Raw genomic sequence first — 453,360 nt, 5'->3', positions numbered from 1 at the left:
CGTGGATTCAATTCCCCATAACATGAACTAATCAATTAATGAGCTGTTGCATGATTTGTTTAATTAACACAACCTAGATTAAGTTTGCACCACACATATACACGCGGGAAACTAATTACATGTGCTCTTGTTGCATTTGCAAGTTTGTTTTGTAACACATGATTAATATTGTCTTGTTTGTTATGTCTGTCCTATTGTCTTTGTCACTATTAATATGCGGCTGATCATTCATGGCATGTGCCTTTTTATATGTGCTTCCATGTATGCCTATGTTGTGTTTGTCTGTCTGTGTATCATTTAATTATCTTTTATTCTTTCAGAAACATAAAGCTGGATTACATGAAGAATAGTAGATATTTTATGTTCTGCTTTAAATGTTTGCTTTTGCTAAATGTCTTTTTATTAGTGGGTTAATTAATAATTAGCAAGGGATTGGGTGGTACAGAAGGGTTTGCTTTACCTGAATTAATCACTCTTTTTGTGTTTGTTTAAATATTAGCTCAAGAGTGAGATGAGGCCTAGTCTTTGCTTTTGGAGAAAAGTTGGTCGGCCTGAACTGAGCAGAAGCTGGAGCCAAGTGTACACGTTTGGAATCTTTCCATGCGGAGTTTGTTGAACTTACTTCTTGTGGCTCTGACTTTTGAAAAAAAAAGAGGCTCTAACAATGGAACTTGTTTTCATGGACTGCTCTGGATTTTCTTTTACAATGCCGAGGAAGTGACAGGCATATTTCTGCCGAGCTTTTGGTGGAAGTCAGATTGGCAACTTTTAAAGTTGCAAAGTTCGGAAGCTGATGTCACTCTATGTCAATGGACAATGGCATGGTGACGCGTTTATTCTCTGGACTGGTAGCTGTGGTGGCCTGACAGCCATCAACCAATCACAGTGCTGAACTTTTCTAAAAAATAACATTTAGTTAAATTTGAGAGCAAAAATGATATAAAATTGGTTCTCTTGAAGGGTTTGGGGCTGTCTGTTCCAGAGGGGAGAAGTGCTGTCCGATTGCCTTGGGATTGATTGTAAGCATTCAACTGTTTATTATTTGTTTCCCTTTCAGGTCAGAAAACTAACTTAGAGAAAATGATTTCTGTTTTCTTTAGTTCATTATTTTGATCAAATCTGATTTGACAGCTTACATTGTGCCAATGTTAATACATTCAATTGAATTAATAAAACTAAATGCTTGATTTTAATAAAGAGAGTTAATAAAGATTATTCAATAATGAATTTTAAAAATAAACTTTTCAAAATGACAAGCTGGTCTTGTTTATTGTAGATAGTTTATAGTTTAAAAAAACATACATATTCGATCCAATCACCTCATGATTCAGCTGCTCTATTGTGTCTTATGGGCCTGGTATTTGATTGGTAAGTGTGATAGTGGATTGTGACATCATTTATAAAGTATTTTAGTTGCAGCGCTGGATCACAGGCAAACCAAAACACGCATAAAAGCATGACCCACATGCAGTGAATTAAAGTCAACCATTAACTATCATGTCCAGGACAATGGTCCCCTCACCCTCCCATCAGTGGCTTTTCTTGCATGAAGGTCAAGAAGAACCCCTCTCATTGCATTCGATGCTTCCATTAGGTCTGCTTCTTCTCTCAAACTTCAAACCCATATGAAGCCTCCTGACAATCTGATTCCTTTTAAAAATGTGCCGACACTCGTGTGTTCTGATACTGGTTTATCCGCCACCAGAGTGCGACCTACCGAAAACACTGAGTGGAAGGATTTGAACATCGGTAAGGCTTTCATGGGGTTGGCCTCCATGTCCAGAACTCATGAGCACCAAGCTGGAGTCTTCCAAAGTAAACAACCAGAATCCACTCCGCGTCTTATCTGCGACATGACGGATGGACACAAATGGATGGAACACACAGTTTGGCCCTTTACCCCAATCCTTTAAAAATCAATCTACCTGTGTGGCCCCTGGGTCTGGTCTTAAAATGAGGAATATTGCAACGGGGGTATTTAACCAGATAATGAACGGGTCCCTCTGTGGGGATTTAGGGTGCAGCTTTACCAGCCGGTGAACCCCTGGACAATCTGAAGGACACAGAAGTCTCACACAGTCTTGTAGCACTTGGCCGGACAGTCCCACCTCCAGTAATAAAGGGGTATAAGGCAGAAAGATAATCCGTAATGTTTACGCCACCTCTACCGCCCTATGTTGAGGCAGCCAGGGCGGTTCTTGCCCTGAATGGGAAACAGATGTTGAACCTTCTTTGGTCCCACAAACCCTCACAAATACACTTCTGCCCCCTTGGGGACCGTGACCCTGGCCTCTGCTGACTGTGCTCAGCGCCTGTCCTCGGCCATGTGCCATCCAAACCCTGGGAGAACGGTTCTTCAGAGATGGCTGCCCTGTCCTGCAAGTGGTTGGCCGACTACACGGTGGTCGCTCACAAAGCCACCATCCAACAAGCTCTACGTTGCATCCAAGCCTTTCTCCAAGGCTAATGACCCCAGCTTGGGATTGTCCTGCAAGAATATAAAAAGGCTGCCCTCAGTGGCTATGGCACAGCTGGCATCCCATGGAAGCAGAGTGCCATCAGGTCCACGCAGAGAAGGTTTCCGGATCCACTACACCTTAGATTGCTCGGGCCTGGACACATGTAACAACCTGTCAAGAGCCCCATGACCTGTCCATACCCTTCCTGGGGGTCTGAGTATGCCCCCCAAGGAAGGTCATCATTGTGGGGTAATAACTGGCAAAGCTATAATGCTGCCCTTGATAGAGGACCAACGCATCAGCCCACGGGGATTAGGGTAGGTGGGAGGTAGGGTGGTGTTCAGGTGGAGGTGGTTATGGTGGTAACTGGGTGGTAGTGTGAGTGTGGGTTTAGACAGGAGGTGGTGGTAGGTTGATGGTGGTAGGATGGTGGTGGGGTGGTTGTTGGGTGTGCGGTGGTGGTGGTGGTAGGGTAGTAAGGTGCTGGTGGTGGTATGCTGTTGGTAGTAGGGTGGTGGTAGGTTGGCGGTAGGAGTGTGGTGGGGGTAGGATGGTGGTGGGGTAGTTGTTGGGTGTGAGGTGATGGTGGTGGTGGTGGTGGGGTAGTATGGTGGTGGTGGAATGGTGTTAGCAGTAGGGTGGCGGTGGTGGTATGTGAATGGCTCAAGTCTCCCAGCTGTCTAATAGGCACTTCTTTGAGATGGGTTGGGTTGGAGCTCAGACAGCGACATGTGATGGACAGCTTGACAGGACAGGTCACTCAAACCTCTCAATGTTCTACTGTTGAGCCGGTGGGTCTGCAATGCCCGCAGGGCTTCAGTTGTGTATGGCATGGGATTGGCTGTTCCCTCTGTTATGGCGGCTTTGAGACCAGGGCTGTTCATGGGTTTGGCAGCTTCCCCTTGGCTCAGTCCACCTCTGCTCCTAAGGATTGTGTATTATTTAGGGACGGGCACCGTGTAAGCACAAACATACGTGTTCCGCCCCCACATTCAGCTCTTCACCCTATGGCTCCCATCACAGCATCCACAGACAGACTCCACGTGTATTTACTAAGCATGGTATGGAATGTAAAACATAAAACTGGTGTGTTCTGCTCCCCCATTCTGTGTCAAGGGTGGTTTGAAAAAGCAGAGTGTGCTATATAGATAGCAGTAATGGTGACAAGCAGGATTTTTTGTAGTTGTTTTATAGCACAAACTTGGCCCAAAGCCATTGGAGTGCCTTATATGAGTACCAATTACATTACCTTCAAAAACAAGAGCCTGTCTGTGCTCTGTGTGTTAACCCTCCACAGGAGAGGGTACACTCTTGGTTTTTCTATATATCCCTCACCTACCAGGGTTACCCCGTGGTGGCATGCTTCATCATAGGGTACCTCCCGTTTCGGTGCAGAACAGGGCGTGCTGCGACCTGCGAGTTACGAGGGAGCACTAAGCAGTGTGCTCTAAATGATGAAAAGAATAGAAGTGAGTGGGGTGTTCTTGGAGGTTTAAAAATACCTGCCTGGTAGGTAAGTGATATTTTAATCCGTGCTCCGGGCAGTATAGTTACAAAAAGGGGAGAAAGCAGAAAGTGTTGGATATATTTATCTACCCTTCCAATTGGCGACATGTTTCAAGCCCATCCCCATGGCTCTTCTTCAGGAGTAAGAATCTTACTCCCTGATTCCACTCCTGACGCAAAGTAACTGCACACACTCTGCAGGCTAAGGATAACAAGATTTATAGCATCTACTTGCTGTTACTGCTCGGCAACACAAATTAGACAAAACCTTTGCATCATAGGTGCTCCGGAGCAAAGCAAGCCTGTAGTCACACTTACACCAGGGCGTCCCCTCTGCCCAATCACCCATGGATCAGCACCGGGGACGATTCGCGCGTAGATTGGGTGCAGTTACTTTGCGTCAGCGCCACTTTAGGAGTGGAGTCAGGGAGTTAGATCATGGGTCCTGAAGAAAAGCCACGGGGATTGGCTGGAAACATGTCGACCATTAAAAAGGCAGGCTATAGTTTAGAGTTCCAAAAGGGCCAACTCAACCCTTCATTCTTGAAAGGTTGACATGCGAATGCCCATTAATAAAGTGGCTACTGGTAGCATCGGTTATTCACAGCCACGACTGGGGTTTTACATATCACACCAGGAAACAAAGATGGGGGCTTGAGTGTAAAATGCAGACTTCACACCCAAAAGATCTGCTTTTGTATACTGCTCCACCCGCTGAGCAGATTGTGTGATCTTGTGCGTATCATATTACCACATTATTTCCCTTGGCCTAGGTTTCAATGTTTACCAAAATTCCCTTGTGCTGGGAAGAGGTTCGGTTTTTAGTTTTGGTATGATCACGATGCGAGACGCTGCTACGACGTCACCTTCCTCCACGCACTCAACGCTGGCCGAGCTACTGCCTGCTTCCAGGCCACCCGAAGCACACCCACGGACCATTCACCTGCCGAAACTGCAGCTTCACCAGCCAGCGTACACCAGCACGACCTGCCCCCCCAACCAAGGCAGACAACAACCACCTCAGATGCATATCACTCAACACCCGCTCCGTCCACAGGCAGGCCGTCGAACTCTGGGACCTGATCGACTCTTCCTCCCCGGACGTCGCCTTCCTGACGGAGACCTGGATGTACTCCTCATCGGCACCCTGCGTTGCCATAGCCATCCCGGATGCCTACAATATCACCCGCAGGGATCGCATCAACAGATCATGAGGAGGATTCGCCATCGTCCAGAGAAATACCCTCAGAATCTCGACCAGCACTGAAGACACCCTCAGCACTGCCAAACACCTGCACTTCCAGATTCACATCGATCCCAACATCACCCTCAGAGGAACCCTCGTATACAGACCCCCCGGACCCTGGCCAAAGTTCATCGACTCCATCACAGACGCCGTCAGCGCGTATGCCCTGGCATCCACAGATTACATCCTCCTCGGAGACCTCAACTTCCACCTCAAGAACACCAACGACAGCAACTCCACCACACAACTGGACAACCTCGCCAACCTCGGCCTCAAACAACTTGTCTCAACACCCACCCACTCCGCTGGAAACACGCTCAACCCCCTTTTGTCTGCCAGCAGCCACTTTGCCGTCAGCCACACCACCGAACTCCACTGGACCGACCACCGCTGCATCCACTTCTCCTTTAAGAAAACCACCACACACAACCACCAGCAAAGAATCCCCCACTGCAGCTGGAACAAGGTCACCGAAGACCAGCTAATCACCACCCTCGCCCGAGACCCACCGACCGACCACACCGACACAGCCGCCCTCAACCTCAAGCAATGGATCAACGACTGCGCCAACACTCTCGCCCCGATCACAAAACCCACAAACAAACGCACTGACAGAAGAGCCATCTGGTTCACCGCTGACCTCGAGACATCCAAGCAGACCTGTCGGAGACTAGAGAAGAAATGGCGCCGTGAGCGAACACCAGACAACCATGCAGCCCTCAAGAACGCCAGTCGAAGACATCACCAACTCATCCAAATGGCCACAAAGGACCTCCTTCAAGGAACGCATCGACAACAGCGCACAAATAGCAAAGAGCTCTTCAACATCGTGCAGGAACTCGCCAACCCCAGCTCCAGCTCCAACGACAACCCACCGCCACAAGACCTCTGCGACTCTCTAGCCTCCTTCTTTCACCGCAAGATCGCAGACATCCACAACAGCTTCAACACCCAGACCTCTCCGTCAGCCGCCGACACCCCAGACTCACTGCCCCCCCAGTCACACTGGCCACTTGAGCTCATGGAACCACGTCAACGACGAAGACACCATCAAGATAATGAACACCATCCATTCCGGCTCACCATCAGACCCCTTCCCCCACCACATCTTCAACAAAGCGAGCTCCGTCATCGCACCCCAACTCCATAAGATCTTCAACAACTCATTCGAGACCGCCACCTTCCCAGAAAGCTGGAAACACGCAGAGATCAACACCCTTCTCAAGAAACCCAAAGCAGACCCAAAGGACCTCAAGAACTACAGGCACATCTCCCTGCTTCCGGTGCAAGTCATCGAGAAGATCGTAAACAGACAACTGACCCAATTCCTCAAAGAGAACAACACCCTGGACTCATCCCAATCTGGATTCCGCATCAACCACAGCACCGAAACCGCCCTCATCGCTGCCAATGACGACATCAGGGCATTGCTGGACAACGGTGAGACCGCAGCCCTCATCCTCCTGGACCTCTTGTCCGCCTTCAACACCGTCTGCCACTACACCCTACGCACACGCCTCTACAACGTGGGGTTCCGCGACAAAGCCCTGGACTGGATCACCTCCTTCCTCACCGGCAGAACGCAGAGAGTCCGCCTCCCTCCATTCCTATCCGAAGCCACCAAGATCACCTGCGGCGTAACCCAGGGATCATCCCTCAGCCTGACCCTCTTGAACGTCTACATGACACCGCTTGCCAACATCGTCCGATCACATGACCTCAACATAGTCTCATATGCCGACAACACCCAGCTGATCCTCTCCCTCACCAAAGACCCCAACACCGCCAAAACCAACTTCCACGCAGGAAGTTTGGCTGTGGTTCCTGCATAGAGGGTGTTCCCGTAGTCCAGTCGGCTGGTGACGAGGGCCTGGGTGACCGTCTTCCTGGTTTCGGCGGGGATCCACCTGAAGAGCTTTTGGAGCATGCGCAGGGTGTTGAAACAGGATGACGAGACGGCGTTGACTTGCTTGGTCATTGTGAGGGAGGAGTCCAGGATGAAACCCAAGATGCGAGCGTGGTCATTTGGCTTGGGGGGGGTGCCCAGGGCCGAGGGCCACCAGGAGTCGTCCCAGGCAGAGGGGGATGGTCCTAGGATGAGGACTTCTGTCTTGTCCGAGTTCAGTTTCAAACGACTGAGCTTCATCCATTCCGCGACGACTTTCATTCCTTTGAGGAGGCTTGTTCTGGCGGTAGCTGGGTGTCGTCAGCATATGAGATGATCTTTAGGTTGTGTTGGTGTGCGATGGCTGCAAGGGGGCTCATGTAGACGTTGAAGAGGGTGGGGCTGAGCGAGGATCCTTGCGGCAAACCGCAGATGACTTCGGTGGCTGCGGATTGGTAGCGGGGGGATCGGTAGGGGGGGAGGCGGACTCTCTGGGTTCTGGGTTCGTGTGGTTATGCGGTGGCATAAGGTGTTGAATGCTGCTGAGAGGTCCAGGAGGATGAGGGCAGCTGTTTTCCCTTTGTCTAGCAGGGACCTGATGTTGTCGGTGGCTGCGATGAGGGCGGTCTCGGTGCTGTGGTTTGCTCGGAAGCCGGACTGCGAGGGGTCGAGGGATCCGTTAGACTTGAGGAAGGCGGAGAGTTGTTTGTTGACGGTCTTCTCGATGACTTTGGCAGGAAAAGGGTGGAGCGAGATGGGGCGCCTGAGCTCGGCATGTTTCCAGCTCTTCGGGAAGGTGGCGGATGCAAAGGAGTTGTCGATTATGTCCCGGAGTTGGGGTGCGATGATGGAGTCGGCTTTGTTGAAGATGTGGTGTGGGCAAGGATCGGTTGGGGAGCCGGAGTGGATGGTGTTCATCATGCTGGCGGTGTCTTCGGTGCTGACCGGGGTCCAGGTGCACAGGGTGGTTGTGGGGGGCGCTGGTTCGGTGGTCGGGTGCGTGGTCTGTGCGCCGAAGCTGTTGTGTATGTCGGCGATCTTGCGGTGGAAGAACGAAGCGAGTGAGTCGCAGAGGTCTTGCAAGGGTGTGATGTCATTGTTGCAGGCGCTGGGGTTGGAGAACTCTTTAACGATGCTGAAGAGTTCCTTGCTGTTGTGGGTGTTGTTGTCCAGACGTTCTTTGAATGTTGGCCTTTTGGTTGGTGCGGATCAGCTGGTAGTGTTTGCGGGTGGCGTTCTTGAGGGCTGTCATGTTTTCTGTTGTCTGGTCGTGGCGCCAGGCTTTCTCGAGCGTGCGGCAGGTTTTCTTGGAGTTTTTGAGGTCGTTGGTGAACCATGAGGCTTTCTTGCTGCCGAGTCTGCTGGGAGGGTTCTTCAGTGGTGCAAGGTCGACGGCGCAGTTGGTGAGCCACTGTGTGAGGTTGCGGGATGCTTCTTTGGGGTCCCTCGTGTTGGTGAGAGGGTTCTGGCTGAGGGAGGTGGCGAGTTGGTCGGCGGTGATCTTGCTCCAGCTTCTGCGAGGAACCTGTTGCGGGTGGTGGTGGGTCGTCGTTCTTCTAAAGTTGAAGTGGACGCAGCTGTGATCAATCCAGTGTAGTCCGGTGGAGTGGCTGAAGGCGATGTGCTTGCTGGTTGAGAAGATGGGGTCTAGCATGTGGCGGGAGTAGTGGGTGGGGGTGTTCACCAGTTGCTTGAGTCTGAGGTTGTCAAGGTTATCCAGCAGGGCGGCGGTATTGCTGTCATTGTTGTTCTCCAGGTGGAAGTTGAGGTCCCCTAGGAGGATGTAGTCCGAGGAGGTAAGGGCGTGTTGGCTGACGAAGTCTGCGATGGCTTCACTGAAATGTGTGCAGGGTCCCAGTGGTCTGTAGATGAGAGTGCCTCTGAGGGTGGTCTTGGGGTCGGTGTGTATCTGGAAGTGAAGGTGCTCGGCGGCGGTGAGGGTGTCGTCGAAGTTGGTGGTGATTCGGATGGTGTTTCTGTGGACGATGGCGATGCGATGCCTCCTCCGGTTTGGTTGACGCGGTCTTTCCGGGTGATCTTGTAGCCATCCAGGATGGCTATGGCGATGTCGGGGGCTGAGGAGGCGTTCATCCAGGTTTCCATGAGGAAGGCGACGTCTGGTGATGTTGTGTCAAGGAGGTTCCAGAGTTCGACGGCGTGTCTTTGGATGGAGCGGGTGTTGAGCAGGATGCACTTGAGGTGAGTGTTGCTGGTGCCTGGCTTGGCGGGACGGCAGGAGAATTTGCAGGCTTGGCACGTGGAGGGTCCGTGGGTGCATTTCGGGATGGCTCGGTAGCAGGCGGGGTTCCAGCCGGCTTTGAGTGCGTGGAGGGTGGCGGCGTTGTAAGTCCGTCGTGTGGGCTGGCATCGACGGGGTCCAGGGGTGCTGGCGCTGGCCGCAGTCCAGGCGCGGACAGGCGCAGACGGGCTTGCCGTAGGCACGCCCGCTGCGCGTCCTCGCAGCGGCCGCCATTGATTACGCGCAGGTGATGGAGGGAAACTCAGCTGGGAGGCGGAGGGACGAGGGCGACCAATGAGGAACTGGGGGGGCAGGGCCACAGGGGAGCAGCGGCGGAAAATCAGGGGAAGGCGGCAAGAAGCTGCGGCGAAATGGCGGAGGGGCCGCCTGAAGAGCAGGAGCAGGAGAAACAGTAGGCAGGCTGCAGCGGAGCTGCAGGAGAAGGGGAGCGACCTACCAGAGGTCAAGGGTCGCTCTTAACACTTATAAGTCACTGTAGGAAGCTGGCTCTGTATATACCATAAGTAACTGAACGCTTTGGTAGCAATGTCATGTAACTCTTTCTCCTTTCAGGATGTGCCAGGCGCGCTCCAATCCTCCTCCCGAGACCCATGGTGCTAGTAGCGCCCTATTATAAAGTGAGATACCACCCATATTTATCATCTAAGGGGGGTCACCGACCTTTTGGTCAAATTGATCCCTCCTCATGGAGAATTCATACCGTGTTTTTACTCCCCCCTCTACAAACTGTAGTTTTAAACCACCTCTAGCACTTCACCTCCTAGTGTATAATGCTACCACATCCCCAAGGGCTACTTGGATGGTGCATAAAATATCGATTATTGTGTGCACACTACTGTTTGCCACCATCTTTGGAGCACTATGATAATTTACCATAGCATATACTAATTGTATGTATGTCTATATTTGTTTGTTTGTATATTCTCTCTCCACAGGTGCTGAGACACCCCTGATTTTGGGGGTTTTTTTTTGAATGAGCAAATTGCTCTTCTGATTTTTAAGCACTTTTTTCACTTTTCTTTTTTTCACTTTCACGTCCCCAGGTCAGGGTGGACTATTAGAGTGTCCATACCGCCGGGGTATAGTCCTGAAGAATGCCTTGGTGAATCCATACCACTAGTACGGCAGAAACATGTTGACTGATTAATATAACCACGTGGTATTTAGCTGAATTTAACCAAATCCTAACAACCTTGGCACGTAAATTCAGACACATATACCACATAACCGTGTCTTAGGGATCACTCATTAAAAGATTTTTTGATACCCTTTTAGGCACTTTTAATTATTATTCCTTCACAACACGTCCTCCCCACACGACCAGCTCCGCAGTCTTTCTGGCGTCGTAGCACACCGAAGAGGCACTCGGTCTCTTCGGTGGGGCCCGATGATGAAGCATGACACTGACCAGGTCGGTGTGTGAGGGCCTTCCTACTCAATTTGAGTGATTGTGTTAAAACCCTCCTATCATTTGCTCCATATTCCTAGCAGTCCTGTGACTGACTAGACCTCTCTTCTTTTGTTGTAATATCTGTATATACCATACCAAAGTGAGGTATAGTGTACACAGAGTCCAGTGGAACCCCAAAGGTAGGCAGAGGTAAAGTTAGATAGCCCCTTACTCTCTATTTGGGGTAGTGTGGTCGAGCAGTAAGGCAGCATCAGAGGACAGGGTTAAGCATTTGTTGTCCACACTCAGTCAGCAGAATATGTCAGGGTACAGGACGTCTAAGGGTGGCCCAATAAGTGCTGCAGCCCTTAGAGGCCTTCTCTGGTCACAGGGCCCTGGGTACCTGTGGTATCATTTACCAGGGGCTGACCTGTGGCCAGATATGCCAATTGGGTTTAGGCTCCAATGCAGTTTTAGGGAAAGAACTTAGGGCCCGATGTAGGTAGGGCTTTACCGATCGGTATCGGCCGAAAATACCGATTTTTGGCCCTTACCGATCGGTAAACAGCCATCGAGATGTAGGGACCCAAAAACAGAACGAATCGGATAGAAAACCGATTCGGAATGTGTACCGAATGTGAAAGAATCCGATACGTACATACCGAAAATCGGATATGTAACGAATCGGAAAAACACCGATTCGGTTACAAAGACCGAATCGGTCCATGTACCGATTCGTTAGTGACACCGAATCGGAAAATCACCGATTCGGTCCTACTACCGATTCGTTAGTGACACCGATTCGGAAAATCACCGATTCGGTCCTACTACCGATTCGTTAGTGACACCGATTCGGAAAATCACCGATTCGGTCCTACTATCGATTCGTTAGTGACACCGAATCGGAAAATCACCGATTCGGTCCATGTACCGAATCGGAAAAAATACCGATTCGGACATGATCCGAATCGGAAAACATGCCGATTCGTATGAATCTCCGATCGGGAAATTCCCCGATTCCGACAGTTGGGGAGATGTAGGGAGGCACAGAAACACCGAAATCGGCTCAAAATCGGTAGAATTCACTCGGTATTTACCATGGATTGCAATCAGGTGGTAACCAACTCCAACCCATATAAACAGTCCCAAAATGCATTGCAACTTGCAGGATGGCAGCTTTCTATGTCATTGCGAGGCGGCTACGGCTACAGCAGGAAGGACAGAGGGAATGGCTAAGAAATGAACAGGTCTACAGACAGAGGATAACCCTGTTCATGCTCACTGAGGCTGAGATCCTACAGAGATACAGGCTGGACTCTGACACCATACTTGAGCTCATCAGGGACCTTAAGCCATACTTGGACCACCACACCCCAAGGGCACACGCCATCCCTGCGCACGTCCAGGTGCTATGCAGCCTACACCTGGTAGCGTCTGGCAGCTATCAAAGTGGAGTAGCAGCAGCAGGAGGGGTGAGCCAGAGCAGCCTGTCAAGGTTCTTCCACATATTCCTTGACGCCATGATAGACAGGATGGACCAATACATCTCATTCCCTGCAACCCACGCAGAACTGCTACAAACCAAAGCGGACTTCTACCAGATGGCACACTTTCCCCAAGTCATCGGTTGCATAGATGGCACGCATATTCCGATTTGCCCACCAGCGGACACCGAATACATATACCGCAATCGGAAATCTACACACACCATCAACGTGCAGGTGATCTGCAATGCCAAGTGCACCATCACAGACCTGGTAGCAAAATTTCCAGGAAGTACCCATGACTCATATATATTCCAACAGAGCGGCATATATGCACGGCTGATGGCTGGCGATTTTGGAGAAGGATACCTCCTAGGTGAGCCACATCATCAGACCCCCATAACACATAGTAGGTAGGTGTAATACATGTATGCATGTGTCTAATGTGACCCCTTTCTCTTCCAGGCGACAGTGCATATGCCCTCCGCTCATTCATACTCACCCCCTACCTCAACCCCTCCACACCCAGCCAAAGGAGGTATAACCGGGCCCACATACGCACCAGGAATGTTGTTGAACGGACCTTTGGCATCTGGAAAAGTAGATTCAGATGCCTGCACAAGAGTGGAGGTGCAAGGCAGTATACCCCCATCACCTGCTGCAAGATCATAGCTGTATGTGCAATGTTACACAACCTTGCGGTCAAGAAGGGCACTGAGGTGGAGTTGTCTGACTACGAGGACTATGACGACGACGAAGCTGTGCCACTGACACAGCCAGCTGGGGTGTGTACGCCATGTGATGGCAGATACAGACGTGAGGAGATCACTGAGAACTATTTCTGACTGAGTACAGATGCAAAGACAGCTAAATGTTGCGCGCAACCTCATGCTCCTCCTGCCTGGCAGAGGAGTGGGTGATGGCAGTGGTCAGCCTGCCCAACCCTGCTGCCACCTCCTTGTTGCTGTCCACAACAGCCTGGAACCCCTTCACCAACTCCCCCATCTGCAGGTTGTGCTGCAGGAGCTGGCGTTGGCAGGCCATGGTGGATTTGGCCTGTTGGCGCTGGATTTTTACCATCTGGCCCTCCAGGCCCAGGAACACACTGCCCTCCCGTGCTGGTGCAGCAGTGGTGGTGGTGGTGGCACGGCGTCTGGCACTGCTGCCTCCGGCCTGCTGAGTGGGCTGGGGTGCCACTGGTGGTGGTGTGGTGCTGGCCGGTCCCGGAGCCCCTGCTCCCACGACAGGTTGGACGGGTGGCAAGGCCACGGTTGTGGCAGGAGCTGTTGTCGGCGGAATGGTCTGCCTTGTAGGGGAGTTGTATGGTGAAAATTGCAAGGGGGGTGAGCTGGGCAGTACTGGGGAGTGCACTGCCTGGAAATCAATCACCAGGACTCCCTCCATTCCAAGCCCTGGGGTGTCTCCTTCCTCATCCTCATCCTCCTCCTCCTGGCCAGGCTGGCTGGTGCTCGGCCCTGCCACTGCAGTATTTGAAGTCGAAGCTCCCTCTGCTGCCACAGTGGTGCTGCCTGATGGTGCCCCTAGGTACAAAGAAGCATTTGTAAACTGAGTGCCGATGTATTACAGTCAGTACAATTATGGCATTCCACATGTCCTTGCATCTCCTTACACCGTGTCACACTGTTTCCTGTCTTGTGATTCTGCACTGACATATTTGGCTAACTTCTGCTGACTACATGTACCATGATGCTTGTCTCTTGTATGTTGGTGACAGTACAGTGCTGGTGTTTGCCTATGCATTGTGTCTAATGGGGAGGTGTCTGGTAGGGTGTGTCATGATGCGCATGCTTCTTACCTGTAGCTGTGGCCATCGCAGTGCTGTCCAGGGTCCCGATCCCTACGATGCTCTCCCTCTCGATGGTGCTGGAGACAATTTCCTCCAGCTCGGTGAGGGGTGGCGCCGGGTTCTTGCCTCCTCCGGTGTGTCCAGCCTGCCTTTGGAGGTCGGCCAGCTTCCTCTTCGTGAGGCTGCGGAGGTCATAAAACCTTTTCTTAAGTTCCTCAATGGACCTGGGGGTGACTCCAGCAGCATTGACCTTCTGGGCGATGTCGGCCCACAATCTCCTCTTGGTGCTGTCTGGCACGTTGAGGGACAGCTTGCCAAAGAGCTGGCGGTGCACCCTCACCACCTCCTCAACCAGCACCTGAAGTTCTGTGGTGGTGAATTTGGGCTTCCTCTTTTGGGAGGACTTCTGGCTTCCTGCCTGATCTGCCATATTCTCCTGCTCCTGCTCAGTCTGCAACCTCCTTCTCCCACTGCTGCTAACTGTGTGTTGGGCTCAGGCAGGCTTTCCAGAAACTTCTAGAAACTTCTTAATTGGCTGCACCTGCCAGGGTTGCCACTCCCTGTTTGGGTGGGGGAGGGGGAGCCACCTCATTGGCTGAATCGCCTATTGCCGATTCGGCTTTTACCGATTCGGTAAAATCCGAATCGGTAAAATCCGAATCGGTATTATCCGATTCGGTAAAAGCCGAATCGGTTCATGCAATGCATTCCTATGGGCTTTTTCGCCATGGGTCTATGATTGCCGATTCGGTTTTTACCGAATCGGCTTTTACCGAATCGGTATTCGCCGATTCGGAAATATCCGATTCGGTGGTAGCCGATTCGGTGTTTTCCGATTCGTTGTTGGCCGATTCGGTAATTTCCGATTCGGACCGAGCTGAATCGGAACGTACCGAATCTCATTACCGATGCCGACCGAATCGGTTTTCAATCGGTATTTTTTTCCTACATCTCGTTTTCCGATTTCAGAATACCGATTCGGCCCGCCTCGGTATTTTGAAATCGGAAAATCGCGTTTACCTACATCGGGCCCTTAGTCCTTGGTTACCTGATTAGCAGGAGCCCAGGGCACACTCAGTCAAAGTACATCAGCAATTCAGCAAATAGTGGGGGCAGCCATGCAGAAAGAGGGCACTTTCACATACCATACACTCACTACACCCAACCTGTGCACCTTCTCCAACTCCCCCTCTTCTCTACCCCGACCTTCTGCCTTTCTATGTCCCACTTCTATCCCCTTCCCCCTTGTCCTCCCACTCCAGACCACACCTTTCTCTTCCTCAGCCAGTAGTCAATTCTTCTATTTTATTCAATGTAGGCACAGATAATTCTCTCTCCTCCTCAGCTGCACCACGCACTTGCAATCAGCATCTCTTGACGTGTCTCCCTCCATCTTTATTCCTACATCCACCTCCACGCACTCTCTCTCAAGTTGAACACCCCCTGAACCAATCGAACAACCGAACATTTTGTTTCCAGCTCTGCTCTCCCTAGAAAATGAACTAGGACTTCTCATGTCTTCTATCTCCCAGGTTGGCGAGCACTCACATACCCAAACTCCAGAGAAGTACCTTGCTCACACACACCAAAAAAGCCTCACACAATCTGTCACCAACTGACATTTCCAACCTATTGGCTAACTACCATTCTACCAACTCCAACCCCACGCCTTCTCCTCTCCAGCTGACAATAATCACTGTGCTGTATCAACCATCTCCCTCACCCCCACCAAACATCGACCATCTTCAATGCAGTCACCTATTCTCAGGAACATTATCCCAATCACCCCCAAAAGCCCTGACTCCCCCTTCATCCAAACAGTCTTCTCAGAGGCTCGTTGTCTGCTACACAACTGTCGTTCCCCGAACAAACACAAGCTGGAGATTTTAGACATCATTAATCTTTACAGCCTGGCTATAATTTTCCTCACTGAGACCTGGCTCAACGACACTTCTCATAATTCTTTCGATCTTCTGCTCCCCACCGACTATTCCATACTCAGGAATGATAGATAAGATAAAGTTGGGGGAGGTGTAGCAGTTATCTTCAGGAATTCCCATCATCTCAAAGCTTTGCCCAGAAGCTTTTTCCGTTCCTTAGAATGCCTTTCTCAGGAGTTTCAAACAGAGCAAACCCGCCTCTCTCTTCCATAGGCTAGCTTCGTAAATGAAGGCTAGCCATTGGAAGAGATGTGTGTCACTCGGGGCTGGAGCAGATTCGTGGGCGTTTCTGTCTTTTTTTTAAGCCCCACCCTTTTTTTACATTATGCAGAGGTGGGCCCGTTGTGGGTGTTTCCTTTTTTTTTTGCCAGGGCTGTTTTTTTGTCAGTCTGTGCCAGCTCGGTCCCGGTCCCCTCTGAAGCCTCTCTCACACCCCATTGTTCTGCTCTATGGGCCCATTTCAAATATCTTTGCCCAGCTGACTTCCCGCACCGTGACTGTACTTTGGACTCTTCTGCCAATGGCCGTCTAATGTTACTTGTCTTCTGATAGTTGCCTGGTGCGTTTGTTGTGGCGCAGAGTGGGCACTGCTCAGTGTCCGATAGCTGGTGGTCGGCCTGTGAAACAGTTGCAATCAATCACCCCTTTATCAGGCGCGGCTCGGAGCTCGTTAGGTGATTCTCCTTTGCCAGCACGGGGTGATGTCATGGCCCTCACCTCAACCCCCTACACTTAATTTTACCTTTTCCCTCTGTGATGCGTGATGGGCTCCTCCACACCCATATGAATTGGTCTAAAGAAGGAATTATGCAAATTCCTTCTAAAACACTCGCTTGTACAATCGCGCAGATGTCTTCTCCGGATGTGCCTTTCGGAAGAGGGCGCATCCAGTGTACATCCCTACCTAATGTATCCAACATTTTGCCAACCTCCACAGAAACTCTGTCACAAGGAAAGGGCGAGCGTCGGGGGTACGAACAAGCTAGCCGTCCTCATATTTCCGTAATGGCTGGTCCTTTCTGGTGTGCTCTGCAAAGCAGGCTCAATTTACGGCCAGAACCACGAAGGGAAACGGGGCAGGCTTTACAAGAGGCCTTCGGGGAACGGTCCGGGTGCTGTTCCCCTTTCCTAGCTCACACAAGATTGAAGCCTCTCTCCAGGCACTAACCAACAAACCCACATTTTGGGGTACCAAGAAAGTGAAAGAGCGAACAGGCAGTCGATTTTAAAACAATAATGTCCTCTTTTCGCGTGGCTGTAATTGGGCTATTCAGCTCTTTGGCGCCCGCAGTCCATTCTGAAACTTTACCCCTCCAATTATAAACATTGGAACTGCGAGACACATTTTATGTTTTCCCCTCTAAAAGAAGCCTTTAATAAACCGTATTGTGTGGGTTTCCTTAAGAAGGCATGAAAGAAGGGATTGTGCAAAAGCATCTGTTCAATCTGAGTGTAAGAACAAAGGCAAACTCAGCGACGTGTAGCCTCTCCAGAGTGTCCTCCTGGCGGACATGCATGTGGCTCAATGTGTAAAATTAATCATCTGCAACCGGAGCCGGTAGTAACCAGTTGCAACTGGAATTTCCACCAGGCTTTAATCAACGTTTTCTGAGCTCGGCACTCCATTATGTGATTAGCTATTTAATTCACGTCATTCTGCCTCATCACAAATCTTTGTTTATTTTTGCAGCTCAGCCTCCATGCATTCCTGTTATTCCCTCAGACATATGTTTTGTAACTATTGACTGCTTGCGTCAGTCGCACGAGGCTACGGTTTAGATATGAAATGGCATAGTCACGTTTAAGAGTAAAAGATTCTGACATGTTGTTCACCGGCCTGACGCAATGGTATCACGCGTGCGTGCGTGCCCACTGCGTAACCACCCACTTCGGAATATTCTACCATTCATATTCCTAGAATTTAAAAATTCCCTTCTCCTTCCATCTGTTTTTAAATCAATGTGATCAAGTTTCTTTTTTTTCTTTACTGCTTTCTGTGCAACCTTTTTTTTCTTCACACAGCTATAATGAAATAACAAGCGATTTAACACCCCAGTGAGGCATAATTAGACACCACCAGATGGCTTACAGAGTTACCTGCAATAACAGGCGAAAGCGCACTTGTGGCCACACCGCTACAATACTCTTAAAATGGCTAACCTGGTCCACCCAGGAGATAAGCATTGTTTTTTTAGTGTGTTTATTTTCACTTGAAAATCAAAACTAGGTTCATCCCCCTTTCCCAGCTGCACAAGTGGAGACATCGATATTTCGAAAGAAAACTGTTCGGGTATAATAGCCGGTTTGATTTGCCATTCTTCTGAAGCAGGGTGAGAGCGAGTGTTTTTGGGGGGTCATTTCATTGCGATCAATGGAGATGGAAATATCTGGCAGTGTGAAGAAGGCTTGTTTACAGGGCGGGCGAGCAAATGTCACAGCTCTGTTCTCGCCTCGGTCTCTGTTATCCACCCCAGTCTGGCAGTTAATGCATGCTTTCCATGGCTTGCGTCTTCTCACTGGCTGCGTCCTCTGCCTTATCTTCCACCATCTCCACGTTTGTTTTCTTTCTGTTTCCTTTATTCGTCTCTGGAGAGGACAATCTTTCATGATCAAAGCTTTGTGTTTACAAAACTTTAGGAAAGAGAGAGTGTGTGTGTGTGTGACATGTGTGTGTGTGTGATATGTGTGTGTGTGTATGTGTGCGTGTGTGTGTGTGATATGTGTGTGTGCGTGTGATATGGGTGTGTGTTTGATATGGGTGTGTGTGTGTGATATGTGTGTGTGTGATATGTGTGTGTGATGTGTTTTCTATGTGATTCGTTTTGAAGCTGTTAATTTGTGTGGGTGCAAATACAATAGGTCTCGCATTTGCCAGAGATTAAACTATTGGCATTGTAAATGACAATGCCATTTATTTATATGTTTTAAAGACAAAAACATAAATAAAAATAATGTCATGAGCAATGCCAATAGCTCTAACTTTAACAATGCCGAGACCATTGCATTGTAAATGCTTGTTATTGGAGACTTTAATCTTCACTGGGGCAATCTGGAAGATTCAGCGGCCAACAGGCTTGCCACTTTCTTCTTAGGAAATGATCTTGTTCAACATAACACAAAACTGACGCACTCTAAGGGCTCCATTCTTGACCTTGTTATCTCCAAAGTAGATTTGCTAACTTCTGTTGATCCTATACTAGTAGATTGGTCTGCCACTTACTCATCCCCTTCTCTCTGCACCTATCTCATCCTGTTACTGTTGGCCAACCTAAAAGAACTATTACCTTTTCCGCAACATCAAAAACACCAACCTGGACATTTTATGCAATACAGCTTTGAGCTCTCTTCCAGTCTTAGACCCCCTACTCTGATGTCAACGACCTGGCCACCCAATGTCTCACCAGCCTATCAGCTGTAATTGATAATGTTGCTGCACTGCAAAGCAAAAAGAAAAGACTCATTCCTTCTGCTGCGTGGCTCAATAAATCCCTCTACGAAGAAAGGAAACACTTGAAGAACCTTGAGAAAATTTGAGACATTCTCCATCCAACTCCCATCTAACCAATCTCCCTCAATTTACAAGACTGCCTATATCACCCACAAAGCCTTGCACACCTCCAAACCTCGTTATCTGGCTAATAAACTCAAAATCTCTGAAGGCTCGAGACCTTTGATGCAGCGCTACTCTGGAAATATCTTCTAAAATCGCATCACCTTTCCCTGAAGTACTGAATCACACATTTACTCATCAGTGGGGCCCATAACACTGCGAGTCACTCGTGTACACTTTCTCTCCACTTCATGGATCGGTGAATCTCAAAGGAGAGCTGCGGGATCATAGCGGAGTGTCTAAATTAAAACTAAATATTTGTATTATGTACACCTGCAGTTTAAATAGTTTTTACCATGGTTTATCAATGAGATAATTATTCAGACACACCACCATTATTTGTCAATGGATCTGCTAGTAAAAATTAGGCTTAGGATAAACAAGACCAGCTTAATTCTCCATTTATCTCATTTTTAGGTCTCGCGACCTATCGATGTGCGCAAGCGCATCGAGCGGAGCGAGAATTCAAGTGGCGAAAACATCGTCAAACTAAGGGCTTTCAGCCCCGCGGTTTTCATGCAGTTCACGTGTACATGCACGCGCATCGCATGCAAGCCCAGCCTCTCGCATTCCCAGGCTCTCCCGCCCCCATCCGGCATCAGGCTTCTCCTCCCCTAGCAGCACTCCTCCCACACTAGCAACTCCCCCCTCCCACACCAGCACCTCCCCTCTCTCCACGCAATCACAGCCTTTCCCTAGCAGCACTCCTCCCACACCAGCACCTCCCCCCTCCCACACCAGCACTTCCCCTCTCTCTCCACGCAATCACAGCCTTGCCGCACTGCCGAGCCTGTCCCAACAACACAACCCAGCTCCGTCACATGGCTTCTGCTTTGCTCTTCTTCCACCACCTCTCCTAACCACTGCTTCTTGGCGCTCGATACATCTCGCCACCCGACCCCCTCTCCTACCATTCCTAGCTACCCCACTTTCGCTCTCCTCGCACACCCCAACACTTCTCCAACCCCTGCCCCAAAACCACCGCTCCCACTTTCCACTAACCCCACTCTCGTCTTCTCCTGCCCCCAGCGTCTCCCCACCACCGAAGCCCAAGTTCTCCCCTCACCCTCCAACGCTACTACTCACAGCCTACCCACGACCACCACAGCCATCTCAACAGCGCCACAGTCTCTGCCCCCAATCTCCAAAGGTCCTCGCACCTCAACTCGCACCTCCACCCACGGCACGCGCCGGCGCCATGTCAAGTGCCATACTCATGCCCGATTTATCAAAAGTCTCAAATTATCAACCGGGCATATCACTTTCCCCAGCAAAAGCACCCCCCCCCCCAGCCTTCATCACGCTCCAGGCTCCCCCCAACATAGCCAAAACCCAGGAGGTTAAACTAGGCCCGGGGGTGAGGCCGGCAGAGGAAGGGGCAAACAGTAAGGAGCCCCCACGCAGCACACGCGCAATTAACACTGTGAGAAACGGAAGACTCAGTGGCCCCTCATCATAGTCAGCAGTGGGGGCAACGTTGTGCGTCATGCACAGCCCCGCTTAATGCCGCCAGAATGTCTCTCGCCATCGCCACAGTGTTTGTCATCACAGCCTCCCTCGCCGACGCCCTACCTCCTCCACCCACAGTCTCTCGGGGTCACTTTCGACAGCACCTCCCCCCTCCCACACCAGCACCTCCCCTCTCTCTCCACGCAATCACAGCCTTGCCCTAGCAGCACTCCTCCCACACCAGCACCTCCCCCCTCCCACACCAGCACCTCCCCTCTCTCTCCACGCAATCACAGCCTTGCCGTCTGGTTTACTTCCATTTTATTTGCTTCGCAAACACAGCCTTGCCCTATCAGCACTCCTCCCACACCAGCACCTCCCCCCTCCCACACCAGCACCTCCCCTCTCTCTCCCCGCAAACACAGCCTTGTTTTCATTCTGTGCTATTCAAACAATGCACTGCAGCAGCCTCTCCCACTCCAACCCCGACCTCTCCCCTCATACACTGCCGAGCCTGTCCCAACAACACAACCCAGCTCCGTCACATGGCTTCTGCTTTGCTCTTCTTCCACCACCTCTCCTAACCACTGCTTCTTGGCGCTCAATACATCTCGCCGCCCGACCCCCTCCCCTACCATTCCTAGCTACCCCACTTTCGCTCTCCTCGCACACCCCACCACTTCTCCAACCCCTGCCCCAAAACCACCGCTCCCACTTTCCACTAACCCCACTCTCGTCTTCTCCTGCCCCCAGCGTCTCCCCACCACCGAAGCCCAAGTTCTCCCCTCACCCTCCAACGCTACTACTCACAGCCTACCCACGACCACCACAGCCATCTCAACAGCGCCACAGTCTCTGCCCCCAATCTCCGAATGTCCTCGCACCACAACTCGCACCTCCACCGATGCCGCCAGAATGTCTCTCGCCATCGCCACAGTGTTTGTCATCACAGCCTCCCTCGCCGACGCCCTACCTCCTCCACCCACAGTCTCTCGGGGTCACTTTCGAAAGCCTCTGTTCCACCAGCAATTTTGCAGCGCGATACAGCGCCCTGAATGGGACCTCTTGGTGCTATGGACCCCAACTAAGAAACAGGAGGGCAAACAAGAGTTGATTTAAGGTTGTTCGAAAATCTGAATTTTCACTTTCCTTCTTACATTTTGACAACCTCTCACCTTTTCAAATCCCGAGAGCCCCTCCCCGTCTGTGGCTGCTTTCAGCTAGAGTGGCCATTTACTCCAGCGTCAGAGTCAGACATCACTCACACCATCCATCTTTTCAAAGGCCACGCCCTCTCCGCACCATGCTTCCCCTCGCCCTCTTTTCTAGAAGAACTGCCGGATTCTCACGACCCTCATCACGATGCACCACTGCCCCTGCAGTCACAGGGCTGAACCGCACCCACTGCGGACAGACGCACCCTTCCCAAACGCCCTCACGCCCCTTCCAAACCAGCTGTCTCCTTGCACAATCAGCAACCCGCTGAAAAAAACACAACCGGAGAAAAATCACACATTCCGTTCAAACGCGACTGTCCCCTTGAGATATAACACACTATACACACAAACATACACCATCTCTGCACTACAGTGGCGTATCAAAGGTGCTATGGGCCCTGGTGCAAAGAAAGAAGGTATACAACTATCGCCATGGTTCAGCTAGGGTATAGCTATGGTTCAGTGGTCCCTTGGGTACCGGTGCCACAGCACCTGCTGCACTATTTGTAGCTACACCCCTGCTTCCCTATGCACAATAAATCAATCTGTTCAAAAGCGATTAGAATGAAAAAAGGTTACCAGATGGGTAATATCACCATGGATGCCCGCTTCAAGTCCCGAGCCACCAGTAGTTTCAATTGGTTCAGTTGAAATTAACCAGCATTACAATGCCCAAAAACGCATTAGGTTGCTGGAGAAAAGCCCACACCCTGCAAATTGTGTCTTGATGACTAAGGACACACAACGCCACTCACACCCACGCAAGCCCACTCTCACACACGCAACGCCACTCTCACACACGCAACGCCACTCTCACCCATGCAATGCCACTCACCCACGCAACGCAACTCACCCACGCAACGCAACTCACACACGCAACGCCACTCACACATGCAACGCCACTCACCCACGCAACGCAACTCACTCAAAGCCACTCACACACACGCAGTGCCACTTTCACCAACACTCTGCAGTGCACAATAGGTCTCGCAGTAGGAAAGTTGGAGCTATTGGTTTTGTAAATGACAAAGCCCTTTATGTTTTTAAAATGAAAAAAAAAATAAAAGGCATTGTTATTTGCAATTGTAATAGCTCCAACTTTCCTACTGCGAGACCTATTGGCAACGCCAGTGCTTGTTATTTAAAGAAAATCTTCTAGCATAAGCTGTATTGTTCACTTTGTTTATTCATTTAATGCAAAATAAATCTTAAGAAAAGTAAAATGTAAACTCCTACATTTATATTTGATTTTAACTCAAAGCTCAGAAATAAGCACATTATTATTGTATTTATAGGACACGAATATTAGCAAAGGACAGAATAGTTCCCAAAGTTCATCTCCCTATTCTCTCTAACTATTAACCTCATCTAAAGACTCCGTACTCATTCAAGAAAGAGTTAAAGTTCAGAAAGATTTAAAAGTCCTCATGCCTCAGGAAAGATTCAGCCTTCCGGCAGCATGTCAGGATACAAGGATGGAAATCGAAAAGAGAGTTTTTTCCTTAAGTCGGAACACACTCTTTTATTCCCACTTTTTCCCTATTTTATCTATCTACAAAAGTAACTATCAGTGTCTTTAACAGTTCTGATTGGTCAGTCCAAAAGGTTGAATGGGCATATCCTCATCATCTTATTGTTCAATTTCTGCTATGTCAGCTCGATGAGAATGGTCTTTGTCTTTCTAATATCCGCTTCATTCATGTCCTCAAATTGGTAATAATCAGTTCAATTCCCACGATTCACAACACAGATGTCCATTTTTGTTGGCAGTCAACTAGATTTTTCAGGGCACACTGTCCTTGGCCCATTCTGTACAGGCACAGGCAGCTCATGCTAGTCTGTAATTCATTTTCATGCATGCGTAGTGCATCTCATTCTCGGAGTCACAGAAAAGTCCATTTTATTCTAGGCCTCAAAGGCCATTACGGGAACTATTATAGAAACAAACACAATTAAACGTTAATTGTTGAATTATAGCCGTTCTGTTTACCTTCCCCCATACTAAGGTATGCCTGTTAGTTGTTACCTAGCAAATAAAGCAACATATATGCGTGATTTACTCACCATTCTCCAGCCTTTATGTCACAGGATACAGACAGAAAGCATTTGCATGCAGCTTTTGGTTAGTTAATATAGAACATAATAACATCACTCAGTTAGTCGATTATGGTTTGCAACACGAGCAAATTAGTTTCCCACATGTATTTGTGTGTGCATTATATTCTATGTTGATTAATTTTCAAAACCACACAATTAGTTCATAATATTGTTATGAGAAAGTGGCTTCGAGAGGGGTATACAAAATTTAGTTTTTCCACCTCGCTCCATCAACTTCATGCAATGCGGAAAACGTACTGCTCAAACCTCCTACCTTCAAAAGGTAAAGATTTATGGCTTAATCCTTCTCTGGTAATGTGACCAGAATCTGAAACTTACTTCCTCCATCCCTCCAAACCACCACCTCTTTCCGGACCTTCAACACAGATCTTAAGACTCCCCTCCTCCAAATAACTCAACCGGTTTCTTGTCCATTACGACCATCTATACGTCACATGAGGTCAACTTTGTAAATATGTATTTACTCCTGGTCTGACCTAACGCGGCTGACACCTTTGATATTTTTGCAATATAAATATGGCGCTTGTTTGTGCGGTAACTGCATATATGTTTATTTTTTAAAAATTTATTTTATTTATTTAATGCGATTTTATATAGCGCCAACATTACCCGAAGGTGTAAGAGCGCTTTACAAAAGAACCAGTTGCGATACATAAGGACTTAGAATTACATGGTCAACCTAGGTCACCCCCCACGCCTCCTCGTATTTGCCCGAGTCTCTGTCCTCTGCTCCGCCGCTGCCGAGGGTTAGCCCCGGGTATCCAGTGACTGTGTTTTCCCCCTGTGCTTTTTGCTGTGTATTTTATATTGTAATTTGTTGCCTTTGTATTGTATTCTCATGCGCTCCTTGCACCCGCGCCCTCGGTGCCCCCCCCGCTCCTCGCCGCTGCTCCCCACGGCCCGCCCCTTTTTCCTTCTGTTTTCCCGGCCCTCGCCCATTGGCCACCCCGCTCCCGCCTCCCAGCTGCTCCTACCTCCCACTTTGCCTCTTATGGAGGCCGCGCGGCGAAGGTGAATGTGACCTGACCCCAGTCACCCCCATGCCGCACGGCTGCTCGTATTTGTCCGAGTCTCTGCCCTCTGCTCCGCCGCTGCCGAGGGTTAGCCCCTGGTATCCGGTGACTGTGTTTTCCCCCTGTGCTTTTTGCTGTGTATTTTATATTGTAATTTGTTGCCTTTGTATTGTATTCTCAGGTGCTCCTTGCGCCCCTGCCCTGTGTGCCCCCCCCGCTCCCCACTTTCTGCCGCTGCTCCCCTGCGGCCCGCCCCTTTTTTCCTTCTGTTTTCCCAGCCCTCGCCCATTGGCACCCCGCTCCCGCCTCCCAGCTGCTCCTCCCTCCCACTTGGACTCTTATGGAGGCCGCAGAGCGACGCGACGCTGGCGCGCCAAAGGCACGCCAAAGGCAAGCCCGTCTGCGCCCGTCCACGCCTGGACCGCGACAGACCACCTGGCCCACGCCGGCGTCAGGGCGCCCGACTGAGATACAACACCACCACCCTCAACGCACTCTACACCAGACGACCACCCGCCTGCTACTGAGCAACCCCGAAGCAAACCCACAGACCCTTCACCTGCCAAGCCTGCAAATTCACCTGCCTCCCGACCTACACCCCGCCCGTCGAATCCAGCAACAACAAAAACAACCACCTCAAGTGCATCCTTCTCAACACCCGCTCCGTCCACAAACACGCCATCAAACTCTGGGACCTCCTCGACACAACAACACCAGACGTCGCCTGGATGAATGCCTCCTCAGCCCCCGACATCGCCATAGCCATCCCGGAAGGTTACAAGACTACCCGGAAGGACCGCATCAACCAAACCGGAGGAGGTATCGCCATCATCTACAGGAACACCATCAACGTCACGACCAACGCCAAAGACACACTCTCCACCGCTGAACACCTACACTTCCAGATCCGCACCGACCCCAAAACCACACTCAGAGAAACCCTTGTCTACAGACCCCCGGGCCCGCGCACACAATTTAGCGAAACCATCGCCGACTTCGTCAGCCTGCATGCATTAACCTCACCAGAATACATCCTCCTAGGGGACCTGAACTTCCACCTAGAGAACAACAACGACAGCAACACTACCACCCTGCTCGACAACCTCGGACTCAAGCAACTGGTGAACACCCCCACCCACTACGCCAGCCACACGCTGGACCCCATCTTCTCCGCCAGCAACCACGTCTCCTTCAGCCACGCCACCGGACTACACTGGACCGACCACAGCTGCATCCATTTCCCCTACAAGAAGACCACAACACACCACCGCACGCTACAGATCCCTCGCAGTAGCTGGAGCAAAGTCACAACAGACCAGCTCACCACATCACTGAGCCAGAACCCTCCAGCCGACACCCCCGACACCAACGACGCAGCTCACAATCTCACACAGTGGATCACCAACTGCGCCGACAACCTCGCGCCACTGAAGAACCCCCCAGGCAAAACCACCAACAGAAAAACTGCATGGTTCTCCGATGCCCTGAAAGACTCAAAGAAATCATGCCGCACGCTCGAAAAAACCTGGCGCCATGAACGGACGGCAGAAAACATTACAGCCCTCAAGAACACCACCAGCTGATCCGCACCACCAAAAGGACATCATTCAAAGAGCGGCTGGACAACAACACCCACAACATCAAGGAACTCTTGAACATCGTAAAAGAGCTCTCCAACCCCAACGCCAGCAACAACGACATCACACCATCACAAGACCTCTGTAACTCCCTCGCCACGTTCTTCTACCGCAAGATCGCAGACATTCACAACAGCTTTGACACCCAGACTCCGCCTCCAGTCTCCAAACCAACAACCCCCACCACCACCCTAAGCGACTGGATCCCCATCACCACAGAAGACACCACCCACGTCATGAACACCATCCACTCCAGCTCTCCCTCCGACCCATGCCCCCCCCACATCTACAACAAAGCAGACGCCATCATCCCACCCCACCTCCGGAACGTCATAAACAACTCCTTCGCATCAGCTACCTTCCCATAGAGCTGGAAGCATGCAGAGATCAACGCCCTTCAGAAAAAACCCACAGTGGACCCTAAGGACCTCAAGAACTTCCGCCCCATCTCTCTTCTTCCCTTCCCGACTAAAGTCATCGAGAAAGCCGTCAACAAACAGCTGACTACATTCCTTGAGGCAAACAACTTGCTCGACCCATCCCAGTCCGGATTCCGAGCCAACCACAGCACCGAGACAGCCCTCATCGCAGCCACCAACGACATCAGGACCCTGATGGACAACGGGGAGACAACCGCCCTCATCCTCCTAGACCTCTCAGCCGCCTTTGATACCGTCTTGCACCGCACCCTAACAACCCACCTCTACAACACTGGGGTCCAGGGAAAAGCACTGGACTGGATCACCTCGTTCCGCTCCAACAGAACCCAGAGAGTCCACCTCCCGCCGTTCCGCTCCGCAGCCACCAAGATCATCTGCGGCGTACCCCAAGGCTCCTCGCTCAGCCCAACCCTCTTCAATATCTACATGAGCCCACTCGCCGCCATCGCACGCAAACACAACCTCAACATCATCTCCTACGCCAACGACACCCAGCTGATACTCTACCTCACCAAAGACCCAACCACCACCAAAACCAACCTCCAGGAAGGAATGAAGGAAGTCGCGGAATGGATGAAGCTCAGCCGGTTGAAACTGAACTCAGACAAGCAGAGGTCCTCATCCTCGGACAATCCCCATCCGCCTGGGACGACTCCTGGTGGCCCACTGCGATGGGCACCGCTCCGTCACCCACGGACCACGCACGCAACCTGGGATTCATCCTGGACTCCTCGGTCATGATGACCAAACAAGTCAACGCAATCTCATCCTCCTGCTTCAACACCCTGCGCATGCTCCGAAAGATCTTCCGGTGGATCCCCACAGAAACCAGAAAGCCAGTCACGCAGGCCCTCGTCACCAGCCGACTGGACTACGGGAACGCCCTTTAAGCAGGAACCACAGCCAAACTTCAGAAACGACTGCAGCGCATACAGAACGCCTCCACACGACTCATCCTCGACGTCCCTAGCCACAGCCACATATCGGCCCACCTGAAAAACCTGAACTGGCTCCCTGTCAGCAAGAGGATCAAGTTCAGGCTCCTCACCCACGCACACAAAGCACTCTACGACATAGGCCCCGAATACCTCAACAACCGCCTCTCGTTCTACTCTCCCACCCGCTCCGCTCCGCCAGCCTCCGCTCCGCCAGCCTCGCCCTCGCAACCTCCCACGGATCCGCAGAGCCACCGCCGGAGGACGATCATTCTCCTACCTGGCCGCCAAGACATGGAACTCCCTCCCCGCTCACCTACGACTGACCCAGGACCATCTCACCTTCAGGAAACACCTAAAGACCTGGCTCTTCCAGCAGTAGCGACTCCCCCCCCTCAGCGCCTTGAGACCCTCGTGGGTGAGTAGCGCGCTCTACAAATGTACTGATTGATTGATTGAGTTACAGAAGAGATACAAACAGAAAAAATTGCAAATGTACAAGTTGTAGAGTCACACAAGGAAGAGAAAGAAACAACAACAACAAAAAATGCAAATGTACATAAACCTACATTAAATAAATAAAATAAATAAAGACACCCCCAGGCAGACATGCCAAACCTCCCGATTCAGGCGTGAGACTACCGATTTCAAGGCTAGTCTCCTGCCTCCTGATTCCTGCAAGCAAAAACCTGATTTGTTTCTGCTGACAGGGCTTGGTATTTATTGTGTAACGTGCAGGAGCTCTAGAAGGGGTGAAAAACCAACAGTGACAAGGGATTTGTCTTTTAAAGACCTGTGAAGTACTGGGGGGGGGGTGGCTGTGTGTGTGCCCGGGAAGTTGTTTCAGCCTGGGATGCCACACAGGGGGCGGGTGGGGGGGGAGGTGCATGCAATGCCAGCAACCGGCCAGGCCAGTGCACAACCCTTGCATCACCCTCTCACTGCCTGCCATTGCACTCCATGCTTCTGAAAGGTAAGAAAACAAGCATTTGCAATGCAATAGGTCTCAGATTAGGAAGGTTTGAGCTATTGGTATTGTAAATGACAATTTTTTTTTATTTATGTGTTGGTTTTTAAAATAGCGAAATTAATAGCTTTGTCATTTACAATCCCAATAGTTTTAACTTTTGCAAATGTGACACCTATAGCATTTGTAATGCAACATGTTTTGTATTTACGTGGATTTTGGTGGATCTTGAAACATTAGACCAACCACAACCCAAGAGAAGGAGCAAGAGGGTTAAGGCTGTGCCTTCCCACTTGCCCCAGGTTGAGGATCACAGGAAACTGATTCTGCAGTCCAAGAGGAGACTGTCTCTGAGGAGCTTGAACCTGACCAGGTTGAGTTTCTGGGGACAGGGGGACCCTCAGGGGCAGACCTGGGGCAGGCCCAATTAGATTGCCCTTCACTTGAACCCCTCAGACAGCAAGCTGCTGCTGAGGCTGCAGGGAATGCTCAAGGTGCCCATAAAGTTTATTGGGATGAAGGACTCCTTTATTCAGAGGCTAGAGACCCCAAGCCTGGTGCCACCAAAAGGTTGGTTATACCTTTGAAGTTTAGGGGTTTCCTTCTCACCTTGGCCCATGATATTCCCCTTGCAGGACACTTAGGCCAGAATAAGAATTGGGACAGGCTTGTTCCACACTTTCACTGGCCTCACATGTCAGAAAATGTCAAGGAGTTTTGTCGCTCCTGTGTCACTTGCCAAGCCAGTGGTAAGTCAGGTGGCACAACAAAGGCCCCCGTGATACCACTACCTGTGGTGGGGGTACCCTTTGAAAGAGTTGGAATAGATATTGTGGGTCCCATGGATCCTCAAACAGCATCTGGGCACAGATTTATACTGGTGGTAGTGGATCATGCCACCAGGTACCCAGAGGCAATTCCCCTGAGGACCACCACAGCTCCTGTGGTGGCAAAAGCCCTCATTGTAGTTTTCTCAAGAGTGGGCTTTCCAAAGGAGGTTCTTTCAGACAGAGGTACCAACTTTATGTCTGGATACTTAAAAGCAATGTGGAAAGAGTGTGGAGTAAGCTATAAGTTTACCACACCCTACCATCCACAGTGCAATGGGCTTGTTGAAAGGTTCAACAAGACCCTAAAGGGAATGATAAAAGGTTTACCAGAGAAGCTTAGGCAGAAATGGGACATCCTTTTACCCTGCTTGCTCTTTGCTTACAGAGAGGTCCCACAGAAGGGGGTTGGCTACAGCCCTTTTGAACTTTTGTTTGGCCACCCTGTGAGGGGTCCATTGTGTTTGGTGAAGGAAGGATGGGAGTTACCTCTCAAAAAGCCTAAGCTAGATATTGTGGACTATGTACTTGGTCTCCGCTCCAGGATGGCTGAGTATAGGGAGAGAGCATCCAAAAACCTGGAGGCCAGTCAAGAATTACAGAAAGATTGGCATGACCAAAAGGCTGTTCTGGTTGAGTTCCAGCCAGGGCAGAAGGTGTGGGTGTTGGACCCAGTGGGCCCAGCAGCACTCCAGGACAAATGGACTGGACCCTACCCTATCATTGAGAAAAAGGAAGAAGTCACCTATGTGGTTGACTTTGGCACCCCTAGGAGCCCCCACAGGGTGCTCCATGTAAACCGTTTGAAAGCATTTGTTGACAGGGAGGACATGAGTCTCCTCATGGCCACAGATGGGGATCAGGAGGAAGAGAGTGACCCTCTCCCAGACCTGCTTTCCCAGAACCCTGATGATGGTTCAGTTGATGGAGTAGCCTTGGCAGGCAGCCTCACTGAGCAGCAACAGGTGGACTGCAGACAGGTGTTGCAGGCCCACAGGCATATGTTTTCACTCACACCCAGCCAGACTAATTGGTGCACCCATGAGGTGGACACTGGTGACAGTCTGCCTGTGAAGAATAAGATCTACAGGCAACCTGACCATGTCAGGGATTGTATAAAGGCTGAGGTGCAAAAGATGTTGGAGCTTGGAGTGATTGAGCCATCAGAGAGCCCATGGGCTAGCCCAGTGGTCCTTGTGCCAAAACCTCATACCAAAGATGGAAAGAGAGAAATTAGGTTTTGTGTGGACTACAGAGGTCTCAATGCTGTCACTTGGACAGATGCACATCCCATTCCAAGAGCAGATGAGCTCATTGATAAACTGGCTTCTGCCAAGTTTCTGAGCACATTTGATTTGACAGCTGGCTACTGGCAAATCAGACTAGCTGAAGAGTCAAAAGCTAAAACAGCATTCTCTACCCCTAGTGGTCATTATCAGTTTGTGGTAATGCCCTTTGGTTTGAAGAATGCACCTGCCACCTTCCAAAGGTTGGTGAATTAAGTCCTTGCTGGGTTGGATGACTTTTGCGCAGCATATCTAGATGATATTGCTGTCTTTAGCTCCACCTGGGAGGATCACCTGATCCACCTGAAGAAGGTTCTGGAGGCCCTGCAAAAGGCAGGCCTGACTATCAAGGCTACCAAGTGCCAGATAGGGCAGAGCAAGGTTGTGTACCTGGGCCACCTAGTAGGTGGGGGTCAGGTTCAACCATTGGAAAGCAAGATCCAGACCATACAGGACTGGGCTCCTCCAACTACCCAGACACAAGTCAGAGCCTTCTTGGGCCTGACTGGGTATTACAGAAAATGTGTAAAGAACTATGGGTCCATTGTGACACCATTGAATGACTTGACATCCAAGAAGATGCCCAAAAAGGTTCAGTGGACAGTTAGCTGTCAAAAGGCATTTGATCACCTGAAGAAGGCCATGTGCTCTGCACCTATCCTGAAGAGTCCTGACTACTCCAAACAGTTCATTGTACAGACAGATTCTTCTGAGTTGGGGTGGGAGCTGTGCTTTCACAACGTAATCAAGATGGTCAAGACCAGCCCATTGCTTTTATTAGCAGAAGGCTGACCCCAGGGAGAAACGTTGGTCAGCTATTGAGAGGGAGGCCTTTGCTGTGGTTTGGGCCCTGAAGAAGTTGAGGCCATACTTGTTTGGTACTCACTTCCTAATTCAGACAGACCATAAGCCCCTCTTGTGGCTAAATCAGATGAAAGGTGAAAATCCCAAACTGCTCAGGTGGTCCATTTCCCTACAGGGGATGGACTTTACAGTGGAGCACCGCCCAGGGACTGACCATGGTATTGCAGATGGTCTCTCCAGGTACTTCCACTTAGAACATGAAGACTTATCTGGTCAAGGTTAAGTTTAATGTCCCTGCGTTTGGGGGGGGGGGGGTTGTGTAGGAGAGTAGGGTCTGCTATCCTATGGTCACCCCAATTTTTGCTTTTTGCTTCACTGGTTTTCGACTTCCTGAGGCTGTGGGCCTGCTAATCAGACCCCCAGCCTGCTGTTCTCTCTCTAAATTTGTAATAGATGTGCTATAGGTACATACCACAATTGGAAATGGACTCCTTGTCAGCCCCTGTACCATGCACTATAGGTGCTCAGGGCATAGGTGCCACCAAGGCCTACCAGGGGCTGAAGCATAGCTTTTGCCACCCCTGGCTGGTTCTTAAAGTGACACAACTGGCTGATCACTCAGCTGGGGCAAGTGGGTGTACTCACCCCTTGCTTAGATATAGTATACCTATATCTAAACCTATATCTGGACACATATAAACCTGTGAGTCACTCCTATGGAAGGCCTTATCAATCCTGGAGGCAGAGTGCGTGGTTTTATGTGAGATGGAGCTCTGGCATGAGCTGAGCCTGTCTGCAGCTGTCGGGAACAACTCCCTAAGCTGATCCGGGATAATGCCACACCATATACTCTTAAGTGCCTTATAATCCTCGCGGTTATATAGCAACTATAGGTGCTCAGGGCATAGGTGCCACCAAGGCCTACCAGGGGCTGAAGCATAGCTTTTGCCACCCCTGGCTGGTTCTTAAAGTGACACAACTGGCTGATCACTCAGCTGGGGCAAGTGGGTGTACTCACCCCTTGCTTAGATATAGTATACCTATATCTAAACCTATATCTGGACACATATAAACCTGTGAGTCACTCCTATGGAAGGCCTTATCAATCCTGGAGGCAGAGTGCGTGGTTTTATGTGAGATGGAGCTCTGGCATGAGCTGAGCCTGTCTGCAGCTGTCGGGAACAACTCCCTAAGCTGATCCGGGATAATGCCACACCATATACTCTTAAGTGCCTTATAATCCTCGCGGTTATATAGCAACTATAGGTGCTCAGGGCATAGGTGCCACCAAGGCCTACCAGGGGCTGAAGCATAGCTTTTGCCACCCCTGGCTGGTTCTTAAAGTGACACAACTGGCTGATCACTCAGCTGGGGCAAGTGGGTGTACTCACCCCTTGCTTAGATATAGTATACCTATATCTAAACCTATATCTGGACACATATAAACCTGTGAGTCACTCCTATGGAAGGCCTTATCAATCCTGGAGGCAGAGTGCGTGGTTTTATGTGAGATGGAGCTCTGGCATGAGCTGAGCCTGTCTGCAGCTGTCGGGAACAACTCCCTAAGCTGATCCGGGATAATGCCACACCATATACTCTTAAGTGCCTTATAATCCTCGCGGTTATATAGCAACTTTGGTTTGGCTTTATCAAAACATGTCGTGTAAGGTGTCATACGAATTGGAATACTACCCCCTCGCCAGTTCTGGCGACGGGGGTAGCATTCCACCCTTCTAGAGGGAGAAGACATGTTACTTTACTGAAACGCGGTTGATTTAAAATGAGCCTCAGATCCACAAAATGGATGCCTCTGCCACAGACACGGGGTTGGCCTCCTGCTGCTGACCGAAACTCAGCAAATGGTGGCCTGGACAAAGGGTTTCCTGTCGCAGGGCGGTGTCAAATCACCCCAGACAGGAGATAGTGGATTGTAGCAGGGAGGTTTCAAAGAAACCAGACACTGCCTGGGGAGCACTAGGCTGCCCCTTGCATAAGCCGGCCAAACCGGTTCTGGGGCACACCAGCCCCAGTCCCAGCGCGGCCTGGATCAAAGGAAAGGGGTGTAACCACCCCCTTCCTGGGTCCCAACCATAGGAGGGGACCTAGCAGGATGTCCAGCCCACCAGATTCGAATAAGAGTGGAGGCAGTGCCAATGCAACTCACATCATCCTGAAGAAACATAAGAAACGAATTCTGGACCCTTCGACATCCTACTCAACGTAGAAGACTGAAGAATCTCCCTTGTGGTCAAGGAGTGACCACCCTGTGCAAACAGGCACCATCCAGCCCTCGACCCTTGCTTTGTTGTAGTTCCCGCCGGAACTCGAGCGACAGAGATCGACGAGATCAAGCTTGCCTGCCTTCTCCCAGCCCGATCCACAGTCCCTGCAGAGCTAAGACCCGTGGAGGCGACCGGAAGCGTGGGGCACGCCATCTTGAAAAGGCCACGAGACGCTGACCATGCAGCCCACGAGTGACCCTCGAAGCTGTACACCGGGGTTTGAGAAGCCCCAACCCTGAGCTACACTTGCACCAAAGCTACCCCTCCACACTCGACGAGTGCTGCGTGGGGCCCTTCTGCTTGTGTTGGCTCGACGCGTTGGCCCGGTCACTTGCCAGCTGGCTTGTGGCCCCTGTGCCGACAAAAACTTGAAAACGACTTGCTTTTCTGGTTGCTCCAGATCTGCACCAGCTCCTGTGAAAAGGAGCCCCCACTCTGACCCTCCTGGTCTGAGTGAGAAGCAATCTCCCGGTTCCATGTGGATTGCTTTTGCCAAGTGCTGTTTGCTGCAATCTTGAAGCCGACGGTGCTGACGGCGAGAGCCTGCGTGGGACAGATCGTGACCTGCTCCTGGACATCGCAGATGCCCCAGAGCCCACGTGACAGCGGAGAGAAGCCTCTTGACAACCATCTGATTGCGCCCGACATTGCCTGGTTCCGCCCTGGTTCCACCCTGGTCACTGCTGAGTGACCCAGACTCTGTCCCCTCTGCTTTCAGATTCATCTCGACTTCGATCCGCCCTTGGATCACACCGGACACTTCTGCTTCGCAACGCCTGCAGCTTCTCCAGCTCCAAGCACCAAGAACCTGCGTGTCAAAACCCGACGCCACTTCGACCCTGTGCACCCACTTCCTGTGGGTGAGGTAACATTGCAACGCCGGTGTTCCTACACTGGTACACACCTCTAGGGTCTGTGTCTTAAGTTTTGTTCCTCTAGGTTCAGCAGAAGTATCTTTAAACTAACTTTGTGTAACTTTTACGCACCATTGACATTGCATTGGTGCAAGCCGCACTTTACATGCTGCACCCGAATCCCGCGGGCTTCTCCCGACTTCAGCATTGCTAGTCCTGACTGCTCCCAGCGATTCTCTAGGCCCTAGGCCTAACCACTGTTCGATTGGTATCTCTTATACCACTTTTTTAGTATATGGTTTGAGTGGCCACCCGCCCTCATCCATAATTGTGCAACTTTGTATATTATACTGTGCTTTTGATTTAACGCTTGTGCCCCTTTGCTCATAAAGAGTACTGGGGATTAATTTAAAAATAAACACATATATTTTTATAATATATACTTGTGTGGTGTCCTTTCATTTGGTATTACAGGATTGTATGTGGTAAAACAGCTCGCTTAACACGACCTCTTAAGTTAAGCCTTTAAGGCTGCTTAGTAGGGGCACCTGAGATGACTCTCCGGAAACTGCAGGTGGTACAAAACTGCGCAGCACGTACCCTGCTGCAGATCCCGCGAACCCAGTCAGCCAGACCTGGATTGAAAAATCTCCACTGGCTGCCAGTGAGGCAGAGAGTGGCATTTAAGGCGCAGTGCATTGCGCATCGTGCCTTCTGGAAGACGGGCCCAGCAATCAATAATAACCTTGTCATCCCCTACCACCCAAACAGGAACCTCCGGTCCACGGAGGCTTTCCTGGCTGTTGTTCCCAGAGTGAAGAGAGCCATGTCCGGGGGTAGGCTGTTCTCTTGGAACACCGCCAAGCTCTGGAATGCTCTCCCCCTCTCACTTCGGTCCAACCCAGACCTGCTCTCATTCCGGAAAAAATTGAAAACACTACTGTTTGCCAAATCCTCCGTGCCTTAACTCCTCTGCTCCGCCACTTCTCTGCTTCAACTCAGCGCTTGGACGCCCGTGGTCAGCAACCGCGCTTAACAAATTTATTTTCATTTCATTAGTCCATGCTACCCCTAGGATAGCTTATCTACAAGGTTGACTTACAACCAGACACCATAAGGGATTGTTTGGACTGATACAAGGCGGTTCCAGAATTGGAAACACCACATATCAGGCCAACTTCTCACATTGTTTTTCTTTCGTTCTCGCCGTCTTTTCTCGCCCCCCCGCTCCCTGCCGCTGCTCCCCTGCCGCCCGCCCCCCCTTTTGCCTTCTGTACCTCGATCCCCTCCCCGCGCCACCCCGCTCCCACCTCCCAGCTGCTCCTCCCTCCCACTCCACCCCTCCCACTACGCCATTTATGGCAGAGTCCGCACGCACGAGCAGCGGGCGCGCCAAAGGCAAGCCCGTCTACACCCGTCCACGCCTGGATCGCGCCCAGCTCCAGGACCTCTGGCCCCCGCCGACGCCAGGCCACACGACGGACCTACGACGCCGCCACCCTCAACGCACTCAACGCCGGCCGAACCCCCGCCTGCTACCAAGCCACCACGAGGCGCACCCACGGACCCTTTACCTGCCAAGCCTGCAAATACACCTGCCTCCGGACCTACACCGCACCCACCAAGCCGAGCACCAGCAGCAACCACCTCAAGTGCATCCTGCTCAACACCCGCTCCGTCCACAGACACGCCGTCGAACTCTGGAACCTGCTCGACACAACATCACCAGACGTCGCCTTCCTCACGGAAATCTGGATGAACGCCTCCTCAGCGCCCGACATCGCCATCGCCATCCCGGACGGATACAAGATGACCCGGAGGGACCGCATCACGACCAGCTCCGACGAAACCTTCACTGCCGCCGAACACCTCCACTTCCAGATACACACCGACCACAAGACCACACTCAGATGCACCCTCATCTACAGACCCACGGGACCACGCACACAATTCAGTGAAGACATCACAGACGTCATCAGCCCGCACGCCCTCCCCTCCGCTGACTACATCCTCCTAGGGGACCTCAACTTCTACCTGGAGAACAACAAGGACAGCAACACCACCACCCTGCTGGACAACCTCGCCAACCTTGGTCTCAAGCAACTGGTGAACACCCCCACCCACTACGCCGGCCACACGCTTGACCCAGTCTTCTCCTCCAGCAAGTACATCTCCTTCAGCCACTCCACCGGACTTCATTGGACTGACCACAGCTGCGTCCACTTCAGCTTTAGAAAAAACACGACCCACCACCACCTGCAACAGGCTCCTCGCAGGAACTGGAACAAGATCACCACCGACCAGCTCACCACCTCCCTCAGCCAGAACCCTCCCGCCAGCACAACGGACCCCAACGAAGCAGCCAGCAACCTCACACAATGGATCACCAACTGCGCAGACGACCTTGCACCAATGAAGACCCCTCCCAGCAAACACAGCAGCAAGAAAGACTCTTGGTTCACTGACGAACTTAAGAACTCCAAGAAGAACTGCCGCAACCTCGAGAAAGCCTGGCGCAACAACCAAACCACAGACAACATGACTGCCCTCAAGCACGCCACCCACAAACACCACCAGCTGATCCGCACCACCAAGAAGACAGTATTCAAAGAACGACTGGACAACAACGCCCACAACAACAAGGAACTCTTCAGCATCGTCAAAGAGCTCTCCAACCCCAACACCGGGAACAACAACATCACTCCCTCGCAAGACCTCTGCGACTCTCTCGCCTCGTTCTTTCACCGCAATACACAATAGCTTCGGCGCAACAACCACGCACCCAACCACCAAACCTACGCCCCCCACCACCACCCTATGCGCCTGGACCCCGGTCAGCACTGAAGACACCACCCGCACGATGAACACCATCCACTCCGGATCCCCAACCGACCCCTGCCCCCACCACATCTTCAACAAGGCTGACTCCATCATCGCACCCCATCTCCGGGACATCATCAACGCCTCCTTCAACACCGCCACCTTCCCGGAAAGTTGGAAGCACGCCAAGCTCAGCGCTCTCCTGAAGAAACCAACAGCTGACCCCCACCGACCTCAAGAACTTCCGCCCCATCTCGCTCCTCCCTTTTCCTGCCAAAGTCACGAGAAGACCGTCAACAGACAGCTTGCCGCCTTCCTCGAGACGAACGGATCCTCGACCACTCGCAATACGGCTTCCGCGCCAACCACAGCACCAAGACCGCCCTCATCGCAGCCACTGACGACATCAGATCCCTGCTCGACAACGGGGAAACAGCGGCCCTCCTCCTCCTGGACCTCTCCGCAGCGTTCAACACTGTCTGCCACCGTACCCTAGTGCAACGCCTCAGCAACATCGGAATCCAAGAGAAGGCATTGAAGTGGATCATCTCGTTCCTCGCCGGAAGAACCCAGAGAGTCCGTCTCCCCCCGTTCAGATCCAAGGCCACGAAGTCATCTGCGGCGTACCACATGGATCATCACTCAGCCCTACCCTCTTCAACGTCTACATGAGCCCCAGAGCAGCCATCGCACGCAAACACAACCTCAACATGGTCTCCTACGCTGACGACACACAGCTGATCCTCTCCCTCACCAACGACCCAGCCACCGCCAGAGCCAGTCTACACGAAGGGATGAAAGACGTCGCCGAGTGGATGAAGAAAGCCGCCTGAAAATGAACTCAGACAAGACGGAAGTTCTCATCCTAGGATCATCTTCCTCTGCCTGGGACGACTCCTGGTGGCCCCCTGCCCTGGGCACCACTCCCAAGCCAACGGACCACGCACGTAAACTGGGCTTCATCCTGGATTCCTCCCTCTCGATGACCAGACAAGTCAACGCCGTCTCATCATTGTGCTTCAACATCCTGCGCATGCTCCAAAAGATCTTCCGATGGATCCCCACCGAAACCAGGAAGACGGTCACCCAGGCGCTCGTCACCAGCCGACTAGACTACGGAAACACCCTCTACGCCGGAACCACAGCCAAACTTCAGAAAAGACTCCAAAGCATCCGGAACGCCTCCGCACGACTCGTCCTGCACATCCCCCGACAGCCACATCTCCGACCACCTGAGAGACCTGCACTGGCTCCCCGTCAGCAAGAGGATCACGTTCAGACTCCTCACCCACGCACACAAGGCTCTCCACGACCTGGGCCCCAAGTACCTCAACAACCGCCTGACCTTCTACACGCCCACCCGCCAGCTACGGTCGACCAGCCACGCCCTCACCGCCTTTCCACGCATCAGCAGAGCCACCGCCGGTGGAAGATCCATCTCCTACCTGGCAGCCAAGACATGGAACTCCCCCCCCCCCCATCCACCTATGGCTGACCCAGGACCATCTCTCCTTCAGGAAGCAACTCAAGACCTGGCTCTTCGAGCAGTAATGTACCCCCCCCCCCCCCCCCCTGACCCCTCCCCCAGCGCCTTGAGACCCTTCCGGATGAGTAGCGCGCTATACAAGTGTCATGATTGATTGATTGATAGAAGCCCTTGGGGATGAGAAGGGGAAAACTGAGGCAAGAGACAGATCCAAGCGACCAGGAAAAGAAAGAGGCAGAGGGGAGAGAATGAAAACCAGACAGATCTGAGAGAGGGTGAAAACAAGCCTAGAAGGGAGAGAGCAAAAAAGAACAAGCCTGGGGAAATACCAAACAAGAACAGCGCATGCTCGTTAGAGAAACTCAGATAGTGATGGGGGGGAGGTGTATGTGTGTGTTTGAGCACTTCAGGAATGTGAGGCAGGAGATGTGCACTGCGCCGGCCTGGACATGCGTGTCCACAGACACCAATCGCCGCGCGTGCCCGACCCCTGTCTCAGATTCCCAGGAGGCGGGCGACATTAGATACTTTGCTGGATGCAATGCTTCGCATTACTTTCTCCAGCTCGACCTAAAAACGTGCATTTGTGTTTGAAATGTCCGACCCTGCAGCAGCAGCACACTTCCAAAGCCCATACACGTCGGTAACCCGATTCAAGGCCCCATTCTCCCGATGTTGTTTTCTTCTTTTCCCACTTTGCTGCTCTGAAATGTTGGCACGTATGCCCCCAGGTGCAGACCCGACCAGGTGACCTCTATAGTACCTATGAGCTCTGCGCATGCGCCATTGGATGCTGACCCCCCTCTCTAATACTGACGCCTGATTCGTCCTCTTTGCGCATGCTCAGTAAGGACGTAGGGAGTAGTCCCTCCTCGGTACTCGCTCCCTATTGGTCCGGGTTGCGCATGCGCACTTCGCGAGGTGGCCTTGTCTGGCCCGTGTCGTGTGACCGGAAAAGGCTGGGCGGGGTCATTGGAGGACCCGGAAGTGAGCGGCGGAGCCGGGGCAGGTAGGGGCAGCGGCCGGTGGCGGGGCCGGCAGCGGGGGGTCCACCCGGGGGTGGAGGTGACGCCTCACGAGGCCCACGCCTCCTCCAGTTTGCATTCTGGGACTCGTAGTCCTGCCTTATAATGAGGTGACCAGCGCTACAAGTCCCGGCCTTGTGGGGTGGAGCGGCCGTGGGAGTGTGGGGCGTCTGGAGGGCCTGAACCCATCCACCTCCCACCCTCTGCTCCCTCCCATCCACCCCCACCCCTCTGTCTCACTCCTGCTGTGTTTCTCCCATCCCTGCGGTCCCTCTTTGCCCCCTCCCATGTTTCTCTTCCTTCGTCTCTTGTTCTGGCTCAGACTTTGATGCTTTCAAATCCATCCCAGGCCCAAACAATGAGTGCTGCTGGCCCCAGCTGTAATTGTAAATGCCAAATGTAATTCACACCCTCTCTTATCATCTGAAGGAAGACCCTCCATATAGAGAATCCTTCTCTCCATGACTATGGAAGGGCCTCCCAGTGTGTTCTGCCATTCATTGCAGTATTATCCTTCTACCTGTGTTTGGTTCTCGTTTGTAACATGCACCCGTCACTGTTGTCTTGTAACACACTGTTTGCTACATCCTTCATTTTGTTTGCTTTAGATACTTGCACAAGTGCCACCATTGCCCACGTAACGTTTGTTCTTGTGTTTGAGTGTCCTCCATTTATTGCAGTATTATACCTCTACTTGTACTTTGCTCTGTTTTGTAACCTGCACATGTTACTTTTTCCTCCTGTAATGCACTGTTTGCTACCTCCTTCATTTTGTTTGCTTTCGATACTTGCACAAGTGCCACCATTGCCCACGTAACGTTTGTTCTTGTGCTGGAGTGTCCTCCATATATTGCAGTATTATACCTCTACTTGTACTTTGTTCGCTTTTGTAACCTGCACATGTCACTTTTTCCTCCTGTAATGCAACGTTTGGTACCTCTTGTATTTTGTTTACTCACAATTGTCAATTTTTGCCTCATGTAACTTAACGTTTGCTTTTGTAATTTGTTCACTTGTAATCTTGTCTTGCATCAGTTCTGTTCCTTTTGTGAAGCGCTCTGCACCTTCAGGTAAAGTCCGCGCTATAGAAAAACGCATAAAATAAATAAGCCACTGTCTTAAACACTGGTCCATCCCTCTTTGAATATTAGCTCTTTAGTAGATGAATCGTCCTAAGTGAATGGCTTTGAATGAGACACTTTAGCTTTCTACAGGAGGTCTCCCAGGATAGGAGTGATGTCGTCCAGTTTGTTTGGCCCTCTGACAGGCCGCGCAGCTGAAGGTAAGATGGTTGTATCTGGAGCATTTTTGGCCATCCCCCGAGCTGGGCACTGTCCTTGTCTGGGTGTGAGATGGCCATGGCCTGTATGCTCGTCCTCACATCTTCGGGTAGCAGAGAGAGTTTCAGTTTCTCTAGAAGACTGAGTACGTTTGTGTTGGTTTTTCTAGCTTGACAAGGTGTGTGAACGCAGAGACAATTTGAGCTGTTGTGACATTTTAGGGCTTTGCAACGGGGACCAAAGTCTGGTTGAATCCCACTTATTTTAGGGTATGAACCAGTTCTTGGTAGGCGTGATAAAATGGTTCTCCAGGATTAGACATAGATTTAAAATGAACACAACTAGACCGACCATGTCCAGAGTTGCTTACACTCGTTTTGAGAGCCGGTCACTCATCCCTCACCCCATCAAGCTCTGTGCCTCGAACACAGAAGGAGGGGAACAGGGAGCGATTGTACAGTTGGCGTTTGGGGTGTCTTACTGGGGGGAGGTGCTGCAGACCTGGCTGTTGTCAGGTTAGCCTGTTCTTGCGTTGTCAGACATCGCCATGAAGGCTTCAGCTATGTGTGTGTGCGCTTTATAAGATAAACCAATGCGTCATGTGGCATCTCCTTACAACAGGTCTGATTGACCACTCCTTTCTCAGCTCGCTTCATGCAACATCCCTATCTTAAACCTGTTTTGATCTCCTGTCAGTTCACCTCTGGCCACTTACAAACCAATGAATCTCTCTCCTTCCTCTCTTCCTTCAGCCTCCTGCATCCTGTGCATGGAAGTTGTGGTTCCGAGGGGGGAGAACATGGGCCCTGAACGCATCTTCCCAAACTCAAACGAGGACCTAGGGGAGCAGCGTCCACCCGAGGGTCTCCAGGACAACATGGGTGACTGGAGCGGAGACGACCCCGAGGAGGAGGAAGAGGAGCAGCAGAACGAGGAAGAGGAGGATAATGTGAACGAAGGTGGTTACTTCTACCAGCCTTTAAATCAGGACCCTGAGTCTGGTGCGTTTGGGCATCACAGCCATCCGGGCCAGGAAGGAGAGGGGGATTACAGCCACCTGGAGCAGACGGACGAGGGACTGGGACCTCAGGAGGAGGCGGCGAGCAACATTCACGAGCGACTACAGGTATGCAGGTGTGACGGCACCGCCATGCATTGGTGCCCTTACAGAGGCGTGTCGGGTGCCACTCATGAAATGAATGCAGCCACTGTGGGGTACACTGTGGCAGCTGAGAGTGCAAACTCGGTTAGGCAGAATGACCTTCAAACATTCAACACCCATTGAAACACGCGTAATTAACGCAAAAGGCCATTCAAAATTACAAGTTACTGTTATAGACGCCCTGTTAACATTTCAATATTGCACAAGCTTTATACAAGTACACAGTAGTCCCCAAGCAGTATCCTTTTCATCCTTGGGAGACCTGTAAAGACATCCGCCCTATTAATAATCCCATTCTTGGTGAGCTCTTGGCATAAAGTTTGACTTTAAATTTTCAGTTACAGAGGTCATGTAGGTAGAATGTGGCCTGAATTGTACTTAACTGCCTCCAAAATACAGGGCCCCTGATTTACACTCTTCCACCCAGGACAAGCCCCTATGGATCAAGGCCTGTGCTTAATCTTAATATCTTCGATCTAATTGCTGGTCTTTTAATCACCATTTAACTAAACTGATCTGTTCCTATCCTGATTTTAATTATGTTTTGGGTTATAAATTAGAATTTATAAAAAGAAGTCCATTCAGTGTTTCATTCAAGCCTCCTGTCCACACAGATCTCAGATGGCAGTGAGGTCACCTTCTTCTCTAACCGAACCACTCAAATGTTTTACATTTTAGCTGCATCTTGTAGTCTTTTCAAGACCTTGATAAGAGTTCATCACTGGAGGCGGTTTTCATATTGTAACTCCCCACCAGAAACCAGGTTTTTGTTGAACATCTGCAGATGTACTAGATGGTTCCACCTTTGTGACTGGAATACTTGAAAACGGTGTAATGGCCAAACAGTCCATTCTAAGCACATCCCCTGTAATTTGTCTAAACTAAGCCTACCACTGCGTGCCTCATTCTGCCACATTAAGTCATAGTGCTGCTGCTTCGCCGCCTTCTTACAGACAAGAAAAGTCCTTTTAGGTGTCATGAAGTATGAACGAAATTGATAAATTCAACAATTGTACTGACTCCAATTTGGACATAACACTTTCAGGAGACCTGATTTGCATAGAGTTGCACTATATAAACAATATTATAAATGATAAAAACAGCAGATCCACGGGTTGGCTGTGTATAAGGTCTGCAGTCAACAATAATGTTGCTCCGTGAAAATGGTGATCACACGGTGCAAGGGAGTGATACAATTAAGCAGCTCGGTAACATGATCGATAACCAGGGTGATAGACCCAAGGGTGACTAAAAAACGTAATACATCAACTGACTTATCAGAGCCCGCGTTAAGTATTAAGCTTAGAACATATGTAGTTAGAGCTCTTAGATGGGCGCCATTTTTGTAAGCTGTCTTTGTATGAAGTTCACTTGCGCATCTAGTCGTTGTTCTGGTGATAAAAATACCTCTCTTTAAGGTCCGAAGTCTCATGGGACGGCTCTAGAACAGCTCACAGCGGGTGCTCAATCACAATGGGAGGAATCATTTTGCATCTCACTGGCATCACAGGGGGTTTTGGTGGAAACAAATGTTCAAAACGTTTCAAAAACTTCAACAGGCGACTTGAGTAAAGTATTTCAGTATAAAAGTCACAACACGTTTCCTAATTAGCACATGATGTTGTTCAAGCTTATTTTTATAGTTAGCTCTACTAATAAAACAGTATTCCTTCCTCCACCAACGTTCTAAGTGTTTGCATTTTTTTTATAGCCATGATTAAGGTGTCGTTAAACCAGGGCTCCGATATCCTCTTCCTTTGAGTAGTCTAGGGTGCTATCTCCTCACGTGCTTCTGATATCCAGTTTTCAACATCCCTCTCCTGTAGTATAGCGCTAGTGTTCGAAAGAGTCTGAGAGAAGACTTCAGAATTAAATCTAGTCCACTTCCTCGGATTAATTGCCTGCTACCTTGGTAGGAACAAGCCTATGAAAAAGCACAGAAAAGGCCACCAGCCAGAGGTCTGACCAGGGAACTGTTAACAGCACTTCCACCTCCATTCCAGCAAAGTTAGCGAATATCGGGTCTGAAATATGTCCCAATTGATGAGTAGAAGAACTCACTTTTTGCGACAGGTTCAGGGACGCAAGTTCCTCACATAGAGATTGTGCATCTAAATTGGAATTATCAAAGTGCAAGTTAAGATCAACAAATTGTTATAGTGTAATGCTGGCTGAACCATATTCTCTTCAAGGCTAGATATAAATTGTGATACAGAACCTGGTGGAGGATAAATGAAAAAACCTGTTGGAGGATAAATTAAACAAGCACTGGCATTGCCAATAGGTCTCGCAGTAGGAAAGTTGGAGCTATTACAATTGCAAATAACAATGCCTTTTATTTTTGTTTTCATTTTAAAAACATAAAGGGCTTTGTCATTTACAAAACCAATAGCTCCAACTTTCCTACTGCGAGACCTATTGTGCACTGCACAGTGTGGGTGAAAGTGGCACTGCGTGTGTGTGAGTTGCGTTGCGTGTGTGAGTTGCGTTGCGTGTGTGAGTGGCGTTGCGTGTGTGAGTTGCGTTGCGTGTGTGAGCTGTGTTGCGTGGGTGAGTGGCATTGCATGGGTGAGAGTGGCGTTGCGTGTGTGAGAGTGGGCTTGCGTGGGTGGCGTTGTGTGTCTGAAAGTGGTGCTGTGTGGGTAAAAGTGGCGCTGCGTGGGTGTGAATGGATTTGCGTGTGTGAGTGGCGTGGCGTGGGTGAGTGGCGTTGCGTGGGTGAGTGGCGTTGCGTGGGTGAGTGGCGTTGCGTGGGTGAGTGGCGTTGCGTGGATGAGTGGGGTTGCGTGGGTGAGTTGTGTTGCGTGTGAGTGGTGTTGCTTGGGTGAGTGAATGTGATGCATATCCTATTAGTCACTTCATCGTTGTACACTGTAACTTTTAATGCCTAATAATAAGTAGATACAACTAACAACTACTGTTTTGCTGTAAAACACCACAAAATATATTAAAAAAAATAAAAATAAATATAAAACTAACAAGGGCTGCATTGCTAGCCCGTTTGCGAGGCAGTCCTCTTTCCGAGCTTGCCCTTCTGGTTCATTGTGCCCTTGGTGAGGGGGGGAGGGGCGGCGCTGTCCGCGCGGGAGACTGAACTTGAAAGCCACCGAGACAGCAGCGCTATAATGTTTCATAAAAGAAGGCCACATGAATCACCCCTGGGGAGCCGGAATGGGAACGGGATGAGGTCAGCGCACAACAGGCCTTTTAACCTTGAACATTGTGTTGCGTGTTAATCTAGGTTCCTGATCGATACTGTGACCTTATGCCCCTATTCGGCTATAAATCCATTTATTCCCTATATTGGCATAACCGTTCGAGTGCGATTTTCTGAAAAGTCATCTCTGGCCTCACACGAACAGAGCCACATTCCAGCATGACTCTCTGCTACTTCCTTTGCGACCAATTAGTGCAATGACAGAGCAGCAGTCACTATCTGATATTCCTAGATAACACTCCGAGTTCTTCAACAAGATAAAAACTTAGCAAACCTGGAAATCCCCGCTTGCTATGTTTTGATTAGTAATGGAACTCTAATGAGCAACTGATAACTATCACTTCCTAGTGACATCTTTAATTGACGTCTTATGTCCAGCAAACTTGCGTCAAACCCGGCACCTGTCAGGTATAAATATTACCAACGTTGCCTTAAGCAATGAGCGAGAACCTGTTGCTGATGCCAGCTGCCTGCAAGACCCCGTGTTGGTAAAAACTAGCACTCTGTCGCTGCAGCCTGCTATCCTGTGGTGGTGAAGCTGCTGATTACCATTATCGCTGCTACAGCGCGAACTATGGTGCAGTACGCTTAAGGAGCTGAAACAGCCGTCCTCTGCGAAGACATCCAGCCCAGCTGCCCGCGGACGCTGTCCCCCGCCTCCTTCCTCGACGCGCTGAAGAGAAGCCGCTGCCTTTCTCGTGCAGAGAAATCCAGTCCCGGCGCTTCCGGTTTACCCTCGCTGGTGACTGGGATATCGAGAGAGACCCCTGAAGGAGATACCAATCCTCCATCATTCTATTCAGAGGTATGGTGTTGACTAAACCCTTAGACGAGAATTCTTGAAACAAACCTTGGCAAAACCAACTTAACTTAAGCTACTTACTTACTCCCCTTTTCACGTGTTAGGCTTAGGTCAGGCACACTGGGGTAGGCTTAGTTAGAAGCACCAGTTGAGTATGTTAGCCTAATGTATATATGACTGTATATATGTTTTATTACTTTTAACCATTGTATGGCTAAGAAACCATATCAATGCTTTTACAGTTCTATTTCGCAATACTTATCTTACTGTACGTACTTTTTATAATAACAGTTATTGCAATTGTGGCAATACATTTCTCTTGTACGAGAAGAAAGACTGTTCAATAAATGTTAACCCTTTATTGACAAACGCCCGTCTCTCTATTCTCTACATACCGTGAAAGTAAACTGCACTGGACTGACTGAGTGAAATCTATGTCTATTGTTTCACACGACCCTAGAGATCGACTCTTGATCTGAGGAGCAAAGTTGTCATGTTGCACGGTTGTTGGAAAACTGAATCCCTTCTTGTCTGTGCCAAGGAAGCTGATCACTTCCTATGCAGAGAAGAAAGTTTCCAGTGACCTCTGAGCTAGTTGGTAACACAACCCAATTAAGTTTAGCATAGTCAGTGGAGGCCTGGAATATCCGCAGTTCCACGTCGATACTACTGTTTATGTTATTCAAATGCGCAGGGCCTAGTGGGAAACTAGGAACTACACTACAATTGAACCTCGAATTGTATCCGTGCAAAAGCTAGTCTGCCAGAACGTGCAGCTGTGACTGTGTCCCTTTATCTTTTGTTTTTGAGGAGGTTCTCAGATGTTTGGTTTAAAGAGTTTCTTTCTGAACGTTGTTATGTTGGACTACATGTGAATGGGAGGCGGAGTACAATGGTGTGCAATCATTTATTAAAAAATATCGCAAGTAAGAATTTTGCTTTTGTGTAGGGCGAAGGTAATGTCATATTGCATTGTTGTAATAGCACAGAATGAAAACAATTTCTAATTTAAAACATTTATAAAGCGCAGCGTGCACCGAACGGTTTCTTGGCGCTAGTGGAGGGTATTGGCTACGGAGACAAAAATAAGATCCGGTAGTAGAGCCGGGGAGGGGGTTTACGCAGGGAAAGCCTGTTTAAAAAGAAACTTTTTTAGTTCCTTGCGGAAGGATACATAATCGGTAGCCGCACGAAGGTGGTCTGGGAGGGAATTCCAGAAAGTGGGGGCCAAGGTGGAGAAGTTGGACCCACCCCACTTTTTGCGTCTGAAGCGTGGGATTTGAAGGAGGGATTTGGTGGAGTAACAAAGATCTCTAGGGGGAGCATATTCTTTTATTAGTGAGGAAATGAAGGCGGGGCGGTGCCTTGTCGGGCCTGGAAAACCATGCAGGCGGTTTTAAACAGAGAACGTTCTTTAACAGGGAGCCAATGAAGCTCCCTGAGGAGGGGTGTGGAATGGTGATAGCGTGGGAGTCCAAAAACCAGCCGGGCAGCTTGGTTTTGGACCAACTGCAGCCTCCTGAGACTGTATGCTGGTATGCAATTGTAAAGAGCGTTGGCATAATCCAGCCGTGATATAACTAGAGCAGCCATGATCATTTTGAGTGCCTGGGGGGAGAAGAAACGAGCGACAGTGCGGATAGTTCGGAGGGTGAGGAAGCAGGAGGAAACCACAGAGCTGATTTGGGAGTGAAGGGTGAGTTGATTATTCATTTTAACCCCCCAGTGTTTTGACCGTGGTAGAAGGAGTGGGGGCGGGACCAAGGGTAGGGGGCCAGAAGAGAGAGTTCCAGGGACTGGAAGAACCACCGGTAAGAACCAACTCGGTTTTGTCCGGGTTCAATTTGAGATGGTTGTGGTTCATCCAGTCCCTGATGAATGTCATGGTGTGCTGAAAGCTGGAGACAGAGAGGGGAGAGGAGGATAGGTCAAAGATGAGCTGGAGGTCATCCGCGTAATTATAAACGGTGACCTCCAGCTGCTGAAGAGCGAAGATGAGGGGGAAGATATAGAGATTGAATAGTAGGGGAGACAAGGAAGAACCCTGGGGGACACCACACGTGACGGGGAGTGGGGTGGTTGTGAAGTCTCCTAGGCGGACCTCCTGAGTGCGGTCCCTCAGGAAGGAGGAAAGCCACACCAGGGCTGATCCCTCAATTCCAGCCGCCTTGACACGGGACAGTAAGATGGTATGGTCTACCGTGTCAAATGCGGCGGAGAGATCGAGGAGTACCAGCGCCTGGTGTTTGTTGTGATCCATACCCTTCCTGAGGTTGTCCAGGACTGATACCACGACTGATTCAGTCGAGTGCCTAGGTCGAAAGCCAGCCTGGCGGGAAGCCAGTCCCCCATTAACCTCTACGTGGGTGCTGAATACCGCGGTGACATAGCGCTCCAGCACCTTGCCCAGGTAGGGCAGCAGGGAAATGGGGCGGTAGTTGGCTGAGATGGATGGGTCAGCGCCAGGCTTTTTAAGAATGGGCACTATGGTGGCTGATTTGAGCATAGGGGTCACTACTCCCTGTGCAAGGGAGCTGTTGAGGAAGGTGATGGGAGGTTCAGGACAGGAGGAGTAGATTTGTTGGAGGATTCGCGCCGGACAGATGTCTGCTGTGTTTGCGGGGAGAGAGAGGGGAGGTGCTGGTGTGGGAGGGGGGAGGTGCTGGTGTGGGAGGAGTGCTGCTAGGGCAAGGCTGTGTTTGCGGGGAGAGAGAGGGGAGGTGCTGGTGTGGGAGGGGGGAGGTGCTGGTGTGGGAGGAGTGCTGCTACGGCAAGGCTGTGTTTGTGGGGAGAGAGAGGGGAGGTGCTGGTGTGGGAGGGGGGAGTTGCTGGTGTGGGAGGAGTGCTGCTAGGGGAGGAGAAGCCCTGGCCGTGAATGCGAGTGCATGTTTGCTCATGTGATTCACGTGAACCGCATGAAAACCGCGGGGCTGAAAGCCCTTGGTTTGAAGAGGATTTTGCCGACTTGAATTCTCCCCATTTCCCATTCCTGCGGAATGGTAAAGGCGAGGCCTAAAAACCTGCTATCATATGATCTCCGCTGCAGAGAGGGTAAAAAAATAAGGCCTCTCAGTTCTCAAGATTGGTCACCTTGATGCAACATTTCAAAGATAGTTTGTATAGTATCGCTATTCCTCATCCTCTTTGCTTTGGACGATCTTGTGTTCAAAGTTAACATTACAGTGAGGACATCTGAGTGGAAGAGTCTGCTGTCCTTTTGTGTGAACACGCTTCCGAAATCTTAAGGCTAGGCAGTGGAGAGAACCAGGTGAGTAGTAGAGATGTTAATGGATGTTACAACTAGTAGTGGTTCTGGTCCCGGCCGGACGCCTGTAGACAGGCTTGCCTTTGGCGTGCCCACTGTGTGCTTCTGCGTCGCAGCTCTCATTAATTGGATCTTAGATAGGCAGATCCGAACAACTAGCCTGCCAGCCTCCAAAATGGCGCTCAGCCAACATCTGGACTGAGGGAAGGAGAAAGAACACTCATGTCCCGTGGCAAGAGTCCCGAAGCCCCCAACTGTCCCGACCAGCAGCAAGATAGCGGTAAAGACTGCAGAAACTGGTGAGAAAAGGCCAATCCTGCAATACGCAGCAGCGCAGAGCGCAGACAAAAAATGCTTTAAAATCTAAATCTGCATAAAAGCTTACACATGAACCACCATGACACAGCTCGCTCCACTCGCGAGAGTTAGCTGAGTAAGCCGAGCTTGCACTGGTGTTGCCTCGTTTGTATATGTCCTTTGATGGGGGAAAGCTTGCGTTGCCCTAGCTACACATGTGTTCTGAAAGAGGGAAGCTTGCATTGTTTCTGCCCAAGGTGTACCAGTGTGTCTATCTTTGCTATGCTGGGGCAGATGCTTGCAATATAAATGCTAAGTTAAAAAAGTCACTGATTTGTCTCTTTAACTAGGGATATTTTTTTAAGCAAAACAAACATTTCAGTTCATGGATTCGCTTTATGGTTATGTTTTTGTGATGTTGACAAGTAGAAATCATCACCCAAGCAGGTGCTCAGATTTCAGGCAAATACAATTTCACATAAATATTTTAAAATAGCAACCTTAAAAGAAAACACCGCACGTGCTGACACATTTCAGAGTTTTCTTTTTAAAGATAACCTACAGAATACAATGTAAACGGCACACCTAGAAAGGCTTTGTCACTGAAGAGAAGGGATCTGTGTTTAAGTGGATGTGAACAAGGCCCTCCAGCTTTGTGTGATCCAAGTCAAGAGATCCGTAGTGGCCTTGCTTGTCGCCCCGGGCTGTGGTGGGCAGAAGCAGAGTGTGACCTGCAGCCCAGTGGATGAGGCCTGCTGACCAAGAGCCTCTGTGTGTGTGTGTGTGTGTGTGTATACTGTGTCTGACAATGGTGCTTCTGTTTCTACAGGAGATGAGGCTGCACCTCCCGGACCCTCCTGTTGACAGTGATGACGAGGACACAGTGGAAGCCTCCGCCACCGATAGTCCGACCTCCATTCCCATGGATGCAGGTAACCCTCCGCCGGCAGTGCTGCCTGACCCCATGCACTCTGCAGGCTGGGGCACTTCATGTCTGTGCAGCCACCTCTCGCTCCACGTGTCCCCAGACCCTTGGAAGAGTCTGGACACATTTACAGCCTCCTGGCCTTCTTTTTTCAAATCTCTCCTGTAGTGACTCATGGGTCCAGCTCCTTCCTGCTCAGGTGTTCTGCGCATCCTTTGCTCTTCATGCTCTGGTGTTCTGCGCATCTTTCCTGCTACCGTGTGCTGTAAATCCTCCTCCATCCCTACTTTAAGCTGCACCTATTCCATGTAAATGTTCCCTTGCAGCACCACTACATGGGTCATGTGGGTGTATTTCAGAGCACCACCCCACTCTGCTCCCCTTTGAGAGACCTTTCACCTACAAGAATTAATGAGTGTATTTGGAGACCAGGCCCATGTTCTGTGTAACTACAGGGGTGTAAAATGTGTGGTGACTGTGGACATGCTAGGCATGGATTGAGTGCCAGTGCTTGAGGAGACCTGTGGAGGAGTGTCTGCAGGGATGGCTCATTTCATGAGAGAATGTCAAAGTAAGTTATTTATCTGAGTAACTGTTGGAACCACTGCTGATGCCCTAAGAGACTTCTCTAGCTTAGGCTCATCTCCTGTCTGGTGGGACTGGGGCTGGCCTCCGCCCCGGGCTGCCTCCACCCCGGAGCCACACTCCAGAAGGAATTATTTGATCTTTAAAAGACCAAAAAGCTGAATGTAAGAAGAGTTCTTTGGGTCACCAGCGATCAGATTGACTACACGCCTGAGATTTGGCAAGGGGGTAAGGAGATGATAGGTAGGTACTTGGAGTGTCACAACTCCAGCAGGTGGGCAAAGCGTGACGGGTTAATGTTTGAACTGTATCACCAGTATAAGACCGTAGAAGGGCTTCACTGCAGTAGGATTCTCAGTTGTAATGAATACAGACACGTGGACAGCGTGCAGCCAGCACTCTGTCAGTAATCGATAGTACAGACACGTTCACAGCCAGCACATTGTCAATAATGGATCCTACAGACGCGTGGACAGCGCGCAACCAGCACAGTGTCAGTAATGGACCCTACAGATGCATGGACAGCGTGCAGCCAGCACACTGTCTGTATTCGATAGGACAGACACGTGGACAGCAAAAAGCCAACACTATGTCCGTATTCGTTAGGACAGACACTTGGACAGTGCACAGCCAGCACAGTGTCAGCAATTGATAATACAAACGCGAGGATAGTGCGCAGCCGGCACTGTGTGAGTAGTGGATACTATGACCAGAGGACATCGCGATACAAGCACAGTGTCAGTAATAGATACTACATATGCGAATATAGCGCGCGTCCCACACAGTGTCATTAATGGATGCTGCAGACCCCAGGACAGTGCGCAGCCAACACAGTGTTAGTGATGGATACTAAAGACGCGAGGACAGCGCACAGCCAGCACAGTGTCAGTAATGGATACTAAAGACGCGAGTACAGCGCACAGCGTCAGTAATGGATAGTACCAACCCAAGGACAGTGTGCATCAAGCACTGTTAGCAAAAGCACTGTTAGCACAAGCACCTATACACCGGTTTAGAACGGGTCATGGTGTAGCCTGTAAGGTTACTGAATCATTCACCTGTGCACAGGTCTAGAACAGGGTCATGGTGTAGCCCGCAGCATACTGAGTTAGCATGAGTGCCTGTGGACCGGTGTAGATCGGGGTCACGTTGTGTTCCGAGTTAGGACAAGCACCGTGCACCAAACAGGTTTATGGTGTGCCCGTAGGCTTACTGAGTTAGCACAGTCTACTGTGCACAGGTGTGGAATAGGGTCATGGTGTTGCATGTTGTGTTACCGAGTTGGCATGAGTGTCTGTGCAGAGGTGTAGAACGGGGTCATGCTGCAGTCCATTGTGTTACTGAGTTGGCACACGCCTCTGTGCACAGATGTAGGTCATGTTCATGGTGTAGCCTGTAGTGTTACTGAGTTGGCACAAGCGTCTGTGCACATGTGTAGGTCATGTTCATGGTGTAGCCTGTAGTGTTACTGAGTTAGCCCAATGTCCTGCCTTAAACCGACAAAAAAAAAGCATTAAAAATGCAATAAGACATTTGCTTTGCTGTACAATACCATTAGCAAAGCAAATGGCTTTAACTTAATCAAAGGCGAGACCTATTGCATTTTCAATGCTTGTTCGGTTCATGTCCTCTCTCCTACAATCCTTGCCAAATATCCCTTCTACCTGCACCTGCGACTATCTCTAGTGAGGGCCGAGAAGCCTTAATCTGCTCTGTAAAGCCTTGTCCACCCGGTAGCACCCCTTGTCGTCCATCTGCTCTACGGAGCTAGTTGTTTCTTTACATCAGAGCTCTTGCCTCCTCCTACTCCACTTCTTTTAGTTACACCCACCTTCTTATCCCCCGCCCACGTGACTCCGCTTTCGGATCAAATGGATTTCGTCTTTGTCTTTCATGCACCTGTCTAATGTTCCTCCTATCGTAGCTGTGCTGAGAGCTGTTTGCACCCTCCTCCTTGCCCTGACTCCTTCAGATGACGCGGGTCTGTGCTGTGCATGCCCACTTCTTCCAAATTTGGCTGCATTCAATTCTGCCTTCATCACTGGGGCGCACAGCAGTGGTGTGTCGTCTGCAGCAGTGGTGTGTCGTCAGCAGTGGTGTGTCGTCAGCAGCGGCGTGTCGTCAGCAGCGGCATGTGTACATTCACACATTCTTTAGATAAGGAAAACCTCAAGCGTACAGTAACAAAGCAGTATAAAATGAAGTAAAAGCATCCCACAAGCAAGATATATCAACAAGTAGCGTGGAATAAACAAAAAGCATCCCACATGCAAGAGACCGCACCTAAATAGCATAACCGATATCACCAAAAAAGCCATAAATAGTCCAATCAGAAAAGCATAATCCACTAAAGCTTACCTTTTATTCTAAGACCTCATCCACGAAAGCTTAATTTGAACGCGATTGCAAAACACACAGCATGGAGCGCGGTGCAAAAATAAACATGCACTGCTTTTGCCAAAGCCTTTAACCCCTTGCATGCGCATGACTGAACCACGCCGCCAAGAGCCACGGGTGGCGTGTGCTCATGACTGCGTGGTTCCGTCATGCTGCTGCCGCTCCGCCCACGAGGGACTAGTTCCCCGCCTGTGCGGGCGAATTAGTGAGCAGGCGTGGTCATAACGGAACCACGCCGTGATGAGCACAAGCCGCCCGTGACTCATGACGGCGTGGTTCCGTCATGAGCACGGAAGCACCGCGCTCACCCCCTCGCGCCGCGGTGAAGGGGTTAATGGGGGGGGGGGGCGGGGGGTTAGAGTCCTCACACGGGTAAAGAAAGGAGACAGTATCATGCCGCCAGTACATGATCCAATCCTGATGGGCATGGCTTAATGCGGAGAGGGTGGCAACCAGAAGGGACTAAAAACCCTCCAGTGCAATCAACAAAGCATGTTCAGAATAATTAGTGACGAAAACCGACGCACGCCAATGACAATTGCTGGTGGAGCAGACACACGATTTCTGGAACCGTATCGATTCCAAGAAGCCCTCGCATGGCGAGAGCAGTGTATGCGTGCTGCTAACGCCAGGCGAGACCTAAAAATCTTTCAAAAAAGATGAGTCAAAGAAGCTAGAATAACGTAACTGATTAAAGGCATAGGATGACCACAGATCAAATATCACTATTTTTATGGAAGTTCCAAGTGCTGTGTTCCACTTGTCAGGATGGGGAGAGAGAGTGGAAGAGGGTAAGGCTTGTGTGTGAAGCAGTGAATGAGGACGGTGGTTCTGGCCGCCCTGCGTCCTACCTGCCTGTGGCCTTACACAGTTTTCTCTAATATAGAAATATAACCAGTACTAATCTAGTTACCTGTGTTAGGGCTGCCTTCATATCCTATAATGTTACAGCTAGTCTTGTAATTCTCTGAGCTAGTTCCGCTTGATGAGGTTCACTACCTTTGTAAACCAAGTAGGGCAGCAGTTGGAGAGCTGTGCAGTTTAGCTAAAATAGGCAGCCAGCCTCTCAAGAGCACCATTCAAGGTTTGGGGGACTCTTTGCTAATTTAGTTTTATTTCTATTGCAGCGCACGTGGAGCTGGTTAAGAAGACCATGGCAGGAATCCAGCTGCCATCTCTGGGGGTCCCACCGTGGGCCATGCAGATCTCGGACGAGCAGTGGAAGGACATGGTGCAGCTAACGCTGCAGACCCGAGAGAATGCTGCGACCCCTGGTGCAGGGTGGAAAGGAACAGCCTGACGGCCATGGACTCCTTGCGGCACCAGTGGTGGGAGTAGCACCTCTGGTGTAAACTGTTCATTCTTGTGAACTTCTTGCTTTGCTGTCTTGTAATCCACATTCCCAACACAACTAGTAAAAGTGGCCCAGGTGCCAGGGCAGGCTCTGCTGCCCTCCGGAAAGGGAAGTGGGTGTCTTGTCCATTTGCCTGAGTTCATGGTACTATTTGGCCAGATGATGGACGCAGACCCCTTCCAATGATGCCCCAGGGTTGTCAGATGAATGCAGGTGTGGATGGATTTGGGACATTCGATTGACAGTGCCATTTGTGTGTAGTCTTGTTTGGGCAAAGAGTTAAAACCTCTCTTGAGGCTGCTGGTAGTGTTTATCAACCCCCAGAAGGAGCCCCCGAAAGCAGGCATTGGACCAAGGGGATCAGAGTGTGTTTGTGGCACCGCTGATTCCCAGCCATAAATGTTATCAGGACTCCTTGTATTTAGTTCTGTACATATGTGAACCTCTTACCTGACATACTATATAATAAAACATACAAATAAAGTAAAAAAGTGTGTGCAGATAACACTTGGAACTACAAAGTGTTCAGGTGAGACAGCTATTTAGTTAGTTTTTTAAAACAATGTTAGAAAAATGAGTTCATCTTAAACAATTGTTTTTCAATATTAATAGGTGAAACAGTACTTGGTTGTATCAGTGCGCCTTCAGTATATTTGATCAGTTCACAACTCTTTCACTCTGTTATGATGTGACTTTTTCGACCAAATGTACTTATCCACACAACTATAACCATAGTAAACTGGATCCCTGCATTGTTTCTTTTTTTTTTTTTTAAACTGTTTTATTAATCAGAAAAAAACATCCATGCAAATTACATACATTCGTATTGACATGTCCACAGTTGAGAACAAGACATTGGCATAATCTCATTACATATAGCGTATAGAGTATTACATACGTTGGCTACCTGCGGGAGGTCCCAGAGTATACTCATTGCACATATATGAACCAAATCCATTCACACCCTAGTGCTATGTTGGGGCCACGCAGTTATCTATGTGTCACATTGCTAGTGGATGGGGCCCAGTGTCAGTCATAAGGCGGGCCATTAGCTCTTGCCTCTCACGCCGCATTTCCACTGTTGGGGAGATGCAGATTTCCCCTCGGTATTTGTTCCATTTCCCCCATTTTTGATCCCATTCCCCGGGGCATCCCATCCCTTGAAAACCGTTTTTTCAGCTATCATTGCACAGTCCATGTCTTTTGCCCAGTCCGACACTTGCAGACTAGTATCCTGTCCCCATTTCTGTGCAATATAACGCTTTGCAAACATCCATCCCATCGCGACCCAAGCTTGTTCCATCTGTGAGAGGTCAGTAGCATTCCATATGTTGAGGAGGCAGAGTTTAGGAGAGGGATGCAGGGGCTTATCACACGTCCTGGCCATTTGGAGTGAAAACCTTTCCCAATAGTTTTGTATGTGTGGACATTCCCACAGGATGTGGAAAGTACCAATTTGATTTCAGTGACGAAGACCGTCGGAACAATAACTTAGCATCCAAATATACACGGTGTAGTATTTTAAGCTGTATGAGGCGGAGAAGCATTTGGATTACTACCTCTCGAGGAGAGGCGAGGGCATCTCTTCAGTTGTCGTCTATATCCCCCCCAAATCAGACTCCCAGTTCACGCGTAATTTATGCATACGATCAGTACGATTGTTTACCAGTTTTTTATACGTTAGGGAAATAGCCTTATGTTCCATAGGATCCAATAATAACCGATCCTCGAGAGGAGAAGAGTCCGGTAGAGGGGTTTCCCTCGGTAAGGCAGCAGAGACAGCGTGTCTGACTTGGAGATATCTAAACGTCTCCGAGGGCTCGAGGTGGTATTTAGTCTGGAGGTCAGAGAATGTGGGAAGTTTCCCCTTCACCAATATGTCTCCCACTGTAGAGATCCCAATAATGTCTCACTTGTCAAATCCAGGGCATCTACTGAGACAACCCAGGATATCCGGTTCCCATAACGGAGTTGGTTTCGTTAAGCGGTTGTGCCACCCCAGTCTTCTCGTAATTCTGTGCCATATTTCAACAGTGTGAGCCGTGGGGCCTGTTAAGTTAAGCTTAGGCGGGTTGGTGTACAGCGACCTATTGCAGCCCCTCTACCCATGAGCCAGTGGTCGGTGCAGAAGTTTGGATCGCCGTGTGGCCCGAAAACCCAATTATTAATTGCCGTCAGTTGGGATGCCTGTTGGTAATGCTGTATTTCGGGCAATCCAATCTCCCCGTCATGCCATCCCATGGTGAGTTTATTCTTAACGATCCGAGGTGGGCAGTCCTCCGAGAGTAAACCCCGTACCACACTGTCGATTTGGGCAAAGTATGATTCTGGGACCGGGTATGGAGCATTCTGGAAAGCATAGAGAAACTGCGGGAGCGCAAGCATCTTAAATAGGGATGCTCGTCCCAAAAGGGTATGAGGAAGAGAACACCAATCGGCGGGTGTCCGATTTGAAACGTTGGGAGGGGCTCCAGTAGCTTCTGCTCGAAAAAGAGTTTAGTGTCTGCTGTTACGAACACTCCCAAATAACGGAAGCCCTGAGTGGCCACAGGTATCTCATATCCCCTGGGACTGGGTGGGGGTTCGCCCCACAGTGTGTACATCTGGGATTTGGACCAATTTATCTGATATCCAGAATGCGCTCCGAAGATATGAAATATATGGAGCACTCACCACAGTGAACGGGCTGAGGACGATAGGTAGAGAAGGATATCTTTTGCATATAGGGAAATGCGGTCCTCGTGATTGTTTGTCCATTTGAATCTCTGCACCCCCGGGTCCCCCCTAATCCACACAGATAGAGGCTCTAATACCAGAGCAAAAAAAGTGGGGAGAGCGGGCAACCCTCCCTTGTGCACCGATGAAGGGGGAAAGTAGGAGAGTGATGATTGACAGTGACGTTTGCAGTTGGTTTTGTATATAGTAGCCTAATCCAGCCAATCAGTTTGGGGCTGAACCCTATGCGGCTCAACACAGCAAAGAGGAAGTTCCAGTCGATAGTATCAAACGCCATTGTGGCGTCAAGGGATAACAGGATTGCTTCCTCTTCCATAGTGTCGATTCTCCCCAGGGCCCCATGTACCCCCCGTAGATTCCTGGCTGTATTCCTACCCGACAAAAAGCTGGATTGGTCTGGGTGAATTAAGTCAGTGATATATGGGCGGAGTCGGGTAGCAAGGAGCTTGGCGAGAATTTTTGCCTCTACTGTTAGTAGGGATATTGGTCAGTAAATTTTGCATTCTTCCACTGGCTTGTTTGGTTTGTGCACTACCACTATAGCTGCAGCACGTATCTCCACCGGAAGGAGCCCCGACTGGTGACATTCGTTATAGAGGCCCAAAAGATGAGGTGCTAATTTAGCAGACATGGGTTTGAAGAGCTCGATGGGAAGCCCATTAGGTCCCATCGCTTTGCCGGAATGTACCCCCTTTATGGCTTTTTGAATCTCCGTTGCTGTAATGTCAGCCTCCAAGGCTTCCCTATCGTGCGGGGAAAGGCACACCATGTTGATTGTGGCGAGGAGATCAGACGATAGTGAGTCCTGAGAGTCATCACGGACCCTATATACGTCTTCAAAGTACGAGGCAAATATATTTGTGATCTCCTGGGGATCAGTATGGAGGACCTTATTAGAGTTAGTTATAGTGTGGACCCATCTTTTTGCCTGCTTTTTACGCTCCAGCCAAGCCAAGAGCTTGCCTGTGCGTTCGCCCTGCTCATAAATGAGATGCCTGGTATTCAAGGAACGCATCGTGGCTTCCTCCAAAAGGAGATGTCTATAATCTTGCTGCTTGATTTTGAGGGTGTGTTGTACATTGGGATCAGGGGACTGCGAAAGGGCAGTTTCCAGGGCTAATGTCTGTTTCTATTTCGAGCACCCTGCGGGAGCGTATGGTTCGGGGCCCCACCATCAAGGATAGAGCTCTACCCTTAATTACTGCTCCATATACCCCCAGAGCTCACTGTCTAGGTCATCGATCCCACGTTCTCCTCAAAATAATAGTCAGTGTCCTGAAAGAGGTCTTCTCTAATGTGCGGAATTTTAAGAGCCCATGGCTAAAATTTAATAGAGCCAGGATGCCTGGTTCGTGCCTGGTTCGTACCTGGCCAAAAGTCGTCATAAGAGGCGAATGATCAGAGATTCCTCAAGCCAAACAGTGGGCCCCCTTGAAAGTATGTATGTCTTGGGCATGAGTGAACATGTAATAAATGTCAGACTGACTACTATGTGCTCCCGATTGAAAGGTGTACTGAGTGAGTGTAGGGGTTCAGCCACCTCCATATGTCTAAAATTCCCAGGGCGTTGGCAAATTCCTGGAGCTGTGAGCCCCATGTTGGGGCATTTCGGGGTGGGAGACGATCCCTTGAGCCATCCATCGTTAAATTGAAGTCACCCCCTAGTAACAATATTCCCATCGGTAGTTCCATTAAAAGCGTCCCAACATCAAGTCGTGTAAATTGCTGTAGTCCTGGGGGGGCCTAGACTGAGACAATATTTAGAGTGCATCCTTCCCATGTGCCAGTGACGGCTGAAAACCTGCCCAGAGTGTCTGTCCATGTGTTATGTATGGGCAACTCCTTCGGAGAAGAACTCCCACTCCCCTGGAACCCGATGTAAACCTGGAGTGCACCACCATATTGTATCTCTTCCTATTCAAAGCCATACAGGAATTTCCAACCAAGTGAGTCTCTTGCAACAGTACCAGGTAGAGTTCTCGTCTTTTAACATATCGTAATACAATACCCCGTTTTATCTTGTCCCCCAACCCATTTACATTCCAAGTGGCCACTTTAAGTCCCGTACCAGGTGCCATCGAACACTTGCGATAAAGAGGTCACTAACTCGGATAGGCTCATCCAGGAGGGACAGTAGAGAGTCCCCATCCCGGCACAACACATGTCAATAAGTTGCTGAAGGCAGCACCTGAAATGATCACATATACAATATAATGTAGGAGCATGTTTGATAGTATGCCTTGAAGTATGGTGCACCAATGCAAAACACAATACAGAAATATCCGCTCGGGCCACTAGGCCCCATGAGCATAACTTTTAGACATTTAATAGGTTTGGGGCACCTTTTGCAATGTAAACCAAGACCATATATAAACCATGTTGTCTACAACTCAAAAAACATGGGGTTCTCGTGGGACCCGAGCATGCAAAGAAAGAACGTGATCCAGCTGTTTTCAATTGTCAATGGAGGGGCCCTCGGGCGGTCTGGAGGATCACATCGTGGTCACGAAAGTTAAATATGCAGGCCAAGAGTGGTCTTGGGGGGAGGGGGGCACACGGCTTTGGTCTGCCCCCAGGTACCTGATGGGCCTGCTCGACTGAGAAGCATTAAGACAGACCATGTGGCTGAAGTTGTTTCACTATGAGTTCCTCTACAAAGAGGTCCGCAGCCTGCCCCTCCGCAATTCAAAGAATGCAGCCATTATTGCGCCGCATCCGGTCTTCGTAATCGTCCAGCTGTTGGGCCATGGCAGCATGAGAGGTGCATAGTTCAGAGACTTGTTTTTTTAGGAGAGTGGTGTCAGTCCCCAATGTAGCCGTAGTAGCCTCGACACTGCTTACGCGTTCCACCTCATGTACTCCCTTATCAGGGTCACTCGCTCCGCTGTATTGGGTGTTGTGATTGGTGCTGTGGTTCCTGAGATTACCCGCCTCAAAGGTTTGGGCTCTCTCTTCATTATATTAGTATAGATAAATGTCATACAGTGGAACCTGTTAGTTGAGTAATAAGAGTTGGCTGTAGAAATTGTAACCTTGTCCTTGTGACTCGGTCTTTTGTAGAAGAGTCCAGAGTTTGTCTGGTTGATAAATGTACGAGAAAACAGCTCTTCTGTATGGTGAATTATTAAGTGCGTTTTAACTCGAGTATAAGAAGAAACGGATATAGTGGGCACTGGCACCATTTGTGATACCTTGGAGGTTAGCAGAGGGAATTCGACCTTTGTCGTGGTAGATGAGGCTTTTGTAGAAAAGAGCAGAGTGCACTCAATGCTCTTTGATAGACAACTTGAAATAGAAATGGCACATTAAATTCTTTGGCACCACAATGTCTTGGCAGGTTGCATTTTTTTCTGTTCAAACTATGAAGCAGAGGGTGGAGCTCTTTGCTGCTCCACTTGTATTGTTACTGCTTGCTCAGATGTTTTTCCTTCGGCGAATGTTTGTTCCTGCCATTTTCTGTCTTGTGAAAGCTGGTCCTCGTTCCAAGATTGGCGCGGAGACAAAGCGACCGGACAACTTAATATCCTGTGCACATTGTTATGTGTAACGTTCTTTGTTTTTTATTTTTAGCACTTTTACTTGATACTTACTTGTTTCTTTTAATCTCTTCTAGAGCCACTAATTACATCAATTCACATTCTAGTTTGGAAGATATTCTTCTTAGCTCCACAGTTGGTGCTCGCACCGATAGAGCCAATAGCCACCACGATGCATGCAGTGCACTTTACACACTGTCTGCATATTTGCAAATGCATTAGCACTGCAGCCCGTCCCGACGTTGTCCGGGGCAGAAGGGGGCTGGGGGCAGCACCGTGCAGCAGAGCGGCCAGCAGCGGGAGCAGCAGAGCCGGGGAAGGAGCGTCCTGAGAGCCGTGAGGGGCGGAGGAGGGAGCGCGGCTGAGAGCCTGGGGGAGCGAGTGGGGCCGAGGACAGGCAGCAGACTATGCGGCTTTTGGTTGGCAGGCTTACTGACGTTGCTGGTGCTGCTCTGGGCTTCCGAGGCCGGGGCCCCTTGGTGTTGAGAGCGGGTGAGTGCATCATGGCGGGGCTCTTACTGACGTTGCTGGTGCTGCTCTGGGCATCCGAGGCCGGGGCCCCTGCATGCGTGCTCCTGTCTGTTTGTTGTGCATGTCGCCCTCCGCAGGGTGTCGTTTCTGCGCTCCTGCCCACGCTCCTGCCCGCTCCAGGCTCCTAGCCGACCGGTTTACTTTACCAAAATGGCCAACCCGTGATGTCAGCACGCCTAAAATTCTATGTCGTTAGCGCACACGCCCACCTCAGAGATGGCACTACTTCCAAGAGACTACTTTGGCAAAGAAGGTACTTTGCCCTTCTAAGGTATATTTTTTCTGGTATATAGCCTATGTCCATCTGCTTACCTTAAGGTTTCAAATAATGTATTGGGTGTTTTGATTGGCGCTGTGGTTCCCGAGTTTACCTGCCTCAAAGGTTCCCAGTTCTCTCTTTATAATAGTAGTATAGATTCTGTGTCCCCAATGGTCAGTTCGTCGTCCAAGGGAGTCTTCCAATCCGAACTGCCAGCGCTCTGCGTCTTCCCAAGCACTCCAGTCGTTATGCGTTATTCAATGGGCCCTTCGGGGAAGGCCTCACAGGGAGGGAAGGCCCCAGGGTAATTTGCTCCGATGTCGAAGTCTCGATCGCAACGCAGTGGAGATCTGTCCTGGCCCGTCTCTGGGCCACACTTACTCCCCACAGCTTCCTCTGTAGTCAGGGTCCTGGGCAGCACACATTCAGCCTTCCGGGGAACGGCAGCACCGCTGTCATTCACTTGCTGCACGATCGCTACCTAGGCCGCAGCCGCGGTCTCGTGCAGAGTTCCCGCACCGGGGAGACGGCACCTTACTGCGGCTCGGCCCGAGTGGGCACTGGATGTGGTAGCCCACAGCTCCTTCCGAAAATGCTCAGACTTCATCCGCAGTTAGATCTCACTCCAGTAGCCGCTGACTGCCCCTCACGAGTAAATTATGGCCAGGGCGGATGAGGTTAGATGGATGATTTCGGGAGTGGCTCGGCTACCCTGCGGCCATTCCCGTCGTCAGTTGGCCCTGCCCCCCCACATTGTTTCTTGAACGATCATGTATATAGCTTTATAATACTTTATCTGTAGCATACCATAGTTTCACGTGATCACTTTAGATCCTGCCCTGTCTTTGCCTATCCCGGATGTTGAGCTCCTGTCCACATTTCAGTGGCTTGATTGTCTCTCGTCTGTATAATAGCATACATCACTTGTCGCACCCACACAGTCAGGTTCACTTCTCTCCACTTTGGATTCCTTGTGTAGAAGAGTGCTCAACTATCAGTCCTCCTGATCACTTCTCTTCTCAGCAGGGCCGGAGTGGGAACCACAACCGGCCCTGGCAAAGTGCTCGGCCGCCACCACCGAAACCCCCCTCTCCCCCCGGAGGTGTTGCTATGCTGCAAAAACGGCCCTGTAACAAGAACGGCCTACAGGGGCCCAAAACCGGCCCCCACCCGGGGATTGCCCGGTGCCTGCTATGGCCAGTCCGGGATTGCTTCTCAGCTTGAGCAAACTGTGGCTATTTCTTGCTTTCCAGCTCTGTCCTTATGTATTGGTGCGGTGAACTCTTGCCTACCGACCACAAGGCATCTTTACCATCCTCATCACCAGCATCGTTGCTCCGCTCACCATCGATTCCAGAGCCTGCATTCTCCTCTTTGATCTCAACTTTTACCTGGAAGACCAAAACGACCCCTGCTCCACAGCACTCCTGAAAAGCTTGAACAACATCAGCCGTGCCCAGCTTGTCCCAGAACCAACACACACACTGGACCACTTCACCACCACAAGCAACAGCATCAAATATAACTTCACCATACCACTTCAGGGTTCGAAAATCATACAAATTGCACTAGACCTGCAGGTCTAGAAACGTAAAACATCTCCTGAAATGCACTTAACCGCTGTCTCTGAAAGCTGAGGAAATGTGACAACTTTACAAGAGTTAAAAGCATTTTTCTTGCTCATTAACTTTGTGAGCAGTGACAATGCCTTTAAATCTTACAATCTTGTCACATTTCCTCTGCTTTCAGAGGCAGAGGTCAAGTGTCAGTTTGTCTTCCTACTCGCCAGATAGAGCGAGTAGGACCTAAATATAGCAATCCTTCATGAATCTGACTCGCAAAGGCGAGCGGTTTTTTCGAGCCCTGCACTTACATGGATTGACCACTCCATTCACTTCCAAATCACCACACCTTAATCAACAACCGTACCAAGTTCAGCACTCCAAGCTGCACCAGGGGCAAAATCACAGAAGCAGAATTTTGCACGCCCTCTGCACAGATCAACCTATCCCCACAGACAACCTCAACAAGGACATCAACAACTGGATCAAGAACTGCGCAGACTCAAACCCTACAAGCATAGTAGATCCTACAAGCTGGCCAGCTGGTATGCACACCTCTGAGACACCAAGCGATACTGTAAACAGCTAATAAGGAACTGGCAAGCCAGCCACACCACCGACCGAACTACCTTCAAGTCTGTACTCGATGCTATCACCAGCAAATAAAAGACACCAAGAAAAAAGCTGTGGTGGACCGCATCAAAGGAATCATCAACAGCTGCAAGGAAATCTTCTTGATCGTTAAGGATTAACCTTGCCCTCAGCCACTGTCACCACCATCACTGCGCCTCAACAATTCTGTGACAACCTATCCAACCACTTCCACCAAAAAATTGCAAACATCTACAGCAACTTAGCACACCAACCCCTGAAATCTCATTGCTAACCTACTTACCAACAACCAGGACAACCACCTGACCAACCCTTACCAGAAACGACAATGGCAATCATGCAGACCATCTACTCAGGGACCCTGACGGACCCATGCCCCTCTCCTACCCCCACCACAACTGCAACTTGGAGACATCACAAGTGAGCACCACCCTCAACCGTATCATGAACACCTCCATCACATCCTCCACTTTCCCGGATCAATGGAAACTCGCAGAAATCAACACCTGCTTTGAAGTCCACAGCTGACCTGAATCAACTGAGACACTTCAGACCCATCTCCCTGCTACCCTATTCATCCAAAGTGATTGAGAAGACCATCAACAACCAACTCACAACCACCTCGAACTTCACCATCTTCTGACAACACACAATCAGGATTCTGAATGAAGCACAGCTCCGAAACCGCGCTTGTTGCATCCACCGGTAACATTGAAAACATCAAGGACCATCCTGCTCGACTTCTTTGCGACCTTCAACACGGTCTCCCATAACATCCTCATCAGAAGACTGCTAGATTGGAATACAAGGATCTGCTCTCAAATGGATCTGTTCCGTCCTCACGGGAAGAAACCAAAGGGTCAGGATGCCATCTTTCACATCAGAGACCAAGAAACTGATGGGCGCAGTCTTACAGGGATCATCCCTCTGCACCACTCTTTTCAACATATACATGAAACTGCTCGCCAACATCATTCGATCACAAGACTGTCCGCTCCTACACCTGACAACTCATCCTCTCACTGACTGACAAAACAACCACCACTAGAACCAACTGCACCAACTACATGTCCATGATAGCAGACTGGATGCGAACCAACTGCCTGCAGCTCAACTCTGATAAGACAGAAGTACTGATCTTCGGCAACAAGACCTCCTGGTGGCCGTCGGAGCAAGGACCAACACCCACAGACCACGCAAGAAATCTAGGCATCATCAATCTTCAAATGTTTTCCTCAGAACACCAGACGGATCATCATGCAAGCACTCCTTGCCAGTAGGCTTGACTATGGCAAAACTCTCTGCGCTGGAATCTCCTAACAACTCCTACACAGACTCCAGACCAACAAGAACACTGCTGTAAGACTCTTACTCGAACTCCCACGCAGCACTCACGTCACACCGTTCCTTCGGAAGCTTCACTGGCTCCTCATTCACATGCACAGCGAATTCAAACTTCTCACGTTCATATACAAAACCCTACACAACAGCAGACCAGAATACCTGGACAGCTACATACACTTTCCCCAAGCTACCAGACACCTACGCTCTCAGTCTTTCACTCACCCTGTATCCGCAAAAGCAAAGCTTGAGGTCACTCATTCTCCTACATTGCACCCAAGACATGAAACAACCTCCCTCAACACATCAGAGCGTCCTCCTCACTTCTTGAGTTCCGCAAGAAGCGGACGACCTGACTTTTCGTATAAGCACCTATGCGGATCACAAACCTACACACGTGCCCAATCGCCTGGATACCCTCTCGGGTGATTGGTGTGCTATACAAATCAATATAACAGATCTCCTTGTTTTCCTCTTTCTACTTGTGCTGCCTTCTGCAGCGCACATTAAAAAAAGAGAAAGCTTTAGAGGATTGTGTTTGTGCAGGAAGGTAACAATCCTGGCTGTAAAGTAAGCACAATTGCACCAGGGTGCCTGCATTGGTGCTTGGCAGACGTAAGTGGCCAGTACAGAGGGAGGGTGGGAATGCGTAATATCTTAGTAGATCTGGTGCATTCCTGCCCGTTCAATTTGACACAAGTTGTCTTACTGCGTTGCGCCATATATTAGTAAATCTGCCCCTTAGTGTGTAAATAAGTGACAGGCGTGATTCCTGTAAAACATCAAACTTGAACTTTTTTGTGGTTAGCGGTAGCCTAACGTCACCCCACAGCTCTCTCCTCATTAAGAAGGCAAGCAGAGGGGGCGTGGCTTACCGGCCCAAGATGGTGGACGCACCTTGATAGTGCTCCCGGACCCCTCCGCCATCGATTCGTGATCCCCCCGTCCTGACCTGTGTTTAGGTGTCTCCTCCTGGCGGCAACCTCGGCTACGCTGGTGGATGTGGGGATTCCTTGGTCTCGCTGCCTCGATGCTGCTGTGTCACCAGTGTCCCGTGGCGAAGATGGCGGCCCCCTCGCACTAATTACGGCTCCTGCAGTCCTGCGATGTTTTGGCTGGACCCCGCCCATGCACCTGAGGGGTGGTGGAGCTCTCCTGCTGTCTGCTTTCCGAGGGGGCCTCGCCGCCCGAGAAGGTGCCTGTGTCCCTCTCCCTGCCGCGCTCGGCTGGGCCAGGGCGGGAGAGGCTGAATCTGTCCGCATCCGTCGGCGCTGAGGAGGGGGAGCCTACGGTGCAGTGGCCCGCCATTGAGACCTGCGGCGTTGTTCCGGCCCCCCCCCCCCCCCCCCTGTGGTTCCGGCTGTCATTTTGGGGGGCGGGGGCTGGAGGAGGACAACTTAGTTTCCCGCCTGCGGTGCTGTGCGATGTATCTGCTGCCCGGAGCTGGAGGCATAGCAGACTAGCAGCGGGTGAGTCCCAGCGGCGGAGGGGGTTTGGGGACATTTGCTGGGGGCCCCCCGTTCACGTGGGAAACCACTCGGAGTGACTTTACAGGCGATTTGGGCCTGCCTGGGTCCCTTTCTCCCTCCTGGCCTTTGTGCTTCCTGGGCCCTGCTCATGCCCTGTGGAGGCGGACGGCCGACTCCTGCTGGGGAGCCCACTGGGGACACCGGTTGCATACACTGTGTGGTGGGGGCATATGTTGGGTCCCTTAGCAGTCCTCTGCCACCCCCCCTATTAGAACTTGGAGACCCGTGATCTACAGGGGGTGCCGGACTGTTGTGGGGCCTTTCCTGGACGGGCCCGAGGCTCTCATCCTGCTGCATCCTCACCAGGGTCGGGATGGGGGCTGCAGGGGCACTCGGCCGCATACATCGAGCGGCGCCCGGCAACTGGGGAGGTCCTCCGTCGACGGCCCTCGTCCCACATCCGCTGGCGCCACTGGCAGGGTCTGCTGGGGCCGGGGTTCCGGAGTGGTCCCCTCCTCGGTCTAGCTGCTCATTGGGGCCGGGACCTGGGGGTTTGATTTGGCCGAAGGCTTCGAGCGGTGCGGGACCCCAGGAGTGCCTTCCCTGACGGTCCCTCTGATCCCCCCGGGCGCAGGCCAGCCCACGCAACGCCTAGGGTGGGTAGGGGCACTTCCTTGCAGTCCTGGTCCTGCGGTCCTTTACCCCTCCCTCATCGTTGGGTGTTGGAGAGCCACCCTGCCTGAAGAAGCGATACCTGCTGCGCACAGTGAGTGGCGGCGGGACTAGGTGGGCTTCTCCGCTCGGGCTGGGCACCCCCACCCTTCTCATCTGACCGCCTGAGGAGATTCTTGGTGTCCCCGGCTCTGTGGAGTGACATGATGGGCAGAACGGATAAACCACCTAGGAACCCTGCCACCCAAACCAAAATGGACCGTTTCACCACCCCGGAGGCGGGTGCATCCCAGGGTGCTGCGGGCCAGGATCCTTCGCCGCCCGCAGACTTGTCCACGATCCTACAGGCCACCCACTCCTCGCAATCCTCAGTGGAGGTGCAAGTCGACATGAACCTCATCCGGCAGGACCTCCGAAACGCCACGGCTCAGATCACAGAGACTGAAACCAGACTTTCCGCCGTGGAGGATGATGCCCAGCAACTCAAAGGGCAAGTAGCCCGTCTGCAGTCGCACACCCAAGAACTACACCGCCGGGCCGAAGATGCGGAAAATAGGTCCTGGCATAACAACCTTTGCCTGGTTGGTTTCCCGGAAGGGGTGGAACAGGGCGGCACGGTGGACTTCCCGAGAGGTGGTTGTGGCTCTCGGAGGGATCTCTCTCCCCATGGTTTGCAATTGAGCAGGCCCACCGTTCTCTTGCCCCCAAACCACCACCGGGTGCAGCTCCCTGACCGATCATCATGCGGGTCCTCAACTTTAAGGACCGGGAAGCGATCCTGTCCGACGCCCGCAAGTAGCAACGGCTCTATTATGACAACCACGTGATCATGATTTTCCCAGATTACACCCGCGAGGTCCAGGGACAGCGCTGCTCATTCAGTGACATCAAGCAAAAACTGAGAGCACTCCATGTCCAATATAGGTTCCTCTTTCGGTCACGCCTGCGGGTGGTGTTCGCTAACAAGACTCTGTTCTTCGACACTCCTACTGAGGCCTGGGCTTGGGCGACGGGGGACTTTATGTAACGAAGAGGGGGAAGGGTTGCCACTGTACCCCAGGGTGAGCCTTTAACCTGTAACCCCTCCCTATTGTTTCCACAGCCACCGATGCCCCCTGTCTGGAACGTGTTTGAGGAACGGTACAGTTGAGATGAAGAAGATGGTATCGGGCCCTTTAATTGGACCGGAGGGAGCATGGAGGAGGAGGGGTCAGGTCCCACCTTAAAAGACGTCAGCAACAGTGCACAGGTGTGTCTTTACACCGGAGGAGCGGACAGCGAGTGGAGAGGAGGAGCGGCGTGGAGCAAGAGTGAATACGAGAGCGGAGTCGGGAGGACGGAGAAGGAGGAGACGCGAGGAAGAACGGAGGAGAAAGTAACGCGAGGAACATCGGAGGCGGAGGGGCCGCGAAGAACAGCCGAAGCGGAGGACGGACGAGACCCGGTGGGGAAGCAGGAGCCAGGAGGCCAACGGAACTACGCTTCGCCCAGCCGCACACCAGGAGGGGTGTGGCTAAACAAGGTGCGTAACCATATCGTGGGCTGGGTTGGAAGGAAGGGTAGAGGCATCCCGTGAGCACCCCCACGAACCCCGGTATACACCGCCCTCACTTCCCGAATACCCAGAGCACTGTGGTTTCCTTCACGTCCTTCCCTCTGAGTCACCTTTTGTAGTTTAGCGTGTATACTGATACTTCCCTCTCGTGTTGCCCACCCCCCTGCGGAGCCTGGGTCACAACGGAGCACGAAGGAGGAGGAGGAGGACGACTCGCCGAAGGGAAGAAGTAGTCCTGAGGAAGTCCCGGAGGGAGAGAAGTAGATCTCAGAGGAGGGCCGTACCCCGAAAGACTTGCACCGATTTATTGTTCCACCAAATAAAGCCTACTCGCACAAAGATCCGTCTCCTGCCTATCCCTACCCCGCAGGTCACAAGTGCCCTCTGTGACTCAATGACATTGCCAGGGGAGATGAACGACGGGCCCGCCCGCCCTGCGCCCTCAGCCCCCAGCGCACCCGCTCCCGCAGGCGCTGTTGTCAACGAAGGGTCCGATCCCTTCCTGACAGCCTGTATTGCTCTCCGACGAATCCTCTGCCGGGAGGCGCTCCGGCTCATCCGGCCGCCTGGACCGCAGGGGTGCTTCACCCCGGCCCTCAGTGCTGGATCTCCCAGATACAAATCTTTCCCGTAGCCCAATGCTCCTGAAGGACCCCGCTTGAACTCGTCTCTGCCTGCCGGGCTTGGCTCAGCAGCCGGAGACTGCAACCGGACTTATGGTGTTATTGTTTTTCTTCCCACAGGACTTGTGTATGTACATCATCAGCCCAATGCTCTTGAAAGACCCGGCTTCAACTCACCTCTGCCCGCTTGGCCTGGCTCTGCGGCCTGAGGGTATGCCTGGCTTAACCATGTTCCTTTCCCACCTGATGGACTTGTTTAAGCGCATCCTAAAAAGAGGAGGGGTCCTTCACGCTTTCCCTATTCCCAAGCGTTCCAGTTTGGTTACTCACCCACTGGTTGGTTGTTAGAGTGACAGATGCTTCTGTTCATGAAGTGTAGGGTGGAGGTTGGGAGTAGGGGGGTGGGGAATGTTGTCCCGAGTTTTTTCTTCAATTCTGTGTTGTTTTTTAGTTCTACCACACCAGCATTCCTGAAGCACCATGGCGTACACCCGATGGGTCAGGCAAACCAGAACTCCCCTTTTAGACTTGTGGTCCCACTGTCAACCCCGGCACTATGTCAGACACACCAATAATACACGCCCCCTGCGCATTATGTCCAGGAACGTTAATGGTCTCCTAGATCGCTTTAAACGCATGGCTGTCCTCAAATATGCGCAGCGCTTAGGGGCGGACATCTTGCTTTTACAGGAAACCCACTTGCTGGGTAATCACTGCCCCTTCCTCATGCGATACGGTTATGATATTGTGTGGCATTCAGGGTTTACAAGGGGTTCCTGGGAGGTGGCAATCTTGGTGAGGCATTACCTTCCTCTGGTGACTGTTCAGACGTCCCTTGATGCCCAGGGTACTCTTGTGGCCCTCAGTGGCTCATTAAACGTCAATCCGCTTAACCTGGTGTCCCTTTACTCTCCTCCCTCGATGCTGTCGGCAGTCCTAGCTAAGTTCGTTGAACTACTGGTGTCTCTTCCCCCTGGTCCCACGTTCCTTGGGGGTGACTTTAACGCAGTCTCATCACCTGATCTTGACACAACGGGTCCTCCATTCCCTGATAGAATTGCGCAAGCCAAGCAACTGAGGTCTTGGTCAGCATCACTAGGTCGATGCGACGCCTGGCAACTGTGGCACCCTCACTCCAAACAATTCACACACACACACCATGGCTGCACACCATACACAGGCACGTATTGACGCCATTTTGTTCCCTCGACGGACTGTCTTCTGATTCAGGACGTCTCGCTTCTTCCGAGAGGTATCTATGAACATTCACCGGTGATGGTCCAACTGGTCCCCCCCCCCCATTCTGTCCGGCAAACATGGGGGTTAAACGCCTGGTTTCTTCAGGACGGGGATTTCCGGAAGTTGGTGAAGCGGGAGCAAAAACAATATTTTCTCTCTAACGAGGGCTCTGTGACCTCTCCGGGCACCCTATGTGAAGCGGGCAAGGCCACAATTAGGGGGGTCGCCAAGGGTCAACGCAAGCTCCAACGGCAAGCCCAGCTGGAACAGATTACCTTGCGGGAGGCACAAGCCTTGCGCCTTGAACGTGCCGCATGCCGATCCCCGGATACCTCCGACACCAGACTTATGACCTGACTCCGGTCGGAGATCAAGCAACTGTCGCTGGTTGCTCCTTTGGTGCTCCTTTGTGGCCAGGGTGTGTGGGTGGGGTGACAAGAATGGATTGCTCCTTCATCGCCTGGCTACGTACCCAAGGGCGAACAGCATAATCCCTGAGATAGTGGACCCAGGTGGATCACTGTCACGCCCCATTGGAAATGGCGCAGGTCTTCGCCGCCTACTATCGCAGGCTATACGAAGCCCGTGTCCCTTGCGGACTTGATGGATGTAGAAAGTAGTCGCTTTCCATGTGTGGATGCTGCCACCTGGTCCGATTTGGACCGTCCCATTTCCCGTGAGGAAATCAGTGATGCAATTGCTCTTGTTTCCTCTGGCAAGACTCCGGGTCCAGACAACCTTCCTCAAGAGTACTATGCCTACTACCGGGAGGTTTTGGTCCCCCACCTAGATGCGTTGTTTCGCAAAGCTGTGGAGAAAGGCGCCGTCCCTCGGGAAACTGACATGGCCACCAATGTGGTTCTCCCGAAATCCCAGCCCCCCTTGCCGCAATGCGCTGATTACCGCCCCATCTCCCTCATCAACACTGAGGTCAAACTGTTCGCCACCATCCTCGCTCAGCGACTCAAACCCCATCTGTCTGTGATGGTCCACCCCGATTAATGTGGGTTTATGCCCTCTCACTGCACCCGACACTGTCTCCGCAGACTGCAGTCCGCCTTGACCCACCGTCACCTCCTCACCCCATACCTGGTGCTTCTATTAGTAGACTTTGAGAAGGCCTTCGATTCGGTGGATTGGGGCTTCCTTCACGATGTTCTCGAAATGGTGGGACTTGGTCCCCGCTTCCGGGCCATTGTCAAGGTTCTATACGCCCTCCCCAGGGCACGCGTTCTAGTCAACGGGGGCCTGTCTGAGCCCTTCTCGGTCTGCAGAGGGACGAGGCAGGGTTGCTCCCTTTCCCCCCCGCTTTTCGCCTTAGTGATGGAGCCTCTAGCGTCCTTGATGAGGTCTTGCAATCGGATGCTGGGATAGGAGTGGCCCATCGCTGCTTCGGATAAAATCGCCCTCTACGAGGACGACGTCCTCATTTACCTGGCGGATCCTGCCCAGTCGGGCCCCCATTGCCTTCGCATCTTGCGGTCCTTCGAGCAGGCCTCTGGCCTCCGTTTAAATCCTGACAAATCAGTCCTGGTTCCCCTCCACCTTTCCCGGGAATGCTTTGACTGGCAGTCCACAATACCCCTACGTCGTCAATCATTTAAATATCTGGGTGACCTTGCTACCAGAGCTCAGCTGGGCCCTCAATGTTACTCCACTGGTGAAGAGAGCCAGGGAGGACCTCCAGCGGTGGCAGTTGTTGCCCCTCAACCCCATGGGGAGGGTGGCCCTCTTTAAGATGATGGTGCTCTACATGCTTCAGAACACCCCCATGTGCTTCCCCAGGGCCTGGTACTGTGAACTCAATGGCCTAACTATCAAGTTCTTATGGGGGAAGGGTAGGTCCAGGCTAGTGCTCAACACCAGCAGGATCCCCTCGTTTGACGGAGGTTTGGGGATGACTCACCTTTATCTATATTATCTAGCCACACGACTTCTCTCCATCCATGACTAGTTCAACGGGGTGGTCCGATCCGGCCTATAGGCTCGAGTTTGGGGAGCTGGGCCTCGTCAAAATCCAATCCTTCCTATATGGGGCTCCGATTCATTCATGCTTTCCGGAGGTGACGCGTTCTGTGTTACTGGCGTGGCGGGCGGCACTGCAGCACACCCACTGAACACGCACACTGACTTAGTGCACGCCCCTGTGCCACAAGACCTGGCTCAAGGAGGTGACTGGGCTACAAGGCTTTGCGGCCTGGGACCTCATAGGCATCACGCAGCTGAGAGACGTTTGGGTGGGGGACCACATGCGCTCTTTCGAAGATCTCCAAACCAGGTACTCGCTGCACCACTCACAATTCTTTCATTATCTTCAGCTGCGACACGCCCTACGCCTACATCTTACGACGGGTACGCGGCTGCCAGACCATAGCCCGCCCGAAGCCCAGATTATGTTCGGGGACCTGGGGAAGGGTGGCATTTCCCGCATTTACTGCACACTGATAAACAACACCCCGACTTCCTTGGACTGACTGCGGACACAATGGGAGGACTGGGTGGGCCCCTTGGAAGAGGAAGACTGGCGAGACGCCCCTATGGCCTTCAGAACAGTCACCGCTTCCACTAGGCTGCGCTTGGTGCAGCTCTACTATCTACATGCCGCATACGACCGTACACCTGTGCGCCTTCATCGTGCTGGGCTTAGCCCGTCTACAGCCTATACTAGATGTGGCCATGTATCCGCTGACTTCCTCCACATGGTCTGGGCATGTCCCCTCCTAACGAGATTCTGGAAAGGCATCGAAGAGGAACTCACAGAGTTTCTTGGGTGGGGAGTTCCACATGACCCTAAGCACACAATCCTGGGCATCACTGATGGGTTAGACGGGTCACGCAACGAAAAGTTGTCCTTCACTACAGCAATGGTGGTGACCAAGAGAGACATTGCGCCCTCCTGGAAATGCCCCGAACCCCCAACGGTGAGACGTTGGCGGGATGGGGTGGACTGGTGCGCCACGCAAGAGAAGGTTATGTATGCGGCACGTGGCTGCCCCAAGAAATACCACAGAATTTGGGGGAAGTGGCTGGGGGTGGGGTCTAATTATGGAGGGTCCGACTGTTTCTGTCTTATCTCTACTTTATCAAGGTCTGTTTACTGGGTAATGAGAATTTGTATGCGTAATCCTCGATCATTGTATTGCGCTGCGGATTGACTGGTGTTTTCCTTCTGTAAACTAAATAACATTTTGTTTATCAAAAAAGAAGGCAAGCAAGCTTTATTTTATGTGCTGTCTGAGACTCCAACTGCTTGATCCGGTCTCTGCAGACCTAGAGTGGCAAACAGTGCAGAGGAGCACAAGGACACCTTGACCTACAGTTCTACCAACAATGTAAATCCAAAAGAGGTCAGGTTCTTGGATCACGGCAATCCCTTCTGTCGTAGTGAGATGCCTAAAGTGAAAACCAGGTTGTTACAATTTTTTGTTTGTTAAAGGGAACTTTGGATTTTCTCTGTGTTTGTTAGAATCCAGTTAAGTATTATTCATGATGTCTGGTTTGATTTTTTTCCTCAAACAATCTTCAACTTTTTCACACGCTGAGCTGTTGAATTTTTTATATTTAGGTTTTGAATTGTAGAGGCAGTTTCTCAAATGTCTTAGGTTGGCTTACTTAATTCTGTTGCTAAATATTTCTTTGCATTTATTTTGTTCCATATGGACATCGTACATTTCTAGTCCCTATTTCAAATGTAGCAAGCGTTGTTTTTGTTCTGCCCTTTCTGGCTTGTGGTCGTCTTTGTACAATGCATCCAATTTTTTTTTGTCTCTGTGCCTCTTTTTTATATACAGACTAACGGGTTAATAAATGTCATCAATGCGGTATAATATTAGCTGCACAATATATACCAGAGAATCTTCTGTTAGTAATACTTCAGCAACTTTTGTCTTCAAACCAAAGATTGAACGCTCCCACAACAAGGGTGTCCGACGGTTGTAGCTCGAGCCAGAAAAGAGCCAAGAGCTGTTCGAATGTTCTTGATCAGTTCGTATGCCATTGGCTCGTACATTATTAAATGATTACTCTTTTGGTGGAACTCTTTCTATCTTTGCATGGAGTGAATGAGAGTAATCATCTACAGGTTATTTTCAGGTGAAGATTCATAAGCTCAGACTGAGGGCCAAACTTAAAAAGAGTTTGTGTCCCTGCTGCAGGTTCCTTTCAGAACCTGATACACTGGCCAGACCCGACGAACCCTAAAATTCCAACCAAATAGCAAGCTTGTTTTCTATTCCAAGCAGCAATTACATTTCATATATAAAAAAGTCAAAAAGCAGAATACATTTTTTCACTTCAATACCCACTACTACGAGATAGGAAAATAATGTCCTCGGATACTAAACCTCTTTAAAACTAACGCCCCCATCCACCCCCCCCCCCCCATCCCCAGTCCCACCCAAAGACTGTGAGCATGATAAATGCTAAAGATTTAAAAAAAAAAAAATACTGCAACACTCGTCTTCCATTTCGACAGACGGCAGGACGCTGTGAACATTTTTGAAGGCATGATGGAACAGGAAAGGAGGAAAGTCCCGAGAGGGCAATGCCACAGTATAGAAGAGGCCGACCAGTCCTGGGACGTGCTCCCAACCATGAGAAGAACCTCAGAATATTACTCGACTATCCTCTCTTCATGTCAAGCCCAGTGAATGCAGTCGCTGCCTCCAGCTTCAACACCTGGAAGATGAAGTAGGTTCCTCTCCACACCTGCAGAACTGTTACCCAGGCGATCATCAGCAGCAGGCTGGTCTACAGGAACGCATTATATGTAGGAATCAACGCACTTCTGACTAGAAGACTTCAGACCATACAGAACCCAGCAGCCAGGCTCAGACGTACTCCCAGCTGCCACATTACCCACACCTCAAAAACCTTCAAGGGCTCCAGTCTTCAGACATGCTCTATTCATACTCCTCCCTCGTACATACCAAAATTGGTCCCACCTACCTCAACAATTGCATACACTTCCACAAACCTACCAGACACCTTAGCTCTGCTGGACTCCTATTCACACACATCCCCTGCAAATGCAGAGCCAGATCTGCTGGCCACGCCTTCTACCAGGCTACTACAGCCAGGAATGGCTTTCCTCGACTCAACAGAGCCGCATACCTGGTTTAGAAGTTTGCAAGAATCTGAAGATTTGGCTCTCACTAAACTCTTAGCCCTAGGATCGGTTCATGCGGAGGCTGCTTTTAGCACATGATACCCTCCCAGGTGAGTTGTGCACTTCACAAATACACAGAACATAAAATGCAGTAGGTGAAGGCATGAAAGAGTTCTTGTTGCGGTGGCAAGTACTCCATCTGGACTCCTTTGCGGCAGGGATACGGCGAGATTGCCTGATCTTGTCACCCAAACTGAAACAGGCCAGTATGAGAAGAGGTCCCATAGTCTTAATTATTTTATGGGACGCAGGAAGGAGAAATGGAATCTACTGTGCTTAATCGCAAATCATTGTGGCTGTTCCACTCCAAGGCTGACCTGGTATGTATGTTTTGCGTGCAATCTGATGCCATTTGTTGTCTGGAGGTGCATGTTGCAGCATTTCTATGTGATTGTCACCATATCTGTGCCTGTGATGCAGGAACCTCATCGGCCATGGGCAAAGGAGGAGGAAGAACAGAATGGATCCGGATGGAATTCACAGCAAACTGAGTTTAGGCAGGAGTACTATATCTAGCCTAAGCTCTGCTTGCCACAAATTCCACCCGGGGGCCACGTCACAAGCCTTCAGCATCAAAGATTTGCAGTTGAGCAAGGATGATTTCATTACTTCTTTATCTTTTTTGACTGTTGTTTTTTAGGGAACGCTAACTCTTTTTTGCCTCAGTAATGGTGGCCTCTTTGGCTCTATGGATCCCAGCAACATAAGAGAAGCAGGACAATCCTGGCTCAGTGACTGGAAACTTGACTGCTTCAAACACCAACTTACACTCAATGCAAAGTTACTTGGATTTCCCTTGTACACTGATCTCTCCCTCAAGGAACACACTGCCAAAAAAATAACAGCCTGTACCAGCTTTCCCTTTTAAAGAAAGTTAACCTTTTTCTTCCAGAAAGCGACTTCAAAATTGCTGCTCAAGCCCTTGTACTCTCGCATCTCCGTGGTGGTAAAGCCGTGCTGTACGGCTTCCCAGACTACACACTGGCCCCTATTAAGATCCTACACGCCACAGCACGTCTCACCCAGGACTGGAAGAAATCTGATCCCATCACCCCCTTCCCTATGGATCTCAATTGGCATTCCTTGCCATCCCACATCCTCTTCTTTCATTTTAAGTTCTGTTTATTTGATTCTAAATATAACACAGGTATACAGGAGACCGTGTCCAAGGAGCACAGTGATGAAGATACAGAGATCGGTGTGTGTAGAGATGGCTATTGTCCTTCATAGTCCACTGCAAAGAAAAAGTTGGGTAAGGGGGCAAAGATGAAAGCAGTCACTCAACGAATCATGCTGTCAATTTACATCTTTCTGACGGGACCTCCTTGACATACCCAATAGCGCAACTCTAGGGGTACGTCCAGAGGGGTGTCCCGTGGTGTCGCCAACCATTGCAAGTACTGCAGCCCAATAGTTGGAGATACCAAGGCAGTCCCAAACGAGGTGTAAGAAAAGGCAGTGGGAAAAGGGCAACGGGTGCATCGCGTCAGTACTCAGTACAATCCTGAAGTCTCTCAGGAGTTTGGTAAAGGCGGTGGATGTATTTTAAATTAATCAAGCGTAGACAATTGGTCAGATAGACGAGCACGCCTGGGGCCCAGCAGTAGCTCCCCTGTTCATCTGTGAGGGGGTGTTTTGTCTGTATGCCATGCACTCCTGCTCAACGGAGTGCATATGGGTGCTGAGTTTTGCATTATCATAACGTTGCTTTAGGAGCTTACGGGGAGTTGTGGTAGTCGGGAACGCCTCTAGCACTTGAAATGTAGGCGGAGCGTCAGGGAATGAGGCATGGACCGCATGGGTCACATCACGTAATTAATAATATGTGGAAGTGTCAAGCAGGTTAATATTACCTCCTTGTAGGACTCGTGGTGGGAGGAAGGTGCCGTCAGAATAACTTTATTTTGCCAACACAATGAAGGCATAAAAAGTATACTGCCGTCAGGGTATAGTGCACCAACAAAAAAGAGGCCTGGTTCACCGAAGACCTCTGGATCTCCAAGCACACCTGTCCGAAGCTGGAGAAGAAATGGCTCCACGACCGAACACCTGACAGCCACACAGCCCACAAGAGTGCCACCCGCAGACACCACCAACTCATCAGGGCCGCCAAGGGGACCGCCTTCAAGGACCGCTTAGACAACAACGCACACAACACCAAAGAGCTCTTCAACATCGTGAAAGAACTCTCCAACCCCAGCTCCAACACCAACAACATCCCACCATCACAAGACCCGTGCGACTCCCTGGCCACCTTCTTTCACCGCAAGAACACCGACATAGACGACAGCTTCAACTCCGACACCTCCGCACCCACCACCGAGTCCACCACCCCTGCGACCACCACCCGCACCAGCCGCCTGACCGCCTGGTCCAACGTCAGCGACGTAGACACCATCAAAACCATGAACTCCATCCACTCCGGATCCCCATCTGACCCCTGCTCTTACCACGTCTTCAACAAAGCCAGCACAACCATCGTGCCCCACCTCCGAAAAACAATCAACAGTTCCTTCGAGACAGCAACCTTCCCGGAAAGCTGGAAGCACGCGCCGAGATCAACGCCCTTCTGAAGAAGCCCAAGGCAGACATCAAAGGACCTCAAGAACCTCCGGCCCATCTCCCTGCTCCCGTTCCCGGCAAAAGTAACAGAGAAGATAGTCAACCAACAGCTAACCCGCTACCTCGAAGACAACAACATCCTGGACCCTTCCCAATTCGGTTTTCGCAGCAACCACAGCACCGATACCGCCCTCATCGCCGCCACTGACATCAGGACCCTGATGAACAAAGGAGAAACGGCCGCCCTCATCCTCCTGGACTTATCAGCAGCCTTTGACACAGTCTGCCACCGCACCCTATCAGCACGCCTCCATGACGCCGGAATCCAAGAGAAGGCCCTGGCCTGGACCACATCCTTCCTCTCCGGCAGAACCCAGAGCGTCCACCTCCCACCCTTCCGCTCGAAAACCACCGAGATCATCTGCGGCGTTCCACAGGGATCCTCCCTCAGCCCGACGCTGTTCAATATCTACATGGCACCGCTCGCCCACGTCGCACGACAACATAACCTCAACATCATCCCCTACGCCGACGACACCCAGCTGATCATATCCCTCACAGAAGACCTGCACACCACCAAAGCCAACCTCCACAGAGGAGTGAAGGCCGTAGCCGACTGGATGAAGGACAGCAAGCTGAAGCTAAACTCGGACAAGACGGAGGTCCTCATCCTCGGACCCACCCCATCACCTTGGGAGGACTCTTGGTGGCCCACATCGATAGACACAGCCCCGGAACCCACAGACCACGCACGCAACCTGGGGGTTATCCTCGACTCCACCCTCTCCATGACCAGGCAAGTCAACGCCGTCTCCGCGTCCTGCTTCAACACCCTCCGCATGCTCCGCAGGATCTTCAAATTCGCCTGTTGAGACCCTCACGGGTGGGTAGCACGCTTTATAAAGCCCATGATTGATTGATTGATATAACTGGGGGTCGTTTGTGTTAGAGCTGTAGGCAGAAAGAAGTTTGACTGGCTGGTCTTGTAGAGTACTAGAAAGGAGGACAAATCTGCCCAGTGTGTCACATATGACACGACGCATGTGTCATAGCAGCTATAGTTAGAATAACTATATGCTGTACCCCAACCCATTCGGATCACAGTCGCGTATGTGTCCCCTCAGGTAGGTGCAGCTCCTGTAAGAAGCAGAGGTCTATTGAATGTCTCTGTAAATATGCAAAGCCCTGGTGCACCTTGCGACAGTTAAGGCCTCAAATGTTCCAGGTTACAGCTTTAACAGACCATGTGATGGTTCAGTACTGAGATAAATGTATGAAGTGGCTCTGTAAATACTGTACCAAAGAGAGGCATAGTGTGTACAGAGTCCAGTGGATCCTCAAAGGTAGGCAGAGGTAAAAGTTAGATAGATCCTTACTCTATATTGGGTGAGCAGTAAGGCAGTATCAGAGGACAGTGTAAAGCATCTGTTGTACACACTCAGTCAGCAAATGAATTCACACATCAAAGACTGAACTTCAGACCAATTGTGTTTGTATAAAAATATTATTTTAGTTATTTTCTAGAACCAAGCCAGCCTGGCACAGGTAAGCAATAAATACTTTGCAGTAGTAATGCAACTGAAATACAGTTTGAATGATAATTGTACAGACACTTTGGTTTGATTTACAGTATGGGTGCAGAGAAATGCAATACTTCGTAAATGCAGTACATTGACTTGAATAGGCTTTTTAGTAAAATAGCAGGTAAGTAACTTTTGGGATTACTAGGCTTACACAGAGTAGTATACCTAGATACTACTCTGGGACCTTTCCTGAAAACAGGTAAGTAAAATCGCTTTTCTTAGATTATGCAATTTTGAAGAATTTCTTTAGTTTCTCAAACTCCGCACTTAAGCGCTTTTCACAGAAAAACAGTCAACGTTATTCTATGGAGGAAAATAGTTTATCAGTTTTGAGGTAAGTATTTGGTAGTGGGGTTTGACGTTCGGAGGTAGACTCGGGGGGCCCCCCAGGGTCAAGGATGCACTCTTATTACGCCCTCAGTGGCACTAGGGTGGCCGGGTGCAGAGTGCTGAGGCCCAATGTTATCCAATGGGGCATAGGGGGGCTCCGGTTGGTTGCTGCTGACTAGCAGGCCACTTGGTTGTGGGAGCAAAGCAAATGGGGAAACAAAGTAGCACCAAAGGTGCACCCTCGGCGGCACTAGGGCGGCCGGGTGCAGGGTGCTGTTTCGACATCGGGCACACTGTTGTTTTCAATGAGGGACCTCCAGTTTGCAAAGGCACTGCAGGCTTGGGGACGAAGGTCTTCTGGGTGCGACCACCACTTTGAGAGGCAAGTTGGGAAGTTAGGGTTTGGATAGGCACCATCAGTTTGGGCACACAAGGCCTTGGGGCATCGGGTACAGGGGTGCCTTTTGGGGTTGGATCTCCTTACCAGCTCCTGGTCGCGGTTAGGGGGCCCTTCTGGATTTCGACTGAAGGCGTCGGCTCGAGGCTTGAGGCAGGTGAGGGGTCACAGGATCTCGGGTCAGGATTGCCGGGGTGACCTCCTCGTGGTGTTTGTCCACTCGAGCTCAGGCTGTGGATGGCGAGTGCAGAGTGGGGCGGATTCGCGGTGTCCGGCCGGAGCCAGAGGTTGCAGATAAACAAATCCGGTGTTCACGGGTAACAGTCTTTGTAGTTGAAGGCAGGCAGGTCCTCCAGGGTTTTTGAGGTTGCTGGCTGCAGGACACACCTGGATTTTGCAGGAGCAGGCTCGAGGGGGAGACAGGCCGGTAGGGCTGGGGCTAAGTCAGTAGGCGTCTACCTCTTGTTAGCTCTGCACGGATCTTTGGTCCTTCTTCTTCTTGTAGTTTCTTCTTGTCTGAGGAAGCAAGGTTCAGGGGTGCCCCTAAATTCCAGATTTAGGGGTGTTACAGCTAGGTAAAAGGCAGGGACCAATGGGTCCCTTCCCTGGGGTGTGTAAACCCCCTATAATGCCACCCTCTCATTAAATCCCACACTGGCATCAGTGTGGGCTTAATGTGCTGAGAAGTTTGATACCAAACTTCACAGTTTTCAGTGTAGCCATTATGGTGCTGTGGAGTCCGTAATGAAAAACTCCCAACACCATATACTCTTAATGTAAATTGTAAATTGATACTTGTATAGCGCACTACTCATCCGCAAGGGTCTCAAGGCGCTTGTACGAATACCGCTGTGGTACCCATCCTGGCTTTCCCTGTGAGGCGTCCACTCCTGGGCACCCCCAAGGTGGAGGCCAGGCATCCTTAGCGTTGTGGGGGCCGTTGTGGAGATTAAGCAAGCTATTACCCAGAGTTGCAGAGTGGGAGTCCATGATTGGAATAGGCACTGAAGCGAGAATTATCAGGTCCGTGGAATTTTTTTTTGAGCCCAAGACCCGCCGAGGCGGGGAATTGAACCCTTGTCCCGGGCTAGATCTCCGCATCAGGGTCTGCCGCTCTAACCATTGAGCCACACTTCTCCACTGGCATCACTGCACTCTCTGCCCTTAGAGTGCCCAGGAATGGACTTGGGTACTGTAGGGGTACAGGGCTCATGCACCTGTACCCTCACCACTGGCATAGGGCACTCATCTAGAGGGGTGACTGATCTATGCCAGGGCAGTGGTTTGTGGGCATGGCTCACAGGGATGTGTGCCATGCCGACTCTTCACTTTGTTCTGCACCAAGACACGCAGTCTGCATAGGCAGTGTGTGCGAGTGTCAGGGCACGTGCCTCTAAGGGTGGCACAATAAGTGCTGCAGCCCTTAGAGGCCTTCTCTGGTCACAGTGCCCTGGGTACCTGTGGTATCATTTACCAGGGGCTGACATGTGACTAGAGATGCCAATTGGGTTTAGACTTCAATGCAGTTTTAGGGAAAGAACACATGCCCTAGGTTCCAGTGAGAGGTTCCTATAAGGGATACTAAACGTTATTTACCAACGTGAAGTGCCATGGTAAAAGGTTCCAGCAGTTAGGATGAAAGTCAGAGATCGTACTCTAGACCACAACTGCCGCTCATAAGTAGTACAAAACCAGAACAGGTCATCGCCAATGTAAGAAGGCTAAGAATAATACCTGCAGGGCTACCACACCGGTGTCCCCAGTACGTGGGATAGACCACGATTAACGCCGCCAAGGAATGTTCAAGCGAGAGAGAAATGAAGGACCAACGTCCCCCACACAAACTGAAATTGGTGGATTGAGGGAGGCAGACAGGAGCAAGAGCAGAGCCAAGTTTCTGTTCCACTCAGACTTCCGCGAAAACACCACAAAGGAAAGTTCACATGAACACCGAAAAGGTGGGCACCATCAAGCAAAGTGGTCTGAACAGCCTCCAAAAAAGTGGAGGTGCGTAGCCAGGCACAATGACGTATCGCTGCTGAAGTCATATCCCACGCTACCCAATCAGTGGTATCCATCCCACATGTAAGGATTAATTTAGCCACCAGTTGCCCACCTTGGATCAACTGCATAAGCTCCCTCCTGGTGTCGTCCAGAAGCAATGGCAGATGTACAATGCATAGGAAAAGCGTCCAAGAATGCAAGATGTATTAACGGAACGCAAAGCAGAACTTGTGGAGGAGAAAATATGCTTGCCTAAAACGTCCCGTCTCCTGGAATCTCTGTCTGACAGAACATGAGTAAGAGAGTAGATCGCATACGAGGCCGAAGCAGCCTGTACCAGAAGATACAGGCTGAATCACCAGAGGCCGGACGGTGTCTGTGAGATATAAATGGATCCACTAGTGCCCCTGTATCTAGTTTAGCCAAGCTCCCAACAAACTGTCAGTTATGGGGAAGCACGTCCTCCACCCTTGTTTGGCTCTGATGGAGAACGAATATTAGGGGGATCAGTAGATCTTTCTACAGAAGGAAAAGTTAAATCCAAAATCAGAGCAACTCGCCTTAGCATATCAGCTAAAGAGGAGCATGCCTCTGTAGCAAGACCAGGAGGGGAAGAAGGCGCGAGGCTGGGTAAAACTCATCCACTAGCTTCTCCTAGTTCAGTTAGCCAGCTATCCTCTACAGGAGGCTGAGCAGCATCAGATATGGGGTGCAGAAACCCCAATCCGTCCCCATTGCCTCCTAAAGAGTGTTCCTGAGAAAGAAGAACATTGGAGGGCTCCACAACGCGGATGGATGTCCGAGATAGGCGGCACCATTTCCTCCGCACTGGACGTCAACTGGCGCCAAGTTGGCGATACCTCAAAGTCGAAAAGAGGAAGTGGCATGGTGTCGATTGGCACCACCGATGGCGTCTGAGCTGATACACGCTGAAGGTGGGAACCCCCAGAGGGCTGTACCCTGGAGCCAAGACAGTCGACCATCGAACCCGAAGGCCTAACAAGCACAGGGCGAACCCGACGGCATGGACACACGAGAGGCATCTCTCACCTCCTTGGGGCCCAAAGGCGCTCCAGAGGAAGGTGAAGACCCATGCTGGGTCTGGTGGCTCAGTGGACTAATGCATTCACTGCAGGGGCCCGTGTTCGACCTCAGGGTCACAGGTTCAAATCCCGGCGGGTCCACTCAGCCTTTCATCCATTTGAGGTCGATAAAATGAGTACCATTGAGTTGGGTAACAAACATCTGTTATTCAGCACCAGGACACCTTCGGGTAATATTGCGCTTTACAAATACACCTGTTATGTTATGTTATGGCATGCAGACAGCAATAATAAGCTCACATCTGGGTTAGTTGCCCCAGCTCCAGGGTAGACCTCTTGGTTTGGATGTTACCCCGAGCCATTGCCAGCGGTTAGACTAAGTGCAAGCATCCCTCTCATCACCTGGTGGTTTTCAAAAGAATAAAGCTGCCCGACATGTGATATGTCTTTGAATCACTGGCAAATGTGACCAGTTAAACACAGAATTTATACGCATCTATAGTGATTGCTGTGACTTTCTCGACCCACCAAAAATCAGCTTACAACCGACCCACAGTTTGGGAAACACCGATTTAGACTTTATTGAAGTTTTAGAACTGCATTAATACTTTACACATTGCCCTAAGTTAGGCCTGTGCCATAGCTATCAGGGGGTTGAGCGGAGGTTAATTTAGGAATATTGAGGGTTCACCCGGACCCGGCTTGTACAAGAGTTGTGGGTATTCCTCGAGATCCACCCCAAATAATAATCCAGTTAGGTACACACACTCTGCAAATCCAAATGTGGTGGAAGCAGACGTCTCAATGTGTGATTGGTGGAGCATTCCCCAACGACACCCTAAGACTAGACAACTTCATCCTGTTGCATTTCAATCAATTAAACATAACACTTCTATAGCGCGCTACTCACCCGGCAGGGTCTCAAGGCGCTTGGGGGAAGGGGTCTGCTATTGCTCGAAAAAGATGCTCCTCACTCAATACAAAAGATCCATCATGGAGAAAGAGCCAATAGCCTTTAGCGTTAACTTCTAAGAATGGAGGCATTACCTCCTACGAGTCCACAAAGACCTGCAGTTTCTATGCTCAGTACGAACACCGTCTCCCAGACAAGAGTGAAGAACTTGTCATTACGCATCAACCAGGAACGAAACTTCTTGATAAGGTCTGCTCAGATCTATCATGATAGCTTCAAGTTCTCGAAAACTGCATTCAAGAGGTCTGTGCCTCAAAAGAGGCCTCGTATGTACCCACCCCAGGTTTGCGCCAGAAGACATTTCACAGGTGTCATTCCACACCTCTGCTAAGACATTCAAGAGCATAAAACCCTCTCTAGTCAACACTGGTTTGGTGGGAAACCCAGAGTAAAAATGCACAGGCCTTTGTCCAGAGTTGCGCAATCTCAAGAGAATGCATGCTTTTATGACGCGTGTAGACTAGGGATAGCAAGATTTGTAAGACCAAGAGTGGGAGTAGGCCACACAAGGAGGTTTGCATCCTGTCAGCAGTGCCATCAGATCCTGGGCCACAAGATGTCCTATAAGAAATTACATGGAAATCCCACTCATCCCTTTTTAGATGGTCGCTAGAAAAATCCCATCAGGAGCACCTCTGGTTTGCGGAGTAACATCCTGTGATGCTTGCAGCGGTAGATGAGGTGTGAACTCAAGTTCCTCATCGCTGAGGTATCACCATCGTCCCTTTGCACTTGCGTTCCCCATCACAAGTGTCGTCACTCCCCGCTACCACTCCGATCTTCATGCGCCTTCAGCTGCTCAAGCTTCTTTTCCCAGCAGGGATTTTATTTCATTTGTGCCTGGGTTGTCATTTTTCTAAGGTGAAAGTTAAACTGTGACACCTTCTGCAGATGGTTTACTAACAGAGGTTACTAATGATGTTTTAAGGAAAAGATGGTGGGTCATTCATTGACTGGTACTCCGTAAAACTAGTGATAAAGAACGGTGTGGACAGTACATTGGTATGCAATACACCTGTGCAGGTATAATTCAGGTATTGTTAACCTAAAAAGGAGTTGCATGCGAAATTCTAAGTTTAATGTGTCCTGTTACCTTAAGCTCTGTGAGCAGAAGTCTAGAAAGATGCCCAGTAGGGTAGCACGTGCTGCCCGGAGGAGCTGCAGATCAGCGGCAGTCTCTCATTGATACAAACATTTCCCTCCAGACACCTTACTCGTTAAGGTAAGCGTGCTGGAGCCTGGATCTAGAAAGCGTTCTGTGCACATTACATCCGTCTGTCCTCCGCCTACCATCTGCAGAGCGATGGACAAGTGGCACTTGCAAATGACATGTCGGAACAGTCCCTATAACGCTTGCTGACCACCATTGACACAGACCTCAGTCTTGCGGACTCTGGTTACAACAACGCAACTCATTTGGCTAATGTGACTTCACTCTTCTATTGCATGTCTGGGGAGCACCTGGAATCCATCTAGTGCAGGTACAGTGGAAGAGCCAGGCATCTCTGTCAAAGACCACCATCAGCATCTTCAGGACATTTTGGAACAAGCTAAGGCAAGTCTTCAAGAAGCCAAGATCGCTTACCAAAAGCAGGCAAACACCCACAACCTGAATCTCAACACCAACCTGGAGATCAGGTCTGGTCAGCCATCAAGCACCTATGGTTACAAGGGCCAAAAAAGTTACTCCCCTGCTACTTAATAGCAGGGGAGCCGCAGCGGCGCGCTGAAGGCGCGCCAAAGGCAAGCCCGTCTGCACCCGTCCGCGCCAGACCGCTGCCGGATGCCCGGTCACTATCCTCTGCCTATACCGGACTCTATACTTCCCCTGGTTTCCGAAAATGCCGTCAAGCACTCCGACCCTCATCAGGTATGCACGACATGATTTGTTGGCTTTTAACTGCTCCCCTCTGGTACTATCAAAAAAGCTAAAAACTGATCTTTTAAAAGCTCCCAATGACTGCATTAAGACGGCTGGTGTCCAAACCAAACCCAGTTCCACATTAGGAAAATATACCGCTATATATTTGAATGCCAGATCTATTCCAAAACATGCTATGGAAATATGGAGTCTCCTCAATTTTGAAGAACCTGAACTGTGCTTTATAACGGAAACATGGTTGCATGAGCATGCAACCCCTGATCTCCATACAGCCTTTCCCCCACAATACTCCATAATCAGACGTGATAGAATAGGAGGAAAAGGCGGTGGAGTACTTATAGCTGCTACAAAGAACATAAATGTTCAAATCGTAGACAGCCTAGCGGTAAGAGATACAGAAATTCTTATTTTTAACCCCATGGCTGCTAGGCGTTTTCCCGTCCTGCGCTGGAAATTGTCATTTTACTTTATTTCATGACGAGCTGGCCTTGTCATCCGCGCACGGCAGGTAAGCGCCATGACGAGCCCAGCTCGTCATTAGCCTCGAAGGGGTTAAAATTAGCGAGCTAGAAAAGGAAGACATCTGGAAAGGGGCTTTATTATATCGCCCTCCAGGAAACAAAGGAGATTTTGCCAACACTCTATTAGAAATTATCGCTTCGCATGTACTGACGTCAGACTATTTTCTATTATTAGGTGATTTTAACTACCACATGGACGATCAGTCCAAGGCTGATACAGAAAAACTGATCTCTGCAATGAACACCCTCAACCTAACACAAAAGGTCACTGGCCCCACCCACCAAGCAGGTCACACACTTGATCTTTTATTTACAAATTCACCAAATGTCATACTAATGGCTCCCACTCCATTATTATGGACTGACCACTTTCTCGTGAAATTCTCTATATGCAGCCATAGATCTAAAACCATAATAAATAAAAAACAAAAAGCAGGCAGAAACACGAAAAAAATTACTCTGGCCTCTTTTTCTGAGAACTTCATGACAGACCATTTAAATCTCAAGGAAAATGTACATCTTGGAGCTATACACCTGGAGTCTGCCATCCATAAGACACTGGACAAGATAGCCCCTATGCGAAAGGTGTATTGTAGGGAAAAAACCTCACCATGGTTTACTGATCAATTAAAACTTCTTAAAACCCAAACAAGAAATGACGAAAAAAACCTGGCGAAAAACCAAAGATTCCAATGATCGTACAATCTATCAAACCCTACACACCAAATATATGAGGGAAATCAAGGCAGCTAAAAGAACTCATATAGCTGAACGAATAAATAAAGCTGAAAACTCGTCCAAAGAGCTCCATCACATTCTAAAAGAACTTACTTCCTTTAAAAATCCACAAGAGACCTCAAAAACAAAAGAATGGACGGAAGACCTTTCTATGTTCTTAGACGACAAAATCACAAAAATATGTCAACCGTTCAAAACAGAAAATATATCTCTTCAACACCTGGAAAAAGAGTTACTCATGAAACAAGACATACATATAAATGTCTCTTCCTCTAACTGGTCCATCTTCGAGTTGTTGGATAGCGAAAAAACTATACGTCTAGGACGGAAAATCAAATCAGGCTCTCCTTGCGATCAACTAACCTCTAAACTATTTTCCACCCTTGCTCCAGTGTTGGTTTATCCTCTGACTAACCTTCTAAACACATCACTGATAGAAGCTGAATTCCCTAAAATCTGGAAAGCGGCTATAGTAAAACCACTATTAAAAAAGCCTGGTGCGGATGTAAACACTTTCTCAAACTACCGCCCCATTTCCTTGTTACCCTGCTCAGGGAAAGTATTGGAGGCATTTGTTAATGAGCAGCTGATGGGATATCTCGAGAGGAACAACCTACTCGACATCTCTCAGTCAGGTTTCCGTGCTGCACACAGCACGGAGACAGCCCTGATCGAGATTACTGACATCAGATTTGCTCTTGACAAACGTCAATCTTGCTTTCTGGTACTTTTAGACCCATCGGCTGCCTTTGACACCATCTCCCATCACATCTTGGTCAGACGGCTATGGGAGTGTGGTGTCAAGGGGCAGGTTTTAAGGTGGTTTATCAGCTATCTGTCTAATCGAACAACCACACTGCAAACAGATGAAACCTTAGCCAGCACACGGCCAGTTACAAGGGGTGTGCCTCAGGGCTCTATCCTTATCCCTTCGCTTTTTAATGTTTATATGGCCCCTCTGGCCAATCTCATTAGGGCACATGGATTTGACGTGTTATCATATGCTGATGACACACAAATACTAGTCTCCCTTGGCCAGGACATTAATGATACCAAAAAGCGTTTCAAAAAATGTCTAATAGAGGTAAAAAACTGGATGAGTCTGAACCACCTACAACTGAATGGTGCAAAATCTGAAATAATGACATTTGGCCAAGTCAGTGCACACTGGACCCAGGACTGGTGGCCCCCGGAAATGGGGTAATGCCCCGTCCCAAAAGAATCCGTCCGCAACCTTGGAATCCACATGGATAATAAATTATCCATGAATGCCCATGTGAACCACACTGTTGGGACCTGTTTTGGAATCATGCGAAGTTTACGCAGAGCTTTCAAATGGATACCAAAAGAAGCACGCAGAATCCTAGTTCATGGCCTCATTATAAATAGGTTAGATTATGGTAACTCCCTTCTGCTTGCCATAAATGAGTGCCACATAAAGAGACTGCAAGTTGTTCAAAACACTGCTGCTCGTCTGATTCTGGGACTACCAAAACGATCCCCCTCCCTGCCATGCCTAAAAAGCCTACACTGGCTCCCTATAAAAAAAGAGCCATTTTTAAAACCATGTGTCTGGTTCATAAACATATGCACGGCTCAGGACCAAAATACTGGAACCGAAAATTGACATGGTACCAGCCTGGCCGAGAACTGAGATCTAGCTCCAAGTTCCTACTCACGCCATCTAGAGTTCAAACAGCTAGAAATGGTGGACGTGCGTTTTCCTACATGGCACCACTCCTATGGAACAAACTTCCTCTAAACATCCGTGCAACTATCAAACACATGAGTTTTCGAAAGTTGTTGAAAACATGGCTTTTGAGCTAGGCCTTCTCTTTTCAGGATCATTCACCACTCTTTTTTCTGGAATTGTCCGCATGCGCCATGAGACTCCCTCATGGGATGTGATATGTCTGCGCAATACAAATATCCAGACTAGACTAGACTAGACAAGTATGATTTTTAGGTCACCATGCCATAGGACGTAAAGTGAACCCAGTGTCAGCTGAGTTAGCTCTGACCAAGGATCTCCGGGAGCATTCAATTTTTCATGTTTGGTTGGTCAAGCCGGGAGGTGAGCACAGGAGACCTGCTCCTCCAGCGCCTTCGATACACAAGAATGGCCATGTGGAATGTGAGGTGAAAGCCGTGTTAGACTCCAGGCTCACCAGAGGCTGGAAAGGACAGAGCAACGGATAGGCCCTAGGAGAAAGCTGGGTATGTCCACGCTCCATTTGCCTATTTCAATCATCACCCAGAGAAACCACGGCTTGTAGTGTTGTCATTCGTGGGGGAGGTACAGTCGTGGCACTGTCACGGCGCTAGCTAGCACTCACCTCTGGTCCTGGCATTACCAGTAACCGCTTGTTCACAGCATCACTTCTCAGGAGGTCATCCGCACTGGAATGACGAGTCCTGCCGTCCAGGATTGTGACCATCACACGTGCAGCCCAACTATTGCCCCCATGATCCGCAGTCAATCCCGTCGCCGTGTGAGCAGGGACCGTATGTCGCTTCTAAGTGGAAGAGTACAGCAGGATTCACAGTTCTCCTGGATCAGAGGATCTACTGCAGGATAGGAGGATCCCAGTCTATAAAAGCTGCGAGCAGGGCGTGGCCAGGTGACCGGCTTAGCTCCCTATAGATGAAAGGAAGCCTCCGCTTGGGCTGATCTTTATCTGTGTCGCTGGCTCTCCAGTGTGATTACCTTCACGCAAGACGTAGAGGAAGTCTTCCCAGAGGTTTTCGGTTTGTGTCGCATCTTGAAATTTCTTCTGAAGTGTCCTTCGAATTTCTTGTCTCCTAGTGCTGGCTTAAGATTAGCGAAAGCTACGGACAGGTAGCTATTACTCGCTTAGATTGTGCGACTCTCGCTGGGCCCCTGTACTGTCCCCTGCACCCACGATCTGGGATTCTGCCACACTCCAAAGTGGTACCATAACAATAACTATCTTATAAGCCTCAGCAGTGTTACATGAATATCCTGTGTGAAGGTTTGTATCAGATTGGTGTCTCAAGTTATAGAGCACTAGCAGCCTGTCCCGACGTCGTCCGGGTATGAATTGCTGCCGGCCAGTAGTATATTGTTTTGTAGGATTTCGTTTTGATAGCATTTCTTATCTGTGACAGGAATGTGAAACGCTTCGATTCACAGTGCACTGCTGATGCACTTAAGAGTGCGCGTTCAGTAGTGTGTGAACTCGAGCTTCCCTACTTTATTTTTCCTTGCAATATTATATAGCGCAAACTCGACAACATGACATGAGCACAATTTACATTACAGAAGAACACATTCATTTGTGGTAGGCACGGGGAGACATAGCGATTTGCCTGGAATCACAGGATGTTGAGCTGATGCCGAGATTCGAACGTAGCTCCCCAGCTCTAAAGTTCGCAATTCTAGAACTTGTGGCGGGAGGTGTGTCTAAAAGTGTATGCCGGTGCTGGCCATCAATGAGAGAGACCTGTGCATTTTTCAAATGGGTGTTGAAAAAATATGAGTATGTTGCTGGAGATGTGGGCCGCCGTGCGACCAATGTACTTACCGGGGGAGGGTAAGCACCCTTTATTCCGCAACTTTCTTTCTGCATACCATCACTCCGCATACTTTCATTACGAAAGTACCATGACTCCGCAATGCCATTATAACACATTGCATTACATTTTATATGCTTTTACCATGCATACATTTACAGAGAATTTCGTTGTAAATGCATGAATGGTAAAAGAATGTTTTTTTAAAAATGTTTGGATAAGGTAAGTATGGGTATAGGGGTATATGTTTTGGGGTGTTTGGGTATTTTAAGGGTTCAGATATAGTTTTGGGTTATGGGGTACAGGGGTGGGTTTAGGGATAGGTATGGGTTTTGGGGTACAGGGGTATTTTTAGGATTCAGGGCTAGGTTTGGGTTTTGGGGTATAAGGGTATTTTTAGGGTTCATGGGTAGGTTTGGGTTTTGGGGTACAGGGGTATTTTAAGGGTTCAGGGCTAGGTTTGGGGTACAGGGGTATTTTTAGGGTTCAGGGCTAGGTTTGGGTTTTGGGGTACAGGGGTATTTTAGCGTTCAGGGGTAGGTTTGGGTTTTGGGGTACAGGGTTTTTGGGTTCAGGGCTAGGTTTGGGTTTTGGGGTACAGGGGTATTTTTAGGGTTCAGGGGTAGGTTTGGGTTTTGGGGTACAGGGGTATTTTAAGGGTTTAGGGCTAGGTTTGGGTTTTGGGGTACAGGGGTATTTTAGGGTTCAGGGGTAGGTTTGGGTTTTGGGGTACAGTGGTATTTTAGGGTTCAGGGGTAGGTTTGGGTTACAGTGGTATTTTAGGGTTCAGGGGTAGGTTTGGGTTTTGGGGTAAAGTGGTATTTTAGGGTTCAGGGGTAGGTTTGGGTTTTGGGTACAGGGGTATTTTTAGGGTTTAGGGATAGGTTTGGGTTTTAGGGTACAGGGTATATTTATAGGGTTAAGATGGGTCAGTGTTTAAGGGTGTTGGGGTATTTTAAGGAGTAAGGGTGGGTTATGATTATGGGGTGCAGGGGGATTTAAAGGGAGCAGGGTGGGATTAGCACACAATATGAGACATGGCATGAAGGGCGGAACGTACCACACTCCCCAGCACACGCCCACAGCACAACGCAGACACGCCCACAAGGGACTACTTTGCTGGCACTGTTCTTTTACCTTTTAACTGTATATGGTGGGCGTCTGCATAGCTTATGTCCTTCTGCTGCAACTGCCCTTTCCAACGCTGTATTGGGTGTTGTGATTGGTGCTGTGGTTCCTGAGATTACCCGCCTCAAAGGTTTGGGCTCTCTCTTTATTATATTAGTATGGATTTACAACTACTTTAAGATGCAAGAAAAAGACTAATGTGAAAGATTTGTTTCGATTTATCAAGATAAAGGTTTTTTTCCATTCTGTTGAATGTTTACCATGGTGCATCAGTTACCAGAGTAAATCTTGTTCACGTCTCATTACCTGTAGAATTTTATCATTTACACAAAATCCATGTACATGGAAAAACTGTATTTTAAGTTGATGCAATAGCAGGGAGTAACAGGGGATTTGGGTTCTGTTCAGTATTAAAAAGCGTAAAAGACTGGAGAAGATCCAAGAAAACCTTCACCTGAGACCAGCGACGCGACTAAAGATCGCTGTACGTGCCTTCTCTCTTAACCCTCCCCCACTTCCTCCATCATTGCAGTTGAAGCGGAGGGCGGTCTTGGATGCATTCAGCACCGTTGATGGGACGAAGTGGACTCAATTTACAGGTTAGTGGTGACTTGAATCGGACACAAAGCACAAAAGTCGGATCTTTGGGCTTCGCTTTTTCCTTACTGTCCTTTTGGTTATGTTTATAAAGACAAGCTAACAAAATTCAGCAAATTTAGTCTTAGGTTAAATGGAGTATTTCTCTGTATTCAAAAGTGTAGTTTTTTTAAACAAATAAATCATTTACATAAACAAAAGTTGAGTTGTTGACAGATAACCCTGGGGACGCAACTAACTAAAGACAACATCCTAAACTTACTACTTTTGGTATTCACAGAAGGCATTTAGTAGTAGTAAAGTTAGGATTTTGTCTTAAGGACACACTTAAGGACAGACTTAAGGACAGACTTAAGACAAAATCCTGTCTTAAGTCAAACTTAAGACAAAATCCTAACTACTAGTACGAAATGCCTTTTGTGAATACCAAAAGTAGTAAGTTTAGGATTTTGTCTTAAGTTAGATCTGTGAATCAGGCCCCAAGTGATTAGGACTTCAAGATTTCAATAATGGAGAACAAGGTTATTCGATCTTCACAACTGGCAGGACTGTAGGAAAATGAGCATGCACTTAATCTGGGTCCCGTGAGATGCCAATCAATCCGGGGTTGGTAAAGCGCGGCTACTCACCCGTGAGGGTCTCAAGGCGCTGATGTGACGCTATGAGGACCACTTCGTATTCAGCCACCCTCTGAAACAAAATCCTAAGACTTAAGTTCACTTTCTATGTTGTAGAAAAGATGCGGCGCGGCCAGGATTCATGTCCGACCGCTAGCAGCCACCGTCCATCCCAGAGATGGTCTGCCCTCCTGCTGCTGGTCGGTGCTAGGGATCGCCTCAGACGCCATCCCTCCCACCACCCAACTACTGCACGACATTTCCCAGCGGCGGGGGCCAGCTGGCATCCAGAGGTTCGTGCCTCCCAGCGCCTTTATAACCCCCCTGCGGCTCCCGTATCGCCGGGCGTGGGCAGCACCCGGGCCAAGGGTGGTCTAAGCGCGACCGTCAGAACCTAGAGGATGCTGGGCCACCCCTCCTCGCCTGACCACAGCCTACGGTACTGTGCCCGCCCCACGCTGTCACTCCCCTGTGCTGCCTGCTGTACCTGCAGAGCCTCTCCCCCTGCGCTGCAGCTCCCCCTGCACTGCCTGCTGTTTCTGCACTGCTGTTCCCTCTGCACTGCTGCTCCCCCTGCGCTGCCTGCTGACCCTGCCACTCCCCTTTTGCTGCCTGCTGTCACAACACTGCCGATCCCCCTTCCTGGTCTGCTTTCCCTGTCCTTGTGCTGCCGCTGTCCCTGCATTACCTGCTGTCCCTGCCCCAGCGATGTCTGCTGTCCCTGCGCTACACCCACCAGGACCGCCAATGAAGGCCGCCGCAGAGCCACGCAGCGGACGGGTGCAGCAGATGTGCAGCCAATGCACCAACAGTTAGACAATGATGTGCCAGGACCCCTGGCTGTCCCACCACTCGGTGGTACACCGCCAAGGAACTCCTGGACCCCGGCACTGAAGCAACAGCTGCGTCTCCTCCTCCCCACTATCCTCAAAGGACCCTTCACCTGCTGATACTGCCACTTCTCTTGCAACAAGCTACGAAAGATCCAGCACCACACCTACCCACAAACCCAAGAACACCCCGCAACTGCACCACTGTATCCTGCTCAACACCCGCTCCCTCTGCAAACGCCAAAGAAATCTGGGACACCAGCAACACCCTCACCGCAGACATTGCCTTCATCACTGAAACGTGGCCCAACCCCTCTTTAAACCCATCACCACCGCAGTTCCATAAGGCTACAAGATGATGCACCAAGACCACCCGACAAACAAGGTGGAGGCATCGCCATCATCTTCCAGAAAACCATCAGCTGCACCAACAGCTCCACGCCTCTCATGGAACACCAACTTACAACTACAAACTGGTCCGCCTTATACCATGATAAGAGGCACCCTCTCCTACATACCCCCGAGACCCCGAGCAACATTCTGTGACATCCCCAAGTACAGACATGTCTCCAGCCTCCTCTACCGCCTGCATTGGCTGCCCCTTGAACAGAGTGCATTTTAAGGCGCTCTGCAAAAGATCCTGACAGGCATCGGCCCAGATATTCTGAGCGAACTGTGCACCCTCTACTTTCCACCGCGAGCGCTGCGCTCAGGAAATTTGATCCTCGCCCGAATCCCTTGCATTCGAAGGACCAGATCTGGTGGTCGCTCCTTCAGGCGACTGGCCCCCGCTTTATGGAACTCTCTCCCTCTTCACATACGCAGCAACTGTGATCACCAGGTCTTCAGACGGCTGGTGAAGACCTGGCTTTTCTCTCAACTTTAATTCCTCGCCTGTCCTCCACTCTGTCTGGCTTCAGCGCTGGGACGCCTCATTGCAGAGGCAGCCATGCGCTCTACAAGTATTTTAATCTATTCTAATCATCCCCATCCTCATGCCCTCCCTAGCAATCGACTCTCACCACGATGTCCTACTCTGCAACCTCAATTTCCACATCAACAACCCCAACATTGCCAACTCCATCGCCATCTTGGAGAATCTGAACAGCATGAGCCTCACCCAACTGGTTACGAAACCAACACACAAAGCCGGACATACACTTGGTACAATCTTCACCTCCAGCGACAATCAAATTCAGCCACACCACAGAACTGCCCTGGATAGACCACACCATTGTACACCTCACCATCACTGGTGCCTAGCATAGCACAGCTGAAGCAAACTCACCGAAACTCAGTGGTCACAGGCTCTCACGACCTCACAACCCGAGGTCTCAACAGACCTCGACCAGGCCATCTAGAACTTCTCTGCATGGAGCGCGGACAGAGTTGCCCCACGGAAACCTACAAAAGCACAAGTTACTTACCTTCGGTAACGATATAGCTGTAAGAAACATTAGTTAGTGATAGATTCCTTACCTAAGAATATCCCCAGGCGTTGGACTGGATCCGGAAAGTTTGTCAGCAGTAAACCTGCGTGTCGGTAGGTGGCATTGTGCGGTTCCGCGTCAGTTGTCGCGGTCGCCGGGATAACGTCGCGGGCGCTACTTAGACGCTGCCCACGTGCGTTGACGTCAGTTCTGAACACAACTTTCCACGCCAGAAAAGCAGAGTCATGCAAGATACTGACCACTGGTGCACTGAAAATTAGGGCCCTGAAAGGGATGACATTAACCCTAAAAATCAGTTCGCAGATAAAAGAGGATGGGTGGGGCGGTAAGGAATCTATGACTAACTAATGTTTCTTACAGCTATATCGTTACCGAAGGTAACTAACTTGTGCATCTGAAAGAAACACGTTGGTGATAGATTCTTTACCTTAGAATAGATACCCCAACAATTCCAACCCCGGTGGTGAGTCTGCGAACCAAGATCACACCAGAAAGTCTCAGAGAACAGAACAGCCAAAAAAGCTGACTCTCCGGACTTAGCTGTCAAGGCAGTAATGTTTTGTAAACGTGTTCAACGAAGCCCATGTGGCTGCCTCACAAATGTCATGCAGGGGGACACCACGTCCCAGTGCAGTAGTGGCTGCAGTTGCTCTAGTGGAATGAGCACACAGCCCCACCGGAGGCTCCTTTTTAGCCAAAGAGTAGCGGGCTTTGATACATAAGACAACCCAGCCGGTGATAGTCCTCTTGTGCACCACCCGACCTTTCTTGGTGCCAACATAGCCAACAAAGAGTTGGTCATCCACCCGGAACTATTGTGTGCGGTTGAGATAGAATGAAAGCGCACGTTTTGTCTCCGGACGGTGGAGCCTCTCCGGAAAGATGCGGAGGCGGAAAGAAGGTGGGTAAGGTAATGGACTGCCCAATGTGAATGGCCGTAACAACTTTTGGAAGAAAGGAAGGACGGGTCGGAGTACAACCTTGTCCGGATGGACCGATCGAAAGGGAGGCTTACAAGAAAGAGCCTGGAGCTCACTTACTCGCCTTGCGGAGGTGATGGCCACCAGGAAGGCAGTCTTCAAGGTCAAGAGACGAAGAGGACAGTTGTGGAGAGGCTCAAAGGGAGCGCACATTAAGTATGTAAGAACCAGATTTAAGTCCCACTGTGGCATCACGAAAGGAATAGGAGGAAAAAGGTGTGTAATGCCTTTGAGAAATCTATTTACAACCTGGAACTTGAAAAGAGAAGGCTGATCAGGAAGCCTGAGAAAGGTCGAAATAGCAGAAAGATAGCGCTTAATAGTGCCCAGAGCAGAGCCCTCCTGGGCCAAAGAAAGAAGAAACAAAAGAACCTCAGAACGGGGGCAGAAAGGGGATCCACAGCCTTTGCTGTGCACCGTGCCACAAATTTGTTCCACCAAAAGGCATATACCACTTTAGTGGAGAGATGCCGAGCTGCCAGAATGACATCACAAACTTCAGGAGGCAAGTCGAAAGGAATCAACTGCCACCGCTCAAACTCCACGCAAAGAGGTGGAGGCTGGAGAGGTTCGGTGGAGGACAGTTCCCTGCTGCTGCTACGCCGGAAGATCCTCCCGAAGAGGCAGTCGGATCGGGGGATCTACGCTCATACTGGGTAACTCGGGATACCATACTCTCAAGCCCAGTCCGGGGCCACAAGAATGACTTGTGCCCGGTCGCGACTGATCTTCTTCAGCACTCTGGGCAGAAGTGGTGTAGGTGGAAAGGTGTATAACAGACCGCAACTCCACTCGTGACGAAAAGAGTCACCAAGCAAGTGCTGCCTTGGAAATTCCAATGAGCAGAACTTATGACATTGCCCGTTCTCTTTGGTGGCGAATCGATCTAACCAAGGCTCTCCTCATTGCTGAAAGAGACCTTGCACCACCTCCGAGTGAAGACTCCATTCGTGATCCATCATACACCTGCGGCTGAGTGCGTCCGCCCTGGCGTTCAGAGACCCTGCCAGGTGTTGAACCACCAGGAAAACACCCGGATGTTGCAGCCCGACCAAAGGCACAGAGCCTCCTGACATAGGGACCACGACCCCACCCCACCCCACCCCACCCCGCCTTGCTTGTTGCAGTACCACATGGCGGTGGTGTAGTCTGAACACCTGCACTACACTCCCCTTGATATAGGGCAGGAATGCCTTCAGTGCAAGTCGGATCACTTGAAGCTCCAGAAGGTTGATATTGAGCCTGGACTCCGCTGGAGATCAGAGGCGTCTGATCTCCGCCTCTCCCATGTGGCTGCCTCAACCCAGGAGGGACGCATCAGTCACCACTGTGAACTCCGGTTGGGGAAGGGAGAGGGATCTGCCGTCGACCCAATGCTGGTCCCTGAGCCACCACTACAACTGTATTGCAGTGCCCTCCGAATTCTGGACGTGATCGGACAGGTTCCCCTGATGTTGCGCCCACTGGAACTTCAGGTCCCACTGCAGAGCCCGCATATGCCATCAGGCATGATTGATCAGCAGGATGCAGGAGGCCATGAAGCCCAGCAGCCTCAGGGTCAATCAATCAAAGCATTTGTATAGCGCGCTACTCACCCGGAGGGTCTCAAGGCGCTTGGGGGAGGGGGGTCCGCTACTGTTCGAACAGCCAGGTCTTGAGTTGCTTCCTGAAGGAGAGGTGGTCTTGGGTCAGGCGGAGGTGGATGGGGAGGGAAACCCGGGACAAGGGCTGAAAGATCGGAATCAGAGCCCGAATATCCCAGACTTGCTGTTCGGGAGGATAGACCCGAAACTGCGCCGTGTCCAGAACAGCTCTGATGAAAAAGAGCTTCTGAGAGGGAATCATGTACAATTTCGGCACATTGATGGAGAACCCCAGCGAATGCAGGAGGTCGGCCGTAGTCTGGAGGTGGGAAACGATGCCTGGGCAAGCCAGTCTCCAACACCCAGTCGTCGAGATAGGGGAAGACTGAAATCCCTGATCTGCCCAGATGAGCTGCGACAACTGCCATCACTTTCGTGAACACCCGAGGGGTGCTGGTAAGGCCAAACAGGAGCATGGTGAACTGAAAGTGCTTGTGACCTACCGTGAACTGCAAGTAACGCCGGTGGGCCAGCAGGACTAGGATGTGAAAATACGCATCCTGGAAGTCCAGCGCTAAGATCCAGTGTTGTGGATCGAGAGCAGACAAACTCTGAGCCAAAGTGAGCATCTTTAACTTCTCTTTGCGGAGGAAGCGACTGACGTTCCGGAGGTCCAAGATAGGACGCAGTCCCTTGTCCTTCTTTGGCACCACAAAGTAGTGGGAATAACAACCACACCCTACTTCTGGCGTCGGAACGCACTTGATGGCCCCCGTGGCCAAGAGGGCCGCAACCTCCTACTGAAGAAGCACCAAGTGATCCCCCGACATGCGGTGGTACTGAGGTGGCATGGCCGGAGAAGTAGTCTCAAAGGGGAGGGAGTAGCCCCTCATGACTATCTCTAAAACCCACCTGTCCGATGTGATGGTGCGCCAGTGGGGGAGGTGATGGTGAATCCTTCCGCCCACTGGCGTTTGATGGGCCTGAAAGTTCGGATTAGGAAGGTTTGGAGGCAGAAGAGGCTAGGGTGGAGGTGGACTGACCCGCCCGCTGGCCCTTCGGTCCGCCACGGCGGAACCTGTCTCCGCGCTGGGATTGTTGTTGCGCATGCTTGTGGCTCTGTTGCAAACCCTGTGGGAGCCTCTTCCTGTGCCACGTAAGGAGCGAAAAGCATATAGCGGAGGAGGGCGGACTGCAGAGAGTCCTAAGGACTTGGCCGCAGCCCGTGAGTCCTTGAACCTCTCCAACGCGTGGTCGGCTTTGTCACCAAAAAAGCACCGTCCATCAAAGGGCATATCCATGAGTGTTGATTGGACATCCCCCGAAAATCCAGTGATCCTCAACGAGGCGTGGCGTCTGATGGCCACCGTTGTTGCAATCGATCTTCCCAGTGAGTCGGTGGTGTCCAGGCCACAACGCATCATGAACTTTGATCCGGCTCTCCCCTCTGCAACAGCCTGGGAGAGTGTTTTCCGGGCATCCTCCGGACATTGGGGCAGCATGTCCGCCACCTTATCCCTCAAACAGTTGGATTAACGGCCCAACAGGCATGCGGTGTTCACGGACCACAGCGCAGAACTGGAGGAAGAAATAAAAATCATCTTCGCAAACTGATCCAGTCTCTTGGATTCCCTATCCGGAGGTGCGAAAGGTAAGGCGGTTGCAGAAGTAGAGGCTTGGACAACCAAGCTTTCGGGGTGGGGTCACGTTCCTATCCACAGGAGCCCCTGTGGTGGGCCTGGACCTGGTGCCAAAAGAACGCCGGAAAGTGCTTCGTTGAAGGATAGCAGCGGCTCCGCAGTAGTAGCGGCTGGCTGAAGCACTTCTGTCAGGAGGTTAGTTCTGACGGCCACTGTGGGAAGGTCAAGGTGGTGGGCCTCAGCCGCCCTACGTAACACCACCACATAACTAGCGCTCTCCTCCGTAGCCACGGTAGGGGGAGACAGCATGCAAAGGTCAGGAGAGGTATCCAGACCACTGGCTTCCCCCAACTCCTCTGCCCAGGCCTCTTCATACTCAGTCGGCTGCGAGAGGTTCCTGAGACACCTTCTGTCCTCCCCTTCGGCCTCAGCCGTTCTACAGGCCGAAAATCGACTGACGCCGGCTCGAGCTCACGTCCCCTTCGGGACTGAAACCGGGGCCGACGTCGTCCCGAGGAGTGGGCGACGTCAGAAGTGGTGCCGGTGGGGTTGACGTCGGTGGAGGTGTGATAAGGTCAACCGGCGTCGATCATGATCCAGGCCTGGATCCACAGGGGTCCTGCGGCACCGGGGCCGAAGCAGGCGGCAGTGCGGGTGCTGGAGCCGCTGGTGAAGTAACGCGAGGACCCCGAGTCGGGTCCACGCGGCCTGAAGGAGCTCCAGCAGGAGCCGACAGCCTAAAAGAGTCAAGCCACGGCGGACATGAACTCTTGATCTGAGCCGGAGTCGCAGACGGACCCAGAAAGGGCGGGTAGGCCACCGGCGACACCACAGGCTCTGCCAGAGGCACCAACCGCACCCTCTGCCGCATCGCGCGAGGGGAAGTCGGCGAGCGATGGCGCTTCTCCGACTTCTTGTGCTTCACCTTACCTGACACCGAGTGCGAAGACTTTGAACTGGAGGACCGATGATGATGACTCCACGCACGGTCCCTCGACCTCCAGCGGGACCTGGACCTCGATTGACGCGGAGCAGACTGTCGGAACTCAAGCAGCTTTTGGGACCACTCCCGCAAAGACTTGGGCACCATCGCCTGGCAGTCGGGGCACGACTTGGGATCATGGTCACGCCCCAGGCAGAAAAGACACACTTAGTGCGGGTCCGTCAACGACATCATACAGTGACAGTCCTCAAAGGAATTAAAACCAGGCATCCTAACTGCACCAGGAGTCGAAGACTCGATGATAAAATGGAGACAAAAAGCCTCAAAAAGTTAGTAAAAAAATGACTAAGGGTACCTGCTCTTCCCGGATCTGTGCTTGTTGGTGCGGAAAAAGAAAAAACTGACAGAGCCCGTGGGCGGTGTCCAAGTAGCACCCGAGATGTCATCCCAGCGAACATGACGCAGACAACGGACGCGGAGCCGCACAACGCCACCTACCGACACGCAGGGGTACTGCTGACAAAAAATTTCCAGATCCATTCTGACGCCTGGGGATATTCTAAGGTAAGGAATCTATCACTAACGTGTTTCTTTCAGATTCAAACATAACCTCCAAACATAACAGCTGGTACACCCCAGAACTCCGGACCACCAAGCACAACTGCCATTAGCTGGAGAAACTATGGCACAGAGAACACCATCCTTCACTCCCAAGGATTCTGCAACACCGTCTCAGACTACTTTCACAGCAAGATCACCAACATCTTCAACAATTTCAACCTCCAACCTGGCACCCTCAACCCCAACAAAGTCAATCAAACAGCGAACCTAAGCCCAACCATTACCACCAGGTCTCCGTTCACTGTCCTTGTGAGAAGTTGGCCTGGTATATGATGTTCACTATTCTAGTGAGCACCTTGCACCAGTCCAAACAACCCTTATGGTGATGGTTGTAAAGTCAACCTTATAGACCAGCTATCCTAGGGGTAGCATGGACAAAGCAGTCTTAGGCTAAACTCAAGAGGGCATGTGAAGCCAGCTGTTTTACCACATGTAACCCCTTTAATACCAAATGAAAGGACACCACACAGGATATATATAAAATATATGGTATTTATTACTAGACAAACCCTCTGAACTCTTTATGAGGTCAGAGGCACAAGCACAATACAAGATATTTAATCAGAACACAATAAGTTGCATAAAATACCGTAGGGCCCTAGGGGCACGCCAAACCATATACTAAAATAGTGGTATAAGGACCACTACAAGAAAAGTGAATAGGCCTAGAGAATCGCTGGGGCTACGCTGAGCTACCAAGAGTTAGAAAGCTGGAGACCCACGGGAGGAGTGTGCAGTGTCTAATCACACAAGCATGTAACCATAGAGAATAAATGGGAACGTAAAAGTTACAAACTAGTTCTTTCAGGGTACTTCTGACTGGACTCGGTGAAAGTTACTTGAAACCTAGACAGTTGGATAGTTGATACCCACAGGAGCACCGAAGTACTCTTGTTACCTCACCCACAGGAAACGGGTGCATAGGTGTCAAAGTGTGTCGGGTTCCGTCGTCGAATCCTATGGAGCCTGGAGAAAAGATGCTGCAGGCGACCAGGAGAGAAGTGTCCGGATGGATCCAAGGGTGGATCAAAGATGAAGAGGACCTGAAAGCAGAGGGGACAGAGTCTGGGTCACTAGCCAGTGACCAGGAAGGAACCAGGCGATGTTGTGAAGCAATCAAGTGCTGATGGGAAGCTGGTCTCTGCAGCCACATGGACCAGGAGGAGTCAACAACGACCAGGAGTCAGGCACGGACCATCCCACGAAGGATCTCACTGTCGGTGGTGTCAGCTTCAGGATAGGAGTCAACAAGCCTTGGCAAAGGCAACCCACGCAGGAGACGAAGTTGGCTTCTTACTCAGACCAGCAAGGTCTGAGGGGCTGCTTCTTTTGAGGGAAGCAAGGGCCAGTCTGGAGCAACCAGACCAGCAGTGTAAATTCAAAGGATCGTCGCCAAGATGGCCACTAGCCAACGGGCAAGTGACCGGGCAGACGCGTCGAGCAGGAAAATGCAAAAGGGCCCCACGCAGAACTCGTGGAGGGTGCAGGGCTGATCTTTGGTGCAGATACTGCTCGGGGCTGGGGTTTCTCAATCCCCAATGCACAGCTTCGAGGAGGCCTCGGGGGCTGCAGTGTTAGCAGGTCGCAGACTTTTCAAGATGGCTGGTCCCACATCTCTTGTCGCCTCCAAAGGTCTCAGCTTTGCTGGGACTGTGGATCGGGCTGTTGGATGTCTGGAAGTCCGGTTCTTGCTCTGTGCTCGGGCTCAGGCGGCGACAAAGCAAGCCGTTGATTACTGGATGGTGCCTGCTTGTGTAGGGTGGTCACTCCTTGACCACAAGGGAGATTCTTCAGTCGTCTTCTAGTAGATCGTCGAAGGTCCAGAGTTTCGTTTCAGAGTTTCAGTCAGGATTAATCTCAAGTCTTGGGACTCAGCTCCTACCTATATACCAAATTTAGGGGCTGGATTACCTGCTAGGTCCCTCCTATGGGTGGGACCAGGGAAGGGGGTGGTTACACCCCTTTACCTTTGTCCAGTTTCGCGCCGGGGCTGGAGTGTCCCAGCATCGGTTTGAACTGGACCATGCATGGGACACCTTGTGTGCCCCAGGCAGTGCCTCATTCCTTTCAGCCCTCCCTGTCCCAATACACAAAATCCTGTCTGGGGTGGTGCTAGCACCTCCCAAGGCAGGAAACCTATTGTCCAAGCCTCCCTCGCTGGAAGGACTCCCAGCAGCAGGCGGTCAGACTTGTGTCTGTGGCAGCAGCATCCATTCTGTGATGCTGAGGCTCTGGTTAACTTTAACCGGGAATAGTAGGAACAACATGTCTTCCCCCTCTAGAAGGGTGGAATTAATTGCGGGTTTATATAGCGCTAGAATTGACTCCCGGGGGAGTATCTCCGCGCTTCGACCGCTGGGGAACCCGTCCTGGCTCACCCTGAGAGATGGTCCCTAATGGGTATCTCTAAGGTGCGACCAAGCATCCCCGGCGGTCTGGGGGGGCCGTTGTGAAGATGAGGCAAGCTAATGCCCAGAGTTGCCGAGTGTGGTCTCTGACTGGAGTAGGCACCGAGGCGAGAATTATCGAGCCCGCTGACCCTGGTCCACGACCCTGCCGCGTCGGGAATCGAACCCTGGTCCCGGGCCGTCCTCTGCTTACCGGTCTGCCGCCTCTAACCAGTGAGCCACACCGGAATGCTACCCCCGTCGCCAGAACTGGCGAGGGGGTAGTATTCCAAATCGTATGACACCTTACCCGACATGTTTTGATAAAGCCAAACCAGAATTAGCATTTAACCGCGAGGTTCATAATGCACTTAAGGGTATATTTTATGGCAATATCCTAGAACAAAAAACAGAAGGTCTCCTTACAAATCCGGTAGATGACAAGGAGAAACAGATTCGAAAATAAGAAAGGTCCCTAGCGCTCTAAACAGGAAAAAGGACTGGCAGCTGAATCAAGAGCCCACTAGTACTGGTTGCTATAAATTTATAGTTGTATTACACAATTATAATACAATTTTCTTTAGATGATGTGATTATATATAAAACATTTTCATTTATTAGTTTATAAAAAAACACATTTTATCCATATAAGTGCCATTACAATAAAACATTAAAAGCTGTGTGAGGACACATTGACAGTTTTAAAACATAAATTCACTTGAAAAAAACAAAATGTCAAACATAAATTCACATGAAAGAAGGAGTAGTTTCTGTCCTGTAACTCCAGTTCTGTAGTAGGGGTATCTCTGTTATAGTCATAATCTAGTGAATAGTCCCGCCCATGTGCGTGGACCCCGGAGCAATCAAAAATAAGTGTCGAAGAAATGCAGAACTGCACAGACATTTAAGAGAGAATTTAAAGACAGATAATGCAGCCTATAACCAGGCTACACTGTCCAGTACTTCAACTAGAAATTCCACCAAAAATCCACAAACAGCAAAGCCTGTCCAGATTTCCCTTTCCTTACAAGCAAAAACCCTCTGGAATGATAGAGAGGAAGACATGGACAGACAAGCCCCATAGGCTGCCATTATGTGGCTCAAAACAGCATACTGTGCCTTTAAGAGAAATTTCCAGAACTTCACAGTATCCCAGAATGCACTGCAGGTCCCTTTTACTTTCAGTTCTTTTTGAAGGCGAAACACGCCAGACCTGTAGCATTCCTTACATGAATATCTTTCCAACGGGGAGGAGGGCGGGCGCTTATGACTAACAGAGATACCCCTACTACAGAACTGGAGTTACAGGAGAGAAACTACTCCTTCTGTAGTAGGGGATCTCTGTGTATAGTCATAATCTAGTGAATAGAATGGCAAGCCCATGCCCACACCAAAGCGGCAGTGGAGAAAAGAAATCAACACCACTATTGTGCGAACACATTCCGCAGCGAAGCCTGTCCAACCTGAGCATCTGCCCTGGCATCAGTGTCCAGACAGTAATGCTTAGCAAAGGTATGAACCGACTTCCAAGTGGCGGCCTTGCATATTTCTGCAATAGGAACATTACGGAGCAAAGCAGTCGTGTCAGCTTTGCCCCTGGTGGAATGAGCCTTAGGTTTACCTCCTAAGCTCTTATTAGCTTTCTGCTAACACAGTTGTATGCAGGACACAATCCACCTAGAGATGGACTGCTTAGAGGTCGCAAGACCCGTCCTGACTGATCCATAATTGATGAACAATTGGTCTGACCTACGAATATCTTTGGTCTTATCCAGATAAAATTTCAACACCCTCCTAACATCCAGGGAATGTAAGGACCTTTCCGCTGGAGATGAAGGATTCTGAAAAAATGTAGGCAAAGTTATAGTCTGGTTGACATGAAAATCAGAAATAACCTTGGGAAGAAATTTAGGGTGAGTACGCATAACAACCGTAGCAGCATGAAATACAGTATAAGGTTCTTGGCAACACAACGCCTGAATTTCACTCACCCTGCGGGCCGATGTAATGGCCACGAGGAACGCCGCCTTCCAGGACAGGTGCTGCAACGAAGCCTTATGAATAGGTTCAAAAGGCGCCTCCATCAATCTGAACAGCACAACATTCAATTCCCATGAAGGCGAAGGAAGCCTGACAGGAGGGAACACTTTCTTCAAGCCTTCCAAAAAGTCTTTGATCACAGGGATCTGGAAGAAGGAAGTCTGTGAAGGCTTTTCCTGTAGGCAGTCAATGCAGCGAGATGAACCTTAATTGGAATGAACATTAAGGCCAGACCGCGCCAAATGTAGAAGGTAAGGAAGGATGACATCTTCCTTGCACGTCGTCGGGTCAAAGTTCTTGGACGCACACCAGATACAAAACCTCTTCCACTTGTACGCATAGGATGTCCGAGTGGAAGGTCGCTTAGACTCCTTCAGTATGTCCATGCAATCTTCGGGCAGATTCAAGTGGCCATATTGCACTATCTCAGGAGCCATGCCGCCAAACTCAAAGACAAGAGGTTGGGGTGCAACATCTGCCCCCCGAACTTCGAGAGAAGGTCCGGCCTGCACGGCAGCCGTATGTGCGGAAGGAGAGACCGGTGAAGCAGGTCCGTGAACCACCACTGCCTGGGCCATTCCGGGACAATCAGGATCATCCGTGCCCTGAACTGGGACAGCTTGATGAGCACCGCTGGAATCAGGGGAATGGGTGGAAAAGCGTACACAAAGCTGTTCAACCAGTTGATCCATAGCGCATTCTCCAGCGTCCCTTGCTGGTAGCACCTGGAGGCAAAGTCTCGGCATTTGCTGTTTTCGGCGGTGGCGAACAGATCTACGTCTGGAGTCCCCCACCTTTCGAAGACTTCTCCTAGTACTTCGTCGTTTATGACCCATTCGTGGTTTTCCTGAATCAGTCTGCTCAGTGCGTCTGCCTGAACATTCTGCACACCTGGTAGATGGGTAGCCGTTATCGTCAGTCCTCTGGCCAGAAGCCAGTGCCAGATCGTCTGCGCCTCCTGAGACAGGGTGCGCGATCTCGAGCCCCCCTGCTTGTTGAGGTAATACATTGTGGTCGTATTGCCCGTCTGTACAAGCAGAGAGTTGGTCTGGAAGGACGGATGAAAGGCCTTCAGTGCCAAGTGAACAGCTCTGAGTTCCAGGAAATTGATGTGATACGTGGACTCCATCGGAGACCACGTTCCTTGAATCTGTAAGTCTCCCGAATGCGCTCCCCAGCCGTGGAGAGATGCATCCGTCACGATAGTCTGAGTAGGAATGCCCTTGTGCAAGGGAACCCCTCTGAGGAGATTCTCCGCTGAACACCACCACTTCAGAGACTGAAGAGCATGCAGAGACAGTTGTATCTTGTCATCCCAAGATCCTTTCCTCTGGTCCCACTGGTCCTCCAAGCACTCCTGCAGAGGTCTCATGTGTAGCCGTGCATGAGGAAGATACAAGAGGCCATCGACCCCTGTAGAGAAGACACCGTCCGCAGTCATAAGAGCCTGAGCCTTCCGAAGGAGACGCGCTTGCTGACAGCGTATTGATGGTGGCTCCCAAGTACTGAATGCACTAGACCGGGATCGGGACAGACTTGGACATGTTGATGTGCAACCCCAACTTGTTCAGGAGAACGCACGTCTTCTGGAAGTGTGCTTGAGCTTCCGAGAAGGAGGAGGCCTTGATCAACCAATCGTCCAGGTACGGGTAGACAAACACCTTGTTCTTCCTTAGGTGTGCCTCTACCACTGCCATACACTTCGAGAATGTTCTGTGCGCAGATTTTAGCCCGAATGGCAGCACCGTGTACTGATAATGATTGGTGCCGACTCGAAATCGCAGAAACTTCCTGTGTTTGCATGTAATGGGCACATGGAAGTACGCATCCTGTAGGTCTATTGCACAAAGCCAGTCTCCCTGTTACAACTGAGGATAAATCTGATGCAACGACAGCATGCAAAACTTTTCTCTGCGAATCCACTTGTTTGCCTGCCGCAAGTCCAGAATGGGCCTAAACTCGTTCTTGTCCTTCTTGCGAACCAGGAAGAACCGGGAGTACAGACCTCTTCCTCTTTGAGACAGAGGTACGTCTTCTATCGCCCTTTTCCTTAACAGGATATCGGCCTCCGCCTGGAGCTCGCGCAGTTGATACTGTGAGCTGACGGAGGGATCGCTGGAGGCGGGCTGACGAACCGAAGACTGTATACATTGCAAACAATATTCAGCACCCACTTGTCCTGAGTAATTTTTCTCCACTCTGCCAGAAAAAATTGAACGCTTCCCCCCACCAGAGCAGGTAACGGATGAAGGGGAAGTAACCGCTCAGGGTCGAGACCCGGCCGGGCCCTTGTTCGCGGTAGAGGACTGCTGTCCCCCTCTACCCTTTTGCCGTTTCTGGAAGGGTCTCCGGAACTGCTGCTGTTGTTGCTGCTGCTGTCCCAAAGACTGCCCCCGTCCTCTTCCTTGTGCACCGTACCGTCTTCGGAACGGCCGGTAGGACTTCTTCTCTTTGGGCTTCTCCAAGCCCACAGCCCTAAGGGTCTCCGCCTCCGCCTTCATGCGGGCCATCTCATCATCTGCGTGTTTTCCGAACAAGGTTTCCCCGGAAAAAGGCAGATTAGCCACCCATTGCTGGGCCTCCGGCTTGAGTGACGTGAGCCGGAGCCAGGCATTCAATTCCATTCAATTCAATTAATTTATATAGCGCGCTACATACCCAGAGGGTCTCAAGGCGCTTGGGGAAGGGTGGGCAGTTACTTGTCGAATATCCAGGTTTTAAGTTGCTTTCTGAATGCTAGGTGGTTCTGAGTGAGGTGAAGGTGAATGGGAAGTGAGTTCCAGGTTTTAGCCGCCAGGTAGGAGAAGGATCTTCCTCCCATGGTGGTTTTGTTGATGCGAGGTACAGCAGCCAGGGCTTGGTTGGAGGAGCGTAGCTGGCGGGAGGGGGAGTAGAAGGAGAGTCGTGTGTTGAGGCATTCGGGTCCAAGTTCGTAAAGTGCTTTGTGTGCGTGGGTTAGGAGGCGGAATGTTATCCTCTTATTGACGGGGAGCCAGTGGAGGTTTTTCAGGTGACCAGAAATGTGGTCATTACGCGGGATGTCTAGTATGAGTCTGGCTGAAGCGTTCTGGATGCGTTGGAGTTTTTTCTGAAGTTTTGCGGTGGTACCGGCGTATAGGGTGTTTCCGTAGTCCAGTCGGCTTGTAACCAGTGCATGGGTGACCGTTTTTCTAGTTTCGGTGGGGATCCAGCGAAATGTTTTTTTGAGCATGCGAAGAATGTTGAAGCAAGATGAAGAAACGGCGTTGACTTGTCTGGTCATCGAAAGTGAGGAGTCCAGGATGACGCCCAGGTTCCGTGCGTGGTCCGTCGGGATGGGTGCTTTTCCAAGGGACTCTGGCCACCAAGAGTCGTCCCAAGCAGAGGGGGAGGTACCTAAGATAAGGACTTCTGTTTTGTCGGAATTCAGTTTCAGACGGCTGTGCTTCATCCACTCGGCTACTTCTTTCATTCCTTCATGCAGCCAACAGGGAGGCATCCGCAGCCGCGCTGAGGACCTGATTTGACACCAGCATCCCTTCCATGAGGATCTCTTGGAAGTCCTCCTTCTTGTCTCTTGGTAGCAGTTCCACGAACTGTTGCAGGGAGTCCCACAGCGCCCGGTCATAACGTCCCAGCAGAGCTGTATCGCTGGAAGCCTTCATGGCTGTGGAAGCAGTACCACACGCCTTACTTCCAGCCGAGTCGATCCATCGGCTTTCTTTATCTGGCGGCACGGTGGAGGACGGGGAGGTAGAGTGTAATTTCCTGGCCGCCGTCACTATCACCGAATCCGGTACCAGATCTACTCTCAGAAAGGCAGGGTCCGAATCCGGGGCCCTGTACTTCTTTAGAAGTCGGGAGGGAGCGGCCTTCACTACCGCTGGTGTGAGGAACAACTCCTCTGCAGGTTCCACCAATCCAGGTACTTGTGGTAAAAGAGGGCGAGACAAATGCTTCTTGTGAAGCGTTTCGAATATCACGGACGTTGTAGGTGTTGGAGCCGTCACCATGATACCCAATTTCGCCGCCCCCCTCAGGAGAACCTCCTGGAATGTGGTAATGTCGTCCACCGGAGACACCCTGGTCCCAGGGGAGTCCGATAAGGTCGGCGAATAGGAATGGGTCTTGGAGGAGTCCGTGCGGGACCTAGACCCCCGCCTCCTATGGCGACACCTTGATCTGGTGGAGGATCTAGGACGACTCCTCGATCTTCCTCTCCGTCCGGAGCGTGATCGTGACCTCCTCGGCCTAGGGCGATCAACCGGTTCCACTGGAGCAGATGACTTGGGCTTGGCCGGGGCCTTCAGGTTAGGTGTACCCTTGGGAGGTGTCGGAAGAATAGGCAATGAAGTCGACCTCTGGGGAGGCGGCTTCTCTGGCAACCCAGGTCCAGGTTGCGGTGGAGGTAGCGGAGGAGTAGGATTCCTCGGAGGGGGACCCCTCGGCAATGGAGGAGGGGGAGTCACCTTCCCCGACGGGGTATACACCTTGGAATACACCGAGCCCGGTGAACCGCCTTCTCTACCAGCCTGGGACGTTGGTGAACCTCCCACAGCGTCAAGCCTCCTTCCACCTCTCGTCGACGTCGAAGAACGGCGACCAGACGGCGAATGTCGGCCCCGTGGCGTCGAGCGTCTCCTCCTCGGCGTCGAACGCCTTTGCCTCAACGGCGACCTCGTCCGCCTCGACGGCGACCTTCTGCGCCTCGACGGCGACCTTCTGCGCCTCGACGGCGATCTTCTGCGCCTCGACGGCGATCTTCTGTGCCTCGACGGCGATCTTCTGTGCCTCGATAGCGTTCTGAGCCTCGACGGCGACCTAGACGACGAGGATCTCCTCGACGATGATTGTCTCCTCTGCGCCGACGGCGAACGGCGGTGTCGCCTCGACGGCGAGCACCGACGCCTGGCCTGTCGACGTCGATCACACGACGCCGACGATGAAATAGTCACCGGGGACTTTGATGGTCTTGTAACATCCCTCGACGCCGAGCTTCGACGTCGTTTCGACTCCGACGATGGAGAACAGACCGTAGTCATCCCTCTCGACGCCGTAGTGGGCGCAATCGACCCAGGCGGAGAATGGTGACGTTTGCTAGCCTTCCTGCCCCTGGGGAGCCCCCCCAGAGGCCTCAGCATGGGCAGATTAAGCCCCTCCAAACCCACCTTGTGCCTTCATTCTTCTTTCTTCGAGGCCCTGAAGTCTGATCTTCTTTCTGTCCTTCAGGGTCCTGCCAGAGAAGCCTTGACAGATCACACACTCCTCTGGGACATGGGAAGATGGAAGGCAGAGGATACATACCTCATGGGGATCTGATTTGATCTTCTTCCTGGAGCACTCCGGGCATTTATCGAGTGCAAGAACCAAGGAGAAAGGCACCAAAGTACAATAAAGCACTTAACTTTGAGAAAAGTAGTGAAAAATCACCAAAAACCCTTAAAAAGGGAGAGCTCAATGCTCCAGGGTCCTGCTTGCAGGAGCCGGAAAAAAGAACTGAAAGTAAAAGGGACCTGCAGTGCATTCTGGGATACTGTGAAGTTCTGGAAAGTTCTCTTAAAGGCACAGTATCCTGTTTTGAGCCACATAATGGCAGCCTATGGGGCTTGTCTGTCCATGTCTTCCTCTCTATCATTCCAGAGGGTTTTTGCTGCTAAGGCAAGGGAAATCTGGACAGGCTTTGCGGTTTGTGGATTTTTGGTGGAATTTCCAGTTGAAGTACTGGACAGTGTAGCCTGGTTATAGGCTGATTATCTGTCTTTAAATTCTCTCTTAAGTGTCTGTGCAGTTCTGCATTTTTCCGACACTAAGATTATTTTTGATTGCTCCGGGGTCCATGCACATGGGCGGGACTATTCACTAGATTATGACTATACACAGAGATCCCCTACTACAGAAACAAAATGTCGACGCAGCGTTTCAGTATGTTGCAGTAACACCTTCTTCAGGACAGTTCTCATTTATATAGTATGCCTTTCCTTTAATGTTTTGCTTTTCCTTTCTGATCAGTCTAGAATACTTTTAAGGCTGATTAGAATTGGTGGTTTTCAGAGTCCTGTTGTTTAAAAGCAATTCCACCTGTGTGACTCAGTTCCTGTTATTTTCCTTATTTTTCCCGTTTTGGAATTCCCAGTCACGTTTGTTATCTTCACATTGGATGGAATGGAACTTTATGTTGCCATGTCTCCTTCTCAGTAAGTCCCGAGGAGCCACCGATATTGTTAATTAAAATTCTATCACAAGATGATCGTTTTTTGGCCGGAGATGCACTCGTGGTTGTATGTTCCACATTTAATTAAATGGACACCTCTGTTTGTCGGTGGTTTATTACTTCACCATCTGTTGGGTTAAGGTCGGCCTCCCTTCTCCTCTGGTCCGTATCCGCTTTCGCGCCAGTCTGTGACAGACTCCGGCCAAAAAACGATCATCTTGTTATAGAATTTTAATTAACAATATCGGTGGCTCCTCGGGACTTAAAGTGTTATTGCAACATACCGAAACGCTGCGTCGACATTTTGTTTCTTTCAAGTGAATTTATGTTTTAAAACGGTCACTGTGTCCTCACACAGCTTTTAATGTTTTATTGTAATGGCACTTATATGCATAAAATGTGTTTTTTTTTATTAACTAATAAATGAAAATGTTTTATATATAATCACCTCATCTAAAAAAATTTTATTATAATTGTGTACTACAACTATAAATGTATAGCAACCGGTACTAGTGGGCTCTTGAATCAGCTGCCAGTCCTTTTTCCTATTTAGGGCGCTAGGGACCTTTCTTATTTTCGAATATCCTAGAACAGCTATAAGGACATGGTTCCGAAAGCTGCAGACAGGCTCAGCTCATGCTAGAGCACCATCTCACATAAAACCAAGCACTCTGCCTCCAGGATTGTTAAGGCCTGCAATAGGAGTGACTTATAGGTGTATATGTGTCTAGATATAGGTATACTAAATCTAAGCAAGGGGTGATTACACCACCTTGCCCCAGCGGAGTGATCAGCCAGTTGTGTCAATGTGAATGGCCAGCCAGGGGTGGCATAATACATGCTGCAGCCCCTGGTAGGCCTTGGATGCACCTATGCCCTGGGTACCTATAGTACACTGTACAGGGGCTCATAAGGTGACCCAGTATCCAATTGGTAATGCACCTAAAGTACATTGTAGTGAATTTAGAGAGAGAGCAGCTGGACTGTGGGTCTGATTAGCAGGCCCACAGCCACATTGAGTCGAAAACCAGTGAAGCAAAAAGCAAAAAGTGGGGTGACCATAGGAAAGCAGACCCTACTCTCCTACAGTCCTGAACACCAAGTTTTCTATCCACTCGGGGCCGCCCACTGATCCCCTGTCCCCACCACCTCTACAACCTCACAATGAACACAATCAACACGCAACTCACCAACATCCTCAGCAACTCCATCTCTACAGCAAGCTTACTGGACACATGGAAACACACAGACATCAGACTGCTCCTAAAGAAAGCCTTTGCCAACCCCCGCAATCTCAAAAATGATTGGCCAATCTCCCTGCTCCCCTACCCAGCCAATGTACCAGAGAATGCCATCAACCAGCAGCTCACCGAATTCCTGAAACAAAACCACCTACTGGACGCCTCACTATCAGGATTCCATGCCAACCACAGCACTGAGACTGCGCTGATTACCGCCACAGACTACATCAGAACACTCCTCAACCACAGAGAAACTGTGCCCCTGACCCACAACACCCTCATCAACAGACTCTCTGACATAGGTTTACTGCAAGACACCCTCAAGTTGCTCACCTTCACATGACGCACACAGAGCATTCAACTACCTCCCTTCACGTCTGCCCCCAAAAACATGATATATAGCGTACCACAAAGATCATCCATCAGCCCCACCCTGTTCAAGATCTTTAAGGCCCCTACCCCCCCTTGCAGACATCGTCAGATCCCACAGACTTAATATAATCTCCTATGCAGACAACACTCAACTGATCCTCTCAATCACCGAGTACCCTTCCATGCCAAACCAAAATTCTGCAACACCAACGTAGCCAAACGAATGAGCGACAGGAACAGGAAGCAGGCAGCTAGGCTCCCTTCCCAAGCTAATCGCAACTGCGCAATGCAGTGATTGGTCTGAGCGCCGTGACAGCACTCAGCCAGGGGCTGGAGGGGTGGGCATGTTGAAGAAAGGGAAAGTGCGCATGACTGGTTTGGGCGGATTAAAGGGCCGAACAAGGTCATTGTGCACTCAGGAGTGGGCGAACCACTTCTCCCCTGCCCTAATCTGTAAGCAGAGCAGCCCCGCCCAGCCCACCCGCCCAAATTGGAAGCATAAAATGGTAATACCTAGAAGCTATTACCATTTTATGTTTTTACTTCTCGCACTGCGAGAAAGCAGTGGGGCGACGCTCCTCCACCATAGCGGAGCCGCCGCCCCTGCCCTCATGACCAGACGCCTTGACTTTGGCAACGCCCTTTATGCCGGCATATCCACCCAGCTCCTCCGAAAACTCCAGACCATACAGTGCACCGCAGCCAGACTCACCCTGAACCTCCCCAAACGCAACTACATCACCCCCCACCCGAGAGACCTTCCCTGGCTCCCCATCCAGAAGAGATGCCAGATCAAGAGCGACTGAACTTCAACCCTCTAGACAACTGCGCTCCTCTTCACTCGCCCTCGCAAACACTTCCTGCAGCAGTCACAGCCGCAGCAGCGGCCACTCCTACATCGCTGCCAAGAGTTTGAACGACCTTACTCTTCAGCGCCATACAGCACCCCCACTGTCTTCGACGGAGACAAAGCACCCAGATAACTCTAGAGTTGATATTGTTACACTTTACAAATGCTGATTGACTGACATTAAGTTTGACAGCAAATATCCATACAGCTCAGTAACACTTCCAGATCTTGAGCTGGAAAGATCAAATTGTGTCCCACTCCAACGTTCCCTACCAGCCAACATACAAGTACATGGTTGTACAAATCATGAGCCATAGATGCACACTTTTTTTCTTCATTCTGTTGACTGATGAGTATGTACTGCTGCCACGCTGAATCTGGAATAAATGTTTGTAGTCCGATATTTCAGACAAACAGTTCCAGTGATCGGACGAGGCATCAGCTCACTGTGTATAGGGTCCTGCTGGACGAGGGATCAAAATTCAAACACAAAGCTGTCACATGGGAGACTCTGCAACTCGGAACCACAAACACAAGACTCAGGGCCTGGTTCAGATCTTAGCTGCCGGGTTGCTCGGTCACAACGGTGACGGATATCCTATTTGCTGAAATATAAATTCCATAATAAACCATGGGATTTATATTTCAGAGGGTGGGATACCCGTCACTATTGAGACGGAGTAACCTGTGCGTCAAGATCTAAATCGGGCCCTGAATCCTCTATCCAACATGACAACCGACGAACGGAAGTGTCTAGTATATCACAAACAAAAAACCTGAGTTTTCAAGAGACTTTTTATTTTATTCTGTACATACATGAACATCTGTACAAAATCTGACCTGTCATACTATGTAACGCTACCTAAAAATAAAGTAAAACATATGTACAGACAGGACCTGGAAGCAGCGTAGTGTTAGTCAGGTCGGGAATGCTATTTCATTGGTCTGCTTAGTATTTCCCTGGTCATGACGATGCTATGAGACGGAGGACAGCCCGAGGAGGTACTAGAGTCCCAGCTCCCGTCTTCTCACAGCTGAGAGGACATGAGCGGATCCAACCTTGCACTGGATGCAATACTGACAGCATATGGACGGGAACGTGAGCACTTGATCCAGGCAGGTAAAGAGACGGCTCGTCATCCAGGGCTCATCCCCAAAATAGCAGCGTCAGACATCAAATCCTTTAGCTTGTTAATAAAGTGCAATTCTGAAGTCTTTTTTTTGTCACATCACAGAATGAAGTACATCGGAGAAGCAACACTTAAAAATGTTTATCCGGGCTTTAGGATAAAAGAAAACTCCAGCTTTCAGAAAGGATAGTGGTTATGAGGTATGAAAACAGGATTCTTGGGCAAGGGTATGAGGCTGGTTAGGAACCGGCAGAATGATAGAAGCTCCAGTGACTCAAAGAACACAACGAAGAGTGGCACGGACAGATACAAGGTGCGCCCTCATCCAGGAAAACATTTTTCACTTGAACAAACAGGTGAGCCTAAAAGACATGGCTTTTAACTGACATATACATGATGACCTTCGTGGCTCACTAGGTGTGTATGGAGAACTTTTTTATTAATTTGTGACATGAATTCGTGATCCCGGGTTAGGTGAAAGATTTGGTGCAGGAACAAGATCCTCTTCTGAAGGGAACGATGTGCATTTCCAACCCATAAACAACCAACGGGAGAGTCTGGTAGGAAAACTGGTGAGAAACAGGAGGGGATGGTGCATGTAAGTAAGCCATAGTGGACAATCATTTTTAGAAAAGCCTGCCTGCGAGAACCCACAACGGCGCATGTTTGGTAAGAACTGACATGCTTTCGCTGCTTAGTCTAGAGGAGGATTGTGCAACAGAAATTTGGACATGTGTGCACTCTGCTGCTTTGCCCTTCTCAAGGGAGGAGGTAGGTCTTACAGAAAAATGAATGGAATGAAAACCTAAAATACTAGGCTTTGCTGTGAACTAATGGGGTTTGTGGGAGAGGGACAAGCAACACAATTTGGAATGTGGTGGGTGGCACCTGTAAAGTGAAGTGCAAGAGTTTACGATTGGGCCTTATGGAGTTTTACAAATAAAATTGAAGATACAGGAGTAGGGAGCTTGCTCAGCTGGCAGACAAATAGTTCTCATCTTAGGCTCTAGAGGGAACTGACAAGACTAAGCCCAGGAGGGGGTGGGGTTGGGTAACATGTTGGGACGGCAGGGTAGATACCATGGTGTTTAACATCTACTTGCCCACTACACATCTGGACTGAAGTGACTTCTGTCACTGAGCAGATTTAGCCGAAGACTGCACTTCATGTGCTAGACTTCCCCAACTCACTTCATGTGAAGACGTATCTCAGTTTAGTCGTTATGCCTTGGTGGCTCAGAGGAACTAGCTCCACTCCACCTTCGGTTTTGTATAGCGTGAATGATCCAACACCTTCACCTAGTGTCCTCCTCCATGCTCAGCAGTCACTGTCCAACCCTCACAAGCGTATCCAGCATCCTAGGAGAAGCATCTTCCTTTTGTAGACCTCACAAGCACCATCTCCATGCAACTCCACTCATACCCTCGTACATTTCTAGTGCCCAGTGTCCATCATATATTACTAAAGGGAAGTTACAATAGTGCCTCATTTCATCTCTAGAATAAGTTAAATCTTTGGATGTTTTTGAGTAAAACGACTTTCGTGCGTATGATTATGTTAAAACCGTGTTTTCAGTGCTTGGTACTAAAACGTACCCATCAGATTGTGAAAACGCCCACATTTCATTACTGGAGGAGAGGATGCCTGTGAAACTAATGGGACGTCCTCTGTGACTGACCTACTACTTCTAATTCCCAGCACCAACTGAAAGGATAGAATTTAACTGATCATTTAAAGGTTTTAATTTGCCTGGAGAGATTTCTGATAATTCACTTACTTATCAGACATTCAAGAATGCAAGAACCATGGCAGCAGCACAGCGGACCACCAGAGAGATTAAAGGTTTGGCAGCCGGAGCTGGTGCCAAAAACTCTATTTAATGGTGTCATCATTTAGAGGCACCGAAGGCACCTACCTATCAAATCTTCAAAAGGACCCACCTCACCTGGCCAATCTCATTTGAGTTTTCGTCTTACCCTCTTACCAATACTCAGAGACTACCATGAAAGCATCCCGCTGAATGAGTAGATATTGTGAAGAAAAAGACAGTATTCAGCCCGTGAGGGGTAATTATGCCCCACACAGGCATTGGTCGCCCCTTTCCATAATACAATGCCACTCTTACAAATGTTTCTGCCGATGGTGTCCCACACAGCCAAGATGGGCTTTAACAGTGCCGCTGTGCTGCCAAAGCGTCATTTTATCCAGCCTTTCTGTTCATATACTGCCTTTAAAACTGATCACATTTCTTCACTATTAGTTATGTCTTTGTAATAAATGATGTCATGATTACAGTTGCCCACTATTTTCTGTTTTTGCCACTTCTGTGGGCACACTGAACTTTATAAACAGGTGTTTAATGTTGAGATGAACATTTTTCCCATCAACAATCGGAGGCACCCAAAAATTGCTCCTCGTATGGGCAGTCGCAAATCTCATTTAGCGAGTTCCCAACAGAGGTAAAGTATTCAAAGGTATTTTACATTTGCCTGAGGAGCTTGGGGGAAGGGAAAGCTATATATAGATATATATATATATATATATATAACATGTTTAGGACATGCACAGATATTTACATACAATAGATCAAGGGAACTCAGTCCAGAGTGGGAGTTATCCCGAGTATCTTGCATGTCTGATGTTCCTGAGCCTACTCAGGCCTGGACTGAGCCTCATTGTCTTCTACCTATATTACTGTTCTCCGAATTCATTTTCTAGCTTGGTGATCGGCGCTACAGTAGAACCTTGGAAAGCTGAATGTCTGACAACACAAGTACCAATCCCCTCCAATGGGATCACTGTTGCAAAGACTAGTGTTTAAACCCAGCCCAGCCCGCAAACCCATCAGTCTGAATGGCGCGAAAAAGGCATTAGGCAATGAAGGAGGAACATGTGGGAATCCCCAAACATAGTATGAACATCCAGCTATCCGAGCCAACAGCGTATGTGCACGACAGAGGAACCCCACAGCGCGAAGACGCCCATGGGCAAGTATGCGCTTTATAAATACTCAAAACAAAACAAACTACAGGACACTGAGCACAGAACAGAAGCTTCAGCACATACTGCACTCCCAGTAGAGTCATTCAGCAACCAACGGAGCAAACGCCTCCCTGGAGAACGTGAATCACTGTGTGATACACTCAGTACCAGCATCACTGGAAAACTCTCTCCCTTCACAAGATCTTTATCTCGGGACACAAGAGTGGGCTGCTACCAGACAAGGAGAGGAGTGTAGAAAAGCAGCTCCTACCTGGAGCAGGCATGTCACTGCGGAGACAAGTCCTGCGGGCAAGGGAGGAGGGGCGATATACATATTGATCCTGCAAAGTACCAAAGTCATCAGTGACTGGAGGCGAGGAGGAAAGAGCAGGTCAAGCGTAGAACCGAGGCTGGTTAGGCACTCAACGGAGAGGGACGGAGAGAGGTCAGATTTGGCAGAGGATGGGAGGTGCTGCCCCATACTGCTACTTATAAGTGCATGTCTAGAGGTTCTACAAGGGAGGGACGAGTAGATCTTCCATTCCCAATAAAGGGATCCAGGATTCCTACGATCAACCTATCCCAGTGTCCATATGAGCATGGCAAGAATGCAGACAAACGACATAAGACAGGACACAAAGCAAGAGTAAACAAAAATAGAAGATGGATGCCGACATAGAAGCCCACTAGCAAAAGCAGACAAACAAAAGCCAATGAGGACAGCAAGAAGGCAAGACAGAGGATGGCAGAGAATAGAAGCTCGTCACAATCACTGGCCGAGAGATCACTTCCTAGTTTGACGGAAGGAGTGCACTGTGTCTGGATCTGCTTTGTCAATTTTGATAGGGGAATGGGGACTGCACTGCCCCTGGCTGTCTCGAAGGCACGTCAGAGCGTCTCCTGGCTAGCAGTGAGGAATTCTTCTGCTCTCTTATGAGATTCCAAAGCTTTAATCGTGTAGACATCCTGAGGCAGCTCAGACTTCCTGCGCATCAATACTTTCTCCTTCTTAATATCCTTCAGCATCTGAAAGGCAAAGAGAATCAGTGAGTGAGACCAGAGAACTTAGAAAACAACCGACCAAGGTCATATCCTTCCCAAATAAAAATAGCATATGCTGAGCTCAGAAAATTGCAAATAATACACCTTTTGATTACAGGCTCTATGCTGGGGATAGCTGTCATCTGGTAGTCAAATAAAAACATGTTGAGTACAGATCTCAGGGTTTTACAAAAACCAGGGGCAGATCCTGCTAACGACTGAGGGATAATTTACATGGGCTACGGCTTTGGTTCAATCTCTGGGTAGCTATGCTGCTTGACAAGGAGGGAAGAAATACCACCTGCAAGCAGGAACGTCTTAAGATGCGATCCATTTTGTCTAATTATACACAGTCCATACCGATTACACTACACTTTGTGTTAAAGATTTTGAACTGTTAATAAGATTATCATAAGGTGCCATATTTAGAGGCCACATTGGTTACAGTCTTAGGCAGTCCGTTAAGAACATCAACAAACTCTGGGACTTGTGGTCTTGATTTAGTTCACTTGTGCCCCATACGATTCTTTGTAAAAGGAAGATTCAAGAAGAAAACAAGTTACTTACCTGTAACTTTGGTTCTCCAGTATTGGAACTTTCATAGATTCCCATGCTTATATCATTCCCCGTCGTCGGAATGGGAGTCCCCGGTATACATAAAATAGCAATAGAAACCATCACTAAAACAGAACCTAGGCCTAGGCCCATTGCAGTTTTGCAACCTATCAACCTCTTTTTGTAAAAGAGACCAAAAGAAAGATCCACCAATCAGATTAGCCTCACACCCTAGAACCCTCCTGAGAGAAGCTCAGACCCTCAGATTTTCAAAGCACTTGTGTAACCAAACCACTGAAGAAGCTAGAGGCTTAGCTTTCCCTGGGGAGGCGGGTGGGTCACATGGGAATCTATGAAAGACTCCAATACTGGAGAACCAAAGTTACAGGGAAGTAACTCGTTTTCTTACTCCAGTATTGGAACTTTCATAGATTCCTATGCTTGTATCACAGTAGATAGCAGTTAGCACATTTTTGGAAACCATTATTAATATCAAACTAGGAACAAAGTCATAGTAAACAAATCATGAAAACATTTTCCAATGGTAAACAACATACTAGAAACTTCAGAAACAAATACATAAGGTTAAAAAATGTGCAAGAGCTGATAAAACAGCAACATGGAAGGAGGGATGAACGGGAAAGCTCACCACTACTGAAAAAGATTCCTTAGAACTGCTTGGCCGACTGCTGTATCACTCTGTGTTGCAGCATCCAGGCAGTAATGCTTTGTAAACGTATGAGTACTGCTCCAGGTTGCTGCACGGCAGATCTCCCGGATAGGAACACCAGCAAAGAGAGCTGTAGAAGAAGACATCAGCTTCGTGGATGGAGCCCGGACTCGACCCTCCAGGGGCTTGCCCGCTGCCTTGTGACAATATTAGGGTGCATTGGTGATCCAACAAGCGATCCCCTGCTTGGAAAGGGGGAAATCCATTATGCGGGTCACTAAGAGACATAAACATTTGAGAAGACTTCCTGAAGTCCTTAGTTCGTTGAAGATAGAACTTTCAGCACCTCTGAACGTCCAGAGTGAAGTGCTTTCTCTGCTGGAGCCGGTTGAGGGAAAAAAGTCTTCAGAATTACCGGCACATTTAAATGAAAGTTCGAAGGAACTTTAGGTATGAATTTTGGGTTAGTACGTAGAACCACTGTTCCTTTTTTTGAACTGTAGAAAGGGTTCCTGAATGGTGGGAGCCTGCATTTCTCCCACACGCCTCGCAGACGTCAAAGCTAGAAGAAGCGCTACCTTCCAGGAGAGGAATTTCAACTCGGCTTTGTGAATAGGTTCGAAAGGAGGCTTCATAAGCTGGGCGAGAACCAAGTTCAGATGCCAAAGAGAAGGAGGAGGCATGACTGGAGGAAAAACTCTGAAAAGTCTCTTGAGAAACTGTTTAACTATCTTTGCCGACCAGAGGGAAGGGCCTGAAGACGTGCGTCTGAAGAGAGAAATTGCCACCAGAAGCACTTTGATAGTGTCCTTCTTTTGCTAATGATAGAATGTATGGAAGAACTCTATATGGCTCGGATTCAAAAGGTCATTGTTTTGACACCAGATACGGAAACGCTTCCACTTTAATCTGTAAGCCTTATTCATACTTAGGGCTCTTGCCTGAGAAAGTACCTCTTTACACTCTGCGGAGAGATTCAGACCAAGAAATTCTCGCTGCTCAGGAGCCATGCCGAGAGCTGAAGAGAGTGAGGATCCGGATGCCAAACTTTGCCCTGGGACATCGTCTGCAGCAAAGGAATCGACTGCAAAGGCAGAAGAAGGTCCAGGGAGAGAAGGTGAAGTTCTGTGAACCAAAACTGTCTGAGCCACCCAGAGGCTATCAGAATCATCCTGCACGGTTCTGCTTTGAGTTTCCGGAGAAGTCGGGGATCAGAGCAATGGGGAGAAAAGCGTAAACAAATGCGCCTGACCAGGCCATCGAAAGCGCATTCCCCAACGATCCTGGATGGTGAATCCTGCTTGCATAGTACCAGCATTTCTTGTACTCCGGAGTGGCAAAAAGATCTATGGAAGGTGTGCCCCGTATGTGAAAAACCTTCTGAAAAATGAAGTTGTCCAGTTCCCACTCGTGGCTGACAAACTTCAGTCTGCCGAGAGTGTCTGCTGCCTTGTTGAGGACACCTGGAAGATGTTCCGCTTGGAGTGATATCTCTTGCTGAATTGTCCACTCCCAGATCGACTGGGCTCCTTGGGACAAGTCGAGACCTGGTGCCTCCTTTGTTTATATAATGCACGGCTGTCGTGTTGTCCGTACGTATAAGAACTGCCGACTGTTGTATTCGTGGAAGAAAGACTTGCAAGGCTAGGTGAATCGCTCTGAGCTCCAGCAGAATGATTTGCAACAGACGATGCAGAGGCTGCCACCGACTGCTTACATGAAGATCTTGTAACACCGCTCCCCAGCCTTCGAGAGAGGCGTCCGAAGTTATTATGTGTGGAGCCAGGATTAGTCTGAAAGACAGACCATGAGAAATGTTTTCTTTGGTTATCCACCATGACACAGCCTCTTTCATGGTCGACTTGGTGCCACTGCCGTCCACTGCCATCCGTTGACTTGGTGCAAGTCTAACTCTTCTTGGAGTGGACGCATTCTCAATCTGCAGTGAGGAATCGGGGTATGCATGAGGAGTTCGAACCCAGCAGGGACTTCTAGAGGCAAACTGAAAGTAACCTTTTTAACAACCGGGAAGCCATGGACATTCGTTTCTCTCATCGCTCCAAGGTCGGGAAAGCCTTGTTTATAGATGTGTTTAGAATGGCTCCCAGAATTCTGGTTGTCCTTGACGGACGAAGAGAAGACTTCTGTTCGTTGATTTGTAGGCCGAGATTGGCAAACAGGCGTGCACACGTTATGACTGCCTCCTCAGCTGCCTGTTGGGTAGGAGCTTTTAGCAACCAGTCGTCCAGGTAAGGGAAGACCTGAAGCTTTGGTTTCCGCAGAAAGGCTGCTACCGGAGCCGATACCTTTGTGAAGATACGTGGAGCAGATCTCAGTCCAAAAGGAAAAACCCTGAATTGAAAATGGCCCTTGGCTACTGTGAAGCGAAGAAAGCTCCTGTGAGCTGGGTGAATGGGTATGTGAAAATAAGCGTCCTCTAGATCCAGAGTGGTCATGAAATCTGCAGAGTTGAGAAGACTAAGGATGTCTTGGAGAGAAACCATCCGAAAGGATTATTTGATGAGATAGGTGTTGAGCTCCCTCAGATCTAGTATAGGGCACCACTTTTCTAACGGCTTCCGGATCAGGAAGAACCGGGAGTAAAACTCCTTTCCCCTTTGAGAGATAGGGACTGGTTCTATAGCTCCTTTGAGGAGCATTGGTGGACCTCTAACCGTAGCAGACGGAGATGTTAGATACCGTGGTGCGAGGGGGCCTGGATGGTGGTGGTTGGACAAACTCCAGGGTGTGGCCTTTTTGAATGATGTTCAATACCCAACGGTCTGCTGTTATTTGCTGCCAGTTGTGGAGGTAATATGAAACTCTGCCTCCCACTGATGACACAGGAGGAGAGGGGGCAGTAGTCAGAGCCAGCAAGCCTCTATTGGCGCTTAGAGTTGTCTCTGCCCTGGAGACATTGCCTTCCTCTGTTGTTCGAGCGAGAGAAAGAAGATTGATTCTGCCGTTAGCTATAATTCGGCTTGTAGGATTGTGACTGTGAACCATACGAGGAGTACTGCTGTTGTTGGTTACCGCCTCTATATGAAGAGTTAACTCTTCCCCTTGCTTCTCGGAATAGGAACTTGCGGAACTGCAGAGTCCCTAAGGATTTTGCGGTTTCTGTATCCTTCCTAATGTCTTGGAGCGGATCATCTATATGTTTTCAAACAGCGCTTCTCCATCGAAGGGCAAATCTAAAATCTTATTCTGGACTTCCGGCGGGAACCAAGTGGCCCGCAACAAGCCCTGTTGGTGAAGGACAGCCGCTCCAGCCAAGGACCGAAAAGCAGTTGTTGCTATATCCATTGCACAATCAATGATCTCTGCTGAGGTTACCAGGCCTTCGTGGAGAATTCTTTTTACTTCTTTCTTTCCTTCTTCCAGCAACTGATCGAGATACAGGGACAGGTTGCACCACATCTGGCGATCGTAACGCCCAAGTATAGCCAAAGAATTAGCTGCTCTGACCAGCAGGCTCGACATAGATGAAAATATCTTGCCTACATTACCCAGACGCTTGCCCTCTTTATCTGGAGAAGTGGAAAGGGGTTTGAAGGATTTCTAGATTTCCTTTGAGCAGCCTGCAAGATGACAGAGTCCGGTTTTGGCTGACTGGTCAAACAGGCTGGGCTACCATCCGGAGCCTTATATTTTTTTCTCCAGACGAGGTAAAACTGGAATGACAGTTGCTGGATTCTGCATTGCCTTTAAGCCTTCCTCCCAAACATGGTCCACAATCGGACTTTACTAGACCGACCTCTTATAAGGTTCCTTAAAGTAATAAAGGAAGCACTCAGATTCCACCTTGGTCATGGGTAGGTCGAACCTCTTGGCGGCCCTCTCCATTAAATTATGGAAACCCCCTATATCCACAGGGGGGGAATCAACAGGTGCCGGAGCAGGAGAAGCTGGATCTGGAATAAGTCATCCTGCTCCACATCTGGATCTTGGATTGTGACATTGCCTTGATTGTAGTCAGAGGTGTCATCATGGACGGGAGGCACAACTGGTGGAATATCCTGCGCTTCCAGCAGTGGCTGAGATGGTGGTAATTGTGGGGCCACAGGACAAGCAGGAGGAACAGTAGTAACCGGCACTCCTACTGGAATAGGAGGCTCTGCTGCAAATCGTTTCCTGTAATCCAAGAGCATAGCTTGTAAATCCGTTAATAAGGAGGAGGGCATTTGGACCATCTCCTGATGATAGTCTCGCTGATATTGAGCGGGAGGACCATACTGCTCAAAATCCTTATACTCCCCTTATGAGTCTGTGTCCTGGCATTTGACATGTAGCTGAGAAGGGCTGTCAGCATAGCCACAAGGACCAGAATTATTTTCCAATTGCGACGAAACACGTGTCGGCTGGTTTTCTTCTGTTTGTTGGCTCTAAACTAAAGATGAATTAAAAGACTGAACGTTACCCGACTCATCTGAAGATTTTTCTTAAAAACTGGTGGCTACTACACTATTTCTTGTGCTTTCCTACATACGGTTTGTCTACTATTATGTGTGCCTAGTTTTTTGCTTTATTTATCATTGGGAGGGTTTCACCCACACAACATTGAGGAGTTATAGGGCTTATATCCTCACCTGGTTGCACCACACTGATTTGTTTTGTATCCAAACACTTGCGTTAATTAGCAGAGCGCCAAGAATTTTCCCTGGCCACTAAAAACCCTTCTCTGAAACAGTCCTTGTGCTTGCCTTCAATATATAAGGTGGCACATGCCTTAAAGAAGGCCTTCTTCTCTTTATCTGACATCCTGGAGAAATTGTTTCAGAAAAACTGTTGGAAAAGATGTAGAATCCAAGTTCTAGGAAAAAAAATGAGCAGAGCTTAGTGGAGACTCCCTTGCACAACGTGCGGTAGAAAATCTAAGGTTCTGAGCTTCTCTCAAAAGGGCTCTAGGGGGTGAGGCTAATCTGAATGGTTGTTAATTTGTTTGTCTCTTTTACAAAGAGGTGGATAGGTTGCAAAAAAGCAATGGGCCTAGGCCTAGGTTCTGTTTTAGTGAGGGTTTCTATTGCTATTTTATGTATACCGGGGACTCCCATTCCGACGACGGGGAATGATACAAGCATGGGAATCTATGAAAGTTCCAATACTGAAATAAGTGGAAGTATCGCTCGTGTGAACTGTAGTCATTTGGCAGCCCTGGTTCTTCTGAACATCTAACTTACATGCTCTTTTTTTTACTAGTGTTGCGGGCAGGTAAGAGTCCAGGCCAGATTATTAAAACAAAATACTGGTGTAAAAACACAAGAAACAAACAAAATACAAAAACTCAAAGCATGCATCAGAGGATTATATTTGACTAAGTGCCCATATCACCCTGTAGGATGGCCTCTAAAGGTGGAAATATAAATGTTACTGTTTCACCCGGTGTATATCAAAGATTTCCAAAGGAATATTAAAGATGTACAGTGACAGCAACTGTTATCTGTCAACGTTGTCACCAGTGCTGGACTCCATTTAAAATGCATATAGGAAGCTTGCCTTGAGCGCAACTCCATCTCTGGAAATCGATCCAAGCGCGGCAGTAACTTGACATCAGTTGTACAACAGCTTTAAATGCAGAATTCTCACTGAACAATCCTTTCACTGTTTGATTGCAGCAGAAGGGTGACTACAAGGTTTTTGTAATCGCACAAACATGGTGGGGGGGGGGACTTGGGGGGAGACACAATTACTTGCCTGTGACAGTGAATCTTGTGCCTAAGACTTACCAACAACAGACCATATTAGGACCAGTTATTTACAGCTGGGGTCTCTCTCAGTTTCTGATACTGTCCAATCTTACCCCATTCCTTTTAGGGAGTCTCACGAGCGTAAGGACGGGCTGGAGGGGGAGCTTCGATGCTAATGATCCATGCTATACTCTACAGGGAGCAGTGTCTGGCACTTGCACTGTGTGTGGGCGCTTGGGGTGTAGATACGAAGAACGACCGATGGCTCTTGTGCTGGACATAGGCATACTTGCCAACAAACCCCATTCAGGTAGGAGACTTCGATCTTTTTAAAGCCAAAAATGACTTAATTTTACCTATCTCCTGTCTGAAATTGCCTTTGCTGCAATGCATATCAACAGGAAAAGTTGTGCCGCGATTTTTTCTTCAAACACTTTCCTCTTTCATGCATAGAGCTTCTTCGTCTCAAGGGATCTCTACTTCATCGGTCTCAATTATCAACAGGTGGGCAACAATTATGCGAGTGGAATGAAAATCCTCTGCGGGAGAACCATAGCCCCAAACGTAGCATTGGTACTGTTGTTTCGACTGCCAAGTCTCTTGGTTTCCAAGTGTTTTCTGTGAGTGAAGGCGGCCTGGAGGTCCTCGGAGGTGAAGCAGCCGCACAGACGAGCAGGAGTCTGGCACGGGTCTTGCTGATAGGGCTATGTCTGACCAGACGCTTGTTAAAGAGGGATCGAAAGATATGATCACCAGGAAGGCTCTAGCAGGAGGTCTCATCAACAGTGTGGTGTATATTAACGGTCACCAGGCGAGGATAACTCCCCCCTGGAAGCAAATATCCCAGATCAGGACTGGATCCAACACTTTAGAGACATACACTCAGGCCAGTCTCTAGCCAAGAATAGTGCTCATGAAGAGTCTACCATTATATTGGGTAACCACCTGCACTTTGAAGTTGAGGATATTTTAGACGCTATTAGTCGCACTCTGACAAAAAAGGCACCGGGACCGGATGGTGTTCCGGCTGATGCCTTTAAATGCTTCCCCAACTTCTGGTCAAGACTGCTTTGCAGGGTTTTTAACGCCTTAAACCGTGACAACATTCCGGAGTCCTGGAAAACTTCAACTATTATCCCGGTTTTTAAAAAAGGCAATAGGCAGGACCCTGCATGCTATAGGCCCATTTCATTGATAGACTCCTCAGTCAAGATCTTAGGGAGAGCCCTATTAGCAAAACTGAATATATGGGCCACCGAGAATAACATCTTGAGCAATGTGCAATACGGGTTCAGACCCAAGAGAAGCACCCTGGACCAGTGCCTCAACCTCCACCTACTGATTGAGAAATACACCAGAGCTAAGGATGGGTCCATGTACCTAGGGTTCATGGACCTCTCCTCTGCATTTGATATGGTCAACAGATCCAAGCTCTGGGGTAAACTGGTTGAGATGGGTCTGGACAGATCTATAGTCAACTTACTGTCCGACCTTCATTCTGGCCTGTCTGCTAAAGTTAGAGTCTCCACTGATGGAAGATGCACTGAAGTGTTTGCTTCTGAAAGAGGTGTCCGTCAGGGATGCATCTTGGCACCTTTACTGTTCACGTTGTATGTGAATGCCTTAGAGCCCGCTCTAAGAGGGGTCACTTGCGATATTCCACGTGCAGGGGAACAGGGTATTCCAGTTCTCCTGTACGCGGATGACGCGGTGCTTCTGGCGCGAACAGGAGTGGGGCTACAACGGCTGCTGGATGCTTTCGAATCCTTTATGGGTTCCTTAGACCTGAAAATTAATGCAAAAAAATCCCAGGTCATGTTTATGGGTCAGGCTTCAAGGAAATCCCTTCACAAAACTTTTTTCTGCGGAAGGGAAAAACTTGTTCGGGTTACTACTTTTCCCTACCTGGGGATCACCTTTGATGAGAAAGGTAGCTGGGGCCCTCATGTAAAAAGTAGAGTAGCTACACTGGCTAGGACTTCCGCGGCCCTTCATGGCTTTTCAAAAAGACTAGGGGGCAGGCCCTTTGAAGCAATTAGCAAAATATACAAAGCCAAATGTATCTCTGTAGCTTCATATGGGAGCTCCCTTTGGGGGGTATAAAAGAGTTGATCCCATTCAGACCGCGGAAAACAGATTTTTTAGATCAGTTTTGGGCGTCCCGCAGTCAACCCCTTCTTACACTGTCCACCAGGAGCTAGGTGAAGGCTTCATTAGCGATTTGGTTAGAATAGCCCCATTAATCGCATGGCTCAAGTTGTGGCTAAATCCTGAAATTCCCCTAAACCATTCCATAATAAGGGACTGTTTGACCCTGGACAATGCACACAGGATTGGATGGTTAAAGTACATCAAGGACAGTTTTTGTAGGTTGGGGAGGCCTGAATTATACACAGCCACTGACTCCATAACATCCAATGACGTTGTCCTCACCAAGGTTGCCATGAAGGACCTTCTTTCCTTAGAGAGGGAGGAAGTCGAGCTAAAGAAACCCTGTGTTAGGGCCAGCCTCTTGCTGGCTATACCTAGTGGTCCTGACAACTACCTCAATATGGTGACTAATCCTTATCATAGGTTCATTTTAACCCGTTTTAGACTCAATCTAATTCATTTTAACTTGGGTTTTTACTCTGAGTGGAGTACCCCTGAAAAGGCCCCGCCATGTCCCTGTGATCTTTTTTCAGAACAGAGCACAATGCACTTCATAATGTTCTGTAGCTATTATAATGATGCCCGGAGACAGTTTCTCGTTCCTATACTTAAGGAAGCGGGATTTATTCTGGTTCGACCTGCTCTTATTTACTTACAAATGCTGCAAACTCCCAGGATCATGTTTTTCGTGGCAAATTTCCTGGTAAGAGCAATAAGAAGCAGGAATACCAGACTCAAGAGTGCAGACCTGTTTATTAACTAGTCGGGCTGATGGCAATTTCAGGTTAATGAATTTTAGATCACAGTGTGTCAGGTCTTGTAGTTACCATAGTAGAATATTTATGTGGGGATCATCCCTTGGGATATTGCACTTTATTATGCACTTTATTATTAATGCACTTTAATACCACGCAATTACAAAGTCTTAATGATTTGCAATATGGTACATTGATTTTTATCTGAAATGCTCTTTTTTAATGTTCTAACTGTTTTTAACTGTTTTTAACTGCTCTTTTATTCATGCTACTTGTTGTCTGTATTTTTATGCCATTGTCTTTGTATGATATTAAGTTATCGCAATAAAGAACTTTGACTGACTGACTGACTAACGGTCACCAAGTGGGCAGAGTCGTTAATGCAAAGGTCATCGACATGCATGCTGTTGTGAACTATTCCAGCGACTTAAGCTTCATGTCAGAGACTGAGGATTCACAACTGCCACTTAAAGGGAAGCTCACTGGACGTATGCACGTATCCTGGACCTTCACCTCACAATCCTCCATATTACACTCCACCACAAGCTTTCATTTTGTAAGAATGTTTTTTAAGTTTTAGGGGGACACTTCCAATTCACTTCCCCTCTAAAGGATTTTCTCCCTCCTTAGCTTAGAAAGACTGTCGAAAAAGGCTTACACTTTTCAGTATTCTCTGAGGCCCATGTACTGGATGGAGAGAGCTAACGCCTCTTCAGGCGTTCTTCAGAATGACTAATAAGGCACGTGGCTGAAGAGGGACTTTCTCTCTTCAGTGGATTGTTGTCACAGTGAAGATCCAACACTGCTCTGATCTTTCAAGGCAGAGCACAAAGCTCCAGCTGATGCTAGAACAGGCTTTAAGCTCGGAGGATCAACAAACAAAACAAATGCCTGCCATCTGAGGAGCGGGAGCTGGCTGCAGAGCAAAGCTGTTTTTCCTAAGCATTTATTTTTATACAAATGTTTTCAAGTTGGAAATATGCGATAGAAGAGCAATGGACTTCAGGGATTCCTTCACACCTGGCACGCAATCAAACATTGAAGGATGGCGGCTTCTAGTGGGGGTATAGTTCTGCGCACAGCCACCCCAGTGGATAAGTGCTGCTTCAGAAGCATGCATTTCAATACTGCTACCGTTAAATATAAACCAGCAATTTTAAGTCTGACAACAGGGAAGGATTTCAAGCTTTCAAATATAAATCCTAAGCCGGTTAGTAACAAGTTACTTATAATGCAGTCTCCTCTATCATGAATCGCAGAGTCAAACACTTTAATTCATACTATGGTGATGGTAACTTTCTACCAAGTGTCTGAACCTTTGGTTTAGTAACTCATCTCAACACAATTTCATGTTTTGTTTGTGGCGAGTGTGATGGCAAATATAGTCCAAAGGAGGTCATACGTGTAAATCTTCATGCCGTAGGGCCTGTAAGCTTTGAGGAGAGATTTCATTTTGGCCGGCATATCAGCTGTGGTTTGATGCCCTCTCCTGCTCCAACCGCCCCCCTTCCCAAACAAAACAAATGAGGAAAAGGAAAATGCTACTTACCAGTATGCATCTGTTCTTGGCATGTAGAGCTGTAGAAGTTACACACTGTGCATATATCGCCACCTAGTGCTGGGCCCGGATGTTTGCAGTTGTTTTTTTGTCCAGAAAAGTCTTTGGAAGTCGCGAGATAGGTGACTCCTCCTTTGGATCACATTGCGCATGGGCATCGGCTCCATCTTCAGATTGTTTTTCGCCATTAGGGAAATGATGGAGCTTTGCAAGAAAAGGAAGGATGTCCATGTAAGTTGTATCTAATTAGGGTAATAATGGAACAGATAATGGAACAGATAAAGGCAGCCGGGGAGGCGGGTGGGCGTGTGTAACTCTGCAGCTCTACATGCCAAGAACAGATGCATACTGGTAAGTAGCATTTTCGTTCGAGGCATGTGGGCTGCTGAATTCATATCTGTGCATAGATTGTATAGCAGTACTCACCCCCAGCGGCGACCCCCCGTATCTGTTGCAGTAGTTTGAAACAGTGTTTTGAGTACAGCCTGGTCCACAGTAGCTTGTTGTTTTGTTTGCACATCTACACAATAGTGTTTTGTGAATGTGTGCGGTGTAGACCATGTAGCTGCTTTGCAGATGTCATCTAAGGGAATGTTCCTTAAAAATGCCATTGAAGCCCCTATCTTTCTTGTAGAATGGCCTTTAGGAGGGACAAGTAACTTACGTTTAGCTTTGTGGTTGCAAATCTGTATGCATTTGACAATCCACCTTGCTATCCCAGATTTTGAGATGGGGTTGCCTTTGTGTGGTGGTGAAAAGGACACAAAAAGTTGTTTAGTTTTACGAAACGGTTGTGTCCTTTCAATGTAGTAAAGTAATGCTCTTTTGACATCTAAGGTATGAAGAGCTCTTTCTGCAACTGTTTGTGGCTGCGAGAAGAATACGGGCAGCTCTACAGATTGATTGAGGTACAAGGGGGAAATGACTTTTGGAAGGAATTTAGGATTGGTTCGGAGAACAACCTTATTATGATGCATTTGTAGAAAAGGTTCTTGAATGGTGATTGCTTGTAGCTCACTAACTCTTCTGAGAGAAGTAATTGCTACTAGGAAAGCGACTTTCCAAGTTAAGAATTGCAGTTCAGTTTTATGTAAAGGTTCAAAGGGAGGTCCCATTAACCGTGTGAGAACAATGTTTAAATTCCACTCCGGTGAAGGTGGTGCCCTGGGAGGAATGATTCTTTTGAGGCCCTCCATAAAAGCCTTTATGGCAGGTACTCTAAAAAGTGATAGATGTTGTCCCGTTTTGTAGGTAAGCTGCAAGGGGCAGCAAGGTGCAGTCTAATAGATGTGTACGCTAAGTTACATCTTTGGAGGTGTAGTAAGTATCCTATGATGAGTTGAATAGACACATCGAGAGGATTGATGTTGTTGTTATGCCAGTATATACCAAAACGTTTCCACTTGGCTGCATAACATGCTCTAGTGGTGGGACGTCTAGCCTCTTTAATAACATTCATACATTCAGGGGGAAGGTTGAGGTAACCGAACTGACTTCAGGTGCCAGATCGCAAAGTTGAGCTGATCTGGGTCCGGGTGCCTGATCTCTCCATGGTTCTGGGTTAGGAAGCGTGGAGACAGGCGTAGCTTTTGGTGCGGTACTACAGAAAGTTGCAGCAGTGTGGTGTACCACGGTTGTCTGGCCCAAGTTGGAGCTACTAGGATGAGGGTCAGAGTATGCTGCTGTAGTTTGCGTACCACTAATGGAAGCAGTAAGAGAGGTGGAAAAGCGTACCGAAATGTGCCGGACCAGTTCATCCATATCGAATTGCCTTTGGGCAGTGGGTGTGGATATCTGGCGGCGAAGCTTAGGCATTTGGCGTAGAGGGTGGCGAAAAGGTCTATCTGAGGATGTCCCCACATTTGAAAAAACGGGTGAAGAACTTGTGGATGAAGTTCCCACTCGTGGATCTGTGGTGTCTGACGGCTTAACAGATCGGCTATGGTGTTTTGTACTCCTGGAACATGCTGGGCTAAGAGGAAGATGTTTAGAGGTATAGCCCATCTCCATATCTGCTGCGCTAACAGAGAGTTGCAGAGAGTGTGTCCACCCTTGTTTGTTTATGTAGTACATGGCTGTCATGTTGTCTGTGCGGATTAAGACAGCTTTGCCAGATATTTGCTTTTGAAATACTTTTAGGGCTACAAATATGGCTAGTAACTGTAGATGGTTGATGTGGAGTAGCTTTTGGTGCGGCGTTCACCTGCCTTGCATGGTGTGCTCCAGTAAGTGAGCTCCGCAGCCGGAGAGCGATGCGTCCGCTGTCATGACTATTTGAGGAACTGGCTCTAGGAACGGTCGTCCTTTGGAAAGGTTTTTGGTGTTCCACCATTGCAGAGAGAGGTGAGTTCGACCGTCTACCAACACTAGGTCTGTTAATTGACCTTGAGCCTGGTTGCACTGTTATGCTAAGCACTCTTGAAGAGGACGCATCTGTAGTCTTGCATGAGGCACTATGAATATGCAAGAGGCTCTCATCCCTATGAGTTGCATGAACACTCGAGCTGGAAGAGAGTGGTGCGGTTGGAATTTTGTTAGGAGAGCTTACATATTTGTTATCCTGGCAGGGGAGGGATAAGCGAGCCCTGTTGAAGTGTTTATTGTGGCACCGGGATATTGTTGTACGTGGGACGGTTGCAGGGGAGACTTGGTGTGGTTTACTGTGAACCTCAAGTCGTGGATAGGTGGATGGTGGCGTGAGTGTGTTGTACACACTGACTGTATGAGCTTGCTTTTATGAGCCAGTCGTCGAGATAGGGAAAGACGTGAATGTTCTGCCTTCTTAAGTGTGCTGCTACTACTGCTAAGCACTTGGTAAACACTCTTGGTGCTGTTGTGACTCCGAATGGGAGCACCTTGAATTGATAGTGCTGACCTTCCAGTACAAATCTGAGATACTTTCTGTGAGCTGTGTGAATGGGAATGTGGAAAGAGGCGTCCTTGAGATCTAGGATAGCAAGGAGAGGAAGGGCCCGCTGGAGTGTGACCATGTGTAAGTGGTCTGATTGTATGTACAGGTTTAGTGGTCTGAGGTCTAGAATAGGCCTTAGAGAGCCGTCCTTCTTTGGGATAAGAAAGTACAGGGAGTAAACTCCCTTGTTTCGTTGATGTGATGGAACACATTCTATTGCACTTTTATGTAGGAGGGATGTTACCTCCTGCCTTAGCAGAAGCAGATGTTCCTTTCCTGTAACATTGGGTGTTGTTTGGATGGTATGTTTGGGGGGGGATGTTAGTTCTAGACAGTAACCTGACTGAATTATTCGTCGCACCCACCTGTCTGATTTGATGTTGGTCCAGACCGGAAGGAATTGTTAAAGTCTTCCCCCAACTGGAGTGGAATGTGGTGGGGGAAGTGGAAGGAAGTCATTGTGCAGGAGTTATTAGTTTTGCCTCTGCCTTTGTTGTTGTTGCCCCTGTAACCCCCTCTTTGGTAGCCCCTATTGTAAGTGGATTGTGTAGGGGCTTTGTAAAAAGTAGAGGAACTGTCTGAAGAGTAGCCTCTGGCGGTGCCTCTGTAAGATGATCGGCGAAAAGAGCGTTTGGGAGCTTGTGACTGCAAGGCTCCCAAAGATTATGCTGTGTCCGTATCTCTTCATTTTCTCAAGGGATACGTCCACATTTGGCTCAAATAAATGTTGCTCATCAAAGGGTTGGTTGAGGATGGCACTCTGCACTTCAGGTTTGAAACCTGAAATGCCTATGCAAGAGGACACTGGTGTTTATCGCCCTTGACGCAGTATCTGCTGCATCTAGGTCACAACGAATAGAGGTATTTGTAATAGTTTTACCTTCTTGTATAAGTTCATTGGCCCTGTTTTTGTACTTGTCTGGAAGGTGCTGCATTATGGATTCTAATTCATCATAATGTGCCCCGTGGTACCTTGCTAGTAGTGCCTGAGTATTGGCAAAGCGCCATATGTTTACGGCCTGTGACGCTGTTCTTTTGCCTGAGGCGTCAAGGAGCTTAGACTCCATATGGTGGGGGAGCCTTCCTTGATGTTTGGGAATTGGCTCTCTTGCTTGCGTTGGAGACTACAAGGGAGTCTAGTGGCGCTGGTCCTTTTATGTAGGCTGGATCTGAGGGGGGCAGCCTTATACTTCTCAATTCGGGGGTTGATGATTCGAGCCCTAACTGGGTCTTTGAAGACTTCTGGCGCGTGCTTGTTGACCCCTTTAAGCATGGGTAAAGTTGTGGTGGACCTGTGTGTGGTGTCAAAGGTATCCATAAGGAGGTCTTCCTCTACTGGGTCAGTATGTAGGTCAACCCATGGTATTGGGCAGCCCTATGCACAAGTTGGTTGAATCCCATAGTGTCCTCTGGTGGGGAAGGCCTGGAGGGATATATGTCATCTTGTGGGATGTTAGAGACATCTGGGGTGCTATAATCATCCAAAGGATCAGGTGAGCCAGGAGGACTAAGATTATATGGTGGCTCACTATCTGCACCGCCCACTGTGTCATCAGAGGAGTCATCCCAGTTATCATCGTCTGCTAACGGAGTAGGAGATGGTGTAGGGGAGTGATGTGGTAGGGGAGGAGGTGGTGGAGGAGTATGAGGTGGAGGAGGAGGAGGAGGAGAAGAAGAAGGTATCCTTAGAGGAGAGGTTGCAATGTCCTTCTTAGGATGAGGAGCCGTGCAGGCGTGTCTAATGGTCGACCAGTTTTGGGATCTTTAACCAGAGTTTTTTGTGTAGGATCTGGATGGAATAATTCCTTTGTGGGAGGTAGATCCTTCGGTGCCGAAGGCTTTTTCGGCACCGAGCCGGTAGCCTCTTTCGGCTTTGAAACCTGTTCTTTTGCAGTGTCTTTGGCCGGTGGAACATTTGGTTTTTTCGGCTCCGAGGGTTTTTTCAGCTCCGAAGCATGGGAGTGGGGTACTTTGGGTGGCAATTTTTTCGGTCGGCTCAGAATGTGGTCTAGGTGCTGAGGAGCTGGTGCTAGTCTTCGCCGCCGAGTGCTTAGATGCGGAAGCAGCTGACGTGGAGGAAGAAGATGGCTTCTTTTTCAGTGCCGGTAGGTGTGCGCCGGCACAGGGGGTAGGCTGACTCGAGCCAGGGTCGCCTAAAGGCTTATTAGGCTTCTTTGCCGAGCTTGAAGGCGGTGCATGGGAAGCAGTGTCTCTGCGTGCACCCGGGCCCGAAGGTGAGTGTGTGACCGAAGCCTTTTTGGAGGATGTCAAGGAAGGGTTGTGGGGCGAAGTGTGCAATGACAATCCGCTGAGCTGGAGTGAGGTCCTCGACGTCTGATTCTTCGGCCTCGGAGTTGCTGTCGACGCCATGTTCATGCTCTTGTTCTGGGACGTCGACGCCTTCTCGGAAGATGTCGTCTGGGATCGAAGCGGACGAGCGAGCCATTGTTCTTCGAGCTAGTCGGTCCCGAATCGTCTTCTTGGAGCGGAAGGAGGCACAAGCGGAACAGTCTCAGGCCTCGTGCTCCAGTGAGAGGCAAAGGTTGCACACCTCATGGAGATCGGTGTGGGGAAACTTCGACCCACATTGAGGAAATTTTTTAAATGGGCTGGAAGATGAGGCCTGGGTAGGCCCGAAGGCCTTCGCCGACGACCGGAATCGAAGACTTGAAGAGTAGCGTTGATTGGAAACGCGTTCAAAACAATACCGTAGAGGTTGGTGAGGATTGCGCGCCGAAGGAAAATCGGTTCCAACCCGCAGCGCAGGAAAGACATTCGTGCCCGGTGGCGGAAAAAAACAATCTGAGGATGGATCCGATGCCCATGCTCAATATGATCCAAAGGAGGAGTCACCTATCCCGCGACTTCCAAAGACTTTCCAGACAAAAACAACTGCAAACATCCAGGCCCAACACTAGGTGGTGACCTATGCACAGTGTGTAATCTGTAGCTCATATGCCTCGAACATAGGTTTAATCACCTTCCTAGAAAGTCTGAGTAACAAAAGATCAAAAGCAAAACATTACACAAATTGTTTTCCAAGTCAAAATGGAATTTCACAGAGGAGACACTGAGGATTCCCTAATTCCACTAAAAGTGCAGCAGAAAAATCTGATCACTAACAGATGAGGAGTTTGGCGTCATTCTTCCTTGTTGGCTGGAGTCGGAGTCTTATAATGAGTTGAATGAGTGTATATGAGCCTGGTCTGTAAACACGGACTATAGAGGGCTCCCAGCCGGACGAAGGTGAAAAACTTCGAATGCATGAAAGGTCTAGTGCTGGAGAACCGGGGTTACAAGTCTGGAGTCGGAGTCTTATAATGAGCTGAATGAGTGTATATGAGCCTGGTCTGTAAACACTGACTATAGAGGGCTCCCAGCCGGACGAAGGTGAAAAGCTCAAGTATGCGAATGCATGAAAGGTCTAGTGCTGGAGAACCGGGGTTACAAGTCTGGAGTCGGAGTCTTATAATGAGCTGAATGAGTGTATATGAGCCTGGTCTGTAAACACTGACTATAGAGGGCTCCCAGCCGGACGAAGGTGAAAAGCTCAAGCTCAACATATACATGAGCCCCCTCGCGACTATCGCACGCCAACACAACCTCAACATCATCTCCTACGCTGATGACACTCAACTGATCCTCTCACTCACCAAAGACCCAAACATCGCCAAAACCAACCTACATGAAGGAATGAAAGAGGTAGCCGAATGGATGAAGCATAGCCGTCTGAAACTGAATTCAGACAAAACAGAAGTCCTCATCTTAGGCACCCCCCCCCTCCGCCTGGGACGACTCTTGGTGGCCAGAAGCCCTTGGAAAAGCACCCATCCCGACGGACCACGCACGGAACCTAGGCGTCATCCTGGATTCCTCACTCTCGATGACCAAACAAGTCAACGCCGTCTCTTCATCTTGCTTCAACATTCTTCGCATGCTCAAAAAAACATTTCGCTGGATCCCCACCGAAACTAGAAAAACGGTCACCCACGCACTGGTTACAAGCCGCCTGGACTACGGAAACACCCTTTACGCCGGTACCACCGCAAAACTTCAGAAAAAACTCCAACGCATCCAGAACGCATCAGCCAGACTCATATTAGACATCCCGCGTAAAGAACACATTTCTGGTCACCTGAAAGACCTCCACTGGCTCCCCGTCAATAAGAGGATAACTTTCCGCCTCCTCACCCACGCACACAAAGCTCTCTACGAACTTGGACCCGAATGCCTCAATACACGTCTTTCCTTCTACACCCCCTCCCGCCAGCTGCGCTCTTCCAACCAAGCCCTCGCTGCTATTCCCCGCGTCAACAAAACCACCATGGGAGGAAGATCATTCTCCTACCTAGCGGCCAAAACCTGGAACTCACTTCCCATGCACCTTCGCCTCACTCAAACCCACCTAGCATTCAGAAAGCAACTTAAAACCTGGATATTCGAGAAGTAATTCCCAACCCCTCTTCAAGCGCCTTGAGACCCTCTGGGTATGTAGCGCGCTATATAAATTTATTGACTTGACTTGACTTGAAAGGTCTAGTGCTGGAGAACCGGGGTTACAAGTCTGGAGTCGGAGTCTTATAATGAGCTGAATGAGTGTATATGAGCCTGGTCTGTAAACACTGACTATAGAGGGCTCCCAGCCGGACGAAGGTGAAAAACCCAAGTATGCGAATGCATGATAGGTCTAGTGCTGGAGAACCGGGGTTACAAGTCTGGAGTCGGAGTCTTATAATGAGTTGAATGAGTGTATATGAGCCTGGTCTGTAAACACTGACTATAGAGGGCTCCCAGCCGGACGAAGGTGAAAAACCCAAGTATGCGAATGCATGATAGGTCTAGTGCTGGAGAACCGGGGTTACAAGTCTTGAGTCGGAGTCTTATAATGAGTTGAATGAATGTATATGAGCCTGGTCTGTAAACACGGACTATAGAGGGCTCCCAGCCGGACGAAGGTGATGCGAATGCATGAAAGGTCTAGTGCTGGAGAACCGGGGTTACAAGTCTGGAGTCGGAGTCTTATAATGAGCTGAATGAGTGTATAGGAGCCTGGTCTGTAAACACGGACTATAGAGGGCTCCCAGCCGGACGAAGGTGATGCGAATGCATGAAAGGTCTAGTGCTGGAGAACCGGGGTTACAAGTCTGGAGTCGGAGTCTTATAATGAGTTGAATGAGTGTATATGAGCCTGGTCTGTAAACACTGACTATAGAGGGCTCCCAGCCGGACGAAGGTGAAAAACTCACGTATGCGAATGCATGAAAAGTCTAGTGCTGGAGAACCGGGGTTACAAGTCGGCATCAATTCCCAATACACAGAGTCTGAATGTGGGAACAAGTATTACAGGGCGCCAATCCTGGTCTAGAGTGTATGTTGTGGTTAAACAATCATGGGAGAGTAAACTTGCTTCAAGAATCAGTCCTTGGCGAGGATGAACAGGGAACACAGAGTTAGTTTGTACTGGAAAAGCTGGCAAGGGGTTTTACTCTGATAAATTACTCAAACTCACCTAAACAACATTCCTTAATGCATACATAGAAAGAACTGTGTGGACGATTTATGCTATTAATGAAAAAATAAAGGCCGAAGACAGATCGTACACAACTCTAGAAGATGATGGTCCATAAAACACCACAGTGGAGGAAAGTGCAAAGTTCACGGACATAAAAGTGAGGAAAGGAAATGGTGGCTGTTTTTGGGGAAGCGGTGTGGGTACACTAAGCTAGAGCACACGCCATTAAAACAATCGCAGCGATACCACCCATCACCGAAGAACAGAGGACACTTCATGCCAGCAGCTGCCTCATAATATCCATGAGGACACACTGCCTGTGCCAGGCACTACTCGTGAACAAAGAGCCCTGGCAAAACCATGCATACAACAGGAAGTTCACTTCACACGACCCGATGCCCTGCTACAGGCACAGCAGAGGTCACTTCGCACTACCGGACCCATGATGGCGTAACCGCCAAATGACGCTTCATGCGCCTGATACACCGGGACAGAAAAAGTGAAATGCATGCTGCCAGAGTGACAAGTCCGATATCAGTCATGACGCATCAGTGAGGCAGTAAACAGGTCCTGGTGAACTGAAAGAACACTGTTAGTAGATGCACGGTGACAGTATGTGCAGTAAGAAACCTTGAAGCACAGTGAGGAATGTGCCATGCGAGTCTTTGGAAGCCGCGACACAATACCAAGCTGTTACTTCAAGGTACGGCAAGAAGCCACAGTGAAAGAACAGAGTATGCGCTCCTTTCCATACCAAGTGAGCAAGGATAAAAAATAAAAATAAATACAAGGCACAGGCTTGCACTAAGAGGATGGAAGTGCGAGGATTCCCTGGGAAGCTGTACTGGGACTATGCAGCGAGAGGGCGACAGATGAAGTGCAATGGATGTGGCAAGCAGGAGGAGAGAGAGGGAGAGCCTTTGCTGACCTGCACAGCCTCGGTCTCCATCGTCTTCTTCAGTAATTGGATGTCCTCAGCAGTTGGAGTGTCTGTCTCCATGGCGTAGAAGAGAGTCAGCGGTGGGGGTGCATAATACTTGGGGTACTACAAGAGGCAAACCCAGAGAGGAAGGTTAGCTTGCAAGTCTCGCACAGTACGGGCGCAGAGGCAGCTGCACTTTGTATGCTTCGCTTGGATGCGATTTCATGGAATACCATTACTGAGAAACCATTTCATCTAAACTGTTTAATAAAAATCTGCAGAAGGAATGACATTTACAGTTTCACAGAAACCAATTCATAGTGCCTCCTTTTGTTCCAAATTGACTTTTGCATGCTTATTTTGTAAGGTATAAATGCAGTGGCTGCCGGTCTTACTTTCAGAAACACTTTGGGTGTTTTTCTTCAGGGGACGTTATTTTGGATTGATATCTTTTACAATGTCAAACAATTAATTCAGATGCTTTTAATCCCAACCCTTTACAATCCCTAAATACCACCCATCCCAGCCTCCTAAACACCCCTCGTCACCCATAAACTCGATGCATTCTGAAGACAAACCTCTGAGCACTCCTAAACTCCACCCATCCCAGCCTCCTAAACACCCCTCGTCACCCATAAACTCGATGCATTCTGAAGACAAACCTCTGAGCACTCCTAAACTCCACCCATCCCAGCCTCCTAAACACCCCTCGTCACCCATAAACTCTATGCATTCTGAAGACAAACCTCTGAGCACTCCTAAACTCCACCCATCCCAGCCTCCTAAACACCCCTCGTCACCCATAAACTCGATGCATTCTGAAGACAAACCTCTGAGCACTCCTAAACTCCACCCATTCCAGACACCTAAACACCCCTCGTCACCCATAAACTCGATGCATTCTGAAGACAAACCTCTGAGCACTCCTAAACTCCACCCATCCCAGCCTCCTAAACACCCCTCGTCACCCATAAACTCGATGCATTCTGAAGACAAACCTCTGAGCACTCCTAAACTCCACCCATCCCAGCCTCCTAAACACCCCTCGTCACCCATAAACTCGATGCATTCTGAAGACAAACCTCTGAGCACTCCTAAACTCCACCCATCCCAGCCTCCTAAACACCCCTCGTCACCCATAAACTCGATGCATTCTGAAGACAAACCTCTGAGCACTCCTAAACTCCACCCATCCCAGCCTCCTAAACACCCCTCGTCACCCATAAACTCGATGCATTCTGAAGACAAACCTCTGAGCACTCCTGAACTCCACCCATCCCAGCCTCCTAAACACCCCTCGTCACCCATAAACTCGATGCATTCTGAAGACAAACCTCTGAGCACTCCTGAACTCCACCCATCCCAGCCTCCTAAACACCCCTCGTCACCCATAAACTCGATGCATTCTGAAGACAAACCTCTGAGCACTCCTAAACTCCACCCATCCCAGCCTCCTAAACACCCCTCGTCACCCATAAACTCGATGCATTCTGAAGACAAACCTCTGAGCACTCCTAAACTCCACCCATCCCAGCCTCCTAAACACCCCTCGTCACCCATAAACTCGATGCATTCTGAAGACAAACCTCTGAGCACTCCTAAACTCCACCCATTCCAGACACCTAAACATCCCTTCTATGCCTGAGCTTCACCCATCCCGACCCTTAAAAACCCTCATCACATCTAAACATTACCCATCGCCAAACCCAAACAAGCATTTGCAATGCAATAGGTCTCGCATTAGGAAAGTTTGAGTTATTTGTCTTGTACATGACAAATTTGTTATTTATGTGTTATTTTTGAAAATTGTGAAATGAATACCTCTGTCATTTACAAAGCTAATACTTTTATTTTTTGACAATGACACATATAGCATTGTTAATGCAACATGTTTTGTATTTACGTGACTTAGAAGTATTGATTTTACAAATAATGTTTTTTATTTTTAAATAATTAATACTTAAATAAAAGTTAGGTGGAGTTGGAGGGTGGAGTTGGAGGGTGGAGTTTGAGGGTGGGGTTGGAGGGTGGGGTTGGAGTTGTAGGGGTTGAGTTGTAGGGGTTGAGTTGTAGGGGTGGAGTTGTAGGGGTGGAGTTGTAGGGGTGGAGTTGTAGGGGTGGAGTTGTAGGGGTGGAGTTGTAGGGGTGGAGTTGTAGGGGTGGAGTTGTAGGGTGGAGTTGTAGGGTGGAGTTGTAGGGTGGAGTTGTAGGGTGGAGTTGTAGGGTGGAGTTGTAGGGTGGAGTTGTAGGGTGGAGTTGGATTTTGAGGGTGGAGTTGGATTTTGAGGGTGGAGTTGGATTTTGAGGGTGGAGTTGGATTTTGAGGGTGGAGTTGGATTTTGAGGGTGGAGTTGGATTTTGAGGGTGGAGTTGGATTTTGAGGGTGGAGTTGGATTTTGAGGGTGGAGTTGGATTTTGAGGGTGGAGTTGGATTTTGAGGGTGGAGTTGGAGTCTGTAGTTGTAGTTTGCGGTTGGATTTGGAGGTTGGAGTTGGAGTTGTAGGGTGGATTTGGATGTTGGAGGGTGGAGTTGGATGGTGTTTTTGGAGGGTGGGATTGTAGTTGGAGGGTGGGATTGTAGTTGGAGGGTGGATTTGGAGTGTTGAGTTGGAGGGTGTCATTGGGTGGTGGAGTTAGAGGGTGTAGTCGGAGGGTGGATTTGGAGGGTGTAGTAGTACTTGGATGGTGGAGTTTGAGGGTAGAGTGGTGGGCGGGAAGAGTGGTGGGGCTAGGGTGGGGGCGCTATGGTGGTGGCGGATAGGGTGGTGGTGGCGGATAGGGTGGTGGTGGCGGATCGGGTGGCGGATAGGGTGGTGGCGGATAGGGTGGTGGCGGATAGGGTGGTAGAGTGTTGGTGGAGAGAGCGGTAGAGTGGTAGCGGTAGAAGGCTGTACTGTGTGTGAGAGAGTGTGTGTGTGTGTGAGAGAGAGTGTGTGTGTGTGAGAGAGAGAGAGAGAGAGAGAGAGTGTGTGTGAGAGAGTGTGTGTGTGAGAGAGAGAGAGTGTGTGAGAGAGTGTGAGAGTGTGTGTGAGAGAGTGTGTGTGAGAGAGTGTGTGTGAGTGTGTGTGAGAGAGTGTGTGTGAGTGTGTGTGAGAGTGTGTGTGAGAGTGTGTGAGAGAGTGTGTGTGAGAGTGTGTGAGAGAGAGTGTGAGAGAGAGTGTGAGAGAGAGTGTGAGAGAGAGTGTGAGAGAGAGTGTGAGAGAGTGTGTGAGAGAGTGTGTGAGAAAGTGTGTGAGAGAGAGTGTGTGAGAGAGTGTGTGTGAGAGTGTGTGTGTGAGTGTGTGTGAGAGAGTGTGTGTGTGTGAGTGTGTGAGAGAGTGTGTGTGTGTGTGTGAGAGAGTGAGAGAGAGTGAGAGTGTGAGAGAGAGTGAGAGAGAGAGTGTGAGAGAGTGTGTGTGAGAGAGATGCCATGCAAGAACAGAGAAGAAAAAATAAAACCTGAGAGGGGGAAGGGGACACAAAGTAAAAGGGGTGCAGAGTACTTTAAACTGGAGAATTCAAGGGCAGATGGGGAATGCTAGAAAGAAGAGTGGAAGAGAACCAGGTGAAAGAGAAGGGGAAGGAGAGACCGCAGAATGAGCAAGGGTAGAGAAGGGGAGGAGAAAAGGGGGGCGTGAAGGATAGAGAGGAGAAGAAAGTGAGAGAGGAGGGGGAGAAATGTTGGAGGATAATGATATGGGGAGTGAAAGCTGGATGGAGAAAGAAGGGGTGCTCGTGGAAGGAATGGCTTGAAAGAGTGGGTGTGCACGGCCCGGGGAGGAGTGAACGAGAGGGTGCGACGTGGTGTGCGAGGGAGGAGTGCAATCCGAGCACGAGGAACCGAGCTCCGCCTTCAATGGATTCTTCCAGATGTTTTTATCAATTGGAGACAAAGCGATGCCAAACGGTCAGGGCTGCAAAGAACAGGGATGCCTGCCAGAGCCAATGAGAGGGAGTGAGGCGGAAAGGGGCTGGCGCGAGGGCATGACAGGGGGGGGTGATAAATGGAAGAATGAATAGAGGAGGGAGGAATAGGAGAGTGAGAGAAAATGGAAAGGAGGACAGGGAATGCTTGAGAGCGAAATGGGAAACCAAAGGCGGCGCTAGGAGGAAGAGGGCAAGCTAGGGAGAAGAAATGGAGAGCTAGGCAGAGGAAGGACCGAGGAACGTGCAGGAAGGGCGGAAGCTGGACTGAGCACGGAAAACACATAGGGGCGAAAAGAGAGGGGGAGAGCAGGGCAAAAGTTTGCTCCGAGTGAAAAGAAGCAGAAGGAAGAAACAGTTGGAAGAGATTGAGGAAAAGGGCGAAAGAGAGAGCATGAAACAAAGAAAGACGGTGATTAAGAAGTGGAGAAACGGAGACCAAAGGAAAGGGAGATGAAGGATGAGGAGAAAAAGCGTAGAGACAAGCACGGCCGTGAAAGTGCGTAAAAATACGAGCAGGAGATGGTGATGGTGGCAGTGCAAAACTGCAAGTAACACGAGAACGTTATTGTAAACAAGCTTTTGGCATTGTTGTGGGGAGGCGGGCGGGAGCAACTTGCTTTGAAGGCTGATGGCGGGGGGCGGGGGAGCAGCTTGGGAGGCATTCCATTTGAAGTCTGGTGCGAGGCGGATGGGTTTGACGTGCATGCGACTCTCACACTACTGGATCACATGAACTGCACGTAATCCGTGCTTGGTCAAGAGTTTGTTTCGCCTACTATATACTCGCCTATTAATCCCTGCGGGATATAATAGCGAGACCTAAACACCCCTCAATAGTCCTAAACTTCACCCAAATGTAATCTAATTTTTATTTTCCCCTAAAATGATCTTTCCTTTAATTTTCGAAGTATTTGTATTTCTTTAAAAGTGGTTTTCCATGATTTGGTTTCCTCCAATGTGGTTTCTCAGTTTTCGCTTTCCATCAATTCACATACATCAAACTCCCACTATCCAGGTGCCGAGCTCAACTGCAGACACTCAACCTCGCACCAACTGCCTTGAGAGTTGGAAACTTGTAGGTCTGCAGATAGCAATCTGGAATGGGAGCGCACCAACCCCACACCCGCTTTCCAAACCACAAAAAGCTCCAACTCCTGGGTCACGGTGCTAAGTACCTCTAATTCTTCCATAGAATATTAACAGTAGACATTTTATCTGGTCTGTGGTGGACATTCGATCTAGTATCAGATGCTAACATTGGCCAAACGTGTGAACGCAGCTGAGCCGACTTTTCAGGACAGAGTAGATGGTAATGGCACTCACCTGTAACAATGTGTCTTGAACATGCAGGACTATTACAGGTGTCGGAGACGCAACTGGCACAGTTTGTACATTTCATAAGGAAATATGTTAAGCAGGATTGTAGGCCCAGCAACAGAGGAACTAGTGTGAACAAAAGAACTGTCTTTGCTAATCATTATTTATGTATTGAGTATGCTTCAAATGCGTTTGCATACCTGGGGATTACCTTAGGTAAGAAACGTAACTGGAAGCCTCACATTGACCTTTTAGCTCTGAAACATGCACAGTTGGCAGGAGCTCTTGTAAAAGAACATAAGCTCTCGTTCACTAAACCCAGAGCCTCGGTTCTTAAGATATATAATATCAAGGTTATTACCTCAATCTTATATGGAGCGGAATTATGGGGTTTTGAGAACATCTCCTTGGTACAAGCTCAAGATAAATTTGTCAGAGCTATCACGAGTCTTCCGCAATCTTCACCTTTATTGCCTCTTTTTATGGATTTGGGTTGTCTTCGTATTGAGGATTCAGCCCGAGACAGACCAATAGCGTTGTAGACGACTCTGGGTCACCCCGAGCTCTCCCAATATACCAAATCTCTTATGGATTTCAGGGGCGTTGGCTGTACGGGGAAGATCAAAGGGTACTAGATCTGCTATGGAGTCGTTAAGGATTCTGCGGTCATCCACCGATGTACCTATAGTTGTAGCTATGGCAACATTTCTGAGTTGGGCCTGGCTTATTGGCTGCAAAAAACGAAGAGAAACCCAAGTCTAGTTATAGTTATATAGATGTTATGTTATTTCAGTGTGGCACTGTTAATGGACCTACAGTAATGATGATCATTTGGTTTTATATTGCATCATTGCATTTTTATGGTTTTTATTGTGGTCTTTGGCTGTTGAGCCATTTTATATGATACACATTTTGCACTAATTACTGTTATCAGCTACACTGTTTTGATTGTTATATATGGCACTGTGTTTTTATTCCATATACTTTTTACCCGATATTGTATGTACTATCTTTTATGATTATTTTAATCGAAATAAAGCAACAATGAAATGAGTATGCTTCCTTACCTGGAATGAAGAGTACCATGACCTTTTTTCTCTTTCATACTAGGTGTAAATTCGGTGAATCATTTTTAAAGGGTTACGTGTTTTGTGTTAGGCTCTCTATTTGAAAATCTCCACTCCCTGAGCTGCGTGTGTGTGACCTTGGACTGGGATGCTTTCAAACAAGCTCATAAAACTCAAGAGCACAGTGGGGAAGAGGTGTAATCGACCCTCGACAACAGGATTACCTCTACATCCACCTACCCTTACCATGTGTTATAAATCCCTTAAGGATGAAAGAGGCAGGACCTGCTGGGCTGAAACCTTATTGGGATGACAAACGGATGCTGAATGACGCTCTACAATTCTTAATTGAGGGAGTAAATGTGTTTTGTTAATTTAATTATTTTTGAAACACTGAAGGGACGGAGGTCACAGAAGCACACTGAACAAAAGCAGTCTTGAGGGATTTCCTGAAGCTCTGATGATTGGGCATTTGCAGAAAACTAAGGGGCTGCATCCCATTCTTTAGCGGACACTATCCTAACGAACACCCCATGCGCATTCACTCTTGAAATGGAGAAAAATGAGCCTGGTAGTAGAACTAAAACAGCCCGAATGTAGCGGAGTCAAGCTAGCAGAAGGCATGATGATCAAGACAGCTCTGAACAGTAATTTTCTCTCTTTTAGTAACCAATACGGCTGTACCCAGAATGGAGGCGTGCACAGAAGTCTGTAAGCGGAAGAAAGTCAACAGGCCTGGGAGCAGCTGCATCCTGCACACCAGTCTTCTGGGATTACAACCTTGCTGTTTGATGACGTTTGCGGGGTGCCTTGCACACAGTCCTAGAAGGCTTTAATGGAGCCACAAGAGCACCAGCGAGAGAGCCACGGGTGCTCCAGAGTGTTCACAGTAGCGTGCGCCCCCTGGCCAAATACTTCTAGAATGCTTCAAACCAGCACGGACCTGTTTCCAAACACTCCAAAAAGGGACAGTCTTGACGTGTGAAACACACAGATGAGGATGTGGGATGTTGGGCTAGCAACCCTTAGTTCAAGACATGCACAGATATCAATCAATATTTGTTAAGCGCGACTACTCACCCATGAGGGTCTCAAGGGCTGGCTGTTGGGCTAACAACCCAAGATTCTAGACATGCACAGAGAGAAAGGTGTGGGCTGTTGGGATTCATCGTAGAGGACATTGTGTCCGCACATTGTTCCAGATGGGAGGTAGAAAAGAGGGAGGGCCCAAAAACCGCCTGAATTCCGCTCCGGATCTGTTGCAAGCAAGGAAAAGAAGGAACTGACATCAGCACCTCGGGGGAGGAGTTATATGCACTCTGCTGACGTCACATTCGGGGGCTAAGTCGCTGCATAGTCGCTAGACGCCCTCTGCCGGCGCATAGAAGCACTGTGGGGAAAAACGTTTCTGGATCTAGTCAGGCGCCTGGGGACATTCTAAAGTAAGGCGTCTGCGGCTAGAAGTCTCTACCAGATGAAATGTTTTGCATTGTTTCTCCGTGTAAGCCTTGCTGCTCCGTGCCACTGCTACCCAGTGTTGAGCTTAGGGTTTCACGGACCAAAAGGGTGGGTACGCAGATTATAAGGTCGTACAACCACACCATATAATAACACCCCTGCAATCTGTTCATGGTGGAGAAAAACAAACCTCAAGGAGTTAACTGGTAGCTGATAAACGGCCACTACAAGATGGAGGGCAGCCACCTCCTCCAAGGCGTTCTACTCCGGGAGGAGTGGATGGGTGCTTGGATTGAAAGGACGAGTGCCTCACGATCTCCATCTTCAAACCACATCGAAGGTTCTTACAGTTGATAAAGACACAGCAAGTCCTTGAGTTCAGGATGCTGTGGTTCGGTTTCATCAGTGCCATTGTGGTTTACAAAGGCTGTAAAACCGGTCTCAGGGCATTCGTCGCATCGTTTATTTGGACAATACCCTGTTGATGGACGAATCCCGCTCTAGACAAATGCAGCACCGCTCAACAAAACTCTCTCTCCATAAGGGCTTGGGTTTGGTCAACTGAGAAATCCCTTCTGGTTCCTCAAAAGATATTGTCCTATAGTTCCTATAAACCTTTATAGGATCTGCACGTTTAGACAACCTAGACTGTGGGATTGGTGTCCAGATTAATTCCGGACACCCCCACCGGGTATGTTCGCCTGTATTCCAGCTCGCTCACAGTGCCACTATAAACTCCTCTTACAAAGGAGAGAATAGTTCTTGGCAACTATTGAGCATGACAACCCTGTCCCGTCAGGGATCGTGGACACAGAGCGATACTTTTTGCTCAGTCACTCGTGCTCACTTAGTCTCATTGAGATACACAGAATATACAGTAGGTCGTTTTCAATAAGCATTTACTGAACCAGCGTCATTCTAGTGTAAAACAGGTGTGCTGAAACAACCATAAGACACAAACAGATATAAATGATTATAAGCACAGACAGAGTAAAAGGATGATCGATCCCTACCATAATGGTAAAACAATGAATACAGGTAAGTATATAAAATACATGACGGTAATAATGCGTTCTCCTACGATGCAACCGAACTAAACGTACCCAAGTGTACCTAGCATGTAAGTACGTGTGGATCCAAGAATCGCTCTAGGATAAGTCAACCTCATTACCTGAAGTAAGAGACTGTGGGACCCCGTCTTGGTCTTGAGATGGACACCCCGCGAGGGATGTCAGACCACTGCGAGCTGGAGTGTCTGCGTGCAGGAACCTCAGCGTCTTGCATCAGTGTGTATGGAAGTCTTTCTTCTCCTCTCCTCAGCAAATATATGGGGTTTATATACCCAAAGTGTTACCCTCAAGGGATCTACCTTGCTGTGTCATGTCGGACTAGGATGACTGAATGAAAAACCCTTATGCATAGTTATTATGCCGGCCATGGTAGTCCTGCTGAGATACCAAGAATCCTCATGCATAATGAATGAGGCTAGTTTTTCGGAGAAAACCCCACGTCCTTTAAGAAGCGTAACTTGGTAAAAGGTCAGTACCAAGAACCGTTATGTAGTGAAATGGCAGGAGAAATATAGGTGAAAGGTTTGGTTACTACCTGAGCCTTTATTGGGATTGCAGACTTGGTTAAGTATACTCTGTCTTCCGGCAAGAAAAGTAGCGAAGATATTTTAGGAACTGAGAAGAACATTAGCTAAATCCACAAAGTCTTTAAGGCCGATTACTCATATAGTGGGTCTCTTGCAATTTTCCATTCAACCGATCTTTCCACGGCCGATCCATAACAGGGCCCGAAAGAATTTGAAGATGTCTCATCTGAGGAAAGATGCCAAAAACACAGTTGATGGACAGAATGCAGAACAATGTCATACATTCACCCCAGTACAGAGATCTGGGCCTAAATCCATCCATGCACTCCACACCACCCCAGTTCAGACATGGCCATATGCAAATCAGCCTTGACCCTGTGCCTCGTGGGAACAGTCCGGCCCGAACTGCCAAGCCATGTCTTTCCTGGACCGGAATCAAGCATCCTAGGACCGGTTTCTGGCTATCAGCTGTCTTTAGCCAGGATAGCTTGACTCCAGTGGTGTGGAGAGCATGGGACTCACGTCTGAGCAAAGGCCTTTGCTATATGAGGACAGATCTCATCCTGGAGGGAGGAACTTCGCTGGAGGCTGCCTCACATGGAGGCCTGGACGGGCTGGACTATCTTTATGTTCCAGCCAGACTGTAGGATGGGAAGTCTGGTGTGAAACACACTCTACCGGTGGAAGACGGTCAGAGAGAGTACTGAATCTCCACACGAACTGCCTAGAGCTCCTGGCAGCCTCGTTAACAGTCGAGTGCAGGACAAAAAAGGCAGATGCGGTGTCACCCTCAAGATCGACAAAATCATTGCTGTGAGTGCTGTGAGATACAGCAACCATCTAAGGGGGGAAAAAGCCCAGATCACTAACAGATAATAGCAAAGAACCTTTGGCACTTTCACCGTGCACACTACCCGTCAGTAAAAACAGAATAACATTCTGGAAGAAGCAACAAAGTAGCAGATTGGCATTCCAGGCAGCTGCAAGACTAGAGTCTGTGGACGCTGGAACCGAAAGTCTTTCAGTGGCTGAACAAAGATAGAATCCCCTTCTTACTCTCGGTCTCTGGTCAGCCATAAAACTGACATTTTCTATCTCTTAGGTTCGGAACAGCCTGACATCCTGTTCCTGTCCGAGACCTGGCTCACAGATGATTCTTCCCCTGATATCCTGGCGGCCATCCCCCCAGGATACTACATACTGCAAGCCAATCGCCCCTCTGGCAGAGCGGGCGGCGGGGTTGCAGCCATCATTAGTCACTCAATCAGGTTTTCCCCTGTGTCTGTCCCCAGCATCCCTATGACCGATTGTCTTGCTCTCAGGCTGGAGCAACCTGGGTCCTCTCTTGTATGTGTCCTAGTTTACCGTCCCCCCCAACCCATGCCAAATTTTTCAGCTCAGTTTGGGGAGCTCATCTCCCAGTTAACTATTAACAACACCAATGTTTTAGTCCTCGGTGACTTTAATTATTGGCCATCGGACCCTCACGAAACCCCTGATTCCGTCGCCTTCACTGACCTTATGTTGGGTCTCAATTGCACCCAACATATACACACACCCACGCACATTAAAGGCCATATTTTGGACCAGGTATGGACTTCCTCCTTAGATATCTCCACTCCCCTTGTCCTCCCCTGCCCCTGGTCAGATCATCTACTCATCACCTTTTCCCTTGCTAAGCCTCCCCCGACCAATGTCACCCGAGACTCTAATTTTCTGGCACGTAATTGGAACAAGGCCGACCTCAATAAATTCACCTCCCTCCTGTGTTCATCAGCCCCCTCTATCACGGGACCCATCACTTCCATTGACTCCCAGTCTGACCACCTTACCCAATGGCTTGTCTCTGCCGCTGACTCAGTGGCACCCCTAAAACCTGTTAAGACGCGGCGCAGTCACGACGCCCACAGGTGGTTCACCGATGAACTTAAGGCACTGAAACTCAGTCTCCGTCAGGCCGAAAGACGCTGGCGTCGAGGATATACCCCCGAGACAAAGGCTGTCTTCTCTTCTCAGCTGAGGGAATACAAATCTGCAATAGCCCGAGCTAAATCTAGCTACTTCAACAAGATTTTGAATTCCACCAATAGGTCCAAGGATATTTTCTCTATTGTCGAGGAACTATCCAACCCGGCTAGAGTCACCATTGCCCCGCTTCCCTCCCAGCCTCTGTGTGATTCCCTGAATCAGTTCTTTGTGGACAAAATTGTTAAAATTAAAACCAGCATCTCTGCTCACGTCTCACCTGCCTCTTCCCCCGCCAGCACTCCCTCTCACCCCATCACCCACACCCTATCCCAGCTTCCCCTCATCTCAAAAGAGAACTTCCTCCCCCTCCTGCTCAAAGTCTCTTCTGGCTCCCCCAGCGATTGTTGCCCCCCCTCTGCCCTGCGAGAAGCTTTTACTTCCTGTCCGGACCCCCCTTTAGCTCTTTTAAACAACTCTTTAACTATGGGGGTGGTTCCGGCCTCCTTCAAACGGGCAGAGGTGGTCGCCATTTTGAAAAAACCTATGGCTGATCCGTCCACCATGAGCAACTATCGCCCTATTTCCCTCCTCCCTTTCCTCAGCAAAGTCCTGGAGTCCCACGTTACTCAAACCCTCACTTCTTTTATAGAGGACTCTGGTGTTTTGGACCCCCAGCAGGCTGGGTTTAGGCCTGCGCATTCCACAGAAGCAGTCATCCTCTCTGTGATGGACGAACTACGCAGGGGCGCCGACTCTAACACCTATCAGGCCCTGGTTCTCTTGGACCTGTCGGCCGCTTTTGACACGGTCGACCATGACATTTTGGTCGACCGTGTCAGAGAGGCTGGCATCCAGGGCACAGCTCTGGACTGGGTGCGCTCTTTCCTGACCCATCGCCATCAAGCTGTCAGGCTGTCCCAGTTCTCTGCCTCCCAAGTCGAGTTGTCTTGTGGTGTCCCGCAAGGCTCCTCTTTATCCCCTCTCCTTTTTAATTTATACCTGGCCCCGCTTATCCGCTCCCTCCGCCGATTCAATGTCTCCGCGTTTAATTACGCGGATGACATCCAACTGGTTTTCACCATTGACTCCAGCGATCAATCTATCTTCACTTTTCAAAACACCCTTTGCTCTATCAGTGATTGGATGGGCACAAACCACCTGAAACTCAACCCCGACAAGACTGAGCTGGTTCTTGTCGGGGGGCCCTCCAATCCCTGGCACTCTTCTTTCTGGCCTGCCAGTCTTGGCAGCCCCCCCCTGTCCCGTCAACTCTGCAAAAAGTCTGGGAGTTGTCATAAGTAACGACCTATCTATGACACCCCAGATCAGCGCTGTAGTTTGCTCTAGCCATTTCCAGCTCAGGAAAATACGTAAAATCTCCCGCCTACTTACCATCGATGCCCTTACTTTGGCCCTGCTTGCGCTAGTCATGTCTAGGCTTGACTACGCAAACGCGCTATATGTAGGCATTCCTGCATACCAACTCAGGAGACTCCAGCTGATCCAAAATCAAGCTGCTCGCTTGATCTACCATCAACCTAGAGATCAGCATGTCCAACCTCTCCTAAAAAGTCTCCACTGGCTCCCGGTCTCTGCCCGCTGTAAATTTAAGCTCGGTTGCATCATTTTCAAATCTCTCACTGGTCTTGGCCCCTCCTTCATTTCTTCCTTGCTTCATCCTTATGTTCCCTCCCGCACCCTTCGGTCTTCCCAATTGGCTTTACTTTCTGTCCCCAGATTCAAGCGGAAGAAACACGGTGGTCTTAGGTTTTCTTTCTTAGCCCCGTCTTTTTGGAATTCCTTACCTCTTTCTCTTAGGTTGCTCTCCCCCTACTCCACGTTCAGATCCTTCCTCAAAACGCATCTGTTTACGGTAGCCTACCACTAGTCTCATCCTCTGTTATGTTATTTTCTGTCTCTCCTCCCGACTCCCTCTGTACAGCGCCAAGAAACCTAATGGTGTTAGCGCGCTTAACAAATTGATTTAACATAACATAACATAACATAACTTCTTAATGTAAACTAAAAGATATAGGTCCACTTGTGGATGTTGGGTCAGTTGATGTATGCAACAACTCCTGGATCCTGTGGGGTCCCAAATGTTTCATGTCCTGAACTGCCTTTCGGAACTGGCCACCCAAGGTTTAGCTCACAGGTCAGTAAATACAATTTCTCTCCCCCATTTCAGGAGGCCACCTTCCCATAGATGGTTTTCAAGTGGGAGAGCATCCCGGGCGAGAAACCTGCTGAGGGGCATAGGAGTCTCATTGCCACTTGAACCCAGGTATTCCAAACTATGGGCCGTGGGCAGTCTTGAATCTTTCCTTATTATGAGCGGAAAACGAATACCTGCATAGACGAGAGATATCCGGTACGCTGGCCCTGCTGGTACGTCTGGTCTTGTGCAGGATAGTTTGCTCGAGGTATATTTCCACCTCGTTTTCAGGGATTCTCCGAAACGTAGGATTGAATGTCTCCAGGCTTACGAAAGCATGACTGAGGAGGTAAGACCTCAAGGGGAGCAAAAACTACGATTTTCACTTAAGAAACTATTTAATAAAGCGGTTTCTTCTCCCACCATTGCTCAGGGTTATGCAGGAAGAAGGTATATATATACCAACGGCCCGTTTTACAAAGGCAATCTGAGACAAAAGTCTAACTTGATGACTTTTGGTATTCACAGAGGTCATTTACGAGTCGTATCTTTACGTCCGCGCCCGAGCCGTAATATCCGGCTCGGGTGGAATCTCTGCACCTGGGCCAGAATCTACAGCTCGGGCCGGATGAGGTGTAATCGATGGTCCGGAATAAAAGTTTTACAAAAAGGAGCATTAGGAACGCAAGATAAATGGTAGAGGTCATAAAAATAAGTTTGGGCAGGGAAAAGGGTGTGGCCAGACACTACATCACATCCCAGAAAAGTTTGCTCCTTTACATCATGGTACATGCAGTCCACAATTTACGCTCCCCTCACTGTTGACTGTAGCGTTACTCCAAACCTGGTTGTAACACCACTGTCAACACTGAGGGGAGCGTAAATTGTGGACTACATTTACCATGATGTAAAGGAGCAAACTGTTCTGGGATGTGATGTAGTGTCCGGCAACACCCTTTTCCTGCCCAAACTGATTTTCATGACCTCTACCATTTAGCTCACGTTCCTAATGCACCTTTTTGTAAAAATTGCATCGAGGGCCATTGATTAAACTTCATCCGGCCGGAGATTCTGGCACGGCTGCAATTGTAAAGATACACCTCGTAAATGACTCTGTTAAAACCAAAAGTGCTAAAGTTAGACGTTTGTCTCAGATTGCCATTGTTAATCGGGCACCAAGATTTTCAAGGCCCACTTGACCAGGGAAGCAATGGCTTCCTATGCATTTAATACAGGGGCAAGATTAGACGACATACTGATAGCAGCAGACTGGTCCTCTAATTCCACCTAGACATTTGTATTTCAAACCTTTGATCGAGATTGCCTTTCTTTTGGTAAGTAAGCTCAGAATGTGCATAATTCTCATTTCTGTTCTCAACAGAATGAAAAAAATTACTAGCTATCATGAACGAAATTTTCAATTCTATTAAGGACATAGAGGCAAGGAATTATTCCTTCCGTGCTATAACCGAGTAATCTACTCACCCAGTCATAGGGTCTAATGGCAATTTAATTTGGAGCAAACAATTCAGTTACGTGCAGGAGTAAGTAATAATGTCTCAGCCTTTTACTGTTTACTGGGATTGTCGCACGGTTTTGTTGACCCGTCATGGAATTAACTGGTTGAAGGTCGGGTTTTGATGTCTGTCTTTAGTGGCTCAAACTGGAAATGAACACAAAACATAGTAAAGATCTGGCGTTTAACCATACGGCTGCGGCCACAGGAAGAGGGGATGTCACTGGAGGGGTACTTCAGGGGCTCGACAGGGCTGTCATGGTGGAATTGTTTTTTCTTCTTTTCACATTACTTTAAATGTAGTTTTCATTGTGGTATTGGTCGGTAATGCTGCTGCACAATAAAACAAATTGAAGACGTATGGTAGCCCTTGCCTCTGTGTCCTTAACACAATTTAAACTTTCCTTCATGACAGCTAGGAATTCTTTTATTTGTCTACTGTCCAAAGAGATGTCTAGAAGAGATTATTATTCTCAGGAGCCAGGCCCAACGTCCAGAGACCCTGGGTTGTGGTGCAGAAACAACTGCTGCATAAGTCCAAGAGGAGCATAAATGTCTGAAGAAAGGTCCACCAACTAGAATCTTACTGAGAACCTACAGGATAAGCGGGAAGAGGTGGTAAAGCTAAACAGAAGTCATGGGCCATTCCATTTATAAAGCAGTGAAAAGGCATTCCTTCACGATACACATACAACATTTTCTGTTCCTTTTTTGTCACAACAGATCCGAGTTTGGTCTATGCAGCAGAGGTTGATTGAGCTGCCTATCAAAGAAGTCTGATAATGTTTAGCTGTGCAGTATCATCCCCCTCGAATCTGATGGTCTGTGTTCAGCCAGAGGCTGGGCCCAGGAGCCACCTTTTATAGTTGCTGAACTTCTGCGGAGAGGACTAGGGGATTTCTCCCTTCCTTGCTTGCTCATTTGTAACAAGGAGGTCACATTGTCTGTCCCAAATAGAACACAACTACTTTCTTCTGAGAAGGGTACAGTCCTCTCACGGCGGCCATAAGTTTCAAGATGATTATGTACAGCTCTGTTACCTCCCATGACCAGTGGCCTTTTGTAGACAGATCCAGATTCAAGCACCTACGCCAATGAAATATCCAGTGCTGGAAGAAGCTGCGACAGGAGAATTTGGAAGAAGAGTTGGAACTGTAGAGAGAGGGTTATGTGAAGGGAGAACTGTGCACAGGGTTGGAATAGAAAAGAGAACTGAGCAGACGGCAATGTGATGGGAGAGATGTAATGAGGAGACCTTGAGTGCAAAGGAGGATGAGGGTAGAGCATAGAAGAGGAGGTGTACAGGAAAGTAATGCACAGGGAAGGGAGTCAGAGAACAGTTTGCAAAGAGATGAAGTGAGAGTATAAATAAAGGAGGGTATGTATATAGAGGACACAGAAGAAGGCAAAAGCGTACAAAGTAGTGTGAACAGGGACTGATGTGAGCTTGAAGGGAGTGTGAATGGGGCTGTGCAGAGGGCGATGTGGCTTGAGCTGCAATAAATAGGATGTGAAGGAAGAGCAGGGCTGAAAGTTGGAATAAAGACTGTTCACAAGCACAGTGTTACATTTACCTGAGGGTTTAATCGGGCGAGTTCTTCTATCTTGTGCCACATTTCTTCTCGCTCCTTTACTTTAAATTTTCCTCTGGAAAAGATAGAGATATTGACTTAGTGCTGTGCTGCAGAGACAGGACTGTACAACTGCGAGAGCGATCCCATACATGAACTGCTCTGTGCAAAGTGCTGCAGTGGAGGCAGCTGTACAGAGGCTGCTGCGCACACAGGAGGCCCAAGCAGACGCTCACCCAGGACACTCAAATCCAGAGCAGTAGAGCCTCCAGGTAAAGTTAACTTAGTAGCCACCGCAACTCACCTCCTGGCTGCCAGTCAACCAGGACCAGCCTTGCAGAAGAAATACTAATTTGTAGCCTTTGCGATCTAGTTTACACACCCCCTGCTAACAGATAAAGCAAGAAGAACAAAAGTAAAAGTGATGCAGAGGAACCGTATGGCCGTGAACATTAGAGACTAAGCCCTTCAACACAATTCAAACCCAATGGCAGGGACCTTTTAAGCAGGCCGCAAAGACCAACTTTTATCAGGAGACACTGGTGATGGGTAGGTGCAAAGTGAATCTGGAAAACAGCATTCGGTGAAAGCGGGGCCGTGAGTAAAAACTACAAACCAACTTCACCTGTTTGGGGATGGTTCACAATCAGCTCCCAAAACATTTCTACAGGAAGCCTGTATTTTAAACAACAGTTTTATGGAAGAGCAAACATGCACATATGTTATCCTAAGGTTCACGTCACAGCAAGTAAAGGGGACTTCCTCCCTTCCCACAGCCTTTATGTTGTTGGCCTTCCTTATAAAGATTAAACAAAGGTATTTTTTCAAGTGTCACTTTAGTGAACGGCAATGCTAGTTAAGGGAATGAGCAACAGGACTGAAATCTAAACAAAAGACATTTGACTGGAAAATGAGCGCTATATGGAGCTTCAGTAACATGGCTGTACAGTGAGTGAAAACTACCGTGTTGATTGCAGAAGCCGGCTCGTTCCCTTATGCTCGAGTCAGTTTTTGAAGGAGCAAAGAAAAAGAATACACTGGAAAAATGAAAGAACACCACGGTTAGAAGGCTTAAACCGGACACTGGCAGAGGAGAAGGAAACTGATGGTTAAATTTGGTAATGAAAATAAATTAGCCAGGCCTCATCCAGGAAGGTAACCGTCCTGGAATCGGATTCTAAAAGTAAACACTTTTCCAAAGTGTTTTCTGATCTCCAGGAAGCAGCCTTGCAAAGGTCGATTTAAAAAATTCTCATAAGGACAGTAGTAACAGCCTTTTGGTGGGCAAGAGCCCCTTTGCCTTTTGATAGAAAGGTATTATACCAATAACGATCCATCTAATTAGGGTCTGTTTTGAGGGAGCCAATCAAGTGATGAAGAGGAGGAGCAACAAAAACTAATTTGAAGAGGAGGAGCTTCGCGGGCAACCAAGATGGCAGCGTAAGCTCGGAGCTCCGCGGACCCTCCGACCCTCCGCAAATATCCTGTTGGAAATCCTGATCCACGTTAGTGGATTCTACTTGGTGAATGGTCACAGACGCGGGAGCCGCTTTCCGCTTCTAAATCGGTGGTTCCTAGGCGAAGTTACGTCGAGCTGAACTCCGTGCCAGGGATGCGCCATTGTCTCCTGGGTGGCTGCCGCCTTCGCTGACGCTCCGCATGACTGGAATGCGAAGCGACTGCCTATGGTCCCCGCTGGCGAAGTGCTCGTAACTGCGGAGTTTTCTACTATCTGCCTGGTCTGATTATTGACTCCGACTTTCCTCTGTTCATTCGGCTTTGGCTTGGGCGGTGTAGCCCTTTGTCCTCACCGGACCCATCATGGCGGGCAGAGGGGATCCCGACAAGACATCGAACAAAGGTGTCCGCGGAAAGACTTAGACGCAACTGAACAGAATTGATCGGTATGCTCAGCCACGGACCTCACCCACTGCGGTGGCCTCATCTAAAGACCTTCTTCGAGCGAGCTCGCCCGATGGATCTGAGCCTACCCTGTGTGACATTATGGGGGCCATCGCGGGCATTCGGTCCGAAATGCAAAAACAGCATGAGGTCTTGGCTCACAAGGTGGACACTCTGGCTGTGGATCTTACTCTTATCAGGGCCGACTTGGGTAAGACTAACGATCGTGTGAAATCGCTTGATATCAAGACAGCTAGCCTAACCACCGACGTCTCGGACCTGCAGACGGAGGTCCGGACTTTGCGAATGGCTACCGATCAATTTTCCAGAAGGCTGGAGGATTTTGAAGGACGTGCCAGGCGACAGAATGTCCGTATTATTGGTGTTCCGGAAGGTGCGGAGGAAGCGGCAGTGGACCTTTTTGTGGAAGATCTGGTGCAGACGCACCTAGCGCCTTCTGGCCTGAGCAATTTCTTCTCCGTGGAGCGTGCTCATCGGGTTCCGGGCGGCCCGCCGAAGTCGGGTGTGGCGCCTAGACCCATCATTGCACGGCTCCTCAACTTTCGGGATCGGGACGCGATCCTTCAGGCGTCTAGGAGGCATGGACCACTTAAGTACCAGAACTCTGAAGTGCACTTCTACCCGGATTTCACCAGGGCCGTTCAGAGGCTGCGTCAGAGTTATGCGGGTGTGAAACGGCGCCTGAGGGACCTGGGCTTTAAATACTCGATGCTGTTCCCTGCCAAACTTTCGGATTGAGCACGAAGGCCGTGCCCTGTTCTTTGACGTGCCGGAAAATGTAAGCGACTGGCTGGACACTCTGCCACAACGCCGGGACGACCACGGCGAACATTCTGGAGGTGCAACTGGTGGTTCTGATCAATAGGACTCGGCTTTACCGAGCGGATTTTGGCGGTTGGTGGCCCTGCTGTATGTGACTGTTGATACCGATGTTACTTTGATTTTGATAATTCTCCTGTCGTTTACATGGAGGGGGGCGGGAGGAGTTCGTGGAGATTCCTTACTCCTCTGGGGGCTTTCTGTAGACTAGTTTATGGGGCGACAGGCACACTGCTGGTTGGGGGGGCTTTTTAGTCTGCTGCAGGGGTGCAGGGTGGGGGGTGGGGATGGGAAAGTTTGTTTGTTTGTTTATTCTTCCTTTCCTCTATCTCTTAGGCAATGGGTCGTATACACTGCTAAGTTTCATTTGCTGCTGAGGATTGTTGGGGTTGGGTGGGGCAGGAGGCACGATGATGGGGGGTAGGAAACTACGAGTACTCAGTTGGAATGTTAATGGGTTGGGTGACCGTATCAAGAGAGGGGTTGTGATTCAACGGATTAAACGCCACATGCCTGATGTTGTTCTTCAGGAGACGCATTTGGTAGGGAACACGTGCAAAGCACTAATCGTAAGGGATACAAAATGGTGGCCCACTCGGGGTTCTCTTCGGGGTCTCGGGGGGCGGGTGTCCTTGTACGTACGTCCCTTCCACTTGAGATCGACGTCACCCTGATTGATGAGAGGGGGCGGTACGCTGCAGTGGCGGGAAGGTGGGAAGGGCGTGCCCTGACATTACTTTCAGTTTACGTTCCCCCGGGCTTACAATCTAGCACTTTCCAAGACCTTGGTGGCGCCATTTTAAATTTGCCTGCTGGTTTGTTGATTATGGGGGGTGATTTCAACTCGGTTTGCTCCGGCTCCTTGGACCGTCATCCGCCTAGAGACCTCCGGGGCTCCCAATTGTGGTTGCCGTCCTTCCTCGAGACCATGGGGCTAGTGGATAGCTGGCGGCTTTTACACCCCACGCTCTGTCATTTCTCCTTCCATTCCGGCGCGCATGGTAGTCTCTCTCGTATAGACTACGTTCTCACATTAGCAGCACATGCGCCTGCCGTGTCTGAGGCCCGGTTTTTGGCGCGGGCATTTCTGACCATTCCCCGTTGTGGGTCTCATTTGATTTTGACATTGTCCTGTCGGACCGGCTGGTGGCAGTTAATCCGTGGTATTTCCGCAATCCCAAAACTCGCACTCTCTTAGCCAAGGCCATCGACCTTTATTTTTCTGAAAATGAGGGTTCGGTTGGTTTGGCCGCGACTTTATGGGAGGCGTTTAAAACTGTTTTGAGGGGCGAGGCTTTCGCTCTTATAGCGGAGGCCCGTAGAGTCAGGGATGCCGACTTGGTGCGCATCGAGGAGGAGATCATGGATCTTGACTCCCAGTTGGGGACAGAACCCGACCCCGCTCTCCTGCACGACCTTTCCCTCAAACAGTCGGAATACCGCGACCTTGCCACGAATGCTGCCCTAGCTTTGGCTAAGGAACAGCAGGGTCGGATTTATGACGTTGGCGACAAGTCTGGGAAGTTGCTGGCCTGGCTGGACAGGAGAGAGATCGCTAGCCGTGTCGTACCCGAGATTATGGGGGATGACGGGGTTGTCGTCTCTGACCCCAGTGCCATTGCCGAGTCTTTCGCTGTCTATTTTCGAGGTGTCTACACCTCGATTTCGGACCGCTCCGAGGCCGACTCGACTGCGCTTCTCTCGGCCGTTGACCTTCCCTGTCTTTCTGATGAAGACCGTGACGATTTGGACAGGGACATCTCTGCCGACGAGATCGCCCTTGCGATCCGCTCCTTGCGATCGGGCAAGGCACCTGGCCCCAACGGCATCCCGGTTGAGTTATACAAGATCAGGCCGGATGTGGTTTCCCCGCACCTGCGTACCATGTTTTTGGAAGCGCGAGACACCGGCCTTCTTCCCCTGGACCAGAGGTTGGCCACCATTGTGGTCATCCACAAGGAAGGGAAGCCGAGAGACTTGTGTCGCTCTTATCGTCCCATTTCTCTCCTTAATGCTGAGCCTAAGATTCTCGCCAAGCTACTCGCCAATCGCCTGATTGGAGTTGTCGGCGACTTAGTGCACCCGGACCAGTCGGGCTTTATTCCTCACCGCAACACTGCCCTTAACTTGCGTAGACTCCACAGCGCCCTGGCCAGGGCCCATACCCTTGAGGAGCCGGCAGTCCTTGCTTTCTTGGACGCCACGATGGCTTTTGACTCTCTCGAGTGGAGTTACCTCTGGGCGGTGTTGACGAAGCTCGGTTTTGGCCCGGTGTTCGTGGGTTGGGTGAAGCTCCTTTATGCTGGCCCACTAGCTAACGTTGCCGTCAATGGCCGCATTTCGGCATCTTTTGCCCTTCATAGAGGCACCAGACAGGGCTGCCCCTTGTCGCCTCTGTTGTTTGCGCTCGCTCTCGAGCCGCTCACGGCCATGTTGCGCACGCACCCTGATCTGCACGGCATAACCTGGGCCCCCGGTTTCGAGGACTGAGTCTCTCTTTATGCCGATGACATCCTGCTCTACCTCACCTCCCCCTGCAAGTCGCTCATTGTGGCATGCGATGTACTCAGACTTTTTGGGCGGTACTCTGGCCTCGTTATTAACTGGGCCAAGTCCTCCCTGTACGTACTAAAAGGGGACACACCGCGCCTCCCTAGAGGCTGTAACATTCAGGTGGCCAGCCAGGGTTTTAAGTACTTGGGGATTTACATTTCCGGGAGTCCGAAGGCGCGATATGACCACAACTTGCTTCCCCCTCTTCTGCGCCTCCGGCGTGATGTGGAGAGTTGGCGCAAGCTTCCGCTTTCCCTGCTTGGCCGTGCGGCATTATTTAAGATGATGTCTTTGCCCAGGTTTCTGTATGCCTTGCAGAACACCCAAGATCCGGTTCCGGCCCGCTATTTTCGAGAGATTGAGGGCATCCAACGTGCCTTGCTCTGGGATGGCCGTCCCCGCGTCGCTATCACGAAGCTCACGGTTCCGTGGTACGACGGGGGTATCGCATTGCCGGTCGTGCGCAGATATTATTGGGCCTCCCAATTGGCGGCTATTAACCATGGTCTATACGGCCCGGTAAACAGCCCCGGCTGTGCAATGGATAGGTGGCTTTTGGGTGGTGGTAATTACTACAGGGCGCTATGTCGGGTCCAACGAAAACAGCGGTCCACATCTGGCGGACGATTACCAAGGCGCAGGGCTGGCGGGGCAGGTTGACTAGATTCACCCCTTTGTATGACTCCGATATTTTGGGCAGGTTATGGCACACCAAGGGCTTTGATAAATGGGACCTCATAGGTATCTCCAGGGTGGACGACATGATCTCTAAGGGCGAGATTAAGACCTTCCTTCAACTGCAGACTGAGTACCAGCTGGGCGGCTCGGAGTTCTTCGGTTATGCCCAGCTGCGGCACGCGCTGCTGTCTGCCAAGCCGGCAGAGGGGGCGATTCCAGAAAGTTCCCTGCTGGAAGACAGAGTGTTAGATGGCCATATGCCCGACAGTGCCATCTCACTGTCGTATAAAAAACTAATTAACGTCCGCACCGACCTTCTCCTCGGAGTACGGGATCAGTGGGTGCGCGATGGCCTAGAGATTGACGATGAGGATTGGCAGAGCGCTGTGTCCTCCCCTAAGGAAGTCGCCATTTCCTCTTGTCTTCGGCTGGTGCAATTCAAAATCCTGCACAGGGTGTACGTGACTGGCCCCCGGCTTGTGCGTATGGGTTACTCGCCCGACGGGCTTTGTCGTCGTGGCTGCGGTGTCTCTGCTACCTTTATGCACATTTTATGGGACTGCCCCGTTATAGCCTCCTACTGGAGACGTGTGCACCGGATTATGGGTGAGGTGACTGGGGTGGTGGCGAATGCAGAGGCCCGGAGGTGTCTCCTCAACATCTGGGAGCCATCCGATCACAATGTGGCTCAGACTCAGTGGGTGACCCTGGACAACATGGTGGCCAAATGCGACATTGCTCAGAAATGGGGGGCTGCTACGGCTCCCCTGGTGGTACAATGGAAAGCCAACATGGATTGGTGTATGTTTAGGGAAAAGACGGTCTATGTTGCCAGGGGTAAGCCCCAGAAGTGGACGAAAGTGTGGGGGGCCTGGAATGCTTACCGGGGTGATATTTGCTTGCCACCTGAGCCTGTTTCTCTGGATGAACATATGTCACCATGACCTGTGACACCAACTGTGATACGTGGTACTGCTGAATCCTGTCTTTTCCTCTTCCCTTCTACTATCCTGATCTATTCTCCTGTATCAATGATTCAGTGCTCGTTTCCCCCTGCCCGCTACCAACACCTCGAAGGCTTCCTCTATTCCACTGCCACTCTTTAGCGCCATTTGGCGTTTTTCTTCTTTCCTTGTTCTATGTTCCTCTTCTAACATAAAACAATAAAAACAACCTGCATTGTACTGTTACGAGTGTTCTTGCACTATTGCTCTCCTGATTCACCGTGCTGCCTTGCCTCCGGGATGTTAGGCTGAATAGCTGTGTGCATTTTTCAAATAAAGGTTTTAAAAATTAAAAAAAAAAAAAAAAGAATAATAATTTGAAGGACTGTGCCTTTCTCCAAATAATGTCTTATGATCCTCAATGTTTCAATGCTCCATTTTTGCCAACTAGACGTATTCAAAAGGGAAGATTGTAACAACTTGAGAAAAGGGAAGGACACGTTGATATGCTGGAATAGCAGCTAAATGAACATCTACAGACCAAAACTGAAGATCATATGTTACCAAATAAAGATAAGGGAGTCGCATTTCCTGCTGCTGAATTGGCCGACAGGTACTCAGGGCTCTGTCAATCAATCAGGGGTTTATAAAGCACGCTACTCACCCGTGAGGGTCTCAAGGCGCCGGGGGTGAAGCTTCATTGAGTCGAAGAGCTAGGTCTTGAGGTTCTTCCTGAAGGTGTGCAGAGTGGGGGAGGGTCTGATGTCGACTGGGAGTTCGTTCCAGGTCTTTGCTGCGATGTAGGAGAAGGCTCTTCCGTCTGCTCTGGTTCTGCGGATGCGGGTGTCTCTGCCAGGATGAGGTTGGCGGAGCGGAGGTTCCTTTTGGGTCCCTGGAAGGAGACTCGTTCGTTGAGTTATTTGGGTACGATGTGGAAGGATTTGTAGGTGTGGGTGAGAAGCTTGAATTTTACACTCTTCTCGATTGGGAGCCAGTGGAGGTCTTGTAGGTGCTGGGTCATGTGCTTGTGTCATCGAGTTCAGAGGACCAGTCTGGCTGCAGTGTTTTGGATGATTTGGAGCTTGTGTAGCAGGGTTTTGTTGATTCCGCCGTAGAGGGTGTTACCGCAGTCCAGTCTGCTGGTTATGTGTGTGACGACCTTTCTACATTCAGAGAGGATCGACTTGAAGGTCTTGCGGAGTATGCGGAGGGAGTTGGGGCAGGTGGGGGCGACGGTGTTGATCTGGTGAGGGAGGAGTCTAGGATGATGCCAAGGTTTCGGGTGTGGTCTGATGGAGAGGGTGGGTTTCCGAGGGCAGAAGGCCACTAGGTGTTGTCCCAGGTGGTGGAGGAGGGTCCGAGTTGAGCGTGAGGCATCTGTTGCTCATCCAGGCTGTGAAGTTTTTCATTCTGGTGTCGTGAGGGAGAGGATGAGCTGGGTGTCGTCGGCATAGGATACTATGCTGAGCCCATGCTGTCTAAAGATGGCAGCGAGGGGGGCCATGTAGATGGTGAAGAGCGTGGGGCTGAGCGAGGATCCCTGGGGTACTCCGCAGTTGATCAATGTGGGTTCTGAGAGGAAGGGTGCGAGTCTGATCCTTTGGGTTCTTTGTATGATGGCGTTTTGGAGTCAGGCTGCGAGAGTGCGGTGGGAGACTGTTGAAGGCTGTGGGGAGGTCTGGTAGGATGAGGGCCGCAGTCTGGCCCTGGTCGAGTAGCATGCAGATGTCATCGGTGGCGGTGAGGAGGCGGTCTCTGTGTTGTGGTGGTTGCGGAATCCGGACTGGGAGGAGTGGAGGATGGCGTTTTCTTCGATGAAGGTGGTCAGCTGGGCATTGACGAATCTCTCGGTGACTTTGACTGCGAAGGGAAGGAGAGAGATGGGCCAGTTGTTTTTCAGATCTGTCGGGTCAGCCGGGGTTTTTTTTGAAGAGGGTCTTAACCTCTGCCCGCTTCCAGTCGTCGGGGAAGATGCCGGATTCGCAGGAGGAGTTAATGGTCCGGCATAGTTCGGGTGCTATGGCAGGAGCTCTGTGGTAGATGTGCAGCGCGCAGGGGTCCGTGGGGGCTCCCGAGTGGGTGTTCTTTATGGTTGTGGCGGTGTCTTTGGATGTAGCCTGTTTCCGGGTGGGGATGGTGGGCTGGTTGTCGGTGGTGGAGAGTGGGGTGGTGTCTGTTAGCTGAAGTTGTCGTAGAGGGCCTTGATTTTCCGGTGGAAGTAGGAGCTGAGCTTGTTGCAGAGGTCCTGGGATGGTGTGATGTCTGTGGTTTCGCTGGTGAGTTTGGTGAACTGCTGTATGACATGGAGTTCTTTTGCATTACTGGTATTGATGTGGATTTTGTTTTTTATAATTCTTTTTATTAAACATCTTGAATCAACATAGTAGTTTACAGATAAGAGAAATTTATTCAATAGTACAGTGGTAATCACATTAGCGACAGGAACAGGACAATGGAATGGTCTGAGTTACATCATTTACCATGAGGGCAAATCATCAGGAAGGGAATTACGTGGGGGGGCTACAGATATATCCCCAGTAGGCATTCCAGGCACCCCAGATTAAGGACCACTGTTTGGGGTAGCCCTGCGCTAGATACCCTGTCTTTTCTCGGAACATACACCAGTCCATGTTTTCATCCAGTCCTGGGATTTTGTTCTTGATAAAGGTCCGATTGGTGGCTCTAACGCGCTGGTGGTATTCAGTCTTGGCGTTCCAGTAGGTGTTCTGGTCTTCGCTGGTTATCCTGCTCCTCCAGAGTTTCTTGAGGTGTCTGCAGGAACGCCTGGCTTGGAGGTTAGAGGTGAGCTAGGCGGCCTTCAGAGGGCATTGTCTGACGGGGTGGCGTAGGGGTGCGAGCTAGTCTGCGAAGCTGGTGATCCAGGGGTCTAGTTCTTTGGCTGCAGAGTTGGGGTGTTGAAGGTGAAGTGTACACAGTGGTGGTCTGTCCAGAGGAGCTGCCTGGTGCGGCTGCAGTGGATGTTTGTCCCTCCTGCGAAGATGGGGTCGAGGATGTGTCCGGCTCTGTGGGTGGGGGTGGTGACGAGCTGCTTTAGTCCGAGGTTGGCAAGGTTGTCCAGGATGGTGGTGGAGTCTGGGTCCCTGCGGTTGGTGAGGTGGAAGTTTAGGTCTCGGATAAGAATGTAGTCCGTGGAGGCGATGGTGTGGGGTGCGACGAGGTCGGTAATGGTGGTGGCGGAAGAGGCGTGAGGCCAAGGGGATCTGTAGTGGAGAGGGTCCCCCGCAGCGCAGTTCTGGGGCTGGTCTATATCTGGAAGTGGAGGTGCTCTGTGTTGGAGAGGGGGGGGGGGGTTGCCCGTGCAGGAGGTGGAGAGTCAGGGGGAGGTCTTGTGTGCGATGGAGAGTCCTCCTCTTTGGCATTGGGGGCCAATGGATCTTGTATCCATCAGGGATGGCGGTGGTGATGTCGGGGCAGAGGTGGCGTTGGTCCATGTTTCCATGAAAAAGGCGACGTCTGGCATGAGAGTGTCGAGCAGGTATCAGATCTCCATGGTGTGGTGTGTGTGTGTGTGTGTAAGGGCGCACATTGAGGAGGAATCACGTCGGGGCTCCGGTGGTACGGGCATCCGGCCTGGGTTCAGCGGTCATGGGAGGGGCTGTTGATAGTGAAGGATTGTCAGAAGGAGAACTGGCCGTGGGTGGTGTTCGGCGTTGATCTCTGGTAGTTGTAGTTCCTTCCGGGGTTGAGTGCGAGGGAGACGGTGGAGTTGTAGCGGTAGGGGGTTGTAGATCCAGGGTTCCTGGTGCTGGCTGTGGCCGGGGCGCAGACGGGCTTGCCTTTGGCATGCTGCGGCGCTACTGCTGTGTGCGTATGCGCAGCGGCCACCATTAAGTAGGGTGGGAGGGTAGGGGCGCAGCTCTCCCACTGGACCACCAGAGATGAGGCATGGCCTCGAACACCTACCTGAGCAACAGCGACCAGAGTAAAGAGCCGGATTGATGACACTAGACAGCGAAGCTGCGGGGGGAGAGCAGGTCTCTGACCAGAGAAGCCCTCTAAGGGCTGCAGCATTTATTGTGCCACCCTTAGAGGCCCTGTATCCTTACACCCACACACTGCCTTTGCAGGCTATGTGTTTTGGTGCAAAACAAAGTGAAAAGTCGACATGGCACAGATCCCTGTGTGCCATGCCCACAAACAACTGCCCTGGCATACATCAGTCACCCCTCTAGCTGGGTGCCCTATGCCAGTGGTGTACATGTGTATGAGCCCTGTGCTCCTACAGTACCCAGGGCCATTCCTGGGCACTGCAAGTGCAGTGATGCCATTAAGAGTATATGATGCTGGGAGTTTGTCATTACAAACTCCACAGAACGGCTTCACTGAAAACAGAAGTTCTCAGCACATTAAACCCACAGTGATGCCAGTGTGGGATTTATTGTAAAATGCACAACAGAGGGCATCTTAGAGATGCCTCCTGAAACTCTACCAACTTCTAGTGATCTGACTGAGTGGCTGCTTAGGCTGCCATAACCAGACATGTTTCTGGACCCCTGGGTCGAGAGCTTGCTGCTCTCGGGGGCCAGAAACCATGCATATCCTGGGACGAGGTGTCAAGCCTCCTCGCCCAGGATGGGCAGGGTTCACGAAGGAGAAGCTTCAAAGGCATGCTGCATTTGTGAGCCTCTCCAGACCATTTGCTGCTTTCAGCAACTGGTCCCCACTGGTTCTACCCCTCACTTTGGGCTGGAGAACGGGCAGGAAAAACAAGTGAGGAAGAGAGGTGTGCCCACCTCTGCCAACTCCAGCCCTAAGGTGGGGGAGACGAGGTGAAACATGACCTTGAGTCCCCGTCATCTTGAGGATGGGGGGACCCAGGCAACCAGGGACAGGCTCATGCCCCCTTCCACTGGAGTGGCAGAATAGGGGGTGTACCCACCCCAGGCAAGGGACCTATTGGTCCCTGCCCTTTACCTACCTGTAACGCCCCTAAATCTAGTATTTAGGGGCACCCTGAACCTTGCTTCCTCAGATCCAGCCTGACAAGAAAAGAAAAAGGACTGAAGAGCCATGCAGAACTAACAAGAGGACGACGACCACTGACTTGGCCCCAAGCCCTACAGGCCTGTCTCCCCTATAACCTCCTCCAGCGAAAACCCTGTTGTGACCTGCAGCCAGGAACCTCACAAACCCCAGAGAACCTGTCTGCCTTCACTTCAAAGACTGAAATCTCCAGTGAACACCGGACTTGTTCAAACTGCAGCTTCTGGTGCCAGCCAGAGACCGCAAATACAGCCCACTGCGCACCCGCCGAACCCGGCACGAGCTAGAGTGGAAAAACACCACGAGGAGGTCAGCCCGGCGTCCCTGACCTGCCTCAAACCTACAGACGCCTGCAGGCTCAATCCAGAGGACCCCCTCTACCGCGACCAGAGTGGATAAGAAAATCTGACATCCCGAGGCACCCCAGCACCCGACGCCCCACGGCCTTGTGTGCCCCAACCGACGGTGCCTAACCAACCAATAACATCCCACCTTGCCCTCAAAGTGGTGGTCACAGCCAGAAGATCCTCATCTCCGAGCCTGCAGTGTTTCTTTGTCCCAGAGGTTCTCAGGGCACCGACCTCAAAACAGCACCCTGCACCCGTCTGCCCAAGTGCGCTGTGGGTGCTCCTTTGGTGCTCCTTTGGCCACCAACTTGCCCGGAGCTTAACCCTAGGAGCTTTGCTCCCACAACCCCATGGCCTGCTTGCCAGCAGCCACCAACCGGAGACCCTCTATCCCCCATAGGCTAACATTGGGCCTCAACACTCTGCACCCAGCCGCCCGAGTGCCGCTGAGGGTGCAATCTCAATGCATCACTGACCCTGGGGAACCCCCGAGTCTAACCCCAGAACCTTAACTCCCACAGTCATTTACTTATCTGCAAACCGATAACCTGTTTTTCTCCACGGGAGAACATTGACAATTTTCCTCCCAAAAAAACGACAAAGTGTGGAGTTTTGAAAACGAATGCTATTCTTTAAAAATTGTACAAATAACAAAAATGCATTTACTCACTTGTTTTCAGGAAATGTCCCAGTGCTGAATCTAGGCATCCAGCACGGAGTTAGAAAAAGTAACTTACCTGCAATTTGTTGAAAAAGCCTATTCAATTCAATGTATTGTGTTTGCGGAGTGTTGCAATCTATTACATTAACTGTACATCAAACCAAGTACAATTTCTACTGCATTTTCAAACTGTATTCAATCAAGTAACGTATTACTGAAAAGTATTTAATGCGTACCTGTGCCAGGCTTGCTTGGTTCTAAAAATAAAACAGTATATATATTTTATACAAAAACAATTGGCCTAGAGTTCAGTTCTTGAGTGTGGGAATTCATTTGCTGACCGAGTGTGTACATCAAATGCTTTACACTGTCCTCTGGTGCTGCCTTACTGCTCAGCCAAGCTACCACTTTAGAGTGTAAGGTTCTATCTAACTTTAACATCTCTATCTAACTTTAACATCTCCCTACCTCTGGGGACTCTATACACACTGTACCTCATTTTGGTATAGTATATATAGAGCCAGTTTCTTACTATGTGTGCTGTAGATACACATGCTTTGCATAGACTATATAGCACTATTCTCCCAAAGTGGTGGCTAACCAGTAGATGTTGCAGTTGTTTGGAAAAGTGTTTTTAGCACTGCCTGTCCTACATTAGCCTGCTGTGCTAAAACATCGACACAATAGTATTGGTAAATGTGTGTGGTGTAGACCATGTTGCTGCTTTACAAATGTCAGCTATTGGAATGTTACCTAAAAAAGCCATAGATGCCCCAATTTTGTGAGTGTAATGTGTTCTAGGGGGTATAAAGTTTTTAGCTTTTGCATAGCAAGTTTGATTGCACTTGACAATCCATCTTGAAATGCCAGATTCTGAAATAGAATGCCTTTGTGAGATGGTGTAAATGAAACCAACAGTTGCTCTGTTTTACGAAAATCTTTTGTTCCTATCGATGTAGTATAACAAAGCTCTTTTTACATCATGTGTGTGAAGAGCTCTTTCTGCTACTGAATCAGGTTGAGGAAAGAACACAGGTAACTCAACTGATTGGTTAATGTGGAAAGAAGAAACCACTTTGGAAAAGAATTTGGGATTGATGCGAAGAACTAAACCATCTTTATAGAGCTGAAAGGTGGGTTCTTATAAGATCGATGCCTGTAGCTCACCAACTCTTCAAAATGAAGTGATTGCAATTAGAAATGTAACTTGTGTTGTGGTTCAAAGGGTGAACCCAGAAGTCTTGTAAGTACCACATGAAGGTTCCACACTGGTGCCGCTGGAATTCTTGGTGGTCATAAATCTCTTTAAGCCCTGCATAAAGGTTTTGATGACAGGAACTTTGAACAAAGACTAATGCGGTCTGTTTTGCAAAAACGCAGCTACTGCAGCAAGGTGCACCCTAATGGATGTGTAAGCTAGCCCACTTTGCTGAGGTTTAGAAGGTAACAGACAATTTTCTAAATAGAAGCATCTAGAGGTAGAATCTTGTTATTGCAGTAAAAAACAAATAGTTTCCATTTTGCTACATAGCAAGCTCTGGTAGTAGGCTTTCTTGCTCCCTTCAGAATAGTCACACAGTCTGGTGGTAAATTTAAGTATCCAAACTATGACTTCAGGAGCAAAATCGCTAAGTTGAGCTCCTTGGGATTTGGATGCTTGATTTCTCCACGGTTCTGAGTGAGGAGACTAGAGGGGAGATGTGGCTTTTGATGTAGAACTACTGAGAGCTCTAACAGGGTGGTGTACCACGGTTGACGGGCCCATGTAGTAGCTATCAAAATCAATGTGAGTGACGTTTGCCTGAGTTTCTGAACAAGGAGTGGGAGAGGCGGAAAAGTGTAGGCAAATACCCCTGACCAATTCATCCATAGGGCATTGCCTTTGGAGAGAGGGGGTGGGAACCTGGAGGCGAAGTTTGTTCATTGTGCATTGTCAACTGTGGCAAACAGATCTATTTGTGGGTTTCCCCATTGTTGAAGGTATCGAAGGAGGACTTGGGGACGAAGTTCCCACTCGTGTATTTGCTGAAGAGGTCGGCAATTTGATTGTTCACTACCGGGAGGTGTCCTGCCAGAAGGTGAATCTTGTGATGGATTGCCCATTTCCAAATTGTCTGAGACAGTCGTGACAGTTAGAGATAGTGTACCCCTCCTTGTTTTTGTACATAGTACATCACGGGCATTTTGTCTGTGCAGACTAGGACAACTTTGCCTGTGAGATGAAACTGAAAAGCTCTCAGCTGGTAAGGTTTGAACTGCAACAATAGAGTTTGGATATTGGAAATTCTGGCTGGGGTGGGGAAGGCTAGAGCCGTGTGAGTGTTGAGAATGGCTTCTAGATACGATTGTATCTGTGAAGACTGTAGGTGAGAGTTTTGAATGTTGACCATGAAACTCAGTTGGTGGAGTCGTTGTAGTGTGGTCAGGGTGTGTTGTAAACACTTTGGGGTGTGCTGGCTTTGATGAGTCAGTTGTCTAGGTAGAGGAAGACATGAATTTGTCGTCTTCTGAGATGAGCTGCTACCACTGCTAGATAGTTTGTAAAAACCCTGGGAGCAGTAGTTACTCCGATTAGAAGTACTTTGAACAGATAGTATTTGGCTGCGATCACAAACCTGAGATATTTGCGATGAGCTCAAAAAAATCACCTTGCTGTAGAAGAGGAAGAACCTGTTGAAGCATTACTATATGGAAATGTTCCGACAGTATGTAGTGGTTCAACTCTTAGATCCAAAATTGGCTTTAAGGAACTGCCCTTTTTGGGAATTAGAAAATAAAGAGAGTAAACCCCTGAACCATGGTACTGAAACAGAACTGGTTCTATGGCTCCCTTTTGTAAGTGAGATTTCACCTCTTGTATGAGTAACTGTAAATAGTTTGTCGACAATTTGTGAACGTGAGGAGGGATGTTTGGTTGACTGGAGGCAAGCTCTAGGCAATAACCATGTTGGATAAGGTCGAGCACCTATTTGTCGGTTGTACTAGATTGCCAAATGGGGAGAAACTGCTGAAGACTTTAGGGGGGAGGTGGGACAAGTCACTGTTTGTTAGGGGAAGGGGTGTTACACGGTGTGGCGCCTTTACCCCTACCTTTGGAATTGTATCCCCTCTATCCACCTCTGTAGAAACCTCTGGAGTGAAAGGATTGGTTGTTGCCGTTGTAGGAGGAAGTATTTGGGCCTGAGGATGTTGTTTTGGACCCTTCTCTGTAAAACGAGCAGCGAGAGAGCCTCTATTGGATGGGGCTGGAGCGCTCCCATGGACTCTGCCACTTCAGTGCCCTTCATTTTTTTCAAGGACTGCTCGACTACAGGACCGAACAGGTGTTCCATGTCAAAGGGCGTGTTCAAAATGGACTGTTGAACCTCAGGATTCAACCCCGAGATCCTAAGCCATGCATTCCTTCTAAGTAGGATGCTGGTATTGATCTCCCAGGCTGCGGTGTCAGCTGCTTCTAAAGCACATCTTATTGAGGAGTTAAAGATGAGTTTCTCTTATTCAACTAAGCGCTGTGCCTTCGTTTTGAATTAGTCTGGGAGATATTGGAGCAGTTGCTCATCTCATCCCAGTGTGCCCTGTCGTACCCTGTGTATTTGCGATGCGCCAGTGGTTTGCGGCTTGAACAGCTGCTTGTTTTCCAAAGACATCTAGACGTTTGGATTCTTTATCTGGGGGAGGTGCGTCCCCAGAGGTTTGTGAGTAAGCTTGTTTGCAAGCATTGGACACACTAGGGAGTCAAGAGGTAAGTGTCCTTTGATAAATACAGGATCTGATGGTGAGGGTTTATATTTTGTATCTACCTTTGGAGTTTGAATACATGCTCATACAAGGTCTTTAAAGATATCCCCTACATGCCTCATCATGTCTTTAAACATAGGGAGTGTTTGACTGGACCTGTCTGTGGACTCTCATGTTTAAATAGAAAGTCCTCTTCTAATATCTCTTCATGTAAAGTCACCTCGTGATACTCTGCTGCTCTAGCAATGAGGTGTTGGTAAGCCATCCTATCATCTGGTGATGTCTTTGCACGGTAAAGGTCTGGCTCATTGTCTACTGGAGGGTCGATGGTGTAATCATTCCATGGGTCTGCAGGTAAAAGAGTATCGTCATCACCCTGATCCCCATCTGGATCTGTGCGTGGAGATCCCGGAGGTGCTATGTGCGGGGGATCTTCAATTAACTGTAGAGAGGATGGAGGAGGAGGAGAGGGTCTTGCAGCACAATAAACAGGGCTGTAGCCATGCCCTTCTTTAAGGGAATCTTATCGGAAGTGTCTTCTGCAGGAAGCTTGTGTTTTTGCTGGAGTTTTAGCCAAAATATGTCCAGTATCAGGATTAATAGTCATTTCCTTTTGTTTCAGAGCTAATTTGGCCATACGAACATCTAAAATTGGGTTCTGGAGGCTCAAGAACATTGTTCTTGGATTTAGGCATCAAAATCAACTTGTTTGTGGTAGTTGACTGTTTCGGCTCCAAAGCCGGAGCTGAGGGTTTCGGCTCCAAAGCTGGAAGCTGAGGGTTTCGGCTCCAAACCAGATTGGTCTTTGAAGCTTGATTTCGGATCCAAAGGTAATTTTGGGCGACTCTGTCCAGAGCCAGTAGGCTTGACGGTTTGTTTCGGTGCCGAGCCGAGAGGCAGGGCGTTGAACACATTGTCTTGGTGCCGACCTTGGCCTGAAAGCAGAGGTGGTGCTGTAGCCTTATGAGTTTCGGAAGAGGATTTAGGGGACAAGGGGTCTTCGGTACTCACTGCACCCTGTCCCGGAGGCACTTCTTTGGACTCTAGACCGATCGCACTCTGAATCGGACTCTGAAACAGAAAGGGCCTCCTCTTCTGCAGCAGACTGTTCGATCTCATCTTGGTCGGATTTTTCCCCAAAAGATATCCGGGGTGTGCTCGATGCTTTGCTGTTGCATCACTCTTAGTCGAGCCTGACGATCGCGTAGAGTCTTCTTGGACCAAAACGACGTACAAGCATCGCAGTCTTCCTCCTTGTGCTCTGGAGAAAGGCACGTTACCAGCTTGATGTAGGTCGGTGCGAGGAAATTTGGCGTGGCACTGAGGACAGAAGTCTGGACCGACGTGGTTAGGGCTGACGGCCGCCCACATGGTTTTCTATCGAAAATGGAGTTTGTCGAGCGATTCGATAAGCGGAGAGCAGGGAAACGCACAAAGGAACCAATACTATGGAGGGTAGAGTGGATTGCGCACCAAGGGGAACTCTATGAACGATTTTCAAACTGGAGCGCAGCAATACATGTCCGCACATGATGGTGGAAAAAAACAATCTAACAATGGAATCGATGCCCATGCTCACTATCACCGAAACAAGGTGTCACCTTACCTCATGAATGGAAAAACGTCTTTGAAGACAAACAAATTGCAAACATCCGGACCCAACACTAGAAGGCAGGAGTATGCAAAGCATGTGTACCTGCAGCACACATGCCTTGAACATTCTCGTCTCCCATTTCTGAAGAGCATAGCCAGGCTGACCTACCCCCAGTCAAAGCCTCATGTTTGTTCACTCCAAACCCTATTTAGAGTTTCTACATTAAACTTTGTTGAACGACATCTCACTGTTCAGATGCGAGCCCTTGTGCTCAGGGTTTGCTAATTAACACTCACCATGCAGCATAGTTCATTGCATGAATGTGGAGTGAAGTTTACATACCAAAGGCCCTCATTTGCCCATTTACCTATCAGTTGTGAGCCTGAACCAACATCCATCCATGTATCAGCAGATGGCTGCCACATATTTGCTCCAGCAGAAGTCTAGTGCCTCAAGTTTGTTTGCTCAGCCTGCCTCATATTCAAGCATCTACCAGCTGAAACCAGCCTCATGTTCACTCACTATTAGCAGAGAACAGCTGTATGTTTATTGCCTACATGCAAAGGTTTGTTCTTATTTGATCCCCTGCAGTAAAGACTGGTATTCTGCTCTCTAGCTAGCACTGTGGACCCCACCCCCTCCTCCCCTAGCAGCCCCCAGGACGCTTTACAATACTCACTTCTGTTTCTCGGCCTTGTACTGCTGCGTACAATCATCAAACAGCTTCTGGTTCATCTCCATGAAGAGCTTCAGTGCATTGTAGATGAGGCCATGGATAGTTCTGTAAGGAACACAAACGAGAAAGTCAAACACCTATGCAGGGTATTATAGGCCCACGAGTGAGTGAATCCCCTAAGCAGGGTATTATAGCCCCACGAGTGAGTGAAGCACCTATGGAGGGTATTATAGGCCCACAAGTGAGTGAAGCACCTCGGCAGGGCAATATAGGCCCACGAGTGAGTGAAGCACCTCGGCAGGGCAATATAGGCCCACGAGTGAGTGAAGCACCTCGGCAGGACAATATAGGCCCACGAGTGAGTGAAGGACCAATGCGGGGTATTATAGGCCCACGAGTGAGTGAAGCACCTATGCAGGGTATTATAGGGCCACAAGTGAGTGAAGCACCTATGCAGGGTATTATAGGGCCACAAGTGAGTGAAGCACCTATGCAGGGTATTATAGGCCCACAAGTGAGTGAAGCACCTATGGAGGGTATTATAGGCCCACGAGTGAGTGAAGCACCTATGCAGGGTATTATAGGGCCACAAGTGAGTGAAGCACCTATGCAGGGTATTATAGGCCCACGAGTGAGTGAAGCACCTATGCAGGGTATTATAGGGCCACAAGTGAGTGAAGCACCTATGCAGGGTATTATAGGCCCACGAGTGAGTGAAGCACCTATGCAGGGTATTATAGGGCCACAAGTGAGTGAAGCACCTATGCAGGGTATTATAGGCCCACAAGTGAGTGAAGCACCTATGGAGGGTATTATAGGCCCACGAGTGAGTGAAGCACCTATGCAGGGTATTATAGGCCCACGAGTGAGTGAAGCACCTATGCAGGGTATTATAGGCCCACAAGTGAGTGAAGCACCTATGCAGGGTATTATAGGGCCACAAGTGAGTGAAGCACCTATGCAGGGTATTATAGGCCCACAAGTGAGTGAAGCACCTATGGAGGGTATTATAGGCCCACGAGTGAGTGAAGCACCTATGCAGGGTATTATAGGGCCACAAGTGAGTGAAGCACCTATGCAGGGTATTATAGGCCCACGAGTGAGTGAAGCACCTATGCAGGGTATTATAGGGCCACAAGTGAGTGAAGCACCTATGCAGGGTATTATAGGCCCACGAGTGAGTGAAGCACCTATGCAGGGTATTATAGGGCCACAAGTGAGTGAAGCACCTATGCAGGGTATTATAGGCCCACAAGTGAGTGAAGCACCTATGGAGGGTATTATAGGCCCACGAGTGAGTGAAGCACCTATGCAGGGTATTATAGGCCCACGAGTGAGTGAAGCACCTATGCAGGGTATTATAGGCCCACAAGTGAGTGAAGCACCTATGGAGGGTATTATAGGCCCACGAGTGAGTAAAACACCTCAGCAGGGCAATATAGACCCCACCAGTGAGGGCAATATAGGCCCACGAGTGAGTGAAGCACCTATGCAGGGTATTATAGGGCCACAAGTGAGTGAAGCACCTATGCAGGGTATTATAGGCCCACAAGTGAGTGAAGCACCTATGGAGGGTATTATAGGCCCACGAGTGAGTGAAGCACCTATGGAGGGTATTATAGGGCCACAAGTGAGTGAAGCACCTATGCAGGGTATTATAGGCCCACGAGTGAGTGAAGCACCTATGCAGGGTATTATAGGGCCACAAGTGAGTGAAGCACCTATGCAGGGTATTATAGGGCCACAAGTGAGTGAAGCACCTATGCAGGGTATTATAGGCCCACAAGTGAGTGAAGCACCTATGGAGGGTATTATAGGCCCACGAGTGAGTGAAGCACCTATGCAGGGTATTATAGGCCCACGAGTGAGTGAAGGACCAATGCGGGGTATTATAGGCCCACAAGTGAGTGAAGCACCTATGGAGGGTATTATAGGCCCACGAGTGAGTGAAGCACCTATGCAGGGTATTATAGGGCCACAAGTGAGTGAAGCACCTATGCAGGGTATTATAGGGCCACAAGTGAGTGAAGCACCTATGCAGGGTATTATAGGCCCACAAGTGAGTGAAGCACCTATGGAGGGTATTATAGGCCCACGAGTGAGTGAAGCACCTATGCAGGGTATTATAGGGCCACAAGTGAGTGAAGCACCTATGCAGGGTATTATAGGCCCACGAGTGAGTGAAGCACCTATGCAGGGTATTATAGGGCCACAAGTGAGTGAAGCACCTATGCAGGGTATTATAGGCCCACGAGTGAGTGAAGCACCTATGCAGGGTATTATAGGGCCACAAGTGAGTGAAGCACCTATGCAGGGTATTATAGGCCCACAAGTGAGTGAAGCACCTATGGAGGGTATTATAGGCCCACGAGTGAGTGAAGCACCTATGCAGGGTATTATAGGCCCACGAGTGAGTGAAGCACCTATGCAGGGTATTATAGGCCCACAAGTGAGTGAAGCACCTATGGAGGGTATTATAGGCCCACGAGTGAGTAAAACACCTCAGCAGGGCAATATAGACCCCACCAGTGAGGGCAATATAGGCCCACGAGTGAGTGAAGCACCTATGCAGGGTATTATAGGGCCACAAGTGAGTGAAGCACCTATGCAGGGTATTATAGGCCCACAAGTGAGTGAAGCACCTATGGAGGGTATTATAGGCCCACGAGTGAGTGAAGCACCTATGCAGGGTATTATAGGGCCACAAGTGAGTGAAGCACCTATGCAGGGTATTATAGGGCCACAAGTGAGTGAAGCACCTATGCAGGGTATTATAGGCCCACAAGTGAGTGAAGCACCTATGGAGGGTATTATAGGCCCACGAGTGAGTGAAGCACCTATGCAGGGTATTATAGGGCCACAAGTGAGTGAAGCACCTATGCAGGGTATTATAGGCCCACAAGTGAGTGAAGCACCTATGGAGGGTATTATAGGCCCACGAGTGAGTGAAGCACCTATGCAGGGTATTATAGGCCCACGAGTGAGTGAAGCACCTATGCAGGGTATTATAGGCCCACAAGTGAGTGAAGCACCTATGGAGGGTATTATAGGCCCACGAGTGAGTAAAACACCTCAGCAGGGCAATATAGACCCCACCAGTGAGGGCAATATAGGCCCACGAGTGAGTGAAGCACCTATGCAGGGTATTATAGGGCCACAAGTGAGTGAAGCACCTATGCAGGGTATTATAGGCCCACAAGTGAGTGAAGCACCTATGGAGGGTATTATAGGCCCACGAGTGAGTGAAGCACCTATGCAGGGTATTATAGGCACACGAGTGAGTGAAGCACCTATGCAGGGTATTATAGGCCCACGAGTGAGTGAAGCACCTATGCAGGGTATTATAGGCCCACAAGTGAGTGAAGCACCTATGGAGGGTATTATAGGCCCACAAGTGAGTGAAGCACCTATGGAGGGTATTATAGGCCCACGAGTGAGTGAAGCACCTCAGCAGGGCAATATAGACCCCACCAGTGAGGGCAATATAGGCCCACGAGTGAGTGAAGCACCTATGCAGGGTATTATAGGGCCACAAGTGAGTGAAGCACCTATGGAGGGTATTATAGGCCCACGAGTGAGTGAAGCACCTATGCAGGGTATTATAGGCCCACGAGTGAGTGAAGCACCTATGCAGGGTATTATAGGCCCACAAGTGAGTGAAGCACCTATGGAGGGTATTATAGGCCCACAAGTGAGTGAAGCACCTATGGAGGGTATTATAGGCCCACAAGTGAGTGAAGCACCTATGGAGGGTATTATAGGCCCACGAGTGAGTGAAGCACCTCAGCAGGGCAATATAGACCCCACCAGTGAGGGCAATATAGGCCCACGAGTGAGTGAAGCACCTATGCAGGGTATTATAGGGCCACAAGTGAGTGAAGCACCTATGCAGGGTATTATAGGCCCACAAGTGAGTGAAGCACCTATGGAGGGTATTATAGGCCCACGAGTGAGTGAAGCACCTATGCAGGGTATTATAGGCCCACGAGTGAGTGAAGCACCTATGCAGGGTATTATAGGCCCACAAGTGAGTGAAGCACCTATGGAGGGTATTATAGGCCCACAAGTGAGTGAAGCACCTATGGAGGGTATTATAGGCCCACGAGTGAGTGAAGCACCTCAGCAGGGCAATATAGACCCCACCAGTGAGGGCAATATAGGCCCACGAGTGAGTGAAGCACCTCAGCAGGGCAATATAGGCCCATGAGTGAGTGAAGCACCTCAGCAGGGTATTATAGGCCCACGAGTGACCTCAGCACCTCAGCAGGGCAATATAGGCCCACGAGTGAGTGAAGCACCTATGCAGGGTATTATTTTTATTTTTTTGTTTGATCTGTTTATTAGATTTGAGGATAGGTTATACAGTTGATAAGCATATGCATTTGCACATGGAACCTGTAGGCAGTCCTCAAGACCGTATTTAACAGAACACTGCAATGACCTAGGTGCAGATCCGTCATCTATTATTCTTTTCCTAATATGAATTACCGTAACTCAGGCTTCTCATGCCGTTAAAAGCACTCCGGCGTTAGCAAATTTTCCTAATTGCAGTACAAAGTAAACGTGCTATGCGTGTGCATGTTAGTTTCATGTATATAACTCGTATGGCTTCACTCCATGTCCTTTCAATCAGTTAATTGATCCTTATTGATAACATAAAACCAATAACACAACCAAATGGAGGGTTAAGGGGGAGAAAGCATGAGCGCATATAGGTGAGTGAGGAACGCTGTCTTTGAACATTGCAAAAGTTGTCATTTATACAATCATACATTTGCATATATTATCAACGTGGTATTAACACAGTGGTTTGAGGTGCATATAATATACCATACAGTGCAGGTCACAATTTGGGTCACATTACGACACATGTATTAAGAAATATTAATTAGCCTTAGGAATGTCATCCGGAGTTAACAACCCATGACTCTGCAGGGTATTAAAGGCCCACGAGTGAGTGAAGCACCTATGTAGGGTATTATAGGCCCACAAGTGAGTGAAGCACCTATGCAGGGTATTATAGACCCACGAGTAAGAGAAGCACCTAGCCAGGGTATTATAGGCCCACGAGTGAGTGAAACACCTACGCAGGGTATTATAGGCCCACGAGTGAGAGAAGCAACTAGTCAGGGTTTTATAGGCCCAAGAGGCATCATGCTGATAGGACTAAGAAAGCAGACGTGAAACATTTTTCAGGAACTCATGACCTGCTAAAGAAGCAAATCATGGTCTAACAACTGAAAAAGAAAAACAATGGCCTACTTCCAAACATATCAGCTCACATCCTACTACTAACGACAAGAGCAAAGACACAGCTCAAGAAACACAAGTTGTGTCCAACTAGTGTATATATAAAAAAATAAAAAAACAATTGAGTCTGTTGTACAGCTACAAATGCTCTCACAAAATTACAGTTGCGCACACGTTCATTTGAGTAATTTCGAAATTCTCGTTACAAATACATTTCACACTGAGTTGAAATAACATATTGGTGGTGAACAGTAAACCTCAAACATGTGTTCCATCCGATGTTAGTGTGCAGGCCTGGGACTTTTTCATGGCTGTAGATAATTTTTCCATTTTTAGAGAAGTCTGTTATTTCCAGCAATAGTGGTTATAGACGCCTTGCGACAAAGGCGAATGGCCTGTACTGCATCACTGCACAAAATTAGAGCTAGGGTATTGTGAAACACTCACGAGTGAAGCAACGCTTGAGACAAACTGCGAATGGCACTCTAGTGTATCACTGCACTCGTGCACAAAATTTTATCTAGTGTATTGTGAATCACTTGTGAGTAACTGTCGTGCCACACTTGAGAAAGTGTACTCCAGAAACAGAGACTAAATATTATTGTTTTAAAATGCACACACATGCACGACCTGGTAAAGCGGGGAATATTGTGAGGTATTCCTTCTTAATCTGGAACAGGGGCAAGGGCACTCAAGAGTAGTGCTACGTGGAAAAGGAGTTGGGTAGAAGGACAGCATGAAATGAAAAATAAGTTCCTAACCTGTAACTGTGGCTCTCCAACATTTGTCTCTTTTATAGATTTGCGTGCTTGCATCATTCACGTTGTTGAAGTGGGAGTCCCTCGGTAAGATCCTAACAGCAGTACAAGGCACTGACTGCAGAAAAGTGCATAGGCAGAGCCTACTTTGTTAGCACATCTACCTCATTCTAAGGATACAAGCTTCGGTCAATGAGGTTTGAGTAGAGTCTCTCAGCCTCAGCAGACTTTATACATCAGATTTCTTAGTATAAGAGTGGGGGAAAAAAACCTACATACAATGCCAGAGGTAGACCTGTATTCTGGGAGGATGGTGGCCTGCACGGGAATCTATAATAGATACCAACGCTGGAGAACCACCTTTGCTGGTAACTTGTTTTTCTCCAGTATTGGATCTTTAAAAGATTCACATGCTTGTGTTGGATGTCCATGTCTGGCGAAGGAGTCTGCTCCTCCCCGTTGCTGCTCAGCAGATGTCTACAATTAACAAAGAAGGGAGGTAGAGTACAAAGTAGGATTCCTACTCCACGGGCACTGATAAGTAAACAAGAAGAATCCTACTACCAGTGTGCATCAAAGGGAAAGGGGGACACTCAGTGTTGTGTAAAATACCCCTCACACACCAACAGGCCCCTTGGTGTCATGCTTCATCATCGGGGTCTTCGCACCCCGCTAAAGGGATGCGGCACGCTGCGACCTGCGACTACGCGGGAGCGTTGACAAGTTTAGACTATGTGTGGTGTGTGTTGAGTGTAAGTGAAAAGGGATTGATGTGAGTGGGAGGTGTGGTGAAAAATTTAAAAAGTACCTGGCCAGTGGGTGAAGTGAAAAAAACTTTATTTCGTACCCCTGGCTGGTGCTGTTAAAAGGTGTGCAAAAAGGCGAGGTTTTTTGTCTTAATTAGGGACAAAACCTCTGGTGTGCGTCGACATGTTTCGGTACGTGTGTACCTTCTTCAGGACGGGGCACAACTCACGTTTTTCTAAGAAAAATTGGGTTTATCTTAATTTTTCTAAAAAGTGATAACACTCTTAAAAACGGCTACGATGTGCCTACAGCGGTTCTTTGGATCATGTAATCACATGTCCTGAAAAAAAGAAAAAACCATTAGGTTTGGTTACCAAATAGGAGTGGCTCAGACAGGTGCAGTCACCTGGAGCCCCAAACAGTTAATTAAACCTGTAAAGGAAAAAAGACATACAACACACACAACATATAAGACACATTTAGGATTTTTTTACTTAATTTCTTTGGACATACTCATGGTCTTTGTAGTCTATTGCCTCATGAGCAAATCCTGGGCATCAAGGTAGGTAAGTGGATCCACAATCTATGAGGGTAGAGAAGTGGATTCAGTGTTGTAGCTCTTACTCACTGTTTAGCTCCACCATACACCTGGACAGGCTGGGGTTGCCCTTTGTTTGAAAAAATACTCACGAAATCCGCCTATATTGGCCTCCTTCTACCACCCTGTGCTGCTCCGCCGTGAATGAAATACGGATGAGTTAGGCGGTATATAAAGGAGGTTTGGGTGTGTTTTCATTGGTTAATTAGCGGAAATGCAAAAGACCTTGTAAGGAAACACCCATGTTGCCGCCTTCTCTGAACATGTGATCTAGCCATATGTAACATGTATCCCTCTGTCATTCGTTCATTGCCGGGGTTTTGGATGTCCAAATATGGACCTTCCGCTTGTCAGCCACTCACGGGCTCTCGCTGTGGCTCGCGCTGATAGAGAGACCTTCAATACAGCTGCCGCTCGGCTGTCTCTCGTGCGCGCATGCGCACAAGTAATCTCACCGCTCCTCCTCCGTTCCTGCGCGATACTGTTTGTAGGCAGCGCATGCGCGATACTGTCTGTCTACAGCGCTGATCGCTAGAGATGCTTGGTTTCTCGGTTTTCTATATTTTATCATCGTACAGGGTGCCGATTACCAGTCTGTTTTTCTATAAAAAACGGGGCAAAGGTTGAACATGAAGTGTCCATGTGCTTTTCAATGTTTGGTACACTATATAAGTGGTCTGGGGAGAGATGTCATCTAGATATATTCAATATGGTGGCATCTCTACTGTGATATCGATAATAAAGAAGTTTTTAAAGAAAATTTAGTTAATTGTATTGCGTTTTCTTGCAGCGTATATTACTTTTATGTTCCCCTATCCTTATTTTGACGGGTCTGGTGGTCATGCCCACGTATTCCAGTCCACATGGGCAAGTTATCATATAAACCACGTTTTTTGTGTTGCAGTTTGAAAATTGGCGTTGTTCCCATGATGTGAATGACAGAGGGATACATGTTACATATGGCTAGATCACATGTTCAGAGAAGGCGGCAACATGGGTGTTTCCTTACAAGGTCTTTTGCATTTCCGCTAATTAACCAATGAAAACACACCCAAACCTCCTTTATATACCGCCTAACTCATCCGTATTTCATTCACGGCGGAGCAGCACAGGGTGGTAGAAGGAGGCCAATATAGGCGGATTTCGTGAGTATTTTTTCAAACAAAGGGCAACCCCAGCCTGTCCAGGTGTATGGTGGAGCTAAACAGTGAGTAAGAGCTACAACACTGAATCCACTTCTCTACCCTCATAGATTGTGGATCCACCTACCTACCTTGATGCCCAGGATTTGCTCATGAGGCAATAGACTACAAAGACCATGAGTATGTCCAAAGAAATTAAGTAAAAAAATCCTAAATGTGTCTTATATGTTGTGTGTGTTGTATGTCTTTTTTCCTTTACAGGTTTAATTAACTGTTTGGGGCTCCAGGTGACTGCACCTGTCTGAGCCACTCCTATTTGGTAACCAAACCTAATGGTTTTTTCTTTTTTTCAGGACATGTGATTACATGATCCAAAGAACCGCTGTAGGCACATCGTAGCCGTTTTTAAGAGTGTTATCACTTTTTAGAAAAATTAAGATAAACACAATTTTTCTTAGAAAAACGTGAGTAGGGTTGGGAAGTTGTGCCCCGTCCTGAAGAAGGTACACACGTACCGAAACATGTCGACGCACACCAGAGGTTTTGTCCCTAATTAAGACAAAAAACCTCGCCTTTTTGCACACCTTTTAACAGCACCAGCCAGGGGTACGAAATAAAGTTTTTTTCACTTCACCCACTGGCCAGGTACTTTTTAAATTTTTCACCACACCTCCCACTCACATCAATCCCTTTTCACTTACACTCAACACACACCACACATAGTCTAAACTTGTCAACGCTCCCGCGTAGTCGCAGGTCGCAGCGTGCCGCATCCCTTTAGCGGGGTGCGAAGACCCCTTTGATGAAGCATGACACCAAGGGGCCTGTTGGTGTGTGAGGGGTATTTTACACAACACTGAGTGTCCCCCTTTCCCTTTGATGCACACTGGCAGCAGATGTCTACGTCTGCTCCTCCCCGTTGCTGCTCAGCAGATGTCTACGTCTGGTGAAGGAGTCTGCTCCTCCCCGCTGCTGCTCAGCAGATGTCTACGTCTGGTGAAGGAGTCTGCTCCTCCCCGTTGCTGCTCAGCAGATGTCTACGTCTGGTGAAGGATTCTGCTCCTCCCCGTTGCTGCTCAGCAGATGTCTACGTCTGGTGAAGGAGTCTGCTCCTCCCCGTTGCTGCTCAGCAGATGTCTACGTCTGGTGAAGGATTCTGCTCCTCCCCGTTGCTGCTCAGCAGATGTCTGTCTGGTGAAGTTGTGTCTGCTCCTCGTTGCTGCTCAGCAGATGTCTGTCTGGTGAAGTTGTGTCTTCTCCTCCTCGTTGCTGCTCAGCAGATGTCTATGTCTGGTGAAGTTTTGTCTGCTCTTCCCCGTTGCTGCTCTGCAGATCTCGGTCTGGTGAAGTTGCGTCTGCTCCTCTTTTCATCGTTACTGCTCATCAGATGTCCATGTCTGTTGAAGGTGTCTGCTCCTCCCCGTTGCTGCTCAGCAGATGTCCATGTCTGGTGAAGTTGCGTCTGTTCCTCTTCTCATCGTTGCCGGTCAGCAGATGTCTATGCCTGTTGAAGGCGTCTGCTCCTCTCCTCCTCGTTGCTGCTCAGCAGATGTCTGTCTGGTGAATTTGTGTTTTCTCCTCCTCGTTGTTGCTCAGCGGTTCTCGGTCTGGTGAAGTTGTGTCTGCTCCTCCTCGTTGCTGCTCAGCAGAGGTCTATGTTTGGTGAAGTTGTGCCTTCTCATCGTTGCCGGTCAGCAGATGTTGGTGTCTGCTCCTCCCCGAAAAGACCTAGGATAGGTGGGGGATCATACAGCCCGCATAGATTTTGCTACTTGTGTCTTTTTTCAATATTTCAAGGGCTGTATTTACTTGTGGACCGAAGAGGTGCTTCTTGTCAAATGGGAGATCGAGTACTGCTTGCTGTCCTTTAGGTTTAAAGCATGTCTACGGAGGAGAAGGCTGATATTTATGCCTCTTGCTGCAGTGTCTGTGGAAACGAGCGCACACTTGGGAGTCCTTAGTAATCAACTTCACATCATTAACAATTTCATACCCCCTTTTTTGTATTCCCCTGGGAGGTGTTGGAGGAGTTCCTCCATTTCGCTCCAGTGTGCCCGTCGTAACATGCCAACAGCGCTTGGCTGTTTGCAATCCACCAGTGGTTAGCGGATTGGGCTGTATCCAATTTCCCGGAGCCGTCAATAGGTTTTGACTATCTGGGGGAGGTGCGTCCCCAGTGGTTTGGGAGTTTGCCTGTTTTCTAGCATTGGCTAGGAGTCTGGTGTTGTAATTTAATATATATATATAGGGTCAGATGGTGCTACCATATATTTTTTGTCCACTCTTGGTGTGATGATTCGTGCTTTGAAAAGGGTCTTTCATAACGCAATACTCCTTTGACACTAGTAAATATGGAGGCCCTTGTTGAGCAGGGGTGAGGATCTCAGAAAGGAACTCGTCCTCTATGGGGTCTTTATGTGATGGAACCTGGCCGTATGTTGCAGCTCTGGATATTAAGTCCTGAGAGGCTGAAGCATCGTTTGGTGGGGATGGGCGAGTGGGATAAAGGTCTGGATTTGTGTTCCCTTGTGGCTCTATATCATAGGTGTTCCATGGGTCCCTAGGCTGTGTATACTCTCCTATATTATCATCCTCATCTATAGGTGAATGTGGTGAGAAATTCCTCTCTTCAGATTGATGTGCTGAAGTGCGCGGTGGAGTGCGCGGTGGAGTGCGCGGTGGAGTGTGCGGTGGAGTGTGCGGTGGAGTGTGTGGTGGAGTGTGTGGTGGAGTGTGTGGTGGAGTGTGTGGTGGAGTGTGTGGTGGAGTGTGTGGTGGAGTGTGTGCACGCGCGGGCTGGTGTTGATGTAATTGGAGTGTGTTAGATTTGGGGGTCTCTAGTTGGCACAGGTAGGTACTTGTGACAAATAGGGACCCTCTCCTCTAGTCAGGGAAAGGGGGATTACACTCCCAAAATAACCCCTGCTCACCCTCAAGGTAGCGTGGCGAGAGCAGCCAAGGCTTTACTTCAGAGGCGTTGTAAGTTAAGCAGGTGTGACCACATACAATAACTTAGTGACAACACTACAAATGGACACCACACAGGTTTTATATAAAAAATAAGTAGACTTTATATAGAGTTACCACAAGACCATAAACGACAAAAATACACACTAGGATTACTTTAGGATGGTAGATTTAAGCTTAGTTCAGTTCAGTTCTTAGATGCAACACTTTGTGTCAATGTACCTTAAGTTGCGTTGTGCTTCCACGACAAGCAATGTCGCAGCGATGGGAATGCGGCACAGTTCAGATACAAAGCAATCAAGACAAACAGGGAGAGCGACCAGGTGGAGGTGATTACAGCGCAGGGACTCCTGGGCAATGGAGTCCCTGTCCCTCACCTGGCGCTCGCAGCCCTGTACTTCCTCCTCCTGACCACGGGGTCCTGGGTCCGATGTTATGTTCCTCAGTGAAGCGCCTTAACACACCGGCGAAGCGGGACCCAGAAAGAAAGCAGTCCAGCGAGGGCAAAAAGCGGCACACAAGGGTTCTCCTGCTTCAAGGACAGAAAGCGTCTCCCACTGGGACAGCAACTTGCAGGCACCTTTCACTCGGTGCTCAAGGGGCGGGGCAAACAGGGAGAGCGACCAGGTGGAGGTGATTACAGCGCAGGGACTCCTGGGCAATGGAGTCCCTGTCCCTCACCTGGCGCTCGCAGCCCTGTACTTCCTCCTCCTGGCCACGGGGTCCTGGGTCCGATGTTATGTTCCTCAGTGAAGCGCCTTAACACACCGGCGAAGCGGGACCCAGAAAGAAAGCAGTCCAGCGAGGGCAAAAAGCGGCACACAAGGGTTCTCCTGCTTCAAGGACAGAAAGCGTCTCCCACTGGGACAGCAACTTGCAGGCACCTTTCACTCGGTGCTCAAGGGGCGGGGCAAACAGGGAGAGCGACCAGGTGGAGGTGATTACAGCGCAGGGACTCCTGGGCAATGGAGTCTCTGTCCCTCACCTGGCGCTCGCAGCCCTGTACTTCCTCCTCCTGCCCACGGGGTCCTGGGTCCGATGTTATGTTCCTCAGTGAAGCGCCTTAACACACAGGCGAAGCGGGACCCAGAAAGAAAGCAGTCCAGCGAGGGCAAAAAGCGGCACACAAGGGTTCTCCTGCTTCAAGGACAGAAAGCGTCTCCTAATTTCACATAGTTTACTCCACACAAACACTCTAAAATGCTCCAAGGGCCACACGCAATCTATAATTTCTCTTTCTATAGTAAAATATTTCTCCTTGAAAGGAGATAATGCCCTTGAGGCATAAGCAATTATGGCCTTACCTCAATTTTCCAGTTTTTGTGCCAATACAGCTCCCAAGCCTTTAGAACTGGCATTGTTAGTGCTGATACAAGAAAGTTGAGGATTGTTAGATTTGGGGGTCTCTAGTTGGCACAGGTAGGTACTTGTGACTAATAGGGACCCTCTCTTATAGTCATGGTAAAGGGGATTGCACTCCTAAAATAACACCTGCTCACTCCCTTGGTAGCTTGGCACGAGCAGTCAAGGCTTATTTCAGAGGCGTTGTAAGTTAAGCAGGTGTGACCACATACAGTAACCCAGTGACAACACTACAAATGGACACCACACAGGATTTATATAAAAAATAAGTATACTTTATATAGAGTTACCACAAGACCATAAACGACAAAAATACACACTATGATTACTTTAAGATGGTAGTTTTAGCTTAGTTCAGTTCAGTTCTTAGATGCGACACTCTGCGTCAATGTACCTTACGTTGCGTTGCGCTTCCACGACAAGCAATGTCGCAGCGATGGGAAATGCAGCAAAGTTCAGGTACAAAGAAATAAAGACGTGAAGATCTTCCAGATGCGGCACGCTTCTCGGGGATGCAAGAAGTTCTGTCTGATGCGTGGACTACAGCCGCAACATCCAAGATGCGACGGCAGCAGCTCCAGCGGTGACGCTCTTCTCCCACGATGCGTGAAGCTTCAGCTCGATGCAAAAACTACAGCGGTGACATCCAAGATTTGACGGCAGCAGCTCCGACGGCAGCGCGCTTTTCGGGGATGCAAGGTGCTCTTGATCGATGCGGTGCAGTGCGACAGTTCCAGCGGTGACATCTTCCTTCTCCGGAGTTGCGATGGTAGGCACAGCGCGACTGCTCCAGCGGCGACACCCTACTTCGGAGTTGCGACGGCAGCAGCAGCAACGCAACACGCTTCCTCTTCGTTGCGGTGCATTGTGACAGTTCCAGCGGTGACACCCTCCTTTCTCCGGAGTTGCGACGGCAGGCACAGCGACACGCTTCTTCTCGTTGAGTCGCGCTTCCAGCTCCTTGCGACACGCAGTTCCTCAGAAGGCCCAAAATAGCAGCAGGCACTTCCACAAGAACTCTGGGGAGTGAAGTCTGTTGTCCCTGAGACTTCAACAAGAGGCAAGTTATTTTTCAAATCCTTGGAGATCCTTCACAAGTTGAAAGCAAAGTACACAAAGTTCTTTTCTCCTTCCTTTGGCAGTAAGGCAACCACTGCAGGCCAATCCCCCAAGCAGCACTCCAGCTTGGGAATAGTCTCTCCTCAGTTTGCTCTTCTCAGTAAAGGTTTCTTCTTGTAGTCCAAAAGTGATCTAATTTCTTGGAAGCAGGGTCCCAATATTTATACCCCAAAATCCTTTGTTCTCTGAGGGGAGAGGGGCCTTTGCCCAGTTGAAACCAGTTCTGAGGCACTCTGTTTACCAGACCTCTCCTTTCCTTTCACAGTGCAGGGCAGAAACATCAGACGCCCCACAGGAGGTGGAGCCAGCAGTGTGGAAGGCAAGTAGAGTCCTGGAGCACTTTGTTGACAGGACTCCTTCTCTTCTTTCAGTGTGCAGGTTACAGACATCAGACGCACCACAGGGGGTGGAGCCAGCATTGTGGAAGGCAGGCACAGCCCTATTCAAAGTTCAGGTGCGCTCCTCCCTCCCATCTAGATGCGGATTTCTCTATTCACCACTGGGTGACTCAGCTGGTCTCATGGAATTCCCCAGCCCTGTCACTCACAGAACTAGTCATAGGAATACACAACCTAGCAGAGGCAAGTTTGAATGGTTAGACAAGCAAATACCTACTTTCTAAAAGTGGTATTTGCAAACACAGAATATTAAAATAAACTTTACTAAAAGATGTGTTTTATTATTCTGAATTCAGGCATACTAAACTCTAATTTCTACCATGTTCTCTGAGCCTGTTAGGATTATAAAATGTAACAATGCTAACAGCCCATTCTGGCCTATGGAGAACAGGTAGCCTTGCAACAGTGAAAAACGAAAATGGCTGTAATTGACTATTAGGACATACCACACACATCAGGGCTTGTCCTACCGTATACTCATAATGCCCCCTGCCCGTGGGCCTATCATAGGGGTGACATGAAGAAAAGGGAAGGTTTAGGGACTGGCAAGTGGGTGCACTTGCCCAGTCAGCATGACCGTACCAGACTGCATGCAGGCTCTGCAATAGCAGACCTTAGACACATTTTACAAGGCTGCTTCTGTGGGTGGCACAACCAGTGCTACAAGCCCACTAGCAGCATTTGGATTTACACACCATGGGCCTACTCAGTGCACTGTACTAGGGTCTGACAAGTAAACCAAAATAGCCAAACATGGAACCACTAATCCATACATCAATTTACAATAGGGAGCACTTGCACTGTGGCACTGGACACTAGCATCTAACACCAGCAAAAATACATGAGGCAACAGAAAAAAATAGAAGGGAGACCCACGCCAATGGTGCCAGGTCTAACAGAGAGGTAGGAAGAGGAATGTGTAAAGGGCAAGTGGCAAAGTCCTGTTTTTTCTTTTTAGGAATTGGAGCCTCAATAGTCTATTGAAATAAAATTGTCTCTTTGAAGGTTGAGGACTTACAGGTTAAAGGATAATCTTCTTAGTTCCGGGCTGAATTTGTAAAATCTTCAGCCTCGGATCGAGCCATTCCTGCATGGTTTCGAGAATAGGCTCTGGTGGAGTTTTCGGTCTGAAAGTGTAGCATCTTGGTGCCGGCAGATTTTTAGATTTTGGCGTCAGTAGCATGGCCTTTAGGTTTCGGTACCAAACCGACAGTCCAACTTGTCAGTGCAGAATCAGATTTGGATGACGTGGAGGCATCCGAGTCTGAATTTCGGTGCACACCATAGCTTTTGGGCAGTGGCGGCCCGTGAGCAGTTTTATCGGTAGGAGGTGTGGGAAGTCAAGCTTTGTTTCAGAAGAGGCGTCGGACCACTGGCGTTTTGGAAGCTAAGGTACAAGTTGTCATCAGTATAATGAGGAGGAAGCAAGCCACCAACCTTTCCATCATCAATTTTCTGGGGTGCTCCCTGCTCTGGTATAGGATCAGAGCAAGAAACAGAATGGAATCTCTGCACGCAGTGGGTAGCTTGGTACCTAGCCTACTTTCCAAGCCTTTGTGTTTACCTCAAAAACGTCTTTAAAATCACGATGAACAATTCTTAGAGGAATTGATCATCATTTTGCTGAAGTAACAGCAGTCCACTGAAAATTCTGGTCTCAAGTGAATCTAAGCACAGGGGGGCTCAGGACCCCACCTGGGAATGCAGATCAGGTGTGGCAAACTGCTACTGGCACTTGAATGAATGAATGAATGAATGAATGCAGGGCACTTCTAGAGCGAGCAGCTACTCAAGAGTGTCTCGGCGCTACACATGTGAATTACCTCTTCTTAGTGCATTAAGAGCCAGAGGAGAAGATGCAGTGAACTGCTAGAATGCAAATGCTACTTACCAGTATGCATCTGTTCTTGGCATGTAGGGCTGCTGACATTCATATCTGTGCATAGTCCGCCACCTAGTGTTGGGTCCGGATGATTGCACATTGTTGTCCTGGAAGAGTCTTCGAAGTATCACGAGATAGGTGGCTCCTCCCCTGGACTACAGTGCGCATGGGCATCGCCTCCATCCCCAGATTGTTTTTAGCCATAGGCAGAGATGGAGTGAAGAAGTGAGTGATGACCATGCTATGAGCATATGTGTGTATATGAATACATACTGCAGCTGCTACAGGCGCCGGGGAGGAGGGTGGGCGATATGAATGTCAGCAGCCCTACATGCCAAGAACAGATGCATACTGGTAAGTAGCATTTGCAGTTCGAGGCATGTGGGCTGCTGAATTCATATCTGTGCATAGAATACATAGCAGTCCCTCCATTAGCGGCGGCCGCCCGTGCCAGCTGCAGCAGTCTGAAAAAGCGTTTTTAGAACAGCCTGACCAACAGCTGCCTGTTGTTTTGAATGCACGTCTACACAGTAGTGCCTGGTGAAAGTATGAGTGGTAGACCATGTGGCTGCTCTACAGATGTCTTCTAAGGGAATGTTACCCAAGAACGCCATAGAGGCCCCCAGCTTCCTAGTGGAGTGGGCCCTCGGTGGGATAGTGAGAGTGCGCTTAGCTTTAGCGTAGCATATCTGAATGCACTTTACTATCCATCTAGCTATTCCTGCTTTGGAGATTGCATTTCCCTTGTGTTGTGTGGCAAAAGCAACAAAGAGTTGTTTGGTTTTGCGGAAATCTTTTGTCCTGTCCACATAATACATCAAGGCTCTTTTCACATCAAGTGTGTGGAGCATCCGCTCCGCCAGCGTCTCTGCGTTTTGGAAGAACACCGGCAATTCAATTGTTTGGTTTATGTGAAACTGCGAGACCACTTTGGGTAAGAACTTAGGGTTAGTGCGGAGCACCACCCTGTTGGCATGTACCTGGAAGAAAGGTTCTTGGATGGTGAGCGCCTGCAGTTCGCTCACCCTCCGTAGCGATGTGATTGCTACCAAGAACGCCACCTTCCAGGTCAAAAACTGCAGCTCGCAAGAGTGTAGTGGCTCAAAGGGAGGACCCATCAGCCTTGTAAGAACCACATTGAGGTTCCATTCCGGAGCTGGTGGAGTCCTTGGTGGAATGACTCTTTTGAGTCCTTCCAGAAAAGCCTTGATAGCAGGGACCTTAAAGAGTGACAGGTGTTGCCTATTTTGGAGGTATGCTGCCATAGCCGACAGGTGAATGCGGATGGAAGAGTAGGCAAGATTACACCGGTACAGGTGAAAGAGGTAGCATATGATGTTTTGAATGGAAGCGTCTAGCGGGTCAATGCTGTGCTCCACGCAGTAGACGACAAACCTCTTCCATTTAGCCGCATAACAAGCTCTAGTAGTGGGCTTTCTCGCCTCCCGAATGATGTCCATGCAGTCGGGAGGAAGATTGAGGTAGCCAAACTCTAGGACCTCAGGAGCCAGATCGCCAGGTTGAGCTGTTGCGGATCTGGGTGCTGAATGTCGCCATGGCTCTGCGTCAAAAGGCTGGGAGTGAGATGAAGCCGTTGATGCGGTACCACGGAGAGTTCCAGAAACGTGGTGTACCATGGTTGGCGAGCCCACGTTGGAGCAACCAGGATGAGCGTCATCGAGTGTTGCCTGAGCTTGCGTGCCACCAGCGGTATCAGAGGTGCTGGGGGAAAAGCGTACGCAAATCTGCCTGACCAGTTCATCCACATCGCATTGGCCTGTGACTGGGGGTGTGGGAACCTGGCGGCGAAGCTTTGGCATTTTGCGTTCTCCTTTGTGGCGAACAGGTCTATCTCTGGATGACCCCACCTTTGGAAGTACGGTTGGAGTACTGATGGATGTAACTCCCACTCGTGCATCTGATGGCTGTGTCTGCTGAGCAGATCCGCCATCTGGTTGTCCTTGCCTGGGAGATGTTCTGCCATGAGGAAGATGTTCCTCTGAATGGCCCACTTCCACATGCTCTGAGCCAGATGAGACAGCTGTGGAGAGTGTGTTCCCCCTTGTTTCTGTATGTAGTACATGGCCGTCATGTTGTCCGTCCGGATCAACACGACCTTGTTGCACAGATGTACTTTGAACGCCTTTAAGGCCATGAAGATTGCCATCAGTTCCAACACATTGATGTGCATCTTCCTTTGTTGAAGTGTCCATAGTCCCTGCACTGTGTAATGGAGTACATGCGCTCCCCATCCCTGGAGAGAGGCGTCCGTTGTCAGGATGATCTGTGGGACAGGCTCTTGGAATGGTCGGCCCTTGCAAAGGTTTTGTGGATTCCACCAATGCAGAGAGTTGTACGCCCGACCGCTCACCAACACTAGGTCTGTCAGTTGCCCATGAGCCTGAGTCCACTGACGTGCCAGGCACTCCTGAAGCGGACGCATATGTAGTCTCGCGTGCGGGACAATGGAGATGCAGGAGGCCATCATGCCTATCAACTGCATGAACACCCTCGCTGGAAGCGAGGTCTGGGGTCTGAATCGTTGGATCAGCGCCTGGATACCGGCGATTCTCACTGAACTCGGCTGCGCAGTGGCCGCCAGAGTGTTGATCGTCGCGCCCAGATACTGCCGCACGTGGGCGGGCTGGAGATGGGACTTTGGGTAGTTCAGAGAGAATCCCAGATCGTGCAGGAGGTGAATGGTACGTGACACGTGGTCTACGCACTGCTGTTCCGTCTTTGCCTGAATCAGCCAGTCGTCTAGGTATGGGAAGACATGGACGTGCTGGCGACGGAGATGCGCTGCTACAGTCGCTAGGCATTTGGTGAAAACTCTCGGTGCCGTGGTGACCCCGAACGGCAGGACTCTGAACTGGTAATGCTGGTCCAAGATCTTGAATCTGAGATACTTCCTGTGTGAAGGATGCAGGGGAATATGGAAATATGCATCCTTCAGATCCAGCGTTGCTAGGAAGTCCCCCTGTTGAAGCAGGGGAAGCACCTGCTGCAATGTGAGCATATGGAAGTGCTCTGAGTAGATGTACCAGTTCAGGGGCCTGAGGTCCAGGATCGGCCTGAGTGATCCGTCCTTTTTGGGGATTAGAAAATACAGGGAGTAAACCCCTGTTCCCCGTTCTTGCAATGGAACGAGCTCTATCGCCCCTTTTTGCAGCATGATTAGTACTTCTTGCTGCAACAAGGTCAAGTGCTCGTCGGACATAGCACGGCCTCTTGGCGGTATGTCCGGTGGAATGGACGTAAGTTCTAGACAGTACCCGTACTGGATAAGAGACCTCACCCACCTGTCCGTGGTGATGGACCTCCACGCCGGCAGGAACTGCTGTAGTCTCCCCCCGACAGGTGTTGTGTGATCGGGGGGAAGTGACAAGACGTCACTGCTTGTTGGAGGCGGTGGACCTGGAGGCGTTGTTTCCACGTCCTCTGCCCTTGATGTTATTGCCTCTGTAACCACCCCTGCCCTTGTTGTTGTTATACGAGGACTGGGTGTTACCCTTGTAGTACTGCGTGGTCTGGGGTGCCTGGCCTCTTGAGGTGCCTCTTGAATTGGAGCGGCGAAAAGAACCACCCCGAAACTGCTGACTTTGTAAAGCCCCCATAGATTTGGCAGTTTCGGTATCTTTCTTCATTTTTTCTAGGGAGGCATCCACCTCAGGGCCGAACAGATGGTCAGGATTCACCGTCTGACCCAGTAATGTGGTTTGTATGTCGGGCTTGAACCCAGAAATTCGAAGCCAGGCATGGCGTCTGAGTAACACGCTTGTATTGATAGCCCTGGAGGCAGTGTCTGCTACATCTAGGGCACATTTGATGGATGCATTAGTAATGAGTTTACCCTCCTGAATGAGCATCTCCCCCGCCTCCTTGTATTGGTCAGGCAAATGTTGCAGGATGGCCTCTAATGTGTCATAATGGGCCCTATCATAACGTGCAAGCAGGGCTTGAGTGTTAGAGATCCTCCAGATGTTTGCTGCCTGTGCAGCAATGCGTTTGCCTGATGCCTCAAAGATCTTCGACTCTTTGTCTGGGGGAGGAGCATCACCAGTAGTCTGCGAATTCGCCCTCTTCCGAGCGTTGGACACCACCAGGGAGTCCAATGGCAAATGTCCCTTAATATACGTGGGATCCGTGGGCGCCGCCTTATACTTCCTGTCGATTCGAGGATTGACCACCCGCGCCCGGGTGGGCTCCCTGAATACCTCCTGTGCATGCTTCAGCACCCCTTTGAGCATAGGTAGCGTCTTGACTTGCTTTTCGGCTACCGAGAAGGTGTCGACCAAGAAGTCCGCATCCACAGGGTCTGAGTGCAGTTCGACGTCATGGTTCGCTGCAGCTCTCTCTATTAATGCATTAAACGCCGCCGAGTCCTCCGTCGGGGACGTCTTCGTGGCGAAAAGATGAGTGTCCTGACCTGCCTGCAGGTCGTCGGTGTCGCCTCCTGCCGTCCAGGGCACCTGCACCTCGTCCGGATCCGAGTACGCAGGATAGGTGTACTCGTCATTCTCCTCGTCCACCTCAGGCACTGGGGAATGGGCCGGCGAGCGTTCCATGGCTTGCGGAGACAGAGGTTCCATCAGAGCCGAAGAGTCCGCAGAGTACTTTTTGCTCTTAAGTGGAATCCTAAAAGGTTCCAACGGCGGCTCCGACGTAATCTTTCGTTTGAGGAGCGACAATTTTCCGGTGTTGGCGTCGATCATCACCTCTCGACGTTCCTCCACCGCGAGGGGTTGGAGCCGAAGCTTCGATACCACCAAGGCAGCTTTCGGCGTCAATACTTCCTGAGAATGTCCGCCCTGCTTAAGCGCGAAGGCCTTCGGCGCCGACTTGGGAGGAAGGGTAAAACGGATGGACGTTTGTTCCTTGGCAGGCTTCGGCGTGGGCCTAGGCACGACAGTGTCCTGGCTGGGAACCACAGTGGACTGTTGGATCCGCTTCAAGGATTCTCCCACCTTCTTAGTAAGGGATGCCGAGGGCTGAACCGTCTCGAGCGACTCTTCGCCTCCGAGAGCCCGGTCGTCGGCAGGCCTCTCCTTCGGTGCCGACGCCCCCTGGCCTGTCGCACCGTCAGCGTGACGCTTCTTCGAAGCCGTCTTCGGGTCCGCAACCCCTCTCGGTGCCGACGCAGCCGCGTCGGAAGTCTTCACCTTCGGTGCCGACCCAGAAGACTTCGGGTCGGCCATTTTGGCGCGTCTTTTGTGGTCGGCCATCTTGGCGTGGCTCTTCGAGTCGGCCATTTTGGGTTTCGTGGAAGTTGACGCCTCCAGAACCTTCTTCACCAACGCCAGTTTCGGTTTCGTTTTCGCATCCAAGGGTGCGGAACCGGTTGGCTTCACTTTCGTTTTCTTGCCAGAAATGTCCGTGACCGGGCCCGGAGGCGGGGACGTAGGACTTATAGTAAGATCTCGGGTAAGGCCCGAAGGCGATCCCTCGACCTGGGCCGTATAACGGGGGGAAACCCCGGAGTCCGTTTGGGGATGCTCCTCCTCGGAGCTATCTCCCATCGCGGCACAAATCAGTTCGTCGTCCCCTACCTCACCGGAGACTTCGTCGCAGGCCTCCTCGTCCGCGTCGTAGGCCTCTTCCTCGGACGCGGGGCCAGAGTCCGACCCTTGTACGCCGGCCTCCTCCTCGATCGATTCCTGAAAGATGTCATCAGGTGGGGGTGCCGAAGCCGACAACCGTGCCTGGAGTCGATTAGCCCGGCGAATCTTCAAAGTTTTCTTACTCCTAAACTTTGAACACGCCATGCAGGTGTCTTCACGGTGATCCGGTGACAAGCATGTGTTGCACACAGGGTGCACGTCGAGGTGCGAATATTTCGAGTGACATAGCGGACACTTCTTGAATGGAGTCCGCTCCATCGCAAATGCGGTAGTGTAGGCCCGACCGCGTCGAAGCACGTGGAAGGGCAGTAGGAGATAGGAGCTGAGAGTCAGTAAGAGAACCCGAACGCAACTATACCGACGCCCAGCCTAAAGACCTTTTGGTCTCAAGTGAAATCGAACAACTATCGGTTCCGAAGGAGGGAACCGAAAACACATCCGAACCCTATGGCGGAAAAAAACAATCTGGGGATGGAGGCGATGCCCATGCGCACTGTAGTCCAGGGGAGGAGCCACCTATCTCGTGATACTTCGAAGACTCTTCCAGGACAACAATGTGCAATCATCCGGACCCAACACTAGGTGGCGGACTATGCACAGATATGAATTCAGCAGCCCACATGCCTCGAACACATCAAAGTGTGTGACTGAGCCCTTTCATTCCAGGATGGACGTGCAAAAACCCTAGTTAGCGTCTACACCGGTTGGCAAACAAAAGGGAAGAGTATATGCTGTGGGAAAAGCGGTTACCAACTACAACAAGCTCTAATGTTAACAGTTTTGACAGGCAGTTTCTGCCCTTGCCACTAGGTGTAACGATCGGCCCGACTAAGTAGACAAGACCCCTACAATACGGGAGTGCTAGCACTTATGAATATTACAGACGAGATCATGGTAAGAATATTACAAGAAGTCTAGTTTCTTCTCCTACATTGGAAAATGCAACATTGCAAGAAAAATAAAAAATGTAAGCAGACTTGTGTGCGCCCCTCGGAAGCGGAGACAGGAGAACCAGCATTTTCCTTTGTTACGTTCTGGATCAATGCGACTACTGGGCAGGGAGAGCTGGAGTTTGTGTCCATGACAACAGACAAAAGAAAAAAAAGTACATACTTGTTCCAGTGACTCTTGGAGTTCTTGTAGAGCGCTGGGAACATGATGGGTAGTATCCGGGCCGCATTATCACTGATGAGACTCATGATGTACTCGTTGTTCCAGTAGTAGAGCGCCCTTTCTGCCACCTAATGAGAGAAAGCACCATGAAGCATTAGCATTGAGCAGCTGTATCGAGGCACAAATCAAGGGCTCGACAACACTAGGAAAGCAAGAACACAAAGCCTGGGCTGGCACATTTTACAGAGAAACAAATACTTTCTAAGCGTCAATGTTTCCAGTTAACACTCAGAATTTAGCCACTAACTAAAGGAGCAAAAAGCCCTCTACAGAAATTCAAAAGCCCAAATTGGTCATCAATAGATCTTGTATGATCCTCACCAGATACCCGCAAGAAGTAAAAGGCAGGAGTTACCCAAGCAAAAAGCACAGAAGAGGGAATCAAAGCATAAGTGCCTGCACAAGTCCCAAAATTATTTCTTTAGTTAGAATGAAAAGGTGCAAACACGGGCTGGAGGCACAATTCCCTATACCCCCAAAAAATGTAAATCAGGTCAAGACCGGCTTACACAGGACCAAATATACAAGATAGCCCAGCACACTTTTCTACATGAAATAAGACAATGATATGATAATCAAAGAAAACAATTGTTTCAAAGATGAGTCGACGTTGTATTCAGATGAAATCTTTATTCATTCCATGTTAAAACACTTTTGAAACCGCCAACGCGTTTCGTCCCATCCAGGGACTTCTTCAGGGCTGATAGTGTGTAGGAAGACAAGTTCTAGATTATACGCCGACTCATCTTTGAAACAATTGTGTTCTTTGATTATCATTTCATTGTCTTATTTCATGTAGAAAAGTGTGCTGGGCTATCTTGTATATCAGGAGTTACCCAAGCACCCTGTTCATCTGGCCGGTCTCAAAATCACAAGATGAACAGGAGCAGAATACATGCAATATCGTGAAAGGCAGAAGTCCGAGCACTAGCTAACATTTCCCTTCCCCTTTGGCAACGGACAAGACGATCTATGCTCCCTTTACCTCTATGAAAGGGAGAGCTCTGAATACAGGCGTCCTCATAACAGAGAGATTATGGGTACACAAAAGAATAAATGCGGTCTTAGTTGCTACCCCTGCTTGAGTCTGGACACTAGGAGCAGATCCCCCTTATATGGCTCTTCACTAAAACTCAAAACGCAGCATCTTTTCTAGAACCCGACGGCAGGTTTAATGCGAGTTGGCCAGTATGGGCACACGTCGTGCATCTTCCCTTGGAAAAGCCTTCCCTAAATCTAGAAACCACTTCAGTTGGGCACACATGTACAGCCTATAATAACTATCGATAACCAGGACAAAACACAACCATGATTAGGGGTAGTCTACAACGTAGCAATTTTCATTGTTCAAAACAAATGTGAACAAAACACAAGTATAAGATAAACAGTCTCAGATTTATACATCCAAATAAAAGCAGCCAATCAACACTACCCAATACACTCGTCTAAGAAAGGAAACCTCTTTCCAAGCCTTGGCACAAGACGAAACATGAACCAGGTAATGGTGCCCAAAGGCACAGTAGATGCACATAACCAAAACGGACAGTGCGCTCTAAGAATTCCAGAAGGTGAACTGCCCCTCAAGGGGTGCATTAGCACATTTATTGTCACCGGACATAATGGTCAAAAGCCATTCTTGCTAAACTGCCTCTACACTTCTCACTTCCGGTGGAGGAAGGTCAGGATGCTTAAACCTTCAAATGTTCATAAACAAATGTTACTTCCCTTTATTTTTTGCTTCAAATTTTTTTGTTGAGGTTTCACATATCACGCCCCCCAGGAGGGGGGTAAGGCAGAAAGTGATTATACATTATTACACACATAGAGGGTTACATAGCAAGACAAAAATAGAAGTACATGTAGCGATCTTCTTGTGACAGGTAGCCATAACCTCGCCTGACTTTGCAGCAATGAATGGGTCCGTTAGTATGTAAAATGGAGGTCTAAGTGCAATCGGCTAGGGCCCACGCCTCCTTGTCCGTGAAATTCTGTGTCAAAGGCGTATGTGAGTGTTGTCCCCATGTGTTTAGTCATAAACATGTAATCCCATGATGGATGCTGGTGAGGGAAATGTGCCGGCTTGCAATTTGAAGAAAAACATAGAACCGTGGGGGAAACTTTTCCTAGTATAGCATGTGGTGCTGGACGTGTGTGGCACGCCAGCCGGGGTCAGCGGGCGCTGTGCGCAGGGGGTGCTAGGTCCCCCGACAGTTAAATGGACAGTGGGGGGGGGGGGTTCGGGGGGCCCTCGCCAGGGTCAGCGCCTCTAATCCGCGAGCGGGGTCTATAGTCGATCCGCTCCGACTTGTGCGCGGGGGGCTCGGGTGTCTGGTATCTATGTGGGGTGTCGCGGGGAGGCCTGGGTGTGTGGGGGAGATGGATCTGGTACGACTTCTGGGGTCGTTTCATGTTTGAATTGGATGAGTAGTTGTGCCCACTCTAGAGAGATGGGGTTCCTTCGCATGCCCCGTACTTCCTCATCGCGCAAAAGCTCCTCCTCTGCCGCCCCCCATTTGTTTACTGCACTTATCCAGGCTGCTTCTGGGGGGCCCGAGGGGGCCCTACAGTGCATAGCAATGGCTCGCTTTGCCAGTAGAAGGGCAAAGGAGGCGAACTTCCACTGCAGCTTCTCAGATTTTTTCCTGTTGTAGGTTCCCAATGCGCAGACCTCCCAGGATTCTTTTTGTGGTAGGTTAACTAACGTGGGAAGGGTCTGATGTATTGTGGTCCAGTATTGGCGAAGGGAGGGGCAATCCCAGAACATGTGCTTAAAGTGTGCCACAGGCATGCTGCATCGCGGGCAAATAAACGGTGTATCTTGGTAGTATTGTTGTAGTTTGTCTGGTGTGAGGTAGGCTCGGTGAAGAATGTTGAATTGTATATTCTCGAATCTCGCGTTTCTAGATGTTACTTCCCTTTAATGTGCTCCTCTAGCTTCACACACCTGCAAACCTGCCATTTAATGACTGGAGTCAGAAAGAGTGGTTTGCTTTTGTTTCAAACCAAATGTTCTCCTCCCTTGAAAGACAGAAGGGTATCAAAACCCCCTTTGTTGCAGTAGAAGCAGTCTGACCTTTTGTTCTGCTAGACATTATCTTTCATCATAAGAGAATACCAACACACCTTCAGTGAAAAAAACAAAGGATAAAGTGAAGGTATGGTTAGCTTTGTTTATAACACTAATTTAGGTTTTAAAAAATCTCAGAAAAAGAGTTAAAGTGCAGTTATGATTACAAAACCTAAAAACCACTAAAATGCATCAATTATACTTAATAATAATAATAATTTGTGCCCCCCACATGCACTGCTTACGCAGGACATCACTCTTAACATTAAATTACATAATGACACCATTCAAGACCTCGGTGGATGGTGCCATGACCCTTCTCTCTCACCTTCACATAATGACTTCAGTAAGTGTCGAGCCTAAACTACTGACGCAACTAATGATGCACCAATTACACAACGAATGACCCGTCTATGATGATACTGTATGAACTGCTGTAAAAACACTTTTACACATCAACCCGTAACACATCACAAATGTGATGCAATATGTGCGGTCACAAGCAGTGCATGATAGAAGTAAATGTTAGTTTACAGAGCTAGAACTTCAGAATTTGTTTGTTTTTTTGGTTTTTTTTGTAACCATAACTGCACTTTAACACTGGCTTTTTCGGTGAATTTCAGACGTTTTTGTTAAACATAGGTTATGCTGAAGGGATGAAGTGAAGCACAGATCAGAAGTGATGGCTTGACCATGGTGCAAAGGCCTCGTTACCTTCGGCAGGACAGAGCTCGACTTCTTGAGTCCTGAACACCCGTGTGTAAGGATCAACGCGTGCTAGAAGGGGGCTGGTCTGAGAGGGCCTGGACTTCACTCACTCAGCATGCTAACGTTACCGCAATTACAAAGACCGACTTCAGGTGAGGTGGTGCAATGGGCAACACTGCATCAGTTCAAAAGGAGTACCCATGCCAAAATAAAAATCAGATTCAAGTCCCAACGTGGCATCACAAAGGGCTGTGGTGGAAACAAGTGATGCAAACCTTTAAGCGCATCACCACAGGTGATTTGAAGAACGGCTGCTCCAGCAAAAGTAAAAGGGCAGAGAGGGCCAACAAGTAACCTTTCACAGTGCCCATAGCAGGATTGTGCTGGGCTAAAGACGAAACAAAACCGTATATCCAACAGGTTGGACTGCAACAAGTGCCCAACATGCACTTTGTTGAAAGCTATGTGGCTGCCAAGATCACAACAACGTGACTGGAGGATAAATGCTCAGGGCCATACGTTTCCAGACACTACACTCTACTGGCCCATTCCGGAGTAACTAGGGTGACTTGAGCCCGATAAAGGAAAGTGCCCCTTTTTAACAAGGCCACCCCCACTTTCTGCCTGCTAATTGATGTGATTTCGACTAGAAGTGTACTGGGTTCCTGCTAACCAGGTCCCCAGTGCCAGAGCTCTTTCCCAAAACTGTACAATTATTTTCCCCAATTGGCAATACCTCTAGCACCCTCTGTAAGTCTGTAGCAAATGGTACCCCAGGTACCTATGGCATGAGGTGATAAAGAGAGCCCCCTAAGGGCTGCAGCATAAATTGTGCCACCTTAAGAAACCCCTCTTCAAACTTATGCAGATTGCAGGCTGCGTGTTTTGGTGCAGACAAAAGTGAGAACACGACATTGCACATGTCTTGCCTGCAGACACTGTATGGAATATTTGTAAGTCACCCCTACAGCAGGCCTTACAGCCCTAAGGCAGTGTGCTTAATACGGGAGGCCTGAGCAGACATACCCCTGTGCTGGTCAGTTCTATTACTGCCAGTGCAAGTGACCAGGGAAGCCACTTTGAAGCATGTGCTGGGCAATGGAGAAAACGAGTTCCCCAGAAACATGATGGCTTCACTGAAGATCGTGATGTCTGGTATCAATTAATTAATAAGTCCACATACATGCCAGTGCTGGGTATATCAATATGTACGCCCAGAGGACACCTTAGAGCGGCCCACTGAAAACCTACCAGCTACTGACGTGCTGACTGGTTTTTGCCAGCCTACCACCAGATACGAGTTTCTGACCCCCCCAAGGGTGAGGGCCTCTGCTCTCCAGAGGTCATAAACAAAACCTGCTCGGGCAAGGAGTGCATTCACCCGCCCCCAAAGGATGAACTGCAGATTGGCTTCAAAGAGACCGCCGCCTTTGGTATGCAAATCTGGCTACCCTCACAGGAGAGGATGCCACACCCCTTTTGTACAGAGCGCTTTGGCACTTGGACAGACGGGAAAATTAGATAGGTATGTAGTTGTATCCACCTTCAGGCTAATGCCACATCTAAGGTGGGCTACCTGAAGTGGATATGATTTTTCAGAGATGGCCACCTTGGTGATGGCAAACTTGGGAACTCTGAGACACGGTTATGCCCACTTCCCACAGGAAGTGTTCATGTAGGGTGCATCGTGATCCCAGGGGTCAGTAGCCCATTGGCTACTACACTACACTGCCCTAAATCCAGTATTTTCCAGTTGAATTGCACCAAAGTCATCTCGTCCTGCTAGCTGTGGTGCCTCCCCCAGTCTGGGAGGACTGCCCGCCTTCAGCAAAGAACTAGGAGTCCCGTTGAGCAGAGGAAATGCTCTCCTGCATCTTGCAGCCAACCAAGAAGAACCATGAGAACTCCGGACCAGCCAAAATATGACACCGCCAAGCACCACTGCACCGAGTCTCCCAGTCGAAGTGGGCCAACAGTGTAAGCATGGCACCCAAGCCCTCAGAAGACAGTGAACTCTGACACCGCCTGCAGCCCCTTCAACTGGGAGTGCTCTTGGACGAAGAAACTCAACTTCTCAAAGACCCTATGCACCTGGCCCCCCCAGCCCGAGGAGAAGAGGATCACCGGTGTCCCCATGACCCCTAGCATCACAAGACTTGAACCCACTGTTGGTTTAGCCTGACTGGTCCTCCAGTCCAAACCTGCAGCCTCTTTACACAGACAAGTCCCCACGGACTACCATTGGGTACCAGATGCTGTAGTGCAACACTGCACCTAGCCGCCCTGGTGCAGCTAGAGGTGACCTGCTGGTGCTGCCTTGGACCCACACTCACCTTAAGTCCAGGATATTGGTCTCATAAGTCGCTATACTCTACGCGTATGCAGCCTCTGAAAAGTGTACTATCGACTTTTTTAAAGTATCTCTCTTGTAAAACGTACTGATCAGATTGGATTGATTCTGGTGCCTGAATATCCATACTAATATAATAAAGAGAGAGCCTAAACCTTTGAGGCGGGTAATCTCAGGAACCACAGCACCAATCACAACACCCAAGACAGCGTTGGAAAGGGTAGTTTCAGCAGAAGGACATAGGCTATGCAGACGCCCACCATATACATTTAAAAGGTAAAAGAACCGTGCCAGCAAAGTAGTCCCTTGTGGGCGTGTCTGCGTTGTGCTGTGGGCGTGTGCTGGGGGCGTGACAAACGCTGGGGGCATGTGGTACGGTCCGCCCTTCATGCCATGTCTCATATCGTGTGCTAATCCCACCCTGCTCCCTTTAAATACCCCTGCACCCCATAATCATAACCCACCCTTACTCCTTTAAATACCCCAACACCCTTAAACACTAACCCATCTTAACCCTATAAATATACCCTGTACCCCCAAACCTATCCCTAAACACTAAAAATACCCCTGTACCCCAAAACCCAAACGTAACCCCTAAAATACCACTGTACCCCAAAACCCAAACCTACCCCTGAACCCTAAAATACCACTGTACCCCAAAACCCAAACCTACCCCTGAACCCTAAAATACCACTGTACCCCAAACCTAGCCCTGAACCCTTAAAATACCCTTGTACCCCCAAACCTACACCTGAATCCTAAAAATACCCCTGTACCCCAAACCTACCCCTGAACCCTAAAACTCCTGTACCCCCAAACCTACCCCTGAACCCTAAAATACACCTGTACCCCAAAAGCCAAACCTAGCCCTGAACCCTAAAAATACCCCTGCACCCCAAAACCCAAACCTAGCCCTGAACCCTAAAAATACCCCTATACCCCCAAACCTAGCCCTGAACCCTAAAAACACCCCTGTACCCCAAAACCCATACCTATCCCTAAACCCTAAAACTACCCCTGTACCCCATAACCCAAAACTATATCTGAACCCTTAAAATACCCAAACAACCCAAAACATATACCTCAGTACCCCAAGATATATACCCCTATACCCATACTTACCATATCCAAACATTTAAAAAAAAAAAGATTTTACCATTCATGTATTTACTACTAAATTCGTTGTAAATGTATGCGTGGTAAAAGCATATTAAATGTAATACCATGCGTTATAATGGCATTGCGGAGTCATGGTACTTTGGTAATGAAAGTATGCGGAGTGATGGTATGCGAAAAAGAAAGTTGCGGAATAATGGGTGTTTACCCTCCCCGGTAAGTACATTGGTGGCACGGCGGCCCATACTCATATTTTTTCACCACCCATTTGATAAATGCACAGGTCTCTCTCATTGATGGCCAGCACCGACATACACTTTTAGACACACCTCCCGCCACAAGTTCTAGAATTGTGAACTTCAGAGCTGGGGAGCTACGTTCGAATCTCGGCATCAGCTCAACATCCTGTGATTCCAGGCAAATCGCTTTGTCTCCCCGTGTCTACCTCAAATGAATGTGTTCTTCTGTAATGTAAATTGTGCTCATGCCATGTTGTCGAGTTCGCGCTATATAATATTGCAAGGAAAAATAAAGTAGGGAAACTCGAGTTCACACACTACGGAACGCGCACTCTTAAGTGCATCAGCAGTGCACTGTGAATCGAAGCGTTTCACAGGCTTGTCACAGATAAGAAATGCTATCAAAACGAAATCCTACAAAACAATATACTACTGGCCGCAATTCATACCCGGACAACGTCGGGACGGGCTGCTAGTATATATATAAAGCTTTGTGTTTTTTTTTTATAAATTGGTGAGGATCTCAAGTCGTGTGTATCATTTATTGACTGCGAGCGCATTGGGCAGATATCCAACACCCCTCTGTGATAAGCCTAAGGCTGCTGGACAACTTTGGGATTGCTAGAGCGGCCTCTGTCCACTGGTAAGAGAATACCTGGACTCTTTACACAGCATATCTTTTTGGTATACTACATAAAGAGACAGCTTCCTACACCCGATCTTCCCTGATCTTTTTCAGGACGTGGGTTGGAGAGGTAGCGCGGGCAAGGCCTCCAAGTTCCCATGCACCACTGTAGGCGAAATGACTCTCCAAGGGAGAACTTTCTCGGAAACTCCAAGGCACGTTCTAGAACCTAGTGAAAAGATCCAGCAGGGTTCTCCCCATTGCTGGAAGACGTCCTGTACCACGTCTGGGTGTAGCTGCCATTTGTGATCAGCTAGACATTGGTGGCTGGGTTTGTGTACCCTAGCATTTAAAGATCTTGCCAGGTAGTGTACAACCAGGGAAATGCTCTGACGATTCAGCCACTTCCAGAGGTGCACAGCCGGCTGGGACACAGCTCAGGACCCCACTGTGCCCTGCTTGTTGCAGTACAACATGGCGTCTGTGAGAAACCGAAACAACCTTCTTACGGTGGGCAGGATGACCTTCACCATAACCAAATCACCTGCAACTCCAGCAAATGGATGTGCAGATGGTTCCGTGTCGGAGATCACAGTCTGCTGATCTCCACCTCTACCACATGGCCGCCCCAGTAGTGACGCGTCCCTCACCAGCATCCACTGTTGGATGAGTTAGGGAAAGGAGCACCACTGGTTGAATTGCGGTCGAGCAGACACCACTACAGATCTTTTGCAGTCCCCAGACATCCAACCGGTTTCTTTGGCTCTGTGCCAACCGAGACTTCAGATCCCACTGCGGAGCTTGCATGTACCATCTGGTATAGTCGGTGAGCGGGAGGAAGAAGGCTAGCTTGCCAAGAAGCCTCAGAGCTATCCGCGGACTCAAGACTGAGGCTGAAACTTCGGAATCATAGCACAAATGTCCGAGAGCGTCGGTCCAAGTAGGCCCCAAAAGCTCACCATATCCTTAAGCATAAGACACTGTCCTAAAATCAATATGTAAACACCTGCAGCATGTGTACCATTATTTTTCAATGTAAATCTCGGTACACCACCGCAAGTAATAACATAAAAAGACAGTCTATAAAACTGAGGGCAGTGTATTATTATTGGAGCCATTAAACTGTCTTCATGGCTAGTGGGGATCTTGTTCTTGTGTATGTCATATTGGTATATTGGTCCCTCCCCCATGGGTTGTAAATGGATCACACCGCGTCTAGAATAAAGCTTTTCCACAAGTGAGCACAGCAGGTAAAGTCCTCTTTGCGCAAACGTGTCTGTGCTCATTAGACTGACATTCATGTGATATAGAGAAATAGGTGTGTATCACAAACCCTTTGCAATAGATAACCCACAGAACAAGTTTAGATACAAATTTCAATGGGTTTGCCTAATTAGTCAACATCAGAGCGCCTGTAGGAGACACAAAAAGGGCGCGAGAGATTTGAACCGCTAGAATGTTTTGGCTCAGTTGAAACAATAGCAAATTGGTGAAAAACTCACCAAGTGAGGAGAAGCAGAGTGAAACTAAATAAAACTGCAGCGGCCTGCAGTGCTTAGAGGTATCTCTCACACATTGTTGGTTTCTCCTTTTGGGGGACGCTCCACCGTGACTGCGCCTTCCAGCACCGAGGGTCGCTGCAGCTGTATTTAGTTTCACTCCGCTTCTCCGCTCAGCAGCTGGCTCAGTAAATGTCTTGGCATTCCCTGGATGCTTGAGCTTATTTTGGTACGCTATCATCCTCTCGAGGTCATAGATATTAGGAGTCCTGATGATGGTCCAGTTATCAATAGCGATTGAAACACTGGCGACTAATTAAGCAAACCCAATGCAATTTGTATTTAGGCTTGTTCTCCGAGTGTCTATTAAGAAATCTTTGAGCTAAACAACTATTTTGCTAGATCATCTGTGTGTGTCACTCTTCTGAGCACCGAGCACTGGCACTTTTGCACCTCACTGTACAATGTGATTTATTGTGCAATAAAATCTGTAAATATACACGATCATCTAATCCTTAAAAATAACGACTATTTGATTTCAATGGCATTTTGTTATGAGGGATCCTTGTACTCTCTTCTTCAACTGGCACCCCAGATCCCTAGTGACCAACAACTTTCCTTTGTTTTTTAGTACTAGATTTGTGTGAAGCATGTAAACGTCCGCTCCCTCCCACAGGCGCTGCTGTGACAACGTACCTGGAAGTGAGGGCTGGAGACGCACTTGGAAAGCTGCCGAAAGAGGGGTTCCATGACCTTCACAAACTCGGAGGGCTCGATGACATCCAGGATCTCTTCCAGCTCGTTCAGGAACATCACCTCCTTGGGGCTGTGCGTCTTTGGCCAGAACTTTAGCAGGCCCCCTATGACCTACGGGGGAAGGAAGGAAGCAGCCGTCAGGCCAGGCACAGGAGTCCATACAGGTTACACTCACTTACATTTATTCATTAGTGATTTCACAACGCTACACACGGCAGATACATACTTTCCAGGCTTAACTGCTGTTAAGCACTTTCATTCTAAAGTACTAAGTCCTCTAGGCAGGTTTTAAATACAGTTGAGCCTCTAAGACCCGTAAGTGTAAACAAAGACAAGCGTCAGCACAAGGGATGAGGAAAAGTGAGTGAAATACAGAGTTAATTAGCCACAACTGTTTTACAAAATCATGTGTGTTCAAAGATATTGTACACCTTGAAGCTAAGCGGTTAGGTCTAGAATGCAGTTTAGCGTTCTTTTGAAACTGAAAAAGGGGTGTGTGTACGGAGGACGTGTAAACTGAGACCCTGCATCCCCCGCCCGTCCCCCTCCGCACTAGGTCTTTTCCCAGGATGGAAAGGGGCATTTTCCCGCAACAATTGGATGCCTTGCTCATGAAAGTGGTTTACTCTTTACCTTGTCCATTTTGGACCATCCAGGCCTCTCCTCTGTTGTGTACAGACTGTCTTCATGGTTGAGAAGGATTATATTACTTACCCAGTAAGCATCTGTTGGCATGTACAGCTGTAGATTCACATGCTTTGCATACTCCTGACATCTGGTGTTGGGTTTGGATGTTCGCAATATTTTTTTCTTCAAAGTCGTCTTTTCCAGTCACGAGGTAGGCGACTCCTCCTTTCGCTGATAGTGCGCGTCTTTTACAGTCACGACGTGAGATGACTCCTCCTTTCGCTGATAGTGCACAGGGCATTGACTTAATTGTTCAATTGTTTTCCCGCAAGAGGGTGAGAATGGAGTAGGTAAGTGTAGTGAAGAGATGTCCGTGTGTAGATAGTGTAAATAATGAGAACTGCGAGAACTGCAACAACTACAGGTGCCCGGGGAGGTGGGAGGGCCCATGGGAATCTACAGCTCCACATGCCAAGAACAGATACGTACTGGGTAACAATCCATTCGAAGCATGTGTGCTGTAGACACACATGCTTTGCATAACTATATAGAGTACCCTCCCAAAACGGTGGCGAACCTGTAGATGCTACAGTTGTCTGAAAAAGTGTCTTTAGCACAGCTTGGCCTACATTTGCCTGTTGTCGTGCTAATACATCCGCACAGTAGTGTTTGGTAAATGTGTGTGGTGTAGACCATGTTGCTGCTTTACAAGTGCCAGCTATGGGGATGTTACCTAAAAAGGCCGCAGAAGCCCCGATTTTGCAAGTGGAATGCGCTCTAGGGTGGATAGATAAAGTTTTTAGCTTTTGCATAGTATGTTTGAATGCACTTAACAATCCATCTTGAAATGCCAGATTCGGAGATAGGATTGCCCTTTTGAGTTGGTGTAAATGTGACAAACAGTTGCATTGTATTACGAAAATCTTTTGTCCTCCCGATAGAATACAGTAATGCTGTTCTGACATTAAGTGTGTGAAGAGCTCGTTCTGCTACAGAATCAGGTTGAGGGAAGAACACAGGTAACTCAACTAATTGGTTAAGATGAAAAGCAGAAACTTATTTAGGGAAGAATTTTGGGTTGATGCGAAGAACTACTCTATCTTTGCGAAGCTGAAATAAGGGTTCTATAAAGGTTAATGCCAGTAGCTCACCAACTCTCTTTAATAAGGTGATTGCAGTGAGGAAGGAAACCTTCCATGAAAGGAACTGTAAAGGACAATTGTGTAATGGTTCAAAGGGTGGACCCATGAGTACAATGCTGGGACTTCATACCAGTGCTGGAGGTACTCTGGGATGGTTTACTCTTTTTAAGCCTTCTGTAAAGGCTTTAGTCACAGGGACTTTGAACAAAGACAAATGCAGTCCCTTTTTGTATATAGTACATGGATCTCATGTCTGTGTGGACCAGGACAACCTTGTGTATGGGAGGAGACTGAAAAGCTTTGAGTGCTAGAAATGCTGCTCGAAGCTCCAAATAGTTGATGTGGAGACCTTTGTGCTCGTCGTCCCAGAGACTCTGAATTGTGTAATTTTGTAGATGGGCACCCCCAACCCGTGAGATGAGGCTGCCGTTCGCACGACCTGTGGAAAAGGGTTGATGAAAGGCCGCCATTTTGATACATTTTGTGTGTTCCACCACTACAGAGAGTGATGAGTGCGACTATCTACCAACACACGGGCCAGAAATAGGTAAGTATATTTTAACGATTCATAAACACCGAATTTTACCGATTCGGTATTTATGAATCGGTAAAATAGAAGGGGGGAGATGTAGGGAAAATCGGTAATTGAATTACTGATTCTGTAGGAATCAGTATTTACCGACCGATTCGGTAATGCCCATTGATTCCTATGGGCATTGAAGCCCATAGGAATCAATGGGCATTACCAAATCAACATTTACCGATTCGGTAAATACCGAATTTTGCAAGGGTGCAGGGGGTGTCACTTTGACACCCTCTAGCACCCCGATTTAAGGCATGTGTGACATGTGGCACACAGACATGCCCTAAGGGCATGTCCGTCTGTCACATGCCATAGGTGTGCATGCACACCTGGAATCGGTATTTTACCACCCAATTGGATTGGGTGGTAAAATACCAATTCGGTAAGGCCTGTGGGACTCAAGAGTCCCACCTACATTTCAAAATTACCAAATCGGTAAAAATACCGATTCGGTATTTTACCGAATCGGTAAATTTACTGATTCTGTAAATTTACCGAATCGGTAAAATAGGCCACCTACATCTAGAATAGCCATTTACCGGTCGGTAACGGCCGAATCTGCCGTTACCGGTCGGTAAATGTCTACCTACATCTGGCTCTAGATCTGTTAATTGACCCTGTGACTGACGTGTTACGCATTCCTGTAGAGGAAGTATATGTAATCTGCATGAGGCACTTTTGCGATGCAGGACGCCATCATTCCTAACTGTTGCATACGTTTTGGCTGTTAACACCTTAGCTGCGTGTAAACATTTCTCCCCAGTGCTGCGCTGTCTATTAGAACTAGTGCTGAATGGACGTTCAATGGTCGTGCGCAGCACTGGGGAGGTAGCGCTGCTGACGACCATTGGCCGTCAGCAGCACTTAAGGGGTTAAGGTTTGATTGGCTTGAAACCGTAATAACAGTTTGAATATGCGAATTCTGGCTGCACTGGGAGAGGCTAGAGCCGATTGAGTGTTTTGAATCGCTCCTAGATAAGACCATCTCTGTAGAATGTAGGTGAGACTTTTGCATGTTGACCATGAAACCCAATTAGTAGAGAAGGTGTAGCGTGGTCTGAGTGTGTTCTAGAAACTTCTTGTGTGTGCTGGCTTTAATGACCCAGTCATCTAAGTATAGGTAGACGCACATTTGTTGTCTTCTGAGATTAGCTGTTACTACTGCTAGGCATTTTGTGAACACTCTGGGAGCAGTAGTTACTCCGAATGGCAGTACTTTGACCTGATAGTGTTTGCCTGCGATCACAAACATGAAATATTTGAGATGAGCTGGATGCACCGGAATGTGAAAGTATGCTTTTTTAAAGTCTAGTGTGGACATGAAATCACCTTGTTGTAGAAGTGGAAGCACCTGTTGGAACGTTACCATATGGAAGTTTTCTGACAGTATGGACAGGTTTAACACTCAGATGTAAAATTCATCTTAAGAAGGCATTCTGTTCGGGGATTAGAAAGAGAGAGTACACCCCTGAACAATGGTACAGTAAGGGAACTGGTTCCATGGCTCCCTTTTCTAAAGGTTTGCACATCTTATTCGAGTAACTGTAAGGGGTCGGACGACAGCTTGTAAATGCGAGGTGGGATGTTTGGAGGATTGGTGGTGAGCTCCAGGCAATAACCATGTCTGATGAGATTCATCACCCATTTGTCGGTTGTTATGATTGTCAATTGGGGAGAAATAGTTGAGGTCTTCTCCTGGCAGGTGTTAAATAATCGGGGGGAATGTTGGCAAGTCACGTGCTGTGGCACCTCGACCCCTACCTTTGGAATTGCTTCCTTTATATCCTCCTCAATAAAGTCCTCTACAGCGAGTGTTGCCTTTATACGAGGAAGCATCTGATCCTGAAGATGTGGTCTTAGACCCTCCTCTGTAAAAGGCGCGGTGAAAGAAGTCTCTATTAGATGGGGACTGGAGTCTGTGTCCTTTTTCATTTCTAAAGACTGGTCGACGTCAGGACCAAACAGGTGTTCTTTGTCAAAAGGGGCGTTTAAAATGGACAGCTGAACTTCAGGTTTAAACCCCGGAATCCTAAGCCATGCATGCCTCCTTAGGAGAATGCTGGTATTGATCGCCCTAGCCGAGGTGTTAGCAGCATCTAAAGCACATCTGATAGAAGTGTTAGAAAGGAGTTTTCCCTCTTGAACTAACTCTTGTGCCTTGCTTTTATGTGCATCGGGGATCCATCTCATCCCAGTATGCTCTATCGTACCTAGCTGGTAGGCCCTGTGAGTTTACGATGAGCCACTGCTTAGCAGCTTGGGCAGCTACTCATCTCCCTGGGGCATCAAAAAGCTTAGATGCCATGTCTGGGGGAGGTGCATCCCCAGAGGTTTGCGAATAAGCTCTTTTGCAAGCATTGGGCACGATTAGGGAGTCGAGGGGTAATCATCCTTTGATAAATACAGGATCTGATGGTGAGTGTTTATATTTTTCATCGACTCTGGGAGTTAAAACACATGCTCGCACCGGGTCTTTGAAGATGCCATCTGCATGCCTCATCGTGCCCTTTAGCACAGGGAGTGTGTGACTTGACCTGTGTGTGGACCCAAGTGTTTCAAATAAAAAAGTCTTCTTCTAAGAACTCTTTATGTAATGCCACCCAATGATATTCTGCTGCTCTAGCAATAAATTCTTGATAAGCCACATTATCGTCCGGTGGTGATGGCTTCACAGGGTAAAGGCCTGGGTCAGTATCACGTGGTGGGTCAATGGTGTGATCATTCCATCGGTCTGCGGGCAAATGAGTGTCTTCTTTATCATCCTCCCCTTCTGGCTGAGTATGTGGAGATCCTGGAGGTGTTTTGAGTAAGGGATCTTGAATTGGCAAATGTGGAGAAGATGGTGGAGGGGATTGCGGGGCAGGATAAGCAGGGCTGGTAACCATGTGCTTTTTCCTCTTCAGAGGGATTTTGTCTGCAAGGTCCTCTGAAGGAAGTTTGCGTTTGACTGGTGTTTTGGTAGAAATATGTCCTGTATCAGGATGGATATACATTTTCTTGCTGTTTAGGATCCAATTTAGCCTTGAGAATGTCTAAAATTGGTTCGGGAGGATCGGAGAGGCTCTCTTCTGATTTCAACACCAGATTAGTTTTGCTTTCGAGAGCAGGTGGTTTAGGCGCGGAAGCATGTTATTCTTTTGGAGCGGAGTGTTTCGGCTCCAAACATGATCTGTCCTTCTAATGGGAAGGTTTTGGATCCAAAGATGATTTTACCCAACTTGGTCCCGAGCCAGAAGGCTTGACTATTTGTTTTGGTGCCAAGCCAGAAGGTGGGGAGTCGTAAACATGGTCTTGGTGCCGGCCTTGGCCAGAAGGCAGAGGCCTTATGTTTTTTGGAAACAGTTTTGGGGGGCAAGGGTTCTTCGGTACGCACGGCACCCTGTCCAGGAGGCATATCTTTGTAATACAAGTCGATCAAGTTTAGAATCCGACTCTGGGATGGAGATAGCCTCTTCTTCTACAGCCGATGCTTCGACCTCTTCGAGCTTGGAATCTTCGCCGAAGATGTCCGGAGTGTGTTGAATTCTTTGGTGTTGCATTTCACATCGTCGAGCCCGACAATCACGTAGAGTTTTTCGACCAAACGACTTACAGGCGTGGTAGTCTTCCTCCTTGTGCTTCGGTGATAGGCACAAGTTACAAACTTGATGAAGGTCGGCGCGAGGGTACTTGGCGCAGCACTGAGGGCAGAATCGGAATGGAGTTCTCTCCACCCGGTGGAAGCATGGGCTAACAAGGCGAGGCCTGGGGGCCACCGCCGATACTTCCGACCGACTGAAGATAGAGAACAGGGAAAAGCGTTAGAAAACAATACTGTCAAGGGTAGAGTGGATTGAGCACCGAGGGGGAACTCGAAGAACGGTTTAGAAACGGAACAATCTAACAATGGAGTCGACACCCATGCACACTATCACCAAAAGGAGGAGTCACCTTACCTCGTGACTGGAAAGACTTCTTTGAAGAAAAACAACTTGCAAACATCTGGTCCAAACACTAGATGGCAGGAGTATGCAAATCATGTGTATCTACAGCACACATGTCTCAAACAGGTTTGTTGGTTTAACCTGAGGGTGTGTGGAGAGGAGCTCTAGCTGTAAATTAGGGTTCGACAATGGACGATGAAAGACACGGCTGTGAGATGCGCTTGTATGCATTTCATATGAAGAAATGGGTGTCTGGATTTAGCTGAGGCTTGTCTGTGGTTTGGACCAGTCTCATTTTAGGGCAGAAAATCCCTCTCCACTGAGGGAACAAAATGGAGGCCAAGCAAGAGACAGTGAGGACAGCCCCTTTCTGTCATGGTCTGTTGTAGGAGGTAGCCATCTAGCCAAGAGTCCCCTCTGCAGTGAGCATGTGCTGCGGTACCTGGCTAAGGCTGGGATCACCCTCTGATATCCCACTCATACCACAACCCCACCTCTTACCCCACCCCATTCCCCTAGCCAAGAGTCCCCTCTACAGTGAGCATGCTCCGTAGGTACCTGGCCGAGGTGGGGGCCACTTTCCGATATCCCACTCATACCACAACCCCAGGTCTTATCCCACCCCAATGGGACCACTGTGTTATGGTTTGGGATTACTGTGTTGGTGCGAGCAGGCCTCTCATGGGTATAACATCAAGGCAGAAGCGGCCGTCATGGTCATGGTCTCTTGTCTAGAGAACGAAGGATGTCTGTGCTCTATCGCAGTACCAGGCCTTGGCTGTCTCATATCCCACATGCAATCTGCAAGGCAGAGCTGCCTGTGTTGGGGCTTTGTGCTCTTATGGAGTCTTACTGGATAGTATTCAGTACTGATCATCGTCTACTAGTGTGCGGTTTAAAAATACAGAATATGTTCTTCAAGAGACCCACTGTGTGTTTATCCCCGTAGGTAGATTTATGCTTCCGGACACAGTTTAAGGGAAACTCTTGGAGGTCAGGTTCCCAGTGAGCTCAAGGGAGGGTTGTGTAGCGCAGGCGTCCATCAGTCAGGGAGTCTAGGCGCTGTGTCCAGTGCCCTCAAGGGAGGGTTGTGTAGGGCAGGCATCCATCAGTCAGGGAGTCTAGGCGCTGTGTTCAGTGCCCTCAAGGGAGGGTTGTGTAGCGCAGGCGTCCATCGCACAGGGAGTCTAGGCGCTGTGTCCAGTGCCCTCAAGGGAGGGTTGTGTAGGGCAGGCATCCATCAGTCAGGGAGTCTAGGCGCTGTGTCCAGTGCCCTCAAGGGAGGGTTGTGTAGTGCAGGCGTCCATCGCACAGGGAGTCTAGGCGCTGTGTCCAGTGCCCTCAAGGGAGGGTTGCGTAGCGCAGGCATCCATCAGTCAGGGAGTCTAGGCGCTGTGTCCAGTGCCCTCAAAGGAGGGTTGTGTAGTGCAGGCATCCATCAGTCAGGGAGTCTAGGCGCTGTGTCCAGTGCCCTCAAGGGAGGGTTGTGTAGCGCAGGCATCCATCGCACAGGGAGTCTAGGCGCTGTGTCCAGTGCCCTCAAGGGAGGGTTGCGCAGCGCAGGCATCCATCGCACAGGGAGTCTAGGCGCTGTGTCCAGTGCCCTCAAGGGAGGGTTGCGTAGCGCAGGCGTCCATCGCACAGGGAGTCTAGGCGCTGTGTCCAGTGCCCTCAAGGGAGGGTTGTGTAGCGCAGGCGTCCATCGCACAGGGAGTCTAGGCGCTGTGTCCAGTGCCTTCAAGGGAGGGTTGTGTAGTGCAGGCATCCATCAGTCAGGGAGTCTAGGCGCTGTGTCCAGTGCCCTCAAGGGAGGGTTGTGTAGCGCAGGCATCCATCAGTCAGGGAGTCTAGGCGCTGTGTCCAGTGCCCTCAAGGGAGGGTTGTGTAGTGCAGGCGTCCATCAGTCAGGGAGTCTAGGCGCTGTGTCCAGTGCCCTCAAGGGAGGGTTGTGTAGCACAGGCATCCATCAGTCAAGGAGTCTAGGCGCTGTGTTCAGTGCCCTCAAGGGAGGGTTGTGTAGCGCAGGCGTCCATCAGTCAGGGAGTCTAGGCGCTGTGTCCAGTGCCCTCAAGGGAGGGTTGTGTAGTGCAGGCATCCATCAGTCAGGGAGTCTAGGCGCTGTGTCCAGTGCCCTCAAGGGAGGGTTGTGTAGCGCAGGCATCCGTTGCTCAAGGAGTCTAGGCGCTGTGTCCAGTGCCCTCAAGGGAGGGTTGCGCAGCGCAGGCGTCCATCGCACAGGGAGTCTAGGCACTGTGCCCAGTGCCCTCAAGGGAGGGTTGCGCAGCGCAGGCGTCCATCGCACAGGGAGTCTAGGCGCTGTGTCCAGTGCCCTCAAGGGAGGGTTGTGTAGCGCAGGCATCCATCAGTCAAGGAGTCTAGGCGCTGTGTTCAGTGCCCTCAAGGGAGGGTTGTGTAGGGCAGGCATCCATCAGTCAGACAGTCTCGGCGCTGTGTCCAGTGCCCTCAAGGGAGTGTTGTGTAGCGCAGGCATCCATCAGTCAGGGAGTCTAGGCGCTGTGTCCAGTGCCCTTAAGGGAGGGTTGTGTAGCGCAGGCGTCCATCAGTCAGGGAGTCTAGGCGCTGTGTCCAGTGCCCTTAAGGGAGGGTTGTGTAGCGCAGGCGTCCATCGTACAGGGAGTCTAGGCGCTGTGTCCAGTGCCCTCAAGGGAGGGTTGCGCAGCGCAGGCGTCCATCGCATAGGGAGTCTAGGCGCTGTGTCCAGTGCCCTCAAGGGAGGGTTGTGTAGCGCAGGCATCCATCAGTCAAGGAGTCTAGGCGCTGTGTTCAGTGCCCTCAAGGGAGGGTTGTGTAGTGCAGGCATCCATCAGTCAGACAGTCTCGGCGCTGTGTCCAGTGCCCTCAAGGGAGTGTTGTGTAGCACAGGCATCCATCAGTCAAGGAGTCTAGGCGCTGTGTCCAGTGCCCTCAAGGGAGGGTTGTGTAGGGCAGGCATCCATCAGTCAGGGAGTCTAGGCGCTGTGTCCAGTGCCCTCAAGGGAGGGTTGTGTAGGGCAGGCATCCATCAGTCAGGGAGTCTAGGCGCTGTGTCCAGTGCCCTTAAGGGAGGGTTGTGTAGCGCAGGCGTCCATCAGTCAGGGAGTCTAGGCGCTGTGTCCAGTGCCCTTAAGGGAGGGTTGTGTAGCGCAGGCGTCCATCGCACAGGGAGTCTAGGCGCTGTGTCCAGTGCCCTCAAGGGAGGGTTGCGCAGCGCAGGCGTCCATCGTACAGGGAGTCTAGGCGCTGTGTCCAGTGCCCTCAAGGGAGGGTTGTGTAGCACAGGCATCCATCAGTCAAGGAGTCTAGGCGCTGTGTTCAGTGCCCTCAAGGGAGGGTTGTGTAGCGCAGGCGTCCATCAGTCAGGGAGTCTAGGCGCTGTGTCCAGTGCCCTCAAGGGAGGGTTGTGTAGTGCAGGCATCCATCAGTCAGGGAGTCTAGGCGCTGTGTCCAGTGCCCTCAAGGGAGGGTTGTGTAGTGCAGGCATCCATCAGTCAGGGAGTCTAGGCGCTGTGTCCAGTGCCCTCAAGGGAGGGTTGTGTAGTGCAGGCATCCATCGCACAGGGAGTCTAGGCGCTGTGTCCAGTGCCCTCAAGGGAGGGTTGCGCAGCGCAGGCATCCATCGCACAGGGAGTCTAGGCGCTGTGTCCAGTGCCCTCAAGGGAGGGTTGCGTAGCGCAGGCATCCATCAGTCAGGGAGTCTAGGCGCTGTGTCCAGTGCCCTCAAGGGAGGGTTGTGTAGCGCAGGCGTCCATCGCACAGGGAGTCTAGGCGCTGTGTCCAGTGCCCTCAAGGGAGGGTTGTGTAGCGCAGGCGTCCATCGCACAGGGAGTCTAGGCGCTGTGTCCAGTGCCCTCAAGGGAGGGTTGTGTAGTGCAGGCGTCCATCAGTCAGGGAGTCTAGGCGCTGTGTCCAGTGCCCTCAAGGGAGGGTTGTGTAGTGCAGGCGTCCATCAGTCAGGGAGTCTAGGCGCTGTGTCCAGTGCCCTCAAGGGAGGGGTTGCGCAGCGCAGGCGTCCATCGCACAGGGAGTCTAGGCGCTGTGTCCAGTGCCCTCAAGGGAGGGTTGTGTAGCGCAGGCATCCGTCGCTCAAGGAGTCTAGGCGCTGTGTCCAGTGCCCTCAAGGGAGGGTTGTGTAGGGCAGGCGCCCATCGCACAGGGAGTCTAGGCGCTGTGTCCAGTGCCCTCAAGGGAGGGTTGTGTAGTGCAGGCGTCCATCGCACAGGGAGTCTAGGCGCTGTGTCCAGTGCCCTCAAGGGAGGGTTGTGTAGGGCAGGCGTCCATCAGTCAGGGAGTCTAGGCGCTGTGTCCAGTGCCCTCAAGGGAGGGTTGTGTAGTGCAGGCGTCCATCAGTCAGGGAGTCTAGGCGCTGTGTCCAGTGCCCTCAAGGGAGGGGTTGCGCAGCGCAGGCGTCCATCGCACAGGGAGTCTAGGCGCTGTGTCCAGTGCCCTCAAGGGAGGGTTGTGTAGTGCAGGCGTCCATCGCACAGGGAGTCTAGGCGCTGTGTCCAGTGCCCTCAAGGGAGGGTTGTGTAGGGCAGGCATCCATCAGTCAGGGAGTCTAGGCGCTGTGTCCAGTGCCCTCAAGGGAGGGTTGTGTAGTGCAGGCATCCATCAGTCAGGGAGTCTAGGCGCTGTGTCCAGTGCCCTCAAGGGAGGGTTGTGTAGCGCAGGCATCCATCGCACAGGGAGTCTAGGCGCTGTGTCCAGTGCCCTCAAGGGAGGGTTGCGCAGCGCAGGCGTCCATCGCACAGGGAGTCTAGGCGCTGTGTCCAGTGCCCTCAAGGGAGGGTTGTGTAGCGCAGGCATCCGTTGCTCAAGGAGTCTAGGCGCTGTGTCCAGTGCCCTCAAGGGAGGGTTGTGTAGTGCAGGCATCCATCGCACAGGGAGTCTAGGCGCTGTGTCCAGTGCCCTCAAGGGAGGGTTGTGTAGGGCAGGCATCCGTTGCTCAAGGAGTCTAGGCGCTGTGTCCAGTGCCCTCAAGGGAGGGTTGTGTAGGGCAGGCATCCATCAGTCAGGGAGTCTAGGCGCTGTGTCCAGTGCCCTCAAGGGAGGGTTGTGTAGTGCAGGCATCCATCGCACAGGGAGTCTAGGCGCTGTGTCCAGTGCCTTCAAGGGAGGGTTGTGTAGGGCAGGCATCCGTTGCTCAAGGAGTCTAGGCGCTGTGTCCAGTGCCCTCAAGGGAGGGTTGTGTAGTGCAGGCATCCATCGCACAGGGAGTCTAGGCGCTGTGTCCAGTGCCCTCAAGGGAGGGTTGTGTAGCGCAGGCGTCCATCGCACAGGGAGTCTAGGCGCTGTGTCCAGTGCCCTCAAGGGAGGGTTGTGTAGTGCAGGCGTCCATCGCACAGGGAGTCTAGGCGCTGAGTCCACTGCCCTCAAGGGAGGGTTGTGTAGTGCAGGCGTCCATCGCACAGGGAGTCTAGGCGCTGTGTCCAGTGCCCTCAAGGGAGGGTTGTGTAGGGCAGGCATCCATCAGTCAGGGAGTCTAGGCGCTGTGTCCAGTGCCCTCAAGGGAGGGTTGTGTAGTGCAGGCATCCATCAGTCAGGGAGTCTAGGCGCTGTGTCCAGTGCCCTCAAGGGAGGGTTGCGCAGCGCAGGCGTCCATCGCACAGGGAGTCTAGGCGCTGTGTCCAGTGCCCTCAAGGGAGGGTTGCGCAGCGCAGGCGTCCATCGCACAGGGAGTCTAGGCGCTGTGTCCAGTGCCCTCAAGGGAGGGTTGTGTAGCGCAGGCGTCCATCGCACAGGGAGTCTAGGCGCTGTGTCCAGTGCCCTCAAGGGAGGGTTGTGTAGGGCAGGCATCCATCGCACAGGGAGTCTAGGCGCTGTGTCCAGTGCCCTCAAGGGAGGGTTGTGTAGTGCAGGCATCCATCAGTCAGGGAGTCTAGGCGCTGTGTCCAGTGCCCTCAAGGGAGGGTTGTGTAGCGCAGGCGTCCATCGCACAGGGAGTCTAGGCGCTGTGTCCAGTGCCCTCAAGGGAGGGTTGTGTAGTGCAGGCATCCATCAGTCAGGGAGTCTAGGCGCTGTGTCCAGTGCCCTCAAGGGAGGGTTGCGCAGCGCAGGCGTCCATCGCACAGGGAGTCTAGGCGCTGTGTCCAGTGCCCTCAAGGGAGGGTTGCGCAGCGCAGGCGTCCATCGCACAGGGAGTCTAGGCGCTGTGTCCAGTGCCCTCAAGGGAGGGTTGTGTAGCGCAGGCGTCCATCGCACAGGGAGTCTAGGCGCTGTGTCCAGTGCCCTCAAGGGAGGGTTGTGTAGGGCAGGCATCCATCGCACAGGGAGTCTAGGCGCTGTGTCCAGTGCCCTCAAGGGAGGGTTGTGTAGTGCAGGCATCCATCGCACAGGGAGTCTAGGCGCTGTGTCCAGTGCCCTCAAGGGAGGGTTGTGTAGCGCAGGCATCCGTTGCTCAAGGAGTCTAGGCGCTGTGTCCAGTGCCCTCAAGGGAGGGTTGTGTAGGGCAGGCATCCGTTGCTCAAGGAGTCTAGGCGCTGTGTCCAGTGCCCTCAAGGGAGGGTTGTGTAGGGCAGGCATCCATCAGTCAGGGAGTCTAGGCGCTGTGTCCAGTGCCCTCAAGGGAGGGTTGTGTAGTGCAGGCATCCATCGCACAGGGAGTCTAGGCGCTGTGTCCAGTGCCTTCAAGGGAGGGTTGTGTAGGGCAGGCATCCGTTGCTCAAGGAGTCTAGGCGCTGTGTCCAGTGCCCTCAAGGGAGGGTTGTGTAGTGCAGGCATCCATCGCACAGGGAGTCTAGGCGCTGTGTCCAGTGCCCTCAAGGGAGGGTTGTGTAGCGCAGGCATCCATCAGTCAGGGAGTCTAGGCGCTGTGTCCAGTGCCCTTAAGGGAGGGTTGTGTAGTGCAGGCATCCGTCGCTCAAGGAGTCTAGGCGCTGTGTCCAGTGCCCTCAAGGGAGGGTTGTGTAGCGCAGGCATCCGTCGCTCAAGGAGTCTAGGCGCTGTGTCCAGTGCCCTCAAGGGAGGGTTGTGTAGGGCAGGCGTCCATCGCACAGGGAGTCTAGGCGCTGTGTCCAGTGCCCTCAAGGGAGGGTTGTGTAGGGCAGGCATCCATCAGTCAGGGAGTCTAGGCGCTGTGTCCAGTGCCCTCAAGGGAGGGTTGTGTAGTGCAGGCATCCATCAGTCAGGGAGTCTAGGCGCTGTGTCCAGTGCCCTCAAGGGAGGGTTGTGTAGTGCAGGCGTCCATCGCACAGGGAGTCTAGGCGCTGTGTCCAGTGCCCTCAAGGGAGGGTTGCGCAGCGCAGGCGTCCATCGCACAGGGAGTCTAGGCGCTGTGTCCAGTGCCCTCAAGGGAGGGTTGAGTAGGGCAGGCATCCATCAGTCAGGGAGTCTAGGCGCTGTGTCCAGTGCCCTCAAGGGAGGGTTGTGTAGTGCAGGCATCCGTCGCTCAAGGAGTCTAGGCGCTGTGTCCAGTGCCCTCAAGGGAGGGTTGTGTAGCGCAGGCATCCGTCGCTCAAGGAGTCTAGGCGCTGTGTCCAGTGCCCTCAAGGGAGGGTTGTGTAGGGCAGGCGTCCATCGCACAGGGAGTCTAGGCGCTGTGTCCAGTGCCCTCAAGGGAGGGTTGTGTAGGGCAGGCATCCATCAGTCAGGGAGTCTAGGCGCTGTGTCCAGTGCCCTCAAGGGAGGGTTGTGTAGTGCAGGCATCCATCAGTCAGGGAGTCTAGGCGCTGTGTCCAGTGCCCTCAAGGGAGGGTTGTGTAGTGCAGGCGTCCATCGCACAGGGAGTCTAGGCGCTGTGTCCAGTGCCCTCAAGGGAGGGTTGCGCAGCGCAGGCGTCCATCGCACAGGGAGTCTAGGCGCTGTGTCCAGTGCCCTCAAGGGAGGGTTGTGTAGGGCAGGCATCCATCAGTCAGGGAGTCTAGGCGCTGTGTCCAGTGCCCTCAAGGGAGGGTTGTGTAGTGCAGGCATCCATCGCACAGGGAGTCTAGGCGCTGTGTCCAGTGCCCTCAAGGGAGGGTTGTGTAGCGCAGGCATCCATCAGTCAGGGAGTCTAGGCGCTGTGTCCAGTGCCCTTAAGGGAGGGTTGTGTAGTGCAGGCATCCGTCGCTCAAGGAGTCTAGGCGCTGTGTCCAGTGCCCTCAAGGGAGGGTTGTGTAGCGCAGGCATCCGTCGCTCAAGGAGTCTAGGCGCTGTGTCCAGTGCCCTCAAGGGAGGGTTGTGTAGGGCAGGCGTCCATCGCACAGGGAGTCTAGGCGCTGTGTCCAGTGCCCTCAAGGGAGGGTTGTGTAGGGCAGGCATCCATCAGTCAGGGAGTCTAGGCGCTGTGTCCAGTGCCCTCAAGGGAGGGTTGTGTAGGGCAGGCATCCATCAGTCAGGGAGTCTAGGCGCTGTGTCCAGTGCCCTCAAGGGAGGGTTGTGTAGTGCAGGCATCCATCAGTCAGGGAGTCTAGGCGCTGTGTCCAGTGCCCTCAAGGGAGGGTTGTGTAGTGCAGGCGTCCATCGCACAGGGAGTCTAGGCGCTGTGTCCAGTGCCCTCAAGGGAGGGTTGTGTAGTGCAGGCGTCCATCGCACAGGGAGTCTAGGCGCTGTGTCCAGTGCCCTCAAGGGAGGGTTGTGTAGTGCAGGCGTCCATCAGTCAGGGAGTCTAGGCGCTGTGTCCAGTGCCCTCAAGGGAGGGTTGTGTAGTGCAGGCGTCCATCAGTCAGGGAGTCTAGGCGCTGTGTCCAGTGCCCTCAAGGGAGGGTTGTGTAGTGCAGGCGTCCATCAGTCAGGGAGTCTAGGCGCTGTGTCCAGTGCCCTCAAGGGAGGGTTGTGTAGTGCAGGCGTCCATCAGTCAGGGAGTCTAGGCGCTGTGTCCAGTGCCCTCAAGGAAGGGTTGTGTAGTGCAGGCATCCATCGCACAGGGAGTCTAGGCGCTGTGTCCAGTGCCCTCAAGGGAGGGTTGTGTAGTGCAGGCATCCATCAGTCAGGGAGTCTAGGCGCTGTGTCCAGTGCCCTCAAGGGAGGGTTGTGTAGCACAGGCATCCATCAGTCAAGGAGTCTAGGCGCTGTGTTCAGTGCCCTCAAGGGAGGGTTGTGTAGCGCAGGCGTCCATCAGTCAGGGAGTCTAGGCGCTGTGTCCAGTGCCCTCAAGGGAGGGTTGTGTAGCACAGGCATCCATCAGTCAAGGAGTCTAGGCGCTGTGTCCAGTGCCCTCAAGGGAGGGTTGTGTAGTGCAGGCATCCATCAGTCAGGGAGTCTAGGCGCTGTGTCCACTGCCCTCAAGGGAGGGTTGTGTAGTGCAGGCATCCATCGCACAGGGAGTCTAGGCGCTGTGTCCAGTGCCCTCAAGGGAGGGTTGTGTAGTGCAGGCGTCCATCGCACAGGGAGTCTAGGCGCTGTGTCCAGTGCCCTCAAGGGAGGGTTGTGTAGTGCAGGCGTCCATCGCACAGGGAGTCTAGGCGCTGTGTCCAGTGCCCTCGAGGGAGGGTTGTGTAGTGCAGGCGTCCATCGCACAGGGAGTCTAGGCGCTGTGTCCAGTGCCCTCAAGGGAGGGTTGTGTAGTGCAGGCGTCCATCGCACAGGGAGTCTAGGCGCTGTGTCCAGTGCCCTCGAGGGAGGGTTGTGTAGTGCAGGCATCCATCGCACAGGGAGTCTAGGAACTTTGTCCAGTAACATTAGTTGAGGGCTGCACAGCGCAGACGTCCATCACACTGGGTGCTGCATCACATGCTGCCATCAGTGTAACCTCTGGACTAGCAGCTGGTGTAGGCTCGGAAATAGCTGTCACCAAGGAGCTGCTGGCTTTAGGTCTGGGTGATGCCTGTCGCGGTCTCAAGCTTTGTTTAAAATGTACGCTCTAAATTACTCTGGTTCGGAGATAGAAGCCTTCGAGCACAGAGTTTTCTAATCCACTCTGCAAAAGAAAGTGAAGAGCTTGAAATATTGAGTCAATGCGGAGGAGTCCCTTGAGCTCAAGGGGCGGCTTCTGATGTTGAACGGAGTGCTGAAGGTAAACCTGCCCTATTCTGCGAACACCACAGCATTGGCTGCGTTCAGCGCAGACCAGGAGCACTGCCATTTCTTGAGAGGATGCTCCGATGAAGCTTGATATTGTCTCGGTGCTTCAGGGCCCCGTTGAGACTTTGAAGCTGGTGGTTATTCTTTTGAGTGACGAGAATAGGAAAGGCAGACCGTGCCGAGGTCATGTGGGTCCTTATACACCTTCCTGCCCGGGGAACGTACCAAAACAAAATGCCAATTTGTGAAACAAGAACAATAAAAATAAAACTGAGAATAGGCTTAAAATCACTCCAGGCATTAAAGGACGTTGAATAAAAAGGATTGTAACCACAGGCAGAAAGTTCAAGGTCAGTGCCCCAAAAAACTGTTCACAGGAAGGAGGAAAAACAGTTTATTGCCATAAGATGGGATACTGCCGCTGTGTGTGCTCCCATAGCGGAGCAGTGCCAGTTTCATCCTCTAAAAGGCGGTGTGCCGTCTAGCTAACAGGGATGTGGAATTCCTATAGCCCGACGCCCGGGACATATTGTTTAGAGTCTAAAAAAGAGCACTAAAAAACTCATCTTTTTAGAACAGCCTATTAGTGTTATTTTTCCTTTAGATGGCCACTTGCTTGTTTTCCTTTTTCGCGCCAGGATACTCTGGAGTAATGGAGCGCGTTATAAAACAGCAAATAAATAAAATAAAAAGAGTCAAGGGCAACAAGTTTTCATGTGTATTTTGTCCTTGGGACAAGTAGGCTCAACCCCCTGCAGCACAAACCCTTTGACTGCCAGTTTACATTACCACATTATGGATCAGGAAAGGCATTGCCTGCAGTTAAAGTAATATTTGTGTCCATGTGCTAGTGCTGTTCAAACTTGTATTTATGGTTCATTAATGCAAAGCCTTTATTATTAGGGTGAGCGCTCTAAGTATATGCTGTAAGCTCTGACTGCACTACTGACAGTGGTTCCAGTATAGAAACGTGTATACATGTTTTCAATGTTTAACAATATGAGGCTATGTATACTGTTCCCAGAATGCTCTCTGATAAGATGCAAATCTGATTAGATGCAAATATTTGCAGAAGCCTGAAAGCAAGATTGATGCTTTCAAAATAAAATGTTCACATAAAAAATGCAAAAACATTTCCTTAAACTACTGAAAATATTTAGGTACCATTTCTTTGCAGCATCATTTAATAAAATGTGCTGATGTATGCCAGTATTTCCCAAAAATATTCATCATGGAAAATGAGTGTAACCAGTTTTAATAAGATTATGGAAAACAAATATAAAAAAGCATTGGTAAAACCTGTAGGTCTGAAATTGTTGGTCAGCCTTTTGGTTTTGTCAATGTGTGACTTGTTGTGGGATGGTTTTTGTAAAACCTTATTAGTGTGGAACCTGCCGGGCCCCTCACCATTATAACAAATATTATCAAAAGCAAAAAAAAAAATTGGTCTCGAGAAGCACACATTGCACAGTAGTTCATGGAACTGAACAAAACGACTGTCCATATGCACCTCGTGAAAGAACAGAATGCGGTCACTGCCAGTGAAGGTAGCAGATAGAAAGAGAGAGAGAACATTTTAAGAAATTCAAAAGGTCTTTGTTACCACCAGATCTAATTAGGGGCCCAATTATTAAATAAAGTGCATCCATGTTCTTGGATTAAATGCAGATATACAACTTTCATGAATTCCCAAGAATTTACAGAAGTAGGCCTACAAATAGTACTCCTAGAAAATATTTGTGAACTGCATTTTAGCACGAGCAAATATGCAGGTGTACATTTGCTCATGGGAAAAATCTGAGTGTTTACAAGTTCACATTCCCTCCAGCCACTTTTTTCCCAAGCCTGGAAGAAGTTTTATGTCTTCCATTGTCAGGAGTAAATATCCAACCTTTCTCAGTATGGAAAAAACTAGTTGGTAAAAACCCCTAAAACATGCAGGTTAGTAGGTTTGCACAGACTCAAAATGGCATTCCAACCCTGAAACTGCTGCTTACCATTACCTTCAGCCCCAGTATGTAGATCTGCAGAAATTTGGCAACATATGGGAATTGCTAATATTCAACCCCTACTGTGGAAGAAGCCCTGGCATAATCAGAGAGGCTATTTCAGCGCGCTTATATAATGAGATTGCGGTCATAATTTGACAGCGCATTACATTGCACAAAAGAGACAACTGGAGTTTATTACAGGACAAGTAGATTTATGAAGCAACTTGTCCCATGGACAAGTAGATATTTTATTAAATTCCACACCCCTGCAGCTATACCGTCCCTTTTTTCCTTTAAAACTATTTGTGAATGTTTTGTTCTAGTCACTCTTATTTCATGTACTGATAGTTTTAAATTAACAATTGCTTAGTTTTCGAAAATGAATTTTCGTACATAAAAAATATAAAATGCATTTAAAATACAGAAGTGCTTAAGGATCACAGATTATTCGGAGCTTCTAACTATCAAAGGAGCTGCCCTTATAGGATAACGTATTTACACAGCTGTGCAACAGGTAAATCCTCACAAGAATCGAACCGATGCAATCCAGGGCCAAAGGGATTTGTGGCGCTGCGCTAAAGGGCTTTACGTTTCTTGCTCTAACACCTTCTGCAGACAGACATTCATTGCCTAGTCATTACATCAATGTTATCTTTTTTGCACAGAGGCCATTATCAGGTGTGCGCATAACTTTCCACTTCATGATTACAGACCCCGCACCCTGCTGAAGCCACAGGTGCTAACAGTAGCCCATACCACAGAGTTCAGACAGATGGACAGCTCTCAAACCAGTTGTCTCCCAGTGATGGGTTCAAGCATGTACTCACCGGCTCGGTCAGGCCGCTGTCCTTCTCCAAGAACTGTACAACACAATAGGCCAGCTAAAGACAGAAGAGGAGACATTGAATAATACTGGCAACATAAAAAAAACTCACCTCATGAAACTACAACGCTAGCAACACAAATCAAATGCAGCCTGCACATAAGATTTTACTTCCGGAGATCAATTTCTGAACACAATCTACAAAGGCATCTTGTACCTTCAGATATAAATATACTCGAACTTTGAGGACTTGAATACATTTTGAAGGTCCTACGACAGTGACCGATCCAGACACTGGTGCAGGTAAACATCCAGAATAGAGGAAGAACACAATTTTACATACAGACACGCATGACCGCACACACCCATCCACAAGTCCCATTAATATACACTCATGTGGTCATGCTGCAGACATTGAAGTTTGACATTTCAAGGACTGTGGTGAAAGGTACAGTAAGGGAGGTCAAAATACTTCACAAACAAGCCATTCGCTTGGTTCAAACTTTCACCAAACAAAATAAATGAAATGTATCCACTCGTGTCACAATGCATAAATAACCTTATTTAACTAAATTAAAAAATAAAAACAGCATCTTTTCACATTATTTAAGGGCATCAGAATCTCATTTGTTCGCGCACTCTCAAGTGATCGTGCACTCTCCCGCAAGCGCTCACCCCCTCTCAGCAAGCGCTCGCCCTCACCCGCTCGCCCTCTCGCAAGCGCTCGCCCTCTCGCAAGCGCTCGCCCTCTCGCAAGCGCTCGCCCTCTCCCGCAAGCGCTCCCCCTCTCCCGCAAGCGCTCCCCCTCTCCCGCAAGCGCTCCCCCTCTCCTGCTCCCGCAAGCGCTCCCCCTCTCCTGCTCTCGCAAGCGCCCCCCCTCTCCTACTCTCGCAAGCGCTCCCCCTCTCCTGCCCTCGCAAGCGCTCGCCCTCTCCCGCTCGCCCTCTCCCGCTTGCCCTCTCCCTCAAGCGCCTGCCCTCGCAAGCGCTCGCCCTCTCCCGCCCTCGCAAGCGCTCGCCCTCTCCCGCCCTCGCAAGCGCTCGCCCTCTCCCGCCCTCGCAAGCGCTCGCCCTCTCCCGCCCTCGCAAGCGCGTGGGCAACGCCAACATGTCACCTCACATGGTTGACCTTTCTCTTTAGCAAACTCAAAGAGGGCAGCCATCGCCTACGAGTCTCCCATGCCACCAGGCGTCGGGGAAGCAGCAAGAAACACCTTCAAAGGAGACCGACTATCTTAGGGGCGGGCGAGCATTGGCATAAGCTCCCAGGAGACTCTGACAGTACACGGTGTCCTCAAGCGAATCTGCAGTGCATGGAGCCCTACGTCCTTCCAAGCACATGTGGAGCGTTGCAAGCAAAAGCAGGAGTGCCACCAATCTTTAGCCCGCTGGCGGAGCATCTCTCACGTACCCCAATAGCGTAACTCGAGGCGAGCACTCTAGTACATACGGGGGCATTATGGAGTCCGATGTCACCACCTATGTGATCCAGTCTGGCGCCTCGGATTATTCTAAAGGTGAGGAATCTGTGGCTAGAAGTGTCTATGAGAAGTGATTTCACAGGATTGGAGGCAAAGTTGAGATAGTGGGGTGGTAAGCATAACGGGAAGAAAGCCAGAAGGGATGAACAAAGATTTAGGCATAAACTCTACTGAGTTGAGGTGCGGAATAGGGGGTAGGGCTGAATGGAGACAAGATGATGGAAGGTGGTCGATAGGGTTTCTGGAGAAGTTGAAATGGGAGGGCTGAAAGTGAGATATTTGAACGGAGAATAAGCATTTTAGAATGAAAGCAAATGGCTGAGGGCACGCAGGTTTAGAGGTGGATGGAAAAGAATGCAGGGTGTGAGTTCAGGGTGATTTGAGAAGTCTGCGTTAGAAAACTTAAGGATGAAGCTGCAGTTAGGGATGAAATGCTAGAAATGTTAATATTAGTTGTAGGAGCAGGAGACCCGTTAGAAGGTCACTTCAATGAATCAAGGGCTTTAGTAGCATCAAGAAAGACCGCTGCAGCACTGAGGTGTGGCTCAGTGTGGAGAAGGACGAAGAAGGAGTGCAAGTGGTTGGAGGTGGATCTGTACTTGTCTTAGGGGCTCCCTTAAATACTAAATTTAGGAGCGTTTGGGGAGTGTCTAGTACTAGACAACGGGCTACTTACCCTTGGGGTCACTCTGCCCCCTATATGACCACTTCCTGTGGGAAGTGGGCACAACCCTGTCTCGGAGTTCCTAATTCTGCCATCAAAACTATGGCAGACTTACATTTCGTATCGACATCAGGTAGCCCACACCTTAGGGGTGGAATTAGCCTGAGAATGAACACGCCTCTCTGACTACTTATTTTACCACCTGTCCAGGAGCCGAAGGGGCCCTTGTCAGGGGTGGTGGCATCCCTCTGAGGGAGATGTGCATTACAAAGGCGGCAGGCTCTTTGAAGCCCCCTGATTTGGAAAAATAATTTACAGGTCATCCTGTTGGAGGGGGTTTAAACACCCTTTACCGAACAGGCTTTGTTCCCCACCTCCTGAGAGATTAAACCCTCACTGTTGGGAGTCAGAAACTCTTCTCTGGTGGCAGGCGGGTCAGGACAACTTAGCTAGCACACTAGTGGTTACCAAGTTTTCAGGGGGCACCTTCAAGGTGCCTTCTGGGTGCATGTATTAATAAATCCATCACTGGAAACAGTGTGGGTTTATTTATACAAGATGTTTGCAACCAAACATCTCTGGTCTCCGTGAAGCCATCATGTAGCTGTGGAACTCGTTTTCACCAGTGCCCAGCACATGTGCTTAAAATAGCTTCCAAGATTACTTCTACTGGCAGCTATTGAACTGACCAGCACAGGGACACATCTGCTCATGCAGAAATGTCCAAACATGTTGTGTAGTGCACCCTGCCGTAGGGCTTCAAGTCCAGCTGTAGGGGTGACTTACCTATACTGCATTCAGTGTCTGCTGGCATGGTACACAAGCTGTATGCCATTTTGTGTTTTCACTTTTTCTGCACCAAGTCTGCAATGGTAATATGCATGAGCTTGGTGAGGGGGTCCCTTAGAATGGTATAATATATGCTGCAGCCCTTAGGGACCCTCTTTAGCCTCCTGGCCCAAGGCCCCAGGGGTACCATTTACTAGGAACTTACATGGAATTCTACAGGTATTGCCAATTGTGTAAAAAAACAACTGCACATTTTAGTTTAAGAGATCTGTTATTTAGGAACCTGGTTAGCAGGAACCCAGTGCACTTCCAGTCAAAATTGCATCGACTATCAGACAAAAAGTGCGAGTGACCATGTCAAAAAGAGGTACTTTCCACTAGGTTGTATTGCTAATGTATTTTTGTGGTGACTGTTTGGGACTGCACTCGTGTACATCTCCTCTCCCATTTACTATAGCCTTATAGTCTGCTGCTGAGGGCTATATTAGCTGTTACAGCCCCTGAAGGCAAAAGGGCTATAAAGCTATTAAAACATTCCATCCACTAAGGGTAGAATATTCCAAATTGAAAAAGGAGAAACAGAAAAACACACATTTGAATGTGGGAGCTCCAGGCTTTTATCAGCCATTATAAGACCGGAGCTACTCCATTGTGTAGTAATGCAGACTTAGTTGTTTAGTATTGCAAGTTCCCGGAAGCTTGGAATTCTAAAGTAGAACATTCCAAGCGTTTCTATTGGTTGTTTCTATTATGGTTTGAGCCAGGCTGAAGATTCAATTCAGCTAGAGATGTTGCCTGTTGTGTGGGCGCTCTAATAAACAGCTACTTGGAACCTGATCGTATCCAGAGATATTGTTCTTGTCACTACAAGACATGGCCTTCAATGGAGCTCCCAACATTCCACAGTTCTAATTCAGCTTTACAGCTCGCTGTAGAAGGCTATACATGCCCTTAAAGGCCAGCTCCAGCATTAAAGGTCCGTGCCGAAGGAGAGGGTCTTTAACAACGGAGCGGGCCATTAATGGCCGGTATAGTCCAGCTGCTATGGGCTATAAAGCTATTAGAACATTGTGCCCTGAGAGGTTAGAATGTTCTAATTACTAAAAACAAAGGTGCTGCCGAGTCCGAGGGGGTTCAAATCCCCTCGGGCTCTGGAAGGCCTTTGTTCACAGCTGTTGCTGTAAATGTTCAACAGCTAATAGCCACCCACACGGCCACGACTGGCAGCGTTTGAACATTCACAGCAAGAGTTGTGAAAAGGGGCTAAAGCCAGCTCCTGGTTCTCCCCGGCTTGGCTGGACTGCTTTTTGCAGTTCAGTCAAGTCAGGGAGACCCGCGAGCTGAGCAGCATTCCACCTCCTTCCAATGCTCAAGTGAGTCTGACCTAGGGAAGAAGGAGGGAGAAGGTTCCAGTACACAGCCTACGCCTTTCGCTTTCCCCTGCCCACTCCATGTGTTTTGGAAAGGCAGAGGCTGTTTATTAGAACTTTGAAATGTTGAGTGCAGCGGGCCTGCACCGGTTCACACAGGGCACTGCTGCCCGTTGTCTGTAATGGAGCGCTCAACATTCCAATGTTCTAGTCCGGATTATACGCTTTTACTTCTGTCTAGGTTGCATCTCTAATGTACTCCTGCGTTGACGTTTTGGGAATGTATTTGTATACATCCCATCTCCCACCTACTCTGGATTATCTGCCCTTGATTCTTCCTCAGTTGCATCCTGCGTCAATTGTTAACCCTGCTCTTGCAAAGCGCTCTGAGGCCTCCGGGCCATGTCCGCACTGTATAAAATCACACACAAAATAAATGGGGTTTGGGGAGCCACGGTTAAATATGTACAGAAACATAAGAAGAAACTCAAAATACCACTTCCATTGTCACATGGCAATTCAACACAACCTGCCACGTGACTACAGTCTCCCCCGCCTGAACATGGCATGAACACAGTGAAGTTAATTCATATTTATGACAATGAAAGACTGCCCCACAATGGAAAACTCAGATTAGCTATAGATTTGTAACTCAAGTTAAACTAGCATGGCAAGTCTAAAGGTGAGCACCAAACCCGGGGCAACCCTTTGACGGGCACCATTTCTACCAGCGTTCTCCACGGTCTTACATGTAAGCAAACTCACTGCGGCCTTCAACACCCGACCACCTTCAAAGCGTAGCATCCTTTACTTGCCTTGAGCTTCCTCACGCTATTGGGATCTGTACATTTATAAAGTGGACCCCTAAGTGTGAAGGGTACAGTGCTGTATTGACAAATTCAAAAACCTAAATTTACAAATATTTTTTACAAAAAAAAGACTATCATTTTCCTCTAATTTCCAAAATCTAATAAACATCAAAAAGTAGAAACATTTATTGCAAGAAAACAAACTAATAAATAAAAGAGAAGCAGTGCTAATTTGCAGTGACAGGAACCAAACAAACATGAAAGGGTAATTTATGAGACTATCCTCGCACAAAATCTCTAGCCTTTCCGTGGACACCACGCTCACTTGTAGGAAGAGACGTACCTGCGGGTGGTAAACGCTGAGCGATTTCACCTTGTGCAAAGGCAACAAAACTCGAATGAGGAACATCTTGTGCTCTTCCTTCAGAGGCAACGCAAAACCATTGATAATACTGGAGGGAGAAAAGATTCAGAGTTACACACGAGAGAACAAAAAGGGAAGGATAACATATGCAAGTAGGAAGATACGAGCTGAAACTAGGGGAAGGAGAGAGGGTGGAGAGTGCAGAGCCAACTTGAATGTCTCAGGAAATGAAAGAGGCATGCTAAGAAAAACATCAACATAAACCAGGAAAAGACGGAGTAAAAGTAAGAACGACAGGTGGAATAGAAATGTAGAGACAACAGGAGTGGCTTAAGGCAAGAAGCTTAAGCATCATGACTGTTGACTGCTATTTCTAAAGAGCGCTGTTACCCCAGCAACAAGGGGGTTCCTTGTGATGTACCTGCCTGGCATTCAAAATACAAAAGCAGATTTCCTCACATGTACATTTCATGAAAATCACCCACGAAGTCCTACCAACCATTTTACAGGATCGGAATGATCCCCAAATAGTTTTTTTCACAGATGCAAGAAACAAAAAATGCTCTAAGACTCCAGATTCTGCCCTTTTGCTATGTTAGTCAAAGACATTTCTATAGACATTTTCTCCAGTTGAAACGAAATGAGGAATATTCATAAGTGCACAAATGACTAAAGATGTCAAGGCGCTAGTAGTTAGCCCCGATAAGAAACTCAGCAAGGATACCTGGCTCTATGTTCGGAAACATCAGGGCCTCCAATATAAGGTAAAAAGCCAGATTCTTAAGGCCTTTCTGAAAGGGATACAAGTTCACAAGCAGGTCAGATAAGGAGAGAGTTCCAAAGCTTGGCTGCAGCCACCGAGAAGAGACTGCCTCCCCATCTTGCGTTCTGAAACTTGGGAACCACAACCAAGTTATGATCCGCCGAGCGGAGTTTCCCAATAGGGACATACCATTGGAACATGGTACTGATTCCACCAGGCCCGAGTAGTATAGGACTTTGTGAACAATGCACAATGCTTTAAACACAATGCGCTTTTTCACAGGTAGCCAGTGGAGCTTGGCTAATCCCCCAGAGACAGACCGATGTTTAGGGATGCCTAGAGTCCTTCTCGTCGCTGTATTTTGTACCATTTGCAGCTTCGTTTGTGCCGACTTATTAATGTTGAAATAAAGCGCATTACATTATTCAAGGATGGAAGCGATTAGAGCCAGGGATACTTGTTTACAAACTTGTAGTGGAATAAAGGGAAAAACTGTCTGCAGCGTCCTAATGATCCAGAAGCAGGTCACAACTGTGCGCTCAGTGGGGGTAGGGAGTGCGCCCAGAAGTTCAGCCATGAGTTGTTGTTCCATATGGCCAGTTGGCTCCCAAAGATCCAGACCTCCGTCTTGTCTCCGTTAAGTTCCAGACAGTTCTTACCCATTCAAGTGGCCACTGCCTTCATGCAGTTGTTGAGTTAGCCACAATGACCTCCGTGCCTTTAGTGATTGACAATTATTTGTGCGACATCAGCGTAAGACCTGGCCTATAATCCAAAACAGCTTATCAGTTTGGCCAGTGGGGAGACCTATAGCTTAAATAGGCTTATCCTCAGGGAGGAACAGGCACAGCAAACAGAAAGTGCTCATGTCCCACCATGAACCGCAGATACCGTCTGTGGGTCTGCCGGACAGGAATGTGGAAATAAGCATAACGCAAGTCCAATGCTACCATTCAGTCTCCTGTATCTAGGCCAGGCAACACTTCAGCGAGCTTGAACATTTTGAATTTCTCCTTCAAGAAGAGGTTGAAGAGGTGCAAATCTAAGATACGACTGAGGCCTCTGTCCTTCTTGGGCACCAGAAAGTAGCGGGCATAGCAAGGAGAGATGGTCCTCTTTCAGTCAGTCATAAGTGGGTGGAATGGGCGGAGGGAGTGTCACAAAGCGGAGGTAGTAGCCCCTTTGGACGATCTGTAGTAACCAATGGTCTGATTTTACTGACTGCCAGTGGGGGAAGGGATGGCGCATCCTGCCTCCCACTGGGTGCCCAAGATAGTCTGAGGGCGGACTAAAGGGGCTTGGAGGCAGTAGCCCTGGGGGGGAAGGGGGTGGACTTAACTGACCGCAGGCTGGCTGTCCCACGTGGTCGCTGGGACCCATGCTCTCAGCCACAAAAAGGCTGGGAAGCTTGTTGCCAGTTTTGGGTGGGAGGTTATGGGCGCGAGAAGAGACCCCTTCTGTAGTCATGACAGGGAAGGAAGGTGGATTGAGGTAGAGGAGGGGCCATAGACAACCCCAAGGAACTGTCCGCAGCTGTACTATCCTTGAAGAGCGCGAGCACTGAATCCACCTGGTCTCCAAATAGGTGAAAGCCCCCAAATGGCACGTCCAAGAGGGACCCTGGGCATCCTCTGAAAAAAGATATGTTCTCAGCTAGATGTGGCACTTCAAGGGCACAGATGATGAAATTACTCTGCCTACCGAGTTGGTCGTGTCAAGTCCACATCTAATGGAGAACTTTGCTGCATCTCTCTCATAGGCAACCACCTGAGACAGTATGGTCTGGGCCTCCCCCGGGACCATAGGCACCATCGAGCGCAACCAAATCCCAAAGATTATGGGAATAACGGCCCAATAGGCACAAGGTGTTCACCGATTGCACTGCTAGGCTGGTGGAAGAGAATCTCTTACCGAAGGTATCCAGCCTCCTGGAGTCCCTATCCGGTGAAGTGACGGGGAACGTGCAAGGGTGAACGGGGCATGGGGAGGCTTGGCCCACCAAGCTTTTTGGGGTGGGGTGCTGGGTAAGGAAACTGGGATCTTCAGGATGTAGGTGGGCAATCGTCCTATTCACAGGAGACCTTGTGCAGGGCTTGGTCCAGGCCCCAAGTAGGACGTCCACAAGCGTTTTATTAAATGGGAGTAAATGTTCTGAGGGGGAACCCCCTGCTGAAGCACTTCCGTCAACACCTTAGCTTTTAGTGCCACTGAGGGCAGGTTAAGGTCCAGGACCTGAGCCGACCTGCACGCCACAACAGCAAAGGAGGCTCCCTCCTGCACAGCCACAACAGCAAAGGAGGCACGCTCCCGCACGCCACAACAGCAAAGGAGGCTCCCTCCTCCACAGCCACAACAGCAAAGGAGGCTCCCTCCCCCACAGCCACAACAGCAAAGGAGGCTCCCTCCCCCACAGCCACAACAGCAAAGGAGGCTCCCTCCCCCACAGCCACAACAGCAAAGGAGGCTCCCTCCCCCACAGCCACAACAGCAAAGGAGGCTCCCTCCCCCACAGCCACAACAGCAAAGGAGGCTCCCTCCCCCACAGCCACAACAGCAAAGGAGGCTCCCTCCCCCACAGCCACAACAGCAAAGGAGGCTCCCTCCCCCACAGCCACAACAGCAAAGGAGGCTCCCTCCTGCACGCCACAACAGCAAAGGAGGCTCCCTCCTCCACAGCCACAACAGCAAAGGAGGCTCCCTCCCCCACAGCCACAACAGCAAAGGAGGCTCCCTCCCCCACAGCCACAACAGCAAAGGAGGCTCCCTCCCCCACAGCCACAACAGCAAAGGAGGCTCCCTCCCCCACAGCCACAACAGCAAAGGAGGCTCCCTCCCCCACAGCCACAACAGCAAAGGAGGCTCCCTCCCCCACAGCCACAACAGCAAAGGAGGCTCCCTCCTCCACAGCCACAACAGCAAAGGAGGCTCCCTCCCCCACAGCCACAACAGCAAAGGAGGCTCCCTCCTGCACGCCACAACAGCAAAGGAGGCTCCCTCCTCCACAGCCACAACAGCAAAGGAGGCTCCCTCCTCCACAGCCACAACAGCAAAGGAGGCTCCCTCCCCCACAGCCACAACAGCAAAGGAGGCTCCCTCCCCCACAGCCACAACAGCAAAGGAGGCTCCCTCCCCCACAGCCACAACAGCAAAGGAGGCTCCCTCCCCCACAGCCACAACAGCAAAGGAGGCTCCCTCCCCCACAGCCACAACAGCAAAGGAGGCTCCCTCCCCCACAGCCACAACAGCAAAGGAGGCTCCCTCCCCCACAGCCACAACAGCAAAGGAGGCTCCCTCCTCCACAGCCACAACAGCAAAGGAGGCTCCCTCCTCCACAGCCACAACAGCAAAGGAGGCTCCCTCCTGCACAGCCACAACAGGAAAGGAGGCTCCCTCCCCCACAGCCACAACAGCAAAGGAGGCTCCCTCCCCCACAGCCACAACAGCAAAGGAGGCTCCCTCCCCCACAGCCACAACAGCAAAGGAGGCTCCCTCCTCCACAGCCACAACAGCAAAGGAGGCTCCCTCCTGCACAGCCACAACAGCAAAGGAGGCTCCCTCCTCCACAGCCACAACAGCAAAGGAGGCTCCCTCCCCCACAGCCACAACAGCAAAGGAGGCTCCCTCCCCCACAGCCACAACAGCAAAGGAGGCTCCCTCCCCCACAGCCACAACAGCAAAGGAGGCTCCCTCCCCCACAGCCACAACAGCAAAGGAGGCTCCCTCCCCCACAGCCACAACAGCAAAGGAGGCTCCCTCCCCCACAGCCACAACAGCAAAGGAGGCTCCCTCCTGCACGCCACAACAGCAAAGGAGGCTCCCTCCTCCACAGCCACAACAGCAAAGGAGGCTCCCTCCTCAACAGCCACAACAGCAAAGGAGGCTCCCTCCCCCACAGCCACAACAGCAAAGGAGGCTCCCTCCTGCACGCCACAACAGCAAAGGAGGCTCCCTCCTCCACAGCCACAACAGCAAAGGAGGCTCCCTCCTCCACAGCCACAACAGCAAAGGAGGCTCCCTCCCCCACAGCCACAACAGCAAAGGAGGCTCCCTCCCCCACAGCCACAACAGCAAAGGAGGCTCCCTCCCCCACAGCCACAACAGCAAAGGAGGCTCCCTCCCCCACAGCCACAACAGCAAAGGAGGCTCCCTCCCCCACAGCCACAACAGCAAAGGAGGCTCCCTCCCCCACAGCCACAACAGCAAAGGAGGCTCCCTCCCCCACAGCCACAACAGCAAAGGAGGCTCCCTCCCCCACAGCCACAACAGCAAAGGAGGCTCCCTCCCCCACAGCCACAACAGCAAAGGAGGCTCCCTCCCCCACAGCCACAACAGCAAAGGAGGCTCCCTCCTCCACAGCCACAACAGCAAAGGAGGCTCCCTCCTCCACAGCCACAACAGCAAAGGAGGCTCCCTCCTGCACAGCCACAACAGGAAAGGAGGCTCCCTCCCCCACAGCCACAACAGCAAAGGAGGCTCCCTCCCCCACAGCCACAACAGCAAAGGAGGCTCCCTCCCCCACAGCCACAACAGCAAAGGAGGCTCCCTCCTCCACAGCCACAACAGCAAAGGAGGCTCCCTCCTGCACAGCCACAACAGCAAAGGAGGCTCCCTCCTCCACAGCCACAACAGCAAAGGAGGCTCCCTCCTGCACAGCCACAACAGCAAAGGAGGCTCCCTCCCCCACAGCCACAACAGCAAAGGAGGCTCCCTCCCCCACAGCCACAACAGGAGGGGAATCCAGGCCAGTGTAAGGTGAGGTGTGCAACTCACTGGCCTCACCCTAGTCCTCATACCAGTTGTCCTCCTAAACTGGTTCTTCTCAGTTAAGGTCCACAGATCCCTCCTAAACATCTTCCTCTCCAAACCTTCCCATTAAATTAGGCACTGGCTCTGCTTCGGGGAGGCTGTCCTCAGTTGGTGCTGGTCACAGTGTCGGACTACACTCAACCGGCTCTGTGTTGGAGTCAGGTATGACTATGTTGATGGTGCCGTTGAGTGGCTTTGGCAGTGTCTGCACTGGAGCGGGCGCCAAGGAAGATTTTGGTCTCACGACGGCTCTGCTCCAGATCCACAGAGGGATTCTTAGGGCAACAACTGACACCGAGGGCAAACCCTCCAGTTTGTTTTCAATATATTCTAAGTTAAACACACCAGCCCCTGTTACACACTTTCTAGATATGGGATTTGAAATGGTAAGTCATCGACGTAGTGTGTAAACCGCAAAGAGGAAGAAACCCTAGAGCAAATGTACAAAGATGAGTAGGCAAGTGGACTCAACGCTGTAATTCCACTGAAAAGGGTCTAAACACTATGGAAGAAAGGGTTGACTAAGCCTAAATCCTAATGCCATTACGCTGACATCTACATAGAGATAGAGAAGTGTGGCTCAATCAGCGGCAGACCCTGATGCAGAGGTCTAGCCTGGGACCAGGGTTCAATTCCCCGCCTCGGCGGGTCTTGGGCTCAAAATTCCACGGACCTGATAATTCCTGCCTCGGTGCCTATTCCAATCATGGAGTCCCACTCTGCAACTCTGGGCAATAGCTTGCTTAATCTCCACAACGGCCCCCACAACGCTAAGGATGCCTGGCCTCCACCTTGGGGGTGCCCAGGAGTGGACGCCTCACAGGGAAAGCCAGGATGGGTACCACAGCGGTATTGGTACAAGCGCCTTGAGACCCTTGCGGGTGAGTAGTGCGCTATACAAGTATCAATTTACATTTTTTTTTTACAATTTTTACATAGATGCGGTTGCAGATCATGGTAAATGCTTGCAAAATCCAACTACTCTCTCAGTCCTGTACTTCTGAATAACTTCTAAACATTTAGTTCTTACAGTATATATCATTAGAGAAGTTTAGTTGTGAATATCCTTATGTGTAAGTAACAGTGCCAACTCCTATGCCAATTATTTTCTTATATTTTTGCCCCTAATTAATTGTTCAATTGTCCTTGTCCTGTCTTTATTTTCATGATATTTCCTTCAAATTCCTGATGTCATATTATTCCAAAGGCAACCATGTCTTAAAGTGGGCAGGGTCGATATCTTTCAAGCCTTAGTTTGATGCAGTGCTTACTGGCGTGGTAAAGAAACACTTGCCCATGACTCTGCTTGTGTATGCTACAAGAGCCGATAGGTGTGCCTTTTGTGAGGGATAAGAGCTGCCGGTCCGACAGGTGGAGTAAGGTATCTGACCGGGGGATCTTGTGATCAGTCTCTTTGGTCACCTCCTGCTGTACCAGTGTATGAACCGGTTCCAATAGTTTGTTTAACATTTGCTTGCTGTGGGACCTCTTACTTCCTTGTACATCTCCATTGACATTGTTAGTGGCTGTAGGTGCCCTAACTACATTTTCAGGAGCCAATCTGCCAGGCTCAGCGTAGCTGGCTCCAGGTGACATAATTGTCCCACGTGCACTGGTAATAGCTCTGTATGTGCTGAGAGTTTTATGACCCTTCCCTGTAGCCTCGACAGGTGGCTCAGTGGACTAGTGCATCTACTGTAGGGGCCTGTGTTTGACCTCATGGTCACAGGATCAAATTCCAGGAGGTCCACTCAGCATTTCATACTTCTGAGGTCAATCAAATGAATACCACTGAGTTGGGTAACAAACCTGTTATTCAGCGCTAAGCTACTATGCTGTGTGAACGTATGCTTTACAAATACACGTTATGTTACGTTACGTTACATCTCCAATAGGTATGAGAATTACGTTTGTCTCACCCACGGAGGAGGCTAGGAGAACTAGTGTCAACTGCTCTTGCTTGCACTTTTGTATCACGAAGGGTATAACAAGTCTCGGTGTAGGCAAAGTTCCCTGACCATTTGATCATCATGGCATTCTCTAATGATTTTGGCGGTGAAATCTAGATGTGAAGATAAGCATTTTGCATTCTTGTGTTATGAATAAATACACAGGTGGGGTGAAGTTGCCTATTACTAGTACTTGTTTTAACTTCCTTTCATGTGCAGTGTTTGATCATCTACCGAGTCGGTCTGCCTCTGTGGTCTTCAGATCTTTCCATCCCCATGTGGCTTGCCTAGTTTACATAACATGACATCTGCTTCCCTCTGGTTAGTTGAGCTAGAGCATTGCTGCTGTGCTGTCTGAATTAGCACCGTCTTCCCTTCAGGTGTTTGAAGATGGCTTTCAGGTCTAGAAAGACTGTTGGCTTCCTACGCATGTATTCTCTGTACTACCTCAATGGGGTTCCAGTCACCTGTTGCTCAGGTTTAACTTGTGCACTCCCTAGCCCATGTGGAAACCATCGATTGTAGTGGTAACTGAGGGAGCTGCTGGTTTGAACGTTTTTACTGCTGTGATGATGTGAGTTCCACAACTGTATTTCCATTTATATCTTGACTGTAACAATATCTAGATTGTCCCAACTCACTGTTGCTTGTGACCATTGTTGCTGCAGTCACTCCTGCACGGGTCTCATGTGTAACAACGGCTCAGGTACTAGGAGGGTGCATCATACCCAGCATGTTCACCACTGTCCTCACCGTCATACACTGACCTTTCTGCTAGAGGCGAGCTTGATTTAACACCGCATGGGCTCTTTTGGGGTCTGGGAACGCTCCTGTCTAAGTTCAAAGCTGCATCCAGAAAACGCTGTGTTCCCAGTCTTCAGTGATTATTTCTTATTGTTGAGGGAGAACCCAAGGTTCTGTAGTGTCCTTAAGACGGTCGATGTTGTCTTTCTGTTGCCTGAAGGTTCTTGCCTTTACTAGCCAAGGGTCCAGGTGGGGATATACCTGCATTCTTTCTTTTGAGGTGCGCTGCCGTCAGACACTGTGTGAATATTCTTGGTGCTGAATTTATCCTTAAGGCTAATACTTTAAACTGGCAAAGTACCTAGTTCAACAAAAGTCTGAGAATTTTCTGTGCGAGCTATTCAACGGTGTGTGTAGGTCTGTAACCTTGAAGTCCATCCTTGCCATATAGCTCCTTTCACTGTGAGAGGAAGAACTTCTTGTCGTGCTGTCATCTTGAATTGTTCGGTTTAGATGGATTTGTTGAGCGCTCGTAGATTTACGATGGGCCTCCGGGTTTGGTCTGGTTTTGGCACCAAGAAGTAGGCCGAGTAGGCTCCTTGATGTTTTTCCTGTACAGGAACCAGCTCTTTTGCCCTTTGCTTAAGTGGTCTTTGACCTCTTGGTGCAAGCAACAATGTTCCGCCTTGTTGGTCGTCTTTCATTTTGGTGGTACTGTGGGAGGTATGTTTGTAATTCTATGCAATAACCATGTTGGATGATGTTTGTATCCGTTTGACAAAGGTGATGGTTCCATATTCCTCTCAGAACCTTCTGATACTTCCTCCTACTGGTGGTTCGTGTGGGAGGGTGCACTGCGCAGTCACTTTGTGGCAGGTGTTTGCTCCCTCTGGTGGCGGCTCCTCTTTGCCAGCCTCATCTGTAGTGCCAATGCGGCAGCGCTCTGTTGCGTGAATGTTGCATGCATGCCTCCCCTCGCTGCTGTTCCTTTTCTCTGCGGCATCTTGTAGTGTAAGGCCTCAGTAGCCTTTGCTGTGTCGTTCTCCTTCATAAGCTGTAGCACTTCATCCACCCTCTCCCCAAAAAGTCTGTCGCCAGTGAAGGACATGGTAATAATGGCAAACTATGCTCATTTTTAAAAACCAGACAGTCTTAGCCTGGCATGCAGAAATGTTCTTCCTCAAAAAGGAAAAGCTCTTACTTTGCCTCATCGTGTGGTTCAAAGGTAAGCAGCAGTTCCAGTTCTGCTATCTCCTGCTCTGGTTGCTTTTCCTGTTGAGGTATCTTGAATGTTTTCAGAGTCGTCTTAGTCTCTCTTAATGATATAATGGCGTCTATTTCGGCACCGCATGCCTTTTCTTTTTCTTGATGCCAAGAGCCTTCTGTTAGGCGTGGACTTTTTCACTCCTTGTTATCTGCGTCAGCGGCAACCCATTCTTCCTGCAGAAGTCCGGTCCCTCCCAAGCTCTAGATCATCTTTCGAGGCCGAAGCTTGTGTAGAGGGTTTGCCTCCAGTGCTATCCTCCTGCCTTAGATCTATGAAGTTCTTTTGGCTACTGTGACTTCTGGTTCCAAAATTAGTGTGTTTATGTCTATTTTGCATGCCTCGAGTTGCATATTTTTAGCTCGTCCACCGAGAGCCTCTGCAGTGTTACTTTTCACTTGATCCTTATGTAATTATGTGCTTCTTACCCAGCTGTACCTGGCTACCCCTAGGACGGGGTCATGGAGTAGTGGGCCCATCTCTGCTTCAATCTTATATGGATGATCTTGGGTTGAAAATTCTACGCATGTTGAGCACCCCTTCGAACTATGGTTCTTTGAAAGACTGAGGCTGCAGTTCTCGTGGCTTTTGATCTGTACCTACTTATGTTAACACTGGGGGCTGAACTTAAAAGGGGTTTGCTTCCTCCCCACATTTCATTCTTCAGCCCACATGACCGCTCACATTTTTGGTGTTTTTCAGTGCTTTCAGACACCCATCTGCCCTCGGCGTCATTCATGAGCGTTGCCATCCTTGGTGGTGTTCGGTGCTTTTTGGTGAAAAATAATCCTCCTAGATTCGGCATCTTCTTCCTTGACTCTAGTGCTTTCTCATGCTTACAGCATTAAGAGCGGAAAAAGAATCCAAAGAAGGTGACTACATGAAATGCGTTACTTACCTGTAACAGCAGTTATCCAGTATTAGTGTCTTTCATAGATTCACATGCCTGAATCATTCCCCGTCGTCGAGACGGGAGCCTCCGGTATATAAAAAAGTAATGTCCTAAGACATACATAAAGAGAATAGGTCTAAGGGTCTAACCTTAGTAACCTATCTAGGTCCTTATGCAGGAAGGACCAAACAGAGCAGGCTCCAGGGTCCCACCTTGGTAGCCTATCTGTGTCCTTTTGTAAAAAAGGACCAAAATAAAAGGAACAACCAATCAGCTACTACCTCCCTCTAGAACCTTCCTGTGAGGAGCCTCAGTCTCTCAGATTTTCGTACGCACCAAGTTGGATAGGTGTAAACCTGTAGAGAGAGGTGAGTCCTTCCAGGGGAGGCGGGAGGGTGCATGTGAATCTATGAAAGACACTAATACTGGATAACTGCTGTTACAGGTAAGTAACGCATTTCTTATCCAGTATTTGGGTGTCTTTCATAGATTCACATGCCTGAATCAGAGTAGCAAGCAATACAATATGCACATTCTGTGAAGATACAGAAAGTATATTACTGCAAGTAATGAACATTTGTGACTGTAGGAAAAAACAACAGCATACAATGTCATGCAGAATCTAGTAACAAAGAAATGTGCATACCAGTCAAGGATGGTGGGAAGCAGGAGGGCTCACCTCACTGGAATAGATGGCGAAGCACTGCTCTGCCCACTGCTGCGTCTTTCGTCAGCTCAGCATCCAAGCAGTAGTGCCTGGTGAAGGTATGCGGGGACTTCCAGGTCGCCGCTCTACAGATGTCCAGGAGTGGCACTCCAGCAAACAGTGCCGCAGACGTAGACATGGCTCTGGTGGAGTGGGCTTTGGCCCGTGAGTCCAGAGGTCGCCCTGCCTTCTCGTGGCAGAGAGTTATAGCTGAGGAGATCCATCTTGATATACTTTGTTTAGTTAAGGGCATGCCCTTCCTAGGTCTGCTGAATGCGACAAAGAGTTGGGATGACTTCCTGAATTGTCTCGTCCTATCAAGATAGAATTTTAGGCATCTCTGAAGGTCTAAAGAGTGCAGTGATCTCTCAGCCGGAGTAGATGGGTTCGGAAAGAATGATTTAAGAACCACGGGCTCATTAAGATGGAAGTCCGAAGGGACTTTGGGTATGAATCGTGGGTTGGTACGCACGATGACTCTGTCCTCTTTGAATTGAAGGAATGGGTCCTGGATGGAAAGGGCCTGCAATTCGCCTACTCTTCTGGCCGAGGTCAGTGCAAGTAGGAGGGCTGTCTTCCACGACAGGAATTTGATGTCCGACTTGTGGATAGGCTCGAAGGGATGCCTCATCAGCTGGTGAAGAACTATGTTGAGCTGCCACGTTGGAGGGACAGGTTTTGGTCTAGGGAAGGACCTAAAGAGGCCTTTCAGAAATTGTTTAATGAGTCTGTCCGCCCACAGTGAGGGGCCCCTAGAAGTTCGAGTGAACCTAGAAATTGCTGCCAAGTGGACCTTGATGGACGCATGGGCAAGGCCTGAGTGCGCCAGGTGTAGAAGGTATGGCAGGAGTTGTTGGGGAGTGACCCGGAAGGGGTGTAGACCTTCCTTTTCGCACCAGACGCAGAAGCGTTTCCACTTGAGAGTATAAGTCTTTTTTGTGCTGTTAGCTCTGGCGTTGGACAGGACATCTTTGCACTCTTGTGGAATGTTTAGATGGTTGAACTCACGGTAGTCAGGAGCCAGGCTGACAATTTCAGAGGGCCCAGGTTCGGGTGGAGAACCTGCCCGTGAGACATCGTGAGTAGGGTTGGGTGACTGTGAAGACGAAGAGGCGGGTGGACTGATAGACGATGGAGCTCCGTGTACCAGTGCTGCCTCGGCCAGGATGGGGCGATGAGGATTAGGGTGCAGGGCTCCGATTTCATTTTCCTGATCACCCTGGGTATCAGTGGGAATGGCGGAAAGGCGTAAGCAAACACGTTCTGCCAAGCTATGGAAAATGCATTCCCTAGTGTTCCTGGTTGGGGAAGCCTGTTTGCGAAGCTTGGGCATCTGGCGTTCTCCCTGGTGGCGAAGAGGTCTATCTGTGGTGTCCCCCACTTCGTGAAGATGTAGTTCAATGCACTCTCGTCTAACTCCCATTCGTGGGATAGGGACTGTTCTCTGCTGAGGGCGTCCGCCAGGACGTTGTCCTTGCCTGGAACGTATTCGGCTTTGAGGGTGATGCCATGTTGTAGAAGCCAGTTCCAAACCCTCTGAGATTCTCGAGAGAGAGAGAGCGAGCGCGTCCCTCCCTGTTTGTTCAGGTAGTGCATAGTCGTGGTGTTGTCCGTCCTGACTAGCACTGGGGAGTTTCTGATGCGCGGGAGGAACGACTGGAGCGCCAGGAAGACTGCCCGTAGCTCTAGAATGTTGATGTGGAGCTTGGACTCCTGTGGCGTCCATTTTCCGTTGGTCTGCAGTTCTTGCAGGACTGCACCCCAGCCCTCCAAGGATGCGTCCGTGGTGATGATATGCGGTTGCGCCGGAAGCAGGAACGGCAGTCCTTGCGATAGGTGTTTGTCTGATGTCCACCATTGTAGACTGTTGATTAGAGGTTGGGTGACTCGTAAGCGGTCCTCGAAGGATCCCGCCGCTTGTGTCCACTGTTTTGACAGTTCTTCCTGTAGGGGGCGCATTTTTAGGCGGCAGTGTGGGATGAGTAGGATACATGACGACATCATGCCGAGGAGCGATTTGAAGAGACGGACGGTCAGAGTCTTTTTGGATGCCACTGACTTGGCCAAGGAGATGAGTTTCGACTTTCTCTCCTGTGATGGAAAGGCCTTCGTGCAATCCGTGTCCAGGGTCGCTCCTAGAAAGGTGATGACTCGGGCTGGTGTCAGGGATGACTTTTCCCTGTTGAGGGTCAGGCCGAGGCGGCGGAAAAGATGCAGACAGGCGCTGGAAGATGCGGCTGCGGCTGCTCTCGACGGAGCCTTTACCAGCCAGTCGTCCAGGTAAGGGAAAACCTGGTGTCCCTGCTGGCGGAGATAGGCTGCGACAGGAGAAAGGCATTTCGTAAAGATCCTTGGAGCAGATTTGAGGCCGAAGGGGAGGACGCGGAATTGGTAGTGTACCCCTGCGACTGCAAACCTTAGGAACTTTCTGTGTCCCTTGAGAATAGGGATGTGGTAATAGGCGTCCTGTAGGTCGAGTGATGTCATGTAGTCGCCTTTTTCCAGGAGTCCCAGGATCTCTTGTAGCGTGACCATCCGAAACGACTGCTTCTTTAGAAACACGTTGAGAGCTCTCAAGTCGAGAATTGGTCGCCATTTTGTCCCCTTCTTGTGGATGAGGAAGAAGTGGGAATAGAAGCCCTCCCCCATCTGGGCGTGTGGAACTTTTTCTATTGCGCCCTTCTGGAGCATGGATGTTAGTTCTTGCAGAAGCAGCCGTAGGTGTCTGTGAGGACGCTTGACAGGTGGTGTCCGAGGAGGGTTTGAGAGGAATTCTAGAGAGTGGCCGAATTGAAGGAGTTGTAGAACCCACCGGTCTGTCGTTATTTGCCGCCAGTTTTGAAGGTAAAAAGAAAGTTTTCCTCCGAGTCGCAAGGGAAGCGATGGTGGAGGGGCTGGCCAATTGGAAGAGTCATTGGCGATTGCCTGCTGGTCTCTTCTGTCCTTTTCCTCTGTAGGACGATTTGTTGAAGGAGGACTGACGTCCCGACTGGTTTTGGCGCTGTTGAAATTGCGTCTTACCCTGTGAGTAAGAGTAAGAGGACTTGTTTTGATAAGATCCTCTATAGGAGGATTGTCCCCTCCCCCTGTTGGCACGAAAGGACTGAGTGCGAGATTGCAGAGTGCCTAGGGCTCTGGCTGTGTCAGTGTCTTTTTTAATTGTAGTGAGGGCTTCGTCAATCTTCTCGCCGAACAGATGATCACCATCATAGGGCATATCTAAGATTTTGGTCTGGACCTCCTGTCTGAAAGAGGTGGCCTTAAGCCAGCCTTGGCGTCGTAGGACAGCGGCGCCTGCCAGCTGTCTGAATCCAGTCATGGCACCGTCAATGGCGCAGTCTATCAGTTCTGAAGCCGATGTTTGGCCCTCAAGGAGGAGCGAGTGTGCCTCCGCTTTAATATCTTCTGGTAGGTCGGCAATGTAGGGCGCGATATCCGCCCAGAGTTGGCGGTTGTAACGCCCAAGAAGGGCGATGGAATTGGCAATCTTCACCGTTGTCGCAGAGGTAGTGGAAAAACGTTTCCCAACTGCATCCAACTTCCTGCCTTCTTTATCTGGTGGTGTCGATAAAGGTGATGCAGGGTTACGCGAGTTCTTCTGCGCCGCCTGGGTGACCACAGAGTCCGCCTTGGGGTGACCCGTAAGACATGCTGGAGCTGACGACGTAGCTCTGTATTTTTTGTCCAGTCTGGGTACGATTACCTGCAGGGAGGCTGGAGATTGCATGAGCTGCTTGCCCTGTGTCAGTAGATAATCAATGATCGGGATCGATCTAGTAGTTTTCTTAGTTGGTTCTTTAAAGTCATAGAGGAAACATTCAGTTTCCTGAGATTCCATGGACATATGGAACCTTTTGGCAGCCCTTTCCATGAGGTTATGGAAACCTCCAATATCTGCAGGTGGAGACTCAGAGGATTGCGGCTCCGGAGAGGCTGGAGAGTGAGTGACATAGTCCTGGTCTGCATCCACGTCCGTATCATCATCTCGGACTTCCCCTTCTTCATGTTCCCTGTCCTCTTCCTCGGACGAGACAGGGTCTTGAGCAGGGTCCTGTGTCCTAGGAAGAACCAGTGGAGGGGGCCTGGGTCTTGTCCCCTGCGCAGGAACGGTCACAGTTGGCTGCGGGGTTGGTGGAACAGCAGGGGTGGCTTTCTGCGGAAACCGCTGTTTGTAGTCCTGAACGAGAAAGCTCAAGTCTGCAACTAAGGAGGCTGGCAAGCACACCATTGGGGTCACCTGGGTGTGGACTTGGGTAGACACTACTGGAGGAGTCGATTCCTCAACCTCCTGCTCTTCGTCCGTACTCTGGCACTTGACAATCAGGTCTGAAAGGCTAGTGGCCTGGGTAAACTCCTCCTCCTCCGGTTCCTGGTCCTGTAAGAAGCAGGATGGCGTCAGCTGTTGGACCTTACTAGGCGAGGTCATCTCCGGAGTGATCTGCCTTTTGGTGATTCTAATGGAGACATGGGAAGTCTGAGCGTCCATTGCATGTGACAGGAGCTCGGATTCTTTCCAGGTACCAGCAGCCGTCGATATGGTCTTCGTCGACGGTGCATCCGTCGACGACTCTCTCGTCGACGGTGCCTTATGTAGTATTTCCTTCGTCGACTGCTTCGTCGTCGGCGCCGTCGTCGACGGAGCGCCCTTCGTCGACGGAGTGCCCCTCGTCGACGGCTTCGTCGACGGTGTGACTTTCGTCGATGGTGTCGTCGTCGACGTCTTCGTCGACGGTGCTGTCGTCGACGTCCTCGTCGACTGTGCCGTCGTCGACGTCCTCGTCGACGGTCTTGTCGTCGACGGTGCGGAGGATGAAATCGGTCGTCCTGCTGACGACGAGTAAGTTAGAGTCGTCGACGAGGAGGACGCCGACGATGCCATCGTCGTCGATACCGTCGTCGTCGATGTTGAGACGGTCTTAAGCGATGAGGTGGTCGCCGATTGCGCCGTCGTCACCGTAAGCAGTGGTTGCTTCCTGGGGACAGGAAGGTCCTTGCTAGATACGGCAGGCTTGCCCTCTGAAGACTTTCTGGACTTCTTAGGAGGGGTTGCTGAGTGGCCAGGCGAGGAAGCCCTAGGCCTCTTCAGGGAAAGCTGTGAGGCGCCAGACATGCTCTCACCTTCGGAAATGAGGTCGCCTTCCGGTTTGTCTTTAAGCCTGTTTAGCCAGATTAGAAGTCTCCCTTCCCGGTCTTTCTGGGTTTTGACGGAGAACTTACGGCAAATCCTGCAGTCTATGGTCTTGTGGTGAGGATAGAGGCAATACAGGCATTCCTCATGTTCGTCGTCCACGTGGAGCCTTAGTTTACCACAGGAGGCACAGGGACGGAACAGTGCTCTCTTCTTGACATCAGCCATAGTAAGAAAGTCGAAAAAACTGAAGTTTGAAGAAAATTCGATATTCCTGAGGAGAACTCAGGTGGAGACTCCCTAGCACAACATGCGGTAGAAAATCGGAGAGACTGAGGCTCCTCACAGGAAGGTTCTAGAGGGAGGTAGTAGCTGATTGGTTGTTCCTTTTATTTTGGTCCTTTTTTACAAAAGGACACAGATAGGCTACCAAGGTGGGACCCTGGAGCCTGCTCTGCTTGGTCCTTCCTGCATAAGGACCTAGATAGGTTACTAAGGTTAGACCCTTAGACCTATTCTCTTTATGTATGTCTTAGGACATTACTTTTTTATATACCGGAGGCTCCCGTCTCGACGACGGGGAATGATTCAGGCATGTGAATCTATGAAAGACACCCAAATACTGGATAATGAAGGATTTCCAAGACGTATGACGATACAGAAAGAAAACAGTGAGAGACTACAAAGAGAAAATTCAGGATCCTGCCACAAGATGGCCGAATATTGCACAGCATATAGATTTTGTAAGATTCATGCTGCAATACTTGGAATACTCTTCTGGCCTCTCGAATGACGAGGAAAGGCGTGATGCCACCTATCTTCTTGTACCTGCAGTGCAGAGACATGAAGAGCTGCTTTTAAAGGCAAAGGACAGATTCTCTGGGCCCATTAGTAGGGAATTGGTATAATCCAGACTACAAAGAACCAGAGGTTGAAGCACTCAAAGTCTTCCGTTAGGATAACATATTCTATTCAGTCAAGGAATCTGATTAGGTGTTTAGATCCTCTCGTAAAAGGATTAACATGGACTTGCAGTTTCAGGTTTTGGTCTAGAAAGAGCCCCAACGAGCAAGTTTTTGACAATGGACTGCAGCAAAGTCGACTTTTAGAATCAAACCAGAATTGATCCAAAATTGCATCTTATGGGTCAAGGGGCAGCAGTCACCGTCAGGAGCTCTATTTTCTATGGGTTCAGTTTGAGGATTACTAGGTCCACTGAGAAGTAAACCTTCATGCACAGTCGAGTGTCGGCAGCATAGGTCAGGGCAGACGGATTCAGATTTCCAGGCTGACCTGTACTGAGGCATGATTAACAGTATCGAACCCTGCTGCGAGGCCGAGAAGAATGAGGTGACCTCACAACCTGCACGACTCAATGCCTATTACTTATAACAGTGATCTCTGCGCTGCATTCAGGCATGAAGCCTGGTCTTCAGCTGCTTTGCAAGAACTTTTTAAAGCTTTCCCTATAAAAGTGATGTGGTAAAAGGGTGAACATTGCTCAGGTCTTCAGGATCTGCACTCGGTGAAGACCTCCTGGCCGCACTAGGAACATTTCAATATTCAATTCAATAAGTCTTTATTCGAATTTTTGCAAATTCATAAAAGCAATACAAACAATCCCAAATCAAATTACCATGGTTACAGATAGTTTAAAAACAGCGCATCATTAAATACAATCAATTATCAGTAAAGTTCAGAAGTTTGCTAAGGGTGCTCCATTGTTTTCCGGACATGAGTAATGACCCTTAGAAAAGTGCTAGTGCGAAATATCAGCTCTTCGTTATTCAGAGTTAACAACATCAAATTTGATTCCTCCAAAGAAAGTGGTCTGTGCTTTTTAAAATATGGTGCTAAAAACCATTTAAAAGATTTTTGATAAAATTTACAAAAGAAGAAAAAGTGTAATTCAGTTTGCAAACTCATGTCATCGCATGGGCACAAATTGTTTCCAGATTTTAAGGATGAATAGCCTAATGGGAAACATAATAAAAATCTGACAGTGCCTGCCCTAAGGCGAAAGAGTAAGGATCTTTCCCAATTTGTCATTGGCAGCGTAAGATACAGTGGGATTGGTTGTGTGTACAGATCTTTATTCACTTAAGCCTTGATTGTTGGTTTGGTTAATTCCCGTGCCAATCTTTCTACGCTGTAAAGTGCGTACAGTGCGGATTTTAAATAATTTTTATCTTTAAGCTCAATTTTACTAGGGTCAAGGAAAAGGTGTCCTTTGCCTACGCTACTCAATTTTTTAAAAACTCCAGAAAGCCAGGGGATTAATATCCCTTTTTCGCAGTTAAGGCAGTCTCTTATAATGTCATGGGTTAGGCCAGCCAAGTTATTCTTCCAAATAGCGAGCCAAAACATTGCCGGTCTAGAGGCAATAAAATCTGATATATATGGCAGGTTCAGTTCGCAGTGGCAAATGTATTCTGAAGAGGAAATGGGTGCTCCAAGGATTTTTCTACAGAAGCGGTTTTCCTCAGTCTGGATACTCAGTGTTTTGCCCAGACCCCAGATCTCTGCCCCATAAGTAGCTAGTGGCACACATTGTGATTTAAAAAATTTTTTAATTGCTTTTGTGGCACCTACTTTCTTAGTCCGTGGAAGGCTAAGAATAGAGTTAATGGATTTTGAGAACGTGATCGTGGCGCGGACCAGATGTCCACTCCACGAGCCGCTCGCAGCAAAAACCATTCCTAGGTAGGGAAAAGTGTTAATGGAGTAGAGTTTATCTTTATCAGGACCCACCGAAATAACACTTAGTTGTCTCTTCCCCGGTCCACAGGAAATATTAAAAGATTTTTTTTAATTTACTTTAAGATCAAGTTTTTCCATGTATTGAGCAAAGTCTTTTACCAAGCTGCGTAAAGCGTTCGGAGTGAGACCCATGAGCACCACATCATCTGCGTAAAGCAGAGTCGGTAGCAACCCCCCCACCCTTATTTTTGGGACATCTCTAGTTGCCAATTTTAGAGATTTGTTTAATCCATTTATGTAGATAATAAATAACAGGGGTGCTAAAACGCACCCCTGCCTGACTCCTCTTTCTACCTTTATGGGCTCTGACACTTCTCCCGCCATCCCGATCCTTACTTGTGCCCTTGTGTCAGTGTGCAAATATGCAAGAAAGTGTACAAGCGGTTCGTCTAAACCGTATTCCAGGAGAATTGACCACAGTTTAGACCTATTTACCAGGTCGAATGCGGATGATAAGTCCATAAATGCCAGGTAGATTGGTGCTGACCGAGCAATGGTATATTTGCCAATTACTAAATTTAAATTTAGGCACTCCTCGGTTGTTCCAACCCCACTTCTGAACCCCATCTGGCAGGAGTCTAAAATCCTTGATTCATCTACCCACTCATTAATTCTGTTGTATAATACTCGCCCCAGGATTTTAAGGGTATTATCCAAGAGCGAGCTGGGTCTGTAATTTGTTGGGTCTGTTCTTTCTCCTTTTTTATATATCGGCACTATTATGCTTGTTGACCATGTGTCAGGTATTGGCGCTAAAGGTAGGCTATTAAATATGTTTCTCAAGATGGGTGCCCAAAGTTCAGGTTTCCATTTAATAATATCTATTGGGAGGCCATCGAGGCTTTGTTTAATGCCCGCGATAACCTCTCCTAGGCTAATCTCTAAAGGGCGCAAATCGCCTAGTGCAAAGTTGTTACTAACATTTGGTGGTGTTGCGTACACTTTAGAAAAATTATCTTCCCACCGACGGCTGGAGATGGTACAGCTTATTACTGACATTTGTGTACCCATGTTACGCATATTTTTTACTACAGCCCAAAGAGTTGTGCCTTCTTTCCCTGATGCGGAGTCTGATAACTCCTCACAGCGTTCTGACAGAATAATTGCCTTACGATTCCCTATTACAGATTTGTACCTCTTTCTTGCCTCCCTGACCTCAGTTTGGCATCTAGGCTTAGCATTCAGGGCCTTACTTAGAGCCCTGTTTGCAGCTGAACAGTTGTTATCGAACCACTTAGGGTCCGTATTGATTTTACGATTGGGAACAGTTAAAAGTGTTTTTATAACTGTGCACAAGTTAGTAAAATCTGAGATCACCCTTTGATGATTCCCATCAGATAATGTGCATGAATCTATTAAGTTTTGATGTTTGGTTGTGAGCGGATTAGTTATGCTTCCACTATCCACCCCCCTCCATTTCAATCTTAAATTGTTTGTGGCGGGGGTTATATCTCTGGCCCCCGCAGTACTTTTGAATACTGGCGAGGACCCTAGTCAAATGTTTGCAGCCAGTGCATTATGATCCCTGAATGCGGTCTCAATAACCTTAGCCGCCACGAGGCTGTCGATAAGTTCAGGTGACAAAAATGTAATCTACGGTTGAGGAGTAATCTCTGCCTCTAAAAGTAGGAACATAATTATTATTGGGGGTTGGGCTTACATCCATAATGGTAGTTAACATGTGTTCACGGATAAGCAAGTCCAGTTCTTGTCCCCTTTTTGCAGCTCGGTCGTTTCGGGTATTTAACCCTGGTCAATCAGAATTAAGAATTTTAGCGTTGACGTCCCCAGCTAAGATAATCCTTTTATTTATACTATTTTCTGGGATTTCAGTATGTCATTCAAAATTTTAGAAAGATCGGTCAAATTTTTGTTTGGGATTGAGTAAAAGTCATTATTATAAAAATTAATTACATAAAAGGGAACTTTTCTTTTATATTCGATGATCTGGATGTTTGGGCTTTTAGTGGGTATTACCTTAATGCTACCACCTGCAGTAATCCTAATACCAATAAGTAGTCCACCCATCGGTCTGCCAAAATCCGGTTTAACTGCGGTTATACTATTGCAGTGAAAACCCTCAATATGCAGATTGATGGTGGCCCATGTGTCCTGGAACATGATTATGTCTTTATCTGAGAGAATCTTTAACCAATCTGGATCTGATCGTCTTGGTTCCAGTCCTGCCACGTTCCAACTAAGGATCGCAAGGTCAGATTTGGCTGGTATATTAGGGCATGCGTTTCCGATACTTTCATCGGTTACAGTTCCCTCACTGGAGGATTTCCTAACGTGTGGCGAACTGTCTATGCCCTCGCAACTACTTATAGTTGGTGCTATCGTCTCCTGTCTGTTGTTGTTTGTCCATGTAGGTGAGGGGAATCCCTCTATAGGGGATACTATTCCATTTGCTCCATTTGGAATCAGGTTGAACGGCTGGTAGCCGTTAAACAGCTGATTGTTTCTACTATCATGCTTTCTAAGGGCTTCCTCATCTTTATTGGGATTGATTGATGTCAGTCAATCGACCATCTCTAGACAGCTGTATCTGTTAGAGGTCGGTACACCTATGAAATTGTCCATGAAACCTACATCTCTTCCCATGTTCCCTCCCCAGTTTCCCATGTTCCCTCCCCAACTTCCCCATTCTTCACCCCATTCTCGGTAGCCCGGTCTACTCCAATTCCTGTCATGACCTGGCCAGGCACGACTCCTAGGGGGATAGAACAAAGAGAGTTGTTTTGTTTCTATGTGTTTGTAGGAGCCTTGTGTGTTCCAGGAGCATATATAGTCTACAGTACGGGGGTCCTCAAAATTGATTATGACACAGTAACCCTGGGTAGTTTTACGCTCTTTTCCTATCCAGGGTACTCTGCGCACTGTTAGGATCCTACTTGTGCAGTGTGAGGGAAGGGGGCGGTTAAGAACATTTAAAAACAAGCTTAGGGAGGAACTTAAGACTGATTTTACTTCATCACTAGACACCCTGAGGAACTACATTAATGTCCAGCTGGCCTTCCCTTCAGGCCGATGTTGACTAAGTGGAGGCCAGAACTTTGGACTTCGAAAAGAAAAGCATCAAAATCGAACAGAGGATAGCCACGCTGGGAATAGAGTCAGACCACTAGATGGCGGAGGGGGCGGAAGGCCCCAATCTTGAGGCATTTGTGGCAAGCATGTTCTCAAATATCTCCAGAGATATCCATCCTGAGGTGCAGCTGAAGAGGGTCCACAGACTGGGACCACAGTGGTGAGCGAATATCCAGGCTAGAGACATTTTGGCCAAGTTGCATTACTTTAAGGTTAAGGAGAAGATCCTCCTGGAGACCCGCAAACAAGAGCCAATATCGTTTCAGGCAAGCTCCTGCTCCCTGTTCTAGGATGTGGCTCCCTCTACCCTGGCGTGGTGAATGCTTCTCAAACCAGTCACGGACGACCTCCAGAAAGAACATGTTAAATACAAATGGATATATCCATTAGGCATAGCCTTCGATTTTAAAAACAAATCGTACCACTTCACAGAGCTGGAAGGAGAGGAGAAGCAGACAGGGATAGAGATGTGTCCTACAAGGGAAGACTAGACACAAACAAATTCAATAGACCAACCATGTGCCAGGGCAGGTGGTAATGGCAAAACTAGTGTAGGGGTCGTCGTACCGAGAAAGAAGGCGATGATTGCAGAACTAAATGGATCTTAGACGCCGAATGTACGTCTGGGTCTCAGTAGAATTGGAGCTTTATGGAATCGACATAGAACTGCACATAAGCTTGGCCTGGACACTTGCTTTAAAGTGGGCGACCACTCCAATGAGCTCAAATGATCAAACCGCTTCTACCTGGGTGAGGTGCGGGACGCTCAAGAACACTTCAACTGGAGCCTGTGCTCAGTAGCTTACGAGATGTTAACGTGCAGTGCACCGGCGTAACTGGGGGTCAGGACGCTCAAGAACACTTCAACTGGAGCCTGTGCTCAGTAGCTTACGAGATGTTAACGTGCAGTGCACCGGCGTAACTGGGGGTCAGGACGCTCAAGAACACTTCAACTGGAGCCTGTGCTCAGTAGCTTACGAGATGTTAACGTGCAGTGCACCGGCGTAACTTGGGGTCAGGATGCTCAAGAACATTTCAACTGGAGCCTGTGCTCAGTAGCTTACGAGATGTTAACGTGCAGTGCACCTGCGTAACTGGGGGTCAGGACGCTCAAGAACATTTCAACTGGAGCCTGTGCTCAGTAGCTTACAAGATGTTAACGTGCAGTGCACCGACGTAACTGGACCACATTCTCCTGATCAGTGCTCTGAATAATGAGGAGCTGCAGCTCCTAACTTTGTTCGTTTTTTACAGTTCCGTTTTGTTTTTGACAGCATGCTCACAGCTGGCTGAAAGGACGAGGAGAAGGTGAAGATGAGAGGTGGAGGGGTGGTGGTGGGGGAGGAGGTGGGTCTACACGCGGAATCTTGGAGGGACGTGCTCTGAGGATGTGGGGACCTGACCGCATAGCGTGGTCGCACACCAACTGATCCCATGGCGGTCACTCCAGGTACTTGGATTCTTAAAGGCCTCAATTCCCCACACAAACTATATACATTTTGGAAATATATTCCAGATCAATGGTTTTGGATAGTGGCCCTACAAGAAAGTCACTTAAAACGTAACTAAACCAACTCCCCTCACACAAGGGCTGGCTCCAAAGGCTTTGGATGGTGTTGGGCATGGAGAAACTCACGTTGACATTGGCTGGTAGAGGGTCGGAATTCCCTGAGTTATGGCGACCATTCTTGACGCCGGAGTTCAGGGAACTCACATGCCCCCGATATTTACGATTGCTACGCCTCCCTGACACTCCGATTCCCACTGTAGCTGCTAGAAAGGCCCGTGGACCTCGCTGCTGATCACTACATTCACTCCCCTTCTGTTCCTCCTTTCCCTTATTTTCTAGTGGACGAGGGGTGGGTGGGTAAGGGAGGGAAGGGGCTGTTGTGGGTGGGCTTGGGGAGGGGGTTTTCTGGGGGGGTGGGGGTGGGGGGGTTCTTTTTTCTTCTTAAATGTGGTCTACGCATCTCATTGGCAGACCCGCTCCATGCTTTTTGCCGTTGGCAACACTGAATTAGATATTTGTTGTTTCTCTTGCTTACTGTACAAGAGCTGAGGGTCTTGAATATCTGTCTGCTATATATTCAATAAAAATATTTAAACCATAAAACATAACGAAAGACAGACTACGACACAAATCCGAACCACTGATTTATAGATCTGCAACTTTTAAACACAATGGGGTGGCCCGGTTATTTCACGCATCTCTCAAATTTCCAACAGAGGTTAAATCTGATAAGGAGGGTAGGACGACGATGGTCAAGGGGCTCCTTCACAACCATAAATGCACTATAGCCACGATCTATGCAGCAAACTCAAATCAGACTGGCTTTCTCCTCTCCTTCCTTAGCCAACCGGGGTCTTTGCAGAGAGCAAGATCGTTGCTCTGGGAGATTTTAATCTCATTTTGGACCCAGGTCTGGCTAGTATTAACCCCCAGAGGGCACAAACGGGCGTCTTCTCCCAACTCACAAAACAAGAAATAACATAGTGAGGGCTGTTAGATGGCTAGCGAACCCACTACCAAAGACTACATCTTTTTTTCCCCATACACATATAAAACATACTCCCAAACAGACCAAACATTGCATCCGACCATAGTGACAAGATACATCCAATAACAATTTCTGACCATGCGCTGCTGGCGCAAGCGCTGGATTGGCTGGGTTTAAAGTCATCCTTCTGCAGATGGTTTTTTCAAGACCCTTGACACAGGACTGAAGAGACAAGCTCAGGGGAAGTATCAGGGAATAACTCCAACAAAATAACCACCAAGGCACTAATTACGCCACAAATTGGGAGGCCTTTAAAGCGGTGCTACGGGGAAAATGCATATCGCTAATGACCATTCTCATGAGACACAAACCAAGGAGCGCTTGGCACTGGAGGAGGAGCTGCTACAAGCGGAAAGAGAATCTACGGAATCACTCACATTTATTCTTCAGCTGAGAATTACTGTGTTGAGGGGTAAACTTACAGCTATATTCTCCACAGAGCAGAACTCACGTTTAAAGTTCTCTACGACTGGTATCTCTACCCCTCTAAGTTCCACAAAATATACCCAGATACATCTGTTAGATGTTGGAGGGATTGTGGTTTACTGGGTGACTTCCGCCACATATGGTAGGACTGCTCCATGATTAGACCCTCTTGGAGCGCGATATTAGCCCAGATGCTTTGTTGGGGTTGCACAATCCTTCTCTAAAAACACTAAACAGTCGAGATAGATCCATCATGTGGCTTTGTTTGGGGGTAGTCAAGATGGCACTCGCAGCCGCCTGGAAGAAGCCAATGGCCCCCTCCATATCCTAGTAGTATGCTCGCTTATAGCAAGGCCTTACCATGGAACGCCTGACCAACAAACTCACTGAATCCCAACAGGGATTAGACTATATATGGGGACCTCTTGTGAGGTATCTCTCAGCGGACATACCATTCGTCTATTGCCACCAGCAAACAAGGGTTCCAGATTTGACCCCCCCACCCCCCCTCGGGACACCCCCCTACTCCATAGTTTAGACTGTCCATTTCAACTGCTTCATGACCTCTAATACCTTCTACCACTTACTAGTAGATTTTGTTCTTTGCCTGAAATAGGGAAGGGGATTGTTAGCATGTATTCTCTTCCTTTTGTATTGAGCAACAAGACAACATGGATTTCCAATTATTGGACGATTTATGGAAGTAACCATTATATATGATAAAGTTCTGCACCATGGCACTGTCTTTGTATACGGTTTCGAGGATGCTATGTCGTCATGCTCTTTGTATGTCTCTGAAATCAATACGCACAATTTGAGGAGAAAAAAGGCACCATTTCTTCCCTTGGATCATTAAGGTGACACCTTTGAAATCACGCACAGATATGTGCTTTCATAGGCCGTAGCTTGAGATTTGGACTGCCTTTGCCATTCAGTACTTTACCGTTGGCAGCAGAAGGTGTTTCATCGATTACTCTATTTAAGAGTACTTTGTAAGAGTCATTCAATACCGGGATGAGTGACTGCATCTCTCACTACAACACTAATGATTATGAGCTCTTGAAGCCACACACAACACTTTTACCCTGCTCAGACCTCATGTACTGCACCCACCTTCCCCCAACACAGGTCAATGCACCACAACATTTCCAATCACACTAGAAGGGCGCCAGGAAGCTATGAAAAGGATCTCATGCTCAGAGCAGGGAAGCGAGCAGATATTATACCTGGGGACACAATCAGGAACAGAGAAAGCACATTTAATCTTGCAAGGGGCACTGAAAGTGCAGTAGCAACACAAAACGTTTGTCTGACTACATTCCATCTTCATATCTGAAATATCTCATACAAATACACTACATTCATATAAGTAACAATTGTGTTTAAGAACTTGCTACTGTGAAGCACTGACCCGCTCCATATTCCCCAACAGTCACTTCTAAACACAACTATCCGTAAATACTACTTCTTGTAACCAAATCACCGATCATCGCAAGTACATCTCATTCAGCCTTCCATCCATCTGGTTTCTGGAGTACACTCGACAGGAGAATAGAATAACTGTTGACAACACCATCCACTAAGAAGCCCCTGTGCTATTTGATGTCACTTGTCTGCTACATTTCCACTGCAGATGCCCAGCACAAACAAAACAAATGTAAATTCTCCAAAGAACAAAGACAAAAACCAACTCGGGCCAACACAGGACTCTTCACCATATTCGCCACGGCTCCAAATCTCCCAGCAAGTTTAACCCAGCGCTCCCCCTCCAACCCACACGAAGTCCAAGAGCTCGTCCCATCACCGAGTAGCAGGGCACAGGTATCACAGCAGAGACACTGACCTGCCCAGGATTTCCAGAAGCTCTGCAATCCCATTGTGATGCTCTGTTTCATAAATAAACCTGTGGAAGAAAAAGAAAAGGTTGGTTCAAAAGCATCTTATGGACTAACAGTGTGTCAGAGCTGGACTGAGAGAGCCCACTGCTCTGACTGCTGGACACAATCAGAGACCGGGTAAAGCTAGTCAGCCTACTCGCTGCAAGTAAGAGAACAGAGAAGCTCATTTCCTAGGATTATCTAGAACAGGTAGGCGCACACAAAAATACACAAATCTGCAGACAACACACAGGTTTACAGACAACACGCACACACACAAGAATTAAAAAAGAAACATGGGCACGAGCCTCCAAACTAAAACGAGCATTGGCATCGGCAATATGTCTCGCTTTTGGGACCTTATGTGTTTAGCCAGAACTTTTGGCCATGTTGTAGAGCATTGCGTCTGGTCCACATGCACATCTCATAGGCCAATAGGTGGCAGTCAGGAAAGCTCCGCAGTGAGGAGAAAGGGCTGGAGAGGCAGAGCCGTAAGCGGGGAACAAGAAAGTTAAATTTGAAAAGAAAAAAATTAACAGTTCAAGTGACCGCAGGACGCGTCGCGTGGACCAGACACAAACAGCGTTTCTCTTGCGGGAGCGAGTAGGAGCACCATCTGTTTTCAAGATAATTACAAACAGACAGCGCAATGAATGCTTCCGCAAGGGAAACGCCAAACGTGCATGCGTTGCAATAGAAAGCAATGCAAAACGTGCACGCTTTTAGCCAAAATGCTGATCGATTGCAAAAGGCAACCTCCTATGCAGTAATGCGCACTGGATCTAAAAACCTATAAAACATAGTAATACCCTGAAAATTAGCAACAATGCTTTCAGTTTGAAGCTAAGTAAAATACACCAATCGTAGATGGGCCCTTCGTGGTGTCCAAGGTATTAACAGTGGCAATTAATGTAATTTGCTCGCTGCTGCCCTGGAGCCAAAAATGCTTTTTTTCTTTTTAGCACTGGACTCTCACGGTAGCAAGTTCAAGCAGTCCAGGCAAATGCAATAATGTGATGGGAGCACTACCGATCACTCAGGCAGGCAAAGCCTTGCTACTTCAAAGGTCTGCTCTTGCAGGAGCTGCTACAATGCACACAGGGCTCAAAAAATCCAAAAAATGGTACTAGTCCTGCAGGACTAGTACCTTAAAAAGAAACAAGTTACTTACCTGTAACTTTAGTTCTCCAGTATTGGTAACTTTCATAGATTCCCATTGCTTGTATCATTCTCCGTCGTCGGAATGGGAGCCTCGGTAATAATATATATATATATATATATATATATATATATATACACACACACACACACACACACACACAGGTAGATAAACCAAAAGAGGTACAAAAGAGGAAAAATTAGGCCTAGGCCTTATACCTTTTTGTAGCCTATAGGTGTCCTTTTGTAAAAAGACCCAAAAATAGAGCACCAACCAATCTGATCAGCCTCACCCTCTGGAACCTTCCTGATAAAGCTCAGAGCCTCAGATTTTCGTAGCTGTTGTATAGCCCTAACATATGCCAACAAGCATTTGCAATGCAATGGTCTCGGCATCATTAAAGGTAGAGCTATTGGCATTGCTCATGACATTTTTTTTTCTTTAAATCAAAAATAAATGGCATTGTCATTAACATTGCCAATACACAATGCTCTGCGCACTCACTACTCTGCGCACTCACTACTCTGCGCACTCACTACTCTGCGCACTCACTACTCTGCGCACTCACTACTCTGCGCACTCACTACTCTGCGCACTCACTACTCTGCGCACTCACTACTCTGCGCACTCACTACTCTGCGCACTCACTACTCTGCGCACTCACTACTCTGCGCACTCACTACTCTGCGCACTCACTACTCTGCGCACTCACTACTCTGCGCACTCACTACTCTGCGCACTCACTACTCTGCGCACTCACTACTCTGCACTCACTACTCTGCACTCTGCACTCACTACTCTGCACTCTGCACTCACTACTCTGCACTCTGCACTCACTACTCTGCACTCTGCACTCACTACTCTGCACTCTGCACTCACTACTCTGCACTCTGCACTCACTACTCTGCACTCTGCACTCACTACTCTGCACTCTGCACTCACTACTCTGCACTCTGCACTCACTACTCTGCACTCTGCACTCACTACTCTGCACTCTGCACTCACTACTCTGCACTCTGCACTCACTACTCTGCACTCTGCACTCACTACTCTGCACTCTGCACTCACTACTCTGCACTCTGCACTCACTACTCTGCACTCTGCACTCACTACTCTGCACTCTGCACTCACTACTCTGCACTCTGCACTCACTACTCTGCACTCTGCACTCACTACTCTGCACTCACTACTCTGCACTCTGCACTCACTACTCTGCACTCACTACTCTGCACTCACTACTCTGCACTCACTACTCTGCACTCACTACTCTGCACTCACTACTCTGCACTCACTACTCTGCACTCACTACTCTGCACTCACTACTCTGCACTCTGCACTCACTACTCTGCACTCTGCACTCACTACTCTGCACTCTGCACTCACTACTCTGCACTCTGCACTCACTACTCTGCACTCTGCACTCACTACTCTGCACTCTGCACTCACTACTCTGCACTCTGCACTCACTACTCTGCACTCACTACTCTGCACTCACTACTCTGCACTCACTACTCTGCACTCACTACTCTGCACTCACTACTCTGCACTCACTACTCTGCACTCACTACTCTGCACTCACTACTCTGCACTCACTACTCTGCACTCACTACTCTGCACTCACTACTCTGCACTCACTACTCTGCACTCACTACTCTGCATTACCACTCTGCACTCACTACTCAGCATTACCACTCTGCACTCACTCTGCACTCATTTAATAGGTCTCACCGTTTTCTGCATACTTTTGTGAGAGACTGTTCTATTTCCTTGTCACTATTTCGTTCCATACTTCGTCTTTTGTTTGTAAAATTCTGGTACATTTCCTGTTTGTCTCCAATGCCGTCGTTTTGTTTAGTCTGCAAATTCTTCTTTCAAAGAGATCTTTTAAAAGTTTACATCATAAAAACGTCTCGCAAAACATAATTTCAGGCCGCCTGTCACATTACACAGAAGGAGGCACTTTAAATATAGAATTGAGTATGCCCCCGGAATGCCGCCGCGGCCGCCCCGGAAGTCAGGCACGGTCGCCTGTGACGGGGGCGGGGCCACGTCCAGACCGGAAGAGGAGGCAGGCGGAGTGAAATGCGTCTCGCGCCCGGGGCTCCTGTGAGCGGTGTGGAGCCCCGGGGCCGCGCCAGCAGGAGGTTGGGCGCCGCGTGCTGAGCAGAGTCCCCGACATTGGCCAGGTAAGTTCAAAAAAAGGCTGGGGGGGCTTGGTGCACTTGTGTGTGTGTGTGCGTGTATGCTCGTGTGTGTATGTATGCGTGCGACGGTGACGGCGGGGGAGGGAGGGAGGGGGGCCTCGGTGCACTTGTGTGTGTGTGCGCGCGTGTGTGTATGTGTCAGGGGGGTGTCTGTATGTATGTATGTGCGTGCGTGCATGGGCGCTTGTGTGTGGTGCTTGCGCTTCCCAGGAGGCAGCGCCTGGCCACAGCGCGCGTTCCAGTTACAAATCGCCTCGAAGGATGCGCGTGGTCGACACGGTCTCCTGGGAAGCATAGTCGCTGACAAAAGATCTCGGCGGAGACGCACTTCCGCGCGTTGAGCCGTGACCTAAAAAGGGTGAGCTTTCCCAGGGGAGGTGGGTGGGCGCATGGGAATCTATGAAAGTTACCAAGGACCAATAATGATATCAATACCCTTATTTCGGACCTGGAATCTCTTGGCCTTACTCAACGGATTACAAATAGCACACACGAAGCAGGGCATACCCTTGACGGGCTATTTACTAATGACAAGTGTTGGACAGGCCACGTGAGGGGCTTGCCTCCTCCCCGCATGACAGGGCCCGAGCCCCGGTCCTCCCGATGTTACCCACAGAAGCAACCCGCAACCGGTCCCAGGCGGGACTCCTGCCCCTGGACATCTCTGTGTCATATGGTCGAATCCCTTCCAGCTCCCTCGGCCGGCCCGGCCGCCATCTTGGACACTGCACCACAAGGCCGCGTGGCCTCAGATCGACCCTAACCCTGGGCCTGGCCAGGCCCCGACATCCCGGCACCACCATCCACCCAGGAGATGAACGGCCCACTTGACAGGTCAATGGGAGAAAGAAGTGTCGATGGCTCTCCCCCGCCAGGTGCCGATCGCACCCAGCTCCCCCGGGCGCTGGCTCCACCCCCCTGCTGGGTGTCTGGACTCCCTCATCCCGGACCTCCCGACCTCCAAGTGCGAGGGTCCGGACATCAAAGGGCGCCAGACCTATAACTGGGGCAGCTCCAGAGCAGGAAGGCAGTTGTATCCTGGAGTCGAGAGACACCGCGACGAACTCATCCCTGACGGACTACTGGCGCTGCCGTAGTCCTGCCTTGCGAACGATTGTCCTGCCTGCTGGCGCTGCCGCAACCTTCTGAATCCTTCAACCTCGTCGGGACCTGCTGGCACTGCCGCGGACCGTTGTAACGACCATCTTCACCGGGACCTGCTGGCACCGCCGCGGACCGTCGTCACCTTCGATCATCTCGGGACCTGCTGGCTCCGCCGCGGCCCGACCATCTAGAACGCCGAGCTCGAGGATTGTGAGCTATCCATCGTATCATCCCATCTACCAGATTGGTAACAAGACTGTCCCGCTACCCCCTTCCCATCCAAGAGACTAAGATTCGAGGGGACCCCTGAGTCCAGACCTCCTTGTACCATTCTACCGTACTTAAAGATTGCTTATAAAGAACGTTAAACCTTATCATTGTGTGGTGTACGTCTGTGGGGGGGGAAGTTACTTGTCTGTACGATCGCTGGAGACGGCTCTCCCCGGAGACCTCTCCCCTTGTCCTCGGCCGACCCTCCCGGTCCGTCTAACATTGGTGGCAGCGGTGGGATTCGAACCCACGCCTCCAGAGGATGGGTGACTCTCCCCGCCTTCAGCTGGGGGGGGACGCATGTTGGACAGGCCACGTGAGGGGCTTGCCTCCTCCCCGCATGACAGGGCCCGAGCCCCGGTCCTCCCGATGTTACCCACAGAAGCAACCCGCAACCCGTCCCAGGCGGGACTCCTGCCCCCGGACATCTCTGTGTCATATGGTCGAATCCCTTCCAGCTCCCTCGGCCGGCCCGGCCGCCATCTTGGACACTGCACCACGAGGCCGCGTGGCCTCAGATCGACCCTAACCCTGGGCCTGGCCAGGCCCCGACATCCCGGCACCACCATCCACCCAGGAGATGAACGGCCCACTTGACAGGTCAATGGGAGAAAGAAGTGTCGATGGCTCTCCCCCGCCAGGTGCCGATCGCACCCAGCTCCCCCGGGCGCTGGCTCCACCCCCCTGCTGGGTGTCTGGACTCCCTCATCCCGGACCTCCCGACCTCCAAGTGCGAGGGTCCGGACATCAAAGGGCGCCAGACCTATAACTGGGGCAGCTCCAGAGCAGGAAGGCAGTTGTATCCTGGAGTCGAGAGACACCGCGACGAACTCATCCCTGACGGACTACTGGCGCTGCCGTAGTCCTGCCTTGCGAACGATTGTCCTGCCTGCTGGCGCTGCCGCAACCTTCTGAATCCTTCAACCTCGTCGGGACCTGCTGGCACTGCCGCGGACCGTTGTAACGACCATCTTCACCGGGACCTGCTGGCACCGCCGCGGACCGTCGTCACCTTCGATCATCTCGGGACCTGCTGGCTCCGCCGCGGCCCGACCATCTAGAACGCCGAGCTCGAGGATTGTGAGCTATCCATCGTATCATCCCATCTACCAGATTGGTAACAAGACTGTCCCGCTACCCCCTTCCCATCCAAGAGACTAAGATTCGAGGGGACCCCTGAGTCCAGACCTCCTTGTACCATTCTACCGTACTTAAAGATTGCTTATAAAGAACGTTAAACCTTATCATTGTGTGGTGTACGTCTGTGGGGGGGGAAGTTACTTGTCTGTACGATCGCTGGAGACGGCTCTCCCCGGAGACCTCTCCCCTTGTCCTCGGCCGACCCTCCCGGTCCGTCTAACAACAAGGACCTACATATCACTGAAATCATCCCATTAGGATGGACAGATCACCATGCAGTCGTATTCACTATTCCATCCTACCCTCTATCCCATAAGGAACATAATTTTCGACCTCTTAAAACGCTTAGATCATGGAAGAATATTGATCATAAACAACTTCACGAAATGCTTTCTGCATCCGCAACTAACTTGCCTCGAGACTCTAATAACGCAGCCACAGAATACACGAATTGGCTCACTCTGACCCTAAATAAACTAGCACCTACCAAAACCATCTCAAAAAATCGGAGTACCCCATCGGCACCCTGGTACTCAGAAAAGCTAAGACTGCAGAGACAATTATGTCGTAACAAAGAAAGACATTGGAGAAAAACCTACTCCACTCAAGATAAGGAAAACTATAAGAGAGAAATGTCTCTATACAAATCCCTAATCCATCATGCTAAAAGTTCCTACTATTCATCTCAAATTGAGCAAGCCAAGAACTCAAATAAAGAACTTTACAGAGTGGTAACTAGACTATCACATCTGCCTCCCCAATCCACCCCTAAACCGACTAAAGCATTTTGCAATAAGTTTTCTACGATAAGGTAAACAATATCTATGCCAAATTTTCACTAGAAACCTATCCGGACCCTTGCCCTAACGCTGCCCCCACTAATCACCCCACCTTCTCACAATTCCACAAAATCAATCCTACTCAATTCGCCGAAGTCATGAAAACCATCAAATCAGGATCAGCCAAGGATCCGTGCCCAGTCTCTATTCTCCTTCCCATTTCAGATCTCATAGCAATCCAACTTGCTAACATTTTCAACACCATGTTTAGCACCGGAGTCTACCCTGCAATCTGGAAGGATACTATCCTTAAACCCCTTCTCAAAAAACCTCACCTTGATGCGGATGACTCCAACAACTATCGTCCAATAGCTAGTCTGCCATTCCTAGCAAAAGCAGTCGAAAAATTGATGAACTCCCAAATACCACAATATATAGAACAACACTCTCTATTGGATGATAGTCAATTTGGCTTCCGCAAACTTCATAGTACTGAGACCGCACTCATCAAATCCACCGATGAGATTAGGAAAGCACTTGATCAAGGAGGAGCGGCAGTCCTCATCCTGCTCGATCTTATCTGCGACTTTTGACACGGTCGATCACAACATCTTGATCGACCGTGTCAATGCCATCGGCATCCAAGCGAAAGCTAAAGACCTTGTAAGATCTTTCCTAACCGGCCGTACCCAGACAGTTCAGCTAGACACCTTCTCATCAGAACAACTGGCCTTACCTTGTGGTGTTCCCCAAGGCCCATCCCTCAGTCCAACCGTATTTAATATCTATGTCACCGATCTGGCAAGGGTAATTAATGACTGGGGGATGAGCCTAACATCCTATGCGGACGACACCCAGCTGGTTCTCACAATCAAAGAGAACGGAGAAAAATAGCCGCCAATTTCCAACAGGGCATGCTAGCTGTAGGAGAGTAGGGTCTGCTATCCTATGGTCACCCCAAATTTTTGCTTTTTGCCTCACTGGTTTCTGACTTAATGTGGCTGTGGGCCTGCTAATCAGACCCACAGCCTGCTGTTCTCTCTCTAAATTACTGCCAATGCACTTTAGGTGCATTACGAATTGGAACCGGTTCACCTTATGAGCCCCTGTAGTAGTGTACCATAGGTACCCAGGGCATAGGTGTATCCAAGGCCTACCAGGGGCTGCAGCATGCATTGTGCCACCCCTGGCCTCCATATTTGACACAACTGGCTGATCACTCAGCTGGGGTAAGTTGGTGTAATCACCTCTTACTGAGGTACAGTATGTCTGTGCCTAACCCTAAACTGGACACATATGTTCCTATCAGCCACTCCTATGGAAGGCTTCATCAATCCTGGAGGCAGAGTGCTTGGAAATATGTGAGATGGTGCTCTAGCATGAGCTGAGCCTGTCTGCAGCTGTCAGGAACCACTCCCTAAGCTGTTCCGGGATATTGCCATACCATATACTCTTAAGTGCATTATAATCCTCGCGGTTAAATGCTATCTTTGGTTTGGCTTTATCAAAACATGTCGAGTAAGGTGTCATACGAATTGGAATACTATCCCCTCGACAGTTCTGTCGACGGGGATAGCATTCCACCCTTCTAGAGGGACACGACATGTGTGTAACCTTAAACCCCGGTTAAAGTTAACCAGAGCCTCAGCATCACAAAATGGATGCTGCCACCACAGACACGAGTCTGGCCTCCTGCTGCTGACCGAAACTCGGCAGATGGTGGCCTGGACAAAGGGTTTCCTGCCTTGGGAGGTGCAAGCACCACCCCAGACAGGGTTTTGTGTATTGGGTAGGACAGGGTGGAATAGAATCAGACATGCCCGGGGCACACAAGGTGTCCCCGTGCATAGGCCAGTCCAAACCGGTCTGGGACTTTCCAGACCCAGGCATGGCGCGGAACTGGACAAAGGAAAGGGGGTGTAACCGCCCCCCTTCCTGGTTCCTCCCAGAGGAGGGACCTAGTAGGTGATCCACCCCTCAGATTGGGAATAAGAGTGGGAGCAGTGCCATTGCACAGCAGATCATCCTGAATCAACTTGAAACTAAGAAGACGACTGGACTTCGACATTCTGCTGCTCAAAAGACTGAAGAGAATCTACCTTGTGGCCTAGGAGTGGCCACCCTGTGAACACAGGTACCAACCAGCAACTCGACGTCTGCTTTGCCGCCGCCTCCCGCCGGAGCCCGAGCCCAGAGCCCGACAAGAACCAGACTCCCAGACCTCTCAGAGCCCGATCCACAGTCCCTGCAAAGAAGGGACCCGTGGAGGCACCGAGTGACGTGGGACCGGACCTCTTGGAAGACACTCGAAAACCTGACTGCGCAGCTTCTGAGGCATCCTCGACGTTGTGCTTTGGGGACAAGAGAACCCCCACCACCGAGCAGCCCTTGCACCGAAGATCAGCCCTCCAGCATCTCCACGATCTGCGTGGGGCCCTTTTGCATTGTGCCACTCGACGCGCCATCCCGGCCACTAGCCACGTGGTCGTCGGCCATCTTGGCGACGAAACCGACGATTTACACAGCAGGTCTGGTTGCTCCAGACCTACCCAAGCTCCTGTAAAAAGGAGCATTTGCTCTGACCTTGCTGGTCCGAGTGTTAAGCATCTTTCAACTTCTGTGTGGCTTGCATTTGCCAAGGCCTGTTTGCTCCGATCAAGTTGCCGACACCGCCAACCGCGAGAAGCCTGCGTGGGACAGCTCGTGACCGACTCCTGGACGTCCTCGACCCCCGGTGTCCACGTGGCTGCAGAGAGAAGCTACCCGACAACGCCTGTTTGCACCCGACATCGCCTGGTTCCAATCTGGTTCCACGGTAGTCACTGGCTAGTGACTTTGAACATTGTCCCCTCTGCTTTCAGGTCTTCACATCTTCAGATCCACCCTTGGATCCACCGGAACTCTTCACATCGAGCCGCCTGCAGCATCTTCAGCTCCAAGCACCATCGACCAGCGTGACGAAACCCGACACTACTTCGACCCTGTGCACCCGCTTCCTGTGGGTGAGGTAACTCAGCTCCGCCGGTGCTCCTGCACTGGTACACATCTCAAGGGCCTGTGTCTTAAGTTTCAGCTCCGTGGGTCACTCGGAAGGTTCCTAACTTTCTAACTTTGTACTTTTTACACACCATAGACTTTGCATTGGAAAGTGCGTGCACTTTGAACACTGCATCCCGAGTCCCGCGGGCCTTTCCCGACTTAGTCACTACTAGTCTTGAATAGCTCCAGCGATTCCCAAGGCCCTAGGCCTGTTCCCTTTCCTATTGGTATCTCTTATACCACTTTCTTAGTATATGGTTTAGGTGGCCCCTAGGGCTCATCCATATTGTGCAACTTTTGTGTATTTTAAACTGTCTTGTGATTTAACGCTTGTGCTTCTGTGCTCATAAAGAGTCCAGGGGATTTTATAGTTAATAAATCAATATATATTTTCAATATATATCTGTGTGGTGTCCCTTTCATTTGGTATTCAAGGGGGTTGTGTATGGTAATACAGCTGGCTTCACATGCCTTTCAGAGTTTAGCCTAAGACTGCTTTGTCCACGTTACCACTAGGATAACTGGTCTACAAGGTTGAATTACAACCATCATCATAAGGGTTGCTTGGCATGGTACAAAGTGATCACTAGAATTAGTGAGCATTATATACCAGGCCAACTTCTCACACTAGCCATCAGTCACTGGATGTCAGCTAACTGTCTTAAATTAAACTCTAATAAAACAGAGGTCATGACCTTCGGCAAACTTACTCCTTCCTGGTCAGATGCATGGTGGCCCACTAATCTAGGCCCCCCCCTCCCAGCCACCAAGGTTAAAAACCTAGGAATAATCATAGACAATAAACTCTCCTATTCAGCCCATGTCAACACCACTGTCTCATCTTCTTTCTTTAAACTGAAAGCCATAAAAAAGATTCTCCCACTTCTTCCTCCCACTCCGGCAAAACCCTGGTCACCTCATTTGTCATGTCCTCAGTGGACTACTGTAATGGACTTTTAGTGAACGCCCAAAACAAGGTCCTCAAAAAGCTACAATCTATACAAAACGCAGCGGCTAGATTACTTTCCGGCACCCCCAAATTCAAACCCATTGCCGACACTATAAAAAACTATCACTGGCTTACAGTCAAAAATAGGATAAAGTTCAAAGCACTCTGCATAGCCTATAAAGCCGCGTACAAACAAGGCCCGCGCTTTCTCATTGACCCTTTCATGTTTCACGTCCCCAGTCGATCACTCCGCTCTATGAACAATTTCAACATGACAGTTCCACGCACTAGAACTGTTGTATGGGGTGATCGCAGTTTCCACGTTTCAACTGCAAAACTCTGGAACTCCCTTGATTTAGATGCTAGGTCCGCCCCTACTCTGACCATCTTCAGAAGAAAAATAAAAACATGGCTCTTTAATCAATAAATCAATCCCTCCTTGCACTTTCTGCCTCATCCATAGCGCCGAGACGCCCTCGGGCAATTGTTTGCGCTCAACAAATCACATAAATAAATAAATACTGGAGAACAGACTGCAGTCATCCCTCTCGACGCCGTAGTCGGTGCAATCGACCCAGACGGAGAATGGGGACGCTTGCTGGTCTTCCTGCCCCTGGAGAGCCCCCCAGAGGCCTCAGCACGGGCAGAGGAAGTTCCAGACCCACTGTGCGCCTTCGGCCTTCTTTCCTCAAGGCCCTAAAGCCTGATCTTCTTTCTGTCCTTCAGGGTCCTGCCAGAGAAGCCCTGACAAATCACACACTCCTCTGGGACATGGGAAGAGGGAAGGCAGAGGATACACACCTCATGGGGATCTGATTTGGCCTTCTTCCTGGAGCACTCCGGACATTTGTCAAATAATGCAGGCATATTTGACATCAAAAGGGTGCAAAAACCAAGAAGAAAAGCACTAAAGTACTTTAGAAAGCACTCAACTTGAAACAAAAGTGAAAAATCACCAATAAACCCTTGAAAAGGGAGAGCTCAATGCTCCAGGGTCCTGCTTGCAGGAGCCGGAAAAAAGAACTGAAAGTAAAAGGGACCTGCAGTGCATTCTGGGATACTGTGAAGTTCTGGAAAGTTCTCTTAAAGGCACAGTATCCTGTTCTGAGCCACATAATGGCAGCCTATGGGGCTTGTCTGTCCAGGTCTTCCTCTCTATCATTCCGGAGGGTTTTTGCTACTGAGGCAAGGGAAATCTGGACAGGCTTTGCTGTTTGTGGATTTTTGGTGGAATTTCTAGTTGAAGTACTGGACAGTGTAGCCTGGTTTGATAGGCTGCATTATCTGTCTTTAATTCTCTCTTAAGTGTCTGTGCAGTTCTGCATTTTTTCGACACTTTAAGAGATTATTTTTGATTGCTCCGGGTCCACGCACATGGGCGGGACTATGCACTAGATTATGACTATACACAGAGATCCCCTACTACAGAACCGGTGACTTGGCGCGACTGTCCGTCCAATTCTTCCTGAATGGGGCATGTCCGTAGTCTGCAATTTGGGATCAATGAAATGCACGATGACGCCATTCCCAGAAATGACTTCAAGAGTCAGACTGAAACGGACTGTTTTGCCCGAATTAGGGACACTAAGCGAAGAATCTTTTGTTGACGCTCCTGAGACACAAATGCTTTTGCAAGAGTAGTGTCCAACGTTGCTCCTAGAAAATTCCTGCAGGGAGCTGGATCTAATTGGGACTTGTCGGCGTTCATGGAAAGGCAGAGGGAGCGAAATACCTCCTGACAAAGCTCGTGTCCTGAAGTAGCTGTGTGCAAGACTGATCTTAGGAGACAGTCGTCCAGGTATGGAAAAATGTGTTAGCCCTGGAGACGCAGGTAAGCTACCACAGGAGCTAACACCTTCATGAAGACGCGAGGGGCAGAGCGTAGGCCGAAAGTCAGCACTCTGAACTGGAAGTCTCTTCGTCCCACACGGAAACGCAAGTACTTCAGATGTCGTGGAAGAATAGGGACATGGAAGTAGGCGTCTTGGAGGTCGATGGTAGTCATGAAGACTCCCATGGAGAGAAGGCGTAAGATCTCCACCAGTGTCAGCATGCGGAAGGATTGACTCTTGAGATACTTGTTGAGTGCCCGCAAATCCAATATCGGCTGCCAATCCCCTGTCTTCTTGATTAGAAGGAAAAAACGGGAATAGAAATCCCTTCCCCTTTGAGATTTGGGAACCACTTCGACTGCACCCTTCTTTATCATAAGATGAACTTGATGGAAAAGTTCCTTGATGTGGGCTGGTGGTGGGCCCAATGGTGGAGTGGGAGGAGAGAGTTTGATGAACTCTAGAGCATGGCCCTTCTCTACAATGTCCAAAACCCAACGGTCCAAAATGATGGAGGACCATTGGGAAAAGAACTGGGAGATTCGACCTCCAACTCTTCTGAGACTTCATGAAGACATGCTGGCTTTCAGACAGGCTTTCAAAACTTGGCTTTTTAGGCAAGCCTACCCATAGTTAATTTCTGCCTCTCTCTGTTATATGTTATGTCTCTGCAAATCTTCCAACAGCGCCATGAAGCCTACGGGCGTACGTGCGCTTAATAAATTTAATTTAACATAACATAACATAACTCTTGGGGGAAAAGGCAAGTCATTGTCTTTTGGGAGCAGATCCCCTGTAAGAAGATTTCCCCCTGTAGGATTTCGAAGACTGCTGACGGGAAGACTGCTGTTGGTTGTTTGAGTAGCGTTGGTTGCCTTGGTTGTAGGAGCGATATCGATTGTTTCCTCCTCGAAAAGTAGAAGAGGTTCCGCGTCCGCGTGCACCACGAAAAGGCGGTTTCCGCAATTTTAAGGTCCCTTAAGAATGAGCAGTGTCAGTGTCTTTCTTGACGGATTGCAATGCCTCATCAACATGTGCTCCAAAAAGCGACTCGCCGTCATACGGCATATCCAGGATCTTCGCCTGCACCTCTTGGCAAAAGGATGTGGAACACAACCAACCCTACCTGAGTAGAACAGCCGCTCCAGTGAGTTTCCAGAAACCAGTGCAGGCAATATCGAAAGCACAGTCTATAATCTCCTCTGATGTTCGCTCTCCTTCATGGAAACGTTTTAAGGCTTCCGCCTTGGAAGCGTCCAGAACCAGGGCTACAAAAGCAGACATGTCTGACCATATCTGGCGGTCGCAGCGCCCCAAAATGGCCAAAGCATTAGACGCTCTCACTTTTGTGGAGGCCATTGTAGAAAACTTGCGGCCTATAGCGTCAAGGCGACGACCGTCTCGATCCGGTGGAGCAGTAACGGGAGACGCAGGGTTACGAGAACGACACCGAGCAGCCTGGGCACCCACCGAATCTGGCTTCGGCTGCGCAATCAGGCATACTGGAGATCCGACGGGCGCCTTATATTTCATTTCCAGACGGGGCATCTGTGCCGGTAGGGAATTTGGCGTCCGCATTAACTTCACCCCTTCACTCCAAATAAAATCTATAACTGGAACCGTATGGACTTGCTTGAATGGTTGATTTTTTAAATCAGAGGAAGCAATCCTCTTCCCTCTGGACTCGTGGTAACTTGAAGCGTTGAGCCGCCCTATCCATCAGCTGATGGAAACTAGCAATGTTCACCGGAGGAGAATCTCCTGGAGTAACCGGAGGGGGGGGAAGGGGGAAAGGGGGGGGGGGAGGGGGGGAAACGGTGTCTGAATTTGGTATTCATCCCAATCCGCCATATTCTCGTCATCATCACGAACCTCACCATCTTCGCGGTCTGGTGGAATCTCATATTCGTCATCAGCATACACTGTAGTGTGTATTCGGACTGACGTCTGCACTTGAGGAGCAGGAGTTGGCAGAGTAGACAGTGAAGTCGAAACAGGAACTTCAACAGGCGCAAGAGTAGAAGGTACTGTCGACATCTGTGGAGATGGCGGAAACGCCTATTATAGTCGTCCAACATATGCTGGAGATTGGAGATGAGCGACAGAGGCAAAGTCGCAGTAGGAACTTGAATAGGTGTTTCCTCCTGTTGGAAATATTGGTCCTCATCATCCTCATCATAATCCTGGCACTTGATGACTAAGTCCGATGGACTGCGTGCCGCCCTAAAGGACTCGTGTACATCTTCTTCAGAGTCCTGCTCCGAACCCGTGGCAAACAAGGGCGAGGGAGGCTGAGGATCACTGGTGATGGAAAGCTGGTCAACAGGCACCCTGCGACGCTGGTGAAGTGGGTCGACGGTGGCAGACCCAGTGGACGACAGTGGCAGCAAGGAAAAAGTAGAAGATATCGTCGACGGAGCAGACGACGATGACGATGACCTAGGCGTCGACGGAACCGAACTTGAGGAATCCGTCGTCGACGGTACCGCCGTCGACGGGGGTCGACGACGAAGAAGACTTCTTCGTCGACAGAGTACGCGTCAACGGGGCCGTCGACGAAGCTGACTTCTTGAGAATTCTCGCAGACGAAGATTTGGTCGTTGACGTTTGGGTTTTCTTCGTCGACGACGAGGCAATGGGTATGGTAGATGACCGTCTTTAAACTGAGGGATACCTTCGTCGACGATGATGACGTCAATGAGACAGCCGTCGATGATCCTGCAGCAGACGTCGTCGTCACGGTCGCCGTCGACGAGCCGGAGACGGCAGATTTCATCGTCGGGACGAACGCCAACGCTCCAGTCGACAAATAAACATGTTTTTTCACTGAAACATGAAGTGAAGATGCAGCAGATGCCTGAGAGCCAGGTCTCGTGGGCGTGGAAGTAGAAGGAGGAGGTGAAGACACCGCAGGAGCCATAGAAAGAGACATTTTCTTCTTTTTAATGAATGGAGAGGGCAAGTCCTGCACACTACTACATTTAGATGCTGCATGAGAAGTACCTGACATTAGACTTTCGGCATCAGAAAGTATATTATCCTTGTACTTAAGTCTCTGAAGCCACAGGAGGAGACGGCCTTCCCTGTCCTTAAGGGTTTTTGTAGAAAAAGTTCTACAGAATTTACATTTACCCAACTCATGGTCAGGGTAAAGACAGTAAATACACTTACTGTGTGGATCTTCAGAGTAAAGGCGTAGCTTTCCACAAGAAGAGCAAGGTCTAAATAAAGACTTCTTACTTGTAAACATTCTGAAATCATAGGAAAAACCTGAAGAAAAGTTGAAAACTGAACAGAGCTCAGGGAGACTCCCTTCACACGACGTGCAGTAGAAAATCTGAGGTACTGAGCTCTGAGGAGAAGGTTCTGGAGGGCTGCTGGCACCTGACTGGCTACAGTTTGGACCAGCATAATGACAGGAATAGGCAACAAGTGTTTTTTCTCTCTCCATGTATTCCTATGTAGGAATTATGTCTGGACATTTATTGCCTTTTTCCTAATGTATATTTCATGTGTTATGTTTTACATATACATATTATGAGTATGTTATTGCTATTTTATTTACCGTGGGACTCCCACTCCGATGACAGGGAATATTCAAGCATGTGAATCTATGAAAGACACCCTAATACTGGAGAAATGGGATGGTGATGTGTTTTGGAAAAGAGCATGTGGTGCGCGAGAGGAGCTGGACAAGAGTTAGGAGTGCGTCTTAGATTTGATAGCTAGAAGAGGTACTGTGTGGTCCATTGGAGTGTGAGGATTGTTTCATTGTGTGTTTTTGGTTTAAAAAAGGGGTCTGGTAGGAGTAAGTAGAGGGTGGAGCTGGTGCCCTTTATGAAAAGAGAGTGTCCGTCTGGATTAAACAATATGTATAGTGTGGCTTTGTGTTTTGTTGGTGATGTGTGTATTTGTTAGTGGTATAGGACAGAGTGGTGTTTTGTGTGAGAGTGATGTTGCCAATGTGTGGTATTTGGGGTAGAAGGGTGTACGTTTGTGGGTTGTGGGGTTGTGTAGTGGTTGTTGAGACAACGAAATTTGTGCATGGTTTGTTTGTAGTAAATGAGCCAAGTGCATTTGCTTTGTGTGTTAATATGTCTGTGGATGGGTTAAAGGTTGGTGCTAGTGAATTGAATAAAAGGGTAGATTTCTCGCCCTAGGCCCAAACAAGGAAGTGCCCTAGTCTTAGCAGCGAATCGGAAACCAAACCCTAAGTCCAATAGAAACCCAAGCCCAAAGAACTCTCCAGAACCCCAGACGTATCAGCCAATCAGAACCCTAAGCCCAATAGAAACCCTAGATATAGGAACCAATTAGAGCACAGATGTAACAACCAATAGCAAACGTATATAATGGGCTTGTGACCTTAAGCACAGGCTGGTGGCCTGGGGACAGGGAAGCTGCTCCTTAAGACAAAACTCTCCTTGGAGACAGAGAGACTCAATCCCCACTTCGCAGGCCCAGGTTTTAACCCTGCAGGTAAGGCCCAAATAGAAGCTTTTCACCCACTTAAATCATCTTTTTCTAGCCAAAAATGAGTGCTACATACAAACACAATGTAAACCATAGAGCAGATTAAGCAGACTTTTAAACACACTCTGCTTAGCCTCCGAGGGTGTGCTTGGCCTTTTTAACTTTAAAAATAAAATACAACGGGGTGGGGGGGGGGGGAGACAGCTCTAAGCACAGTACAGGGGAAACTAGGACACACCTTTAACACCTTGGCTGCTAGGGGTTTTCCCCTCCTGTGCTGGAAATTTAAATAGTCCATGGATCATGACAAGGTCAGCTCGTCATAAGCACAGCTCCACTGTGCCTCATGACGAGCTGACCTTGTCATGAGCATGGAAGGGGTTAAACAGTCACAGGTGGAAACAAATGCACTTTTCACAGTACAAATTCCACAAATGCCAAGAGTTCTATTTAAACAGTCACAAGCAGAACAAGCATTGGCATAGCCAATAGGTCTCGCCTTTGGGACCTGATAAGTGTTTAGCTATGTAGCACCAAAGAATTATCAATGTATATTTTAATACAATGGGGAGGCAGTATACAAAACATTTTAGAAATCAGTAAAAAGGTTTGAAAACAAACATTAGTGGCACTTGCTAGCCCTTGCATGAGATGGGTTTACAAATAAATGCAAGGGCGTGACTTGTGGGACGAATACTTGTGACATGTAATGTTTTATTGTCTCTTGAACAGGAAACTTATTTGGGAGATTTGGTGCACTCGAATAAGCAAAATGATTATGGTAAACATTTCCTTATAGAAATTTATATGTAATGCAATAATATACCACTGACGGACCGACCCGCATCACATGCAGTCCGGTCCTAAATGGTGAACGGAGACAGCTAGAGGGTTTCTTCTCTCGAAATCTGTGAGTGATAGTGTTCTTGGATCATACTAGACCCGAAGCAATTATTCTAGCAATTATAGGATGAGGTTTCCGTTAAAAAAAAGTTGCAATACGTTCGGCAGCTGTAACTGGAGGAGCAACTTTTTTTTTCTCTTTTCTTGCAAGTTCTAGAATTTTTACGTTTCTGAAATGTGTGATATTTCTGGCCTGCTCAGGACGTACGTGACAAGGTAGAATCGCCAAGCCCCAAACTGTCAATATTCACTGTCAGCTGAATGTGTATGCGTTACTTTGAATGTGCAGTGACGGACAGCAGAAGAGCGGGCAGTAGAAAGCACTGAATGTCACATTTCTAGCCCCCAGTAAAAGCAGAATCAAAAACAAAAAGACAAAGAAACCAGCTGCCTAATGGTGGGTAGAGCAGTCGCAGCCAGGATTAATAGAAGTGCACTTAAATGACATTTGACCCAAAAGAGAACAAGCATTGACAAAACCAATACTTTTGGGTTTGGCTACCAAGCTACTGGCTTTATCAATGCTGGTTTCCTTCGACTGGGATTTGTGAAGATGACAAACATATGAAAAGGGGCACAGAGGTTACATTATACGTTATTAAAAAATATACAAAAATGGTTGTGCACGCACAGGTGAGCATGGAAGAATATTTTTGCTATAAAGAATGGCATATTTTAAAGTTTCATAGCTTTGTCAAGCTACAGCATACCTACAATTCCACATTTTTGATATGCAGGAAAACAGTAGCCACAATAGGCATTTGTGAGTGAACGACCCTGGAAACGTACCTGTAAAATATATTATTGATCTGCCGCCTGACGTACGCTCGAAGGCCTAGGAATTTCCCATAGATCCGATGCAAAATGGTCTTTAGAAAATCCCTCTCTCGTGGGTCTTCACTGTCGAACAAATCCAGCAGCTGCGTCAAACGAAAGACATAAGCAGTGTAAGCGGAGCCATGAAACAAAAGCAACCTTTAGCTATGCTCATAATGCACAAATTCTCGCAGAAATGATAATCTTCTACAAAAGCACAAGGTAACATACCTACGTACTCGGACAATCCTTCTAAAACATACGTGACACTGTGGAGGGATTGGGTTCGATGACATGAAATGCCTAGTACACCATCTGCGAAAGAGTCCAGTCGGTGATACTCTTGTATCACATGTCGCATTATCAACCACAACAAATGTTTATGGAAATTTCTATTGTGAGACATCCACCAGAGTGACTGCTGCATGTCACCGGATCACAGTGAGACACGTGATGTTGCCTGAGGTGTGAAACATGGGCATGCACTTAGCGCCTCTTTTTACATTATCACCCTCACATTTTGCCTGGTAAAAGATGCGACTTTGACTAAGTGCACAGGGATCCAACTAACCAGGTCCCCAGTGCCAGGGCTCTTTCCCAAACTGAACAATTCTTTCCCCAAAATGGCAATACCTTTATCACTCTCTGTAAGTCCCTAATAAGTGGTACCCCTAGTACCTAGGGCCTGAGGGTCCCTAAGGGCTGCAGCACGAATTGTGCCTCCCCGAGGGACCCCCGACCAAGCACATGCAAGACTGCCACTACAGGCTGTGTGTTTTGGTGCAGACAAAAGTGAAAACATGACATGCCACACATCCCTGTGTGCCATGTCCCCATATACTACGTGCAATATTTGTAAAAGACACATATGATGGACAGAATGCAGAGTAAATCAAACATTCCTGCCCTGGCAGTTTGGGCTGTACTGTTCCCATGGGGAACAGGGTCAAGACTGATTTGCATATGGCTGGGTCTAAACTGTAATGGCGTGGCGTGTAAAAAACGATGGATGTAAATCACATCTGTGAGTGGGGGTTAATGCTCCATTGATTCAGCATTCCGTCCATCTGTTCTTTTTGCATTTGTAATATTTGTGGAGTCCCCCCTACAGCAGGTGTAACAGCCCCAAGGCAGGGTACTGAATATTGCACGTGAGGGCATACCTGCCTGAGCAAACATGCCTGTGCTGGACAGTCCTATTACTACCACTACACGTGACAAAGGCAGACCACCTAAAACGCGCTGGACACCGGTGAAAACAATTTCCCCAGCTCCACGATGGCTTCACTGAAGCTGGGGATGTTCATTGCTAAACCCACACTGAATCCAGAGTCAGATTTACCAATAGATGCCCCCAGGGGGCGCCCTAGAGGTGCCTCTGAAACCAGACCAGCATCCGGTGCGCTCGCTGACTGGCTGCGGTCAGCCTGCCATCCGACACACGGTTCTGACCTCGTAGGGGGGATAGACGACTGCTCTCAGGAGACCCATAACAAAAGTCTGTCCGGGAACAGAGTAACACCCCGTCCCACAGGATGACCCGCTGATTAGCCTCTTTGGGCCGTCGAGCTTCAAAGAAGCTGCAGCCTTTGAAATGCGAATCTGCCCCCCCCGCCCCCCTAAACGTACACAGCTCACTTGGACAGGCAGGAAAATTAGCTTGTCAGACAGGTGTGCCATCTCCAGGCTAGTACTACCCCTAAGGAGGGCTACTGTGAGGTGGACACGATTTTTTTAGAAATGGCCATCTTTGTACTAATCTACACTCCACCGACGCCCCTAAAATTCAGTATGGTGTAGGAAGCTGGCTCTGTATATACTGTACCAAAGTAAGTTATAGTGTGTGCAGAGTCCAGTGGAACCCCAAGGTTTACAGAGGTAAATAAGAGGTAAAAGGCACAGAGTTAATACCTTACTCTCGATTTGTGGTAGCGTGGGTGAGCAGTAAGGCTGTATCCGAGGACAGTGTTAAGGGTTTATTGTACGCACTCAGAAAAGAAAGGTCACACATTCAAAGACAGAACTGAGACAAATTGTATCAAAAATACTGTAGTTCAATTTTATTTTTAGACCCAAGCAGGACTTGGTGCAAGTAAATAGAATTGAACTTTTCAAGACAGATTGATCAAAACAAACAAACTGGATGAAAAATAACTGTTACAGGTCAGTAAAATATTTGAAGACAATAGGTATTCGTAATTCATTTGAGATTATTTTTCAGATTACTTCTTTGAGTACTTTCTAGTGTACTTTTTCTACTTGGTGTGATATGCCCAGATATCACCCTGAGACATTTCCTGTACAAAAGTAAGTTAAACAGTTTTTCATTAAAACACAGTGGCTTAGGTTTCCATACAAAATCAACTCCACCCTTGGAACTTTTTCCAGAGGAAAACAGTCAATGCAATCCTAGGGAGAAAAATGAGGTTATCGTTTGCAGTTAAAAAAGCAGCCTCAGCGGCACTAGGGAGGCCGGGTGCAGTGCTTTGAGGCCCAATGTTAGCCTATGGGGCCGTCGGTTGGTGGCTGCTCTTGGAAAAGCCACGGGTTTGAGGGAGCAATGCTTTTAGGGTTAAGCTTAGGGCAAAGGGGGATCCAAGTTAGCACACAAGGTGTCTCCACAGCAGCACTGGGGAGGACGGGTGCTGGTTTGGCGTCGGTGCCCTGTTTTTAATGGGAGATCTCCGGTCGGACAAACAATGAAGGTTCGTGCTGGGAGGCTTCCTGGAGGCGCCCACCAGTGGACAGGTAAGTTAGGATGCAGGGGGGTTGCCTTGACACTGTCGGTTGGGTCAACCAAGGCTGTGGGAATTCAGGTGTAGGGGTGTTTTGAGGCGTCTGGTTTCCTTACCAGCTCCGGTTGGGTGGACCCTCCAGATAGAGGCTGGAGGCATCGTCGGGAGGTTTGAGGTAGGTCAGGGATCACCAGGGCCCAAGTCAGGATTGCCGAGGGGACCTCCTCCTGGTGCTGGGCTACTTTAACTTGGCCCATAGGTGTAAGGTGCAGAGTGGTGCAGACTCGCTGATTCAGCTGTACCAGAGTCGGGTTCTTGAGCAAGTCTGGTGCTCACAGGAGACAAAGTCTTTGTAGGGAAGGCAGGGTAGGTCCTACGGGTTCTGGGGGGCTGCTGGCCTCAGGACATGCCAGATTTCCACTGGAGCAGGTCACAGTTTTCCACTGGAGCAGGTCACTGTTGGGACAGGCCAGTAGGGCTGGGGTCAAGGCAGTTGGCGTCCTCTTCTTCCTTCAGCACGGCTCTTCGGTCCTTTTTCTTGCTTGTCTGAGGAAGCATGGTTTGGGGTTCCCCTAAACATTAAATCTAGGGGTGTTTCTGGTATGTACAGCTTGGGACCAGTAGGTCCCTCCCTTGGTGTGGGTACACCTCCTATTATGCTGCCCTCCAGTAGTAGGGGGGCATAAACCTCACTCTAGTGTGGGTCCCACATGTTCAAGATGGTGGTGACGGAGTTGTGCTTCGCATCGCCCCTCCCACCAGAGGGGTGGGGTTGGTAAAGGTGGGCACACCTCTCTTGCTATTTTGGTTTTCCTGCCAATTCCCCCGCCCAAAGTGGGAGTTCGAACCGGTGGGGGCCTCTGCCCAGGATGTGCTTTGTTTCAGGACCCCAAGAGTGGGCGGCTCTCGACCGAGGTGTCCAGAAACATGTTTGGGGGTGGCAGCTGGCGAGCAGCCACTCAGCCAGGATACTAGAGTTGGGTTGCTTTTCAGGGGGCATCTCTTAGATGCCCTCTGAGTGCATTTGGCATTAAATCCCACACTGACATCAGTGTGGGTTTTTATGGGCTGAGAAGTTTGATACCAAACTTCCCAGAATTCATAAAAGTTATTATGGTGCTGTGGAGTGCGCAATAACTAACTCCCAGACCACATACTCTTTTATTGCTTTACTGCACAATGTATAGGGGGTACAGGGCTCATGCACCTGTACCCTCACCAGTGGTATAGTGCACCCAGCTAGAGGGGTGTCTTACCTATACCAAAGGCAGTGAGTCGTAGGCATGGCACACAGGTATGTGTTCCATCTCGAGACATTTAGACTTCACTTTTCTCTACACCAAAGCACACAACGGGTGTGGGTGTGTGTGTGTGGGGGGGGGGGGGGTCTGTCTGTCTGCTCTAAGGGTGGCACAATAGGTGCGGCCGTCTTTAGAGGCCTTCCATGGTCGAAGTGCCCTTGGTACCCATAGTACCTTTTACAAGGGGCTGACGGGTGGCCAGCAAGGTGCTAGTTGGGGGTACAAGGTACAGTTTTAGGGAAAGAACATATGCCCTGGGTACCTGATTGCAGTAACTGATGCACTTTTTCTTGGGGTGCCTTGGGTCACTGCCAATCAGGTGTCCAGGGCCTGTGTTCTTTCCTCAAGACGAATCCAATTGACATCTCTGGCCACAGGTCAGGCCCTGGTAAATGGCTCCACAGGTACCGAGGGCACTGTGACCAGGGAAGACCTCTAAGGGCTGCAGCACTTATTGTACCATCCTTCGAGGCCCTGTACCTTTACACCCACACACTGCCTATGCAGGCTGCGTATCTTGGTGCAGAACAAAGTGAAAAGTCGACATGGCACACATCCCTGTGTGCCATTCCTACAACCCACTGCCCTGGCAAAGATAAGTCACCCCTCTAGCTGGGTGTCCTATGCCAGTGATGAGGGTAGAGGTGCATGAGCCCTGTACCCCTACATTTTTTCAGGGGGCATCTTAGAGATGCCCCCTGAAAAAAGAACAGCCTCTTGTGGGTTCCCGGACTGCTACACACCAGCCTGCCACCACAAGACATGTTTCTGGACCCCTAGGGGGGGGAGCCTTCGCTCCCTGAGCACAGAAACCAAGCCTTTCCTAGGTGGAGGTGTTCACACCTAACCCAGGCCAGGAAAAGCCATCTATGGCAGGGGAACGTTTAAGGTCTGGCAGCCTTTGTAATGCGTCCCAAAGCCTCTCATGCTGTCAGGAGCAGGACCCCTTCCTGTCCCATCTCTCCAACCCCAACCTCCAAGACAGGTGGGGAAAACTAGCCAGCCCAGAAGGTATGCCCACCTCTGCCAACCTCAACCCTCAGGTGGGGAAGGCGAGGTGAAGCCCACCAATCAGGATTAGGGATTGTGCTCACTCCCACACGTGGGGTCAAGTCAAGTCAAAGAATTTATATAGCGCACTACATACCCAGAGGGTCTCAAGGCGCTTAGGAAGGGGAGGAGGATTACTTGTCAAATATCCACGTTTTAAGTTGCTTTCTGAATGCTAGGTGGTTCTGGGTAAGGCGAAGGTAAGTGGGGAGTGAGTTCCATGTTTTAGCAGCCAGGTATGAGAAGGATCTGCCTCCCATGGTGGTCTTGTTGATGCGAGGTACGGTGGCGAGGGCTTGGCTGGAAGAACGTAGTTGGCGGGAGGGGGTGTAGAAGGACAGTCGTGGGTTGAGGCATTCTGGTCCGATGTCGTAGAGTGCCTTGTGTGCGTGGGTCAGAAGTCGGAAAGTGATTCTCTTGTTGACGGGTAGCCAGTGGAGGTCTTTCAGGTGACCAGAGATGTGTTCGTTGCGCGGGATGTCTAATATGATCCTGGCTGAGGCGTTTTGGATTCGTTGGAGTTTCTTCTGGAGTTTAGCGGTAGTACCTGCGTATAGGGTGTTTCCGTAGTCCAGTCGGCTCGTGACCAAAGCATGGGTGACCGTTTTCCTGGTTTCGGTGGGGATCCAGCGAAATGTTTTTTTGAGCATGCGAAGAATGTTGAAGCAGGATGAGGATACTGCGCTGACTTGTCTGTTCATCGAAAGTGAGGAATCCAGGATGACGCCTAGGTTCCGTGCGTGGTCTGTCGGGATGGGTGCTATTCCAAGGGCTTCCGGCCACCAAGAGTCGGCCCAAGCAGAGGGGGATGTACCTAGGATGAGGACTTCTGTTTTATCTGAGTTCAGTTTCAGACGGCTGTGTTTCATCCATTCAGCAACTTTTTTCATTCCTTCGTGTAGGTTAGTTTTGGCGGTGCTGGGGTCCTTGGTGAGAGAAAGGATTAGTTGAGTGTCATCCGCGTAAGAGATGATGTTGAGGTTGTGTTGGCGGGCGATGGTCGCGAGGGGGCTCATGTATACGTTGAAGAGGGTGGGGCTGAGTGAAGATCCTTGTGGTACGCCACAGATGACTTCAGAGGCCTCGGACTTGAATGGTGGAAGGCGGACTCTCTGGGTTCTTCCGGTGAGGAACGAGGTGATCCATTCAAGTGCTTTTCCTTGTATTCCGATGTTACTGAGGCGTTGTAAAAGGGTGCTGTGGCAGACTGTGTCGAATGCTGCAGAGAGGTCGAGGAGGATGAGGGCGACTGTGTCTCCATTGTCCAGTAGAGTTCGAATGTCGTCAGTTGCTGCGATGAGGACGGTCTCAGTGCTGTGTTTTGCTCGGAAGCCAGATTGTGAGGAGTCGAGGGATTTGTTGGCTTCGAGGAAAGCGGCGAGCTGGTTGTTGACAGCTTTCTCGATTACTTTGGCCGGGAATGGAAGGAGCGAAATGGGGCGGTAATTTTTGAGTTCGGTGGGGTCCGCTGTGGGTTTTTTCAGAAGGGCGGTGAGTTCAGCGTCTTTCCAGTCTTCCGGGAAGGTGGCGGAATTGAAGGAGCAGTTGATGACGTCCCGGAGGTGCGGTGCTATGACGGAGTCTGCTTTGTTGAAGATGTGGTGAGGACATGGGTCTGTGGGGGATCCTGAGTGGATGGAGTTCATCAGGCGGATGGTGTCCTCAGTGGAGATTGGCTTCCAGTCGTTAAGGGTGTTCGCAGGGGGGGAGTGTTCAGCACATGGTTGGGATGGTTGGTTTCCGGGTTGGTTGTCGAAGCTGTTGTGGATGTCAGCAATCTTGTTGTGGAAGAATGAGGCTAGGGAGTCGCAGAGGGCTTGAGAGGGGGTGATGTCGTTGGAGTTGGCCGAGGGATTGGAAAATTCCTTGACGATGTTGAAAAGTTCCTTGCTGTTGTGGGCGTTGTTGTCAAGTCGATCCTTGAATGCTGTTTTCTTGGCCTTTCTGATTAGTTGGTGGTGAGTGCGGGTGGCGTTTTTGAAGGCGTCCTTGGTGCTGGTGGTTGGGTCGGTGATACTCTTGTATCACATGTCGCATTATCAACCACAACAAATGTTTATGGAAATTTCTATTGTGAGACATCCACCAGAGTGACTGCTGCAGGTCACCGGATCACAGTGAGACACGTGATGTTGCCTGAGGTGTGAAACATGGGCATGCACTTAGCGCCTCTTTTTACATTATCACCCTCACATTTTGCCTGGTAAAAGATGCGACTTTGACTAAGTGCACAGGGATCCAACTAACCAGGTCCCCAGTGCCAGGGCTCTTTCCCAAACTGAACAATTCTTTCCCCAAAATGGCAATACCTTTATCACTCTCTGTAAGTCCCTAATAAGTGGTACCCCTAGTACCTAGGGCCTGAGGGTCCCTAAGGGCTGCAGCACGAATTGTGCCTCCCCGAGGGACCCCCGACCAAGCACATGCAAGACTGCCACTACAGGCTGTGTGTTTTGGTGCAGACAAAAGTGAAAACATGACATGCCACACATCCCTGTGTGCCATGTCCCCATATACTACGTGCAATATTTGTAAAAGACACATATGATGGACAGAATGCAGAGTAAATCAAACATTCCTGCCCTGGCAGTTTGGGCTGTACTGTTCCCATGGGGAACAGGGTCAAGACTGATTTGCATATGGCTGGGTCTAAACTGTAATGGCGTGGCGTGTAAAAAACGATGGATGTAAATCACATCTGTGAGTGGGGGTTAATGCTCCATTGATTCAGCATTCCGTCCATCTGTTCTTTTTGCATTTGTAATATTTGTGGAGTCCCCCCTACAGCAGGTGTAACAGCCCCAAGGCAGGGTACTGAATATTGCACGTGAGGGCATACCTGCCTGAGCAAACATGCCTGTGCTGGACAGTCCTATTACTACCACTACACGTGACAAAGGCAGACCACCTAAAACGCGCTGGACACCGGTGAAAACAATTTCCCCAGCTCCACGATGGCTTCACTGAAGCTGGGGATGTTCATTGCTAAACCCACACTGAATCCAGAGTCAGATTTACCAATAGATGCCCCCAGGGGGCGCCCTAGAGGTGCCTCTGAAACCAGACCAGCATCCGGTGCGCTCGCTGACTGGCTGCGGTCAGCCTGCCATCCGACACACGGTTCTGACCTCGTAGGGGGGATAGACGACTGCTCTCAGGAGACCCATAACAAAAGTCTGTCCGGGAACAGAGTAACACCCCGTCCCACAGGATGACCCGCTGATTAGCCTCTTTGGGCCGTCGAGCTTCAAAGAAGCTGCAGCCTTTGAAATGCGAATCTGCCCCCCCCGCCCCCCTAAACGTACACAGCTCACTTGGACAGGCAGGAAAATTAGCTTGTCAGACAGGTGTGCCATCTCCAGGCTAGTACTACCCCTAAGGAGGGCTACTGTGAGGTGGACACGATTTTTTTAGAAATGGCCATCTTTGTACTAATCTACACTCCACCGACGCCCCTAAAATTCAGTATGGTGTAGGAAGCTGGCTCTGTATATACTGTACCAAAGTAAGTTATAGTGTGTGCAGAGTCCAGTGGAACCCCAAGGTTTACAGAGGTAAATAAGAGGTAAAAGGCACAGAGTTAATACCTTACTCTCGATTTGTGGTAGCGTGGGTGAGCAGTAAGGCTGTATCCGAGGACAGTGTTAAGGGTTTATTGTACGCACTCAGAAAAGAAAGGTCACACATTCAAAGACAGAACTGAGACAAATTGTATCAAAAATACTGTAGTTCAATTTTATTTTTAGACCCAAGCAGGACTTGGTGCAAGTAAATAGAATTGAACTTTTCAAGACAGATTGATCAAAACAAACAAACTGGATGAAAAATAACTGTTACAGGTCAGTAAAATATTTGAAGACAATAGGTATTCGTAATTCATTTGAGATTATTTTTCAGATTACTTCTTTGAGTACTTTCTAGTGTACTTTTTCTACTTGGTGTGATATGCCCAGATATCACCCTGAGACATTTCCTGTACAAAAGTAAGTTAAACAGTTTTTCATTAAAACACAGTGGCTTAGGTTTCCATACAAAATCAACTCCACCCTTGGAACTTTTTCCAGAGGAAAACAGTCAATGCAATCCTAGGGAGAAAAATGAGGTTATCGTTTGCAGTTAAAAAAGCAGCCTCAGCGGCACTAGGGAGGCCGGGTGCAGTGCTTTGAGGCCCAATGTTAGCCTATGGGGCCGTCGGTTGGTGGCTGCTCTTGGAAAAGCCACGGGTTTGAGGGAGCAATGCTTTTAGGGTTAAGCTTAGGGCAAAGGGGGATCCAAGTTAGCACACAAGGTGTCTCCACAGCAGCACTGGGGAGGACGGGTGCTGGTTTGGCGTCGGTGCCCTGTTTTTAATGGGAGATCTCCGGTCGGACAAACAATGAAGGTTCGTGCTGGGAGGCTTCCTGGAGGCGCCCACCAGTGGACAGGTAAGTTAGGATGCAGGGGGGTTGCCTTGACACTGTCGGTTGGGTCAACCAAGGCTGTGGGAATTCAGGTGTAGGGGTGTTTTGAGGCGTCTGGTTTCCTTACCAGCTCCGGTTGGGTGGACCCTCCAGATAGAGGCTGGAGGCATCGTCGGGAGGTTTGAGGTAGGTCAGGGATCACCAGGGCCCAAGTCAGGATTGCCGAGGGGACCTCCTCCTGGTGCTGGGCTACTTTAACTTGGCCCATAGGTGTAAGGTGCAGAGTGGTGCAGACTCGCTGATTCAGCTGTACCAGAGTCGGGTTCTTGAGCAAGTCTGGTGCTCACAGGAGACAAAGTCTTTGTAGGGAAGGCAGGGTAGGTCCTACGGGTTCTGGGGGGCTGCTGGCCTCAGGACATGCCAGATTTCCACTGGAGCAGGTCACAGTTTTCCACTGGAGCAGGTCACTGTTGGGACAGGCCAGTAGGGCTGGGGTCAAGGCAGTTGGCGTCCTCTTCTTCCTTCAGCACGGCTCTTCGGTCCTTTTTCTTGCTTGTCTGAGGAAGCATGGTTTGGGGTTCCCCTAAACATTAAATCTAGGGGTGTTTCTGGTATGTACAGCTTGGGACCAGTAGGTCCCTCCCTTGGTGTGGGTACACCCCCTATTATGCTGCCCTCCAGTAGTAGGGGGGCATAAACCTCACTCTAGTGTGGGTCCCACATGTTCAAGATGGTGGTGACGGAGTTGTGCTTCGCATCGCCCCTCCCACCAGAGGGGTGGGGTTGGTAAAGGTGGGCACACCTCTCTTGCTATTTTGGTTTTCCTGCCAATTCCCCCGCCCAAAGTGGGAGTTCGAACCGGTGGGGGCCTCTGCCCAGGATGTGCTTTGTTTCAGGACCCCAAGAGTGGGCGGCTCTCGACCGAGGTGTCCAGAAACATGTTTGGGGGTGGCAGCTGGCGAGCAGCCACTCAGCCAGGATACTAGAGTTGGGTTGCTTTTCAGGGGGCATCTCTTAGATGCCCTCTGAGTGCATTTGGCATTAAATCCCACACTGACATCAGTGTGGGTTTTTATGGGCTGAGAAGTTTGATACCAAACTTCCCAGAATTCATAAAAGTTATTATGGTGCTGTGGAGTGCGCAATAACTAACTCCCAGACCACATACTCTTTTATTGCTTTACTGCACAATGTATAGGGGGTACAGGGCTCATGCACCTGTACCCTCACCAGTGGTATAGTGCACCCAGCTAGAGGGGTGTCTTACCTATACCAAAGGCAGTGAGTCGTAGGCATGGCACACAGGTATGTGTTCCATCTCGAGACATTTAGACTTCACTTTTCTCTACACCAAAGCACACAACGGGTGTGGGTGTGTGTGTGTGGGGGGGGGGGGGGTCTGTCTGTCTGCTCTAAGGGTGGCACAATAGGTGCGGCCGTCTTTAGAGGCCTTCCATGGTCGAAGTGCCCTTGGTACCCATAGTACCTTTTACAAGGGGCTGACGGGTGGCCAGCAAGGTGCTAGTTGGGGGTACAAGGTACAGTTTTAGGGAAAGAACATATGCCCTGGGTACCTGATTGCAGTAACTGATGCACTTTTTCTTGGGGTGCCTTGGGTCACTGCCAATCAGGTGTCCAGGGCCTGTGTTCTTTCCTCAAGACGAATCCAATTGACATCTCTGGCCACAGGTCAGGCCCTGGTAAATGGCTCCACAGGTACCGAGGGCACTGTGACCAGGGAAGACCTCTAAGGGCTGCAGCACTTATTGTACCATCCTTCGAGGCCCTGTACCTTTACACCCACACACTGCCTATGCAGGCTGCGTATCTTGGTGCAGAACAAAGTGAAAAGTCGACATGGCACACATCCCTGTGTGCCATTCCTACAACCCACTGCCCTGGCAAAGATAAGTCACCCCTCTAGCTGGGTGTCCTATGCCAGTGATGAGGGTAGAGGTGCATGAGCCCTGTACCCCTACATTTTTTCAGGGGGCATCTTAGAGATGCCCCCTGAAAAAAGAACAGCCTCTTGTGGGTTCCCGGACTGCTACACACCAGCCTGCCACCACAAGACATGTTTCTGGACCCCTAGGGGGGGGAGCCTTCGCTCCCTGAGCACAGAAACCAAGCCTTTCCTAGGTGGAGGTGTTCACACCTAACCCAGGCCAGGAAAAGCCATCTATGGCAGGGGAACGTTTAAGGTCTGGCAGCCTTTGTAATGCGTCCCAAAGCCTCTCATGCTGTCAGGAGCAGGACCCCTTCCTGTCCCATCTCTCCAACCCCAACCTCCAAGACAGGTGGGGAAAACTAGCCAGCCCAGAAGGTATGCCCACCTCTGCCAACCTCAACCCTCAGGTGGGGAAGGCGAGGTGAAGCCCACCAATCAGGATTAGGGATTGTGCTCACTCCCACACGTGGGGTCAAGTCAAGTCAAAGAATTTATATAGCGCACTACATACCCAGAGGGTCTCAAGGCGCTTAGGAAGGGGAGGAGGATTACTTGTCAAATATCCACGTTTTAAGTTGCTTTCTGAATGCTAGGTGGTTCTGGGTAAGGCGAAGGTAAGTGGGGAGTGAGTTCCATGTTTTAGCAGCCAGGTATGAGAAGGATCTGCCTCCCATGGTGGTCTTGTTGATGCGAGGTACGGTGGCGAGGGCTTGGCTGGAAGAACGTAGTTGGCGGGAGGGGGTGTAGAAGGACAGTCGTGGGTTGAGGCATTCTGGTCCGATGTCGTAGAGTGCCTTGTGTGCGTGGGTCAGAAGTCGGAAAGTGATTCTCTTGTTGACGGGTAGCCAGTGGAGGTCTTTCAGGTGACCAGAGATGTGTTCGTTGCGCGGGATGTCTAATATGATCCTGGCTGAGGCGTTTTGGATTCGTTGGAGTTTCTTCTGGAGTTTAGCGGTAGTACCTGCGTATAGGGTGTTTCCGTAGTCCAGTCGGCTCGTGACCAAAGCATGGGTGACCGTTTTCCTGGTTTCGGTGGGGATCCAGCGAAATGTTTTTTTGAGCATGCGAAGAATGTTGAAGCAGGATGAGGATACTGCGCTGACTTGTCTGTTCATCGAAAGTGAGGAATCCAGGATGACGCCTAGGTTCCGTGCGTGGTCTGTCGGGATGGGTGCTATTCCAAGGGCTTCCGGCCACCAAGAGTCGGCCCAAGCAGAGGGGGATGTACCTAGGATGAGGACTTCTGTTTTATCTGAGTTCAGTTTCAGACGGCTGTGTTTCATCCATTCAGCAACTTTTTTCATTCCTTCGTGTAGGTTAGTTTTGGCGGTGCTGGGGTCCTTGGTGAGAGAAAGGATTAGTTGAGTGTCATCCGCGTAAGAGATGATGTTGAGGTTGTGTTGGCGGGCGATGGTCGCGAGGGGGCTCATGTATACGTTGAAGAGGGTGGGGCTGAGTGAAGATCCTTGTGGTACGCCACAGATGACTTCAGAGGCCTCGGACTTGAATGGTGGAAGGCGGACTCTCTGGGTTCTTCCGGTGAGGAACGAGGTGATCCATTCAAGTGCTTTTCCTTGTATTCCGATGTTACTGAGGCGTTGTAAAAGGGTGCTGTGGCAGACTGTGTCGAATGCTGCAGAGAGGTCGAGGAGGATGAGGGCGACTGTGTCTCCATTGTCCAGTAGAGTTCGAATGTCGTCAGTTGCTGCGATGAGGACGGTCTCAGTGCTGTGTTTTGCTCGGAAGCCAGATTGTGAGGAGTCGAGGGATTTGTTGGCTTCGAGGAAAGCGGCGAGCTGGTTGTTGACAGCTTTCTCGATTACTTTGGCCGGGAATGGAAGGAGCGAAATGGGGCGGTAATTTTTGAGTTCGGTGGGGTCCGCTGTGGGTTTTTCCAGAAGGGCGGTGAGTTCAGCGTCTTTCCAGTCTTCCGGGAAGGTGGCGGAATTGAAGGAGCAGTTGATGACGTCCCGGAGGTGCGGTGCTATGACGGAGTCTGCTTTGTTGAAGATGTGGTGAGGACATGGGTCTGTGGGGGATCCTGAGTGGATGGAGTTCATCAGGCGGATGGTGTCCTCAGTGGAGATTGGCTTCCAGTCGTTAAGGGTGTTCGCAGGGGGGGAGTGTTCAGCACATGGTTGGGATGGTTGGTTTCCGGGTTGGTTGTCGAAGCTGTTGTGGATGTCAGCAATCTTGTTGTGGAAGAATGAGGCTAGGGAGTCGCAGAGGGCTTGAGAGGGGGTGATGTCGTTGGAGTTGGCCGAGGGATTGGAAAATTCCTTGACGATGTTGAAAAGTTCCTTGCTGTTGTGGGCGTTGTTGTCAAGTCGATCCTTGAATGCTGTTTTCTTGGCCTTTCTGATTAGTTGGTGGTGAGTGCGGGTGGCGTTTTTGAAGGCGTCCTTGGTGCTGGTGGTTGGGTCTTTTTTCCAGGCCTTTTCAAGGGAGCGGCAGAGTTTCTTGGACTTCTTAAGATCATCGTTGAACCATGAGGCCTTCTTGTTGCCGGGTTTGCTTTGACGTTTTTTCAGTGGTGCTAAGGTGTCGGCGGTGTTGGATAACCATAGGGTGAAGTTGGCGGCAGCTAGGTTTGGGTCCGAGGAGTGGGTTGGGGTGTTTAGAAGGAGCGATGAGGAGATCTGGTCGATGGTGATTTTGTTCCAGTTTCTTTGCAGAGTTGGTTGGGGGTGGTTGTTGGGTTTTGGCTTGTTGTAGGTGAAGTGGACGCAGCTGTGGTCGGTCCAAAGGAGAGCCGAGGTGTGGCTGAAGGAGACGTGGTTGCTGGAGGTGAAGATAGGGTCGAGAGTATGACCTGCTATGTGGGTGGGGGAAGTGACCAGTTGTTTAAGTCCGAGGTTGGCGAGGTTGTCCAAAAGGGTGGTGGAGTTGCGGTCGTTGTGCTTTTCAAGGTGAAAGTTGAGGTCTCCCAGAAGGATGTAATCTTTGGAGGGGAGCGCGTGTGGAGTGATGAAGTCCGTGATGTCTTCACTGAATTTAGCGCGGGGTCCTGGTGGTCTGTAGAGGAGAGTGCCTCTGAGTGTGGTCTTGGGGTCGATGTGGATTTGGAAGTGAAGGTGTTCGGAGTTGGCGAGGTTGGCGTCAGAGCTGGTTGAGATGCGGATTGATTTCTTATGGACGATAGCGATTCCTCCTCCTGTGTGGCCGGTACGGTCCTTGCGTGTGATCTTATATTCTTCAGGGATGGCAATGGTGATGTCAGGGGCGGAGGAGGCGTTCATCCAAGTTTCCGTTAGGAAGGCGACGTCTGGAGAGATGGTGTCTAGTAGATTGCATAGGTCAATGGCGTGTCTGTGGACCGAGCGGGTGTTGAGAAGGATGCATTGTAGGTGGTTGGGGTCGGGAATCTGTGGTGTGGTCGTAGCGGAGATGTTGTCGGTGCCGCTGAATTTGCAGGAGTAGCAGGAGAAAGGTCCATGGGTGTGTCCAGGAGCTGCTTGGACGCAGTTGGGGGCGCGACCGGGGTTGAGGGCTAGGAGGGTGGCGGCATTGTAGGTGATGCGGGAGGGCTGGGCAGCGCGAGGGGCAGGGGGTCTGGCGCTGGGCGCGGTCCAGGCGTAGACGGGCGTAGACGGGCGTAGACGGGCTTACCTTTGGCGCACCTTCGGCGCGGATTGGGCGCGGTCGCTGCGCGTGAACGCTGCGCGCGGGAACTACTGTCATATATGGATAGTGGAGGGGGAGGGGCGAGGGCGGCTCAGCTGGGAGGCGTGGCGGGCTCAAGGGAACACAACAACAACAGGGTCAAAATGGAGGGGAGGGCAGAGCAGGGCGCCGGGGGATATCACACACAACAATGCGCTGAATCAAGCAAAGCAATGTAAGCGCTGTTGAATATTGGCGCTATGAAATTACGAAGCTTAGTCACAATGGCGCAATGAAAATTACAGAACTTGGTCACAATGCAATAATACGATACCACGATGCAAAGAGCAGCGAGGGGAGCGATCACTCAAGGCGGAAGCGAGGAGTGAATCACAGCGCTGCGAGGATGGGGGATGCTTCTTAAGTGCTAGTGGGAGGGCGGCTCAGCTGGGAGGCGTGGCGGGCTCAAGGGAACACAACAACAACAGGGTCAAAAAGGAGGGGAGGGCAGAGCAGGGCGCCGGGGGATATCACACACAACAATGCGCTGAATCAAGCAAAGCAATGTAAGCGCTGTTGAATATTGGCGCTATGAAATTACGAAGCTTAGTCACAATGGCGCAATGAAAATTACAGAACTTGGTCACAATGCAATAATACGATACCACGATGCAAAGAGCAGCGAGGGGAGCGATCACTCAAGGCGGAAGGGTGTAGTCACCCTAAGATCAGTAGCCCATTGGCACCCGACCTCAAGACCCCTAAAACGCCCCCTAAAAACAGTATTTAGGGGCAGCCCTTAACCAAGAAGTCAGACAAACTACAAGAAGAAAAGAAGAAGGAGGAGCGAACAGCTGTGGCGAAGCTAAGTAGAGGACGACGCCCACTGACTTGGCCCCAGCCCTAACGGCTGTCCCCACCTCGTACCTGGTCCAGCGAAAACCCAGAGGACCTGCCTGCCTTCAATCTCAAAGACTGTGTCTCCCAGAGACACCGGATTTGTTTAAACTACCGACTCCAGGTCTGCAAGGATCTGCAGGTCTGCAGCACTCTGCACCCAACGCCCACGGCCCAAGTTCGAGTGGCCCAACACCAAAAGGAGGTCTCCCTGCCGATCCTGACCCGAGATCTGGTGACCCCTGACTTGCCTCAAGCCTCCAGCTGACGCCAGTAGACTCAAACCGGAAGGACCCCCCTAACTGCAACCAGGAGCTGGTAACAAGATCCGACCCTAAAAGGCACCCTGGCACCCGACGCCCAACGGCCTTGGGGGGCCCAACCGATGGTGCCTAACCGCCCCAAAACATACCTCTTTACTGGTGGTTTCACCCGGAAGACCTTCGTCCCAAAGTCTGCAGTGCTTTGAAAAATCGGAGACTCCCCCATTGAAAGCCACAGGGCACCAGATTCCAAAACAGTACTCTGCACCCGGGCGCCCCAGTGCCGCGGAGGAGGAATCTTTTGTACTGGCCTAAACCCCCATTTGCCCTGAGCTTAAGTCCAGGAGCTTTGCTCCCACAACCCTAGTGCCGCTGAGGGTGAAACAAGAGTGCATCCTTGACCCTGGGAAGCCCCCCCCTCCCCACCCCGAGTCTACCCCCCAAATCTCACCTCTCACAACAAAGTACTTACTTTTGAACCGTTAACACTATTTTCCTCCACAGGGTAACATTTACTGTTTTTCTTTGAAAAGTTTTGAAGTGTGGAGTTGGAAAACCTAAGAAATCCTTTTAAAATTGTACTAAATAACAAAAACACTTTTACTTGCCTGTTTACAGGAAATACCCCAAGGTAGTATCCAGGCATACTGCACTCAGTAAGTAAAGTAATGTACTCGTTTTACAAAAAATCCTATACAAAGTACATGTACTGTATTCTGCAAAGCATTGCATTATCGGTAACACTGTTGTAACCAAATCAAAGTACATTTACAATTGTAAACCAAACTGTGTTACAACAGCATTACTATTGAAAAGTATGTATTACTTGCCTGTTCCAGGCACGCTTGGTTCTAGAAAATAAAATAACTAAAAGAATAGTTTTATACAAAAACAATTGGCCAAGAGTTCAGTTCTTGAGTGTGTGAAACCTTTTGCTGCCTGAGTGTGTCCAACAAATGCTTAACCCTGTCCTCTGATACGGCCTTACTGCTCGACCAAGCTACCACTAGAGAGTGAGTGTGTCTAACTTGACCTCTGCCTGCCTTAGGGGATCCACTGGACTCTCTTTACACTACACCTCACTTTGGTAGAGTATTTACAGAGCCAGCTTCCCACAGCAGAGAGATTGCTCCTCGCTGGGGCAGCGTGATAGGTCCCACTACTAAGGCCTGGCTACACAGGATGACCTTCCGTGACCTGACAAAGTTTATGCCACAATGCAACCACAGCCAGACCTAAAGAAATCAGACAGCCCCTCCGGACTTATTTACTCTCTCTGGAGTCTGACACCGGGAGCTCAGTCCTTCCCCTTCCCGATACCACGCCTCCTTATATTCCACCAGCAAAGACTCTATTGGACAGGGTATCACCTCCCCCAATGCTTCTCTCATTATTAGATTCAACATCCTATTGTATTTCATATATACTACAATCTCTGATCTACAATTCCGCCATGACAATGTTCTGATTTTTGATATACTGCTATACATCTTACATTGTTTTTTTAGTGCAAAATGATAAAGTTATAAAGAATAAATTAAAAAAGAAGGAAAAGGAAAACATACATGAAGATCAACATGCAGAAATGAAGCATATGAGACATGCGAAAAATGTGGCATTAGACAACCTAGAAAAGCACTCAACATTCTCAAATCCATCTTACCGACATCACAAACTTCTGGTCAATGTATTTCTTGGCAACGTTCGGCTGAAAATCAGGAGACTCAAGAAACCGCAGGAAAAATTCATACACCAACTGCAGCAAAGAAAATGTCAGAAGGAGAAGTTAATTCACAGTAGCCTATGGTGGAAAGAGGGCTGTTGCACGCCCTCCACCACAACACACACTGATCTCAAGTGTGGACTAAAGGCAGACACTATATCTTTCACTGTGGTGTCAAAAGTCCAGACGCTCACAGAGGACGGCCACAGCGGGCTCAGACAAGAGACAAGGTAAGGGGAAATAACTTGCAGATCCACCAGACATCATAACAGCTTGTACACTGCAGAACAAACGAGATGCAAATACAGCGACTTTTAGACCAAGGTACCACTGTGCCGTGGTCTACGGTCATGTCGGCACTATGGCACAATCCCGCCTTTGCATTTGTGAACAAGTAGTGTTGTTTTTACCTATTAACTTTAAAAAATCACTGTAAGCTCGGTGGTGTTGGTTGAAAGGTCTGAACTTGCTGAAGATGCTCCTTGCGACATGGACTAAAGAAAGTGAAGGAGTGGGACACTGCAGTAACTCATCTAGTGAAGGACCAAGTCTGAAATACATCTGAGTAAATACCAGGTCTCTCTCTTTTTAGTAAAAAAAAAAAAAGCATGTGCAGACCAGACTGCTGGTACTAATCAATTTCCACCTATTTTCTAGTCTACCTTTCCTCAACAAATTGCTAGAATGTTGTGTCAATCAACTGGTCATCAATAGGTGGAGCACTCCATGCGACTGAGGCCGAACACTCCACACGACTGGGGTGGAATATTCCAAAACACACGCTGATTATGCTCCAACAACTGCATGTTAATAATTGGGTACAAGTTGATCTAAATAGGACAGAAGTTTAGTCACACAAAATCCTTGTCGATAATGGTTTAAGACAGGGGTGTGTTTTAGTACCCCTTCTTTTGGATCTACAGGCTGCACTGGCTAGTAGTAATTATTTGCCTCCCAAAATCAACTAGATCTGCCTCCATTGTCTTCCGCATGCCGATGACCTAGCAATAATAGATTACACCTCAACAGAACACTCCATGCCTTACAATCCTATTGTGAGGAAGAGAGATCAATTGTCAATATACAAAAAACGAACAGCAATATTTTTGAAGAAATTAACGAAATGTACCTGTTTTTTTAAACAATGTACCCTTAAAACAGGTTTTGGATTAGAAATATTTAGGTCTCACCTTTGCGAGCAATCAATAATGAAATAAGCATTTAGCAATAGAGACACTGTTGGTGACAGGAAATGTGTTTTGAGGTCTTTCTGTGGAACGCCTCAAAAAGGCACCAGAGGTAAGTTAATCCCACAGGCATTATTGAAAAAGAGAATGGGGTCTTAACCCCTTCGAGGCTATTGACGAGCTGGGCTCGTCATCGCGCTTACCTGTCCTGCGCGGATGACAAGGCCAGCTCGTCACGTAACGCGGTATTTTCGAATTTGCCGCGCACAGCGGGAAAAGCCGCCGCAGCGATGCGGTTAAACACGATTGAACCTATCCAGAGTATTGTAAGTAAGAATTGTTTTCTCTAGGTGCTACGGACCGGAGATTCACAAGCCCCTAAATCCCCCTAAGACAGACGTCTTACTCACATCTCCGTAACACACAATGGTCCAGCACACTAATACATTCCAATATTTCAACAATAATAAAAAAAAAATCAAAACGATGAAAACAGCAATTCAGTGGAGTTTGTTTGCAGTTCGTTCTTTATTTCTTTTTCTTCGATTTAAAAGACGGTAGCCGTAGCCAACGCGTTTCGTCCTTCACGGACTTCTTCAGGGCAGAAAAATAATGTTTTTTAGTCTTTATCACTTGTCTTAAGTCTCTCCCCAATGGCATCCAGCTTGAGCTCAGATTGCCTTTTGAATTCTCTGTATTTTTTATATTCAGAACAGTTGTAACCACAGTGCTAGAGTATCCAATAATCAGTCTTCAAAAAAGAAGTTAGAGCTGGCTCCGTAGCGTGGAATCCCACAGGCATTGTATGGGACGGAGCTTGGAGCGATTGATCAGCATGTGGGTTGGAGTCACAGGAGAGCCTCGGTCTGAAGGCTCTCCTTTGTATCTCAAGGAACGCTATGATCCACAAATTTAGGCTCGAGTTTGAGCTTGATTCTTGGACCATTCTAGCTAAATGTTCTTATGCTGCATCAAATAATGTAACAGAAGAACGCTCCTGTCCTGTTTGATGCTGCAGGGCATTATCTCTCACTCAGATGAATTCTCGTGCAACTGATACAAAAAGTACTGATTTGGAAAATTCAGTTTTTAAGATCGATGATTTGATATCCTTTAATATGGTAACGGATGTCCTTTAAGTCGGCTCAATAGCTAGAGGCAGGGAGCACCTCGCGAAGAGCTCGATTGGCTATCTATTGATCTTCTGGGTAAGGCAAAAACCTTTCCATATTTGCACCAGGTCCCTGACAAATGATTACAGAATACAATCTTTCTATTGTGGTTAGGAATGGGTCCTGGGTTGAGAATTCCTGGCTTTATAAAAAGAATCTTGGAGAATAAGGAGTCCTGTTTTTGTGATTTAAAAATAAAGTATTTCTTAACTCATCAACTTTCAGACTGTTCTCTTTTCTCTACGTGAGAGGAAAATGATTCTCTGTCCAATCTTTACGACTAACAAATGTAGATCACAAAGCAATGCACAAGCCATTTTACTCTTAAGGAAGTCTTGAAATGCATCAATCGAAAATGCATCCTGTTCTTATAAAAGAGGCTGTTTTCATAAGGGTTAAGAGTTACTGTCTGTCCAAATAATCTTGCCTCTTGTACAATATTAGGACTATTGATTAATGTAAATATTTTGATGAATAAATATTGGGCCAAAGTAAAATAATCAAAATGGCTGGAGAGGATCTTAACTTTTAACATGTTTATTTGAAATGGTACGATTTGAATTTTTTTACCAAGTTTTATACAGCGCGAACTTGACCCGAATCGGGTATCGGAGCGCTTTACATAGCACCAGTTGCAATACAGGAGGACACAATCATTTTTTGTTAGGCACAGGGAGATTAAGTGATTTGCCCAGAATCACAGGATGTTCAGCGTCATTGCAGAGACTCGAACCCAGTTCCCCAGATTTGAGGTTGACCGCCCGAGCCGTTAGGCCAACTCCTCTCCCCAATTGCGTAATATATTTGAGCTGAATTAATGTTTTGTATTTCTATAAGAAATAATTCTTGTTAGAAGGGAAATCTTAGGGTCGGCCGAGCAAGGGGGAGAGGCCTCCTGGCGTGGGCCCTCTCCTAGGATCGTACAGCCGAGCAACCACCCCCCCTACAGATGGACGCCACACAAAGATAGGTTCTTAACACTTTTATCAGTACTTTTAGGCAGGTTATCGTAACGATACAGAAGGAACAGGATTCAGGGATCCTCTTAAACTTAGTCTCTGTGGGAAGGGGGTAGCGGGACAGTCTTGGTACCAGTCTGGTACCGGGATACCTTGCGCACAAGCTCTCAATCCTCGAGCTGGGGGGTTCTTCGGTAGTGGCCGCGGCAGCGCCAGCAGGACCCCAAGGATGGTCTCACGAAGATGGGCCGCGGCAGCGCCAGCAGGGCTCCAAGGATGGTTTCACGAAGATGGGCCGCGGCAGCGTCAGCAGGACTCCAAGGATGGTTTCACGAAGATGGGCCGCGGCAGCGCCAGCAGGACTCCAAGGATGGTTTCACGAAGATAGGCCGCGGCAGCGCCAGCAGGACTCCAAGGATGGTTTCACGAAGATGGGCAGCGCCAGCAGGGCTCCAAGGATGGTTTCACAAAGATGAGTTAGTCTCTGTGTCTCTCGACTCCAGGATACAACTGCCAACCTGCTCTGGAGCTGCCCCAGTTATAGGTCTGGTGCCCTTTGATGTCCGGACCCTCGCACTTGGAGGTCGGAGGGTCCGGGATGTGCGAGTCCAGACACCCAGCAGGGGGGTGGAGCCAGCGCCAAGGGAGGCTGGGGGCGATCGAAACCAGGCGGATGGGGAACCATCGAAACTCCTTCCCCCATTGATTCGTCAAGTGGTCTCTTTACTCCCTGGTTGGATCGTGGTGCCTCGGTGTCGGGCTTTGCTGGGTCTGTGGCTGGGGTCGGGCCGAGGCCAGGAGGCCTGGTCGTGGAGGGTCCAAGATGGCGGCTGGGCCGGAGACGGTGGTCCGGGAAAGGGTCCGGGCCAGCCGAGGGGGTTGAGGAGAGGAGGTCGAGTTCCACCGTGGAAGAGCTGGGGGCTGCCCGGAGGGGCGGCACTCGTGGAGGGTGGATAGTGCTGCTCTTGGCCGGGGAACAGGGGTCGAGGTAGTCCGGGACCCGTCATGCGGGAGGAGTGGGGCCACGCCACGAGGCCAGGTCCAACAATTCTTATAAATGCATATGCATATTGAACTGTTCACCAAGACAAATAATTAAATGCATGATCTGCTATCAGGAGTCAGCAGGATGCAGCAGCGAAAGAGCCATCCTGCAAGTCACTGATGTGCTTATCATTCTGGACAAGAGCGATGCTGCTTAGTTTATTGGCGACCTTTAATACAGTCTACAGCATTCGAATCTATACGCTAATGGGTCGGATGGGGGTTGAAGACAAGCTGCTGGAATGGTTCCAATCCTATCTTAATAATCTTTTACAACAGGTGAAAACAGGCAGCTCCTTCTCTAACCCTATTTCAATACCTCACGGAGTTCCAGAAAGGATCCTCTTAAAGCTCTTGCATGCTCTCATCGGCGAGTAGGGACATTATATCAGCAATATGCCGAAGACACCCAACTTTATCGCCCTTTCAAACGTAACCTCAGTAACTTCAACCCTAGATTATATTATATCTGGGATAACTGCTGATTACTTAACCCAAATAAGACCACCATCAGCTAAAACAAATACAGGGCTTACGCTTTTCTTAGAGGAACAAGACCTGAAGAATGTTGTTCAACTTCTCCAAACCAACGGCCTCTTGCATCTGTCCCAGGTGGGTTTGGCACCGGCCACAGCACCGAATTCACAATAGTTTTTGTGCTGGACTATCCAAGGTTTATTTTCCAGCTACAGTTATTCTTTTAGATTTGACATCCCAAGCAGCTTCATTCTCCTCTCCAGACTTTCAGACTTAGGAATGTAAGACCTGGCCTTAGCATGGCTCCCACATTTCTTATCGAGTAGGCTTGTTCCGAGTCCCTCAGAGTTCAGTCTGAACTTCATATATTATCCCTCCAGCTCATTTTGTACGCTCGGACTGTCGTGCTCTTTTGTCCTTCCTCTGGAACTTTTACTTTTTGCAGATCCATGAGATCACGCACAGTTCTGCTTCTAATCCTTCTTACAGAAGCTTACGGATTTTCTTCCACTATGCACTGGCTGTTCGGGTTTGTGAATTCCCTTCGTCCCAAACTGGACGGTGAAAGTCTTGCGCTGTCCTCTGGCGGACTGTGGTGCCATTGCCTTTCCTTCTTCATGCTCCTTTTCAAACTTTTATTGGTCTGGTGTCAGCCGCACTTGCAGTCTCCACCTGCTTTAGTCAATTTTTATTGACAGATTTGTTCTCTTTGGAACTTCGTGTGGTTCAGTCGCAGACTCTCCTCCAATGGGGTAAAGCTTTGGAATCTACTCTAAGTTAAGGAATCTGCGGCTAGATGTCTATCAAATGAACAAGTTGCTTACCTTTGGTAACAATGTATCTGATAGAGACACAGTCTAGCCGCAGATTCCTTAATGGCCACATATCCTCTCCCCGACTGTGAGGACCTTTTCAGGTTGGGGTCTTACCCATTGGTCTTTCTACCAGTGGTCTCGGTCTTCATGCGTGTTTGTCTTCACATCCTTCCCAGGTCAGGATGTTTTATTCTGTTTTCCCTGTTGCTTCTCCACCCATTCTCGCTTTGGGTGGTGGGCTCTTATCCATCCACGCTCTTGCAGCCTGGTTCTTTTCCAGCGTGGAGATTGGTCATGCCCTTCTTCCCTGCTTGTCGTTTACCATAGGATTCATTTCCATTGCTGTTGTGCCTCATAGAAGGGATGGTTCTTTGCTTGTACGAGACTGTTTCTAGGGGCAAGTACTTTGCTCTCTCCCCACAGTCCCTTACAGTATGAAGTCTTTTTCCTTGACATGCATTGTGATGTTTCTCATCACTTTATTCTTATTGTCATGGTCGCTTCAACAATTTTTAATCTTTCTTGGCACACTGTGTGAGAAGTTGGCCTGATATGTAGTGCTCACTATTCTAGTGATCACTGTGTATCATTCCAAAAGACCCTTATCGAGGATTGGTTGTAAATCAACCTTATAGACCAGCTATCCTAGTAGCATGGACAAGAGCAGTCTTTAGGCTAAACTCTAGAGGGCGTGTTAAGCCAGCTGTTATACCATCACATATACCCCTTGAACACCAAGTGAAAGGACACCACACAAGCTGTTATGAAAATCAAAGGATATTTATTTATAACAAGTCTACCCTGATCTCTTTATGAGTCAGGGAGCTAAGCACACAACAAAACTCTTACGAAAAATACTTCAAGTCGCACAATTTATACAAATGCCCGAGGGGCACGAAAAACCATATACTACAAAAGTGGAATGCGAAATTACTAGCAGGTAAGTACTACTCTCAGAGACTTTAGAATTGCTAGGCCTACAATGCTGAACCCTTAGATTAGAAGCAGGAGGCCTAGGAACGTCGTGTGCAGAGTGGGAACTCTCACGCGTAATGCGGGACAAAGTCTATGGATGCTAGTAAATGCAAGAGTTAGTGTTCTCGGGCGAACCCGACTAGGTAGGTCAAAAACGAAAGTGGATCTAGACACTTAGAGAGTTATTCTACGCTGGAGCACCGTGGTACTCGGTTTACTTAGCCCAGGGGCTGCGGCTGCATAGGGTTCAAGTGTCGTCGGGAATCCTCGTTGACGAACCAGGAGCCTGAAGTGGAAGTTGCTGGCAGGCGACCAGTGAAGATGTTCCGGGCTGATCCAAGGGCTGGATCAGCTGAAGAAGAGTACCTGTAAGCAGAGGGGACCAAGTTCTGAACCACTAGCCAGTGATTGGGTGGGCACCAGGATGGCACCGGACGAGGTCACTCAGCCAGGCGAAGAGGTGACACTGGATTCTGCTGCTGCACGGACCAGGGGCGCTGATGTCGACCAGGCTGGAGGTCTGCGAGCTGTCCCACGTCGGATGTCTGCTGCTGGCGATGCTGGATCCGGTGAAGGAGGCAACAAGCCTTGGCTACGGCAAGCCCACGTGGCGACACAAAATGGCGTCTTGAGTGGGCCAGGAGGGTCCGAGGAAGGTCCCCTTCAGGAGGAGACTAGGGCCAGTCTAGAGGAGCTAGACCAGCGGTGAAACAAACGTAGGACGTCGTCTGGAGGGTCACTAGCCAACGGGCTAGTGACCGGACAACGTAGCAGCAACCCAGGAGCAAAAGGGCCCCACGCAGATCTTGTGGATGCTGGGGGGCTGGACTTCGGTGCTCGTGCTGCTTGGGGTTGGGGCTTCTCTTACCCCAGTGCACCCACTCGAGGGTCCCTCGGTGGTCGTGCTGGTTCAGTGTCATGCTGGTTCTGATGACCACCGGGTCCTCTGGTCTCGTCGCACCTACGGTTCTCAGCTGTGCTGTAGAGGCAGGTTGAGGTCAGAGAGGGCAGGGAGTCCGGGTCTCGTCGAGCTGGGCAGTCTGGTTCCGGAGGAAGGACGTTTCAGCAAACCGCAAGATACTTAGGTGGTGCCTGCTGCTGCAGGGTGACTACTCCTTAGTCACAAGGGAGAAATCTTGAGAAGAAGTCAAGAGTTCCTTTCGTAGAAAGTAGTTTCAGGATTCAAAGATGATCTAATCTGGAAGGGTCCCCGCTCCCACCTTTATTCTAAAGAAAGGGGCTGGTACGGGACTAGGTCCTGCCCATGGGTGGGACCAGGAAGGGGGGTGGTTACACCCCTCTCCCCTGTCCGGACTTTCCCCAGCTCGGGGGCTGGTGTGCCCCTGGAACTGGTTCAAGCCGGCAGATGCATAGTGAGCACCGGGGTGCCACTTGCAGTCACCTTCCTATTCAGCCCTGCCTACCTTGGATACACAAAACCCTGTCTGGGATGGTGCTAGCACCGCCCCTGACAGGAAACCCTTTGTCCAAGCTCTCCTCGCTGGAAGGACTCCCAGCAGCAGGAGGCCAGACTTGTGTCTGTGGTGGCAGCATCCATTTTGTGATGCTGAGGCTCGAGTTAACTTTAACCGGGGTTCACAGTTACATACATGTCGTGTCCCTCTAGAAGGGTGGAATGCTAACCCCGTCGCCAGAATTGGCGAGGGGTTAGTATTCCAATTCGTATGACACCTTACTCGACATGTTTTGATAAAGCGATACCAAAGTTGGCAAATAACCGCGAGGATTATAAGGCACTTAAGAGTATATGGTACGCGTTATCATGGAACAGCTATTAGGACTTGGTTCCGCAAGCTGCAGACGGGCTCAGCTCATGCCAGAGCACCATCTCACATAATTCCAAGCACTCTGCCTTCAGGATTGTTAAGGCCTGCCATAGGAGTGACTGATAGGAATACATGTGTCCATTTTAGGGTTAGATATAGGTATACTATATCTAAAGCAAAGGGTGATTACACCACCTTGCCCCAGCTGTCGTGCAGCCAGTTGTGTCAGATTTAGATGGCCAGCCAGGGGTGGCATAATACATGCTGCAGCCCCTGGTAGGCCCTGGGTACACCTATACCCTGGGTACCTAAGGTACACTGTACAGGGACTGATAAGGTGACTCAGTATCCAATTAGATATGTACCTAAGGTACATGGAATCCATTTTAGAGAGAGATCAGTGGGCCTGGGGCCCTGAATAGCAGGGTCCCAGGTCAACTAAGTCGGAAAACCAGCAAAACACCAGGCAAAAAGTTGGGGGTAACCATAGTCAGATATCCACCCTCCTACACACTGTTCTAACACTAAGTTTTAATTGTGGCTCTGCGTTGTGACACGGGAAAACTTAAATGGCTCCACTGAGGTCATATCTGTGGACGACATCAGGGCGGAGCCAGGTGACACCACCCCCTGGCACACATAGGTATTGCTGAAAAATCTCTGGATCCAGACTGGCGCCTGGAGGATATTCTAAGATAAGGAATCTGCAGCTAGATGCCTCTATCAGATTTTCATTTTAATTCAGCGCCACCATAGTACGGCTATTTCAACCTTGTTTTAATTTTACTGCTCAGATTCTTTAAAGTTTCACTAACAACTAGCATTGTATTTTAACTCCATCCCACCTATATCAGTATTTTAACTCCATCCCACCTATATCAACATGCTTGAATGGGCCTACTGCTAAGTATTTTTAAGGATTTCTGGGATTTCACTAGCTTGATGTTCTGCACATGGAATGACCATTACCTGTGAGTAACAGGCGGGCGTATGGTAGCAGTGAGTAATGAGCTACACGAAGCAGCGTTCATGCAGCGGGCGCACCAGCGGCACGCTTAATGCTGCCTGCTCCCGTCTGAGACCAAAGCCCGCTTGCTACGGCAGCTTCAGCTGCTATTGGTGTTTGGCAGACAGCCCGGTGGCAGAGGGCTTGCTTTGCAGACATTGAGAGAGTTGAGAGCGAGAGAGAGCCTCTCTTCGTATTTCTTGCATCTCGCCCCGCTGAATGCGAGCGGCGGCGTCTTTTTTAGCGCACTGTTTTTAATATTGCATATTTCACCCTACCTTTTGTTGTGCAGGTCATTAACTTCAGTTTCTGCTTCCAGAGGTGAGCGGCTGGCTGGGGGCTGTTTGTAATCGCGGGTTCCTAGCGGCAGCGGGCGCCATCTTTGCTTGGGCTTCAATCTGCATGAAGCTTCCCTGACACTCCACCCTCGTCCCGCCCCTATTTAAACGGCCAATATGTGTCAGCGCAGCAGACGAGCGCAGCGGGCGCGACGGAGGCGTGCCGGAGTTGCGCCTGAGTTAAGCCCGTCTGCGCCCGTCCGCGGCAGGCCGGGGCACGGGGCATGTCACTCTGCCCCCCGCCTCATTTATCCCCGTTCATCCATTATTTCACTTCACGACCCCGTACTCCCTTCCCCCGAGCCCTCTGTCAGCCACGCCGTATGCGGCCTGCCCGCACCCAGGCAATCTTTCCCCGAGATCATTTTGTCATCTCCCACACACAGGCCCCCTGACCTGGCAGGCAAAACTTGCACTTCTACCTCGGTACTAGCCCCGAACTCCCCCTTATCTGTGATGTACCTTAACACTCGGTCTCTGGTCAGCCATCAATCTGACATCTTCTATCTTTTAGGATCGGAACAGCCTCACATCTTGTTCCTGTCCGAGACCTGGCTCACAGATGACTCCTCCCCTGACATCCTGGCGGCCATCCCTTCGGGATATTACATACTGCAAGCCAAACGCCCCTCTGGCAAAGTGGGCGGCGGGGTTGCAGCCATCATCAGGCACTCAATTCGGTTCTCCCCTGTGCCCACCCCCAGTATCCCCATGACCGATTGTCTTGTACTTAGACTGGAGCAACCTGGGTCCTCTCTTATATGTGTCTTAACCTACCGCCCTCCTCAACCTATGCCCAATTTCTCAGTCCAGTTTGGTGAGCTTATCTCCCAGGTGACCATTAACAACACCAATGTACTGGTCCTAGGTGACTTCAATTATTGGCCGTCGGACCCCCATGAAACCTCTGATTCACTCGCCTTCTCTGACCTTATGCTGGGCCTCAATTGAACCCAACATATACACACACCCACGCACGTTAAAGGTCATATCTTGGACCAAGTTTGTACTTCCTCCCTAGACATCTCTACTCCCCTTATTCTTCCCTGCCTCTGGTCAGACCACTTACTCATCACCTTCTCCCTTGCCAAGCCCCCCCCGGTCACCACCATTCGAGAATCTAACTTCTTGGCATGTAACTGGAACAAGGCCGACCTCAATATATTTACCTCCCTCCTGAGCTCATCTGCCCCTCCCATTACGGGACCTACCATTTCCATTGACTCTCAGTCCGAGAACCTCACCCAATGGCTTGTTTCCGCCGCTGACTCGGTGGCACCTCTTAAACCTGTTAAGACGCCACGACGCCCATAGGTGGTTCACCGAGGAACTCAAGGCACTGAAACTCAGCCTCCGTCAGGCCGAAAGGCGCTGGCGTCGAGGATATGCCCCCGAGACAAAAGTGATCTTCTCTTCTCAGCTGAGGGAGTACAAGTCTGCTATAGCCCGGGCTAAATCCAGCTACTTCAACAAGATCTTGAACTCCACTAACAAGTCCAAAGATATTTTCTCTATTGTTGAGGAACTATCTAACTCGGCGAGAGTCACCATTGCTCCCCTCCCCTCTCAGCCTCTGTGTGATTCCCTGAATCAATTCTTTGTGGACAAAATTGTCAAAATCAAAACCAGCATCTCTGCTCACGCCTCATCTGCCCCTCCCCTCCCAAGCACCCCCCATCACCCCAACACTCACACCCTAACCCAGTTCCCCCTCATTTCGAAAGATAATTTTCTCCCCCTCTTGCTCAAAGTTTCCTCTGGCTCTCCTAGCGACTGTTGCCCCCCCTCGGCCCTGCGGGAAGCCTTCACTTCCTGCCCGGACCCCCCCCTAGCCCTTTTAAACAACTCTCTGACTACGGGGGTGGTCCCGGGATCCTTCAAACGGGCAGAGGTGGTCGCCATTCTGAAAAAACCCTCGGCTGACCCGTCCATCATGAGCAACTATCGCCCCATCTCCCTCCTTCCCTTCCTCAGCAAAGTCCTGGAGTCCCATGTCACTCAAACCCTTACCTCTTTTGTAGAAGACTCTTGTGTTTTGGACCCCCAGCAGGCTGGGTTTAGACCTGCGCATTCCACAGAAGCAGTCATCCTCTCTGTGATGGACGAACTGCGCAGGGGTGCCGACTCTAACACCTGTCAGGCCCTGATCCTTCTGGACCTGTCGGCCGCCTTTGACACGGTCGACCATGATATCTTGGTCGACCGTGTCAGAGAGGCTGGCATCCAGGGTACTGCCCTGGACTGGGTTCGCTCTTTCCTGACCCATCGCCATCAAGCTGTCAGGCTGTCCCAGTTCTCTGCTTCTCAAGTTGAGGTGACCTGTGGCGTCCCACAAGGCTCTTCCTTATCCCCTCTCCTTTTTAATTTATACCTGGTCCCGCTAATCCGCTCCCTCCGTAGATTTAATGTCTCCGTGTTCAACTACGCGGATGACATTCAACTGGTCTTCACTATTGACTCCGGGGATGAATCCATCTCCACTTTCCAAAACACCCTCTGTTTTATCAGCGATTGGATGGGCACAAACCATCTGAAACTCAACCCCGACAAGACCGAGTTGGTTCTTGTCGGGGGACCCTCCAATCCCTGGCACTCTTCCTTTTGGCCTGCCAGTCTTGGCAGCCCCCCCTGCCCCGTCAACTCAGCAAAAAGTCTGGGAGTTGTCATAAGCAACGACCTTTCTATGACACCCCAGATTAGCGCTGTAGTTTCCTCAAGACACTTCCAGCTCAGGAAAATACGTAAAATCTCTTGCCTACTTACCACCGATGCCCTTACTATGGCCCTGCTTGCGTTAGTCATGTCCAGGCTTGACTACGCAAATGCACTATACGTAGACATTCCTGCATACCAACTCAGGAGACTCCAGTTGATCCAAAATCAGGCTGCTCGCCTGATATACCATCAGCCCAGAGATCAACACGTCCGACCTCTTCTAAAAAGTCTCCATTGGCTTCCGGTTTCTGCCCGCTGTAAATTTAAGCTTGGTTGCATCATTTCTAAATCCCTCACTGGCCACAGCCCCCTCTTCATCTCTTCCTTGCTTCATCAGTATGTTCCCTCCCGCACCCTTCGGTCATCCCAAATGGCTCTGCTTTCCGTCCCTAGATTCAAGCGGAAGAAACACGGCGGCCTTAGGTTTTCATTTTTAGCCCCGTCTTTCTGGAACTCCTTACCCCTTTCTCTTAGGCTGTCCTCCCCCTACTCCAGATTCAGATCTTCCCTTAGAACGCACCTTTTCATTGAAGCGTATAATTAGTTGTTATCCTCTGTTATGTTACTTTCTGTCTCTCCTCCCTGCTCCCTCTGTTTAGCGCCAAGGAACCTAATGGTGTTAGCGCGCTCAATAAATTAATTTAACATAACATAACATTTCTCCAAGCAGCTATTGGCCTTACAACTTCTTTCAACTCCAATGATTTGCGACTGAGATTGGAACAAGTGGGCACATTTGCAGACCATATTGATTTACAAAAAGCACACACCAGGTATGCTATTAAGCACCTCGCCTTGCCACAAGCTTAAAAACTTGATCCATGGTAAAGCACAAAAGTGATTTTTGTGATCTACTTTCTAATAACAAGACTGGTGTTCTGCTGTTGTTGAGTGAAACATGACTGGCATGTCAGCAGCAGACGTGTTCCCGACCATTCTGGAGGGTTACAGCTGCTTTTTCAAACCAGATCAGAAAATAAAATGGGAGGTGGGAAGCGAAAATTGTGAGAGATGGCATTACTTCAAAGACATAACCGGCGTGTTCCTTTAAACACACTGAACTGCTTTTGATTATGCTGCATCATGAATCATTGACTCCGTCAATTTTACTCACATATTCCTTCCCGCTTGAATGTTCTGGTTAATAACCAATTTTTAACATCTGTTGGTAATAATTGACCTTATTATTGGGCGGATAATGTCTTGGTGAGAACTAAAGATGGGCGGGCTTTGTGCCATAACCTCATTAAACACAACTCAAGCAATTAATGAACGTGCACATGTGAAGGACAGACTCCGACCAGGTTTGGTTCTAGAAGTTACGCTTAAGTTCTCCATCAGTTCTTTCTTGCCCCTGGCCGGATCATCATCATATTAATTTCTGCATATCACTACCAGCGAGGAATGGGACATTAAACAAAACTAGGGTCTTCTCCATGAACGAAATAAAGTTGACGTAACTGCTACGGCAAATTTGCTCAGAGACAAGCTTTCCACAACAGTGTTCAGCGGCGTCTCAAGGCACGGCTTCTTCCAAGTAGCTATCGGAGGCAGCTGGTAATCTGCCCTACTCGACTCCAAATGTGTTACTAAATGCCTCAAAAAATGCCCATGGAATATCAACAAACAAGCGCCCACAAAAATTAACTTTGTCACGTGGAACATTTATGGTGGAGAACAAACAACGTTTCAGGCAAATATAAGTTCAGAATAGGACCAACTGATTACAAAAATGTGTTCTTTTCGCCAAAAAAAATACTATTATAGAAAAACATTTCTTCAAATAAGCAGGACATATTAGTGTAATGTAGCATACGTTTTAGACTCCATTTTAGCTTTTTCTTTTTAACTTAGCATCATTTTCTAATAGTTTGCACGTTTACCCTATTGCGAGAATGTGCCATGCAGCCAGTTTTTTCGGTTAGACATTATCGCTTTGTAGTCTGCACCTTTATTTCCAAGTTTGCACAACTCAGAACACGATGCATGGTTTTATTTTCTGTGCTCATGGGATAGAACTCTTCTGCTTCAGTCTAATTAAAATGTTGCTCTGCACCTGTGGCACAATGTGATAAGCTTGCTGTTTTGTTTTAAAAATATTCACACAAAGGAACTAAACAACTGCTAAATAACACGTCTACTCTACCCGGACTAACTTTAGCAGCGAAACCCAAGAACTCTGTTGAACGCTGAATTACTTCAGATAAAGTGCGCTGAGCTGAGGGCGAGCGGGCTGTACATTCTTTGGTTGCCTCTAGGTCGACAACACTAGAGCACAGACCAGAGCGCTGAATTTTGGCAGCCATCTTGGAAGTGCATGAATTCTATTCTGGTCTCCGACTAGTACAATCTCTCTTTATTGGAGGTTGGCGCCCAAGCCTGTCCATTCAATAACTGACATCCTGAAACGCGTGCACTCTGTCAAGTTCTGACAACTAAAGAGACTGCAGTAGCTGTAGACGGATCACTCCCACAGTGAAGACACAGGGGCTGTAAAGAGAGATAGGAAGGTATCCTACTAGGATTTATTTTATTTTTAATTTATTGTGGTCGAGTAGAAAGCATGAACTAGGATCTAAAAAGGAGGGATGGATCGGCTATTTATACCATCGGGGATTTGCCCAAATGGCAGGAGCCAATGGAAATTATTTTTAGTTCTCACCTAGGCAGCGCATGCACTGTCTCGGCAAGACATGCTGTATTCAGGACACAGGCTTTAAAAGCTCTACCCATTTTCAAGAACGGCCCCTGTTACAGGTGTTGTTACTCGGAGCTTGAGAGCACTATTTCTTCCTTTAACCTGGAGCCCTGGAGACCAGTGCTCGTGGTTTACAGAGCTCTGTTGTAAACAGGGCTGTAAATATTGCTCTAACCTTGCCACATTTGCTGCGCATTCAAAGCTTGAGGTCTGTTTTGGCTGCAGCTGCCTCCTCTTCTCTCCTGCTTTTGAATTCACATTTGGTGCTGAAAACAGTAAGTAAAAGTTGACCAATGAACAAAGCAACGGGTGATTGGATGTTTTTCTCAGGACACCTTCAAGATTTACCGGCTTGGCTTTGTAGAACCAACCCCGCTGCAGGATTTATTTTCAGCCGCACAGCTTGGTCACCTGTTCTCTCTCATCAAGTCAGTTAAGATTTGCTTACAAACGTAGCTGTGACTGCAGACCTTGGCCCATGGTTCAGATGCCTGGGGCTTCCCATTGCGCATGGAAAGTTTCACGAGTGCTCCCTTCCTAAACTATCACTCTTCACCGAGAGTCCAGCAATATATAAACGCATCGTAGCAAATACAATAAACCTCATATTAGACTCTTGCAGGTGCCTGCAGATAGTAGGCGCAGTTGATGAAACAAAAGACAACTAAATATAGCTTATGGTTTCAGTGTATTTGGAGCTTTCTTTCGACAGAATGTGTCCCCTCAAAGATCAGAATCATACGGAATGGAAGGAGCGTCTAAACAAGACAAAAAGATCACCATCTTTCTATGTAATGGACAGTTTCTGCAGCATTAACTCAAACATAATTTTATTCAAAAGTTACACACTGAATTGCAGAAGAAAAAGCGAACTGGGACGAGGAAGGCTAGAACCATGTTCAGTACTGGCTCCCTACCATCTTCCACTCGGTTTTTTACAACTGCCCTTTAGACAGCATTAGCTGTCTCCCCAAACTCAAAATACAACACATATACACAGGGTCTCGTAGTCGGCCCACTTCATGCTGTAGTCTGTCCAAGGGTTATGCACATTTTGTTTCTATACATCACAGCATATACCATTGGGGAATCTGTCAGTCCACTTCATCCATTGGCTCCTGCAGACTGAGTGACAGCACTTACTCTAATTACATGGGGACCGTGGCCTGAAGAGGGAATGCACTTCAACTCCTGGGCTGGTGTATCTGGGTTGCTGGGCCACACTTATTATCTTTTTTCATATTGTTTTCCATTTTTTCTTGCACAGTGCATGTTTGCACAAATAGAAGAGGAGTCAAGGAGGAAAGTTATACGGTCTGTGACTGTGGGAAGATTGTGAGAGGCGAGGCCTGAAAACTTTACTGAAATGGCCCAGCAAAGGGTTGACACTGAAGGGCACAAGTGGGTTGTTGGAGAGTCCCAGTCCATATGCAGAGGAAAAGGACAGCGCTGATGTATGTGGAGTGTTAGAATTGCAGTGATGACTGTACTTCTCTGAAGGACTTTTTTTGAGCTTCAGAAGATCACACAAGTTAAAAGGAGGAGACGGAGAACACCTGGCCAAGTGCTTGTGCTGTGAAGGGACCTTGTGTCAACTAATTTGGAAGCTTTCCCAGAAAACTAAGCTTACATCTTCTTGTCTCATCAAAACTCTGTAGGACGACTCCTAACAAATCCGAGACTGATGAACTGAGTAAGACTGTAGTAGTCAGACTAGACAAACTGCAACTGTATTCCAGGACTTCTTCCATCACTGCAGGAATAACACCAGATCAGAGAACACTGAAGAGAAGAGACTGCCTCAGACATGAAAAGAAAGTAAAACTCCCAACCTTCAGGACATGCAATAAAGGAAAGTGTGACCAGTGACTAAAGATGAGAAATAATTAGAGATCACATTTTTAAGAATAAAGAGTCGCCCGTGTGTGTTCATGAACCCTTACTATATATACCAAAACATTAGTTGACTGACTGGCCAAGCAGCATTGGATGGCAAGCACAGCTTCTTAATTTAGAAAGAACAAGATCACATTTAAGCAACGTGGGCACATTCTTGTCTATGCCATTATTTCCCTTTTTTTCTGCAAAGGAGTTTGAAAAGTGATGCCCCCAGCAATGCAGAATACTTAGTACTAGCTGGTCAAAGATACTTCTTAAAAGGTTTGTACTACTATATACATTTTTACTAAACCATGGATGCAGATACTCAAATGCTCATAAATATCAAGGACATTATATGCTGGAGAAAGACCAATATTTTCACATTCTGCACCCCAGCCACGCCCCAGACCGTGCTGTACGGAATAAAGAGCTGAGTAACGCAGTCATCAACTGAAAGGTGTGAGGTGTATTCATCGCTGCCACCACCAGCTCAACCGCAGAAAGATGCCCAGAAGGGAAGGACCATCCAGACTCTGCCCAATCATGCCTGCTTAAAAGTCCTAATCCACAAACCGCTTTAGAGAGCAGGCTGAAGTTCTACCCCGCCTCCTACTCCCACTACAACAAGCCGACTCACTGCTGCTCTCTGCTTACCTGCAGGTGAGGCCAGGCGGCTTCTAAAGTAGGCTCGTCTTCTTCAGGGTCGAACTCTGCTCCTGTTGGGTTGGATGAGGGCGGCAGCGTGCGGAACAAGTTCACTGAAAACTAAGACAACCTTGGACATGTCAGAAAGAGAAAATTCAAAGGGTCGATTGACAATCTTAGTTTGCTTCGCTCAGCTCTAACAATCCCCAGATGTTTGTCAGGACAGTGAAGCATTCTCTCTACATGCACCCACACAATGGCTTCAACAGCATGGATCAAACACCTACTTCAACAGAGGCATATTACAGAGATTCTCCGAATCACATCAGCACTTCAGCTCTTTCAAATGGAAGAACAACTTCAGGAGCTCTGCCAGAAGCACCTGCATCAACAGAACAGAATCCGGAGCCCCACTGTATTAACATCATGGCTGGAGATGGTCTTGTCCTACTGTACGCCACACTTGCATACTCAGGCAAACATTGCAAACAGCATACAAGGAATGTACTAGTTGAACAGCAACACCCTTTCAAAGATAAGTCATGGCACACAATAGTTAAATAGCAGCAAATGCATTTCTACGTTTATATTTAGTTTAAATGCATGCAAGAAATGTATTTTCTGCTTTAAATAAATACCGAGCCCTCATTTCTCATCACCAACCATTAGCAGGACGAAAAAAACTCTTTGCTTAATGAGTAAAAGGGACAGAGTCACTTAAGATGTCACACAACGAAGGAGGAAGTGCTTTAATGATCTAGGGTGCAGTAATCCCCCATGAACTCTAAAAGAGGCCTCAGGCTCTTATGAGGATGTCACACAACCTCAGTAGAAGTGGTTTAGGAATCTAGGGTGCAGCAACTCCCAGGAGCACGAGTGCTTTACTTATCTAGTGCGCAGCCCCTTCATGAAGCACTTCTGATCCATCCCCAGGGCGCACAAGTGCTTTCCTTATCCAGTGCGCAGCCTCTTCATGAAGCACTTATGATGAATCCCAGGGTGCACGAGTGCTTTCCTTATCCAGTGCGCAGCCTCTTCATGAAGCACTTATGATCCATCCCCAGGAGCACGAGTGCTTAACTGATCCAGTGCGCAGCCCCTTCATGAAGCACTTCTGATCCATCCCCAGGAGCACGAGTGCTTAACTGATCCAGTGCACAGCCGCTTCATGAAGCACTTATGATCAATCCCCAGGATCACGAGTGCTTAACTAATCCAGTGTGCAGCCTCTTCATGAAGCACTTCTGATCCATCCCCAGGAGCACGAGTGCTTAACTGATCCAGTGTGCAGACTCTTCATGAAGCACTTATGATGAATCCCAGGGCGCACAAGTGCTTAACTGATCCAGTGCACAGCCGCTTCATGAAGCACTTATGATCCATCCCCAGGAGCACGAGTGCTTTACTAATCCAGTGCGCAGCCGCTTCATGAAGCACTTATGATCCATCCCCAGGAGCACGAGTGCTTTACTAATCCAGTGTGCAGCTGCTTCATGAAGCACTTATGATCAATCCCCAGGATCACGAGTGCTTAACTTATCCAGTACGCAGCCGCTTCATGAAGCACTTATGATCAATCCCCAGGATCACGAGTGCTTAACTTATCCAGTGCGCAGCTGCTTCATGAAGCACTTATGATCAATCCCCAGGAGCACGAGTGCTTAACTAATCTAGTGTGCAGCCTCTTCATGAAGCACTTATGATGAATCCCAGGGCGCACAAGTGCTTAACTGATCCAGTGCACAGCCGCTTCATGAAGCACTTATGATCCATCCCCAGGAGCACGAGTGCTTTACTAATCCAGTGCGCAGCTGCTTCATGAAGCACTTATGATCAATCCCCAGGAGCACGAGTGCTTAACTTATCCAGTACGCAGCTGCTTCATGAAGCACTTATGATCAATCCCCAGGATCACGAGTGCTTAACTTATCCAGTACGCAGCTGCTTCATGAAGCACTTATGATCAATCCCCAGGAGCACGAGTTCTTAACTGATCCAGTGCACAGCCGCTTCATGAAGCACTTATGATCAATCCCCAGAAGCACGAGTGCTTTACTAATCCAGTGCGCAGCTGCTTCATGAAGCGCTTATGATTAATCCCCAGGAGCACGAGTGCTCTACTTATCCAGTACGCAGCTGCTTCATGAAGCGCTTATGATTAATCCCCAGGAGCACGAGTTCTTAACTGATCCAGTGCACAGCCGCTTCATGAAGCACTTATGATCAATCCCCAGAAGCACGAGTGCTTTACTAATCCAGTGCGCAGCTGCTTCATGAAGCACTTATGATGAATCCCAGGGCGCACAAGTGCTTAACTGATCCAGTGCACAGCCGCTTCATGAAGCACTTATGATCCATCCCCAGGAGCACGAGTGCTTTACTAATCCAGTGCGCAGCTGCTTCATGAAGCACTTATGATCAATCCCCAGGAGCACGAGTGCTTTACTAATCCAGTGTGCAGCTGCTTCATGAAGCACTTATGATCAATCCCCAGGATCACGAGTGCTTAACTTATCCAGTACGCAGCCGCTTCATGAAGCACTTATGATCCATCCCCAGGAGCACGAGTGCTTTACTAATCCAGTGTGCAGCTGCTTCATGAAGCACTTATGATCAATCCCCAGGATCACGAGTGCTTAACTTATCCAGTACGCAGCTGCTTCATGAAGCACTTATGATCAATCCCCAGGAGCACGAGTGCTTAACTAATCTAGTGTGCAGCCTCTTCATGAAGCACTTATGATGAATCCCAGGGCGCACAAGTGCTTAACTGATCCAGTGCACAGCCGCTTCATGAAGCACTTATGATCCATCCCCAGGAGCACGAGTGCTTTACTAATCCAGTGCGCAGCTGCTTCATGAAGCACTTATGATCAATCCCCAGGAGCACGAGTGCTTAACTTATCCAGTACGCAGCTGCTTCATGAAGCACTTATGATCAATCCCCAGGATCACGAGTGCTTAACTTATCCAGTACGCAGCTGCTTCATGAAGCACTTATGATCAATCCCCAGGAGCACGAGTTCTTAACTGATCCAGTGCACAGCCGCTTCATGAAGCACTTATGATCAATCCCCAGAAGCACGAGTGCTTTACTAATCCAGTGCGCAGCTGCTTCATGAAGCGCTTATGATTAATCCCCAGGAGCACGAGTGCTCTACTTATCCAGTACGCAGCTGCTTCATGAAGCGCTTATGATTAATCCCCAGGAGCACGAGTTCTTAACTGATCCAGGGCACAGCTGCTTCATGAAGCACTTATGATCAATCCCCAGAAGCACGAGTGCTTTACTAATCCAGTGCGCAGCTGCTTCATGAAGCGCTTATGATTAATCCCCAGGAGCACGAGTGCTCTACTTATCCAGTGCGCAGCTGCTTCATGAAGCGCTTATGATTAATCCCCAGGAGCACGAGTGCTCTACTTATCCAGTGCGCAGCTGCTTCATGAAGCGCTTATGATTAATCCCCAGGATCACGAGTGCTTTACTTATCCAGTGCGCAGCCACTTCATGAGGCATTTCTGATCATTCCACAGGAGCACGAGTGCTTAACTGATCCAGTGCGTAGCCGCTTCATGAAGCACTTATGATCCATCCCCAGGAGCACGAGTGCTTTCCTTATCCAGTACGCAGCTGCTTCATGAAGCACTTATGATCCATCCCCAGGAGCACGAGTGCTTTCCTTATCCAGTGCGCAGCCGCTTCATGAAGCACTTATGATCCATCCCCAGGAGCACGAGTGCTTTCCTTATCCAGTGTGCAGCCGCTTCATGAAGCACTTATGATCAATCCCCAGGAGCACGAGTGCTTTCCTTATCCAGTGCGTAGCCGCTTCATGAAGCACTTATGATCAATCCCCAGGAGCACGAGTGCTTTCCTTATCCAGTGTGCAGCCTCTTCATGAAGCACTTATGATCCATCCCCAGGAGCACGAGTGCTTTCCTTATCCAGTGTGCAGCCTCTTCATGAAGCACTTATGATCCATCCCCAGGAGCACGAGTGCTTTACTAATCCAGTGCGCAGCCGCTTCATGAAGCACTTATGATCCATCCCCAGGAGCACGAGTGCTTTACTAATCCAGTGCGCAGCTGCTTCATGAAGCACTTATGATCAATCCCCAGGAGCACGAGTGCTTAACTTATCCAGTACGCAGCTGCTTCATGAAGCACTTATGATCAATCCCCAGGATCACGAGTGCTTAACTTATCCAGTACGCAGCTGCTTCATGAAGCACTTATGATCAATCCCCAGGAGCACGAGTGCTTAACTAATCTAGTGTGCAGCCTCTTCATGAAGCACTTATGATGAATCCCAGGGCGCACAAGTGCTTAACTGATCCAGTGCACAGCCGCTTCATGAAGCACTTATGATCCATCCCCAGGAGCACGAGTGCTTTACTAATCCAGTGCGCAGCTGCTTCATGAAGCACTTATGATCAATCCCCAGGAGCACGAGTGCTTAACTTATCCAGTACGCAGCTGCTTCATGAAGCACTTATGATCAATCCCCAGGATCACGAGTGCTTAACTTATCCAGTACGCAGCCACTTCATGAAGCACTTATGATCAATCCCCAGAAGCACGAGTGCTTTACTAATCCAGTGCGCAGCTGCTTCATGAAGCACTTATGATCAATCCCCAGGAGCACGAGTTCTTAACTGATCCAGTGCACAGCCGCTTCATGAAGCACTTATGATCAATCCCCAGAAGCACGAGTGCTTTACTAATCCAGTGCGCAGCTGCTTCATGAAGCGCTTATGATTAATCCCCAGGAGCACGAGTGCTCTACTTATCCAGTACGCAGCTGCTTCATGAAGCGCTTATGATTAATCCCCAGGAGCACGAGTTCTTAACTGATCCAGTGCACAGCCGCTTCATGAAGCACTTATGATCAATCCCCAGAAGCACGAGTGCTTTACTAATCCAGTGCGCAGCTGCTTCATGAAGCGCTTATGATTAATCCCCAGGAGCACGAGTGCTCTACTTATCCAGTGCGCAGCTGCTTCATGAAGCGCTTATGATTAATCCCCAGGAGCACGAGTGCTCTACTTATCCAGTGCGCAGCTGCTTCATGAAGCGCTTATGATTAATCCCCAGGATCACGAGTGCTTTACTTATCCAGTGCGCAGCCACTTCATGAGGCATTTCTGATCATTCCACAGGAGCACGAGTGCTTAACTGATCCAGTGCGTAGCCGCTTCATGAAGCACTTATGATCCATCCCCAGGAGCACGAGTGCTTTCCTTATCCAGTACGCAGCTGCTTCATGAAGCACTTATGATCCATCCCCAGGAGCACGAGTGCTTTCCTTATCCAGTGCGCAGCCGCTTCATGAAGCACTTATGATCAATCCCCAGGAGCACGAGTGCTTTCCTTATCCAGTGCGTAGCCGCTTCATGAAGCACTTATGATCCATCCCCAGGAGCACGAGTGCTTTCCTTATCCAGTGTGCAGCCTCTTCATGAAGCACTTCCGATCCATCCCCAGGAGCACGAGTGCTTTCCTTATCCAGTGTACAGCCGCTTCATGAAGCACCTATCAATCACATAGCTGAATATCTTTCGGCTTAACAGAAGCCTGGGCATGAGGTTCCTAATCCTTCAGCATTAAGGGTTTTACATGGACACCCTGTGACATCCACAAGTAAGCAAGTTAGAAAGTTCACATTACAATTTCTTCCAGCACTGGGGGTCACAGAGTACGGGAAGATGGCAAAATACAGTTTTCTTTGGATTTGGTAACAATTGCTAAGCAGGACGGGGCTTTCCCACAAACACCAACTACCAGTCAAGAAAGTTTGCTGCTTACAATCCCCAGACATCAAGAGACACAAGGAGCATCAGCTCTTACCATGAGGACCGCTTCTGGGTAGATGGACTCTGTGACCACATCACGGTTGTGCGTAATGTACTCCACCATCTCATTCAGCCCTGCTCGCTTCACCTCCTTGAATTTCAGGTCGCTCAGGGGGTCGGACACGAAGTCGAACAGTACGCAACATTGCCGCAGTTTCTGGACAAAAAGCTCTTCTCGATCAACTGTTGGAGAATCTGGAAGGGATGGGAAATCAGTGTTAAATCAGTGTTGGCAAAGACAGCATATGGAAGAAGTGAGTAAATGAGTGAAAAGCCAACCAATAGCAAGCAAGGTCAGTCTGTGAGCCCCTGTAAATTCTTGGTAAACCCCGTAAGCTTTCACAAGTCTGTTAGGCTTGGCCTAAAAAATATAAGAGGGGATTACATGACATAAAAGTAGAGGACATAAACGGATGGGGCAAAAGAAGAGGTATGTAGGGTGGCAGAAGATGGTAGAGGTCAGTACACAATTTGACCCTGTGGTTGTACGTGGGGTCCACAGGCACACACTTAAGGTGACTGGCCCTTATTTTCCACATCAGACTTTGACCCAGAGCAAGAGAGCGAAAAACACAGAAGTGGAAAAGAGGAGGAAGAAAAAGAAGGAAAACCAGTGTAAGAGGGAGAAAGCATGAGTGAGACAAAAGGGGCAAGAAGTGTCTGTTGGCGAATTAAAGAGACACGAGGTGGAATCAATACAACACAGCTTTTATATGTGGCATGCCGACATTCAGTGCGATGGCAGTCGGCTTCTGAGGAAATCTTTGGGCCGCAGCACTTACTCTTTTACAGATTACGCACTGGTCGGGGTGATCCCTGTTACAAGAGAGAGGAGGAAAGGATGAGGGACGAGGGTACGGAAAGTGGGTAAAAAGAGGACAGCAAGCATACCAGAAGGATGTGAATTGATTGTATGAGTGGAAAGAGGAATGCCCTCAATTCTCACAGAATACTTTTTAACCAAATAATCACCAGAACCAGTATTCCTTTTTCAAACCATCTGCATGTGAACATGAAATAAGGGATAACACGTAGAAGTGGTATGAGTTGCGCCAAATCTTATATGATTTGCCCCGTTTTCCGGGTCTCTTCCGCTCGCACCCCTTCAAACGTTGGTAGCTTTGACCTGCCGGAACCTTTCAGACGAAAATAATAATGTAACTACTTGAAACACCGATCCGTGTGTCAACTGTTGCTGTATAGGGATGGGAAGGAAATCGTGTAACTATTTCTCAACTAAATGCGTCCTTTTCCACCGTGAGAGACGATTTAAATAAAACTGAGAACTGCTGCTGAGCAGTGTTTCCCGATTATGGCCAGCTGTGGCATAGCTTTCGCTTTTGAGTCGAGCTATCTAAAAACTTGAGTGAAATAATAATAGAAACCTGGCTCGTGTACACGGTCTCGCGCACTCATGCCCTCGCCTCACACCCTGCCTCTGCTTTAAAGGGTAGACAACAATGTCCACAACAGCTGAAAGCCTTCCCCGCTCTGATGAGGCTTTCATCGCCCTTGACAGCTTGTAATTGTAAGAGCAATGAAAAGCCACGAGGCTGCAGCAGAAGCGTATCATCAACACGTTGTCTTACACAACTCCGTAGGAATCTGAGGGGCACTTCAGAAGAAACCGTCCTGTATTGTTTGTGGATCACACGGTTTTCTGTAATAGAGCTAATTTTCTGGCATGCAGCGAAAATGTACATTAGTTGGAAAATGCCAAATGCAGGTCAGGCGTGATTGGAATGGAAAGCTAATCTCTCCGCCGTTTTCTGCTGTAAATCGCCTCACAGGAGGGCATGTTTGGGATCACAGTGATGGAGCATATAGCATGGGATGATAAATGACATGGAACGAGGTATCTTGAGCTAATGTGAGATGTGTCACAGACATGGCGCCTCGGGCACGAGGGAACATGAGTCTAGTTCGCGTAATGAAATAAAACGTGCCGGGTTGTGTTTTATCATCATCCTCTCGTATGTCCATATCCATCCTATAGGCACACCGACTGGGGCGAGTTTATAATTCAGCAGGCCTCAAAGTAGTGTGTCGAAGAGAGTGGCGGAGCGGTGCCAGGGGCGGAAGTCGTCATGCGGGAGGCGTACTGACCTTTCTGTGGTACCCCACCTTTCATTTGCTCCGCTCTTCTTAGAAGGAGCCATCTTAGTCACAGTCCACATTTTCCTCCGGTGTCCAATGGTAATCAAGGCTTCGTTTTGTCTCTCGTTCTTGGTAGCACCCAAGGGAGTAGCCAGCCGAAACGAACAGAGGACCGCTAGCGGTCCGCCCACGCCAGACCGCCGGCCGTCTGGCGGCTCGCAGGCACATTGCGGGCCCTGTCCCTCGCGAGGCCTCTGGAATGGTGTGTGCCATCTCGAGACTCAACTTTAATCCGCCCGAGGCACTACAGGCTCCGTGTGCAGTTGTACCCCTCCCCCCACCCCCCCACCCCCCCATCCTCCCCCCCCCCCCGCCGGCCTACCTGCTGTGGATCTAAGCTTCTGAGGCACCTCTCAGCACAGGATGTAGCAGACAGGGCGATTTCAGCGCTCAAACATATGGGACATTTGCCGTGCAGATGTCGGGGGATAATGCTGGTTCAATCGACGCTGTTAAGTTTTATATAGCACGGACATGACCAAGAGGCATCAGAGCGCTTCAAAATAAAGCCAGAGCATGGCAATAACAAATATAAAGCGCCTGCAGAGCCAGAAGACACACAAACATGTTTCTCCGAGGCGAGGCAGGAATGCCTCGGAGAAACCAGCATCTTTTTCAGATTTGGGGGCGTGGTTTACTTTCTCTCCTCTTTCCATTGGCTGGAAGGTAACATTCCAGCCAATGGGAAGAGGAGAGAAAGTAAATAGAAAGAAGCTTAAAAAAACGCCCCCGAATCCGAAAAAGATGGGGCTTGAACCGAGGGACGCCCCTCTCCTCAAATGGCTGGCCTCCGTTAGGAAGCCAGCCAATGGGAGAAGAGGGGCAGGTTCAAGCCCCCTTACTAAAAAACATTAAATCTTCGGAGCTCCTCCCACACTGCTTACAGAAGTGCGACAAAGTTCTCGACCTAAAAAACTCCTACCAGTGAAGTGAATGGAAACACAACGAGATGACAAAGATCAACTACTATAAGAGGGCAACAAGGACAAACAAAGCAGCAGCACAAAAGTCCCAATCAGGTTAAACAGAGGAACGCCCGCTACAGACAAAGAGGGACATGGCAGTGTAGAGTTGTACATGTACAGTAGATCATATCAGCAAGAGATGGATATAATTAAACAATACCAGATACACGAAAAGCGAAAAAGACCGTTCTACACACATTCTCATGTACTCAAAACACAGAGAAAAGGGCAACTGCTATACACAGCCAGTTGCCTGTAAAATGGTCTTACTCTTGCTTTAGTTAAATAAGGAGGTCAAGCATGACTATTTAGTATCCTGGGGTTGAGTGCAAGGAGGAAACCCTCTATGGAGTCACATTCGGCTTTTATGAAGTCCAGCTGACAAAACCCTGACTTCTGTTCGAATTGTTCCATATCACGGTGTAGGAAGCTGGCTCTGTATATACTATACCAAAGTCCGGTATAGCGTGCACAGACTCCAGTGGAACCACAGAGGTAAAGTTAGATAACACCTCACTCTCTATTTGTGGTAGTGTGGTCGAGCAGTAAGGCTTTATCAGAGGACAGTGTTAAGCATTTGTTGTCCACACTATCAGCAAATGCATTCACACACTCAGACTGAACTTCAGACCAATTAATTGTTTTTGTATGAAAATACTCTATTAGTTATTTTATTTTGTAGAACCAAGAAAGCCTGGCACAGTAAAGCAATACATACTTTACAGTAGTAATGCAGTTTGTAAACAGTTTGAATTGTAATTTTATATGCACTTTGTTTTGACTTACATAGAAATGCAATACTTTGTAAATACAGTAAATAGACTTGAATTAATTTTTCAGTAAAATACAAGGTAAGTTACTTTTTAGATTACTTTTCTTACTCAGAGTAGTATACCTTAATACTTCTCTGGGACATTTCCTGTAAACAGGTAAATAAACTCGTTTTTGTTAGCTAGTGCAATTTTAAAGATTTTCTTTAGGTTTTCAAAGTCCACACTTGTAACCTTTTCCTAGAATAACAGTCAAGGTTATCCTATGGAGGAAAATAGTGTTATCGGTTTTCAGGTAAGTATTTGGTAGGGGGAGTTGAGATTCAGGGGGTAGACTCAGGGGTCCCCCAGGGTCAGTGATGCACTCTCGTTACACCCTCAGCGGCACTAGGGCAGGCTGGTGCAGAGTGCAGAGGCCCAATGTTATCCAAGAGGGGATAGGGCGCCTCCGGTTGGTAGCTGCTGACGAGCAGGCCTCAAGGATGTGGGAGCCAAGCTCCTGGTATTATGGCTCAGGGCAAAGGGGGATCCGGTTTAGCAGCGTCACAGGGGCGGCTGGGTGCAGGGTGCTGTTTTGGCGTCGGGAGCCCTGTTTTCAATGGGGATTTTCGGTTTTGTTTTTCAGCTGCGGGCTCAGCCCAGGAAGACTTCCGGTAGGAACCAACAGCTGGGCGGGTAATTTGGAAGGCTTGGGGACGTAGGTGCACCTCGGGCTCTTTTCTCCGGGGCGGCTGGATGCAGGAGTGTCTTTTGAGGTCAGACTTCACCTTACCGGGCCAGTTCAGTGGGATGGGGGAGGGGAGATATCTCTGTGCAGAGGCTGCAGGCGATGTCAGGGAGTCCTGAAGGGGTCAACCCATGGGGGACTCGGACTCTGGAGTGCTGGGGGACCTTGCAGGGACCGGTGGGCCACTCGAACTCGGGCCGTAGGCAACGGGCGCAGTGGTGGTTCCAGGCGTCTGGTTCCTTTTTCCTCAGCAGGCTGGGAGTCTTTCTTTGGAGTTTCCTCTGAACAGAGCTGCTGCTCACAGGAGATCCGGTCTTTGTTGAAGACAGTCAGTCCTCCTAGGGGTTCTGGAGGTCGCTGGCTGCAGGACAAGACTACTTTTGGGGCGGGATCTCTGGAAACTGCAGACGGGCCGGTAGGGATGGGGTCAAGTTAATTGTTCTCTTGCAGCCTCCTCTGCTGGGTGTCTTCTTTCGTCCTATTTCTTCTTAGGTTGGGGGAATCTGCCCTCTTGGTTCAGGGCTGCACCCTAAATTCTGTATGTAGGGGGCGTTTTAGGGGGTCTCAATGTCAGTAGCCAATGGGTTACTGACCTTAGTTTGACTACACCCTTGGTGTGCTCACCCACGTGGGGGAGTGAGCACAATCTCTAATCCTGATTGGGGAGTGCCTGCCATCTGCAAGGTGGTGGGCACTGAAGAGTTGGCTTCACCCCGCCTCCCCCACCTGAGGGGTGGAGTTGGCAGAGGTGGGCACAACACTCTTCTCACTTATTTTTCCTGCTGGTTCTGCCTCCCAAATTGGTTAGTTTTTCCTGCCCGTCGATAGGAAGGGGGCCTGCTCCTGATAGCAGGAGAGACTGGGGGTTGCATTACCACGGCTGCCTGGCCTTTGAAGCTCCCCTGCTACAGATGGCTCTTACTGGCCTGGGGGAGATGTGAACAGCTCTGCCCAGTAAAGGCTTTGTTCCTGGCTCAGGGAGCGAAGGCTCCCACCCTATTTGTCCAGAAACATGTCTTGTGGTGGCAGACTGGTGTGTAGCAGTCAGGGAACCCACCAGAGGCTGGTCGTTTTGCAGGGTGTATCTCAAAAATGCCCTCTATGTGCATTTGTAATTAAATCCCACACTGGCATGAGTGTGGGTTTAATGTGCTGAGAAGTTTGATACCAAACTTCCCAGTTTTCAGTGTAGCCATTATGGTGCTGTGGAGTTCGTAATGACAAGCTCCCAGCACCGTATACTCCTAATGGCAGCTTTGCACTTACAGTGTCTAAGAATGGACATAGACACTGTATGGGTACAGGGCTCATGCACCGGTACCCTCCCCACTGGTATAGGTCACCCAGCTAGAGGGGTGACTGATTTATGCCAGGGCAGTGGGTTGTAGGCATGGCACACAGGGATGTGTGCCATGTCGACTCTTCAAGCTTTGTTCTGCACCAAAACACGCAGCCTGCAAAGGCAGTGTGTGTGTGTAAAGTAACAGGGCCTCGAAGGGTGGCACAATAAGTGCTGCAGCCGGCCTTCTCTGGTCACAGTGCCCTGGGTACCTGTGGTACCATTTACCTGCACTGACTTGTGGCCAGAGATGCCAATTGGGTTCATTTTGGGGAAACAACACAAACCCTGGGAACCGGATTGACAGGGTCCCAGGGCACATGATGTCAAAGTGCATCAGTAGTCTGGCAAAACATGGGGGGGGTTTACTCCAACAGAAACCCACTTTCATACAGAGGGCACTGGAATAGAAGCTTCTGATAGAAGTGTGTTGGAGTTGAATAATGGATTGAAGTGCAATAGAGCATGAAGTGAATAAAGGAGGCCCACTGAAGCTGTGGTAAAGGGGTTGGGGAAGGGGATGAGGCCTATATTATAGGGAAAAAAAACAATGAAAATTATGACAAAGCCAATTGAAGCGGTATGGAGCTATGGTATGGCAAAAGGAAGCCAGCTTACCACATATGAAGTAAGCATTTGTGCAGCAAATTATTGGGCGCTTGGGAGCCAAGCGCCTAAGGAGAACAGGGCTTTATGAGAAGCCACAGTAGACTATTAAAGCATCTGTGTCTGTCCACTGATGTAGAATGAGGGTGGGACAAGTGGATTTCTTTCCCGGGCAAGAATATTTCTTTAACATTTTGTACATTGGACAAGTGCGTGTTTTCAAAAATTCCACACCCATAGGCATGTGCCTCGTGCTCCAGCGTCGTTGGACTCTGCATCGACGTACTGAAGACCAGCATGGAAAGTGGAGCCGGAGTTGGCAAAGGCATCGGTAGGATCGCAGTGGTGTTTTTCGCCAAGCCGAGCACCAACAGCAACCACCTGAAGTGCATCCTGCTCAACACCCGCTCCGTCCACAGACACGCCGTGGAACTATGGAACCTGCTCGACACCTCATCTCCAGACGTCGCCTTCCTCACGGAAACCTGGATGAACGCCTCCTCAGCGCTCAACATCGCCATCGCCATCCCGGACGGATACAAGATCACCCGGAGGGACCGCGTCAACCAGACAGGATAAGGCATCGCCATCGTCCACTAGAACACCATCCGCATCACGACCAACTCCGACGACACCCTCGCAGCCGCCGAACATCTTCCCTTCCAGATACACACCGACCCCAAGACCACACTCAGAGGCACCCTAATCTACAGACCCCCAGGACCTCGCACACAATTCAGCGAAGACATCGCAGACTTCCTCAGCCCGCACGCCCTCGCCTCCTCCGACTACATCCTCCTAGGGGACCTTAACTTCCACCTGGAGAACAACAACGACAACACCACCACCACCCTGCTGGACAATCTCGCCAACCTCTGACTCAAGCAACTGGTGAACATCCCCACCCACTACGCCGGACACACGCTTGACCCAATCTTCTCCTCCAGCATGTACATCTCCTTCAGCCACTTCACCGGACTCCACTGGACAGACCACAGCTGCGTCCACTTCAGCTTCAGAAGGACCACGACTCACCACCACCCGCAACAGGCCCTCCGCAGGAGCTGGAACAAGATCACCACCGACCAGCTCATCACATCACTGAGCCAGAACCCTCCCGCCAGATCAACGGACCCCAACCAAGCAGCCAACAACCTCACACATTGGATCACCAACTGCACTGATGACCTCGCACCCCTGAAAAACCATCCCAGCAGGCCCAGTAGCAAGAAAGCCCCCTGGTTCAACGACGACCTCAAGAACTCCAAGAAGAACTGCCGCACCCTCGAGAAAGCCTGGCGAAAAAAACCAGACTACAGACAAAATGACCGCCCTCAAGCACGCCACCCGCAACCACCACCAGCTGATCCACACCACCAAGAAGTCAGCATTCAAGGATCGACTAGACAACAACGCAAACAGCAGCAAGGAACTCTTCAACATTGTCAAAGAGCTCTCCAACCCCAGCGCCGGAAACAACAACATCACTCCCTCACAAGACCTCTGCGACTCACTCGCCTCATTCTTCCACAGCAAGATCGCAGACATACACAACAGCTTCGGCGAACAGACCACGCACCCAACCACAGAACCAACTCCCACCACCACCACCCTCTGCACCTGGACCCCAGTCAGCACCGAAGACACCATCTGCACGATGAACACCATTCACTCCCGATCACCAACCGACCCATGCCCCCACCACGTCTTCAACAAGGCCGACTCCGTCATCGCACCCCAACTCCGGGACAACTGCTCCTTCAATACCGCCACCTTCCCGGAGAGCTGGAAGCATGCCGAACTCCGCGCCCTCCTGAAGAAACCATTAGCAGACCCCACCGACCTCAAGAACTACCGCCCCATCTTGCTCCTCCCGTTTCCTGCCAAAGTCATCGAGAAGACTGTCAACAAACAGCTTGCCGCCTTCCTCGAGACGAACGGATCCCTCGACCACTCACAGTCCGGCTTCCGAGCCAACCACAGCACCGAGACCCCCCTCATCGCAGCCACTGATGACATCCGAGCCCTGCTCGACAACGGGGAAACAGCGGCCCTCATCCTCCTGGATCTCTCCGCAGCGTTCGATACTGTCCGCCAACGCACCCTAGTACAATGCCTGAGTAACATCGGAATCCAAGAGAAGGCACTGGAGTGGATCATCTCGTTCCTCGCCGGAAGAACCCAGAGAGTCCGCCTCCCCCCGTTCAGATCCGAGGCCACCGAAGTCATCTGCGGCGTACCACAAGGATCATCACTCAGCCCCACCCTCTTCAACGTCTACATGAGCCCCCTCGCAGCCATCGCACGCCAACACAACCTCAACATCATCTCCTATGCCGACGACACCCAGCTGATCCTCTCCCTCACAAACAACCCCGCCACCGCCAGAACCAACCTACACGAAGGGATGAAAAACGTAGCCGAGTGGATGAGGAACAGCCACCTGAAACTGAACTCAGACAAGACGGAGGTCCTCATCCTTGGATCATCACCCTCTGCCTGGGACGAATCCTGGTGGCCCCCTGCCCTGGGCAGCGCACCCAAACCAACAGACCACGCAGGCAACCTGGGCTTCATCCTGGACTCCTCCCTCTCGATGACCAGACAAGTCAACGCCGTCTCATCATCGTGTTTCAACATCCTACGCATGCTCCGAAAGATCTTCCGATGGATCACCACCGAAACCAGGAAGACGGTCACCCAGGCACTCGTCACCAGCCGACTGGACTACGGAAACACCCTCTACACCGGAACCACAGCCAAACTGCAGAAAAGACTCCAACGCATCCAGAACGCCTCCGCACGACTCATCCTGGACATCCCCCGACACAGCCACATCTCCGGACACTTGAGAGACCTGCACTGGCTCCCCGTCAGCAAGAGAATCATGTTCCGTCTTCTCACCCACACACACAAGGCCCTCCACGACTCGGGCCCCAGGTACCTCAACAAACGCCTGACCTTCTACACTCCCACCAGCCAGCTACGATCGACCAGCCAAGCCCTCGCCGCCGTTCCACGCATTCGAAGAGCCACCATGGGAGGAAGATCCTTCTCCTACCTGGCAGCCAAGACTTGGAACTCCCTCCCTCCCCACCCACCTACGGCGAACCCAAGACCACTTCTCATTCAGGAAGCAACTCAAGACCTGGCTGTTCGAGCAGTAGCGGACCCCTCTCCCCCAAGCGCCTTGAGACCCTCTGGGTGAGTAGCGCGCTATACAAATTTCCTGATTGATTGATTGATGGAGAGCCTCTCGGCTCCACGGGATCCATAGACACACCACACGAAATCAAAAGGAGATCCGAAGAGTGTAGTATGGCCTTGGGGAACTCTTGAATCTGCCTTGGTGTCGCAGACAGGCGACCCAGATAGAGGTATCCCACATGTAGAGCCTCTCGGCTCCACGGGATCCATAGGCACACCACAGGAAATCAAAAGGGATCCGAAGAGTGTAGTATGTCCTTGGGGAACTCTTAAATCTGCCTTGGTGTCGCAGACAGGCATCCACGCTCTGGTTGTGCAGGGACAAGTGGCAGGATTGGCTCCTGTGCTGATCAACTTCGTGAGCAAGGTTCAGAGTCATGGTGACGCCCTGGCACCTTTTCAGCATTACAAGAGTGTGTGCAATGGGCCAAGTCCCAAGTGGATTTCTTATGCTTTGTCTTAGACTTACCAGAGGATTTGGAGCGCAACAACAAACTACCTCAGACGGACTTCTGGACCGGGAACAGAATCAAAATCAACCTTTGGACCGGTTCAGACTTCCGATGCTTGGCGACAGACTTTTGCCTTGAGGTTCTGAATGGCCTTTGGCTTTATCGATGTGCAGTCACTGCAGGACTTCAAGCCATGAGTCGACCTCAGACAAACCTGATGGGGATCTATCAGACATTTGCTTGTGACAGTTTCTAAAATGAAAAAAAGCTTCTCGTCTTGGGAAGTGGCATTTTCCACTAGACACAGGTTTTGTTGAAAATTTCTTGAGGTAAAATTGTCTTGAAAAGACGATAGTTGGCTCAGAATATGCATCTTGTGGCGTGGAAAGAAATGCAATAGTGTCACAGCGCAGGAGTGGCGCCTATAGTAGCTTCTCACATTAGTTTCAGAGTGGAATAGCATCCGAGCAGAGACACTATGCACAACCCACCGGTGCACAGAGGTACTGCTCAAAAGTTAACAGATCCACTCTAACTCCTGGGGTGTATTCAAAATGGAGAGGCATATGCAGTTGCAAGTCTCGATCAAAAACTCACTTAAATAAATACTTCAAGGCAGAGATAATGTGAAGTACCAAGGTAAAAACGCTTCTGGTTGTTAAAGAAATCCGCTTCTTGAATTTTGAAGACAGCATATCATACTCTTACATGTGGTTTGTTGCAGAAGTTGCATGTGAAATATTTTCCGGCCTCGGCTCGTGCGTGGCTCAAGCACGGGCTGGTGGAACCAAAGCTAACCCTTGGCTCGGCTGTCCATTAATTTTGTTGGCACGCCCACCTCTAATGCAAATCACATGTTATCACTGGGACAGGCTTGCGGATACTGCTAGAAATCAGACTCCAAACCCCACACCTGACTGGCTGGTCAGATTATGAGACTGGTTCAGCAGAGGAAGCCACAACCCTTGGCAGGCTCAAATCCATGTTAAAGAGTTTGACAGCACCTACAATAAGGCAAGACGAACCTTGGACCAGTATTCAGCACACCTCTGGAGGATCATTAGACATGAATGGGTCGAAAAGTGCACTGCTGAAGAGCGATGGACGTATCTCTGGCCAACGCCTGAGATTGTGCACGAAAGGCTGGGTGACTCATCGAGCAGATATCAAGCACCAGCTACAATCCAGGGCCCCAAAACTCTGAACCCATACCTTTGGGGGCAGGAAGCCTTACACTCCAGGGCACCAAAACCCTGAACCCATACCTTTGAGGGCCAGAAGCTGTACACTCCAGGGCACCAACATTCTGAATCCATACCTTTCAGAACAGGAAGCCTCACAGGAGAGCAAGGCAATCAATTCCAGCTTAATAACTCATACCCTGACCTCTTTTCAACCTGTAAGCCAAGAAGAATCTCAAATAGAAATCCTCAAAATGAAATCAGGATCCCCCTTCAACCCCTGTTCCCCGTTGGTGCTCCATTCACTAATTTAGATTGCCAACCCACTCATTAACAGCATCATAAATTCCTCACTGAACCACGGTCTGGTCCCCGAAGAATCGAAACTCGCAGCAGTCAAACCCTTGCAAAAAAAAAACACTACCGGACTCTTCTACCCTCACAAATCTTCGCCCCATTTCCTTACTCCCAGCTTTTTGCAAACTTACTGAGAAAGCGGTCAATAAACAACTCACTGCTTTCTTGGAAGCCAATAACATCTGGCATCCCAACCAAGCTGGTTTCAGAGCTCAGCATTCAACAGAATCAGCCCTAATCTTCTCCTCTGAAACCCTCCGTGCAGCACTAGATCAGGGAAAGAAAGCAGTCCTGGTTCTGTTAGACCTGTCCGCGGCCTTTGACAGGGTGTCCCATACCATTCTGTTGGACCGCCTAGCCGCGGCAGGAATTGCCGGAACTGCACTGAGCTGGATAAATAGCTTCCTTGCAAATAGGAGACAAGTGGTGGTCTTAGGACAGTACAGGTCAGAAGAAGGTTAGTAGGCTCTGGAGTCCCCCAAGGCTCCTGCCTGAGCCCTACACTCTTCAATATATATATGGCCCCACTTATCACCCTCATTTCATCTTTTGGTATAGATACCATTGCATACGCTGACAACACGCAGCTCATTCTGGTGTTGGAGAATGACACCCGTGAAGCTGAAACAAAGCTCCAAAACTGCCTTACCGCCACGTTTAAATGGATGAACCTAATTCATCTTAAGTGCAATACTGGGAAAACTGAAATCCTACCTTTCGGCAAAGGAAATACCATCAACCCCACATCCTGGTGGCCTGAGGACGCCATTGCCCCCCCCAGTACTGCCTCCTCAGTCCGTAACCTAGGGATCAGATTTGACTTCTCCCTGAGCTTCAAACAACAAGCCACTGCCGTAGCAGGGACCTGCTTCGGAATTATTAAAGGGCTCAGGAAATTTTTTGACCTAATTCCCATCTCCGCAAGGAAAACGGTCGCTGTAGCCCTCATTACCCCCGCATCGACTATTGTAATAGTCTTTATGCAGGGACAAACAGAGAAGTCTGCCACAAATTACAAATTGTACAGCATGCCGCAGCCAGACTAGTGTTAGGATGGAAAAAGAGAACCTCAGCCACAGCAGCAATGAACATCCTGCACTGGCCGCCCATCTACAAAAGGGTGCTTTTACTGTTCACTTTCAGGGCTTTCAATGGAAATGGACCCAACTACATACTGAAAATGTTCAAGCACTACAGCCCCACGCGATGCCTCAGGTCTCAAGGGGCCAATCTTCACACCATTCCCAAATTCAGACTCAAGACTAAAGGAGGAAAATCCCTGGCGGTACTAGGCTCCAAGGCCTGGAACCTTCTCCCCTCATCTCCGTCAAATCCCTACAGAAGCAATTTTCAGAAAGGCCATCAAAACCTGGATCTTCACTCTCTCCGAACAGCAATGTAAAAACCTAGTCTAGATACCTCCCCCTTTCCCTCCATAACTACCAGGGTTCTTAAATCTTTTCTACAGCGCAAAGATGCTCCTTGGAGTGCAACCTGCGCTTTATAAAAACCCCATCACATCACATTACTCCAGGGCACAAACACTCTGAATCCATACCTTTGGGGGCCGGACGCCTTACACTCCAGGGCACCAAAACTCTGAATCCATACCTTTGGGGGCCGGACGCCTTACACTCCAGGGCACCAAAACTCTGAATCCATACCTTTGGGGGCCGGACGCCTTACACTCCAGGGCACCAAAACTCTGAATCCATACCTTTAGGGGAAGTAAGCCTTACACTCCAGGGCACCAACACTCTGAATCCATACCTTTAGGGGAAGTAAGCCTTACACTCCAGGGCACCAACACTCTGAATCCATACCTTTAGGGGAAGTAAGCCTTACACTCCAGGGCACCAAAACTCTGAATCCATACCTTTGGGGGCCGGACGCCTTACACTCCAGGGCACCAAAACTCTGAATCCATACCTTTAGGGGAAGTAAGCCTTACACTCCAGGGCACCAAAACTCTGAATCCATACCTTTAGGGGAAGTAAGCCTTACACTCCAGGGCACCAACACTCTGAATCCATACCTTTAGGGGAAGTAAGCCTTACACTCCAGGGCACCAACACTCTGAATCCATACCTTTAGGGGAAGTAAGCCTTACACTCCAGGGCACCAACACTCTGAATCCATACCTTTAGGGGAAGTAAGCCTTACACTCCAGGGCACCAACACTCTGAATCCATACCTTTAGGGGAAGTAAGCCTTACACTCCAGGGCACCAACACTCTGAATCCATACCTTTGAGAGCCAGAAGCCGTACACTACAGGGCACCAAAACACTGAATCCATACTCTCCAGGTCACCGAAACGCTGAATCCATACCTTTGAGAGCCAGAAGCCTTACACTCCAGGGCACCAAAACTCTGAATCCATACCTTTGAGAGCCAGAAGCCTTACACTCCAGGGCACCACAACTCTGAATCCATACCTTTGAGGGCCAGAAGCCTTACACTCCAAGGCACCAAAACACTGAATCCATACCTTTGAGAGCCAGAAGCCTTACACTCCAGGGCACCACAACTCTGAATCCATACCTTTGAGGGCCAGAAGCCTTACACTCCAAGGCACCAAAACTCTGAATCCATACATTTGAGGGCCAGAAGCCTTACACTCCAAGGCACCACAACTCTGAATCCATACCTTTGAGGGCCAGAAGCCTTACACTCCAGGGCACCACAACTCTGAATCCATACCTTTGAGGGCCAGAAGCCTTACTCTCCAGGTCACCAAAACTCTGAATCCATACCTTTGAGGGCCAGAAGCCTTACTCTCCAGGTCACCAAAACTCTGAATCCATACCTTTGAGGGCAGGAAGCCTTACACTCCAAGGCACCAAAACTCTGAATCCATACCTTGGAGAGCCAGAAGCCTTACACTCCAGGGCACCAAAACACTGAATCCATACCTTTGAGAGCCAGAAGCCTTACACTCCAGGGCACCACAACTCTGAATCCATACCTTTGAGGGCCAGAAGCCTTACACTCCAAGGCACCAAAACTCTGAATCCATACCTTTGAGAGCCAGAAGCCTTTCACTCCAGGGCACCACAACTCTGAATCCATACCTTTGAGGGCCAGAAGCCTTACACTCCAAGGCACCAAAACTCTGAATCCATACCTTTGAGAGCCAGAAGCCTTACACTCCAGGGCACCACAACTCTGAATCCATACCTTTGAGATCAGAAGCCTTACACTCCAGGGCACCACAACTCTGAATCCATACCTTTGAGAGCCAGAAGCCTTACACTCCAGGGCACCAACATTCTGAATCCATACCTTTGAGGGCCAGAAGCCTTACACTCCAGGGCACCACAACTCTGAATCCATACCTTTGAGGGCCAGAAGCCTTACACTCCAAGGCACCAACACTCTGAATCCATACCTTTGAGAGCCAGAAGCCTTACACTCCAGGGCACCACAACTCTGAATCCATACCTTTGAGATCAGAAGCCTTACACTCCAGGGCACCAACATTCTGAATCCATACCTTTGAGGGCCAGAAGCCTTACACTCCAGGGCACCACAACTCTGAATCCATACCTTTGAGGGCCAGAAGCCTTACACTCCAAGGCACCAACACTCTGAATCCATACCTTTGAGAGCCAGAAGCCGTACACTCCAGGGCACCAAAACACTGAATCCATACTCTCCAGGTCACCAAAACACTGAATCCATACCTTTGAGAGCCAGAAGCCTTACACTCCAGGGCACCACAACTCTGAATCCATACCTTTGAGGGCCAGAAGCCTTACACTCCAGGGCACCAAAACTCTGAATCTATACCTTTGGGGGCAGGAAGCCCTACACTCCAGGGCACCAAAACTCTGAATCCATACCTTTGAGATCAGAAGCCTTACACTCCAGGGCACCAACATTCTGAATCCATACCTTTGAGGGCCAGAAGCCTTACTCTCCAGGTCACCAAAACTCTGAATCCATACACTCCAGGGCACCAAAACTCTGAATCCATACCTTTGAGAGCAGGAAGCCTTACACTCCAAGGCACCAAAACTCTGAATCCATACCTTTGAGAGCCAGAAGCCTTACACTCCAGGGCACCACAACTCTGAATCCATACCTTTGAGGGCCAGAAGCCTTACACTCCAGGGCACCAAAACTCTGAATCTATACCTTTGGGGGCAGGAAGCCCTACACTCCAGGGCACCAAAACTCTGAATCCATACCTTTGAGATCAGAAGCCTTACACTCCAGGGCACCAACATTCTGAATCCATACCTTTGAGGGCCAGAAGCCTTACTCTCCAGGTCACCAAAACTCTGAATCCGTACACTCCAGGGCACCAAAACTCTGAATCCATACCTTTGAGGGCAGGAAGCCTTACACTCCAAGGCACCAAAACTCTGAATCCATACCTTTGAGAGCCAGAAGCCTTACACTCCAGGGCACCAAAACACTGAATCCATACCTTTGGGGGCAGGAAGCCTTATACTCCAGGGCACCAAAACTCTGAATCTATACCTTTGAGGGCAGGAAGGTTTACACTCCAGGCGACCAAATTCTGAATCCTCTTCTTTGAGAGCCCGGAGCTTTACGCTCCAGGGAATCAAATCTCAGAATCCTTACCTTTGAGGGCAGGAAGCTTCTGTAGTTCCCGGTTTTTGCTGATGTTAAATCTGGATGAACTTTGCCGCCTCTCTTTCTTTACGATCTGTGGCCCCCCAGAATATTTGATTTTGTTGAGCTGTGTAGGTGGAGGGACGCTGTTGCTAGGTCGCTTGTTTGAAGTTGGCGGCACCTGACAAGTAATTAAAGGCGCAGCGTTAAACAAAGATCACATTGAGAACCTTTTAAATAAAATCTTACAAAAGCAGGCATGTAAATAACTCACTCTTTCAAAATCAGATAAGTTGGTTGATGCCTTTACAGCTCAGATGTTCACAAGAGGTTGCATTACAACGTCAGGCCCTCTAGCACGGCTCCACCAAATACTCTATCTGCAATATCTGCATTCAAAACTACGCTCCTTTACATCCACCACCGGCAGTACGAAAGTCTGGCCACCTTTCAGGACTGCCAGCAGGAGGGTGCAGTTCGGGAAATTGTATTTATCCACATTTTGCTTGGTTTATTATATATTTATCCTGAGGATTACCAACATGTGCTATGCAACATGATTTCTGCACCCAACCTTTTACCCAAGATCACACAGATATATCAATGCAAGTATGTGGGGAGGAGCAGCAGCAGGAGTGACTGGGGAGCAAGGGAGAACACCAGCTGCTAGGGGAGTAAGCTGGACAAAGGGGGCCACCAGCTGCTGGCGGAGTAAGCTGGCCGAAGGGGGGCCACCAGCTGCTGGGGGAGTAAGCTGGCTGAAGGGGGGCCACGAGCTGCTGGGGGAGTAAGCTGGACAAAGGGGGGCCACCAGCTGCTGGGGGAGAAAGCTGGCCGAACGGGGGCCACCAGCTGCTGGCAGAGTAAGCTGGCCGAAGGGTGGCCACCAGGTGCTGGGGGAGAAAGCGGGACAGGTTCATGGCAATAGTGACTGGAGGATGCAGTATGAAGGGTGACAGGTTGATGACCAAGTCGTGTTAGAGCCTGGGAAAGGTCTAGAGCCAGAGGCAGTCTCTACAAACCCATGCATGCAGGTAAGGCATTACCATTTTAGTGAAGATAGTCCAGTCAGGACTAATCTCTCCTGGGCTTTCCTCCACCAGCCACAGCTCCAATGAGTAGCTACAAATGCCTGCGAAACAACAGGCTTCTCGCTCCCAAGTAGAAACAAGTACCATTTTCATTAGAGTTTTAGGTCCTAGTTATTATTCCGGGTGGGTACAGCTGTTTCTGGACACGGGGCTTATCACCCCTACGTATTACCCATCACCGGCTTCACTGAAATTATATCACTCCTGTGTACTACTGAGTACCAGCTTCTACGGGTGGGCACAGCTGCTCCTGGACTTCACAGCTCATCACTCCTAAGTATAACCCACCGCTGCTCCTGGATATCAGGAGATATTGTGAATCACTATTATAAACACTTTACAGTCTGCATGGTCCTTGCAATTTAGTTGTAAATGAGATCTCACTGGAATGTGCACGAGCTACAAGTGACACAATTTTGTCCTCCTAAATATCAGTTGTTGCTATCTGAACACAGATCTACATCATATCCTTAAATGCCTAAGCTCACTCGATTAAATGGCACTGTATGTTATTCTTTAAAACCGAATCTTTCCTACAAATGAGAGGAATAAGACGCAAATGGCATCACGACAAGACCACGTACAGCAGGACAACTGGGATAGTGCGTGTGGCGCTCTCACTGTTAGTGTGAAACATTCCATTAACTTCAGCTCAAAGTATCATTATAAATTGCACCTCATAATACTGCAATATCGGATTTGAGAACTGCATAGTAAAGAACGGAAACAGCAGGACGCTTACGGGTATTGTTTCAGATTAGCGCGCTACCGACATGAATACGGTTCAGCATCCTGTCAGGGGAAGAAAACGGTCCGTAAATACTCTCCTTACTAGTAGACCCTCTGCCCTAGGTCTACTGCCCAACCTCATCTTCTCATAAGAAAGGAATGCTAAAAGTAAACAAAATCTAAACAAATGGACAGAGGCCTCGTGCTCAGCTCTTCACCGTCCACTCTTTCAGTCTCAGTCTTCCTCTCAATCTCTTCTTCACAGACTTTCCTGCTCTTACTTCTGCCGCCCAATCGCCAGCTCCTTTCCCAACTCATGGTCTCCTGATCTCAGCTCTGCCTCGTAGTATTCTACCTCACACAAAGCCGTCAGCATTCATAGGAGGCCACCTTCTGATCCATCTTGTGATGGGAATGTTCCATCTGATGCTACACTCCTACGTCCTCTGCTGCCACAAGAAGGAGCGTTTCCCACTCAAACCTTTTCAACTCTGCCTTGTGGCATCCCAGCACTGGAGAGGGACACAGCTCATAACAGTTTTTAATAGAAAGAGCCCTTCGCTGAAGCTGGAACGAGAAGGGCTGCTGTGTGGGCCACCCTTTACACACTGCTACAACATTTACCTTTTCCACTTTGAGACCAAGACACGCACCCTTGGAATTCCCACAAAGGAGCATAGCTCAGCGCTCACAACCAATTTTTAAACAAATGCGGGGTTGGACGTGTGGCCAGATGTTTATATCTACTGAATAAGAGGTCTTACCACACAACACAGAGTCAGATGAAGTTCATTTCGTTCTGCAGAATTAACTGCACTTAGTCACATTTAACTAGTGTTGAGTTTTCCACTCTTAGCATCCCAATATTCTGCCATTTGTATTTAATCCCTGGTGGGACCCATGAACATGGCATTCTTTTTAGATTTGCTTAACTACTTGCAGCTTGATCAATTCGGACTTCCTTTTGAATTACAAAAGTTAGTGTGCATCATTAGATTGTCAACTGCCTTCCGCTGTACTCCAAGCATCCTTGCCCAGTCTTCTGAATAGGACAGCTCAATCAAACACACTGACTAGAGGCCCACCATAATTAAGTTTCTCTTACGGTCTTCCAGTCATTTCTGAGAAATTGGAATTTTGCAATTCCAACCCATAGCTTGCAACGTTATCTGGCTGCTGTTCCTGCAGAGTCAGTACATTTGCCCCATTTTAAGTTAGCGTAATGAAAAAAAATAGGATCACGAGCATCCATCCAGGTTCAACGTTGCAAGCTTTAAGTTAATTTTAAAAAAAAGATTCAGTTCCACTTTCAGCAGCAACTAATTATTGCAAGCAAGAGTTACACCAGGGAATAAATCTAATATAAGTAGAAGACTCTGAACTACGGGAACACCAATAAACATAACAGATACAAGACTGCGCTTGCATAATAAAAACTTCACACACCGCTACGAGTGAGTAGAGATGGAAGAGATCTGCCTCTACCCACACATCTCATGAACATGCACCCTCTCCACTACCAAACTCCTCGTCTCCTTCCCACCCGGGTACAGTTCCTACCTACCTCACTACCCAAGTCTCATCTCATCCGTACTCTCAACCTCTCCCAGCTCCACCTCAGGTTCCCAGAGCTCCCTGTACGTTTTCCTTCCCTTCTTAGTTTCTATCTTTGGTAATCCACCTCCATCACTTTACACCAGCGAGTAGCGCTCTTCCACCTCAATTCTTCGGCTTTACTGAGCAGTCTCATGCATGATAAGATGCACCAGCCACAGATCTACGGACAGAGCAGCTTGGACAACTGATAAATGATCTCAAGCCAGGCTCCAGATGAAGGCATCGTTGATACGCGTGCATTTGAAGGTTTTCGCTGGAAGCCCAAGAGGCGGTGCAATATGAACTATATGTGCAGTCCTATCAGCTGACTTCTGTATGGGTCGCTCATACCCATGCACCATAACAATTAGGTTTTAAAAATGTACACAATTATGTCACAAAAACTAGAGAGGATGGATGCTGAGTCAGTCATGTCTATCCCTCTCCTTGCCCTTATTGAATCACCAGGTTTCATGCATTTAACCTTTTCTTCGTAACACGGTCTCCCAATATCCATAGGGATTAGGAGATTCCCCTACTTTTTATCCATCCCTGACGGCTCTAGCGCAGCGCGTCCACGATGCACGTATCCAAGATGCAAGGCGCCCTAGCGAGGAGCTTAGCCCCGCCTGGTCACCTTGCTAAGCTGCAGCAGGATTTGATGGGAAAATGCAGGATGCCCCTGGCTCGCTCTTCCGACAAGCTTTTAATTTGCACTTAGTATCAAGGTCTGTTCGCTGATATAGAGCACAGCGAAGAGAGCTTCAAATCCTACCACAGAATATCGAGCAATCACTGGGGACAGTGTTAAAGGCTAGCTTCATGGAAAATTGCCAAACCACTCATGAGCTCCGCGTCTCCTACACCATCCCTGACAAATATAAATGGATCAGGGGCTTCAATATCACGTGAAGAGCTCAACCTGTGGCACATGGCACATGTGGGGCTTGGAGGGCAGCAGTTTATGCAATGGTGCTGAACACAAGGTCACTTCAGTGCTGTAACAGCTGCAGAAGGGCTGCTTACAGGCTCTCATGAAGCCAACAGCTGCCAGCCCTGTGTGGCGTGAGAGCAAGTCCCACTGAGGCGTCAAGGGATAGGAGGATCCGATTGTACACCCCGGATCTTACACCCTCAGTTTCCACACCCCAAACCCCACACATCCTTTTCCAACAGTAGCCCTCATATGCACTCGCACTTTCTTCTTTCTTCTTTCCCTCTCATACACACTCAAACAATTGAGATTCTTATAAAGCACAACTCTCACCCGTGAGGGTCTCAAGGCGCACTCCTTTTCCAGACCTCGCCCTATTCCTGCAGCCCCAGTCCTCCCATGCACTCATTTCTTATTTTCCTCTGATACACACTTCTTCTGTAGAGCTTGCTGCAGCTCCAGGCCCCACATACACACTTGCTTTCTTCTTTCCCTCTTTCGCGCACTGTAGGGTGCTGGTTCTTGTTATGGTATACCGCGCATAGAGTCCAAGTATTCCTTTACTAGTGGACAGGGGCTTGGTCAAGCAATCCCAAGGTGCTCTTCGAGGGGGTAGTGTGTTCGAGCAGCCTTTGGCCTATCAGAGAGGAGTGTTAGATATCTGCAAATATACACAATAGTCGATAAATGATGCACACAACGCAGTAAGGAGATCCACACCAATTTATGAAAATAACACGCATCCATATATAATAGTTTAAGCAACAGAATCAATACAATCAGCCAAGTACTTTTTCACAAGAGGAATACTTTTGCATTTAAAAAGTCGCAATGTTGTCCAATGGAAAGAAACACAAGTATGGCATCAGGTACAGTAAAGCGACGTACGAGACCAATCTCCTGGACGTAAGGAGAAACGTCCCAGGCAGCACCAACAGGTCACCTCGAATGGCACTGGGGCGGCTGGGTGCAGAGGTGCTTTTTAGCGTCGGGCGCCAATGTTCTCCTCTGGGGATCAGTCTGGTCAAAAAGAAGCTGCAGGCTTGGACTGGGAAGCCAGTCGGTCTGAACCACTAGGAGGGCTCTGGTCTCACGATGCTTGGGGACACCTTTCGTCCTCTTCTCCACGGGCCAGGAGCAAAGGGTGTAGAGGTGTCTTCAGGCATTGGATTTTTGTTACTGAGAGCACTCGAGGTAGAGTGGGCTAGCACAGACTGCAGGTAGAGGCGGGAAGTCAACAGTGGGCACGTCCAGGGTGGGCTTTGTCTCTGGAGGGTCAAAGGATCAAGCTGGAATCGTTGTATCACTTCAGCTCCAGGAAGGCGGCACGGGTGCAGTGGTGCTTCCCGGTGTCGAGTTTTGGCAGTCCGGAGTCCACTCAGGTCTTTTTGTCTGCCTGCAGGGAAGCGGCTCCGCTGCTCCATGGAAGTTCATGAGTTTGGACAGAAGTTCTGGCACTCCTCCCAACCTTTTGGAGTCACAGCAGCTTGCAGGAGGAGTCAACGTTGGGGCAATCATCAGAAACAGCAGACAGGCCGGCAGGGCTGGCGTCAAGTCCGTTGCTTCTACAACAGTTCTTACTTTTCAGGGATCGTTGGTACTTCTTTTGGTCGCAGGATCTAATTTCCCTAAAATGCTGAATTTAGCAGGCGTTAGCGGTGTGTAGGATAGTAGCCAACGGGCTACCTACTACCCTTGGGGTCACTAAACCCCCTATATGACCACTTCCTGGGGCAGGTGGTCATAACCCCGTCCCAGAATTCCCAATTTGTCTATCACCAATATAGCTAACTTTGCAAAGTCAGCTCCACCTCAGATAGCCCACCTTAGGGGTGACATTAGTCTGAAGGTGGATACGCCTATCTGACTAGATAGCTTTCCCGTCTGTCCAGGTGCCAAATGGCTCTGGACAAAGGGGTCAGCGGCTTCTCCTGTGAGAGAAACCAGAGTTGCATACCAAAGGCATAGGGCCTCTTTGGAGCTCCTAGGCCCTGGAATGCTAATTGGCAGGTCATCCTGTGGGAGGCAGAGCATAGCACCCCTGCTCGAGCTGGCTTGGTTTATGGTCCCCAGGGAGCAAATGCCTTCCCCCTTGGGAGTCAGCCACTGGTCTCTGCGGGCAGGCTGGCATGAACCAACCATCATGTAGCTGTGGAACTCCTTTTCACCAGCGTCCATCAAATGCTTTTAAAATGGCTTCCCTGATCACTCGTCCCGCAGTAATGGAACGGACCAGCAGAGGTGCACATCTGCTCAGGAAGTTAGGCCCTCGTATGTAGTATAGGGCACCCTGCCGTAGGGCTGTAAGCTCTGCTGTACGTGCGACTTACCTATACTGCATGCAGTGTTTGGAGGCATGGCACGCAGGCTGGGTGCCAGCTCATGTCTTCACTTTAGTCTGCACCGAGACAAGCAGCCTGCAGAGGCAGTTTGAATGAGCTTGGTGAGGAGTCCCTTAGGGCGGCGCAGTTCATGCTGCCGCCCGTGGAACCCTCTTTAGTACATCAGGACCTAGGTATCAAGAGTACCATTTATTAGGGACTTGGAGGGTACTAAAGTTATCGCCAATTGTGGAAAACAATTGAAGGTTTGGGGAAGAAATCTGACACTGGGGACCCGGTTAGCAGGGGCCCATTGCACTTACAGTTGAAATTAGATACCAGGCGAAAAATGGGGAATGACCATGTCAATTAGGGCAGTTTGCTAAACACTCATCCTCTAAACCGTACCCTCTTGCTGCAGCTCCAGCCCACACACGCACTCTCACTCTCTTGACTCCCTCGTATACACACTCCTTCTGTAGACCTTGCCCTCCTGCTGCAGCTCTGGCTCCGCATGACACCTCTCCGCTCAAGGGCGTCTGGCATCAGAATACGCCCATTATATTATTTTTGGCATAATTTGACATCAAACAGCTATTATGTGGTAAGACAAGCAACAGTACTCAACTGTCAGCGGAAAATTGCAGACAGCTTTTTATAGAAAAACATCAGAAGATCTGGGATCATGAAGCACTTCCATTAAACTGAGTGCCCTGATAAAAACAACGAAGGGGCAGAGTCCTGCGCTTTATCAGCAGACGCTACAGGCAAGGCCCCACACAGGCACAGAGCACCACAAGCACACAATCACACCGTGTGCCGAGTTCGGAAGAGCTCAGTCTAGTTTAATCTGTGCTTCTCTCATCCTTGCACCAGCACTTAACCGATTTGCGGTTAGCCCAGCCAACCATCGTCCGTCTTGAAGTGCATGCCCATTCACAAAAAGTGTTTTTCACTGGCAGCATTGACCAGGTTAGCCTCGAGAGAAGGAAAGGTGCCAATGTTTCACATGTCGACTCCCTGGCTTGATGCAGTCTCTTCTGAAACAGTGCCGGCTTCGGCTAGGCTGGACAACGGCCATGCATTACTTGCCAATCCCAGTTTGTTCCAGCAGGGAGTCAAGCGATCACCACCACCACAGTGATCCTAGCGACCGCCTGCCGAGACATGCTCAAGTTTCCTTCCGTTTAAAGCAAGTCTTTTACTGTGTCTTGAACTTCTGGTCGATGACTGATGGGCACTATGAGGGCTCCCATCAAGGTGCTAGTAACTCCCATTGAGCATGAGTGAATAATCTAATCAAGGCTTGTGCACTAGGAGAGCGCAGGAGAGTCCGCTTTGGCAGCTGCAAGTAGCGGATCATATCCCTGATCAAATAAGATCATCAAGATTAAGGTCTACATCGAAAAAACACTCTCGTTCAGAACAATAATAGGTTTCATAATTTGGTGTGTACTGGTTTTGTAGCAGCGTACAAACTACTTTCCAGTTGAGAAAACGTGTTGTACTCTAGATGACTTTTCAGTTACTTTCTAACTTTGTGCAAAACAAAGAATCAGAGTTTGGTGAGTAAACTGCTTTGATAACTTAGTTTGAGGACAGAACCAAGGTTCCCGGAGACTCCATTCTGCACTCAAGGTGCACCAGCAGTGGCACTAGAGCCGCCGGGAGCAGGTGTGCCAATGCCAGTCAATGGAAACTTACAGCAAATATCTAGACATCTTAGCGCCGAGACTCCAGACAATATATAGGGAGGCCAAGGCAATGGGCCGCCTGCCCCAATCAATGCGGGAGGCGTTAGTGATACCGCTCCTGAAGCCAAGTAGGGAAAGTGGTAACCCTGCCTCATACAGGCCACTCTCCATACTAACCGCTGACTATAAGATACTGAGCTCCATATTAGCAGCTAGACTCCTACAGCATATGCCCGGCTTAGTACACGCAAACCAGAATGGATTCATCCCCGCCCAAAACAAGACGATTAACATCAGGAGGCTTACACGTCTGCTAGAGAGTTCACAGGCTGTGTCTCAAGCGCCCATTGTCCTATCCGTAGACATCGAAAAGGCCTTCGATAGCCTAGAGTGGGACTATTTGTACAAGGTTATGGACCGCTTCGGACTAGGAGAAGGGTATATTAAGTGGACGCGGGTCCTATACTCGGCGGCAGTGGCAAGGGTCGGGATAGGGCCCCTGGTCTCGCAGCAATACCCGGTGGAGAGGGGCACCTGTAAGGGCTGCTCCTTGTCCCCCTTATTGTTCGCACTAGCGATTGAACCATTAGCGGCCGAGGCCCGGACGGGAAGACATTTCGAGGGCATAGGTAGCAGAGACGGGCAGCAGTTTATATCATTGTATGCAGACGACTTGCTGTTATTTCTGGAAAATGACACGACAGCGCTGGAAGGAGCAGAGGGATTGCTAGGGCGATTTAGCGTAATATCGGGCCTAAAGGTCAACTGGGCGAAAACATGTATTTCCGCTACAGAGGGACACCGGTTGTCCTGACCACCGACCCACACTAAACTGGGAACCAACTTGTCTTAAATATTTAGGGGTGTATATATATATCACACGGCCGCGGACATGTTCGAGGGTAACGTCGGTCGATGCATGCGAGCTCTGAGGGGAAACATGGCCTTTTGGGCTACGCTCCCGATCTCTATAGCTGGCCGCATATCCTTGTTAAAAATGGTTGCTCTACAGAGATTGTTATATTACTTTCGGACACTCCCGGTCTGGTTCCCCAGCTCCTTTTTCCGCCAACTCAAATCCCAGCTGACTTCGTTCCTGTGGGGGGCGGGCAGGTGCAGAGTGGCGCTGGCGACGCTCACCCGCCCCAAGGATGAGGGTGGGTTAGCGGTACCAGACTTTGAGCTTTATTATCTGGCCGCCCAACTGCAGACATTCAGGCAAGAGGTGGCAAGAGTGTTCCGAGGCCCGGAAGGTGAGGAGACTAGATGCACGCCAAGACACGTCTTGGCTTATATAGCCTTACAGCAGAAGATCGCTACCCGAGACCTGACACTTGAGCAGCAGACGTTCCGGCTTTCCTGGAATCGTGCTCAACGACGGGCGGGGATAAGGCATCCATATGCCTCGGAAATTCCCCTGGGCATGCTGACGGCGCTACCCCACGGGGGTGATTGGTCGCAACTGCAGCGATGGGAAGAATCGGGTGTACAGGTAGTGGGAGACCTCTATGAGAATGGGGCGCTCCTCCCATATCAGGACCTTCTAGAACGTTTTGAACTACCAAGAGGAGGATTCCTCCTGCACTCGGCGGTGGTCGGGGCAATACAGGCGCATTGGGGCGGTGGCCTAACGGAGCCCGAGACGTCCATGGTTTTCCAGTATGCTATGATGGCGGCGGGGACGTTTAAGGCGGTGACATGCTTGTACTCAAGAATGCTCTGTGAAAACCTGTTGCCCCTCACGGCGCTGAAGGCCAAATGGGGAACTGATTTGGGAAAAGATATTCCTGATACGACCTGGGCCCGGCTTGTGCGTCGAGCCCGTAATAGTACGAGGAACGCGAGATTCCAGCTTATCCATTACTACATGCTGCACAGGGCCTATATGACCCCAGGCAGAATTAAGAAATATTTTTTGGGGTGGCTGAGTCGGCGTGCCCTCTCTGTACAACGGACGGGGCGGAGCTGGAACATATGCCATGGTCGGCCCTCCGGGAGTACTGGTAAGCCATTGGAGAGACCCTGAGTGAGGTGACAGAAAGAGCCATTGACTTCGACTCGGCGGCCTGCCTTCTGCATTGGTTCCCCCACACGCCCAAAAACAAAACCTCCAGTAAGTTCGTGGATATGGGACTGATGATAGCCAAAAGGGAGATAACCAGACAGTGGAAGGCGAAAACAGGCCCAACGCACAGGAGATGGTACAACAAATTCCTCAAATGGGCAGCTTGCGACAGCACGCACAGATATCAGCTAGCGCGTAGAAACCCTGACCCTAGAGTGTTAGAGTTGGCGACAGCCTGGGAGGCGTTAGTACAAGCCCTTAGGGATAGCATGCTTACGGAAGAAGAGGAGACCCTCAGCACAGACGGCCATAGCACCCAAGCATTACCAAGCGCAGCACAAACTTAGACATTGGCAGGCTTCAAGTCACACCCTAGGATATTCTGATATGAGACCCTATGAGCGGATAGTGGAGGGGGGAGGGGAAGGGGGGGAATGGCGTTAATCAGGGACGGGGCAAAGGAGGGGTTATATAGTTTAGTTAAGTTAGGACAGCAAAGTTGGCATACACACTTTAATGCGAAAACAAATGATCCTAAACGTCGCAACCAGACAAAACTCAGATCGACCATTTGCTGCCACCCGACCTCCGGGTTGTGGGTCCACAGGCTGTGTAAATCATGACGAAGAATGTTTGATGATAATAAGTTGCAGAAATAATATGACTGTATGTATCCTGGTCTGAGCGCTGTATGTCTACAATAAAAATTACTTACATTTTTTTTTTTTTTAAATGACTGGATTTGGGAGGGCAAGAAACAATCACATATCACAATTTGCTATAAACCTTTCACAGGAATAATAATTTTACCATGTTTGAAAAAGGCCTAGATAAGGTCAAGTGCACAGCTTACTTCTATCTGCGCTTCTCTGCAGGTCACAGGGCTAAAAATATAGCAAGGGTGGCGTCAGTAAAGGGCTCCGCACTTATGAGACATTTAAATCCCAGAGAGCCTGGCCAGAAATGATGCCCGATTTAATTAAGTACACCCTCTGGAACCCGCATGCCACATTCTCGACTATAGGGAAGAGTCTAAAGTCTTAAGTCTGTGGCACACCCACTTCCGACCCTGGTTCTGTGTCTCACATCTGACATGCTGAGGAATGTCAGTCCTCATACAGGGTAAGGGAAGGGCTTTTCCTGGGTGAGGTCCCGACCTGCACTCATTGGATATTCTCTCGAAGGACAGCAAGCCGCTACTTCGTTGGTTTCTACGATCACTGTGCAGTGAGACATAAGCTCCCTAAACTCTAGACTGATGTTGAGGCTACTGGTGCTCCTGCAAGCATGTGTGCACGTACCTTAGCGTGCAGCAACTCACATGAACAGCAGCACTGCGCTGTCGCCCCGCTAAACGGTGACGCGCAGCGATCTAAGGTATTTGACCTCGGGTCTATTTGCCACCATCACAGAAACACGCAATGTCAACCATGGAGCTCGCGCACTCAACCTCATGTACCACTGTGGATGGAGTCAAGGAAACGAAGGGCGCTGGCTCACTCAGCAAGTTGCAGCATTCAGTGACCCGAGAGTCCAGTGCTTAATTTGTAAAAACAGCAAGTGCCAGGGCTCTCGTCAAGAGGGCACTGCAGTTTGCACCACACGTTGTCCCTGCCATTCTGCCAATAATAGTAACACAAGTACAAACCATTACACAACCACACGTGTGACAATTCAGATTATTTCAGGCCACCAACACTTTAAGAATTGCTTGAGCGGCAGTAATAAGTTAATGTATATTGAATTATTAGTCATTAACTCTTGTTGTAGTTATCTCTAAATTAGCTAAATGAGAAAAAAAACGTGCTTATTGTTGTCCTCCTAGGCAGCTCTTGCCTGCACACACCTTGGACCCCGAAACTTGATGCGCAGGCAGGAGTCACTGATCCCGTCCGCTCAGGAGGAGCTGCAACGTGGAAGTGCCCTGGGGCTTAGGCTCCAGCCATGCACGTGGGATGCCAGGGCAAGGGGTGGGAGGAGGAGGAGGAGGAGCAGCAGCGTCCGGGCAAGGTGGCAGTGGCGCGGTACACTGGCACAGAGGCAGACAGGAGGAGCCTTGGCGCTGCACACAGGCAAAGGCAGCCTCAACACTGCACACCGGCATGGAGGCTGGCAGAGGAAGCCTTGGCGCTGCACACCGGAAGCCTCGGCATTTAAATTAGCTGAATGAGAAAAAACATGCTTATTGTTGTCCTTTTAGGATGCTCTTGCCTGCACACATCTTGGGCCCCGAAACTTGATGCGCAGGCAGGAGTCACTGATACCCGTCCGCCCAGGAGGAGCTGCAACGTGGAAGTGCCCTGGGGCTTCGGCTCCAACCATGAGTGTGGGATGACAGGGCAAGGGGTGGGAGGAGGAGCAGCAGCGTCCGGGCAAGGGGGCAGTGGAGCTGTATACCTGCACAGAGGCAGGCAGGCAGGAGCCTCTGCGCAGCACACAGGCACAGACAGCCTCAACACTGCATACCGGCATGTAGCCTTTCTGTTTGCAGTCAGGAAGCACCATCGATTTCTGCTCACATAACACTTTTGAGGCACATATAATACATGTTACTGGCTGGCTGTGCCTTTGCAAAAAGATGAACCGAGCGAACATTAGACCAGCCTAATATAAATGTAATAACAGCGCGCCACGAGTGGTGTGTGCGAGCTCTGACTTCCACATGCAATACTAACCGGAAGCGTATGCGCGATGTAGCACCCTTCTCCCACCTTCAACAAACGCTCTCATTGGCTCAGTGTTCGAGGTGGTCTATGGGGCTTATAGTTTATTTTCGTATCTTTGCCTTTTTCCTCAGCTGAGTATGGACTACAACTTCCGACATGCCAGGATCGCGAGATAAACAAGGGCAAATACAAACAAGCCTCGATCTCTTATCTTTATGGGGCCATGTGTTTGAAACACATGGCCCGTAAAGATAAGAAAGCTTTTTGTACACACGTAAAGTAGACGAGCCCGTCCAAGTGGGCCATATCCAAAAGAGAAAAGTCAACGTCAGAAAAAGCTCTTTCCCAATGGCTGGCCACCGTTTAGCATAAACTAAACGGTGACGCCAGCCAATCGGAAAGAGGGGCAGGGCTGAAAACCCTTTAGTGAAAGTCCTCGAAAACCTCAAATCTCGCCAGCGAAACTGCGCATGTGCGCAGCCCACGCCAGTCGAGACCCAAAAAGGGCAATTTTTCATTGTGAAAATGTGGTGTGGCCACGTTGCGTTTTGAGCAGTTTCCTGTTGTGGGCACTAGGCCTACTCACACAAGTGAGGTACCATTTTTATTGCTTTCAAAGAACTGTCATAATTAGAAGAAGTGTGTCAGGGGGTCTCCGTCTCACCAACAGGCGGACTGCTACGGGCCCTTTAAGAACAGCCTTTACTTTCGTGAGGATGGCCTCGCCCCTGGACCACCTGACTTTGTGGGCCTATCAGAATTAACCTCTCGTGATATGAGGGAAGACCCGGAAGACGCCAGCGCTCGTGTGGCCCAGAAGGACTCTTCGTGGGAGGAGGACGTGAAGCGCCAAGAGAACAACGCAAGCAGGACCGAGGAAGCCGAGACCAACACGACGGGACCGGGAGTCGAGACCAACGGAGCCCTTCCCGAGAGCCGACACCGGGTGTGGAGAAGGCGCCAGGAGGGGACCGGAGGAGAACCAGACGCCGGAAACAGCAGTAGCTGAAAAGCCAGGAGGCCAACGTTACCGTGTATCGCCCAGCCACGCGAAGGAGGACGCGTGGCTTCTCCAGGTGCGTGATCGCTTAAGTTCACTGTTAAGATTTAAGAGGGGAGGGACAGGGTAGGAATCAGGAGGGACCGGGTTTTCTATGCACTATACACGAGTCTCTCTTATAGCTGCTGCATTACTGATAGTGGTGGTTCTGGCTATTCCCTCACACTCCCCTTCCTTACAACCCTCTAAAAAGCGACCAGCCCACTAAAGCCTCGTTTTCTTTTTTTTAAGCGCTGGAAAACCCGGAACCCAACCCAAGGGACTGAACCTGAAGAACCCAGAAGAAAGATCCTGGACCCTTATTCCTTTGTGTTACAAAGTACTTTTGATTTGAGCAACTCAATTAAAAGAGCTAAAACATCGCCCTCCAGTATTGGCTCCTTCCTTTCTTGTGACCCTAAGGTGACAAAGTTACAGGTGAAAACGCTGGCACAAATGGCTGTTTTTTTCAACTAATTTTACATTTTTCCTATATTCAACAGTTAGTTTCTATAAAGAAACCTTGAAGGATCTACACAAATGACCTCTTGCTGAATTCAGAATGTTATCTACTTTTCGAAAATGTATAGCTTTCCAGGATCCATTATTGCTTTCATACCCATTTCTACCATTAACTGTAAAGAGGTTGAAAGCACAAAAAATAGCAAATATAGGCTATGTTCCAGAAAAATGACAAAACTAATATATGTAGGTTTTCTGACAAAAGTCTGCTTGTCCCTGAAAGCTGAAAAGATGGTGATTTCAGCACCACAACCCCTTTTTTGATACCATTTGCAGGAACAAAAAAACAGACGCTTTCATCTGTAACCCTTTTTTCCAATTTCTCGACAAAAATTTTTTTTTGCTGTATTTTGGCTAATTTCTGGGTCCCTCCAGGGGAATCCACAAACCCTGGCTACCTTTAGAATCCCCAAGATGTTGGAAAAAAGGATGCAAATTTGGAGTAGATACCTTATGTGGTCCTAAAGTTACAGGGGCCTATGCGCGAACTACCCCAAATAGGCAAAAAAAGGCTTAGCACAGGGGGGAGAAAGGCCTAGCAGCAAAGGGGTTAACAACAACTGAAATATTCAGCTGTTGAACCGATTCCTCAAGGAGGCTAGGCCTACTTGGGTGTCTGCTATGGAATCTGAGTCAAGACAATAGTGTCTTGCAAATGTATGCACTGATCTCAAAGTGGCTGCTTTACAGATCTCGGAGATCGGAACATTATTGAGAAAAGCAGTCATATCCGCTTTTCCACTCGTGGAATGAGCTTTTGGAGCGGGACATGAGACTATCCATCTGGAGATGGACCGCTTTGATGCTGGAAAACCGGTCCTGATCGAACCATAATTAATAAATAGGTGATCAGACTTTCTCATTGACTTCGACCTGTCTAGATAAAACTTCAAAACCCTTTTCAGGTCTAATGAGTGTAGAGCCCTCTCCGCTGGAGTGGAGGGATTAGAGAAAAAGGTCTGAAGAGAAATGGTTTGGTTTACATGAAAATCGGACACCACATTCGCAAGGAAGGAGGGATGTGTTCTCAGGACCACTCTATTGAGATTGAAGACTGTGTAGGTTTGTTTTGAACAGAGAGCCTGTATCTTGCTCACCCTACGACCTGAGGTGATAGCTACCAGGAAAGCTACCTTCCACATAAGGTGTTGTAAGGTTGCTTTGTGGATAGGTTCAAAGGGTGGACCCATCAATTTTGAGAATACCAAGTTCAGCTGCCATGGGGTTTAAGAAGTTCGGACCGGAGGGTAGACTTTCTTGAGACCCTATAGGAAGTCCTTCACTACCGTAGCTGGAAAAACGAAGGTTGAGAAGGGGAACAACTGTATGCAGTAATGGCAGCCAGGTGCACCTTAATGGAAGAAAATTTCAAACTTGCTCTGGCTAGATGAAGCAGGTATGGCCCTTGGTAGGATTACAATGATTTTGTACGCACCATACATAAAAAACGCTTCCATTTACAAGCATGAGTTTCTTGGGGAGGGTCTCCTCGCTTCTTTCAATATGGTCATGCAGTCCTGTGGATCGCCTAAATGACCATATTCGAGGACCTCAGGAGCCATGCTGCCAAGTTCAGTGAGGGAAGGTTGGGGTGAAGAATACCCCTGGTCATCTTGGACAGTAGATCGGTCTGCACGGCAGCATCTTGTGTGGGCATATTGACAGATGCAGAAGGTCCGGGTACCACCACTGCCTCGGCCAGTCCAGAGCAATCAGGATCATCGTAGTGTCTGAGAGCGAGAGCTTGATCACCACCTTCGGGATGAGAGGAAGGGGTGGAAAGCGTTCACAAATGTCCCTGACCAGTCGCGCAAAAGGGCATTCTCCTTCCATCCTGGCCGGTAGTACCTTGAGGCGAAGTCTCAGCCGTTTGTGATTTCATCGTCTGCGCACAGATCGATGCCAGGACGGCCCCAAGCCTGGAAAATATCTTTGACCACCTCATCGTTGAGAACCCAGTCCTGCTGGTCCTCGAAGTGTCGGCTGAGAGCATCCGCTTGAGGGGTCTGCTCTCCTGGCAGGTGAACCGATGTGATGGATAGATTCCTTACCAGGAGCCAATGCCAAAGGGTCTGTGCTTCCAAAGAGTGTGTCCTCGAGCGAGTTCTTCCCCCATTTGTTCAGGTAGTACATGGTGGTGGTATTGTTCGTCTGTACTAGGATGGGACTCATCTGAATCGAAGGGAGGAAAGCCTTGAGAGCAAGATAAACGGCTCTTAGTTCCAACATGTTTATGTGGTACAATTGCTCTTTGGAGGACCATAGGCCTTGCGTCTGGAGAGACCCCATGTGAGCCCCTCATCCTTGGACGGATGAGTATGTGATCAGAGTCTGAGAAGGAGGAGTTTGATGGAACGAAACCCCTACTCTCAGGTTGTCCTTCATCCACCACGGGATGGATGCTCTGGCTGCGTGTGACAGATTCTGTCTTCCCAGCGAGATGTCTGCTGATCCCATTTGTCCTCCAGATCCTGCTGCAGAGGACGCATTCTCAGCCTGGCATTGGGGACCAGAAAAATGCAGGATGCCATCGACCCTAGCAGGGAGGCGTTCTGACGCAACGAAGGCAGGTTGCTACCTAAAATCTGTTTTGACTTTCTGTGTGATGGATCAGGGCTTGAAAAATCCACAAAAATGGTGCTAGACCTGTAGGACTAGTACCTTGCAAAATCTCCTCGACCTAACTGCAACCTCCTTGACCTCAGTCTCTGAAAGCGGAGCAAATGTGACAAAATAACAAGATTCAGAGGCATATTTATTGCTCAATAACTTTGCAAGCAATAAAAATGCCTTTAAATCTTGTTATCTTGTCACATTTGCTCAGTTTTCACAGAGGACAAAAGTTAGTTTATTTTCTGAGTAGGACCTAAAAACAGCTGGACCTAGTTAAACTTCGCTCGCAAATGCGAGCGGTCGAGTGGATTTTTCGAGCTCTGTGGATAATTGTCTCTCCTCCGAAGGAAACACTTTTCCTAGCTCGGAGTCTATCATAGCCCCCAGGTAGTGGATTCTCTGTGAGGGCTGCTGTGTCAACTTTTCGAAGTTCACATGGAGGCCCAGTTGTTGACAAAAATCAAGGCACTGCCCGCAATGGTTCCTCACAATCTGGGGAGAGGGACCTTTCAGCAGCCAATCGTCCAGATAAGGGTAGACAAAGATGCCTCTGTGTCGCAGAGTGGCTGCCACTACTGCCATGCACTTCGTGAACACTCAGGGAGCTGACTTCAGCCCGAAGGGCAGCACTTTGAATTGATAGTGGGACGATCAGATTAGGAATCGTAGATATTGCCTATGATGCTGACTTATCGGGACGTGAAAGTAGGCATCTTGCAGATCTAGCAAACACATCCAATCCCCTTGTCGCAGAGGAGGATATATTTGGTGGAGAGCCAACATGCAAAACTTCTCCCGTTTGATGGACTTGTTGAGTGCTCGCAGATGCAGAATGGGCTTATATTCTGATTTTTGACTTTTCTTCTTTACCAAGAAGTATCTTGAATAGACTCCTGGACCTCTTTGTGATTTTGGCCCCTTCTCTATGGATGACTTGCGTAGAAGGATCGCCACTTCAATTTGCAGGATGTTGATCTGGGGGCAGGATGATGGCACCGGAGGGATCGAGGGCGGAAGATGTCGAAAACGTAGAGAGTACCCATTCTGCAGCGTAGCTAACACCCACTTGTCCTTCGTGATAGCTCGCCACTCTTGCAGATGATTTGCAATACTTCCGCCCACTGGAGTGGCGGACAATGATGTAGGAAGCGGGCTCTCCTATCCTGGTTGGTCTTCGTGGAGGTAGAGGACTCGCGATTTGTTCCTCTTCCTCTGGAAGGTCGATGGCCCCGATACTGGGATTTTTGCTGACCCTGGTGGTTTTGGCGTTTTTGCCAATGAGGGGTTTGAACCCTCTGTTGGAAGGATCGCTGATCATAAGGACGGTAGCGGCGACTGAACTCTTTTATTCTCCAGCCCCACCGCCTTCAGGGTATCCAGCTAAGTCTTCTCCAGGCCATTTCCTCATCCTTGTGAGTACCAAATAAAGATGAGCCGGAGAAAGGGAGATTGAGGATCTGGGATTGTGCTTCTGGTTTCAGTGCTGTGAGGTGAGGCGTGGGAGTGGGAATGGGCTAAGAGTGTAGCCCCATCCGCTGCAGCACTGATTACTTTGTTCACCACCAAGCTGCCCTCCTGTAAGATCTCCTTGAAGTCCTTACGGTCTTCCCTGGGCAGTTTCTCTGTGAAGCGTTGGAGAAAGTCCCACAGAGATCTATCGTAGCGCCCCAAGAGCGCTGATGCATTGGAGACTTTAAGCATGAAGGTGGACGTGCCACATACTTTTCTACCCCACGAATACTACATCTTGCTCTCCTTGTCTGGTGGTACTGTGGACGAGGAGGCTACAAAGTGGATCTTCCTAGCCGCAGGGATAATCACAGAGTCCGGTGGTGGATCAGACTTTAGGAACAAAGGGTCCCCCTCTGGTGGGCGATATTTCTTTAGGATTCTCACCGGTGCACTTTTGACGGTTGCAGGCGTGAGGAAGATGTCCATAAGCGGCTGGAGGAGCCCTGGTACCAATGGAAGGAACGGTCTAGATGCAGCCCTCTGTTGTAAAGTTTCAAAAATTACGGACGAGGAGCTCTGCTGAGTTGGCATAGGAATCCTCAGCATGTTAGCTCCCCTAGAAAGAACGTCTTGGAACGTGCTAACATCGTCCACCGGATAGATACTCGACTTTGTACTGTGGGTAAGGGTGGGCGAGTAGTCTCTTTTTGAGAAGTGGGTTGAGGTGGAAAGCGTTGGAGATCTGTACCTTCTCCTTCTGCTGCGTGATCTTGATCTCCTCCTGAAGGAAGGTGCAGGAGTGCGAGCTCTATCTCTTGGTGGAGAGAGATCCGCAGCCTGTACCAGGCGAGCCAGAGAAGACCTGTGAAGAGGGTTCGAATCGCTCAGAGCACCTGCCTATTGGGCAGGATCAGCCCTGAGTTGCAGAGGTCGCATCCATCTGGGTGAGAGGTGAATAGATGGAGTCCTCTTTGCTCTTAAATGAGAGCGATGTGTGGAAGGAGATTTACGTCCATTGGATGAGACCTTTCAACTGAACGTGGATGCCCAGAGGGAGATGTCTGGTTACTTGATGTCAAGATCACCACCTCTGGAGATCTAGACTTGGAGATGGAACGGTAGGAGCCTGCTCTTGACGTCAATGATGAAGACTGAGAAAGTCTTAAAGGAACTGACACCGACGGAGACTTCTGCCTCGACGTCATACGCGACTGAGATCTATCTCAACGTCGGCATTCCCCTTCTTGGCGGAGACCTCTGCCTCAACGCCTACCGTATCGACAGAGACCTCTGCCTCGACGTCGATCTTCGACGGAGGGCTCTGCCTTGACGTTGATCGTCTTCTCTTTAACGGAGACTCATGTCTCGGCGTCGACCCCCTCTTCACAACATGAAACACCATCACCTTCAGCCACACCACCGAACTCCCATGGATAGACCACTGTTTCGTCCATTTCACCTTCAGAACACCCATCATCCACAGACACCAGCACCTGCTCCCATGAAGAAACTGCACCAGTATCACCGACGACCAGCTTACCTCTTCACTCAGCAACTCCACCCCAACCATCACGGAAAACGACAAACCCAACACAGCAGCCCAAACCCTGCACAGCTGGATCTCCGGCAGCGCCAACACCATAGCCTCCCCACAAGAGAAACAACAACACCCACGTCAAGATAGCCAGATGGTTTACCACTGAACTTCTAGAATCCAGGCGCACCTGCTGCCGCCTCGAAAAGACCTGGAAGAGAACCAAATCCAGAGAAGCCCACAACAACTTCAGAGCTGCCACCAAAGCCCACCACCTCCTCATCAGAAAAACGAGAAAAAAGCGATTGAAGACAGTGTCTCCACACACGCACACAACAGCAAAGAACTCTTCAACATCATCAAGGAGTTCGCCCAACGCGACAGCATGTCGACTGACATCCCTCCCTTACAAGACCTCTGCGACAAACTCGGCACCTTCTTTCACCACAAAATCAAGAGCATCTACAACAACTTCGACAGAGCAGCCGACACCATCGCACCCATGCTCCGCCATACCATCAACCGGCTCCTTGGCGACCGCCTTGTTCCCCAACTACTGGAAGCCTGCCGAGGTCAACCCTTCCCATGAAGAAACCCTTGGAAGACCCCACCGACCTCAAAAACTACACACCTATCTCCCTGCTCCCGTTCCCTGAGAAAGCCAACTCGCTGTTTCATCGAAGAGCACAACATCCTCGACTCCTCCCAATCCGGCTTCACTGGAGAGGAACGGTGTGATGCTCTTTTAAAAATTAAAAATAATGGCCTAGTTATAGGCTAAAACATGTATATTCAAACTTATGAGTGGAGTAGGAGTCCTGGTTCTTTTTCCCTCTTATGCTACTTTTTGTGAGATGAGTAAGTACCCTGACGTGCCCTGGCCACTGAGGCCAGATTTCCCTCCGCGTCTCAGTGCGGAGTCTGACAACAGGGGAAATTAACTCTCCAGTGAAGCAAGGCCGACTACCTCGTCATTTCCCCCTCCCCCACACCCCCCATTTGTGTTACTTTTTTATTTTATTTTTTTAAGGAGCCATCCCACATTAAGTAGGGGGCCCACCCATCTATAGTCCTGGGACGGACTAACAAGTTAAAAAAAAAAATGTGTGAGGTGGGTCAGAAATTGCCTCACGTAAGCAACACCCATGGAGCTACTGGTAGGTACTCACCAGCTGGCTCACTCTGTCATCATTGGCGCTTTCCTGACAGAAAAGAACATTAACTAACTCTAAATAATGTGAAAAGTAAATGAGAAAGGTCTCAACGAGAGTGATATCCCACTTCAGTCACGACTCGCTCCACCAGCTAACCTCAGTCACGACGCGCTCCACCAGCTAACCTCAGTCACAACGGGCTCCACCAGCTAACCTGTCATGACGCGCTCCACCAGCTAACCTCAGTCACAACGCGCTCCACCAGCTAACCTCAGTCACAACGCCCTCCACCAGATAACCTCAATCACGACGCGTTCCACCAGCTAACCTCAGTCACAACGCGCTCCACCAGCTAACCTCAGTCACAACGCGCTCCACCAGCTAACCTCAGTCACAACGCGCTCCACCAGCTAACCTCAGTCACAACGAGCTCCACCAGCTAACCTCAGTCACAACGCGCTCCACCAGCTAACCTCAGTCATGACTCGCTCCACCAGCTAACCTAAGTCACGACTCGCTCCACCAGCCAACCTCAGTCACGACGCGCTCCACCAGCTAACCTCAGTCACAACGCGCTCCACCAACCAACCTCAGTCACGACGCGCTCCACCAGCCAACCTCAGTCACGACGCGCTCCACCAGCTAACCTCAGTCACAACGCCCTCCACCAGATAACCTCAATCACAACGCGTTCCACCAGCCAACCTCAGTCACAACGCGCACCTCACACACCTCAGCTTTTTTTTTGTATTTTTTTTTTTAGAACTGGTTAGTCCGTCCCAGGACTATAGATTCGTGAGCTGCCGACTTGATGTGGTATGGTTGTTTTAATTAAAACAAAAATTATAATAATAACAACACATGGTTGGGCATGACTAGATAGCCAGCCCTGCTTCACTGGCGAAGAACGGTGTGATGCTCCTTTAAAAATTGAATATACATGTGTTAGCAAATAACCAGGTCATGGTACTGCCTGCAGTGCTGGGCTGGCACAGGACTGCGTAGCTGGGTTTTACAGCTCAAAGCTTGTCAGGCAGAGAGACATAGTCTTCTCGCTTGGACAGAACATTACTTACGAGCAACACAAAACCTACCCAAGTGAGAGAAAGCAGACTGCGAAGGGTGGGAGTGGGAGGCTGCGACTGCAAAGGAGTTCTGCTCTATAAATACTCCTTGCAAAAGAGCAGAGCGGAGGGGGGAGATGGAAGCACACTAGATGAGGATGGGAATTAGATTCGGCACTTTCTGGCAACCTCTTGCAGCACATATAGACAAACAAGCAGGACAATGGAAGTGCCCTACAGTAACAGAAAGGGGACATGCGTTGGAAAGCTACAAACACAGCCACGTTTCATATAGTCTCTCTAAAGAATAAGATTTTAAAATCAGCCTGCTGTGTGTGTTTCATCTGAAAGAACTGCGCTCTCAACCAGCGAACCTATCACGACACACTCCACCAGCGAACCTCAGTCACGACGCGCTCCACCAGCTAACTTCAGTCATGACGCACTCCACCAGCCCACCTCAGTCACGACGCGCTTCACCAGCCCACCTCAGTCACAACGCGCTCCACCAGCCCACCTCAGTCTCGACGCGCTCCACCAGCCCACCTCAGTCACGACGCGCTCCACCAGCCCACCTCAGTCACGACGCGCTCCACCACCCTACCTCAGTCACGACGCGCTCCACCAGCCCACCGCAGTCACGACGCGCTCCACTAGCCCACCGCAGTCACGACGCGCTCCACTAGCCCACCGCAGTCACGACGCGCTCCACTAGCGCACCGCAGTCACGACGCGCTCCACTAGCGCACCGCAGTCACGACGCGCTCCACTAGCCCACCGCAGTCACGACGCGCTCCACTAGCCCACCGCAGTCACGGCGCGCTCCACTAGCCCACCGCAGTCACGACGCGCTCCACTAGCCCACCGCAGTCACGACGCGCTCCACTAGCCCACCGCAGTCACGACGCGCTCCAACCAGCCAACTGCAGTCACGTCGCGCTCCACCAGCTAACCTCAGTCTCAACACTCTCCACCAATGAGTCTCAGTCATAAGCCTCTCCACCAATGAGTCTCAGTCATAAGCCTCTCCACCAATGAGTCTCAGTCATAAGCCTCTCCACCAATGAGTCTCAGTCATAAGCCTCTCCACCAATGAGTCTCAGTCATAAGCCTCTCCACCAATGAGTCTGTCAACGCTCTCCACCAATGAGTCTCAGTCACAAGGCTCTCCACCAATGAGTCTCAGTCACAAGGCTCTCCACCAATGATTCTGTCAACGCTCTCCACCAATGATTCTCAGTCTCGATGCTCTCCACCAATGAGTCTCAGTCACAAGGTTCTCCACCAATGAGTCTCAGTCTCAACACTTCACCAATGATTCTGTCAACGCTCTCCACCAATGACTCTCGTCACAACACTCTCCACCAATGAGTGTCAACACTCTCCACCAATGAGTCTCAGTCATAAGGCTCTCCACCAATGATTCTCAGTTACAAGGCTCTCCACCAATGAGTCTCAGTCTCAACGCTCTCCACCAATGAGTCTCAGTCACAAGGCTCTCCACCAATGAGTCTCAGTCACAAGGCTCTCCACCAATGAGTCTCAGTCACAAGGCTCTCCACCAATGAGTCTCAGTCACAAGGCTCTCCACCAATGAGTCTCAGTCACAAGGCTCTCCACCAATGAGTGTCAGTCACAAGGCTCTCCACCAAGGAGTGTCAGTCACAGGGCTCTCCACCAAGGAGTGTCAGTCTCAACGCTCTCCACCAATGAGTCTCAGTCTCGACGCTCTCCACCAATGAGTCTCAGTCACAAGGTTCTCCACCAATGAGTCTCAGTCTCAACACTTCACCAATGATTCTGTCAACACTCTCCACCAATGAGTCTGTCAACACTCTCCACCAATGAGTCTGTCAACACTCTCCACCAATGAGTCTGTCAACACTCTCCACCAATGAGTCTGTCAACACTCTCCACCAATGAGTCTGTCAACACTGGGACCATTGCCGACCCCAGTAACTACAGCACGCAATTTCGGGGTCCTCTTTGATAATCAGCTATCTATGAAACATCATGTGGTCAAAGTCTCAGCCACCTGTACCACCATCATCAGGTGGTTGAGGAAAATCACATGGATGCTTCCCCCAGACACCCAGAAGTCAGTGGTCCAGGCCTTAGTGACATCTCGCCTGGACTACGGTAATGTACTTCTTCTGGGTGCCTGCAAAGAGGTCACCCGGAAGCTCCAAGTGGTTCAGAACATGGCTGCCCGTCTTCTCTGTAATTTGCCGAGAACTTCCTCTGCTTCTTCGACCCTGCGTAGCCTGCATTGGCTGCGCATAGAATCCAGGTCCAAATTCAAAGCTCTTTGCTTTATGCACCGTATCAAAGCCGGAAAATCCCCTCACTATCTATCCACTTTAGTTCAACAATATTGTCCCTCGCGCACCCTTAGATCGTCCACCCACTGCAGATTCTCTGTTCCCCGTTTCAAGCGTGCTAGAGTTGGAGGGCGCTCTTTTTCTTACCTGGCACCCACGCTTTGGAACTCGCTCCCCATTCCTTTGCGGTCTGAAACATGTTATTTCAAGTTCCGCAAAGGAGTGAAAACCTGGCTGTTTTCCCTATAATCTGTTCTCTACAATTCCGTTTGCCTTCTATTACTTCTGTTCTCCTAGCGCCGGGAAACCCACGGGTAGCTGTGCGCTCTACAAAATCAGATATAATAATAATAATAATAACACTCTCCACCAATGAGTCTGTCAACACTCTCCACCAATGAGTCTGTCAACACTCTCCACCAATGAGTCTGTCAACACTCTCCACCAATGAGTCTGTCAACACTCTCCACCAATGAGTCTGTCAACACTCTCCACCAATGAGTCTGTCAACACTCTCCACCAATGAGTCTGTCAACACTCTCCACCAATGAGTCTGTCAACACTCTCCACCAATGAGTCTGTCAACACTCTCCACCAATGAGTCTGTCAACACTCTCCACCAATGAGTCTCGTCACAAAGCTCTCCACCAATGAGTCTCAGAGTCACAACACTCTCCACCAATGAGTCTGTCAAAGCTCTCCACCAATGAGTCTCAGTCACAACGCTCTCCACCAATGAGACTGTCAATGCTCTCCACCAATGACTCAGTCACAACGCTCTCCACCAATAAGTCTACGCTCTCCACCAATAAGTCTCAGTCACAAGGCTCTCCACCAATGAGTCTCAGTCACAAGGCTCTCCACCAATGAGTCTCAGTCACAAGGCTCTTCAGCAATGAGTGTCAGTCACAAGGCTCTCCACCAAGGAGTGTCAGTCACAGGGCTCTCCACCAAGGAGTGTCAGTCACAGGGCTCTCCACCAAGGAGTGTCAGTCTCGACGCTCTCCACCAAGGAGTCTCAGTCACGACGCTCTCCACCAATGAGTCTGAGTCACAACGCTCTCCACCAAGGAGTCTGTCAAAGCTCTCCACCAATGAGTCTCAGTCAAAACGCTCTCCACCAATGAGACTGTCAATGCTCTCCACCAATGACTCTCAGAGTCACAACACTACCTTAATGGCGGACTTGCCTACATGATGCGCTGTTGAACCCTAACTGTGTTGACTGACACCTTGGCACAAGCCTCTCACGCTAACATTTCTTTTGAATCTTTTTTCTCAAGTTATCCAACACCCAACACTTTATAATAAGTAAATAAACGATGGAAACAGCAGGCCAGACATGCCACACACCCCATACAGTCAGCATCCTGCTCAATCTTCACACTACCCCTCACTAACTGCATATTTACTGCTAATCCGCTCACCTGGAATTCTGATCCTAACCAAGTCTTAAACAAAATCCATCACGCAGCGTACTGAAAGTGGCTGCAACACAACATATTTCAATGCTATAGAAACAATTATTTCGCCTCCCAATACTGTATCCCTCTTACCTAAAATTGTGAAGCACTCTGATACCCGTAAGGGTCACGTTCGCGCTATACACAACTTTATAAATAAATAATAAATAGAAAACAGACCAATGACACAAAAATGAAAGACAATCCACTTACAGCCACAAGGAATACTTCTACGTCCTACAAGCTAATAAGGGTGGATGAAGCAATATGGAGGGCACAGGTCAGGGGAGCAGAAGCAACCGGGGAGAGAGCAATGTGGAATAATATGGAGAGAGAAAATGGGCGACTAGGACACCGCAAAAGTAACAGAACTGGGAAGATGGCAAGGATAAGCACATGGATGACAGAGACCAACACAGAGTGCAGAAGGTCATACGTTCATGAGAGAGGCCACTGCAACAAAAACAAGCATTGAAAATGCAATAGGTCTCGCCTTTTATTAAGTTAAAGCCATTTGCTTTGCTGATGGTATTGTACAGCAAAGCAAATGGCTTTAACTTAATTAAAGGCGAGACCTATCGCATTTTTAATGCTTGTTAAATTCAGTTCTCAAAAAGTAGTATGTGGATTTACACAAAACCAAGGAACTAAAGTTCGACATTCATGCTAAACTTGGTGCTGATCCAGGCATGGGGATACTTTCAAACATGGACCAAACCCCATGTAACTATCTAGGACTGGGGTAATGTTGATACATATGTGGACAGCTGGCTGGGGAAATTAATTCAAAGATTAACATACAGAAATTGTACCTTGAAAAGGAATACATCATGCTATAAATCCAACACAATCAGTGTATCAAACTACGGAAACAAGGCCTCTCTTATCAAATCAATGAAAAGAAGGCAACAGGTAAATATTCAAAGTGCAGACGGTGCAGTATTCGTAGTGGTTGAATTTTTCATATATAACTATATAATCACATAAGCATCACGGGATATAAACCAGTTTCTAGTAGGACATCTTTTTCAATATTTTTCAGTCCTCAGGATTAATTCCAATGTGAATCTAACTACACAACCCCCTAGATGTCGAAGGCATGTTTGGCTTGGTATGGCTGTCTGCTGCTGTGGTCACTTGGAATGCTTTCTGCGTGTCTTGCGTATTCCACTGTGCAAAGCACTGTTGGCACCAGGGCTAGAGCATCTCTGGTCCCCCGGCTGGAGGAGACTTGGAGGACTGGTGCTTGCAGCCTGAGGGGTCTGCAGTGTTATGTTGAGTGATGGGCACTGAGCTGCAGAAGCCTTGCTTTTCATCCGGCAGCAAGGAGAGACACATGTTAAACTCAGACCTCATACCAGAGTTCAGGGCTCTGCTCTGCAGCTATGCAACGGCATGTGAGAGGTTAAAAGCCACCATTTATACTCTGTAAAGGGACCGTGAGGGATGTGGTGGTGGTGGTGTCCGTGAGGGATGTGGTGGTGTCCGTGAGGGATGTGGTGGTGTCCGTGAGGGATGTGGTGGTGTCTGTGAGGGATGTGGTGGTGTCTGTGAGGGATGTGGTGGTGTCTGTGAGGGATGTGGTGGTGTCTGTGAGGGATGTGGTGGTGTCTGTGAGGGATGTGGTGGTGTCCGTGAGGGATGTGGTGGTGTCCGTGAGGGATGTGGTGGTGTCCGTGAGGGATGTGGTGGTGTCCGTGAGGGATGTGGTGGTGTCCGTGAGGGATGTGGTGGTGTCAGTGAGTGATGTGGTGGTGTCTGAATGATGTGGTGGTGTCAGTGAGTGATGTGGTGGTGTCTGAATGATGTGGTGGTGTCTGAGTGATGTGGTGGTGGCAGCAGTGTGAGGCGGGCAGTAGTATGAGTAATGCAGCAGTGTGTGGCGTGCAGCAGTGTGTGGCGTGCAGCAGTGTGTGGCGTGCAGCAGTGTGTGGCGTGAGGAGGGGTGAGGGGGTGAGAGGGTGTGAGGGTGTGTGAGGGTGAGGGTGTGAGGGTGAGGGTGTGAGGGTGAGGGTGTGAGGGTGAGGGTGTGAGGGTGAGTGAGGGTGTGGGGACGTGAGGGGGTGTGAGGCGTGAGGGGGTGTGAGGCGTGAGGGGGTGTGAGGCGTGAGGGGGTGTGAGGCGTGAGGGGGTGTGAGGGGTGAGGGGGTGTGAGGCGTGAGGGGGTGTGAGGGGTGAGGGGGTGTGAGGGGTTAGGGGGTGTGAGGGTGAGGGTGTGTGAGGGTGTGTGAGGGGTGAGGGGGTGTGAGGGGTGAGGGGGTGTGAGGGGTGAGGGGGTGTGAGGGGTGAGGGGGTGTGAGGGGTGAGGGGTGAGGGGGTGTGAGGGGTGAGGGGGTGTGAGGGGTGAGGGGGTGAGGGGTGTGAGGGGGTGTGAGGGGTGAGGGGGTGTGAGGGGTGAGATGGTGTGTTAGGGTGAGATGGTGTGTGAGGGTGAGGGTGTGACGGGGTGTGAGGGTGAGGTGGTGTGGGTGGGTGAGGTGGTGTGAGGGTGTGTAGGGGTGGGTGAGGGTGGGTGAGAGGGTGTGTGAGGGTGAAAGGGTGTGTGAGTAACGAAGTAGTGGCATCTGTATGGGATACTAGAATCTTTGGTCAAAGCCAGAGAAAGGCTTGAACAAAATGGCTGCAACTATCTCAAGCGTTCCGCAACACAACCATGGAAGCGCACACACAGACGCAGAAATTAAAGAAAGGCGTGCCACTCGCAGGCATGCCGCAAAAAGAATAACTCATCAATAAAGTACCTCTGCTGAGTTGGAGAGGAAGAAACCACAGACATCACAGCAGAGGCTTTGCTGTAGATACTAGTACGAAAGAATGTGGCCAACACTTAATGGCCATCTAATAATAGGAACAAAGAATTTATGGGAATGCAGGGAAAGGCACATGGAGTCATTGTTAAGTGTCCTGTGGAAAGGGATCTGTGAAAATGCTATTCAGCCCCAATTCTAATGACGGGGCCAAGGACAATAGGACACCCGTAGATATACTGTAAAATTGCAGCAAAAACCCTACACCTCATAGGTTGAGAACCTATATGTGATACGGTGAGGAAGGAATTAAGTAATTTGGAATTTGGTTTCATTATTTAAAGTTTATAGACAAGATGAAATCCAATAAAAATGCAGTGCAAGTTATGATTCAAAAGAGTATAGATAACACAGTTTCCCATGCTGTCACTGAGCCTTGCAAGACCAAAACACGTTAGACACAGGGGCAACAAAATCACTGCTTAAAAGCATCCAGCTTCAGAAAGACATAATCTCACTGTACAAATATTCAAGGTCAGACAACACATGGCCAAATCACAATATGGACCCTGCTTCAAATTCCGTTTCAACTGAGCTAAGTTGGCATTAAGTTTCGACCAAGTCAATATTCGCTAAATGAAGGAATTTTACTGATCTATCAACAAAATGATCTATGAACAAGTTCAATTACTTTTCCACTCACTCAAAAAAGCACTGCAGCCCTGGCCATGATGTGAGGAAGTACAACATAAAATACTCAAGGAGAGCCAAACAAGCCTGGATTCCATGGAAAACCAAGCCCTAGGTGGACACCTTTTTGCAGACAAGCAGCCGCATCTAACACTTAAAGTAGCAACCTTTTTTAATACAGCCGACTTAAGGTCCACAAAATACCTATGTCTATGAAGGGTTGCTTAAGTAAGTCATGAGTGGATGAAGGAATTTAATAAGAAAACAAGATGATCTGCTAATAGCAATGGCCTTGGGTCCAAATTAACCTTTTCAAAGAAAGGCGCTGTCCCATCAAGATAGGGCATACTGTGTATTTCACGGTGTAATCGGACAGATTATGTTTATGGATACAAATTACAAAGACATTGACTCAATTCAACTGTACTAACTAATAAAGAAACAGGAGATGCAGTCACTGGTCTACAACTGAGCACCTAAATGTGGGCCTAGAGACATGCAAACAGGTAGTTCAGGTGCAGGACAATCTGTATAAATGTCATCAGTTTCACTTACTTTTGTCACCCCTTAGCCTCGTAACTCTCTGGATCACCTCTCTCCACATGCCATCTACAGTCCCTACATCTGGAATCCTACCACTTGCTCAGCCCCTCCCAACCCGATTTCCGATCAAACCACGGCCCTTAAAGCAGCCACGGATGACATCAGAGCAATCCTTGACCATGGCAAATCAGCAGCCCTGATCCTCCTCGACCTATCAGCGGCCTTCGACAGTCTCCCACCACCTCTCATCCAAAGACTGCATCAGCATCCATGGCAACACCCTCAAACGACTTTTCTCACCAGGCGCACTGAGAAAATCCACCTCCAGCTGTCAGCTCCGTCCCCAAGAGCATCATCTGCGACGCACTCCAGGGCTCTTCACTCAGCCTCACACTGTTCAACATCTACATGACACCACTGCCACGGTCTCAACATCATCTCTTATGCAGATGGCGCATAGCTCATACTCTCCCTCACTAAAGACACGAACACCATTAGACTGAACTTCATGAACGCCATGACTGACTGCGCAAACTGAATGAGAGCCAACTGCCTCAAACTCAACTCTGACAAAACCGAAGTTCTCCTCTTCGGAAGACTCCCCTCACCGTGGGACAACTCCTGATGGCTTTTCATACTTGGACCAGCTCCAACCACCACCACCCTCACCTTCAACCTCTGTACCATCCTTGACAGCGAGCTCTCCAGGAGACAACAGGTCAACTTGGTCGCCTCCACTTGTTTCAACACCAACAGAATGCTCAGGGAGGTCCTCAGATGGATCCCAACAGACACCAGAAGAATAGTCACACAAGTCCTCATCACCACGACTATGGGAACATCCTCTATGCAGGAACCACCATCCTCCTCCTCAAGCGCCTCCAAACTGTCCAGAACACATCAGCAAGAGCCATCCTGGACCTGCCCAGACGATTCCACATCCCCCGCTCCCCCCATTACGTAGCCTTCACAGGCTCCCAATCAAGAAGAGATGCCACCGCTTTACCTTCCACCAGACACCTGCGGTCTGCCTCCCTGGCCCTCGTCACCGTCACCCATAGCACCGAACCAGAAGGCACGCCTATTGGCACCTCCAAACTTCTACCTCCCTCGCCGAATTCAAGAGCGGCCTCAAGACCTGGCTTTTCAAATAAGCCAGACCCCACGCATTGCCTGGATACCCCCTGGGGTGATGAGTGCCCTATACAAATACTGATTGATCGAACCAATAGTAAGCAATCCAAAACCTTGCACGTTCTTGATAATCTTGCAATATGGTTGACAACAGGCAGCGCAGCAGAATTGGCGAGACCTCAAAAGGAGTGTCCTGGCAGCAAACTCTAGCTATCGATCCCTTGTACAAAGTGAAGAAATAACACAACGATAAAGCACAGGGGAGCAACAGAGGAGTGGTGGATGGGGAAGCAAATCGAGCAGCGAGCAAGGTGGGGTGGGGAAACAACAAAAGGGGAGTATTCATTTTCTTTTAAACCAGATAAAGTTAAGAGGAATCGACAGGGGTGGGTAGCGGACAAGCTGTGGGGTGTAAGAGCAACACAGAGTGTGGAGTGGGCGAGGAGTGAATGAAAACACACCATACAGGTGCAGAGTGCCGAAAGAAAAAGTTGCACCCTGAATGTAAACTGTGGAAGGACAAAAGCCTTTCAATCCGATGATAAAGAAGAAATGCTCCAGAAGTGGGATAACCAAACAGGGAGGAAAGCCGCGGATAAACAAGCAAGGAAATGTGAGCCATAGCTAGCCAATGAAGAGCAAGGAGTGACCAAAAGGCCACTATATGTGTGTATTTGAATGTATTACAAACAACAGGTCTTGAAGAGGTCTGTAAACAAAACCTAAAAATGACACCATTAACAGGAGGGCCAACACTGGTAATCCAGTTCCCAAACCTATGTGAGGAATTTAAGGTACCTATGAATAAAGAAAGCAGAGTCTTCAACTATCCATAGAGCCCAGGAGTGAGGAGCTGCAGAACGGGTGTTGGGACAGGAGTGGCCCTGCATGGTGTAATCTTTTGTTCTTCTTTCTGTACAAATGTCTCAACGTCACTGAAGAGAGGACATCGGGGCTTTAGCAGCTATGCATTCATCAACCTAAATGCAAAATGGCAAAGTCACTCCAAGGAGTATTTTTATTCACTTCGCTGTACACACCCGGCATTTATGTCAATTGTATAGTACAAACCTAGCTAAAAAGCAACAAGGGGCTGGTAACTTGTATAACAAGGGTGGAACAGACCAGAAAGGGGGTGGGGGTTGGAGAAGAGTGTCTTACAGTATTAAATCAGACAGCCCAGGGAAGGGGGTTTAGACAGGAGGGGGTGGTCTATTTCTTGATGGCGAGCTCGGGAAATAGCCTTTACCACGCATGGCAAGTATATATTTAAGGTGGGTAATGTGAAAGGGTAGTATGGGTAATTTAAACCTCCCCACAAAAAAGATTTAAGATTAAGTCACAAAATATATGTATATACACACATATACATACACGCACAAGCTTGTGTACATATATATCTATGTTTTACTTAACCTTGAACATACTTGCAATACATGAAAGCATGTGTGATAAAGGCATGCGTGGTCATGTCATACAGCCGTGAGCTCAGTAAGCCAGCAGTAGCTACGCAGCATTTTGGCTCTCTACTCTAGCGAAACACCAGTGGTACAGTGGATTCATTTGTTTTCATAAAATCTTTAATACCACAACTTCTCAATTTCTACTACTACAGTCTACTTTTAACGTTCTTTGAAAAAGAAAGTCTTTGTGATCTACGTAGTGAAGGCCCTCATTATTTTCAGAGTGCCTTTTATAAGTTCTCTTCTTATGGGCTTCACAAAATCATTTAAGGTGGCTGCTAGTGCACAAAAGCATTTCATCCTATTTGGTTAAAAAGAGCTACTCCCTGAAGGATTCAATATAAGCCTATTAAAGACCCTTTAGGACCCCTGCCCTGTCATCCAACAGATCTGGCAGCAATGGTCCAGGTGGCCTATGGTTTACCACAAATATGAACATTCTCTGCCTAGACATGCAAGCTTTCTGAATGCCACGTTACCCAAGAAAACCTTTCACACACAGTATGTGGCCCTTAAAGTTTATAAAAAAAATATTAAATAGTAATTCTCTCAACCAGGGTTTCCCTCACTTGTAACTTTAAAGAAACTTTTTCAATGCTAATTATCGCCTCTGTACTTAAAGTTCTATCTTGTACAATTAATTTGACCCTTTTAAAGTTGATCCTATTTGTATTTGTAAGTGTATTTTTATACTATGCTGCTACCGAATATGGCTTTGACCACAGATGGTTGTGTACAGGGCCGCTCTTAGAGAAAGAAATACGATTGTTGCATTTTTAACATAAACACAGACTTGCACCTGAAAGAGGATACTCCCCTCAGATGGGGATTGTATCATTTTTGCTTCAATCTAAGCCAGAGGTCTTCAAACTTTTGTCGGCTGAGCCCCCCCCCCATCTAAACCTTTGTACATGTCGAGGCCCCCCCTCCCACCACCACCTGACAAAGAAGTTCTGGAAGCTGGTACTCTGCATCATTGATGACCATTCCCTCCTGCAGAGCCCCAAAAAAATACATTGGTGCTTTATTTTTCACATAAAACACAACGTTTAGGATAGATTAGTAAAAACATTCCCAAAACACAGGTTTTTGGTGTGCCTGTTTTTCTCCACAGAGACAGTCAATGTGTGGATAGATTCTTGCTTCTGCAAACCTTAGGTTGTGCTCCACTTCCAGTCTTGAGCAGTACCCGGAAACGGGATCGCTCACAAAAGTTTGTAATATATTTGTTGCGGTTTTATATAGTGCGAGAATGAGGAGTGAGTTGTCTGAATGCAGGTTGCATTCCCAGACACAGCTGAAGTTAATCAAGTTACACTATTGCTTTTATGGCATTATACAATGTCCAGGGATCAAGGGGGGAGGAAATAAATATTGTGCTCATCCTGAAACAAACTTCCAGTCTTGTGATTAGGGTTGCCAGCACATAATATTGCGGTCCCAGTTGGTACAAAAATAACCAGTCCCCTAAAGCTTATTTTCAGCACTTATCTGTGCATGCTTTGAACAGAAGGCATTTTTAATTGTGTTCTAGGGCTGCCTGAATGATCCATTACTGATAATTAAAGAAAACAAAGATTGAAAAGTCACATTGCAAATGTATACATACTATTTTATTCATAACCCTATTTAGTGTGAAGACAAGGCCTTTGCAGGCTCTTTAAACAACACATGGCTGGCATTTTTCGTTTTGTAACCCTACTTTATATATTTCTTTTAATTAAATACATTCTCACACTAAGGTAGTAAAAAGAAAAATCCAAATGGAAGAAATAGGCAGAGTGGGGGCCCATGGGGTACTCGAACCAGAAAACAAACAGCCTTTGTAACCAGTTTACAAAAGGTATGTAAATATTGTAATTGCATTTATATAGCGCTTACCCCTGACGAGGCGTCAAAGCGCTTTTTGGGTGATTAGAACGCTACTCCGGAAACCCATAAAGGTTTAGTGGTGAATTAGGATACTGAAATATGAAAGTCATTTGAGTGCTGGATATATGGAACCCTCCCAAAAAAGTGATCAAGTTTAGTAGCGCTCAACTCGTGTCTGGCAGGTCAATTACACAAGGTGTATAGATGGCTACACATCGGAACATGGGTGAAATATGGACACGAATGTTTAAGGAAGCACCAGGCTCACCTCAGCTCTGAAGCTGGGTCAAGTCCATTCACTGAGGTAGTGGAGCCTGGGTAAAGCGTTAAACACGTAGTCCTGTCCCTTTACCTGCAACATCGAAACAGTAGTAAAGGTCAAACAAAAGCCCGAACAAAAAATACTACATAAAAAGATACTGTCTGGGGTCAGGTGTTTTATTTTACATGATGCTAGTTCTTTTGGTGAGACCTTAACCTTTGTACGATTTGATATAGTTTTTGAAGCAAATGAAAATCGGAGTGGCAGCATTGGCTGCATTTGTCAGACGGCGCAGGGATCCTACCAAGTTCGGAGCGGGATAAAATTTGAATCGGGTGCCAAAGGGAGTATCTTACTCTCAAGCAGCTGCCGCGACCGTTTATATCCACAAGATTTCAGTAATGAGACTAGTAACAGTATGTGCAGCCCTTGAGAAAATCAAAAATATGAACTTTTGGAGCAGGTAACTCTTGAATGCAATATACAATCCCATTATAAACAACCTCTGCACTCTTCTACACAGGAAATTATATTATTGCAAAGTTACAATTGTCTTGTTATTGAACGCTGCTGTCTTTATTTTAACATGAACATGTTAATTTGAGAGCTATTTATAACCAGGGAGACTGAAATTATGCTCCAGGGGAGGGACACGATATACATGTGTTGCACATGGTCTTTAAAGACCTGTGAAAAACTCGGGCGTGCCGGAGATAAGACTCCAGGCACTGCCCAGACGAGCCCAGAGCAGGTCGAGCTGCAGCAGCAGCCCGCGACACACAAAGCCTAATTAATGGGCCTCTGGAAGGAACAATGGAATTCGAAGGTTAAGTGGTGGGGTGGAGTGCGCGCCCCCCCTGAGGGGATGCTGTGCCCCCCCCAGGGGGGCACGCCCCACAGTTTGAAGACTGATGATCTAAGCGAACACTTTACAACCTGACTACTTCTACTTTTTCATTGGAGGATAGCTTGGTTCCTTCAACAGGCAGGAGATTTCTACCCCGCTTTAGATGGACCATATCAAGTCTGGAACCTCTCCAGTCTGTCTGCTTTTCCTTTCCTCTTCCCATGATCTACAATTACCAATTGCAGCTTCCCCGACTCAACAGCCCATGTTACTGCGTTCAACTTCTGTGTGCCAGATTGCTCCTTTCTGGTCCTTTCTTTGTTGACGTTGCAGGTCTCCGGGACGTAATCTCCTTAATAGGAGATTAACCTATTGTCTAGGCCTCAACACGTTCTACCGTCTACCTAGATTTTCTGTGGGAGTTTAGAACACCTTCCCATGAATGCCCGTCTCATGCCCTTGAAGGAGAATATTGATCTCCCATCAAGAGAACCAACCTTCTTCCAGTGCCAGAGCTCACAAGTAGTGAGAATCATCTGATTTTCCAGCATCTCTCAACTCCACAAAGACGGACACTGGCATCTCAAAACATTATACTCCAACTTTCAGTAGTAAAAGCATCAGATTACTTCCAAGAAAAAAAATGAGTCTTGCTCAATAAGTTCAGGGCTCAGACCTTCAACCTGCCAGTTCAGAAGGATAAACCTATAAGAAGGTTCCAAGTCTATAATCCATTCAAGTCCAAGCTCGGAAAGGTCCCCTGGGACAGTGCTGGTTTGGACCTATATCCAATGACTGAATGCTCCGTTTTTTAAGTAACAAACACCAAGAAATGTGTTTGGATGCGACCAGTGGGATCGCACACAGGAGGAAGAAAGAATGAATAAGACTACCACTGCTATGGGGGAAACTTGGACACAGAGGGTTTCCAAACATCACTTACACGGAAACGTTTCAAAATTCTGAAGTTAAAGTCTAGCACCTTTCTATGTGGGCATTTAGTTCGCTGCCTCATTTTCCATACAGATAATTTGCAGGGGGGATGTGCAGGGAATCTGTGATGCTCTGCTTGTTTAATACACCGGGCTTTGTGAGCAGCCCTTCATTTGTGCGAGGACCCAGAGCTCCATCTGCCTCGAATAGTTGTTATCGGCTGTTAAGTCGGTGTTTTCGCTTTCTCAGACAGCACAGTGGCTACAGGTGCGTAATATATCTCCAACAATTGCAGCTCCCTCAGCATCTTACATCATCATAGGTAAGCAGCAGGCCTCACTGGAGTTCACAACCACAAGTCACTTTGGTCAAGATGTCTGCTGGATGTCTGCATCCCTAAAGTTTTATTCCTGGCTCCTCGAAAGACATGATCATATCTCTTTCTTCTAAAGAAACCAATGGCTATTCTGAAGGTCTTCGCTATCTTCTCGATTTTGAGCCTTCTGGCTAGTAGAAAAACCACTACAACATTTCTCTTTTGCAAGAAAATCAAGGTCACTGAGGATCAGCTCCATATAATATCACAGAACAAATACTCTCTTAGGAGGAAAAGAAACCAGCCCCATATTCCTTGCAGACCATGGACCTCAGGGTATTGGTGAGCGGTGGCTGCACGGTCGCCGAGCTCCTGCACAAATCCTGTTCTGAAACTGGACTCGGCAGTCCAGAGAAAGAAATGGTCTGGCCATTGGGGGCATTGGTGTGTGTGGGGGGCATCTGGAATTTCGGTTAATTCGGGCAGCTAATACTGATATTGATATATGATAAAGAAAAGTCTAAATCCAACACACCAGTGTGACAACACCACAACATGCGAACAAGGTCAATTGACACTTAACATTTACACTAACAGAACATAAAATGGCAGACGTCTGATGGACACACAAAGAACTATGAACTTGCTATTTCCTAGCACCATCAATTTGCCGGCCTCAAATCCCCAATCCATGGACTTGAAGCTAAATGTTTGGACTACACAATATCTTTATTGGAATACAACTCATTTTAAAGGTTTAGGGACTCTCATACACCTCCCCAGCCTCGAAAATATCAAGATTTGCAAAATGAAGATTACAAAACTGATAAAGGCTCCATAAATATATGGAGTATGGGGAAGGGTACAGACTGAAAGAAGACGGAATGAGACACACTGCACCTAAAATTGTTCTTCGCGCTCCCCATATGCAAACATGTTCTTATGCTTACTTACTGCCCTCCTGCAGTCCAGTTTCATTTCCCTCTTCCTGCCCTGGAGTGAACAGCTCAATGCAGATCAGGTATACTATCCAAGTCCTGAGGCAGCATGTGGTTACTGGGCAGGGCTTAAGTGAATAAGTCCAATACAACCAGAGTAGCAAAGTTCTGGGCACTTCTGAAATACTCAAAAGTTGCAACGCCTCCCAATTTTGTCTGGACCCCTCGTGCTGAACTAAAGTCAGGCTGTCAAGGATTTATTCAGAAGGCAGTTAAAGGTTACACTAACCTATGACCATCGCAATCAAATAATACCCAATTAAAGGTCCATACTTTAGGAAACAGACCTTTGTTTTAACTACAGACAAAACAAAACAAAAAAGAGTAAAATGATTAAAAGAACAGGGGTCCAAGCACGTCAAGCGGATACAACTCCACGTTATTGCACTCCTACTGCCAGTCACTGCAGACCGCGTGTAATATTCTGCATTGTCCCTTGAGAACACAACTGCCTCCAGGTTACTGAAAAGTCTTCTACTAGCAGCAATTTACTCGTGAGGAAGTCTCCCACCTCCATGCACATCACTTGTAACAGATCAGCGTTCTGCTGCATTGTCACATCAAAGGACATTGCTAGAACAACATCCGTGCAGCTGGTAAGGGGATTTAAGACAAGAGTAATCTCAAGTCAGAAGATAAGCAGGGATGAGGGATTTCTATCGCCTGAAACCCGAGACATGTCCATTTCTCTTGAGGGCAAGACGTTTTCATATCTGTTTTGTCCAACAGACAACTAGAAAGGAATTTAGAAAGAAAGAAGCCTGCCTGTACTTTTACCCCCAAACCTGGCACACACTCGATCCTAGAGCACTCGAAAAGTTGCACACGAAGTAGCAGGACAATGTAGATCCCTACAACACGTTTGCATCCTTCCCTGTGAGGAGAATGCAGGTTAGGAGAGGAGTCTCCATATGTCGGCCTAGCTCTCTGCTGTCATCCAATAGCTCTTTCTGCTATCAGCCATTACCTCCCACTCTTCACTACGAAATGGGCAAGGAGAATACAGTCATCCGACTGTGCACTGCTCTATTCTACACTTCTCTCGGACTCTTACGCACCAGTGGATTGGGAACTAGGAAGTAGGTAGAATAACAGTGCCACACAGCACAGCTTGTATTTCTTAGCGCTGCACCCGGGCACTGGTCCTTATACCCCATCCCTTCAACACCATAAAAAAAAGCATGTTAGTTCTTTGGGTGTGGTGGCATGCATTTACAAGGACCGGCATAAATGGGTTATAACGCACTTCTCTTTTCTACTCGCTAATAGAAGCAAGCAGACATGAGCGAAAGGTGGTGTTCATGTGATGGGAGCCTGGGCCTAAAGAAAAATGACTGCTACTCATGGTGGGGCAGGCAAGCAAGCCTGTGAACAACCAGCACTATATAGTAAACCGCACAAGTAAATAAAATGGATTAGCAGGTTGCACATAAAACACAGAAGGAGCCGTACAAGCCATTGAGCTTTACTTGAATCGTTGAATATTGTTGGAGTTACGTTTTTTAAGGGGTGCAAGTTTAGAAAGTATAACTCATCAATTCACTCTTTGTACCGTTTTTAAGAAACGTTCTTTGAAGTACACAATAATCCATTTAAACTTATTTCAACTTGCACGTAACTGGGGTGGCGAAGTGAGCTAGAGAACGATGATGGATTCAACCCAGATCTGTGACTGGAGGGGGAGGGGGGGGGGGGGCGGGGGCTTGTCTGAAAAGTTTCAGCGCTCCGTCCATCATGAGCTTGTGTTTGCTTTGTTCGCCCTCAGTTGGCAGGGTATGCCCAGACGTGGGTCCCTTGCTCACTTTGACACTGGATTCAAGCAAGCCTGGATGATGAGGGATATTTGCCTGAAACCAGTCCGAGGATGCTTGTTTTCGGTTCAGGGAAGACATGGCTTGGCAGTTCGGGCTGGACTGTTCCCATGAGGCGCAGGGTCAAGACTGATTTGCATATAGCTGTGTCTGAACTGGGGTGGCAAAGTGAGCTAAAGAACTATAATGAATTCATCCCAGATCTGTGACTGGGGGGGGAGTGTCTGAAAAGTTTCAGCGCTCCGTCCATCCTCTCCTTATGTTAGCTTGCATATATAGACAGTCTGTTTGATGAAATTTCACTGAAATGTGTGTGTGTGGGGGGGCATTAGGTCAGTAATCTGCTGCAACAGGTTATAACTGATCAAATAATGTGCAATGTTTACTTGGTGAGTTACTGCACCTGCTGTAGATGTCTGGCGCAAATATACTCTGTAGCACATAGCTATCAGACCCTTCTTCCAGAGGCACGGAGAGGTAATTCTGCCATCTTGTTCTGCTACTACCTGTGCTGTGCATGTGGTTTGTATGAGAGGAGCATGCACTGATAACCGTGTACAACATAATAACCCTATCTCACCTGCCCGGGGACGTGAAATGGGAGCAAATTGTAATAGCAGCAACAGTTCTAACTTAGCAACCAACTCCAAAACTTCTCTCCTTACAATTATAGCAGCCATGCTCAGAGGTTCTGAAACTGTCCAATTTCAATACAATCTGCTGCTCAGAAGTGCTCCACTGTCCTTTTTCCTTTAAAGGTTTAGCAGCACTGATAAAGTAAGGATACTTGCCCATTAATTTATATCAACTCTGCTAAATGCCTGTGCTGTTAAAAGCGCACAAGCCATTTCGAGAAATGCAGGTATTGTTGCCCATGGACATAAGACTTAGTCCCACAGGACCACTACTATCAGTCGGGCCTGGAATGGATTATAACCTGGCACCGGTCCGTCAAAACAATTTAAGACAACCACAGAATATTACAACAAAAATTCCCAGTTAATACTCTGTCTCAAGTTGCTATTTCTCTACATATAAAAATCTGTTGCAGGTAAACTGGCTAAAAAGTGTGTGCAGCGCACACTCAACGTTTACACACCTGCAGTAAAAGTAACAAGCGCAACAAATGTGTTTAGAAAGGTAATATCCCTGTGCACAGCACATTCAGATTTGCACGTGAAGCCTGGTGCTTCAATGAAAATACAGCCAAACTCAGGGCCCGATTCACAGAATGAACTTAAGACTCAATCCTAAACTTACTACTATTTTGGTATTCACAGAATGCACTTACTACTTTTGGCATTCACAGAATGCACTTACTACTTTTGGTATTCACATAAGTTAGGAGTCTGTCTTAAGTTTGTCTTAAGACAAACTTAAGACAGACTTAAGTTAGGAGTCCAACTTCAGTCCAACTTCAGTCCAACTTCAGTCCAACTTCAGTCCAACTTCAGTCTAACTTAAGACAAAATCCTAACTTCTGTGAATACCAAAAGTAGTAAGTTCATTCTGTGAATGCCAAAAGTAGTAAATTCATTCTGTGAATGGCAAATGTAGTAAGTTCATTCTGTGAATACCAAAAATAGTAGTAAGTTTAGGATCGAGTCTTAAGTTCATTCTGTGAATCGGGTCCTCTGTGCCAGTCGGTCTGACTTAGGAAGTAGGTGGGGCAAGTGGATATTTTTACAGGACAAGTGGATTTCAGTAACATTTTGTCCACTGGACAGGTAGAATTTTTAAAAATTCCACACCCCTGATAAGCACGGTCTAATATTCTAAACTAAGGTTTAGAAACTTCAGCTGCCCTGGTTTACGTATTTGGGATCCACCACTCATTTCCCAATGGTCACTGGGATTGACAGCAGTGGTGTCACATCGTCCCATTAATTTATCTGCACAGTTTAACATTCATTCAGAGTTGTTGCATCACTACCTCTGAACAGACTGTTAGAGTCCCAAAACATGATGTTTAGGGCACAATCATGCACCATAACAATGATAAGAGTGAAAAAGCAGGTACCACATTCACTTATTTTATAGCTAATTTAGCATTCATGTTACAGCCGAACCACTGAAGAACACGCAAATAATAATGCCACAACTGTTCAACGACACTCTGTGCAAAGGTTAGGTTCAGTCTGTTTGCAAAAAAAAGATAGACTCAAGTTGCTAGAATTATCTCTATATTGATCTCATTAAGACAGCATAGTCAGACTAGGTTTCATACTTGTTTAGACTAGAAACGTGGTATCACCAGACCCTGTTGAGACAAACACTTGTAGTCAGAACAGAAAAAGAGGAATCCGAATTTCCTTACGTTTGGAATCCCACACAGCCATACAGAAATGGATAAACTCCTTTGCATGCTTATAAGAGTCAAGATATGATATAAAACGTGCAAACAGAAGACCTGCAGTTAAAAGGGTGCTTGAAGCATCCTCCCAGAGCCATCAGCTACCACAATCCGCTGTGGATCACCTTCCTGGCCTGGGGAGGGTGACAATGAGGACACCTTGGAATGCCTGGAAAAAGATCCTTTACAGGCAGTCAAAAGCAGAAAGTAAACTTTCAGCTGACCCACTGCTCACATGCAGGATTATATTGGTTAATTCAGACCAGAGGTGAACAGATCATTAAAACAGCTTTAGCCCTGGACCCTTGGAAGCATCAGGCTTCAAACAAAGGTTAGCTCTTACCTCTTCAGGCGCTTCCACAGCACCATCCTTTCCACTGTTGTTATTCTTCGGGCTGCTTTTCACAGTTTTGGGGGGCTCCTGCAACAGATCAATATTCTGATCACTACAGCTCCACTGCTCAATCATCACACAATAATCATTCTTCCAAATAAAAGTATTATATTTAAAAGAAGACATCATTTTAACATATCACAGAATTACAGACATCAAATCAACGGTAAAACCGGTCAACAGATTTAGGGCGATCTTTGCTAAATGATGATTTACTATAGTGACACAACAAATCACAAATGTGAAGCAGAGGTGGGCCTGACCATAATCAAGATGGCAGCTCCAGTCGCGGCTCTTCTTGTCCCTCTAGTCCCAACAGTTTTTGTTGTGGTTTTGCAGATTCTTTAAATATGAATCATGAAACACCGTGGGGAGCGCATGCACCTCGCCCTGGCCGAAACAATGTAAGATGCAGTATAGGAGAGGGAGGCGGTATGCAACCTGGTCTAGGGTAGACCATGGGCATCCAAAGTGGCGAGAGAGAGCAAAGAGAGCGCTCACTTTCCAGCCAGTAAAGGAAGCTCAGCCACTGGAAGACACTATCCCACTTGGCCAGCCAAAAGGGAGAATGTGATGCACTGAAGCTGAGCCGAATTGGAGTACAACCAGACAGCTGAACAGAAACATGGACAACCACTTGCGATCACCCCAACGGAGCGCCTGCAGGAAGTGAGCAAATCTTTTCGTAAAACGGAGACTTCCGATCGGTGCTACATGAGTGTGATCAGCCTTAGTGGTCAATTTGTTAGCAGAGAGTACAGCCAGGTTATGAAACATGAAAGCACTGGGCTTCTGTTACTGCTTAGGGACACCAGTGAACTATCTTTGCAAGCACCACAGCTACCGATGGGCCACAGTTGTTCAAATACAAGACAGGAATGAACATGTTTGTGACTAATTGCTTTACATCCTGGCACTCGCTGAATTTAATTAAACAATCAACCTTGAATTTATGCACTAATTAAATCAACGGAAAATAGTGGTATCTCCTAGAATAGTGAATGTATTACGGGTCAGTGTCACGATCGTCAACCAGCAACATTAGTCTTAGCATACCCATCCTGCCAAGACAAGCAATTAACGGAATAAATTCACCAGGAAAAACAAATATGAAGCAACAGAATACTTCAAAATGAAACAACTACTGTACATTCTCTTCACTAGAGGAACTACAAAAAGGTAAAGTCCGTACTGAAAATGGAGACCTATACCCACATGACAGGCCCACGCAACACTGTCATATATGTCGCAAAAGGTCGAAATACTGTTGCGTTTTGTTAGGTGCCGAACAAAAGCTTCAACAGCAATGAATGGGGATATTTCATAGGACCTTAGAAAGGTCCAGCGCAGGCCCCAATTTTATGGACAAAGTCGAATTGCTATACAATGAGCGCTTCAGCTCAAAACGACTGTAGGGGGTTTCTCTCTCATACACATTCCCTGCTCGCAGTTGCACAAGACAGCGATTCCCTCTTTCCCTACTTCTCTTATGGATATTGCCACGGGAACCCCTTGCAGCTGCCACGGCAATCCACGTCCATCAGAGGGGCATAACCTTGACTGCCGTCTCCAAGGCCCTGCTATACGCAGATGACCATCTCACATTAAGGGACCACGGAGCCTCGATACCTATCTTGCTCGCCTTGATTAAAACTACTGTCTTTTTCGGGATAGAAGATTACCTGGGCAAAGGGTGAAATTCTACCATAAACCAGAGATGCAATAGTGGTAGTAGCAGGTTACAAATGCCGGAAGGTTCTGATCAAAGGATGTTTGAAGGGTACGATCACAGACTATTTATTTATTCCTCCAATACAAACAGATAATGAGTTCACTAGGTGGCAGCCCTACCAGAGTTACTTTGGACCTAGAAACCAATGCTTATAAAGGTAGTAGTAATAAGATACAATTATTAGCTAGAATTAATTTTCTTACCCATCTCCAATTCCATACTAAATACATGCACAAGCGCAACAAAGACTTTATTCATGCAGGAGGCTAATGCTTAAATCCACCAAATTGCATGTTGTGACTGAATTAGGAGGCCTGCGCCTATCAAATATGAGTATCACCTAGCACACCAACTTTCACAACTGGTTACATGACAAAGGATTGTCCAGACCCCTCGCCAACAAGCGTGGACTGTTATAGAGGAAGCTCGCCTAAGAAACCATACTAGCTTTGAGTCCAGGATACAGGGACACTAACATTTCCACATAGTAGTTTTCGGCCCAAATGCTCGGCTCTAGAGAATATCATCAGCTTCGGCACAATTGTTCACAAGGAACTCATTTAAGTCCAAGGATTTTTTGTTTTCAGCAAGTTCCTACCAACTTGCAGTGATTTAAGCAAAAAAAGCTTATTGATACAGTCAATATGTTCAAAAACTCAATTGCTTCCTCAATTTATATTTAATTAGTTAATGACTTGCAGGAATCACATAAGACTAGAGAGAAACAGCCCAACGAAATTTCTTATTCAACACTCACTTCAGTCGAAACAAATGCTTTTTACTTTGCAACGTTAATAAAATATGGACAATTATAAAAAAATAAAAATGTAAACTTTTGCAGAGACTCATGTGACCCCAGTGGAGTGACCATAACCAACAGGTGAGTAAAGTTAAGTGACAGTTTCAAAACAAGGAATATTTTATTGGACTTAAAGGATGTCCATTGCAATTTTGGAATAAATAATGTGTTCTAGAGAATATTCTAGTGTTGTGGACTATCCTTTGTAAGTAGTCAACGACGTTTCGACCCTCTATCGTTAGCTGGGTCTCTTCAGGACGGAAATTCTTTCACAAGTGTGAAAGGACCCATCTTAGCATCACGGTAAGACATGCAGTGTTATATTTACAAATATAAATGTAGTCTGTCATCTAGCTGGATATGCGTTTTTCCTTAGTAGACCAGATTATATCACTGCACTGAGAGGCCTTTATTAGCAGTGATAATTTTCGAACATGTTCTTGGAAATATTTATGCCACCCCCATTCTGAAAACAATGCCTTTAGTGAACCAAGAGGCAAGTCATTTGTCAGGTACACCTTGTGTTTAGCCGAGGTGGTTATACAATTGGATCATCATAATATAGTAAATAAAACACAGGAAAGGGTTTTGTACATCACACAACCTGATCTTGTGCATTTATTTCAAGGGGCTCTAATACGTGGTAATGAAGAAAAAGGAAGCAAAGTGAACCTAACCAATTGCCTAGGATAACATAATTTGGTCCAGTGGAGAAGCCAAGACGACTGATACCAGGTTTTCTGGTTTCATCTTTTGCAGTTCAGCCACCGGAGGAGTATCTCTTTCCGTCTCACGTTTTACAATTGAGTTTAATGCTTGGACCTCAATTCTTGGTGCATGATAAAAGAGCGTTGGTGGCAGGCAGGAGTCATGTGAAGGGCCGGTTTGTGGTTCACACCATGCATCTGCTTCACGTCCCCTTACGCCCTCCTTTCATCACCCCAACCTTCGCCCTGCTGGCATATGTGCGGCCCACAGACAGTACTTTGTGCCCCCGACCGCCCAGTAAACATTTGCGATTACCCTTGCATTAAACAAAACACACCATGGAAGTAAAGTTTAGACCCACTGCAGCACATTACCGGCCAGGAAGCACACACACCATGTACCCCACAAGTACTGAAGTTGCTGCAGCAAAGGAATGACCGTGGAAACAAAGTTCACAGACCTGCTGTTACAAAGGCCACTTAGTACACTATGTGCCCTGACGGTATCGTACAGTACTGCCTCATTCAGAGAGATTACCAAGCAAACTGCTTGCACCCTGCAAACAACACTGCATGGTGTTGTAGATCAATTCTAAACAACGATTGAACCACCATTTAGGAATCAAAACATTAGTCAGTGTTCCTTAACATTTCTAGGAGTCCTTCGTTAGAAATCTGTGTTCCGCAGGCAATGAACGGTAAGTGGACTTTCTACCAAGGAGCGTGAAGTGTCTAGCTGAAGCGAGTTACGAGTGTCAGAAGGTGAACCGCCACCACTGAATCTGACCCCACCCCTTTCAGTTAAAATCCATGGTACACATACAGCTAACCCACAGACTTTGATAACATGAGATAGAGAGGCGTGGCTGGGTAATGTCTTGCGCAAAACTAATAAGTGAGTAAAGAGAAAGGTATTACTAATGACAGTTGCTCCAGGGAACTCACAGGCAACGGCCACCAACGTGCCCAAAACAATCTCCTGTGCAGCACAGGAAACAGTGAATTATAAACAATAATTGGTCCCCGAGCAACAAGATACAGTGAAATAGAAAAGTATATATTTTCAGAATCTCAGCCAAAGAAGTCCTCCAGATAAAGCCTTTACACAAAATGTTCTTTATATTCTTTGTGCAGATCAATCATATCACAAATTCTACAGGATGATCCATTCATCTTGATATCATCCAGTGTAGCCAAACAGCCAACACGTGTTTCGTCCTGGGCGAAGGGCACCCAATGACTTCCTCAGGGCAGAAATATTATATGCAGCTCATCATCATATCATTTTCGAATCAGAGAAAGATATCATGAATTAGAATTCTAGTTTAGAGGATATATTCCGTCGTCTTAATGTGATTTCCGATATGAGTCTAATTGAGCTTGTGCAAATTTCTTAAAAGGGACCCATAATATAAGTCCACAGTAGTTTCTCAAAATTGAAAATATTCATTCAGTCTTTAACGGGCTGGTAAATCAGGTCCAGCAATTGAGTAGTATCGCTACTCACAGATCATATCACGGAGAGTACTCAAGCCATACTTCCAAAGACGCCGTCAATCAGAAAACTGCTTGCACCCTGCAAACAACACTGCATGGTGTTGTAGATAAATTCTAAACAGTGATTGAACCACCACTTAGGAATCAAAACATTAGCTAGTGTTCCTTAGCATTTCTAAGTCCTTCGTTAGAAATCTGTGTTCGCAGGCAATGAACGGTAAGTGGACTTTCTACCAAGGAGCGTGAAGTGTCTAGCTGAAGCGAGTTACGAATGTCAGAAGGTGAACCGCCACCAATGAATCTGACCCCAGCCCTTTCAGTTAAAATCCACGGTACACATACAGCTAACCCACAGACTTTGTTTGGGGAAAAGAACCAAAAAAAAATGGTTACGTTTGGGCTCCTGCAGTTTCAACCATAACAAGGAAAGGAATGCAATCTTGAAACTGTAGAGTACACGAGACATTCCATAAAACCATTTTCATTTGATGTCAATCCTTTGCCAGTTAATGGCTCCTAGACATGTTGGATATAATACATCAGTCTATATGGCTTTCCAAAGAAGAAAAAGGTCTATTCCGTTCTAACTTTCTACAGAAGTCGGTCAATGACTAAGTCACTACTACGTAGACACAAGTTTGTTCAGGAGTTCCCATGAAATCTCCAGGGATGTGGAATTCGTATTGCCTAGTGGCCATGACCTATTGTTTTCATGTTTTAACTAAACAAACAGGTTTTGTGGGGAGCTATGGTAGTTGTAAGACCTCAAATATGAAAGTACACTCCAAAAAGTAACTTTTCAATGGATTTTATTTCAGGCTTTTTGCTGAAGATACTAGTAGCAAAACATTTTCAAAGATAATTGTTCCATACATTGTTGTCAAATGATAAAACATTTTCAAAGAACATTATTCAATTTATTTAAGGTTGTGGGAAGGCACGAATGGAGCAGATAACTATTATAGAATAGTCAAACAGAGAATGCAGTGGGAAATGAACTGAGAAAGACGCATTCAAGGAAACCTTTGCAGAAATTACCCATAGCTAACTGTCGTCACATTTCCGACTTGTTATTTGAGGAACTTTGTTCACAAATTTGTGGACTTCGAAACCAAAAGGAAGGATATTCTAAGACATTTGTAATGAGACATTACATACAACACTGAAATGCCTTTTAGAAGAGGCATGTACAGCCGCGAAACGTGCTGGCTGAAAACGTGTTCAAAATAATTTGATTTGGAAGACTTCTGTGGAAACACTGTAAATCTTGACTTCTTTTTTTCTGACAATAATAAATGGAATAATGTTCTTTGAAAATTGTTAGTCATTTGAAAATAGCGCATGGAACAATTATCTTTGGAAATGCTTTGCTACTAGTTTCTTAAGCAAAAAGCCTGGAATAAAATGTCAATTACATTTTTGGGGGGAGAGAGCTTTCATATTTGAGGTCTTACAACTACCATAGCTCCCTAGGAATCTTATTTGTTCATTTAAAGTATCGACTTGGCTGGGCACCAGTGTAGTAGGTTGAGCTTGAGCCGGCCCTTAGATTCTGTGCCCATTATTTTGTACTTTTTTCATGTTTATTTTGTCCACTGGACAGCAGACTGAAACCCTTGCAACACTTTTCCTGCCAGTTTACAATATGTAATAAGTAGTGGGAAAGACCATTGCCTGCTGCTATGGCACTATATTCATTCACATGTATAAGATGTTCAAAATTGTTTTGATTCTTCTTCAATGTCAAGCGTTTACTAGCAGGGTTGGCGCTCTAAGGAAATCAAATTATCAGTACGCTTAACTTGCATTTATGACTGATTCTGAAGCAAAAAAATGTACATGTTCGCTAAGTTCAACTATTCATGGCTATTCATAATGCTCCCAGAATTATGCATTGAAGAATGGAAGCACCATTGGCAGTTGTTTTCAATGCAAAAACAGTCAAATTATAATTGCAATTGGAAAAAAGAAGGGAAATCAGCAGCAGTTTTGCTAAGATACATCATAATTTTAACAGACCACTTTCATTATCTTGTGTCTAAGCTGTCAACTAATAAAACATGCATGGAAGTATTATAAAAAAACAAAAAACGGATATTCAGCGAGAAAACATTGTGGGTAACATGCTTAAAGAAAGGAAATGCTGGCTCCATTCTTAATGAAAACCCCTAGAGTGATACAGTGGAAGGACCTTTCCCTGGAGCAGATTTATGACTTACATAAGGTTGCAGAAGTAGGGTGGAACCCATACTCTTAGCAAATATTTCTTTGAATATCCGTTTTTACATCAGCAAATATTCACTTGCACATTTGTTCATGCAAAAGACTGAAGAAAGAGTAAATTCCCATAAGAAACTATGTTTTCAATATTTCCACAGCAGGGAAATGTTTAACCCCACGGAGAAAAATAATTCCCAGGACTTATTTTTGAATAGAGTAGCACTAAAAAAAATAAACAAATAAAAAGAAAATACTCCTGCTCTTTTAGAAGTACATTTCCAAACTTTTCCATGGAGAGAATGGACTAGAGAGGAGTCTGTGTATGCCCATATAAGAGAGTGCGTAAATTCACTGGGTATTCCAGCCATGGAAATACCAGCTTTCATCTTCTGGCCCATGTGAGTAGATTTTTCACAAGAACAGTTTGTTGCACATAATTGTTTCAGGAGTGAAAACAAACTTTTGAAAGTTTAACTCTGGGTTATTTGTGTTAATCACTCGGAGAATTAGGCTCAAAATATTTTGAGTCTCACAAGACGTTGCAGAGTTCGTCTAGTTGTAAATCATAAACCAGTCAGTAAGTAGTCTGGTGCTGGCCCAGGGAGAGGACGCGACTGACCGAACATTTATCAAATATGCTGTAGCAGGGAAGGTTGGACTCAGGGGGCGGATGATCCTCCGTTGGGAGCAGGTCACTGGATCAGAAATAATATCTAGGTTTTGTTTCCAGTGACAGCATCTGAAATGCAATGAATGATTTAGTGTAAGCCTGCCTTAGAATGTGGCAAGACTCTTCCTCAGAAACTATAGTAAGAAACAATGGTACCCTTAGATGGTGCAATGGGATCTCCTGGACTCCAGGAAGCCAAATTGCTGCCATGTTCAGGGGGCTACTGGGACCAGAAGGTTTATGTCATTAGATGCCCTTCATGAACAGACCTGGGAATATTCTACTACTGGCAGAAATAGTCCTCGGACATTTTTAGTGTTCAGCAGAAGAACAAACCGCGCCTAGATCAGAGCCTTGGTGAATCCAAACTCTGGCATGCGATGAGCCCTGGCTGTGACGTCATTGGGGCGATGGTGTGACGTTATTGCATGTCATTAGGAGGCCTGTGACACAAGGCCAGGTGGAGAAGTGTGGCTCACTGGTTAGAGGAGGCAGACCCTGATGCAGAGGTCAGACCCAGGTCTAGGGTTCAATTCTCGACGCGGCAGGGTCTTGAGCTCAAAATGTCCACAGACTTGATAATTCTTGCCTCGGTGCCTACTCGAATCATGGGTTCACAGTCTGCAACTCTGGGCAATAGCTTGCTTAATCTCCATTACAGCCCTACAGCGATGGGATGCCTGGTCTTCACCTTGGGGATGCCCAGTAGGGGTTATCTCGCAGGACAAGCCAGGATGGGTTCCCAAAGCAAGCGCTAAGAGACCTGTCGGTGATTTGGCGCTATATAAATCGAAATTAACATAACAGGTAGGAAGCAAAGGATCTCTGGTCCAGTGGATAGTTCATAAAACTCCAGACCCCTGGAGCTCCTGGTGGATTTAATGCTCAGGTGTGAGGGGAGCTCCATAGCTTGGGGTGGGGGGTGACATGGGGTCAGAGGGCTCGAGAATCAAACACTTCTTGGTTACATTCTCCAGCCCAGGGTGGTCAGAGGGCCCCATCCCAGGGGCCATGCAGCTGACGAGGAGAGGCCCTGCAGATGTCTCCCCCAGGAGGGCCTCCCACCCCTCCAGGAGCACCCCCTCCCCTCCAGGTGCCCTGGTGTGACGTCAGTGTATGGCATCAATGGGACACGAGGGCTGTGACAAGGCCAGGTGGAGGTAGGACGCAAAGGATCTCTGGACCAGTGGATATTTTATAAAACTCCAGACCCCTGGGGCCCCTGGTGGGTTTCATGCTCAGGTGTGAGGGGAGCTCCATAGATGGGGGGGGGGGGGAGGGGGGTGGAAAGAGGGGGGCATGCCACAAGGTCAGAGGGCTCGTGAACACAGTCCTTGTTTACACTCTCCACCCCAGGGGCCCCTGCAGATGCAAGAGGGGCCCCTCCCCTCTGGGAGCACTGGGGGGCCCCTATGAAGGAGCTCTATCACCCTGGCAGCCCCCGCCCCCCAAGACTCGTACTGCCCCCCCTGGGAATCCTTCACGCCCCCGACCCTGAGTGCCCCCAGCCCTCGCCCCCCCCCCCCCAGCATGACAGGGCCCCCCTCCCTGTGGGGTGGGGGGGGGGGCGACAGGACTCTTCCCTCCCCTCCTCCCAGGGGGGCCGGCTCAAGTTCACCCCCCCGGCCCGTGCCCCCCCTCAGGGCCCCCACCTTGTCCTTCTTGGTTTTGTTCGGCATGTCTCTCGCCCTCCTCCGGGTCTCGCGCTCCCGCGGTCGGTCTCGCGCTCCGTCTGTCTCGGGCTCGGCCGCGCACGCGCACTGGGGGGGGCGGGGGGCGCGCCTGCGCCGCTCCTCCCTTCGGCGTCGGCGGCGAGCGCGCCCCCGCCGGACGCACGCTGCGCGCTTCGCCGGACGCACGCTGCGCGCTTCGCCGGACGCGCGCACGCACGCACGCACCCACCCGGCCGCCTGCGCGCGCCGCCCGCCATGACAGCAGGAACGCACAGTAACCGCAGCCTGCCTAGCAACAAGCCCCGCCTCCCTCACCATCCGGTCCGGGCGGGAACGCCTCATTGGCGGCTGGGACCGGAAGTGGAGTGTGATTCGACGGTGGGCCTGTCAGGTGGCCCGGAGAGTGCAGTGATTGGACGTTGGCGGCGGTGCGCAGGCGGTGACGGTTGAGTTTGAAGAGGGCTCCGGGCCGCTCCTGTCAGTCGAGGCCGAGCTCCTCGCTCGGTTCATCCTTGACGAGCCCTCCGTGGCGGAGCGCATCGAGCCGGCGGGATCTACTCCTGACAGAGGCGCCGAGGTCGGCCGCTGTTTGAACTCAGAACTAGGACGACTCGGGCAGGAGTGGGAGATGACGGACGCGGCCCCGGCTCGCCCTACAGCACGCCTGCGTCATTCCAATACGACCGTGGACGGAGGCTTCCTCACAGAAACGTGGCTGTCGATAGATGTTCGTCGGTTATTGCAAAGGCTTTGCCATATTACATGGCGACAGAGGCGGCAAAAGAGGGGGCGGCCGTACAATTCTATGTCAGGACCGGAGGCTAATATTCAACTTAATTTACTACTTTCAAACAGTAACCAATCATAATAAACTTTCTTTAAGTATTACATTTCCCATAATACTATACTGTTGCATGACTAACCATAGCGACCCTGCCCTAAAAGCCCATTAACAATATTAAAGCATTCTCCTTCTTTGTTGCTTTGCAACCAGTTAAGTGCACTTGTCCTACCTGTCTGTGTAATGGTTTGTGGTTCAATGTCAACTTTACGCGTGCTGCATCACTAGTTGTCCCACTGCTCTGTACCCATATTGTGCATTGCCTTTTGAAAGATTCTAACTACGTAAAAATGTTGCCTCATTTGGTGGTGTTCGTTCATGGTCCTGCTGCATTGTTCACTTTGCTGTTGGGTTATTTGGGAGCGTTCCGCCTCCCGCATCTTGTTTTTCTGTGGAGCAGGCGACTGGATCGAGGATGCATGGTGCTCCTTTTTAGGTCTCGACTATCGAAAGCAGCACATGCGCTGCTCTGGTCAACAACAGCTTCTTGGAATCAATTCAGATCCTGAAGTTCTTGGAGGTGGAGTTGAAGTAATTTGTTTTGCGTCATGTAGCATGCAAAACGTATGCTTTTCATTTGTAAAGGAGGCTTCTTAGTCCCTCCTTGTTGCCGCCTTGTCTCCTTTTGACCACGCCCACCGTGATTTGATTTTTTTACCGGTGGTGTGACACTCCATTATTTGTCCCCACGCACTTTCTTCTTCTCACTCCTCTTTGGCACAGGCAGCCGTGTGCTTATTTTCGCATTGCGCTTTCATTTAAAGTGAAAGCGCGATGCGAAAGTAAACATGCGGCTACCTTTGCAGTACCGTGTTTTCTTTCTTTCTTTCTTTAAACCGGTGCCCCTATGCTTTCCAGGCTGCAGACACCTCCCAACCAGCAGCGACATTTATTTATGGGGTCAAATCCAGTGCCTGTATGCTGTCTAGGCTGCAGACAACAGTTCTCCCACCTCCCAACCAGCATCGAGCAGCGACATTTATTTATGGAGTCAAATCCAGCGCTCGTAAGCTGTACAGGCTGCAGACAACACACATCCCAACCAGCTTCGAGCAGCGATATTTATGGGGTCAAATCCAGCGCCTGTATGCTGTCCAGGATGCAGATAACACCCCTCCCACCTCCCAAGCAGCATCGAGCGGTAATATTTATTTATGGGTCAAATCCAGCGCTCGTATTGAGCGGCAATATTTATTTATGGGGTCAAATCCAGCGCCCGTATTCTGTCCGGGCTGCAGACAACACACCTCCCAACCAGCATTGAGCGGCAATATTTATTCATGGGGTCAAATCCAGCGCCTGTATGCTGTCCAGGCTGCAGACACCCCCCCCCCCAACCAGCATCGAGCGGCAATCCCCGTTGCTCAGTAATCACTTTTTTTTTTTTTTTTTTGCATTGACGCAATAGTGACAGCTTGTTTCTTTAACCAGAGGGGGTGGGGTCAGTCTGGCTCCAATAAAGGAATTTAGCCTCCTCGGTTCCTGGCTGAGAGGTAAAAGAACCGAAAGTCCCCACAGCGCCCTGCAGAGGAGCCCCCGGCCCATTTGGCTAGTGGGTTTGTTAGCCTCATTGACACAGGACATTGTCCCCTGTATTATTGTGCGCTTCAGAGACTCCAGATTTAACATCTCTGGAACAGCTTCACTTATGCCCAACAGATTATCCTCTCTGTGGAAGCGAGGACGGAGATGCTGAATACCTAGAATGGCAGGGTGATATCTGGCTCAACTCCAGAGATTGTGATCGAATCCGATGCCAGCTGCTGGGGTTGGGGAGCGTGATGCTTTCTGACCTCCACCTAGGGTCGTTGGTCTCAGGAGGAACTGTCTCTTCACATCAATTGCTTGGAGTTCCTGGCAGGTTCCTTAGTGATTGGCAGTCTTTCACCAGAGAGGTCAGATTGTCGCATACTGCTTTGAATGGACAACACTTTGGCAGTCTGCTATATAAACAAACTGGGAGTGACGAAATCATGTATCCTGACGGAGATTATCAAGGGTTTCTGGCATTTTTGCCTTGAACAACGGATCTCTGTGGTAGCAGAATATCTTCTGGGCTAGAGCACAATCAATCAGTGGTTTATTGAGCGCGCTACTCACCCGTGAGGGGCTCAATGCGCTGGGGGTGGGGGGTGGGCAGAGCAGCTCCGGGTCAGTCAAGAAGCCAGGTCTTGAAGTCCTTCCTCAACGTGTGGAGGGTTAGGGAGCGTATGGTGTTGACCAGGAACTCGTTCTAGGATTTGGCTGCGATGTAGTTGAAGGCTCTCCGGCTGGTTCTGTTTCTGAGGATGCGCGGGACCTCTGCCAGGGCTAGGTCAGCGGAGCAGAGGTTTCTCTTGGGTACGTTGAATCATACTCGGTCGTTGATGTTTGTGTGTCAGAAGTTGAGAGATTTGTAGGCGTGGGTGAGGAGTTTGAAGGTGATCCTCTTCTCGATGGGAAGCCATTGGAGGCTTTGTAGGTGTTGGTCGCATGTTCATGGCGTGGTGTCCCTAGAATGAGCCTGGCTGCAGCGTTCTGGATGGTTTGGAGTTTGTGTAGAAAAGTTTTTTTGATTCCGGTATAGAGGGCGTTGCCGTAGTTTAATCTGCTGGTTATGAGTGCGTGGGTGACGGTCTTTCTGCAGTCCGGTGGTATCCATTTGAGGGTCTTGCAGAGGATGTGGAGGCATTTGAAACTGGTGGACGTGACAGTGTTGATCTGGCGGTTCATGGAGAGGGAGGAGTCTAGGATTATGCAGAGGTTCGGCGTGGGGTCTGTCGAGGTGGGTGGGCTCCAGAAGGCGGAGGGCCACTAGGTGTTGTCCCAGGCAGAGGTGCAGGGTTCGAGGATGAGGACCTCAGTCTTCTCTGAGTTGAGCTGTAGGCAGCTGTACTTCATCCAGGCTGCTATGTTTCTCATTCCTTCCTGAAAGCTGAGTCTGGTGATTTCTGGGTTCTTGGTTAGGGAGAGGATGAGTTGTCTTTTCGGCATAGGATACGATGCTGAGCCCGTGCTGTCTGACGATGGGGGCCATGTAGATGTTGAAGAGTGTCGGGTTTAGTGAAGATCCCTGAGGTACTCCGCAGATGATGTCAGTGGGGTTGTAGAGGATGGGGGGGGGTTCTGATCCTCTGGGTTCTGCCAGAGAGGAAGTATTGGATCCAGTTGAGGGTGAATCCCTGTATTCTGCGTTGTGGAGTCTGGCGGCTAGCGTGCAATGTGAGACTGTGTCAAAAGCTGCGGAGAGGTCTAGGAAGATGAGGGCTGCGGTGTGTCCCTGGTCTAGCAGCATGTGGATGTCGTCTGTGGCGGCGAGGAGGACGGTCTCAGTGCTGTGATTCCTGCGGAAGTCAGACTGGGATGCATCTAGGATGGAGTTTTCTATGATGAAGGTGGTCAGCTGGGCGTTCACAAGTCTTTCAGTGACTGGCTGCGAAGGGGAGGGGAGTAATAGTTCTTCAGGTCATTTGGGTCGGCCGTTGGTTTCTTGGGGAGGGGTTTCACCTCTTCACGCTTCCAGTCATCTGGGCAGATGCCGGATATGAAGGAAGAGTTGATAGTTTGTCCTAGTCTGGGTGTGATGACTGTGGCGGCCCTGTGTAAGATGTGAGGGGGCAGGGGTCCGTTGGGGCTCCTTAGTGTGGCTTTTTCATGGTTGAGGAGATGAGTTCGATGGACGCGGGTGCCCAGGAGGTGAGGGTCGGTTTCTCAGCGGTGGTGGGTGTTGTGGGGCTGTATTCTGCTGGCTCGCTGAAGTCATAAAGGGCCTTGATCTTCAGGTGGAAGTAGGAGCTGAGTTTGTCGCAGAGTTCCTGGGAGGGTGTGATGTCAATGGTTTTGCAGGTGGGTTTTGCTAACTGCTGAATAACGTTTAACAGTTCCTTGACGTTGGATTCGTTGGTGTTGACTTTGCCTCTGATGAAGGTCCTTTTGGTGTCCCTTATACGTTGGTGATAGTCCTTCAGGGCGCTCTTGTGGTTGTTCCGTGGTCTGGCTTCTCCAGGTTTTCTCCAAGCATGTGCAGGAGCGTCTGGCTTCTTGGAGTTCGGTGGTGAACCAGGCGGCCCTCGGAGGTTTCCGTGAAGGATGCGACGTCGGACGAGAGGGTGTCGATCAGGTTCCAAATTTCTACGGCATGTCGGTGTAGGGAGCGCACGTTGAGGAAGATGCAAGTCAGGGTTTCAGTGGGTTGTTCAGTCAGTGGTCCTTCGCCGCCTGCGGGTGTCTTGTTGATGGTGAAATATCTTTGGCAGTGTCTGCACAAGAACTGTCCATGGGATGTGTTTGGCGAGGATCGTATGCAGTCAGCGTGGCCTCTGGGGTTGTGAGCGTGGCTGAGTCATATTGGTGGGGACCAGAGTCCTTGGGGCTGGTTGTGGTCGGGTCATGGACGGACGTAGACAAGATTGCCTTAGGTGCACCAGCGGCGCGATCGCACAGCGGTTTCCATTATGTAGGGGAGGGGGGCTGGGTCAGGGGGCGGGGCATGTGGAGTATGTAGGTCACAGCGGAAGCAAAAGACAAGCAGGAAGAAGGCACAGTGGCAGAATCTCTGAGGTGCTAGATAAACAGTAACAGAAATGAAACAGAATTACACAGCTCAAATGAAAACACAAAAGGCCTGAAGCAGAGGCGGGCGCGTGGCTCTAACTCTGCTGCTGGCGGACTGCGGCGTGTGATAGCTGGCTGAGCTTCCGGAGAGAGTGCTGCCTGGACCGGAGGTCAAGGCTTTACTGTCTGTGCGGATTGGCAGCCCTATCATCTTCCATGGACTGATTCGGTTGTGGGGCCCTTGCTTGATAGACTTTTTTGAGTCTTGACTCAATCATCTGCTTCCAGCCTTCTTTAGTTGGCTTCCATATCTGGAAGCTCAATCCACGGATGCTTTTCTGCCCGACTGGATTCCTAACCTGTGCTATGCCTTTCCCCGTTCTTGATGATCCCGAGGGTGCTGGCTCAACTGCACCGTCCAGGAGCAGAACTAGTGCTGCTGACACCCTTTTGAAAAGCGCCTGGAGCTGACCTTTGTGTGTCCAATTCTGTTTGTAACAATCTCCTTGATCCGGGGGGTTCTCTTCATCCATTCTTGTCACAACAGCTCTCACTAGTGGCCTGGAGGGTTTCAGGGACAGATGGCGTATCCCAGGACTTTCGCAAGGTAGGGTCTCAAGTTTGCTATTCCTGTGGATCGATGCCCTGTTGTTGCAGAGTCCTGAACTTGGGGTGTAACCTGACATTATGTTGTTTCGAATTGCATTAAAGTTTTCTTGGTTCTGTGCGACGAGAGAGGATGTCCTTGTGCTGTTAATGGGTTATTATAGGACAGTGTTTCTATGATTAGTCATTTGACAGAGTATCATGGGAAGTGTAGTACTTTAAAAAAGTTTGTTGTGATTGGCTGCTGTTTAAAAGTAGTAAAAGAATGGGCAACCCTGGGGCTTATGCTCGCTAAAAGAAACATTGCTCAGAAATTTATATCGTGGGGATATATGTCAGCCACCTTTCTCCCCCATTGAAGAAGACCCCTCCTCGCCCCAGACGTTCCATTTGACTTTTATATTTGCACTCTTTAATCTACCCTGTCGCTAACTTGTGACTTTCTCATCTCGCCTCTGTAATGTGATTGATGTGCTGGTGCTGATTAATAAAAAGTTAGGTACCCCAGAGGCCTACCAGGGGCTGAAGCATGAATTATGCCACCCCTGGGAAGCCTTCCAAAATGGCACCACAGGACTGCTACTGCAGCCTGGGTACGTTGGTGCATGCACCTCTTACTAAGATATAGGTTATCTATATCTACCTTATATCACTGACACGTATAAGTCACTCCTATGAAGGCCTTATCGATCCTGAAGGCAGAGTGCTTGGTTTTGTGTGAGAGGGTGCCCATGCATGAGCAGGATCACTCTGCAGCTTTTGGAATCTATTCTCTGTAGCTGTTCTGTGATGCAGCCAGACCATATACTCTTAAGTGCATTATAATCTTGCAGTAAATGCCAACTTTGGAATGGATGCATGGAAACATGTTGTGTTTGGTGTCAAACACTTAGGAATCCTACTCCCCCGCCAGTCCTGGTGGCAGGGGTACAATTCCACCCTTCTAGAGGGAGAAGACATGTACACACTAACCTGCCCGGTAATGGTTTAAAAGAGCCCCAGCATCACAAAATGGATGCTGCAGCCACAGACATGAGTCTGACCTCCTGCTGCTGGACGAAACCTCGGCAAGGGAGGCCTGGACAATAGGTTTCCTGTCACAGGGAGGTGTAACCATCTCCCAGACAGGGTACGGTGTATTGGGGCTGGGTGGGTGCATTCAGAGAATGCTTTTCAGATAGTGTTGGGGGCACACTTGGTGTCCCCATGCATACCCCAGTTCAAACTAGTTGCGGGGGCGCTCAACCCCTGCTCTGGCTGCATGGAAACATGTCGTGTTTGGTGTCAAACACTTAGGAATCCTACTCCCCCGCCAGTCCTGGTGGCAAGGGTAGAATTCCACCCTTCGAGAGGGAGAAGACATGTACACACTAACCTAACCGGTAATGATTTAAAAGAGCCCCAGCATCACAAAATGGACGCTGCAGCCACAGGCATGAGTCTGACCTCCTGCTGCTGGACAAAACTCTGGCAAGGGAGGCCTGGCAATAGGTTTCCTGTCACAGGGAGGTGTAACCACCTCTCAGACAGGGTTTAGTGTATTGGGGCTCGGTGGGTGCATTCAGAGAATGCTTTTCAGACAGTGCTGGGGGCACACTTGGTGTCCCCGTGCATACCCCAGTTCAAACCGGTTGCAGGGGCGCTCAACCCCTGCTCTGGCGCGAAACTGGACAAAGGGAAAGGGGTGTAGCCACCCCCTCCCTAGATCCTCCCATAGGTGGGTCCCCAGAGTATGTCCAACCCCCTAACTTAGTATAAGTATGGGACCTCAGCCCTTAGGACTTCAGATTACACCTGGACGAAACTCTGTAACATATATCCTGGAACTTCGATATTCTATATCGACTGGAAGACGGAAGAATCTCCCTTGGGGTCAAGGAGTGACTCCCCTGTTCAAACAGGCACCAAAGAAGCATCTTGCTGGTCTGCATTTCCGAGGCTCCCGCCAGACCCCAAAGTATTTGAGACTCAGGACATGGACTTCCAGACTTCACAGAGGCTGACACGAGATCCCAGCAAAGCTGAGACCCGCAGCCCTCACGAGTGACGTGGGACCGGAACTCCTGGACACCGTGCACAATTGCTAGTGTACCCACTTCCCGAGCTTTCCCGAAGTTGTGCATTGGGCTACTTGTAGTCCAAGCCCCGAGCACCATCTGCACCGAAGATTGTGGGCCTACACTCCACGAGTGTTCCATCAGCCCGCTTCTAGCATTTCTGCTTGAGGCCCCAACGCGATCCCTGGTCTGTCGACTGGTGGGTCTCCACAAAGGTAACTCTTCTTTTCTTTGGGCTTCCTTGGTTGCTCCAGATGTGCCCTGACTCCTCTCCAAAGGGTGAGTCCCTCAGACCTTGCTGGTCTGCACCGAAGCCTATCTCTGCTTTCTGCAAGGGTTGCTGTTGCCAAGGATTGTTGGGTCTCATCCGGAATCCGACGCTGCAGCACTCGACATTCTTTGTAGGACAGCTTGAATCCAGCACTTGGTCGTCATTGACGCCTCCTGGTCCTCGTGGCTGAAGAGTCAAGCTTCACCTTCTTCACCTGCAAGCACCTGGCATTGGTGGGCATCTGGTCCCTGGCTAGTGACCCAGACTCTGTCCCCTCTGCTTTCAGGTTCTTCGCATCTCCGATCCAGGCTTGGATCTCTCCGGACACTTTCCATTTGTTCGCCAGCAGCACTTTTGCCTCTAGCCTCATAAAGAGACTAGAGAGATGTGTTTAGAATAAATTCATATAATTATATTTATACCTGGTGTGGTTCTCCTTTCATTTGGTCATTCACAAGATTATAGACTGGTAAAACAAGCTGCTTTACATTCCTTCAAGACTTAGCCTGAAAAGCTGCTCCCCACAGCTACCACTAGGATAGCTTTCTATATAGGTTGTCTTTAAACCTACCATCAATAAGGGTTGATTGGACTGGTGCAAGGTGCCCACTAGAATAGTGGACAGCATATGCCACGCCAACTTCTCACAGGCCGGATGTAGGGTTTTATTTTGTTGCGTAATTTCAGGTTGAGGAAGGTGCTTTTTGCAGAGAATTTGATGTGCTTGGCCATGTCTAGTTTTGGATCGAGGGTGATTCTCAGCGATTTTTACAGAGTCAGTCAGGGTGATAGTTCTGTTCAGGGTGTCAATGGCTTTCACCCATTCTGTGATTTGGGGGTTGTCTTTTTTGTTACAGATGAGGAGGAATTCCGTTTTGTCTTGGTTGGGTTTCAGGTGATTGAGGGATAGCCAATGTTGGACTTCTCTAAGAGTGTTGTTAAGTCTTTGGATGTCATCGATGGAGGAGGTTTCGAGATAGATCTGGGTGTTGTCTGCATATAGGTGGAGGGGGATTTTGTTTTTTTCTTAGTATGGTGGTGAGAGGTTCCATGTAGATGTTGAAAAGTTGAGGGGAAAAAGCTGATCCTTGTGGGACACCCCTGCTGACGGGGTGTAGGTCTGACGAGAAGTTTTAGATTTTTATTCTTTGTGTGCGGTTCTGGAGAAAGGAGGAGAACCACTGTAGGACCGCCTCTTCTGCACCTAGCCTATTTTGACGTACTTTGGTGAGTAGCTTGTGGTCAGCCGTGTCAAAGGCTGCCCATAGGTCTAGAAGTATGAGTAGGCAGCATCGATCCATGTCTAGTGACTTGTGGATGTCGTCTATGATGTTAATGATTGCTGTCTCTGTACTGCACCCATGCGAAGCTCGATTTGGTGTGGGTCCGGGTGGTTGATGTTGTCCATGTGTTGGGTCAATTGTAGGAGAACACACCTTTCCAGGATTTTGGATCGGAGAGGAAGATTGGAAACGGGTCTGAAGTTATTCAAGTTGTTAGTGCCCAAGCCCGTTTTTTATTTAGAAGTGGTGTGACTTGACCGACTTTGAGGCAGTCTAAAATGGTTCCGGTTCTCAGGGAGCTGTTTATGATTTTGCTCCAGACCGGGGCTAAGAAGGGTTTAAGTTTTTGGGCCAATTGAGTGGGTATAGGATCGAGGACGTAAGAGTAGTCTATCTGGAACCCACTACGAATTGCTAATTTGGGAATCAGGGCCAGATTTCACTTTAGTACATTAGTAAAAGTGATTATCAAAAATGACTTTTTGGTAATCGCTATAACCAATGTTCGTAAATTGAACCCCTGCCTGTGAATGGTACAATGCATGGAAGGCTCTAGGTTCTATTTTGGGAGACCCTCTGCTGACCGAAGGAACATAAGGGTAGGAGGTAGAGCGACTCCCCAGATAGATTTGTGTTTTGCTGCATTCCTGTAAGCTGGAGAGCCTGGCTTTTCAGCACACTTCAAAGGGTTCTCCTTGATTCAGAGAGAGGTCTCTGAGAAGGGGCCTGGGCACATCTCACAAAGAAAATGGGGCCGATAATGGATTCATAACGGGCCTCGAAATATCCACTAGCCCACTCGCAATTGCGAGTGAAATTTTATCAGGTCAAGCTATTTTTAGCACTAACTCGACCTTGCTGACAAGTAAACTTAAGCTGGAAGAAACAGATGTCTGTTTATTCAGAAAGTGAATGAGCAATTAAGACTCCTTTAAATAATGTTGTTATATTGACACATTTGCTGACTGCTTAGGGACAGAAGTAAAATGTCAGTTTGAATTTTTACTAATTGTTGCTTTTCTATTCCTGGACAATGGTTTTAACTTTTCTTTCACTTATGTATCACAGTTAATGGTTTTTGTCAAGTGAGCTGACAAGAATTGTGAAACAAACAGGTGTAAAATGTCAGTTTTGTTTCTCCAACAACATTTAAACTGCTTGTAAATGAATAGTACACGTATTTGAAAATATAATTCTGAAAGAACTTTTTTTTATATCATTCAGAATTGTGATGCAAACAAACATTTTTAGGATTTTTCGAGGCCTGCAGAAAGAGTAGGGCTGAGCCCCTGGGGTAATCTTTTAATTCACATATCACTATGGCTGACATCCAGGTATGTATCTCTAGTCACTCCTGTGGCCTGAGTTGCGGGGCTATCAGATTCCCTCCTGCTGTGACAGACAGCTTACCTGAAGAAGGGAGATTATTGAAGAGGTTACTTCACAAGAAAGCAGACCCTCCACATAAACTTCAAAGACTGAGACTCTAAATCACATTTGATGTCTGGAATTGGACTCTAAGAAGGGCCGTTTGAGACCCCAAAAATTGTCAACTGTCAAGCAGCCAGACAGGCTGTGTGAGGAGGAGAAGTTCTGCAAGACTTCTGCCTGTGACTCGGACTGAGAGCCAAGGCCTGTGTGGCGGGGTAGATGAAGGGGACCGGAGACTTGATCGTGGTAGGGAAGGCTTTATTTTTATGTACGACCTTTTTTTAGTATTAAACAGTCTTTCCCGGGTGAATCGCGCTGGGTCCATGGTTGCAGCAGGATTCTGAACCTTTTAACTCTGGCTCCTTCTTGGGACAGGCTCTTCATAGCCGTGGGGGTTGTTTGTTCTTCACCCTCCGTTATAATATGCAAAAGAAAAGATAGGCGGCTATTAGGCACTTGAATGCTCTTTTTTAATACCCTGAGGGATACCGGGAGTGATGGATCCCCGCTGGTGGTGTATTTACAGAACTATATATATAGGCAGGAACGTTGGTGAGATACTGTGCAGGTAGTGAGGGATAACACCGGGAGGGGAAAGGAAGTTACCTGCGTAAGTGAGGGGAACTATACACTTTCAGTGCCCCAGGCGCTGGTTCCTTAAACAGCGCTCTTACTTCGGGACGTCTCCCCGCCTCCCCACCAAGTCTGTCACCCGTCTCCGCACCTGTCTTAGCCGCACTCCTCCAGGAGTGCGGCTGGGCGAACCGTGGGGACGTTGACCTCCTGGCTTCTCCTCGTCACTGGTTCTCTAGATGTTTTCTCCCGCACCGTCTTCTCCGCTCCACCACCCTCGACGCTCTCTCCTCGCTCTCGCTTCCTTCTCCGTGACGTCACCCGCCAAGTCCGAGGCTTCCTCCTTTTCTCCCAATCCGCATGGTCCGGCTTCTTCCGTGGGCGGGGCTGTCAGCGACGAATAATTAAAGGAGCCGTCCTCCTCGTCCTCATACTGTGTTAGCCACAAGGGTTCTGTATCGGCGGCCCACTTGTTCTGCGGGGATTGAAGAGAGGGGAGAGGGGCAGAATCAGCAACCCACCATTCCGTCTTTGAGGTGTTCCTGTCTGTTGACGGGGTCTCTGGGCTACAGCCTGCTAGTCTCCCAGCTGGGAAAGGGGACATCAACTAAGGAATCCAAGAGCACTTGCCCTTAGATGCTGGAGCTCCAGTGCCTGATTGCCAAGACCAGTGGGGCCTGTGAGGGAGAGGAGAGCACTGGCGGGAGCAAGGCCCAGTGGGAGGATCCTGGTGATTTAATCCCTGTAGAGGTGTGAGGAGATGGCTGCTGCACTGGGTGAGTCATTGCCCATGTGCAGAGAAAAGTTGGTGCCCCTGTAACCAGCGGAGGGTCATCATATATTGAGCCATGACTGCCTGTGTGCAAGTACCCAATCGGCGACGCTGTCTGCCAGCCCGAGCCACGGCGAAGATTGCTGACTTGATGATCTGGCGTTAGTCTTTATACGGTACCAAGTCGGCGACACTATCCCACGTGGGGCCACTGTGAATATTGCTGCTGTGCTGATCGCGCCATTGCCATGCACAGGTAAGGAACGATGACCCTGCAAGCTTGGGGGGCACCTTGATTAGAGCAGGAACATGGTCTGGTCGAGACTGTTGCCAGAGAAAGAAGGTCACAATAGTGACCCGAACGGGTCTAAGCCATGACTAAGGACCAGCACCAGGATCAAGGGCGTCGTGAAACCCCTGCTATAGCAGCTACAGTGGGGGTGGGGTTCTTTATGGGCCTCTTTGTCTGCAACTTGGCAAACAAAAGCTCATCAGTAATGTTGGAATACAGTGTCAATAGAAGAGCAGCAGGAGCGAGGACAAATGACAGCTAGATAAATAGAACAGGAAAAAAAGAAGGAAGGGTGGAAAGGAAGTATGGATGAATAAGTGGGTGGATGAACAAGTATGTGGATGAATAAGTGGGTGAAAGGAACAGTGAATGTTGGGTGGATGAACAGATGAAAGGATGGGCAAGGGAATGGATGGATGAAAGCTGAATGAACAGGTGAAAGAAAGGCAGGGTAAAGTGATGGATGGATTGATGAATGGAAGTATATGGCTACATGGATGGACATGTGAAAGCATGACAGTGTAAAGGGATGGACAAGTGGGTGAAAAGATAAGAGAATGGATGTCAACACGGATGAATTGCTGGGTGGGTGTATGGCAGAGTTGATGAATGAATGGGTGGCAGAGTGAATGGATGGTAGAGTGGATTGATGCTTTGCACAGTGAATGAATGGATGGTGGGATAGAAGAGTGGATGAGTTGATGGCCGGACAGAAGGAGGACGGATGGATGAGTAGATCAGAGTGGATGGGTGGAAGGCAGAGCAGAGTGATGGATGGCAAAGTGTATGAATTGATGTACAGCAGAATGGGAGGATTAATGGGTGAAGGGCAGAGTGGATGGATTGCAGAGTGGACGAGTTGATAGATGGCAAAGTGGATGGATGGATGAACAGCAGAGTGGATGGATGGATGGATGGATGGATGGCAGATTGGATAAATGGATGGATGGCAAAGTGTAGGGATGGATAGCTGAGTGTAAGGACGGATGGCAGAGTGGATAGATGAGATGGGTGGGTGGATGGATGGGTGGCAGAATGTTTGGATGGAGGTGTATGGATATGTGGGTGGATGGATGAATTGCAGATTGGGTGGATGGAATGGGGAAAAACTGGGGAAAAACTGAATGATGGATGACCGAATGTAAAGGAGAAATAGTGGATATTAGCAGGTGGATGCAAGGGTGAAAGAATGAGTGGATAGATGCATGGATGGAGGAGAATAGGAAGCTCTGCTAGGGAGAGGTTGGCTCGCTTACATGGTGGCATCAGCACTTTATTTTAAAGTGTTTTTTTTATTTTCTGGCTACTCCCTTGGTTTTTCAGTAATGGCCTCAGCGCTAACTATTTCATTTGACATGGTTTCTCTCATCAGTGTGACCATGCAGCTTTGGGAGTTTCTTCTGATGGATCATTCTTCAAACCATGATGAAGACAATGAGAACGCTTTCTTAATCTCTGATGATTACTAAAAAGATAAAGAGCAACTGTTCCTCATCAGGTTAACATATAGTGGGTCACTCATGTTAAAAATGATTATGATAACAATTTGCATCAACATTGTGAACAGGTAAGCTGTCGGATTTAACAGCTCACCTTTGTCGCAGACCTTATTCCGGCCTCTCATGATTCTGGTCCCTGTAGCTCTCCTGACTTCTTTACAGTTTTTGATTAACATTTTTGGGCAGTACTGTCCTCTTGAATTGCCCACATTAATGCCTAAACCTTTCATGTACCAGTAGTAACTCAGTGGATCCATAAAATCACAAAAACGCACTATAGGAAATATATCTTACTTAATTTTCTTAATCATCAATCAGGGGTTTATAAAGCGCAAGCTACTCACCCGGAAAGCGTCTCAAGGCGCTGAGGCATGAAAAAGGGTGGGTGGGTCTGCATATCCTGGAGGGTCACTGAGTTCCATCGAAGAATCAGGTCTTGAGGTCCTTTAGGAATTCAGGGAGCAATGTAGTCTGTCGGAGGTGGAGAGAGAGGAAGTTCCATTTCTGGCCGCGAGGAGGGAGAAGGAGCATCCTCCTGCTCTGGTTTTCTTGATCCGAGGTACCGTTGCGAGGGAGAGCTGGGCCGAGCGGAGAGTGCGTTGAGGAGAATAGAACATAAGACAGTGGTTCAGGTATGTGGGTTTGGTGTTATGGAGGGTCTTGTGTACGAAGGAAGTTGAAACTGGTGGAGGCGACGGTGTTGATCTGACGGGTCATTGTGAGGTTGGAGTTGAGGATGATGCCGAGGTTCCGTGCATGGCCAGTAGGGGTGGGTGGACTACTGAGGGCGGAGGGCCACCAGGTGTCATCCCAGGCGGAGTTAGAGGGTCGGAGGATGAGGACCTCGGTCTTCTCAGAGTTGAGCTTCAGGCAGCTATTTTTCATCCAGGCTGCGATGTTCTTCATTCATTCCTGGAAGCAGAGTCCGGTGTATTTGGGGTTCTTTGTGAGGGAGAGGATGAGATGGGTGTCGGCGTATGACACTATGCTGAGCTTATGCTGTCTGACGATGGCGGCGAGGGGGGCCATGTAGATGTTGAAGAGCATGAGGCTGAGTGATGATCCATGGGGAACTCCACAGTTGATCTCTGTGGGATCTCTGTGGGATCAGAGAGGAAGGGAGGGAGTCTAGCCCTCTGGGTTCTGCTGGAGAGAAAGGATTGGATCCACTTGAGGGCGGGTCCTCGTATTCCAACGAAGTGGAGTCTGGCTGCGAGAGTGCGATGTAAGACGGTGTCGAAGGGAGGGTCCGTAGGTGTTGGCTGATGTGACAGTGGCGCAGTAGGTTGAGGACTAGTCTGGCGGCGGCATTCTGGAGTTTGCGGGTGAGGTTCTTGTTGATCCCGGCGTAGAGTACATTGCCGTAGTCCAGTCTGCTACTGATGAGGGTGTGTGTGACAGTTTTCCTATGTTTGGGAGGGATCCAGTTGAAGGTCTTTCGGAGTAGGTGGAGGGTGAGGTAGCAGGAGGAGGTGATGGCGTTGACTTGGCGGTCCATGTTGAGTTCGAAGACCAGGATGATTCTGTGGTTGCATGCATGGTCTGTCAAGGCGAGGGGGGGTCCCTAAGGGCTGGGGCCACCAGGTGTTGTTCAAGGCATCAGGGTGTGGGCCTATGATGAGTACCTCGGTCTTGTCCATTGTTGAGTTAAAGGTAGCTGTTTTTCATCCACCTGGCGACGGCTTCCATTCCGTCTTGAAAGTTGCGTTTGACGATGTTGTGTTTGTTGGATAGGGAGAGGATGAGTTGGGTGTTGTCTGCGTACAATGTGATGTTGCGTCCATGTGTTCTAACGATGGATGCGAGCGGGCCATGTAGATATTGAACAGGGTCGGGCTGATGGAGGATCCGCAGGTGGTTGGAGTTGGTTCTGAGCGAAATGGAGGGAGTCTGACTCGTTGCGTTCTGCTGGAGAGGAAAGATGTATCCAGTCAAGGGCCTAGCTCCGGATTCCCGTTTCGTGGAGTCTGCGGGTAGGGTTTGGTAAGTTGGTGTCGAAGGCCACGGAGAGGTCCAGGAGAATGAGGGCCACAGTCTCTCCTTTGCCAAGGAGGGTGCGGATGTCATCTGTTGCTGCGGGAAATGTGGTTTTGGTGCTGTGGTTCCTCTTGAAACCTGATTGGGAGGAGTCGAGGATGTTGTTTTCTTCTATGAAGCCGGCGAGTTGGCTGTTGATGGCTTTTTCTATGATTTCGGCTGGGTAGGGGAGCAGGGAGACCGGTCTGAAATTCTTGAGGTCAGTGAGGTCCGCTGAGGGTTTTTTCAGGAGAGGGTTGATCTTGGCGTGTTTCCAGTCATCGGGGAAGGAGGCGGCCTTAAAGGAGCGGTGAATTCATTGAAGCACCGGCGATGGTGTCTACAGCTTTCTGGTAGATGTGGTGGGGACAGGGGTCCATGGGGGCCCGGAGTGGGTGGTCTTCATTATCTTCAGAGTGTCTTCGATGCTGAGGGCGGTCCAGCTGTCTAGCGTCGGCTGCATGCTGCTGGGGGCGGTGGGAGGAGGTTCCTCATGGGGGTTGTCGCCGAACTTGTCATAGATGGTCTTGATTTTCTGATAGAAGAAATCGCTAAGTCTGTCACAGATGTCCTGGGAGGGTGAGATGTCTGTAGACTCGCTGTTGGGTTGGACGACCTCTTTGATGATGCTGAAGAGTTCCTTGCTTTTGTGTGTGTTGGTAGAGATTATGTCCTGAAGTGCTTTCTTCCTGGAGAGTCTGATGAGTTTGTGGTAGGCAGCAGTAGCTGTTTTGTAGTTGACTGGGTTTGCCGGGGTTTTGGAGTTTCCTCCACAGTTTTACGACTCGTCTACAGGTGCGTCTGGAGTCTCGGAGTTCAATGGAGAACCAGCTTGTTAATAAGCACCCTTTCAAGCTGCTAACATGGCCACCGATGTGCACCCAAGAATGCAATAAGACAAAAGTAACACAGGAACATGAGGTCTTGCAAGACTTCCCCCATGTGCCCCCATCTTGAATCTCACGGGATAAAAGCTTGAGATATTGCTTCCAAACGTGAGGAGTTCCGGAGTTCACGTCATTAGAAGCCAAGCTACATCCTTTTTGTTTTGGATTTTGGTGCCTTTTTCTTGTACTGAAAGGTTCCCTTCCTAGGAGAATGACTTTTGTTTGCACCTGTACAATCTAGTAGGGGAGACTTGTTATTAGCTTTTCGATCCTTGGACTTTGGACTCTATTGGTGATGGTATTAATCCATGTGAGAGGTAACACTGGCACCCTCCATAGAGACTTTTTCCAAAGAATCTTTAATTAAATTCATGTATATGTATGTATTATTATTAATAATTTTCCTCAGACTGCCTTTCTTTCCGAAATTAAGGTGAGAGGTGCATGCAAGCTGATGGTTTGTTTTACCATCTGAAATATTATTAGTCACTTCTTGTCTGTAGGTATTTTACCACTTTAAACCTTCAGTGACACCCATAGCAAGGCAGAGGGTGTGATCCCATTAAATTATAAAAAATATACTAATATACTAAAAACTAATTCCTTAGAAAAAGTTCTGAATTCTGGTTCTTTATGTTGATCTCTGCTTCTATTTCTACTGACCAATGCATATGGCGGAGAGAGCTAAATCGTGGTGCAGAACTCCTGCCACAGACAGCAAGGTCATATAATGGGCTCGTAATGACTGTCTTGTTCTCCACCACTCCCCTTTCCCCCTCTTGAGAATTCAGTTTCCGTTATTACATGCCGGCATTGGATTTTTGGGAGGGAGAGAAGGAGATATCTATGAGTCATGACAATCCTGCAAATATATGGTAATTATCCGGTAATTATTGACACAACTTCTGCTGGGTGAATAGGATTATTCCCAGGTAAAGCAGCATACTGCTCACCCTGGCAGCAGTTCAATTATGCATAGTTATTTTGGATCATCGAAACATTCTGAAATGAAATTCAGTGTTGGATCAGGAAAAATGGCTTCAGCGAGAAGCAGGCTGTTTTACTGAGATTAAAAAGGAAAAGCAAAGGCATCCTGGTGTCAGCAGTCACCGGATGCCAAGAGTGATGGAGAGACAGCAGCAGAATTGGTACACCGGAAATGCAACCTCAGTATCCTTTCCTCTTCTGGGTCAAGATGGCAGTATGCTTAAATAGGAGGAGCCGAGACATGATGATGATGAATGCGACTTACAGTGCGCATGGCTACTCTGCAGAGGGTTCGGGCATTTACACAGGTCAGAAAAAACAAAGGCCCGTTCAGTTGTTTAATCCTGATTAAAAAGCCAGGTTTTCAGCCTTTAAAAAAAGAATTCTACTGGGTGACAGCGCGAAGTTCCAGAGAGAGCTTGTTCCAAGCTGTGACACCCAGATGAGACAAAGATCTGCCTCCAAATCTGACCAATCTGAAATTCTGGGTGTCACGGTCAGTAGTTTGTTGGCAGACTTCAGGTTTCTGGTTGGAACATGAAAACTAAACCTTGCTCTAAGAAATTCTGCACCTGATAAGTGCAAAGCTCCATAAACTAATACTAGAGCCTTGAACCAAATTCTCTTCCTAAGTGGAAGCCAGTGTAAACTGCGCAAATGAGGTGATAAATGCACTCTTATAGGCAATTTTAGGAAGAGATGGTCTGCAGCGTTTTGGACAATAGAGGCAAGAGGCAAATGAAAAGTGGCTTCCACATATTTATGAACAATTAACTTAAGTGTTTGAGGTAAAAGGAGCTGACATATTACCACCACATAGGCCTTACAAATGTTTGATTCACTTGCTTCTTGGCTCTACCAATTCTCAGGGGTAAATGTATGTTGTAACACAGCATGAACAAGCAAAGTGAAAGATGTATTTTAAGTAGAATCTTTCCAAAGGGTTTATTTGTCCACTTCCTTACCCAGTAGGGGACCAATTTTCTTGTCCCGAAAGCAAATGGAGAATTACTTCCCTGCATTGACTGGGACTGCTTTGACAAGAAACTGAATGCAATAGAGTGAGACATTGTCAGCTTTTACTTTGATCTTGGTTCCTATAGCTCAGATGTCGTCTGCCTGTTGGTTCACCAAATTAGCCTTTGCAAAGCATACAACTTGATTTGGATTCATTCTGTAATGAATGGAAGATGGCATTTAATACAAAGTATATATATATATATATATATATATATATATATATATATATATATATATATATATATGCAGGTCCACAACACGTAGCAGCGCTACGTTAAATGCACTCCCCTCGATAATCCAAGGATCAAAAGTTCTGATAAGCCATGGAACAAAACCCAACGCGTTTCGGCGAAAACGCGTTGGGTTTTGTTCCATGGCTTATCACGATGCTGCATTTTGAATAAATATGGATTTTGGAAAAGCGCACTTTGTTGAGAACTTTTGATCCTTGGATTATCGAGGGGAGTGCATTTAACATAGCGCTGCTACGTGTTGTGGACCTGCATATTGATACAGGGGAACCTTTGCCCCTGATTGCACCGCTGTCCTGGTGTCCCGGCGTTGCAAAGGATGTGGATCTGAATATATATATACTTATAGCTCCTAGCAATTGAATAGGTCTTTCAACATTGGAAAAATTACATAGTTGGATCAAATCACAACGTTGTTGTCCGTATTGAACCTGGTGTCTTGAAATTGAATCAACTGTGAGAATAAGCGCCATCTAGGTAGATGTTATTCTTCTCCAAGTTCAGTTTTTCCATCAATTATTGATCCAGTAACAGGCATGATAAGGCTGGTACACTCTCCAGAATCCAGGTCAACAAAAAAAACTATTTCAACCAGCCCCTTATGTAGTTCCTAGGGTGGCAATCATTTTTCTTCTCTGGACAAATTCCTCAGCCAAGTAGAGGAAGCCCAAAGGAAAATTTACAACGATGAAGAATTAAAGAAGATACAGGTAGACAACAACTCATCCAAGGATTAGTGTAAAAGTTCTTTAAAGAAGGTGCAATCAGCTTCAGAACGAGCAGATCATTTTGTGAAAGAAGTTCTGCAACTACATGGACTTCCTTCAGTGATTATTATAGATGATGGACCCCGGTGTACAGTACACTTCTGTTCCTCCTTATCAAATACCTTTGGTATTTCAGGAATTGGATCAAGCACCTACCATCCCCAATCAAATAGCCAGACTGAACGTGGCATTCAGACAATTGGACAACACTGTGCTGTTTTTTTAACTGAATACCAACATAGCTTGGTATGGTGGACTCCAGCTTCGGAATTCATCTTCAATAATTCTTTAAATAGCTCTTTACAAAGTTCACCCTTTTATTGCACCTATGGATATCATCCACTTAAGTTTCCAGTCAATCTGCCATCCCGCTCATTACCAACAACAAATACATAGAGGAATTATCACACATTTAAGTGCAGCTAAACAACATATAAAAATGTGCAAACAGGCATCTTTGAACAGCATCCCAATACCAGGTGGGGAACTATGGGTTTCTGCACAGTACTCATACAGCCAGGGTATCATTGTACGTTCAAATCATGATTTGTTGGACTTTCTGTAATTTGCAAAAGGTTGGTGCGTAATTTGTATCAAGCCAGTAAGCATACGATTAGCTTTATGCTCTTGTTAGTGCATTTACATAGCCTACCACATCTTCAAGCTCAAACCTTCACCTTCTCATCCACTTAGGCCCCTTCCACCCTGATCATAACAGGAGATACACAAGTCCAGGAAGCCATCCACAGTGAAGGGTGGTGATTGGCATATACATATTTCTGAAGCTACAGAACCAGGGTCCAAATGTACAAAACTAATTTGCTGTTGAAAATGGGCAAATTTGCAGACATAGGTCAGTTTTCTACACCAGACTTGACTTTTTAAACAAGTCAAATGTCACTATTCCTGGTGACTTCAATTTCCATCTGGAAGACTTGACGTACAAGGATGTCAGCTCACTGTTTGACACCATATCCAGCGTTGGTCTTTTTTAAATTGTGAGGTCTCTCATCCACTGTGCTGCTCACCCTTTAAATGGAAACTTTACTGATAATCTGCATTTAGGATTTAAGGTAGCACCCCCTTTAAGCTGGTCTGACCATTGGGTGGTGGGCTTCATGTTGTTTTTTAAGGTACCTTCTAACTATTCCAGGAAACCATGTTTTAAAATCCAAAAATGTGCCCGGAAAAATATATCTTATACCTCTATCACAAAAGCTCTATTTGAGACTCATTTTACTGGCTGCTAAGGAATTTTCTGGATGGCGTAAAACTGTCTTAGATCAGGTAGCACCTTTAAGGATCTCTAACTGTTATAGAATAGCCTTCTGCCTCCTGACAATCGGATAGAGTTAGATCTTTGAGGCAAAACTGTCATAAACAAGAGAGTTGGTGGCATGAAGAATATAAACCACGAAAGAAAGTTAAATATAGAGCATTGATTAGGGAGAGCAAGCAAGCTACTTTTTAGGGAAATCTAAATTTTGCACTGAAAGAATTCAGAGGAGCTCTTGAAAATTGTTAATATGCTTCCTTCTCCCAGGAATTTAATAAATAATAAAATTCAGACATTACTCAGTCTTTTTGTGGCAACTTGGCACTCTTTTTTGAAAGATCTTGAATATTTATTTTGTTTTTCCTACTTCTAAGGATCAGGAGAAATTTGACAATTCTAGAGAGTTAGCAATGCAGTACTCGATAGACACTGTTATCGACATATGATATGTTAGACGGCTCGGTGTCTGTATCCTTCCTGCCTGTCTCTAGTGAACCAGTTGAGAAGCTTCTTCTGAATACAAAGTCAGGATTGCCGTTGGAACTTCGCCCGCCCCAAATTCTCTAACATGGTTCTGGTTTAGTGGCAGAGCACTTGGCCTCCACAATGAATACAGTTATAGCTTCTGGCTGTTTTCCTTACTCATGGAAAGTAGTATGGAAAAAAGTTAGGCCTTTGTTGAAAAAAATTGAACCTTGATCCTAAAGACGTAAAGAACTATCACCCAATTTATTTGCGGTCTACACCTGCCAAAATTCTGGAAAAATACCTGAATCGTCAGCTCATGACATTTATTGAGGAGCGCGAGCGGTTGGATCCTTCACAATCAGGCTTTCTTAGTGAGCATAGTACGGAATCTGCATTGGTAGATGCTGTTGGCAGCGTTAGATCACTAGCAGATAAGGGGCAGGCTGCAGCACCAGTTATGTTAGATCTTTCATCAGCCTTTGATACGGTTTCCCCGCTACTTCTTCATTTCTGGCTGCCTCTGTTTGGTATCAAAGGTACTGCCTTGACTCTTTAAACGTCTCCTATCAGACAGATCACGGATAGTAATTTGTGGATAGTTTATGTCGAAATAATTTTCTCTTCCATGTGGGGTCCCTCTGGGATCCATATCAAGTCTTACCTTATTCAACCGGTCTGTCTCCTCTTTGGCCAAGTTGATTCCCTTTTAGGGCTTCCAGGTGTTATCCTATGCAGACGACACGCAGATCATGGTGACCATTTTGAAGGACTCACATTCTGCAGCCATAAAATGTAACACCTGCATGAGGGCCATCTCTAGTTGGATAAAGCACTGTCTCAAATTAAATGCAGAAAAGACAGAGGTCATCATGTTTAGCTGTCACCCCACCGTATGGTACAGCATTTACGATATGTTGTTGGTGGGGCTCCACCTTCCCCTGTTAAATCGGCTAAAAATCTTGGGGTGATCTTTGATCAACATCTATTCTTCGATCCACAGGTGAGTCGCACGGTGTCCTCATGCTTTTTAAAACTATCAGATCTTTAAGAACAAGATTTCCCTATATTTCGATAACAGAACGGAAAACAGTGGTTCATGCCATGAAATTATCACGGATTGAGTCTGTAATACTGTTTATCTGAACATTAACAAAGTTTCTTCAAATAAGCATAAACCTGTCCCAGCTTATTTGAGATATTCCCAAATACCAGTCGTTCTCTGGTGAATGGGCGTCCGTGAGCAAAAGAATCATCTGTAAGTCCCTTCGTATTGCTCATAAAGCATTATACTATCTGGGACCTAGGTTTATCAGATCCAAGTTTCATTGGCTGCTTCCAAGAATACTTCGGGCCAGATGGGCTGGCAGATCTTTTTCAGTGACCACAGCTAAATTGTGTTACATGTTTTTTGCCCCCTTTCAGGAATGGAAAATCATGTGGCCTTTAGGAAAGAAATCAAAGCCTGGATTTTTGCTTTGCAAGGTCACAGCTTTTCGGGGTCTGCCTGTCTCTTCTCCAGGACTAGGTGGTAATGGTATGTTATGCTATGTAGATTTGTTGGGTGCATCTGATCAGCTGTGACGTTATCAAGGTGCCAGAGCAGGAGGTCCCCTAGTTGAACACCCAGGTTTTCAGCTTCTTGCGGACCTTGAGGAGTTGAGTGATGGTCTGGATATATAGAGGGAGTTTGTTCCAGCTTTTGGCTGCGATGAAGGAAACATTGTGTCTTCCTGCCTTGCCTTTGGCTAATACGGGGAATTTGTGCGAAGCAGAGAGAAGTGGAGCATACGTGTCTGAAGGTTTGGGAGAGTTGGAGTCGGCTGTGGAGGAAGGCTGGTCCTGTGTTGTTGGAGGGCTTTGTAGTTGTAGGTGAGGAACTTGAATTTGAAGCTTTTCTAGATGGGAAGCCATTGCAGTTCTGCCAGGTGGGGCATGACGTGTGCCCTTCTGGGGATGTCTAGGATGAGTCTGGCAGCGAGGTTTTGGATGGTTTGGAGTCTTTGAGTGAGGTGGCTGGACATGCCGACATATAGTGCATTGCTGTAGTCGAGTCTGCTGATGATGAGGGCTTGGGTGACCGTGCATCTGGTGTGGAGAGCAAATTTAAGATTTTGAAAAGCACTCTGAGAATGCGGCAACAAGATGACATCACAGTGTTAACTTGCTTTTTCGAGAGCCTGTGTCAAGGATGGTGCTGAGGTTCCTGGCATGATCTGTGGGGGTGGGCGTGGGGCCAAAGGCGGGTGGCCATTGGATGAGTCACAGGGGGAGTTCCTATTTCCGAAGTTAAGGGCCTCTGTTTTGTCTGTGTTAAGTTTGAGACACTTCTCTCGCATCCTGTTTCCAACATCGGTCATGCAGGCAGTGAAATTGTTTCTGGTGTTGTTTTTGTGGGCGGGGAGAGGATGAGCTGAGTGTCATTGGCGTAGGAGACAGTGTTGATGACGTAGATTCTTATAATGCAGGTGAGAGGTGCCATGTAAACATTGAGTAGCATTAAGTTGAGACAGGAGCCATGGGGGACTCCATAGATGAACTTCTTGGGTTCAGAAATGAAAGTGGATGGAAAATAAAAATATATTTAAAAAAAAGAAATGAAAGTGGAGATTCTGACCCTTTGCATTCTGTTGGAGAGGAAGGAGGAGCTTCAACTTAGGGTGAGCTCTTGGACTCCTGATTCCTGGCGATGAGGGTTCCGTGGTCGAGTGGCGTTCCAGTGAGTTTAGCGCCTTGATGCCTTGTTGGTACATGCATTCTTTATTAATTTGTTTTCATTTCACTTCATTTGCAAAAGGTTGGTGCACAATTTGTGATTGTTTTTTGCGAATCCAATCTTAGTACATTTGGCTCATAGTTTGTGTACCTATTTGTAACCTGTGCATTCCTGGTTGTCAAACAATAGAGTTTTGGAGTCACTGTCATTAGCAGTGTATACCTCGTGAGTTGCACTACAATTGGTACAGTTGTAAACATTTTAAGAGATTCCTGAGCCCTAGAACAAGAGGAACAAGCAGGAGGAGACCCCTGTGCTTGAGGTCAGTTTACCTTTGTGTATTGAATTAATTCAATGAACCATTATTGTGTTGTTCAGAATTAGAGGGATTGAAGTTGTTCTTGACATTTGATTTGAAAAAACTGACTTTCTTACAGCCAAGCTTTTGGACAATCACCAATTTCATGTAACCAAGGAGACAGATTCTTTCTCAGATGGTTGCCAGTAATGTGCGGTTTTTGGAGCCTGTATCCCAGGAGCTGCTGCTTATATGGTTGTCAAAAATGATCCTGAAGAGAGGCAGCTTCAATGCTGCTCTGTCCTTTATGATGACATTATACGTTCATGACCCCAAACACCTGATCATATTTGCGATTAAGTCAAGACGCACATTCAGATCCCCAGTATCTCAGACTGTCATTGCTCTCTGTCTGAAGCCCTCTGTGCATCTTGAAGAGTATGCGTTGTGTCTCAGTCACATTTACAGCTTGTGGGCAAGCACAATGTTATTTATTTATCTTTACACTGATATAAGCGCCAAGGAGGTCAATATATCTGTGAACTAATCTTTTCAACTCAGCGACTAGCCCTAACATCATTTTGCTGAGTTCACATGTTTTTCCTGTAAAAGTTTATATTCTTTTGTTGCCCTGATGAAGGTGTTTTAGGACCAATGGACACAGCCGAAACCATTACGCTGTGATACATTCTTCATTTTTGTAGAGTGCAACATTCAAAGTAGTCTCTTAGCACCTTTGAGCTCTGTCTGATATTATGGAGCGGATGTCTTGGGAGGCGTAACAAGGGTAAGTCTGGAGATCAGATGGGATTCACCAGCTTACATAATGCATTGAACTCTGAATGTAACATGTGCCAGAGGCCTCATGTATATGTAAAATCCTGTGTCTAGTGCAACTCCCTAAGCAAATCTGCAGCGGCACCCAGTGAATCTGTTGTTGCATTTGACACTCTGTACAGCTCAAGAGTTTACCCAACAGAGCACCACAACACTCTTGTACTACAGGGAACATCATACATTGCGTGTACGGTTATAGGCATGCCCACGCTCTTCCGTCGAGTCAAGATGATGTCTTGGGCTGCCCATGCAAAGTACGCTAACAACAAATAGTGGTTTGTCACGTCTAATTTGTGGGATTTAGTGATCTTAGACACTTGCATGTCTTTCTTCTGCGTGAATGAAATGTTTGATGAAACTGTCGGCCTGCGGTCAGAGTTCTGTTATTTTGTGATGATGAAATCCCATGAATTTGGCAAATTCTTTAAACTCTCTACCATTGAACAGTAGTCCATTGCCAGTCTTGTCTTGATGGAGACAGTGATGCCAGAAGTTAAGAATATCTTGTTCAAGGCAGGAGTACCCATATCAGCAGTTGTGCTAGGAACAGCAATGACGTCAGGGAATCCGGAAAATTCAGCAATCACCCAGAGGAGATTTTGGATCCATGGCTATGGGACAAATGACATCAACGTCAACTGCTTTCCAGATGTCCTCGGGTAGGTGAGATGTTGCCTATCCGGAGTTTGACAGACACGACAGTTGCCAAGCATCTAATCCACCGATCCATCTAGGTATGGGAATGATAACTTTGATCTCATTCGCGTCTTGGTTGCCACCATTCCCCAGTGTCTTTGTGAGCCAGTTCAATTGTGTCCTGTCTAATTGCTTTGGGAATAACAGGATGGCTTCCCATGCAATCATGCCTTACTTATGAACTGTAATTCACCTCGCACATGTGAAATGCACAGCTCTGCAGATGATGGCTCAGTGTCACAGTTGGCTAAAGGAATGCATGAGATAAAGGCAACATGGAATTGAGTCTTTCTTTCTAGGCAAATAATATTGCATCAATAGGTCTTGTAATCATATGCCCCACCTCTAGAAGCAAAGAAATCAGGGCCTTCGAGGTACCAAATAAGGCCAATCTTAAGCGGAATTTATCTATGGTAATATTCAGTGTTGATAACAATCCCCTGACCATACTGTCTGCAGCGCAAAAAGGTTTACTAATGTATCTTTTTCTTATTGCCCGGAGAGAGACCTGTAGGCTATGTAAGGATCCATCCCCCCGTTTTATGAGAATTGGCTGCGGGATGCTCTGGCTACGGCCCAGCTGGGCTTGGGGCACTCGAATAATGATAGGCGTAACATCTGGGTCCAGCTCCTAGACTGGGGCAAAGAAATGAGGCTGATTTAAGATCTAAGTCCAATGATTACACCAGGCTTTGTACAAAGAAGCTGGCCTGGTTAGGCATATAGTCAATGCAATAGTAGGAACCCAGGGCGCTCAAGATCGAAGGTTGGTTTCTTGCTTATATTTGCAGATGCTCTATGGTGAGATGAGGACTAAAAAAAAAGGAAAAAAAAGAGAGTGGCTGAATAAGGGGTGTACCCAACCCAGGGAAGGGACCCATTGGTCCCTGACCTTTCCCTACCTGTAACACCCCTAAATTTAGTATTTAGGGGCACCCAGAACCTGCCTTCCTCAGATCCAGCAACAACAAGAAAAGAAGAAGGACGAGAAGCTGGGCAAAGCTAACAAGAGGACGACGCCCACTGACTTGGCCCCAGCCCTACAGGCCTGTCTCCCCTCGAACCTGCTCCTGCAAAATCCTGGCGTGTCCAGCGGTCAGCAACCTCAAAAACCTTCAAAGGACCTTCCTGCATTCACTTTCCAAGCAGTTTCTCCCATGAACACCGGATGTGTTTAAACTGCAGCTTCTGGTGCCAGCCAGGAACCGCGAATCCAGCACACTCTGCACCCGCTGAGCCCGGCCCTGGTTTGAGTGAACAAACACCACGAGGAGGTCCCGCCAGCGATCCTGACCCAAGATCCGTTGACCCCTGACCTGCCTCAAGCCTGCAGACGATGCCTGCAGCCTCAATCCAGAGGACCCCCTCCCCTACTGCGACCAGAGCGGGTTAGAAAAGTCGACGTCTAAAGGCACCCCTGCATCCGAAGCCCCACGGCCTTGGGTGCCGAACCCAGCGGTGCCTAACCAGCCCTCAACATCCCAACTTAACCCTCAAAGTGTTGGTCACTCCTGGAAGATCCTCTTTCCCGAGCCTGCAGTGTTTCTTTGTTCCGGAGACTCTCAATTGAAATCAACAGGGCATCCGACCTCAAAACAGCACCCTGCACCCGGCTGCCGTAGTGCCGCTGAGGGTACCCCTTTGGTGCTAACTTGGTCCCCAACGTGCCCTGAGCTTAACCCTAGGAGCTTTGCTCCCACAACTCGGTGGCCTACTTGCCAGGCGCCACTAACCGGAGCCCCCTATCCTCCATAGGATAACATTGGGTCTCAACACTCTGCACCCGGCTGCCTGAGTGCCGCTGAGGATGCAACAACAGTGCCTCACTGACCCTGGGAGACCCCTGAGTCTAACCTCAGGACCCTAACTCCAAAGACTGATTAATTACATTGAAACCGATCACCTGTTTTTTCTTTTTGAATAAAATTGACACTTTTTCTCCCAAAAAGTTTGTAAGTGTCGACTTTTGAAAACAGAAAATATTCCTTAAAAATCACATGATTAACCTAAACGCATTTTCTCAATTGTTTTCAGGAAATGTCCTAGTGCTGAATCTAGGGGCCTCATTTATGAAAAGTGACGCATCGCTGTGTGAAAACAGCAATGCGTCACTTTTCATTGCACCCTCCTTGCGACACCAATGATGCGTCATTGCGCAAGGAGTTACAGATACGTCAGTATTTCTGACGTATCTGTAAGCGCAAAAGTGTCGCATTGCTGGAGTGTGTTACAAAAGTGAAGCAACTCCAGCAATGGGTCCTTTCACATGAGGCTTGGCCTGCGTCAGTCTTACGCCTGCTGTGAGGCAGGCGCAAGATTTTGACGCAACGGCGTCCTTGAAGTGACGCAGTGAAATCTCATAGATTTCACGGAGTCACTTCTACGACCCTTTCTTGCATCAAAAGGCCCCCTTGCATACATTATACCTGGCGCAGGTATAATGTGGCACAGGGGTTTACAAAGTGACGCATCTATCTAGATGCATCACTTTGTAAATATGGCGCAACAAGGCGCATTTTTTACGCCACTGGTGCGTCACAAAAAGTGAAGCCCCGGGGGCGTAAAAGTGACGCAAGTGCTCATAAATGAGGCCCTAGGTATCCAGCACTGAGTAAGAAAAGTAACGATAAAGTACTTTACCTGCTGTGGACGTGGATGAAGGGACGACCGTGACACCAGATGTAGGGTTTAACGAGGGTTTTATTTTTAAGGTTCTTAAGGGTTTTGTAACGAACGTCTTTCTGGTCCTAAATGTCAGTCTCTCCCGGGCAAAGGTACTGGGGTCCATGGCGCTGGTCTTCTACCGGTTTTCTTCACTCAGAATATGGATCTTCTCTCCAGGTACCGAGGGGCTCGCCACATGCAAAAGAAAGACCAACAAGACGGAAGTCCGTTAGGTCACAGTCCTCTATTAGGGTTGCACCAAGGGACCCAGGGAGTGTGAGGTGTACACCCGGTGACTCAATTTATCAGTTGCAGTGCTCCATGTAAGAGAGGTGGTAGTGAGAAGGGAAATAGGGGGAGGGAGAAGGGAATTGGAAGGGTAGGAATGGAATGATTTATGGGTCCGGGTAAATAGAGATATTTACACACTATTCACTGGCGTTACGTTTTCCCACCCAGGCTGCCCAACGCCGCCGTACCTGTGACAGCCACACTCCTCCCTCGGGAGTGTGGCACGGCGGTCCGCAGGGTCGTTGGCCTCCTGGCTCGCCTCGGGACTCGGTTCCTCCGTGTGCTCCTTCGATATCTTCAGCTCGGTTCCCTCTGTCTCCGTCTTCGACTTTGCTTCTGCTCGTCGTCTCTCCAGCTCCCGCCTTCTCCTCCGCGGTGTTTCAACACCCTGCATACAGGATTTCCTCCTTTTTGTCCAATGCGGTCTCCGTGACGTCGTGTAGAGCCGGGGCTTCCTCAGCGGATGTTGACGCCCACTTAAAGGGGCCGCTCTCCTCGGACTCGCTTGCAGTCTCGTTTCCGTGCTCCCACTCGCGATTCTGTGGAGAAGCCGGAAATGAACAGTCAGAAGGGTTCGGGCTCCACCATTCCCGAAGGGTAGGTTCTCCACTTTTACACCTGCAAATTGAATTTCCTTCCATAGGATAGCATTGGTGATTTTATCTGAAAAAGTTTCTAAGTGTCAACTTTTGAAAACTACAAATATTCATTAAAAATCGTGCGAATTACCAAAACAAATTTACTCACTTGTTTACTAAAGATGTCCCAGTGCTGAATCTAGGTATCCTGGGAACAAAACTGGGTCTTGGCTCTTCCACAGCAAGGCTAAGCCTAATTACACTAAAACAACAACACAACGGCCAGTACTGGGCTAACTTACTTCTTATTTATCAAAGATCTGTTATGAACAAAACATAGCTGTCTATTGTCAATTCCGTCACTAGTTTATTTTAGTAATTTTTTCTAGTCAAAGACTTTTTTCAATTTTTTGCAAAGGACATTTCTTGTGCATATACAAAATATATACAAAATATACAGATTTATACAAATTTTTACATAAACAATCTCTTAGTAACTAAACAATATAATACACCCTAACTGTTTACATTGTTTGAACATAAAAAATGTAGGATTCATCAAACCACTTTACTTTAAAAAGCATTTCTGTTGACATTGACCTACACCTCAGAGGTATATGTTGTTTATGTGTGTGAATGCTAGTTGAATGTATGTAGTGAGAAAGGTTTGGTGTGGATGTGTTGTTTAGTTACTAAGAGATTGTTTATGTAAAAATTTGTATAAATCTGTATATTTTGTATATATTTTGTATATGCACAAGAAATGTCCTTTGCAAAAAATTGAAAAAAGTCTTTGACTAGAAAAAATGACTAAAATAAACTAGTGACGGAATTGACAATAGACAGCTATGTTTTGTTCATAACAGATCTTTGATAAATAAGAAGTAAGTTAGCCCAGTACTGGCCGTTGTGTCGTTGTTGTAGAATCTAGGTCTCCAGCACTGATTAGTAAAAGTACTTTACCGCTGATGCAATTTCCCTCCATAGGAAACCATTGACTGTTTTCAGTGAAAATTCTTTTAAGTGTCGATTTTTTGCAACATACAAATATTCCTTAAAATTCGCCTGTATAGCAAAATCAATTTCCTTCAACTGTTTTCAGGAGATGCACCAGGGCTGAATCCAGGATCCAGCACTGAGTAAGAAAAACGTTCGTAAAGTAAATGATATTGCAGTTTGCTTAAAATTCCCATTGAGCTCCCTCTTATAATTGTGTTAAGTTTGTGTTGCATATTGCAACTACTTTATCTACTGCATCTAAAAGTCTATTGCTATATGAAACTATTCTATTGCAACATCTCATTCTGAGAAAGTATTTTTATACCAACCTGTGATTCTAAAATAAAACGACAATATATTTTTATATACAAAACAATTGGCCTAGAGTTGAGTTTGTGAGGGTGTGAGACCATTTGCTGACTGAGTGTGTACAACAAATGCTTTACACTGTCCTCTGATACTGCCTTACTGCTCGACCAAGCTACCACTTTAGAGAGTAATGTTCTATCTAACTTTAGCCTCTGCCATACCTCTGTGGACTGTGGACTCTGTGCACACTGAATCTTACTTTGGGCCAGTATATACAGAGCCACTTTCCTACAGGCCTCTTCTGTAATACTGATAGTGCTGGAGCAGGTGCAGTGCTAGCACTTTCGCAAGAGAGAAGACTCTCATTTACATGAGGGCATGACCCGATGCAATGGAGGAATCTCTCTGCCCCCGCACCATACTATGGATGCAGGCGCAGAGGCAAAGAAGCTGTCAGGAAGTGCATGAGTGCAGCTGTCTTGAGGGATGGACTTGGGTCCCATAGACCCCCTAGACATCCCCCTTCAGGCGAGTGCAGTCACCCTCGGCAACCTCAAGCAAGGGAATCTCTCATCTATTTTGAAAGTGCAAGAGGGTTGCTGCCTACACAGTGAAACGCAGGGCAGCCACTCCATGTATCACCTGATTGTGCTGCCCCCAGGATGCCCTGAGAACAGCTCATTCAACATAATCGGGCATACTTTCCCTGTTTACGGATGGCGCACCTGTTTGAAGGCGCGCAAACAAGGAAAGTGTGCAATTGTCATGATAGGTGCCCAGTTGCATTCAACAAGGTCACATGCATCCTTAAGCCCAATTCTATTTAATATTTATGTCAGGCAGCTTGCCAGCATAATACAGGAATTTGACATCCTAGGCATTTCGTATGCAGATGACACACAGTTGATCGCCGCGCTGCCCCAGGATTACCATCAGGAAAACTCTTTATTGGGCCCCTGCCTGGCAAAACTAGCCAACTGGGTGTCAGATAGTTTTTTTAATTTGAACGGTGATAAGACCGAATTTATGATCCTGGGCAAGAGGGCCAATCCCAAGACCCCTAAACAATTGGCCTCTTTGTATGGGTGAGCCTCCAGTTCACAAACTGGTCGTAAAAAATGTAGGTATGTGGCTCAACAGCATACTTTCAATGTGCGAACAGGCAAATAAATTGTCGGGCATCTGTTTTGGACTCCTGAGGACGCTCAGAAAGATGTTAGAACTGATTCCGGAGGAACTCGGGAAAACCGTTGTGCAGTCCTTGATAGTATCCCGTCAGGACTATGGGAACTCCCTATGCCTGGCCTCTCCCAAGTATGTGATCAAGAGGCTCCAGACGGTGCAAAATGCGGCGGCCGGGCTCCTGCTCAAACTACATAGACAAGCGCCAGTTACAGAATCCTTGAAACAAATCCACTGGCTTCCTATAGCGTCAAGAATAAAATTTAAAGTTCTCTGTATCGCACACAGAGCTATAAATAACAAAGGCCCACCGAAACTCAGATCCTTGATATCGTGCTATACACCCTCGAGATCTTTGAGATCCTCCCACGTTCACCACCTCACCACCACCAGAATCAAAATATAGCTCTTTTCCCACTTGCTCCCAAAACTGTGGAATGCTCTTCTGTTGGACCTCAGAGGGCAGAAAAAGGAACTAATATTCAGGAAAAAGCTGAAGACCTGGCTATTCCCATCTAGCCACTAGTTCTTATCGTCAGCGCGGGGAAGCCTCCGTGTAGCCAGGCGCTATATAAATCACACTAGCAGCCCGTCCCGACGTTGTCCGGGTATGAATTGGTGCCGACCAGTAGCATATTGTTTTGTAGGATTTCGTTTTGATAGCATTTCTTATCTGTGACAGGCCTGTGAAACGCTCCGATTCACAGTGCACTGCTGATGCACTTAAGAGTATGCATTCAGTAGTGTGTGAACTCGAGTTTCCCTACTTTATTTTTCCTTGCAATATTCTATAGCGCGAACTCGACAACATGGCATGAGCACAATTTACATTACAGAAGAACACATTCATTTGTGGTAGGCACGGGGAGACAAAGCGAATTACCTGGAATCACAGGATGTTGAGCTGATGTCGAGATTCGAACGTAGCTCCCCAGCTCTAAAGTTCGCAATTCTAGAACTTGTGGCGGGAGGTGTCTAAAAGTGTATGTCGGTGCTGGCCATCAATGAGAGAGACCTGTGCATTTTTCAAATGGGTGGTGAAAAAATATGAGTATGTTGCTGGAGATGTGGGCCGCCGTGCCACCAATGTACTTACCGGGGAGGGTAAACACCCATTATTCTGCAACTTCCTTCCCGCATACCATCACTCCGCATACTTTCATTACGAAAGTACCATGACTCCGCAATGCCATTATAACGCATGGCATTACATTTTATATGCTTTTACCACGCATACATTTACAGCGAATTTCGTTGTAAATGCATGAATGGTAAAAGCATGTTTTTTTAAATGTTTGGATAAGGTAAGTATGGGTATAGGGGTATGTATTTTGGGGTACTGAGGTATATGTTTTGGGGTGTTTGGGTATTTTAAGGGTTCAGATACAGTTTGGGGTTATGGGGTACAGGGGTAGTTTTAGGGTTTAGGGAGAGGTATGAGTTTTGGGGTACAGGGGTATTTTTAGGGGTCAGGGCTAGGTTTGGGTTTTGGGGTATAGGGGTATTTTTAGGGTTCATGCGTAGGTTTGGGTTTTGGGGTACAGGGGTATTTTAAGGGTTATGGGCTGGTTTTGGGGTACGGGGTATTTTTAGGGTTCAGGGCTAGGTTTGGCGTTTGGGGTACAGGGGTGTTTTAGGGTTCAGGGGTAGGTTTGGGTTTTGGGGTACAGGGTTTTTAGGGTTCAGGTTTGGGTTTTGGGGTACAGGGGTATTTTTAGGGTTCAGGGGTAGGTTTGGGTTTTGGGGTACAGGGGTATTTTAAGGGTTCAGGGCTAGGTTTGGGTTTTGGGGTACAGTGGTATTTTAGGGTTCAGGGGTAGGTTTGGGTTTTGGGGTACAGTGGTATTTTAGGGTTTAGGGATAGGTATGGGTTTTGGGTTACAGGGTATATTTATAGGGTTATGATGGGTTATTGTTTAAGGGTGTTGGGGTATTTTAAGGAGTAAGGGTGGGTTATGATTATGGGGTGCAGGAGTATTTAAAGGGAGCAGGGTGGGGATTAGCCCACAATATGAGACATGGCATGAAGGGCGGAACGTACCACACGCCCCCAGCGTTTGTCACGCCCCCAGCACACGCCCACAGCACAACGCAGACACGCCCACAAGAGACTACTTTGCTGGCATGTTTTTTTTACCTTTTAAATGTATATGGTGGGCGTCTGCATAGCCTATGTCCTTCTGCTGCAACTGCCCTTTCCAACGCTGTATTGGGTGTTGTGATTGGTGCTGTGGTTCCTGAGATTACCCGCCTCAAAGGTTTGGGCTCTCTCTTTATTATATTAGTACTAGCAGCCCGCCCCAGCGTTGCCTGGGGCAGAAGGGGGCCGGGGGCTGCATTTTTACTCCGGGGCAGAAGGTGGCTGGGGCAGCATGTTCTCGAGGGTTGCACCCGCCGACTCCCTCCCGCCCCCACCCACCTCCCGCCTCCCGCCCGGACTCGAATTAAGTTAAGTAGCAGCCCCGCCCCGCCTCCCGCCCGGACTCCATAAACATTAGTTTTAAATTAGGTAGCAGCCCGCGCGGTGCACCCGCCGACTCCCTCTCGCCTCCCGCCCCAGCAACGTACCTCTCACTGCCTCTGCTCCTCCGGTTCTCGCAGCTCCTACCGGCGCTGTTGTCCTCCGCTCTTCCTGGTTCTGGTCAACGCCGCTCCTCCCCTCACGCAGACGTCGCTCATGTCGTCTGCTCTTCCTGGTTTTGGTAAACGCCGCTCCTCCCCTCACGCAGACGTCGTGGCCGGCGCTAGTTGCAAGGGACTACTTTTTTTAATTTATTAATTTTTTAAAAAACGTTTTATTTTTATTTTTATGTAGCCTATGTCCTTCTGCTTGCCCTGAGGTTTTCTAAGATGTCTTGGGTGTGTAGATTGGCGCTGTAGTTCCCGAGTTTACCTTGCCTAAAGGTGCAAGTTCTCTCTTTATAATAGTAGCATAGATAGATAAATAAATAAATGCATTGTTTAAAGGCATAGGGAAATTAAGTGATGCGCCCAGAATCACAGGATATTGAGCCGACATTGAAACTGGATCCTGGTTTGCCAGTTCCACAGCTGGCAGCTCTGGTAGTAATGCCACATCCGAGGTAGAGGGACGGAGGCAAGTAGAAGCCACATGAAAGCTCGGCCTATTAAGGGCTCGAGGTTCCAACAGAACCCCGTGTTGAGCCAGAGCCCGGCTTCCGGCTCAAGCCTGTTTTGAGATCTCAGTGGCTCGCCCCCCTCTTTAAAGCGGGGAGCACTGCCTTACGTAAAATAGAAGCCCCATCAACGCAACAAAGGTACCATAAATTGGCAAATGTTAATATCTGTTATTTTCAGCACTTAGGAATACCTCGTGTGGTGTGTAGCACTATATAAAATATGAATAACATAAGGGAGAAGGCATGAGGGAGTAAGAAATTAATGGAGGGAAGGGCAAAAGCGGGCAGTTCTGCTTTTCTCTTATCTTTTTCCAGCAATAAAATGAATCGGTCCAAACAAGGCAAAGTCCTGCTTCTCTCTTCTCTCCTTCCATAGATTTTGCTAGTCCTGTCAAGAGCAGTTGTGCTTCACTCCTCTCCCTTTCCGCAGACTTTATCAGCTCGACCCAGGCCAGTTACATTTTACTCTTCTGTCCTTCCACATTTAACAAGTTCCACAAAAGCCAGTGCTGGTTTGCTTTTCTCCCTTTTTATAAAGTTTACCTGTACTTTAACGTTCATATGTTCTATGGTCTTTTCAGCTATAGTCACATAAAACAGATTAGATACACAATTAGTACTCATATGTAAATTATTGTTTGACCAAGAAAATTGATACATTCGGTGAGAGATGTGTATTTCTGTAACGAGTCACCAAGTGATGTGCTTTCCTAAATCCCTCTTCCAGAGGGTCACACATAAGTAATTCCATAAGAGTTAGCAAAGATAGCATGTGAATGTGCACTGCTGTTCTTCTTTATTCAAATTTGTCCCTAGCACTTACTTCCATGCAGGACATGATACTTAAGTGCCTAGACGTGATTCTATTCATAGAGGGCACTCTAGAAGATATACTTTACTACTTAGTTTTTAGGTTCAAATCTCCTGTGCTTATCTGGTGCATATAGTGGAATATGCTAGTTGTTAACAGAGCTTGAGTTATGAAAATAAAATAATGTTATTGTTGTCAAAGATGAGAAAGGCACGCCTTTTGGAACTGTGTTTTTTTTACATCTTGCCAAGCTATTTGTCTACAAACTCTTGTGTGTTAATTGAGTATTTATATAAAAATGCTTTAAAATTGCATGATTTTATTTTGCACAAAGTAGAAGCACAGTGATGGAGGATACCTCTTACATTTCCCCTACCCGACACATAGCCCATTCAGTGAGGGGTAGAGCAGTGACATAGCGACATAAAAATCCACTCAGGTTTGCACATGGCTGATGAAAGTGCTTACACAAATGCTCAATAAATGCATATAAACAAAAAATAAAATTACAGGAAACATTGCAACTGCAAAACTGAGCTTTAAAGGACACTAAAATCCACTAAGTCACTTCCATCCCCATCTCACAGGCTTGAGTCATCCCTATTGGAAAATACTTCACAGTAAGTGACTGCATTTGAACAAGAAATTTTAATCTATTGATGAAAGGTCGACTTATTGAATCATGTAGTGCTGCTGAATAGTCGCTAAATGCCCTTGAAACTGTGGCTCAAACTAGCAGGCATACAAATGATGAACGATGTTGGGTCCTAGATGGTGTGCGTGAGGACCAAGAGAATCTTTAACCTCCAAATTGCAGTTATCAGTGAAGGAATAGACTGCGAGAACAGGGTGGGACACTAACCAGTTGGATAGGTTAATTGATTAATGAATGTTACTGGGTTTACCAGAATTGACCATGTCTAAGACAAATGGAGCTCCTCTATTAAATCAGGGAGTCGGGCGTGTATTATTTTTGTTTATCTTGAGGATTTTCTACTAATGGAAAAAAACTGGTTGAACTCTGAAAAAAAAGCTGAGAGTGTATGTTTTCAATTTTCCATAAGTGAACCCAAAGTACAAGGTGTGGTTGTGAACAATTTGGTTTGCAATGCAGTAACATTAAATCAGTTGCCATAAAAGTGGCTTTCACATGTTGATAAACTATATCAAAATGAAGCATTTTGCATTAATTTTCACATAAACCTTAATCGGAGTAAACACAACTAATTTCAGAAGCTCACGCACCACACTCACATAGTAAATTTTCACTAGTCTCCAGAGCACAAGCTTTGGTTACAGTGCACAGAAGCCCTTAATTGCCGCACACAGAGGAAAATAATTAGAGGGAACATTGGGTGTGAGTAGAGGGATTGGGTTAGGTCCGTCATCTGACCGGTGCCCTGTTCCAGGCGCTTTAGTATCAAGATGAACACCACCCGGATGCTCAATGAGACCACATCTTCTTGATGATTACTATTAAGGTTGGTCTTGAGAGTTTTCAGGGAAGAGGCCAGGTCCACTTGAACCACATCTCGTAGTTCCCTCTTAAAATCCTGCACTGAAGAAAGCAGGACTTCCTTAGTGAGAGACATGGGTCACTAGTGGGTGTCACTGGGGAGGTGTCTTGTGTCTCTGCTGGTGTAAAATGACTGGAAACTCTTTTGAACTGTTGCTTCTTCGGAGGCATAAAGACAGCCGTTTAAGTCAGTGGACACTGCCCAGGAGTGAGGATGAGAACAGGTGCCGGGCCCACCACATATGGCGTAAGTCCTTAACAGGGGCATCGTTATAGTGGGAGGGTAGAACAGACCATTGACACTTGTGACCTCCCTTGCATATTGGAGCATTAACAGGGGCTTCATGGTGAGGGTGAGGGTGATGCTGCCTGTCTGTGGGTGCATCGGGAGCACTGCCACCAACTATTGTACCATCTGCGGGGAGGCCCAGGGGTGAAGCGCTATCTTTACAGTGGAGGTTGTTCGACTCCTGGCAGATCTGCCATATTGGGGTCAGGCAATTGACCAGTTACAGCATGGCTGAGCAGAGCCATTGCTTACAGGATGTCAATTCGGTGTTACAAGGGAGAATCCCCAGTGTGCGAAGTTGTCATGTGTGGGCTGGGGGAGCTTCTCATTCCCCGACCCCTCTCTTCCAGTTCCATTGTGCCGCCATCTCAAGGGGAGGCAGGGGGCCCGCACAACCCCTTTGGCTCCAGTAATCCTGCCAATGCCAATAATCCTGGTGGGAGTGGAACACCCGTGCTGAGGAGTGGTATTGTGCTGGTCCCACTGGGTGAACAATCACTGTCTCGGGAGGGAACGCAGGTATTCTGGGTTTTTGGTACCTCTTAAGGGTCTACCCCCACCTCAGGTGCAAGTCTGGGTGGTGCAGCATTGAGGGGTAGGTTCAGACTCGTGCGGCACAGGCCCCCTTGTCGATTACAAATGCGTGCTCTGCGCTGAGGCCATATTGCTGCCCTTTTGTCCCTTGAGGCCTGCACCGAATCTGCCTTAATCCAACATTTTGGGAGTATTATTTGTACCACCTGACAGCCTCCATGGTCAAAAACAGGCCACTAGTGGAGGTAGTGCCTTAACTGTTCTTAAATGTGCAGTGGAGCCTCAGTGGATCATGTGCCTCGGTCATCTTAGCTGTCCATGCACTCTTAGTCACGCTTTTTATAGCTCCTGGGACCAAAATTATTTGGGGTGATGCATTGATATAAGGCAGCCAGTGCGCTTTGGCTTACCCAGTTCAATTATCATTATCAGCTCCTCACTGACTCAAATGGTTAGGGTGAGGTTTAGTGGCCGAGTAACGACACGTCAATAGTATATTGCTTTAGTAGCACGTTTGTAGAGAATAAATAATTGGTCCGGCCTCTGTTTTCTTGCACATGACTCCTAATGATTTGACCAGGCGTCTTTTCTTCTCTCCAGCCAGCCTGAACCATTGGATGTTGCCCAAGGATGGACTGGCCGCACTGGCCATCGGTTGTTTCCCCAGGACGCTGGAGGGGTGGTACACTGTTTGTTTTTTTATAACTGGGGGCCGGTTTTGCAGCAGTGCTGCAATATCGGACCCTAGTAACAAAATCAGCAGGACTGTCCAGCATAATGACTCACTTCTCACTCTCCCTGCAGAGTTCATTGTATATCCAGCAGTTTTCAGGCAACAATAAAAGTGTCAAGCTTGATATCTCTGATGGTTTATCTTCCTGCTGGAGAGAGATCGGAGTTTTGTTTATTGGTAGTTTTGACTCATCTAATGTAGTTAAAGGGTTAATATACCTGCTGCACATAGATCACAGAACCGTATTTGATGTGCATATCTCAGTGGGTTACTGCTTTTGTCACAGAGATCCCTTAGTTACTTGCAATCGTAACTTATAATTGTAATAAATCTAGCACTATGAATGGATGACATGTAATTCCTACACCTTGTAATCCTCATTGTTTTATGTAACATTTTCTAATCCCTGATTCACACACGTATGATTCTTTGCCTCTGTATGTGTGTGTGATGTAAAGTGCTCCGACTCCCTACTCTGGTGTGAGAGAGGCTGCTAGGAATGGGGTTTCTGGTTGGCTAGGGTAGGCACCTAAGCCAGGCAGAACCCACCACTCTAGTGAGGGCAAGTCAGTTACAAACTACAGATCACCTGTGCTCACCTCCTTGGTAGCTTGGCACGAGCAGTCAGGCTTATTATCAGATGCAATGTGTGAAGCGTTTGTGCAACACACTCACTCCAGTAACACAACACATACACTACAAAAGAGACTCCACACATGATTATATAAAAATATTTCATATATTGTACATAAAACATAGGCCAAACCAACATAAACATAAATACTGTGCATACTATGCAAATCCTGGCATTGTAATTGTTATTCCTAAAGTGCAAGGCAAAATGATATATACTAGAATCTCTGAGCATGAACTGCAGCAGTTTGGTTAAAGCAAGTAGACACTGTAGGAAGGTGGATACCTGACTATGGTTACCCCAACTTTTTGCCTGGTGTTTTGCTGGTTTTCGACTTAGTTAAACGGCTCAAAACGGAAATACTGCTGCTGGGGAGTAAAACTACCCTTCTCCCGCCGCTTAGTTGGCCGGGATGTATGGGCGATCCCCCGGCCCCCAAGGATGCGATCAAAAGCCTTGGAGTCTGGCTGGAACCAGACTTGTCTTTCCGCACCCAAGCCAAGAAAACAGCAGGAGTATGCTATGCCCTGCTCAGGTCGGCTCGGAAAATCTTCCCCCTACTTCCGGTAACATCGAGGAAGCTGTTGATTCAGGGTCTCATAACATCTAGACTCGATTATTGCAACGCCATCTTTTTAGGCGCCCCTGAATCAACCTTTAAGACTCTTCAACAGGTCCAAAATGCAGCGGCAAGGCTGCTCACGGACATTCCGAGGACACAATCTGCGAAACCAGCATTGAAGGCACTGCATTGGCTCCCCGTGCGGGAGAGAGTGACTTTTAAAGCACTCTGTACCGCTCATAAAATTCTTGCAGGCAAAGGTCCCCTTATTTTAAAAAATCTAGTGACTCCCTACAAAGCTGGCAGAATGCTGCGGTCAGACACGAAACATCTCTTGATGGTGCCCAGAGTCAAAAAGGCCCGCACTGGTGGGAGAAGATTTTCATTTAACACGGCAAAGCTCTGGAACTCGCTTCCCCAAAAACTCCGAGCTGAGCCCTGCACACTGCGTTTCCGCAAGGGTCTTAAAACCTTCCTGTTTCCAGCATAACGCCTCGATGCTGTTCCTTTTACCATCCGATGTTGTCTTGAAGCGCCGGGATGCCCTAGGGTAGCTGCGCGCTATATAAGATTTTAAAATAAATAAATAAAAAAATAAAAGTTGGCCTGGGATCCTGCTATTCAGGGCCCCAGGCTATCTGCTCTCTCTGTAAAATGGATTCCATGTACTTCAGGTACATGCCTATTTGGGAATTGGGTCACCCTTGTGAGCCCCTGTACAGTGTACCATAGGTACCCAGGGCATAGGTGCATCCAAGGCCTACCAGGGGCTGCAGCATTTATTATGCCACACCTGGCTGGCCATCCAAATCTGACACCACTGGCTGATCAATCAGCTGGGTTAAGGTGGTTGTAACGAGGGTGAGGTCGGAAAGCGTACCCGGGGGGAATGGTGGAATCCGTGCCCCTCTGACCCTGAACCTCCTCCTTCGTTACAGACTGACTGGAGGAACGATCAGTGCAACGACAGCGTGGACGGCGATCACAGGGGCCCCTTTAACTGGGCGTTCGATTCCGAGAAGGAGGACCCGCCCCTTGTGGACGTCAGCACTACCGGAATGGTCAAAGGCCGGGATGTGATGTACGGAGGGCGTGTTTACACCCCGGAGGAGCGGAAGGAGGAAGTCGAGACGGAGACAAGCGGAGAGAAGGACGGAACCGAGGAAGAAAAGACCCCTGAGGAACATCGAGGAGGCGAGGTGGAGCCGGTGGAGAGAGGAGAGCCAGGAGGCCAACGACCCCGTGAACCGCCGTGCCACACTCCCGAGGGAGGAGTGTGGCTGTCACAGGTACGGCGGCGTTGGGCAGCCTGGGTGGGGAGCCGGAGTGCTCACGTGTAGAATAGTGTAAAAAGCCCTTGTTTGTTTCATCCCTAACGTGTCTCCGACCCCCCCCTTCCACTACCCGCTTCCGTCCCTGTACCTCACCTCCTATCCCGCCCTTCGATCACCGTTGCACTAAAGACGTCTGAGCACTGCTGTACACTAGGGCTGTCCTCACTACCCCGGTCCCTGAAGGTGCATATACTGAGAAGAACATACAGTAACGGCCTCCCTCTCTCTCTGGTCTCTTACATGTCACGGAGCTGGTCGGAGTCCCGCTAGAGCGTCCCCACCTACCATCAAGAAACGGACGAAGCAACAACCACGGATCCCAGCACATTTCCCCGAGACCGCCTGACCCAGAGGAGGAGAAAGACATTTGTATATAAAAGCACCCTAAAAATAAAACCTTCTTTGCCCGCAACACCTGGTGTCAAGGTCGTCCCTGTAACCCCGCCTACACTGGTGTCAGAAGTGGGATCTTCCCCAACGGACCCGGCCATGGCAATGGACCAGGTGATCCAAACCCTGATCGACGGGCAACAAAAGCTGGAGTGGGCCATTGGTCAACAGATCAACACAGCAGACGCCGATAGGGAGCTGTTTCGCACCACAATAGCCCAGCAAATGGACAGCATTCAAAAGACTGTACAAGCCCCAGGCACAGCAACAACGGCTGATAGAAGACCCCTAGGGGCACACCCCTCAGGAGTGGCATTACAAAAATACGTGGCGGGGGAAGACCCCGATGCTTTTCTCCTCAATTTCGAAAGGGCCGCTAGGGCTTGTGGGTGGCCAGAGGAGAAATGGCCTTTCTTCTTGGCGCCGCTACTGACAGGTGAGGCCCAAACAGCCTATCAAGTAGCCAACCATTCGGGCACCGCTTCCTATTATGATGTCAAAGAGGTGATACTGGACCATTTAGGAATGGACGCAGAGGCCTACAGGCTCAGGTTTAGAAAGGAAAAGGGGAACACCGGTGAAAATCCAAAGACACTGTACCTGAGGATCAAGATGGCGGCGGAAAAATGGCTGAGACCAGGTAGCAGAAGTAAGGAAGAAGTTATGACCAGTATTATCTTGGAGCAATTCATGGAGGCCTTGCCCTATGGTACCCAGAGGTGGTTGCGACAGCATCCAGGGCTGACAGCGGCTCAGGCGATCGAGATGGCGGCCAACTATACCAGGGCTGCCCCCCGGTCCTTCCCTTGGGATATGGAAAAAGGTGGTAAGACCAGTGTCCCGCCTCCAAAACAGGACAGAAGAAAGATAATACCCGAGCCCCTCAAACCTCGGCCCTACCGCCCGGAACCCCCCCTGAAAGGGCCTCAATGCTTCGAGTGTGGGGAATGGGGCCATATAGCACGAATGTGCCCCCACAGGAAACCAACGGAGGAGCCCATGGAGGTCGGCTACATACCCCGAGCCGTGATGTACACAGCGGAAATGGGACCCTCGTTTTACGTAAGAGTCCTAGTGAATCAGAACCCAGTGAAAGCCCTGTTGGATTCAGGTTGTAGACAATCTGTAATCCAAGAGCGATTGTTGCACCCAGCCCAAATAGGCCATGAAGGAATAGTGCATATTAGGTGTGTGCACGGGGACGTGAAACCCTACCCCCTGGCCAGCATCACCTTACACCCAAAGGGTAGGGATCCCTGCACGGTAAAAGTAGGAGTGGTGGGTTCTTTGCCTGAAGAGTTAATCATAGGAGTGGATAATCCAGACTTCCTGTCTATGTTCAAAAGAGAACTGAGAGACAGCCCTGTAGGGGCTTACCTATCGATAGAACCCTGGGCCTTGGATAGGGGGTTCAAGTTCGCCCAGGCTAACGATCCCTCACTCATGAACGCGTGGGAGGCGGCTCACGTGGCACAGAATACCCAAACAACAGCGTACCCCCGTTTCAAGATAGAAAAAGACCTACTTTACAGGGAAGGAAAGGCGGGAGAACCAAGTCAACTAGTGGTACCCAAAGACTGCAGGGAGCAGATACTGTTTTATGCTCACACGCACTTAACTGCTGGGCATAGTGGAACCGAGAAAACAACCCAAAATATATTGCGTCTGTTCTACTGGCCTGGTATATACAAGGAAGCGGAAACCTATTGCAGCCAATGTGAGGTATGCCAAAAAAAGAACCTTACTAAACCCCCTGCAGTACCCCTACAACCATTACCTGTCATAGGCAATCCCTGGGAAAGGGTGGGGATGGATCTCATTGGTCCTTTGCCGCGCACTGCCAGAGGACACACATATGCCTTGGTAGTAGTTGACTACAACACCAGGTTCCCGGAAGCCTTCGCCATCAGTGCGCCTACCACCAAGAATGTGGCAGATAAATTAGTGGAGTTATTCTCAAGGGTGGGGTTTCCAAGGGAGATCCTCACCGATCAAGGAACCCCATTTGTGTCCCGTATGATGCAAGAAGTATGCAAGTTACTGGACCTACGCCACATCCGCACCAGCGCCTACCATCCCCAAACGGATGGCCTCGTAGAGAGGTACAACAGAACATTGAAAACCACGTTAAAAAAACTGTTGAACACCGAAGCTAAAGATTGGGATAGGGTGTTACCCTTGGCCCTCTATGTCGTAAGAGCCCAAGTCCAGAGCAGTTTGGGGTTTTCACCGTTCGAACTTCTGTACGGGAGACAGCCCAGATCCCTACTGGAAATCACCAGGGAAGCATGGGAGGGTGAAGAAGCAGCAGAACAAAGAAGTCTACTGGACTACACCCAGCAGTTAAGGTCTCGCCTGGGCAAGTTGCGGGACCTCGCCTATTCCAACCTAGAAAAAGCACAAAACAGCCAAAGACATCAATACGATAAAGGGAAAAAATGGAGAACCCTAGAGATAGGCGATTGGGCGCTGGTACTCCTACCATCATCCACCCAGAAATTCAGGAGCGAGTGGAAGGGGCCGTACAAGGTAATAGAAACCATCGGCCGCACAACCTACCGGGTGCGACTGTCTCCATCCAGGAGACAAACCTTCCATATCAATCTCCTAAAAAAATGGCTAGGACCCCCCCCCAGCTCAGCCAATCTAGTCCTTCCGTCAAGCCAACAACTGTCGACCTTGGAACTACTTCCAGTCAATCCGGAGATAAATGACAAAGAAAAACAGGAACTGATGGCAGTCCTACGCCCCTTTTCCCCATTGTTCTCCGATACCCCTGGATGCACCCATATGGCGGAGCATCAAATACAAACCAAAGAGGGACAAATCATCAAACAAAGGGCTTATCATATACCTGCGGCCAAAAGGGCCGACGTAAGAAAGGAAGTACAAGACATGCTTAGACTAGGGGTGATTCGGCCTTCGAGAAGTAACTGGGCCTCACCCATAGTCATGGTGCCAAAACCCGACGGGTCAACCCGTTTTTGTATGGACTTCAGGGCATTGAACGCTATCTCTTCGTTTGATGCGTTTCCCATCCCAAGGGTGGATGAGCTCATAGAGCGAATAGGGGAAGCCCGCTACATCACAACTTTTGACCTGACCAAAGGGTATTGGCAGGTGCCTCTGCGGGAGGAAGACAGGCACAAGACGGCCTTCGCAACAGAGGACGGGCTATTCGAGTTCAACGTGCTACCTTTTGGGCTCCATGGAGCCCCTGCCACGTTCCAGAGGTTGATGAACACCGTTTTGGCCCCCCATAACCAGTATAGCTCAGTATACTTGGACGACATAGTCGTCTTTAGTCCTACATGGGAATCACACTTGAGCCACGTTGACAGAGTCCTTCGTGCTCTGCAATCGGCCGGGCTACATGTGAATGCGCGGAAATCCAGAGCCGCCTATTCCAAGGTGAAGTACCTGGGGTTTATGCTGGGGGACGGAGTAATAGCCCCCCAGGATGAGAAGATAAAAGCAATCACCAAAACGCCATTCCCTAAGACCAAGCGAGAATTAAGGGCATTCTTGGGCCTTATTGGCTATTACAGGCGTTTTATCAAGGACTTTGCTGCCCTCTCAACCCCCTTGACGAACCTCCTACAGAAGCAGGTTCGGAATACACTGCCATGCCCTCCTTCAGATGAGGCAAATACAGCTTTTCAGGCCCTGAAGGAGGCCATCACATCAAGCCCTGTGTTGATTTCTCCCGACTTTGAGAAACCCTTCTCCCTAGCAACAGACGCATCCGACACTGGTATAGGTGCGGTATTGTCTCAGGAGGGTTCCGACGGACAAGAACACCCCATCCTGTACGTGAGCCGAAAACTACACCCAAGGGAACAAAAGTATCCTACGGTGGAAAAGGAATGCCTGGCAATACGTTGGGCAGTGGACAAGCTCAGGTATTACCTGGAGGGTAAAGCCTTCACACTCTACTCCGATCACGCCCCTTTGCAATGGATGCACAAAAACCTATCCCATAATGCAAGGATCCTGAGGTGGTTTTTATTTCTCCAGCCATTCGCCTTCACAGTTAAACATAGGAAAGGGTGTTATAATGGCAACGCAGACTTCTTGTCCAGAATGCCCATTCTCCCCGAGCGGGCGAATCCAGGGGGGGAGGAGTGTAACGAGGGTGAGGTCGGAAAGCGTACCCGGGGGGAATGGTGGAATCCGTGCCCCTCTGACCCTGAACCTCCTCCTTCGTTACAGACTGACTGGAGGAACGATCAGTGCAACGACAGCGTGGACGGCGATCACAGGGGCCCCTTTAACTGGGCGTTCGATTCCGAGAAGGAGGACCCGCCCCTTGTGGACGTCAGCACTACCGGAATGGTCAAAGGCCGGGATGTGATGTACGGAGGGCGTGTTTACACCCCGGAGGAGCGGAAGGAGGAAGTCGAGACGGAGACAAGCGGAGAGAAGGACGGAACCGAGGAAGAAAAGACCCCTGAGGAACATCGAGGAGGCGAGGTGGAGCCGGTGGAGAGAGGAGAGCCAGGAGGCCAACGACCCCGTGAACCGCCGTGCCACACTCCCGAGGGAGGAGTGTGGCTGTCACAGGTACGGCGGCGTTGGGCAGCCTGGGTGGGGAGCCGGAGTGCTCACGTGTAGAATAGTGTAAAAAGCCCTTGTTTGTTTCATCCCTAACGTGTCTCCGACCCCCCCCTTCCACTACCCGCTTCCGTCCCTGTACCTCACCTCCTATCCCGCCCTTCGATCACCGTTGCACTAAAGACGTCTGAGCACTGCTGTACACTAGGGCTGTCCTCACTACCCCGGTCCCTGAAGGTGCATATACTGAGAAGAACATACAGTAACGGCCTCCCTCTCTCTCTGGTCTCTTACATGTCACGGAGCTGGTCGGAGTCCCGCTAGAGCGTCCCCACCTACCATCAAGAAACGGACGAAGCAACAACCACGGATCCCAGCACATTTCCCCGAGACCGCCTGACCCAGAGGAGGAGAAAGACATTTGTATATAAAAGCACCCTAAAAATAAAACCTTCTTTGCCCGCAACACCTGGTGTCAAGGTCGTCCCTGTAACCCCGCCTACAGTGGTGTAATCACCCCTTACTTAGATATAGTATATCTATATCTACCTTATATATAGATACATAGTAACCTATAAGTGACTCCTATGGCAGGCCTTAACAATCCTGGAGGCAGAGTGCTTGGTTTTATGTGAGAGGGTGCTCTAGCATGAGCTGAGCCCTTCTGCAGCTTTCGGAACCATGTCCTTATAGCTGTTCTATGATATAGCCATACCATATACTCTTAAGTGCATTATAATCCTCGCGGTTAATGCTAACTTTGGTTTGGCTTTATCAAAACATGTTGTGTAAGGTGTCAAACACTTTGGAATACTACCCCCTCGCTCGCCAGTGCTGGCGATGGGGGTAGCATTCCACCCTTCTAGAGGGAGAAGACATGTAGTTACTGCTAATCCCGGTTAAAGTTAAACAGAGCCTCAGCATTACAAAATGGATGCTGCTACCACAGACACAAGTCTGACCTCCTGCAGCTGGGGCAAACTCCAGCGAGGAAGGCCTGGACATTAGGTTTCCTGTCGAGGGAGGTGCTAGCACCTCCCCAGACAGCCTGTAGTGTATTGGGACAGGGTGGGTTGAATGGAAAGATGCTTTTCCAGACACTGCCTGGGCACACAAGATGCTCCATGCATAGCCCGGTTCAAACCAGTTGCTGGGGCACTCCAGCCCCAGCTCTGGCATGAAACTGGACAAAGGGAAAGGGGTGTAATCACCCCATTCTCAGGGTCCACCCATAGGAGGGACCTAGCAGGTAATCCAGCCCCTTAGTTTAGTATAAAGATAGGAGCTGTGTCTAGAGACTTTAGATTATCCTGGAACGGAAATCTGAAGCGAAACTCTTGGACCTTCGACGTTCTACATCGACTAAAAGACTGAAGAAATCTCCCTTGTGGCCAAGGAGTGACCACCCTGTGCAAACAGGCACCACTAGTAACTTGCCGGTTCGCTTTGTCGACGCTCCTGCCGGAACCCGAAGACTCAGCTACTCAGGCCTGAACTTCCAGACTTCTCTGACTCCGACCCACATCCACAGCAAAGCTGCGACCCGTGGCGGACACGTGAGACGTGGAACCGGACACCCTGGACATCCTCATTTTTCTAACCGTGCAGCTTCTGAGGCATCCTCGAAGTTGTGCATTGGGGTTTGAGAAGCCCCAGACCCGAGCGCCATTTGCACAAAAGCTCAGCCCTACACACTCCACGAGTGCCGCGTGGGGCCTGCTCCAGCATTTCAGCTCAACGCGTCTTCCTGGTTGCTAGCCCGCTGGCTGGTTAGCCCCCTGAAGATGAACCTTTGAATTTAAACCACTGGTCTGGTTGCTCCAGGCTTGCTCCAGCTTCCCTGCAAAGGAGAAGCTCACCAGTCCTTGCTGGTCTGACCCGAGGCCAATCTGCACCTCCTGCGTGGATTGCGTTTGCCAAGGCTTGTTGGGTCCAATCCGGTTACCGACACCGCAGTCAACTAGATCCTTCATGGGACAGCTCGAATCCAGCGCCTGGTCCTCGTCGACGCCTCCTGGTCCTCGTGGCTGCAGAGACAAGCGTCACCTCTTCACCTGAAATCACTCAACATCGCCTGGTTCCTTCCTGGTCACTGGCTAGTGACTCAGACTCTGTCCCCTCTGCTTTCAGGTTCTTCACATCACAGATCCACCCTTGGATCCACCCTGACACTTTTCTTCTGGTCGCCTGCAGCACTTCTTTGCAGCTCTCCATAGGAAACAGCGACGAAACCCGACACGAAAAGACACCTATGCACCCGGCTTCCCTGGGTGAGGTAACTCGAGTACTCAGGTGCTCCCGTGGGTGTTGACTATCCAAGTGTCCTAGTTTAAAGGGGTTTTACCGTAGTCCATACGGAAGTGTCCTGAATCAACTACTTTATAACTTTTACGTTCCCATTATAACTCTATGGTAACTCGCGTGTGTGTTTAGACACTGCACACGCTTCCCGTGGGTCTCCTACTTCCTAACCTTTGGTCATCTAGTGAAACTCCACCGATTCCCTAGGCCCTAGGCCTATTTACTACTAGCAGCCCGTCCCGACCTTGTCCAGGAGCAATCGGGCTTCCCCGACCCCCGCCTGCCCCGACATTGCCCAGCAGCCCGGGCCCCCGGCCGCCCCGTCCCCCGCCTGCCCCGACCCCCGCCTGCCCCGACATTGTCCCCCGGAGGTCTATTCCTTTCTGCCCAGCACCTACTTTCAAATACCTTTCCAGCTTTAGTAAAGCCGACCGCTGGTTTGCGCCCGTTTAGTTCCCCTCAGCGTGACCTGCCTCCTTACCATGCTGAGGAGAGGAATCGTCTTTCTCCTCAAGTGCGCTTACTTCTGCGTGTCCGACAGCGTTCACTGGCGAATAGCCTTGCCCACAGCAGCCTGTAGCCCACCTTCAGGTGCCTCCCGCTTCCAGTCTAACTCCAGTCCACCTCTGGCCCGCCACCAGCCCTTCAAACATACCTCCAGTCTGCCTCTCCTTTCTAATACGTTTTACTCCTCAGTTCGAGACTTACTCCTCAGTTCGAGACTGCAGGGATACTCCCCGTCCCCCGCCTGGCCCGACACCCGCCTGCCCCGACATTGTCCCCGGAGCCTTACCTCAGCCGCCGCTCCTTAGTTCACCGGTCCTCACCGCTCTGCTCCTCACCGCCTGTCTGCAGCCGCCGCCGCTCCTCCCCCGCGCCATGTCCGCCTCTCCGCTGCTCGCACCGCCGCTGGCCTGTCCGCTGCTCCTCACGTCACCACTCCTCCCCCGCGCCATGTCCGCCGCTCCTCGTACGCCGCTCCTCCCTGTGCTCCTGACGTGCGCACGCACATCGCGGCCGGCGCTATTTTGGAGGGACTACTTTTAAAAAAAATATAAATATTGTAAATAACGTTTATTTTTTTAATTTATATAGCCTATGACCATCTATACACCTTGACGATTTCAACGGTGTATCGGGTGTGTAGATTGGCGCTGTGGTTCCCGAGTTTACCCGCCTCAAAGCCTGAAAGTTCTTACTTTATTATAGTAGTATAGATTCCTGAAGTGGTTCTTATACCACTTTCTTAGTATATGGTTTGTGAGGCCCCTAGGGCATAACTGTATTTTGTGCAACTTATAGTATGCTAATTGAGTAACTTGTAATGTACTTCGATCTCTGACCTCATAAAGAGTACAGAGGGGTTGTGTTAGTAATAAATACATATATATTTGATATATACCTTGTGTGGTGTCCTTTCATCTGGTATTCAAGGGATTATATATGGTAAAAAAGCTGGCTTCACATGCTCTCAGAAGTTTTAGCCTAAGACTGCTTTGTCCATGCTGCCACTAGGATTGCTGGTCTATAAGGTTGACATTACAACCAATCACCATAATGGTCGTTTAGACTGGTGCAGGGTGCCCACTAGAATAGTGAACACCATATACCAGGCCAACTTCTCACAGACACAAGTCACCATATCTCCAGAGGATCATCATAGCCCACTGAGTACCACCATAAGCATAGAGGGAAAAGCATCTTCAAGTGCAAAAATCCTATAGACACAGCACACCTGCGCTTCTATTATATGTTATGCGGTGCTTACGGTAACTTCTGTGAATTCCTTATGCCAAAAAGCAGGGACCTCCGTCAAAGTCTTACCCTGTCCAGAGAACAAGATCCAGTTAATCAGGTCCTCACGGTAAGTCCATGGCCTCGTTCCGCTGACGGGGACCTCGCAGTGAAAAGAAATGCTCCCCGGCAGCTGCCCGCAAAAGCGCGGTGAAGCTGCTACACTAACAATGTGGCAAACCGAATCCCGCAGTCTTCATACAATGTGGCCGACAACCGCGGGACGGCTTGACTGCTCCCCTGGGCCCCCTTCTTGTACGGCAGTGATTTCTTGAATTTGATGAGCAATGCGGTTGAATCACAATGATATCTACGATAAAGGTGCTCAGGCAAGTAAACACACCACTCTTCTGGCCTTCATAGCGCTGAACCTGCACTAGCTTTGAGCAAGTATGACACAAATGAAGCGCTCGACATGCGATGATCGTGACACAGAGTCAACTGAATGCAGAACCACTTGGGGAGGATACAAGATTCACGCTGTGCTGAAACTAGCGCTCAGACGCTGAAGTAGTTTCAGGATGGCTTGAACAGTGGGGGAATAAGCCACCCAGTCCCTGGGGAACACTTGAGGAGACCAAGAAGGCACCAGAACAGCACACAGAAACCGGTCGCAGAGTGGCAGTCACTGCTGCAGCTCAGCACACAATAAGCAACAGGCCAATAAAGCAGTTAGTAAAGTGGCAGTCTCTCCTGGTAGCACAGCAGTGCAGCATGTAGAGCCAGCAGGATCTGGTTAAAACTCACACACAGTGTCTAAAATAATGAGGTTAGAGCCCCTGTACTTAAACTCCAAATGTCTTTGATCTAGAGGTGACTTCAAAAGAAACCTTAGAAGTGCACAACGCTCCCTTTAAACCACAGCCCTGGCTCCAGACATCACAAGGGATAAATCTGCCATATGTGTAAGGGCAGGACACCACGGTCTCTTAGGGACCGATTGTTGTGGAGGGACGCGGCTCCTCCCCCTGCCTCCGTCATTTCCGCAGACTGATCAGCATTTAACAAGATGGATGCCCGGCTGTGCAGTGGATGCGCGCTGCAGGCGATCCGAAGGAGCGCTGAAGGCAAGCCCAGCTGCGCCCGTCAGTGTCCCGGAGGCAGCCGGGAACTCTGCCGGTCTGAACCTATTTTCCAAGGGTTACAACCTTTACAACGAAACTTTTACAACGCACTACCATTACAACAAAACTTTTACAACGCAACATCCATTACAACGCATGCATTTACAACGCAACCATTACAACGCATGACACTACAACGCACACCACTACAACGCATGTCATTACAACGCCGTTATTACAACGCATACCATTACAACGCAAAGCATTACAACACATAGTACCCTTACACTATCCAACACTTACCCTACTGTTGCACCCCCTGGAGTTAGAATAGTAATTTTTACCCCTACACTATCCAACACTTACCCTACTGTTGCACCCCCCTGGAGGTAGAATAGTAATTTTTACCCCTACACTATCAAATACTTACCTTACATGCAATGTAATGTTATGCGTTGTAATGGTATGCATTGTAAAGGTAGTATGCAATGTAATGGAATGCGTTGTAAAGGTAGTTTTAAAAAAATTGTTGTAAATGCATGCGTTATAATGGAATGTGTTGTAATGGATGTTGCGTTGTAAAAAATGTGTTGTAAAGGTATGCGTTGTAATGCCATACATCCATTCCTTTACAGTGTTGACACTGTAACTGGGGTGATACCACTGGTAGCCTAAACACTGTGCCTGTGTGTAATATACAAAACAGGATAAGTCGTATGTTATATTGGTCTCTTAGGGACTGATTGTTGTGGAGGGACGCAACTCCTCCCCCTGCCTCTGTCATTTCTGTAGACGGATCAGCATTTAACACGATGGTTGCCCGGCTGTGCAGCGGATGCGCGCAGCAGGCGAACCGACGGAGCGCCGAAGGCAAGCCCGGCTGCGCCCGTCAGCGTCCCGGAGGCGGGCGGGGCCGGGAACTCTGCCGGTCTGAGCCTATTTTCCAACAAGGCACTTACATATGAGAGGGAGACTCTCATAGAGTTGGGCTAAACTTTCAAGTGTAAAAAAGCAACTGATAAAGTGACTAACCATTTCTTTACAGTGTTGACATTGTAGCTGGGGTGATACCACTGGTAGCCTAAACACTATGCCTGTGTATAATATACAAAACAGGATAAGTCGGATGTTATATTTAAGAAACAACAACATTTTGAGGCTCTACTTTTAAACTGTTGTTCAATAAATAAACATGCATTACATATTTATGATATTCTAACGGAGTCTAAACCTGACTTATTGTTTCTGACTGAAACGAGGCTGTCGGATTCATCAAATCCTTCTATAGCCTCAGCCATCCCCCCCCCTCCAGCTACTCCATTGTGAGCAAAGACCAGGTTGGTTGCAAGGGAGGCGGAATTGCTATTATTAGCAAAACAGACATAGCCATCACTTCCATTCCCCTGGAGGATATGGAAGGGGCGGAATGTCTATGTTTCCAGGCTACCCTGTCCCCCCATCAGTGCCTTGCGGGAGTCCTTTTATATAGACCCCCAGTGCAGGAGGAGCATTTTTGAAGTCCATTGGTGATGTAATTGCTCCGGTGGCCTCCAGATTTAAACACTTCCTCGTCTTAGGGGACTTTAACATACACATGGACCAACAGGAAACCTCGGAGACTATCTTCCTGCTAGGATCCTTGGGTACGCTCAACATGGCCCCCTGTGTATTTGCCCCCACGCATGAGAAAGGTCACACTCTTGATCGGGTATTTGCAAACTGCCTAATTAAGACGGAGCCTTCTATACCCCTACTTTGGTCAGACCATTGTTTGGTCAGTTTTAGCCTACCAAAACTGTCTAAACATTCATGGACTCAGGTTAAGCAGCTATCATCCACTTCTAGATAGACCTCTGCATAAGATCACCCCGGATGCTTTGAAACATGTATTAGACTTACATCCTCCTATGCTCACTGGTGGCGTAGATCAGGATACAGAGGTTCTAGTAAAGTGGATTGCACAGGGCACTTTGACCCTTGCACCCCCCACCCCGTGCCCCATAAGAACAATTAGACTTTCAGCCCCCTGGTTTAACGACATCTTACGTCAATGCAGAAAGGATTGCAAATGCCAGGAAAGAGCCTGGAGGAAGGATTTTAAGGTGGAAAATAAAAAGAACTATAAAGAGGCCTTAAGAGACTACCACAAAAAGATACAGGCAGCCAAGAAGAGCTTTTTTGCCTCAAAAATTGAATCTGCGGGGAATAAAAGCAGAGACATTTTTGACATTGTCAAAAGCTTTTCTTCACCGAGGGCTGTGACTAGGTTGTCTCCCCCTTCTGACGAGTGGATTGGTAATCTACCTAATTTTTTCAACACAAAAATTGGAACTATACAATCCGCATTTGATGACCCAGTTGTGAAAGAGGTGTCATCCACTTCACAGATCACCTTGAAGTGCCAGGAAGATAGGGCTTTCCTTTCCACTTTCCCACCTATGCCGGTAGTGACATCGCTGGCAATAATGAAGGGCCTGAAATCTGCCTTTTCAATCTGTACATGGCCCCCCTGGCTACCCTGGCCGAGAGCATGAGGTCACTATAATATCCTATGCCGATGACACTCAACTGCTGTTCAACTGTAGGAAGGGAGAGGAATTTAATGGGGAGAAGATCAACAAGTGCCTGAAAGAAACTTTTGCCTGGTTTAAATATAACCATCTGAAATGTAACTCAGACAAGTCCGAAATAATTTATTTTGGCTCCCCGCCATTGGATGTCTGGAAACAATGGTGGCCTTAAGACATGTCTGCCCCCCAGGCTACAGTCAGGACTATAAAGAACCTGAGAGTAAAAATGGATGACACTCTCTCTATGGCACCCCAGGGTCAGGCGGTAGCTGGGATCTGCTTTGGCCTCCTAAAAATGCTACAGAGGTTTTTGTTTTTTACTACAGACCTCACATAGAAAAATGGTCATTCAGGCCCTTATTATTTCTAGACTGGACTATGCTAACGTCCAGTATTTGGGCCTCCCGGAGTTCCTACTAAACAGAATGCAGGTGGTGCAGAACGCGGCAGCCAGGGCTATCCTGAGTCTTGGGCCCAAAGATCGGACCTCCCACCATCTCAGGAATCTGCATTGGCTGCCAGTTTGCAGCAGAATTCACTTTAAGGCGCTGGTCCTGGCTTTCAAGGCTCTGCACGGCCTAGGAGCAAAGTACGTCTGCAGAAGAGTCTCTTGTTATGTACCTGCCAGATCTCTTAGATCCGCTCATCAACATCTTATGGTCTCCTCGAAGTATCTCAGAACCCATAAAGGCGGCCGCTCTTTTCAAGTGCAAGTGGCCAGACTCTGGAAAGCTTCGCGCTTTCCTTGGGCTAATCGGGTATTACCGAAGGTTCATTCCCCGGTTTGCTGAAGTGGCCACCCCCTTGACGGACCTCCTACGCAAAGACGTAAGGACAAAGGAGATACAGAAACCCCCTAGGGAAGCCTTGGAGGCCTTCGCCCTCTTGAAGAACGCCATCACCTCAGCCCCCGTTTTACTATCCCCGGACTTCAATAAAGACTTCCTTCTAGCCACTGACGCTTCTGAGACCGGCCTAGGGGCCGTTCTCTCGCAGTTGGACAATGAGGGTGTTGAACACCCGGTCCTATTTACCAGCAGGAAACTATTCCCTAGAGAACAGAAGTACTCCACTGTGGAGCGGGAGTGTCTCGCCATCAAATAGGCGGTAGAAAAACTACAGTACTATTTGGAGGGCCGGCCCTTCATTCTGCAGACCGACCACGCCCCCCTAAGATGGATGTATCGCAACAGGTCGCTCAATCCACGAGTGCTCAGATGGTTTTTGTCTCTACAGCCCTACTCCTTCACTGTGCTGCACAAAAAGGGGTCCGAAAACGGGAACGCGGATTTCCTGTCCAGGGTCCTCCCTCTCCCCGATCGGGAGAGTCCAGGGGGGGAGGTGTGTGACGGGGAGGCGGATTCTGGGGATGTCAATGCTGATGTGCCCGCGGACTGGTGGTCTGCTATGCCGCTGACCCCCCTTTCTGTCATCCCTGCACAGACTGATGCCACAGGACTAGGGGACTGGGGTGCGACGGAGGTCGACAGTGTGTGGAACTACCATCCGGAAAAAGAGCACGGTCCCTTTAACCCGGGACTACACGTCGGCGAGGCCCCGCCCCCTGAGAGCGTGGAAGAGTCAAAAGCCGGAAGAGCGAGAGTGACGACGGACGGCGTTTCCCTGGAGGCGGAAGGTGTATTGGAGTGGAGACGGAGAGCGGTGGAGTCGAGTGTCAGAGAAGGAGAAGAGTACGGAGAGAGCCCAGCTGAGATCGTCAAGCCAGGAGGCCACCGATTCGGCGCTTCGCCCTGCCACGGTCCCACGGGAGGAGCGTGGCTGGACAAGGTACGGGGTGCAGTTGCGGGCTGGGTGGGACGGAGTGACCCGTCGAAACCTCGAGACCCAGTGTAAATTTGTATAGTCAAGTGCCCCTCCCCTCACGAGCACTACGGACGGCTGTATTTAATTGTGCACTTGGTTTCCCTCACTCCCCGGGCCCTTGCAAGTCCAACACGGACGCCCCAGTGACTGTTCTTTTTCTTTCCTTTATTTTCCGGGATACCTCCGGACGGGGTCACGAGCCAGTACTGCAGTGTGCCGACATCTCCTTACCTCACGACCGGAGAGAGCGAATCGACTCGTCTACAGCCCTGCTTCATTCTGGATAGCTCAGGATTCACAAGAGGTGTTAAAACGGAGACCTCTGAATTTGCAAGACTGAAGTGACTACCAAAAGACGTAAAGCCTATCTTAAAATAAAACCTTCACTCAGAGCACTATTTCCTGACTCGGTCTCATTGGATCCTGTACCCCTTGGTTCTGACTCGCCATCCCCTGAGTCCCCCGACCCTGCCCCCTCACAACCAGTAAATTAAATAAGCCAAACAGGTGTAAACCAATCATACCATGTGTAGAGGAGAGAGCACATGCACTTTAGCACTAATTATCAGTGGTAAAGTGCCTAAAGACAACAAAAAGGTCAGAAAGATGGGAGGAAGGTGGCAATATGTTTAGGGGTAACCCAACAGATGCATTATAAAAGAAATGAAATAATTTAGAGAGGGGCTCTGGAGAGATGAGGGGCACTGTTGGAGGGTGATAGTGAGGGAAACATTGAAGGCCCCGAACAAGATTGTCCAATCCTGGTGCACTGTAAGGTCCTCATTTACTGTGCTCTAAAAGCGACCACAATTGAATGTAGTATTAAAATGTGTTGTAGAATGCACCATTTATGTAATTTCTTTTCCAAAATATTCTTGTGGAGCGAACTACTCTCGCCCAAGCCCCGTTGTAGTGGTCAGGCTCTCTTGCTGCGCTCGCTCGCTACACACTGTATGGCGGCTGGTCTGACATTTTCTAAGGATGCTTTGGGTTTCCAGTCTTGCCCTGATGCTGTTGATTTAAAAGTCAATAGGTTGTAGCCTAATCTTCCCTCCAGCCTCGTGCATGAGTTCCTGTAGACCAGTTCAATCCCAGAAGCCGAGCACACACTTTAAATGTGCTGGCTACCCTGTCCTCAGATCTCAGGGGTCTCTCCTCCAAGCTTTGCTGACAGCACTGTGCCCCTAATTCTTCCAGGACCTGCCAGCAGCTCAAGAACATGCCATGTAGAGCTGCACCCAGGTAGCACAACTGTCAAGGGGAGCCCAAAGACAGTCTGCATCCCAGTGGCATACATGCCAACTCTCCCGATTCAGACGTGACACTACCAATTTTAAGGCTAGTTTCAAGCCTCCCGATTCCTGCATGCAGAAACCCGATACCTTGGCGGGCTTCAGCTGACAGGGAATAGTCTTGTGAGATTTGGAGTATGCACTGTCCGTAACCTGCTCCTGCAGGCCATTGCACAACATGTTTCTCACACTCTCTCCGACTGTCATCGCGCTTTTGTGTGCTCCTGACGGTAAGGAAAAACATATTTGCTTTTCTGATCCTGCAGCACCACACTTCTGAGTTCTATATATGGCAATAAACCCCATTCAGGCCTCAATAGAAGTCAATGGGAGAAATACATTCTACCAATTATTTTTTAAAAATCTCCCACTTTCCTCTTCTAAAATATTGCCATGTATGCAGTGGTCCCCCCAGTTCCAAGAGGTGCTCTGCTGGATCAGACACTTTCTGTTTGGCACAGGTGAAGCTGGCAGCAGAGCACTAAAACGGAGCTCAATGGTCCTCCTGCCAGCTTGACTTTTACTCTGCCTCTTTCTGCTTGTTTCTGACCTTTATTCCGACGTCCCATGTACAGCGCCCAGATACCCTTCGGGGTGCCTGTGCTACACTATACAAATGCTGATTGGTTGAATGGGGCAGTGTCGAGTGTGGGAATGGGAGGGCAAAGACGTGGACAGAAAGGACAAAGTCATTTGTTTGGTATTTTTGTTTATCTTTCAGTTTTGGGTAACTGTATATCAAATAATGCACACACCTAAAATGAACGCCAAGTGCAAGTTTAGGTAATGAGTGGTAAGTGTACTCTTTCAAGCTGTGAAACCTCAATTGGTTAATGCAATCTCTCCATACAGCCCTGCCAAGTATCACGCACCAGGAGTGACACTAACGCATTTCAGTGTGGTGATCCGCATCACCACACAGAAATGGAAAGTCACGCATTTGTAGCGCATCCTTGGCTGTGAAGTGTCAGAACGCTGGCTGCTAACCCACACATTTTTAATGTGAAAGTGAAGAGCGGAAGCGCTCGCTGTATGCTGTTCCCACAGGCTTGGGGTCTGCCTGAGGCCAAGCGAAGCTGCTACTATTACAATGTAACAGACCTCAGGATTGGGTTCACCGCGTGGCCGCGGTTTTATCATTTCACGGATCAGGTGGGAGGAGTCAGCAAGTGCCCAGTGTGATAGGCGGTGGGTCCTGCTGCAGTTACCCGCCCACCCACCGGCCACAGTAACAGTTGAATTGAAAGTTTGCATCCTTACTCAGCTGGCAGCAAACATCTAGGCTGCTGATATGAACCAAGAACTGATGGCCAGAGTGGTTTGTAGCTGCGCAGAAAATGTTCCTGAATGTTAAGCTATGTAGCTAAGCCGCAGCAACGACCCTCAGGCATGCCCGGCGGCCGGCGTTGCTCAATGCTGTGCTGTGGAGAAGTGTGGCTCACTGGTTAGAAGCGGCAGACCCTGAAGCAGAGATCAGGCCCGAGACCAGGGTTCAATTCCCGACGCGGCAGGGTCTTGGCCTCAATGTCCGCGGACTCGATAATTCTCGCCTCGGCGCCTACTCTAATCATGGGTCCAACGCTGCAACTCTGGGCAATAGCTTGCTTCATCTCCACAACGGTCCCAACAACGCTGGGAGGCCTGGCTTCACCTTGGGGGTGCCCAGAAGGGGCATCTCACAGGGAGAGCCAGGAAGGGTTCCACAGCGTTATACAGCGCCGGGACGCCCCGTTGCTGGGGCAGCTGTGCGCTTTACAAGTATACTACATTTACATTTACATGCTGCGGGCGGGGTCTGAGTGAGTTGGGTTGCCGGTGGCCGGCCTAGCCAGCACTGCCTTTCATCGGCCCTCGACGAAGGAAGTGCCCAGCGTAGCACAGGTATCATGATTTTAGAGTTTTGCGCTCTAATGTGCTAGCATGCAGAGCCCCTGCGGCGCGATACATTCCTCTTTAATTACGGGCCTGTTTCACAGCTGATCATTATAGCCACACCACGTGCTGCCACCTGCTTGCTTACAGAGAATTCAGTTAATTATAGGCAAAGATTGCCGTTTCCGTTGTGGCCATGCTGCACTGCCTGTGTTTTGCTGGTGTTTTTTTTTTTTTAAACGTGACGATTTGGAGCAGGCTGTCGGGAAAAGGCAGCCGCCGCTGCCGTGATCCTCAGAGCTGAGGACACATGACCAGCCGCCCAGAAAAATTGTGAATGGCTGGGCATTTCCATCCATGCCACCCTGGCCGGCTGGTGGTTCTAGTCCGAGCTGTAACTTTAAGAAAAGTCGAGCTGGCCTCACCAAATTGCTCCACTCGTCTTGCCTCGCTGCTAAGAAGTGCCTTGCGAGAGTTGATGACTTTTAGTATCAGTTTGTTAATTAATGCATTAATTTGCGCCGGTCACTAAAGTTTAGCAGAGGTGAGCGAGTGGCTGCTGGCTGCACTGTGCCTGCTGCTTGTGTGATCTGGTGCAGTTATGGCCGGGCCTCTGTGGCTGGCTGACTGACTGAGCCGTACAGCTGTGAGCATGTAAAAAAGGACACAACTTCGGAGTTTTTGAAATACAGCCAGCCTGAGGTCGCCTGGCTGTGACCTATAATGTAACTTAGTGATGGTGTGGATCAGTCGGACTCTCTGATGCTTAATGGCCGATGCCTTATGCAGCGCTGGGCGGCTCGAGTAAGTCTGCTGACTTAGTCTGACGCCAATTAGGTAGCTGGTGATGATGAGATCAGACCGTGTTCATAGCTACCAAGGTTTCAGATTGCTGTGTGAAATTTTCATAATTTCAGTGTAGTTGGGGCAATTTAACATCCTCTTGGAGTAGAGACTCGATTGTCAGAGAGCAGCCTGGAGGTCAATGTGCTGTAATGCATTATCACGCCATTATTATTGATTGCCAGTGTAGGAGCCAGGAGGCCCAGTTGGCGCAGGCTGGCAGCAGGAAGGATGGTCTGATGCACCGTCACAAATGATCAGATTAATTAGATCATATTCAGACCAGCTGCAGTGCCAGCCTGCCATCTTTAATTTATAGCACTGCCCTTCCATTTCTGCTGCTTTTCAGTCGTTTTAAGTTCTTCTTAGAGTTTCTTGTTACTCAAATGGATGCAATTTCTAAAATATATATATATATATGCTACCCTTTTCTTCATTGCTTGATTTTGCTTAGGAGAAAGTGTCACTCATAGTTGTTGAAATGTCACTCATAATTACAATGATATTATCAGTCCTGCCAAGCGTCACGCAACAGGTGTGACGCTCACGCATTTCAGTGCGGTGATCCGCATCACCGCACTGAAATGCATTGTCACGCATTTCGACTTGTGCCAGGCTCGCCAGCGGCGCTCCTGTGCCCGGGCTCTCAGTGTTCTGAGAGAGGTGCTGCCAGCCGCCCGAGTGCCTAAACAGTTAACTGAGAGACTTTGCTGCACTGCGCGCTCAACGGCGCGCTACAATGTATCTAGTCTCTCTGCCAGCAGCTGCCTGTGCTGTCCGACTAAGTTCCTGTTGTCAACTGTCAACATCATGCGCAACTGTCAACATCATGCGCAAATGGTGCAGGCGCCGCTGGCGCGGCTACTCGGACTCTGTCCTAGTCTGCTGCAGGGGGGCCGGGCTGCCCTCTGAGTCGTAATACTCAGCTGTCAATCACCGCACCAGGGGGCCGGGATTAATCTGGATGTCCGATTAGCGCAAGTGCAGGCTGCGCGGCACGAGACGCTCATGTCTCTCTGAGCGCCATCATGGCCGTGCCCGGCGCCCCGCAGCGCTTTGACACTGCAGCTCGCACCTTGCCCCAGGCCCACCTCTGGCAACTGAGCTCCTAAGATCAGCAGAGCGCCCCGGCGGCGGCGACAGACTCACTGCTGCTCTGGCCAAGCTGCACCCAGGCCCGAGGTCAGAGGACTGCGGAGCGTGGCCCGGGCTCGGGGGTGACAGGGGCCGTGGCCCGGCGGCGGCCGAGGAGTGACAGTGTCCGTCGGGATGAAGCAGCAGGCACAGCTGGCAGGCAGACTCGTCAGAGTGGCCAGTGTTGAACCACATCGTGGCTGGGTGGGCACGGCAGCAGCTGAGCAAGTAAGTCACTTAGTAAGTGTGTCAGTCACTGACTGTCACTGTTTTATTTATTTTTTATGTTATGCACTTTGCAGCGCTGCGTCACGCGGACAACAACTCTGTAGTACTGAGGAGAAACTAGTCATGAGGCAAATTAATTACACAAAAAGCTTAAGCCAACGTGTTACATGAGGCATAAGTGACAATCGTGACCAAACGAGATAGCACTAACGCTGCATTACAGGAAAGTAGCATGATGATGCGACGCATGCAAGTAAGTTATAAAAGCGTGTGGTTTCAGGATTCGGTGCAGGGAGGGATTGGAGGGGGTAGGAGGAGAAGCATGCCTGAATACAGGGTGATAAGGAGTGATAGTGAGAGGGAGGACTCTCTGGAAAGAGAATGAGTGCAGGGAGGGAGGCCGATGTGAAGGGCAGTGACGTGACAAGGATACCGCCGGCCCTAATACGCGCAAATAAATGGACACCTCCACCCCCTGTTCTGGTAGGAAAATACAAGCATGATTATGACGCATCCAGGCCTGGTGCTAAGGCACTCGCTGCAATTTTGGCATTTACGCCCCGG

The 453,360-nt window shown here is 49.1% G+C and overlaps 4 protein-coding genes across 7 annotated transcripts; 2 read left to right on the top strand and 2 right to left on the bottom strand.

Moving 5' to 3' along the window:
- Positions 1 to 13,097: 13,097 nt before the first annotated feature.
- On the bottom strand, positions 13,098 to 14,680 carry LOC147706687 (uncharacterized). The gene is made up of 2 exons (XM_086925300.1): positions 14,047 to 14,680; positions 13,098 to 13,771 (listed from the first exon to the last, which is right to left on the bottom strand). The coding sequence occupies exons 1-2, from the start codon at positions 14,465 to 14,467 to the stop codon at positions 13,098 to 13,100; spliced, it is 1,095 nt and encodes a 364-aa protein (XP_086781426.1). The 5' UTR covers positions 14,468 to 14,680.
- A 25,926-nt stretch (positions 14,681 to 40,606) lies between these two features.
- On the top strand, positions 40,607 to 56,793 carry MEA1 (male-enhanced antigen 1). 2 transcript variants are annotated; one of them, XM_086925826.1, is made up of 4 exons: positions 40,607 to 40,731; positions 42,780 to 43,153; positions 51,600 to 51,702; positions 55,805 to 56,793. In XM_086925826.1, the coding sequence occupies exons 2-4, from the start codon at positions 42,797 to 42,799 to the stop codon at positions 55,975 to 55,977; spliced, it is 633 nt and encodes a 210-aa protein (XP_086781952.1). In that variant the 5' UTR covers positions 40,607 to 40,731; positions 42,780 to 42,796; the 3' UTR covers positions 55,978 to 56,793. The 2 variants fall into 2 exon arrangements, with proteins under 2 accessions (XP_086781952.1, XP_086781953.1); XM_086925827.1 differs by having other exon boundaries at positions 40,719 to 40,857.
- A 60,354-nt stretch (positions 56,794 to 117,147) lies between these two features.
- Positions 117,148 to 391,105, bottom strand: PPP2R5D (protein phosphatase 2 regulatory subunit B'delta). 3 transcript variants are annotated; one of them, XM_086925820.1, is made up of 16 exons: positions 390,960 to 391,105; positions 381,632 to 381,709; positions 339,071 to 339,242; positions 322,713 to 322,912; positions 316,875 to 316,985; positions 299,107 to 299,199; positions 281,220 to 281,350; positions 262,545 to 262,604; positions 235,595 to 235,703; positions 230,144 to 230,197; positions 211,055 to 211,225; positions 200,695 to 200,822; positions 177,741 to 177,842; positions 158,804 to 158,876; positions 142,252 to 142,368; positions 117,148 to 121,509 (listed from the first exon to the last, which is right to left on the bottom strand). In XM_086925820.1, exons 1-16 carry the CDS (start codon positions 390,984 to 390,986, stop codon positions 121,372 to 121,374), a joined length of 1,764 nt encoding a protein of 587 aa, XP_086781946.1. In that variant the 5' UTR covers positions 390,987 to 391,105; the 3' UTR covers positions 117,148 to 121,371. The 3 variants fall into 3 exon arrangements, with proteins under 3 accessions (XP_086781946.1, XP_086781947.1, XP_086781948.1); XM_086925821.1 differs by lacking the exon at positions 142,252 to 142,368; XM_086925822.1 differs by lacking the exons at positions 339,071 to 339,242; positions 381,632 to 381,709; positions 390,960 to 391,105 and adding an exon at positions 337,287 to 337,297.
- Positions 391,106 to 432,540: 41,435 nt separating this feature from the next.
- On the top strand, positions 432,541 to 438,062 carry LOC147706684 (uncharacterized). The gene is made up of 2 exons (XM_086925825.1): positions 432,541 to 432,885; positions 437,533 to 438,062. The coding sequence occupies exons 1-2, from the start codon at positions 432,655 to 432,657 to the stop codon at positions 437,932 to 437,934; spliced, it is 633 nt and encodes a 210-aa protein (XP_086781951.1). The 5' UTR covers positions 432,541 to 432,654; the 3' UTR covers positions 437,935 to 438,062.
- Positions 438,063 to 453,360: the final 15,298 nt, after the last annotated feature.

The sequence above is a fragment of the Lissotriton vulgaris genome, chromosome 6 (genome assembly GCF_964263255.1).
Source record: "Lissotriton vulgaris chromosome 6, aLisVul1.2, whole genome shotgun sequence".
NCBI lineage: Eukaryota > Metazoa > Chordata > Amphibia > Caudata > Salamandridae > Lissotriton > Lissotriton vulgaris.
The sequence above is the reverse complement of the archived record's forward strand: the minus strand, read 5'-3'. Positions and strand labels throughout refer to the sequence as shown.

Excerpts from the sequence above, each read along its gene's own strand:
- MEA1 (XM_086925826.1), top strand. The coding sequence starts at position 42,797 with ATGGAAGTTGTGGTTCCGAGGGGGGAGAACATGGGCCCTGAACGCATC. Across the intron at positions 43,154-51,599 it reads ACATTCACGAGCGACTACAG|GAGATGAGGCTGCACCTCCC; the intron begins GTATGCAGGTGT and ends CTGTTTCTACAG. Across the intron at positions 51,703-55,804 it reads CTCCATTCCCATGGATGCAG|CGCACGTGGAGCTGGTTAAG; the intron begins GTAACCCTCCGC and ends TTTCTATTGCAG.
- LOC147706687 (XM_086925300.1), bottom strand. The coding sequence starts at position 14,467 with ATGGCAGATCAGGCAGGAAGCCAGAAGTCCTCCCAAAAGAGGAAGCCC. Across the intron at positions 13,772-14,046 it reads TGCGATGGCCACAGCTACAG|GGGCACCATCAGGCAGCACC; the intron begins GTAAGAAGCATG and ends CTTTGTACCTAG.
- PPP2R5D (XM_086925820.1), bottom strand. The coding sequence starts at position 390,986 with ATGCCGAACAAAACCAAGAAGGACAAG. Across the intron at positions 281,351-299,106 it reads ACCAGAAGTTTGTGATGTCG|CTGCTGGATTTGTTCGACAG; the intron begins GTAAGATGGATT and ends CGTTTGACGCAG. Across the intron at positions 142,369-158,803 it reads TCGCCCGATTAAACCCTCAG|TACCCCAAGTATTATGCACC; the intron begins GTAAATGTAACA and ends TGCCTCTTGTAG.
- LOC147706684 (XM_086925825.1), top strand. The coding sequence starts at position 432,655 with ATGGTCAAAGGCCGGGATGTGATGTACGGAGGGCGTGTTTACACCCCG. Across the intron at positions 432,886-437,532 it reads GAGGAGTGTGGCTGTCACAG|ACTGACTGGAGGAACGATCA; the intron begins GTACGGCGGCGT and ends CCTTCGTTACAG.